General features: G+C 40.6%; 5 protein-coding genes and 1 pseudogene across 14 annotated transcripts; 3 read left to right on the forward strand and 3 right to left on the reverse strand.

The window, feature by feature from the left end:
- Window positions 1-468: 468 nt before the first annotated feature.
- Window positions 469-76,777, reverse strand: SEC16B (SEC16 homolog B, endoplasmic reticulum export factor). 2 transcript variants are annotated; one of them, XM_080918728.1, is made up of 26 exons: window positions 76,732-76,777; window positions 45,573-45,900; window positions 43,602-43,714; window positions 42,860-42,980; window positions 41,723-41,822; window positions 40,520-40,664; window positions 39,764-39,915; window positions 39,414-39,475; window positions 37,650-37,785; window positions 36,980-37,210; window positions 30,864-30,961; window positions 28,726-28,807; window positions 17,844-17,961; window positions 16,150-16,261; window positions 14,452-14,557; window positions 12,415-12,555; window positions 11,185-11,295; window positions 9,630-9,702; window positions 8,234-8,548; window positions 7,706-7,773; window positions 4,204-4,353; window positions 3,943-4,041; window positions 3,268-3,349; window positions 3,041-3,120; window positions 2,033-2,131; window positions 469-1,453 (listed from the first exon to the last, which is right to left on the reverse strand). In XM_080918728.1, exons 2-26 carry the CDS (start codon window positions 45,836-45,838, stop codon window positions 1,382-1,384), a joined length of 3,132 nt encoding a protein of 1,043 aa, XP_080774854.1. In that variant the 5' UTR covers window positions 45,839-45,900; window positions 76,732-76,777; the 3' UTR covers window positions 469-1,381. The 2 variants fall into 2 exon arrangements, with proteins under 2 accessions (XP_080774854.1, XP_080774855.1); XM_080918729.1 differs by lacking the exon at window positions 76,732-76,777 and having other exon boundaries at window positions 42,860-42,987; window positions 45,573-45,710.
- Window positions 76,778-91,191: 14,414 nt separating this feature from the next.
- On the reverse strand, window positions 91,192-122,072 carry LOC308423668 (quinone oxidoreductase-like protein 2). Of its 3 annotated transcripts, none has more exons than XM_080920480.1 (10): window positions 122,003-122,072; window positions 121,812-121,920; window positions 119,226-119,322; window positions 117,061-117,119; window positions 116,542-116,559; window positions 115,688-115,797; window positions 114,021-114,102; window positions 110,362-110,543; window positions 107,518-107,746; window positions 91,192-92,611 (listed from the first exon to the last, which is right to left on the reverse strand). In XM_080920480.1, the coding sequence occupies exons 1-10, from the start codon at window positions 122,050-122,052 to the stop codon at window positions 92,543-92,545; spliced, it is 1,005 nt and encodes a 334-aa protein (XP_080776606.1). In that variant the 5' UTR covers window positions 122,053-122,072; the 3' UTR covers window positions 91,192-92,542. The 3 variants fall into 3 exon arrangements, with proteins under 3 accessions (XP_080776606.1, XP_080776605.1, XP_080776607.1); XM_080920479.1 differs by having other exon boundaries at window positions 116,494-116,559; XM_080920481.1 differs by lacking the exons at window positions 114,021-114,102; window positions 116,542-116,559; window positions 117,061-117,119.
- LOC308435851 (small ribosomal subunit protein eS6-like) lies at window positions 103,235-103,967 on the forward strand (annotated as a pseudogene). The gene has a single exon. The product of its transcript is annotated as a small ribosomal subunit protein eS6-like (transcript).
- Window positions 122,073-163,566: 41,494 nt separating the features above from the next.
- On the forward strand, window positions 163,567-429,496 carry RASAL2 (RAS protein activator like 2; the record flags this gene model as incomplete). Of its 3 annotated transcripts, none has more annotated exons than XM_080920457.1 (18): window positions 163,567-163,768; window positions 269,498-269,625; window positions 280,542-280,665; window positions 342,241-342,347; window positions 378,663-378,772; window positions 393,018-393,171; window positions 394,314-394,412; window positions 395,765-396,319; window positions 398,103-398,247; window positions 404,473-404,617; window positions 405,283-405,519; window positions 407,682-407,883; window positions 410,240-410,439; window positions 411,331-412,186; window positions 418,581-418,715; window positions 421,452-421,654; window positions 422,957-423,044; window positions 428,086-429,496. In XM_080920457.1, the coding sequence occupies 18 exons, from the start codon at window positions 163,567-163,569 to the stop codon at window positions 428,248-428,250; spliced, it is 3,855 nt and encodes a 1,284-aa protein (XP_080776583.1). In that variant the 3' UTR covers window positions 428,251-429,496. The 3 variants fall into 3 exon arrangements, with proteins under 3 accessions (XP_080776583.1, XP_080776584.1, XP_080776582.1); XM_080920458.1 differs by having other exon boundaries at window positions 410,261-410,439; XM_080920456.1 differs by lacking the exons at window positions 163,567-163,768; window positions 269,498-269,625; window positions 280,542-280,665 and having other exon boundaries at window positions 342,243-342,347; window positions 410,261-410,439.
- Window positions 429,497-434,244: 4,748 nt separating this feature from the next.
- CLEC20A (C-type lectin domain containing 20A) lies at window positions 434,245-445,401 on the reverse strand (the record flags this gene model as incomplete). Its single annotated transcript, XM_080932464.1, has 6 exons — window positions 434,245-434,325; window positions 435,994-436,079; window positions 436,803-436,922; window positions 441,527-441,892; window positions 443,561-443,629; window positions 445,104-445,401. 6 exons carry the CDS (start codon window positions 445,399-445,401, stop codon window positions 434,245-434,247), a joined length of 1,020 nt encoding a protein of 339 aa, XP_080788590.1.
- A 10,414-nt stretch (window positions 445,402-455,815) lies between these two features.
- TEX35 (testis expressed 35) lies at window positions 455,816-464,832 on the forward strand (the record flags this gene model as incomplete). 4 transcript variants are annotated; one of them, XM_080922132.1, is made up of 9 exons in its annotated part: window positions 455,816-455,854; window positions 456,487-456,537; window positions 457,141-457,209; window positions 458,872-458,928; window positions 459,536-459,595; window positions 463,621-463,685; window positions 463,876-464,053; window positions 464,378-464,421; window positions 464,719-464,782. In XM_080922132.1, 9 exons carry the CDS (start codon window positions 455,816-455,818, stop codon window positions 464,780-464,782), a joined length of 627 nt encoding a protein of 208 aa, XP_080778258.1. The 4 variants fall into 4 exon arrangements, with proteins under 4 accessions (XP_080778258.1, XP_080778259.1, XP_080778256.1 ...); XM_080922133.1 differs by having other exon boundaries at window positions 464,722-464,782; XM_080922130.1 differs by lacking the exon at window positions 464,378-464,421 and having other exon boundaries at window positions 464,719-464,832.
- Between the last annotated feature and the right edge of the window lie 111,884 nt (window positions 464,833-576,716).

The following is a 576,716-nucleotide window of genomic DNA, read 5'->3' on the forward strand; positions in this document are numbered from 1 at the left end:
TCTTAGAAAGGAAAACTGCACATTGTAGGGGCTTTCCAGGTACCAAACGCTTATGTATATAGTTTCTAATGTCATCTAAGAGGAAAAGAACAGGAGACAGAATATGCCACATTCATCCAGCGAACTGCCTAGTTGGTTAGGGGAGCTTTTGTCCGTATTTCTTGAATTGGAAAAAGAAAAAGCGATAGCATTAGAGTGGACCTGGAAATGAAGAAGACCGGTGTCTGATTCGCCATTAACAAAGAGCTCTTTCTAGCTATTCACACCAGATCACACAATGGAACCGTTATTAGAAAGACTTCAGGGAAGAGACCATCAATGTATTTTCTCCCTCTACAGACACCAGCCACAGACAAGCATTTGCTATCAAATTATCTGGATTTAATCGCTATCAACCTCAGAGCCATAGTACATTAAAGTACAAAACTTTTCTGTACAATTACACATACAAAAATGTTCTTTGTGAGGAGCAATTTTAAGCAAATCTGACAAACAGCAAGAATCATTTCTATTTGAGGTTTGAAAGGAAAAATGGAAATTTCCAAGACATCCTTCTCCTCCATGGGGCCCCGGTGACCCTCACAGAACATCAATTTGCAAAGGCCTGAGGTAGGAAGGCAGGTATTAGCAATGAGGCACTCATTCCTCCCCCTCGTATGCAAAGGATGACGTTTGAGGAGACGTTTTCTGTTATTTATTATACTGATGTTCCATCCATCTGCATCATTAGGTTCAGTAGTTACCATGACGATATGATGCCTACAGCAATCTAACTTGATAGCCAGATGTCAGAATGTGGGGGAAAAAAATAGGACCAGCTAAGAAAGTGAGAGAAATATAATTAGTCTGAACCACATAGAAAATGTGCACAAAACTGGGACCAGGAGGAAAATTGCTGAAATGTCATTGAGAAGGGAAGCACTGAAGGGCAGCAATAATGAAATTTAACGTAAAACTTCACTAACGAGAACATGAACTGAGCTTTAAGCGAGTCTATGGTGGGAGTCCACATTATTCTGGGATGTTGCTCTGAGCCCCTGCTGCACAGCCCGGTTTTCACCATGGGATCCTGGGGTCCCTCCCTTTCCTGATGTCCTCAAGCTTCTGCCTCAAGTCTGCTGCCATGACACTCTACCATAGGCACTGGCGCCTGTTCCTCATCTGATGACACGGTTCCCATCACTCTCAAATAAGCTATTGTCTAGGGAGATCCTGTCCCTAATCCCCAGGTACCCCTGCAGCAGGCTCACAGCAAGGGCCTGGCTATGGCGAGGTGAGCTGGACACTGAGAAGTAGGAAGCAGCGGGAAAGCTGTGCTCCAGAAAGTGAGCCCAGAATGGGTAGGCAGTCATCCTCATGAGCCTGGGACAGATGGTCACTCTCAGCACGGTTGGGTTGGGTAGCGGCGCTGGGCTAGACGGTTTGGCCGGTTCAGGCTACTAGCAGTGGGAAGCTGGAAAAGAAGGAGAGACACTACACTGGAGTGTACAGCTCCAAGCATGGCTCTTCTTGGGGATGAGTGGGAATAGCAAGGACACCCATTTCAGCTGTAGGTGGCTCCCAACACTGTATTCTAATGGCTAGCCTTCACCTCCAAAAGATGGTGAAAGGAAGTTTGATTTTATAAAGGGCAAAGCCCAAAGGAAGTATCTGCAGAGTCATCTCTAGATCACTGAGGAGCAGAGACCTAGTCTGCAGAAACCTTCTTACCCCAAGACAGGAAAAGGCACCCACACTAAAACAATAGCACTGTGTCTTTTATATCTCAAGACCAATCATAGGTCAGGAATGATGTTTGGGGTTGTGTGTGTGTATGTGTGTGTGTGTGTGTGTGTGTGTGTGTGTGTGTGTGTGTGTGCACATGCACATACAGCTGCTGTAAGCTTCCACAGATGTAGAAAGAAAGACTTAAGGGAGACTCAATAATTGCTCATTAAACTTGCATCCAGTGAGTGGGAATTTGGAACTCTACGCTGCCCTCCTTAATCTATAACCTGAACTCCTAGCTCCTCCCCATAAGGCCAGTCCTTACCTGAGGGACCTGAGATGGATTGTAGAGCGGAACAGCACCTTGCAAGGTAGGTGGAGGAGGCAGGGCACCAGGCTGGGAGTAGAACTCAGAAGACACACCCTGTGGATGCAAACAAGAGAGAATCTGATCCATGGCCACTTCCTGGTATGCTAAACCCTTCCACAAGAATCAGTGTTATCCAACAAAACGGCTTTTTATAAACCTCAGGTTGGCATAACCAATGCCAGGACCGGGGATGACTAAACAGGAGCACAAGTTTTTACACCCAAAGAAAGTAGTAAGAAAAAGTCACAAGAAATTATATCGGATCATAAAAATCACTATGAAACTCCTCAGAAGGCCTCAGATGCTACAAGAGTACTCCAAACAAACTTCAAGAGATGGAAACATTTCCCTAGCAATAGGCAGGAAATCCCTAGATATATAGACAATTTGTGAAGAATTTATGATAGTGCCAACCAAGTGCACATGAGTGAACTCCACTACCTACTGAGACTGCAGAAGAGGCCATTCCCTGGACTCCATCTAAGCTATACAGGCAGAAGTATGATTCTCCAAAATGCATCTGATAAAGCCCCAGTATCTCAGCATGAAAAATAATCCTCAAAGATGCTTCATAGGACCCCACATAACATGCACAATATCCTTACAAAAGGAGGAACATTAACATAGACACATACAGAGGAAATACTGATGAAGACATGGGGGAAGGGAGCCAGCCACAAACCTAAGAAAAAATCCTCAGAATGAATTAGATCAGCCAGCGCTGTGGCCATTCACTTTTAGGCCCTTGACTTGTAAGAAACTACCCTTCCACTGGCTAGGCCCTCCTGGCTGAGATACTATGATACTATGTAGATAGCTGGAGCAAAGTCATACCGAAGGTTTTTTCCATATCCTGAAGTCATCCTTTGCAGGGATGCTTCTCCAGCCTGCTGAAGACATCCAGTCCTCACTCACACACAGGCATCATCTGGAGTCCAGAGCCCAAGCCCATAGCCTGCTCACCTGTGGCCCCGAGAACCCTCCAATTCCCACACCTTCAGCTATTCCACTACTGTTTGAGGATCCTTGGAGACTCTTCCCACCTAGAAGGCAAGGAATCCAAGCTGCTTCACATGCTCAGAACTGAGGAGTTCCCACTTACAAAAGGGTACCCCCAAGCTAAGAGTACCAACAGCACCCAGAAGACTGGAGGCTGTAGGTACCTGTGCCTCTCAAGAAGGCACTGGCACCTGGCAGAGATGGGGATGTGAGAGGAGATGTTGGTGATAAGCCCAGGCTGTCGTGATGAGGGGGTGATGCTCTGGAAGACTCCTGTTTGGTGAGAAAGGGACAGGAAATGTAATATTAGTTCTCTACAAAATCATGCCAGCCTACACGTGTTCCAGCATCCACAATAGTAACATCCAAGTAGGCAACTCTCCACAAATACCATTTTGTTCTGTGAAGCCTCTGCAATGGATGCTGGTTAGCTTCCTGTTGCTGAGCCTCTGAAGTAAAATTTCTTCATTGTAATTTGCTCATGTTTCTGCCCATCTCACCCCCCCTCTCTCTCCCTCTTTGGTGTGTAGGTATAGCTGTTATTTTGTTTTGTTTATAATGAAGCCAAATTGTGTAGCCTAGGCTAGTCTAGAACTCACAGCAATCCTCCTGCCTCAGCATCCCAAATGCTATGATTACAGGATGAGCCAAATGCTATGATTACAGGATGAGCCACCATGTCTGACTTCTAAGGCCTGTCTCACTCTGCCTTTTGTCTTTACAAAAAGGCTTATTTCTGATGCTCTCCCAGCACAGAGCCTCCCTTTCCTTCAGCCCAAGATAGAACATGAGGCCAAGGTTGTGTTGTGACTGGGTCCCCTCTGGGGTCCACAGGGAAGGGTTGCCAGTCAATCTGTGAAAGCTACCTCTGAGTCAGAACTGTCCACAGAGTCTTCATCTCCAGAGGTGGAGACACTGCTGGCAGGCTTTGATCGAAACCAGCTGAACCAGCCGAATCCAGAGCTCTGAGGGGAAAGGGAAAATGTTAAGGCCAGTGGACTTGTTTCTCTCACCCACTGTGAGAGCTGCCAGCCAGGCATGAGGTACTCATGGAGGGACTAGGGCCTTGGACCACTCTGCCGTTTGAAGCAAGGACGAAAGGGGAAAACAGAGACCAAGTTCTCCACCTTTGTATTCTTCCCTTCTCCCAGCTTTTCTTTCTGTGAAGCATCAGGGTGAGGTGGTTTGTCTGCTCTGTCAAAAGACCCCTCCTCATTCTCCTCGGCTGAAATGGCAGAATCCTCCGATAAACTTCGAGCCCTGGAAACCGGTTGTGTCTAAGATAAAACAATAGAGATTCACATGGTGTTTAACGGGTTGCAGAGCACGTTTCCATATGATGATTCACCCAGAACCCAGGGCTAGCCTCAGGAGAGCTTACTCTACTGGGAGGGGAGGTAGGTTTATCCATAAAAACGTTGGTAACAGAAGGGACAAACCAGGACCCACCCACTCTCCATTATCTCCCTAACATTAGCTGTTTGTCAGCCAGATAACCTCTCCAGGTCACAGTCTCAGAACTGGGCCAAGATCTAGAGAAGAGTGCATGGAACCTCTGAGAGACCCTCACACTGCAGTGCCAGAGAACCTAGCAACCAGTGATCTAACCTTAGAGTTTATTTCCAAACAGGCTCTCTTAAGAACATAGACACTGGAAGGGAGCCGAAAACTTCCCACTGAGTTTTCCTTATCGTGGTAAGGTATGAAAGCCTAAAGCTCACGTTGACCACTTATAACACAGAGGCATTTAATATACACACAATGTCGCCCACTTACAACACGGAGGCATTGAGTATACACACAATGTCGCCCACTTACAACACAGAGGCATTTAATATACACACAATGTCGCCCACTTACAACACAATGGCATTTAATATACACACAGTGTCGCCCACTTACAACACAGAGGCACTGAGTATACACACAATGTCGTCCACTTACAACACAGAGGCACTGAGTATACACACAATGTCGTCCACTTACAACACAGAGGCACTGAGTATACACACAATGTCGTCCACTTACAACACGGAGGCACTGAGTATACACACAATGTCATCCAGCAAGCAGCAGCAGCACCATGTCAGGTGTCATCTCACCAGAAACACCTCCTCCACTCCCATCTCTGAGCCCTGGTCACCTCTGCCCTTTGTGTTATGTCTTGTTATGACTGTCTATACCAGGTATCTCATGTGAGTGTAATCTTTATATTGTATTTTCATTTTAGATTTTCAATAGAACATAAAAGCTTAACATAAAACACTACAGCAAAATACTGAAAAGGCTTCCCTACCCTCCCTCCCTCCCTCCCTTCCTCTCTCTCTCTCTCTCTCTCTCTCTCTCTCTCTCTCTCTCTCTCCCCCCCTTCTCTCTCCCTCTCCCTCCCCATTCCCCTCCCCCCTCTATCTATCTATCTCTCTCCCTCCCTCCCTCCCTCCCTCTCCCTCCCTCTTTCTGTCATTATTTGGGGGTAAAGAGGTACCAGGCACTATTCTAAGAGCTTTACATATCATGATCCACTGAATCCTTGCAACAGTACAATGAGGAATTTACTATTATTATCATCTGGTTTTAATTATTAAAAAAAAACAACGCATAACAATACACTGAGCTAGTGAAATGCAGAGAAGGGATTCTAACCTGGCTTTCCACCTAAGCATTTCTTCTGATTCAGTAAATCAAGACATAGGCTGAGCCTATGTTCTAGGGTAACCACCGTCTGTGTTATGTAACGGTGAAAGAAAGATGGAAAACCCCACAGAGAAAAATGGAGATTGTAAAAGAAAAGGCAGAGAAGAAAGGGCCTGCTTTTAAGGCCCCTCCCCTGTGCACCCTGCTATCTAACACAGGAATCTCCTTCCACTAACCCAAGAGTGTCCAGGGCTCCCTCTACACTAACACCTGTGCCCTTGTCACCTGATTCATTCCCATGCTACACTCTGGTCTCTGCTCAAAGACCTCCACAGAGATGTGGCCCTGAGCCATCTCTGCCCAGTGCACAGTGCTAGTCCTATCAAGTCACCTCTGCCAGCCACAGATGCACAGCCAGCCCCACGACAGTGCCTGGCATACTGTAGGAGTTCCACAGACACTTGGGAAGGAAAGGAGTGCTGTCACACAATGGATCATGTCATACCATTTCTGAGAAAATACTTCGAAATACTAGAAAAAAATCTTATATGTATTAAATAACAAATAGAAAATAAATACACCTGTTTTAACTATTGAAAGCATCTGCATATACATATATATATATATATATATATATATCCAGAAAAAATAATGAAAGAACCAGAACATTTACTGTGGAATTCTAAATAGTATTTATTTGGTTCTTTATGTTAGTTTTTCTATAACAATAATATACTATTTTTTTCTGCAAAAGAAAAATATATTGGTCTCTTGCTGTAACAACCTGAGTGGGAGCCCCTAGAGCACAAGCTTGGAATGAGAATCCAAGAGTTGTAAGAAAATGGCAGACAAGCTTCGATAAGGCCAAGCTGAAGAAAACTGAGACACAGGAGAACACCCTGCCGGCCAAAGAGACCATTGAACAGGAAAATCTCCTAAAAGCCTAGGAAGGTCTCCCCACCCCACCCCGTCATCTCCTAGACCCCCCTCGTGATGTGGAGGAAGAACCACCTGAATATGGACCCAAGCCACAAGCTGCACTGTGAACGCAGACACTCCATGCTGATGCCACCGGCCCGTGGGTCTATGAAGGGGACCCCTAACTAATAGGACTGCCAAATTTCACCAGTTTGCCCTGGGATAGTATAGAAAATTATTTGTATGATTGTTGCAAATAAAACACACCTCGTGGCAAAAAAAGAAAGGAACATATATTATATTTAAAGATCCATAGCCCTGGTGCTGAAGAGCTGCTCAGTGGTCAAGAGCACTGGCTGCTCTCCTAGAAGACCTGGGTTTCATTGTCAGCACCCACATGGTGACTCACAATTATCCATCACTCCAGTTCCAGAAGATCTGGTTTGTTTTTCTTCTGGCCTCTGTGGACACCAGGCATACACATGGAACAGAGGCAGACATGCAGGTAGGCAAAACGCACGTGCACATAAAACTAAATCTAAATTTAAAAACAGAAGGCCTATACAGCCTATTACTACTTGAGAAAACTACACGATGCTATCATTTGACCAATGCAAAGCTGCAGAACATCTGGTTTGCATCAAAGTGCTGTGCAGTCTGTCAGCAAGCAGATAGGATGACCAGACAGCTCGGAGGAAAGCAGAAAAGGCATAAGTCCACACTCTTACTAATGCCATAGAGCTCTGACATAAACACCAAGGTGAATGTCAAACACCAATGTTCTTTCTCGGCGTGGAAGAAGAAGCAGACAGAGAGACCCATCCATGCACCAGGCCCACTGCACTGTCCCTCAGGAACACGGGTGAAGGGACAGGTGGGACTAAACAGACACAAGAACACAGCCTCCTTCCCACCTCTTGGGGTTTCACATGGAAAGAAAGGAGGATGGGCTTATACGTGGAGAAGAAAGAGTTGCCAGTGCTGGAGAGGAGCCCATGTGTGGCTGAGACACCAGGAGCAAACAGCAAATGCAGACCCGCTGGCGTCACCAGTGTTCCTCCTGGTTCACCTGCTCACCTGAGGACTGGAAATGACTTCTAGACCATCAGGCTCTCCCGGGGGTTCCTGAGGCGTCCTGTACTCTCCTGTGGCACCAAAGAAAAGTGTCAATAAGAGCCTCAGTGTGGGTCCTGCCTACGCACCTCGCAGAAAGGAAGCAGGGACCCAGTGGCCCAAGTGGCCAGAAGCAGGTCACACAAAGTCCACTTGCTCGGTTCTACTCAATCTATGCCACCTCGTGACATACTGGTCAATCCTGCTAGCACCAAGGCTGCCCCTTAGGTGTGTAGGAAATTCCAGCTGGGTGGAGCTAGACCTCGGGGATTCTCCCATCTGAACGCTGCTGCCCGGCTCTGCTTGTCCCAGAAGAGAGGGCTGGAAAAGAACATGCTCCTTCAGGCTAACAAGAGCAGGTCACAAGTACACCCCCGTGTGTGATCGGTCCCCATCCCATTTCTTCCAGCAGGTCCTAGTGCCACCCTCACCTGCTTCTTGACCCCTAAGACTCCACCCTCCAAGGTACCCAGCCCGGCTGGTGGGTCTTACCAGGGGCAGGATGTATCCGCATCATTCCCTCTCCAACTCCTCCTTCAGGAGCCCCCATCACTGCTACACTGCTGCCACCACCACTGGTGCCACTTGTCACTGCCAAGTGGGTTGCAGGAACTGAGTAAAGAGGCACTGGGGTTCCCGTGTGCACTGAACCGTCCCTCTCTGAGCAGGTATCTCGCTGCAGCGGGAAAGGCTGCTGTGAGGCGGGATTAGTCAGGCGAGTCTGCTCAGGGGTTGGCCACAAGGCTGAGCTGTACTCAGAGTCTTCGGAGTAGTTTTGATGGCCAGAAAGACCGTGGTGGGGGGCGTCTAAGGAAGAAGAAGCAGCGGTGAGAGACAAATCATCCTTAAACATACCTGCTCTTGTCTACTCTACAAAGCAATCCCATGGCTGGCTGTTCCATGTGGCTTCCATCAATGTGATGGCAAGCAGGTACCAACCATTACACCTCTTGACGCCATCTTCAGAATTAAGCTCTCACTTCCTGGATAATCTCTGAGCCCTTCTCCTACGGATTGAGAGGACAAAAATGACATCCAACTGAACTCTAGACCTTTTAATATTTGGATAACCACTCTCTCCTTTAAGGGGACTTCATTAGACTTTAAAAGCTAACAGTTACAAACTCAAATGACACTTTTGGGATGATGGCTTCACTTGTGGAGAATCAGGATTTATTTGCCCCGGAGGGGACTGGCTGATACATCAGCTAAGGTGTGGGTGTGTGAAATGCTTGGCCCCAGGGCACAGGAATGTTGTGAGCTGCCAGCCTTCCTGCCAGGTCTGTAAGAGTACATCATGTACGCCCAGCCAGGCTCTCACAAAGCCAAGAATCAGGAGCCAATGCCTCCCTCCATTCTGCCTGTCCAGGAAGTACTAACAGCTACAAGGCTAGAGATGAGACCTCGTCTGAACTTCCCCACCAGCGGGGATGGCTCCTACGAAATGTATGGAATTAATTTGGAATATAATTCCTGCTGACCAGACACTCGGAGACATTCTGAGGTAGGAGGCTGAGAAAAGACTTTGAAATTGACTTTAGTTATATGGCCAATTGATAGCTCAAAATCTTCACACTTCTGATGTCTAGAACTCTCAGGAGATACTAATAGTGTGTAATCTTCTGGCCTCAAGAAATGTAACTAGCTAGAAGCAAGTGAAACAATTAGCTGGCATATTTGGAAAACCTGGCCTGCAAGGCAGGAAACCTCATGCTACAGGCATTTGGATGTGTCCAGGGTCGGTAAGACCAGCAAAGGCCTATCAAAAGAGTCAGCCTGGATCAACAGGTCTAATGTCCAGAAGAAGAAGGCATCAAGGAAAAGAAAGTGTGGGTATAGCTGATCATATTTTAATCAGATAATGGTAGTCAGGTCATATATTGGGTACCTGTTGTTCCTCTGGCTCCATAAATATCTGAAGGAGTCAAATCAGGCTCTCTGAGGTCTCTGGTTGTACTTTGCTGTTTAAGATAAAGTAGAATTCTTTTAAACAGTATAAAGAAAAATAATGGCAGAAGACAAGGCAGTGAAAAAATTTAGTCAATAAGAAATGTCCCGGGGGAATGACCAGATACAAGGACCTCCACTGAATCTCAGTGCCCAGAATCATGCAGATGAGACAGTTTCCTGGGTCTCTAAACTCTATTCAGAGCCAGAAGGCAACAGCCAGGATCACCATCCTCCCCAAACTGAGGGACACCATCCTCCCCAAACTGAGGGACACCATCCTCTCCAAACTGAGAGTCACCATCCTCCCCAAACTGAGAGTTACCATCCTTCCCAAACTGAGAGACACCATCCTCCCCAAACTGAGAGTTACCATCTTTCCCAAACTGAGGGACACCATCCTCCCCAAACTGAGAGACACCATCCTCCCCAAAGTGAAAGTCACCATCCTCTCCAAACTGAGGGTCATCATCCTCCCCAAACTGAGGGTCACCATCCTCCCCAAACTGAGGGTCACCATCCTCCCCAAACTGAGGGTCACCATCCTCCCCAAACTGAGGGTCACCATCCTCTCCAAACTGAGGGTCACCATCCTCCCCAAACTGAGGGTCACCATCCTCCCCAAACTGAGGGTCACCATCCTCCCCAAACTGAGGGTCACCATCCTCCCCAAACTGAGAGTCACCATCCTCCCCAAACTGAGGGTCACCATCCTCCCCAAACTGAGGGTCACCATCCTCCCCAAACTGAGAGTCACCATCCTCCCCAAACTGAGAGTCACCATCCTCCCCAAACTGAGGGACACCATCCTCTCCAAACTGAGAGTCATCATCCTCCCCAAACTGAGGGTCACCATCCTCCCCAAACTGAGGGTCACCATGTTCCCCAAACTGAGAGTCACCATCTTCCCCAAACTGGGGGACACCATCCTCCCCAAAGTGAAGGTCAAATGAAGGAACTAAACTGTGGGCCTTGGAATTTGCTATCCAGGGAGGGAGAAAAGGCAGTGTGCATTTAAAGATCCACTTTGTCCAGCCTTCATAGCAGAGTAGAAGAAAGAAAATGGGGGAGGCTCTGCTCCAATTACTCTTCTTATTATGACCAGCAGCTTCTGCAATTGTCAGAACAAAAAGGAAAGGCCCGGAAGTCCTTTAAGCAATTGCCCTACATTACATGAAAGTGACACAGGTCCACTGTGATCCATTGTTCCTAACAGAGAAGGGGGAGCTTTGATGCTCATGAAACATTCTCTGGGACCTCAGAGAAGGGGTGGTGGGCGAGAGTGGTTGGAAAGAGCGCCCCCCTGTGGCACTAGGCAAACACAGGAAAATGCTTGCACATGGCAAAGATGCAAGGAACAAAATGTTCTGAATCCCAACAATGGGGGACACAGACCATGCCTCAAAGGCGATAGGAGACACCCACAGTGAGAATTAGCACCTCTATGTCTAGCCTATGTCTGGGAATGAGAAGGGGAGCACAGGGTCCCGCCTTACCTCCAGTTCCTTGTGTTTCCTCCGAAGCTGCACAAGCCAGTCTGGTTCCAAGTCCCGGTTCCCACGGCTTTCTAAAACCAGAGGATCTGACAGCTTCAGTTTCTCTGCAAGCTGAGCCGAGTTTCCAGGCAGGTCAGGGGCAGAAAGTGAGAGAGAACAAGAGAGAGAAACAGGGCGCATGGAAAAACAACATCAGAGAGAGGCAATAAGAAGGAGAGAGGAGGAGCCATAATTCACTCAAACATCACATAACAAAGAATAACTGAGAAATGACAAATTCAGCAGATCTCCTCCCAAAATTGCAGCATAAATAAATAAGCAACCCATTTTGGCATTATTTCTTCCCAAGATATGAGAGGAAAAAAATAGCTCTTCAGCTTTGTGTCCCTACAAAGCTGCCTTCTCTGCAAGAAGCTTCTAGAATAGCAATTCGGGAAACTCAGGGACCTTGTTAATGCTAATTCTGATTCTTGTCTGGATGGAGTTCAGATCTACATTGCTCACAACCTGATGCTGCTTTCTGCTTCAAGGTGTTATTATGTTCTGTATCTGGAAACTAACCACTCACCCTGGACCATCAACCCAGTAGCAGTGTGTACGGGGGCTCAGCAGCACAAATTTTATTAGTTATAGAACCCAGCACTTGGGCTTCGTGTAAAGCAATGCAGAAATCAAAGAGCTCACTGCCTTTTACTCTCTAGCTAATGGAGAGTTTTGTTTTGTTTTTTTCCTTCAATTAATTGGAACAACTATTTGCCTGATTGTTGTTCCTTCCCAAGAAACTAAGGGTTGGTATGGTTTTTGTGTTCTTTTTTAAATGTGCCCCACACGTGATAAAATATTCCATGCATTTAAAAGTATTTTAATAAGGATCATTTCCTGTTTTAATCACTAAAATCTATTTTCAAAGGCTTGCTTTTGTAATTATAACAGCTCACCGTAGCTTGCAGTGTAACTGTACCAGAAAAGCAGATGCACAGAACTTCTCAAGCAGAACATGCCTGCTTCCCAGTCCCCGAGCCCCACTGCCCCTGCCCAGCCAGTTGTTCTTTGTGAAAACGGGACCTCTGCCTATCACATCAGGGCATGCGTACGTGGTCAAAGACAGCTGTGGGCTCCAATTTTGCAGTGTGTTCAAAGAAGATGAAATGTGGACTTTAAGCCTCTCTGCAATGGCTCCTCTGAACACTGAAGATAAAACACCTACAGAGATCCCTTTGAGACGCTCACCTTGATGAGCTCCGCTAACAGCACAGGGTGACTGCTCCCTCCCTCGCTCAAGACAGCTGCACCAATGGCTTCACAGTAATGCAAGGCCTGGGGTGCCAGGCCATAATCTGCCAGCCGGGAAGCATAAAGGAGCTTATACACCTGTGAAGAGGAACAAGACCAGTGATGGGTCCATCCAGGCAGGAGAGAGGGAGAGAAATGTAGATAGGACTTCTTGGAAGTCAGCTGACTGCCAGCTTCCGCTCACTCTGGCATCCAAATAGCAAGGGCCCTGTGCCATTTGGGGCAATTTATCTGCATATGGGCACAGCTCCAAATCCAGCCTACATCCAGTTGCTGCATTATGGAGAAAGGGATTCGGGGATCGTATCAACTCATCTTCCCAGTCCTGGGTCTCCATCAGAAAGGCAGCAGCAGGCAGCCCTTGTATCCAGCAGCTCACATCACGGGGAACTGAGCACACAAAGTGCAGCCCCAGGCACAGAACTGCACCCTTTGCAAAGGCTGTGACGCCCAGAAAATGCAGACAAAGGCAGGGCTGGCGAGTCATTTTCCTAGCAGGAGCTACGGGGTGAGGGCAAGCATAACAGCCCTGGTGTCAAACAAAACCAATTCAATCCAAGCTCGAAGCTAGGCGTGGGACATTTGGGCAAGCCCCTTTGTCTCTCTGTGCATCATCCTTCTTACAGTAGGGACAAGACCACCTATCTCACCAAAGGTAAAATTGGGTGATCCGCACAAAGTACTTAGAACAAATGGTATGCACAAGGGAGCTGGTAACGTAACCAGTCCTTCGAGCCTCCGTTCAGTCTTCTGTAGAAGGGAAAACCCCCACGGGATTAGAAGTGATATTCAAGAAGCAGCGAAGAACAACGCTGAGCATGTGAAACGGTCGCAAAGAACTGTGCTACGACTATTTGCCCAGAACAGCGTCTACAAAACATGTGGGTGGGATGAATCGTGAAGGGAAAGCAACACAAGTGCCCGAGCTGGAGCCCTGTGGAGAGCAGCTCAAGGCAAAACTCTCAGAGAGGAGCCGCTAAAGGGCCATGTGCTCACAATACAGGAGTTCACTCTCAAGGTTACGTATGTTCTGTGTTGGGTGTGTGCTGCTACTGTAGCTGTGTGCGTTCTCAACACCCATCACTGAAGGACATATACTTAGGAAAGGTCTCAGGCCGGAAGAAGATCCTCAAGGCGGAGAAGAAAGGTACCTGCCTACGAAAGGGAAAGAAAATACAGAGCGGTGTCAAGTGAATGGAGACGGGAGGGGGGGAGGGGCGGAGGGGCCTTGGAAGCAGTGCTGTGGCTGGAATACTCTGCACAGAAGCAAACTACCTCGGTTTTATGCCAGTTTGCTGCAAGGTTCCACTGAAGTTCACGCCAGCAAGAGACATGAGAAAAGGCCACAAGGTACCAGGTCTCAAAACACACGGGGGATTAGACGGGAGGAGGACGAGATGCGGGATCCCACACAATGGGCATAAGAAAGCAATGAGATGCCAACCCATGGGCTGAGGGGAGAGAACAGAGTCCTGCAGGGTGGTTGCCACCTACACTGTTAAAACCCTGAGAGGAAAGAGAGAATGGATGAAAGACAGAGCAGGAGGGAAGCTCCTGAGAAAAGGGAAGTGGTCAGAAGGTGAGTGGGACCGGACTGGGGAGCTGAGGAGGAGGAGAGCTGAAGTCCTGAGAGGGAAGAGCCCATGGCAGGTGAGGCGGGGAGGGCAGAACTACTGCAGAGAGTTTTCCCTACGGAGTGAGGAAGAGCCTCCAGCAGAGACCTCTGAAGCATTTTGCTTTCATACTATAAAATTCTGAGATAAAAAGAAACCCTAAGCCTTCCCACACTCCGGCTAAAGAGGACAAATGCGGGAAACCGTTTGGCCGGTGGTACCAAGTACCAAACAGCAAGGCTAAGAACCTGGCTGCCAACAACTGAGACACAGCACACATACACACACACACACACACACACACACACACACCCGCCTACGCCATCCCCACCCGCCGCCCCGTACCTCTGGGTTCAGTTACCTGGAAAGAAGGGATGAAGGATTTGGGGCGGCCCAGCATCTGGCAGTACTCGAAGATTTCTGTCCGCTGGATAGCCTCTATTGTTGCAAATTTCAAAAACTCTTGACTAAAAGCAGGAAATAACAAGTACAGAGGTGAGGCGAGCATGCTTCGGCCAAACAACTCTACAAGAGGAAAGAGACTATGGGCCCAAGATGGACGCACTTCCTCCTTGCCATCCATCTCCATGGGTTTGGGAACTCAAGGAAAAGTGCCAGCGATTCCAGAAGAGCCTGCTTGTGAGGAGGAGGTTGTACACCTTCCTTAATGTAATATGAGACACTGCAGTTCTCCCTCCTCAATATTCTGAAAACTAGCCCTCAGCCCTCAGCCCCCCAGCCTGGCATGCCCCAGGAAAGCCAGAGCAGCCTGTGCTTGCCAAGTGGAAAAGAGGAAGCTGAGCGGTCCAGGAGCACCGCAGATGGCCTGGCAGAGAGTAGGAAGGACGAGCGAGCCAGAAAGAAATGACAGATCACACAGGAAGTTCATTCGGCCAGTGAGGAAGAAGACCAGGTGAATGTGACACACACACACACACACACACACACTTGCAGTCTCCTCTACACAGCTTACCATGTGCCTTATGTCTCAGTCACCAGAATATTTCCAGAAGCTAACTAACGTATCCCCAGAAACTTCCCCGGAATCCATAAGGGGGGGGGGGGTGCATTTTAACCTGGGTACCTTTATGGTCATATTTGGCCCAGACAGGCTTTCTTGAGAAGATGATTATTGTGTCTGAGCCCAGCCTCTCAAGAGAAGAGTCCATGAGGCCCCATATTGCTGCAGTGGTAGAGGGCTGGGGACATCAGCTACAACTGGCTCCTGCAACCTTGCTGTCTAGACCCCAAGTTCATCCTGACAGTACACCTGAGAGGCTGCCTTGCACAAGGCTTTCGGTCCTTCTATACTTGCTTCCCCTGATGCATTTACCTTTTTATAAGGTAAATCTGTAACAAGCAAACAGTGCAGAGGCACTGGTGGCTCTGCATCTCAGAAATGTTTTCTGTTGAAACACGCCTGTAGCCCAGGCCTAGCGGGCTAGCCTAGAACTCTTTGTGCTGCCCAGGCTAGCACCGACCTATCTATGACTCTTGACTGCTGGAGTTCTAAGAACATGATATCATGACTGCTCACATCACAGATATTAAGGAGAAAGGGGTAGAAAGATTCAGAACAAGGAGGACCACCCAGAGCAAGCTTACCTGCTTCAGTTCACCCCCTGGGGGGGCATCTGAGGTTCTTTGGGGGAGAGCAAGGGGGAGCTGATATGTGGCTACCAAAAAATAAGTGACCAATGTTGAAGATTCCAAGAAGCTTGTGCCCCAAATTAATGTATTGAAGTAGTATGGAGACCCCAAAAAGTAGGCCCAGAACTGCCCAAAATACACTATTTGTAAACTTCCTCTTTTCATTTTTCTGTTATCTGGTTGTGGAGCTATGCTGCCACCCAGTGGCCAGAAGAGTTCAATGCACACCAAAGGCACCTACGGTGGTGTGATGTGGCACCCTCTGGTCACCTTGCCTAGACCAACGGAGAAGACAGAGAGGAGGAGCCAGCAATAGCTGAAATTTACACAAGAAAATGAATAGTGAAGCCAGGAAACCCATCAAGGGCTGAAACAACCCATGGAAATCATCTTTGCAAAAGTCACGCACCTGTGGCTACTGCCCACCAAGGCCAGATGGTCTGTCTTCACTGTATAATGGCCAAAGGGCACATGAGCCATGAGATAGCAGAAATGAGATGCCTCCACAAGCCCTTTGCCAGCTGCAGGGGGAGAACAAGAGCCCAGTCATGAAACACACCCTGTGGGACCCACCGTCTGAGTAGAACAGCGATAGATAGTGAATCCCAGGGTCAGAGAGCAAAAACCTCATGAGAATAAACCAGGGGAGTCCTCACAGCACCTCCATCTTCTGCCCTCCGGACCTCAGACAGTGTATTTCAATTCTCATCAGCCACAGCCCGGATACTGTGTTCTAGTCCACATCCCCCTGATTTTTCCCTGGTTTTTCACTGGGAATTTTCTAGAAGTGACAGTCCTTTCTGAGGCTGAGGAGCTGGAAGAAATGCCTATACCTAAGTAAAGTAGGACACCAGACATGAATTTTAAACATCCTCAGGGGTGTGGCTGCTTCCTCCACTGAAGTTGGGTAATTGAAGGCTTTTCCTGTGCTCATAAAAATCACATCAATTACCAAATTGTTCCTGGTTTTTAAATGTTCTCCAATCCTTTTCCACTACCTTAAACTTGAATTAAGTGGGTGTGACCGTTACTCTTCATTGTCAACTTGAATATATTAGGAAATGCCTCTGGGCGTGGCCTTCGGGGTATTTCCAGAGAGGTTTAACTGAATAGGGAAGACTCATTTGGAATGTGGGAGGAACTATCCTCTGGGCTAGGATCTAGGAGTGAAAAAAAAGAGAGGGAAGGAGGAGCAAGCTGAGTTCCATCATGCATCTCTGCTTCCTGACAGGCCTCTAGTCACATCTCACCCTCCTGCCAAGATAGACTGTGAAACAAAGAAACCCCATTGTTTAAGTTGGGTTTGGCGGCCATTTTATCACAGGAGTGAGAAAGTAGCTAAGGCAGTGGGTGAAGTGCCGAGCACAGCGTCTGATACTCAAAAAACATGGATTCCCTCGCAAGCAGGCAGCTGGGTGTCTGCCATTCCTTGTCACAACCTTACATATGGCTACTTCAACTTAGGAAGAGCAGTTGTTCACAGCATTCCACAGAGAACACCGTGATTTCTAAAGGTTATGCCCAGGCCAAATTCGTGAAGCAGAGATCTGGATCTCCTGACAGCTGTTACATACTTGTAAAGCCCTGTTCACAGACAGATAAAAGAAATAAAGACAGAGTCACCAAGGTGGTTTAGACAAAAATAGCATTTCCCATCTGATGGTGTACAGCCACTGAAGGCCCCAAGGCAGCAGGAAGTGGCTTGCCCCTGTGTTAGCTCTAGGTAAAGGAGTCTTGCCTGTACGTAGAAAATAAAGAGGAGGCTGCATAGCTACGGAAACATAAGCTCCTGGTGGCAATTCTGGGAAATAGATATGGAAAAAACAAACAAACAAACAAAGATAGCAAAGGGAATTCTGGGAAGCAGAGTTGCAAGGTTGATGTGCTTTTCCTGGAGTTTCATAACCAGGAGGCTAACGGTGTCAAATTTAAAGTTATGAAGTAACAGCTAAATAATTTTATGGTTGTGGGGGTCACCACAGCATAAGGAACTGAATCAAAAGGTCCCAGCATTAGAAGGTTGAGAAACACTAGGGAACACTAGACTAATGTGTCAGGCATGGAAAGTTGCCCAAGAGAAGGCGTAAGCTGATTTGTGCTTACCCAGGGTATCCCCCATGTTGACAATCGCTCGCTGGTACAATTCTGTGTCTCCAGCCTGATTTGACAGAATCACAGCCAAGTGGGGCCGCCAGTCTCCCCACTGTTTGTCTCCACAACACTGAAAAATAATCACAAATTACAGAATCATTTAGCACAGCCCAGGGTGTAGTTAAGAAAGCTGCTGTTCATACGTTGGTATGGAGTTCAGGAAATGTCTGTTACGATAGTGATGCTTTTATTCATTGTGTGTGATGCTGTTACTCGTTGAGTCAAAGTTCACCCTGCCTGAAGCAGCAGGTGTGTGGCACAGAACAAGTTGGTAGCTCACACCTGTAAACCTGGCACTCAAGAGGCTAAGAGAGCATCATGAGTTTGAGACCTGCCTGGGCCAGAGTGAGACCCTGTCTCAAAATAAAACTAAAAAGAGGTAAAAATAATATATACATACACATACAGATACACACAAACAGAGTCACCCACACATACAGAGACACACAAAAATAAATACACATATACACACTCGCACACAGATTCACACAGAGACATAGAAACAGACACACAGACACATACACACAGAGACACAAAACATACGCACAGACATACAAACACACATATAAAAAAACACAGACACACACATATACCCATATACATAAACACACACACACACAGAGAGAGAGAGAGAGAGAGAGAGAGAGACATACAGATATACATACCCAGACACAAACACATACACAAAAGCACACAGACACATACACACAGAGACACAAAACATATGCACAGACATACAAACACACATATAAAAAAACACAGACACACACATATACCCATATACATATAAACACACACACACAGAGAGAGAGAGAGAGAGAGAGACATACAGATATACATACCCAGACACAAACACATACACAAAAGCACACAGACACATACATACATACATGTACATCACACACAGACACACATTAGTATAAAGGTGATAAGATGGCATTATGAACTTACTAATTTTGCAGTTTCTTCCCTGTGCCTTCACTTCAAATATCTAGAGACAACCTCCTCCCCACATCTTGCTGTCCCCTCCCCCACTACAAAAAAACTCTGGTGTTTTAGTGAGAAAAGGAAAATGAAAGACTGATCACCCTTGCCTATGCCAACCCGGCATGAAGGTCAGGGACTCTGGTTGCTCAGTATCTTACAGGTGGCTAGTGTTTCCTAGTCTCACAAGGCCCTTACGCACATGGCAACCTTCACCATGACGCTGTAAAATGACTTTCTATTACCACTTAAGGAATGAGAAAATCAAACCAGCTTTCAATCTCCCTCTCAGCCCATTCCCTGGTGACAGCGCAGTGGCCATGTGGCCATGGACCCCACCAGGCAGCAGGAGAAAGTCATCGGACCTGTAGAACTATGAAGCGACCCACACGCATGGCGCTTTCCTGGTGTTCCGATTTCATGTCTTTGACCTGTTTGAAGTCAGTTCTTGTGTAAGGAGATAAACACTGGTCCAGTTTCATTCTTCTGCGTGCGGACATCCAGTTTCCCAGCACCATTTGCTGACGATGCTTCCTTTTCTCCAGCTTATGTTTTTGGCATTTGTGTCAAATGTTAATGACTGCAGTTTAGTGTGCTCATGTTTGGGTCTTTGATCTTGTTCCATTGACCTACATGTCAGTTTTTGTGCCAGTACCATATTCTTTGTACTACTGTGGCTCTGTAATGTACCTTAATATCTGGAAAGGTGATCCCTTTAAAATTGTTTTTTATTCTCAGATTGTTTTGCCTATCTGGGGTTTTTGTGCTTCCATATGAATTTTAGGATAGTGTTTTATATTTTTGTCAAGAATGAGGTGGGGGTTTTGATGTGGATTGAATTAAAATATAAACAACTTTTAGTAAATTGGCCATTTTGTGATATTAATTCTTCTATTAATCCATGAAAGTCCTGCTCATACTAGCAATGTGAACTTGAGCAAGTCTTTAATTTCATTGAATCTTTGTTTCTTTGTCTCTAGAACAGAAATTATTATTTCTACCTGAGAAGATTCCCTGAGCAGAGAGAGGGCCAGGTTAGCACCATCAGGACTCAGAACCTGCACAAAGACAGCTGAGCTCCCAGAACTGCCTCTCAAGCACTCTCCCACCTGAGCCCATGGAGACTCTGCCACACATTCCCACCGGCTGTCCTAGAGGGAATTCCAGGAGCTCTCTGGAAACTGATCCACTCCAGCCCAGGGAGAGAGCCAGGCCACTGCCATCAGGACTCAGGATCTGGCCGGAGACAACTGAGCACCCAGAACAGCCTCACAAGCACTCTTCTACCCAAGCCCAAGGAGACAGAACTGAGTCACTGCCATCAGAATTCACTGACTGCCCACAAAGAGCTGAACACACAGGAGCAATGTCCCTCCTGAGCCCACAGGCCCTCAGAACACAGGAGAGACAAGCTCCAGTCACAGACAAGACCACTTATAATCACAGATAAGAAGATGGAAAGAAGAAACCTTAAGAGTCTAAGCAATAGAAACCAAGACAACCTGGCAACATCAGAACCCAGTTCTCTCACCACAGTAAGAAGTGGATTTCCCAACACAACAGAAAAACAAGATTTAGATTTTAAAATCATACTTCATGATGATGATGGAGATCTTTGAGAAGCACATGAATAACTCCCTTAAACAATTACAGGAGAACACACACAAACAAGTAGAAGCCCTTAAAGAAGAAACACAAAAATGACTTAAAGAACTACAGGAAAACACAGACAAACAGGTAAAAAAAAAAAATTAAACATGGAAATAAAAACAAAAAAAAATCACAAAAAAAGACAACCCTGGAGATAAAAAACCTAAGAAAGAAATCAGGAGTTATACATGCAAGCATTACCAACAGACTATAAGATATGGAAGAGAGGATCTCAGGGGAGAAGACAAGATAAAAAAACATTGACACAACAGTCAGAGAAAAATGCAAAAATCAAAAAGCTCCTAACCCAAAATATCCAGGAAATCCAGGACACAATGAGAAAAACAAACCTAAGGATAATAAGTGTAGAGGAGGGTGAAGACTTTCAACTAAAAAACACAGTAAATATCTTCAACAACATCATAGAAGAAAACTTCCCTACCCTTAAGAACACAATGACCATGAACATACAAGAAGCCTACAGAATGCCAAATAGATTGGACCAGAAAAGAAATTCCTCCAGACACATAATAGTCAAAACACTGAATGTTCAAAATAAAGAAAGAATACTAAAAGCAGTAAGGGAAAAAGGACAAGAAACATATAAAGGCAGACCAATCAGAATTACATGAGACTTCTCAACAGAGACTATGAAAGCTAGAAGATCCTGGACAGACCCTAAGAGAACACAAATGCCAGCCCAGGTTACTATATCCAACAAAACTCTCAATTACCATAGATAGAGAAACCAAGATATTCCAGGACAAAACCAAATTGACACAATATCTGTCCACAAATCCAGCCCTACAAAGGATAACAGAAGAAAAAATTCAACACAAGGAGGGAAACTGTACCCTAGAAAAAGCAAAAAAAAAAAAAAAAAAGAAAGAAAGAAAGAAAGAAAGAAAGAAAGAAAGAAAAAAGAAAAAAAGAAAAAAAAAGAAAAAAATCATTCAAAAAAAAAACAAAAGAAAAAAAGCACACAAACATAATTCTACATCTAACAACAAAAATAACAGCAAACAACAATCACTATTCCTTAATATCTCTTAACATCAATGAACTCAATTCCCCAGTAAAAAGACATAGACTATCAGACAGGATATGTAAACAGGATCCAGCATTTTGCTGCATACAGGAAACTCATCTCAGAAACAAAGACAGACACTACCTCAGAGTAAAAGGCTGGGAAAAAACATTCCAAGCAAATGGTCCCAAGAAACAAGCTGAAGTAGCCATTGTTATATCAAATAAAATAGATTTTCAAATATAAGTTATTTAAAAAGATAAGGAAGGACACTTTTTACTCATCACATGAAATTTTATCAATTATGAAAATCTATGCTCCAAATACAAGAGCACCCACACTCATAAAGCTCAAAGCATATATTGCACCACACACAATAATACTGGGAGACTTCAACACCCTATTCTCATCAATGGACAGATCATGGAAGCAAAACCTGAACAGAGACATAGCAAAAGTAGCAGAGGTTATGAACCAATTAGAATTAACAGACATCTACAAAACATTTCATCCTAAAATAAAAGAATATACCTTCTTCTCAGCACCTCACAGTACCTTCTCCAAAACTGACCATATACTCAGTGACAAGACAGGCCTCAACAGATATAAGAAGATTGAAATATTCCCATTCATCCTATCAGATCAACATGGACTAAGGCTGGTCTTAATAACAACAAAAGACCTATATACACATGTAAGTTGAACAATGCTCTGCTCAACGATAGCATGGTCAAGAAAGAAATTTTTAAAAATGAAGGATTTTTTTAGAATTTAATGAAAATGAAAGCACAACATAACCAAACTTATGGGACGCAATGAAAGCAGTACTAAGAGGAAAACTTATAGCTCTGAGTGCCTCCAAAAAAAACTGGGGAGAGCATACACTAGCAGCTTGACAGCACAGCTAAGAGCTCTAGAACAAAAAGAAGCAGACATCCAAGAGAAGTAGAGGGCAGGAAATAATCAAACTCAGAGAAAAAAACAAACCAAGTAGAAACAAAAAGAACTATACAAAGAATCAACAAAACCAAAAGCTGGTTCATTGAGAAAATCAACAAGATCGATAAACCATTAGCCAGAGGGTACAGAGAGTATTCAAATTAACAAAATCAGAAATGAAAGTGGAGACATACCAATAGAAACTGAGAAAATTAAAGAACTCATAAGATCCTACTACAAAAGCTTATACTTAAAAAAAACTTAAAAATCTAGAGAAAATGGACAATTTTCTAAACAAATACCAGATACCAAAGTTAAGTCAGGATCAGATAAACCATCTGAATAGTCGCATAACACCTAAAGAAATAGAAGCAGTCATCAAAAGCCTCCCAACCAAAAAAAAAAAAAAAAAAAAAAAAGCCCATTGCCAGATGGGTTCAGTGCAGATTTCTATCAGATTTTCATAGAAGATCTAATATCAACATTCTCCACAAAATAGAAACAAAAGAAACACTACTCAACTCGTTCTTCGAAACCACAATTACACTCATACCTAAACCACACAAAGACCCTACAAAGAGAACTTCAGACCAATTTCCCTCATGAACATCAATGCAAAAGTACTCAGCAAAATTCTTGCCAACTGAATCCAAGAACACATCAAAACAATCATTCACAGTGATCAAGTAGACTTCCTTCCAGGAATGCAGGGATGGTTCAATATACAAAAATATATCAACGTAATCCACCATATAAACAAACTCTAAGAAAAAAAACACATGATCATCTCACTAGATGCTGAGAAAGCATTTGACAAAAAAATGACACCCCTTCATGTTAAAAGTCTTGGAAATATCAGGAATCCAAGGCCTATACCTAAACATAGTAAAAAGTGATATACATCAAACCGTTAGCCAACATTAAACTAAATGGTGAGAAACTTGAAGCAATCCCACTAAAACTCAGTGGCTAAACGAAGCTGCCCACTTTTCCCGTACCTATTTAATATAGTACTGGAAGTCCTGGCCAGAGGAATTAGACAACAAAAGGAAGTCAAAGTGATACAAATTGGAAAGGAAGAAGTCAAAATATCACTATTTGCTGATGATATGATAATATACTTGAGTGACCCCAAAAATTTCACCAGCAACCTCCTACAGCTGATAAACAACTTCAGCAAAGTGGCTGGATATAAAATTAACTCAAACAAATCAGTAGCCTTCCTCTACTCAAAGGCTAAACATGCTGAGAAAAGAATTAGGGAAAAGACACTGTTCACAATAGTCACAAACAATATGAAATAATTTGGTGTGACCCTAACTAAGAAAGTGAAAGATCTGTATGACAAGAACTTCAAATCTCTGAAGAAGGAAATTGAAGAAGAGATGGAAAGATTTCCCATGCTCATGTACTAGAAGGATCAACATACTTTTTTAAAAGGCCATCTTGCCAAAAGCAATCTACAGATTCAATGCAATGTCCATCAAAATTCCAACTCAATTCTTTATAGAGTTGGGGAAAGAAATTTGCAAATTTATCTGGAATAACAAAAAACCTAGGATTGTGAAATCTATTCTCAACAATAAAAGTACTTTCTGGGGAATCACCATCCCTGACCTCAAGCTATATATTATAAAGCAATTGTGATTTTTAAAAACAACTGCATGGTATTGGTACAGGGATAGGCAGGTAGATCAATGGAACAGAATTGAAGACCTAGAAATGAACCCACACACTTATGGTCACTTAACCTTTAACAAAGGAGCTAAAAACATTCAATGAGAAAAGGACAGCATCTTCAACAAATGGGGTTGGTTCAACTGGCAGTCAGCATGCAGAAAAATTAAAATTGATCCATTCTTATCTTCTTGTACAAAGCTCAAGTCCAAGTGGATCAACAAACTCCACATAAAACTAGGTACACTGAAACTATTAGAAGAGAAAGTGGAGAAGAGCTTAGAACACATAGGCAAGGGGAAATTTTCCTGAACAGAACACCAATGGCTTATGCTCTAAGATCAAGAATCAACAAATGAGACCTCATGAAATTGCAAAGTTTATGTAAGGCTAAGGACACTGTTAAGAAGACAAAATGGTGGCCAACAGATTGGGAAAGAATCTTTATCAATTCTACATTGATAGAAGGCTACTATTCAATATATACAAAGAACTCAAGAAGTTAGACTCCAAAGAATCAAACAATCATATTTACAAATTGGGTACAGAGCTATAAAAAGAATTTCCAACTAAGGAATATCAAATGGTTGAGAAGCAACTAAAGAAATGCTCAACATCCCTAGTCATCAGGGAAATGCAAATCAAAACAACCCTGAGATTCCACTTCACACCTGTCAGAAAGGCTAAGATCACTCAGGTGACAGCAGATGCTGGCAAGGATGTGGAGAAAGAAAAACACTCCTCCACTGTTGGTAGGGTTGTAAGCTGAAACACTCTGGAAATCAGTCTGGTGGTTCCTTGGAAAATTGGACATAGTATTACCTGAAGATCCAGCTATTCCACTCCTGGGCATATACCCCAAAAATACTCCAACATATAACAAGGACACATGCTCCACCATGTTCATAGCAGCCTTATTTATAATAGCCAGAAGCTGAAAAGACCCCAGATGTCCTTAAACATAGGAATGGATACAGAAAGTGTGGTACATTTACACAATGGATTACTACTCAGCTATTTAAAAAAATGACTTCATGAAATTCCTAGGCAAATGCATGGAAATTGAAGTTCTCTGAGTGAGGTAACCCAGTTGCAAAAGAACACACATGGTATGCACTCACTGATAAGCAGATACTAGCCCAAAAAAGCTCTGAATACCCAAGAAACAATTTGCATACCTTATGAAGCTCAAAAAGAAAGAAGACCAAAGGGTGGATGCCTCAGTTCTTCTTAGAAGGGAGAACAAAACACTCATGGGAGGAAATACAAGGTCTAATAGAGGAACCGGGGTTGAAGAAAAGATCATTCAGAGACTACCTCACCTGGGGATCCACCACATATGCAGCAACCAAACCCAAGCACTATTGCTGATGCCAAGAAGCACTTACTGGCAGGAACCAGATAGAGATGCCTCCTCAGGGGCTCTGCCAGAGTCATACAGATACAGCTGAGCATGCCTGCAGCTAACCATCAGACTGAACACAGGAACCCCAATGAAGGTGCTAAAGAAAAAACTGAAGGAGCTGAAAGGATTTGCAACCCCATGGGAAGAACAACATTCTCAACCAACCATACCCTCCACAACTCCCATGGACTAAAACGCCAACATTTAGCACACATTGAGAGACCTATGGCTCTAATTGCATATGTAGCTGAAGATAGCAGTGTCTGGCATCAATGTGAGAAGAGGCCTTTGGTCCAGGGAGGGCACATTTTCCCAATGTAAGAGAATGCCAAGGCAATGAGGTGGAGAGGGAGATTAGGAGCAAGGGCACCTTCATGAAGACAAGTGGAGGGAGAAGGGGGATGGGAGCGGGGTGGGGAAAGAGGATAATATTTTAAATGTAAATACAGAGAGTATCTAATAAAAAAGAAAAAACAAAATAAAAGATTCCCGAGACAATAAAATGAGACTGTTATATGAAGCACACAGCACAGTTCTTCACACTTGGTTTGCACTTTATAAATTTCACAATAGGCATGAACACACATTTGTGTGTATACACTTGCAGACACACAGCCCTATTAAAGGAAAGGCAATTTGCAAACAGTCTACATCAACCCTGTTACACACAGAGTGAATGAAATTGACTGTAATTGCTGACACTTAAGAGTTCCCAACTATTTGCAATTATTTAGTGTTTATAATCATCACAAGGAATAAGGGATGCTTTATCCAACTGCATGTTATATTTGCTCCCTGTCTATGTCAACAGCACATATATATCATGAGGCAGTCATGAGAAGTCATCAGAGTAATACCTATTTGACTTTACTTATGACAATGGCTTAGAGCATGAGCCAACCCTAAGCTAAACATTTCTCCTGCCAACAATAGTACCTCAGAGACATTGCTACTCTCACTTAAACATATAAGCCAGGCCTCTTCTTGCTGAATCTTCCAGAATATAACAGAAGGGGAAGTTTTTCTATAAAAAGGAAGTAATCTTGGAAGTCATCCTCTGTTTCTTCCATGGTTTGGAGAAAGATAAGAGTAGTGTAAAGCAAATTGAAAAAGAGCGAGGGAGAGGGAAAGAGAGAGAAAGAGAGTGGCAGACAGGCAGATAGACAGACAGACAGAACAGACAGGGACAGCAGAGAGACAGGCAAAAACAGAGAGAGAGAGAGAGAGAGAGAGAGAGAGAGAGAGAGAGAGAGAGAGAGAGAGAGAGAATTCATTAATTGATTTTCCTGATGGGATAGGAATGCAAGCATAGGGGCTGATGGGTTCAGATATAATTCTATTGGCTGGCCATCAAAATCTCCACAAAGAGAAAAGCTTGTATTAAGTAGCAGCCAAGTCTGCCTAGCAGTAAAGAGCAAAGTCAAACTTAGACATGGAATAAAATGCACATCTATTGCTTCTTTCATGACACTACCCATGTAGAAGGCTGGCCTTGTACTCAATGTGAGGGAATAGAAAGTTCTCACATAGGACCAAATACTGAACTGGCACATTGCCTGCAGAGCCTTAGTCTCGCATCTAAGAGAGGGGGAATTAGCTAACACTACCTCATCACTGAGGTCCAGTGACCACAGGCTGGTTATATCACTTTCTCCATTGGGTGCTCCATGACACGATGTAATTTTATTGCAGTGCTGAAGCTTCCATCTAGCTGAATTGTGAAGCAGACTCTGTATTTCAAAATAGCCCATTGGTTTAATGATGGGGGACAGAACATTGGTTTCATGACAGGGGCAGAGGCATCATGTCTCTATGTCTCTTTGCTTTGCTTTTCTTAGAATTGTCTACAATAAGAGAAGGGTCGGGGGGATGAGAAATTCATTTTTATTAAAACCAGTTGCTAGCAAAAATTCAAGCTTCAAATAGAAGCTACAGCTGTCAAAAGTAACAGATAGAACGGAGATGCATTGAGCGCAGCAGGGGTAACGAAGCAATACTTCTATGAAGCAAGAATATAAACTGTACATAAAGGATCTCAGGAAAGAGATGGCACTGAACAGGAAGAGACAAATGTGACCTGCAGAGCTCAGGAAGTGTTAGAACACAAGTGAGAGGCCCTAGGGAAACTACCATGAAGGACAGAGACGAAGGCAAGAACAGGAGTGGGCAAAGTAAAGAATGGGGTGGAAAAGAACAAGAATATTTTCAATTTAAGGAAAAGGTAAAATCTGGGTATGGTGGCACACACTTGGAATCCTAACACTGTTGGGAAGTGCCAACAGAAGATAGGAGTTCAAAATTATCCTTACCTACATACTGAGTTTGATGACAGCATGGATCTCAAAGAGGAGATATCTATATTTCTATAATTCACATGTTTGCATATAGTTTATGTGTGTGAAATATATATACTCATGGAACGCCTGGAAATGAAACCAAAATAAATACTGGAAAATATAATCCAAGAAAATTTTCCTGAATTCTAAGATATGAATGTGTACATTCGAAAGGCAGGCTATGCTCTACTCAAAAAAAACAAACAAACAAACAAAGCAAACAGACAAAAGAAGATGCTGACAGTTAATGCTAGGATATGTTCTAGTAAAGCACTGGATACATTTGGGGAAAAGATAAGATCTGTTCCAGTAGAGAGGCCCTGGAGCAGGCCTCCGCCTTCTTCTCAGCCATATTCAACTCCAAAAGCACAAAGCCTAATGTGTCCAGCTCTGGAAGATCGATGTACAATGGGTACACTTCCCTCCAGGGAACAGAAGGGTAGCCCAGCTGTGGGAAGTCTGAGAAACAACAGCTCTCGTACAATCAGGCACTGTGGGAGTGGCAAGGTGTTTGGAACCAGACAGACCCAAGCCAGTCATGACCCAACTCCACACTACCTCCATGACTAAGCCATTGTGCCTCTTGGTACCTCTGTTCCTGTGTCTGCAAAGCAGGTATGATAACTCTTATCTCTACTGATGAAATCAAAAACTGTATCAAATCACATATGGGTAAAGCACATTGTAGATAATTGATAAACTATTACTCATGCTTCCTCTTGAAAGATATCGCTACATTCCCAAGCTGTCCCCAACCCCCCCATTCCCAACCCTTAGGAGTCTGGGGTACAGAAGGAAGACTGTGACAGACAGTACCGTGGCTGCTTGTGGAATCCTTCCTGACATGAGCTGGAAGAGGGTCTGCAGAGGGTCGTTGAGTGCCAGCGTGCTGGTGAAGCTACGAGAAGAAAGGAAGAGTCAGTGGCAATTGAGTCCAGAGGAAACCTGTCACCAGCGCACAGACCTGAATCTTCTACTTGACAGAGCTTCTGGTTTGAAACAAGGCTTCTCTCTGCTCTGCTGTGCCTTTGTGGCCTTTCAGGGCAGATCAGCTGCATCTTGACTGAACCACACACTCTGAGCAGACTTCATTGTTCAAGGGTATATTTTGCATTTCTGCCCTAAAGCCTCAATTCTCGGGCAGTCACTACTAAATGCCTTCCATCGGTGAGCTGTCTACCCACATCTCTGGGTTGTCTGGGTAAACCTACAGGCTCTGCTCCATGGGCCCCTCCTTGCCAGCTACCTTCAGTTCCTCCTCACCAGACCCATCCCGCCAAGCATCATTTTTCTGGCTCATCTCAAGCTGGGTCTGAAGAGCGTTGACTCACAAGCACTAAATAGCCATTTTCAATAACCAAGGAGGTGTGGAAGAGGGACCAGAAATGATCCTGCTGATGACAAACTGTGGGATATGCTTAACAAGGATATAATAAGCTCTACAGCTGATTTGAGATTTAAGCATACTCCGTAAGAGATATTTTTCACAATTCACTGAGCCCCATCAAAAAATCAATGGCCCAAGGCAATAAATCTGTAGCCGAGATGTATGCTAAAATGTGGGGATGTGGGAAGTTCATTTCCAAACCCCAAAGGGAAAATTGTCCCTCGGATTACCATCTTTTGCTTAATAGCACCCTTGCCATGGGAACTCAGCACACTCAGCCTCACAGACAGCAGCATATCCACCATTTCAGCCTAGGACCACAGTGTTTGGAGATGGCACTGCTTGTCCCTGGGAAGATGGAGCTGGAGTAATAAAGAGTCTCACTGAGACCATCTTGAGGAACACACCACCAGGCAGTGTGGCAGCCAATAGGAGCACAGACAGGACTTAAATCAGAGGGCACGGCTCCTCTTCACATTGGTTCCCCCACGGCTTTCACCCCGCTTGCTCCAGGCTGCTGGCAATGTGCCTTGCTTCTCTCCCTATCTCATTCTGGCTTGGTCATCTTCCATAGCTCTTGGTTCACTGTCTAGTGTGATTCCTTACTAACTATACACCTTCTATCCACATCCCTAGTCAACGCCTTTTCTACCACAGCTCATGGTTCTACCAGATCATATCCCTGTCAGGCTCTCAGTAGCCCCGGCCTCATGGCAAGACCAAGCCCTGGACACTTTTCTAAATCAAAATCCCATGGTTAGCCTTCAGGAGCCTCAGCTACACTGAAGTGACCATTCGTTCTTCCTTCACTAATGGGACTGTAAACCATTCCCTCCCACAGGGGATGCCTGCAGTGTAAAATAGTCTCAATTCTTGGAAACTCTGTTCCTGGGGAATATTGCCCGACTGTTTCATTCCATTGAAATGGGTTAGAACAGTTTCTTTGCCTAAGTTATAATAATCTAGTAAGATTGATCAGCAGGTAAAGCCATTCACTGCCAAGCTTGACGACTTACGTTTAGATGCCCTAGAGCTACATGATGGAAGAGAACTGACCCCACAAATTGTCCTCTGGCCTTCACATAGCACTCTATGACACATGCACACACTGAGAGACGTGCACAATAAATAAATAGTGTTTGTAAGTGAAGAACCCCGAAAGCCGAACATGAAAGTGGTATGTTTATAATCCCAGCACTCAGTTTGCTGAGGACAAGGAGAATAAGAAGGAGGAAGAGAAGAGAGAAAAAGAGGGAGAAGGGGAGGGGATCGGGGAAGGGAAGAAATGGAGAAAAATCAAAAAATTAGAAATGCTTCACCCATCTCAATAGAGAGAACTTGAGCAACTGTGTGTGGAACTTCTCAATGCGTTTTTTACTTCTCCCCTATATACATACATACATACACACACACACACACACACACACACACACACACCTACACACAGGAATACAATCACACACACACATACACTCACACCTACACACACATATACAATCACACACACATACATCACCTTTGGAAGGGAGACTCATCTGCTCCCCTGATCTTTGTAAGCTAGACTCACCCACTCATGACCCAGTTGTAGGTCCTTGGGTCCATCTTACTGGCTAGGAACAAGGCATGGCCCCACAAGTGGTTCTTCATAGCCCATTCCAAGGCCTCCTGAGAAGCAAAGCATGACATTCAATAGTACCTTGCCCGTTTTACCCAATTAGAACAACCAGTTTCCATACATGGGCATTTCTGTGTCCCAAGCCCTGGAAATCCCAGAGGAACATTTAAAGTAAGGAAGGAAGATCAGGAGCATGGGCTCCACTCAGCGTGTGGCTGTGCTCGGCGCTGCTGTGCTCCCCGCTGCTGTGCTCCCTGCTCCCTGCTCCCCGCTGCTGTGTTCTGCGCTGCTGTGCTCCCCACTGCTATGCTCCCCGCTGCTATGTTCTGCGCTGCTGTGCTCCCTGCTGCTGTGCTCCCTGCTGCTGTGCTCCGCGCTGCTGTGCTCGGCGCTGCTGTGCTCCCCACTACTATGCCCCCCGCTACTGTGCTCCCCGCTGCTGTGCTCCCCGCTGCTGTGCTCCCCGCTGCTGTGCTCCCCGCTGCTATGCTCCCCGCTGCTACGTTCTGCGCTGCTGTGTTCCCCGCTGCTGTGCTCCCCGCTGCTGTGCTCCCCACTGCTGTGCTCCCCGCTGCTACGTTCTGCGCTGCTGTGTTCCCCGCTGCTGTGCTCCCCGCTGCTATGCTCCCCGCTGCTACGTTCTGCGCTGCTGTGTTCCCCGCTGCTGTGCTCCCCGCTGCTGTGCTCCCCACTGCTGTGCTCCCCGCTGCTACGTTCTGCGCTGCTGTGTTCCCCGCTGCTGTGCTCCCCGCTACTGTGCTCCCCACTGCTGTGCTCCCCGTTGCTGCGCTCCCCGCTGCTGTGCTCCACACTGCCCATTCCCCATCACCATGAGGACATCCTCAAACATGGCCACCAAGTAGTCTCATCCCTTCGGTCTAAGTTACAGAACACTTGTAAGAACCTATCTACCAAATAAGAGGAAATGGGTTGACCTCAGAAATGGAGTCTCAAGGTACAAGTAGTTTGGTTTTTTGTTTTTTTGTTTTTTTTCAAATGTATTTTTGCAGCCCTACCAATGAGCCACGCCTTTCCTAACAGCTGTGGCCTGCCACACTGCCTGTGATCTTGGCTGAGTCCTGAGGGACACAGAAAGGGAATGGTAGTGCCACCGTGTCCTTCCTAACAGCTGTGGCAGAGAGCATTTTCCTTCCTAAGCACAAAGCTGGACCTTTCCCGCCACACTGCCTGTGATCTTGGCTGAGTCCCCAGACACAGAAAGGGAATGGTAGTGCCACCTATAGGCTTATATAAGATCCATCACGCTCATTCCTAATGTGTCTCACCCCATCAGGTCCCTGGAATGGAAAGGCCTCCTGGGGAACCTTGGAAATCCTAAGCTGGCGATGGAGGATGGAGACAGTCACTGCATCCTCGGTCTGATGATATAGAAGGATACCCTATGACTCGTTTGTGTGCTCTGACAAGAAATTTCAACTACTACTGCGCTTCAGCTGGTGCACACCGGAGCTGGCCTGAGGCGGAGACGGCTTGTTAAATATCAGGCACTGTCACGGGATAAATTGGTGGCACCATTGAGTAAGGTGAGTTAACGTTGCAAACTTCAAAGCACACACGTATATTTGCCTGTTTGATTCAACTTACAGTTGAGGTTTAGAACTGATATTAATAGCTTCTTTGGTAGAAAATAAACACATGGTATCTGGCAGCAAGTCACTAGGTGGAATTCTACCCCCTGTAACAATTCTTTATTACCCAATAGTCCTCCATGTACACTTGCTGGATAAAGGAGGCAAACTTAATACTCACAGTTTGGGAATTCGGCCTCGGATTCAGAGCAAGTGAAAAGATGGAATTCGAGTAGTTCTTTAGCTTGCTTTAACTATTTCGTAATTCTTTTTTTTTTTTTTTATTTGTGTTTTAAAGACGTGGCTGATGGATTGGTTTGGAATTGTCAGTTGTCTCAAAACTCTGCCCATCCCAAAAGTATAATTTATGAATAAGAACTTGAGACCTTATATCAAGGTTGGCAGGATTATTAAATCCCAGAAGCAATGCCCGAGTCAGATATGAATAAAGGTATCTTGATACCCAGCTCCTCATTCATCAAGTGTCACCCCCACTGCTCCATCCCTCACTGGCTGGCTCTCATCTGTCTCTCAGTGTGGGGAGGTTCCCAGAAGCCCGTTCAGACTCGTGCTACCCAGAGCCAAGCCCCGTACCTAAATCTAACTGCCCTGTAGATCAGTAAAACAAAAATAGAAGCTAACACACTCGTTTCCATGGAGATAAACCAGATAATGCATAGACGATATTGAGTTAGTGCCTGACAGGTAGAAAATAATTTTTTAATCTCTGCTTTTGTTATTGTTGTCATTATAAACATTGTTCATCTTTCCTGAAAGAAAGCTCAAGACTTATTTATCCTCTGTACGCCCCACTGGGTGAGAAGTAGTACTGTGCAAGGTTTATTTTATTTTATTTGTTTTTATTTTTCATGTGCATTCTTTCTGGGGGTGTCGAATTAAAAGTGGAGTTACAGACAGATGTAAGCTGCCATCACAGTACTGGGAATCAAACTTGGTTCCTCTGGAAGAGCAGCTCTTAACCATTGAGCCATCTCTCCAGCCCTCAGTAGATATTATTTTAACAAAATAAATGAATCACTGGCAAAATCAAAATCCTCTGCTATATAATCACAATATATAAAATATAATTTCTATCTGTAATTTGATACCACTGTTTTTAAATCATATTAAATACAGGGGGAAAATCCTGTACAAAACCTAAGATAAAATATTAAAATCTCAAAGTAGGGACCAGAGTCCTACTTTGAAGGCTCAGCAGTTAAGAGAACTTGCTGCTCTTGCAGAAGATTCAAGTTCAAGTCCCAGCACTCATGGTGGCATGCACACACACACACACACACACACACACACACACACACACACACACACACACGGCACTCACATATACATATATAATAAAAATAAATAAATCTTTTAAGATGCCAAAGTAAAGTCCCAAAAGTAATTCAACCTCATTTTTATAAATTAATTTAAAAATAGGGGAGAGCCAACTATGACACCGCCTGAAAAAGAAAAACTGCGGTCTGGCATAGCACATATTAAGAATATAAAGGGACAAGCCATTCAGCATGCTCTGATAAAGGTTCTACAGGAGAAGGTGGGAAAGCCGGTGACAAGAAGCCTTGCAGGTGAAAATATAATTTGATTCATAGTGACAGAAGTGCGAATGTATACACTGAGTTGTACTTTTTCACCTCTCGATCAGCACAGATCACAAGGATGCAGACAGTTGATGAGGATGTAAAGTAACCGGTTCACCTTTTGCTCACAGAGCTAACTGATGCAAGTAAAGGGGCAACTTCTCAATATCTATCAAAAGTATAAGCCAGGGGACCCTTTGACCCAACACTTCTGCTTCTAAAAATGTATCTTACATATATCTTTTCATCGTGAACAAAATGGCAGGTGATGCTCTGGCTCCGGTATTTAAAAAAAAAACAAAAAACAAAAAACAAAAAAAAAAAGTGTTTTCCACAAAGCCCCATATGCTGAAGGCTTAGTGTCCAGCCATTGGGAGGTAAGTGGGTTGTGAGCACTCTGATTTTACAAGATGGAAGGCAATGCATATCTTGTAATATAGTGTAAGAAAGAGCAGTTACAGCAAAATATTCCTAAAGCCAAATCCAGAATTCTGTTGTCTGTTGGGTACAGTCCACAAGTTCAGAATACTTGCTACCTTTGTAATGATTAAAAAAGACAAAAAAAGAAAACAATTTTTCATTGCACAGGTAGTTTTAATGCATGTACCCTGTCTACCTCAAAGTTAATCATCTAAGATATCTTGTTAAATGAAAGATATGAAATCTATAAAGATAACAGAATGGAGCCATAAGAAAATGATTATACATCCAAAATATATCTCCAGGTGTTTTTTAAAGATTTTACTTTTAACCGTGTGTGCGCGCCTATATAAGTGCATACAGTTTGTGTAGGTGTGCACGGAAACCGGAGATGTCTAAACCCCTGAAACTTGAGCTACAGGAAGATTTGAGCTGCCTGACATGTGAGCTGGAAACTGAACTCAGGTTCTTTGAAAGAACAATACACATTTTTAACCACGGAGCCATCTTTCTAGCCCCTCCAGCTGTTTTAAAGAGGCAGATACAGTATCCAGGGATGGAAATCCTCTTCAATTATGTTCCTATCACCTTCTGGGGTGTTTTTTTAACTAAACTGATTTGATTTTAATCATATTTTTAAATATTCCAATTTACCTTATGATTTATATAAGACATGGGCACAGCTTCAAAAGTAAGCAAGGCAGCAGTGTCCAAACACTCAGTGCTGACAGGAATGTCTGAGTCCCGGTGGCAGGGATATTATTTATTAACAAGCTTTCCGCAAACTAAGCCGTCACATATGTGAAGAAGCAGAAATGCAATCCTTATTCACTCCTAGCAAAATGTTCACTCACATAATATGTAATGAGTAACAAAATTATAAATTGTCCTAAATGTCCAGCGATAGTAAATGTTTTCATTATTGTTTTAGTTTTTTATAACTATTGATTTTTTAATGTATATGTGTACACTGTAGCTTTCTTCAGACACCCCAGAGGAGAGCTTCAGATCCCATTACAACCATGTGGTTGCTGGGAATTGAACTCAGGACTCTAAACCACTGTGCCATCTCGCTGGTCCCGTTTCTTCTTTATTTTTAAATTATGTGTATGGGAGGAAGTACATTCACATGACTCCAGGTGCCTGTTTAGGGCAGAGGCTGCTGGACCCTCAAGGAGCTAGAGAATCATGGGTGATCGTAAGTTGGCCAACATGGGCACTGGGAACTGAACTCGAATCCTCTAGGATAGTGGGTATGATTAACTACTGGGCCACCTCTCCAGACCTAGAATGTTGGTCTACTTGATCGCGGAGCACTTTGTCTAGCATCTACAAGGCACTGTGTTAGATCCTTGGTGCTATAAAAATAAAAAAATTGCACTACGTAAACATGTTTAATGTTATTAGGGCACTTCACCATGTGATATGAAATGTAAAAAGAAATAAGCAATTATATATGTATTCTTTAGAGTTGTTTGGTTTTGTTGTTGTTGTTGTTTTGATACAGGGCACCCCTTTATAGGTTAGGCTGGCCTCCTACTCGGTTTTACTTACTTCAGCCAAATGAGTCTACCACCATGCCTGGAATGTTTATGAAACTTGAACTGTTTTTCAATGGGGAAATGCTCGGAGTAAATACATAAAGCGGAAACAGCTGTTGTCTTTTAACAGTAGGACACATGAACACTGCAATTGTGAATGGCATACACCTATGTATTTTTATATTTCTTGCCTTAACTTTCTGATCTTTTCACATGATCTAAAAGAAGTGTATTCTGGCTACCATCACTGGAGGAGCGGGAGACAGGGTGAGGTGTGGTGGTCGCTCATTTGAAGAAACCTGAGGGAACCTCTTTCAAGTCCTGGCTCCAAAATGACCACAAAAAGAAGAAACATCGGCCGTGCCCAAGGATAAGGCCATTAAGAAGTTTGTCAGCCTGGATAGATAGATGGCTCAGCGGTTAGGAGCACTGACTGCTCTTCCAGAGGTCCTGAGTTCAAATCCCAGCAACCACATGGTGCCTCACAACCATCTGTAATAAGATCTGATGCACTCTTCTGGTGTGTCTGAAGACAGAGACGGTGTACTAATATATAATAAATTATTTTTTTTAAGTTTGTCATTTGAAACATTGTAGAAACCACTGCTGTCAGGGACATAGCTGAAGCAAGTGACTTCGACGCTTCCATGCTTCCCAAGCTCTATGTTAAGCTGCATCACTGCGTGAGCTGTGCCATCCACAGCAAGGTCGTCAGGAACCGATCTCCTGAAGCCCGGAAGGACCGAACGCCCCCACCATGAGGCAGACCTGCTGGCGCTGCACCACGACCTCCACCAAAGCCCATGTAAAAAGGTGGTTTCATAAAGATAGAAAGAAAAATGCCTTGGAGAAATAAAACAGAAGTTATACTTTTTCAAAAAAGAAGAAGAAGAAGCCTGAGGGAAAGGCTTTCTCACCTTCTTCCTTCCGTAGTAGAGCAGCTTGGTGAATTTCTCCACGATCTGTGCTGGCGTATCCACGTTGGGGGGAATCTCCCCAGTGAGCAGATTGCGAGTCCCAGAGCTCACCACTGGCCAGTCCTCGTCAGTCAGATTGATGAGGTTGGCTACAGGGGGCTGCCTCTTGTACTTCTCCAGCTTCTTGCAGTCCTGCATCAGCAGCTCAGCGATGTCAGACCCCACCATGGACTGCCAGATAAAGAGAGTCATCCTGGGGGATGCTCCAACTGATCCCCAGGCAGGGCCCAGGCTGAAGAAGGAAGTCAGCAGGGCCACTGCCTTGTTCCTGAGGCAGTCATGCAAATACACGGGAGATCTTGTATGAATGACTGAGTTACAAACATCAGCTTCACTATCGTGGGTACTCTGCCTGTCGGCAGCCACAAAGCTCATTGGAATCACAACTCCACTGGCTGGCTGGAGCAACCCAGCCAGCAGGGGGCACTCTCCAGCAAAAGTTAGCATCAGCAAGCCGGTGTTTGTGGTGTTGGCACTGGAGCGTACCTTACCACGGGGCAACAGTGCTACGGAGAGACTGCTTTTTCTAAGTGTGCTATATACCAACTCCCACAAGACTAAAACCTCAGCCCAGCCTCCATCTGCCCCCTATACCAAAGCAATGACTTACCCCATTCTGCCGACAAAGGAGAACCAGCAGTTGCCAAAGTAGAGCTGAGTCCCTGCTCCCTGGTGTCTCAGATTTGAGACACTGAGCTGCTTTCTGCTGACAAAACGTCATGATATCCACCTTGTGTATGTCCTCCCTGTGGGGCGATTCGGGAAGTAAGGCCTGGGCAGACTGACTGTCCCAGGACAGGCGCCCAGGCTCCCCGTACAATGAACTAGCTAACACGGCAGAAGCATGGCGGCCCGGGGCTGGAAGTCTGGAATCACACGATCATTTTTTCCCCTGCAGAACAGGAAGGGGTTTCAGAGATTTTCTTGTGCATCGTTCTATCTTTTAAATGAAGGGAGTAAACCCAGAGACCTTAAGTGACTTCTCAGATGGCACGTTTCAAGTCAGACAAGTCTGCGTCCGTGTCTGAATTACACAAACATCTCACTTGCTCTGTGTCTCGGTGTCATCCCTACTTTAAGACAGGACTTTTGAAAAAAGCTGCCTGCATATAAAAGGGGATAAGCAAACTGAATGTACGTGCTCGTTAAATGGACATTATATTTTGCTCAAGAACAGTCAACAAATCAGTGCCAAGTGGGGCCAGCATCATACTGTTTAATATACAGCTTACTTCTTTGCAAACCCGTAAGGCATAGGAAGGGCAAAGTGTTTGGTAACTAAGGAATGACCCTTGAGATTGTCCTCTGGTCTCTACATTTGTATATACATACGTGTGTGAGCACGTGAGCCGGGACAAGCTTCAGAATAAGATTACGTGTACAAAGCAGTAGTGACATTTAATGGCCTTCATATGAATAAAGTCCCACGGCCTTTGGAGTAGACATATTAAGAGCCATATCATTTCTCAAGGGAGAACCTTAAAGAAGGCTGATAAGCCACTACTTAGTAAAATACCTGGCACGCTGGTCCTCTGACACCCACCCAGGACTCATTACAGCTAAAGCCCACTGAAATGTGGCTAAAAACTGCTAACTGCAGTTCCAGTTCGTTCCTGCAGAGGGCAGACGTTCACAATGTCAGGAAACTGGAAAACTCAGCTCAAGAAAAGAAGTTTCAAGAACGTTTGCCCAGGTTGTGCTCCATCTCCCCCACTGATCTCTGTCAAGTTCTTAGAACACTAAAGTTTCCTACCAGCCAACCTCTACGAAATGCAGCTGTTTTTAGATGTCTAACCTGTTCAGCTAACTTTCCTTTCTGCCCTTCAAATGCGAAGCGGCTTGCCAAAATTACTCAAGTCACCTTTTTCGACCTACTAACGTGGAGAAGTCTGTTTTCTTCCCTGGAAACCAAGACCTGGGCAGGACGAGTCCTCCGCTTTCGAAAGCCTCTATTTGGGAGTTGGTGACATAACTCAGCGGCGTCAGAGCAGTTGCCTTGGAAGCATGAGATCAAATTCCAAACCGGCACAGAAAAGCCAGGCATGGATACCTGTGTCTAATGCTAGGGTTTAGGCGACAGAGACCAGCATATCCAGGGAGCTCAGTGACCAGACAGCCTAGCCAAAATGGCAAGCTTCAAGTTCAGTGAGAGGTCCTGTCTCAACAACTAAGAGAACGGAAGGAAAAAAAAATGAGGAAGAGAAAGAAGAAAACAACAGATCTTCCTCTGGGTTCTGCATGTATATGCATGCATGCACCTTTACACATGTGTGCATATGCCACACACACACACACACACATGTATGTACACACATATGCATGCACACACACACACTCACATAATACTCCCTTAACAATACTTGCAGTACTTTACCTGATGAGGGGCCCTGGGAAAACTCTCATCTCCTCTTGATCCTCGGAATCATTAAGTATAACCTGGAGTAGAAAATAAAATTAGGTCCCCCAGATTCTTCCAGTCAGTACCCACCAGTCGAATCTAGTCTCATATTCAGGACTATGGTCTTATGGTGTGGCTCAGTGCCTCGTGCAAACAGCAGCTCAAGGAAAATGTAGATGTAGCCCACTCATTCTTGCCCACAACCTAGGGCACGTAAAATTCCCGCTCCCAGAGTTGCCCAGCCTCAAGCAAAGTAAGCGAAAGCCTGAGCGAGTGGTTGAATTGAGCAGAGTACTTACATCTCCAAGGCCCAAGATATTGATTACCTCCATGCTGTGCACTTCAACAAGAGCCGTTTGTCCATCAGCAGGAGAGTTGGGGGACACACATATTAGCTGACCTCCTGGCCCAAAGCTCACAGACATATGGGGAACATAGAACCTCATGGGTGCCTTGGGAACAGTCGCTGAGGTATCATCTGGCCAACAGACACATGTGGGCATTGTTAGGTTTATTTTCAGTACTTTTTAGTTAATACATTTCTGCTCAAATTTCACCTGGGCCAAGATGAGATACTGGGTGGGTTACTTAGTTAGAAGGAGTCAAGCTCTAATCTGATTTGACCCTCTAAGAGTATGTCAGATTATAATGCAAATGGCCCAAATGATAATGCATTCATCTCAGATTCTCAACAATGGCCAAAGGACAAGCAGCCTCTGCAGCCAGTATGTCCATGCGTATGGTAAGCCTCCAGACTAGCATTCACACTTGCAGCCTTGCCTCACTCTGCCCAGTCCTCCCTGGTCCTCATTTCCTTGCCTAAAATCACTCCAGAGTGCCCCCTGGCCCAACCTAATAATGACTAAGAGCAGAGTTTCCTTCCAAGAGCCACCTATGATGCACGCTCCATTACCAAAGATAAGGCGGAGAAATGATCCAAAGTTGGCCTCTGCCTGGGAGACCTGCATGAGCCAATAAGGCAAATGTAGACCCATTCCTGGTAACACAGAAAGGTGACTTCCCACATGACCCAACCTTTCCTTATCAGAATTAAGCAGCTCCCGGGGCCACTTGGTACCCACCAGCCTGAATAGGCCTCCAAGCTGCTGACACCATAGGTTCGTACTGCTCGGGGGCAGCTGCCATGTACTGACTGAGCTCATAGCTACTGGAGCTGAGCCCAGATTCATGCTGCTGGAGGAGGTTGGATTTGCTGGTCAGTGATGGCTATTGGGGGGGAGAGGGAAAAAAATGAAATTATGTAGGGAGAAGTTTCAGAGAGCTTGCTTGTCCTCCCACTTCCAAGTGTTCCTTCAAAGAAGCAAGGTTGAAAGTCCACAGTGACTGTGGACTCGCAGAAAGAAAGCATGCTTTCCATTCTGTCCCGTGGAGCATGGCCCAGTGAGCTCAAGGGACCTAGTATTCAGATTTCAACTTCTATTTTCATCACCCTCTGTTATGCCCTTAAACAGGTGACGTGGCTTTTCTAACCCAATACCTTCATCTGTGATATAAATTTAAACTATCTGTCCTATGCACAGTACTTATTAATAATGCACTAGCTATTTTATAAGCACATGTACACTCTGGATAATGTGAATTCCTCGCAGACATGTATGCAAACGTTTTTTTATTGCAGGAGAGATGAATAGAACAGGACATTCAAAGGTTTTTGCACACTGTAAAGTGTTATTCACACATTGGGGTTTTAGATCAGCCACCATAACCTATGCCTTATATTATTAAGTAATAGATAGGGAAAAAAATGATTTAAAAAAATCACACAAATATAATCAGGGAGAAAAAAAAACTAACCCAAGCCTGACAAAAATTAAGAGCTCATCTCTACAATATTTTTTGCAACTTTGCTATAAATCTAAAATTATCTCATAATAAAGCATTTATATCAATACTACTAAGAGCTCTGTGTTGTGACCTAGAAGCATTAGGATTTTATAGAAAAGAGAATGGAGAGTCAGGAAAGATTTCAAGGCTGCTTTTCAAACTTAAATTAAAACATTCTAACAATTTTTTATTTCCTAAAACTGTAGTCCCCCGGGCTCCCTAACACCTAAACCATGGTGGCAGCCTCTTCCCTTTACAAGCACCTCACAGTAAAGTCCTACCCACTTGACAAAACAGGAATAGGTCAGATCAGGGCCTTGGACTGGTAAGGCAGAAGGGGAGCAGGGGAAGGTGGTGTGAGTGAGACTCTGCTGGCCACTGCTGACAAGGTGGCTTAGCGCATGGCCACAGGCCTCCAGAACTCTGTCACTTTATGTTACCTTTTGTTTCTGGGATTCATTCTCTGGAAAGAACTCCCCAGGCTGCTCCTGTCCAGACAGAGAAGCAGAGCTGTCTCTGTATGGATTCTTACTGGTTAATCTGCAGAGATATGACAGCAGTGGTGAGACAGGTCCTGAGCAAGCCAGCAAGCTGAAGTCTTCTCTGCTGGAGGCAAGCCTGGTGCTTAGTGGGGGCCGGTGTTGGTGCTCCAGCAAAAAGTACTTTCTCTCTCTCCCACCTCAATGTATTAAAAAGATAGAATCTTTGGGTTCCTGTACATAATTACTAGGAGAGATCCAGACCTTACAGAGAGTGACTGGCCACACTGGTGAATTCCAAGGCTAAGGGGACCAGGACAGATGCTTCATAAGTGTCCAGTCCTGCTGTATCTTATGCTAGGAGATTGTTCCATTCTTACAGCCAGAAAGGGGTGATGGAGAAACACTCAGCTCCAGGAAGGTCCTGGCCAAAACAACCACTGGGAGACAACTTTATTTCTGAGGCCAACATAGGACTTGACCATTAGATGGACCTCAAGTAATTTTTCCCCTTAACTTGTTTATTTATTCACTTTTTTATCATTTTATTGGATATTCTCTGTATTTAAATTTCAAATGTTATTCCCTTTACTCCCATTCCCATACCTCCTCCTCCTTCCCTTGCATCTGTGAAGATGTTCCCACTCCCACCTCAGTGCCTTGGCATTCCCCTACACTGGGAAAGTGAGCCTATTTATTCACCTTATAACCCAGTCATATCCCCCTCATTCCTCTCCTCCCAGACCCACCCTCACAAATTCCTGCCCCCATTACCCTCTCACCTCCTCAGAAAAGGGAAGTCCCCCTTTGGGTATTCATCAGCCCTGGGACATCAAGTTACAGCAGGACTAAATGCATTCTTTCCCACTGAGGGCCTAAAGTATCTTACAGGATGTAGACTACTAATCCTGAATGGGAACATCATGACTCTCAGAGATACAAATAGGGCTGGGCACCTAAGGCTAGTCCCATGTCTCTGTGGCTGGAACAAAAGTAAATTGTGTCTTCCATGGGACTGGGATCACTACCAGAAGTCCTAAGATTGTCCAACAGAGTCTAACTAAATCCCGTCAGCGTGGCTTGTGTTTTCACACTTACTGGAGTTGGGCATCGCTATTTGCTCCAGATGTACTGTTGTGCATTTCCCGATGTTGCTCACTGAAGTACCTTTGGTCTCCATGATCTTCATGCCAGATATAGGGACTCCCTTGCCTTGCCACTGCACCCTCAGAGGAAGCAAAACAGAGACAGGTCACTTGCTGCTTCTGCAAGTCCTTTTAGAAGGAAACTAGGGAGCTGCAAAGCTGGGATGTTGTGGTACAGTGAGAATGCAGTTGCCACAGCAAGTCAGTTGATGTGTGAGGGATAATAGTGAAAGCTCCCGAGATGCTCTCATCCAGTGTGTGTGTGTGTGTGTGTGTGTGTGTGTGTGTGTGTGTGTGAATGCATGTGTGTGTTTGTGTGTTTTCAATGTTATATCAGATTCACTATGCTAGTTAGTCATAGCACAATACCCTATTATGTGGGGGTCTCGGGTCTGGAACTCCCAGTGGTTTTCATCTGCTGTCCCCAGGATAATGTGACATTCCTATTACAGCTCAGCATACCCGAAAGGCTCCAGAGCTGACTTTTCAGTTACTTAAACTGTAAATAGAACCTTTGCTACAGGAAGGCATCTGAGGAAACTGTGGATGAACTGTGCCCTATCCACAGAACAAGTATCATAGGGGAGTCTTAGTGTTATCAAAGGGCAGGCTCTCCAAACATGACGCTGGTGGCCCTGGCAGTAGGCCACCCATGCATCTCCAGTTCCCAAAGGCTTCTGGAGGTTACTTCATACCTCTTTCTCCTTGCAGCAGCTGTGGATGTCCGTGGTAGTAGTAATTTCCGTAAGCGTACTCATCCCTTGGTGTCGGAGTGTGGTACCTCTGATAGGGGTCCTGGTAGCCTGACCTGAGATACGACAAAGACAGTCAGTCACCCACTACTAAAAGGGAGAAACCAAAGGGAGACTGGATGAACCAGACAACTTCAGAAGACAGAACAACTGCCTAGTTTAGAATCTTCCTGATTAGGTCACAAATCTGCCACATTAGGTCAGAAAATCCAAAATCAGAACAGCGGCAGCCCTTTTTATTGACAAAAAGGATGTGTCTTTTATAATAAAGCTCTTTTGCACTTTTAAATGTTCTTATTAAAAGGAATTGATTTGCAATTATTTTACAGCAATATTCTCCTCCCCTAGATATGCGCAGGCAATACCATCAAAGCTGTTATCTTGGAGACCCAAGTGCTATCTGAGAAAAACCCCTTCCTTAGGAAAGCATGGAGTGGCCACGAGCCACAGGAATTTCAATGTACACATAGACAGAAGGAATACTATCACCACTGTCACCAGCATGACTGCTTTTATTATCTCTGTTCTTGACATGCCCAATTCCTCTTGAGACTCAACAGCACAAAAGGATTGGGGAAAGGGACATTATTAGTGTTTCTGTCAATTAATAATAACTTCAGAGGCCAATTTCTTTCCAATAATTGCTGTAACTTTAACCTTCAAGCCATAGGGCAGATAGACACAATCCCAGCCAGAAGAGATGAAGGACAGCTTCATCACATGGTTTCTAATATTCTGTGAAATATTTAGTTCAATACTATGGGCCTGGGGGGAACAAGCGTTCAAGATTCTCCAACACAGAATTACCTCTGTAGTCTCTCCCTCCTCACGTTATAGCCTGAAAATCTGCGCTTGCCTTCTCTGAAACTGAGTTCTCTTAAAACTCTTATGTATTAAACACTGATCTTTACATGTCTGTCACCCTCCAGGCATAGTTTGAGACACTGGGGTTGGTGCTGTTGGTACCCAGCTAGGATCAGAGAAAATGTGAAACCTTTCACAGGGTCCTAGGAAAAGCTCTCCCACAGCCCACGAATACTGCCTTTCACAATCTCAAAGCACAAAGGTAGCATTCGCTCCTTTATATCCTCCATCCATCCTCCATCCCAATCACTCTGTGATGCCAGCTATACCAAGTTCTGGTTGAGATACAAAAAAGGGGGAGGGGGGAGGAACATCGTCACCAGTCACCAAGGCAGATTTATCTTAGCCAATAGAGAAGAGTGGGTGCCTTGGTGGTTGTCAAACTTGACACAAAATAGACATTTCTGGAAGAACAGAACCTTAATTCAGAAAACTCCTCCATTAGATCACCCTGCAGGCAAGTCTATATAGCATTTTCTTGACTGGTGATTGATGGGAAGGCCCAGCCCACTGGAGGTGGTGACACCTCCTGGCAGATGGTTCTGGGTTGGATAAAAAAGAAAAGTGAAAGATTCAAGGCAGACATGCAAGAAAGTATCATTCCTTCATGGTGGTCTTCTTCAGTTTCTGCCTCCAGGTTCCTGACTTAAGGTCCTGCCCTGACTTCTTCAGTGAAGAATTGTGAAGTGAAGCACAAAGTGGAATAACCCCTTAACCCTCTCCTCGCCAAGCTGGTTTTCAGTCACAACAATGGAAACCCTAAAAGAAACAGGAAGATGGGGAAGAGGAGGCAGAGGAGGAGGAGATGGAGGAGGAGATAGAGGAGGAAGAGAAGGAGGAGGCAGGAAGAGCCACACAAGATGGTTAGTGCGCTTAAGAAGCTGTACGAGGCAGGAGGATCCTAAGTTTGAGAACAACCTGTTCTATACAACAAATTCCAGGAAAGGGGGAGGGGCCAGGAGGAAGAAGGAAATGGACAGAAACAAGAACAATTAATCTATTCACAGGCACTTAGGAGAGATGGATCCACTATAACGCTAAACATCATACCTTGAGTACAGGTGACTGGGATAAGATCCTTTCATGTAATCAGCTCCAGACACAGGCTGGGACCACTCCCCACTCCTGGGTACATAGTGGAGCTGTTGGTGGTCATCCCTGGGGTCCTGCTGTGGTTTTGAGTTCTTGTGGGCATCTTGCCACTGGTGGTACTTAGGGTGAGGACGGGGTCTATAATGTCCACTGTGAAGTCCTCTATTTGCTTCCCTTGATGGTCCTGAGGTCCTTCCTTGTGTCTGGGGAACCCAAGGTTCCATTTCTGACCCTTTGATTTTTCCCCCTTTGGGTCTTGAGGCAGTTATATACTAATTTTAATTTCCTGCACACAAAAAGAAAACAAATCATCATTCTGAAGAGCTGGGGACATAGCTCTGTTAGTAAAATGTTTGCTTTTCAAGCACCAACATATACATTTGATTTTTGAACAGTTACATAAAAAGACAGACAGATGTGGTAGTGCACACTTGTAATCCTAGCACTGGGTAGGTAGAAATGAGAAGATCCCTGAGCTAACTGGACACCCCACCAAGCCTAACCAGTGAACCCTAGATCCCAGTGAAAGATCATCTCAAAAAACAAGGTGTCTGGCTCCTGAAGAATGCCACTAAAAGTCAACCTCCAGCTTGTATAAACACACACACACACACATCACATACACACATCACATACACACATCACACACACATACATCACACACACATACATCACATACACATCATACACACAGGTACACATATATACACATGCACATCACACACCTATCACACACATCACACGCATACACATACCAAACACACCATACATCATATACATACATATCATACACCCATCAAACACATATCACACACACATACCATACACACACAAACACACACACACACAATCATACACACACACACTTCAGCAATTTAAGTCTTTATCCAAACATGGTAGTTGATAAGAGTCTGTAAAATGAGCAACTATGGTTTTCAAAACTGTTTAAAACAAACCATATGAACACAGATATAGAGAAATATTTTTTTAACTCAAACAGTTACATTAAATAAATATCAGCCTAGACAATTAGATTGATGCTGACTAAAAAATTAAGAAAGTACATATGGAACAACAGCTGTGGGTGGCACGGGAGGCAGATAACAGTCTTTGGTGTGACTTCAAAATGCTACCAAGGAATCCCAATTAATGCTTCCTCGTCTATTCCACCAGCAAATATTTATACAACGCTTAAAGCAGACGTGCTGAGGCATCAGAAATAGAGTAAGCCTCCTGGGGAGCAAGTCCAGGTTCAAATTGTTACTATGTCTCTTATTAGACAGATAATTTGTTTACCGCTCAATGTCCTTTCCCATGGAGATGGTGGATACTAGGGGCTAGTGTTTCCGGGTTGGTGTCAAAGTTAAACATGACAGGGAACTGCCTGGAACACAGTAATTGTTCCGTGCATCATAGCAAGTATCTTCAGAAAGCAAGCTTAGGACAGTGTGAGGGACTGAAGGCTTTGTAGATCTAGGGAGACGTGTCACTGGGGCTGACCAAGTGTTAGGTACATAAGCATAAGAACCTGAGTTTGCATCCCTCGCACACACGAAAAGCCAAGCCTGTGCTTCTGTAGCCACAATAAGCTTCAGTGAGTGAGAGACACTGTCGCAAAAATGAGATGAAGTGCAATAGAGGAAGACACTCAGGGTTGACCTCTGTCTACCCTACACACACACACACACAAACATACATACATACACACACACCACACACATGCACACATGCATACACACAATCATGCACATGCACACAATACACACATGCACATGCACACATCACAGAAATACACACACATCATGCACATACACAAACATATAAACATATGTGCACATCAAACACATACATATACACACATACCACATGCACACATACATACAATCATGCACATTCACATATTACACATATACACACACATCTTGAACATACACAAACACATCACATATGCACACATCAAACACATGCACTCACATATCACATATACACACATATACACATATGCATACATCACACACATCCACATACACACATGCACATATACACACACACACACATGCACACACAAACACACGAGCACACACTGTTTTAACTGACTCCATAACAGTCTTCTCTTCTAAACAGACACAGTTTATGACTGCTGATATGGGGCAATGGAGAGCTAGGTCTCCCAGATCTTTCTGACTGAAGAGGTGTAGACCTAGAAGATTCTCTCATATCTGACTAGTATCCTCACACATTCCTCAACATAAGAGCTAGCTCCAGGCAAAGGTGTACTTTCCCAGTTCTTCTTGCCTGGAAGAGGGGCACAGAACAGTGGAAAGCCCAGCCAGGCACTGCTCCTGTTTCCAGAGCCTGTTGGATTAGCAGCATTCACAGGCAAGGACAGCCACACCACCACCACCCCCACCACCCCATTTTCCCCTGGGAATGTTGAAAGCAATGTGATTCTAATTGAACTTGTTTGCCTGATCTTAGTCTAGAAACTTTCAAGTTTCTTTCATCTGAAAGTCTTATCAGGTCAAAGGGCATGTGGTGAAACCACAAGATCACCCTGTTTGAAGAGCACAGAGCCAGGGTCCAGAGCAAGGAGCCCGGAAGTGTGAGACAGCAGAAGATCAGGCAAGAGGAGCGCCTTCTGCTTTCAAGGCAGACATAACAAAGGACCTTAGACCTTTCCCTCTATGCCGACTTTCTTCCTCGAAAAACTCAGTCGTGTTGAAAACTCTGCCAGCAATTCCAGGAAGGGCTCACTACCCCTAGTACCAGACAAGGATCCTTTGCTAAAGACCCATGAAACACAACAGTACTCAAACACGAGTTAGGAGAACTTGAAAACTAATTGATTCACTTGTCCCCAGACTTTGCACTAAACATCCTGGCCCCGACTACAAAGGCACAATACACAATCATTCTGTCACCAAGAGTCACCAACTTCAGTAGGCTAAACCTTGAGTTATAACTAAGGATACTCATTTTCAAACCCTTAAGAGTCTCAGAAGGAAGTACCCCTGTCTACAATAACAGTCATGGCTTTGTATGCACAGAAGTGAACCCCCTGTCTCAACAAAGACAATAGTGTCCTTCCCTCTCTAACAGCCCAGCAAGCCCAAGGCAAGGAAAAGAAGGGTGTCAGTACCCCCACGAACCTGCTTTGCCGGCTCCACCTTCCTTCAGTGTGGCTCCAGGGACCTGCTAGGGACTGCTTTCTCCCCTCTTAGAGACTGACAAAGTCCAGGTGCCACATCTACCAAGGCTCACCTGGCCTTCAAATCTACAGCCAATTACTTACCTTTGCAACTGCCCGGCCTCCATGGAGCTGATTCATTAGGGCAAAGTACAGTGTAGCTACCACAGGCTGGGACAGTCCTGTCTGGGCATATTTGTTCAGAACCTGGTAGGGGCTGGTGCTTTTGTTTACCTGGTCATAGCCTGAGCCAGCTACACTCCTGTGAAAATACATCCAACCCCCTACACACAGCAAATACGGAAGAGGGACGCTAGGGAGAGGAAGCCCAGAATGACCTGAGGCAGTCCGATGTGTAGGGGCAGAGCAGCACTGTGGACTTGTGGCTCTGCCAGTGGCTGGCTCTGTCACTGTTACTCAGTGTTCTCTGACCCTCCGTTTCTTTTTCTAACACTTAGCTGACAAGGCTCACCGAGAGGAGTGGAGGCAGTGTACGAGCTATAAGCGAGTATACACGAGGAGTGAGTGCGGTCTTTCCAGCCTGTGGGAGCTGACTGCACACACTGGGGGGGCGGAGAGTGGAGGTGTTGCTAATACCTGGATTGTCTGGTCTGGGTTTCCCTCTCCCATGCTTTTCCCACACTGAGTTTTTGCCAACTTTGTTTTCTAGCTGTGGGGAAGATTTGAGTCCCAATGTTGGACTAAAGGCACTGAAAAGTTTTCTTCCACAAGGAAGGAATTTCTCACATTTGAAAAATACATTTCTTCATGCTACTAAAGTAAACATAGAGTGTGCTTTCTCCTTTGGGATGTACACTTTACATTTTAAATCCTCCTCTAGAGGGGTTGTACTCTTTGAACAAATGAGTTTGTTTTGTCACACTACATATTTAACCCAGTCCTCAAGCTAAGACAGAGCCTTCCCACGGAGCTATATCCTCAGCCCTGTTTCTTAGAAGGATGTCTCACTAAGTTGCCCTGGCTGGCTTTGAACTCACTCTAAAATCAAGGTAGACCTTGAGGTTACTATCCCCAACCTCACCCTCCTGAAGAGCTACAATTAGGGGCCATCACCACCAACCCCAATTTAACAAAGTCTTATCCGAGTTCCTGTTAGGTGCCAGTATTTGCCACATAGAAATATGAAAAAGCATTGTCCTTGCTTACAAGCCCATTAGAACAAATTAGCCTTTCATGTAGTTCCTGGTCCAGGGGAAAATGCCATCGTCAGTTCTTGTGGTCAGATAGCTAACGTATCGAAGCCTGGAGACTTTCTCTTCCAGTACCTAGCAAGTCCCACACTGTAGATAGTCATTTCTTACCATGCCAGGCCATGAGGTCTGGCTCACTAGTGGCTGAGTTGGTGCTTTTGATCTCTTTGGGAAGCGGCACTGGAGAAAAACAGACACTGAAGACAGGAACCAGAATGCTGTTAATTACCAAACAGACTCCATATCAAATTATGTTTTTATATATCAGAATTCCAGTCATAAAACTCTGATATAACTCTTGCTGCCTAAAGACGATGGCATTAGACTCAGCCTATCACAACCTGTGCTCCTGGGGTGCTAACTGTAAAACAAATCTTAAGAGATCATCTGAGTAAACTTTACTTTTGTAAAGAAATCAAATGGTAAAACTAAGAGCTACAGAATAGTGATCTACCCAAGATTTTACAAAGCTAAGTAGAAGACTATTGAAGAATTTTGTTAGTACACTAGCTATAGCTAGCTGCCTCATGAAGGGCTTCCCAGAGCTGATTATGAAATATTCAAGAGTTTTGTGAACTGGTCATTAAGCCAGAGGTAATTTCAAAAGTCACCCTCCTATGGGTGTCCACACCACAGAAACTGGTGACTGCCGCTCTAAAGGACTGTTTGCTTGGTTTTCAGTGAATGAGTTCACCAGCACACTGAGTTCAAGCCCAGACTCTTAGCGCTTAATATCCTGTTCCTTCATTTTTAAGAGTTGTCATCCCATAGCTAGCCTTAACTGCACATTTCTAGTTTAAACATCTAGTTCAGTTACTCCAAATGCTCCTTTTGTGGCATCCCAAAGCATCTCTAATTATCTCAAGAGTTATTATGAAACTCTTCAAACACTCACAAACCAAAATTAATTTTAATTATCTTTAATTATTTTGTATAGACATATGGCATACAATAGTTAAATGGGTCACAGAAGGAAATAAATTGTGGTGGGAATCTCACCACTCCAAAGCATTTGGGATTTCTCAATCCCTGATTTCTCCAGCCCCAACAGCTACAGTTACCATGTCTTTCTACCTGGCAGCTGAATTCTTCCTGGTTTCCAGACAAAATTTATCCATCTCGACAAGGCTTTAAGAGCTCAGTCTCCCTACTAAGAGGTGATTTGAATTTGTCCAGACACTCTAGACTCCAGTTGCAATGCCCCTGCATGAACCCATAGCTTCCCTCAGGCCCACACATTTTTTTTACACTATCTTACCCTAGTGTCCTGTCCTTGTACATGATTCTTGTTCTGCTTCCCAATTATTCACCAAGAGGACCTTGCTAACCTGGGTGAATTTCACAAAGTCCCTGGCCTCATTTCCAAAGATCAGGCTACCCTCTAGGGTCTTGGTTCAATCAGGAATAGCTACCCAGTATATAGACTAAATGTGGTTTTCTCCAAAAATTTACAAGTTGGAATCTTAAATCCTAATGTGATAGAGTCAAGGAGCTGAAGCCTTTGAAAGGCAAACTACCATGTTAGTGAAGCCCTTGTAAATGGGATTACTGCCCTTATGCAAAGGCTCAAGGGAACTTTCTCCCTCTTTGCTATCATAGAAGGACATAATCAGAAACAGGTCTCTGCAAACCTAAAAGAAGAAACTCATCAGACAGAAGATCCACTAACAAATTGATCTTGGACTTTCAAGGCTTTAGAAATGTGGCAAATACACATCATTCACTTAAGCCGCCAAATCTGTGGAACTGTGTTACAGCAGTTTGAGCTGGCTAAGACATTACTCTGGTATGAGTGTGTCTGGCAGACAGGTCATGGCTGGTAAAAGTGCAGCTGTCTCTGGACATCTGATAAAGCTGGCAGAAACAAACACTGACCCAGCTCCAGGTCAGGTTTGCCATGAGTTCCCCAGTCCTGTGACCTCAGGACTAATTAGTGTTACAAGGAACAGCCCCACAGATGAGACTGTTCCCCATCCCTGATCTTCTTCCATCACCAAAATTAAAAATTCAGACCACCTTCAGGACTCATGGCCTCAGGAGCACTCTCCCACCTAAGCCCATGGGTGAGTCCCCACTTCCTCTCCACTGACTATCTGGGGAGAGACCTTTAGGAACTCTGCAGGAACAGGTAGTGTGATGCTACCTGGGAACAGACTGTTCCAGCACTCATCTGAGCCCAGAGACAGAGCCAGTCTATTGCTAGTGGAACTCACAGACAACACACAGAGAGCTGAACACCCAGGAGCAATCTCCTTCCTGAGCCTATGGGCACACAGACCCACAAGAGAGACAAGCTCCAGTCAGGGACAACAAAATGACCTAGCATCACAGATAACAAGATGGCAAGAGGCAAGTGCAAGAACCTAAGCAATGGAAACCAAGACAACCTGGCAACATCAGAAACCACCACAGCAACACCCAACACAACGGAAAAACAAGATTTAGACTCAAAATCATACTTTGTGATGATGATGGAGATCCTCGAGAAGAGCATGAATAGCTCCCTAAAAGAGTTATAGGAGAATACACATAAACAAGTAGAAGACATTAAAGAGAAAAGACTCCCAACTAAAAGGCTCACTAAATATCTTCAACAAAATCATAGAAGAAAACTTCACTAACCTAAAGAAAGAGAAGACCATGAACATACAAGAAGCATAGAGAATTCCAAATACATTGGACCAGAAAAGAAATTCCTCCCAACACATAATAGTCAAAACACCAAATGTTCAAAACAAAGAATACTAAAAGCAGTAAGAAGAAAAAGGACATGTAACATAAAAAGGCAGACTGATCAGAATTACACCAAACTTCTCAACAGAAACTATGAAAGCTAGAAGATCCTAGACAGACGTCATATAGACCCTAAGAAAACACAAATGCCAACCCAGGTTACTATATTCAGAAAAACTCTCAATTAATATACATGGAGAAACCAAGATATTCCAGGAAAATATCTGTCCACAAATCCAACCCTACAAAAGATAAGAGATGGGAAACTTCAACACAAAAAGGGAAACTACAGCCTAGAATAACCAAGAAAATAATCTTCTTGTAAGAAAAACCAAAAGAAGAAAAGCACAAAAACATAATTCTACCTCTAACAACAAAAATAACAGGAAACAAAAAATCATTACTCAATATTTCTTAACATCAATGAACTCAATTCCCCAATTAAAAAAACATAGACTATAAGACTAAATACTTAAACAGGACCCAGTATTTTGCTCCATACAGTAAAATCTCAGCAACAAAGAGAGACACCACCTCAGAGTAAAAGGCTGGAAGAAACTTTCCAAGCAAATGGCTCCAAGAAACAAGCTGTAATAGCCATTCTAATATCAAACAAAATAAATTTTCAACCAAAAGTTATCAAAAAAAAAAAAGATAAGGAAGAACACTTTATACTCATCACAAAAAAAAAAAAAAAAAAAAAAACCTATCAAGATGAACTCTCAATCCTGAACATGTCTATGCTCTAAATACAAGGGCACCCAGATTCATAAAAGAAACTCTACTAAAGCTCAAAGCATATATTGTACCACACACAATAATAGTGGGAGACTTCAACACCCTACACTCTTCAATGGACAGATCATGGAAGCACAAAATGAACAGAGACACAAAGAAGCTAGCAGAGGTTATGAAGCAATTAGATTTAACAAACATCAATAGAACATTACATCCTAAAACAAAAGAATATACCTTCTTCTCAGCATCTCACAGTACTTTCTCCAAAATTAACCATACAGTCAGACACAAAACAGGTCTGAACAGATGCAAGAAGATCAAAATAATCCCATGCATCCTATCAGATCACCATGGACGAAGGCTGATCTTCAATAACAACAAAATTAACAAAACTCCCATATACACATGAAAGCTGAACAATGCTCTACTCAATTATAACTTGGTCAAGGAACAAATAAAAAAAAATTAAGGATTTTTTTTTAGAATTTAGCAAAAATGAAGGCCTATGGAATGTAATGAAAGCAGTACTAAGAGAAAAACTAAGCTATGGGTACCTCTAAAAAGAAACTAGAGAGAGCATACACTAGCAGCTTGACAGCACAGCTAAAAGAAGCAGATACACTCAAGAGGAATAGACAGCAGGAAATAATCAAACTCAGAGAAGAAACCAACCAAGTAGAAACAAAAAGAACTGTACAAAGAATCAACAAAACCAGGAGTTGGTTCTTTGAGAAAATCAACAAGATTGATAAACTTTATCCAGACAAACTAGAAAGCACAGAAAGAGTGTCCAAATTGACAAAATCAGAAATGAAAGGGGAGACATAACAATAGAAACTGAGGAAATTAAAGAACTCATCAGATCCTACTACAAAAGCCTATACTCAACAAAACCAGAAAATCTAGAGAAAATGGACAATTTTCTAGACAGATACCGGGTACCAAAGTTAACTCTGGATCAGGTAAACCATCTAAACAGTCCCATAACTGCTAATGAAATATAAGCAGTCATCAAAAGCCTCCTGACCAAAAAAAAAAAAAAAAAAAAAAAAAGCCCAGGACCATATGGGTTCAGTGCAGATTTTTATCATATCTTTATAGAAGACCAATACTCTCCTAACTATTCCACAAAACAGAAACAGAGGGAACACCACCCAATTCATTCTTCGAAGCCACAATTATGCTCATACCTAAACCACATAAACACCCTACAAAGAAAGAAAACTTCAGACCAAACTCCCTCATGAACATTGATGTAAAAATACTCAATAAAATTCTTGGAAATTGAATCCAAGAACACATCAAAATGATCATTAATCATGATCAAGTAGGCTTCATCCCAGGGTTGCAGGGATGGTTCAATATAGAGAAATCCATCAATGTCATTCAATATATAAACAAACTAAAAATAAATCACATGGTTGTCTCTCTAGATATGTATAAAGCATTTGAAAAAATTCAACACCCCTTCATGATAAAAGTTTTGGAAAAAACAGGAATTCAGGCCTATACCTAATTATAGTAAAAGAAATATACAGCAAACCAGTAGCCAATATCAAACTAAACAGTGAGAAAATTCCACTAAAATCAGGGACTAGACAAGGCTGCCCACTTTCCTCCTACCTATTCCATATAGTACTGGAAGTCCTGGCCAAAGCAATTAGACAACAAAAGGAGGTCAAATGGATAGAAATTGGAAAGGAAAAAAAATCAAAATATCACTATTTGCAGATGATATGATAGTATACTTAAGTGACTCCAAAAATTTCACTAGAGAACTCCTAGAGCTGATAAAAAATCTTCAGCAAAGTGGCTGGTTATAAAATTAACTCAAACAAATTAGTAGCCGTCCTCTACTCAAAGGATAAACAGGCTGAGAAAGAAATTAGGGAAATGACATTCTTCACAAAAATATGACATAGTCACAAACAATATGGCATACCTTGGTGTGACCCTAACCAAGCAAGTGAAAGATCTATAGGACAAAAACTTCAAGTATATGAAGAAGGAAACTGAAAATCTCAGAAGATGGAAAGATCTCCCATGCTCATGGATTGGAAGGATCAATGTGCTAAAAATGGCCATCTTGCCAAAAGCAATCTACAGATTCAATGCAATGCCCATAAAAATTCCAACTCAATTCTTCATAGAGTTAGAAAAAGCAATTTGCAAATTCAATTGGAATAACAAAAAACCCAGAAGATTAAAAACTATTCTCAACAATAAAAGAACTTCCAGGAAAATCACCATCCCTAACCTCAAGCTGTATTACAGATTTATCGTGATAAAAACCTCATGGTATTGGTACAGAGACAGGCAGGTAGATCATGGAACAGAATTGAAGACCCAGAAATGAACCCACACACCTATGGTCACTTGATCTTTGACAAAGGATCTAAGAACATTCAATGGAAAAAGGACAAGGACAGCATCTTCAACAAATGGTGCTGGGACAACTGGCAGTCAGCATGCAGAAAAATACAAATCGATCCTTTCCTATCTCCTTGTACAAAGCTCAAGTCCAAGTAGATCAAAGATCTCCACATAAAACCAGGTACATTGAAACTATTAGAAGAGAAAGTGTGGAAGAGCTTAGAACACATAGGCACAGGGAAAAATTTTCCTGAACAAAACACCAATGGCTTATGCTCTAGGATCAAGAATTGACAAATGGGACCTCATGAAATTGCAAAGCTTCTGTAAGACAAAGGACACTGTCAAAAGGACAAAACAGCAACCAACAGATTGGGAAAGAATCTTTACCTTTCTGATCTACATCTGATAGAGGGCTAGTATCCAATATATACAAAGAACTCAAGAAATTAGACTCTGGAGAATCAAAAATCTTATTTTAAAAATGAGGTACAGGGATAAACAAAGAATTCTCAACTGAGGAATATTAGATGGCTGAGAAGCACCTAAAGAAATGTTCAACATCCCTAGTCATCAGGGAAACGCAAATCAAAACAACCCTGAGATGCCACCTCACACCAATTAGAATGGCTAAGCTCAAAACCTTAGGTGACAGCAGCAGATGCTGGTGAGGATGTGGAGAAAGAGGAACACTCCTTCATTGTTGGTGGGATTGCAAGCTGATACAACCACTCTAAAAATCCAGCTGGTGGATTTCCTCAAAAAATTGGACAAAGTACTACCTGAAGACCCAGCTATAGCACTCCTGAGCATATACCCAAAAGATGCTCCAACATATAATAAGGACACGTGTTCCACCATGTTTATAGCAGCCTTATTTATAATAGCCAGAAGCTGGAAAGAACCCAATGTCCTTCAACAGATGAATGAACACAGAAATTGTGGTACATTTACACAATGAAGTACTACTCAGCTATTAGAAACAATGACTTTATGGAATTCCTAGGCAAATGAATGGAAATTGAAGCTATCATCCTGAATGAAGTAACCCAGCCACAAAAGAACACATATGGTATGCACTCACTGATAAGCAGATACTAGCCCCGAAAAGCTCTGAATACCCAAGAAACAATTCACAGATTTTATGAAGCTCAAAAGGAAGGAAGGCCAGAATGCGGATGCCTCAGTTCTTCTTAGAAGGGAGAACAAAACACTCATGAGAGGAAATACAGGGATAGGGATTAAAGAAACAATCATCCAGAGACTGCCTCACCTGGGGATCCATCCCATATGCAGCCCTAAACCCAAGCACTGTTGCTGATGCCAAGAAGTGCTTATTGGCAGGAGCCAGACATGGATGCCTCCTCAGATGCTCTGCCAGAGTCATACAGATATAGTTGAGGATTGCAGTTAACCATTGGACTGAATATGGGGACCCCGATGAAAGAGCTAGAGAAAGGACTGAAGAAGCTAAAAGGGTTTGCAACCCCTTAGGAAGATCAATATTATCAACCAACCAAACTCTCCAGACTCCCAGAAACTAAAACACCAACCAATGAGCACACATGAAGAGACCCATTGCTCCAGTTGCATATGCAGCAGAGGACAGCATCATCTGGCATCAATGGGAGAATAGGTCTTTTGTCCAGTGAAGGCTCATTTTCCCAGTGTAGGGGAATGTCAAGGCACTGAGGTGGAGAGGGTGGTTGAGAGAGGAAGCACCTTCATGAAAACAAGTAGAGGGGGAGGGGGGAAGAGAGTGGTGGGAAAGGGGATAACATTTGAAATGTAAATACAGAGAATATTCAATAAAAAATTAAACCGAAAAAAATTCAGAGAGCTAACTGAGTTCTGTGTCAGCATGTTAGCAGTAGCTAACTGGGTTCTGTGTCAACATGTTAGCAGTAGTTATCTGCTTTCAGGTAATGGAATTTTACATGATTTTATTTTCCTCTTTTATCTTGCCCATAGTATCCAACTTTTCTGTGATAAATAGATATAGATAGATGATAGATAGATAGATAGATAGATAGATAGATAGATAGATAGATAGATAGATAGATAGATGATATATTGGTAGATAATAGATAGTAGATAAATATCATTTGTAATAATAAAATCAACAAACATTGCTTTTAATCAATATACCCAAATATGGTGATACAGTAAAAATAATTGGATACCCAAGTTACTAAGTAGGGCAATCATATTCCCCCTAAAGGTTCCAAGATTGATTAACTATGATAAATTTGCTATTGTGGGGATAATTTGAAACATTCATTTATAAAGCAAGTATTTGTGGATTAATCCCCAACCCTATTGAGTGTGTTTGAAGCACACAGAAAACCAGCATATGGCCCTTGATGTAAAGAAGCTTTAAATTTAGTGAAGTGTCAGACACTGTAAGCAGGGATCATTCTAAAACATCACTGACTTTTCTGGGGAAAGGGTGCACAGAAGAAAGCACAGGGCAATGAGGGGGTACATTACTCAAGGCTATCTGAGAGGAAGAGCAAGTAAGACTACGTACCCATTATACAAGAAGAAAGAACACTGCATAGAAGACAAGTACCACATGTTTGATGATAGGCCTGACACAAATTGGTTCTCTTCAGCTAGAGAATATTGGGGAGGAATCAAGGACGAGCTCCAGAGCTGAGACAATGCTGCATTTCTTTTTAATATACAATAATCTTTGGAGAGGAGTTGATTCGTTTGGAAAGATGGTGGAGTCAGTTCAAGACATGCCAAGTATGAGGAACCTGGGGGACACAGGTAGCTATAGTCAATGGGCATTGACTGTAATGGTCTGGAGACCAAGAAAGAGGTCTGAGAAGAGCAATGGACAGCAAGACCAAGACAAACTGGTAATGAGAACCAAGTCTTGAGGGACACCAACGCGCAGGATAGGGACACAGGAAAGAAGTCTGTGCCGGTATTGGAAGTGGCGGATGGATACCCTGAGCACCGGGAGGAAGCAGTGTTCGAACCCGAGGAAGTGATGGCTGCAAAAACTGGTGCAGATGACAATTCCAAACTTCGGGTCATGTCGAGAAAGGCCACAAGTGAAAGTTGTTCTCTGGGTCACTGGATTGGACTATTAGGATCTCTGAAGGTCTTAGCATACACCATTTCAGAGGAGCTATATTCAAGGAAGACTTAGAAATGGTGTCATAACAAAAGCAAGACAAAAGAGACAGCAAGCAAACAGCTGTTTCTCCAGGTGTCCTAACAAAAGCAAGTAAACAGCTGTTTCTCCAGGTGTCCTAACAAAAGCAAGCAAACAGCTGTTTCTCCAGGTGTCCTAACAAAAGCAAGCAAACAGCTGTTTCTCCAGGACTAGATGGGCAGAACATGTATATTCTTCTGGACATACAACAGGCATTCAGGTTTAAAGAATCCGTTTAGAGTGGACAAGACGACATATATGAATGTGCTAGATCATGTGGAGGGACCTAGACAGTAAAGAGACGCTGAGGAGGAGAATCTCAGGCCAGACATGTGGAACCCAGGATAGGGGAGCACATGTCTGAACCTCACTTAGAGAACAGACACATACCTCTGAGAGAGGAATACAGAAGGTAAAGACCAGTACAGTGTAGTACATGTGAGTTTATACACGTGAGGCCTAAGAAAGAAAACTCTTCCTGGAGAAGACTGACCAGTTCTACTGGCTGCCTCAGAGTAAGTATCTGGGAAGAAACTTGAGAGATACCATAGGTTTAAAATGGCCAGTGTGGAAAACACGAAGGGGCTACAACCAAGAACACACTCTCAAGTAGAAAGTGGGCTGTAAATACCCCAATATTAGACAGAGACTGTGGCTCTAACTTCCATGGGGGCGTGGGCTTTCTGTACATATGCCTATCCCCTGTGCCTGGCAGGTAGCACCAGCTCAGTTAAGCTTTATTTATAAACATCTCAAATGTAGAGCAGCAATAGCTTCACCATGATGTCATCCAACCACTTGCACAACAAATATTGAATAACACTTTTATATGGAAATTCAAAACAGTAAAGAACGTTGAGGCTGTGAGTGAAGGGATTTGGCCAAAGAGTGAGTAAATCGTGTCATATAGAACAAATGAGCAAAGACAGGCCTACATTATGTACGTGTCTTGTTAAAACAGGGTCACTGGCTATAGCAGGTACATTCCAAGACAACAGTGAAAGAAAAACATTAAATTTCAATAATAACTTTTAAAACTCAGTCCAGATTGGGGGAGACTGAACAGTTTCCTGACATGTTTTTCCAGCAGTGTCTGGGGGTACTGTGGCCCTTTCTAGTGAGCAAGCATCTTACAGTTTCTGACTCCAAGAATGAATCAAAGGTACAGGACTCATGGAGAGCAGCCTCCTGACTCCAACAAGGCCACCCCCAAGACTGATCTTACAGCTAAGAATTTTGTAGCTTTAACCACTTATTGATCACCAAATTCCTCATCCTTCCTTTGGGTGAAGCTGGTGACAGGAAAGACACTGAAGTATACTCTGGCCAAGAGTTCCAATTATGGAAAGGTGGGGTGCCAAGAAAAAGTAGTGCCTGTGCCAAAGTCAATTAGCCTGGCATGAGTACTAAGTCACCAGTACCAGTCCTGGGACTTCCTGAAGCCTTAGAAACAAAAGTTGGCATGATCTATACTCCACTAGACCCTAGAGCCCTATAGAAGATCCTTGACAATGGGTTCCCTTTGTCACCATGCCTGGCCTCCCACAGACCTGTTCTTCCTGTACCCTGCTCTGCCCCCAGTCACTAAAGAGACACCCCATCATTCAAGAAAGACTCCAAGCTTCTTTGGCAGCCCTGGGTTGGCAGAGGGGCCCTACTTCTCAACCACCCAGCCTCCCATTTAACTGGTCCTCTTGGCGTTAGGAAGTATGCCCTCGTAGAGGGATATGTCAGGTGCCAAGGGGCAGAGGAGACACACACGGCAGCTAAGGGAAATAAAAGTCTTCAGTGCTCTCAGAGTATTCTCTCTGCTGCAGATCAATGGCTGCAAATGCCTCAGAAGAGGAGCACACCTCAGTCCTGGAATAACTGAACACGAGACCCTGTCCTACCATCTGCTGACTATATAAACATGTTAGTTATATCTCTATCATAACGTCTTCTTCATCTACACAGATGATCACAGAGCCCTACCTTACAGAATTACAATGAAGATTAAAAAATCAGGTCTAAAACCTTCAAATAATTTAAATAAAAGTAAATGCTCAATAGGTGTTAATAATTGCTACTTCTCTAGATATACTAGAAAACGTGCCCACAAAGTATTCTACACACATCACTAGTAAAAGACTTGAATATTTATTACTGATGTGAAATCAACAAATCCTCCTTGACACTTAATGTGGTGCCTGCATTAATCCAGGACTTAGAGGAAATAGAGAAACAGTATCACTCAACTACACAGGGGGAAAAGTGACTGGATTAAGATGAGAATATCAGCATACACAACTTTAAAAAGTGTGGCCCAATGCTTCCCACACAGGAGATTGGTCACTCCAGGAACAGGGCAGGATGCCATAGGATGAACATGAAGCATTAACTTTCTTTTATGAGCTATTTTCCATAGAGTTTTAATTTAACGTCAATATAAACATTCTGAAAGGAAGTTCAAATTTGCAATCATTTTTTTAGATAAGCATGAGACGTCAAAAAAAATCCACATTGGCTATGAGACAGATGAATAGATACATATTCTGCACCCCCAAACTGAGTCATTCCTCGCCACTCAGTGGGGGAGTCTGAGAGACTTATTCTGAACAAGAGCAGACATTCAGACACACAGAGCCAATGAGCTGGAAAGAGCCTCTGGAAAGAATCCAGCCCTGCAGGTGAAGCCACACTGTGCCAGGCAAGCTCAAGCCAAGGCCCCTGCTGAGATAAAGTTCTTTCATTTACAGACCTAAAGCATTTGGAGCTTTCTAGTGCTGGAGAAAAGTCTGTATTATGTAAGACCTTGAGCACTCAGCCACTGCAGGGCACCAACTCACTGACCATGTTTGTAGAATCTTAAGTCTAGTGCAGTTTTGGTTTTCCTGGAACATGTGGTATTTTTTTTTCCTCTGGGGAAAGAAGGTCCTTAGGGACCTCACAGAGGCATGCACCAATATTCTAAAGCTGAGATGCTCTTCCTAATGGCTGACACACAGATGTGTCTCAGAATCCCATCTCAGTCCCTTCAGACAGGGAATACCGACTATGCAGCTCCGCAGTCTTTTCTTCTTCAAATCACAGAGCACTAACCTCATTCATCAAATTCCCCACCTTAATCTTTGTGGAGAGTGCAAAGTTCCAAAGAATTGGAAATCGATGGGACTAGAGAGATGGCCCAGTAACCCAGGCCACCTGAAGACTGGAATTTGGTTGCTAGCACCCTCAGGGAGCAGCTCCTCATCCTCTCCAGCTCCGGGACATCCACATACTCTTCTAGCCTCCATGGTCCCCTGCACATAAGGGTAGGTACAAGCATGCACACAGAGGGACAAACACATGCTTGTATGCACATACATTAAATCTTTCAGGAAATGGAATTGAAATTAAGCTTTAATTTTTTTTTTTACTCCCCAGCCATGCACATTTGGGGTGGGAGTGAGAATCATTCAATTTTTGTAATGTTCTAGAGCCTTGAAAATGAAATCTTTAAAGTGCTACTTTCAAGGGCTGTTATGTGAATGAAATGGAATAACACGTGGATACATGCCGAAGGAAGTGCCTGTTCAGTATGAGGGTGAGTTTGGAATAAATGTTTGCCTCTCGTCCAGGTTCTTTATATCCTATAAAGGTGTGACAACCTAAGCTACACACACAGACAATGCTTGCTTGGGCATCATAGCAGAGTGCTCTTGGAACTTGAAATTAGATTTGCATTCCTGCACCTCTCAGGATTAACTGTGAGACAAGTAACAGCATCCCAGGCAAAGTAGCCTCCTTAAAGGATGCTGTATCTTGTTCCAGATACCCTTGTAAGACCATGGTAGGATAACTAAGAGAAAGCACTGTTTGTGGCATAGACCAAGGTTTAACTAATATTTTAATAAACAAATATAAGGTCTAACAGGTGGGGCTAAGCTATTAGCCACAGGCCACTTGAGCCCGAGAGTGGTAATTAAGGTAGTCCAAGACATTTGTAGATCCTGGTGTGTAGCAACTGTTAAAAACTAGACAACCCTTGCTAGGAACTCTTAGAAAAGAAACTATAGTAAGTGTCCAGCAAAAGTTATTAAAAGAGTGCAGCAGCCAACAGTTGACAGATGAGACCTCATGATGTTGAAAGCTTCTACAGGGCAAGTGGGCCACAAGCTGTCCTCTGACCTCCACACAATCACCGTGGTATATATATATATATATATATACACTAAAGTGATTTTGAAATCTTTAAAACTTTTATACAGCAAAAGAAGCTGTGAAGTGAAGAGGCAGCTCACAAAATGGAAGAAAGTTCTTGTCAACTAGCTAGACATCCAACAATGGACTGATATCCAGAATAAGAACTCTAAAAGAGTAAACAAACAAACAAACAAAAGCCATAATTAAAGAATGTACCATAGTTGTAAACAGGTATTTTTAAAAAGAAATACAACTGACTAATAAGACTTTAAAAGGTGTTCAACATCATTAGTATCAATTGGGGGAAGGGGGAACAAACCGAATGATCAATAAATAAGACTCCCTCTCACCCCAGTGACAATGACTGTCATCATGAAATCAAATGACAACAAGTGCTGGAAAGAATAGAGAAATAGGAAACCTCACTCACTGTTGGTGGAAGTGTATGGATGGGGCACAGCTACTATGCAAATCAGTCTGGAGGGTCCTCAAAGAGCTAAAATTAACTACATGTCCCACCATGCCTCTCAAAGAGCTAGAAACAACTACATGTCCCACCATGCCTCTCAAAGAGCTAGAATCAACTACATGTCCCACCATGCCTCTCATGGACATATACTCAGAGGACTCTATATCCTACTACAAAGATGCCCATTCAAATACGGTTGTTGCTTGTCTATTCACAATAGTCAGAAAAGAAAATCAGCCTAGATATCTGTCAATAGATGAATATATAATGAAATGGTGATATATTTACACAGAGAAATTTCTATGGCTGTAAATACAAATGAAATTGAAAGTAAATGACTGGTGAGTGAGGTGTCCCAGGACCTCAAAAAACAAACTCTACATGTTCTCCCCTGTGCATGAATCCTAACTTTAGGATCTGTGTGTTTTCCTTGTAGAGGCCCAGAAACTAGAAAAGGGTCACTGGGTCAAGGGTTACCTCAAGGGATGGTGAATAGCAGAAAATAGGTAATATGAAAACAAAGAGGGAGAATAATGGGAAAGGTTGCTAAAATAGAGATGAAGAAGGAAGAAGAGGGAAGAGGAGGGGTTAACCAAACTAAGTATATGAAAAAGCCACATGGAAATCTACTATTTGTAAACCAATTTTAACATATAGTTTTAAAAGATAGGCAGAAAGAAGATAGCCTTTGAACTGCATGCTGCACCTAATAGCTATAGTTAGTTATTTAGCCAAATCCCAATGGCAGGTGTACCTCCTTATGAGTTGCCCTCAAACAATACAAGTTCTTGCTATTCCTTTTGGTTGCCCATCAAAACTAACTGAAAAGATCCTATTGCTGAAGACATCATATGCCTTGGTCTAAAGATGTAAAGAATTGAGCTGAAACTGGACTGAAAGCTTCCTCTATGCTGGCTAGTTTTCATAGTTCAGGAAGTTACTATGCAGGCTTCAAGGGGTGAGGCAGGAAACGAAAACAGTGGTCTTGCCCAGATGAGAACTCTGAACTATAATACCAAGCCAGGCAAGATGTATCTACTGGCGCGATGGTGGCGTGACTGTTATGGGGTGACCATCACTTAACTTGGTTTGGGGGCCCATTCTGGAGGAGAAATGCATGCCTGGCACTGTAATCTTGATTTAAAAACCCATGGCTGAAGAGTTCTTGGATATGGGGGAAGGGAAACTTGCCACTATTGTTTAGTTAAATTGATATGGTACCTAACTGCCTTCTAAATATTTATGTCTACAAGCACAGACAAGTGCTATTTTCAGCCTCAATCAGAAAAGTCTCTCTTTTCAATGAATATACTCAAGGCTGCTCAAGGCTGCAGAGAACACAGGATTGTTGAGTACTCAGCCCTAAAGAAGACATTTACACCACACACTCTAAGGCTTAGAGATCAAGGAAAGCAAGGGGAGGAATAAAAGAGCCTAAAGACAAGGAAAAAGACAGAGAAATCTTTTCTTCCGGTCATAACATAACCAATGCAATCTCGATCTCCCAGAATCCATAGCTGTCTTCAATAAGCCTGCATAAGACTCAACCTGCCAACTGTGGATCAGGGAGGGGTCCTCAAGGCTCCATGCCTCTCTGATGGATTCTGAAGGAGGGCAGTCAGTTGTATATCTTATGATAATGATCCCATCAGATTCCAGTGAGAAATTCTAAACATGCAATCACACAGACAACCCTGATTAAACTCAGCAGGGAACAAAACAAAAAGATGTGACGGTGGAAAAGAAACTTATGGAGGGGAGGGGATCATTAGAGATAAGAAATGAGGGGGGAGACAGAAGAGAGAGAGAAAGCAGTGGTTATTAGGTGTGTGTGTGTGTGTGTGTGTGTGTGTGTGTGTGTGTGTATCTAAAACTGTTGAAGAGCCAATTCAATACAAGATTTTTTTTAATTAGTCCATCGCTTTGTACCAGTGGAATTACTTATAACCTGGCAGTATGACACTCAAATCTCAGTTCTTTAAAAAGTGCATTTTTTTAAAGCTCAAGTCTTATTCAGTGACATCTTAGGAAAAACCCAAAATGATCTTCATGATTTTCCTGAATACAAAATTTTTTTTTACTATTGCTCTCCTCACCCCTTCCCCCACAAAATGCATGAATGGCCTTTCTCAACTGTTTAGAATATGGTTTTTATTTAGCTTTTATCTTTCATTCATAATGAACTTTTCACGTTGTTTTGCTTTATTATCGATTGATAATCTAACCCAGAGTTACTATTTCCAATAGTCACTCTGCCCTTTTTCTTATAACCTCTTACCACAGCCACCACAGCTTAGAAGCACCCACCCGTGAGTTGTTGCTTCATTATCTAGTGGAATCTGTGGGACTGTTCACTTGAGAAACAACAGGGAAGAGCAGAAAGGGTCAGAGATTTTGCCAAGTTCGTGCAGTACAACTGCATTAGTCACCAAATGAAAAACTTTACAGCAAATCAATCAGAGGATTTCTAGCCCAATGTTTATGTCCAAAAAAAGAAAAAGAAAAAAAAACACACAGTGCTTAGCAATATATATATATATAGTCAGAGAATATATTCAACAGAAAAATGCAATGATGTTAAAACTCATTTCATGTGAATACAATGATCACAGCCTTCAAAGTCATCAAGCCTGAATAAATAGGCTCTTTCGGCCTAATGATAGATTGGTAGGTAGGTAGACAGCTATTCCGTGATAAAAATAAAGAACTCAAAAGATTCATTTCTGTATTTTCTCCTCATCCAATTTGTCAGCCAACAAAGTTCCATTCCACTTTCTGGTGTTCTACTCCTCTGCCCACTGCTCATGTACAGAAATAGCCGGTGAATGCAGACACGTGTTTTAGTGGCACTTACGTCCCTTGTTCTCCGTCCGGAATTAGTGCCTGCAGATAGAGCTGCTCCCCAGGAGTGCTGCTCTGGTGCTGAATTTAGCACGCTGGGGCAATTTCTGTAGGAACCACTTATGATGCCAAGGAACAAAGTCCAAACTTCAATTCTGGAGGACATTGAAGGGCATGTCAAGATGATGGAGAATGCTCTTTTCTGAGCATGCATGTCTGCAGTCATCACAACACTGCTGCCAAAGTTTTCTGTTTTCTGGGAACGACTTATAACTGACTGCTGCAGTTTCTGTGCACCGAGCAAACACAGCCACCTGAATTCAGTGGTGGAGTTTCTCTACAAGATTGCTACCACTGTTTGCTTTAACACTAAGGCTATGCTTTGTATTCCTCGTGGCATTAATGACATCATGTCCTCCTCCTGATCCGGATGTTATTCATCAAATACATGACATCATTAACTGACTCCAACTAACTCACCTATAGAGAATGAAAAAAAAAAGTAGTTCTTTCATTCAACAAATAATTACTTTACACAAATATAAATTCATTTGTTAATCAAAATAGAACTATTTTTTCCCACAAAAGTTGATTCTCCATAGCTCCTATAGTGAAGAAGGTAAGTCCCAAAACTATATAGAAAGAATCCACAGTTCATGTTCTTACCTTATAACTAGAAAATATGTGCCCATTACATGCCAAGTAAAGCCACATAAAGAGATCAAGGTGAACTTACTCCTTGTACTCTTAAAGTTTACTGGTGTCTTAGAAGTTCTATTGCTATGATAAAACACCATGCCCAAACACTGTTTGGAAAAGGAATGGTATATTTGACTTATACTTCTACATTATAATTCATCACTGAAGGAAGTCAGGACAGAAACTCAAATAGGACAGGAACCTGGAGGCAGGAGCTGAGGCAGAGCCCATGAGCTGAGAGGTTCTTCTTACTGGCTTGCTCCTCATGGCTTTGCTCAGCATTTCTTATAGAATCCAGGACCATCAGCCCAGGGACAGTACTACCCACAATCAGCTGGGCCCTTCCCCATCAGTCACTAATTAAGAAAATGCCTTACAGCTAGATCTTACAGAGGCATCTTCTCAACTGAGACTCTCTCTTCTCTGGTGACTGTAGCTTGTGTCAAGTTGGCATAAAACTAGCCAAGACAACTACCTAATGGGGACACAGACAAACTATTTAAAATGACATGTATGGGGAATGACAGTATGAAGCAAGTGAAATCCATTATGAAGGTGCCATGCCCAGTCAAAGAAAGCTTCTCAAAAGAAAAGCTGCTTCAACTGAGACCTGCAAAATAAGAAGAATGCGTTATACCAGAAGTAGGTGAAAGAAGGCAATGTGCTCTGGAAAGAAGGGTGCACACTGGAAAAAGACTCCTGGGCAAAGGAAGGCCCAAGGCACACAGCAGCCATGGGCAATGGAGTGGTTCATAGACTTGGTGGTTTAAAAGCTTAGGACATAAGGAACAGCACTGACAGTTAAAACCACCAAGCCATTCTAACTGCCTCACTCAGCCTCGGAGGAAGGCATGTAGCCCCACCTCTCTAAAGACCTGGGTTTGCTTTTTGTTTGTTTGTTTGTTTGTTTGTTTCAATTTTAGGGGTTTGGTTTTTGCTGGGGTGTTTTTGTTGTTTGTTTGTTTTTGAGACAGCAGTTTTCTTTGTAGCCCTGGCTATCCGGCAACTCACTCCAGAGACCAGACTGGCCTCCACCTGTCTTTCCCTGCCTGCTGAGTGCTGAGATTAAACACATGTACTGCCATCATGATACCTTCTCCAAAATTGATGATATAGTCAGTCACAAAACAGGCCTCAACAGATAAAAGGAGATCAGAATACTTCCATGCATCCTATCAGATCACCGTGGACTAAGGCTTGTCTTTAATAACAACAAAAACAACAAAAAGCCCACATACACATGGAAGCTGAACAATGCTCTGCTCAATGATAAAATGGTCAAGGAAAAAAATAAAGAAATCAAGGATTTTTTAGAATTTAACGAAAATGACACCACTACATACCCAAACTTATGGGATGAAATGAAAGCAGTACTGAGAAGAAAACACATAGTTCTGAGTGTCTCCAAAAAGAAACTTGGGAGAGCATACACTAGCAGCTTGACAGCACAGCTGAAAGCTCTAGAACAAAAAGAAGCAGATACACCCAAGAGGAGTAGACAGCAGAAAATAATCAAACTCAGAGCAGAAATCAACCAAATGGAGACAAAAAGAACTATACAGAAAATCAACAAGATGGATAAACACTTAGCCAGACTAACTAGAGGGCAAAGAGAGAGTATCCAAATTAACAAAATCAGAAATGAAAGGGGAGATATAACAACAGAAATTGAGGAAATTCAAGAAATCATCAGATCCTACTACAAAAGCCAATACTCAACAAAACTGGAAAATCTGGAGGAAATGGATAAATTTCTAGACAGATACCAGATACTAAAGTTAAATCATAATCAGATAAACAGTCCCATAACACCTAAAGAAATAGAATCAGTCATCAAAATCATCCTCCCAACCAAAAAAAAAAAAAAAAAAAAAAAAAAAAAAAAAAAAAAAAAAAAAGCCCAGAACCAGATGGGTTTAGTAGAGAATTCTACCAGACTTTTATAGAAGACCTAATACCTATACTTTCCAAACTATACCACAAAATAAAAACAGACCACTTCCCAACTCATTCTTTGAAGCCACAATTATGCTTATACCTAAACCACACAAAGACCCTATAAAGAACGAGAACTTCAGACCACTTTCCTTCATGAACATCGATGCAAAAATACTCAATAAAATTCTTGCAAACCGAATCCAAGAACATATCAAAACAATTATCCACCTTGACCAAGTAGGCTTTATCCCAGGGATGCAGGGATGGTTCAACATACAGAAATGCATCAACGTAATCCACCACATAAACAAACTAAAAAAATAAATAAAAATAAATAAAAATAAAATTCTCTCACTAGATGCTGAGAAAGCATTTGAAAAAATTCGACACTCATTCATGATAAAAGTCTTGGAAAGATCAGGAATCCAAGGCCCATACCTTAACATAGTAAAAGCAATATACAGCAAACCGTTAGCCAACATCAAACTAAATGGAGAGAAACTTGAAGCAATCCATTTAAAATCGGGGACTAGACAAGGCTGCCTACTCTCCCCCTACCTATTCAATATAGTACTGGTGAAAGACCCCCAAATTGGAGAAGCCCCTCACTCAAGTACCGGGAGAAAGCGAACCCAAGAACTCACAGAGATCCAATCTTGCTGCAATCAGGCAAGAGGTTTATTCAGGGGAGGGGGGTTAACACCAGAGCTCTGGGTACAATACACATCTCACACAGGAGATAGAGGAGTCGACCCCAAACTCAATTAGGGGAACATATTTATAGGGAAAATTACATAAGCAGTTAGCAACGGGCACATATCAATTTCATTGGTTTATTCAAATTGGCACACTCTGTCTGCTTTTGGATATGATTCAACTCCAGATCACCCTGTTTTGGGGCACACTGACCTTTATACTAGTTTTTCTCAGGACTGCAGAGTCAGACCTTATCGAGACCAGGTGGTCTGAGGTTCTTGTTCTCAGCCTTAAGACATACTTGTCCTCAGGGCAGGGTTAGTGGGGGCTATGTTGAAATTTTAACTCTTTCACTGGAAGTACTAGCCAGAGCAATTAGACAACAACAACAAAAAAAAAATCAAAGGGATTCACATTGGAAAGGAAGAAGTGAGAATATCACTATTTGCAGATGATATGATAGTATACTTAAGTGACCCCAAAAAATTCTACCAGAGAATTTTTACAACTAATAAACAACTTCAGCAAAGTGGCTGGCTATAAAATTAACTCAAACAAATCAACTGCCTTCCTCTACTCAATGGATAAACCGGCTAAGAAAGAAATTAGGGAATCAACACTCTTCAAAATAGTCACAAAGACTATAAAATACCTTGGGGTGACCCTAACCAAGCAAATGAAGGATCTGTATGACAAGAACTTCAAGACTCTGAAGAAGGAAATTGAAGAAGATCTCAGAAGATGGAAAGAGCTCCCATGCTCATGGATTGGAAGGATCAACATTGTAAAAATGGCCATCTTGCCAAAAGCAATCTACAGATTCAATGCACTGCCCATCAAAATTCCAACTCAATTGTTTATAGAGTTGAAAAAAGCAATTTGCAAATTTATCTGGAATAACAAAAAAAACCTAGAATAGTGAAATCTATTCTCAAGAATAAAAACACTTCTGGGGGAATAACCATCCCTGATCTGAAGCTATATTAGAAAGCAATTGTGGTTTTTAAAAAAAACTGCATGGTATTGGTACAGAGATAGTCAGGAAGATCAATGGAACAGAATTGAAGACCCAGAAATGAACCCACACACCTATGATCACTTTATCTTTGACAAAGGAGCTAAAAACATTCAATGGAAAAAGGACAGCCTCTTCAACATATGGTATTGGTTCAACTGCTAGTCAGCATGCAGAAGAATGCAAATCAATCTTTTCCTATTTCCTTGTACAAAGCTCAAGTGCAAGTGGATCAAAGATCTCCATATAAAACCAGGTACACTGAAACTATTAGAAGAGAAAGTGGGGAAGAGCTTAGAACACATAGGCACAGGGGAAATTTTCCTGAACAGAACACCAATGACTTATGCTCTAAGATCAAGAATCGACAAATGGGACCTCATGAAATTTCAAAGCTTTTGTAAGGCTAAGTAAGGACACTGTTAAGACAAAACGACAGTCAACAGATTGGGAAAGGATTTTTACCAATTCTACATCTGATAAAGGGCTAGTATCCATTATATACAAAGAACTCAGGAAGCTAGACTATAGAGAATCAAGTAATCTTATTTAAAAATTGGGTACAAATCTAAACAAAGAATTCTCAGCTGAGGAATATTGGATAGCTGAGAAGCACCTAAAGAAATGCTCAACATCCCTAGTCATCAGGGAGATGCAAATCAAAACAACCCTGAGATTCCACCTCACACCAGTCAGAATGGCTAAGATAAAAAACTCAGGTGACAGCAGGTGCTGGCAAGGATGTGGAGAAAGAGAAACACACTAACACTGTTGGTAGGGTTATAAGCTGATACAACCTCTCTGGAAATCAGTCTGGTTCCTCAGAAAATTGTACATAGTACTACCTGAAAACCCAGCTATTCCACTCCTGGGCATATACCCTAAAGATGCTTCAACATATAGCAAGGACACATGCTCCACCATGTTTATAGCAGCCTTATTTATAATAGCCAGAAGCTGGAAAGAACCCAGATGTCCATCAACAGAGGAATGAATTCAGAAAGTATGGTACATTTACACAATGGAGTACTACTCAGCTATTAGAAACAATGACTTCATGAAATTCCTAGGCAAATGGATGGAACTAGAGACTATCATCCTGAGTCAGGTAACCCAGTCACAAAAGAACACATATGGTATTCACTCACTGATAAGTGGACACTAGCCCCAGAAAGCTCTGAATACCCAATACCCAAGAAACAATTCACAGACAGTATGAAGCTCAAAAAGAAGGAAGGCCAAAATGGGGATGCCTCCATCCTTAGAAAAGAGAACAAAACTCTCATGGGAGGAAATGCAAGGTCAAATAGAGGAACAGGGATTGAAGAAAATATCACTCAGAAGCCACCTCACCTTGGGATCCACCCCATATGCAGTCACCAAATTCAAGCACTATAGCTGATCCCAAAAAGTACTTACTGGCAGGAAACAGACAGAGATGCCCCCTCAGGGACTATGCTAGAGTCACATAGATACATCTGAGCATGCTTACTGATAACCATTGGTCTGAACTCGGGGATCCCAATGAGGTTGCTAAAGAAAGGACCTAAGGAGCAGAAAGGGGCTGCAACCTCATGGGAAGATAACAACATTATCAACCAACCAAACCCTCCAAAACTCCCATGGGTAAAACACCAACCTTTATGTGCTCTTTGAGAGACCTATTGATCCAGTTGCATATGTAGCTGAAGATAGCAGTGTCTGGCATCAATGTGAGAGAAGGCTTTTGTTCCAGAGAGAGCATGCTTTCCCAATGTAGGGGAATGCCAAGGCAATGAGGTGGAGAGGGGAATCAGGAGGGAGTGCACCTTTGTAAAGGCAAATGGAGGAGGAGGGGGGATGGGAGCAGGGTCCAGTAAAGGGATAACATCTCAAATGTAAATACAGAGTATCTAATAGAAGAAAAAAAAGAAAGAAAATTAGACATAGTACTACCTGAAGACCCAGTTATTCCACTCCTGGGCATATACCCCAAAGATGCTCTAATGTATAATAAGGACACATGCTCAACAATGTTCATAGCAGCCTTTTTTTATAGCAGCCAGAAGCTGGAAAGAACCCAGATGTTCTTCAACAGAGGAATGGATAAAGAAAGTGTGGTACATTTACACAATGGAGTACTACTCAGCTATTAGAAACAATGACTTTTACCAAACTCCTAGGCAAATGGATGGAACTAGAGAATATCATCCTGAGTGGTAATCCTGTCACCTAATAACACACATAATATGCAGTCACTGATAATTAGATACTAGCCCCAGAAAGCTCTAAATACCCAAGAAACAATTTGTAGACCTTATGAAGCTCAAAAAAAGACAGGGGGAGGAAGGCCAGAATGTGGAAGCCTCAGTCCTTAGAAGGGTGAACAAAACACTCATGAGAGGAGGTACAGGATCAAGTGGAAGAGCAGGGATTGAAGAGGGGATCATTCCTGAACTGCCTTACCTGGAAATTTACCCCAAGTGCAACCACTGGCTTCTATATCTGATCACCACTATAGCTGATGCTGGGAGGTGCTTGCTGGCAGGCATCAGATAGAGGTGCCTCTTCAGGTGCTCTGCCAGAGTCATGCAGCTGAGCTGTGCATGGGGTCCCAGGTGAGAGTGCTGGGGGCAGGAATAAAGGAGCTGAAGAGGGTTGCGGCCTCATGGGAAGAACAACATTGTCGATCAACCAAATTCTTCATAGCTCCCATGGACTAGAACACCAAACCATTGAGCATGCATTGAAAGGCCCATGGCTCCAATTGCATATGCTGTGGGGAATAGCAGTGTCTGGCATCAATGTGAGAAGAGGCCTTTGGTCCAGGGAGGGCACGTTTTCCCAATGCAGGGAAATGCCAAGGCACTGAGGTGGAGAGGGTGATTGGGAGCTAGTGCACCTTCGTGAAGACAAGTAGAGGGGGAGGGGAGCGGGGTAGGCGAAGGGGATAACATTTCAATTGTAAATACAGAGAGTATCTAATAAAAAATATTACAAAAAAAAAATTTTAAAGCATGTGCTGCCAACTCATAGCTAAGACGTGGGGTTCTTTACTTAAAAAAAAAAAAAACGTATCTGCTATTTCTGCCTGCCCGATGTCCTGTCATTTCTGATAATAATTCATCAGTTTTCTTTTTAATAACCTTTCTTGTCTGTTCTTAACTTACATACCACATATGAGACATACTCTATCTTATTATCTAAGAGGGGCACTAATATTCAGGCATAAATATAAGAATTTTATGTCTTCCTAGCCACATCTAGCACATGTCCAGGGACATATCACTCTGAACTGGACCTTGGAGATGGTGACGTCTCCAACCTACAGAAGTTATCTTGAAACTACTGAAGAAGAAAAATAAATAAATAAATATATAAAGCTCCCACTGAGTTAGCTGAGACAGCGCAGCGCCAACAGGGGTGGACCGGTGGCCATCTACTGCTCCATCCATCTGCTCACTAACAGTCTATTCAGTAGCTGCTTTGTGCCTTATGCTGTTGTAAGCATCAGGATTACAAAATAAAACATAATCCTGTCTCATATCTGTTTAACGTCAGGTGGTAACGCAAATAAAGTAATTCTGGCATTTAGTGGAGGAAAGAGTTCCAGAACTCTATACCACAGGCAAGGTGAGGCTTCAAAGTCAATAATGTCCTCCTTCGATCAGTACAGGCCAAACTAAGGGACTAGTGGAAAGTAAGAATGGTGTAGACATGGATATCAGATCCAAGAGACAGCAAGGAGGCAGAGTAAGCGGGATCTGGAGGTTAGCTGGATTTACACAGCCCTGGATTGCTGACTGGACACTGATGTCCCTAACCAAAAATTCTACTGGCAGAAGCATGTTGGGCCATGGTAAGTTTAGTTGCCTTTGGGAATGCTTGCTGAGGGAGTCCAAAGCAGTAACAATGAGTCAGGAGGAGCTTCCAAGAGAAGGCTGAGGAGACATGCATTTGTGGTGGACGATATTTGTCTGTTTATGTGTTGCTTTTTTTTTTTTCTGAAGATTCTGTGTGCTTTAATTTAGGCAGTATCCACACCCATGTCATAATTAAAATCACAGCTATAAATGAGACTATCAAAGGTGAACACAGGCTTCAAAATAACAGTTTAGGTGAGAAAATGAAGAAAGAAGAGGTGATGTACATTGAGAACGCAGGGTCAGAACAGCATGGAGAGAGATGTCAGCAGGAAGACAGTAAGTGAGCCTTACTCCACAGTAACTCAAGAGCAACCTGGGCTACATGAGATCCTGTACCAAACAAAACGAGAGAGCAGGAGGGGGGCAGGGTAAGAGGAGAGAAAAGAATGTGGGAGATCAAGTCCTGGACACATTTGAAACTGTGTCAACTCAGTTTCATTGGGTCATTGGAAAGATCAGGATGGAGAGAAGAGAGCACATGCTGTGAAGGAGCTGTTCATTTTCATTGGCTGGTTTGATGGTCCGTGGGATGATGTAAAATGGAAGACACACAAATTTTTAACTCAAAATGGGAAACCAATGAAAGGAGAGGCTGAAGGAGCAGATAAAGGACTGGCAGATGGACATGGTCGTCCCTGGGGAGGGGACTTGTCCAGGTCAAAAGGACTCTTTAGCTTGGGGTAGTATCAAATGCTTGTAGTCCCAGCACCTGAGAGTCTAAAGCAAGAGGATAAGGACTTCAAAGCCAGCCTAAACTGCACAGTAAGCTGCAGGCCGGTCTGGGCTACATAAGAGCTTGACTCAAACAACAACAACCAAAGCCTATGAAGGATCACAATAAATGCAAAAGTACAGACAACAAGGGATGTGTGCAGACCTGTGCAGATAGCTTTGTGAGCTAGGCCAGACACGGCGGATGGGGGAAATAAATGTGTAAGAATTACGCTAAGGAAATGTGTTTCACTTACCATTTTTATTTAAACATCTCACGAATTTCCCCCAGTGTCCAAGTGTAATCAGTTGATCTATGGTGGTGAGCGTCTGGAGCCAGGAAACTCCACATTGTCACTAGTGTCATTTCTGTATTTTAGTTGAAACCACAGCCTGCTTTATTTATTTATTTTTTTTTTCTCGGTCAAATTTCATTCAGGCCATCTTAAGAACTTTCATTTGTCCCTCTGTCCCTCAAAAGTCATCAGTAGTAAAGGCTCCTATTTGAAGCACCAGTCAGGTGAAAATCGATACCCAGACATCTAAGATGAGGTGGGACAGAATCACTACTTGTAAAGCCTTTTTCTTGAAAGCAAAGCTTGTTCCTAACAATATCATACTGTGAGTGGGTCCCCTCTAGGAGGATCTCTCCAGACTGTTCCAGAATATCACAGTGTCCTAATTGGTGATGGGCGAGACGCATTCATAAGGAAAATATCCAATCCTTTTAGATATGGATAAAATCCAGAGCTGTGTGAGAAACTGTCCAGCAAGTGGGAAACTCACAATAGTTGAGGAATCAATGCAGTCACTTTACAACACTTAAGCTGCAGTCCAGAGTGCCATATGGCTTATTGGGACCTGTGCCAGGACCCAGATCTCTCTTCTCCCAGCCTAGCGGTCACTCCTCCTCTCGTAACATCTGTTTTTCCGACTAAGCTGAAAATTCCACAGGGTCCACCACCTCTTCCATTTGTTTGCCTAGGTTTTCCCAGCAGAGAGGTGGGAATTAAAAATATCTGTGGGCCAATACCTTACTGCACTCCAGGTAGACAACAGGTGGTCCCTTTTGAGGTTTTCTGCAAAGCTGGTGAGGAGAGAAAAGAGTCTTCATAGAAAGAAAGAAAGGAAGAAAGGAAGAAAGGAAGGAAGGAAGGAAGGAAGGAAGGAAGGAAGAAAGAAAGAAAGAAAGAAAGAAAGAAAGAAAGAAAGAAAGAAAGAAAGAAAGAAAGAAAGAAAGAAACTACGAAAGAAAGAAAATTACCAACCTGTAAACACATGGCTTATGAACTCGGCAAATGCCAGGAACTCTGGACACGACTTCAGGATATAAACCTTGGGAACAGAAGCCACACAGCCACCGCTTGCTCACAGCTCTCTGCCAAGTCCTCATTTGTCACAGTTGGCAGGCACCATGCTCCTTGTCATCTGTATAGCTTGAGAACAGAAGTTTCCACATTGTCTCAAAGTCAGCTTTAACCAGCTTGAATCCTCCTTAAAATATTTAACAGGCTCTGTCTTCTGCCCAAACACTGTAATTGCCAAGCCTCCTTTCATCCTACCATAATCAAACTTGCCTACATTCCTATGAAAGTTGGAATTACACGCACATTAGCCATGCATTCCCTCCAACAAGGGCAGGTCCCTGCAGAGTATGCAGGCACTCTGAGTGAGGGTCTAAAACAGCCTTCGCCACCAGTGAACTTGAGGTGTTTTGCTTGTTTGTTTTTCAAAGAGGATCCTGTCAAGTTCTCCGTTCTGATGAAACCATGTGCCGGCCTGAACGCCTGTCTTCTCTGACTCAAACTAAACGAATGATTTTCAAATGAAGCTGTTAGAAGGGTCTCTAGTGAAAAATACATTTCCTCTTAGTTTCCTTCAGCTTTGGTTTGGTTTGGGCAAAGTTGTTAGTGGTGAAAATAAGTACTTACATCTTTGCTCCTAAATCAAAGCTGCTGCAGCTGTTTCTGCTGCATCCCCTCCTGACAGCCTGCTGTTACTCACAGCTGGCAGGCACTGCAAACTGCCACGTCAGCCACACAGAACCTTTCTGCTTCAGCAACAGTTTCCCCTACGGAATAATTTAGTAGCAGCTCCTGAGGCTGGAAACATGATCTGGCCACTGTATTGAGACAGTGCCACTAAAAGGGGCACTACTTGAAAAGATAGAGGGCAACCACCCAGCCCTCTGCATGCCCAATGGAATTCTTGAAGACACTAAACATCACACTAGCTTTCTTAGCAGTCATAACAGTAACTTAGTAAGTGCCCTACCTCAAAACTTTATCAGGATTAATGGTAGCTCAGTTTTTTTTTTTTTTTTTTAAAGAATCAGTGAGTTTACAATGGCAAAATATCAATAAGGCTTTTGCTTAAAAATAGGGGCATGATTGAGTAAATTACAACAACTATGTTGTAAAGCAAGACTAATAATAATTAACAATTCAGAGCTGACACTATGAACATACAGCATTTTTTGAGTTATTATAACATGGAAAAATTGTATCACCCCTTTTCCATTTTACACACATAGATAATTGTGTACGATTATATAAAATTCTATATCAGCTATGTGCACCTATATTGATAAAGGTCATCAAAGGTGTGTGGTGGCAGCTGCTAATATTTTCTTTCTTTGAGAAGGCAGTGGCAAAGCGGAAGTTGCTTTTTCAAAGGCTCAGATGAAAAAGCACCTATTAGGTCCTGTCCCTGTAAAACAGCCTGTTTGTGAGTAGTGTGTGTGCTTAAAGGAACATCTGTATGTTTATGAAGTGCTAACTAGATATCTGAAAGCAGTGGATTCTAGATGACTTTTCTTTTACTGGATAATTTTAAGTGTGTTTCAGTTCTGCTCCCTCGGGGGAAACTATTTAGGTAATTGGAAAAGAAAAAAGAAAGAAGAAAAATGGTTTTTATTAAATGGAAACCATTGGCGAGTGGTAGCCTGCCTGAACCTTCGAGCTTCTCAGTCTTTTGCTGAATCTTAAATAGATGTGGGGGTGGGGGAGGCTAGCAGTGGTGTTTGTTCATTCTCTCTCTGTTCCAGACACACTCACAGATGCTAAAGACATTCTTGGACTTTTCTGGAACAGACAAGTCACACCGGAAAGAATGAAAAACACTGATCTAGTCCCAAACTCCACGCCCTCCCCCTCCCCCCTCAAAAGCCTTTAGTCTGAAGCAGGCTATATCCCCCTACCCTTGCAGGTGAGAAAGGAACCACAGGCCTGCACAGGGATAATGCTGGAAGTGTGTTCAGCCCAGACCACTTCAGATAATGCTGCCAGGGATGACTACAAAGTCATTTATGGAAATGCCTGCTACAAAATGCTGATTGACAGGTGGTGAACCAGGCCGTCCTCTATTTCAACAGCAAGAAATTGAATACTACAAGCTCTTACTGAGAAATAACCAAATAACAAACAAATGTTTCACAGCTAGGACACAGGAGAGGGTCTTTTTTTTTTTTTTTTTTTTTTTTTTTTTAATTAAACCAAAGTGGGAATTGCAGAAATGGCTCAGCGGTTAAGAGCAGTGACTCCTCTTCCAGAGGTCCTGAGTTCAATTCCCAGAAACCACGTGGTGGCTCACAACCGCCTGTAATGGGATCTGATGCCCTCTTCTGGCACGTCTGAACCATGAGGCGATATATCCTATATATCAAGTAGACATATGTGTGAATCAGAAGGCAAATGTCACATGTTTGGATCAGCTGGACCAGAGGAGGCTCTGGGTGTCAGACTTACATAGGGAAGAGCTGTACTTTCAGAAAAATTGACGAATTGAAAAATTCTTCTAAAATTTATTTTTTTAAAAACTAATGTTCATTAGGAAAGAGAATATAAATTATTCACAGTAGTAACTTACTTTTTTATTAATCCTAAAAATAACCCGGCATATAACCAGAAATTTGATTTTTCTAGTTATGGAGACTGAGAAGACCATGATAAAGACCCAGATTTGGTGTTCGTTTGTTACGAGCACACTTTCCTCTAGTTGTTTGTCTAGACTATGGCCTTACACGTTGGAATGGTAAGATGATAAAGCGGCCTCCTCCTGCCTCCTTTAAAATCACAGGAATCTCATTCATGAAGCCTTTACCCTCATGTCCTGATCATGCGCCAATTGCTAAGATCACCACATTGGATGCCAGGATTTTGAGTTTGGGGGTGACGTTTATCCACTGAGGCATCCCATCGTTCTAGTTAGAGAGAACTGAAGGCTCAGAGATGTTGAATAACTTGTACGAGTCTATACAGTAAAACTCAGGGTCTTTAGATCTGAGATCAAGCCACGTTTGCTTTTATTATTAAAAATGAATGTTGCTAGGCAGGTGTGGCACCGCCACTGTAATATGGGCCTCACACATCATCAATCATTAATCAAAGAAACAGACGTGTTCATGGGACAACCTGGTGGTGGCATCGCTAAATTAAGATTTAGCGATTCCTGAAAAACTAGCTACTGCTTGCATATTCTTGCTTTGTATGCAAAACACACTTCCTTAGATTTGTGCAGAGAATGGTTAAATCCGACTTCCATTTGCAACTTATCTTACAATCTGCTAACTCTTAGTTTTGTTAATAACCACCCAACTAAATACAATGTATGATACAAATAGATGCCCATAAAAATCCATGTCCTTGGTATGCATGCGGCAAAGATGCCCCCAGACATTAGTAGCCCTGCATTTCCCTTGACTCGGATACCTCAAATGAATTAAGGAAGTTATTCTATCTATCCGTTTATCGATAACAACCGAGCAAAGACGGAAATGCTTCTGGAGTGTTCTGGTCACACGTGTGTTTGCCAGCATCATCAGCAGGCTCTGAAACAAAACCCACAACCAAAAAATAAACATTCTTTCTCAAAAAGAACTCTAAACTCTATCCCCTAGTGTAGGTTCCTAGTTTATAATGTATTAAAAAATCTCACATTTATCCATAACACTGAGGCAGGTGGTAAACAAGAGTCCTGACCTCCCTGGGAGCAATGGTATGTAAGAGGCCCAGGTTTAGAGCTGAGGCAGCAAGTGTGATGGCCTTATGTAGCTGTGGAGACATGTGACTAGGCTGGGGACCTGGCTCTGACCACCACTCTCCAACTCCATTTAACTAAATCACTGGGTCTGTGAGCCTCAGTTTTCTTATCTATTAAATGGGGCCAACAATAGCCACCTCAAGAGGTGCCATAAAGAATACTTGAGTAACTTCAGGCAAAACACCCAAACATGTTGCCGTCTGTGACTCATGCCTATCACATAGTATTACTTATTACCAAGTAACATCGATTACCTAGTGCTTATCTAGTGTTTAATGTGGAAGCTTTGTGTTATATTTTCTATACAGGTTTATGTCGTTGGTAAGCAGTGCTGTGTCGTCTGTCTTTTCTATGGCAGGTGAGAAAAGAAAACACTATCTCCACTCAGAAGGTAAGTTCAGGTCCCACAGCTACCCAGGGAGAGCCAGACTTAAATCCAGGTCCAGTAAAGATCCAGAACTGGGAACCTCAGTGACTGCTAGTTAACAGCTCAAACTACAGCTCATAGATTCACTCCCCTGTCAATCCATTGACTGCCCGAAGGCTTTTTGTGTGCCAGGCACTATGCTGGTGTTGAGCCTGTGGAGATGAACCAGACAGAACAACAGGAAGCCCTCGAAGAGCCTATTTGCTAGAAGAAGATAGAAACCACGACTACAAAAAAGTAAATGAATAAAAATAATCATCAAATGTCAGATGGTGTTAGTGCTAAAGACTGAGGAAGATGCCTCCCTTGGGTAGAGGCTTCAGAGAATACTTCTAGAAGGAGAGATGTAACCTGTGAGGGGTTTCCATGGTGATGAATGGGTGGAAGTGTCCAGAGTGACTGTGAGTGCGAGTATCTGAAAATGGAATAAAATGTCGCCATGTGTGTGACAGTGTGTGACTGTAACAGTGTGTGAGTGTCACAGTGTGTGAGTGTCACAGTGTATGACTGTAACAGTGTGTGAGTGTCACAGTGTGTGTTGCAGTGTGTGAGTATTACAATATGTGTCACAGTGTATGAGTGTCACAGTATGTGAATGTGACAGTGTGTGAGTGTGACACTGTGTGAATGTTACAGTGTGTAAGTGTCACGGTGTGTGACTGTGACAGTATGTGAGTATCACAGTGTGTGTCACAGTATGTGAATGTGACAGTGTGTGACAGTGTGTGTCACAGTGTGTGAGTATGACAATGTGTAACTGTAACAGTGTGTGACTATGACAGTGTGAGTGTCACAGTGTGTGAGTATGACAATGTAAGGCTGTGACAGTACATGACACTGTATAACTTGGACAGTGTGACTGGTGTGTGACCATACAATGTATGAGTGTCACAGTGTGTGAGTGTAACAGTGTGTGAGTGTCACAGTGTGAACGTCACAGTATGTGTGTCACAGTGTGTGGGTGTCACAAGTATGTGAGTATGACAGTGTAAGGTGGTCGAAAAGATGATTAGGAACTAAGCAGGTTGAGGATCTGAGAGGCCCAGCAGAGTTGGCTGGGAAGGAAGGTCAGCCTAGCTGGACAGTGAGGTCAGTGTGAGGATATGTCTCAAAAAAGGAGAGAATGAGAAGGAGGAAAGGAGAAGGGAGAAATGGAGAGAGGAAAAGAGGGGGGAGAAAGAATAGAAAAGAAAAAATAAGAGAAAAGAAAAGGAGGGAATAGGAAGAGAGGGGAAGGGAGGGAAGGGTAGGGGAGGGGATGGGAAGGGAGGGGAGGGGAGGGCGACAGGGCTGGAGATGGCTCTGCAGTTCATGAAGAACACTGGTACAGTGGACCCAGCTTCAGTTCCCAGCATCCACATGATGGCTCACAACCATCTGAAACTCTAATTCCAGAGAACCTGGCACTTTCTCCTACCTCCACAGGTACCAGGCACACATTGCACATCCATAGATGCTGGCAAAATACTCATAAAATGAAATAAATAAACCTTCAAAAATTAATTGATGAGAGCAATCAAAAAAGACACAGGATGCTAGTCTCTGGCCTCTACATGTATGTACACACACACACATACCAGTACATAAATCACACATACATAATACATACACACACACACACACACACACAGGATGCACACAGAATTGTGTAGGAATCAGAGTCTTGGAGTCTTTTATTTAAGTAATCACCAATAAAGCATGGCAGGACTGTGACAACGGCCCTTCTGGAGATGGTGGATAATCAATCTCCCTTTTGTAGAAAGAATCACATGTCACTTAAAGACAAGGCTACACCCTGAAATGTGCTTTGTGAGGTGATAGTGACCGTGCAAACACCAAAGAGAAAACACACAAACCTACATTGTGTAACTCGCTGCAGTTCCTGCCACAGTTGGGAGATGTGGTGAGCCTGAGATGTATGGTAGATGGCTGCTGCCCACGGTTTACAGAAAACCCTCTCCTAAGTGGAAGGAGGCCATTTTAACATAACAATAAGAAGTATGTGTGGTAGACTGACAGGAACCAGAAGCAGCCATGTGTCATCGGCCTGTGTGACTGTTGTGTGCTGAACTCCGTTCAGCTGACATCACAGTGGGCTTGTTTAACTCATCATCGCCACAAACACGTGAGTGACATGTTATACTAAGATGATCATTCCATGGCCATGAAGTCACTAGGCAGAAACTTTCTACTCCGCTACAATATTACAGGACAACTATGACATCTGTGGTCCACTGTGGGCTGGAGGAAATTGTGTGAAGCATGGTTTTGTTTCATTTAGAATCTTAGGCAGCATGTTCATTTCCTATGGCTTCCATAAACAAAGTACCATAAACACAGAGACTTGAAACTGTAAGAACTTATTTTCTCATTGTTCCAGAGCCAGAAGTTCAAAACCAAATGTTAACCTGCCTATTCTCCATGCCGGATGACCTCCAACCACCCTGGCTTTTCTTGGTTCACAGCTGTGACATTCCACTTTTTGTCTCTGTCTCCATGTGGCCATCTTCACTCTATGAGTGTGTGTGTGTGTGTGTGTGTGTGTGTGTGTGTGTGTGTGTGTATGCATGCACGTGTGCATGTGTGTTTGTGCATGTGTGTTTGTGCATGTGTATGTATTAATTATTTTTCTTGTCAATGGGACAAAAACCTGACACAGACTTAGGTGGCAGTGTCTGTGGTGGTGGGAGTATGAGTGGCTCCCTCACATCTCTAGTGGCAGCTAACTAGAAAACAGAGAGGGCTAGACCAGAAGCAAGATTGGACCATTACTCTTAAAATCTGTCCCTATGGCCCTATCTCCATCAGCTAGGTCCCATATCCAAAAAGGTTTTGCAACCTCACAAAACAGTGCTGCCACTGAGGGCTTTAAACTCAAACATATGAGGCTGTGGAAGACAGTTTTCTCCGAACCATAACTGTGTCTCTTTCCCTGCAATACCTAAGCTTAACTGGATTAAATATGCAGATATACATGCCCACGTATTTTATTCATAAGTTACAGAGTCGTACTATGTCAACATATTCTTTGTGTGGACCAGTTCAACAAAGGGTTCATGGACGTGACTTAGGGGCATCTAGAAATGATATTCTTACACAAAGAACATGGGCTCTTTGGGGCACTGTGAAATCTTGCTGCCACCACAGCTAGAAGAGGGTCAGCATTGGACTTCTTCTTCAAGCAGAGGGAAGAGTGGTCTGGGAGGGAAGCATACTGTTGGGAGGGGAGTTGGGGGGGGGGGGTCCTCAAACATGCCTGAGGGAAAGAATGGCCGATTCAGGCAAATCATCCACAGTCAGTTCAGGGCAGGTCAGTGGATCTTCAAATTCATGAAGAGCTCATATTCGAAGCGAAGCCTCGAACTGACAAAACCGTGAGGGCCTGGAAGGGCTCCTGCCCATAGCAGAGCATGGCCAGTGCACATGGAGAGAGGAAGGCAGAGAAAATGGCCTGTGTTGTGTACAAATCCCAAGTTTAGTTAAATGGTGTGAAGTGGAAATTTAAGGGTTCTTTGTAGAGTCAGTTGTGCTGGGTGGTGTTTTGCTGGGGCAAACGCATGAAAGGGTGTTTTCCTGAAGTGAACACAGATAAAAAGACTAAGACAGACTCGTAAAGTTTAGCTGAAGCAGACACAGGAGAGAGGACTGCTAAAATAAACACTTGAAAGAACACATGATAAAGGATTCCTTGCTAACAACACACATGCATTGGTCTGTCTTACATTGCCTAGTTGAGCTCCACTTGTCAGGACTCAGCAGATTTGGGCTGACTAGATGTGGCTGCTGAGGCAAGACCTGTGCTGAGGCAAGACCTGTGCTGAGACAAGGCACTCAGAGGACACATGATGTTTGGAGAGTATAAACAGGACTCCACAGAGTGATAGGAAGAGAGAGCTTGGCTTCCTGGGACAATGCTTGTGGGTCTCTTTGCTTTCCTGAGAGAGGCACAGGAGAACATCTCCTGGTGTCCCTATTGGTCCCTCTTGCTGGCTCGAGCCAAGGCTGAGGCCTGGCTGTCTTTGCTAGGTCCTCTCACCACTGTTGCTGACATGACTCTACCAAACTGAACTGCTGGTGTTAATAATAGGAAAATACTACAGAAAAAAACTTTCTAAGCAAGTCAACTTCCCCCATATCCTTTCTTTTCCACTACCTCTGGTGGGTGGCGGGCCACAAGAGAGGTTAAAGCATTTAAGGACCATCATTAAAAATAAGATTTTTTTAAGAAAACTGAAGTTGCAGCAATGTGCTCCAGCAATCAATTATCAGGGATTAAGTGCCCATTCCTGCAACATTGACATGGAATAAAAAAAATGCACAGCCCAGGCCAGCAAGAATTTATGTGCCAGATGGGAATGTGAAAAAATTAGAGCCAATATGAAAGACTAAATATAGTCAAAAATCCATCTGTAGCTGGGCATGGAGGCTCAGTCCTTTGGTCCCAGCACTCTGGAGTCAGAGGCTGGTGGGTCTCTGTGAGTTCCAGGACAGCCAGGGCTACACACAGAGACCCTGTCTCAAAAAACCAAACTAAAATGAAAATAAAAATCTATCTGTATTATGTAGATAGTCCAATACAGAAGTTTTAAAATAGAAATTATTTATCCCATAGTTATCCAGTTGGACTACCTGGAGTTTGGTACTTCTTTGGGCCCTATTCCACCAATTTGGCTGGGCAATATCCCTCAGCTCTCTCACCGTGAGATTCTAGCATCTGTTTTAAGGATGGGAAAGCCAAGATTCACAGGTGTGAAGTGATTCACTCAAGATCAGATAACTTCAGGAGCCTCTTGCCCTGTAATCCAGAGCTTTCCTACAATACAGTGAGGGATAAGGAGGGTTTAGGAGGGAACAAAGAGCACTTCACATATGGGAAATAGGATTAATATTTCATTATTACATTGAGCTCATTGGCTCCTGAGAGCCAGCTTATGTCCCCAGATGAGAAGCTGCTGCCAGTCTCTTAAAATACCTGCTCTTAAACTATCTGGGTCGGTGAAGGGAGCATTGCAGGCTCTCCTTGTGGTTATTTTTAACTCTTTAAAAAAGAACCTTTAAATGAGAAGATAAAAATTAAATCAGAAAGCTTGTCATCTGAAAAGGAAACTGTGGAGCAAGAAGCAATGGGTTATCCATCCTAACATGGGAGCTGGGAGCAGGATCCCCTCAGGGTCACAGGGGAGGCAGACAGGCAGGTCCTTGGGCTCACTGGCCAGCCAGTCTAGCCTAATCAGAAAGGCCTAGATCCTAGTGGCAGGTCCTGACTCAAAAATCAAGGCAGATAGCTCACAAAAGGACCCCCACAGTTGACGTCTGGTCTTCGCATGCATGTGCCCATCTGTGCATGCACGCCTGCACACACAAATGAAAATTAAAAAGAAAAATTAAGAAGTGACTCCATAAAGACAGGGAGGTCGAGTTTGTAAGTATGGTCTCTTATTTTCTCTGCACCTTCTACTCCAAGCATGCCCACTTAGAATCCTTCCTTGAATAAGAATATCAGTCAAAGACAGGAAGCCCAGTGGCCACCCAATCCCCATGACTTTTCCTTCTAGGCACAGGCAACTTTACCACATTATTTTAGGTTACTTTTACCATCCCCCATGAATCTGACCTGTAATATTGTAATCTCTCTTTGATTTGATTTAGATCCTGGCAAACTCTGAGAGTAATAAGATCTTTGTGTTCACCATTTCTCTGTTAAAAAGTACTATTTTTACTTTGCCCTAAAACTATTTCTTTAAAATGATAAAAAAAAATGTCTTCATAGTTTTATCCACTGGGACTTAATAAGTTCATATTTTTTATCCTATGATTTTCATTATTTCATAAATTTCAATCATGCTCTTTTCTTAGCCTGTGGCTTTCCAGAATGAAGGGCCCTAATTCTTTTTATCACCCCTTACTTTAAAAAAGAATATGCTCTCTGCACTCTTGATCAAGTGAGATGCCCTTCTCTAGACCTTGACTGGCTCCGGGTATCTTTGAAGTACATCAAATCACCAGCTCCCATCACATTGTCTATTATTCTGTGTAAAAGAGCACAATGACTTCAGCTGCAATGTAAAAACCTTTTAGAGACATTTAAAAGAAAATCAAACAGTCCTTTGCTCTGTGTCAATCCATCATAAGCTGAAAAGGCATACCTTTTCCTTTGATTCTGAAGTCAAGTTAAACACACAGTACAGGACAGCTTGCATACAGCACCTCATCTGACCCACAAGATGCAGAAGAAAACATACCATTATTCTTACAGGCAAAAGGGAAGAAGATGAATCTAGCCCAGAATCAAAGGGCTGGAGTTAGAGCTCCAGCCCCTCGCCCTCCAGGCTTCAGTCTCTGTATTGAACAACCTTCCTTATAACTGTATACTGGCTGGTTTTGTGTCACAGAGAAAGGAGCCTCAGTTGGGGAAAAGCCTCCATGAGATCCAGCTGTAAGGCATTTTCTCAACAGTGATTAAGGTGGGTGGGTCCAGCTCATTGTGGGTGGTGCCATCCCTGGGCTGGTAGAGCTGGGTTCTATAAGAAAGCAGGCTGAGCAAGCCAGGGGAAGCAAGCCAGTAAGCAACATCCCTCCATGGCCTCTGCATCAGGTCCTGCTTCTTGATCTGCTTGAGTTCTGGTCCTGACTTCCTTTGGTGATGAACAGCGATATGGAACCGTAAACTGAATAAACCCTTTCCTCCCCAACTTGCTTCTTAGTCATGATGTTTTGTGCAGGAATAGAAACCCTGACTAAGACAAACTGCTTGTCACTTAAATCCCAAGCAATCCCCACTACAAGTTCTGTCAGTGGTCTTCAAAAGATCCTCATAATCTACACACGCCTCCTTTCTCACACAATAGGGTCATCTCAGCCACACTGTGTATTCAAGACCAACCTTCAGGCAAAAGATTCCCAAATTTGTATATCTAAACCACACTGCTCTCTTCAGAGCACCAAGCACATACTTAATACTCTTGGACATCTCAATATATAAAGAACTCCATCTCTTTATACCCCTCTCCTTTGCCAAAACCCAACTCTTTCATTGTTCCTTCCTATGTGAAATGTATGTCCAGAAAGTTGGTGTCACCTTGACACACTGTCCTCCGTGCTGTACCTAATCCAACAGCAAGTCCCTTCACTTTCATTTCCTGCACAGCTCTACACTCTGGCCACATCTCTCCTTCCTCATCATAACGAATAAACAACAAGCTACAGTTCTCCCTTACTTAGAATGGACTCCTCCGTGATCTGCTCCCCTCCCGCCCCTCTCCTCTATAGATGGTGGAAATCTAAAAGGCTGTTCTGACCACATCCAGTCCCTGCTGAAGCACTGCATGGGCCTCCCATTGCTCTGACAGTAAAGTCAAAATCCTCATCAACGGCCTTCAAACCCATATGTGCCCTGGTCTCTCTTTTTAGAACTATCTTGCCAACACCCATTATACCTTACCTGACTCCAGTTTAGCTTTGTTGTGTTTTCTTTTGTTTGCCTTGAGACAGAGCCTCATTCTGTAGACCGGGTTGATCTTGAACTTGGGATGATCATCCTGTTTCTGCTTCCCAAGAGTACATCTGACTTGGGTTTTTTTGTTTTTTGCTTTTTTTTTTTTTTTTTTTTTTTTTTTGTATATGTGTGTGTGTGTGTGCTTTATTTAGCTATCTCCTTGCCTATCCTTGCCTAGATTTGTAGCTTGTGTCCACCACAGACCTTCCTGTGTATTGCTGAGTACTTCGTACTTGATTCCGGGCAATGAAGAGCTCTAGAAACCAGGGTGTGCCCCATGCAGGCCAGCATCATAGCAATACACTCTGCAATAAAAAGAACTGGAAAAAGCAGAATTCAGCACAAAGAAGACTTTGAAAATTCACTTTTATTTGATTCCCTTATATAATCCTAGAAGGAAAACCTAAGAAGAAAGAGCCTATTTTCCCCTAATTTATTTAAACTTTTTTTTTATGAAATCCAGGTAGGTGGATGAAGACATCTCCATTCCTTCACTTGTTAAGCAACACATTTGTTACCTTTACCATAGACCAAATAGAAAAGATTGCTTTCTAGATTCACACATGTGCATAGGAAGGAATGTTACCAAGCACAATGGTGGGAAGCAGACAGCATCAGTCCTTGATCAGAGCAGAAAACCTCACTTTGGTTGTTGACCCTTTGTGGGAGTCAGTGTTAGAGATTGAACCCAAGACCTTACAAAGTGCTAAGTAACCCAAGACCTTACTGCTCTGCCACGGAGCTACACCCCCAGCCTCTTACACTAGTATGGAGAAAGAGACATGTGCAAATAGACCAGCCAACCATCACTGCAAGGAGAGGCAGGGCCGTGGGAGTGATTTCTGCATCAACTAGTCTCTGAGGAAGAATTGAGAAGTCTGTGAATACAGAATAAACATTGTCACTTGGAGACATATTGATTCTTTTTTCATTCTAATGGCTCAGATGGTAGAACCAGCAAATAATGACTAAAATATGAGACAGATGCTTTCAAATCAAATCATTTCACAACAGCAGGAAGACAGGCAAGCAGAGAGAGATCATTAGAGAGTCTAACCAATACCTGCTAAATCTAAAATCCATTCTCCTTAATGACCGCCTCTTCCAATCTAGGTCATTCTGAGGCTAGTAAGCTGGGGACATTCAGGCTTTACTGTTCATGACACCCACTGGTCAGCCATACTCCATGGAAAGACAGCTCCTGGCTAGAATGTATACATTCTTTTCTACTTCTGATTCACCTTCCTTTTCTTCCACGCACCATCCAGCTGGTCTTCAGTGATGCCAAAAGGGTTCAGGAAATGCTGAAGTTGCACTCAGAGTTGATTTTCATGAGAGTTGGGAAAACCAACTTTCATTTAAGAATAAATAATAGGAACTAATAAAATAACATGAGCCCCGTGGAGACGGTAAGAAAGCTGTATCATTAGAGGAGCATAAGTAAAAAAGCTCCACAGAAGTGGGATACGCCACACACAGCAATACATGGCAGAGCCTTCTGGAAGCACTTGTAGACCCACAGCATCTTTCCAATCCACCCTCCTTCTGTTATTTTCTAGGTTTTTAAATTTCTTTTAAGCAGTCATCCTTACATCTTTCTTTCAAAACTTGTGTGAAGACAATTTTTGCATAAGCATGTGTATGTGGCATAGTGCATGTGGTATTTGTAACCACATGTGGGAGTACACATTGTAGTATATGTCATGAGTGTGAAGGCCCAAGGTCAATGTCAGATGGCTTTCTTAATAGCTCTCCACTTTATACATTGAGGCAGCATCTCTCACTGAACCTGGAGAGTTAGCAATCACTGGTCCCAGTCTCCCTAGCACTAGGATTGCAGGTGGACCACCACAAAAGCCTGGATTCTATATGAGGATCTGAACCACAACCCCCAAAAAGTTTTGTCCACTGAGCCATCCTCCTTGTTCCAAAGATGGCTGTGTTTAAGTAGTCTAAGGTAACAGACAACAAAACCTCTTGCCACATTTCTTAGCAAAGGACCCAATCAATAAACAAAAGGACACATGTGCATCCCTGTTGTATCAAGTACCAGCTTATGCTCCATAACACCCCCTCCTTTTGGATAATTATCATTCAAGTCCTGGGAAAACAGTATAGCTGTTTCTCCTTCTACAGTGAAGTCGTGTCTTAATAAACCCACTGTAAGTTGAAAGTCGCACAACTTAGAAATGAATTTCCTACTTCTGACTTACAGACCATCCTAGGTCAGCAACAGGTCACAAGGGACTTCGTGGGAGCTGCAGGAGCTGCTGTCCAACATGAGGCAAGAGAATTGTAACAGTATGTATTGCTAGCATGAGAGAGACCAAGAGTCAAAATTTAAAGTAAGGAGTCTACTCAACACCTATTGCTTTGACAGCTGATGTTCCAGGTTCAAGAAGAGACCCTGCTTCACAACATGAAGTGAAGAGTAATTAAGGAAGACACCAGATATTGACCTTCGCCTTCCATACCCCCCGATACATGTGCCCACACATATGGGAACACTAACACACACACAATATCCACATACACCACACACATACATATGCAAAAAGTATATAAGTTTATAGTAGGGAAATCACAAATCAAACCACCATAAATCAAGGAGTGTCTGCAGAATGTTCAGCACCAAATGATAGGTCTCTCCTGGCAGGCCAGAAAGTACACAGAACAGCGGCGCCCACCCACTGAGCTCAGCACTCTACACCCAGGCTCTCTCCCCTGAATCCATCCATTTACTTAGAAGTAATAGTAACACATCTCTTTATTAGAACTGTTTTATTGTGGTAAAACATGCATAGCATTTTCCTTTACCATTGTTGAAGACAAGTGCAGGTGTACCTCAGTAGTTCACTACGGCAATCACCCATTTCCACTGACTCTTCTTGACCTGAAACTCTGTACTGGCTGGTTTTGTGTCAACTTTTGAACATTTTAAAGGTATTGTAATTTTAAAATGTAAGAATTGGTAAAGACTGTGGTTATCTAGATCTTGGGGATGAGCAAGAAAGTAAGGGTTGAAGCTTAATATCCATTTGCTTGCTTGTCAAGTTGACAAGGGGTCAATTGTACTGGCTGGTTTTGTGTCAACTTTACACAAGCTGGAGTTGTCACAGAGAAAGGAGCCTCAGTTGACGAAATGCCTCTATGAGATCCAGCTGTAAGACATTTTCTCAACTAGTAATCAAGGGGGAAGGGCCCAGCCCATTGTGGGTGGTGCCATCCCTGGGCTGGTAGAGCTGGGTTCTATAATAAAGCAGGCTGAGCAAGCCAGGGAAAGCAAGCCAGTAAGTGACATCCCTCCATGGCCTCTGCATCAGCTCCTGCTTCCTGACCTGCTTGGGTTCCAGTCCTGACTTCCTCTGGTGATGAACAGTGATATGGAAGTGTAAGCTGAATAAACCCTTTCCTCCCCAACTTGCTTCTTGGTCAGGATGTTTGTGCAGGAATAGAAACCCTGACTAAGAAAAACTCCAAATGCCTTAAGTAACTCTTATCTCCCCCTGAAAGGAGGAGATAATACATGTTTACAAAGATGTACTCCAAGGGGACCCCTGATGACCACCATTCCACTTTATCTCTTGTCAAGCTTGATGAATCATGGAATCTGATATAAGTGGACTTACAGAGCACATCTTTCTTTTTTTTTAATATGTTCTATTTCATGTAGAATGGCCTTAAAGTTGATACATACTGTAACATGTCTGTGAATGATGTTTCTCTTTATGGCTAACAATATTTCAAGGTATGCATATTATACAATACATATGCAAAGTATGCAAATTCACACAGTCACCTGTCAATAGAATTTGGGTAACATATTCTTAATTTAATCTCACAATTTAAGATTCCAGATAAGTTAGATTGAATAGAAGATATAGGAAGGCAGCAGGTGATCCAGACACAGTACCTAGTTCTCAAGGAACTCACAGTACCCTTTGCTCACAGAAAGGGTTGCATTTAGGCAAAAACCTATATGGTCACACCCATTATTGGCAGAGAGTAAGTGGAAGCAAGGGGAACTGACACCAAGACGTGGTCCCTGGGTCACCAAGGACAAGCCCTTTAAAACTCGGGAGGGAGATCAGACTTGGGAGTCTGCCCAGGTCAGGATTTACTTGAGGGACAGAAGCACCTTGCCCATGGACTTGCGCTGCACCACGTGAAGGAAGGCATCATTGATCTAAAAGAAATCCAAAATGGAATATGATTAGACTTCAGCAAATATCTGATGGCTGATCAATTTTTAAAATATTGCTATTGAAGTAATATGGAAGTAGTAAGCTGCATTTCTATGAACTGCATAGAGCCACTCAACACTAAGGGCACCACAAATACAAAGGAATACAATATTTAAAAATAACTGATCTACAGAATTTCTCTCCATCTAAGCTTATGATTTTGAATGTTGTAAGTGCCAGCAGGTAGAAAGTCCATGAGCCAAAAAAAAAAAAAAAAAAAAAAAAAAAAAGAAGAAGAAGAAGAAAGAAAGAAAAGAAAAGAAAAAAAAGAAAATAAAGTCCATGAGCCAGCCCTGATTTTCCTGGAAGAATTTTGTACCAGCTTTTGAAAGAATGATACATACAGCTGAAAGAAGAATCACTTTTAATTTTTAAAATTTTTATCATTTTATTATACCCGTTCCTTTGCACCTAAAATTACAATGTATTATAAATCTTTTTTCAGAAATTTAAGGTTTGGGGGTTTGTTTGTTTGTTTGTTTGTTTTTTACTTAAACAATTTTATTTTAAAAAACAGGGATAAATGTACATATTTTAAAAGCATTTTTGCATAAAACTATATGAATATATTTTTGTCAGTACTTGAGTTTTTTAAAGGTTTGATAGTATGTATTGAAATCTACTAGTTACCATAAGCATAAAGTACATGAAGAACAGAACGTAACATGGAAACAGCAGTCAGAGTCTTCTTGGTGTGTATAGATTTAACATAATGACTTTTGAATACCAAAAATTGCCACAAGGCTATATTCTTAGCTCTTGGATTATTAATGATTTAAGGTCCAGGAGTACCACACTATGAGAGGGTATTATACACTTTTTTTTTCCTAAGAAGGACTGAGGCTTTCACTTTTGGCCTTTGTTTTTCTTGAGCTTCATATGGCCTGTGAGTTGTCTCTGGAGTATTCAGAGCTTTCTGGGGTTAGTATCCAATTATCAGTGACTGCATATTATGTCTGTTCTTTTGTGACTGGGTTATCTCACTCAGGATGATATTCTCTAGATGCATCCATTTTCCTAGGAATTTCATAAAGTCATTGTTTCTAATAGCTGAGTACTACTCCATTGAGGTTTGGGGTTTTTTACTATGTTATTGGGTTCTTATAGTTCTACCTCCCTTCCAACACTTATTGAATCTTTTCAAGCCCCAACACTAGATAGGAGAGAAAGAAAGTTAGAAGGAAATATTGTAACCCTGCTAATTAGGGTCATTGGGTTCCTTGGGGCAAGTCCGATCTTTGCCCTCAGAATGTCCAGCAATAGCAGATGCAGCAGCAGGAGCCAGCACATAGTTACAAGGCCAACTACAAAGCAGCCATAGTAATGAAAGCAGTGTGATATTGGTAGGAAAACAGAAAAGCAGATCCACACGCTGTCAACTATTCTTTAACAGGAGTAAAGGCAGCGCTGTGGAGAAGGGGGAGTGCTTTCAGCAACCAGCAGTGGAAACACTGAAGACCCTCACCTAAAATTAAGGTGTGTTTTATTGACAACATTCACAGAAGACGTTTAAATTCACAAAAATCACCTCAAACCAGTTCATAAATCTAAATGTAAAATACAAAACCATACAACTTCTAAAGACAACACTGGGAAAAAGTCTAGTGCACTTTTGAGTCTCACCATGAGATTTTGGAAACAGCCCTGAAAGTGCACCCACAGGGACCAGTTAGTAAAAAATGTCAGTGAAGTTGGGCTGGTAAAACGACGCAGAAGGTAACAGCATTCACAGCCCAAGCTTGCTGAGCTGGGTCCTCAGAACCCACATAAAAGTAGAAGGAAATAACTGACCCCACAAAGTTGTCCTCTAATCTCCTCATGGGCACTCTGACACATGCACCCACACACATATAATAATTTTTTCAGTTAAAATATTTGGGACAACAGAGATACCTCAATCAATAAAGTACTTGTCACAGAAGCATGTAGACCTGAATTAGACCCCCTGGACCCACACAAAGAATCTGGCATGTACTTGTGATTCCAGATGAGGAGGCAGAGTCATTCTAGCTACAGTGAGCTCTAGTTCAGTGCAAGACTCTGTTTCAAAAGTCAAGGTAGAAAGTGATACAGAAAGTCACCAGGCATCCACCTCTTCTCTCCACATACAAGCACATATGTGTATATGCACCTACATGCACATACACACAAAGAAAACAAAAAATGTCTACACTAAAAAAGACATTGATAAACACATAAAAAGACAATGTATATGTGGCCTTGGAGAAAATCATTTTAAAACAAACATCTAACAAAGGAGATAGATAGATAGATAGATAGATAGATAGATAGATAGATAGATAGATAGATAGATAGATCAATTGATGGATGGGTGTGTGGGTGGGTGGGTGGACGGATGGACGGACGGACGGATGGACGGATGGATGGATGGGTGGACAGACAGACATATAAGTGGACATTAAGTAAAAAATGCTTAAAATTCAAAAATGAGCAAAATATCTGAACAGACAGCTTACCAAAGAAGCGCACAGATATCAAAGAAGAACTACGACACTCAGTAGGTAGAGATTAAAAGCACTAACAATCCCTGCTATACACCGATTAGGATGGCTAAGAAACAAAACACTATACCAATAGTGTTGAGAAAGTAGAACAGCAGATCTATCACTTGCTCTTGGTGGGTATGCAAGGTGCAGACACTGTGGAAGGCAGTGTGGCAGTTTCCCACCAACCTAATCATGTACTTGCCACACAGCCCAGCAACCACATTCCTGGGTCTTCACTCACATGAACCGAAAACTCAGTTAAGATGAACAAACACATGAATGTCCTTAACAATCTGATCCACAATTGGGAAAACCTGGGAGCAACTAGTGCCTTTCCAATAGACATTTGGATAAGCATCTTGGGAGACAGGGGTAGGGGAATCTCTGAATTTGGGCCATCCTGATCTTTAGATTAAGTTTCAAGTCAGCTAGCCAGAGATACATTGAGAGAAATACCCTGTCTCAAAAAAAAAAAAAAAAAAAAAGGTTTATCAAGATACAGGAAGCCATTGAAATACCTTAAATAAATATTGCTGATAAAACAAGAACAGTCTGAAGATGGCTCCAATCACATGACACTCGATACAGGATAAGGGCTGATATGAAGATGTGGATCCCAGAGGATTGTTTAGGGACACTATTCTGTAAGCTATGTAATAGTGGTTACATAATATTGAACATTTAGCAAAACCCACAGAGCTGTACCACACAAAGAGCGCAACTTAGTGTGCACGCCCCCGTGAATAAGACACTTCGTGTGCAGCCATTGGCTCACTGGTTGTAACAAATACCTGAGGCAGTGCAAGGTGCTGGGTAATCGTGGGAACTTGTGACTATGGACATGGAGTGTGAGCACTCTAGACTTCCTCTTGACATTTTCTGTACAACTAAACCTACGTTTTAAATGGTCTATAGACAATAATAAACGCAAGGGATAAAATTAAGAAGCAAAGAATGGAATGAACAGAACCATCACTTCTGCAGCCGGTATGATCATCTACATAGGAAAATGAATCAAAGCATCACACATAAGAAAAATCATCAAATCAATGAATGAAAAATGAGCTTCTAAAGTCTACCACCACTGTCTCTATAGCAGCAATATCCATGAGCAAGTGTAGCAGAAGAAACCACTGTTATCAAAAATCAAGAATAGTGACATTTGTGGAAAATTAGGGAAAAAATATCCAATAAGATCTTAAGGAAAATACCTTAAGCTCTTCTAAAAGATATAAAAGATCTGGCTATATAGTTCCACTTACAGATAGGACAACTTAACAAATATGAAAAGCAAGAACAAAGGTATAAGATACATTTCTATACATTAAAACATACCTCAATGCTCACTCATAAGGGCTATAGAATACTAGTATGCGAGTGTGATATTTGAACCAAGAGAAAACAGAGCGGATCTGTGTGTCCTGAAACTTGATGGAAATAGCATTGTGAATCACAGAAAAAGACTGAAGGCTGAGAAAGCTTGCTTGCTACAAATAGGAAGGTAAAAATTAGTTAGCTGAATACACATAGATTGATGCCTAGCCCAACTGTCACTGGAGGCTTCCTCTGGCAGCTGATGGGAGCAGATGCAGAGATGCATAGGCAAATATTAGGCAGAGAAAGAGAGAGAGAGAGAGAGTACACTGTGGAGGTCTCCATTGGGTACCTCCTCTTAGAGTTTAGGAAACCCTATGGAAGGATTGTAGGAGCCACAGGGGTTGAGAACATTAGGACAGCGCGCCCATAGAATCAACTAACCAGGGCTCTTAGGGGCTCAGAGACTGAAACAGCAATCACAGAGCCTGCACGGGTCAATGATAAGTCCTCTGATACATTCTGTGATTGTTTAACTTAGGGACTTTTCTGGGACTCATAACAGTAAGAGTAGGGGTGTCTCTGACTCTTTTGCCTGTTCTTGAGACCCTTTTCCTCCTACTGGGTTGCTTTGTCCAGCCTTGATGTGAGGTTCTGTGCCCAGTCTTATTATGACTTATTATGCCATGTTCAGATGAGACCCCTGGGAGGCCTGCTTTCTTCTGAAGGGAAACAGAGGAGTGGATCTGGGAGAAAGGGGAGGTGACGAGAAGGGTGAGGACCAGGAGGAAAGGGAGGGAAACCTGCAGTCAGGGTGTGTTGGGAGAGAGCAGAATAAATAAATAAGAAAACATTGAGTTAGCAGAGGTACACACAATGCACCAGTAACTTCAGATACGGTGAGTCCGTAAGTGTGACCTAACACTATAAATGTGCTGGACATGGACTATGCCTACAGTGCCCGTTATTCTGGAGGTTGAGACAGGAAGACAGCTTGAGCATTGTCAGCCTGGGTAACACGGCAAGCTCTAGTTCAGCGGCTCTCAACCTTCTTACTGCTGCGACCCTTTACTGCAGTTCCTCCATGTTGTGGGGACCCCAATCATAAGATTGCTTTTGTTGCTTTCATAACTGTAATTTTGCTACTGTCAGGAGTCATAATGCAGATATCTCATATGCAGGATATTTGATACACAATTCCCGTGAAAGGGTAATCACTTGCAACCCACAGGATGAGAACCACTGTTCTACCTCAACAACTCGAACCCATAAAGTCAATAAGCAAGAAAATCCTTTTGTCCCTGGGATAATGAAGGACTTCTGAAACAAGTCCTCCAACCACAACCATAAAACGAAATATTGGTATGTTAGAATAGACTAAATATAGACTAAATGTAGACAAGGGTAGCAAAGTATGACAGAGTTTTCTTGCAACCTATCTGCTCAAAGACTAGCTCAGGGATCACACCTTTCTGCAATCTTGAGACCTGCCCCTATGTTTATAGGCGCCTCGCCTGAACGGTGACAAGATTGCCAGGTGTGACGGTCTGCATGAGAAATACTGACAAGTACTGAGATACTTGGTCCTCAACTGGTAGCAATGCTTGGGGAAATTATTGAACCTTTTGACGTGGCACCTTGCTGGGGAAGTGTGTCACTGGGAGAAGCCTCGGAGGGTGTATAACCTCACCATGCTTCTGGTTCCCTCTCTCTTGCTTTGTGTTGGTTGTCGAAGATGCAACCTCTCTGCTGCCTGTTCCAGTCATGTGCTGCTAAGTCTCCCTGACATCATGGACTCCCCCTCTGGAGCCAGAAGCTAAAACGAATTCATTCCTCCATCAATCGCTTTTGGTTGTGGTCTTTATCACAGCAACACAAAAGTGACTGATACACTAGATGGCTTAACACATCAAAGTCTAGAAGCACAGATCACACAAAGAATTGCACACATTTGGAAAGGAGACAGGGGCCCTAACAGAAAGAACTAGAAACCTGAATACCTTCTAAATACAGAAAGTGCAGGTTTGTATGTCTGTGAAGTGTTTCTTCTGGGTGAGTGGACACAGAGTTGAGGACTGAGTAGGGCCACAGTATTACACCCCCATCCCAGCCAGCCAGCAAACATACAGAAAGATGCTTAGATGCATTAAAGCCAAGAAATACACATTGAAATCCTAAGAAACCTCTTTATGCCTTGTTATTTGGGTGAATATCAGAAACATGAACACTGCTACATAGCAACAAAATGACAAGTAGACAAGAATCGTCACGCGTTTCTGGGAGGGACAAAAAAAGTCATAGCGTCATTCTACAGAGTGACCAGCTATCGGGATGAGCAAGCATATGTACTGTACCCAAAAGTCCTGCTCCTAGGAAAACAGTCCTCACAAAATAGTTACACAAGTCCCTAAGTTTAGACCTACAAGGCTGCCTAGTATCACACCTACTATAGTGTCGTGAAACAAACCTGGAAGTTTAGCATGAGTGTGTCTGCACACCACTGTGGTGTGCACAGTTCGGGAGACAACGGAGAAGCAATAGCGGCAGAATGGAGATCTTGAGACAGCATGGCGTCCACGGTAAGCAGCAGATCCAGATTGAGAGCCAGTTTCGTATGTTAAAGATAATGCACACAAACAGGCGTGCTGCAGAGAAGTGCTTAGAGGGAGGGAAGAGTGAGGACAGACAGTGGGGGAAGAGTACTTAGGACTGGAAAAGGTAAACACTTATAAGTATACGGCTATAAAAGCAGATTACTCTTGCATAGTCCAACAACAAAATCATGCGTTGAGAAGGGTTCGCTGGTTAAACAACCCTTCCCATTTGAGATTCTCCCCAAGAAAGCACACACAAAATAAGTAACTAAAATTAAGTAGAGAAATAAATCAATCATGTCATTCTCTGGGCTGCATTAAATCTGTTTTCAAAAACATCTGCACTGTGGGGCTTTGTGCCTGAGGAGACCTTTCCACAGTGCAGACAGGCTCGGTGGGAGGAGGTGGAGGAAGTCTAAGACAGATGTTAATACACATTCCCCATCGCTGGCTCCAGGTGACTCACAGCTGCACCACTCTCCCTGTCAGGTAGAGCTGCTCATCCCCCAAGATTTGTCAGAGCCTCACAATAGAAAGCAGTTGAGAAAATAAGCATCATTTGAGTTAGTGGTGTCTCATCACCCAGCATCCTAGGGAAATGAATACTCCCTGCAAATGAATGTTAACATAGAAGAAAGCTGTGGCTCCAAATGCTAAGTCTTGGTTTTAGCCATTTTGCATATAAATAAACCCTTTGTAGAAATGACTCCCATATTTACCTGGCTTTCTAAAGAGATAAAACTATGTGGAAAGCTTAATCTTATTTATCTGGTTTTCAGATGTCCCATGGCTTCCCATGCCCAGCTGCCACTTCTGTTATGACTGTAACTGCTTCTAGGTTTCCATTCAGAGCTGGGAACCAGAGAAGCACTGGAGACCGAAAGGGAAGTGAAGGCAGTGAAGTTGTCTGTGTGGCAAAGGGGAAAGCTGCAAACCCATCTTTTGAGGGTTGCTACAGATGCTACACTGCCCTGCATCCCTCAGGCTGCTACAAACAGGGAGCTACAAGTACTGAAGTTGAGATGCAAACCGTACCCAGAATGTTGCTTCTCAGCCTTGAGGGGTATGAAGCCGTAATTAAATGTCTGGAGAGACACACAACCTGGAATTTGAGGAAGGGAAAGATAATGCTTTTGTTTTAAGGTGAAGGTTCTGCTTTTGGAATTTTTAATTAGCTCATCAAGTAGGAATAATCAGAGTACTTACAGTTCCCCAAATATATCATGCTGATTCATGCCTCCCATTAGCACTCAGCGCTTCCCTATCAGCACTCTCCTGAGGTCTTTCCAACTGAAGAATAAACTCAAGGGCAAGACTAAGTACTACATTTTTATAGACTGTCATATGGAATGTTCTCAGCAAATGATGAATAAAACAAACTCATGAATATGTGGATGAATGTACCTGAGACTGAGTGGGACTTTGCATTAAAAGGGGACACATTTGGCTATTGACACTGCTGAATGACATTCATCATGTCCTTGTTCTGATGCAAAATTATCTAAGCCCTCTTTTAAAAGTCACTCAATGACAGAGCTATAGCTCAGTGGAAGGCATATTTCCCAGCATGTGAGAAGTCCCAGGTTCAAATCATTACATTTCACCAAAAAAAGAGATGCAGACCTCATATAAACTCATGAAAAGACACTAAAGGTCACTGATCATTAGGGGAATATAAGTTATATAGATAAACAGGTAACTTTATACATCTACTACGAAAGTCACTAAAATTAAACAACTGATAATTTTAAGTGTCGACAAATACAGAACAACTCCAACTTTTGGGCACTATTGTTAGAGAATAGTGGGCACTATTGATAGAGAATGCAAAATGGCCCAGACTCTGGAAAACAGTTGACAGCTGGTTTAAAGGTTCAACATGGCATTAGGCCCCAAAATGTTAGAATAGGCATCTCAACTTCCAGCCCACCTGAGCACGGTTTTCTAGTCCAGAATGTCCTGCTCATAGGAAACCCAAATGCCATGGGTCTTGAGAGACAAAGGTGGCTTTGTCTTCAAAAATCATGGGAGGTAGAAGCTGAAGCAGAATTGCTTCTGAATAACAGAAACAAGAGAAAGAATCTGGGGTCACTAGCCTGTTCTTTTCTTACAGGCATCAACAGCTGCTCCTTCTAGAATTATGCATAAGTTTATTTTAAACAAACCATTTAAAAGCAACTGAAATCAAATTCTGTCCCTGTGTCATTCTTGCTTAATGACATTATTTGCATACCATTGGAGATGAGGGGAAATAACAAAGCCAATTAAGTATCTGTGTAAATTTTTTTAACATTAAATGTACACTTAGCATATATCCTAGAAATTTTGATCTTAAAATAAATAAAGCAAGCCTTATTTCTACATGTACATGAATATTGGTTAAACCTGAAAACAGTCCCATGTCTATTCATCGACAACTGAATAAACAGGCTATGGTACATCCATCCAACGAAATATCACTTGGCTTCTTTATAAGGAAGTTTCCACTTAAAAAGAGAAAGAAATACCAGCCCACAGCAAAAGGGACTGAACTACAGATACATTCAGTCTGGATGAACTTCTGAAGAATTATATGAAGTTAAAGAATACAAAATTATGGGACCTGGAGAGATGACTCAGCAATTAAGGGCACTGGCTGCTCCTCTAGATGACCTGGGTTCAATCAATATCTAGAACCTACATGGTACCCTAAAACTAGCTGTGATGACTCTAGTCACAGGGGATCTGATGCCTTCTGTTCCCTGTGGGCACCAAGCATGCATATGACACACAGACATATGTGCAGTTAGTGGCAGTTTGAATAGATTTGGCTTCCCATAGACTCATGCATTTGAATGCTTAGCCCATGCAGAATGGCACTTTTTGGATATGTAGCCTTATTGGAGAAAATGTGTCACTGTGGCTTCGAGGTCTCTTTCTATGTGTAAGCTCCACCCAGTGTGGAAGATAGTCCCCTCCTGGCTGCCTGTAGAACACAGTCTTTTGCTGCCTTTGAATCAAGATGTAGAATTCTTGGTTCCTCTAGCACTGTGTCTGCCTGTACCCTTTCATGCTTCCTGCCACAATGATAATGGACTGAATCTCTGAAACTGTAAGCCACCCCCAATTAAATGTTTTGTGTATAAAAGTTGCCTTGGTTGTGGCAACAAAATCCAATAAAACTCAAACTAAAATACAGTTAAAATACCCACATGTATAAAACCTAAATTTAAAATTAAATATATGAATAAACAAAAAATAGTCCAGCAGCAAAAGGTCATGGACTACATGGCCATTTATATGATACTCTGGAAAAGCCCAAATTATATGGAGAGGAAGGAGATGAGTGACTGCTAGAGGCTGTGGAGTAAGGTAGGAGGTGGATCACAAGGGGGCACATGAAACCCTCTAAGATAATGGAAACAAACTGTATCTTGATTTTACCAGTGGCTACGTGATTGTATTTGTTCATCAGACTCAGAGAATTATCTGGGTACAATGACATTCACCTATAACCCCAGCTGCTAGGGAGACTGTGGCGGGAGGTTCTCTTCAACTGAAGAGTTCAAAGTCAGACTGTGTGACAGAGGAATGAAGCCCAATTCCTAAGAAATAAAGCCTCCTTAAAGACTTATCTCTATCACAGCATCCTTCCCGAGAGGCAGAGATCCTCGGAGACTGTGAGAGGCAGAGGAGACAGTGTTTCCCAGACACAACAGAGCAGATGCACAAATGAACTCACAGAAATGGGGATGGTGTGCACAAGACCGCACAAGCTTCAGCCAGATACAATTTCAGAAGGGGGGAGGGAAGATGGGCATTAAGTCCCACCCCTAATGAGAAGCTATTTGCATTTTATTGCTGCTGGGAAAAGGAAAGTCAGTTTTCTTCGACTGAGTGACCCCTGGTGTGTACTACAAGGCAAGCCCCACTTCAGGAGTAATCAGCTAACACAAACTGGATCTAATGGGTGCTAAGTGGGCAGAGAGCAGAGGATATGAGTGAATATGAAGTTGAGTGACTGGAAAGGTGGGGGAAGGTGTGGGAGGAGCTGGGGAAAAGGAGATGAATATGATCCAACTATATTTATGAAATTTTCAAAGGATAAATAAAAACACTGCTTTAAAAAATGCTCTCTTGTGACACTATCTAGGCAGTTAACCATGTCAAGATGAAGCTGAAGGTCTCCTCCCCAGTCACTAGCCACAGAAACCCACTGAAATGGATGGCGAACACAAACTCCATTCTCTCTGGGAGAGGCATGGCCACAGAAGTAGCTGCTGCCGCTCTGAGTGAAGAGTGAAAGGAATGGTTGGGTCTGTGTCCAAATCAGTGGTGGGAATGACAAGGTTTTCCCATTAAAGGAAGATGTCTTGACCCACGGCAGTGTCCTGCTGATGAGTAAGGACATTCTAGTTATAGATCAGGATAACTAGAGAGAGGATGCACAGGACTGTTCAGGGCTGCACTGTGGATTCCAAGCTGAGTGTTCTCAACTTGGTTATTATTTTTAAAAAGGGGGAGAAAGGGTGGATATTCCTGGACTGGCAGACACTACTGTGCCTCAAGGGTTGAGGCCCAAAAGAGTCAGAAGCATCAAAAGCTTTTCAGTCTTTCTAAAATAGATGATGTCCACCAATATGTTGCCAGAAAACCCTTAAACAAAGAAGGTAAGGAGGCCAGAACTAAAGCCCCCATATCTTGTCATTCCATGTGTCCTGCAACACAAATGCTCTGAAAAAACAACACACCAAGAAGAATGAGGAGGAGGCTGCAGAATGTGCTAAACTTTTAGCCAAGAGTATGAAAAACGCCAAAGAAAAATGCCAAGGACAGATTGCCAAGAGACGTAGGATGTCTTCACTGACAGCTTCTACTTAAAGTCTGAGTCCAGTCAAAAATAAGTCTTTAAGGGTAACAAATGATCAGAGCTTGAAACACATGCACACACACACACACACACACACACACACACACACACAAACCCTAAGCTGCATTGAGGATTGCAATAGTAAGGGGAAAGTGGAACTAAATCTAAGGAACTGCACGGGAGTGTGTTACAAATCCTCAACTGGTTGCAGCTTCAGAGAAATTCAGAGCATTGCTCATATAGGACCTCTACAAAGAAGCCATGTAAAACAGTCAGTGGGAAGAAAACAAAGCAATTTACCCTCTGTCTTCCACTCCTCAAAGCTTGCCCTACACAGAACACGCTATGTTTCTCACTGCAGTACCAGGCCCTCATGCTATTCCTGGGGAAAACAGGGGCTTTTATCAGTCCATTAGCTCAAGTGTCGGCTCTGCAGCTGCAGCAGCTATAAGTACACAGAGGCCTTGGCTCTAAGATCTGCTCACTCCAGAGAACAAGGGACTGTCAGTGGTCTAAGGAGGTGCATTCTGGGAATAGCCATCAAGTCTGTATGACTGCAGAGCCCTGGGAGATCCCAGAGAAGTGCGATGAGCAGCCAAGTGGCCAGGGGCTGGAGTAGGGTGTGAGGGTATATTGGAGGTGGGGACAGCAGATATGAGACGATCCACAAACTGGGTCTGGATCAATGAAATAATTACTTTTAGGTCTGAAGTTTTGTGTTTAAGAATATTCCACCTGTACAGAGGAACGCTGAAGCAAACAATTTCTAGCCATTAATTCTATTTATATGGTGACCTCACTTGACTTTTACATAGGAACAATCTCAGATCTGTAAGATTTCAGTGCTTCTTAGGCCAGGGTGTGTGCATCCAGCTTTATAAAGGAAACAGACTACATGCCTCAGTAGTGCTAGTCTCTGAACAGATCATAGGCCAACATACATGTAATCCACCCAGCACAGCATGAATGTCAACCTACAGTAAACAGTTAGGTTCCAGCTTAAATTTAAACTCTGAAGACTATGGCTCTAGTCCTGCCCTCTGAGATCTCCATGCAAAAGTTATCCTTCCTAGGGACAGGAAAATCTCAGTTCTGTATTTTATAACAATGCTATCTTGGGCATTTGGAAGTTAAGTAAACTTACTGTTTTTTTTTTCATATGTACTATTTTATTTAATTTTTACAACCAGCAGAGCACATAGAGTAAATTACTGCCCCACTGTAAATGAGGATTTACAGAGACGAAGATATCTAATTTACTCATAGCCAACACCTGAACTCTGGGGCTCTGACTTCAGTAAGTCGGTCAACACACACACACACACACACACAAGTGAATGACAGCTGCTGGAGTCGAGGCTGTGCACTGTGGGAAGGACGAGTAACGAAGGGGACAGTACAGGTCTCAGCTACTGAAAGACCCAACAGTGCAAAGGCTATTTGCATATTCACATGAGCTACCAAGGTCAAAACTGTAAAAGCCGAGCATACTGACACTGTTTAGATTTTATAAGTTTGGTGGTTATTTTTTAATCCCAACAGGTGTTGACAAATAATGTTTAAATCAAGAATAAAGTTCAGTAAAACCAATTATGTATTTACTTACTCTTGTGGTTTTAAACAAACAAAATGTACACATTGTCATTGCTTATGTAAATATAAGAGTCCTGATCATTTTGATTATAAGACAGTTCTTGCATTTTGTGTAGATATTTCTGATAGATAATTTTCATGCTACAGAATATAGTATGCTCTGGCTGTGGTGGCACACATCTTTAATCTCAGCACTTGTGAGGCAGGAGTGGGCAGATTTCTCTGAGTTCAAAACTAGCCTGGTATACATGGGAGTTCCAGGCAAGCCAGAGCTACATAGTGAGACCTTGTCTGAAAAAAAAAAAAAAAAAAAAAAAAAGAACACACTATGTGCAAAGCCACTTCTTGGTTCATCTCAAGAAATTCTGACATGGTCATAATTCTGACACGGTAGAGATATTCTGGCCTGACCAGCAATCTCCACTTATTTGCTCTGACAGAACACATCATTGGGCAGCTTTCTTGGCTTCTAAGTCCAGGTTCTTCACCAATAAAAACTGATTAAGCAGTGGGTAGACCACAAAAGAGTTTCTCAGAAGATTAAATCAATTAATATATACAAAGTGCTTAGACTCTGGTATCTCTCTAAATTGTCTGCCTGGTCGCAGACACAGAAAGCCACTCACGAGCATCCAACTCAGCAGAAGGGGCAGATCCAGGCAATCCTTGTCCAGGCCCTTCCTGGGAGGCAGAACAGCAAATGGAAGCTGACAGACAGTAATTAGAGCTAATTCGTGTTTGGGAGGAAAGAGCAGCATGTGGACAATTAAAGTGATTCTTTTTCCATGCCTCAGCAACCCTAAAATCACATTACTGGAGGGAAGAGATCTTCAACTATCACCTGTCTCCCTGATCAGCCTCTCCCTCTGGGTGCCAGAAAGGGACCAGGAAGCTACCAAATTAGTGGTTTTCAACTCTTTAAGCCACAAAACTTTGTCTTAAAGGAAGAGAATGAATGAGAGAATGAGAAAGCAAAAGCAGCTACTTAGGCTTCTAAGGAAATGTGGTCCCAGAGGTGAGCTCCTGTGGTCTGCACAGCCCACCCACATCCTACAGAATTAGGATTACTGAATACAACCAGCTTTCCAACAAGCAGCAGCTCCTCTACCAACAGTCTGCTGCTTTCTTGATGCACACGCCAGAGAGATAAAAGACACACTGCTTCAACAGTGCATCACAGGAAGCACATACAGGTGGGAGGTTGGTAATCCATGAAGTGGACCCCAGAGCCTCTGCTAATCCACACTTGAACAGGACATGGCCTTCATCACTGACTACAGCTACCAAACAGGTTGGTTTTGGGGGGCTGGTTTTGGTTTTGGTTTGTTTTTTTTTTTTTTTTAACATTAAAACAAATTAAAGAAAAAGGTCCTTAGAAAAAGAGAAAGGCTTTCTTCACAGGAAATGCCTGGCAGAGTCACATTCAAATCAGGCTGCATATGAATGCATGCAGTTCTGCTGGGGAGGAAGTTTAAACCACGGTTATGAGACAGTGGGGGAACGAAAGCAGGGAGTGAATAACCAACAGAACTAACTACAGTGACTAACAGATGGACTCACGTCTTCTGATGCCCAGCACAACTCATGTTGTGGTCCCAGTACCGAGCTCGGATCAGCTACATTTGAAAACCAAAGGTCAGGTCAAGTGCTTCCTTCTTGGAACTCTGTGTTGCCAAGTTCAAGGTTCAAATGAACACATGTAAATTATTTTCTACAGCGCTGTAACCTCCCTCCATCTGAGTGACCTGGTGAATGAAAGAGCCCCCAAATTCAGCCTAACCCTGCGTCCATACTGAAAGCCAGGAGAAGGGCAAGAACCTGGACACACCGAAGCCCGTGACACTCCACTTAGTATGGACATCAGCACTCAGCATTTGTACCTTTTCAGACCATAAAGGGAGGGTTTATGGGACTCAGAGATAAGGCTACCAGATTTGACAAGAATTATTTCCTGGCCTTATCTCCCCCACATTCCTTATGTGCTGTCTCACCTTCTCCAGCTTGAACACAGCACCAATATACGGGTGGATGAGCCCTTGCTGGCAGTACTTCAGGGCTGTGGACAAGCTCTTGGAAAACACTGGGAAGTCCTGGTGCTGGTAGCGACTCCAGTACAGGCCCATGGCAGAGATGTTCTTCAGAAGTAACAGGTTGCTGGGCAGGGATGCGATGTTTCCTCCAGCGAATCCCAACACCACAATCCTGCCCTCCCACGCCAGGCTGAGGGCAAGGAGACAGAAAGCGTTATAGGAAGCAATGGACAGGGCTAGGAAGATGGCTCAGTCTGTAAAGTGCAAGTGTGAGGACCTGCATTCCCGTCCCCAGCACTCACATGAAAGCCAGGCACGGTGCTGTGCACCCAGAGTGCCAGCACTGACACCAGAGTCCCTAGGCAGCCAGGCTGGGTTCAGTGGGAGACCCTGTCCCCAAAAAATCAGGTAGACAGCAACAGAGGAAGAGACCCAACTTCAACCTCTGGCCTCCACAACAGCACACATGGTCAATTACAGAGCCCCAACATGTGCCTATGCACACATCACACAGAGAGGGGGCATATGAGCATGTACAGCCATCAAGATGGCTACTATATTTTTTTAAAAAAGGAAGAAAAATTAAGATCCTCATGCTCTGTAGGTAGGATATACTTCAAAATGGGGGAACTACTAATATGGGAAACAGTATGGATTTTCCTCAAAAATTTAAAAAATACATTCATTTAAAAAATATTTCTGGTATACTTGAAAGAACTGAAAGCACACTCTGAGCTCTCTGTGCATGCCTATGTCTATGACATCATCATTTCCAAACAGCCAAGAGATAGAAACAAGCCAAGAATCCTCACCAGATTAAAGGATAACATCACATACACACACACACACACACACACACACACACACACAGACACACACACAAACACACACACACAATACACACATATACACACACTCACACACACATACACACTCACACACACTCACACACACATACTCACACATACATGCACACACACTCACACTCACACACTCACTCACACATGCACACACTCACACACACACACACACATACAATACACACATACACACACACATACACAATACACACATACACACACACAATACACACATACACACACACTCACACACCCATACACACTCACATACACTCACACATACATGCACACACTCACACATACACACACATACACACTCATACACACTCACACACACATACTCACATATACATGCATACACACTCACACACACACACATACTCACACATACACACACTCACACACATACTCACACATACATGCATACACACTCACACACACACACACATACACATACTCACACATACACACACTTACACACATACTCACGCATACACACACTCACACACATACTCACACATACACACACACACACACACACACACACACACACACGGAATGGTATTCAGCCTCTGCAAGGAAGCAAATCCTGTCACATGTTGTCACAGAGGTGTCCTTTGGGACAAGGTGCTTTAGAATCAAGGCTGATGTAGAAAGATATTGGGTATAAACCAATGTCACTCCATGAGCTGTATGTTAAGACAAGTCAGCTTGAAAATTTGGAACTTAGGCAGCAGAAATGAGGTAGATGATGGAATATGACAGGACAAAAAGTCACGTTAAACAAGGACACTTTTGAACTCCTTAAGGCATGGGAGTTTCTGCAGCCCACTGGGAAAAGTGCCAGAGAGCCTGCCACACATGGGTCATAGACAACAGCTTTCCTGGAGCTTTGACAGAGAGATATGCATGGTTGTTTTTCTTCTTCAGAAAAGAAATGAGAAGCTGTTTACAAAACCAGAAGGCAAAATGGAAGGCATAAGAGTCATCCACTTGGTCTCTGCTTCCTCCTCTGTCTTCACTGAGTGTAGGACCAGCACCCTGAGTGACACCAGTGTCCTTAAGCCTGCCTCCCAGCTCAGGGGTTCCTTCTGGATTCTACCCAATGCTAACTGGATTCCTTCTGTGGATAGGCAGCTCTTGTAGCTCTGGTTTTTCTAACTTCGAACTGAGATAACTTACAAAGCAAAGATGTGAAGAATGAAAGCAGGCCAGCTGTAGGGACTCATGCATGCTTATAAACTCAGCATTCGGGAGGCAGTAGGAACCGGAGTTCAAGGTCAGTCTTGGCTACAGAGTGAGCTTCAGGGCAGCATAGCAAATACCCTGTCTTAAGAAACCGAGGAAGAAAGGAACAGGGAGGGAGAAAAGCAGGCAGGAAAGATGCTCTCAGAGCACCAGAAACCCTGGGTGAAATACAGAGACTGGTAAGAAAGAACAGTCCCACCAAGACTCCCGTGACAGTTAATCAGACAAGCCAAGAAAGCCCACAGCTACTGTAGGACCAAGGCCATCAAATGAGCTTGCACCTTGGTACACCATCAGCTGGGGAATGAGGAACCACCCCAGTGATCCTAGCATCTGAACAATGATCTCCCCAGGACCCCACACCCCCACATATTTAATGCAGCCTAGTGGGGGGCCAGAGAGCTAGATTTAACACATGGCTAATTTCTAAAGTGTCCGGTGTTGCCAACTAGAGAGTCTGGAGTCATTTTTTGAATATTTTCCAGTCGGGTATTTTGTTTTTACTATATTTAAGCATTTCCTGATTTTCTCTGCTTCTGTTCCTTGTCACCCACCCACTCAGCTATTCTGGTTGATGCTGATGCCTACAGGAGATGTGAGCAGCAAAGACAGAGAGAAAGCAAGCTGGGACTTAGAGCTGCAGGAAAGTCCTGTGGCGCCCCAGCTCTAACCATTCTGGACGGAGCAGCACACGCACCTGCGGAGAGACTCCAGGAAGATGTCTCCTCCCACCATGTCAATGGCTACATTCACCCCACTGCTGCCCACCAGCTGCTTCACCGCATCCTTCAGGCTGCCCTGGCTATAGTTCACGCTGGACTGCGCTCCCCTCTGCATCGCCAGCTTGCATTTCTCGTTGCTCCCAGCTGCAGCTATGACCTAAGTGAAAATACAAGGTTTCCAATGAGCCAAATCACTTGGAAGGAGTGGGGAGGGGCACATCCCACTAACCTAGACTCCAGCAAAGTGTTTCTCTAGTTCTTCCTGCCCTAGCATTGGCCTCAATCCCAACACCCCCTCCATGTACCCTAAGTTCTGAAGTGCACAGTTGGAAAGCGATGAAAGTTTTCTCCAACTCGAAATGAAAACCACCACATAATAAGCACCCACTACGAGCCACACAGTAAGAAAACAAGCTGGACATCACACTTGGAGTCAAGAAAGCAATATATGTGTGGCAGGGAAGGAGACAGGGTCCACAAGCACAAACCAGAGATATCTAGTCTAGATCTTAAAGACCAGGAGAAGCTTCCTAGAGAGTGGACATAGGCTAGGGGGAAATTCCTGAAGTCAGATAGACCAGGGTTCAAATCCTAGCTCTTTTACTCACCAGCTGCATCACACAAGGGAGACCATGCAGTCGAGACTCAAATCCAGGTAGCTCACTTAACCCAGGTTCCACACACTTGACCTCTACGTGGCCAGATAGTGGCCCTCCTGGGTCTGGGCTACCTCACCTCATCAATCAGTCAAAAAAAAAGTCCTTCTAAAGTAAAGTAGAACACTGAATGTGGAGTTCCTGGGAGTTGCAGCAACTGTCGTCAGACAAATGCAATTGCTCCTTCTATTTGAACATCAGAAAACGTCCCAGGGAAGGCGTCATAACCGCCACTCCATTACTGCAGAGGGATAGACTAAGAGATTAGGCAACTGAGCCAGGGTCGCCCAAGTAGAAGGTAGCAGCACAGCTCTCAAAGCCGGTACTATCACCTTACTCCTCTGCATGCCTGACTTTTCTCCTCTCTTCTCCTTGGGAAAAACCATGCCTCAGGCTGAAGGCATATGACACAGATGTATGGCAAGTTCAGGATCTGGAAAGTTCCAAAGCTGCAAGAACTAAAGCTTCACCTTGTCAGTGAGAACACCCACCACAAAGTCCAAGGTGATGTTCAGAAAGCCTGCACTCTTGCAGCCTGAAGGCAATTTGGTTTGACTGTAGTTAGGGCCTTTTCTTGTTTTGAGGAGCATTGCTTGCCTGGCTTCTTTAGGACAAGGATATTGCTATGTGGTGCAGGCTGGCCTCTAGCTTCGTGTCCTTCCCCAGCCTGCTGATGCTTAGAATAACAGAATATATTATATACCACCCTGGAGATAAACAAAGCTTAATTTTCTTTCCTTTTTTTGTTTGTTTCTTTTTATGGTGCTGAGAACTGAACCCAAGGCCTTGCGCATGCCAACCAATTAATTGTTCTACCACTAAGTTTTGCCTGCTAAGCCATGCCTGTGTTTTTACTCAACCTGCCTCACAAGCACAGATATGGAACTATCTATCTTAACAGCACTCAAAAGACTTTCCAACTTCAGTATTGCAAACTGGAGATGTTTGGAGTAGGGATATTCACCCCACACTGCCCAAGAGTCTGACCCATAAGAATGCAGTGCAGAGCCAGCCTATAAATCCATCTGTCTACAAGGCTGAAGTGGGAGAACCAAGAGTCTGAAGGTGGCCTAGGCAACGAAGTAAGACCCAAAATCATTCCTATTACCTCATCCTACGGACCATTTCCCACTATTTGTAAAGTCATTTCAGCATAACTATAACATGTGACAGCTAAGTTCTCTTTGGGTTAGATCTACTTGCTTCTTTGTTAATTGGTTACTGAATAAAATCTTTGGAATGTTAAAAAATGTAATCAGATATTGAATACCATCGATATCCACAAAAGATTTCAACTCACACATAACTATTTGGAACTGAAAGTTACTTTCAAATACTTACTAGTATACCACTTAAAACAGCATCGTTTATTGGGGGCTATTCCCACATAGGGCCATGGTGAGCAGATAACAGACTAGGACCAAGTACCTGACCCCATGCACAGACTGTCACCAGCTCTCAGCAAGACCTATGGGGAATTACTTTCTCTCTTGGTGCTTCACTTTCTTGATCTGTGACGTAGAGACAATAAACACTTAGAGGACTCATCTCCCAGGGACGGTGTGAGGGCAAGGTTAGGATAATTGGAGGCACTCTGGAAGCAGTATACAACACTGTGCATAGACTGTGTGACCAAATAACCTTTGACAAGTAGGAAACATGGAGACATTTTAAACCTTTATCTTTATTGACTTATATTGGAAAGACTTTTTTGCTTCAAAAGAAGTTTTAGCTCAGATAAATTTTAATATCTGAATTGAAGCAAAATTTTCTACTTAATCTCTTAGAACTAAATAAATAGTATAATTTTATCTTCTTTAGAAATGCTAAATAGATGTGAAGACTGATTATGATCTCTCTCCCCGAGAGCTAAAAACCCTTCCTGATAACATGAAATGTGTTAATATTCCACAAGCAACCTCGTAGCCCCTGAAGTCATTCTCAAACCTCACATCTCCTTCCCTCAGGAAATAAGGTGAGAGAGGAGAGACCAATCCATCAACTTCTATTTTAGGTCTGTGTCTCCATCCCACTCATATGCACCACAGGAACTTTGCATCCAATATGGCCAAAACAGCTCCCCTTGTCCACCTGTGCTCTCAGCCTCAATAAATGGCAATTCCAAAAGTTAATTCCGTTTCTTCCCACTTAGTGTCTAACAATAGCAGGACTTGTTAGAGACACACCATACTTCTGATAGGCACATTCACATTGCACATAAAATTTCAACATCCCAGCAGCTCTTTGAAAACGACGTTTTACAAATAAGGCAACAGATGCTTTAAGCTGGGAGCCAAGCTGGGATGTGAATATCCCTCCTGTACCTTTTAGGTCTTCCTCTGACTCATAGAATGCTCTTCCTCAAAGTTTTTCTGACCCCTGCAGCCCCAGAGATGCCCTGCCCATAAAGACTTCATTTATTCAGTCATTCATCACTTGATTCAGAAAAAATCTGAATAGTAGATATTTTGTTCCAGGTACCATGGTAGCTGCTGGCACGAGTCATGAGCCATGCAGACATTCCCCTTGCCTTTATGAGGATGACATCCCAGGAGGAGAGACACTGGCCCACAGTGGTCCAAATAAGGAGCAATAACACAGTGAGGCACTAAGAAACTGAAGCACAGGGTGTTATGAGACCAGAGGTAAAATGTAGGTAGAGGAGACTGACCCAGCCTGAGGACAGAGATACCTGAAAAGGGGACATTAGTTTAAATCTGAATCAGAACACAGAGGTAGAGAAAAGACCATATGCAGAGGCCAAGGAGGGAGGCAGCCATTGCCAGACTCCAGTACCTGAAGAGCCAAGCCATGCCCTGAAAGGTCTCTGCCGAGTAGGAAAGCAGGCAGACTGCAAGATGATACTCTAAGTACCGTGTACCCCCAATGCCCTTCCTATGACACGTGATGAGTGAATCAATATATTTTACGCCTAAGCACTAGAGTTAGTTTTTAATGAAGATTCTACAGGCAAATACCTTGGCGCGGAATACATTTGTCACCACGTCTACCACTGCGAGGCCTGTGGCTCCGGCAGCTGCTGTCACTAAAACAGTTTCTCTGTGCCAAGGGAAAATAAACGTTACTGCAGAGACCTTCAAAGCTCACCCAGGGTTCAGATTCCAGGGACACAGACTAATGCATTTGACAGCGAGAATGGTAGAGAACCTTTTATCCAAACCTTCACATAAATCCATTCTCTAGGCTTGAGGGATGAGACATGCATATGGCTTCCAGATCAGGGCTAATCCAGTCTGGTTCTGGAGTCTTCCTAAGAAGAAAGACTCTTAAGCTCTCTAGATAGCCTCTCTTTCAAGGCAGTGGCAACAGTTTGTCTGGACAAGCACACCAATGCATGCTTCAGAAAGTTCACCCTATAGCCATTCTCATACTCAACACTGCCTGATTTAAGAAGGTGGTAATCATGGAATAGCCAGTGTTCAAATGACTCTAACAGTGGGAGCAACTAGGGCTGGAGAGATGGCTCAGTGGGTAAGAGCACCGACTGCTCTCCCAGAGGTCCTGAGTTCAATTCCCAGCAACCACATAGTGGCTCACAACCATCTGTAAGGGGATCTGATGCCTCTTCTGGTGTATTTGAAGACAACTACAGTGAACTTAGATATAATAAATAAATCTTAAAAAAAAAAAAAACAGTGAGAGCAACTCTAAAGGCCAGCTCTCTGGACAAATTGAGAGCCAGTTTCCCAAGTAAAGGGGAGATTTCAGAACTTTTAAGTTTAAAACATCCATAGTCAGGCAGTGGTAACATATACCTTTAATCCCAGCACTTGGAAGGCAGAGACAGGCATATCTCTGTGAGTTCAAAGACAGCCAGGTCTACAGAGTGAGTTCCATAACAGCCAGGGTTACACAGAGAGACACTGCCTCAAATAAATACATAAATAAATAAACAATTCTATTTGGCACAACCAACCAAGCCTGCAGAAACACAGTCTGTGACAAATCCATAGGGAGCTAGTTTAAATAAACCAACCTCCACCTAGGAATGTTAGTACGAGCCTTTAATCCCAGCACTCACAAAGCTAAGAATGAAGCTACTGAGTTTCAAGTTAACCTAAATATGTAAGTTATCCCAGGTCAGCCTGGGCTACATAGCAAGACCCTGTCTCAAAAAGTGGAATAAAATAAAATAAAATAAAAACAAACCAAGTGTGTAAACTTGAAGTATTCCTATGAATGATCTCCAAAGTGGTCAGATTCAAGAGAACTGCTTTTCCAAATTCATATTCCAAGTTCTACCATGCTAAGGCCAAAGGATTATCTATACCCAGTCTCTAGTACCCAAAGCTACCTCGCTTTTGTCTCTCCTCAGTTTAAAGGATCTTGAGCTGAAGAGAAGCACAGGGCAAGGCAAGAGAAGAGAACGAGACAAGGGGCAGGGTATGCTCTTGTTTGTGGTTTGCTTTTGACTCCTATAGCTCAGACTGACATCTAACTCACTATGCAGCTGAGGATGGCATAGGGTTCCTGATCCTCCATCTTCCTGCCTCAGTTTCCAAATGCTAGGAACACCAAGTTCACCACCAGGCTGGGCTTCAGTCAAGATGCTGTCAGAAATTTCTAATATGGGGGGGGGGTGGAGAAATGCCACCTAAACCCTCTGCTCCTATATAGTCTTTACCCAGGCTGGACTCGGGCCCGATGATCTACAGCCAAAATAGCTGTGCCATAAGTTACTGGTAGGACTGCAGCATCTTGCAAAGAGACATTTTCTGGAATCCGCCACAGGGCCTGTACAAAGAAATAACAGCGGTTGGAGTAAACGTGTAGCTGGTTACACAGGCTGCCCTGCAAACCTAATGGTTGGACTGGGTGAGTGATTTGCAATGGGCAGCATACATATATCATCACCTATTAAGGAATACAAGTCAAGCAAGCCAAGGTAGGGTTTAGGACCTGGGTGTGTCCAACTTCAAACCATAAGGCTGGCATCTGCTAAAAAGGCGTCAATTGATGGAGAATAGGCTCTGGGTTACTTTGCTATCAAAGGTGAACTGTGTATTATGTGAAATTTATCCCAGTAAAGGTGGATGGGATCCGTATAACATGTCCCACTAGGGGGCACCATTCACATCCTGCTCACCCCAGCACAGTCCATCTCTACAAGCTTTATTAGGAAAATAAGTCCATGATAGCCAATTCAATGTGCTAAACCAGCTTTTCAACCATAACTCACTAAATATGGTCCAAATGGATGGCCAACAAAGAAAAAGAGAACCACTCTACACAAACAAAACCCTGTATAAGGGCTGTCAAGAAGTTTAGCATTTGAAGGGGAAAAAAGAAACCCTGCTTGATCAAGAAATAGGATGAGATGAAAGAAACACAAAAGGAGATGAGGTGTGAGGAAGAGAGACAAGGAAACTAGGAGAACAGAGGAGAAAGAGAAATGTCTGTGCATCCATTGGTGCCCAGAGTCGGAGATACCTTCTGGTCTGTGATACACTGTTCAGCCATAGCATAAAAGTTACTCACTCCAATAACACGATCTCCCTGGAGGGAAAAGAACATGTTCAGATACATGGCCTTGTATTCCAAAACACACATCTCTGACCCATAAAACACAGCATGGCCTTTATAGCAATTCAGAGCTCACTTAGGTTTAAAACCAAAACAGCAATTCTCTCAAGATTGCCAGCAAGCTCCCAAGCCAATGCAAGCACATTTTCACAACGTACAGCCATGGGGGGGAAAAGTTAAGAGGAATCAGAATTCCTGTGACTACTCACTTCCACTTGAGATTCAAACTTAAAAGTGCTTTATTGTTTCAGCAACTGAAGACCAAGTGTTGTTTTATATTCGTAATGAAGATTTTAATGAGACCAGAGACTTCCACCAAGCCCCCCCCCCCCACCTCCTCATTCAGAATTCCATTCTTTCTCTTCTGACCCAGTCACATGGCAAAGGCCAGGAGAAGCTAGACTTTCTGGATATAAATGAGATTAGCACATCTCTTCCAGCTACACACACATTCTGGGGTTTTGACCAATTTACCTTTTTCACAGTGCTGACATCTACTCCTGTCTCTAAGACAGCCCCAGAAAACTCGATTCCTAAAAGATTTAAAGATTTGGTTACCAACCAGGCTGTGCTGGCACACACCTATAATCTCGGCACTCAGGAGTTCAAGGCCAGCCTGGCCCAGAGAGCTAGTTCCGGGACAGCAAGGACTACACAGAGAAATCCTCTCAAACAAACAAAAAACAGAAACAAACAACTTAAAACAAAACAAAAAACTGGATAGCGGTTGAGAACACTGACTGCTCTTCCAGAGGTCATGAGTTCAAATCCCAGCAACCACATGGTAGCTCACAACCATCTGTAATGGGATCTGATGCCCTCTTCTGGTGTGTCTGAAGACAGTGCCAGTGTACTCGCATACATAAAATAAATAAATAAATCTTTTAAAAAATCAAAAAGAAATGTGGGTTATCTTTGGAGCCTGGCATCCTATATGTGGAAAACACAACCAACAGGCCACCTTCTTCACTTTTGGGAGCTGTTATGTTTTCAGTGCCCATCATTTTAACTAGGTGTAAAAGGTGGTACTCAAAAACCCAGTACACTGAGCATGAGACTTCATGATCACAACATTTCAGTCATGGTTGTCCCACGCTTGACCTAGATCATTTCAAGAATATGCCAAAGCACAAGAGACGCGCTGGTACTCAGGTACTTTTGACCCTGACCACTAGGCCACCGGGCTCCTATACAACCCAAATACCATGGTCACCAGATTATATTTATCTGTTGCCATGTGTCCATGGCTGAACTGTGAGGAGGTCCTCAAGGATGCATTACTGCCATCTGCCCTTTCTTCATCTACCTCTGAAATTCATGAACCTAGTAGCCATACATTTCCTACTTGCTCGGCCAGGGAAATAACTTAATTGTGACACCGCCTGCCAGTCTATTCTCTCAGCAAACACAAACAGAAGGAACTGGGTCCTAGTATTAACACACAACCAAAAACCCCAAACATAACAGCTATGTTGTAATCATGCAATCACTATAATCTTTATATTTATCCCTATAAAATATTCATGTACTATAAATATACTAAACTCTACTTAAATCTCCTTAAATAAACTTCAACAACAAAAATCAGTCATTTATCCATGCACTAAAGGTCTCAAAGTAGCTGGGGGTTGGGGGATGACTCATGCCTTTAATCCCAGCATTGGGAGGCAGAGGTGGGTAGATCTCTGTGAGTCTGAAGCCAGCCTGGTCTATAGAGTGAGTTCTAGGACAGTCAGGACTACACAGAGAAATCCTGTCCTCGAGAAACCAAAAATGGTCTAAAAGAAACCAGACAGAGCACAATAAAATTCAGACAGTGGGCAACTATGTCTAAACTTTTTCCTTCCTCTTCTTCCTTTTGGACCTTCTGCATTAAGCTTCTTAAGGTCTGTGGCGATGAGGCTACAGATTGTAGCTACAAGCATGTTTGAGATTCCTCAGAGAAAAACTGAAACTGAGGCAACACGAAGAAGGCAAAGGACCGACTACGGTTAACAGAGAAGAATCCTGGAGAACACAACACTGTGTAAACAGTTGCCCATTTATTCACTCTAAAGTTAGTGAATGTCCTAAGTGAGCACTGGCTGTCAACTTGACACAGCCCAGAAGTGTCTGAGGGAGTCTCAATTATGGGGTTGCCTCAGTCGGATTTGCCTGTGGGCATGTCTGTGGAGCATTTTCTTGATTGCTAATAGATGTAGAAGGGTCCAGCCCACTGGGAGTGGTACTATCTCTGGGCACGTGGGCCTGGGCAACATAAGAAAGATATTGAAACATATGACTAAGAGCAAGCCACATTCCTCCACGGTTTCTGCTTGGGTTCCTGATGAAGTGTAAGCCAAATAAACCCTTTCTTTACCACGGTGATTTAGTCAGAGTGGTTTATCCCAGCAACAGAAAGTCTAACGAGACCACCGAGTGTCATCTATGGATTGGTACAAGCTAAGCTGGGGACAAACTAGGCCTGCAGGGGGAGGGTCATGAGGTAGCTATTTAACAAGGATGGTGATGTAACCAACAGAAACCTCACTGGTCAAGCCTGGCAGAGCATGGGGAGTAGTGTCTGAGAAGATGCATGTGGCTCTGGAGACTCTCAGAATTCTGCTTTTTCTGAAGTTGTTACTTGGCCCCATACTCACCTGGGGTAAAGGGAAGAGGAGGCTTTTCCTGATACCGACCCCGACAGACCAAGTTATCAGCAAAGTTAACGCCACAGAAATGAACATCAACTCTGACCTGCATAAGAAACACAGCACAACAAAATAGAGAAGTATACATCCTAGAGACAATGTTCATTCAATAATAATTAATTTTAAAAGGGCTACTGAATGAATGGCAACCATATACCAGATAATGAGCCAGGAGCCAGATTATCAGAAGGCAAAATGGACCAAGTTTCTGCCTTTATGGACCTATAAGTACAGCAGAAAAGGTACCAACTAAATAATGATGAAGCTAAAAAAGCCATCTGTTGTTGAGTCAGAATCTTAATATGTAGCCCAGGCTGGCCTCAAACTCACTATGTAGTCCAGGCTGGCCTCAAACTTGAAATTTTCCCTTGTGGCCTCTCAGAATTATAAACCTGAACCACCATGCTTGGCTCGTAAGCGTTAAATTATAACCTAACATAACGTCATAACCTAACATAACGTCTTATAGACAGGAGAAAGCACATGATGAAGGCATGTGACCTCTTGAGGAATGCCAGGAAAAACTAGGAAAGTAACCCTTGTACCAGTAAAAGCCAAGACTTAATGATTCAAACCAGGAGGTGAAAGCTTGACCCAGACAAAAGCAATGGGATGTGCAAATGCCCTGCATGAGGGACAAAAGAAAAACTAGCAAGCCTAGAAGGGAAGAGGAGACAAGGAGTGGGAGCTCTATACCACACTGAGATCTGTAAGTCTGAACTGAGGATCTTAGCGTCCACTCTGGGAACAGCTGAATGCCATTAAGCAGGGGGTCCGGGTCTTGTCTAAGCAAAAGCTTGTAACTCGAGTAGCAGGAATCAAGGATAGCCTAGACCCCTGTCTTCTATGCTCTTGGCAAAGCCATCACTGAGGCAGAACTGCAGCCACGGGGCCAGTAGCTTCTCTAGAGCAGCACTTCTCCACCTTCCTAATGCTGGCGGCCCTTTAATACAGTCCCTCATGTTGTGGTGACCCCTAACCGTAACTGGTCACAACCCATAGACTGAGAACCTCTACTCTAGACTTTTTGAGGAGCCAGTGAGTTTCAAAGGGTGGTTGGCCCTGAACCATCACTGGCATCAACTGGGATCAGGTTAGAAATTCAAATGTCACCTTGTATAGATGCCTTTAATGACAAACCTGAGAAGACAGAGAAGGGCAGATTTTTGTGAGTTCCAGGCCAGCTAGGGATACATAATGAGACTTTTGTCTTAAAAAAAAAAAAATCAAACTTTGAGGCCACACCCCATACTGAATCATACATGGGAAGGTGAGGCTCAACAATCTGTCTGAACAGGTCCAGATGTCTCTGGTGCTCATTAGAGAACACATCCCAACAAGGGTTGAAGTCCCAAAAGATGCCAGTTGGAATGCCAAAAACAATGTTCTTTACTTGTTTAAGTTCGGTATAGAGATGGCAGGTCAGTTAGAAGCCATTTCTTATCTATTAAAACCATTCATTTCTCAATTTTTTAAGTATGTGCCACATGCCAGAGCCCATTCCAAACTCCAGGGATTTAAAGGCAAATAAGAATAAAATAAATGCAGCTCCCACACGCTAACTCCTTATGATACAAACCTGAGGAGCCCATCCCTCGGCATCCCAAACCTGGAGTAGGTATTGGCTGGTGATGGCATGTTCACTGCCCTCAAGCTACCCCACCGTGGTTTAAGAACCAACTTAGCCATCTCTGCACTCTGGAGTCTTGATGTAAGAAGATCATAAGTTCAAGGCCAGCCTGGATGACATAGTATCTTGAAAACAGCACCGATTTCCCAGAAATGAATGACTCAAGACGGGAGAAGCTGAGTGGCTGCGATCATGTGCCCTTCCAATGATCTGTTTTAACCACAGGCCCCATTTGGGTGCCCGTTAGGGCTGTAGCTACATCTCTGTCTCTCATGAGCAATCCCTAACATGAAGATACTCTTGCCCACTCCACCCACTTTCAAGTTCTCATTCTGTAATACAGATGTATCACACAACTGCCACCAGAGTGGTCAACAGGAAAAGCCAAAGGTGACTTTCACAATTCCTGGCAGGAGCCACGACAGAAAAAGGATCCTCTCCCACATTACTGCAAGACATCAGAGGGTCCAGGCATGTATTCTCATGAGATAGCTTGGGGTGAGGTGGGGGGGGGGATTCAGGGAGAGAGGGACCGCCAGATAATATGATACTGACTTTGAAGAGGGGCTAAGCAAAGGATAAGGGTCCTTTTATTTGTATTGTTATGTAAAGTCGTGTGTAAATCAGACACTGTTTCTAAGGCAACGGCTCAGGAGCTTTCCAAAGAGGCCTATACTTCCATTTTGAGGGAGGGCTTCCTTGACACTTCTGGCCTTTCCGTGAACCTTGAAAGGGCTTGACCTTCTAGCCTAAAGTGGTTGAGCTCCAGCCTCTGGGTCGCCCCTCACCCCCCAGGCTTGGGAACTAGGATCTTGACTGAAGCAGGAAGTCCACAAGTGCTTGGTCTAGAAAGGCAGAGGTTCTTAACTATACAAGGCGTCCCGGGGTCAAGCTTGTCACCCTACCTCCTGTGGCCCGAGAGGTCGAGGAGCCACCTCTTGAATGGTCAGGGGCTGATTCAACTCGGTGCAGAGTGCAGCTCGGTAGTGCCGGCCTTGGCCCTGCCCGGCTTGCCTGCAAAAAGAAAAGAGTGCTGGTTTGCTCGGGCGTACCCCGAGGCCTGTGTGGGGTAACTCCGGGAAGAATCGGGCTGCACCTGCAGAGCCACGCCGGAGGGAGGCACCGCACGCACAGCCGCGCCGCCATGACCAGCAGAAGTCGCAGGGGCGTGGCCAGCATGTGGCAGGAAGAGCCCGGGAGAGAGCGGAAAGGCGTCCCAGGACGCGCCGGCTCAACTCGGTGACCCTGTCTGTGCAGGGGACTGTAAGCCCCACCCTGCTTCTAGAGCTTGACCACAGGGTGTGCAACTCTTCAGCCCTTCCTCCGCTCTGGAAAGCAAAAGGGAAGCATGAGGGAAATGATTTGATTACCCCAGATTATGACAGAGTCTTTTGAGACAGGGTCTCACTTTTTAGCTCTCACTGACCTGGAGCTCATTGTGTTGACCAGGCTGGCCTAGAACATGTGATCTTCTTGCCTCTGTTTCATGAGCGACGGAACTACAGGGTGTGCCTAGAAGACTTTTAAATCTGTGTTTGGCAGCATTTCAGTCGTACTTCTAGGGTTCTCTGTAAGAAAGAAGCCGTAAATGCATAGGCTACATTTGAACATCTTGCTAGAGTTCTTGCTACTAATTTTCTCACACAGGATTAATTATAATAATAATTTTTAAAAACTAAACTTTTACTAATGGTCTGGTGTTAACTGATCCTAAGCAAATCCAAAGAGAATGTCCAATTAAAGACAAGCCAGCTGGGCACACGCCTGTAATCCCAGGACCCAGGAGACAGAGACAAGAAAATTGAACATTGGAGTCAGCCAGAGCTATATAGTGAGACTCTGTCTAAGATAAAAATAAAAATAAATTAACACGATGACACATGCCTTTAATCCCATCACTCAGAAGGCAAAAAATAGGCGAATCTCTGTACATTTAAGGCCAGCCTGGTCTACATAGCCAGTTCCTGGCTAGCCAGGACTACACAGAGAAACCCTGGCTTAAAAATGTTAGTTATTAAAAAATAATAATAAAGTCAGCCCAAAACTTAATGATTCTTGTGTTCCAAAGGCCTACCTACACTAGGGTTAACACTTAGGAAATATGTTTCAGTGACTACATAATCCCTAGGTATATCCTAGAAGAGCCAAAAATAACACTATTGTCTATATGAAATATAATATAAAATTGCTTAGGAGCTAACTTCAATCCCCAGAACCCACACAGTAGAGAGAATCTATTCCCAAAAATTGTCCTTTAACCTCCAAATGCTGACCTAATGACACATGTACCATGTACACACACACACACACACACACACACACACCACGTTAGCATATATAGATAGATATATTTGACCTATTTAAAACATCGAGTGAATATACACCAGCAATGTATGTGAGGCACATGCTATGCTGGGAAGGATGAAAGACTATCGTTGGATAGATAGCATTTAATAACAGCATCTCTTTAGAAGACATCTGGTCACAAAGCATAGGTCACAGGTTGAAACCCAGTTCTATCACCTCTTTGACCACATCCCTAATGGTTCTTGCCCTTAGTTAACTCTTCCATAAAGAGAAGGCATTGAGCAGGAAAGAACAGCAAGTGAATAAAAGGAAACTGTGGAGCAAACATGAAGGATGCACGTCTGAGTTTATGGCCTGAAGGCGTTGACAGCTGAGCAACACAAGAACAATAATCCCCTCGGTGTGCAGTAGACACTGTCATCTTAACGCCCACTGGGAATCTCTAGCTTCATATACACACAACCGAAGGGAAGCAATGTCTACAGTGGGAGTTGATTTTTAAAAGCCCGTGTTTCCAACAAGATGGGCACGAAAGCACTTTGTAAACTGCATATAAAACAAGCCTGTAAGTACGTCTCGGGACCTGGAGATGTAGCTCAGTGCTCTGGTGCTTGCCTAGCCTGCCAGAGGTCAGAGCTTCAATCCTCAGCATTGTGAGAAAAGGAAAGGCAGAATAGTGGAGAAATCCACGTCACCATCAAATGGTCATTGTTAGGCCTCTAATACAACTCCAGAGTAGGGCACCAACCTAGCCTGTAAAGTCTGAGCTTGATCCACAGCATGGGGGATGGGGAGGGGGGTTCCCGGTTGTCAGAAAAGTAAACAACAATAAATCTGTATGTGATGAAAATTGTTCTTAGTATGTATTAATTGTTATTGCTATGTCGACCAGGCTGGCCTCAAACTCAAAAGAGCTCTAACTGGTGCCTCCAGGGAGCTGGGATTAAAGGTATACACCACCACATCCAGGCCTAGCAACCATTTCTTAATCTTAACTTTCAGAATTATAATGCATGACACTTATCAGTGTTTAATAAACATGTATCTAATAAATTACTGAATGAGAACTCAATTATCTAGTATTACTTTTACAGATAATTGGAAATAACTCTAGGTTTTAAATCTTTTATTTGTAATTAAGTGCTTTTATGGAAAGTTTTCATGTGCAAGTATATGTGGGAACAATGTATGTGTGATGTAGGATCATGTATGTATAAGGGCAAACATGTCTATACTCACGCAGAGGCCAGAGGAGGATGTTAGGTGTGCTTCTCTCCCATTCTCTGCCTTTTTCCTTCAAGATAGGGTCTCTCACTGGACCTGAAGCTAAGCTGGCGTTAAGCAAGCCCCAGGGGTCCTCCTGTCTTCAACACCCCTCCCCCAAACCACACACCAAGTTCTGGGGATGGAGCCACGCCCATGACCACTCCCAGCTTTTAGGAGGAGCTGGGTTAAAGCCAGGGCCTGCTGCCTGTACTGAACACTCTCACCAAGACACCTCTGGCCCCAGAAAAATGTTCTACTATTGTTTTCACAATATTCTGTCATTTTCAAAGAATATGAAGATCAAGGAGTGTACAGAAATCTTTCAATACGGCATTCAACATTTATAAAAGAAAAAGATCTAAAAAAAAAAGTAGAAATCTATTTAAAAAGAGTCTTGAGGGCTGGAGAGATGGCTTGGAGGTTAAGAGGTGACTGCTCTTCCAGAAGTCCTGAGTTCAGTTCCCAGCAACCACATGGTGGTTCACAACCATCTGTAATTAAATCTGATGCCTTCTTCTGGTGTGTCTGAAGACAGAGACAGTATACTCATATAAATAAAATAAATAAATTTTTAAAAGAGAGAGAGAATCTTGAAAGGTGTTGAAAATATTTTAGGTATTTGAGATGATTTAAGCATTTATGTGTAAAATAATTTTGACAGTTACAAAGAACAGTCAAAAGTAGCTACTATTAGTTTAATAGTAGTTACCATAGTAGCAAGAGAACCATCTCGCCTGTCCACAGAGGCATCACCACCACACCTTACTGTCTACACTCAGCTATTGTTTCTGGTTGTCCGGGTGATTTAGTTTTATTTGGGAGTGAGGTGGCAAGAAGAAACAAGAAGAAAAGTCGAGTACTATAGGAGATTAACATCAAGCAGCTAAATCTGAACAATCAGTCCTCTCTAAAGGAGGCAGGAGATCGATCTGCCCTCTAAACCAGCGTGAACCAGCTTGAGGCTCATTAGGGAAGTAAAAGAGTAACAGATGAGTCTTCCTTCTGGTGCAAATCACAAGGAGAGATAATATTTAACATCCAGAAGCTACTGGGGGGCTGGGGGTGAAGATGCAAGCCAAAGCCTGCTGCACAAATCTCTGTTTTCACAGAATAGCAGAAACAATATACAGTCAAGCTGGGACGATGCCGGGATGTACAGGAATCCTCCACAGTAAAAATGCACCAAAAACCAGGCTTAAAAGGAAGGGCTGCTGCTGTTGCCTCCAAGTTTACCTCCACGTCCAGCACTTAGCAAGTACTCAGTTAACACCAAGAGGGTGGGAAGCAAGCTCTACCAACTGTGGAAAGCTGCTGGCCCACACACAACTGAAGCCACAAATCCCAAGGTTTATCTATCTATTCATCCATCCATCCATCCATCTACCTCCCTCCCTACCTCCCTACATATCTACCTACCTTTCCTACCTCCCTACCTGTTGGTATCAGAAACCACTCTTGCCTCCAGCAGCACTGCCACCTGTAGGCGACAGGGATCCAGGCATCTGTTGCCATGGCAAAGGCCAAACATTCTCAGCAAACACTGGTTCAGCCCCCACCTACACCTGGGAGAAGCTACATCACAGCCTAAATAAAAGGCAGACACCCCCCCCCACCGTCGCCCACTCTCTTTTCCTCTCTTCCTTTCTGTCTTCCCCTTGTCTCCTTCATCCCAATAAAACTCTTCCCCAGTGCCTCCGTGGACAGGGTAGATGGCTGTCTCCATACTATGGTATTGGCTCGATATGGTTTGTCCGGACTAGAGCCACGATTTTATCATAACACTACCTCCCTCCCTACCTCCCTACCTCCCTGTCTGTCTGCCTGTCTGTCTGTCTGCCTGCCTGCCTGCCTACTATCTATCTATCTTATCTATCTGTTTGTGTGTGTGTGTGTTCATTCATGAGTTTATGTGCATCACACACAGAATCCATGGAGGCCAGAAGAGAAAGTCAGATGCCCTAGAACTGGAGTTCGAGGCAGTTGTGAACACTGTGGTGGCTGTGGGTGGACGCCTAAAAGAGCAGTAAGCTCTCTTTACCTTATGAAGCATCAACATCTTTCTGGCCCCATTTTAAGGGCCCTTTCACATGCTTTCTTACCTGAGTTCATAGCTACTAGGCATAATTTGGTCTTCATGTAGATCAACTACTGTAGTTATCAGTTGTCTTTGCGTGATGTCCTCCAAAATCCCCAAGATGTGTTGGAAGGGTTTGCCTTCTCAGTAATCCTCCCTGAACATCACTATACATCACGATAGTGGAGTTAGTTTTTATCAGCCCCAGAGATGTGCTTTAGCCATTGATCTGCGTAATGGCCAGTAACTACTTATCCATCCCAAGAATAATCTAAGGTTTGCTACGAAAGTTACTTTTCCAACACCCACAGAATCAGGATTTCTGATCTGAGATGGAATTCTGGGTAACCTTATCATTAATCCCAGTACTTGGGAGGCGCAGGCAGGAGGACCTCTGTGAGTTCAAGGTTAACCTGAACAGCCAGATATATATATATATATATATATATATATATATATATATATATATATATATATATAGCCAGTGTCTCAAAATGTAATGACAACAAAAAGATAGTCTCATCAAACTGCCCCCTTTGTAAGAAAAAGAGTAAGTGGGGTCTAGCCCAAGGTCACATTGCTGGGTTGTGGCAGGAACTACAGTAAGATCCAACTTTCCTGTCTGCTACTCTTCCTATCGTGATGGTGAATCTCATTTCTCCATATATACATCATCATCTACATCAGCACCACCGCCGCTGCTGCCGCCACTACATCACCACCATCCTTACCTCACTGTCTCATAGTACTTCATAAGTTCCAAAGCACTGTCACTGAAGGCTTCATCATTAACAGTAAGAGTGATGATAATTAGCATTGGAATGAGCACTTGCTGGTTTCTCTAAGCAGAGCAGTTTCTGAGTGCTTTTAGATGGTTTCATTAGCCCTCACAATGGCCCAGTATATCAGGATACTAGCATACTAGTTTTTCCCACTCTTTTATGGATCCGGAATATAGGCTGAAGAGGGTTAGGGAACTAGCCCAAGGCCACACATCTAGGAAATGGAACAGTTTAGCATCGGCCTAATTGCCTGCTGCCAGAGACCCTCGGAACAGTCTCCAGCCACCCATTGTGACTCCCCCAAATGCCCTTTGGAGTAGACAAAGGAGGTATTATACAATGCATTGTAAACCCGTGCTTCGCTTGGAGTTTTAAGCTTGGTTTTATAGGAATTTTACAGTCTCTCAGGCCCAGAAAGGAGAATAATTCCCCAAAGAAAAGAATATCATGAAAGCAGCCTCCAGGGACGCCTGCAGTTAAAGGAGAAGAGCAGGGGGGAAAAAAAAACTGCTAGCATATAATTAGGAGCTACTCCCTCTTCCAATAGCCATGGGCTTGGAAATGCACTGGTTTCATTCAAAAGTATTCTGTGAAAGACGTGAGTCTGTGCTTGTGTAAAGCAGGGTTCACACACACAACGGGATGCAGTGTGATTAATGAAGCAATCTTCTGACTGGGTTGCCTGGTTACACGTTGTTACTCAAGCGGGTACCAGCAGCCATTTGGGCTAAATTCTTGGCATCTGGATGGAAACACTTAGAAGCAGGGATGACCCAGGATATGGCTACTGTCATTTCCCCCAAAAGTAAACACCAGTGTTTGATGAAACCAACTATTTTCCACCTTAAGCCATCACTATGGAGCTGGTCAACAAATCCCCAAACATTCTAGAAATATTATGAAAACTTTTCAGTTCCCACTTTCCCTGGGGAAGAGAATTTCTCCTCTTCCACGCCCCCGCCCCCCGCAAAGAAAACCGTTTATACAAGCCTACATTACTGCTTTAGTCTCTGTGTTCAGGTTAGCCTCCATCACTTTATCTCCACTGCCAAGCTGTGAGCAACACAGATAATTCTAAGAATAGTGCAATGAAGGGAAAGGAATTTGGGCTTTGGAATTTCTCACACCTGCATGTGGTTCCTGCTTTAGCTACTTCCTCATTGCAATCTTGGGGAAATTGTTTAAATTCTCAAAACTTCCACTTCCTCCAGTAAAGCAGGCTTAAATGCAGTTCCTTAGATAGACTTTGTTGTGAGGATTAACTCAAGTAAGCAAATATACAGGGATATTCAACAAGTAGTAGTCACTAAGAAGATACAATCCCTGCCATTAAGAATCTCACCATCTAGCTGGGCAGTGGTGGTGTGAGTTCAGGGCCAGCCTGGTCTACAGATTGAGTTCCAGGACAGTCAATACTACACAGAGAAACCCTGTCTCAAAAAAAAAAAAAAAAAAGTCTCACCATCTAACTAAGTGAAGCACAACACTGGGCTTTGTTCTATGATGGAGGGGTACAATGGGGTTTGTGGGACCACAAAGGAAGGTTTCTCACCCCTGCCAGAGACTATTACTTTAGAAAAGCCTTGTAGTGTGTGTGTATGTTTTAAACAGTGTCAGCCAGCCAGAAAGCTTAGCCAGCATTGTCCTAGGTAACGGGTGGCGCACAGGATAACATGGCAAGTTCAAGGTGGTCCAGTTCTAGTTTGAGCCAACAAACGATGAAAGATGGGGTTGAGACAGAAAGAGCAGAAGCTTGGCAGTCGAGCCGTTAAGAGCTCCACTGTCCAGCCCCACAGTCTCAACCTAATGACTTCTCCCTGGATCTCTTTTCCCATTTGTAAAATGCCTGGGATCTCAGGTACCACGTACGCCAAATGCCTGACACAGAACATGCTTCCTAAAATCATGCTGATTGCTCTTTATCTACAAAAAAAAAATCTTCATGGCCTCTAGTATAGCCACCTTTTCTTTCAAATCAATGGAAACATAGAAGGATGAGTTGATTTGCTTAACACATAGTTATTAAACACCACCATGTGCCAGACAGACGCAAGATCCTGGGAATGAACAGGGAGCAAAACAGACAAAACCCTGCCCTGGTGGGACTTACAGCTCCTAAATAGAGATGAGAGGGTGGTTCGCACGTCTTCGAGAGGACAGCACACTTTGTGGCTCCCAAGGCTCTGATTAAAAAAAAAAAAAAAAAAAAAAAAAAAGTTAATAAACCGGGAAAGCAAAGTTCCCAGGAGGTCTAGATGTTAATCCCACTTCCTAACAACAACGGGGAGCCTCCTGTTCCCCCCCCACCCCCCCTTAATCGCTACTTGCTTATCAAGCTCCTGCATCCTGTTGTGACCCAGGGGAACTGGTGAGTTGTGTTGTTTGGCAGGAAGAAATGTCAAGGAGGGCTAAAGCGGTTCGTGGGCTCCAGGGCCTGAAGTGGTAGCTGAAGGAAATGGAAAACAGCGCACACAAAGGCTGTCCAGACTGCGATTTGCCTATCTAGGCTGCCAAGTGATAAGCAAGCTCACATGCCTGTGAGGGTGTGGAGGGACTGTTATTTCAACAGCAGGATAATCATACTTATGATTATCTTTAAGAAAGGCCTCACCACAGGGATCTCACTTAATCCTCAGATTCTGTGGGGTAGGAATTAACCCCGTTAACTCTACCTTGCCCTAGTAGGTTAACTCCTCCCTCTCCACCGCCTCCTTCCACGTGGCATATGACTATGTGTGTAATTAAGTCATACACGGTGGGGGGTGGGGGATTCTTAACTCATTCCTTATGCCTTATCCCTCCCTCCTGCGATTCCTACCCAGCTCCTCAAAGCCGAGTCCACTAAACTTTTCAGGTAAGTTTATTAGCTTCCCTTCCATCCCATTCTGTGCCAACCCCAGGTGCCACTGAGATTGTTCTGTCCCCAGTGACCTGTTTGCCCATTCTCAAAGATACTTGTCAGTCCCCATCATGGCTGGCTTGTTGCAGTTTCTGAAGCCAGTTCTCTGTTCTCTTCATCCTGTTCCTCTTTTTCTGAGTCTCCTCTGCCACACTAAGGCTTTTAACCACGTCTGTACCTGTCGCTTTCCTTAAAGGACTTCTTTTTCCTCAAAATCTTATTGCAGCTTCTAATTCCTGGCCCTGCTTCCTAACTTGGTCTCAGCACTTGTGACTTGTCTCTCTCCTCAACCTTAAAGACACACTCCATCCCTGGCCCCTGTGACAGCTGTGTGGAGTCAATAAAACACTTAGCATCTGGATTTATGACATTCTGTGGTCTCTTCACTCGGAATGAAGCATGAAGACCTTCAGAATAGAGGGACTGGCTTCTCAGGTTCTGCCTTCTGAGTGCCTGGCTCTGTGCCTGGCACATGGCAGACGCTAAACTTAGAGGTGTTTGGCAAATTCTCCAGCGTCAAGCAATTGGAGGGTGCAGCTAGTGTTCTCTGACTCTCGGCCTCCGCACAGAACGCAGCAAGGTTACAAGAATTTTATTCTAAATACCTAAAGCACTTATAAGATGTGTTTTATCAAGGGGCAAGATGTCAGATGTTGGGGAGGATTTCCTTTTCCACAAACATTGCTCATTTACCAGGTGTGGAAAGTTTAGTATCTGAGTAGTCTTCTTTTCACACTCCCCAGGATAAGAGAGGAAAAGAAAAGAAAACAAAGCAAAAGAAAGACCCACCTCCCATCTCTTCCTCCCAATGGACAGCACCTTCATCACTTCCTTTGAGCCAGGAGGCAGGAAGCCTAGCTTAGCTCATGAATCTCCCGGTTAGCCTTAGGTTTCCTCACGGATGAATGTGCTAGGGAAAGACATTTCACAGGATTAGCCATGGAGATATACTGTCTACTACCATCGTGAAGTAACATTTCCGGAAATGTCCCCCCATGCCCCGAAAAGGAAACTTCAATTTCCCTGGGATAAACAGATTTCTAGAGAGAGGCTCTGTCACAGACAATGTGTGTACTCGCCAATTACAAGCTCAAGTTCCACCCAAATACACACAATCAAAGGCTTTACCAAGGCCATCATTACACATACACAAGCTTCCTGCTGTTTGGGTAACATTTTAGCGCTGCACCGATGCGCGAAAAATGTCATCAAAGCATAGGGTAGAGATGGCTTGTTTGGAGTGGCAGGGTCTTTTTTCCACCTGATGGCTTCCTTCACCTTGTCCTTTTAATGCCTCGGCCTGGGAGGGAATGGAGGAAACTAAGAGGAAGGGAGTGGGCTGTGTTGTGCATGTAATTTGTTTCACCATTTTAGACGGCTTTTTAATGAACTTTCTCATTAAGGGCTTGCTCTGTGAGCTTATGCTTAAAAGTTTGCCGGAAAAGCCGATGATTAGCAGGCTGGAATCAGATGGCACCTTCTGGTTTGTTTTCCAGGTACTGTAAGGGAGGGAGCCTATGTAAGAAAAGAGACCTGACCTAGCAAATATGAAAGCAAATGATGTGGCATTAGCCAATCCCCATGAAAATACTAATGCTCATCAATTATTAGAATATCGGAGGCATCTGTGATAGCTTTGCTCTGTTCAACTTGTTCCTGAGAACAGTGAGGATAATTGTCTTGTGCTATCCTAGCCCTGAGCTCGTATTTCCTGTAGGGCGCCTATTATATTGCATCAAAGATAAAGTGCCCTCTGGGCTCTGACCCCTGAGAGATGGGCACTAGGTCTTACCTAACCCTCCTCCTTATTTCCAGGGCCCAGTGCAGGAGCATTCGATCCAGTGTTATATCCAAATCCACTAAATCCACCATTACACTGATTCAATGAAGTGCCACCAGCACATGAGAAAGGGTGTCAATGATTTGGAGAGTACCAGGCTGCACATCAGAGCACTGGATCAAGTTTCGGGACTCCACAAACATTTTAATGTGCTGACAGCCCCTAAGTAGGGCAACAGCTTTCAGTTAAAATTGTCCAGAGGAAGAAATGTATCCAGATCCAGAGAGACAATTGCTTTGTTGCTATGAGCGTCCTCTGTTGGGTTTCTGAGTATGAATGGGTCCTTTTCATTATGGAGAGATGGAGGTGGCTTTTGCTTTGTTTGCTTTGCCAGTGAGTTTACTTAACAGAATCCGAGCACAGATGCGTGGAACTGAATCCTAGCTGTTGCCTATGCCTGAACCAATTGTCCACTATGCCCCGCTTCTGCCTGAATGGTACAAAGAATGCCCTACTCCCATTGCCTCTAGAGACTTCCGGATATGATATATTTGCACAGCCTGACACATTGATGGCCATAATGTATGGGGCATAAAACAAGGAAGGGCTAGGTCTGCCCCTGATTACTGATTCACTAGACTAGGTATACACATCACTCTGTCTCTCTCTCTGTCTCTGTCCCTCCATCCTTTCTCTCCCCCCTTCTCTTTCTTCCCTCCCCCACACCCCTGCTCTACCCACCGGCACATGCACACCCAAACACACACATACTCACGAACGAACACACACACACACACACACACACACACACACACACAGAGTCAGTGAGGTGTGAATGATCCATGCCCAGGGGCATCAGAATGAGCTTGGATGTTCTCAGATCAGCTATGTAAGCCTTTTCATCCTATTGGATGGCATTTATAGTTCAGACAAACTCCCCTGGTGATTCTGCTTCCTGCTGAAGTTCAAGGACTTCTGGCCTAGAGTCCAGGGTCACTAGAGGGCAGCCCGGAACAGCCTTTTCTCAGCGCTTCTCTCTTACCAACCGACAAAGCTGTGGAGCCCATGTCGTTCTGGGCAGTAGCATGCCAGCCCATACTGGAACCGGTTTCCTTTCAGAAACTTGATCACTGAGTATATCCTGCATGCATGTCACAGTGGCACTATAAGAAATCTGACTCCCAGAGAAAAATGAATCCTTAAAGATGGACAGATTGTGTACCCTCAAACACTGGATATTGAAAGAATCGGAGACATTCTTCCTGCTCCCCAAAAATTCAAAGATAAGGCAAAACTATAATGATACCTCGTTTAAAATTATGAGTAGTAGCAATTTTCAAATTAATAGAATGAAAAGTAGTAAGTTAGACAAAGATGCTTGTCTGTGTTCATCAAGGAGCCCCAGGGCCAAGCTGAATGGAATCATTGCAGGCTAAGATGTTTGTGAATTGCTGTGGGGAGGGTGACAAGGGGCCTTGGAACAAAGTGAGTCAAAGAGCAGTCAGAGCAGCCCAGTGTCTGACTCAGGGCCCTTCCCTGGTGCCTCAGCAGGTACTTTAGCTAAGTCAGCTCTCATATTGACACAGTGTCCAAGTATTCAACGCAAGCATGCTGGGTGCCAAGCACTGGGGATACAACGGCAGACAAGACAAAGACCTTCCCATTGCCCTCAGCTGTTTACAGTCCAGTGTAGGACATGAATGCTCAGCATTTTGATTGATAGGTAAGGTAGGGTCTGTAATGTCCATAGGAGAGAAGCCTTACCCAGGGTGCAGGTGAAGAGAGAAGGCTTCCTGGAGGTAGACTCCTCCAGTGGGAGCATTCAGTACAGGAATTAGAAGCAGAGAGAGAGAGAGAGAGAGAGAGAGAGAGAGAGAGAGAGAGAGAGAGAGAGAACCGCTGGCATGGTCAGGGAAGGGAGGAAGCAAGGCCTATTTAAGGAACTGGAAGAAAAGCAGTGTCCGGTTAAGGGAGTGAGAGGGAGCCCACGATGTGTAGCCCAGCATTTAAGAAGCGTGTTCTAATGGGGATGGTCAGTAATAATTCTTAGGGCACTGGGGAGTCACTAAAGGGTTAGGAGTAGTGGTGGTAATCAGGTCCCAATACTGGGAGGGCCTGCTGATGCAGGGTCTATGCTACCTCAGAACATTAGCAAACAAGTAAGTCCCCAGGAATCTGCCTTACCCTTTAACTGGAATGTCCTGGTTTCCTTCCTCCATCCATATTCACCAGTTTCCCCGAAACTCTTTCAAAACAGAACTTCAAAGGTCATCTTACTGGGAAGGAAGCAAGAAGAACCTAGCAAATGTGATTGTCACACTTGCTGGGCTGCCTGTCCTCAAGTCCCAGTGTTCCTCGAAGCAGGGACAGAGGAAGGCAGGGGTACACCAAATGCCACACCTGTTTTCTTCTAGGTTGGACATCATTCACATTTGTTTTATGAAGTAAGAGAAGAAAATGCACAATCTTTTGGGTCCCTGCAGAGAGAACATATGCAAAATGTACAGAAAGGCATTATCTCCTGGGTGCCTGATGCTTAGGTCTTTCCTTTGCGCACGTGAGCCACGTCCAAATGTAAAACCCCTAATCAAGCCTCCTGTCCTGATCTACAGGTTGCCAAGAAGCAGGTGATAGCAGTAAACTTTAATGACCATCGGGAGCGCCTTGCGGCACAGCTTCTTAAGCCTTATTTAATTAAAGTCTAATTCCATGCTTGTTTGCCTAAAGACTGATAGAGGAAAGCAGCCACCACCACCATATTTAATGGACTCCACCCCACGTCTCTCCCACGGTAGCCTACACTCTATTCTTATTTCCTAAAATGGAGACTAGGCCTTCAGACAACACCGGTTCTTCCTCCGCTCTGGCCCCTGGGACTGGAGGTTCCTTCAGAGCAAGGAAGAGTCTGTGCTGTGCTCAGGGCCTGGAGCTTCTGGTCACAAAAATAAACCCAGGAGGGCCTGGACTTTCCTTTCCTGACAGTGAGCTTACTCAGGAAGAGGCACTTACACGAGGTATTTTCCCCCTGTTTTTCAAAAGGCATTCAATGGAGAAACAAAAGGGTGGAAAGAAGGCTTCTCAGCCCATCCTCTTTATTCCCCACAACAGGCTCGGGTGAAACCATTCCTACCCCCACCCCCGTAGCTCCCTTTTTGGTGTACACCCACCCCTTCCCACCCCAACATACTTCCAGATTCCTTTTGCACAGTGCTCCATCGAGTCTGAACAGAACCACCGTCTCTCTGACTGTTGGGCTCAGAACTGAAACTTCCCACACAGCAATATGAAGAGATGTATGATTCAAGCCTCTCCATTCCAGAAATATTATTAGTCTCAGGAAAAAAAAAAAAAAAAAAAAAAAAAAACAGGGGCCTGCTCTATGTCTGTCACCTGAGATAAACTCGCAGTTTCTTCCTCTGCTTCCCAGATGCTCGATTCTAAAGATTATTCAAGCTTCTTTTACCACCCCCAGGTTCCTTATCCCAACAGTTCCAGAGAGAAGGAGGAGGAAGGTGAAGCCCTCAGACCTTAGCCCTGGGGAGGGATGTGGGGAGGGGGAATGTGGTGACACTGAGACTCTAACCTCTGAGACTCCCTAGAGAATCCAGTTTGTCTCTTTGCAGAGCTCAGAACAGCCTGTATGTTCTCTCCCTGTTGTGTGTGTGCCTGGCATTTCCCCAGTGAGATATCTCCTGTAGAAGCTTTTCCTGTGAGAGGTGGGGAGCTTTTGTTCTCTTCAAATCTGCTGCAGCTAATTAAAAGCATTGTCCTAGGAGGCGGGAAGTGGAGGGCTTCCAGGGACCCATGTTTTCACCAGGAGAGTAGCTGCTGTGTGCTATTGAGATGTTCTTGATCTCTTGGCCCTGCTGGGCCGGCCACTTCAGGGGGAGATTTTGATAAAGCCCAGTAAGGTAAAAATAGACTCCTGAAGCAACAGCTCTCCTTTTCTTCCTCTAGCTGTGTTCTGAGAGGAGCTGGGTTGCAATTACAAACCATTTCGGAGAAGGGCCCTCTAACAGTTGGGCTTTTGACTCCTATTGACCTGGAGTATTTTGGAAGTCATGGGACCAGTTGCCTTATTCTGTTTCCTGACCAATTGCATGCGGGCATGTTGCTGAAGTGAAATTTCTAGCAGTGTTTTGCTATTGGTTGACAGTGTGGAAGTAGTTAAGCCTCCAAAGGTACCAGGAATGCATATGGTACACAGACATACATGCAGACAAATGTTCATATAAGCGAACTAAAATAACAATAAAAATAAATAAAACAGGAATTATCAAATATAGCATTATACAAGTCTTAAAATATCATATAATCTAGGATGGTCTCCATAGTGGCAAAACCATTAAGACCAAAGTTTGATTAGGCAGCATTCATTCATCTGAGGAGCACCACTCCCCTGGTTTGTGTTCTCTAGAGTCAAGAAGCTTCATTCATTCGGCAAATGCTACAGATATTTACTAGGTGCTGATTCTATGCCTGGCAGTGCTCTGGGTGCCTGGTAGACAGAATTGAATAAGGCAAATACAGATCATATGGTGCCTGTGGCCAGGGAAAATGAATAATAAACAATGTCCAATAAGAAGATTATAAAGCATATTACATGGTGATAAGGGCCTGGAGTTGGGGAGTAGATTAAAGTAAGGCCACCTGGGAGAGTTATGATGCAATTGAACAGAGAGGTGATGGGAGTGAGACTTGGGGAGGGAGGGAAGGAGGGAGGAAGAAAGGAAACGAATAAAAAGGAGGCATTGCTAAGGACCGGAGATGAGAATATTCCTATAAAAGGCCTCTGTGAATTCAGTAGTGAGAGACGAGAGGAGAGAGGAAGAGGTGATGTTCTAGATCAGCAGAGTCTGGGTTAGCATTATAAGGATGTCGTCTTTGATGAGAAAGAGGGAACGGCTGGAGGTTATGAAGCAGAGGAATGAGAAGCTCTGATTCACATTTCAACAGGATCACCTTGGCTGCTGTGAAGAAAATACCCTGTGTGGAAAAAAAAAATCAGCATCAGAGATGAATCCATCGTGTAAACATACCTCCTCCCCTTTCCCGGATAGATTTTGAAAGCAGAGCCACTTAGATCGAGGATAGATTAGATACGGAGTGTGAGACTCCATCTAAAACAAGTAACTTTATCTGTGGTTCTCATCCACTGTGTTCATGACCAAGGGGTATCCACACCAGTGACATCAGAGACTCTGCCTAATAGGCCTGGAATGAGGTCCAACAATACATTTACTGTACATATTAAATAGTGAACCACTGAATTGTTAACAAAAATGGTGAGAGTCTGTGTGCTTAAAATTCTGGATTTTCAGACTAGAGAGATGGCTCAGTGGTTAAGGGCACTGACTGTCCTGAGTTCAATTCCCAACAACCACATGGGGATTACAACAAACATCTGTAATGAGGTCTGATGCCCTCTTCTGATGTGTCTGAAGAGAGTGACAGTGTGCTCACATAAACAGCCAACAAACCCAGACAGTATTTTTGATGCCAAGAAGTACATGCTGACAGGAGCCTGATATAGCTGTCTCCTGAGAGGCTCTGCCAGAGCCTGACAAATAGGATGCTTGAAGCCAACCACTGAACTGAGAACAGGGTCCCCAGTGGAGGACTTAGAGAAAGAACTGAAGGAGCTGAAGGGGTCTGTAACCCCATAAGAACAATACCAACCAACCAGAGCTCTCAGGGACTAAACCACCATCCAAAGAGCACACGTGGACAGACCCATGGCTCCAGCTGTACATGTAGCATAGGATGGCCTTGTTGGGCATCAATGGGAGAAGAAGCCTTGGTCCTGCCAAGTCTTGATGCCCCAGTGTAGGGGACTATCAGAGCAGGGAGGCAGGAGGGGTGGGTGGGTGAACACCCTCATAGAAGCAGGGGGAGGGAGGATGGGATAGGGGGTTTTTGAAGGGGAAACTGGGAAAGGGGAAAACATTTAAAATATAAATTAAAAATACAATAAAAATAAAATAAATGTAAACACATAAAATATCTAATAAATAATTTAAAATTTAAAAATAGATAAGTAAATCTTCTTTTCTGTCTTTTCTTTTCTCATTTTTATTCATTTTTTCTTTATTTAAAAAAAGAGGGATACATATACAGATTTTTAAAGGCATTTTGGCATAACACTATATGAATATTTATGTCAGTACTTAATTCTTTTAGAGGCTTGATAGCATGCATTGAAATCCCACTAGTTACCATAAGCATAAAGTACATGTAGGACAGAATGTAGCATGGAAACAGATTTCTTGGTGAGTATAGATCTTAAAAAAAAAAATTCTAGACTTCCTAATGAAACAAATGAAAAAATTTAAAGACAATTCTCCACTCTGTGATGAACTATAGTGTGGATTCTCCTTTGAAAATATATTCTTAATGAATTGTTTAGCTTATTACCAGTTAAGGCCAAAACAATTAAAACACACATGTGCACGTGCACACAAACACACACACACAGAGGGAGCGGGAACCTGTGAGGTTAACTTTCAATCTCTTGTGGGAAACCAATGGGGAAAGAATGGGAAAAGCTAAGTTTCTTTGGAAATAAAATGGAAAGACAGGGTGAGTGTCTTCAGAGAGCTGGGTACGGTGCTGTACATCTGTAATGCTGGCCCACTAGAGGCAGAAATGAGGACCACTGTATGCCAGAGGCCAGCCTCACCTACTCAGCAAGGTCCAGGTCAGCCAGTACTACACAGTGAGACCCTATCTTAAAAAACAAAACCTGTAACAGAAAGATAATCATCTTCAAGGACACTGCTAGCGATACTTCAAAGGGTTTATAATGTCCTAACTGAAGCTAATCTAAGAGCCTTCCTCTAAAGATCCCAGTTTCCGGATTTGAAAACTGAGACTCCAAGAAGTCAATAATATTGGTTCTTACATCCAGCAAGCAAGTCTGGAGATGGGACTGGGCTTCTTAGAGGCAATCAAAGGCCGGCAAGGCTGGTTCCCAGGGCTGTCAGCACTTGCTCGTCACAATTGGTTCCACCAGGGGCTGGAATCCCTCAGTGAAAAGAGAGATTGCATAATGAAGCCACATTCAATAGGGGCTCGCTATTCAGTGTGCCTCCTGACTGGATCGCTCTTTTATCCTGGATCATTTTCTCCAGCTATTTATTTCTGTGCGGTGGTGGAAACATTGACGACAAAATGGCACCTTCTTACCCGGCTGCCTGTGCGTCTGACTCACACCTGCTGACAGGACCAAGCCTGTCAAGCCGCATGGTTCCCCCGGGAGCCGGAGGTGGGTATTAACTCACCCTTGCCCTCCCCATCTCCGTCATCAAGACTGTCAGCTGAGTTCTGGTTTTTTAAAAAAACAACAAGAAAAGAGAAAGAAACAAAGCAACTGGGCAAACCTTTCTTACTCAGTGGGTCACTGCAGGCAGAGAGAGAAGCTCAGTTTTCCATCTCACGTGGGAGCTCCAGGCTGGCGGCTGAAAGGCCAGCTTTTGACTTGTAAAACAGCAGCTAACTTGGCCATAAAGGCACTTTTGCAGGGGGAACAAGGTGCCCCCCCTCTCTCCATCCAACCTTAAGCTGCAAATATTCTCTTCCGCAGATGGAGCAGGACATTTATTTTGGGGAGGATTTAGAGTGCTTTTCCTTTCAAAATCAAGCATCTGTTTGATCTAAACAACAACAATAACTATGATGATGATGATGATGATGATGATGATGATGATGATGATGATGATGACGACGACGACGACATCCATTGAGAGGAGAGGACAAATTGAAGCATTGTCCTTTTCTCATTTCCAGGAGACTGTGACATTGACTAATACTTTGTTTCTTATGACAATAGACATCCTGGTACTCAGTTCTCAGATTTTTTTTTTTTCAATTTCTTCCTGCCCCACACTCTTCAGACCCCAACTCTTTCCAAAGCAGCTGTCCCATGAGTAAAGACAGTGTTACTACAAAGAGCAAAGGTGTCTAGTTATTTATAGCTTAAGCCCCTGACCTGATCTTCCTTAGCCTTGCTCAGTGTCACCCACAGAGATCGGCTGCCTGTGGGATCTACTGAGATTTAGCTGAACTGAGGAAATAACTTAGGGCACGAGACTTGGAACATTTTTTATTATTGTTGTTTTGAAATATATGGGTCTTTGCATGGATACTCACTAAATGGCTAACGGTGGTGTGGTTTGTTTTATTTATTTATTTACTTACTTACTTTTTTTTTTTTTTTTTTTTTTTTTTGCCTCTCTCTTGAGGTTGTTTTGGGATATTGGGAAAGAGGGAACAATGAAGAACAAATTGCTCTGATTAATAATGTATTTATAGTTCAGTCTGCTGGGTGATTTCCCAGGGTGCCAGCTTTTCTTTATGAGGATGGAAATGCTGTATCTGTGACTGTCTATCCTTACAATAGGCAGGAGCCTGAGGAGAAACAGTAACAGGAGTGGGATGCCCTTTTATTTACATGGATATTTATATATTTGCCAGGTTGGTGATATAAATATACCCAGTCCAGCTTTTTCTCCTACTCTAAATCTTGCCTCAAGTCATCCCAGTTCCTCCTAGACGGTGTCCTTGGAAACATAGCCACATTTGTTAAACAACTTTATTCTACTTCCCCCAACACACACACACACACACACACAGACACACACACACACCACCACCACCACCACACATGGGGAGCACCTGGAGGCATGCTTTCATTATGAAAAATTCAAATTTTAAGTTATACAATCTGTCAAAGCTTGAAACCAAGGTCTGGTTTCCAGGACTCTGGAAACAGCAAGCACCTTCGGAACTCCGCCCATGGCTAGGCAAGATGTTGGGGATGACAGGAACTCTGGCACTGGGATTCAGGGAAGGCCCAATGGTCTTTAAAAACTGGAAAACAAGTTGGCACAGTTACTTTAATGTTTACATGATTTTAATAGTCATCTTTATGTCGAGAAGACATTACCTCAGACTCAGTCATGATGCCTTCAGGAACCTTGAGGTGTCCTGTTTGCTTCAGACCCCCTTCATCAAGGGAGGATGAGTTCTTCGGTAGAAATCAAATGACCTCATTTCTAAAAGCTCCTAGTGACCAGTGACTAACTTTGCAATTTCCCCTCATCTCTCTCCCTCTCTCTCTCTGTCTGTCTCTCTGTCTGTCTCTCTCTCTCTATCTATCTCTCTTTCTCTCTCTCTCCTTCCTTTCTTCCTTCCTTCCTTCCTTCCTTCCTTCCCTCCTTCCTTGCTGCCTTTTCATTTTCCTTACTTTTTACTTCTTCCTTCCTCTTGTGGTTCTAGGGGTTGAATCCAGGGCTCCATATACACTAAGCTTACCATTTACCACTGAAATATACTTCCAACACTGGCCCCCAACATGGAATATTTCTTCAAGGTGCTTAATATAATTTCTGTAATATTTGCATGTGGTTTAATGTTAAGAATTCTGTGGTCACCTTTAGAAGCATCAGTTCATTTGTGAGTTCATTTCACAGCTATTGAGTGAGTAGCTATTGGGATATACAAGCCTTTAAAAGATGCAACAGCCAGGGCACACAGAGCACTTGCTATGTCCTAGTTTATGTGTTTAACATAGCTTTTCTCACTCGAGCCTCACGACAAGCTGGTAAAAAAGCATCTTTACATCTTTATCTCTGTTTTGAAGATAAGAAAACTGAGGCACAAGTCAGCATGTTTTCTGAGGTCACAGAACTGGGATGTTGCAGAACCCCGGGTGATTCTATACCAGAGACAGAATTCTTAACCAGTTATGCAGATCCGCCTGCTTTGGGCTCTAAAGAGAGAAGACAGATGTAATATGGTAGGGAGTGTGGGAAGTTAGAGAACATTCAAGAAGTATATGGGATCCCCAGCATTGAATAATCCGGGCGTGGTCACAAACACCGTCATTCGGGAAACGGTGTAAGTAAGAGGATCTGAGATTCAAGGTCATCTAGTTCAAAGCCAGCTTGGGAAGCTCGGGCCATTATCTAAAACAGAAAAGGAAAACACAGAAGAAAAGAAAAACTCAGCCAAACAAAGGGAGTATTTCATGTGACTGAAAAAATAGCGTCAAACTCCGACAGGTAAAGAAATCAATGGGGGCTCTGCATTATCCCTGGAGCTTGTGTTAAGGATGTTACTGTTGCCCTTGGTGATAGATGATTGACAGAGGTATTGGTGCTATGATCTGAGATGTGGTAAAGGGAGGCTGGGGAAGTATAATCCCAGGTCCAGAAAATTCTGTGGCTGACATGCAATGTAAAATCAAGGGCAGATATCTGGGAGAGTTTGGGTTTTTGTTGTTGCTGTTTGTTTGTTTGCTTGCTTGTTTACCTTTTGTTCCATAAGCAGAGACCTGGATATTTTAACTATTAATGAACAGAATTAGTAGGGGAGGGAAGAGAGAATTACAAATGAAGACTGAGAAATCTAGCTGGGTGGTGATGGCACACAACTTTAATCCCAGCACTTCGAAGGAAGAGACCAGGTGGATGTCTGTGAGTTCCAGGCCAGCCTGGTCTACACAGAGACACACTGTCTAGGAGGAAAGAAGACTAAATAAATTTAATTTAGTAAAAATAAAAAGAGAATTAACTGGGGGGGGGGGGTGGGGATGCAAAGGAGAGGTCCAGGTAGAGCTCTAGCAAAGAGGAATGCTCCCACTGTATGGTGGGAAGTTAGGCTTTTGGCTGTGGCAGTGGGAGTCTGGGAAGTTGGGGTCGCCATAGGGTGGCTAGTGCTCTCCCTGCCAGTGGGTGTTGAGCCATTTGCTGAAAATGAAGAGGAAGGGACAGTGTGGGTGGGAGGCAGGGGTGTTTGAAGATCAGCAGAGTGGAGAATGCAGTATAGCTGCTAGGAGAATGGAAGGGAACAGCAGGGGCTGGAGGAACCTCAGAGAACATCCCCCACTGTGGCAAATGCTTTGAGCCAAACCTCCTGCTGAAACCCAGGAGCTTGCCTGGAAAGTACCTTATTCTATTCCACAGAGACATGGGGTGGGGGTGGGGGAGCTGTATACACATGTCGAGCAGTTATTTAACTGAATAAAGCATAAATAAATATTTTTGCAATGAATATTCATTGATAATTCATTGTGTCATGTTTACAGGGAACATACAGTCTACACATCTCTTCAGTATGTTCTACGGTCGGATCAGTTTACTTGTCAGAACGAGCATGACAGGGTAGATTTGCAAAAAAGCAGCAGCACAGACTCCAGGGCTAGCCAAACATGGGGCTTGGTCCTGCTTGGAACATCTAACGGCTGTTCTGAGGCAAGAGAACCTCTTGTTTGTAAAATGAAAACACCAATAACTGCTTCTTAGAAATGGTTTATATTTGGTAGAATAATGTCTTTTTAAAAAATATATTTATTTATTTTATATATGTGAGCACACTGTAGCTTTCTTCAGACACTCCAGAAGAGGGCATGGGATCTCATTACAGTTGGTTATATAAGAGCCACAATGTGTTTGCTGGGAACTGAACTCAGGACCTCTGGAAGAATAGTCAATGCTCTTAACTGCTGAGCTATCCAGCCTGAATAATATCCTTTTAACATTAACTTTTTCTTTTCCTTTTTTTTTTTTTTTTTTTTTTTTTTGTTTTGTTTTTTTGAGATTGAATCTTGAAATGTTGTCTAGATTGGCCTCAAACTCCTGGGTTCAAGTGATCCTGCCTTAGCCTTTCTAGTACCTGGGATGTAGGAAACTAGTTATTAACTAACTCACCTGCATCTCTTCCTTGTCATCAAATCCTGGAAGAGAAACTGGAGTAAAGGAGCAAGAAGGAACAGGATGTTAAGGCCTAGGTAAAATGGTAAGGCCTAGATAGAATGTTAAGGCCTAGGTTAAATCTTAAAGCCTAGCTAACTATTACCTGGTTAGCCTGCCATTTTGTGCTGTTACTAATATTATAAGGAAACTTCCTTATATCCAAGATGACTACATGTTCTGCTATGTTCTATGCCCTTGAAAACCAATCACCATAGAAGCCAGTAGAACTGCTTTGTACAGTTACCCACGGTAAGCTTGGACCTGAACCAACCACCCAGTAGCACATCCTGCATCCGTATATAAGCTTTTATGGTATTTGATTTTGAAAGCTGCCCCTGGGATGGACCCCAACCTAAGAGAGACACCTGCATCAATATAAGAAACTATTTGGAATATGACTTCCATTTTGAGTAGGAGTAAAGTTTAGGCTCCTAAGACCTCCCTGGGAACTGAAGCCTACCTTGCAGAAAGAGACATGTATATGGGTAACTAACTGACAGTGTGGTTGGCAATCTAAGACATGAATGTTAGACAAGGCAGGTCCCCTGCCACAGCTGAATACTCCAACCAATGGGAGCAGGATATATGTACAGCAAAGACATGTTCTAAGGAAATCCCCTGTCCCTCAGTCCTGATTGGTGGAATAACTTGGCACAGATGCTTGTAGATCTCAGGCTCATAAAGCCCTGTAGGATCTTGGTTCAACGTCATGATTTAGCTTCTGAGCCTGGAATTTGGCCTTAATTGATTAGTCTTGGGGTATGTTGTTCAATAAGCCACCCCTTTGTGACTGAGATTGGTGTTTGAGTGGTTTGAAGGGTAATTCCTACACACCAACATAGAGCAGAGGAGCTGAGTAGGACAACTGAGACAAAAAGGTGTGTCTACAAAGTCACCCTAGTGAGAGCAGCCCCACATCTCACAAGAGACTAAGCCAGGCGTAGACCTGAAGCCAATTCTAAGACAGAAACCCTTTGGCACAATAGATTATTTGTTAATAAATAAATAAATAAATAAATAAATAAATAAATAAATAAATAGAAAAGAAAGAAGCTGAGGGGTGGAGGTCAGGGGTTGTGTGTATGTGTGTGTGTGTGTGTGTGTGTGTGTGTGTGTGTGTGTAGGGGGTGGAGTCATTGGAGAGATGTCCAGATTCATCAGAACTAGCCTTCAGGGTAAGTAACAGTTTTTAAAAGACACCATTTGGGGCTGGAGAGATGGCTCAGCTGTTAAGAGCACTGACTGCTCTTCTAGAGGAATTCCCAGCAGCCACATGGTGGCTCACAACTATCTGTAATGGGATCTGATGCCCTCTTCTGGTGTGTCTGAGGACTGCTACAATGTACTTATTTATAATAAAAGTAAATACATCTTAAAATATAATAAATCTTTTTTTAAAAAAGACACTGTTACTTATTTCTCAGGAAAAACTCACACCACAACTTTATAGTCAAAGCAAATACCATGTTCCCAAATTTAGGAGGTCAGAGTCTAAGGTAGCTTAACTGGATGATTTTAGTTCTAGGTCTCTGGTAAATTGAAAACAAACCAAAGGCTGATCCCAGATATCTGCAGGCTTCATTATAGCAAAAGGTTCTGCTTTCAAGCTGGCTTACATGGCTGTTAGGCCTCATTTTCTTCTCACATGGATCTTTCTATAGGAGTGCACAAAACATGTGCATTCTATCACATGGATGTTTTAAGGAAAGAAAAGAAAACAGAAGAAGGGAGAAGAAGAGAAGGCAAACAAATAATTGGATCCTTCTAATATAGTTCTGTGTCTATGATTTTGGACCATCTATGAGATGGCTCAGCAGGTAAAAACACCTAATGACTTGAGTTTAATGCCCAGAACCCACTCTACCTTACATGAATATAAGGTATTTAGTATAGATCCCAGAACTAGTAAAAGTAAAAATAAATGTTATAATTATTAATTTTCTATTCTGAAAAAAAAGTGCATTTCTAGATTCAAGGCCTAAAAGATTAGACACAGTCATTTTGAGAGCACACAATTAGGATTGGTGACATTTATTAACAACTTGACAACCACTATGACACACAAGTGTTACTCAGTGATTGGCAATGGCCATTGTTTTGTATTCTCTTTGTAAACCTATAACCTAAAGTAATTTTAAAAACACGAGTTACCTTTCCTGTGGTCTGAACTACTACCTTCCTTGAGGGGATGAGACAGAGTGGCTTCTGCTGAAATTCAGTTTAGACTCCATACTCGATCTCAGCTGAATGTCACTGGGTAAGAACGAAATGTCCTAAGAGGCTGTCTTCCATTGTCAGTGGGTCTGGTGGGAGGATTATATGAGATAAGACGTAGTAAAACAGTGCTTATTCCGAGAAGGCTACCCATGGTTAAATGTCATTTTCCTTTTCCTTTCTTTTGGTAGGGTTTAATTTCTTAGTCCCTATTGGTTAAAGGACTCTTGATCATGCAGACTTATGGCACCTGCTGTCTAGCATATGATAGCTGTTTCTTTCCAAGGTGCGGAGGATTGAACGGAGGGCTTTGTGTGTGTTAGAACAAACAACATTCAAGTAAATCTATTTTGTTTAGTTTGAGATAGGGTTTCCTCATATAATGCAAAATGGCCTAGACTCTCATAATCCCCCTGCCTCAACATCATGTTTACTGGTATTATAGACACATACTACCGCAATCAGCAAGCATCTCTATAGTTTGGGCTTTACTTAGTTTTTTTTTTTTTTTTTTTTTTTTTTTTAGTATTTATTTATTTATTTATTTAATATGAGTACACCGAAGCTGTCTTCAGACACACCAGAAGAGGGCATCAGATCCCATTACAGATGGTTGTGAGCCACCATGTGGTTGCTGGAAATTGAACTCAGGACCTCTGGAAGAGCAGTCAGTGCTGTTAACCACTGAGCCATCTCCAGCCCATAGTAAATTATTTTGCAGAAAAGAAAAACTGATATTTCCAGGTGACAGATCATGTGAATTGTTTAGACTTTTATATTGTGTTATACAGTACTCTGTATATATTAAAAATTAAATATTTCAAATCTTTTACAAGATAATAGTGGCATAAATAGACAGATATATTTGTAAAACAGTCAATATTTTATTTTATGAGTATAAATACTATGAATACATAGTCATAAAGAAATTATAACATTAAGCATATGAAGGGTTTATCCGGCTTCCCAGGGTGTTTAAGCTCATTGTTGCTTTGGGAACTATTAGAGATGAGAAGGACTTTTTATGAAGAACGTGAGTTTATATTTTCTCTTCAACCATGGGGAGCAACAAGATTTGATCCTTGATAATATTAGTGGGAGGAAAAAAAATAACCAAGTAATTTAATATTCTTGTTCTAGTCACATCTGGATGACAAAATATCAATTTTGGATCCATTCAAAAGCCATCCAGTTGATTTCTCCATGTCTGCTCCTGTGACTTGGCAGCCTGAGGTGACTACTTCTTGTCTGAGTGAACAGTACTGCGACTATTAGTACTTGTGTTCACTGGCACTGTTCAAGTGGCATTTAAAGGTCCATGTCCTGTGTCTTAGTCACTTTTCTGTTGCTGTGATAGAACACCATGACCAAGGCAGTTTACGGAAGGAAGAGTTTATCTGTGCTTATGGTCTCTGAGGGGTAAATGTCCATCACGGTGAGTAGCTGGCAGGAAGCAGAGAGGGCATACTGAGGATGGCACTATCGCTCCAGTGAGGCTATGCTCCCTAAACCTCCCCAAATAGCACCACCAACCAGGGACTAAGTATTCAAACATCTGAGCTCAAGGGGACATCCTCTTTTAAGTCTCCTGTCACAGAAATGTCTGATCACGCACAGCTGTTTCAAGATTTTGAGAGGTGGACAGGTTGTGACCCATAACAGGACTCCTGGTCTAAAGATGAGTATTTTATCTCAGTGAGAGTTTCTCTAATATTTTTCCGGAGGCTGATTCTGGATGATTCAAGCATTGTCAGTTTTTCTAGAATCAGTTTTGTTCCTTCAAATTGTGTTAATAAGTTGGGTCCACTCTTCCAGTATCTCCTCTTGACAGATTATTTTCTTCAAGGACACTATTTTCTTCTGAAGCCTGGCTTCCATTAGAAGGAGAAGATAATTAAAGAATTATCTTCTAGACTTATCTATTAGGATGAGATGGGGGAGGGGCTCAGGAAGTGGTTTGGGAGATCTGACATGTATGTTACTTGTTACTTTTTTTTTTATTTGTATGTAAAAAGTTTATTGGTTTGTTTTTAGGCAGAGTCAAAATGTTCTCATATAAAAACAGCTACATCAAGGAAGCCACATGAAGATGTTCCTGGCATTAAAATGACTATACCAAAGTCGTGTGTCAGCAAACCAACTACGCCAAAACAGCACGCATCAAAATGGCTGACTTCCCAAATCAAGATAGCTGTGTCTTCCATTGGTATAGCCTTCAGCATCAAGGGAAATGTGCTTGAATAGCACCCCTGTCTAAGGTAAGATAAAAACCAAAGGCTGCCTGTCTTATCATCAGCCCTCTGCTCTCAGATAGAAGTGAGCTTTACTCACCGCGTGCTGTGTAACAAAGGAATTACTCCTTAATCCTAATGACCAACACCTATCGTTAAAAAAAAATCAGGGGCTGCTAGGATGGCTCAGCAGATAAAGGTATTTGCTGTATAAGCCTGGGGACCTGAGATCTACTACCAGGAACCCTCATAAAGGTGGAAGGAAAGAACTGACACCACAAAGCTGTCCTCTGACCTCCACATATGCACCATGGTAGACCCCACTCCCACCAAGAGGCATATGTGTACACGATACGAATAACACATTAAAAAATCATAAAAGTGGGTACGAATTTACAGGGCTGATCCTGCTTAGCATAGGAATTGTGAAACTCCCATACTAATTTTATAATCATGCTTTTACACTTTGTTCTCATCACAAAGCTCTTCTGGAATCATCTACTCAGAATCAGCCAAGAAAATTTATGCCAGCATGGAGGCAGCCCAGAGCCGCTCACTCACTGCCTCCAGCTTCATGTTCAGTCACAAGTCTGGAAGAACCACAACACATGCTCAATGCCTGGATCCGATGTTTTTATCTGAAACCCAGTTAGCTTGCAAAAATATTCCCTGAAAGGTCTGGTGCGGAAAACCATTCTCTCTCTGTTCCTCCAGCTAAGAAAGCTTAGACTGGGGAGAATCTCGCACCGGACAGGTAACGTACAGTGGACGCAGACTCCTGGCCCTCACTTAATTGTTGACCAACACTTTCCTGGTTTTTGAGGCATTACAGTTTCTTGGTTTTATCCTGCCTTGTTGGCTGCTTCACCTCAGGTCTTTTGAAGTCTTGTATTTCTATCTGACCTTTAAATGTTAGAGTGCTTCAACTCTCAGTCCTGAGTCCTCTTTAAGCATAACTTTTCATGACATCTCAGGGTTCAGAAAGGTCTCCCACGATGCCTGCAGAGCATAGCGCTTCTCCATAGGGTTCACTACAGTGTGTAATGCTCTGTTTCGCTCCTATCAACTCTGTTCCCTCCACAAGAGCAAGAGCTCTTCTCCATCTACCCTCCAGGGACTAACGCCGCACCTGACTCAAAGTCAGCTCTTGACAAATATTTGCCAGACAGAATGATTTCAGGCTTTTAAAAGAGGAACTCCACTAAGGAAACTAGAAATTTCCAAACCATTAGAATACGTTGTTGTTTGGAAACATTCCATTCATAATGATCACACACACGTATATAAATCAAAAGAACACTATGTAAAGGTAATAATTTGGGAACATTTGGGACTTCACTTGGATATAATTATATCCAATTTACTACTTAGATCGTTTCAATCTGAACATCCGAACTCTGAAGTGACTGTCCATCTGGTTCAGGGATTGGTTATCAAAACTAAAGGTGTTCTTTGATGTACAAATCCTAAAACAAAGGATTTATGTGAGAAGAAGTAATCATGTGGAGTGAGATGGTCAGCATCGAGGGAAGAAGCCATATAAAGACCACGGAATCATTCTACCCAAGACATGATTGGACAATCTGGGAAGAAGACAGGCCAGGAAGTGTGGGAGAGGAGGCTGAGAAAAATGCCAGGAGATTTTCATTTAGCTTGGTGGAAATAGAACAAGGAAATCATGTTTTCTGTTTTAAATTGGATGCTGAAGAGCCCTGCGTATTTGCCACAGAGCCCCCGCCACTGCTGAATGGCAAACACTATCTTTGAATTTCCAGGAAGTGCCTACCACACACAGCTGCCTCTCCTGCATTTGGGGTGGGAAATCAAGGAGGGGCTGTAACTTAACCTTGGGTCAGCGCCAAAAGAAGATAAAGAAACAGCTGCAAGACTCCGAGAGAGGAATCGGAACTCAGCAGAGGCAGATTCAAATCCCCGAGGCTGCCATAGCATGGGCAGCTCTGAAGGCTTGCCTGGAGTTTAAGGGAGAACATTGGCTTTCCCATAGACATGAAATGGGTTTCCTAGATAAGCCCATGTAAGCGTACAGCTAATCATCGGGCAGGATGAGTCTGCCGTGTTCTCAACCACTCTCTATCAGAGCACCAATGGAAACTCTGCCTGCGGATGGATGTGCAATCGACTATATTTTTACCAATACATTGAAATGGAATCCCCTCTGTGTATTAGGAACTCATTTGGGGGTGACTAGGTCATGAGAGAGGAGCCCTCATAAATGACATTAGTGCCCCTGTAAAAAGGACTGAAAGGCCCTCCTGCCATGTGTGGACACAGGACTACAGATTAATCAGTAACCAGAAGCAGAGTCCCAGCCTGACCAGAAATGAAACAGGCTGACATCCTCCTTCAGGCAGACTTGTGAAAACTCAATTTCTGCTGTTTATAAGCTATCCAGTCCATAAGTACTTTGGCACAGCAACATGAATGGACTCTCTCCTATCCACACTGTACCTTGCTTTCTACTTTTCAATGATCCTTACTCTCACCCCAGACTTTGCTACTTGTAGTGGTTTGAATATTCATGGTCTCCATAGTCTTGGGTGTTTAACTATTCGGTCCCAGTTACTGGCACTGTTTGGACAGGCTTAGAGTGTATGGCCTTGCTGGAGGAAGATGTTACTGGGGGTGGGGCTTTGAGCTCTCATAACCATATACCATCCCCAGTTCTTCCTCCCTGCTACATGCTGGAGGTTAAAGGTGTGGTCTTCTCTGCTTTTTTTTTTTTTTGCTCCAGCCACCATACCTACTTCTTGCTACTATCATAAACCAAATAAACCTCTCCTTCTATATGTTGTCCCGGTCATTAAAAAGTTAGTGATAGCAACTTGTATTAATAGGTCACTGTTTTGGCATTTTAAAAGTTACAGTTTATTTTGCGTTGTGTGTGTAGGTATGTGTGCATACCATGGCAGTGTGTGGTGGTCAAAGGACAGTTTGCAAGAGTCTCCTCCACCAGGCGGGTCCTCAGAAATGGAACTCAGATCATCAAGACTTAGCAACAAGCCTCTTTACTCACCGAGTCATCTCTTCAGGACCTAGGTTCTAGATTTAAGTATGAATAAACCCAATTTCTCCTTTTGCTGAGTTACAGTTCAGTGGGGATATACAGACAGTTACAGCGGGGTACAGTAAGTGCAAACTATAAAGATAACCATGGCTTTTATGAGCTCATTAAAGAGAAGCACTTAGCGAAGTCCTCAGGAGCGGGTCAGTTTTTTAATAAACTGACAGGTGAGTCAGATCTTAGAGGATGTGAAGAGTTAAGTGGAGAGAGCGAGGCTAGAATGAGCTAGAATGAGCTAGAATGGTGTTGGAGGCGGGAGGCAGAAACGAAAGGGAGACTTATGGAGCAAGGACAGACTTCTATGCAAATGGGTGGAAAGAAAAAAGCCAGACTAACCAGCAGGCTTGAGTTGTTAGAAGGTTAAGCTATAAATAAGAGCAGAGAAAAATGTCTTGGTTAGATGAGGGCAGACTCAGTCTAGTATTAAAGGTCCCACCATCTTGCCTGCGACATGCAGCTGTGGAGGGGTTTGGGTCATAAAGGAGCATGGTAAGATGAGTTTTAAATTAGTTACTTCATTGTCTAAAGAGGAGCGCTTGCTAACAGGCTATAGTTACATCCGTATTTCATGAAGAAAACCAGAGGAACTTTGTTAGCTCATTGTTCTAGTCAGGTGAGAGCTAAAGAAAGCCTCAGCTGCTGCCTGACTACTGAAGAGCAGAGACAGGGACAGGGACAGCTTTGTCATGGGCAATGGACTGCGATGGAGGAGACCGTCAAAAGTTCCTTCCTGGATAACAAGAACGGGTAATGGGACCGTAGGTGACGATTATGTTAACAGGAGGAAGGTGTGTGTTCAGTGGAGAAAATGATGCTTTTTAAATTAGCCAGAACAAGTTGGAAAAATCTAGAACGGAGAGGAGAGATGCAGACCAAAGGCATGGCATGGGAATTCGTCTTCATACCGGTAATACTGAAATACCGAGGGCACCTCAAATCTCATGGGGAACATCTGAGAGGTGAGAAAAGTAGTCAAGGAGAATTCCAGGGTGAAGGTAAGAACATAAAGAACTTAGAGATATATGAAAGAATGCTGGGAGTATGGTGTCATTAAAATAAAGAATACTTGGAGAGAGAGAGCGTGAAAGAGGGAGTGAGGGAGGGAGAGAGAGGGAGAAAAGAAGGGAGGAGGAGGAGGAAGAGAGGGAGGGAGAGAGAGGGAGAGAGGGAAGGAGAGAGATCTATGTTGTCCAGGCTAACATCAAATTCCTGGCCTCAAGCAAACCTGGCACCAAGCTCCTTACTGTGGCTATTGCTGTAGTGAAATATTATGACCAAAAAGCTAGCTTCGGAGAAAAGGATTTATTTAGCTTACACTGTCCACATCACTTTTCATTACTGAATAAACTCAGGACAGAAACTCAAACTGGGCAGGAACCTGGAGGCTGATGCAGAAGTCATGGAAGGGTGCCGCTTACTAGCTTGCTTCCACTGACTTGTTCAGCCTGCTTTATTATAGATCTCAGGGCCTGGTACCAGCCCAGGATGGCACCACTCACGATAGGCTGAGCCTTCCCCACCAATCACTAAGAAGATACCTTACAGCTGAATCTTACGGAGGCATATTCTCAGTCGAGCTTCCCTCCTTTCAGTTAACTCTAGTTTGTGTCCCGAGTTGACAGAAGTCTAGTCAGCACAAGTTTCAAGAATAAACTTAAGGAGGTGATCAATTATGCTAAATGTAAAGCAGGGTGTGTAGACATAGAGCCGAAAGACTTTAAATGTATCTATTTAAATATCATTTGACAGCTGGAGGCAACTCCTTTGACTCCTAGGAAGAATATTCAAACAAAATAAGGGCAGGGCCTGAAGAGGAAATTATTGACCACTCACACATACAAATATAGACATAAAAACTAAATAAAGTACTCATTGAAAACACAATATTATCAAGGAGGGTTTGAATTCCATAAGTGAATGACATTTATTTTTGAAATCTATCAATGACATTCACTGACATTAAATTAAGGGAGAAAATTAAATGATTATCTCAACAAATATGGGGGGGGGGGAGCCCAGTAATACTTAACACTCATTTTTTAAAATATTAAATGTTTCTTAGAAATATAGAAATATAGTGAACCATCTGAATATATTTATAAGCCTAGAGCAAATACTGTAAAATAAGAAATTTTCTCTGCTCAAAGCCAGGAACAAGATATAGACATACATCTTCAACATGGCTCTGGACTTCCTGACCCATGCAGTAAGACAAGAAACAAATGTACAGACATTGAAACTAAGGAGCAAAAATAAACATTATATGCACATAGTAAAATTTTCTCTATGTAGTACATTTGAGATAATCCTTTGATATTGCATACTTATATAAGTTTTCAATGTTGATGGACCCAAAATCAATAATCAAAAGTCACTAGTTTCAGCACAACTGCAATAACCAATTTGAAAATACAATAGCATCATCTAGTTATAACAAAAGCAATAACGTACCTGGAAAACAAATCTAGCAAAAATGTTTCACACACACACACACAAACACACACACACACACACACACACACACACACATACAAAGAATTTTTAGTCAAAATAGAACAAAATTGGTTTGAAGGAAAATTTGGGAGAAGAAAAGAATAGCAGTAAAGAGTAGAGGGAGACAAGAACATATTACACACATTCATGAAAATAAAATGAAGAATATTATTCTCGTACCATTATTACCTGGTAATAAAAATAAAAAACCCAAGAGATTAGGCTATAGTCAGTACACAAGGGAATTTTGTTTTTATATATAAATCACAAAAACCCCCCACAAAATTGCAATTAAAAAAAATCAGCAAAGAATGCAGCTAGGCAATTCAGACAAGTACATTGAATAGACAAGAGTATATCGAAAGGAAAGTTTGAGTTTTTTAAGTTGTATTGCTTTTCATGTATATATTTTTTTGATTTTATCTTTTTTTTTTTTTTTTTTTTTTTTTGTTTTTTTGTTTGTTTTTTCAGAGCTGAGGACTGAACCCAGAGCCTTGCGCTTGCTAGGCAAACAATCTACCACTGAGCTAAATCTCCAACCCCCATGTATATTATTTTTAAGACCTATTTATGTGTGAATACTGTCTCTATGCACATCAGATGGTTCCAATACATCGAATCCCATTATAGATAGTCGTGAGCCACCATGTGGTTGCTGGGACTTGAACTCAGGACCTCCGAAAGAACAACCGGTGCTCCTAACCACCGAGCCATGTCTCTAGCCATATATTCTTAAGAATCTCAAAAAATTAAAAAAAAAAAAAAAAAGCCCAAAACAGATAATGCTAAGTATTGGCATGGTGTGAAGAAGAAACTCAGCTTCTATAACTTAAGACAGATACACTGGAGAGAAACCCACCATTGTTTTGTGGCATTGGAGATAAGAAACTGTACAGTATGTCAGTTTATTTGAGATATATGGTAATCTCAATCTCTGAATAATGAGAAGAGAATTAATGATATTGTTTGAGGTAGAAAGTAGAAACTCAGTAGTAGACTGCATAAGTGACTGATGGATTCTTCTATGATTATATATACATATATATATACATATATATAATCTCCAGTTAAAATATAACACTGCACACAAAAGGTAACTGCTAGGGTGTGATTCATGTGTGTGTGCAAGAAATGCATTCCAACATTAGAACAGCAATGATATCTTGGTCGCTAGAAGAAAAAGGGGTTGGCTGAAGTGTTAAGGGGATTTCAACTCTAATGCCTTACTTCTTTGTTAAATATTTGAAGAGAGATACCAGAAGGGAAAGAGGTAGTGGAGCCAATGGTCTGGTCTTTCAAAAGTTCAGAGAGCAAAAAAGAAAAAAAGAGGGATTAATGGTAGCTTCAGGAAGATACTGGGCCACAAGAATTACTCAACTGACACTTTTTATTATAATTTTGTCATAGGAATGAGCTCATCTATTGTAGGCCAGGGCTGCTCAAACAGTAGCACTTCTGTGGTCTTTCAGTTCCTTCAGTCTCCTGATGGCCAGTCTGACTGACAGCTGAAGTAGTATTGTAAATCCAGGACCCACCAGCCATGGTTGTTATAAAGGAACCACAATGCCATATGACAGTGGCCCACATTATCTCAGTCTTGCCACAGAGCATCCTGATGTGCTGGTTGATTTCAATTTTTGTCACCATTTTTTGGAGAGAGCCACCATAATGATCCAGACCTTCTTGGTGCTTTTAGCCAAGTCATTGACCTAGGCCTGATCTTGGGGAGCTGTAGTGACAATTTAAACAGAAAAAAAAGTTAAAACAATTATATTGTGAATACCCATGTACCTGCTACCTCCAAATAGCATTTGGCTTTACTTGGTTTATTACATATCCATCCACCCATACATCCATCCATCAGTCCATCCATCCATCCATCCATCCATCCATCCAGCCAGCCAGCCAGCCAGCCAGCCAGCCAGCTTGTGTTTTGGGTGCATTTCATGTACAATTTTGAGCATCTGTAGACTACATTGGTACAGAGCTTTTTGGTAAGGCGGAAGAGATGGATACATGGATTCAAAGAAGAAACCATTATTGAAAACACAAGTGAAAAGAAATTACTTATTTAAAACTTAAGAGACGTAGGAGGATCCAGCCAATGGGGAAAAGAAAAGGAGGCAAAAGATGGAAGAGGTATGGAGAGATTGAAGGAACTCTTGCTTGGTGACCTTAACTTTTATTCTAGAAGTAGGAGGTAGAGACATTTGTTGGAGAGTTGAGTAGGTCTAGAAGAGAGAGGCATACACGAGGTATATCCACTGGGAAAACAGGACAGTGAATATCAACCAGAGCAAAAGGACTGGTGAGATGTTGAGCTTGGAACCTACAGCAGCAGCATCCTTGAGCTGGCATCAACACATTTGCTTTGTAATAGCTGTGTGCCTCCTTTAGCCCTGTGACCTACTCCAATCTGCTTCAGTTAACCTGTTGTTTTCTAGACTACACTGTTTGGCCATGACACCTCAGTCGTCAAATTCCAGTCATTTTCTGACAACTTGCTTCTAAACTCCAATCTTGTGCTGCAGTTCAGAGGACATCTTTTTGAGGTCAAAAGACCAAATGGCCACCACCACCAAAAACTTGTTAGAATTATAACTGATATATTGACACTCTTCTACAAGAGACAAGGGGAACATAGGTCATTGCAAACTACATATATTGGTCAGTTATTATACCATTCTCAAGGATAGCAAAATGATAATAGGACCACATTTCAAAAACAAAACAACAAAAAACCCAAAAAACTCTCCTTTAGTGTCACTGGGCTCTGATTTTTTAAAATTTCTTTCCTTTTCTTTCATTTTTGCCACCCTGAAGACCCACCAGAACTACAAAGCTAAAGAAGTAGTCATTTTGTTTGGTCAGTAGTTACTAGAATAACACAGAAACTAATTTGTTAAATGTGAGATTACATTGTATAAGTTAATAGATGTTACCACTCTGTATTCTAAGCAGAGTTGTATCATTCAACAGATGTGTACAGGAACATTAAAAACAAAAGGGCCCAGAGAAGTGTAAGTTTTGCTGTCCGAGGAGCAGATTCTGTAGAAGTCATCTCTGGGGTGGGGGAAATGCTAACTTTGTTGTTTTTCCGACACTTTGCCATTTATCTTTAAATGACACAGGGTGGAGCTGGGCACCTTATTATTTTCAGCGCTTAAGATCTTAAGAGATTTAATTAGACCCTGAAGTCAGAGGCCATTGTGGTTCCTCTGTTTTTATTCCCATTGAATTCCTAAAGTTGAAAGCTGAGGTGAGGTCATAATTTTGAAGGAGTTTCGGCCAAGAAGAAGTCACTTGCGGAGAGCTGTTTGTCTCTGACATGTTCCATGGCTTTTCCAAACAACAGCGTCAGCGGCTGCTACAAACAGCGGCACTCTCTTAGGGCGCTTGGACAAAAGGGTTCTCTGGCGGTCTTCCTTCCTTCCTCCTCTCCACCCCCTCCCTTCCTTCCTTCCCTTTTGTCCTGATTCCTACCTAAGATCATGGAGCCTCTGTGTTTTAATCATTATCAAATGTTGCTGTGAGGCCCCAGCTTCCTTACTTATGTTTACTTTCTTTACCCGATCTGCTTCCAAACCTAACTTACCGTTCAGCTTTGGTTTTCATGCATCTTCTACCAAGAATGCAAGAGAGAGAGAGAGAGTGGCAACCACCGAAGCAATTGAGACTGGCCATCTCAGGCTCTAGAACAAAGGGACTAAGAAAGTAGAGAGATAATAGTTCCTTTAAAACTCGGAACCCTTTTAGGAAGTAAGGAATGCATGCTTCTTTTATTACGTTAGGTTCTGCTTACAAGCTGGGATACAGGATGCTATCTCAATGAGGGATAGACAAGGTTGAAAAGGGGACATACTGAGCAATGAGCAACAGCTGAGAGCTACAAAGATAGGGCTGTGCTCGTGTATAAATAGAAATGTTGCTGTTGCCCTGATGAATCAGACCAGATGTTTCTCTGATGTCTCTGTTTGGTCCTTCGGTTAAAAAAAAAGTATAAATTTGCTAAAATTATATGTGGGGCCACGAATGTGGCACGAATGCTTTAAGCTTAAATAATATGTAAAAGAGTAAAATTGTTTTACTGAGAAAACCTTTATAAATAAAAGTAACTATTTAGAAAGGGCCAGGAAAAGATGGGAAGCAAGCCTTTGGTGAGTTTGAGACACAGATGATTCTAATTTAACTTCTTCGTATGTCTGGTCATATGACCTTGGGCAAGTCAAGTCACTCTTTCAGGGTCTAGGTGTGTTCATTCCAATTCATTTTTGAGATGGGAGCTCAATATTGCTTAGGCTAGTTTCCAATTTAGTGATCCTCCAGTCTCAGACTCCTCAATAGCCGGGACTATAGGCATTAACCCTCATACTTAGCAAGGTACCCATAGTTTCAACGGAGAAAGGGCAGGGCAGAAATGAATTGGATGACTGGACTGATTAAACTCGTTTTATATGTCTTTTGCAGTCCCACATCTAAGAGCAAAACAAGGTTTTCATTTTCCCTTAATCTACTTCCTTGATTCCTGGTTTCTGGTATCATTGGAAGGTTGATATGAAAAAGACATTGTGGAGGAATAAAAAGGTATGTAACACAGTCTTTGCCTTCATGACGTTTATAACCTAATTGTGGACATTAAGAACTGTACCACACTATTTATTGTGCTGATTCAAGAAGTGAAACAGGAACTAATGGTTCGGGAGTGGAGGAAGCTGAGGGCATTACCAGCCTGGAGAATAAGAAAGGGCTGGATTAAGGCCATGGAATTTGAAGGGGTTGCCTGGCAGTTAGGAGTAAACAAAGAGCTAGGTAGTTTTGGGAGTGAGCTATGCATAAGGGCAAGGGGTGGGGGTTGGGATCGCATTTGAGTAGTCCTTTTACATGTGGGATGGGTCTGCATCTTTTCTTTTGTAGGCACCGAGGGACTTTAAAATAAAAGTTAGCTTTAGATGTGATCTGGTCTAAACTATGCTTTATGACAAATCACCTATAAGGACGATAGATAAAACTGGAAGCAGACAGTCCTCAGGGGAAAGAGGACAGCTAATCAGGCCTGCTGTGGAGGGTATAAATGACTGAATTTCTATTTTTTAAAAAATTTATATGGGTTTAAAAAATATTTGTTTATTTATTTTTATGTATATGAGTACACTTTAGCTGTCTTCAGACACACCAGAAGAGGGCATCAGATCCCATTACAGATGGTTGTGAGCCACCATGTGGTTGCTGGGATTTGAATTCAGGACCTGTGGAAGAGCAGTCAGTGCTCTTAACCGCTGAGCCATCTCTCCAGCCTATGACTGGATTTCTTTAAGTCTGAAGTAGGATCTACTAGCTCTTTTACAATAAGTTAGAAGTGGGGAGGCTGTCTGGGTGAGGGAAATGGGGAACACAAAGAGATTTGTGAAGCACTTAGTCTGCAATCCAGAAAATGCCTTCTTGATGAATCTATGCCATCCTGAGGGATTTATAAACTCCTGATTGGACGGGTTGGAGACAGGCTTCCCAAACACAACATTATCCCGCTGGCACTATAGTCACAGAGGTGCTTGGATGACCAGGGATTGGAAAGCTGGAAACTGCCCTGGGTCACCCATCGGGAAAGCGCCAGGCCCCTATGCTCACCAGGACAGGACGTGAAGAAAAGAAGTGCTGATGTGCACAGCTGACAAGGTGACAAGGTGACCCCTGTTTATGGGATTATCAGCTGAGAGAAAAGGGGAGGGCACTCACATGGGCTATAAAGACTGGGACCTTCTGAAGTATGTGCAGTTGCTGACAAAGTTGTGACAGCGAAGACTCAAGCCCTCATCTCCCCTTTAGATTAGTGAAGCGCACTCACAGTGACATCTGTGTCTTTTAAAATCTCAGCCTGATGTTTTCCCAATGTAGGGGAATGCCAAGGCAATGGGGTGGAGAGGGTGATTAGGAGGGAGTGCACCTTTGTGAAGGCAAATGGAGGGGGATCAGGGATAAGAGTGTGGTGGTGGTGGTGGGGCTAACATCTCAAATGTAAATACAGAACATCTAATTAAAAAATGAGAAAAAAAAATCCAGAAGTGATCAAAGCACAGAGGAATAAAAAAAACCTCAGCCTGTTCCTAGATTTTGACTTTTAGACCATCAACTAGGCAGTTCCTCCCCTCGACCCTCACATCTTTCCACAGGTTCCTAATTTCAGTTCCCACTTGTCCTGGTTGTTGGGTTTGATTTTGGGGGCCAAGGGTACCAGTGATCATGCATGTGCTGAGCATCTCTAAAGCTCCAAAGCCCAGGGGAAAGCAGGTGGGAGACCACAGGCAGGAAATGAATCTCCAGCTCTTTCATAGTCTGCCTATCAAGGTTTGTCTGCAAACTAAGTTTTATATCATACAGAAGTTTGTTTTCACTTTAAGATCTGGGATTATACTACAGAGATACCACAGGTACAAATGTAGGTGGCACTAACTACTTTAGCAACACAAGTTGGTTTATAACTTATTTTGTTTTTCCATATTATTTTTCTTAGTGATAATCACTTGCAGAACAAACCCCATTCCCCCCCCCCACAAATAACAGAACAACTCTGCTTACAACCCAAAAGTCCTTAAGAATGCAGATTTATCAATAAATTAAGCAGGGCAGTGGTGACACACACTAATCCCAGCACTCTGGAGGCAGAGGCAGGTGGATCTCTCTGAGTCCAAGGCCAGAATAGTCTACAGAGTGAGTTCCAGGACAGCCAAAGCTATTCGGAGAAACCCTGTGTCACTCCCTGCCCCCAAATTAGGCTACCAATAGTTTCTTGTTTGTATTTTTTCAGAGACTCAAGTTGCCTGGTTGGTCTCCAAATCTCTACGGACCCCAGAGTGACCTTGACTCCTGATAGTCCTATTTGTACCTCCCAGTAGGGATTATAGGCAGATGCATATTTTCCTGCAGAAGGCTGGAGTTTTAGTTATCTTCAGAAAGACTGCTTAATAGTACTCTGCACTTCAGTATTTTTCCATTGGCCAAAGACTATTTTTAGAATTCTGTTTCTGTTATGGAATTATTTACTCTCCATGTTGTGAAAGTATTTTCCTTTAAAGCCAGAGACATTATATGCATTCCAGATGTATGTTACTTAGATAACTGGATGATGACATGCAGCTAGCTCAGGATGCCCTGAGTGACCAGCGTTTTCATGGTCTGGATGGAAACAGAGGCTACTAAGGAAGCAGGATTAGCGGGAGTCTGAAGGAGCCCTCCCCTTAAGATACATGACACTGAGAGCAATTTTGGAAAACCTTTTCCCCCCTGCATTTTATATACCACTCCTAATGCCGCTTTGGGGAGAATAGCTTGGGTAAATACATTCCATATATATCAGCAGATACTTGGATTTGCATGTCTGTGTCCATATTCACTTACTCTTTGGGACATCAACAATAATTCAACACAAATGACAATACTATGCCAAGGGTTTTCTCTCCCTTCTTCCCCCCTCTGATGCAAAAGAGCAATGTCCCTTCAAAGCAATTGCTTCCTTTACAAACTGGAGCTGAGTTGGGTATGTTACAGACTCATACTTTAACCCCAGCACTTAGGAGGTGGAGGCAGGCTGATTGATCTCTTTGAGTTAGGAGCCAGGCTCCTCGTCTACAAAGCATGATCCAGGACAGTCAGGGCTGGTACACAGAGGAACCCTGTCTTGAAACTAAACCAAAGGAAGGAAGGCAGGCAGGCAGGCAGGCAGGCAGGTGGGAGAAAGGAAGGAGGGAGAAAGGAAAACTGGATTTGCCTGGGGCTGTGTCCTGTAACTTCCAGCTTCAACACTACTACTCATTTACTAAGACTGGAGAGTTGACTATGCAGGCATATAGCAAGCAAGTGGGCTTCTGCATACTGGGAAGGATTACTCCACTCCATTGCCAAGCAACAGATTAACAAATCTAATCACAGAGTTCTTCAAGGATCATAGTTGAAGAAATCAGCATCACTGAGCACTTGTAAGATGTACCTGTTGTATTGGTGGCTGCTTTGTCAGGTAACCTGGACTGTCCTGTTTGCTGCACCTGTTAAACATGAGGAAGGGCGAGAGGATCTTTAAGGTCACTTCTTGTTTTAAAATGTTATTACTCTATGTAAAATTTGGGGGAAATTATAAAATGCATTCTCTAACTCCCACAAAGTGCAAAAACATGAGAATGCCCCAAACCTAGAAAATTATATTGACCTCTTATAGAAGTTCAAAGTAGAGCGAAATGAGGGCTGGGGTGGATTGGGACATAAAACAACCCCCTCTCCCCAAAGTCTAATTATAAAAACTTCTGCTTGGTTTGAAGTAGCCCTGTTCATAAATGTTAAAAAATTTACTATTTGTCAATACAATTCAAACTGGGAAATTTCTATCCGAAATTATTACTATTATTTTTGCCTGCAATCTCTAAAATCTGGATTTGTGAATCCCACTTTGGGTGAGCACAAAACGAAGCCAACGTTAAAGAGGAAAACAGTTTACAAATAGACCAAAAATAAAACACAAGTGACACTGTTAGAGGAAAAGAGAAGCCAACAGATTGCACAAAGATCAAAGGCGAAAAAAGAAGCTTGTTTGGTTAATGCTGGGGCTTTGGGGCATTTCATGTACTTGCGGGGCTCGTACATCCATCCACACCACACATCGTAGCCACGCTATTCTAAACTGATGATAAATCCAGCTCCAGGGCGGACAGGGCGCAAAGCCGGGATCTTGCACTGATCTCAGAATCCAAGACCCAGGGCCAGATCTCCCTTCTGGAAGAACGATGGCGTTTCCTCCAAGGTGACTGTTAGATAAAGCAGCGCTTTCATGATCTTCGTCCAAGAAAGAAGCATTGGTCCAGAAATCAACAGGAAAGGGGCTAAGAAACAAGGGAAGCGCCTTTCCCATCTTTTTAAATTTCCCGCACACCCCTTTTTCTCTCCGCCTCCCCACTCGTCTCTGATTCCAGCAGCAGCTTGAGGATCCCGCACCGAGAGGCGGTCCGAGCAGGACAGTCTTTAGGAAAGTAGGCGGGCCTGGCCCGATGAGTATTTCGGTGCCCGATTTTTGCTGTCTTCGGCGGCAGTTCCTCCTCCGCTCGGTTACTGGATTGCACACGCGGCCGTGCGCTCGGCTCTCGATTGCTCCGGCCTATCACCCTGGGATGCCGCCTGCCGCCGCCGCCAGCGCCGCGGCTGCCGGGCTTGTGGGTTTCTCAGAGGAGCGCGAGCCGGAGCCCGAGCGGCGGCCGGAGTGGCGGCCTGAGAGTTAGCGGGCCGGCCTGAGCGTTCCGCAGGAGCAAGCCGACTCCAGGCGGGCAGAAGCCGGGCCGGGCGCGCCCCTCTGGCTGAGGGAGCCGGCGCTTTGAGCCCCTGAGGCGACGGCGGCGGGAGCCGGTCAGAGGGGGCGGCCCCTGGTGGCGACGCCCCCGAGCCCAGCCCTGCCTGGCCGCGCTCCATCCTCAGCCCGAGCCCGGGCCGCCCGCGAACGCGCCCGCGGGGGCTGAGCAGGGCTGCGTGGGGGCGGGAGGTGAGCCCGTGTTCCCGGTGCTCGCACCTGAGCCGGGACCCGCCTCCGCTCCGGACCACGCTGGACCCGCCTCCCGGGTCCCACCCTCCGCTTGCAGGTGGGCTGCGGCGCCCGGCCCTCGGGCGGTGGGCGGCGGGGAAGGAGGTGAGCGGTTTCCTCGTCGGCTGCCGTTCGGGTGCTGGTGGCCGCGCCGTCGTCCCTTTCCCGCAGCCGGGGAGCCCGCCCTGCCGCCGCCGCCGCCGCCGCCTGCTCCCTCTGGGACACTATGGAGCTTTCCCCGTCGTCCGGAGGAGCCGCAGAGGCGCTGTCATGGCCGGAGATGTTCTCGGGGCTGGAGTCCGACTCGCCGCTGCCCCCGGAGGATCTGGACGCGGTCGTCCCAGTCAGCGGAGCAGTGGCCGGTGGCATGCTGGATCGGATCCTTCTGGAGTCAGTGTGCCAGCAGCAAAGCTGGGTCCGGGTGTTCGGTAAGGATCACAAGTCGTCTGCCTCAGAGGCAGGCGTTTCTTATCTTTCCTTGGGCTCCGATGCATTCTTAGTCTCCATCTATCCTAGGTCAGCTGCCCACATCCCTTTTTGTTGCAGGAAATGCTTCTTGAAAGTTTATCCAACATAGCGCCTGGTTATGTGACTCAGTAGGCTCTTTGGACCTCTTTAGATATTCACAGTAAGTTTATAGAGTTGAGCTATCCGGACGTAATTCTTAGGTGATTAATTAAAGGCACTTGCTGCTGGGTCTTCAGGAAGGAAGGATGGATGAAACAAGGCACAAAACCAAGTGAATGGGATTTCATTTCCTTCCTGTTGTGTGAATCGAGGGCTGAGAGGAAGATATGAAAAAGCTTAGTAGAAGATGAGCTAATGAATGAAAAACAAAACAAAATCGAGGGGCGCGGGGGGAGATGGGAAAAGAGACCCAGCCCTAGTCCTAGCCCTTGCACCATCCCCAATTCAAGTGTTTGGTAGCAGTAGATTTATCTACAGCTTTTCCTTGAACCTTACTCTCTCCACTTGTCCTGAGTTCGGAGAGTGTTTCAGATTGCACTATTGTTTCTGGTTTTCATTGTGAAGCTACTCGGTTGCTACTCAGCAGGTTTAAAGTGATGAACACACTAAAAAAGAACTTTCCCTTTCTTCATTCCGAGTAACCATCTTTTAAATTAAAACTGAATGATGATTTTCTGTAAAGGAAAGGCTGTGGCAGCATTAAACATGCTGGATTCATGGTTTAGCTGTGGCTTTCCAAAATACCGAAATAGCAGAATGTTGATCACCTAGCCTACAAGACCATAAAAGACGTAAGTAATGTGGCTGGATATAAGATGGCCAATTTGAAGCATCTGGGATCAGTGTTGAGATGTTGCCCTGCAGTCTGTGCATCTAACCCTGTTAGTGATCAGCATATTATATTTATGTTTTTGCTTTCATGCTTCCAAGTACAGTCTGTGCTTTACAATTCAAGACCACCTTTTCCATGGTTCATAAGTTATCTTTTGGACGGTTCGGTTGACTTGAGGCCTTCAGGCCCATCTCAGAGAGAAAGATCCCAGACATTTGAGTTCTTGCCTCAGTTCTGTCACTGAATTATTAAGCAGTTCAGGGCTGATAAGGCCACCATTTGCCTCAGATTCCTTATCCATAAAATGAGTGGACTGGATTAAATAATCTGTAAAGGTCTTTTTTGTCATAAAGATCAACAGTTTTTATTATGGCTAGTTCTTAGAAATTTACATATGTACCACTTGGTATTTTGCTGGTGTTTCTAAGTTTGTTTTGTTGCTTTTTCTTTTTGCTAACTGGAGGAATTAAAGCAAAGAGGTGGGAACTGATGCAGAGTTGCTCAATTCATTCTCAGCAGGTTGGGTTAAAAGCTTTGCTGCCTGGTAGTCCACCTGTCTGTTAATTCAGTTTAGCTGGTCACTGAATATAAGTTGAAGTACATTGTGGTTAAATTTTATCTTCTTGTCTGTGTACACTTTGACTTACTGTTTTTATACAGTGTTAGAGGGTTATGTTAGAATGTATGATAGTTTGTAACCCATGTTAATTTTTACTAATGTTTGGTAGTCTGTTCTAGAACTGGACTTGTCATAAGCACAGTTTGGCACACACCTAAACACCTCAGCAAACACATCTAAATATGTTTGAAGAAACCTAGAAATTAGTAGCGTACAACTAGGGCCAAGAACCTGATAGTTTTCTTTTTGGTTTTGCCATAGCTTCGTTGTCATTTAATTTTGTATGAGTCATTTTTATCTCCCTGGTTCCAGGTTTCTGCATACAATATGGAATCTGGAGTAGTTGGCTTACATGCACATAAATTCACACACAAGAGGTTGTTTTCTATGTTAAATGGTAGAATTACCACTGCATCATCACAATTTAAAATGTGTGGTTTCTGTCAGTTAATTAAAACTCATTTTTATTTACTGTTTATTTGCTGCTACTTTTCTTCTAAGGATTTCACCCTGGAGACTGCTTTGTTGTCCATAGTTTGGTTCCAATCAAAACTAAATGGGTCTTGGTTGTTTTAGGTAGTTTTAAAGTTGTTCATTGTATGATTCTTTGAGGTCAGAATATCAATGTGGAAAATCAGTTTTTTAAAAGATTTATTTATTTGTTGAGTACACTGTCCCTGTCTTCAGACACAGCATTGGATTCCATTACAGATGGTTGTGAGCCACCATGTAGTTGCTGGGAATTGAACTCAGGACCTCTGGAAAAGCAGTCAGTGCTCTTAACTGCTGAGCCATCTTTCCAGCCTGGAAAAATTAATTTAAAAAATTATTTAGGTAGGGTCTCACTATGTAGTCCTGGCTGGCCGGAAACTTGCCACATAGTCCAGGGTGGTCTCAAACTCATTGAGAACGGTTTGCCTCTACCTCCAGAAGTGCCTGGATTAAAGGTATGAGCGACCATGGGGAAGTAAACACTTAAGGTATAAGTTTGTTTTTCTTGTTTCTTGTCTGCTTTGTGTATCCAAAACTGATTCTCTTGAGTTACCTTTGATTTTCTATATAATTTATAAAGACTTTTTTTTTTTTTTTTTTTTTTTTAAAGTCTGGTCCATCTTTTTCAGAGAAGTTTTTAAACTCCTTTCCTCTAAGTTTGTGGATTCAATATGGACTATGGTCTAACTGGTCCCATTATTTAAGTATGACTTGGCCTACAGATTCTGTCCTGACTTTTGAAGCCAGTAGTTGAGCAAGCTCTCACTTGAGCACTTTTTAACTTACTGTCAAGACTCTTCTCACAAGTTAGGAAGGTGGAGTTAGGATGCTGCTCAGGTCTGGCTTACACAGTGTGGAGATGATGTGCTTTCAATGGCTAGTTATACTGAGGGATGCTGGATGCTGGCTATCTCACATCCTCTTTAATTTTCTTTGAAATCATGAAAACAAAACTAAAAAAAATACTTTTCCCTTCTTAAGGATATCTCATAGAAACTTTTAAGAGCAGTACTTTCTTAGTTTAACTTCACAGATTGGAAGACTGGCACTGTTTTTATTCTATGTTTAACAGGTTTGGCTCTTTGGTTGATAATATATCCAGAGCTTTGTGTATTACCATAATTTGCAAAGTCTGTGAGACACAGCTAAGAGAAAATGTTTATGCTGTCCTTTGTGTAAAATGTTTCATTCCAGTATTAACAGATTGTGTCCATGTTCTGTCAAGAGTATAAAGTTTTGACATTAGTCTGTCTGTCTTGTTTATAGTCTTCCTTATCACCTCCTTTGTCATCAGGTCTAGCAGATCAGTCCTGTGTCTCAGTAAATAGGTATTAAATGTTAATTTGTCTTCCCTTTGGCCATTTAGACTACAACCTGATTGATTTTATGGGTGGTAGAGTAGCTTAAACAAAGACATGCCACAAACAGCTAAATATGGATGCAGAATCCAAGAGCATCAAATGCAGAACATTTCCCAGATATTTATAGCGTCAAAGCAAAGTCAGTTGCCTGCAAAAGCTCAGCAAGCTAGCAAAAGGAAACGGAGCAGCAAAGCTAGCCTTGCTGTCTATGCTTTCTGGAAAACAGGGACAACATTAAAATGAACTACTTCACCATGAGCAGATGAGAGTAGGATACCCCGAAAAGTCTCCACTCATCTGTGTAACAGGTTTTGCAAGGGTGTGCACTAATCACTTTTAAAGAATTAGAGATCAAGTACATTAAAGAGCCAGCAGATATCTTGTATTTTACAATTTTAATGCTTCCATTAGGATTTATCTAGAATATTCAGTTAATAAAATGAGTAACAGCATTAACGTTAAGTTAGTGTGGATCTATGTTTTTATTGATTGCAGAAGGAATCTTTTGAAAAGTTTCTAAAAGTTGGTAGGTACTATTTCATATTTTAGCAAACACAAGCTAAAGGAAGTGAATTAGACTGCACTAGGTACTAAGACTTCTAGAAATGTGTCAGCGGGAGCTGGTAAGCATTTCTTATGTGAGCTGATCAAGTGGAAGGCTTATGTAGTTGTAGTATATAATATTTAATACTTCAGAAATTAAGTCAAAGGTGAAGTCTGTTTTTTTGTACTTTTAGAGACCATGTTTTTGTATTTATTTAAAATATAACCAGCAGCAAGTCCAGGAAGTTGTTTCATTGTGGCCCACTACAGTTTTTTTCTCCCTTGAGACAGGGTTTCTTTTTTGTAGTTTTGGATGTCCTAGAACTTGTTTTATAGACCAGGTTGGCCTGGACCTCAGAAATCCACCTGCCTCTGCTTTGTGGTTGTTGGGATTAAAGACTTTTGAAGAATGCCTGGCTTCATTTTGACCCAGTGTGAGTTTAATGTGGTTCACTTATTGGCCTTTTGTAGGATGTTTTTATTTAACTTTAGAGATGATTAGTGAATTGTTCTCCCCTGCCCCCAGTCTCTCATTCTTACATGTTTCAATATGTAGCCTGTTTTGCAATCATGTATACCTGAATAAAGTTGTTTAGTCAAGTCTGAATGTCTTCAGTGCTCCATATAATAGACTGGAGGAGGAAAGATCAGTGAATATGCATCATATACATTTTAAAACATGTTCACATTACTTGTTTACATTTCTCACGATTATTAGTTAAACTATCACAAATGAGTACTAATACTTTAGAAATTCTCTGAATCTTAGGCTTGAGTTTAGTACTTATAATTTGGCACAGGTTCTGAATGTTGTCCAAATTCATTTGCCTGCATATTTGTACATATGGGGGCCAGAGCCAGATGTGGGCTCTTTATTGCCTTGAGACATTGCCTCTCACTGAGCATATATAGCTAGGTTTTGCTAGGCTGGCTAGCTGGTCATCTGGCTAGTGAGCCCTCAGAGATCTGCCTGCCTCTGCCTACAGTGTGAAGTCACATACATAGAATCATGTCTGGGCGTTTATGTGAGTGCTGGGGATTTGAAATCAGTTCCTCATGCTTACAGAGAAAGCGTTCTAACCCACCGAGCTATCTTCTTAGTCCCTCCAAATTCATGTCTTAATTTATATGTATTAAGAGTTCTTTATCAATTGTGTGTGATCATGCGTATCTGTAATCCCAGCATTGGGAAGGGTGGCAGAGGGGGATTTTGAATTCAAGGCTTGTCTGGGCTGCATAGTAAGAAACAAATAAATAAATGAGTTCTTCTTTCAGATCATAGGGACTTTCCAAGAAAACTTTATGTAATTTTAAATTCAAATAGCCCCATCTTTTTGAGCGAAAATTTCTCATTACATGTTCTATTAATGTTCAGTTCATAGACAATTGTGAACAATTTATTTTATGTTATTTTAGTACAGTTCTAATTTCTATCATTGGTTTATTACTACCTTATTTTGAGAGAATTATAGTATTTTTCACTGACCGAAATTGTAATCTATTCTACCGTCATTGGATTAGAGTATTTTAGATTTAAAAAGTGAATTTGGAAAACTGATATATACAGCTGTATAAAATCTCTACTGACATTAAGATAAATCATCAGGAATCAGTCACATTAATATTTCTGCAATCAAGCCAAGTGCTCTATAAATAACCGCATTAGTTTAAGTCAGAGACTAATGTGAGACAAGGTTATCAACAAAGCTTAGATGTTCAGAGTTTTGTGGATATACATCACAAATTTGTAAATATGGATTTCTATAACTTTCCAGCCTCTACCTAGCTTTTGAATGTTAAAACAAATGTACTATGGTGTTCTATGATGTTAGGTGAAATACATTGCTGTCACTATAGAGGAAAAGAAAAGGAACTCACATGACTAAGACTGTAGTGTAGGCTTACTGAGATTTCTGAAGTGGTAAGAGAGTGGTTTCTGATTCTTTGTTTTCATTAGGAAGAAGGATGAGGTAAGTAGGAGCTGAGGTTTTATGTAATTGTTCTTTACAGTTGTTCTCTTTGGTAGCAAAGTGATTTGATCACCTTTTAAGTAGGTTAATCACAAAAAAGCATCAACTAATGTCTCGAGTTAATCCAGAAAAAAATCTAGCCATTTGTTCTCTTATTCTACTTTACTGAAAACAACTTTCAAGTAACTAGAGGTGTTTGGTTAACTAGGAAGAGGAGTTTGAAGTGTGCTGAAGGCACTACTGAAATTACTTCATTGGATTTGGCAGAGGGAAAACTGCTCTTTGATGTTTGTGAAAAAACAAAACAAAACAAAAAACAAACAAACCCAAAACAAAAAATAAACCCACCTTTCTTCCTGAAGGCTACAAAGTACTGCAGAAGATCAGTGGTTGAGAACATAGTTACGGTGGTTTATCTTCTAGGGAGAAGGCAATCTTGAAGAAGTCCGTGAAGGAAAGTAGAAAGAAAGTATAAGAACACAAGCAAATGTTAATGAGTATACAGTAAGAAAGCAAAGCTTAAACCTCATTTGTTAGATTGCTGTATTTTATTTGTACAGATGTTTTACCTGCATGTATGTGTGTGCACCACATGTGTGCCCAGTATTGTGAAAGTCATACCCGGAACTGGAGTTTTGGATGGCTGTGATTCATATGTGGATGCTGGGAATCAAATCCAAATTGATTGTCTACAAGAGTAGCAAATATTTGTAACTGCTGAGCCATCTCTGCAGGCCTTTGTTAGATTATTAAAGGGGAGTTATCTTTCTTATTTGTGCTGTACAGATATTTTAAATTTTCTACTTCTTATCAAATTACTCTTAACATTTCATTTGCTTTGCTTCTAAGTTTCTATTGGACTCAATACATTGATATTATCTTCAATATGGTTCAAGTTCTAATCTCATTATGTTGCCTGCGTTTCTGAGGCTAAGGGTTTGATAATACTTACATATATATAGAGTGGGATTGTGGACAATTTGGAGAAGAAATACAAAACAAAAACTCAAAATTCAGAGTAGTGTGAAAAGTTAAAAAGAAACATTAAAGTCAATAGTCCTAAGTCTGTCAAAACAGTTTAAAAAGATGTCCTTGCCAGAGAGACACTGGCTCAGGAAGTTGAGCTTATTTCCAAAATTGGAGACAAATTCCACAATTTGTCAGGATTGGAACTCTTAACCTCAGATTCCTTGGCCTCCTGATTTAGCTTCTAGATCTTACTGTTTCCCTTAGGGAGATGACCTTTCAAAGCCAAAGGTTAGGAAAACTCTACAGTGAGAAATAGCAGATTGTGAGTTTCACAGTCTTTAAGGGAAATGCTGGAAGTACCATTACCTAGGTAACAGAAAACAAAAATGAACAAAACATCCACATAGTCGGAGGATGATGGTAATTACAGTAATTTTTTAGAGATAGACCAGAAGACAAATTCTATGCTTTTCTTCTCCTTTATCTTAGTTCTTTAGGCACAAATTCTTTAAACTGTGATTGGAACTAATACTTTAAGGAAGTACAGATGTTACATATGTGATGAGAAAACTAGATATACCTAGTTAACTTTCAACCTTATCCTTTACTTTCTAAGCTCCTGGACACATAATTATTACGTTTGATATTCTGTAATTGTAAATGGTAAATTGCTTAATATGAAAAATTTGAAATTTGGAAAATCTAAAGAAAATTTAAATCATCTACAAATCTGCTTCTCAGAGGTAATCATTTTATAATGTTTTATTTTTCCTGTTTATGTATTTGGTGTTATACTATATGTGTGCAGTATTCTGCTTTTTCTTTACAGTATGTTTTTTCAGATGATTGAAAATATTAACATTTTTCAAATATATTTTAGTTGAATTTTTTTTAAAATAGGCAATACTTTTTTGTTTCAAAATTTAGCAAGTATAAATGAATATTTCTTGAGTTGTCACTCACCCCTTCTGACTCATTTCTTTACTTGCCTTCTCTAAACAATAAATTGTTAAAATTTTAATTTATCTTCCTGCTTCTAGTCAAGTGTATAAAGGGAAAACTTAAAAATTCTGCATTAAATAGGAACCAAGAAATATAGTTAAAACAATAACAACAAAACAAAAACCTGGACTGGAATGGTAGTTCTGTATCTGTAATTTCTATACACAAGAGACTGATGCAGGGGAATTGCTTTGTGTTTAAGGCCCAAACTAGACTACATAGTGAGTTCTAAGCCATCTTAGGTTATAAAATGAGACTTCTTTTTTTAAAGTATGATTTTTATTTCATGATATTAATGAGACAATTTGTTAGGAGTTCAGGGGTCTGGAGTGAGTTTTTAATTGCTTTATAATTGGACTGATAGTATAGATTTTTTACGGTTTATATTCAGTATTTAACTTATTCCTCACTTCCTAGTTATTAATATGTTTGGTACATATATTTTTATGTCAAGACATTCCTCTGTCTTTTCAAGATAGGATTTTTCTGTGTAGCCCTGGTTGTTCTGGAACTCACTCTGTAGTCCAGGCTGGCCTCAAACTCAGAGATCTGTCTCTATCTCTTGAGTGCTGGGATTATAGGCCTGCACCACCACTGGATGGCTGAGTCCTCATTTTTTATAGTGTATAGTGCATAGATGAGTCATAGTCAAGAGATTTAGGAAACATGATAAGTCATTTCTTTCCTTGGCTAGAGAAGTAATTAATCATACAAAAGTGAGTCTTAAAGATACTTGGTAAAATGAGGTGGTCAGTAACTGAGCTCTGATGTAGATTTTTCTTTTGGCAAAGAATGAATAATACCATTTCTACTATCTAGTTTGTGGTTATATTTGTTATAACATATCACTTGGTATTTCAGAGGTTCATCTTCTTGTTCTCCTAAATGGTTTTAGAATTTAGCAGCATTTAAAAAAAGACTTATTTATTTATTTAACATATATCAGTACTCGGTCACTGTCTTCAGACACACCAGAAGAGGGCATCAGATCTCATTACAGATGGTTGTGAGCCACCATGTGGTTTCTGGGACTTGAACTCAGAACCTCTGGAAGAGCAGTCAGTGCTCTTAACTGCTGAGCCATCTCTCCAGCCCTAGCAGTATGTCTTAATTATAGCTTCTCTGCCTTTTTCAGAACTATGTGGGTCAGAACTGATACTGAGTTCCTCATTTATAAACTGCAGGAATTAAAATGAAGAGGCTAGTTCTTCTGCATGAGTTCATTGTTATTGTGAAATATATATTCCCAAAACGTAATCTGTTAGTACAGTTTAGTGACATTGAAATACTTAAATTGTATAATTATCACACCATCAGTATATATTTATATCTATGTTCTGCAACAAAAATTCTGTACCACAAAATAATGGCTCTGCCTTGCACATCTTCACCCTAGATGCTGGTAACCTCTGTTCTAGTTTTTGTTTCAGTGAATTTATCTATTTTATGTACCTCATATTCATAAAATTATGTATTTTCTGGTTATGTTTACCATGTATGTCATGAAGACTCATTTTATCAAAATTTATTCTTTATTATAACTGAATTCCATTATATATGCTTTATTTTGCTTTTCCATTTATCTGCTGATGGGCACTGAGTTGTGTTCATGTTTTCGTTACTGGAATACTGTTAAAAGCTTTGTTAACAAATGTCTGATTCTCTATTCTTAGATGATAACCGCCTATGACTAGACTACCCTTACTTTTCTGTTTTGTAGATTCATCTAACTTGGGTTTATGGTAGTTCTGTAGTTGACTTCTGTGAAACTGCTAACTTTTCATAGTCGCTGAACTGTTTAAAAATCTTGTCAACAATGTATAAGGGCTTCAGTTTCTCTCCATCATTGTCAACTCCTAATACTTCCTTTTGATAACAGCCACCTTGAAACAGTTTTGATTTACGTCTCCCTGATTATTGCTGATGTTGAATATTTCTCATGAGTGTTGGTCATTTATATGCTGTTTAGAAATTGTCTATTCAGTCCTTCTGCATGAATTCTTAGTAAACATATTGGTGGTTTTCAAATTGTTAGGTTATACCATTGATTTATGTATTAATCTAATCTCTAATCACAGTCATAAGCATGATCGTAATGGTGAGTAAAGCTCGTAGAGTGTTCTTTATGAACCAGCCGCAGCGCTGAGTGCCTCATCCCTGTCGTAGTGGATTGCTTTTAGAAACAGAAGTGCTGTGCAAGTGTGACACAAGCTCCAGCCTGCACAAGTTCTCAAAGATTGGCTCTCCTTCCCCCACGTGTGTCCTGGGATCGCACCTAGATTGGTGGCAGGTGCCATGACTCAGGTTGAGCCGTCTAGCTGCCAGTTTAATGAGTCTTTGTAAGTCATCGTCAGAAAAATAGTGTATTGCCATGTTCCATAGATGAGAAGAAATCAGAGGCATGAAGATAAAAGTTAACTTGGCAAGAGTGACACAGCAGGCAAGTGACTGGTGTGAAACACGCAGGTTCTTCTTGGATTTGTTTATAAACACTGTACAGTTTGGCTCCTTACAAATAACTTAAAAAATTTGTGTATTATAACAAGGAAAACTGTACTGGCTGGTTTTGTGTCAACTTGACACAAGCTGGAGTTATCACAGAGAAAGGAGCCTCAGTTGAGGAAATGCCTCCCTGAGATCCGCTGTAAGGCATTTTCTCAACTAGTGATCAAGGGGGGAGGCCCAGTTCATCATGAGTGGAGCCATCCCTGGGCTGGTAGACCTGGGTTCTATAAGAAAGCAGGCTGAGCAAGCCAGGGGAAGCAAGCCAGTAAATGACATCCCTCCATGGCCTCTGCATCAGCTCCTGCTTCCTGACCTGCTTGAGTTCCTGTCCTGACTTTCTTTGGGTGATGAACAGCAGTGTGGAAATTGTAAGCTGAATAAACCTCTTCAACTTGCTTCTTGGTCATGTTTTGTGCAGGAATAGAAACCCTAACTAAGACAAAAACAGTGTATGTCAATTTAGAACTTGCTACTATAATTCTCTTGTGAGTTTTATACTGCACCATTACTGCATGCTAAAGCCATTGGTTATGCTGGATGTGTGCATCTTCATGGACTAGTGGAGGATTTATCATGTAGACAGTGTAAAAAAGCTGTATGTGGGTGGGTGGCACAGATATTTATATATTTAGAACAGGTTCTCCACAATTCATTTATTTTTATTCATAATATAAAGTATGATTTTTTTATATAAAAGCATATCTTTCTAAGACTTTTTGTGTTTAATGAAATTAGTAAAAGTATTGATCATTTAGAAGGCATAAAATGTTAAAAGACCCTGAGTTGTGTTTGTCTTATTAATAACTGTGGCCAGTTCAGTAATGGGAAGTAAGTTAAGAATCTAACATTCTGATTAATTCATGAGTTTTAAAAACTGTTTAATAGGAAGAAATTGATAGAACAAACCACACATGTTTAAAGTATAGCAATGTACTTAAAAATATGTAAGTGACCATGAAATCATCCATACAGTCAAGAAGGAAACATCTGACTCTTTTCCCTGTCCTTCAATTCTAATTTCCTAGTCTCATCTTCAGCTCTGTAGCAGACTACGTGGAGGGTCTTGTCCTCTCCTCTGACTCCATCTATTCTCTGGTGGCATTGTCAAACTTCATGACAGATCCAGATTTCCTCCATCCTATAGACCCTTTCAGTACCCCTCCCCCAATTCAAGCCTACTCCATTCCTTTGTGACAGCCCAAAACTCTAGAAATATGTTCTAGTTCTACCTGGGACCCCCAGTGGCTACAACTGGCAGGGATTCAGAAGCTCTCTTTACCATGCAACCCATAGCCACAACATTCTGCTAAGATCCAGAGAAGGCAACAGAAACCAAGGGACAGAAAACCCACCCACAAAGATAAAACCAGAAATCAGTACTTACTGTCACAAACATCCCCAAAGCAGATGCCTAGATACCAGCCCAGAAACACAATCAATATTAATCAGTAATGCCTCTATCAGAACCCAGCAACCCTACTATAGGCCCTAAGAAACACAATATAGCTGAAACACAAGACAGGGACTTTAAATAGCTATTAAAAAGATGCTCAAAGACCTTAAAGAGGAAGTAAACTCATCCATTAATTAAATCTATGAAAATATAAACAGTGGGATGAATAGAAGAAAACAGTTTAAGACATGAAAGTAGAAATAGGACCACTAAAGAATATCTAAACAGGGGAAACTGGAAATGAACACTATAGGAAGTTAAAATTCTCACTGACAGAATGTAAGTCATAGGTGGGAGAATCTGGGGCATTGAAGATAAGATAGAAGAAACGGATACCTCAGTCAAAGAATGTTAAATATTAAAAAAAAAATCCAGGTATAAAACATTCAGGAAATCTGAAACATGAAAAGGCCAAATCTATGATTAATAGAAATAGAAGGAGAAGAAACCCAGGCCAAAGGCACAGAGAATACTTTCAACAAAACCATAGAAGAAAATTTTCTTAACCTAAAGAAGAAAGTGCTTGTCAAGGTATAAAAAACATACAGAATACCAAATAGACTAGACCAGAAAAGAAATTCCCCACTTGCAGAAATATTTCATCACTCTAGAATGAAACATTTATAGCAAGAATAAAATATGATACCAAAAAAAAAAAAATTCCTCACAACACATAGTCAAAACACTAAACATACAGAACAACAACAAAACAGATATTAAAGTTTCAAGGGAAAGAGACCAAGGACCATATAAAGGCAGATGTGACTTTTAAATAGATGCTCTAAAAGCCAGAAGGGCCTGCAAGGATGTTCTATAAATTTTAAGAGACCACAAATGCCAGCCCAGACTATTATACCCAACAAAACTTCAAATCACAGTAAGTGGAGAAAAAAAAATAACATTCCATGATAAAACCATCTTTAACTAGTAGCTATCTACAAATCTAGCTATACAGAAGTTGCTAGAAGGAAAACTTGAACCTGAAGAGGTAAACCATATCCAAGGAAACAAGGAATAAACAATCTTAGACCAGCAAATCAGTGTGTGTCAGGGGGCCTACTGTAACAATAGAATTGTAGGAATCAACAAATACTGCTCATTGGTAACTCTCAAAATTAACTGTCTCAATTTTCCAATAAAAAGACATAGGGTAACAGATTGGATTTGAAAACAAAAATAGGATTCATTCTTCTGCTATATCTAAGAAACATACTGTAACATCAAAGATAGAAATCACCTCAGGGTAAAAGGATAGAACAAGATACTCCAAACAAATGGACCTAAGAAGCAGGCTGGTCTATCCATTTTAATATCAGACAAAGCAGACTTCAAACCAAAACTAAACAGAAGAGATAGGGAAGAATACTATACACTCATCATAGGGTGTCCTTCTCTATCTCTTCTAAATATGCCCAAACACAAGGGTACCCAAGTTTATGAATGTAAAAATACTACTCCTTAAATTACATATTTTCCTTTACACAGTGATTGAAGGTGACTTCAGTACCCCACTCTCATCAATCAATAGACATCTAGTCAAAATCTAAACAGAAATGCTGGAGCTAAATTATGTCATAAGCCAAATGGACTTCACAGATATTTACAGAACATTTTGCTCCAATACAAAATAATATACTTTTTCAGCAGTTCATGGAACTGTCTCAAACATTGACCATATAATAAGACACAAAGCAAATCTCAACAGATACAAGAAAATTGAAGTAACTCTGTGCATTTTATCTGACCACCATGGATTAAAACTGGAAAATAACAACAATAACAACAGCAGCAGCAGCAGAAAGCCCACAAACTGATGGAAATCGAACAGCTCGATAAGGAAAGAAATTAAGATATTTAATTGAATGAAAATGAAACCACAGCATACCTAAACTTATGGGACACAATAAAGGCTGTTCTAAAAGGTCATTTCGGAGCACTAAGTGCATGCATATCATATACATATCAGTGAAACAGAGTTAGTTCTTTGAGATAAGTAAGGTTGGCCAATTCTTAGCAAACTTAATTAAAAGGCCAAAAGAGAATGTTGAAATTAACAAAATTAGAGTTGAAAAGTGGGTCATAACAACAGCCATTAAGGAAATCCAGAGACTCATAAGGACATACATACATTAACAACTTGTACTCCCCCAAATTGGGAAATCTAAAATCAGAGAACAGGACCCTCAAACAATTTAAAATATCTTGGTGGTAACTAACTAAACTTTATATGATAAAATCTTTTAATTGCTTTAAGAAGGAATTAAAGAAAATATCAGAAGATGAAAAGATCTTTATTCATGGATCAGTAGGATTAATACAGAAGAAATGGCCATCCCTGCAGAAGCAACCTACAGATTCAATGCAAGCCCCACCAGATTTTAACACAGTTCTTCACAGATCTTGAAAGGACAATTTTTAGCTTTACATGGAAACACAGAAAAACCAGGATACTGAAAACAATCCTGAATAATAGAATTGTTGGAGCTATCACCATTCCTGATCTCAAATTGTACAGCATAGTTGTAGTAACAAAACCAACATGTTACTGATATAAAGGCAGACATGTTTTTTAATTCAACCAATTTTAAATATTTAATTATAAAATTAATACACCATTCAAATCACCAATACTACTAATATACCAAATATTTTAACTTCTAGTATTTGCTTTAAATTTATTTTTAATTCATTCACTTTACATCCCACTCATTTCCCCCCTTCTGGTCATCCCCTTCCATAATCTTTCCCTCCATCCCTTGTCCCCTTTCTCTCAGTGGGTGGTGTCCCCCATGGGTATCCCTCCGACTCTGAGGCTAGGTGTATCCTTTTCCACCTAGTCCAGACAAGGCAGCCCAGCTAGAAGAACATATCCCATGTACATGCTACAGCTTTTGGGATAGCCTTCACTCCATTTGTTTGGGATCCACATGATCTAAAAGTAGACATGTTAATTAATGGAATTCAATTGAATTGTAGACTCAGACGTAAAGCCATACAACTATGGGTACCTGATTTTTAATAAACAAGTCATAAATCCACACTGAGACAAAATGTGCTGGTCAAAATGGATGGCTACGTGTGTTAGAATGCAAATAGATCCCTACTTAACACCCTGCACAAAATTCAGTCTGATAAAAGAGAACACTGTGAGTAACAGTCTTGAATTCATTAGAATAGATAAAGACTTTATGAGCAATACATCAATAGCACAGTCACTAAGAATGAAAATTAAAAGCAGAACCTAAAGAAACTGTAAAGCTTCTGTATGGCAAATGACACCATCATTTTGACAAAGTGACAGAGTACAGAATGGAAAATACTTTTTACCAGCTACACATTTGATAGAGGTCTAATATCTAAAATATATAAAGAACTCAAAAAATCTGATATCAAGAAAATAACTTAATTTAAAAATGGGCTACAAATCTGAACAGAATTCTCAAAAAATGATACACAGCTAAGAGGCAGTTAAATGAGCAACATCATTAGTCATAGGGGAAATGCAAATCAAAACTGCTTTGAGATTTCATTTTATACCAATCAGAATGGCCAAGATTAATAAAACAAACGACAGCTTACTTTTGTGAAGATGTAGAGTGAGAACACACATCCATCACTGATGGAAGTGTGAACTTGTATAGCCACTGTAGAAATAAGTATGGTGGCTATTCAAGAAGCTGGAAATAGATCTACCTCAAGATCCAGCTATACCACTTTTATATATCCAAAGGAGTCTACATTCTCCTACAGAGAAAGTTGTTTAACCATGTTCACTGTTCCTCTATTTATAATAGCCAGAAATTGGAACTAGCCCAGATTTCCATCAGTGGAAGAGTGGCTAAAGAAAATGTCACATATTTACTCAATAGAAAGTTACTTAGCTGTTGAAAAGTAAAATCATGAAATGCACAGGTAAATGGATGGAGCTAGGAAAAAAAATCATCCTGAGTGAGTTAATCCAGATTCCAAAAGACAAATATTTATATATTTGCTTTTATGTGGATTTGACTTGTTAAGTCTTTGATAAGCATGCTACATATAGCCGTGAAGAGTAAGGGACTGGGGGGAAGGGACAAATCTTCCTAGGCAGGGGAAATAGAATAGACACTCATGGATTATTGGGGTGTGTGAGAGCAGGAGTAGAATGGGAAGATCAAATGAAGAGAGAGAAGAGAAGATAAGGGAAGGACAGCTAAACTTAAGGGCCATTTGAACGGTGTATGAAAACCCAGTTCAGTAGAAGCTTCTTAAAATTATATACATATGTGAAAGAAATTTGAATGGAATCACAAAGCCCCAGCTAGATATCTCTTGTTATGGAATAAAGCTTTCAGTTCTGGGGATGCATATAATTAATTAAATTGGTGGTGAAAGGGGCTCTATGGACACTCCCAAATAACCCATGCTATTGTCAGGGCTGCTCGTTGTTCTCCATGGGCTGATGGTAAGGCTGTTACTGAAGACAACAGCCACACAACTCATTGAACAGGGAGACGTTGAATTGACGCCTACCTACAGTCTTCCTCATCCATACCTGACTAGTGTTCATGGCTCTGGAATGTACTCTACACGCAACAGGAGGAGAAAGATAAATGCCAATTCAGCAACAAATCCTTCGGTCTACAGTGGCAACCTACCTACATGCAAGATGATGCTGATGCAGTAGTGCTACACAGCCTGGGGAGTAATCAGCCAATATATGATGGGATTTAAGGCCCACACCATGGGATGGAACCCACACCCACTGCTGCTTGGCTGACCATGAACCCGAGACTACATATCCCAAGGACCTAAGCAAAACCAGATACCACCATTTTTCTAAAGTAGTGGTTCTCAACCTGTGAGTCATGACCAATTTGGGGTTGCATATCAGGTATCCTGCATACCAGATATTTACATTATGATTCATAGTAGTAGTAAAATTACAGTTATAAAGTAGTAACAAAATAATTTTATTGTTGCAGCATTTGGAAAGTTGAGAACCACTACTTTAAAGGAATACAGCAATTAAATGACTCCTAATGACATTCTGCTATACTCATAAATTTATAGATCATTGTACACATCCCTTATCAGAGAACCTTCCTCCTGCAGCAGATGGAAACAAAATGAGAGACTTATATTGAGACAGTATGCAGAGAATGAGAAACCTTGGAACCGTACATCCTAAATGGGATGTCTCCATTGAATCCTTCCTCTTAGAGCTCAGTAGATCCTGTGGAAGAGGAGGTGGGAAGATTTTAAGAGCCAGTGGGGATGGAAGACTAAGGAAATAAGGTCTTCTAAACACGTAGGACTGACACACGAATTCACAGAAACTGGCAGTACGCACAGAGCCCACACAGGCCTAAGTGTGATGGTGTAAGCACTGAGAGTAAAAGTGTACTCGAGCTGCCAGCCCTAGCCCAGAAGCCGTCTCCATCTGATAACTGTTCACAAAAGAAAATTTAGTTTTTTCCAATGGAGTTTCACTGAGTCTGCAAAATGACACTTATGACAGGCTCCATACCTAGCAGCAGAAGGCCAGCACAAAACTAACTCAGTGGCAGCTTTGGAGGCTTGTCTCATAATGTTTTGCCTGGGCATTTTTTTAATTTTAATTAATTAATTTCCTTATAAGTCTTTTGCATGTATATATCATGGGCTTCAGTGTTGTGTTTTCATGGGATTTCTTTTTTTATGAATGTGTGTCTCCATGTCTGTATGTGTTTCTTGTGCTTTTTCTTCTGTTTGTTTTGTCCTATATTAGTCTGTTATTATTTTGCTTTATTTTTTAGATGTGTTTGTATTCTAATGAGAAAAAGAAAGGAAGGGTATATGTTTGGGTAGGTGGGAAGTTAGGGAGGGTCAGCAAGGGGTGGGGCAGGGAGCCATAATCAGAATATATTGTATGAAAAGTTTTTTCAATAAAATAGAAACAGTCATCTATGTCTAACATTTTGTGTATGCATGCATTTGTAGGACAGAGGCCACAAATGAGTTCTTTTCCTTCTGTCATGTGAGTCTCTGGGATTGAACAAAGGTTGCCAGGCTTGATGACAAGTGCCTTTCCCCATTGTATCATTGTTTCATTCCTAAAGAATTTCATACAGGTAAACTCATATGATATAGATGCTCACTTCTGGTCTGTCCTTTAGGACATTTTAAGACTGAGCTATTAGATGTAACAATAGTTAGTAGTTAATTCCTTTGTTTGGTTATATAGAATTTAACTGAATGGGTATTGTTTTTGATGAACTTTTTGCTATTAATTGTTTGTAACTATGATAGGTAATGATAACGAAACTGTTTAAGTCTTTCTATTGACATGCAGGTTTTTTTCTTCTCTGGGGATGGAATTTAACAATGAACTGTTGAGTTATATGGTAGATATATGTTTAATAATCTAAGAAACTACCAAATTGTTTTTTTTAAGAGATTGTACCTACCAGCAGCGCTCAGTTCCCAATCCACATCCTCCTCAGCATTTTGGCATGGCCAGTATTGTTTTTAGCATCTCAAGAGGTGTGTAGTAATATCATTGTGGTTTTATTTGCATTTCCCTCAAGACTAATGCTGTTGAACATCTTTTCATGTGCTTCACCAGACATTCATAGTTCTTTAGTGACATGTTACATCTAAATATATGAGTTGTGTGGCTTTTTCATAAATCCTGGACCTAATTTATTAGATATGTGATCTATAATGGTTTCTTTCCTTCTGTGTCTTGTCTTAATTGTTTTAGAAATGTCTTTCAAGGGATGAGGAGAACACTCTGTTGGTAAAGTACTTGTATTGCAAGCATTAGAACATGAGATTGACCCCTGGAACTCACATAAAAGTGTCACAAGTTATATAATACACAACTGTAGTTCTATCTCTGGGGTGCAGACAGAGAGGATGCAGGTACTTGCTGGTCAGCCAGTCTAGTCTCCTGAACCTTCTTATCTTATAAATGGTGTAATTAAAACTGGGAGTGTGTATTTTATTTGAATACATCATTCAAGCGCTTTCTCCCATCTTTAAAATTGCCATTTTTCGGTAAATCAAGTCATTTCTTCTGGGATTAAGGTGAACTTCTCATGTTCTTTACTACAGCTTCTGAATAATACTACTAATCTAGAAGAGGGGTGATTTTCTAAACAGACGAAGAGGTTAGAGTAGAGGGACCTGGTCAGGGAACTTCATCGAGTCTATAATGCATGTGTTTTACCACAGGTAGGGCATTGATTAATGCTTGTTTTTATTGGCTTATTATAGGTATTTTCATGAAAAAATTAAGTAAGTTGGTAAGTATGATAAAAGGCAAGATTATTTATGGGCCTAGTCCTGATAAAGGAGTTTTTTGTTTAGTCACGTAGTCACGATAAACAGAAAACAAACATAAAATTGTAACTATAAAATGCACTTTAAAAGGAAGCACGTAGTTCTTCAAGAATGTGGATCAAATTTAGTGTAATGTAGTAGGGAAAGCCTTAGGAAGTTATATCAGCACCAAGTCCTAAAGGGTGAATAGCTGTTAATTAGGTGAAGAAAATTAGCAGCTAAATGTTCTAAATTGAAAGGATAGTTTGTATAGAGGTCCTGAGTGAACTTGACAATTTTAAGGATGGTCATAAAGACTAGAGTGGCTGGATCAAAAAAGTTTTGAAGGCAGATGGTTTAAAATGAGGCTAGAGAAAAACCTGAGTCAAAGACGTGGAACTAGCAGGTGATGGTGAGTCTTAGCCATTGAAAAGGCCTCTAGATTGAGTGTGGAAGATAGATGTGTGTGCTGGAAGAGTAGCGGGAAGGACTAACCGATAATGGTAATTTATCAGCTAACAGATAATGGTAATTTAGGTCAAGGAAATGAAGAGAGAGATAAACAGATTTGTGAGATACTTAGAGGATCAAAATTAGGAAGACTTGGTAAATAAAGAAACGGATGGGACAGGAGATGTGGGGTAGTATAGGGAGATCTGTTGAGTGTGACCTTTGTTTTAACAGTGAAGAAACACTTAGGATGTTGACATTGTTTGCAAATACAGTTTTCCATGGGTGAGCTGGAAGAATTTCTTTTCAGAGAATTGTGTATAGCACCCATTATAAACCTGTACAAACCAGACATTTTCCTTGAAGTCATTTTTTTTCCTTTGGTGCTGGAGATTGAATCCAGGGTACAGGCGATAGCTTCATGTTGTGCTATAGAGGTCCACCTCCAGCCCCTAAAGTCTTACTTGAGATCCCTTTGTCTGTTCCTCCCACTCCCCTCCCTGTGGCTAAAACAAATGTTCTATTCTCTAAGTCTTACTTAGGTATCTGATATATTGAATATTGTTTACTGAAAGCAAGCTTTATTCATTTTAATATGTTTACAATAAAGCTCACCTTTAGAGGTTTTGTGAGTAAATTCTTACTGCCTGCACCAATTTTCTGGGTTTTTCTTTTTTTTTTTGTATTTTTTCCTTTCTAATGAAAACCTTATATTGTTTACAAGTGTTTGAGGAGCTTTGGTGTATGTAGTATATGAAATCATGATGGGCATTTTTTGAAGTTCTTTATAGTAATTTTGTGAAATAGATACAATTATTGATTACTAAATTGAGACTCAAACAGGTGTGACTTACTCAGAGACCATTTTCTAGTCAGTTCTCTACTATCAGAAAGCTTGTATCTCTAATTTCTTTGTCTCTTACAATTTCTTGTAGCCTTTTCCTCAGACCCCAAACCTCTCTCACTCCCTGGTTTATATTACTTTGTGTGTAACTGAAAACAAAAATAAAAACAAAAATTGAAAAATACAAATCAACACCAGCAAACTAAACAAACTCGGCTCAACCCCGCCCCCTTATTCAGCATTTTTCATTTTCCGGTTTACCTTGCTGAAGTTGGGTTTGTTTTCTAGGTTTCTGTGGCAGCTTTTAGAGATAGATGTCTAAGAGCCAAGCCTTTCTATAGGACTCTGCCTCTTTTTGTTTATGGTTCTTTTTGTTTATGTTCCTTGAAGACAAAGGGCACCCTGAGTCCTGTCAAGGAGCATGGAGTCCATGGAGCTGACTCCTGTTGTTACTGCTGGGATAATGGCTGACTGTATTGCCAGCTTCATTCATGAAACGTTAAATAGAATGAGTTTGAAGTCTTAGGCACATTCAAAAACATCAATATGCCTCATCACCAGTCTGGCTTCTTCTGATATAAGAGACAAATGAGACAAATATAAGCTTGCTCATCTGTCCTACAAAGCCAGTACCAGAGCTGATAAAAGCGCAGGAAGTCCACTAAGTCAGAAAGAAATTGACGCTGTTTGCTCTGACTGTGCTTCTTTCAAAAAAAGTGGAGATCAAGTGGATATGGGTTTGATAAATATTTTTAGGTATTACCAATGAAAAAAGTGATTACATATTAAAAAAAAAGTACAAAAGGGTGTCTTATTTGTTCTGCCCAATATGTATCTTAATGAGTGTGCAGGAAGAGAATCAATAAAAAAGGCTAGTTTGTGAACTGACTGTAGTGCCTGTTATATGCAAATCTCTGTATATATGAAAAATATGTGTCAAAGAGCCAGGGTATTCAGAACCATGAAATGTTTTGTTTTTATTTCTTTTGGGCATGTTTTACATATTTCATTAAATATTAAAACAGAAAAAGTAATGATTTGGATTTTTCAAATTTTATAGTCAGCTGTTCATTAAACATTGAAGATGTAATACTTTTTTGTTGTTGTTGTTGTTGTTCACAAAATACTTTTGAAGAGTCTGCTTAAATTTATTTTTGGATCTTAAGCAAGTAAGCCACAGGTTCATAGTAATGCTAAGTATTGTATGAAGAATACCAGGATTTCACAGTAAGCAGATACAACGTGGGTACCAGATTTAGTTAATTGACCATTGTTTTCCAAAATAATTCTTTCAGATCACTAAAAAAATTACCTGCCATCATATCTACTAAGAATGCAGATGGCCTTGAATATCTCCCCTCTTCCTCTAGTCAAACTGTATAAGTGATGTGTTAAATCATTGCATTTTGACAAGTGCCTAGGCAATTTAGGTGTGTACTAAGGTTTGAGATCTCTTGGTAGAGAAGATTGCTCAAATTGCATATATTACTTTCCTATTTAAGGTGGTCAAGTTAGGAGATCTCTGTAGACACTGAGAATTAGTATATGTGTTTTTTTAAAGGAGTTATTTATGTGTGTGAGTACATTGTAGCTGTTTTCTCACACCCTTGAAGAGGGTATCAGATCCCATTACAGATGGTTTTGAGCCACCATGTGGTTGCTGGGAATTGAACTCAGGACCTCTGGAAGAGCAATCAGTGCTCTTACCTGCTGAGCAATCAATCACCTTTCCAGTCTAATCTGTTTTTAATGTAAGAATCAACTAGAACTTTAGAGACTTGAAGACAACCTAATATTTAATTACAGCACTAATGTTTTATTAGTTTCTCCTGAGGCTGAAACTTGGACTTGCAAAGGTATAAACTCTGTAGTTTGGCTCAGCACTGTTATGCTTCTAAAAACTGTTTAGTTCCTGTTGAAGTAAGGAAGTACATACAAGCTGTGTGTTCACCTTGCTGCCTGTCCCCATTTCCTGTCCATTCTCTAGATGCTCTTTTCTAGATGCCACTTCTTCAAAAATTGGCCTTAATCTAAAAGTGTAGGAAGAATGGGAAGACGTGAGGTTTCTTAGCACTTAGAAAAATTGAATGTGGTTGACATGCTGTTTACATGTCTACTGATTTGTAACGTAAGTTTGCAGATCATGTCTTTCTTAACCCATCTTTTTCAATTTCTTGAATATTTACTTAATTCTATTTTATTTAGATTCTGAGTTTAAGTAGTTGGCTTTGGGAATAAAATACACGTGGAAGTGAAAATGAAGAACATGTTTTCATTTTTGTCTTCTTTGCAGTACGATCATATCTAAGATCTGGAACAAAGAGGGCCAGCTGTTTCTCTTGTTTATTGAATAAATTTTAAAACATACTGTGGAAGCAGAAGCTTATGTTGATGGTATTTTATGTATTTGTTTATATATATTTATTTACAAATAGTAAAGCTCTTTTTTCATGTATGGTAAATGAACTTGGTCAGATGATACATTCATTTAAACTGTTATGATTAAGTGAGATAGTTTTTTGATTATTCTTAAAAACATCCTCATGCTCCTTTATAGTAGATCTGCATTTTTCTTTAATCCTCAGCCATTGGTAACAATAGATCTAATTTCTGTTATACTTCTGCATATTTTTAGCTGTGTCCTAGATGAAATAGTAAGATATGTATCTTTATATTTCTGGTTTTATTAATTTAATGTGTTTTTATTTGAGAGTTTTCCATTTTATTATTTTAATTTGTTTTAGTATTTTGTTTTTATTGCCAAGCAATACTCTGTTATGGGAACTTATTGTAGCTTGTTCATTTACAAGTTAATGAACATTTGCTTTATTTTATACAGTTGTGAATATGCTTATAATCACTGATGTGCAGTTTTTTGTGTGGGCAAATATCTTTTTTTCTTGTGCAAATCTCTAAGGAGTGCAGTTACTAGATTCCGTGATAAAGAATATATTTAACTTTATTCAGTGCTTGTTTGTCTACCTTTAGGCAGGTTCATGAAGCTCTATGTGGGTTTGAACTTCTGACTGTAAGGTCTCTGCCTCAAAGTCTTGGGATTACAGGTGTATACTATTACATCTGCTTTATATTTAACACTTTCCAAAGGGACTGTATTTATGTGTGACATTACATTTTTAAAGCGTAAGTATTTGCTGAATGAGGTAGCACATGCTTGTAATCGTATTATGTTAGGGGCAGAGGCAGAAAGAAAATGAATTTGAGGCCAGTTTGGCCTACATACTATAATGAGGCCCTGTCTCAATCAATCAGTAATAAATAGTTACATGCCATATGTAAATGTGTCATGAATAAACGTATTATATAATATACAGTGACAGATTACTATACAGAAAGCACTGTTTTGTCTTGAGGTATGTCGTTCTTGCCATTGAGTACTCTTCAGACTGCAGCCTTTGCTGTCATCTCCTTGAGTTTTCTAGCCTCACAGACTGAAACTCATTGTCCATTAAATAGTAAATCTCCATAACCTGCTCCCCACAGCTCTTGATAACTACATATTTTGAATCTCAACTAATTTAAAGACTGTTGTGGGTACTTTCAGAAAAGTAGAATCATACAATATTCACCTTTTTATGTTTAGGTTATTTCACTGTATAAAATGTTTTCAGGACTTATCCATATTGAAGCAAGTGTCTGAATTTTAGTCATTATGAGACTGACTAGTGTTCCTTTGAATGTATTGGCCATGAATCTTTAGACATTGATTTGCTGGTGAATGCTTTGGGTTTTAACACTTTGGCTATTGTGCATGTTGCTGCTATCAGAATTGCTACACAAGCAACCTGTCAATTCTTGCTTGGAGTGTTTAGGGGTATACCTAGGAGTAGAATTGCTGGGTCATATATTTTACTTTAGTTTTAGAAATGAGATCTCAGTACATCGCCAAGGTTGCTTTAAGCTCCTAGGTTTAACAGATCCTCCTGCTTAAACTTTCCAAGTATCTTAGACTTTGCATTTGTGCCCTTTTGCCTGGGTCATCATTATGGTTAAATAGCAATTTCTTGTTCTTTTTTTCACATTATGAAAGAGACCTGAAAGTAATCCATTTGTTATTTTAAATTAATTGAGTTTACTTTTTAAGAGAATAGCATTTTCTCCCCTTCATTTTAATATTCTGTATGGACAAGCTTAAAATTGCATTGTCTAATTTGTAGGTTTTTGTGTGGACAAATATCTTTTTTTCTTGTACAAATCTGTGAAGGAGTGCAGAGTTACTGGATTATGTGATAATCCAGTTTTCTCAGACTTAATAGCTAGGATTGTCAAACTGAAGCAGAAAAAATAAAAAATAAAAAGCCTGTGAAGCCTTTGTTCTATTACTTAGTTTTCAATTCCTTTTAAAATATGCTGAAAATTAGGGCTGTGTGAAGTTATACTTTAGGATAATTAGCATCCCGAGGAATTTAAGAAGGCATTTTAGGACAGTAGAGATTATTGCTCACAAATTATACCATCATGGGGAGAGATCATATTGCTAATAGGCTGATTCTTGAGCTTCTAACAGAACTTGTTGCTGGGGTTTATAGGGATACAGATGATTAGTGTAACTAATAATTTACATGTACTGTGTTTTTAGGTGCTTATAGTTTATTGCTCTTAGTTTTTACAATATCACATGCTGTTATTTCTGGTTTGCACTTAAGAAAACAGAAGTATATAAAAGGTTACTAACGTAGTGGGACTTGGATTTAAAACTCTGGTGTGCCTCCAGAGCCTCCCTTATTCTTGTTTTCTGTATTCTGTACTAGGAGGTAGAAGATGGGATTCATGCCCTCCAACAGTTGTCTAGTTGAGATATTGGGCCTCAAGGGTATGTGTTTGTGTGCATACACACATGCATCTGTGTTCATGTGAGGAGACTGGAAGGACATTAAAGTCTTGTCTTTTTCACTCTCTACCTTATTTATTTACTTAGTGTGTATGTTTGTATGTGCACATCTATGTACATGTGTACATGTGGAGGCCAGAGGAAGAAGCTTTTTGCTTTATTACTTTTCCACATTATCCTTTTGAGACAGGATCTCTCACTGAACCTAGAACTATGCTGTTTGTCCAGCAACTCCCATCTTCATGTCCTCCCCACCACTATTGACCCCAGGGCTGAGGTCACAGCTGAGTTCAGCTGTGAGTGCTTATGCCCGAGTGCTGAGATTCTTAAGTCAGTCTTTATGCTTGCACAGCAAGAACTTTTCCCACTGAGCCGTCTCTGCAGCACTTCACTTTGCTGTTGTGAGACATGGTTTGTTGCTGATCCTGAAGCTCACGGATTTGGCTAGACTGGCTGGCCAGCATGCCTCAGGGACACTCTTGTCCCTTCCTCCCAGTGCTGGGCTCTCATTGCTGGACTTCCATGCCCTGTTCTGTTTTGTTTTTGTTTTTTAAACATGGGTTTCTGAGATAGAACTAAGGTTCTCATGCTTAGGTTGTAAGCACTTTGCCAACTAAACCATGACCTCAGCCTGCTAGGTATATAGCGAATATGTTTACAGGTATAGAGTGCAATAAAATGCTGTAAGTAGAAAAAGAGTCCTTTTTCTGACTCAGTTGTCATAGTAATACACAGTCAGGATTCTGACTGTAGCTGGACTGTGGTTTTGACCTTGAGAAGCAGTATGGACCATGTGCATTATGCATTCTTTAATGCATAAGAGACACAGAAACATTCTTTTAGTACATTAAAGAAAACGTAGCCATGTATCTGTGAGTCCCAGTCTTGCCTTTTCCTGTCAAGTACTAGGATTAAAGGCGTGCACCAATGTGCCTGAACTTTAATAACACTCTTAATGCTCAGGTTTATGCTCAGAAAACTGTGTGTCATTCATTACACAGCATTTTGTCATCTCTAGCCTGCGGCCTCATGACTTCCCTGAGTCAAACTGATTCAGAGTCCTGAAGCCTGAGTCAGGAGAGCACAACTCCTGCTGAGATCCCCCATGCTAATAGATCTCCCTTTGTGCGAACAGATGATCAGGAGACTTTAAAGCAGTTGTTATTGTCCAGCACTTAATGATAGTATAGTTTGGTATGTTGTGTTCTCTTGCCTTGGAGTTATTCTGGAGCTTTAGTGCATATATGTATGTATGTAACTTCTTAAAAAGAGGCCATAGGAAACTGTTTTCTCTTCTGAAAAGGTAGCATTAGGGGTACAAGGAAAGTGGCAGAGTGTTCCTGTGAGAATAACAAAAGCAGTATCAGCTCTGTGCTTTAATGGAAAGAATCAGAACAGCAACTCCCTGTCATTGGCAGTGCTTTCTGTGATTTTTTATTTATTTATTTATTTTTTAAGAAATTCAGGCTAGATTATTGAGAACATGTTTCTTGGAACTATTAGTTAAAAGTAATGCCTGGTAAATATAGTGTAAATTTTAAAAAGGAAACAATGAAAATTACTTTTGTAACTTTGTTATTTTCACTCTTGTGGCTTTTTCTATAATAATGTCTATAAAAGGCCATTGGTGTTTGCTTTAGTTTTCTCTATACTTCTGCCACAGTGTAAACTTTCCCTCTGTTTATAACCCCATTCTGTGAACACACTTCTCAGCCTTTGATCAGTTAAATTGACTGATGGATTAAAGGACATGGTAGAAAGCATTACCTTTACTTTATCCTACCTGTTAGTAGATTTTAAAAAATGACAAGGAAGCAAGTGATTGTTATATTAACTAAATTATTAACGCTGCAGGAAATTAGCTGTGGATATGTCCCCTCCTTGTTTTGTAGAAGATTTCATATTGTAGAACAAAGTTGAAAGGGCCTTTTAAGATTCCCTAGTTCTGTGCCTTCATTTTCATTTAAATTTTATCAACCCAGGGCTCAGACCTCAAGAAAGAATTCTTCCTTAGACACTACCTAACTTAGTCTCTTCAGTATGTAAGTGACATTTTGCCATTGAAAATTCCATAATTCAAAAATATTAATTCATATACAAAATACGTATTTCTTTTTGTAAAGAAATGAAAGTTCTTGTCAGTTTTGCTTAAAGTGAAATAAGCTGAGATTCCAGACTTGGTCCTAGGGTTGGTAACTAGTGAACTACTGAACCTCACTGTGTTACACTTTTCTGATTGTGATCTATGGATAATATAAATACTTGTTATCTTGGGAAGTTTAAAAAAAAATTACCAACTGTCTCAAATTAGTAAATTACAGCAGAAAAAAAAGAGACAATTAAGTTTTTATGATTTAGAATATGCTACTGAAAATTCTGGTGAACAGCTTTACTGAAGTGTAACTTACTTACTGCTCACTCCCTTTCCCTCCCCACTCTGTTCCTTCCTCCCTTTTTCCTTTTGCCCCTTCCTTCTCTAGCTTCCTTCTTTTTCTGTGCTGGGTTTTGAACCCATAGTCACAGACATGTGTACTCTACCACTGAACTACTGGCCACCATTTCTTTTCAAAAAATGGCCATCTTTGAGGATACAGTGTGTTATCTTATGCTAGTTTAATTTTTGTAATATTCTGCTAAGTAATGATGTTGAATACTGTTTTATGTGCTTTTTAAGATATGTGTGTAGTTATTCACTAAAGAATGAAATGTCAATTTATTTATTTTGTCTATTGTAAATTTTGGTTGTGTTTTTATCTTGTAGAAATTTATTGTATATTACCTAAAAGAGTGAACTGATGTCTGGGTGTGAAAGAAAATATTTGTGTGCTCTGAAATTCTTATTTTTAACATATAAGTAAATCCTTTCAAAAGGAGAAAATTAGAACTTAGTACTGTACATGTAGTACTCTACTTCAGTTGGGGGAAGGATTGAGGAATCCAGATGGATAGAGACTCCCCAGGAAGACCAACAGAGTCAACTAACCTGGACCTTTCAGGGCCCCCAGAGACTGAAGCACCAACCAAAGAGCACAAGAGGACTGGACTTAGGCTCCCCGCACATATGTAGCAGATGTGCAGCCTGGTCTTCATGTGGATCCCCAACAGCTGGAGGAGAAATAGCTCACTCTGACAGTTGCCTGCCTATGGAACCTGCTCTCTTAACTGGGTTGTCACTCCTGCAGTGACTTGAGGTGCCAGGGTGGGTTGGTACCCTGGGAGAACCTTCCCCTCTCAGAGGTGAAGGGGAAGGGTATGGAGGGAGGGGCTATGTGAAGGAGGGCTGAGAGGAGAGGAAGAGGCTTTATTTGGGATATAAAATGAAGAAATAATTAATAAAGAAAAAAGAGCAGCTTATAAATGTCAAAAACTGAAAAAACCAAAACCAATCAAACCAAAACCAAAATAAGTGCTCCAGGGGAAGTGAGTGATGAATGAGATCGAAGTTTTGTGTTTGCTTTGAATGATACCCATTTAATGTTTGAGAAATCTTTTTAAGTGTTTAACCTGAGGATAGAATTTGAACAGTAGGATGGACCTTTCTTGAGATGTGGAGGATACATGCTATAACTCTTTGGTTTGTCTTTTGGTTTTGTCTTTTTCTTGTTATTGTTTTACCCATTTTGCAATTCAGAAATTTTTAATTGAATTTTTAAAATGAAGCTTTTGGAAGAGCTTTTGGAAGAGCAGGGAAATGAGCTCTATTATGGGTAGCTTGTGTTGCTGAATGCTGTCTATTCCTATTGCATGTCTCGATTGCCAGGGTCTCTACCACTTGCCATGTTGTACCCTCCTCTTGTCACATAATGTCTACCTTACCTCAGGGATGTGGAGGACGGTTTGGTGTATGTTAAAGGTCATTGCTTTCTTCCTTTTATTTCTGTGTCTTTCTTAAGTCACTTCCATCCCCTTTATAAACTTGCTTAGAGAATTCGTTCGCTCTCTCCCTCCCTCCCTTTTTCTCCCCCACCTCTGTTTGTGTATGTGTGTTACCATTGCATGATACAAAAAGCCTGCTGTCTGCCTTTCCTGATCACTTGACTGACATTGTGTCAGCTACAGTTAAGTGTGAAAATTTTATGAATCGCAGGGCTGATCTGTGTGTGATATATGTAGAAGATTATTCATAGATTTTAATTTGAAGTGTTCCCAGAAAATGTAGTTTTCTATTTAAGAAAATATTTTTGGTGGAGGGGGATGAGGAGGTTATTTGGTAGAAGAAATAATGATTTAAATTGCTTTTTAATCTTACTGTGTAACACAGTTTTGAAAATTCATTCTGTATATCTTACAAGATATTTTAGTGTATCTTACAGGCATTTGAAATTGCTAGATTTTGCATAAAAATCTCTGGCTATAGGTTTCACTGTGTCCTGATGAAAGTCTTTTTATAGAGCACATGTAAGACTGTGAGGAGGGGATTCTCCGAGTCTTGAGTTAAATAATTCATTCCAGTTAGTACATTTAGAGAAGGTGGGTGCCAGCTAATTCTGTCAAAGCATCTTATCTCCTTTGTGATCCTCAGTGTCTCAAGGGGACCTCATTACTTTTCAGCAAATTATGTTCTTTATCAGTGATTGTCAAAACTGGAAGGGCTAGAACAAGATAATATAGGGGACCTTTTCTACATAAATAGCTGTCCTGATTCCTGGGGTTTTGATGAGTCCTAAGAAAGGAAAATGATAAACAATCCTATTAAAAAATGGGGTACAGAGCTAAACAAAGAATTCTCAGCTGAGGAATATCAAATGGCCGAGAAGCACCTAAGGAAATGCTCAACATCCCTAGTCATCAGGGAAATGCAAATCAAAACAACCCTGAGATTCTACCTCACACCAGTCAGAATGGCTAAGATCAAAAAGTCAGGTGACAGCAGATGCTGGTGAGGATGTAGAGAAAGACAAACACTTTTCCACTGTTGGTGGGATTACAAGCTGGTACAACCACTATGGAAATCAGTCTGGTGGTTCCTCAGAAAATTGGACATAGTACTACCTGAAGACCCAGCTAGTCCACTTCTGGGAATATACCCCAAAGATGTTCTAACATATAACAAGGATTGTGTTCTTTATGTCTCTGGGTATGTAGGATGTAATATTAGGGGGAATTTATTAGTGCTGTAATTTTTTGAAAATTTAGAGATTTAATTTTATAGAATGAGAAACTTGGTGCTGAAGAGAGTCAGCCTAGATGATACTGGTTAATGTTTTAAAATAGTCATCCAAAAACAAAAAGGAATTTTGTGAAATGATTTGTTTATAACCAAATACTCATTGTGATGTAATTTAGATGATTTATATCAATATTTATTTAACTGTGCATGTGTGTGTGCATGTGTGTATGTGTGCATGTTCATGTGTGAAATTGGTCCAGTTTTAAATTTACTATTTCAGCTCCATAACTAATACAAATTGCCCATAATCCATTTCAGTCAACCAGAGGGAAAGCATCGCTACTTGCCAAATGCGCTGTGGAAACTGATGTCCTTAGTTTTTTTCTACTTGCTCCCAGAAATACTGAGGAGAGGAGCCAGGCTTGTTTCTTTCCCACCTCCCATTATCTATGGAGGAGGAAGAGAAAGACAGAAATAAAGTTTAATAGTGCTTTTGCATGGTAGATAGCCTTATCTGTCCTAATTATTTTGTTTAATTCTTGTATTTTTAAAATGTTGGTGGTATTCTAGAAATTAAGGGCCTTTCCCAATACCTCGTGTTTTTAAATATGTCCTAGTCAGGATTTGAATGTATAGTGTGAGTTTGGAACCTTCTTTCCTCCTACTTTCTTATTTCTCCATAGTATGTATGTTTTATATAATCCCTCCTAAAGGTTGCTAGGTAGAATAGGTAAGTAAAGGCAAAGTTAATAATCAGAAGTGCAGATGACTTCTATTTAATATATAAAATGGAAGCTTTTGCTGCTTTTCTGGTTTTAATACTAGAAAATAGACTTTAAGCACTGTTTGGTAGATCTTGACTTCTAGAAAAATGTTTTAAAAGTTTTTTAAAATTTTTATTCATGTAATCAGATATGTCTGTGTGAATGTCGTATGTCATATCCCTGGAACTGAGATCATAGACAGTTGTTAGCTGGGTGCTGGGAACAGAGCATATGTCTTCTGGAAGAGCAGCAAGTGCTTCTAACCTCTGAGCAACCTCCCCAGCTCTAGAAAGATTTTATTCTCTGGTCATAAAAATCTTCTGTTTAAATGTCTGTCTTCCTTTTTATTGATTCAACAAAGTTTTGTTTTCCCAAATGTACAGCTGATTGAACATGTTCATGCATCTTTACCAGCAACTGGAGCATCTTCACCCTTCGTGTTTCTGGTGTAAATGACTTGGGCTCTGTGTTTTGAAACCAACCCTTTACTAAGTAGCTCCTGAAGGGCTGCCCTGGCCAAGGAACCTCTTGGAGACCAAGGCTGGAGTAATAAGCTTACAGTTGGGAACTTCCTTACAAAGTTTGTCGAATGTAGCTTTGTCAAACAGGACGAGATTGTTCAGCTTGTCCTGAACTTTGCCTTTGGACCACTTCTTCTTTTTGGCCTTGCCACCGATTTATTTACTGGATCTTTGTATTTTTTGGCCGACCTTCTGACATTTTTCTTTGGGCGGCATGGCAAAGCTCAGAGAGTGGTATGGACCACAGCAGCCTCACTAAGATGTTGTTCAAATTTCATTCTCTTTCTTGTCTTTCTCTTTCCTTCCTTCCTTCCTTCCTTCCTTCCTTCCTTCCTTCCTTCCTTCCTTCCTTCCTTCCTTCCTGTGAGAATAAGGGACTGTATTTGTGAAAATAACATTTAAATTTTAATTTGTTTACTTAATAAATGCATGTACCATGGTGCATGTGTGGAAATCAGAGGACCACTTTTGGAAGCCCCTTCTATTTTTCCTTTATATGGCTTCTAGATATTGTAATCAGGGTGTCAGCCTTGGTTGTTCCTTTACCCACCGAACCATCTTGCTGACCTGCTATAGGCTTTTTAATTGGTTTCTTTCCTGATAACATGTATATGTGCAGGTGCCAACACATATCACACATGTACACACTTGCTGCTTTTGATTGAAAAGAGTGATAATAGTGCTTTGAAATTTTTCTAATAAAATTTTAACCAGTATTTTATTTTTATTCTTATTCCCAATAAAATAAAGTCATAGACAACATATCCCTCAGGTTTTACTAAGTGAGAAATTGATGTGTGAAAGGGGAATAAGTTGTCGGGGACTTACTTGATAGGTATTATACCAGATTGTATATAGTATTAAATTGTCATAAACATTTTCAGTTTACAGGTAAATTTTTAAATTTAGATTATTGCATATTGAATTTTTTTTGGTGTGGTGATAAAGTAGTATAAATACCTATTACCTTATATGGTAATGAATTAGACTTGGAGTTTGATGTTTTATAATAAAAACTGAAGTTAGGGTACCTTATTAAACTCTTTGCCCAAATCAAAGTACTCTGTATGTGATCTTGTATTTACTTGGTTCTGTGTAACTTTCACTCTTTTCTTATTTTTATTCGTTTAATTTTGTTTTATGGAGATGTTTTTTCTGGGTATCCTTGGCTGTCCTGGAACTCACTCTGTTGACCAGGCTGTCTTTGGACTCAGAAATCTGCTCTCCTCTGCCTTCCAAGTGCTCATATTCACACATAGCAGACATGCAGCCTGACCTTCCTAAGGGTCCTGAGCAACTGGCACAGGGGCTGTCCCAGAATCTGTTGTTGCCTATATGTGAGATATGGTCTACTAGCTGGGCTTCCTTGTCTGGCCTTAGTGAGAAAGGAAGCACCTAGCCTCAAAGGAATTTGAAATGTCAGGGTGGGGTGGGGGATATCCAGGGGAGCCTACACCCTCTCAGAGGAGAAGGGGTGGGGGTTGTGGGACAGGGTGACTGGGAGAGAGCAGTGAGTGAGATATAAAGTGAATAAGTTTAAAAAAAAGTGTCACTTTGAATTTTCACTATTGAGAGGAAAAGAATGTTCCTACTTCTGAAATTCAGCATCTAGAAACTTAAGATTTTGATAGTAATGCTTTGTAAATTTGATGTAAGTGTATTGTTATAAGCTTAGTCAGTCATTTAATTCTTACCAATTCTAGTCACGATGCATCCTTTGCTTCTTAATATTGAAAAAACGTAGAGGAAAAGTGGGATATATAAATTACTCTATGAGACACTAAAAAAAATTAGATGGGGTTGTTTTATATGTAATCATGTTTTCAAAGTGGTTACAAGTTTTATTTCTTAGAAACTTGAAAAACATGTTTCTGTCCTAATGTACTATGCTTAGATGAGTGAGCTGGAAGTGTTTATGCAGCCCTTATAATGCTGACTTATTGGCTGAGTATGTGTGCCTGCTGTTGTCTTTGGCATTTGAATAACGGATTAGCACGTAGGTGGCCATGGGAAGAGAATGTTATGAATGGACCTTGCCCTCACTTTTTTGAATAGCAAATTGAATTGCTGTGGCATACCTTAACTCTCCAACTGTTATAAGGCTATTAATTTTCACCGTGATGGATGGCAGTGACCTCTTTCACAGTCTGCTCTCTGCATGGTGTATGTCAGGCCAGTCTGCAGGTGGGATGTCTATATAGAAAGGTTTGGTATGAATGAAACATCTCCCTTAGGGTAGCCTTTGGCTGTTTTCACCTATCTTACGATTGATTCATTTATTTCTTATAACTTGGGTTATTAATTTATACTGTTGTGGATTACTGCTGTAACACTTTGTTTTTTTTTTTTTTTTTTTTTTTTTGCCAAATTAGATGTTTAAGATTAACAACACATTGGGGGTATTGAATATTTTGTCTTTTAACCTTCATTCTATTCTTAAACTAGTTTAGTAAGCAGGTAAATAAGTAACTGAATATGAACCAACTATTAAAATACATATGACCACAGACTCCCTCTATCACACAAACTGCATTATATTAGGCAAGATGCTTATTATAGGTGGTCTGAGACACTTGTAATAATGTATCTGGGATGTATACACATACACACACACACACATACACACATAAAATGGGAGAAAACTTGCCTCACTGAGCAGCTATATTTCTACTTTTCCTATACAATGTTGTTAGTATGCCATAAGCACCTATGATGCTTTTCTCTTTCCTTTTCATTCATTTAAATTTTATGTTTATTAGTGTGTGTGTGTGTGTGTGTGTGTGTGTGTGTGTGTGTATGCTTACATGTGAGGATATGTGTATGTAAGCGGTTATGAGCATGTGCCAAGGTTTTGAAGTCAGATAACAACTTTTGGGAGTTGGCTTTTGCTTCTTACCAATGAACTATCTGTTTTCTGCTGTGCTGCATATTCAAAGCTGTCTTTTGGATAGTTCTTCCATCTCTCTCTTCTGTACTAAATAGGGGACTTGGGATTACCAATGTGTGCCACCTCAGATAGCTTTCTTCATGAGTTCTAGGGATTGAACTCAGTTTGTCAGGCCTGTGCAGCAAATGCTTTTTATCTAGTGAACCAAATCTCCAGTCCTCTTTTTATTCATCAAACAACAAACTGCAAAATCCTGATACTGTCAAATGTTTGTGTGCCTCACAGTATTCCACAAATATTTATAATTGCTGGATCTATTAAAAATAAGTTTAAATGTTTTTAGGAATGTGATGATGTCCTACTCCTATAATTTACATATCTCTTTAAGAGAAAATCTGCCGTTGTGTCCGTGGAGCTCCTCCTATGTCATGCCGCGAGACAGAGTTTAGATCGCCATCATCTTACCAGTTTGATTTCTCTGCTTTCTCTTTAGACAATTGCTGGGCATGTTGTACTTCCTCTCTTGGTTCTATTTAATGCCCTTATGAATGACTTGACCATCTATGACTGTCTTCAATGACAGTGGTTGTGCTGTGTAGGTATAAGATATGTCTCATAGAGAGATCATGGCAACATGGAGCTTCCCAAGGACCAGCTGGACCCAGAAAGAGTAAGAAGACTGGCAACGTCACCTGCAATCTCAGAGCACCAAGCAGAGTAGATTAGGTCTAGTGATCTTGAAGTCCATAAAAGAAATCTTCCCTAAACTAAGGAAGGACACACCCATAACAATATAAAACACACACACCACTAATTGGACAAGGTCAGAAAAGAAAATACTCGTGGAATGATGAAATCTGTAAGTGAAAGAACACATTTATCATGATAACTGCTGATATCTAAATGGATCTTTGAAAGCCAAAAGAATCTGGAGAAATGCATTCCAAGTCCTAATGAGTCTATGACATCCAACCTATCCACAATATAAAGTGTGTGACAAGAATTGTAGTCTACAATCCAAACCTATAGAAAATACAGAGAACAACAACATTTTAGGCTGAAGAGAGGGAGGAGCATAGCCAAGACACTGTGGAAAGGAATCAGCAGCCAAAATTGCAAAAACATAAAGGATCACTGAGAATAGGAACAGCAGTGAAAATGAGGAACATGCTGACAATCAACACTCACACATCAGAACAAGTGACGTCCACTGTCCTCCATTCAAAATGACGTCCACTGTCCTCCATTCAAAAGACACAGGCCGGGAGAATGGATCAAGAAACAAATGCATCTGTATGTTCTCTGTAAGGAAATCTAAGTGATGATAACTTTTAAATTTTCCAAAGAGGACAAGTTTTCAAAACGTTTCCTTATGATTGTCTGAATTTATCTGTTGTAATGGGGTTTATTTCTGACCCTGATCATTTGGGTCCTGTTTCTCGTGGTGAGCTGGGTCAAGCGTCCCTCAATCTCGTTCACCTTAATGAACCTGCTGTAAACTTGGGAAAAAAAAAAAGATATGTCTCATAGTCTCTGTGTGACACTCATATCTATTGTCACAGAAATTCTTAGAACAAAGATACCTTCTTTGCAGTAGTTAGTAATCTACTGGTTGCTTTAATTATTTACAGAAACCTATTATAATGTTTAGTCATTTGACCCTTCAGTAAGCCTTGTACACCTTGTCTTGTCCAATGATGACTAGGCACTTAATTATAAGAGTATTTTAAGGAATTCTGTTCAGTTTATTGCATAGCTGGGAGCTTATAATTACAGCCTTATGATAGAAATGTGAAATTCAATAATATCTAACTGGAAATTAATGATTCCATTTAAGACAAATGAAAGGCATCTTGAAATACCAAATTATTTGCCAGTTGCTGACAAGAGCATATGAATAAATACAGTGATAGCAAGTAATTGATGGAAGAACAATAGTGATAAGTTGCTGGTTTGCATTTCTTTTTATTTTCCTGAATTTAATTTGTTTGTACATTTTAAAAACCAACTCTTAAATAAGCAGTAACTGTGTTTCTATGCTTGTTGTTTGTTAAACCAGGTTGTTTTGAATGATAAGATAATGTTTTAGTTAGTAGGTTTCCTATAAACAGTAAACTTAAGACATGATGTATGTGTTTTGTGTCATATTGGTAGAAATAACACATTTTAGATAAGATTTGGGGAGTGTATATTTTTCATTGTTAGAATATCAGTTGAGTTCACATTTTATATAATAGAAATACATATAAAAATGTATGTGTGAGAGTGGCAAGTGTCAGTTTAGAACTATTCACTTGTATTTATATATTTGTAAGTGATGACTATTGGGATGTTGGGCATATAACAGGTCTCATTGAGTAGGAGAAGAAAAAATAAGCTAAAAATACAAAGCATCATTAGACACATTCTAATAACTAATAATCAGTCAAGTTCAAGGGTCAGGGTAGGCAGGCAGGCTCATTTAGACGACACTGATAACTGTCTAGTTATCAATCAATGTTATCAATCAACCCATTGGCTATGCCAAAGGGTAGTCATCTAAGGGGAAGATGAAGAGAAAAGACAGGGTCATTCTGAGACTTATGGGTGTTCCTGTTCTTCTGTCTTGCTGTTTGAATTTAGCTCCTTTGCTGTGATCTCCTATAGATTCCCACTGGAGACATAGCATTGCTTTGTTTTTGAAGTAGTTAAAATAATAGGATCAGTGCGACCAAGATCCTGATTCGAAAGTCCTCCTGATATGGAGTAATCTGGGTCTTTACTCCTGTGACCAGGATATTCCTTTACTAACAGTATATCTCTTCTATTACTGGTTATTTTGACAGTGTTATTTGGCCAAGTCATTTTTCTAGATCTCTGTCTGATTCTCATGCATTACTGATACTTAATGATAAATGGAATATTCTTGTTTTTGAAAGCGTTATTTGGGGGTTTGGTACTTTCATATTGGGTTGGCCAAAGTGCCAAGGCACATTTCTACTATGTTTTCTGGGGGGAAATAGGTATTCTTATTATGATGACACATGTGTTGGAAACTGTGGTGGAGCTGATCCAAGAAAAGTAGACACATGTGAACCATTTTATACTTAGCCCACATTACAATTCTTCATTTCCTAGTTGTTGGTTATTGCTTTGGTCTTTGGAGATCATCTGAGTATTCATCCCCAAATGTCTCCAGCGTCTTCTAGTATATACCTTTCTCTAGAGGATCCTGTCTGAAGACTAGCACTTAACATCAATCAAGTTTGCATCCTGTGTTTATTGTCTCAGTTCCTGGAGCAGCAGTCTGTTGTGCGGTGAACCATTCCCACCAGCTTGGTCTTTGTTTCTTCTGAAGTTGTAGCAATTGCAGTTGTTTCTGGGCTTGGTCTGGCACCTACTCTGAGTCTGACTCAAATCCCACTGCTTTTGTTGCTGCCTCCAGTAGTCTGTTTCCCCTATGAAAAAAGCAAGATGGATACCTCCCTTCTAAAGGTATCCATCTCTTTCTGGCTTTTCTAAAGTCATAGGTTATGGGCAACATATAGACAGATCTTAGAGGGTTATAGAATTGTTTCTTGGTGACATTTGAATTTTAAAGCTTGTATAATCTTGGCAAAATACAACTATAAAAAGGTCATAATTGGAATCAGTGAAGCAAAATATATCTTGAATCTTAAAATATAAATAACAAGTAGTTTAGAAATTACTTTTAGAATAATTTGTGCTATTTGTTTCAAATTAAAATTGTGAAAATTGTTATACTGGGTTTTAAATTTTGGTTTTGATTTCTGTTCTTCACATTTTAGTCTAAGTAGTATTTGATATGAAAAATACCGCTGATGAGCTACTCCAGTGGCATTTACCCTGATGGTGCCTATCTTGAACTGTCATGGATATGTCTTCAAACTGGGCCAGTCACACGATACAGAAGGGTGGCCTGGACTTACCTTATTTCATATTAGTGCCCAGACTTTGTCTCAGGTGGCCAGGCAATACCTTACATTCCTTACTCCCTAACAGTTTCAACTGCCCTAGAAAATGATTAAAACAAAGTTATGCAGAAATGTATTTTAAAACTGATTTACATATTTGCCTACTCTAGTTCTCTCATTTACTAAACTTATTGGCAAATTAAAAAACATTCTTTTTTCAGAATAGAAAGGAATATAGATTTGTTTCTTTGTGAAACATTTACTAATTGTGTGTGTGTGTGTATGCATGAGCATGCCACTTCAAGCATGTGGAACTCAGAGGACAGCTTGTAGGCCTTTGTTCTCTCTTGACAATGAGTTAAAACTTTTCTCTTTCTATTACCTAAGTGTTGGAGGTACAGGCGTGCACCATATCCAGCTTGAAATTCTCCATATATCTATCTCTATATGTATGTATATATGTGTCTACCTTTTGAATAAGTAAAAACGACTTCAGAATGAAAATTTTAAAACCCCAGCTACTTAAAATTAGAAATCAACTGTAAGACAAGATTCTTTATGCTAGTTACTGACCATCACTTCTTATTTTTTGTGGGTGTGCAAAAAAAGTGGTGCTTTTCTGAGTGCAGGATTTCAGACAATCCCACTTCCATCTCTGCAATTATTGTTATGTCAACAAACAGATGAATCTTTTTTCTAGTTGTAATTATTGAAATGCTGGTTAATTCTAGATAAAATGGTGCTAGCACTCAGGAGAAATGTCTTTATTTTTGAGCATTGAAGCAGGACTGTCAATGATAAGTAAGGTGTCTATTTAAAATGTATTTTTCCATCATTTACATAGTTGTTGTAAATAAACAACCATCATTAATTTTGTTAATGCCATTTTCCTTTGAGTTTAGAAAACTTTTCTCATTTTAATTTTTTAAATTAATCTTTAAAAACAGGCACATACATATGCACACAAAATAAAATCACACACATATTATATATATATTGATTTTATAAAATCACATATACATTGATGCATATACAGATACACACATATACATGCATAAATATGTATGCATACTGTATATGTGCAAATGTCCACAGAGGCCAGAAGAGGGCATTTGATCCTCTGAAACTAGAGTTGGAGATGATTTTGAGCTGCCCAGTGTGAGTTCTGGAAAGCAAACTTGGATCCTGTACAAGAGAAAGAGAATCAAGCATCTAAATGACTGAATCACTCTCCCCCTGCCCCTCATTTAAAAAGGAGCAAAAAAAAAAAAAAAAAAAAAAAAAAAAAATTCTATGGCCTGATACTGAGTATAGCAGTAAAGCTTCTTTGTGAGCTTTTAACATCCGATTTAGTTCTGCAGCTCAGATTTATTAGTATGATGGAGAAATACTTTTTTTTTCACTTTTTTTATTTGATGAGATTGAAGATTTACATTTTTTAGAACATATCCTTTATTGTTTACATGTGTGTAGATGGACATACTTGAACACTCATCTGCGTATGTATTATTTAGAACCAGTGAATGTGATGATTAAGCCAATGTATGTTTTTAATCTTTATGTCTCTAAATGGTGAGATTAAATTAATGAGTGAGGGCATCTCTACTAATTCTGCAAGTGACTATGAGACCCGGTGGGAATTATAAACAGGGAGATGATAAAACCTGTTGCATGTTGCCTTGCTCAATAAGTCTTATAGTCATGACAAACATCATCCTAATACTTGGTGACATGATGTCCTTTGAAGGCTTTTACTATAGATAAGCAGATAAAAAGTACATTTGTAATCTTCATCTTTTTTCCACCTTGATGCAGAGACAAACATATGCATACACATTACTAAATGCATATCGTCCACTTGTATTTCTGATGTCTGCAAACCCAGTTTTCTCTGAAGTGTTCATTGACCTCATCAGAACCAAACTGATCAGTTTCCAGTTTCTTTAAAGTAAACAGCACTTTGTTCCTTATATTAATGTAAATTTTGACTTTTTTGTCTGTATAAATGGTGTGTGTGTGTGTGTGTGTGTGTGTGTGCGCGTGCGCACGCACATGTATACACTTCTGTAGTTGTGTACACTCATGCAGGGGGAGGTGACACAATATTAATGCGATTGATTATCTAATGGATTTTTAAGTAAATACACTTAAAATATTTTAAGTAATGCTATCCATGTGGCAACAGTTTTCATGTGAAAACCTTATTTGAATTTCTGTGGGACTTAAATACAGTAAGTATCTAATATGCTTAAGGTGTGGTTAAAGTCTGTGCAGATTTTGGGGGTTGGCAAGGTGGCATAGTATGTACAGGTGCTTACATACTGGCAGTCTGAATTTGGTCCTCAGGACGTAGGTGAAGAATGGAGAGAAGCAATGCCTGCGAATTGTCTTCTGATATCCCGTCCACATGTAAGGCATGCATGGCACATGAGCACACTGTAAATACACACACACACACACACACACATACACACACACACAAAAGAAACAAATAAGTGTGAAAAATTAAGAATTCTGTGGTTTAGACATAAGTCTAGCTAACTTCATATTGGTGTGTTTACCAAAAAGAAAACTGCAGAATCAGTTTTTTAAAATCATTAATATGTATTATTTTAAAGTTTAAAATTTTAGGTACAGGAATTTTAATAGCATTTCACTACAGTTCTTTCTAAAATGTATTCTGAGGAAGATCTTTAGTTTACTCCAAGTAACAAATGTAAAACTTTTCAACTGATAGATTCTGTAAGACTTCCTTGTATAGGGACTGGGAATATAGTTTCCATTTGCAGAGTTTTGTTTAGACTTAAGTAGTGTGCCCAATAAGTAGGATGTGTGTGGAGTGATGTGGTGATTTAAATGGGAATGACACCTATAGATTTATAATTTTGAAATGCTTAGTTACCAGGGAGTGTCACTATTTGAAAAGATTGGAAGGATTAGTTGATATGGCCTTGTAGTAGATATGTCCTTGTTGGAATTATGCTGCTAGAGTTGGTCTTTGAGGTTTAAAAAGCTCATGCTCTCTCTCCCTGTCCCTGTTTCTGTTTCTGTCCCTCTCCCTCTCCCTCACAACTTCTCCCTCCCTGTCTCCCTCTTTCCCTCCTCCACTTCTTCTCTCCCTCTCTCTTTCTCCCCTTTCCTCTCTCTCTCATGGATCAGGATGTAGCTCTCAGCATTATGCCTGCCTGCCATCAGGCTGTCTGTCACAAAGATAATGGACAAAGTAAACAAGCCCCCAATTAAATGCTTTCTTTTATAAGAGTTGCTTTTGTCATTGTGTCTCTTTATAGCAATAGAACAGTGACTGAGACAACGACAACTGCCATTTATAGGTATATATGTAGCACATGATAATGGGCCTTATCTTTGCCCAGGAAGCTAGGAAGTTTAAATTAGAAAGACAGTGAAATGGATACTTTTTTCCTTATTGTTCAAGATATATGTATTTGTCAGATGGTGAATTAAAATAATATTTATCAGTTGTTTATGGAAACTATTTAGATCAGAGGTATGTATTAATTTAGAAAAGCAGTGGTGAGCTGGGGAAAAGTAGACAGGCCACTACTTTTAAGAATATGTGAGAACATGTTAAAGACAAGAGTTTCTCTTGGATTTATAGTGTGTTTTCAGTGTTAGCCATACATCCAGATTTTCCTGTCAGTGTTAGAAACTGCTGAAGGTTTATTTGATTGATGGCACAAGCAGATGGTATCTTACTGCTGGCAGAGGGGTCAGGAAATTCCTCAGGCACCTACCTGCATATGCCTTTCTAAAATTTGTGCACCTTTAAACTTCAACAGCTCCCAGTTTTAGCAAACACAGTTGAAGGTGAAGTTAGAGTCAACAAATAGTTGATTTAGTCTGTGACTGAGTCCAGAAGAAAACTAGCCATGGTTTATTATGTCTGACTGAATACTACATCAGCATTATACATGTGTGTGTGTGTGTATGTATGTGTGTGTGTGCAAATATGTCCACAAAGGTAAAATGTACCAGAAATAATCATTGCTATAAGACATAATCCCCTTTCATATCTTCAACTCAATTTCTAGAGCTTTAATTTCTGCAAAATTCTTTATAAAGATTTAAAAGTTTGTATTCAATACAACGCTGGTACTCTGAAAAGGCTTCTCTTTGATATATGCTTTTCTCTACTTTTACATATCTTCAAATTTGAGAATCAAAGCAATGTAGAAAACTACTAGCTTTGTAGGATAGCTGCAGTGCATACTGGCCTCTATATTCATGAGACTTTTGCCTATAAGTTTATATTTGATCTTAGCGTATGCACCATCATATTAGATGTTGATTAAAAATCATACAGATAACTAACTTCTTTTGTAGCCAGTTTTGTTAGTGTGTGTTCATTTGGATTTGACACCTGTCTGCTCATTTTAGTGCATGCCTTTACTCCTACCAGAGGCAGGAATATATATGTATGTATGTACATATATATATATATATATATATATGAACATACATATGTATACATATGCATACGTACATAGGCCATGTCCAGGTTGTGCTGCCTTTATATTCATGAGTATGGGGTTATGCACATGAGCATGGACAACCTACCAGGCGCCATATCCCTGAAGAAAATAGGCTTTTCTCCCCCAACAGCCATCTACTGCTGCCAGTAGCTCCTCAGAAGGTGTTGTGGGGAGGGGCTTGTGAATAAGGATGTTAACTGGTTGGTTTGATCTTGTGTAGGTAACCTCAGTCGCTGGGAGTTAATGCGTGATCCTGTCATATCCAAAAGACAGTGTTTCAACCTGATCTCTCCCAACCTCCGGCTTTTCTTTTTTTTAAAGATTTATTTATTCATTTATTTAATGTGTGTGAGTACACTTTAGCTGTCTTCAGACACACCATAAGAGGGCATCAGATCTCATTTCAGATGGTTGTGAGCCACCATGTGGTTGCTGGGAATTGTACTCAGGACCTCTGGAAGAGCAATCAGTGCTCTTAACCGCTGAGCCATCTCTCCAGCCCAACCTCTGGCTTTTGAAACCCTCTTCTTTTCATCCCATTGGTCTCTGAGTTTTATAATTATGGAATGTGCAATAGATGTTTCATTCATGGCTACACAGTAGATGGACACTTGTTCTCAGTACATTGACCAGTTGTGAGTTTCTGCCTTAACTGCATTGTACTGACTAAGAAACTTCCCTTATGAGGTCTGAGTACTATATTAATCTATGTATATAGACATAGGAATTTAGAGGGCAGTTTGATTTAAAGTCTGCTCCTCAGGAGAGAACATGCATAGTGCTGTATATCTGGCCAAGAAACCATGGCTAGGAAGATCACAGTCCAGGGTGAATCTACCACCATTATTTTGCTAAATGGACATAGTCCCAAACTCTAATCCACTTAGTACTGCCTGTATTTTTATGGAAGTGGTGCCATCCACTGGGATATGGGTATCCTGCCAGTAGCCATATCCCTTCCCCCAAAAAAGAACCCTTTCTCTCCTCTAGTAGCCAATATCTCCTCAGCTAGGAAGATGTTTTGTGAGCTTTCTTTCTTTCATCTTGGAATTCTATTGCTTTGATCTCATGCTGGTCTTGTGTGCAGAAACTTAGCATTCTTTTTTTTTTTTTTTTTTTAATAAATTGAACAACTTTATTTTAAAAAACAGATAAATTTACAGATTTTAAGCATTTTTGTATAAAAGTATCTGAATACATTTTTGTCAGTACTTGACTTTTTAAAAAGGTTTGATAGTATGCATTAAAATCTTGCTAGTTACAATGAGCATAAAGTACATGTAAAACAAGATGTAACCTGGAAATAGTCAAAGTTTTCTTGGTGTGTAAAGATTAAGCATAATGGCTTTTCATTTCCTTTTCTTTTTTCTTTTTTTTGGCCTTTGTTTTTCTTGAACTTTATATAGTCTGTGAGTTGTTTCTGGGGTGTTCAGAGCTTTCTGGGGTTAGTATCCAATTATCAGTGACTGCATATTATGTCTGTTCTTTTGTGACTAGGTTATTTCACTCAGGATGATATTCTCTAGATGCATCCATTTTCTTAAGAATTTCATAAAGTCATTGTTTCTGATAGATGAGTAGTATTACATTGTGTAAATATACCACAAGTTTTGTATCCATTCATCTACTGAAGGACATCTGGGAAGATCCAGTTATTTCACTTCTGGGCATATACCCCAGAGAAGCTCCAACATACAACAAAGACACATGCATCACAATGTTCTTAGCATTTTTAATAGTTCTCCTGTGTTTAATTCGATTTTGTTTGCCTTTTTCCTCTGAAGGACAATATGTTATCCATCTCTATTTCATGATTAGCGGATGTGTGAAGTCTGGTTTATCTTTATCCCCCTTTCATTTCTCAAAGCCTTTAAATCAGTAGCCTTTAAATCAAAGCCTTTAAACTTGTATGTCATGATCAAGGGGGTGGGCCAGACAACCCTTTTTTAGGGTTGCATAAGACCACTGAAAAACAAAGATATTTATATTATGATTTAACATGGGGAATCAAATAGATTTGATCTGCAGAGAGGGCAAGAGGATGATGGCCACACAGCCCTCTGAAACCACTGTGGGAAACCTGGTGTGGAAAGTCCCCAAGATCTTAAGGGAGGAGTATAGCAGACTGCATAGGTGTGTTGACATGAGTGGTCAGCAGGAGTCCCTGCACAAACTTTTGACATCAGGAGGTGTGAGGGAGGATTTCAGCTAACATTATGTCCCACTGAAGTCCAGCATCCTTGAGGAGATTAATGAGCTGTTAGTGGAACTGGAAGGCACAAGGGAGAACATTGCAGCCTAGGCTCTGGAACACATCCACTCCAACGAGGTGATCATGACCATTGGCTTCTCTAGAACAGCTGAAGCCTTAAAGAGGCAGCCTGTAGGAGGAAGTTCCATGTCATTGTTGCACTGTTCAGGCCAGGGGTGAGGCCAACTCCTGCTCTCCCATGCCAGTGCTTCCTGGTCCAGCTCTCCCATGCTGCCTGGTTGAGGGGTAGGGCCAGCTCTCCTGCATTCATACCATGCAGTCCAGATCTCCTGCACCCACACCACCAGGGCCAACTCTTCTGTGCTGCCAGGTGAGATGTGGCAGTATATTTACCCATCACTTTCTAGAAGCTATTTTAATTAGTCTCTTTGAACATTTTTTTTTTTTTTTTTTTTTTTTTTTGGTATAGGGGTAGATTTTGAGAATAAATTGCTGAGAGTAGTAACCATATCAATTTTTAATTGTTTTTTGTTTAGCAAATAACCAAATTCATAGATAAATCTCTATAAGCTGGATTTTTGTACTTAATAGTTTCTGGGTCATTAATAACTTCATGTGTATGAAGTTTGATATATTTCTAGAAACCTTTTAATCCTCTGTTTCACACTCTGTCTTCTAAACTTTCTTTTCACTCCCATGGTTCTCTGCACTCTACTTGTTCATAACAAACTCTTTAAAGTTTGAAGGGTACAAGGCTTTAAGTTTAAACTATTACTGAACTTTTTCCTCTTGGAAAACAACCTTGATAAACTCAGAAACAAACGGTACAATCTTTATCTGTTTACTTGGTAAGTGCATTCCAAGAATTTTAGTATATTTTAAATTGGGCAAAAATAACAAATCTTCATGTGTGGCACAGATTTACATTTTAGGCTCTGTAGTTCTGAGAGGTATTTCACTGATGGTAGGACATTCCTTACTTTGTTCAAATTCCCATACATTTATCAACATTTCTCACATAAGTCCCTTTATCCGTCTTTACCCAGAATGAGGAGCGAAGAGACAGCTAAACTTTAGTACTAACCACTAGTTACTTTGATAATGAAAAAGAAAAGAAAACAACTCACAGATTTCTTCTAGAATCATAGTTGTTAATCTTTCACTGGGGCCACTTAAGACTATGGGAAAAACACAGGTTATTTTATAAACATTACAACTTATAACAGTAGCAAAATTACAGTTATGAGGTGGGAAATAACTTTATGGTTGGGGTCACTGCAACACAAGGAACTGTATTAAAGGATCACAGCATTCGGAAGGCTGAGAACCACTGCTCTGGAGGGTTTTGGTTCCTGATTTGAATCTTTCTACCCTGGAGGAAAGACCAATGAGAAAATACTGCTGACTGTCCAGCCAAGTCTTCATGATGCAGTAGTAATACCCATGCTATTACTACTTTCTTTTTATATAGAGACTTTTTACATGGAGACTAGAAGCCTGGAATTGAGAATTTTTTGTCAATCAAGATATTTTGAAGTGCTGGCATTAAGACTTAGAGTTAATGTGTCTTTGAATCTTTATCTTTTCACATTATAGGAAAAGAGCTTAGTAAATTTTTTTCATGCTATCATCTATGAAAACTCAGTGTTCTGTCTCCTCCTTCCCTCCTCCTACCCTCCTCCATCCTCTCTCTTCCTCTCCCTCTTCCCTTCTGTGGTGTATGTGTATGTGTGTGTGTGTGTATGTATGTGCACCTTTTCATGTAGGTACACACATTTATGCCTGCAAGTGTATGTGAATGTGTATATATGTTGAGTCCAGAGGGTCAACATTAGTATCTTCCTTAATCACGGTTCACATTATTATTATTATTATTATTGATTTTATGTTACGCGCGCGCGCGCGTGTGTGTGTGTGTGTGTGTTATATGCATCTGTGTGTAGGTGTGCTTGCTTTGTGTAGGGGCCAGAGGGTGACTCTGGGAGCTTTCTGCAACTGGTGTTTTTATCCTTCTTACCCTTATTCCCACAACTACTGATCATAACACACAAAAACAGATCAACAAAGTAGCTAATGAAGATAATAACAACATCTTAGTTTTATAACAAAACAAATAACTATAACTTGGGGCTAAAAGCAAAGTCAAATATGATATAGTGAACATTTTAAAAATTGCTCACTGTTAAAAATAGCAAAGGGAGATAATTTTCAAAGCATATCTAATGTAAGAGTGTGATTGATAATTCATTTGAAAATTTTCAATTTGATGAGGAAAATCTAATATAATATTACTGTGTAGTTTTGAGGCAAGTTGTCACATTAAACATTTGTCACACAAAAATTATATAATAGTCATGTATTTTACTGAGTAAATTTGAATTATTTGGTTAGAGCCTTAATTATTGCTTATTAATTTGTTTGTTTGAAACAGATTACCTTTGTGCAGCCTTGGTGTATCCTGAAACTCACTATGTAGATCAGGCTGGCCTCAAACCCACAGAAATATGTTTGCCTCTGCCTCCAGAGAGCTGGGATTTAGGGCCTGCACCACCATGTGCAGCATTCAGCCATTTTTATAATGCCTATGAAGCCAAAGTTGAACCAGAGAACTCATTAGAAAGATAATCATTCTATCTTTCTGCTCTTGTAGATTACTACAGAAACATATTGGAGAATAAGAGTTAAGGAAGGTGCTGTTTTTTACTAAACCCAAAATTTTAGTTAGCTTCTCCTAGAAATATCTAAAATGTTTATGTGTAAACTATATGTGGTGGTTTGAATGAGAACCACTGTGGACTCCTATGTTGGAATTATTGGCCCCCAATAATTCCCAGTTGGTGGAACTATTTTGGCAGGATTAGGAAGTATAGCTTTGTTAGAGGTCTCACTGGGGTTGGGCTTTGATATTTCAAAAACTTAGGCCATTCCTAGTTAACTTTTTTTGCCTCATACTTTTGGATCAAGCTGTAAGCTTCCAGCTGTTCCTGTCACCATTGCCCTGCCACTGTGGACTCTCACCCTTTGAAACTGTAAGCGCAATTATTGCTTTCTTTATAAGTTGCCTTGGTCAAGGTGTTTTGTCACAGTAATAGAAAAGTAACTAAGACAATATGAAATGAATCCTAAAAGATACATAATAATTTTTTATTCTGTTTATAACCAGACATATAAGTCGAAGATGAAGGGATTAAGCCCTTGAATGTAATGTTTTGTAGTTTTCCTGTCCTATAGCAAACACACATTTCTTTTAAGTTATTGAGTTAGAGACTTAATGCTATTTATAACATTTCTTCCTCCTTTTATTAAAAACACAGTTTCGTTTATGATATTAAAACTTTATATTTTTTTCCATCTTGGCTAGAGATTATTTAGTTTTATAAATTCTTCAAAGGTAACCAGTTTTTTGTACTTCTGTTGTTTTTCTGATCCTTGAAAATAAAATTTTAAGAATAAGATGATTTAGAGAATAATTGCCAGAAAATAGTAGAGAGTTTTCATTAAACCCACATAATTTCTTACCATTTCTTGACTAAAGTTTGCTTCGTTCATATTTCTTTAATTTTCCCTCAGTTTTTTGTTTGTTCAGAATGCCACTTGGAATATTGTTATTTTTCAATTTTACATCTTAGATACCCCTTAGTCTTGTCAGTGTCTCAGACTTTAGGATGACCAATTGTCAGGTCTTCTATAGGTAATGTGCCCCCATATATATATTTCCCCTTACAGTTAGACTGGGTTTAGGGTTTTGTTTGATATTTGAGGAAGAGTTAGAGCAAAAATGATTTTTTTATTATATACCACTAATATTATTTAACACTGTTTAAAACAAAAGATTTATTTTATTTATAATTATGTGTTCGTATATAGGTATATGCCTGGTCTATGCAGCGAGTTTCAGGATACTCCCCTCCCCCTCCCCCAAAAGGAAAGAAAGTCAATCAGAATATTCATTCTGAATCTTAGTAAGTGTGATAACTGCTTTGTGCTTTCAACAGAGATTTTTTTAAACATTTCTGTTACATGTATATTATAATGATTATGTCTGGTTTATAAATGACATGTCAGAAATATAAACAGTCTGAACAGCCCTCTGTAAATCAGTAATTGGTTTACAGGAATCAAGTCTTCTGTTTGTGCTTATAATTCATGCCAGTTGTTTCAGAAATTATAACCATGTCTATATCCATATCCATATCACTGGGGGAAATCCTTCATAGTTCTGAATAAATGTATTGGCATATTTATTTGTATGTTTTATCTTACTCATTTCAAATTTAAGATTGCCTGTTTTACATTGTATACAAGTTGAATATGTCTAACTTAAAAATCTGAAGTGCAGAATTCTCTAGAATCTTTTTTAGAATTTCATGTTTTAGTATTTTGGATATTAGATTTTCAGATTAAAAATGTTGAAACAGTAAAGACTGCACAAATATTTCAAAATCTAATAAACAAAAACAAGAACAAATATCTCAATTACTTTTGATCCAAAGCATATACAACATCTGTAATGTTACTGTAATAGCCTTGCAATTAGATTTAAATATCTAGATAAGAGATCCATACTTGTTTCCTATTCTCTCTCTCTCTCTCTCTCTCTCTCTCTCTCTCTCTCTCTCTCTCTCTCTCTCTCACACACACACACACACACACACACACGTGCACTTTGACTAATAGTATATGTACTGGCTAGTTTTATGTCAGCTTGACACAAGCTAGAGTTATCTGACAGGAGAGAATTTCAATTAAAAAAATGCTTCCATAATATCCAATTGTAAGACATTTTCCTACGTAGTTATTGATGGGGAAGAGCCCAGCCCATTGTGGGCGGAGCAGCCCTCAGCTGGTGGTTTTAGGTTTTATAAGAAAGTAGGCTGAGTAAGTCATGTTGAGCCAGCCAATGAGGAGCACTTCCCCATAACCCCATCAGCTCCTGCCTCTAGGTTTCATCCCTGTTTGAGTTCCTTCCCTGACTTCCTTTGATGATGGACAGTGATTAGGAAATTTAAGCCAATTGAAGCCTTTCCTCCCAACTTGCCTTCTGGTCATGCTGTTTTTGTCACAGCACTAGTAACCCTAACTAAAATAGTGTGTATGAGGAAAACAAATGTGGGCATTACTAATCTATTCTGTTAAGCAATGATTCTGAGTAGAGGTATCTGGAGACATTTTGATTGTGATGACTTAAGTATGCTGTTACCATCTAATAGGAGAGGGTAGGAGTGCTTCTGATCATCCTGGTGTTTACAGGTCACCCTCCTTTACTCCTTATCCCCAAAGAAATGGGTGTTTTAAAATGAGTCTGACATTTTCTGTTTCATGTTCATTGATCAGTGAGTAGTAAAGATGTAAGTTTAGTTTTTGACTTCCATTGTATATGTTTGTGTTTCTGTCTTTTTGATAATAGGTAATTCAAAAGAACTGAAAATTTACTTTTGAGACAAGGTTTCACTGTATAATATTGACTGTCCTGGAACTCACTGTGTAGATCAGGCTGGCCTTGAATTTATGGTGCTGGGATTAAATGTTAAGCCACCATTTGACCATGCCTGGCTGAATTGAAGGTGTTTATTCAGATGTGTTTGAAGCCAAAGGATAGTTAGAACAATTAATAGAAAAGAGATGCTAGAAAGTGTAAGGTCTTAAACCACAGCATCTTAAATATTATTGTGTGATGTTACAGTTCTGAAATCACCTCTATAAGTTTATTAAGTTCTGTTTCATATATTGTGATTTCTACCAGACCTTTAACATTTTTATGAGTTATATTGGTGTACTGATTAAATTTAAAAAGTAATTAGCTAGTGATAAAAATGATAGGAAGCATCCATCACTTGCTGAATAAGCTCTGTGTGAGATACTGACTTTAGACTTTTAGGTTTTTGTACTTCTGATAATATAAAAAATATATATTAAAATTGCTATAGTTGCATAGAGTGAAAACCCGTATTCATAGTAGGAATAAGCATTCACTAAATTTTCAATGTTGTATAATAAGTTTTAATAGTGAAGACTTCTTAATTGAATTTATAATTTAATCAAAATTCTTTCATACACTTGTTCTTTTTAAACAAAGAAATATAAACACTATGCAACAAAAATGTGAATTATATTGACTTCAAACTACAATACTGTTTTGCAATTATCTTTTAATAATATGTGCCAAAGATTGTGAACCAGGTTTGTTTAATGCAGATGAGATGGCTAAATCTTTTGGCTAGCGTAGTAAAATAATGTGATACTTAATTAAAATGGATTATCACCTAAATGATTTAAGTTATTTCTGAGTCATGGAAAGCCTTGTAGAATGTAGTTTACATCTAGAAATCAGCTTAAAGCCTGGAACAACCTGTGCAAAATAAAAATTCCATTCACTCAATAATAGTCCTCAAACTGTTCTTTTAAATTTTTTGATGTGTTATGATCCACTACTTCTGTAAAGTTCAACAAAAATGAATAACAAGATAAATGAAATAATAAGTAAGCTATGATCATCTTTTTACTCTAACAAGGCATAATATTATCCTGTCACATTGTTGGCAATGTTTCTTACACTCATCTTTATATGCTTGTTAAGAAATAATTTTTGCCCTACCCATAGTTCAGCACTTTTGAACAGCACTAATTTAAAAAAAATATTTGAAATCTTAAATTCCCATTATTTACATGTCAGTGTTTGCTAAGTACAAATTCCTCTGTTTGTCCTTAGTTGAAATACTGACTTCTCTTATTCTGACTTGAACAACCTGCTCCCAATACTCTTGCTACATTCCAAAGGAGTCTTCAGTATCAATGTATTAGAGCTAGTTTATTATTAATTATTTTATCAGCTTATTTCATTTAAAGAAATATACTAGTTTTTGAAAGGTAAGAACCTTTTAAAAGCGAAGTATATGATACATAGCAGATAATAAGTAAAATATGTTTATTTAAATGAGCTAAGAAATGAGGAACTAAGAAATTTTAGGAAAATATTGTGACTTTAATATCACACCAAATAAAGGAAAAATTTATTTTTAAAGAAAGAAGACACTTGTCAGTCTCAAAAGTTATATCTGTGTGAATCAGCTTATGCAAAAACACCAGATGGAAAACCAAATACACATACATATTTCATAATTGGGTAAATCAGTGATTGAGTTTGGGGACATCTTGGTACAAGACAGGTTTAAATTTGCTAGCATTACTAGCTGAAATAAATTTTACCAATGGGAGACTAAGAAGTATGATGTAGAAGTTGAAAACAAATGTCTAAAGGGTTTAAAGGTATTTTGTATTCTGTCAATACCATATTTTTCTTTCTGAACCTCCAACTGTAAAGATTTAGTATCTTGTGATGCAATTAAAGTTTACTTTAGTCCATGTTTGATGACAGTGTACTGTATACTCTGTTTGGACTCTGAAGAATATAAAGCTTCTTGGTGAGGAGATTATGATCTTATAAGTTAGAAATATTTTATCTTAAAGTACAAAATAAAGTTCATTAGGGAGAGAGTACAGATTTATGAGTAAAGATGAAGATTAAAAGTATATACATTACTTACAAACCAAAGCTCTTTATAGATTGTTTCTGAATTCTTATATTTTTGTCTGTATTTTTATAATAGCTGTTACCTTTATCTTTATCAATATAAAATAACCTTACTATTATTCTGTAAATAATAAAGCTGGTATTGGATATAGTGTCCCACTTTAGCTTCCCAATCTGGTCAGAATCAATAAAAATAAACAAGGTATTTTGAGACCTCTAATTCTCTGCTTTCACCTATATCTGATTAGGAAATTACTGTATAATCTTATGAACTTGCCTTGTGAAGTTGTGCAACTGTTTCCTTTGCATCCCATCTTCTAGTGATGGGTCAGAGAGGAAAGAGTACCGCAGCAGTATGGAGGCTTCGGATGGTGACTGACACTGCTTCTGGGAAGGTTCAGGTCTTACATCACTCCTTAGGTATGTGCACAGCTTGAGTTCCCACAGAGAAGCTGATCCCTGGCAGAAAGCTGATAGTTACAGTCAGACTGAGTCAGAACCAGGGAATTATGAAAATTATTTTTATAGGAGGGAAGGACCATAGTCGGCTCAAATTTTTATAAACTTATGGGAAACAATGGAAAGCTATATTTAAATCAGGATTACATATGAGTGAATACATCCCAGTGATTTCAGGTTATTCAGCTGTGAGAAATAAGTTTATTTGGTACTTTACATGTATTGATTTTTTCTTTACAAACATATAATGGTAATCTTCTGGTCTGACTCATTTAACTCCATTTGCCAATAGCACAATTCTTTGCCAATATGATTATAGCATAAGCCCTGCAGTGGGGGTTGGTTAATAAGTATAAGCATGAAAATCTGAGTTTAGATTCCCTGCAGCCACATTAAAAACTAGGTGTCATGTAAATTTCAGTGCTGAATGGACAAGGCAGACTGATGGATCTCCTTGTCAGCCAGTCTAGCCAGTTTGTGAGCTCCATGCTTAGTGAGCAGTCCTGTCTAAAAAATAAGTGGAGAGTGATAGAGACAACTGACAGTGACCTGTGGTATCAACACATACATGTGCATGCACACACACGCATGCATTGCCCCCCCCACACCCACAACACACACACATACCCCACAATAAATGACACAAGTGATACTATCTTTTCTGTCCTCCTTTCCCAATTTGGAAAAAAAGCCTTATTAAATAAATAACTTGTATATAATTAAAATACTTTTATATTAACATAAACATATCACTATGGAATATCTGAGAGCAAGATACTTACTTTTATTTGGAAAGTCTTTAATTTTTCCTGTTTCCTTTATTTTATTTATTTTTTTTATCTCTCCTTCCTCATTTCCTTCTGAGTTGTGCTTGTACAGATGGTGGGTATGTTACTTTTCTTACGCAGGGTTAAATATCTTCTTTGAGAGGTACTTCTCTTAAATCATCAACATTGTGCATGCTCTGTTGAAAGTAGGTACACACAGGAGAACACACATAGAAACCTGTTGGTAGAACTATTGTACAGGGATTGTACAGGGACCACTACTGAGAATTCTATTTCCTTAGTAAAACTGATCCTTTTTCAAAACATTCAACCATCTGAATTTGAAGTTTTTTTGTTTTTTGTTTTTAATATCTGGCCAACTTGCCTGTCTTTTTTTCTCTCTTTCTTTTCCTTTTTCTTTTTTAATATTCATCTTTATTTACATTGTTTTAACACTCCAGATTTTATTGTCCCGGTCCACCCTCCGACTGTTTCACATCACATACTTCCTCCCTGCCCCCATCTCCATGAGGATATCCTCACACCACATCCCATCCCACCAGACCTAAGCCCCCAGGGGCCTCCAGTCTCTTGAGGGTTAGGTGCATCTTCTCTGACTGAACCCAGAATGGGCAGTCATCTACTGTTTCACAAAGGAGGGATGGTACACGTGTATTTTTTGAATTCCGGGAGTAATTTCGAGTTATACAGTGGCAGAGTCCTCTCAGTTCAGTCTTGTTTGTATTCTCATCTTCAAGCTCTTGAGTGGAGCACAAAGTTTTATTGTGTCCTACCACTTCATAGTCCCATACAAGCCTGTAGGCCAGAAGTCTCAGCATCAGTATTTGATACTGGAGCAAAAATACAGTGAGTGTCATGGTTAGGAGTTAGTGTCATGCCCCCTTTGCAGAAGCAGTGAAATGGTAACTGTGGAGGAACTTCTCTCTGGCACATTTTAAAGTTTGTTTAGTTTAGACAGCATCAACAAGTCTCTGAGGCAGAGGAGGCTGTGGATTCTGAGCCCTAGGATCCTGGCTGAGCAGAGGGCTTAGTGGCTTTGTGGTAGCTAAAAAGTCGTTTTGGCAATGGACCTGAAACCACAAGCTGCTTGGGACTGGTCATGTTCATAGAAGATTGTTTTCTGTTTCAGCTTTGTTGTTGTGGTTGTTTTCTCTTTGATTTGCTCAATAGCTTGCCTGGTTTTGTTGTCCAGAGCTACCACACTTGTATCAGACCCCAATCTTCCAGAGTAGCAAAAGTGAAACTTTAGTTATTTAATGGAAAAATAGTTACATGGAATCTTTTTTAAAAATGGTGGCTTTGGGGATATTGGAGAGATGGCTCATTGAATAAAGGCACTGGATGCTCTTGCAGAGAACCCAGGTTCAGTTCTTTTTTTTTTTTTTTTTTTTTTTTTTTAAACAACTTTATTTTACAAAACAAAGATAAATGTACAGATTTTAAACATTTTTTGCTTAAAATTATACATGTTTTTGTCAGTACTTTTTTCAGATTTTAACATAATTTTTACATAAAACTATGTGAATATATTTTTTAATCAGTACTTGATTATTTTCAAGGTTTGATAGTATGCCTTGAAAACTTAATAGTTACAATGAGCTAAAGTACATGTAAAACAAAATGTAACATGGAAATAGTTAAAGTTTTCTTGTTTTGTAAATTTTTTTTTGTTTTGTTTTCTTTATTTCTTGGACTTCATACAGTCTGTGAGTTGTTTCTGGGGGAGTGCAAGCCTCTGGGGTTAGCATCCCACTATCAGTGACTGCATATTGTGTCTGTTCTTTTGTGACTGGGTTATCTCACTCAGGATGATATTCTCTAGATGCAGCCATTTTCTTAAGAATTTGGTTAAATAATTGTTTCTGGTGGCTGAGTAGTATTTCATTGTGTATATGTACCACAATTTTTGTATCCATTCATCTTCTGAAGGACATCTGGGTTCCTTCCAGCTTCTGGTTATTATAAATAGAGCCGCTATGAACATTGTGGTGCATATATCTTTGTTGTGTATTAAAGTGTCTCTGGGGTATATGCCCAGAAGTGGAATAGCTTGGTCTTCAGGTATTACTATATCCAATTTTCTGAGGTATCGCCAGACAGATTTTCAGAGTGGTTGTATTAGTTTGCAACCCCACCAACAGTGGAGAAGTGTTCCTCTTTCTCCGCAGCCTTGCCAGCATCTGCTGTCATCTGAGTTTTGGATCTTGGCCAATGTGACTGGTGTGAGGTGGAATCTCAGGGTTGTTTTGATTTGCATTTCCCTGATGGCTAAGGATGTGGAGCTCTTCCTCAGATGTTTCTCGGCCATTCGGTGTTCCTCAACTGAAAACTTTTGTTTAGCTCTGTACCCCATTTTTTAATAGGGTTATTTGATTCTCTGGTGTCTAGCTTTTTGAGTTCCTTGTACACCTTGGATATTAGGCCTCTATCTGATGTGGTGTTGGTAAAGATCTTTTCCCATTCTGTTGGTTGCCGTTTTGTTTTCTTGACGATGTCCTTAGCCTTACAGAAACATTGCAATCTCATTAAGTCCCATTTGTTAATCTTTGACCTTAGAGCTTGAGCCATTGGTGTTTTGTTCATGAAATTTTCTCCTGTGCCTATGTGTTCTAAGGTTTTCCCTACTTTCTCATCTAATAGTTTCAGTGTATCTGGTTTAATGTGGAGATCTTTGATCCACTTACACTTGAGCTTTGTACAAAGAGATAAGGAAGGGTCTATTTTCATTCTTTTGCATGCTGAGTGCCAGTTGGACCAGCACCATTTGTTGAATAGGCTGTCCTTTTTCCATTGAATGTTTACTGCTCCTTTGTCAAGAATCAGGTGACCATATACATGAGGGCTCATTTCTGGATCTTCTATTCTATTCCATTGATCCACATGCCTATTTCTGTACCAGTACCATGCAGTTTTCAGCACAATTGCCTTGTAATATAGCTTGAGGTCAGGGATAGTGATTCCTGCAGATGTTTTTTTGTTGTTGAGGATGGATTTAGCTATTCTAGGTCTTTTGTTATTCCATATGAAATTGCACATTGATCTTTCCAATTCCATGAAGAACTGGGATGGAATTTTGATGGGGATTGCATTGAATCTGTAGATTGCTTTTGGTAGGATGGCCATTTTTAAGATGTTGATCTTTCCAATCCATGAGCATGGGAGATCTTTCCATTTTCTGAGATCCTCCTCAATTTCTTTCTTTAGAGGTTTGAAGTTCTTGTCCTACAGGTCCTTCACTTGCTTAGTTAGAGTCACACCAAGGTATTTTATAGTTTTTGTGATGATTGTGAAGGGTACCTTTTCCCTAATTTCTTTCTCCACATGTTTGTCCTTTGAGTATAGGAAGGCTACTGATTTGTTTGAGTTGATTTTGTATCCAGCCACTTAGCTGAACTTGTTTATCAGCTGTAGGAGTTCTCTGGTGGAGTTTTTGGGGTCACTTAAGTACACTATCATGTCATCGGCAAAGAGTGATGTTTTTATCTCTTCCTTTCTGATTTGTATCCCTTTGATCTCCTTTTGCTGTCTAATTGCTCCAGCCAGGACTTCCAGTACTATGTTGAATAGGTAGGGGGAGAGTGGACAGCCTTGTCGAGTTCCTGATTTTAGTGGGATTGCTTCAAGTTTCTCGCCATTAAGTTTGATGTTGGCTGTTGGTTTGCTGCATATTGCTTTTATTATGTTTAAGTATGGACCTTGGATTCCTGTTCTTTCCAGGACTTTTAACATGAAGGGGTGTTGGATTTTGTAGAATGCTTTCTCAGCGTCTACTGAGATGGCCATGTGATTTTGGTCTTTGAGTTTGTTTATATGGTGGATCACGTTGATGGATTTCCTTATGTTAAACCATCCTGCATCCCAGGGATGAAGCCTACTTGGTCATGATGAATGATCGTTTTGATGTGTTCTTGGATTCGGTTTGCAAGGATTTTGTTGAGTATTTTTGCATCAGTGTTCATAAGTGAGATTGGTCTGAAGTTCTTGGTCTGAAATGCTTGCTTCTGTGACTCCTGATTTCTTTTTTTGGTGTTCTGACTCTAGGGTTATCTCTTAGTGTTTTCTTTATTGTGTCAATTTCTGTTTTAATTTCCCTCTTCCATTTCTTTATTTTTTTGGTTCAGTTTTCCTCTAGTTCTTTGAGTTCTTTGAGTGTTTTTCTTGTTTCTTCTTTAAAAGATTCTGAATCTTTTTGCTTTTCCTCCCTTTCTTGTTGAAGTATCTCTATCAGCATCTTGAGGTATGATTTCAGGTCTGTGTCTTCCTTTTGCATTAATAAGACTTACCTCATAGAGTGCTCTGAGAATTGTAAAAGGTAATATGTAAGACATTCACTTAGAATAAGTATCTAATAAGTGATAAATAATGCTTTCATTTAACAAGCTTGTTATCTTCAAAAATACTGACTGGGAAGATGAATCACCTTTTTGTGATATCAGGACTAATAAAATTAGTTATTAAACTAACCATTGTATTTGATATTTCATGAAACATGACATTTGTTTGTCTGAGGATGGCATGGGAGAGGGAGATGTTATGATAGTCTCTGAATTAAATACATTGGAGCCATTATCCAAGGTTGTTGTATGATCATAAAGGTGTGTTATTGACAGTGTTTCCTGTATCCATTTATCTTTGCATATAGAGTGCACACATAGCTTGTACTGTTCCATCTTATATAAGATAGAAATCCACGGACCCAACCTCAAAACAAAAAAATTTTAGATTTCATAAAATCTGAGATGAGTCTAGCCATATCAAAACAAACAGGTGAATAAAGATTATATAGTCTATTATAGGCAGGTAAATTTTACTGTATTTTGCGTTTTTTATGACAGTTTCTTTCTGTAACTCTGGCTCTTCTGTAGGCCAGGCTGTCCTTGAAGTCAGAGATTGTCTGCCTCTGCCTCCCCAGTTCAGGGATTTATGGTGTGTGCTAACACCACCGAGCCAGAGGCATTTAATTTAAGATATAAGGGAATAATAATCTCTCATTTTCTTTATGGTGCTTTTCATTTATTAAAAAAAGGTGTCTAACAAGTCTAGATGGGGTTTTTGTAGGCATTCAGACTCATTAAAACAGGTTAAAACCTAACAGTAGTATAGTGAAATTAAAAATCAAACTGCAAAGTGGTGCATAGACACCGCTCTGTAGTGCACATTCTTTTGTAGTGATATAAATTGTCTACACATAATCTAGACCTGTCATATATCCATCACAAAGGGAGAATACTGAGATTATCTGTTGAACATGTTGTCTAATACATTATTGTCTGATTATATTATAATGCTAATATTAAGAAATCCCAGTTACACATAGGATCTTTTTGTCATTAATGTACTAGTCTGATGTACTAGAAAAACTAGTCTGCTTATGAAAAAGTAGATATTTATGTGAAATAGCTGACCATATCATATCTTAGAGAATTTTTAAAGTAGCTTTCTTTCCTAAATGTTTTATCTAATTCAAAAACAGAGCAGTCATGAATCAGGCTACTTTTATTGTCAGCACCACTTACCTTGGTAACAGTACAATGCCACTGGCATCTTTACTTCCCACCTTTAAATCATTTTAGGCTTGTATTTCATCATAAAACCTATTATTATACCTTTTAACTTGCTACATACAAATTTAGTATTATACTTACATAAAATAGTTTGCAGAATATCAGTGTACTTAATTATTTGTAGTTTTCTGATAATTTTGTTTAAATTTTATTGCCTTATATGCTGCAATTAAATAATTATGTAGACTATGATTGAGTTATATGATCTCTGCCATTATTTTATATTTTATAAACTGTTGATTTTACTTGTAGTGTTCATGATTTCTTGTCTCCTCATGCATCTAATTATCTTCCTGTGCTGAACATTACAGAGAATTACAGTCCTTTATTTGCAGTTTCAAAATTAGTCAAGTTCAAAAAACAAGGTTTTTTTTTTTTTTTTTTTTTTTTTATGGTTCATTTGTTGGGCCAGCCTGCTATGAAGTGACATATACAATAATATAGTATGAAAATTGTTATATTTTGTTTAAATTGATCATAGGTGTTGCTCTACCATATTGCTGCTTTGTTGTAACATAGATACATCAGATTCTTGTTCCGAAGTCTGAAATCTTGTGAGTTCTGAAACATATTTGGACTGAAGGTTTGAATCAATGGAGTTCAGTCATTTGGCATTGCAATACGATATTATCACCCACAAATATGGTGGGTAACATTTACAGATAATCCTGAGATGTGTGCAGTTAATGCACCACAGGTTGGACACATCTATGGTTTGAATGAAGACCAGTGAAGAGGGCTGTTGCTACTAAGCCCGGGGACCGGTTGTTCTCTGATCCCCACATTACACATGACACTTGGAAATTACATGCTTATTTTTATGCAAAATTAATTAAAATAAAAATAAAAGTTCAGTTTGATCTTTTAGTTTTAGAACTAATTTTTTGCCTTGGGATAATACATTTCTTTTCATAAGATTTTTGCTTGCTTCAGCCAAATCACAGGGACTTTAGTAATACATGATAACTATAATCCACTCTTTAGGTTTAAGATACTTGACAAATTACCTAGAAGTTACGCTTCTTACCTCTCATTTACTTGATGTGTACTTAGGGTATAACTATTGGAGTCCAAGTTCAAGATGAACTAAAAGGAGAGGGATAAACTGACTGTTTTTCAGTTCTACCAGGTTTATCACTCTAGCCTTTAATGTCTGTCAAAGGCATAAGTGAGTTTCTGGGACCTCTTCTGCATAGTAAAACCCCCAACAGAGACAGTGTTCCAGGTTCAGTTGTCTGTCTGTCTCTCTCTCTGTCTTCCCCCCCTCCCCTCTCTCTCTGGTTTTCCAAGATAGGTTTTGGTTTGTGTGTGTGTGTGTGTGTGTGTGTGTGTGTGTGTGTGTGTGTGTAGCCTAGGCTGTCCTGAAGCTTGCTCTGTAGACCAGGCTGGCCTTAAACTCAGAGAACCACCTGCCTCTGCTTTCCAAGTTCTGGGATTAAAGACCTGTGCCACTGTGTCCCGCTAGATTGTTGTCTCAACAAAGCAGTTGGTCATCTGGTTAGTTGTTACTTGTCTTTGTGTGTCTTGGATTCCGCAGCAGACTCACTGGCATTCTCTCACTTTAGGTTCTCACCATTTAACCTTTGATAATAGCCTACATGTTTTTCCTCTGTTGATCCTTACTTCCTGCTAACCCAATTTTCTAATTTTTAGCAGAAAGATCTTTCTTTAAAAATACCAACATGATCATATTTCTAGTTTGCATAAACATTTTTGTACTTTCTATTTTATCAAATGTTTTTGAAAGTTTTTAGGAAGACTTATTTACTGTTCTGTTGGTCTGCCTTAGTGCTGTTGTATACCATTGTAACTATTCATATACTGCACCTAGATTATTAGTCTCTGAAATATATCACGATGCTTTTATGCCTTTATTTTTTCCTAAAGTATTCTTGGCTCAGAATCATTATTTCCATCTTCAAACTCCATCTTCAATTTGAAACCCTTCTGTTACTATTTAGACCTGGGAAAATGTTTTGTTTTCTTTTTGAGAGCTTTATTTGTCTACTTTCCCAGCCCCTCATTCTTTATTCATATACCATGGTTTCTAGTTGTTCTCAGTATATGTTTATGCATATATATTTTCCCAAAGAAACCAAAGTAATAAGTGAATATTAAAATCATTATTATTTATCCTCAATGAGTACCACTCCAAGAAACTAATGAATCACTTCAGCATGTCTGTTGGGCTCATTGAACAAATATTTGACCTGATGTTTTAAAATTTTATACTTCATTTTGAGCTATAAATAAAATGAGAAGATATTGTATAAGGCTTCTAAGAATTATTGACTTCCAGGATTCTAGTTCATGTAGAGATTGTCTAGGCTTTGGGAAATAATGATAAAGTGAAATATTAAAGTGAACCTGGGAAATTGTAGAAGTTAACAGAAAGAGGAGGAATGAAAATTTAACCAATTTACTATATTACAATATAGTAATACAATAGATTTGACAAATACTTTTTTTCTCTTGGATATTCTCTGTATTTACATTTCAAATGTTTTACCTCTACCCACTCCCCTCCCCCTCAATTTGTTTCCATGAAGGTGCTCACTCTCCCTATCACCCTCTCTACCTCAGTGTCTTGGCTGCTGCTGCTGCTGCTGCTGTTATTCTTCCCATGAGGTTGCAAATCTTTCAACTATTTCAGTCCTTTCTCTAGCTTTTTCATTGGGCTCCCCGTGTTCAGTCTGATGTTTACCTGAAAGCTTCCTCATCTGTATCTGTATGACTCTGGGAGAGCTTCTGAGGAGACATCCATGTCTGGTTCCTGCCAGTAAATACTTCTTGGTATCAGCAATAGTGCTTGGGTTTGGTGCCTGTGCATGGGGTGGTTCTCGAGGTGAGGCAGTCTCTGTAGATCTTTTCTTGAATCACTGTTCCTATATTTGACCTTGTATTTCTTCCCCTGTTTTGTTCTCCCTTCTAAGAAGGACTGAGGCATTCATATTCTGGTCTTCCTTCTTTTTGAGCTTCATTAGTTCTGTGGATGGTTTCTTGGGTAATCTGAGCTCTTTTTTTTTTTTTTTTTCGGAGGGGGAGGGAGGCTAGTGTCTGCTTATATGTGAGTATATACCATGAATTTTCTTTTGTGACTGGGTTACCTCACTCATACCCTAGAGCATCAAAGAATACTATTAAAATTTGGGGTACAGAGCTAAACAAAGAATTCTCAACTGAGGAATATTGAATGGCCGAGAAGCACCTAAAGAAATTGTCAACATCCCTAGTCATCACGGAAATGCAAATCAAAACAACCCTAAGATTCTACCTCACACCAGTCAGAATGGCTAAGATTAAAAACTCAGGTGACAGCAGATGCTGGCGAGGATGTGGAGAAAGAGGAACACTCCTCCACTGTTGATGGGATTGTAAGCTGGTACAACCACTCTGGAAATCAGTCTGGCAGTTCCTCAGAAAATTGGACATTGTGTTACCTGAGGACCCAGTTATACCACTCCTGGGCATATACTCTAAAGTAGCTCCAACATCTAACAAGGTCATATGCTCAACCATGTTCAAAGCAACCTTATTTATAATATCTAGAAGCTGGGACAAAACCAGATGTCCCCCAAAAGAGGAATGGATTCAGAAATTTTGGTACATATACACAGTGGAGTTCTACTCAGCTGTTAGAAACAAGGAGTACATGAAATTCCTAGGCAAAGGGCTGGAACTCAAATACTTTTTCTGTAAGTTACAAAGACCTCATTAAACTCACAACGTAGTGAGCAGTGAAAAGAATACACGTGAGCAAATGGCTAGTCTCCCAGAGCTCTCACTGTAGCGGGATATTAAGGTTTTCTCCAAGTCTTACACTTTAAAGGATTCATTAATCGCTGATGGACTTTAAAAATTAATGGACATTTCATTCTTTATTCTGTCACACTACAGAATTTATTATTTCTAGAAGTTTTGGTAGTTTTTGGGACCTCTGATGTGTATTGTCATGTCATCTGCAAATAGGGGTAGTTTGATAACTTCTTTTCCTGTTTGTATCCCTTTAATTTTCTTCTCTTGCTGGATTGTTCCAGGTAGTGCCTCGAGCACAGTAGTCTGGTTAGCCCAACTCCCCAAATGAATAAGGATGCAAATTACTGGAATCATAAGTAAACACATGGAAACCTTATAACACTAAAGAAGTTCAGAAAGTTATAGGGAAATACTTTCAAAGGCAATACTCCATTAAGGAAAAACTTAAAAAAAAAAAAAAGAATTTCTAGATTTAGCCAAACTTTCAAAATATGCCAACTAGTCAACAACCTAAACAAACCCATAACAAATGAGATTGAAATAGTAATTATAAAAATAAAAACAGGAGCACTCCTAAACTTCTTCTATGAAGCCAGTTTCAGTTTAACATCAAAATCGGGTAAAAACACAGTAAAAACAAAATAAAAAGAAAGAAAGAAAAAAGTAAATCACAAGCCAATATTTCTGACAAATAGAGGTTTAAAAATGTTCAATAAAATACTTGGAAATAGAATACAGACATATATCAAAGAGATTATCCACCATGACCATGGCTTTATCTCTGAAACACAGGGATGGTTCAACATAGGCAAGTCAGTAAATGTAACCAACCACATAAATGGACCTAAAGATAAAAATTACATTATTATTTCAGTAAATGTAATCAATCAACCACATAATTGGCCCTAAAGATAAAAATACATTATTATTTCAATAGATGCAAAAAAAGTTAAACAAAATTTAACATATCTTCATGATAAAAGTCCTGGAGAATGAGGACTAGAGAAAACACACGTCAACATAATAAAAGCTACAGGTGAGAAACCCACAGCCACCATCATTCTAAATGAAGAAAAACTGACACATCCACACCAAAGCGAGGAATGAGACAGGCATGTCCAACTACACCTACTTCATTTGTGAGTTCCGGCATTTGGAAGATTTTTTATTACTATTTCAATCTTCTTATTTGTTTAGGTTGTTAATTTGTTGGCATATTTTGGAAGTTTGTGTAAATCTAGAAATTCATTATTTAAGGTTTTCCTTATGAACATACAAAGCTGGAAGCCATCATGTGTACACCAAACATGTATGGTAATAAATAAATGATGGTACATAAATAAATGACAAGTAAATAAATAAAAGTAAAAAAACCAGAAACCTTTATATTTTACAATGAGACAAGGAACCTCTAAAGATGCTGTTGAATTGTTTTCTTGTTGGCCATTTACTGCCAGGCATGTTGCTTACCCTTGAGTAGCTTGTTTCCTCAGTGAAACTCTTGGAGAAAATTAACTTTCATTAGCAAGTGGTTATCAATGAGCGATAACTTCTGGGTTAGGGATGGGGCATGTGTCCACCCTCCTTTCAGCTGCAGGACTCTATCCGGTGCAGACCTGTGCAGGCCCTGTGCACACTACAGTCTCTGTGAGTTCATATGTGTTTTAGTACTGAGTTTAGGAAGCTTTGCTTTCTTGGAGTTTTCTCTATCCCTTTTGGCTCTTATACTTTTCTCTCTTCTTCTGCAGCGTTTCTTGAGTCCTAAGGGGAGGGGTTCAATGGAGGCACCCTGTTTAGGACTGTTGGTCTAGGGTTTCTTACTCTGCATATTGTCTGGCTGTGGCTCTCACACACACATAGTATGTAACAACAATTAATGAAAAATGGCCTTGAACTTGCAAGCAGACAAGGTAATGGGAAGGAAGGGGAAGATGATAGTAATTTTATTATAATCATAAAAAATAAAAGAAATAGTTAAAAAAGAAAATGGAGTCATAAGCACTCTAATGCCATCAGTAGATCAGTCCATTAATGAATAATTGGTAATGGGCTACTAAGACATGGGGCCTTATTGCACAAAGACGGTCACTTTAAAAGATGTATCTTGTTCCCAGGATACCTGACCCACTGCTTCTGGCTCCTCTAATGTTAACAGTTCTGCTTGCTTCATTGTTATTATTATTTTTTTTTCTAGAGCCAGATGATCATGGTTTGAAACTAAGAGCAAAGCTTTCTTCTCTTGAGTTCATTTACCAGATATTTTGTTATAACAAGGAACTAATACAGCCCTTGTCTGTAAGCTTTATTCCCGCTAAATTGTTCATGACAACTGGCATACATAGGAACTGGTGTTAAGGGATGAAAAAGAAGCAACAATATACAAGTAATACAAAGCAGTGAGATGAAGGGATGTGTGCTGGCAATGGTTGTTAACAGTCCAAGGAGTTAAGTGTGGCATACACCGTTTCTACTTAACAGTTGTGTTATTGATTGGGTTTCTGGTCACCAGCAGGTTAGCAGTAGTTAAAATTTTGAGGAGTGAAAAGATACATGTGAAATTATTACTAGTTAATCAAGTTAGTATCCCATTGTTTACAGATCAATTGTACTTTTTAAAACACAAATAAAAAATGTAAGTGGAGCTCTTTATTTTGAGGTGTTTACAGCCTGCACAGCTTGCTTAAAGGCTTTCATATTTAAGTATTTCAGTATACTGTTAAAAAGTAGAATGGGGCACACCTTAGATTTCCAGGAAATTTTCCATCCCCTTTTAGACAGTACAATTTGTAAAGGCTTGACTGCTGCTAGGTTCAGTTTGGTGCCAAGGTTGCCTTTTTTTGCTCAATAATCGAGTTACTTGAGATTCTCTTATGTATTTTTACTGCCTTGAATCAAATTGACTGTAGTATATTTGAGGTGAGTTTAAGTATTATAGTGTTGAAGGTATTTGAATCTCTGTTGATGATATCTAAGATAATGAGGCATTTATTTAGACAAAGGTAAATGCACACAGTGGCGATTGCATAAGAAAAGCTGTAAATGCTTTGCTGGCTTAGAAAGTACTATATGAATGGTTATTGTTTAACTCTATTCCCAGGTATGCATAGGCACTTTGGTACTGGTACATATGGCAGCTTAGATACTACCAGTCATAATGATGCCCCAAATAAGCAAGAAAAAGAATACTATACATTTTTTTTTTCCTATATCAACTTTAAGACAAAAATAGCAGTAACCTCTCAATTTGGAGGAATGTGGGCACAGTTGCTTGGATTTGGGTTTTTGAACGTGAGCACTTTCAGTAGTTTGAAAAAGTATAGAAGGGCCTTTTAGTGTGCAAAATAAAGAAATCTGTATTGGATAATGACTAAACACATACACATAAGAACTTCTTGAACTACATGCTTTTGATAGGTGGACTTTATTATATGCATGATTTATACCTCAGAGAAAGAGTACAAAACTGAACCTTAAAAGGATATATTTTCACTCAGAGTTAGGGAGCCAAACAAGAAGAGTAAAGACAAAGTGAAAGGGTTTTGTTTTGGAAATACTAGTTATTGAAGCTACTTTGATTTATTTAGCGTTTCTGATTTTGGAAAATTTACTTAGGTAGATCATAGAAAATACTTGAAAGTTAAGCCAAAGATAAAAGTCAAACACTTTTGAACAGATATTATTGCACAGAAGATATGCTATTGGTTTATACCCAATAAAAGCCATCTAGGCTTATAACTTGGTAAGGTTAGCTCACTTACAACTGTGTAGCATGTTAATTGAGGCATACTGTCCACCTGAGTTCTGAACTTATAGGTGTCTAACCTTTTCTGTCATGACATCTTTGCTCTATCTCTAGTCCAGAGATTTTCAAACTTCATTTTAGCAGTGGAGCTTATTCTTCAAATGTATGAGCTCATCACCTAACAGTTACACGTTAAACATGAGCACGTGAGACTCAAATGTAGAGCATTTATTTGGCATATGCAAAGCCCTGGCTTTAGTACCAAACATTGTAAATAAATAAATGAAAACTTCTGGTTTACTACCCATCCTTTTTGATTTGGTACTATTGCTACTTAGAACTTTTAAACTTACATTCAAATAGTAACTTTATTTAATCAGTAACTTGGTACACTTTAGTCTTTAGTGCCACTTGTATTTAACATTGTCAAGATGCTACTCATCAAACCAGTTTGTCTCTGTTTACTCTGGCTTGGCTGCCTTACATAGCCATCTATCTTGAGTTCTAACTACAAGAGCATAGTTGGAAATAATGTATGTCATCTGTAGTCTGTCACTACAAAATTCCACGGGTGATTCTTCCATTTCTTTCTCCTATACTTTTGATGGTGAAGATACAGGGGAGGAGTAGGAGTCTGAATATTCCATCGGACATTACATTGTGGGACTGCAATGAAAGTGAGCTTCTGTTTTGTGCTCTCGCTGTTAGTTGCTATAGCAGGTGGTATTACTTAACTTGCTAGTATGCCAGGCCTATCTAACTATGAAACTTTTACCAGAGTCTCAGGATACAGGGACTTTCCTACTATATAGGAAGTGTAGAAAGTCTCAGTAGGTCATAACAATAGTTTCTTCTCTCAGCTCTACTGTTCTCCTGAATAAAGATAAAGTGGGTGAGGAAGAAGAGCACTATGAATGTTCACTTTAAATTTTCCAGGCCAGACAATTTAGGAGTAATTTCACCTTGCCTCCTAAACTAGTTAATGACAAAGAATTATCACAAAGTCAGTAAGTATGACTTAGACCAGAAGACTACTCCAACATCTTTCTGGCTAACTGAAGTTAAAATATGAATTATTTATATAAGCAAACGATCCAAGAGAATAAAGATTTGTCTTTTACAGAGTGATTTCAACAGAGCAACAACTCTGTGATTATATTTTTCTGCCCTTTAGCATAGAATCATAAATAATTATTTAGGAGAGAATTAAAATGCTTTTGTATCTTTTTATGTTAATCATTTAAGAATTAAAGGAGATGGTTGGCTTAACTTTGAAATCCTAAGAAAGATAAGGTTTTATTTTAGTTAAAAAATTTTATACTCTTAATACTATCTCTTAACCAAACATCAATTTTTTAAAAAGCCTTTTCTTTTTAAAAAAGATTTATTTTATTTATATGAGTACACTGTAGTTGTCTTTAGACAGACCAGAAGAGGGTATCGGATTCCATTACAGATGGTTGTGAGCCACCATGTGGTACTGGGATTTGAACTCAGGACCTCTGGAAGAGCAGTCAGTGCTCTAAACCACTAAGCCATCTGTCCAACTTCTAGTTTGTGTTTTCTATTTTTGTCTTCTATATGAAGGGCTAGAAATCAAATGTAGAAATATATTTATGCTTTTGTGCTTTTAAAAAGGCTAAAAACTACATTGCTATGTAATACGTTAATAATGATTCTAATACCATAAACTAGAGAAGAGTTTTTTGCCTTTTATATTCTATTCCTGATAATCTGTGTTTACTTTATAAACCCTAAATTCATAATTGAAGAAGGCATTTGTAGATATATAGATTGCTGTAACTGTAAAAGGAACATTTTAAAATTAAAATAGGACTGTGATTTTTGTCTAAAATTTAATACTTAGTTCAAACAGTTACGGTGAAGATAATGAAAGTTATCTACTCAGCCCTGTAGTTACTCGTGTCTAATTTTTTTTAGTTGCCAAATCAGAATATCTGATTGAGGCAATTGTTTTATTTTTGTTGTTTGGTTTTTAAGCCATTTTTTTTTTTTTGAAATAAGGATTCATCAATTTGCACGTAAGAAGTGCTATCGTCAGCTTTAAGAAAATTATGTTAAAGACTTGGGCTCCAGCTCAATTTTTAGAAAGCTTGCCTTGAAGTCCTAGTTTTTTGCCCGGTAATGTTAAAAAGGTCTATTTTAGTGTTTAGGACATTAATATATTAAAAGACAACTTGGATAGAAAATACAAGATATTCTTATGTATCTCTCTTCACCACAGTTCACCAGCAAGCCATGCGGCAATTTTTTAGTCTTAAATGGATAAATGAACAACACTGATTGTCCTTGATATCAGAGTCCGTAGTCTACATTGTTATTGTTGCTATATTGTTGAAATCATAAAGTTTTTTTTAAATGCTTAATAACATGTGTTTAAGTTTTTTCATGGATAGATATAGTTCATTTCTTTTCAGAACTGAATAATACTCCTTATACAGCTGTATTCCAGTTAACTTATGCATTCAGCTAATTAAAGACATTGTGGTTGCTTCCAAGTTTTAGCAATTATGAATGAAGAGGTTTTAAACATCAATGTGGGGATTTTTGTATGGACATAAGTTTGCAGCTTGCTTGGAAATAATTACCAGCATGAGTAATTGCTAGTTTGTTCATTAAGACTATGTTTAGGCAGAACATTCCTCATTGGCAATTAGAGAAAACCAGCGAACACTGGCTGTTCTAGGGAATAGAAGCTGAACAGCTGTAGAGAAGCTATCAGGCATTTTATGTCCCCGAGCAGACATTATAGACTGCTGTAGAGATTGGAATCTCGGCAGAGCAGTTGGTATCCACTGTCAGAGGAGTCTGCAGAGAAACAAAGCCATGTTGATGCACATCCAGTAGAAATTCTGCCTGCCCTAACCTAGTCTGTAGGCAGCATGGAATGATTGCAGCATAAAGCAAGCATGGTTGTATCTAGCTAGCCTGGTTAGGAAAGGCTTGCTGCAGAAAGTAATGCTTCAGCTACAATCAGAAACTAGATTGTAAGGAATTGAGGAGATCCTGTGCCATCTAGTTGTAGGGTGTATAGTATGAGCAAGATGCCTTTCCTCGAAAGAAGAGTGTGAAGTAGGAAGGATCAATAGACTGATGTGTCTTTAAGGAACTTGTTAGGAATAAAAGACACCAGGCTGTACATTAAACAATTTTGTGTCCTTAGAATGATAATAGGAGGCCACCAAAAGGTTTTAAACAAGGTAGAGTGAATTGAATTTTTAATGTTTTTTAAAGTAGTTTTCTGTCTGTCCATCTGTCTTTGGGTTTTACTGCTGAGAAGAGACACCATGATCAAGGAACTCTTATAAGGACAACATTTATGGTGCTGGCTTACAGATTCAGGGTTCATTGGGGAGCATATCAGCATCCATTCAAGCATAGTACAGAAGAAAGTTCTATATCTTCATCTGAAGGCAGCTAGGAGAAGACTGGCTTCCAGGCAGCTAGGAAGAGGGTCTTAAAACCCATGCCCATAGTGACACACCTACTCCAACAGGGCCACACCTCCTAATATTGCCACCTCTTGGGCCAAGTATATACAAACCATCACACGATCTGTCCACCAATCTATCTTACACACCCACTTCCCTCCTTCCCTCCTTTCCTCCCTCCTTCCCTCCTTCCCTCCTTCCCTCCTTCCCTCATTCCCTTCCTCCCTCCCTCCCTCCCTCCCTCCCTCCCTCCCTCCCTCCCTCCCTCCCTCTCACCTTGGTTGGTCTCTAACTTAGGAGTTCAAATAGCCCTCCTATATCAACTTCCTAAATAGGTGGGATTATAGGTATGCTTGCATACATGTATACAGCCATCACTACATATTCTCACTGAAACAAGAAAGTCATTTACGTGTAGATAATTTAGACATCTACTGTAATCCTGGTGAGAGTTAATCTTGTATTGATTTAGAGGAAATGCTGAGATAGTTTAAGTAAAACCTGGGAGGGGAAGTCAGTAAGACTCCTGTAGGTGCTGAATGGTGAACACAGTTGTGGGTGTAGAACTGACTGGATGTAGTATGAGAGGAAAGCAAGATTATAGAAGGAAGAATACAGGTTAGATTTTATGCATTTGAATCAGGGATGTCAGAAAATATTAATTTGAATAAATCTTGATACAAGGTTTAAACTGGCAGTATAAATACATGCAATTATGAGTGACAGTGTTCAAGACATGACTATTTACAGGTAGTGCCAAGGACCCAGCTTTGGAAATGTCTAATTATTAGAACGGGAAGAAAGAGAAGATGAGATTGGGGGCTGCGGGAACAGTAGACATTTTTTGGGGAAGGCGTGTCTAATGAAAGAATAGTTTAGGAATTAAGACTTATCCAGGGTTGTTTTTATTTTAAAAATATATTTAAAATTTTATTTTTTAAGTGTCAGGGATTCTTATTCTTGTCTGTTTAAAAATTAGTGTTTGGCCCTCCTAAATATTTTCGTCTCTTAGGGGAGAGGCATATGTGCATGTGTAAGGTGTGTACGGTGTGCCTTTAGATCTGATTCTTAGAAAGGAGGTAGGGTTTTTTTTTTTTTTTTGTTTTTGTTTTTGTTTTATTTTTTTGCCAAAGGAAGTGCCCCATCGGGAAGCAGATGTGCCCCAGTGATAGGGGATGGGAAGGGGATGTTTTGTTGTCAATTACTTTGCTTCCTATAAACAAGGACTTTGTAATTTTGAAAGATGTCCTTAGGGTAGTAGAAAATAAATCCTATTTTTAAAGCTTTCTGTGAATTAATATAAGAAATATATTTTCTTATGTTGTAGAGGCAGAATTATATAATTAATTTAGCAAAGCTTATGTACTTTAAAACAATAAAGTTTGAGGGCTAACTAGAATAGAATTTCTATTACAAAAGTATGTTATCAGATAGGAAGTAGTGGCAGACTGTTTGTAAACCAAACAGCTTCCACTCTGATTCTTCATCACTGTTTCCTTTAGGAGGAATAAATTTATAAAGATATCATAAGACATTCATATTCTATTTTAAGCTATAAAATTATAGAATCGAAATCAAGTAATGCTAGAATAGCTGAGATTTAAATTTCATAGCTGTATTGTTTATTTAGAATTTCTCAACTGTACTTGTAGATCGTTCTTTTTTAAAGCCAATTATTCATATTCTACATTCCTAAAATGAAGATTAGGATATGTTTTGTGTTTTTATTATTAATTAACTTTGACAGCAATTTCTTTGTTTCCAGCCTTGTTGGGCTGCTCAAAAGCTTGGTTAAGTCTGATCTGTGAAGACTTGTTCTGTCTCCACCTGCTAATTCTGATTCTGTTGGTTAAAGTTTTTACTTCTGTGAATAGATTTTTGATTTGTTTTTGAGGTAGGGTTTCTTTGTAGCCCAGGTTGTGCCGGAACTCTCTGTGGACCAGGGTAGCCCCAAACTTATTGATCTACCTCCTGAGCTTAAAGGCATGCACCACCACTGACTGGCTTACTTAGTTTTTAAGTATATTCTTATTAAGATTTTATACTTTCAAAGCCAGAAAAACATTTATTATAAAATTTCATATAAAAACTAAAATGAAAATTCTACCTTAAATCACAGGTTTTTTTTCCTTTTGATGCATTCTAGCCTGTTGACATACTGTTGACCATCTTTAACAACATCATGCTCTACTTAAAAGTTTTTGTGTGTGTGGGTGTTTTGCCTTCTTGTATATCTGTGTATCAGTTGGATTCCCTGGAACTGGAGTTAGAAACAGTTGTATACTACCATATGGATACTAGGAATTGAACCCAGGTCCTTAAGAAGAACAGCCAGTATACTTAACCAGTGAACCATCTTTCTTGCCTTAAAAATGAAAAGTTTATAACATTGATAATAATAACTGGTCTATAATGTGTATTAAATTTTATTTTCCCAAAGTTGTTTTTCATAGCTATTTTCTACATCCAGCATGAAATACAGATTATGTATTAATCATCCATTTTTAGTCTGCTTTAGTAAGTACCTAGTTCCACAATTTTTGTGTATCGTTATTTTGAGTTTTTGAAGCAAGGAATTATTTTTGTAAAATGAATTTATTGCTTTTTTCCTTTTCCTTTTTTCTCTTTTAGGAAGACTATAAGGACTCAAACCCAAGGCATTGTATAAGTTAGGCAAATATTCTGTTGTAGCCCACTTCTCAGTATGTTTTTCAGATTGGTGTTGTCAATGTGTCTAAATATCTCAGACAGGACATAGTGTCAGTTTGTTTCATTAGTGAGATGTAATTACTTGTTCACTCTTTCATTTGCCCATTCATCTGTTTTTTTTTTGGTTTTTGTTTTTGTTTTTGCTTTTTTTTTTTTTTTTTACTGTAAATCAAGCTTCCCATAGTCCTTGGACGGATAGAGTGTGCTTTTGGAATTTCTAATTTCTGATACTAGATAAGCACAGCCACTGACTAGAGTTCAGTATTGCTTACTTTTTAAAACTGTAATCTTGAAATCGTAATTGAATAATTAGATGAGCCTTTGTGGGTTGACACTACCTTCACTGGAACTGCTTCTCCTTTCTCCCCTCTTTGCTTTCCTTTTTGCCTTCTTCCTTTCCTGTTTCTCTGCTTTCTACATTTTTTAAAAAATCAGATTTGTTATTATACCTAACTGAAATCTTGTAGTGTGTGTTTTTTTTTTTTTGTGTTCCTTTGTTGGAATAGTGTTTGTAAGATTCATCCATGTTTTACATAATTTACATAAAATTAGTTGCCTTCTTTTAAGCTGAGCACTATTCCTTTGTATGAAAATCCTATAATTTTTCTACTTTATTGCTGCATATGTTAGCAGTCTTTCAGTTTTAGATCTGAGCTGTTATAAGTAATCCTGCTATGACAATAGAAATTCAGACATAAGCAAATGTATTTTAAAGGTTCTTTTAAAAATACCTATAGCAGAATTGCTAAATTATACTGTAAGTGCTTGCCCGTGCTTTTGATGCCAATTTGACACTTCAGCCTACTGAGCCTTCTTAATATGCCTTTGATTTTCATTTCTTTAACTACTAATGAGGTTAAGAAATTTTTCATGTATTCATTGGCATTAATTTTAAAAATTGAGACCCAAGTTCACTGTCTAGCTCATGATATTCCTGAACTTATATCTTGTCTTTCTCATTTGGTTTCCCAAGTGCTGGAATTTTAGTAATGTTCCATCCTACCTAGCTAAGTTTTCTTAGAGAAGGATTTTTAATTACCTTTAAAAGAGTTTTTATTATGATTTTGGAAGAATAGAAGAGGGATGTTTATGTTGTTAAGGTTTTCTACCATTTTGGTGTTGTTTATCAGTTTTATCTGTGGGGCCTCCTATTGAGCAGAAATTGTTAAATGTATGAACTCATAATTATTAAGGATTTCTTGTACCTACCTTTGCTTCCTGTATCTTCAGAGCTCTTGGCTCTTTGCAGGACATAAAAACATCTTACACTTTTTCATTTCTACAGAGCTGACAGTTACATTTAAGTTTGATTCCTATCATGTTATCAGTGATGTGGACTGTGTACTGTGTCATAGAGAGGTTAGGGTATAAGTGCTTGTTTCTTTGTATAAGTTTTCATTTCTTATTTTTAAATGCAGATAAACTTACATGATTCAGAGACCTTCTAATTTGGTATATTGTGTATTTAAGAAACCCAAGTAACTCAACATTTCTTTATTACACAAATGAGCAAATTTGGAGACTTTGTAAAAAAGGAAAATGAATTTTATGTCTTTGTGGTAATAGAAGTAATAGAACATTTGATATGCTGAAATGAAGAAATACATGAAATTTACTTACATTTCCCATCACAATAGTAGAAATAGTATGAGAACTGCTTTTTCATTTATACATTTTATAAATAAATGGGTAGTTTTAATGTTTTCCAGATGAATCTTTTTGTGCAGTTTACAACGTGACTTTGATTGCTCTGCTGTATCTTTTATTGGTGGTCTGAAGTCTGTCAGGCTTTCCATTTGAAACCCTTATTTTCAGGGCTTTATGGGCAGACTCTTGAAAAAAAAATACAACTAGCCAAAATTTTGGCAGTAATGATCTTGGTTTAGTATAAGGTATTTGCTTTAACAAAATGTTTAATAGTGAGCTCTTTTTAGAAATATGTAAGAAGAAGAAGAAGAAGAAAGAAGATAAAGAAAGGAGGAACTTTTGGTTAAATGATAGTTGTTCCACCTAACATATTCCAATTAGATTTGCATAGCAAATTTTTCCTGTGTACAAATTATTTAAGCCTGTCTTTTCCTATGTTTCCAGTTGCCACAGAACTTGCCTCAAGAGTTTCTTCTTAGGGACTAGTGCTGTATCAATGGTAGGATACTCGCCTACAATATGTCAGGCAGCTGGTCAGCTTTTCTATTTCTTTTCAGTGCTTTATATCAAATGTCCTCAGTTTCTGCATTCTCCTCCCATTTATGCCTTTTGTAATGTATTTACATTTAAAATTGCCTGAAACTTTGCCACACATACAAACACGCACACCCCACTGCAGTGCCAGCTTGAAGCTGTGGTTTGACCTGTTAGGTAGAAGACACTATGTATAAATGTTGCAATATAAATTAATAAATAAACAATAAATAATAAATAGCCTTTGTTTGCTTTAAGTTAAATTTTTGAAATACAGATTTTAAAACTATGCTAAGAAGCAGCCACTCTAAACACAGACTGTCAGCAAGCATCTGTCTGTCTTCCTGTGTCAAGTACTCACTTTACAATTTAATTTTAATCTATTGCCATTTGCACAGTACACTAATTGCTATTGGTTCATAAAGGTACTTGTGGTTTTGGGGGGTTTTGGGAGCATATCTTTTCACTTTTTACTTTAAAAAGTCATTTTCTGATATAGAATGGACATTATACTATAAGAAAAAATTTTGGGGAAACTTTTTTTTCTTTCTACTCTGAAGAAAATTTGTTTCAGGCAAGAGGTTTTAGGTGCCAATGGAGTTTTGAAGATCTGGGAAAATGGGGTAATAATATGACACCAGGTCTTAAGCAGCAACATCTGCTGTGGTTCAAAGCCACACAAAAGCTGCTTAAACAGGCAAATGTTTTGGACTGCACGAACAAGTGTGGTTCAATGGTAAAGACTACAGAGTAGAAGAAACTCAGTCTAGAAGGGTTGAAAAATGGAGTCTTGGAAGATAAACATCTTTAAGAAACAAACCTCACCTTGTCCTCCAAGCTATCGAAGATCTTTTTCAGAACCTGCTTATGCAAATTCAGAGATAGGAACAACTTTAAAGATTTATCCGTGGTGTGGTTCAGTCAAAAGCAAGAGGAAGAGAAATGAAAAGCCACTAGAAGCTTATAGGTGGCAGAAGCATCCCTGCTCTAGGAAGAACGGGAGCAGAACGGCCAGACTGCAGAGTAATAATGGAGACCTGGATGAGTCCCAGCTAAAGGTCCTGCCAGAGACACTTGGGAATAATGCCTCTTCCTCTGCTAATGAGATCTTTGGGACATTAACAGAGAAATTGAACCTAGTCACCAACACACAGTCACTTCGGGCTCCATTTACCAGGTCTATTTCAGAGCCAGAACCCCGTTGTGGTATCAGGTTTATAAGGCCATGGCCGAACTCATTGGAGTCAGTGGAGTCTGGACAGCAGGGACATTTCATCAGTGGCATTTTCTCTACCTTTTCCAGTGGCTTCTCCAGGATGCTGGGTCTAAAAGGAGAATCAACCAGTAAGCCAGTAGAAGAAGGTATATTATGGTAAATAAGGGTTGTGGAAAGGATAACCACATACTTAATTACTATTGAAAAATTGATTTTTAGATGAAGCTAGATCATTCTTATTTACTTATTATAAGATAACTATTTAAATAGCATATTTTATATGGGATAATTGTAGCTTCCAAAGATGCTTTTCAGTGAATGATAATAAGTAGATAGAAATGGCTGGGTTTGGCTAGGAAGTTTTTATGTCATCAGTCTTTAAACTTTATTTTGAGACCTATAAAGAAATATTCTATTATTTCCACAGACCATTTTCTTCATGTAAAATATAGTTTAGAATCAGATAATTTTTCTCAGAACAGTTGAAAATTAAAAGCATTTTTATTTTTTCCTAAATTTATTTTTAAATCAATAAATAGTATTAAAATCTCTGTGGATAGTTTTGCCCTGATAGCTGTTAATCCATTAGAGCTTTGATTTACCTGTATCATAAAATTCTGATTTGAATGTAGAAGATGCAGATCTTCAGTACTTTTGTTCAGATGAGAAAATACAAATGTGTGTTTGATTTATCAGGATCTGATGAGTCTTTTTTCAGATGTCAGATTTATCATATTAAAAACCATGTAGGAATTCTTTAAATTAAAAACTATATTTCTTATTGATATAGTTTTAATTATAGTATTGTTAAATACAAACCAACTTATATCTTAACTATATCATCTTATTCATTTGAATCAAGTAAATTGTAACTTCAAACCATTCTTGTTTTTTTAAAGAAACCAAGTCTCAGAATTTTGATTATATTTTCATTCGGTTGAAATCCCTCTTCTGATAATCTCTTATTTTATAAGCTTTTAGGTAATTACTCATTAGTAGATTGGCCATTTCAACAAAGGTTTAAATTTTAACATTGTGAGTATTCTTGAAGAATTTTATTATTTAAACTTGATTTAGTTTATTTTAAAATAAAATTGAAGAATGTAAAGATGTTGCATATCCATGAAAACATGCTCTAAGTGACTAAGAACTGAAAATTTAATATTCTAAACCCTGTTGTCTTTAAATACTCCCTTGCTTTGCAAGTTTTAATGAGGTACCAAGTATATATATATATATTTCTTCTTACCCTTGGCAAGTAGATAATTAAGGAGAGAAATGTTTCTTAGTACTTCTATAAACATTCCTTTACAATTTTGAGGGGTTAGGATGCTTAATCCCCTTAGGTCCCAGTAGGTCTGTGTAGTTGCCAGGTGACCACAGATGACCTAAATACTGGAATGCCAGAGTAAAGTAATTTAAAATAAATTTAGGAAAATACTACTTCTTAACAGTTAATGTATACATTTAATGAAAAAGCTATAATTAGGATACATACATATATACATTTTAGAGCCTTTTCAGTTTACTTTAAGTTTTTAACAGTTATACCAAGGTGTTTTTGTTTATTTACTATGTGTGCTGTGAAATTATGTCCCTACTTCATATACATTAATGCTTTAATGGAAATCTAGAATGTTTTGTCTTTTTTTTTTAAATCATGTTATATCCCAATCACAAACCCCCTCCCTTTTCTCTTCCTGGTCCCACCCTTACAAATTTCTCCCTCCATTGTCCTCTCCCATTCTCCTTAGAGGAATGGTACTCACATGAAGATCAACCTGTACATTTGCCACAAATGTATAGGGGGTCTAGGTTCAGATTCTATATGCTTTGTGGTTGGTGACCCAGGCTCTGTGAGTACCCGTGGGTCCAGGTTAGTTGACTCTGTAGGACATCTTGTGTTATTGACTCCTCTGACTTGTTTACTTCTATCCCCTACCCTTCACAAGATTCCTCAGGCTCTGCCTGATATTTGATTGTGGGTCTCTGCATCTGCCTCCATCTGCTGCTCCATCCTCTCAGGAGAGAGTTACACCAGGTTACTGTCTGCAAGCATATAGAATATCATTAATAGCATCAGGGTTGGCTCTCTCACATGGGATGGTTCTCAAGTTTGGCAGTCATTGATTGGCTCAGTCTCTGCTCCATCTTTATCCCGGTATGTTTTGTAGGCAAGAAAAATTTTGGGTTGAAGGTTTTATGAATAAATTGATGTCCCCTTACCTTCTATAGAAGTCCTTCCTGGCTACAGGGGGTGATCATTTTAGTCTGTGTATCCTACTCTTGTAGGAATCCAAGCTAGGCTCACACCCATAGACACTATATGGTCTCTTATCCTAGGCCTCCAGCTAGTCATCAGAGATGCCCCTACCTCCTATCCCCAGGCTGATTTCTGTTTTCACCCCTTAGCCCTCTCTCACCCCCATCCCCAAACCTGATTGCCATCCCTGTTCTCCTCTTTACCTACCAAGTTCCCTCTTTCCATCCACTTCTGATGACTGTTTAATTTCCCCTTCTTTTTTAAAAATAAAAAGATGCATGTATTTATTTTATTTATATGAAGATACTGTAGTTGTCTTCAGACACACCAGAAGAGGGCACTGGATCCTATTTTAGATGGTTGTGAGCCACCATGTGGTTGCTGGGAATTGAACTCAGGACCTCTGGAAGAACAGTTAGTGCTCTTAACCACTGAGCTATCTCTTCAGCCCCTTAATTTCCTTTTCTAAGTGAGATTTGCACATCCTTCCTTGGGACCTCCTTATTACCCAATTTCTTTGGGTATATGAATTGTAGCATGGTTGTCCTGCACTTTATGGCTAATGTCCATTGGACTTATAAGTGAGTACATACCATACATGTCTTTCTGGTGTTGGGTTATTTCAGGCTGATACTCTCAAGTTCCATCCATTTGTCTGCAAAATGTATGATGTCTTTGTTTCTCATAGCTGAATAGTATTTTATTGTGTAGATGTACTACATTTTCTTTATTTTATTTTTCAGTTGAGGGACATCTAAGTTGTTTCCAGCTATTACAGATAAAGTTGCTGTGAACATAGCTGAGCAAGTGTCCCTGTGGTATAGTGGGACATCTGTTGGGTATATGCTTAGGAGTAGTATAGCTGGGTCTAGAGGCAGTACTATTCTCAGTTTTCTGAGAAACTGCCAAATTGATTTTCCAAGTAGTTGAACAAGTTTGCATTCCCACCAGCAATGGAGGGATGTTCCCCTTGCTCCATGTCCTCACCAGCATGTGCTGTCACTTGAATTTTTTATCTTTGCCATTCTGATGGATGTAATAAGATGAAATCTCAAGGTTCTTTTGATTTGCATTGTTTTTGATTACTAAGGACATTGCACATTTCTTTATGTTTCTCAACCATTTGAGATTCCTCTTGAGAATTCCTTTTTTAGCTTCTTACCCCATTTTTTAATTGAGTTGTTTGGATTGTTGGTGTCCAATTCCTTGAGTTCTTTATAAATTTTGGATATTAACCCTCTGTTGGATGTAAGACTGGTGATTGTAAAACAAATGGGTAGATGATAATGTAAAATAATAAAAACTAGTTTTTACTAATGAAAATCTAGCTTACTGTTGCTTTACTTATTTTAGGTTTTTTAATGGGATATAAATTATGTATTATGTCATATTGTTAGTTGGTTTTCCGTGTGTTTTGTATTCTTATTTTTTATTAGATACTCTGTTTGTTTTTAAGAAATGTATGTATTTGTTCTACCTGTAGCACAGAATTCCTGGTGACTTTACCACATTTGGACTTAACATTTATTTTTAATTGGTTTGTTGTTAACATAGCATAGTACAAGGAAAAGGAAATACACTTTGGAATTATACACATGATTTCATTTTACCCATGTTGTTGTCTAGTGATATGGCAAAGAATTTTTATAACTTCTGTGATCTCTTTCTTCCTAAGTAAGATATGATATGATAATAAAAGACTATTATTTTCATCTCTCTGTGTATGTATGCATACACTCCTGTGTGCAGTGTGAGAGCCAGAGGCAGCCTTCGGTGTGAGTCTTCATCTCCTGCCATGTTTGACACAGGATATCTTGTCACCCCTGCTCTTGTCTATACCATTCCCTTGTATGCCAGGCTGCTCAGTGACCTGTGAGCACCTTGGGATTCTTTTATCTTTGACATTTGTCTCCCTGTGCCTTTGGATTATAGGTGCATTTAGTACTGTGTTCTACTTTCTGTGTGTTCTAGGAATTTGACAGCTCCTTAAGTGTGGGAGAACTTTATACACTGAGCCATGTCCCCAGCCCTGAATGAGATTAGTTACCTAACATTAAGATTTTAATTATTAAAAGCTCTTAGGAGTATTAGTTAAATGGGTATAGAATATTAATATAAAATGTAAACTTGAATAAAATTATTACTATTTTATAGAATATGAAATTTATAATTTATTAGTAAAATAATTTTTTGTCATTATCATCATCATCATCATCATCATCATCATCATCATCATCATCATCATCATCATCATCATCTATAGGGTCTCACTATGTAGACCAATCTGGCTGTTAACTCACAGAGATACACCTGCCTTTGCTCTTGAGTGCTGGGATGAAAGGGCATGCATCATCACAACCAGCCTTTGGTTGTTTTTTTTTTAATGCAAATAAGTACTCTATCTGCATTTGCACTGCATGCCAGAGGAAGGCATCAGGTCCCAGGACAGGTGGTTGTGAGCCACCATGTGGTTGCTGGGAATTGAATTCAAGACCCCTGGAAGAACAGACAGTGCTCTTAACAGTTGAGCCATATCTCTAGCCCCTTTACACTATTTTTAAAGCAGAATCCTTAAAAATATTCTCATATAAATTTTGAGTACATTTAGAAATATTTATTTTTATTTGATATTAGATGATTGTTTAAATCATTTATATTTGTCTCAGATATCTGTTTTAATTGAAGTTTGAGTGGGTGACCATTTCTTTGATTTTTTTAAAGGTGGTTAAAAACTTGACCTATTATTATTTATCTCTTTTCTGCTTATTTCATTTTGATGAAGTATTTTTTAAAGATTTATTCATTATGTATACAGCATCCTGCCTGCATGTATGTCTGCAGGCCAGATTTCATTACTAAATGGTCATGAGCCACCATGTGGTTGCTGGGAATTAAACTCTGGATCTCTGGAAGAGCAGCCAGTGCTCTTAACTTCTGAGCCATCTCTCCAGCCCCCTTGATGAAGTATTATTTTTATTTGTTTCTAAGTTTTTAATCTGGATTTTCATTCTTAATATATGATTATTAGAAAATAACCTGGTTCTTAAAAATTTCTTCAGACTGAAGAACAAAGTAGATAACAGTTTCTAACAAATTATTGGATATAAATAATGTAATATTACTTAAATATTTTTGTTTACTTTCCTCCATTGAATTTGTATCAAATGTTATAAAGAAAAATTTAAAAACATACATTTATTTTTATTTTACATTTTAATTAAAGTATATTTATATTACTTCTTTCCTGTCTTCCCTTCAGCCCTTTCCATGTCCCATCTCTTGTCCCACTCTCTAATTAGCAGCCTCTTTTTCTTTGATCATTATTATTGCATTTATATCTTTTTATATGGACAAATACGCAAATATAACCAGTGGAGTCGTTTTTGTTGCTTGTTGGTTTATGATTTCAACCGACAGGTTTGTGTTGGATATGCAGTCATGGAGCTCATTCCTGCGGAGGCTCCCTCTCCCTCTCCCAGAGGCTATTAGTGTGTAGTTCTTTGTCCTGGGCAGGACCCTATGCAGTTTTGTCCTTCCTTGTTGGCATGTCTACTGATAGTGATAAATGATGGTCTTCTTTGTATTGTTCTTCCCAAGAGAGGCAGTTACACCACAGACTTCCTGCTATTTTGACTCTTAAAATCTTCCTGCTCGTTCTTCCAAAATATTCTTTAAGCTATACATGCCAGTGCTATGCTACAGAGGTATCCACTGGGGTTAGGTACCCCACAACCCATTGATCTTTTTTTTTTCTCAAAAGCATGCAACATTTTATTTTATTTTTTTAAACTTTATTTTAAAAAACAAAGATAAAAGAAAAAATTTTAAACATTTTTGCATAAATGTATACAAATGCAATTGTGTCAGTGCTTGGCTTTTTTTTCTTTTTTCTTTTTTTTTAAGGTTTGATACTCTGCATTAAGGTCTTACTAGTTACAATGAGCAACAAGTACGTGTAAAACAGGAAGTAACCTGGAATTAGTCAACATTTTCTTGGTGTGGAAGGATTGAGCATGACTTTTTTTTGTTTTTTGGGTTTTTTTTGTTTTGTTTTGTTTTGTTTTTTTGTTTTGTTTTGTTTTTTTTTGTTTGTTTTTGTTTTCTTTTTTCCTTGAGCTTCACACAGTCTGTGAGTTGTTTCTGGGGCAGTCCGAGCCTCTGGGGTTAGCATCCCACTATCAGTGACTGCATATTATGTCTGTTCTTTTGTGACTGGGTTATCTCACTCAGGATGATATTCTCTAGATGCAACCATTTTCTTGATCTTTTATCTCCAGTTGCAGTTATCTGTAATGATCTCTATTTGCTATAATGAGAAACTTCTTTGATGAGGGGTACCTACACTTATCTGTGGGCATAAGGATAAAAGTTAGAATATGGTTAATGAGTTCTGCTGATATAGGAAACTGAAAGTAGTAGATTTCCTTCTAAGATACATGACCTTAGTAGCCTTAGGTACTTGGGTAGGTTTCTAGTACCAGGCATGATTTCTTCCATATTGAGTGGTTATCACCAACATGTGAGTGCCACTATCACACCTTTACGGATTTATCTTGCTGTGGTGGTCATTGTGCTAGTTCATAGGTCTCATATACAGCTAGTTAGGGCTAGTACTTGCTTCCTCCCTTGGCAGCTCACATAGTCCTTTCCGTTACTATGTACCACAGGAAAGAGGCTTTCAGCTTAGATCTAGCTTGAATAATCTGTGTCTAAGTAAGTGCAGTGTTTGGGATTTACATTCAGTTGCTGAGAGGCAACCAAGGACAACAGCAGTAGCCTATATGGTTTGGGGAGTCATTTGGACCGCTTTGAACAAATTCTTGAATGGTTTCTCATGACTTTTTTTTTTTTTTTTGGCTAGTCTGTGGTTCTTGTGGGGAACAGTGACATCCATCCCAAGTGCCATAAGTGTTTTGAGAACCACACACCACACACATCCACATACCGTACACCCCCCCACATGCACCCCCATGGGCATAAATACCATGTCATACCAAAGTGCTTTTACTTAAAATATCTAGTCCATACCTGTAAGAATTATTTGGTGTTTACCCTTCTAAGCAAGCAATTATTCTCTCTTGTTCATTTTCTGGAAATTTGAGTTGGAGTTTGATTGACAAAGCCTCAGGTAAGTGTAAGTTATTCTACCAGGTACGTTCAACCTTTGACATTGTGTCACATCATCCTAGACTCACTCAGTCCAGTAAAAAAAACAAAAAAAAAAAAACAAAAAAAAAAAACAGTAGAAAATCTGATATAAATAAACTTAAGTCTTTTGCCTTAGGCTACATAGTTGTCCTTAATTACTCAAAGACCGCTGATTGGACACCATATAGCTTTTCTATGCTGTGTAATAATATTGCCTATTAGTCCTACCCTCTAGCTTTGAGTAGAAATCATTTTCTCTTAGAAGTTGTTCATTGTGCTAGATCATTGGTCTCATATACAGGGTATGATAACACAAAATATACCTGCCTCTCAGCTTTAGAATTTTCTTGTACTCAGTTGACAAAATAAGAGCTTCTATTTTCTTTTAGTTCCAGGATATTTACTGGAAACCTGTGGGATTTCCAGCAACTTTCCTAAATTACTCATCAACCAAATTCTAGTCAGCCCCTCCAAATTATTTTTTATAGTATATTAGATATCATATTCTATTTTCACACATGTTTGGCAGGCAGCATACCACCGATCTGTACTCCAGCTATGAAATGGTTTGTTCAGTGGAAGTTGGAACCTAAATCATTCCTTTGCTTCTCAGCCCTATAAAGATGAGTAAATAGAATTTCTTGGTTTTCACAGTTTATGGCTTTTCAGTGATTTTACAAAAATTAAAACAATACTAGAGAATATTTTCTTTTGAATGCTATGGTTGGTAGTATGATTTTACTGGTTAAAATTTGAGGTGTGTCTTGTGTGGAACATTGGACCTTGACTACTAGAATTTTGGGTTAGCCACGAATTTCAATGTAGCTGGTCTCCTTCTTTCTTATTCGAGCCCTCCTTTTTTCCTTTCTCATTAAAAAAATGAGGATGACACAAATTAATATAACCCATCAGATTCATCCTAGGACTGTGGTTGTGCATCAGATGTATTCTAAGACGGTGGATCGCAACCCCCTTGGGGGTCAGATGACCCTTACACAGGTCACCTAAGGCCATTAGAAAACATATTTATGTAGCAGAATTACAGTTACAAAGTAGCAATAAATATAATTTTATGTTTGGGGGTCCCCACAACATGAGGACCCTTTGAAGGGTAGCAGTGTAGAAAGATTGAGAACCTTTACTCGGTCTCACAGCCACACACTTTCCTGTGCTGTAAGCTCACTGTTTTTATCCTGCTCCTTAAATTCTGTCAGCCTACATCACAGAGACTTTCCACTCCCACCTATTACCTCATTTGTCACAGGCATTGTTTTGTATCTAGGCTTTTATCGTGTCTAAATTAAAAAAAAAAAAAAAAAAAAAAAACAACCTCAGTACAACATAATCTTTACCATTAGCTCACCATTTACACTATCATAAAAAATTATGTCCTCAAAAAACTAACAAAACTAGGATACATCTTATCTTTTAAATCCTTGTTAACATTGAATCCCAAAACCTTTGGCTTGTTATTATCACAGGATCATTTAAACACCAACTCTCCGTGTCCTTTCCCGCTACATCTAACTGTACCTCACCTTAATATCAGGATAAAGCGGAAGTTCATTGCACAAGGGTTCGAGCATGAGTTTAGAAGTGAGGCTGGAAAGATGGCTCAGCGGTTAAGAGCACTGACTGCTCTTCCAGAGGTCCTGAGTTCAAATCCCAGCAACCACATGGTGACTTACAAGCATCTGTAATGAGATCTGATGCCTTCTTCTGGTATGTTTGAAGATAGCTACAGTGTACTTATATAATAAATAAACAAATCTTAAAAAAATTAGTGTAGAAGTGTTTGTATGGATACTCTATAGGCACTTACCTGGTTTAATTCTGTGAGTACTTCACTGTTTTTCATTTTCAAATCAAGGAAGTAAAACTTCAAAGCTTCATTCATGCTTTGATACTAGATGATTAGCAAGTACTGTCTCCCAGGCTACACTGCCTCTTGTTTGTGCACATGTGTGAGTGCCTTTATCTTGGAGCATATCTAATGGGTATTCATAATTAAAGGGACAGGAACAGAGCTCAGGAACAAGTGTTGCTTTCTGTGTGAGGATACCCATTTGGAGTTATCAGCTTGTCGACATGGAAGTCACAGGAAGAGGTGACATTTCTCAGGCTGGGAATGTACTGTATGGTTAGTGACCATGTCAAGACCAATGTTCTGGCCTGGCACATCTGTTGACTCATTTTATGCTAACAAGAGTCTAGAGAAGAGCCACATAGCCTTTATGATTACAGACTTGCAATATACCCATTGAGGTGACATCTTCACTACTCTTTTATAAAGATTCTACTCATAAGTTATACATTATTTTTTATTAAATAGCCTTATTCATGGAAAGGTGAATGGGAAGTCTCTGTGCCTTCCCCTCAGTTTTGCTGTGAGTCTAAAACTGTCCTATAAACCCACTCTCAGCTTAGGTGGGGAAAGTGGCACAATTGGAAAAGTGCAGAAACCCTTTTTTTGCCCTTCTGGTTTTAGGCCTGAGACAGCCACTCACCTTCCCTGCTCCTCCATGTTGTCTGCAGTGCTTAGAATGGGGTTAGTAGTGTGTAGGTCAGTGTTGCTGTGAGGCAGACCAAGCTAATAGGTAGTTGTTAACAGGCGGTAAAAGGTGGGACCCAGACCTTAGGCAGCAGCAGTGAAAGTACTCAATTTTATTAGTATTGACCACTCCTTAGCAGAGATGAAGAGAGAGCAGCTAAAAGTATGTTTGTGAGTGTGTGAGTGTGCACTTGCATGTGCATGCGCACACACATCTAATTCACATTCTTAAAGAATACTTTTAAAAAATTGTGACAATATATACATCCAAAAGTGGGGCTACATTAAGCCTATGGTTCAATGGCATTTACTTTGAGCAACCATCACCATTGTCTGCCCTAAACCAAAACTGTTTAAGCACTGTTTATTTCCCTGTCCTCCTCTCTCCTAGCCCTAGCAATCATTGTCCTACTTTCTGTATCCATGAATACCATGTAGCATGACACTTTCATGTAGAATCTGCCGAGTATTTCATTTCTTTTTATCTATAGATTTATAAAGGCATTTTATGTTAAAGTTCAGCATTTGATAGATGTTTGGTTTGTTTCTACTTTGTTACTGTTAGGAGGTAAGCTGTTACAGATTGACAATCTAAATTTTATCTGTATATAAATTTAGTATCACTTTAGGATTTATCCTCATATTTTACACACAGTATGTTTGTCTCATAAATAATGATTTGCTGCTTTGAGATTTTAAATCAGTTTGGTTTTCTAGTTATCATCTAAGACTCTGATAGTTACTTTTTAATTTCTGTTTTATGTCAACATATACCATTTGTATTTGTGCATGTATGTTTCTTATTTAATAGTCTTATAGAGATACAATTCGCATATTACACAATTCATTTTTTTAAAAAAGTTTTTAAGATTTTGAAATTTATGTGCCTAATGAATGTTTTGCCTACATATATGTATGTGCATCACATAAATACCAAGACCAGTGGAGGCCAGAAAATGGTGTTGGATCCCTGGACCTGGAGTTATGAATAGTTACGGGCCACCATGTGGGTGTTGGGAATTGAAGCCCTGTCCTGGGAAGACGAACAAGTTCATTTAACCATCTCTCTAGCCCCACAGTTTGACTTCTTATAGAATATGTTTAGGCTCAATCAAGTTCTTTTAGTAATTAGCACTTTTCTACACCTGTCCAGAAAATATAAATATAGATACTTCTTTATTCAGTATTCTGTAGTTTGATGACAAAGAATAAGGAGATTTGTCTACATTTCTAAGATGATAGTCATATTTTTATTTTTCTGAGGCAATTTTTAATTGGTTTCTCATGCTCATACCAGTGTGTGAGTGTGTGTGTGTGTGTGTGTGTGTGTGTGTGTGTGTGCGCGCGCGCGCGCGTGAGTGTGTATGAAGAAGCAAAGAGAAAATTTGAGTAATGGCTCAGGATATATTATTATGAAACCATATCCATATCCATACACAGGTTCTTAGTGGCTGAGCTTTAGTCAGAAACCACAAGCATTTTCCTGTCATTCTCGTGTGAAACTCACATTACAGTATCCTAAAAAGCTGGTTTACAAAGTAGAAATCCTATGTTCTATTTGTGTTTTTAGATGTTGCTACCAGAGTATCAAAAGAATTTAAAACTTAGAGGACACCAATTCAATTATAACTTAGTATGAAATATAATCATAATGGTGGTTTTAAAAAAAAGGGTGTTTTGAATGCCATGTATGTGGTTTGTTGTTTTGGAGAAAAATGGTATTTGGTGGTTAGAACATAGGAGTTGCTGTCAGCATTTGTGGGTTTTATTCCCAGACCCAGGCTTTTTAAAGATGAAAGACATGGTCTCTGCCTAGTCCACTGTAGTGCAGTGCTTCAAGTGCAGCAGATATGCTAGATGTTAGTGAAGACTTTGTACTACTGTCAGAGTAATGTGTAACCAATCACTCAAAGTACATAAAATTACGTCAGTGGTCAGTGGTAGTGATTCTAAAGTTGTCGTTTGAAAAGGTGTTATTAATAAACTAGGAAAGATGTTTTTCTAGCTGATTAAAAATGAAACAGTAACTTGCTGGGGTGTGATAGAGTGTAGGGGCAGTAGGAGAGAAATGAGGCAGCCTTAAATGGCACCCAAGAAGAAGTAGTATTTCATTTCTGCTATGTGAAGCCAAGTGTAGAGATTGCCATAAAGGACAAAAGCAATACTTCATCTATTACAGTGGTTGAAATAAAAATGCAGGGATCCAGAAAGCAAAGTACAGAAATACATGGACACTAATTTGTAGAAACAGTTCTAGGTAAGAAAAGTCTTGTTTTATTACTGAACTATTCTCATGATTTCATTTCAAGTACCTGGTGCAGAATTCTGTAACTTTAAGTGCCTGTGGTTAGGAGGTGGCTCATACTGAGTACCATCTGAAAGCCATGAGAGAGGCATGCTTTCTCTCATTCATGCTTGGATCTCTCGTACAAATGATGTGCTTTGAAGACTATTAGTGTGTAGCAGACTTTATATTTGTTTTCTGTTTGACTTAAACAGAAAATCAAAGGAAGTGCTGCTTCTTTTTTATTTCAGAGTTTCTATCAGTATATTCAGTGATGGACATTAGAGAGACATTCTGTAAAGTTATTATCTGCTTGACAAAGCTGCTTTTGACTGTTCCTTTGACACTGCACACTTTTATAATATGTCAATGTTCTGATTCATAATGCCAAAGATTCACTTCACTGTTTATAGCCAAGCACTCATCCATCTGGGTGTTCTTGCTTGTTTTGTTTGTTTGTTTGTTTGTTTGGGGGGGCATTGTCTCTTCTTTAATGATACCTAAGGTGTTCATCCTTTGCAAGTCATTTATGTTGTTTTTTAGGCATTTTATTTTTGCTCAGTTATTGATGAATAGTGGCTTTTTCCATGGCTTTTGTATCTGTGTCTATTTACTGCTTTAACATGGTAGACACAGTGTATCATGTAGCTACAGTTTCATGGAAAAGTCTTGTAGGAGTTGTCTTTCTGTCTTCAGTAAATGTTTTTCTATAAAAAAGAATGACATGCTTTTGAATTTAACATTTTCAATAAATATTTTACAATATTTGGTACCTTGCTATTTCTTAGTCTAAAACTTTTTTTTTTAATCCAGCTATTTGTGTGTGGGGGATGGGGTAGACGTAGGGTAGGGGTGGGGATAGATTTCAGGTAGCTCAGATTGGCCCTAAACTAATCCCTAGTCATAGATGATGTTGAGCTCTTGTCTCCCTCTTTTTTCCCACTGCTGAGATTACAAGAGTGTGTTACCATGGCTGACTTTGATACAGTTCCTATATAATACCAGTATTTTGTAGTTGCTTTTTGTCCTGAATTTTCGTTAGGATATTTCTTTCTGAGTAAACTATTTTGTGAATACTTGTTGTACACTGAGAATAGAATTCACTTGATAGTAAAAATTATGGTACAGCTGGTTTGTTAGTCTCCTTTTAGCCTGTTGCAATTTATCTGCCTAATAAAAATGCCTTGGGTGTTACTGTTCATCCATTTACTTAAATTAGACTGTATCCTTTAAAATTGGGTTTTTGTTTTCTTTATAAAATTTTAGATGCATTTTGTGTAAAGAAACTTAGTATTTCATGTAAATCTCATTTCTGTAGTTAGTATCTATTGTATTAGTCAAGACTTTATTTAAGCATATTAATAGGTTGATTTTTGCTCAGTTTTAACCTTGTTTCAGCATTAGGTTTCATTTCAAATGTTAGGTTTTTAAGAGAACTTTTATTCATCAGCAAATGGTATTAGAAAAAGATTATATATAAAAATCATTCAAAACAGTATCAAAATTTCAGAGTAATACATATTTATGTATGTTGCTTGAGATGATAATATGAAAATAAAACACTTATGAAAATAAATCTTGTAGTTTTTTAAACAAAACATAGATATCATTTAATAATAGTAATTATTAAACAGAAATAAAAGCCAAGTTTTGCACGGAGTATTTTTCAGACCAAAATTTCGTTATTATAAATCTGTGTTCTTTCTTTGAAGAATTATTTTATTGCAGGATTTTTTGGCAACTAAGACTTTGTTCATTTCTAATGGTTTTTTGAAATCTTTTGCCCATATTTCTGTCTGTCTGTCTGTCTGTCTATCTATCTGTCTATCTATCTATCTATCTATCTATCTACCTATCTATCTACCTATCTATCAGTCATTTTCTAGGGAACTTTTTATTCATGAAAAAAACAAAAAACAAAAAACCAAGGTCTCCTTAGGTAGGTTCTTTTGCCATATGTCCCAAAATTAAATCAGTTTAGTGGACACTAAAACATAAAGTAGAAATTTAGGGAAATTAGTTTATAAATAAAATGGATTTTTAAAATACCTGACTATTCAGATTATGCTAATCATTCTTCTGGAGGCTATATAATTAGAAGAATTTGAATATTACTGATTTAGTTTTTATTGTATTTGGGATAAAATTATAGCAAGTACTAACTAACTATTAAAGAATAAAGTATTTTTTATGTGTACAGAAAAATCTCTCAGCTGTGTTGTAAAATAAGGATTACAAAAATTTTGTAATTTTGTTCTGTTTTGAAACCCATTTGCTCTAAGTTTATAATACATTTCCTAATACATGTATTATAGTTGCATATGTAGCAAAGGATGGCATTGTCTGGCATCAATGGAAGGAGAGGCCTTTGGTTCAGTGAAAGCTCAAGACTCGTTTTCCCTATGTAGGGGAATGTCAAGGGGCTGAGATGGGAGAGGGTGGCTGGGAGCACCTTCATGGAAGCAAGGAGGGGGGATCGGAGAGGGGGTAAAGGGGATAATATTTGAAAAGTAAATACAGAGAATATCCAATAAAAATGAAAAAAAGAAAGTAGTAAGTCATATTATGTGTGAGGTGATGCTTTCCACTTTGACGTGAGCAGAGGTTTTGGTATAGAGTCAAACTTCAATCTTTAAGGATCTGTTAATTCTATTCTTCTTTCTTTACCTTAACACTAAGGAACACTGGTCACATGTTTCTGTCTTCCCAGATGGGAAGTTGTCTCCATTCTTTGACTGCTTTCCTTTCTAGCCTCACTTTCTTTCTGGAGTTCTGATGAGATGACTTTTGACTCTTGTCATTCCAACATGTTGTGCATCTTTATTCTCTTCACTATTTTTTTCCAGTTTGTCTCTCTCATATTTATTACATAAGCGCTATTGATTTGAATTTAAGTTTACTCATACTGTCTTCTGTTATTTTTATTCTCACAATTTCAGTGAGTAATACATTATTCTTAATGTGTACCATAGTTTTATATCCCCAAAGTTTTTTTTTTCTCTTTTCCTTTTTTTATTGGATAGTTTATGTATAAATGTTATCCCTTTCCTGGTTCTCCCTTCTCCCCATGCTTCAATGAAGATGCTCCCCCTCCCACCCACCCACTCCTCCCTCAACACCCTGGCATTCCCTTACACTGAGGAACTGAGCCTTCACAGGACCAAGGGCTTATCCCCCTATTGATGGCAGACAATGCCATCCTCTACTGCATATGAGCCTGGAGCCAAGTTTACTCTGGTTGGTGGTTTAATTCCTGGGAGTTCTGGGGTTCTAGTTGGTTGATATTGTTGTTCTTGAGGTTGCAAACCCCTTCAACTCTTTCAGTCCTTTCTCTAACTCCTCCATTGGGATCCCATGCTCAGTCTGATGGTTAGCTGTAAATGTCTTAATCACAGACTTCTTTTTTAATAGTCTGTTTCTTAACCAAAGCCCCAAACCCTTTCTTTTCTTGGTCTCCAAGAGTCCAGTTGGACCTAAATTTTGTTGTATAGCCAAAATGATCTTGAACTTTTTATCCTCCTCTTAAATCTGAGTGACTGGGATTATGGATGTGTGTACTGCTACCCCTAGTTTTATTAGGTGTTGTGAATCAAACCCAGGAATTTGTACATCCTAAACAAAAACTCCCAAGTGAGCTATATCCTTAGCTCTTTATTTTCTTATTTTAAGAGAATTTCTAATTGACACAAAGCATTTATGATGGCTTTGGGTGGTAGGGATCTGTTTAGGCTTGAGTTCTGTCTTGAGATAACATTAAATATTAAAGATAAACAGCCATAAAATTTTTTGAAATACATATGTTGATTTTAAAAAATGTCATCTTAGATAATTAACCGAAAAGAATCATATGTTGAAATTTTCTTTTCTTGTTTGAATAGTGATTGTTTTCTTGTTCTTGTAAAGCTCCTGGATCTTAGATGTTTTGACAATTAGGAAATGATGGCTCTTATTTATCTTTTATGTTTACATATAGTCACTGTATTTCAGTTTCATATACAAGTAGCTCCAAATCTTTTGACCAGCGCTATTGTTTTAATTACAATTCTGTTGTTTTTTGTTTGTTCGTTTGTTTTTTAGCTTTAACAGAATTACTGTGCTCATAAAAAAACTTCCTAGCCCGGTGTGGTAGTACATCCCTTTAATCCACACTTGGGAGGCAGAGGCAGGTAGAGCTCTGTAAGTTTGAGATCCACCTTGTCTACGAAACCAGTTCCAGGACAACTAGGGATGTTACACTGAGAAACCCTGTTAAAAAAGGAAAGAAAGGAGAGAAAAAAGGGAAAGGGGAAGAAAGAAGAAAAAGAGAGAAAAACCAAAACTATTTCCAAATGGAGCCCCTGATTATGTATTGTTTCCTGTTAGGAAGAGGAGATGCTTGGGTGCTGTCTCAGACCTGTTATTTCTCCTAGGCATCTCTACTATCCAGTGAAGGTTCTCAAGTAGGACAGGAATCTGGAAGCAGGAACTGATGCAGAGGCTGTGGAGGAATGGTGCTTATTTACTTGCTTCCTGTTGCTGGCTGGCTCAGACTGCTTTTTTATACCATAGAGGTCCACCAGCCCAGGGGTGGTGCCCTGCCCACCCTCCCCCTCAAAAAATTAACAAAATTCTATGGAGGCATTTTTCTCAATTACAATTCTTTCTTTCCAGATGAACTACTGCTAGCCAGAACAGACCTTAAAGTCTCCCCAGTCGAATGTTCTTTATAAATAAGAAAACAGTTTAACAAAATTACAAGAAAATACATATTACTAAGAAAACATGTATTATGAAGGTGACTGAGATTTCTTGAAGATTGAAGGTGGACACCTGGGACTGAGCTGTGGTTCAGTGGTTAAGAGGACTCCCTGCACTCGCAGAGGCTTGGGTTTGATCCCTGGCACCAACCACCTTGAACTGTAATTTAAATGGGATCTGATTGCTTCTTTTGGCCTTTGAGGGTTCCTGAAGCCTGCACAGGCATGTGTGAACATTTGTGCACATTTGTGCACACACATTCATTTAATAAAAATAATTTTAAAATCTCAGAAAAGGAAGGCAGCCACAATTAACAACTTCTTTGGAACAGGGTCCTTACTGCTAGTAAGTACCAAACTAGTACAGGACATCTTAAATCTCCTGCATCCTGTGGCCAGCCAGGATGCAGACAGCATAGTGATTATGATTGTGACTACCTGGATTCCAGTGCCTTTGTTACTTCCACACAGTGTGACTGTGACTAGTTACCCAGATGCCCTCTGCTTCCTTTTCCCTTGTCCATCAGGGGAGTGACAGTGGCACTAACTTCACTGTATGACTTGGGCTAGCACTAATGAGTGATACTTTTACTACTGCTATTGCTTCTATTGCTGTTTCTTTACAAATCCTAGGGCCAGAAAGGCACGGATTAAATGAGATCTGGTAGGTTTCTATAAGACTAAGAATCAGGAGTGGTTTTGGTTCTTCACTTGGGTTATTTGGGAAACAACTTCTTTTTGTTTCTGAATCTTCCCATCTAATACATGGAGAATTTTGCTATCCTGTTACTTCATGAAAGTCAGTAAAGAAGATTTTGGAAGATGCCTGGAGATGTGTTGTAAGTAGAACAACAGTTTATGAATAAGCAAATATCTTTGTAGAAGATTATAGAATTCCTGAGTGGTGTAGTCTGCTCATACTAAAGTTCTATATTTGGCTTTTCAAGAAGGCTGCACACTGACACATACATTTGCGACACCAGTTTATACCTCCATCAAAAGTGACTACATGTTCCTTTTCTCCCACACCCTCTCCAGCAGCTGTCATTTGTTTTCTTAAAGACAGCCATTCTGACAAGGGTAAAATAAAATCTCAGGTGAGGTTAATTTTCCACTTTTAAGACCATTTTTTGGACATTTATTTTTCCTCTTGAGAGTCTATTCAGTTCCTCAGCCCATTTCTTGGTTGGGTTGTTTTATTTTACTTCTTTCTGACGTTATGTGCTCTAGGTATTAATACAACTAACAGATTCATACCTAGCATAGGTTTTTTTTCTGTTCTGAAGGCCGCTTCTTTAATTCAGTTAACTGTTTCCTTATTATACAAAATGAATAAATACATACATTAAAATTATCACCCTTTCTAATGTAACAAGGTGCTTATTGTATATTGTGGCTATAATGTTTTCAGTTTGGGCATAATTTTTTTTTAATCTTATTTACACTGCTTGGATACAAGATTTGTTCTCATCAAAGGGTTTACCAACCTTAGCATATACTTTTTTCTTTTTTCATATTCAAGTCATTTACCTTTTTACGAACTTGTCCTTGGCATGCCTAAACTGCTAGCATCACCACTGTGGCATTTAGAACCATTGTTATGTACGGTAAAGCTGTTTTAACAACCAGCGTTACAGTGTGCCAACCTGACACGGCACTAGATAAAACGCATGGTAGCATATTTCATGGATCCCTTGGTCAGAGGGAGACCCTCACGTCCCTACCAGGACTGAGATACACAAATGCCATTTTCTATCTAATATTTTTGTACTGTGGTTGACTGTAAATAACTGAAAGTGTAGAAAGGAAAAACACAGACAAGGTGAAGATATGGATTCTATTGTTTCTTTTTTAAGAAAAATGGGTTTTATTTAAGATATTTTACAATGAACTTTAAGTGTGAAGTTCATAAAAGAAAGGTTCATGTTTTGATGTGATAGATATGTTCTTGAGTTAGCATTTTGTAAGGCCTTGGAATACAAATACAACCTTAGCAGTTAGAATCGCCGACTTTTATCCTTAAAATTACCTAAAATTTGAATTTTTTGCCTTCATATTAGGTATAAATTTTGCTATCTTGAAAATAGTTTTCTTTGGATCTAGAAAGATGGCTCTGTGGGTAAAAATGTTTGATCTGCAGGCATTAAGATCTACCTAAATTCTAATCCCCAGCACCAACATAAAGGAGCACAGCACTGTGCACCGATCCAGGCTGGGAGGTGAGAGAGACAGGTCTCCTGGGCTCAGTAGCTAGACAGCTACCCAGAATGGCAAGTTCCAGGTTTAGTGAGATCCTCTCTCAGATACTAAGGTGCAGAGCTGTAAACAAAGACATAAGTGAATGCACATATATTCTGGATGCACACAGGCACGCACACATGCACACCTAGTATATTTTCTTAGGCATACATTTAATTTTCTTTTTAATCTTGTGTTGATAGCTAAATTTGATTATGAGTTTTACTCATTGTACATGAAATTATGTCAGACTAACAACAAAAGACTAGTTACTAGTTAGAATTGTAATAATGATAGTGAAAGACCAAATTATAATAGACAAAGACTTGTATCATGCTTTACCAAATGGACTCATCAGGGAAGTTGCTGTTCAGATTTCAGTGAGGAAACAGCATGATGCTCTTACTGTTTTTAGGGCCCTTTCCGTCAACTTTCACTAATTAAGGGATATTGATGTCTAGTTCATGCTAGGCTAAACTATTTTGCTACAGACATTTAAAATCAGATGACAGATTCACATACTTATACATTGTAAAGAAGTATATTTTATTTATTCTTTGGTAGTTTTACCATGTATATGGTATAATCTTGAATACATTCACAGGTATATAGTGTATCTTGAGCATATTCACCCACATTTTCCTCCCACCTGTAAACACCTCCCCCCTTTTGAGTAATCCAAAGGCAAATATTGAAGTTAACTTACGAAGAAAATTATTTTGAATTGTTTTCTTAAGTCATGTTCTGTATATATTCTAAATAAATAATTAACTTTATAAAACATCTGGAATATTTTGTTTAAAAACACTTGCCAGGTTCACAGAAATGATTGACTCCCCAGACTTCTCCAGTTCTTTTGTGAGTCCTTTTAATTGATGCTTGTGTGCACTGATTATATATCAGTGTTGAAAACCCAACCAGAATCAGTCATGCTAATTTCCTGACCTGGCAGTCTGTTCTTGTAACTACCAAAATTTGTAATTTTTCAGAAATTGTTGATATTAGAATACAAAAACTTGTTTACATTTAGCTAAATTTTGAAATTGAGGAAAAGGTCAATTATGAGATTGCTTGTAAATAATAGTTTTGATATAGGGAAACTGTCATGTTGGGTGGGACAGACACCTAGAAGGACTTCATCTTCAAATTATTTAATCAGATAAAGTTTTTCCTAGATAAAATTAAGTGGACATGGATTATTAATGGTTTATGCAGTGATCCTGGATAGAATTCTTACTTTGCAGATTCATTTTGCAGACTGCTTTCTATAAAAATATTGACAAATGAGCTTATTGTAATATTAAAATTCAGTTTTTGGTGTGAAATATGAGTATGACTTTTGCAGTCCTCCCACCAACCATTATATAAAAAGGCATCTACTGTAGTCTGTATCTAATTTCCTAATGTGTCACTAGAAACAAGAAGTTTCTAGCCAAGGTTCATTTTTGTCCTTTCTCACCAATAATTCACATTATCTTTTTCTTTTCTCCCAACACCCGTGGTTATTAAGATTATTACCTGTCCTGCTTAATCTTTATGCATATCATACTGAATTGGCACTATTTGTTTACATATCAATTACAGTGGGGTCTGTAATGTCTAGCACAATGACAGTGCAGTAGCAAATGCACTTACAGTGTCTCTCAGCAAATTTTAATGGCACATATGAGGTACTTTTTTATATGTACATAGTTTAACATATCTTACAGTTTGACAACAAGTAGTTTCTTCCTTCGCACCAGGGAATTTGTTTAAATATATACTTTTCTTAAGGAATGTTTGGTCAATATATATGACCTGACTCTAAATATATAAACTTTTGATCAGGCAGTTGCTTATTTTGGAACTTAAATGAGTAGAAATCAAATACTTGTACTTTAATGTCATTTTTAAAGTTACTATTTGTATATATGGGTGTTTTGCCTGAATATGTTTGCATACGATATATAGTGTTTATAGAGACCACACGAGTGTATCTGATCTTCTAAAAGCAGAGTTACAGATGTTTGTAAGCATTTGTGTGTATGTGTGTATATATGTGTGTATAAGCATGTGTGTTGTGAGTGTGAGCATGTGTATCTGTGTTTTTGTGCCTGTGAACATATGCTGTTATTCTGCAGGTGAGGCTAGAGTTTGAACCAAAGGTCGTACACATGGTAGTGGTAGGCAAGATCCTTCCACTGACTGTCCTTCCAGCACTTCCTGTAGATCTAAGGACTAAAGAACACTTTTAGTCTTTAGACACTGTGTCCACTTGTTTCTCTCTGACCTTGTTCCTCATGAGAGACATCTTTTGTCACTTGCCCTCCTACATCAAGCTTATTGATGTTTTTAGGCATCTTCCGTCTGTTCCCACAGGTAGGGTACAAACTGAAATGGAGCTACTGAGGGACTTGTTTGTTGCTTCAGACTTAGCTTTTGAAAGTTAGTAATGAAGCAGAAAACACTTTGAAAATTTATGAAATGATACACTTTTCAAAAAGTTAAGTACTTTCACTTTGAATTTCTTTTACCCAGCGCAGACATTGAGAAAATTAAGTTTGCATTCTCATAAAGTGTTTCTAAGCATTTCTCATGATTGTAGTTTCACAGGTATTCTTAAACTTTTTCACTTACAATGTTTTTTAACTCAAGCCCTGAGTATACAGGCTTATAAGAGTATACAAATAAAACATTTAATAATAAATCATAAATTTATTTTAAAACAATTCATTGGCATATGTATAATTTTACCATTTGTTAAAGCAGATTTGTTTCCAATAACATAAATACATTTTGTTGATGTATGATATGAGTTTTATAGGCAGTATATGGCATGGATTACATGCTCAGTATAAACTGTCATATTGTGTGTTCAGAACACAATGGTGTGGTGAATTCTTTTGGTTGCAACACTTGTGAATGTTGCCAGGATGTGTCGATGACACATTTGATTTTTGAATTAGTTTCAGGCCATCGCACATTCAGAAACCTTTTACTCTTGCCACGTTCTTGTGACCCTATGTGGAGAGCAGCTGACAGTTAACAGGCTGTGTCTGTGGAATGTGGAAATGGATTTGCAAATGACTGTTGGCTTGATGAAGACACATGGCTGGCAGAGCTCAGCTTAGCAGCGAGTTAGACACCACCGAGCCCGTGATCTGGCTCTGATCATGGTGACTGATGCTGAGGATTGTCTTTTAAACTTCTTTGGCTTAAACAATCTATTAAGTATTTCTATCACCAAATGTAATTGGTACATGGGAGTTGGCTCTGAGAGAATATATTTGTTGGTTATGGAAGCTCTAAAGAACTTGGCTCTTTAGAACATGGTTTTCTAAAGTTCAAACTTAAAAGGACAATTTTATCATTTTTCTTACCCTTTCAAGATCCTATAAATAGCCCTTTATATACACAAAGCAGTCCTCCTCTTGCTGTTTATTTAAAAATTTTTTTTTTGTCTAAAACTGCTACTTAGACACCCTCCTTTCATTGTCCTAAAGCTTAACACTGTATGAAACTGAAGCATTATAAGAAAACAAACCAGAAAATTAAGAACGTTAATTCACACAGCTCAGATCTCATGCTTAGTCATTGTCCAACAGCCTTTTGGAAATTATTGCATGGATTCTTTGTATTCAGTATCTGTGGGCTCTGTTTTAAGTTTCCAATTTGCTTTTTTGAGAAATATGCACTTAAAATATTTACTACCTAAAATAGGGGTGTTCAGAATTTCAGTGACATGGAATTAATGAAAAACATACTCCAGAAACAGATTTGATGTGGACATATTTAGTTACAGAAGAGCTTGGCTTATATGGTACATTGTTGTACATAACCATCTTTCCTTCCCTCTTTTCTTTATTTATTTTTTTCTGTTCCTCTTTTCTTCTATTTAGTTTCTTTTAGCTTTTGGAACTGATCTATAGTCTTAGTTGCCTGGGAACTTATAGTCTCCTTTTTTGAGTACTGAAAATACAGGTATGTTCCAGCACCTTTTCATGTGTATGAATGCTTTGCCTGCATGTATATATATGTACCACTTGATACTGTCGAGGTAAGAAGAGGGCATTGAGTCCCCTGGAACTAGAGTTAGCAATGGCCATGAATGGTGCTGAATCCAAATCCTTTGCAAAAACACCACTGAGCCGTCTCTAAGCTCTTCTAGCATACCTCTTAGCAAGAGACTTTAAGAACTCGTAGGCTTTTTAGACTTTTAATCGTTATGTAGTTAATAACCTGATGCTCATCCTGTGCTTCTGTGTCTCAGTGATTACTCTAGCTAGAATAAACATTAAGTTCATACATGAATTCAAGCCTATCAGTAGGCAGTGAAAAATATTTTCAGGAATGACGTACGACCAGGAAATTACTGTCTATGTTTTTGCACAACACAGAGGAGTATAGATGTGAAGATTAATTTGCAGTATTTGTGTGCTTTACATTAAATGTACAATGATGTATCATGCAGTTCTTAATGTTTTTTTCTAGGAATATTGAAAATATAAATGTGAATAATTGAATGCTTGAGGGACATTATTATATTATTTGAATGAATTACTGGTTACAAAATCCTTGTTCTTTCTTTGATAGAAATTGCCTAAGAGAGAGAGTGGACAGACTTCTAGTGTTGGTTATAAGTCTGCTCTTGGGCATTGTTTAACTATAGGGTATTCTATAAAGTTGGTATCCTTGGAAACTGCTTTTTATACCAGTGGTGCTCTGTTTCAGTGCTTTTGTCCAGCTTAGAGATACACACAATCAATATCTTGTATTTAAATATATAGAGCTCAGGTAGTGTGCATGTTTGCCTGCCCCAGCTTTCCCTGCCCCTGTCCCCGTGTATGTGTGTGTGTGTGTGTGTGTGTGTGTGTGTGTGTGTGTGTGTGTGTTTCCCCTCCAAGGTTGTCTTCATTTTTTCTCCCCATCTCCCTCCCTTCCCATCCCCTCCCTCTCTTTCTTTCTTTTGACATTACTACATTATTACTTAGGCTTGTCCTTCTCTCTTTTCACTCCTGTTTTTACTTTCAATTGCATCTCTTTACCAACCCTTCTTCTTGATTTTTTTTTTATACTTCCCTAAGTATGAGGGGAAGTTACATGTTGTTAGGCACTATTTGTGTCTAATGAAGCTTGCAGCTTCATCTTTATCTTGTGAGATGCCATGACCCACTCCTGTTTCATAACAAGGAAGGGCTAACACAAGGTAAGGCTAATTTCTTGTCAGGTAGTTAAGCATTTGCAGGAACCCAGGGTCTGAGGTTTAGATTTACTAGTAGATCAAATGCACAGTATTTTAAATATTATTTTGAAATTACTTGAAAATAATGGATTGCATTGAATCTTTTAAAATGAGCTTCCCCTTTAGGTTCCTTTTTTGAAACCTGTGTTGGACTTCTGCTTCAAAATTAAAACAATCATAGTTACACAATTTACTTTCTGAGTATTTATTCATTGTCTTTGTACTCATTTTCACATCTCTTTTGTGCTGTGCTTCCACCACAGACTGATTCCTGTTTCAAAATCTGGATCATATAAGCTTTATGGTACTGTTTTGACTTTGACCAATCTGGTATGGATTCTTATAATCTAGGGTAGTAGACCAGCGTATTACATTACCCTTCCATTCGTCAAAGCCTCTGTTCCTTTACTCACTCACTTGATTTTTATAACACCTGGCTTGGTTTTCTCAGAACTCTTCATTGGCTTCTTATTGCCATATGGACGGTTGATTCTATTGATCCGTGGAACCCTTTAGTCCCAGGACCCCCTTTCTAAATTAATATTATTTTCAAAAGACTAAAAGATAGTTGGACAAATTCCTTCCCTGGGAAACTGTCAACAACACCTACCACATCTTTATTAAGCCCAAATACCAAATCAAAGTATAGTTCTGGCAGAACTAGGCTTAGGAAACTATTGAGTTTTGGGGGTTACTAATAGAACATGGATAAGTGATTTCTTTCAGGAGCATTAGGACCCTAAAGCATCTGCACTGGGAAATCTTTTAACAAGCATGGATCATGACTTCTCCATAGCTGCATAAGTGGAGTTTCCCCCTCTGTCAACCCTTTATTTTCTTTATACCCTTAACACTATCCAAAACCAGAAGGTTACATGCAGTTAAAACAGAATTGCATTTAGATAGCCAGGAGACATTTGAGAAGTTGCCAGAACCGTAGGTGAGATTTTAGTGACCTTCCTCAGCCTCTCCTTCTATGAGGAGACATCAGTTGTCAAGAAACCCTGTTAGGCAGAGGACTCTTGAAAATGGTCACCATTATTCTGATTTAGAGCAAGACTGTTACACGCAGAAGATAACATTCTACAGCAGATTATGGTCATTCCATATATGCTATATGGCAGACATTTTCTGGAAAACTAAAGACAATCCTGTTATTTCAGGGGAAACAACCAATAGTATTTATTGCTAGAGAAAAATTCATGACTAAAGTGAAAATTAGAGTTATGGAAAATGTCTATCTGCCCACCTTGAGCTTGACAGCTTTTCTGAATTCAAAGACATTTTTGATCACAGCAAGATGATTGTGAAGACTGATGAGTGTATATATTTTTATAGTATACAATTGTCATCATTTGGAAGATTGAAAATCCCAGCTACCCAGTGTTTTCTAAATGATTAACACATGATGTCTGTAAGCTTAAGAATATGGGGTAAAAAGAGGTACTCAAAAATATAACCGTTATTTTAATTTTACATTTTAAAAGATTTTTTTATTATGTATACAGTGTTCTGCCTCCATGGCCAGAAGAGAGCACCAGATTTCATAGTAGTTGATTATGAGCCACCATGTGGTTGCTGGGAATTAAACTCAGGACCTCTGGAAGAGCAGCCAGTGCTCTAACCACTGAGCCATCTCTCCAGCCTGCCTAAAATTATTTTTAAAATACCACTGTTGTTTTAAACCTTCATATTTGTCTTGATTTTTCTCTTATATATCAACCAAAATAACAATTTGGACATAGAAACATAAATGAACTAGTCTGTCTTTTATTCAGCTAGTCCTTGAGACTATTTGAAAAAAAATATAAAAGCAGTGCCATTCTTTTAGATATTTATTAAAAATAGTCATTTCATTAAAATGCATTTTGATATCAGTATGTGGTAAATTTTAATTTCTAATATAATACATGTTGACATAACCTATATAAATATGTTCTCAGTAGCTTATTGGTCTCAAGAGATCTTCATATAAAATTGGTAATTTTAAAGGCTACAGCATAATATCCAATCTTCAAGGGCTTTCCATACAAGTTTACTTTTTATTCTTCTTAATGTTTCTAAAATTATTTCATTTTTGTAATGAGGCCAGCATGTAATGTCCTTAGTATTCTCAAAGGAATGGGACACAGAAAATCTAAAATTGTTTCTAATTTTGCTATTAAGAGTCTTCTTTGTGACTCTGTTATGCTTTTCTCTAGTGAATTTTAGGTACTAAAAATAGTCAAAAGTCAGAATAGAAGTAAGTCACTAGAGTCAAAAATGAAGATTGGTGATGACTGTTAGGGTGAAGTAGGGCAGAGACCTGAGCATGCTCCGTTCATACAGTTCTCTATGCATGACACGGGAGAGTGACTCAGTCAAATCTGTACACACCAAAAAAAAAAAAAAAAAAAAACAAAACAAAAACAAAAACAAAAAAAAAAAACCCAAAAAGTTAGGGATTGTTGTTTGTTAAAGCATTTCTTAAACAGAACAAAAACAATCACTTATTTCTCTGTCTTCTTTCAAATAATTCATGGAACTATAAATAACTACCAGTAATTCACACAACTATCAAAAACTTGTGGAAATAACTATAAAAATGAACAATGCTAGCCTCTAGGATGGCTCATCAATCTCTCATTGTAGACAAATTTTAAAAAATGCTTCCTGCTCATCCTGCAGTTAGCACTGAAACAAAATGTTTCTAGGAATCCATAGGCTTTCATTTTCTAGCAGCATGGAGAGACCAGAAGAAAGTTCAGGGTTCACAGACAAAGAATGTTTGGAGGCTTAAGAAAAGTTCTCAGGATCACACGGATAATTCAAGTTTTCTTAAGTTTAGTACTGATAGAGATTTATCATTTAGCAGGAAACATGAGCTTTGTCATAAATACAGAGTCTCAAATTCTAATTTTTAAAGGGTCTATGAACACCAAAGGGTCATAAATTACAATGGACAGTTTGGGTTGTACATGACTAACTTGTGTAATAAAGTTAGTCACTTGAGTAAAACTTGTGTAGGTTACTGTGTTTCTACATAACACAGACCTATCTTTCTCTAATGAAGTTTTCCTAATATTTCACTGTGGAATTAAGTCTACATTGTAATGAGATATAATTCATTTGTCTAAATCCTATGACTACAGTCAGTTCTTACTGTCGATAAGAATATTATAAACATGTCCACAAGTTAAGAATTTATTAGCCTTGTGGTGGTGGTACTCACCTTTTATCCCAACATTTGGGAGGCAGAGGCAGGTGGATCTCTGAGTTTGAGGACACCCTATTCTATAAAATGATTTTCAAGACAGCCAGGGCTGTGCAGAGAAACTGTCTTGGGGAAAGGAAGAAAAGGAGTAGGGGGGATTTAAAGGCTTTCATAATAACTTTTGAAAAACTTTAGGATAATTTAAGATGCAGTTCTAACATTAAATAAAGATACTTAGACTACAAAGGGAAGGCTATAGGTATGGGGTGAAGATTCTGTAATGCCACATGTAACTGCTATGTAATTTATTGAACAGATAGAAATAGAAAAGGAACAGGAGGCTGAGGCAATAGATTCCTATGAATCAGCACCAAGTCTAGCAAACTCTTAGTATCACTGGTACTTAGACCTTAAATTATTTTTGGAGGGAACTGATGAATTCCCTAAAATAAGACATATTTAAATAGATTCATAGACGCTAAGAATTTAAGACAGGACAAAAACAAAACAAAACAAAACAAAACAAAAACAAACCCTGAAGGTAATATAGGGTTTGAGAGGAGACACGTGAACTTATGTGCTCTGATCACCGAGCTTTGTAGCTTTCTGCATATATCTGCCTGTAATTTTATATATCTGGATAATTATAACCTGAGACAGTTAGAAATTATTTACTTTTATTGAAGTCAAAGCCAGTTATACCTTGTGGGCATTTGTTTTCTACTTTCAGCAGTTTGAATTGTTCTTATAGCACATCTTAATAATAATAAGGTATTTGAAGTAATTGTTTTAGTATTTTTATAAAAGAAGTAGTCCTTTGTGTTTGTGGCTAAATGGCTTTTGATATATTTAAAGAACTAATATAAAAGCAGCATTTAATCATCTAATATGTAGTTATTATTAAGGTATGTTTGTCATTCCACAGTATACATGAGTCAGCAGCTCATAATAGACCATTTTAAAGGAGCAAAGGATGGTAGTATCATTTGGAACCTGGGAATTGTTAACACATTTTACTGTAATGTTAGGCACCCTCTCTTCCAAGAGACAATCTTTAGATTGTCCCTTGAGTATGTTTTAAGGTCTTAGTGACCTCTAGTGGTAATGTGATGCTATAGTTTGAGTCCCAATTCTTAGGACTGTAAATCCATTTTGTAGATGTGTCACTCAGCTCTTTACTTTGCTTATTCAGTTCTTGATTAATTGTATTCTCAACTCTTCTTCATCCCTAGACTAGAAATCTTTGTTCTTTCTTCTTTTCAGTGTTATCGTTGCTGCTACAGTTTTAGAAGTATTGGTTTATTTCTGAAACAGCCTTCCATTGTCTCACTGTAAAATGTGTTGATTTCTATATTATGTTTATGGTAAGTTTTCATCTTAGAAATGTTTGAGCTTTTCTGCAGATTGTAGGACCAAGTCTTCCTTTCCCCATTATAATAGTTTTTAAAAGTAATTTCAGTTCATTGAGATTCATGTTTAGAATCACTTCTATTATTTCACCATATTAGAATCTTGTATTTCAAATAGTGGCGTACTAGGCATGAGGATGGTTCATTAATTGTTTTTTACTTTTTGCTACACAGATGTAAAAGGCCCACCAACCCATCGTCTGTCTTGTGGTCAGTCACCCTACACTGAGACAACATCATGGGAGAGGAAGTACTGCATCCTCACAGACAGCCAGTTGGTGTTGCTCAACAAGGAGAAGGAGGTGAGATACAAAGCTACTACTCATTTCTAAGCACATTTCTGAAATTACATACTTTTAGTTGCATTTTGATAAAGTTGCATTGTAAACTATAGACTCTAGCAACCGTAGACTGTAATGTAAGTGGGTGCTATTGTCATAATGATATGTTGCTGCAATGAAATAGCACGCTCCACAGGCAGGCCTGGATTTTGAACAGGAAAGCAATAAAAATCACACTGAGTTGATAAATTTGGAATGGGAAGGCATTAGGTTGTGGAAATTTTGTCCTGTAAGTAGTCTAGATGGGCTAAATTATCTGGTTATTGTTGTGCTAACTAGTTTTATGTCAGCTTCACACAAGATAGAGTCATCTTGGCAGAAAATGCTCAGTGGAGAAAATGCTCTATGAGATTGATCTGTGAGCAAGCCTATGGTGCATTTTCTTGATTGATGTTGGAAAGGGGTTAGCTCACTCTGGGTAGGTGCCACCCCTGGACTGATGGTCCTAAATACTATAAGAAAGCAGGCTGAAGAAGTCATGAGGAGCAAGACCATAAGCAGCAGTCCTCCCTGGCCTCTGCATCAGCCTCTTACCCGAACTTCTCTCAGGGATAATACTCTATAATTAGAAGCTATCCGCTGAAATAAACCCGTATTTCCCATGTCACTTTTGGTAGCTGTGTTTTATCATAATAGTAAAAACCCTAAGTACGATAAAACCCAATGGAAGTACACTGAGTAGCGGAAAGGTTTTGATAAATTGGCAAATTAAAGTACAGGAAGAATAAGGACTTCATGGAAGTGTAGTGAGGTACCCATGAGCTAGCAATAGCAAGAAGCAGCCATAACTGTGGTCTTTAGCTCAGTGGATAAAAGCAGCATTTCTATAGGTCAGTGAATCATAATTGAATAAAAGGCAAAAGAACACAGCCTGTCCCAAATACTGATGGGCATCTAGGGAAGAAATAAAGGGAGAATAAACACCCCACCTCCCCTTTTTTGTTCTCTTTTTCTTCCCCCTCCCTTTTTTCTTTTCTTTATTTCGTTCCTTTTTTTTAAAATTTTTTTTTTTTAAATCAGTGTCCCTACTGGCCAAATCTTATTTGAAAGCAGAAGATTGTTTTGATATGTTCTGTAACGTCCAGCTTCTTGAAACCCATAAGAAAGCAATAAGCAGAGAGTGTCTTGGTCTGAGGCACATAGAATGTAACTCACATGGACATCATGTTCTAAGGGCAGATTCTACTCCTCTAGAGTATTGGTTCTCAACCTTCCTAATGGTGTAACCTTTTAGCATGGTTCCTCATGTTGTGGAGACCCCCAACCATAAAATTATTTTCATTGCTATATTTCATAACTATAATTTTGCTATTGTTATGAATCATAATGTAACCATCTGATATTCCTGTGGTCTTCGGTGTTGTTGAACCTGTTTAAATTTATCCTTATCTAGCTTATAAATGTTTGAGACTCAGACTATGGTTATTTTATTTGGCTCTAATCTACTTTTCTAACTGCTGGCCTGGCTACTTCCCCAGCAGAGCACACTAAATACTGGCTGTTTCACAGGGCCATGTGCTCATGGTTTATCTCCCCTTGCTTTATTGTCATAGTGGCAAGCATGCTGCCACGTAGGCCAGACATGGTGCTGGGGAGGTAGCTAAGCATTCTACACCTGGATCTGCAGGCAGTACGAAATACAGTGAGCCACTTGGCCTGGGTGAGCATCTGAAACCCCAAAGCCTACCCTCCAGTGAGTGACACACCAAGGTGTGACCATTAAGACCACACCTCCTAATAGGGCCACTCCGTGTGGGCCTATGGGTATCATTTTTATTCAAACTGCCACAAGTACTCCTTTCTGGGTCCTTTTCATGTTCTATAGAATATCATATGTTTTTCCTTTTTGTATGGGTGCGTGCATATGCATCTGTGGGAGGTTAGGGGGATGAATATTGGGAATAGAACCTAGGAAATCCTGCATACTAGTCAACTATTTTACCACTGAACTAAATCCTTAGCCCATTTATCTTCTGATATCTGTTATAAGTAATTTTAGATGTCATTCCCTTCATTTAACTCTTGCTTTAGGTCTGTATATTTCCACTTTTTGGCCTTATCTTCACTCATATTTTTCACCTCTTGAGACAATTCATTTTCTGCATTTATTCTACATTGTCTTTGTAGGCTCTCTTAACCTCATGATTGAGTAATACACTATTGTGCATATGTGCCACATTTTAAAAAAAAATCTATTTAGCTTTTGATGGATACCTGGTTTAGGTACTGGGAAATTTGAGAAGTCCCATCCAAGTTGCCAAATGTTTCCAGAGAAATCTGGGTCCCTTCTTGGGACTTTTAGTCTTCTTGATAAAATAAGATCAAGAACATACTCTGAAGGAAGCTAGAGAACAATTTTATTAAAATTTAAAAAAAAAATCCCAGAGCAAGCAAGCTACGAATCTCAGCAGCCACTCAGAGGAGGAAGATAGAGAAGAAAAAAGTTATTCTATTTGAGTCGAGTCAGCTTGGAGGGGTCAAGCCACATGGCAGAGAAGTTGCCCACATGGTGGGGGAGAACTTTAGAAAAGGAGTAAGGAAGTTCAGAGTACCAGAAAAAGCAAACTGCAAACTTAGGTGCTGGTCAACATCAGGAAGAGACAGAGAAAAAGAGAAGGAAGAAGAGAAAGAAAAAGTTAGGCCAACTCAGAAAGTTGGGAGACCCAGCAGAACCTCATGGTGGTTTGTAGGAAGTGGGTTTGGAGGTGAGAATTCTGGGAAGGAAAAGTACATTATTTCAGTAAAGGGACAGTTATTGCTCCTATTTGTTTAGCATTTAAGACTAATCTTAAGATGAATCTGCCTCCGGGTTGAGTGGTCCCTTGTCCAGGAGATTGCCTGGTCCAGCTGGATTAACTCTTTTATCTAGAGGTGGATTCTATTCCTTGGAGTAGGCAACAGCTTTCCCATTATGCGTCTTCAGTGCTTCCCCAATAGTCTGATTCTCTGTCTTAGCCATTGTGCTTAGTGTTGTAAACGATATGTGAGTGAAGAAAACAGTTATAGTAGTTTATTTTTCTCTGGTTAAATATTTAGTATTTTTATCTATAATTGCATGGCTTTAATGTTATAGCATTTGTCACCTTATAAAATAGTAAATAATGTATTATCTTATTATCACTTGTTCTACTTTAAGCTTTAAAAGAGGACTTTTTGTTTGGAGGTGTATCCCCCAGTGTTTATAAGTTTATGTTGAAAGAAGGAAGGGAGGGAAGAAAAGAAAGTAATTGTTTTGGGAGGTTTTCTTTTGTTTTGTATATAAATAATGGCCTTAAACTTGCTTGGTAAGCCCAAAATAACCTTAAACTTAAGATCCTCCTTATTGAGCCTCATAAATGTCAAGATTACAGGCATGTGCTATCACGCCTGACAGTAATTCCTCAGATTCATTTATGCATCAAAATTTGCAAAATAGCAAACAAAACAAAAAACAGTTTATAAACTTTGATCCCAGTATCTGATTCTTTCATACATCCTTGAGATCCCTTCCATCTTTTCCCCTGTGTTTAGTGTTAGTCCACTTGGTATTTTTACAACAAATGCTTGAGATACTGGACTTCCATGAGAAAAGGGTTACTTTAGCTCAGAGTTTTGGAGGTTCCACTCTGTGATCAGTTGGTCTCATTGCATCTGGGTGAATGATGGGGCAGCACATCATGGCCACAATGGATAAAAAAGCAGACTGGTTGCCTTGGGGCTGAGAAGCAATTCAAGAAGATGGAGTCAGTGGCCCATGCTACTTTTTGGGCATGCCACCTGCCCCACAAATCTAAAGACCCCTCAGTGGGCCCCACTTCTGAAAGTATTGACTATCTCCTGTGTATTATTGAACATCTAACACAGTGATGTAGTCACAAAGGAGCAGTCCTATTGCAGTATTTAAGGTAAATATAAAATCAATCTAGATAGAGTAGTAGTTTTACAGTGTACTGGATGTACTTAATGCCATTGAACTATTCAATTTTTAAATGCTAGATTTTATATGAATTTTATGCATTGTGTTTTAAAAATTATTATTGTAACTACAAGGGAAATTTTAAGTGAATTCTTAACATAGGTGAGTTAGGTTGATAGTAGAAAATATCAAAAAGCAGCTTAACAGAAATACCAGTATCTTGTCCATGTTTTAAGGGAGAAATAATAGCTTACCAGGAGGGAACAAGGGAAGACCAGTCATATATTGATAAATATATATCATCCAGAAACATTTGGCAAACAGTAAAACATTCCAAGCTTTTGGAACAGTTTGCAAAATAAAAAGTAATAGCTGCAAGAACCAACTAATCAAGAGCAGTGAAGTACATGATGAAGATTTCTGTCTTTGCCTTTTTAAATGGTCTAGATCATGGAAAGTATTTATTAGGTTAATGGATATTATCAGATTTGCCTCTCATCTTAGGGTTTTACAGCTGTGAAGAGAGAGACTAAGACCAAGGTAACTCTTATAAGGACAACATTTAATTGGGGCTGGCTTACAGGTTCAGAGGTTCAGTCCATTATCATCAAGGTGGGAGCATGGCAGCACTCAGGCAGGCATGGCGCTGGGGCAGAGAGTTGTACATCTTGTTTCAGAAGGCATACAGTTTCCTGGCAGCTACGAGGAGGGTCTACCCTCCCCCACTGTGACACCACACTTTCTCCAAGGCCACACCTCCTGATAGTATCACTCCCTGAGCCAAGCATATTCAGGCCACCACATTTCTTAAAAAATTCTATTGGTCATACGGAACAGTGAGTAAAGGAGAATGGAAACAAATAGTTGAACTAGAAAGAAGAATATTTCATTGAGCCAAGTAATGAATGATGAAAGGATGATTGAAACATTTGTTTAAAATAGAATCTACTGCCATATCAAGTCACAAATGTCTAAGTAAGTTTTTTTAAAAATGAGACCATTGTTGTACCTGTTACTCAAAGAAGTTTTATATTTTGTTAATTTTATTAGAGGAAATTATTGGAAATTCATTTTTATAGAATGATTGTGATATAATACTTTTTATCTTTTATTCACACAGAAGAGTTATAATGAGGATAATTTGAAACTTCTTGAGTAACTGACAGTTTCTTGAAAAGCTTAATGACTTTCTTACTAAAATGATCTCAAAAGGCTGTTTTAAAATCTAATCGCTTATTTTGGAAGTGTTTGTATCCGTGTTTAAAAAGAAAAATCAAAAGAACTCTGTAAGAATTTAAGCTGAATTCTTAGCCAGGTACTGCTGGAGTATGTGAAGGGTGTAACAGTATAGTATCAGTCTCCAGTGTGTGTGTGTGTGTGTGTGTGTGTGTGTGTGTGTGTGCGCGTGCGTGTGTGTGCACGCGCGTGCGTGCACACACACATGCACTTCAGTGCCCTCTTTTATGTCTGTGTGTTTCTTGTTAGATTGGATAAAGTCTGTTTGAGGGATGTGCATGAAAAATGTTAAAAATACCAAATACAGCAGAAGGGTAGATCTGGGCAGAGTGATGAAAGAGCAGTTTGCCAAAAATATCACCTTGAAAAATATCACTGCTTCAGTGAATTGCTTGTATGCAAATTGCATGGTAAGTTAACATTGCTTATGTGTTATGAAATTTATTTTCTTGATTAGGTCAAAGGAGAAACCCAAATGACTTGATCCAAAGCCAGTTCAGAGAGGGCTTATGAAGTATTTGAAGAACTCTTGAGTTTTATTTTTCCTTCACGAGATAAGACCATGTAAACTACAGACTAAGGAGCAGAGGGGAAATGATAGAGGAAACAAAAAGCAAAGCAAGACAAACATGCCCCTGTCAGGTACAGGGACAGAACAAAAACCAAGTTCGTACGTTCCTTTTAGCAACAGTAACCTATCTGAGTAAATCGAGCTCTGTTTTGTTAAAAGCTATTTCTGCTTTTTGTGGCTTGGATTTTCTTTAAAAAAGATTTGTTTATTAATTTATTTTATGTGTACACATGTTTTGTATGCATGTATATCTGCCCACCAGAAGTGGTCATTGGATCAATCCCAGAGGACTGCAGTTACAGATTGTTGTAAGCTGCCATGTAAGCGCTGGGAATTAAACCTAGGACCTCTGAAGGAGCAACCAAGGCTCTTCTTAAACACCAACCAATTTCTCTGGTCTCCATTGCGTGGAATTTTTAAGGCCAGATTCTGGTTGTGTAGGCAGCAAGGCAGTCATCATGTAATTTAAAATTTTTTCAATGTAATTTGCTTGAAGATGTTTTATCCTTATATATATTAATTGTAAGCAGCAGGTGGACTTATGTGCAAAACTGCTGAAAATTACCTGCTAATTAACCTGGGGTACAATACCTGGGGTGTAACATTCAGAATAATTTTCTAATCTTTTAACAAATGTAATGTTGTCCTGTTTGTGCATTTCTCTGTTAGAAATTAGAAGGCTAAAAACACAGTTCTTTTCTATACTAAACTTGGTGATGGAAAGAAGACAAAAAGTGAGGCTGGAGAGATGACTCAGTGACTAAAGGCACTTTTGGCTTATATATGCAAAGGGCCCATGTTCAGTTCCAAGCACAGTATTGTATGGCTCACAATAATCAGTAACTCCAATTGAGGGGATTATTTTACCCTTTGTGGATACACATACACATAAAATAGCTAAACAGATATTGTTAATCTTTGAGTAATAAATGAAAATTAGAAGATACTGATTTACTAAAGAACCTTGATTTTATTGAGTCTACTGGCAATGGAGGATTACCAAAGAATGCTTAATTAAGAGAAAGATTGACTTTAATAATTTTTATTTTAAAAAAATTTTCATTGCATATTATCTGTATTTTCATTTCAAATGTTATCCCCTTTCCTCCCACTCCCATACCCCCTCCTCCCTCCTCTCTCCTCCCTTTCCCTTCACTTGTTTCCATGAAGGTGCTCCCTCTTCCAACCACCCTCTCCACTCAGCACCTTGGCATTCCCCTACAGTGGGAAAACACACCTTCACTGGACCAAAGGCCTCTTCTCCCATTGATGTCAGACAATGCTGTCCTCTGCTACATATGCAACTGGAGCTATGAGTCTCTCCATGTGTGCTCATTGGCTGGTGTTTTAGTCCCTGGGAGTTGTGAAAGGTTTGGTTGGTTGATAATGTTCTTTCCATGGGGTTGCAAACCCTTTCAGCTCCTTCAGTCCTTTCTCTAGCTCTTTCATTGGGGTCCCCCTATTCAGTCCGATGGTTAGATGTAAGCATCTTCAACTGTATCTGTATGACTCTGGCAGAGCCTCTGATGAGGCATCCATGTCTGGCTCCCGCCAGTAAGCACTTCTTGGCATCAGCAATAGTGCTTGCATTTGGTAGCTGCATATAGGGTGGATCCCTAGGTGAGGCAGTCTCGGAATTATCTTCAATACCTGCTCCTCTATTTGTCCTAGTTTTCCTCCCGGGAGTGCTTTATTCTCCCTTCTAAGAAGGACTGAGGCATTCACATTCTGGCCTTCCATCTTTTTGAGCCTCATAAGGCCTGTGAATTGTTTCTTGGGTACTCAGAGCTTTCTGGGGCTAGTATCCACTTAACAGTGAGTACATACCATGTGTGTTCTTTTGTGACTGGGTTACCTCACTCAGGATGATAGTCTCTAGTTCCATCCATTTGCCTAGGAATTTCATGAAGTCATTGTTTCTAATAGCTGAGTAGTACTCCACTGTGTAAATGCACCACACTTTCTGTATCTGAACAAATAGATTTTTAAAACTGTTTTTGTCTTAGCAGAATGCTAAGATTTATGAACTCTTAATTTGGTTCATTTGAATGGAATGAAATTACCAATAAATTGGTGTCTTTAAAATACTGTATCTAAGGAGCAATCTTGAGTGTTATAATAATAAAGTATTCTTAAGAAATGTAGGGAGACTGGAGAAATGGTTCAGTGGTAGGAATACTTGCTTCCATTACAGAGGATCTGAGTTCAGTTGCCAGCATTCAGTTAAGGTAGTTTACAGCTGCTTTCAAACTCAGCTTCAGGGGCTCTCCCAATACTCTCTCCCAGCTTCTGTGGGCATCAGAGCACACAAGAATACAAGCACACATGTTCACATTAAGTGAATAAATGCATAAAGCAAATTTTAAAACATTTAAATTTAGAAGAAAAATCCTCATGGTATTCTCTTTTCTTTGAATCAAGAATAAAATTACCTAACTTTTCAGAATAAATACTTCAAATAAAGTGTATGATCATAGTTTAACTTTAAGCATTAGAAATGCAGCATCTATGTTAAAACTTGGAGAAAATAATTGACAATAAGTTTTGCGTACAAGTAGCTAAACTGATGTAGGATTTTATTTATTTTTTTATATTAGTGAAAACCAAGCAGATAGAACCAAGAGAAGTTTTTCATGGATATGGTCTTTATACATTTCAATAGTGGGGAATTACCTCCTCCTGAAACACTAAATAGTTAAGTTTTTTGCAATGTTTAAATGCTTATTCAGGTAATAGTCAATTGAAAAACCATTAGGTTAGTTGCTCAGTGATTCAATTTTTTCATTTTTAATTTACTCCCTTAGTTTTTACTTTTGAAGCAAGTAAAAGTTACTTTTGCTCTTTAGAATAAAATTCACTATAACCTTTCTGTGCCGCCCTTTAATTATTTAAGTAGAGATGGGGTAGTTTATTACTGACAGGGATGGATGACTTAGGTTACTGTTCATGGAGTTTTTGTATTACTCAGTACTTTAGGAAGAGTTTTTATCTTTGTTGATTATATCATCTGTCCTTATATTTTATCTTTCTTAATTCTGTCTTGATTTTTTAATGTACAAAGAGTAAGTTTAGTTAATGTAGTAGGGGAGAGTACTATTTTGTCGTGTAAAAAGTGTGCAAACGTTCAGTACTAAGGAGGTGCTTGGCTGTCCATTCTGTAGATGTTTCATAAGGAAGAGAAAGCTGTAAATCCTTGACCCCAGTTGCAGGAGTTGGATTACTGAACACTGCACAAGCCAGGTACTAGTCTACCTGCTTCTGCCTTGTTGGAACATTTGAAGTGATGCATATTGATGTTGTCCTTGGAATACCAGCTGCCGTTTTGGATAATCTTAATGTCTCTTCATATACAGGGTTAACAGTTTTCCCTCTAATGATTAGTGTTGCTTACTGTTAAAGACATTTTCCCCTGTGCAGATGAACACAATACCATTCTGCAATCCTTACTTTGTTACTTTTTTCTTTTACATTTACAGCACCGAGTGGAACAGGTTTTTTATCTGGTATAAGGAATAAATCCAAGTTCTACAGCCTTGCCCCTCTTAAAGATTATGTTTTTGACTCAGCACCAATGCCTGGAAAGACCCCTTCCCCCATGCTCTACTGGGCTCTCTTTGTAAACAATATATATGCTATATTTTCTTAGTAAGAATTAAGTGTTAGTCATTATTAACTACTATATCTTAAAAACGATCCAAGAAGGATAAGAAATTTATTACTGATTAGTTATTGACATACTTTACCAAACTAATACTATTTATGATGAAAGTTAGAAAATAATATTTGTAGGACTGAAGAGTTGGTTAGCAGCTAAGAGCACTGACTACTCTTCTAGAGGTCCTGAGTTCAAATCCTGGCAACCACATGGTGGCTCACAACCATCAGTAATGGGATCTGATTCTTTCTTCTGGTGTGTCTGAAGAGAGCAACAGTGTACTCACATACATAAAATAAATAAATAAATCTTTGTAAAAAAGTAAAACTATACTGAAGTATTTTGAAACATAACAGGTAATAGGAAAAAAAGTACAAAAGACATTCTTGTATTTTTATATGTTGTTCTGCTTTGTTAATTATTGCTAATGTCTTACTGTATGGAACAATAACATTTATCATAGATTTTTATGGGGAAAACACAGGGTTTTATACTAGCTATACTGTCAGGCCTCAGCTGATTTTCTGAGGCCTTGCACTTTATTTCCCATAAATGTGAGGAAACTATTAAGCCCCAACTCCACAAAGAAGAAACGTTAAGTCATGGGGGAAAAAAACCCTGCTGCACAGTTTGGTTTAAGTTCATAGTTTTCATTCACCTATGCAAATACTCGTTCAGTATGCTTCTGAAGCTATAGCAGAAAAATACATTTACTGTTATAGAAAGTCACTCCTTTGGGATTAAAATATATTGTTTTATCTTTATACCTGTACAAATGTCTATATATATTTATACTAGAAATACATTTTATTAACTATATTTAACTATTTGATTCTTATGCTGAATAAAAGTTGCATTATCTTCTTTAAAATCTTCAACGAAACCAACTTCATTTTCATAGAATTTTTGAAGCTTTAGTTTTATGGTCAGCTTTTCTTTTCAGTATTTGCCTTTTTGAATATTGGATAAAATTAAAGCTTCTAAGCTCATTTCTGATTCAGAGAAGTATCAGTGAATCAGCTGAAGCCTGAAAATCTAGCTATTATAAAGCCTTTATATACTGTTTTTCATATATATATATATATATATATATATATATATATCTGTAATAAATTTTATAAGTTACATATAGAGAGACATTAACATCAGTAATTAATAAAACTTAATAAAACAAAACACCATATAAAGTTACTGGAATCCCCCCCTCCCCCGGCTTTTATTTGTGTGGGTGTTTTGTTCTCTGAACTCCCAGGGCCTGTTCACACCCAGATAGGATTTGTACAGACTCTAGGTCAGCTAATTTACATACTTGTCTTTCCTGATCCTTCTGTTTTCTTTCTAAAGAATAGTTTCCTGCAAAGGGGTTGGTAATCCTTTAACATCTGTTTTACTTCAGGTCTACATTTCTCCTACTTTCAAATCTCGTTACACACTACTGTCTTCATTAGTTAAAAACATCAATCAATAAGAAGGTGCTTAGACATGTTCATTGTTTTGTTTTCTGTCTTGTGGCTAAATAGGTACCTGTGGAAGGACAGGATCAACAGACAGATTCTACCAAAGGGCGATGTCTGAGGAGAACCGTCAGTGTTCCTTCAGAGGGTCAGTTTCCTGAGTACCCACCAGAGGGCACCACTAAACTAGGTAAGCTAAAGAAAGAAAAAAATGTCTACATTTTATTGGATGACTTTTGCCACTGCTACAGTAAAATATTGTGTGTTTCTCCTTAAACCACTGCATTCAAATCAATACAGTCCAGATTTAAAGTTCATCAGAGTTATAGCCAAGCAGCAAGAGTTGATATCTGCTAATAAAATGTATGTGTGCTACCCAGTAAGCGTGCTATTTGGTGTGGCAGGTTGATGGCATATTCCTGTAATGTTGCACAGCTCTGTTTTTAGAGCATTGGCAGTATTGTTTCAGGCACTGTGTGAGTGGCTGAGACACACCCTTTTTGTAGCTGCTGATGTTATCTTGGATGTTGGAGTAGGCTAATTTAACTTTGCATGGTCTATATGAATTATTTTCAGACCCATGGTTTGTGTAGATGATGGGGAAAATGTTAGCCTCTCCATTTCAGATTGAGGATAGCTCAGTTACAGAATACCTGTCTAGCATTTGATCCCACTGTTCCACAATCAATACCCCCCAAAAAGAGCCAGCCTTTTCCCCATTTTATATTCTATAAATCATTTTACGTTCTGTTATTGTTTCACAATATTTAAATAATTAAACTGGAATGATAAAGGAATACACAATTTAAAGTAATCAAGCAATTTGAAAAATAGGACCTGCTTTGAGGTTTTTATTTTACATTATTATATATTTAATGAACCATAAACATTTATTCCTGGATACATGGTAAGTAAATAAAATCATTTGTTGTTTCTATGGTAGTGGTCAGTATCTATAATTTTCTGGTTTGTGTTGTGTTTTCTCACAAACTTTTTGTTGTCTAAATGTATTTTGGAATTTACATGTTTTTTTACATCTATTTTTTATATTGTCTTATAAAACTTTTTGCCTTTTAAAACTATTAGGCTAGCAAATATTCTCTCCCACATTGACTATTTGAAGAAACCATATTCTAGCCATTGTGTTTTCTTTGAGCCACTTCAGCATATGTTGAAGCTGCTTTGGGTCCTGGACTGTGAATGTTTATAGCCTGTTTTATTTCACATGCACTGATATTCTGTATATACTATATACAAACTGGCCAAGAGCCACCATCTCTCATTTCCTCTTTCTTATTGTTTCTGCTGTATTGAAAAGTGCTTAGGTTTTTAAGGAAGTATAATCATCATCTGAAGAGTTATTACAGAGTTCAAGAAGTGACAACAAATGACTATATAGCGAACTGTGAAGTATCTGTGTATGGTGTTCCAGGTACTATGCCTAAAGATAAAATAAGATGGCAGCTAACAAAGGTACCTTTTTGTGAGTCAGTTTTTGGCTTTGATTCTGGACAGGCCTGGCGGTTGTTCTGACTGATGAGACTTGCTGATAATTTTCAGAGTAGTAATCCTAAAATTAGCACTAAAATTGACCCGATTAATATGAGAGTGGCAAAGTTTATCTCTGAAGAGATTCTTCTCTTTCTTGTCAGTTAAATCTTGAATTGGATAGCCTGTTTTATTATTCTTTCCTAGTGAGTTTCATTTAGGCAAGTTACCTTCTGTCAAATGTTGCTTTGAATACTTACGTTTGTAACATTTGGGGCTATTTTAAGAATAAAAAAAGAATATAGTAGGATTTTAGTATTTTTTTTAACTTAAGATAGAACAAATACATGTAGAAATAAAACTAAGTATTTAATATTAATTGTTTTTACGGTATTTGTATATGCTGGCAAATAGTCATTGAAAAAATTAGTATGCTTAGTAGACCATTACAAGACATAACTATCCGTGCTAGGGCAAAGAAATATAATGTGGTGTGCAAAACCTCTACACAGAAAAGTTGTAAAAAAGATTGAAATAAATGAAAGTCTAGGAGGTAGAGCTGTGCTGAATGTTTGGGAGCTTGTGTAACATGCGTGAAAGAATGAGTTTAATTCAGGCCGGGAAGAGAGAGAGACAGACACACACAGAACACTACTTTTGTATATTAGAAAAAAGTATTATTTCATTTCTCAGGATCAAAATTAAAGAATATTACTTTTCCAAGTTACCATATGGATTCTTAATTTCACTTAGAAATGACATAGACCAGGAATAGGTAGGATATCTGGGAATAGTGGTACATACTTTTAATGTCTACAGTTTGTAAACAGAGGCAGATGGATCTATGTGAGTTCAAGGGCAGCCTGGTCTTCATAGCAAGCTTCAGGCCAGCCAGGACTGCATAAGAAACACTGTCTCAAAATAAACAGCAACAAGAAACAAAAGTAAACCAGGGTACAAGAAAACAAAACAATAATACTTAACCTCTTGAATAAGATTAAAAATTTTGAAATTGTACTTTTATGTAAGATGTATATTATAACAAAGTGCGCCATGTGAAATAGTGAGGGGTTATTCTTTTCAGCTGCTGTTGTCCGGTCAGTCAGATAATATTCATGAAGAGAAAGGGCATGTGTGTCTTCACTTCTTCCCTAAGTCATTGACAGAACCGTTTCAAATGTACTGTAGGTCTGAAAAAGAGAAGTAACATGATGGGCTTGTAGAATGGTGTTGCACTGATCTTGAATAGAGAGCAATGTCTTTAAAGTAACACCAATCTTTAGGGAAATAACTGATTGATTCAGTTGATAAAGGTTAGAAACTATGTATTAAAACATCATTAAGAAAGTCAAAGTGTGGAGCAGGACAGTGCGTTTCTAAAGATCTAAGAGAGGAAAGGGTTAACCTGATACTCAGGTTTCCTAATGGAACCTGAGAGAATTGGCATTGTATTTACTGAAGAGTTCACTGAACAGTACACCCAATGATGCCTGCATCCCAGTCATTTAAATGAAGCTTCAAGTTGCAAAACTAATAAGTAGTGTTAGATGACAGGGTAGTGGTTAGTTTTAGGGAGCAATATGACAAGCTCCTGGGGAGCTTTCAGTGTCCCTTTTGTTAACTCATGCGGTACCATACAGCTTATGTCTGTATGGGGCAATCTGCTAATCTCAACTTTATTCATTTGACTTGTATGAGTGTTAATTTAACAAATTTGGGGGAGGGGTAGCCAAAGATCATGTTGTCAAATAGATGGATTAAATAATCGGACAAGAGAGGATAGTTAAGAACTACCATCACCTCTGTTACATGCTACTAAGGGGAAATTACAATAAGGACTAAAAACAAATTGTCATGAGATTTAGCAACATTAAGGTTCTTACTGCATGGTATATAGGAGCAGAAGTCATACTGAAATGGCTTGAGAAGATAGTATTTTCAGAGATGAAAGTGAAGCAAGAGGAGACAGTTCACTTTAGATATTACTGTCAAGGGATAGCAGGTTGATAGATAGATACTCCATAAATACCGAGTGACTGAATGAGTAAAGGAAGATGAATGAGGAATAAAGATGGAGAAAGATAAAGGACAGGTATGTCTGTTAATCAGTCATGGTGACAGTATTAGTGTAGTAATGTTAATGATTATGCCATTTTGTCTTTCTTAGAACTTAAAGCAGTTTGTAGGCTGGTCCCATACCTCTGGTTCTAAATTTGATGAGCCACCAGGAAGTGTGCATATTAGGATTTACATTAATTTTGAAAAGATGCTATTTTAAGGTGTTCCTTCTGTGTATGCTTTATTACAGTTTAATAATGACCAAAATTCCATTAATCTCTAGAGTTAGAAGAAAAGGTCTATTAGGTGGATATGATTTTTAAAAACCTATTGTCTCCACTATCCCTGAAAGGTGAAATTGCACTGCATTTTCCTAATAAGGTCATTCTACTGAGAATTTCCCAATCAACTACAAAATGTAATTAACAGCATAAATGAGATGAAGGAGGAAAAGTGTTTCCTTAAAAATTCGGTTGCCTGTTTGGAATGGAGGGTGGTGGTTTATTTGTTTGTAGGGTGGTGGCTTATTTGTTTGTTTTAGATGATCATTTTAGTAACACTTAGATATTTAAGTTTTAGAATCCATTGTAGGCTCTAGGGTTAGAATTGGAAAAAATATGTATATAAACCAAGATTTTGTGGGCTTGTTTTCTACTAAGGAGTCATAGAGAGTGAGCCATTGATTCTTACTCTTCACAATGCCTTAATAGCAAACGTGCAGGAATGGGGATCCAGAGACACGTCAGGATGCCATTACAGTCTCCTGGACAAGAATGATAGCAACCTGAGTATTGACTTTCACTCAGTATTAGTCTCATGTTCAGCAGATTCCAACATGGATTTTGTTCCATCAAATACTCTTTTAAAAAAGATATATTTACTTATGCATGCGTGTTGTCTGCATGAACATTTGAACATAATCACTTGATATATATTTTTTAATTTAAAATATGATGTTCAAACTGTTCAGAGTTTTCAGAAATGAACTGGCTTCTTCAGATAACAGTATTCCTTGTCTACAAACAGTAACAATAACCACAGGAACATAAGAGCTGGAATTTAGTAAATATTCATTTTTAGTGTAACTGTAACCTATGAAGCCATCCTTCATAATTAATTAAGAAATAATTTTGTCATGCAGACCTCTGGAAATAGAGGAAGGTAAAGGTTTAGCAATGGACAGTTTTATAAGCTTTCCATTTCTTGATACTGCCATATAGTACTTACTGGTATTTATCATACATAGATCATAAGCAACCCGGCATTTCTGTTATGTGCACTTACTCCCTAAAGCATGTCAGTTGTAATGGAACACTGACATTCTGCAAGCCAGCATGATACAGAGCTATCGGGCATGCCAGGTGAAAAGAAGAGCCTTTCTAATTTTCTCTCTTGTCCTCTATCCTGGCACAATAGATTGTTGGTTTCTGTGAAGGTGACTAAGGGCACCTTTCATTAAATTATCATGCAGTTTGCAGTTATTTTATAGTTTTCCAGCAGATGGCAGTAAAATGTCTCAAATAGAGGACAATTTTATTTCTGTCCTTTCTATAGACAGGGTTGTTGTTCGCAGTTTGCACATTCAGAATACAGGGATTGTACATAAGAACAAGGTAGAGCTTTCTAAAGTGAACTAGCCAGGCACTGCTAATGTATTATCATGTTAGTGTATGCCAGTTGGTAATGTTCGTACACATTAGCAATCAGTCATGGGTCATGTCCTCTTTCCCATTTCACTGCTTTTTCTACTTACATATCCAATTATGTTTTAACGGAGGACAGGGAATAAACACAAACAAATCCCCAGAATATACAAATTTTTGAGATACCAGGCCAGGAAAGTTATGAGCAAGTTACTTCACCATATGCAGTGTGAAAAGAGACAAATATTTGAACATTAAAGAATAAGACTGTTCTTTCTCCCCTCAGTCACTACCCTCAAGCAAATGTTTAGACTGACACTCTCCTGTGAGCTTAATAGCGGAGGAGGAGAGACATAATTCTGTTCCTTAAAATTAGCAAACATGAAAATGAAAGACAGTAAAATAAGCAAACAAACAACAGAAAAACAAAAGTTAAAACAATTGTCAACTGGAAATTAAAATTTTTTTCTCTATTTTCAGAAAGATAACCTACTATATGCATGTTGCAGGCTATTTCATCACACCATGAAATAAACCTATTTCTAGTTGTGGTGTGGTTTAGCCCTTAGCATACACTTTTAATTCCGTGGTTGGAAAAAGACACACCCTTAGTATATACCCTTAGTCCCAAACAATAAAGGTAAGTTAGTTTGTAGAAGGAAGCACTCATGTTTTAAAGTGATGTCTAATTGAATGGCAAAGTGATGAATCAGAGAAAGATTTGGCAGAGTAGGATGCGCCCCTCTCAGAACAGAGGAAAGAGGCAACACAAGAGGGAGATGGGACAGCAGCAGCTTTACAAACACAGGTTGAAGAGAAAACTGATTAGAGACAGATAAAAAGACACGGAGCCAGAGAATGAGAAGGAGCCAGAGGATTAGAACAGATTCTCAGTTAGTTTGAGGCCAAGCAGAGCAAAAAGTCAAAGGCTGAGTCAGAAACCAGATTGAATCAGTCAGTTTGGAGAGGAGTTTGAGCCAGAACAGATGAGTTGACAAGCCAGCCAGAGTTCAGAAAGAGCGAGGAAGGGAGCGCTTATACAACAATAAATCTCAGAGGCTGAAAACATTCTAGGCCTAGATTAGATTGTATGGAGTCTAGAAGCTTCCAGGACTGGGCCTAAGTTAGCAGATGGATGCAATAAGCCTGGGAGAGAACATTTACATCAGCCAAGCAAAAGATTCATTTACATATGCATGTAATGAGAACTGAATACAGTGCAGAACACTTCTCTTTTCTGTACTTTTATTTGATACAAAAATGTAACACAGGACATACTAATGGAATTGGATTTTAATATCCATATTTATTGCAGTTTAAAAGCAGGCTAAACATACCCATGTCTTCAAACACTTGTCTATTTTTAATGATGTAAACTTTAAAATCTTTTCTAGCTTTCTGAAATCTAGAGTGAAGTATTTTCAGCTGTAGACATCATACTGTCTAAAAGTACACCTGAACTCACTCCTCTCTAACTGTGACTTAGTACCCTTTGGCCAAGAACTCTCTTATCTATGTAGCCTACATAAACACAAATCTACATGGAACTTTATTGAAAGCAAATCTTTTTTATTCTACTGTAATTGAGATTATGTGTATTAGAAAATTAGACAGAAATAAAACCTGAAGTTTTCAGCCACATCCTGTCAACTGACTCAACAAGGATGTCCTTATATGGCATTAGGTAAATACTTTAGATAAACACCCCTGCACAGTTTAACTCATAATTAGAATCTTCAAAAGCTAACTACATAAAGGTTATTAGTAGAATAATGGTTGCCTTATGTGTGGGGGTGGGTTTGAAGGTTATACGGTATGAGGACAATTAGAGGAGAAGAATAAGTTACTAGGTTCTATAGTGCACCAGGGTAAACAAAGTTACATAGAACACTTTGTTTATCTTTACATAGTCAAAAGAGGATTTTAAATATTGTCATATAAAGAAATGATAAAACATTAGGGCGATGAATATTCTGATTATCCTGAGGTGATCATTACTTTGTATATATGTTAACTAAACATAACTTTCTACGTCATGAATACAGACAAGTATGTCAACCAAAAGTAAAATGTTTAAACTTGGGATTGTATTTCAGTTGGGAGATTGCTTTTCTAGCATGTACAAGAAACTGAGTTCAGTCTCTAGAACCATATGAAACTGAGTGTGGAACACGTGACTGTCATCCTCAGGATGCCATACTCAGGGTAGTATATAGTAAAGACTATATGACATGTCTTTTTAAAAAATCAATAGTGATGATGGTAATAATAATAATAATAATAAAGATTTTACTATGCATGGTGTTAATTCCTATAGTTTTAGCACTGAAGAAATTGAGATAGGATGATCACTATGTTCATGACCATTCAAGACTACTAAGTATCCTGTCGTTAATTTTTAAAACTTTTATTGATCTTTGTGAGTCCCGCATCATGTGCTCCAATCCCACTCATCTCCCTGTTCCTCCATAACTACCCTTCACCCACACATACACATGCGTGTGTTATGTGTGTGTAAAAGATGTAGTCATATATTTAAAATATGAGGCTAACTATCAAAACATAGCTAAGGAGGGATAAAAGTGGTTTCCTCCATGAAGAAAATTAGGTTGGGGGCTGGTGAGATTGCTCATCAGGTACAGCTGCCTGCTACCAAGCCTGACTACGTGGATTTCTGGGACCCACATGGAAAAAGGAAAGAATAAATTGTCCTCTGAACACGCACACACACTTACAGATACTCTAAAATATAGTTCAGAAGCAATTTTAAGTTGTTTAAACATAGGGCTGTAGATTGTTTTGGGTTTTGGCAACCTATATAGAACCAATGAACTATAAACTATATACATATTTGATTAACATAAGTTTATATACTGCTCATAGAGAAGAGTGTCACTTAGACCATAGATGCAAATTAAAGCAAATTAGAACAATACTGAGCTGCTAATTTTTACACATGAAATAACAAAATATGTTTTCTGGGAGGATAGGAAGAAATAAACATGACAGTCCATTAATGCCAAATTGCTTTTTCAGAGGGTAGCCATGTGGTATACATAAACTCATGCAAGCTCATACGTATCCTCATAAAAGTAATAAGTAAATCTTTAAAGTGGAAACTTTAATTTTGGTAGCTTAATATTACTTACTAGGCTCATGGCTATTAATACTTGTAAAACTGATAAAATGACAAATACTTTTTCCAATTTTTGGTTACTTCACATTATAAACATAATAAAACATAATAAAATTATTACTTACCAGGGTTAGAAATAGGCATTCTCAGGTGTCATGGTGTGAGAAAAGCTTGCTGTGAGTCTGTAGACCATGTGTGACTTTTAATGTTTGAATTCATTATTAGAAATGTGAACAATCAGAAAGATAGGTTGAATCACAGGCACAACATTTATGATTCATAGAACACTTGCCCTGTATCCTTTGCTAAGTTTTATTTAGGAAAGGGGCAAGGAGAGCAAAATGTCCCTTATAGCATCCCCAAAGCATGAACAGAGGATATTTTTCTAATCTTTAGATTAAAATAATCTAAGCATGTCAGGAAGGTTTAGCCAGATATAGTAAGTGGCGCTTGCCTTTTAATTTCAGCACGAGGGAGCAGAGGTGCACAAATCTCTACATTGTGAGTTCCAGGACAGCCAGAGGTACAGAGTAAGACCTCGTCGAAAACGAACAAACAAATAAAATCTTGTGTTCAGTATTTCACTTGCTTTGGCTTTTCTGTCCAGTTAATTTCACCTGTTTTCAAGTTTCCAGAAAATCATGTCTTTATGAATAGCTTTTAAATTTCTATTTCTGACTTCTTCTTTTTCTAATCAGACCTGTAATCCTAGTTGGATCCCCTGGACATCTCTCCCAGCATGGTCAAAACCATTATCCTGTGCTTCATCCTTTCCTAACTTCATAACCAGTTCTCATGTGGTAGCTGTCTGTTAATACGACTCCTGTATTACTTCTACCTCAATTTCTTCCATTTTAAAAAAATTTAAAGTTTATTTGGCATTTCCTTACAGGACTAGTTGAATTCTATTTCTTTGTTTTAACATAGCTATCTTAGGTTCTGGTCTAACTGGACTGCTTCAGTTTTTCCAGGTAGCCTCAGCCACAATGGCATTTGCTCACTTTGGCCATTAATCTGCAGTGCCTTACTCTGCTCTTCTACCTTTACCATGACCCCCTTTATATGGAAATGTGCTCTGTCCTAAGGCCCAGGTCATCTCTTGGCAGTTTTTCCCTTCATTCCGCCAATCATCATTCTCCAGTATGAGACTTTACCCTTGCTAAATTCTACTAATATTTGCATGTGTACCCTTTTCATTAAGTTGTTCGTATGTATCTTTGTTACTAGATGGGACCTGGTACATGATGAGAGGACTGTGATTTAGGCACTCAGATATCACTACAACAGCTGTCAGGTTGTCCTGAGGTTAAGGACAGGTTAAGCAGGTAGTGCAGTTGCATGCAAGACATACACTAAACCTATCTTGGAGCTCTCAGAAAGCATTCTATATCTCATGAGATTGTCCTTTCCATTTTTATTTGCATAGTTAGAGAATTTTTTTTCCTCTAAAGTACAGGAATAATGCAACAGTCTGTTGTATGAAGGTAGAAAGGGGGTGGAGTTATGATGTACTTTGAGATTTATTATAGAGACTTGACCTAGATCTACAAGGATTGGAGTCTTTTCAGAAAGGAAAAGGAAACTACATGATTTGGATAAGTTGAGCAAAACTACCTAAGTTTCAGTGCAGGCTGACATCCACTTCCTCTTGAGTGCCTCTTCTTCCTATCCTACCTCTGAGATTCAGATGTATATATTAGGAACCAGAAGTAGGAGTAGAGAACTAACAAAACAGCACATTGGTGTCAATTAAAATAAGAGAAAGATGTACTTCAAAGCCCCACATGATTAAGAATACATTTAGCAATTACATAGAGTAGCTACAGAATTCTACAGTGGTAGATATGGCTCCTGGGGGAGGGAGGGGAAATGCTTGAAGACTAGGAGAAAAGTTGTCCTCTTCTGATAATTATTTGACATCAGTGACATAGCATGGGGAGCAAAGTCAAAGATGAGTTTTATTTAACTTGGTTAATAAATTAGATTATGTTTTATTATGCTTTCTTGGGGTTTGACAATGACTCTGAACCATCATTACATTAAGGCTGAAACAATAGCTTTCAAGTCTATTGCAATTCTTTTGGATATATCAAATCTGCTTAACAGTTTCCACAGAATTTGAAAGCTTTCAAAAGCAAGTTTTCTAGCAGATTGCTGGTGTGTCTGTAGCAGGTGACTATTCAACTCTTTCTTTCCATTTGCCACTTCATAGTCTTTCAGAAACAGAAAACAAAGACAACTGACAACATGGACTCCAACCAGTACAGGTGTAGATACTTAATCTATCCAATGTTTAAGGCAAGCACAACAATTTAGATTTTTTTTTTTGGCATACTATATTATATATATGTATTCTAACATGTTATGACAAATAATCAAAATGCCATATATTTGATGATGAAACTTCTCATAATAAAGCAATATATTGTGTGTGTGTGTCTGTGTGAAGAGAGAGAGAGAGAGAGAGAGGAGAGAGAGAGAGACAGACAGACAGACAGACAGACAGACAGACAGACAGAGTAAAAAAAGTCAAATGCTTATCAAAACATTAATTTGGTGCAACTTTATTATTTTTCTCAAATGTTTCTCTCAACATTCTATGCTAATACTTAGCAATATTTATGTTAATATTTATTATACTTTTATTAAGTCTTTGTTGACCATTTTATGTACTAAACTGCCTTTATTAAAGAGGATAGTTGGGGAGTATTACTGGATACTAAAGTTAAGGCATTGATTTTTATTATAGGTCCATGTTACTGCAGATTGTTCGAAGATAACTAGTACACCTTGTACAAGCCTGTCAGAAGTTATTTCATTAGATAAGCTTAGGATACCAAATATGACAGGAGTGAATAGAAGAAAACTAAGTTTTGTGTTACGATGTCTTAGCATTGCACTTGGAATGTGTACCAAATTATGGAAGCTCCTGGGTCTATTCACAAGAGTTCCATTTGTTTTCTTCCTTGGGGAATTTACAGTGTCATCATTTCTATCAAAGCATATATGACCATAATATAGATCATGTGCTGTCTTATTTTTAATATTCTGTGGATAGAACAGAGTAGTAGTAGTCTTGGTAAAATGGAGCTTATTTTAACAAGATTTGAGTTTTTAATATTCTGCTGTAATGGTTTGTATTCTGTTTAGTGAACACTTTAAAAATATTGCCTAGTGAAAGAAACAGTTCTATAGATGTAAGCAAAAGAAGACTTCAGAGAATTTAAGATGATAATAGCTTGAGAGTTCTAGTGCATGAAAAAATCAGTAAAGGTATTTATACCCTTTTTATGGAACAGAGTATTATTTTAAAGGAGTCATGAATGATAAAAGTTGCTCTTATTTTATTTTATTTTTTTACATTTTTTATAACATTTTTCCTCCTCCCTTCCTCCCTCTTTCCATTCCCACAAGGCAGATGCTCTGATTATCCCTCTTAGTTTTTTAATATGTAGGGAAAACACGGCACTATTGGTCCACGATCTCAAACTTGGTAACTGGTCAGCTGATGTTTGGACCTACTGATTTGTCCTGAGGTCAGACCTACCCACCGTGTTCTTTTACATACTAATACACTGAGGATTCTAATTAAAGTTCTGAGGCTAGAGAGACAGCACTTGCTCAGGATGTTCGGTGCCCTTTCAGAAAAGTCCTTCCTTCAGAAACCTGGTTCGATTCCCAGATTTAATTCCCAGTACTTAAATAGAATGGCTCACAATGACCAGTAACTCCAGTTCCAGGGGAACTGATACACCTTTCTGGTTATTATTGGCCTTTGTGGCTGTATGTGCACACGTGCACCTACAAACAAACACACACAAGTGCACAGAACCAACATTTAAAGTGTCAGAATTCTGTGTTCTTCGTCCCTGTGAAATTATCAATATTTGAATATCTTACAAATGAGAGTTCACAAGCCATTTTTCTGTCTTACTATTACATAGTGGGAAGAATGTGTAGTTTTTTATTAAAAGGTATAGAAAGAGACTCTATATAGGTTTTAGTTGCTGTTGGTTGTCACATAAAAAACTGATGAATATCATCTGTGAATTGTTTCTTGAGTATTCCGAGCTTTTGGGGCTAATATCCACCTATCCATGAGTATACACCATATGTGTTCTTTTGTGAGTGGGTTATCTCACTCAGGATGATAGCTTCTAGTTCCATCTATTTGCCTAAGAATTTCATGAAGTCATTGTTTTTAATAACTGAGTAGTACTCCATTGAGTATATATACCACATTTTCTGTATCCATTCCTCTCTTGAAGGACATCTAGGTTCTTTCCAACTTCTGGCTATTATAAATAAGGATGCTATGAACACAGTGGAACATGTGTCGTTGTTATATGTTGGAACATCTTTTGGGTCTATGCCCAGGAGTGATATAGCTGGGTCCTCAGGTAATACTATGTCGAATTTTCTGAGGATCCGCCAGACTGATTTCCAGGGTGGTTGTACCAGCTTGCAATCCCATAACAATGGAGGAGTGTTCTTCTTTCTCCACATCCTCACCAGCATCTGCTGTCACTTGAGTTTTTCATCTTAGCCATTCTGACTGGTGTGAGGTGGAATCTCAGGGTTGTTTTGATTTGCATTTCTGGATGACTAAGAATGTTGAACATTTCCTCAATTGAAAATTCTTTGTTTCGCTTTGTACCCCATTTTAAAAATAGGGTTATTTGATTCTCTGTAGTCTAATTTCTTGAGTTCTTTGTATATATTGGATACTAGCCCTTTATCAGATGTAGGATTGGTAAAGATCTTTTCTCAGTCTGTTGATTGCCATTTTGTCCTAATGACAGTGTCCTTTGCTTTACAGAAGCTTTGCAGTTTTATGAGGTCCCATTTGCGAATTCTTGATCTTAGAGTATAAGCCATTGGTGTTCTGTTCAGGAAAATTTCCCCTGTGCCTATGTGTTCTAAGCTCTTCCCCAGTATCTCTTCTGTTTCAGTGTTCCTGGTTTTATGTGGAGGTCTTTGATGCACTTGGACTTGACCTTTGAACAAGGCGATAAGAAAGGATTTGCATTCTTCTACATGCTGACCACCAATTGAGCCAGCACCATTTGTTGTAAATGCTGTCTTTTTCCCACTGGGTGGTTTTAGCTCCTTTGTCAAAGATCAAATGACCATAGGTGTGTGGGTTCATTTCTGGGTCTTCAATTCTATTCCATTGATCTACCTGCCTGTGTCTGTACTAAGAAGGAAGACCAAAGTGTGGGTGCTTCAGTCCTTCCTATTTAGGGGAACAAAATACTCACAGGAGGAAATATGGAGAAATAGTGTGGAGTAGAGACTGGAGGAAAGGCCATTCAGATATTGCCCCACGTGGGGATTCATCCCATATACAGCCGCCAAACCCAGACACTATTTCGAATACCAAGTGCATGCTTGACAGGAGCCTGATATAGCTGTCTCCTAAAAGGCTTTGCCAGAGCCTGACAAATACAGAGACAGATTCTTGCAGCCAACCACTGGACTGAGAATGGAGTTCCCAATGTAGGAATTAGAGAAAGGACTGAAGTAGCTGAAGGGGTTTGCAACCCATAGGAAGAACAACAATATCAACCAACCAGACCCCTCCCCAGAGCTCCCAGAAACTAGACCACCATCCAAAGAGTACACATGAAGGGACCCATGGCTCCAGCCACATATGTAGCAGAGGATGACCTTGCTGGGCATCAGGAGGAGAGGCCCTTTGTCCTGTCAGGGCTGAATGCTCCAGTGTAGGGGAATGTCAGGGCAGGAAGGTGGGAGGGAGTGGGTGGGTGGGTGAGCACCCTTATAGAAGCGGGGGGGGGGGGATGAGATAGGGGTTTTCTGGAGGGAAAACTGGGAAAGGGGATTTCATTTGAAATGTAAATTTAAAATATTCAATAAAAATAATAAAAAATGATGAATGATTTTTATATACTAGAAATAGAATTCAAAAGTCAGTAAATGAACATCCACACAAAAGGTGCATTTACAATTAGGACTACTGAAGTACAAATTGAGGTTAATTAAATATTGAATATGATATATTCAATGGTTTTGAATTCATAGTTTTTAATTTCATTATATATATTGATAGGATATAAAACTAAAAGCATGTCTCATAAAATTGTTAGGAAATTTTGAACGGTTTTTGATAATTCAATTGTGCCACAAGAACATAAAGTATGATCTATTAATAATAAAACTATTTATTCAGGTCTTTAAAGGGAATAATATCTTATCAATATAGTTTATATTATGTTGATATTATAGCCCCCCCTCTCTTGCCATTTTATTTATTAATATTGAGAGGAGAGAGCTGATTTTTGTTTCTGTTTGTGTTCTCTATGTGGCCTTCTGAGAGCTATGACTGTGCCCAGTGACTTTCTCCAGACTCCAGTGAACACTTTCCCTGGGAACATACAAATATCTTTCTTTTCTCAGTTCTTGTCTTTAGTAAATATCATTAAGCATTAAACTTTCCTGAGATGAAGCTACTTTACTCTTATCCTCCTTGTTGTTCACTTACTTTTTGTTAATGTGACATTTCAATATCAGTAGAAGGATTAGAGTAATGGTTCTGCAGTTGAGAGCAGTGGCTGCTCTTTCAGAAGATCTGGGTTCAATTCCCAGTACCTATAACATAACTCACAGTTGTCTGTAACTCTGCTTTCAATAAATCCAGTGCCCCTGGTGTCCTCTCTGGGCACAGAATATACACACAGGAAAAACACCTATGAATAAAACACAGAAAGACAACTAATAGCATAAAATACAAGTTTTGAAGCAAACCCTGTGGTAAGTTTGCTTCAACTCTAAGGCATGTTGGAGACAGAGGACAGAAGAATAGGCAGTCATTATTCTCAAATACACTGAAACAAAACAGCTCTTATCTTCTGTCAGTTATTTCTCTTCACATCCAAAATAAATCTTTATTACTAGTGGGTTTTTTGTGTTATTTTAGCTATAATGAATCTAAATATCCTATCCAGAAAAAATACATTATTATTTCTACTGGCCTGAAAAATTTTTGATTTATTTTCAAAACAGAAGAGTCATAAATCAGGCTTTGGCCCTGGCATTAAAGTTTCTGAGCTCCACTTTGTTTCCTTTAATTCTTCATTGTTAATAATTGATCACAAATTGATTATGTGACTTATCTCATACTCCTATGCCCTTAATACCATTGTTGTGTATAATTTATATATTTTGTGTATCTTTTAATTAATTATATGATTGTATAGAACTTATATGGAAGCTTTAGCTCTTTAATATTATTATTTTTATCTTTAGAATAGCACATAATAAAATGTTTTATTGTTATGATATGTTAAGTTTTCAAAATGCTATAATAATCCAAGATATTAAATATTGCTACTTACTGTTTTATTTGGAATTTTTTTTTATAAAATGTTCATCTTAATAACATAAAATTTAAATAACCACTGTTTTTAACAATTCTATTAGATTTTGAATTGGTATAATTTTATAGTAAGTATATTTTTATTTAAAATAATAATGTACTTTTTTTATTGGATAGTCTCTGTATTTACATTTCAGATGTTATCCCCTTTCCACCAGTCCCGTCTCCTTCCTCCTCCCATTGCCTCCATGAAGGTGCTCTCTCTCCCAACTTCCCTCTTCCACCTCAGCACCTTGGCATTCCCTACACTAGGAAAATGAGCCGTCCCTGGATTGAAGTCCTCACTGATGCCAGAGATTGATATCCTCTGTTCCATATGCACCTAGAGCCATGGTCTCTCCATAAGTACTCATTGGTTGGTGTTTCAGTCCCTGGGAGCTGTGGCGGATTTGGTTGGTTGATAATTTTGTTCTTACCATGGGATTGCAGACCCTTTCAGCTCCTTCAGTCCTTTCTCTAACTCCTTCATTGGGGTCCTCATGTTCAGCCTGATGGTTAGCTGCAAGCATCCTCCTCTATCAGTATGGCTCTGGCAGAGCCTCTGAGGAGGCATCCATATCAGATTCCTGCCAGTAAGCACTACTGGCATCAGCAATAGAGCCTGGGTTTAGTGGCTGCATATGGGATGGATCCCAGGTGAAGCAGTCTTTGGATGTTCTTTTCTCCAATTCCTGCTCCTCTATTTGTCCCATTAGTTCCTCTCATGAGTGTTTTGTTCTCCCTTCTAAGAAGGACTGAGGCCTCTATTTTCTGGCTTTCCTTCTCTTTGAGCTTTATAATTTCTGTGAACTGCTTCTTGGTTCCAGCTTCTGGCTGTGAACATGGTGGAACATGTATTCTTGTTAGATGTTGGAAATTCTTTTTGGTATATGCACAGCCATGGTATAGCTGGGTCCTTAGGTAGTACTATGTCCAATTTTCTGGGGTAACCGCCAGACTGATTTCCAGACTGGTTTACAACCCCATCAACTTAAAACCCCACCAACAGTGGAGTAGTGTTCCTCTTTCTCCACATCCTTGCCAGCATCTGCTGTCACCTGAGTTTTTGATCTTAGCCATTCTGATAGGTGTGAGGTGGAATCTCAGGGTTGTTTTGATTTGCATTTCCTTGATGACTAGGGATGTTGAGAATTTCTTTAGGTGCTTCTCAGCCATTTGGTATTCCTCAGCTGAGAATTCTTTGTTTAGCTCTGTATTCCATATTTAATAGGGTTGCTTGATTATCTTTAGTCTAGATTCCTGAGTTATCTGTATATATTGGATACTAGCCCTCTATCAGATGTAGAATTGGTAAAGATTCTTTCCCAATCTGTAGGCTGCCATTTTGTCTTCTTAACAGTGTCCTTAGCATGACAGAAACTTTGCAATTTCATGAGGTCTTATTTGTTGACTTTGATCTTAGAGCATAAGCCATTGGTGTTCTGTTCAGGAATTTTCCCCCTGTGCCTATGTGTTCTAAGCTCTTCCCCGCTTTTTATTCTATTAGGTTCAGTGTAATAGAATTTTTTTATGTGGAGGTCTTTGATCCACTTGGACTTGAGCTTTGTACGAGGAAATAAGAAAGGATCAATTTGCATTTTTCTGCATGCTGACTGCCAATTGAACCAACACCATTTGCTGAAGATGCTGTCCTTTTCCTTTTGAATGTTTTTAGTTCCTTTGTTAAAGACCATAGGTGTATGGGTTCATTTTTGGGTCCTCAATTTGTTCCATTGACCTATTTGCCTATCTCTGTACCAATACCATCCAGTTTTTATCACAATTGCTTTGTGATACACCTTGAGATCAGGGATGATGATTCCCACAGAAGTGTTTTATTCTTGAGAATAGATTTTGCTCTTCTAGGTTTTTTGTTATTCCAGATGAATTTGCAAATTGTTCTTTTCAACTCTATGAAGAATTGAGAATTTTGATGGGGATTACATTGAATCTGTAGATTGCTTTTGGTAAGATGACCATTTTTACAATGTTGATCATTCTAATCCATGAGCATGGGAGATCTTTCCTTCATCAATTTCCTTCTTCAGAGATTTGAAGTTCTTGTCATACAGATCTTTCACTTGCTTAGTTAGGGTCACACCAAGGTATTTCATATTGTTTGTGACTCTTGTCCCTAAGATTATTCTCAGCCTGTTTATTCTTTAGTAGAGGAAGGCTACTGATTTGTTTGAGTTAATTTTATATCCAGTCAGTTTGCTGAAGTTGTTTATTAGCTGTAGGAGTTCTCTGGTGAAATTTTTGGTATTACTTAACATCTGCAAATGGTGATATTTTGACTTCTTCTAGTATTATATTAAATAGGTAGAGGAGAGTGGTGTCAGCCTTGTCTAGTCCCTGATGTCAGTGGGATTTCTTCAAGTTTCTCTCTATTTAGTTTGATGTTGGCTATAGGTTTGCTGTATATTGCTTTTACTATGTTTAGGTATGGGCCTTGGGTTCCTGCTCTTTCTAAGATTTTTAACATGAAAGGGTGTTGAATTTTGTCAAATGTGTGCACAGGATCTAATGAGATCATCATGTGTTTAGTTTTTTTTTTTTTTAAGTTTGTTTTTATAGTGGATTATATTGATGGATTTCTGTATATTGAACTATCCTTGCATTCCTGTAATGAAGCCTACTTGATCATGGTGAATGATTGTTTTGATGTGGTCTTGGATTCGGTTTGCAAGAATTTTATTGAGTATTTTTGTATCAATGTTCATGAGGGAAATTGGTCTGAAGTTCTCTTTCTTTTTAGGGTCTTCGTGTGGTTCACGAATGACAGTAATTGTGGCTTTGAAGAATGAGTTAGATAGAGTTCCCTCTTTTTCTATTTTGTTGAATAGTTTGGGACTATTGTTATTAGGTCCTCTATGAACGTCTGATAGAATTCAGCACTAAACCCTTTTTTTTTTTTTTTTTTTTTTTTGGTTTGGGAGGCTTTTGATGATTGCTTCTATTATTTTTAAAGGTTTTGGCACTGTAGATAGTTAATCTGATCCTGATTTAACTTTGGTACCTGGTATCTGTCTAGAAATTGTCCATTTCTTCTAGATGTTCTAGTTTTGTTGAGTATAGGCTTTTGTAGTAGGATCTGTTGACTTCTTGAATTTTTTTCAGTTTCTGTTGTTATGTCTCCCCTTTCATTTCTGATTTTGTTTATTTGGATACTATCTCTGCGCCCTCTGGTTAGTCTGGCTAAGGGTTTGTCGATCGTGTTAATTTTTCCCAAAGAACCAATTGCTGGTTTTGTCGATTCGTTGTATAGTTTTTTGTTTTTATTTGGTTGATTTCAGTTCTGAGTTTGATTATTTTCTGCCATCTACTCCTCTTGGGTGTATCTGCTTCTTTTTGTTCTAGAGCTTTCAAGCTGTTAGTGTATGATCTCTCCAGTTTCTTTTTGGAGGCGCTCAGAGCTATGAGTTTTCCTCTTAGCACTGCTCTTGTTGTTTTTCACAATTTTGGGTATGTTGTGCCTTCATTTTTTGTTAAATTCTAAAAAGTCTGTGATTTCTTTCTTTATTTCTTTTTTGTCCACCTATTGTTGAGTAGAGCATTGTTCAGCTTCTATATGTGGGGTTTTTGATATTTTTGTTGTTATTGAAGACCAGCCTTAGTCCATGGTTATCTGACAGGATGAATGGGGTTATTTCGATGTTTTTATATCTGTTGAGACCTGTTTTGTGATCTTGGAGAAGGTACCAAGAGGTGTTGAGAAGAAGGTTTATTCTTTTTAGGATGAAGTATTCTATAGATGTTTGTTAAATCCATTAGTTTATAACTTCTGTTATTTTCACAGTGTCTGTTTTCAGTTTCTGCTTCTTTGATTCTTTGTTGCAAAAGAATTATTTTTTTGCTTTTCCTAGGATGTACTTCCCTCCGTGTGTTGGAGTTTTCCATCTGTTATCCTTTGTAGGGCTGGATTTGTGGACAGATATTGCTTAAAATGTGTCTTGTCCTGAAATACCTTGGTTTCTTCATCTATAGTAATTGAGAGTTTTGCTGGATATAGTAACCTGGGCTGGCATTTGTGTTCTCTTAGGGTCTGTATGACGTCTGTCCAGGATCTTCTAGCTTTCATCGTCTCTGTTGAGAAGTCTGTTGTGATTCTGATTGGTCTGTCTTTATATTTTACATATACTTTCCCCCTTTCTGCTTTTAGTATTCTTTCTTTGTTTTGAACATTTGGTGTTTAGACTATTATGTGTCGGGAGGAATTTATTTTCTGGTCCAATCTATTTGGAGTTCTGTAGGCTTCTTGTATGTTCATGGTTATCTCTTTCTTTAGGTTAGGGAAGTTTTCTTCTATAATTTTGTTGAAGATATTTCCTGGCCCTTTCAGTTGGGAGTCTTTGCTCTCTTCTACCCTATTATCCTTCGGTTTGGTCTTCTCATTGTGTCTTGAATTTCCTTGATGTTTTAGGTTAGTAGTTTTTTAATTTTTCCATTTTTTTTCTGTTGTGTCAATGATTTCTATGTTATCTTCTACTCATGAGATTTTCTCTTGCATCCATTCTATTCTGTTGGTTTTGCTTGTGTCTATGACTCCTGACCTCTTTCCTAGGTTTTCTATCTCCATGGTCATCTCTCTTTGTGTTTTCTTCATTGTTTCCATTTCCATTTTTAGATCCTGAATGGTTTTATTCAATTCCTTCATCTGTTTGCTTGTGTCCTCTTGTGTTTCTCTAAGGGCTATACTTTTTTTTTTTTTTTTTTTTTTGTTTGTGGTGTGTGTGTGTTCTCCTGAATTTCTTTAAGGGAGTTATTCATGTACTTCTTGAGGCTCTCTATCATTAGCATGAAGCACAATTTTAAGTCCAAGTCTTTTTTTTCTGGTGTGTTGGGATATGCATTGCTTGCTGTGGTGGGAGATCTGGGTTCTGATGTTGCCAGGTTGTCTTGGTTTTTGTTGCTTAGATTCTTGTGCTTGCCTCTTGCCATCTTCTTATCTTTGCTGTTCTTGTTGTCTCTGAATGGAGTTTATCTTTCCTGTGCCATCTGTGGACCATGGGCTCCAGAAGGAGATTGATCCTGGGTGTTCAGCTCTCTAAAGTCAGGCTGTGAGTTCCGATGGTGATGGGCTGGCTCTAGCTCTTGGTGCAGGTGGAGACTTGAAGGGCACAGACAGTAACTGATACCTGTGCCCTAAGAGTTCTTGAGGTCTCTCCCCAGATAATCAGTGGAGGGAGAGTGTGGGCTCACTCATGGGCTTAGTAGGGAGAGCGCTCCTGTGTCTCCTCTGGGTGCTCAGTTCTCTGTGGACAGGCCGTGAGTTCTGATGGCAGTGTGTCTGATCTGCCTGTGGCTCTGGGCTCAGGTGGAGGCCTGACCAGTCTGATACTAGACTGCACTGCTGAATATTATTTTTTATATTTGTGAATATTTTGTATTACTAGACATCATTGTCATTATTTTGTTTCCCATTTTCATATGTTTTATATTTGATTTTACCAAAAATAAGAAACAGAGAGGAAGCATGAGAGGTGAGGGAAGAAAATAAAACCAAAATAGATTAGATATTGAGGTGCATACATATAATCCTAACACTTAGGTGGTAGAAGCAGTAAGGTCAGCAGAAGTTCAAAGCCAGCCTAAGCTGGATTTGCTACATATCAAGTTCAAGATCTGCCTTGGCTATATAACCTCCTGTCTGGGATAAAAAGAAGGAGGAGTGGGAAGAGGAGGAGGGAGAAGATGAGGGAATGGGACAACGAAGAAACAAAGAAAGAGAGAGAGAAAGGAAAAGAAAGAAAGAAAAGGGAGGGAGAGAAAGGAGGGAAACTTTAAATATATTATTTCAATAAAACTTAAAATATTTATTAAACTTTTTATATGGACCTATTTTCTCTTATTATGTTTCCCAGCTTTCTGTCATTATGGCATTTTAAAACTAGATTAAATATGTTTTTAAAAAATAAGTGTAAAAAGAAAAAACATAAGATAAATCATAAGTTGTTTAAGAGGGACATCTTTGTTTTGTTGATAATAATTACTACTGAATGTAGGTTCCAGAAAAAAATTGCATATATAGGAACTTCCAAAACACCCTGTCTAAAAGGGCAATATGTAATATCTAAAGTGAAAATATCATGTGCGTTGTAACGAAAAACAAATAGGATTTTCCTGTTACAATCTGGCAAATACTTGAATAAAAAGGTCTTACCACTTTTGTTATACTGATAGTTCAGGAGTAAAAGGTTTAAAATACCTATCACAAATTATTTTCCTCTCATATAGGAATTTAATTTTTCTTTGGGGTTGGATTTTCTTTTTATAGTGAATGCATGACAGGGTCATTTCACCAGTAAGTCTGAGTAGTAAGCAAGGGCACTTCAGTGATTATATCACGAACCAACAGTTTCCTACTGATCAACAAACAAAATGAGTCCATATTTGCCTTGATGCTTTGTTACCCAAGCTGCTTCTTCAGACCTTCTGGCATCTCAGATGGAGCAAAGGGAAGGGAACTATGAGGTAGACCTTCATGGAGTCAGAGTGTGAGTCATGATACAACAGAGATTCCCATCTACACAGGAGCCAAGTCTCTGGAGGCTTCGAGAAGCTGTGCTACCTTTGCTGCTTAGCACAGACCTCACAGAATCAGCAGGTGAGAAACAGTTAACTAGGCGATCCGGCTCTGTAACCTGTCATAATGTTACAACCAGCTACTCTGCTTTTGTACATTCCTCTCTGTCTTAGCAACCACAGACTTAATGTTCAAACTTCAACTTAGTATGTAGTTTTGTCTCACCCACAGAGGACAGAATATAAATTGAGCTTTCTTCTTATACATTTTGAGAGCTGCGCACTTGAAAAGTCAAACTTGGAGAGAGCCCTCATGGAGTAGTCCAGTTTGGCCAAAGCACAGAATACTATCCTCTTTTAGTGTAACTGAGAATTCATCAAGTATTCCCTCAGATATTTGGGTGACTACCCGAATATAGCATTTTACTAAATTTAGAGCAACAACAGCAAACTTAGGATGCCACCAAAATCTACACAGTGCATAATACTTCATGGGGTCAAATTCACAACTGTACTTTTGAACTGCAAGGCACAGCTGCAGGAATCCATGAGGCTGTCATATACAAGCTCCGGGTATACCAGTGTCCTTTAGATAAGAACATCCTCTGCCTGAGGTAAGAACCTCCTGCTTACTCAGGAAGCTGCAATTCACAGAGTGGAGTTGGATTTTCTACTAAAAAAATAACCATGAAGGAAAGGTACTTTGCACACCTCCAGAGGAAAAGGGTAAATACCAACCCAGCTGTAAACGCTCTTGTTTACAGTGGTTTCCTACTTGCAAGATATACTGGCTTTCTAGTGGAAGTAACCAAACACTATATGATTGGAGTTAAGGCCTGATTCATGAGAAGGAACCCATTTCTGATACTGCCTGGGAAAGACCCAAGACTAGGTAGGCCATGGACCTAGAAAGGGAAACCATATAATTCTATTCTGCTAAAATGACTCCTAACAACATTCTGCTGTACATGTAGATCAGCATCTCACTCAGCTATTATCAAAATGCAGTAGATAGAACAAATACAGACACCTACAACTGGACAATGGGCAGAGAGTAAAAAGCTTTGGAACATCCATCAAATCCCTCCCCTCAGATCTCAGGGAACTTTGGGAGAGGAGACAAATTTTAATATCCAGTGAGGAAGAAAAACCAAGGAAACAAGGCCTTCTAGATACAGCAGAAACTACGGCAGCATGCACAGCTCCAAGCCAAATGGAGTCCCAGTGCTGAGAGGGGAAGTAGATACAAGCCCCCCACCCCTATCTCTAGCTAGAAGCTATGGCTATTTGATATCCACTCCCAAAGGAAGAAGTAAAATTTCTCCAACCCAGTATCACTGGGTTTACAAACCAAACCTAAGAGACCATGCTCAGGAGTAAATGGCCAACACAAAACAAACCAAGGATTTTTGGAGGTTTTTATTTTTATTTTATTTTATTTTTTTTATACTTCTTCGAAATGCTATATCTGAGAGAGGGGGGGGAGGGAGGGGAGGGTGAAATCGTGGTGGATAAACAGACAGATGGATGGACAGACCAACTGACCCACCAACGGATCTGTTGCTTTTGTATTATTGTCTGTATGTTTCTTGTGAGTTTTCCAAAAGCTCTTTTTTGAGTTTGCCAAACCTCTTTTTTTTTCTATTGTTTTTTTGTTTTGTATTTTGGTTGTTTTTGTTTTACTTAATTATTGTTAATTTTAGAGAAAAATAAGGAAAATGGTTTGGATTTAGGTGGGTGAGGAGGTGAGAAGATCTGGTAAGGGGTAGGTGGGGAAACCATATAATCAGTATATACTATCAGGTCTGGGAATCTATTTTCAGTTAAAAAAACAAAAAAGAGGGGCTATGTTTTTAAAAGTTCTTCAATGAAGAGTAATTTTTTTTTTGAAAAAAAAACTGACAAAACACCTACAAAACAATGATACTGTGTATGTAATGATTACAGTATGTGTGTTTCTTATAAAAATGTACTCTAGTTAAATCTATTATCTTGTTCCACTAAGAATGTTTCACCTTCCAAGTAAATGGTCCCAAGAAACAAGCTGGAGCAGCCATTCTAATGTCGTATAAAATAGTTTTTAACCCTAAAGTTATCAAAAAAGATAAGGAAGGACACTTTTTACTCTTCACAGGAAAAAATCTATCCAGATGAACTCTCAATTCTGAACATCTATGCTCCAAATACAAGAGCACCCACATTAATAAAAGAAACTTGACTAAAGCTCAAAGCATATATTATACCACACAATAATAGTGGGAAACTTAAACATCCACTCTCATCAACGGACAGATCATGGAAGCAGAAACTGAACAGAGAGACAGCAAAACTAGCAGAGGTTATGCACCAATTGGAATTAACAGACATCTACAAAACATTTTATCCTAAAACAAAAGAATATACCTTCTTCTCAGCACCTCACAGCACCTTTTCCAAAATTGACCATATAATCTGTCACAAAACAAGCCTCAATAGATATAAGAAGATTAAAATACTCCCATGCATCCTATCAGATCACCATGGACTAAGGCTGGTCTTTAATAACAACGAAGACAACAAAAACCCATATACACATGGAAGCTGGACAATGTGCTACTCAATGATAACATGGTCAAGGAAGAAATAAAGAGAGAAATTAATATGCATTCACTGATAATTGGATGCTAGCCCCAGAAAGCTTTGAATACTCAAGAAACAACTCACAGACCATATGAAGCTCAAAAAAAGAAAGGCCAAAAAGTGGAAGCCTCCGTCCTTCTTAGGGGAAAAAAAAGTGTTTAGCACCCTCTCAGAGTGGGGTACACCTAGACCTTAAATCACTAATTACTCAAGAGCTAAGAAGATAGCCTTGTTGCAATTTTTGGTATTTAAAAATCATTATGTTTAATCTATACATACCAAGAAAACTTTGACCATTTCCATGTTACGTTTTGTTTTACATGTACTTTATGTTTATTGTAACTAGTAAGATTTCAGCTTATACTACCGAACATTTAAAAAAATCAAGTACTGACAAAACTATATTCATATAACTTTATGCCAAAATGCCTTTAAAACTCTGTACATGTATCTGTTTTTTTTAAAATAAAGTTGTAAAAAAAAAGAGAGAAATTAAAGATTTTTTTTTTAGAATTTAATGAAAATGAAAGCACAACATACCCAAACCTATGGGATGCAATAAAAGCAGTGCTAAGAGGAAAATTCATAGCTCTGAGTCCCTCAAAAAACAGAAGAAAACAAAACAAAAAACAAAACAAAACTTGACAGCACAGCTGCAAGCTCTAGAAGAAAAAGAAGCAGATACACCCCAGAGGAGTAGACGGCAGGAAATAATCAAACTCAGCACAGAAATCAACCAAGTAGAAACCAAAAGAAATATACAAAGCATCAACAAAACCAGGAGCTGGTTCTTTGAAAAAATCAACAAGATCAATAAACCCTTAGCCAGACTAACTAGAGGACACAGAGAGAGTATCCAAATTAACAAAATCAGAAATGAAAGAAGAGACATAACAGCAGAAACTGAGGAAATTCAAGAAATCATCAGATCCTACTATGAAAGCCTATACTCAACAAATCTAGAAAATCTAGAGGAAAAGGACAAATTTTCTAGACAGATACCAGATACCAAAGTTAAATCAGGATCAGATAAACCATCTAAACAGTGCCAAAATCTTTAAAAAAATAGAAGCCGTCATCAAAAGCCTCTCCAAAAAAAAAAAAAAAAAAAAAAAACAAAAAAAACAAAACACCCAGGACCAGATGGGTTTGGTGGAGAATTCTATCAGACTTTTATTGAAGACCTAATACCAGTACTCTCAAAACTATTCTACAAAATAGAAACAGAGGGAACACTACCCAACTTATTCTTTGAAGCCACAATTATGCTCATACCTCAACCACACAAAGACCCTACAAAGAAAGAGAACTTCAGACCAATTGCCCTCATGAACACTGATGCAAAAATCCTCAATAAAATTCTTCCAAACTGAATCCAAGAACACATCAAAATCATCATTCACCATGATCAAGTAGGATTCATTTCAGGGATGCAGAGATGGTTCAATATACAGAAATCCATAAACGTAATCTACCATATAAACAAACTCAAAGAAAAAAAAAAACACATGGTCATCTCACTAGATGCTGAAAAAGCATTTGACAAAATTCAACACTCCTTCATGTTAAAAATTTTAGAAAGCAGGAATCCAAGGCCCATACCTAAACATAGTAAAAGCAATATACAGCAAACCTGTAGCCAACATCAAACTAAATAGAAACTTAAAGCAATCCCACTAACATCAGGGACTAGACAAGGCTGCCCACTCTCCCCCCGCCTATTCAATATAGTACTATAAGTCCTGACCAGAGCAATTAGACAACAAAAGGAAGTCAAAGGGATACACATCAGAGAAGAAGTCAAAATATCACTATTTGCTGACGATATGATAGTATACTGTATTGATGCCAAATATTCCACCAGAGAACTCCTTTAGCTGATAAACCTTAGCAAAGTGACTGGATATAAAATTAATTCAAACAGATCAATAGCCTTCCTCTACTCAAAGAAGAATCATGCTGAGAATAAAATTAGAAAAAGATAGTCTTCACAATAGTCACAAACAATATGAAATTCCTTGGTGTGACCCTAACTAAGCAAGTGAAAGATCTGTATGACAAGAACTTCAAATCTCTGAAGAAGGAAATTGATGAAGAAAAGATCTCCCATGCTCATGGGTTAGAATGATCAGCATTGTAAAAATGGTTATCTTACCAAAAGCAATCTATAGATTCAATGTAATCCCCATCAAAATTCTCAATTCTTCATAGAGTTGAAAAGAACAATTTGCAAATTCATCTGGAATAACAAAAAAACCTAGAAGAGCAAAATCTATTCTTAAGAATAAAACACTTCTGTGGGAATCATCATCCCTGATCTCAAGGTGTATTACAAAGCAATTGTGATAAAAACTAGATGGTACTGGTACAGAGATAGGCCGGTTGATTAATGGAATACAGTAGAAGATCCAGAAATGAACCCTCTCACCTATGGTCACTTGATCTTTGACAAAGAAGCTAAAAACATTCAAAGGAAAAAGTACAGCATCTTCAACAAATGGTTTTGATCCAACTGGCAGTCAGTATGTAGAAGAATTCAAATTGATCTTTTTCTTCTTGTACAAAGCTCAAGTCCAAGTGGATCAAAGACCCACATAAAATTAGGTACACTAAAACTATTAGAAGAGATACTAGGGAAGAGCTTAGAACACATAGGCACAGGAGAAATATTCCTGAACAGAACACCAATGGCTTATGCTCTAAGATCAAGAATCAGCAAATGGGACCTCATGAATTTGCAAAGTTTCTGTAAGGCTAAAGACACTATCAAGAAAAACAAAATGGCAGGCAACATACTGGAAAAAAATCCAAGGTATACAAAGAACTCAAGAAGTTAGACACCAAAGAATCAAACAACCCTATTAAAAAATGGGGTATTGAGCTAAACAAAAAGTTCTCAATTGAGGAATATTGAATGGTGGAGAAGAATCTAAGGAAGTCCTCGTCATCCTTAGCTATCAGGGAAATGCAAATTAAAACAACGCTGAGATTCCACCTCACACCAGTCAGAATGGCTAAGATCAAAAATTCATATGACAGCAGATGCTGGCACGGATGCAGAGAAAGAAGAACACTTCTCCACTGTTGGTGGGGTTGTAAACTGGTACAAACAGTCTGGAAATCAATTTGGAGATTTCTCAGAAAGTTGGACATAGTCCTACCTGAAGACCCAGTTATTCCACTTCTGAGCATATACCCCAGAGATGCTCCAATGTACAACAAAGACACATGCACCACAATGTTTATAGCAACCCTATTTATAATAGCCAGAAGCTGGAAAGAACCCAGATGTCCTTCAGTAGATGAATGGATACAAAAATTGTGGTATATTTACACAATGGAGTACTATTCAGCTATCAGAAACAATGTCCTTATAAAATTCTTAAGAAAATGGATGCATCTAGAGAATATCATTTTGAGTGAGGTAACCCAGTCACAAAAGAACAGACATAATATGAAGTCACTGATAATTAGCTACTAACCCCTGAAAGCTCTGAACACCCCAGAAACAACTTACAGACTATATGAAGTTCAAGAAAAACAAAGACAAAAAACAAAAAAGAAAAAAGAAAAAAAATCATTATACTTAATCTTTACACACCAAGAAAACTTTGACTATCTCCAGGTTACATCTTGTTTTACATGTGCTTTTTGCTCATTGTAACGAGTAATATTTTAAGGCATACTATCAAACCTTTAAAAAAATCAAGCACTGACAAAAATGTATTCATATACCTTTATGAAAAAATATTTTTAAAATCTGTACATTTATCTTTGTTTTTAAAAATAAAGTTCAATTAAAAAAGAACAAAGAAAGAAAAAAATTAAATTTACTATTAATAAAGGCAAAATTTTATTACCCTTTATCTGAATTCATTTAAGTAGCACAATTCAATATTTTATATTTTGACAGAAATTATCACAATGAATTGAAATGAAATATAAAAATATATTTGTATTTGTGACTTTGAAGTATCTGGCTTCATATAAAGCTTATAATAAAAGTCATAAGAATCACAAAAAAAAAAATCTTTATGGGACTAGAAATGGCTCATCCATATAAGGCTAGGCTCACAACTAAAAATATCACAACATAAAAGGTTTTATGACTTAGTTTTTAATTTCTGTTGAAATTTAGTTTGTTTCACTTACTTGTAAGGTAATTATAGAAACTAAATGCCAACCAAAAAAAAGCCCAGGTCCAGACGGGTTCAGTGCAGAATTTTATCAGACATTTATTGAGGATATAACACCAATACTCGCCAAACTATTCCAAAAGTTAGAATCAGATGGAATATTACCCAACTCATTTTTTGAGGCTACAATGACCCTCGTACCTAAACCACACAAAGACCCTACAAGGAAAGAGAACTTCAGACCAATCTCACTTATGAACATTGATGCAAAAATACTCAACAAAATCCTTGCAAACCAAATCCAAGAACACATCAAAACGATCATTCATCATGACCAAGTAGGCTTCATTCCTGGGATGCAGGGATGGTTTAACATAAGGAAATCCATCAACGTAATCCACCATATAAACAAACTCAAAATCCAAAATCACATGGTCATTTCACTAGACGCTGAGAAAGCATTTGACAAAATTTAACACCCCTTCATGTTAAAAGTCCTGGAAAGAACAGGAATCCAAGGCCCATACTTAAACATAATAAAAGCAATATACAGCAAACCAACAGCCAACATCAAACTTAATGGCGAGAAACTTGAAGCAATCCCACTAAAATCAGGGACTCGACAAGGCTGCCCACTCTCCCCCTACCTATTCAACATAGTACTAGAAGTCCTGGCTGGAGCAATTAGACAGCAGGAGATCAAGGGGATACAAATCGGAAAGGAAGAGATAAAAACATCACTCTTTGCCGATGACATGAGTGTACTTGAGTGACCCCAAAAATTCCACCAGAGAACTCCTACAGCTGATAAACAAGTTCAGCAAAGTGGCTGGATACAAAATTAACTCAAACAAATCAGTAGCCTTCCTATACTCAAAGGACAAACATGTGGAGAAAGAAATTAGGGAAAAGGTACCCTTCACAATCGTCACAAAAACTATGAAATACCTTGGTGTGACTCTAACTAAGCAAGTGAAGGACCTGTAGGACAAGAACTTCAAACCTCTAAAGAAAGAAATTGAGGAGGATCTCAGAAAATGGAAAGATTTCCCATGCTCATGGATTGGAAAGATCAACATCTTAAAAATGGCCATCCTACCAAAAGCAATCTACAGATTCAATGCAATCCCCATCAAAATTCCAACCCAGTTCTTCATGGAATTGGAAAGATCAATGTGCAATTTCATATAGAATAACAAAAGACCTAGAATAGCGAAATCCATCCTCAACAACAAGAAAACATCTATCCCTATCACTATCCCTGACCTCAAGCTATATTACAAGGCAATTGTGCTGAAAACTGCATGGTACTGGTACAGAAATAGGCATGTGGATCAATGGAATAGAATAGAAGATCCAGAAATGAGTCCTCATGTATATGGTCACCTGATTTTTGACAAAGGAGCAGTAAACATTCAATGGAAAAAGGACAGCCTATTCAACAAATGGTGCTGGTCCAACTGGCACTCAGCATGCAAAAGAATGAAAATAGACCTTTTTTATCTCCTCGTACAAAGCTCAAGTGTAAGTGGATCAAAGATCTCCACATTAAACCAGATACACTGAAACTATTAGATGAGAAAGTAGAGAAAACCTTAGAACACATAGGTACAGGAGAAATTTTCCTGAACAAAACACCAATGGCTCAAGCTCTAAGGTCAAAGATTAACAAATGGGACTTAATGAGATTGCAAAGTTTCTATAAGGCCAAGGACATCGTCAATAAAAAAAAAAAAAAGGCAACCAACAGAATGGGAAAAGATCTTTACCAATACCACATCAGATAGAGGCCTAATATCCAAGGTGTACAAGGAAGTCAAAAAGCTAGACACCAGAGAATCAAATAACCCTATTAAAAAATGGGGTACAGAGCTAAACAAAACGTTTTCAGTTGAGGAACACCGAATGGCCGAGAAACATCTGAGGAAGTGCTCCACATCCTTAGCCATCAGGGAAATGCAAATCAAAACAACTCTGAGATTCCACCTCACACCAGTCAGATTGGCCAAGATCCAAAACTCAGATGACAGCAGATGCTGGGGAGGCTGCGGAGAAAGAGGAACACTTCTCCACTGTTGGTGGGGTTGCAAGCTAATACAACCACTCTGGAAATCTGTCTGGCGATACCTCAGAAAATTGGATATAGTACTACCTGAAGACTTAGCTATTCCACTTCTGGGCATATACCCCAGAGACACTTTAATACACAACAAAGATATATGCACCACAATGTTCATAGCGGCTCTATTTATAATAGCCAGAAGCTGGAAGGAACCCATATGTCCTTCAGAAGATGAATGGATTCAAAAATTGTGGTACATATACACAATGGAATACTACTCAGCCACCAGAAACAATGACTTAACCAAATTCTTAAGAAAATGGCTGCATCTATTATCATCCTGAGTGAGATAACCCAGTCACAAAAGAACAGACATAATATGCAGTCACTGATAGTGGGATGCTAACCCCAGAGGCTTGCACTCCCCCAGAAACAACTCACAGACTGTATGAAGTCCAAGAAATAAAAGAAAACAAAAAAAATATTTACAAAACAAGAAAACTTTAACTATTTCCATGTTACATTTTGTTTTACATGTACTTTAGCTCATTGTAACTATTAAGTTTTCAAGGCATACAGTCAAACCTTGAAAAAAATCAAGTACTGACTAAAAAATATATTCATATAGTTTTATATAAAAATTATGTTAATATCTGAATAAAAGTACTGACAAAATGTATAATTTTAAGCAAAAAATGTTTAAAATCTGTACATTTATCTTTGTTTTGTAAAATAAAGTTGTTTAAAAAAAAGAAATTAAATGAATTACTTGATGAAGTATTTTGAATTACCTAATGTGTGTGTCTTGTTACATGTACATATATATACAAGTGAAATGCCAAAACTTCCTGTAGCAAACAGCTTAATCTTTTATCTAAACGTATTTTATAGACAGAGACCACTTATGTATGACCATCATTTGTACTGAAAGTAACCTGCATTCTGTGTTTTATGAGAAGACAGCTATAATGTCTGAGTTATGATAGCAGAAACAGCCTGACTGGCCAGTTTGTATTTGTTTCTAAAGCCGCTTAGGAATAGGAGCTTCCTGAGATCATTCTTTAAAGAAATAATTTATGATCATATTTAATTTATTCTAGTGTTTTTGCGTGTGTACGTGTGTGTGTGTGTGCGCACGTGTGTGCGCACACATACATTGGTACACTACATACAGAGTGTAGAGGATAACCTCAGATATTTCTTTGGATTTATTCATTTTGTTTTTGTTCATGAAGTTTCTCACTGGCCTGAAGCATTCCAAGTACCCCAGGATTCAAGATTCCGCCTGTCTCCACTTCTCTAACACTGGGCTCTGGAGCTCCAACTCAGACTCCTCATGCTTACAAAGCAGATACTTACTAACTAAGCTGTCTTTCCAGTCCCAGCATCCCTCTTTACAATAGATGGAGAGAGCCAGTATTATAACTATGGCCCTAGCTGTTTGAATGTATTCAGAAATAGTTTCATTATTATCTATCATAATCTCCAAGATGCTTTTAGGTACCTTTTGTTGTTTATTACTTAAGTTTTTCATTTCCATTATTCTTACAGGATAATCTTGCTCAAATGATAATATAAAACAAAATAGTTTTTTTTTTTTTGTATCTATCCCACTAAATATTTTGCCCAATTCTCTTTGCAATACTGTTTTGTTCACTTGAGAACCTGAAGTAAAGAGGACTCAGATAGGGCCTTGTCTCTGCACTACTTCCTTTCAGCCACTCTTCACATGTGTTCTATGAAATCTAGCTCCAAGAGGAAGGTAGTGCTCAAGTTGTTGTTGTTGTTGTTGTTTTTGAGATAAGGTTTCCCTGTGTAACAGCCTTGGCAGTCCTGGACATCACTTTTTAGACCAGGCTGGCCTTGAAATCACAGAGATCTACCTGCCTCTGCCTCCGAGTGCACCACCATATCTGACTTCAGATTCTTAACCTGAAGTTTAAAAGGAATCTGGGACTGTCCTAATTATTCTATATTTGTCATGTGCCCTTTCAACAACCATGTGGATACATTGCTATGCATAGGACTTATAGGAAATTCTGGTCTTCTAATGCCTTTTCATCAAAGTAGAATGAATAACTAGTGTTTAGTGTCATTTCTGAGTAAGTGGGTGATTTTGATATTTGTCATAACAATTCTAAACAATGATTTCTTTTTCTAATATGAACCCTTAGAAAAATTCAGTAGGAAGACTGCATTATCAGAATGCCTTTCTCTGTAAGGCAACATTAAAAGAAGCTGTGTTTGTGGTTAGAAAAGCTGTGTGTTTTAACCCATCTGCTGTTTAAAAGAGGGACTGTTCATAAGTGCATGAACTAGATGTGTTCAGTTGGTGTACACCTCAATCTGGTTGCTTCTGAGATGTGTTTCTTCTTGGGAGAGTGGAGGATAAGTGTTAAGCAATTGCTTGCTTGTTGATCTGTTTAAAATGAGTAAATTTGATGTGTAAGTTTTTGATTATGCACAACTAGCTAGCTAATTTGATTGTGATCTTTTTGGTTTTTTAAAAACAATGTATTTGTGGCACAGAAAATTACTCTTGGTTTTTTATTAACAAAGACAAAATTTATTGATACTAATATTAGAATCAGTCCTAGATAGAACCTCTAGGAGTCAACTTTTGCCTGTGCCAAACTGTTTACTGTAGACTTGACACTGTGGTTACAACAATGAATAGACATTTGTACTCCTGCCTCCTTGGAGCTTACCTGAATTACAATAAAGAACATTTGGGATCCTCTGTAAATAATTTATAACTATATTGTTTCAAAAGGGTATTATATTAGTCCATAGTAGAAAACCATTGAGACTGACTTGGATATTTCTTTGGTTTGAATTATAACATTACAGAATGGAGTCTGGAAGATAACTTTATGGTCATCTGATTCAGCTGTTCATTCAGTGCTGTTAATATTATTCACTAATTTTTTTATTGTTTTGGGTTTGTTTGTTTGTTTGTTTGTCTTGGCTGTAATGGGAGGTGGGGACCCATGCCTAGCATAAGGCTAGGATATACTCTATCACTAAACTATAGTGACAGCCTTCATTTGACATTTTTTACTTAGAAAAAATGTTTTTTCATACAATTTAATACAAACATTTATTAAGTATCATGCTGGGTCTGGACTGTGCAAAATGGATTAATCAAGAATACCCTACCCAGTTATCTATTCAGGTTAATAATGTGAAACCTAATAATCATAACATAAATAAAATGTCTTAAATGGCCTTGCTTATCCAAAGTGAACATGATCAGTGCCAAGTGGATTATTCTGAATTGTGGCTTTAAAAAAAAAAAAAAAAAAAAAAAAAACCTAACCAAAACAAAACAAAACCTCCACCAAATTCTAAAAGGCTGTTCTTAACCAGAGAGGGATTTTCTGAATAACCATGGATTATTAATGTCTGCATAGTGAAGCATTAACTCATGCTTCCCAGTTTGAGGAATCCATAGTGCTTTCTATAACAGAGGACTAAAAGTTAATTGAACTTCAGAAGCTGCATTTCCCTAACCAAAGCAACATAGTAGCTGAGTAAGGCTTCTCAACAGTGAAATACAGTGATGATACTCCTGGGAACTACCTCTGCTGGCCAGGATTTTGCCCTTTGTGTGTAGGTCCTAACTAGGAAACTATCTTTCCTTGATATTTAATTATGCTGCCTTCAGTTGGCTACTTCAATTAGACCATTATGTGAGAAGTGGAAGTGTTATTATCCCTGTTTTAAAGGTACTCCAAAGTGTACTAAGTCTAGATATTTTAAAGTTCTAATAAATGTCATATATTCGTCCTTCTTCCTGTCCCTCTATTAGTTATTATGATATATATATATTAGTTATTATATTATATATGATGTCCCTACTGATGCCATGCATATTTTTAATAAGGTCTGAAGATGAGTGGAAAGCCAGATGAAAACTACCATCTTCTATTTCTTGGAATGGACCTCATATTGTGGGTAGGGATAAGGCCTATAGGACAACAGAACATACATGATACAGATAAAGAAAAATCGTGAGGACTGTGAGGAGTAATAGAGCCAGGAAACCAGACACAGAGCAGGAGGATGTGATCAGCTCTAGCTGTGGAAGAGAAGATACACCACAGTAAGAACATACTATGAATCTGAGTTTTGAAGAATAAGTAAGAAAGCTGACAGGACTGGCAGAGCATCACGGGCTCCAAGGCTAGGGCACATAGCATGGTGTTTCTCCTTTGAAATTATTGAATAATGGAATAACATTTATATTTTTAAAAAGTTTCTCTACATGGGATCTTTAATTTCTTCAAGATTTTCTCAAGTGTTAGAACAGCAAAATATAAATGATTTTTAGAACATTATAATTTTCCTTTGGACATGCCATTATTGACTTGAATTCACTCACTGCCTGAACTCAAAGTTTTTGTAAATGTAATACATAGTAGGAGACTCGCATGTTTTAGAAACATACTTCAGAAGAAAACTTCACAGTTGAGATTATATGGCATTTGGAGAAAGATTGTTGTATTCTATTATAAATAACATAATACTAATGTTGCTTAGGACTAGTGATGGTGCTTGAGAACTGCTAAGCTACAGGGTTCCTACCACATGCACACTCTGTCTGTTTGGGAAGAAGGCGTTGCACAAACTGTCTCGGAGTGAGTAAGGCTTCCGAGAGCCACTTCTGTAACTCAACAATTCTGATTTGTTTTGTTATTTTAAGCTGAAATCTCTTCCTGTGACTTAAATCACTCTTGGTAGTTCTCTTAAATAGAACTGGGGAAATAATTATCTATTTATTTGAATCATTGCTACAAATAATTGATTTCATTGTGCTTTGTGTGTTCTTAGATCAGCTATAGCAATAATTTATAATGTTGTAACTTTGTACTGTATAAGGGTTTTTTTTTTTTTTTTTTTTGTCTTGTATAGGGCAGGGTAGAAATCTGTGGAGTGCTGTTCTTCATATGCAAACCATCAGTTTGAATGTTTCTGCAGAATATTTGGTTATGCTTTGCTTTCCCTTTTGTATTTGAATAGCAGTAGGAATTAACAGGGTAGGTAGTTTATGTGAAGTAGAAACCGGAAACTGCAAGTAAAGGCAGACAAAATGTGTAAGACTAGATAAAGAAAACTAAATTTTGATGGAATTAAAAGAGAAATTTTATCAAGGGAGAATAGTGAAGATATACATATACATATGAGCAAAATAAAATGTATTTTATATATAGTAGGCAATGATATAAATATATATGTAATTAAATACCATAAAGAAACCTATTTTATTGTTCACCCACTTCAAATTTTTTCTTAAATAAATGTTATTTAAATCACGGAGACTTAGTTAGTAAGGTAAAGGAGAGCTAAATCCCTAACAGGTGTTTGTACGTGGATACATGTCTGTTTATATGAATAGGTGATGTGAAATTTATATACTACATTTAACCCCCCCCCCCACACGTGTAGATAGGAGACACAGTGCAATGTGAGTCCACCATTGGTAAACAGACCCTAACAGAGTGACCTCCATTTCTGCTCCCCTCCCTGAAGTGACACACGGAGTCTGCTGTGATAACTTGACACACTAGCTTCAGCCTGTGGAGCAGTGTAGTGCCTTAGGTCCTCATGCCAGTAATGACAGCCAAGTGTTATCCTGCCTGCCTTTTTTTGTTTTTTTTTTTTTTGAGTGTACTGAGTGCAGAAAAATACCCTGAGAGTATGTCTTATTTTAGACTCAAATGATGACTAAGTGCATGATGTTATCTATAATTTCATCAGGCCTAGCAGGAAACTTGTTTAGTAGGGTATCTTTGTATAAAATGATTCTTCAGTTACTATTTTTTATATTAAAATGAAATTCCAGTTTAAGAACTAAACAAAGAGCTTCATGGAAATACAAACTTTTCTAAATACAAGATATTTCCATCATGAGAAGTTAAATTGGTTTGATAAAGTAATTTAAAAGATGCTGATGTGTCTGTGAAAATTACAAATCTTTACTCCATTTTGTGTACTTAAAAAGTTTATATTGATTTAGGACAATAACATTTCAAAAAATGTCTGAAATTAGCTTTATTTTTATAGCCTTAAAATGGGACAGATTTTGAAGTAGTTTTTTTTTAAAAATTACTTTTTAGAATACCCAAAAAGAAGTACAATCTGCCCTCCCACCTTTGGAATAGGAGAAAAAAAGGTTTATCTCGCTGGGTAAATCCCATTGCTTCTGCTGACATTTTTTTGTACTCACTGCTAATGAAAGAGACTCAGTGGTGAGTGAGCAAGGAAGACTGGCTATTGTTCCGTGCTCTCCAGTGCAAGGAGGGGGTGGAGTGAGTTTGACTGGCACTGGCTCTGGCTTTTCTGCATTCCAAACTGTCTGAGGCACAGAGTGAGAGCAAAAAGGGAGAGAACAGGGGAGCAAGCACAGGCGAGTACTGTACACAAGTGTTGGAGTTTCTGACCAATGCCGGAAAGATCATGTTAGCAACACCCAGAAACTTCAAAGAATGCAGACCCCAGGTAAGAACTGCCAGGAATTAAATGTTTGTGTATAGTTAAGAAAATATGGTTTTGTTATGGAAATGTAGTATTTGACATTATGAATATTTTAAAAAATTAAGCTTCTTTTTCACATCTGTGTGTTTACAGAAATTTGTGTAGAGACTGTCAGTATTGTAGCACAAAGTCCAACACAGAAACACCACTCTGGAAGTAGAGATAGTGAACAGAGTATCAGCACATTTGCTGCTCTTATTAGTAATATAGTACGAAACCAATATTTATTTGAGTCTGCCTCAAAAAATATTCTTCACAAAATATAAAGATACCTGGAAATTGATAGAAGTCATTTCTGAGAGACAGAATATACTTAACATTCAGCTTGAATCTCTATAGAATATAATTGTCATTTAGAAAGTTCAACAGGTCAGATCCATAGACAACAGTAAGAGTATTCATATGGAAAGTGTGCTTGTTCTGATTACAAAGGGTTGCCTTTTAATATTCTCTACCAGCAAAGGACAGTTTAGAGACTTTAACTGGCTGACCCAATGAAGACTATCTATTTAGCCCAGTCTCTGCATTTCCAGTGAGAACACTGAAACCTAAGGACTTTGGTACCTGCTCAAGTGAAAACCTAGGTTTCTTAATTCTCAGTTAATGCCTTTTGGTTTATTTGTTTGGTTTTAGTATGATGCCATTATATTTAGATCTCACATTTTTATCTATACTGTAGCTGTTAATTTCACAAATGATGAGTTATTGCCTAAATAAATCAGATGTATTATGAACCCACATTGAAATCTTATGGGGAGAAAATATTGAGGAGTATTATCAAATTATTACTAACATTTTGAACTACGTATTAACCAGTTATAAATTAAATATTTATTAATAAATGGGGTATAGTTATGGAAAAGTCTAGCTTATATTGCTATGTTTAATAAGCTACACATTATATAAGTAGTATTTTGTATCTGTTCATGAAGTTAAAACTCTTAAAGTTGATTATAATTTCTTTAAAGGTTTGAAGTCTTAGAAATTTTTTGTGTAAGTATATTTTCTATGTAGAAATATCCATTTTATGTACATTATCTTTTCCTATAAGCAAAACTAAAATCTTCCTATATTCACTTCTTTCCTATATTACTTTATAGAAGGATAAGGTAGTATTTTTTAAAGCATTCAGCCATTTGGACCAGTTTTTCAGGGTCTGGCTCTGCTTCTCTCTGTTCATGAGTTTGCAGTTTTTCCCTCATGAATTATGTGTTAAAGAATAACTTAAATGGAGGACCTTGAAAGTCAGGGCATCTGTCTTCCTACATTGTCACATAGTCTCTTTCAAAAGTTAATGCCCCTTCCGTTTTGCTGGAGACTATTGTGATGAAAGCTACGCTGTTCTGTTTGTCTTACTGAAGAACCCGTTAACATAAGTTTATAAGAGGTCTGAAGACTGAAAATAATGACCAAATACTACATTCAACTTAATACTATTTACGTTTAACTACGTAAGGCTTGGGGTTTGTCTTCAATTTTATCCTTCTTAAAATCTGTGGAAGAACTGCTATAGTATATATAAATATGGTTTGTGTGTACATCACAGGATAGAAAGAGTAGAGGATATTAATATGAATCTTTGACCTGAGTGTTGTTTCCTTATGCCAGGAATGATCAAAAGTATATTCCGTTGGTTGTATTTTATTGACTTAAGTTGAAATAAGCTATATTTAGCCAACCTAGCCTTAAACTAATCAAAGTAATCATTATGAACTACAGTACTGTGCCAAAAAAGAAAGTGTTCTTTTCTCTTCTGCATGTGAATTCAGACAGTAAAGGCTTAGGCTTTGTAAAATAGCAAAAGGCAACTAGTTATTCATTTAAAATGGAATGGGATGAGGCTGGGCAGAAGGAAATAATGTCTCCTGTGTGTAGGAGGCAGTTGAATAATATTTCCTAGAAGGAGCATTTCTACTACTCAAGACACCCCCCCTTTTTATTAATTTTATAAATTTCTTTAACTACATTTATCTCCATAAATGCATGTGTGTATTAAGTTTCCAAACAAGGAAAGCCATTCTATAGTCATTTTCTATTATAGTTGATTGAAACTTTGAGTCACTTAAAATATTTCTTTTATGTATATGAATACACCGTAGCTCTCTTCAGACATTCTAGAAGAGGGCATTGGATCCCATTACAGATGGTTGTGAGTCACTGTGTGGTTTCTAGGATTTGAACTCAGGAGCTCTGGCAGAGTATTCAGTGCTCTTAACTGCTGAGCTATCTCTCCACTCAAGATTGTTTTTTTTACTGTTTTTTTTTAACCTCTTAAATATAATTCTACATTGTGTTCTGATAAAATCTGTAAGGATTGTCTCTTCAAATAAAACAGAGGCAAAGGATCAGGGACACAGATATGAAGCTGAGCATATGTAACACCCTGATTGGGGAAGTTAATTATGGTTATCCACACACAGCTCCAGGAGTCTCTCCTCAGAAACTGCCTCTGCAGCCCATCTGAACAGGAGTGCTGCGCATTGCAGCTTTGTTTCTCTTCTGTCCTCTTGAGCTCTCTGATAATTGTTCATGATCTTGTTTGCATAGCTCTGGGTTTCAGTTTTGGTGAAAAGTAATTTCTGTGGATAAATGTTCACACCATTCTACACCTGAGAGATACAGGGGGAAGAGTTGTCTGTGCCCTGCTGTTCTGGGCATGGCTCTGTGCTCAGTATGAATTCTCCTGCTGCCTGAGAGTTTGAAGTGCTAGGGGTGTACCAAGATTCCCATTTTCCTGTGACCATGGTCAGCTTGTGTTCAGAGCCTTCAGCAATACCACTTATATTCTACAGATACTTGACAAGAGAAGCTTAACCAAATCAAAGATCAGAATTCACTTGGAGGACTTTCTTTGTCTTCTCTGGTGCATTCTTTCCCCACCCAGACTCTGATACTGAGTTGAATCAGAAGCAGTGAATTAGAAGTGAAGAGGAGATCTGCCAGTCCCTTGACTCTGGATGGCATGGTTTTTACTCATGGGCCCATAGGGTTTTATAGGTAATGATTTGCTGCGGAATGCTGGAGAAATTGGATTTTGCAGCCTTGTTCTTTGAAGAAGAACAACTACCTGTTTCTGCTTGCTCTTTCTCATGGCTGATCTTAGAAAGGAATTTGAGCTGCCATGAGCAGGCATCGTCATTCAGGTTAGAGGTCTTTGCTTGGTGGTGACAACATGACTGTGACATTGATTCCTGCTTACTACTTCAGCTACCTGAAGACTTGAAGTACTGCTATTTTTTTCCTAAAATACTTCAAATGAGCTTGTATAGCTGATTTGACTTTTGAGTCAGATAGTAAAGATAAAATGGTTGGTTCCATACTTAAATCGTTTACTTTTTCAAGAACATCGAGAATACTAAATGTCAAGTAAATCAATAAAATGGGATTATAAAGAGGAACGGTGTGCTGCAGTGAGCATTATGAAGAGCCACACAGAACCCCCAACTGTGTGACAACAGGTGTGAGTTAGGGAAAGGTGTGCTGCCTATGAGGTAGGGAAAGCAGTCCTGCACAGAGCCTGCCTTCTAAGAGTTCCTTGTACGGACAGGGAGTGTGTCACCTACCCTGGTTGTTGTAGTGAATCTCCACCAGAGCCGAGGTCGGAGACTCTTAACAAGTTAAAATATTTTATTTTATATGTATATATCTATACATATATCCTACACACACATATGTATTTTATTTATAATAAGAAACAACCTGAAGTTTCTTTGGGAGCCTTTTACCAAGCTTGAAATCAATGACATGTTCCTATACTTCTCTGCAATGGTAAGTATTATTTTACCTATAACTATTTCCTGACTGTAACCGCTAATATTTTTTAAATATGCCTTTAGTATTCTAGTCTTATTTCCTCCATTTCTTTATAAAAATGACATTCACTAAATGATTGATGATCACATTTGTAAGTAAATTAACAAAAGGACAAACCTCGTCCCCATTAGAGTCTGTGCTATTCTCATAGCCACCTCCAGAAGAAGAAATCCAAGGAGCTGTAACTGTCATTAAAAGAAATAAAATTAGTGTCCCTTGCAGCAACATTTGCAAGATCATGCAGACCTTCTGTGCCTCAGTAGAACTTCTTGGGGGTGGCCTTGATAACACTGCTTTATTTTGCTCACTTTGTCAAGTATTAGGGCATTTAAAAGCAGAAGCCAGGTTTCCGTACAGTTCTCTTTAGGAGAAAAATCCAACCAATCATATCACCAGCCTTTCTCCCTTCTCCAGAAGCACATCTTATAGTGAATGGGTACAAATTTTATTTCACAGTGAAATTTTTATTAAATATTGGGTCTGAAAAATCTGACTTTTCTTGTTGCTCTAACATGTTGTGACTTAGGACAGCTTCTCAGTGAGTTTCCCAGAAGGTGTAATATTGTAACATTTAAATGGATACATTTTATCTTCACCTGTCTTAAAGCTGTATAAAAGGATGGAAAGGATTTGAGGTTTTGTGGGTTTAGCCTTGGTCTTATTGATGCTTATATTACGTTTTCTTGGATAGCTAAAGAAAAAAACAAAGACATTTGAGAATTCTAACACCCAGTACACATCTGTAAGAAAAAAACAAGGGCAGAGTGTGCATTTCACAGTAGGCCATGTAGTCTATGGAGAGAAGCTCCCAATGTAAGAGTCATGCTCCATCAAAATGGCAAAAATAACAAAACAGAAAATACCATGTGCTGCTTAGAATCTAGACCAAAGAAAGAGAGAACCAGTAAATAGGACTGTGGAGTGTATAAACTGGAATGTTCACTTTGAAGACTGTTTCAAAGGCTCGGAGTTTAACAGTACTCTGTGACCCTAGAATCCTGAACAGACGTATATATAGTACAGAAATGGACACTGAGAAACCTTCACAAAACTGTGTAACTGTACTGCTTTTGATAGGAAATATCCATCCACAGCAGAATGGATAAATTTTGATTTGTTTACATAGTGGAATTCTATACAACAATGAAAATGCACAATATATACCTTATACAACACAGAAAATGCAGGACAGCTGTATAAAGCCTCAGAGGATGATCTCTGCTTGTTGGGCAGAGTCTAATATTTTGTCACAGTGCTTCATGAAAATCACCAAGCTTCCAGGTGATTTTCTTGTCTCTACCTGTCTTTTCACTATAGGGGTGTTGGGAGTATATACATGTTCTGCCAAGTGTGGTTTATACCTGCTGAGCCATCTCTCTGGACCCCATATTAAGTTTATATTGTCATATAACCAGTTGCAATACCTATTTTACCTTTATTATTTTCCAGACTAGAAGCCCAGATAGAGTCTAGCTTATTCTCTGCTGAGAAGAATACATTGCCAAACTAAGAAGTAGACCAGGTTGTGTTTTCTTCCCAAGCTAGATGCTCGGTCCTTTTCAGTACCTTTGCAGCCTGTTGAATATATAGAACTGAGATCAACGGCCATTTTTGCTGGCTGTTGGGAAAGGGTTATTATTATTAGCTCCTGAAGACCATTTTTGGGTTCTGTTCTCATATCTTCATCACAGCCTGGCAACTTATTTCTTTAAAGCCATTAAAATGTCTTACTATATTGAGCTGTCATGGAGTAGAGTACGTAACATCTGTAATTTGATACTAACCATACCATTACTTTCACCATGTAATGAGTCACTGTAATTTTAATTTGTGTTTCCCTGACAGTAGTGTTACTGGATATTGTTTTGAATACCTATTGGCCTTAACACCCCTCTTTCTGTGTAGCTCATATGTGCCTATGCATGTGCAGAGATGCACATACCCATGAGTGAATATGTAGAAATCAGAAGGTGACATTGGGTATTTTCCGTATCATTCTTTGTAAGCTTCAGTTCCTGTGTGGGTTATGCATGTCTGCTGGTATGGATGGCTATTTGAAGACTAGAGCTTAATATCAGTATCTTTCTTTGCTGTTCTTCCCATTGTTTATGCCAGTGATCTCGCCCCGAACCTGGAGCTCACCTATTTAGCTAGCTGGTGACTAGCTGGTAACTAGCTGGTGAACATGTCTTGAAGAGCTGTGTAGATGTCTTTATAGTACTACAGTTACAGGGTGGCCTGCTGTGCCCATCTTTTTAAATGGATGCTGGATCTGAACTTAGGTCCTCATGCTTGCACAGCAAGTCAGCCCATCTCCCCAGCCCTACTATTAACCATTTATATGTCTTTTTGAGAAATGTTCATTCAGGCTCTTTACCAATTTTTGAATCAGTTTATTTAAGTTTTGTTGTTGAGTTTTGTGATTAGTTTTTGGAAATTAACCCTTTTCAGATATTTAGTTGACATATTTTTTTCTCACAATATTTATACTACCTTATCATTTTCAACTGTTTCTTTGCGTATACCCATGAGATATCATAGGTCTAAAATGAATTTTCCCCCTTAAAACCATACACTAGATTTTTCTCCTCTAAATATGTTGTGTATTTCTACTTTAAATATGTCACTTAAAACAATGGTAAAAATGGACACTGGCTTCTGTCTTTGAAGTTGGCAATGGAAAATTTGTGAAATGCAGCAAAAAACCAGCCTCCTTAAGTGCCTTAAGGTCAAACATACTTATTGGACATGGAAATACATTTATCCATTCATTCATGAAACACAGCCATACATGTAACTAACTATATGTAGTAGTAATGATTAGTGAAATTGTATAGGTAAAATCATGTAAAAACAATGAATCTTTAAATTCAATTTGACTTTTATTATTTTACATTAGAAACTAGATGTTGTGGCTGCTTGTTATTTGCAACTGACCTCAACTTTTCTGTTTATACCTCATCCTAAATAGCTTTTAAAAATGCTCTTTTCAAAAACCCTCTATTATAGAATATATGTGGATTTTCTCTGGGGCTAAACACCTACTGCCTCTCTTCACAGGCACTATGATTTCATCACTTAAATCTTGGCTTTCCTGTTTATGAATGAAGAAATATTGAGTCAGCCTCATGCATTATCATAAGGAGTACTGAGGTTAAACATGTAAATGAACATCTGACCTATTTACTCTTAGTGACACAATTATTTCAAATACTGTTTGGTCTAGAGATAGAAGAAATATTACCCTGTTTATTTTCAATTGTTTAATAGTCACAGTAGTGCAGATGCCCCTGTTTACCTATTACACACTCAGTAAATATTAAGTAGCTACTACTCATTTGATATTGGAGGATAAATCTTATACTTCAAGAATTGAATATTGTTTGAGTAAATGATTGCCAAATTTTATTTTATTGTATGTTAGGGAAAAAGTTAAAATTACACATTAGTCACTTTCTAGGGTTTTTTGGAGAAGACCTTTCTGTTAATTAACTATAGTTTTCTTTTAATTTTTTTCTTCAAAGTGTAGTTTAAAAGAATCTGCTCACCTTTAGTCTGAGACTGCCTTCAGCAAGTCAGCCTTTAGTATTTGAAGAGAGTAATTAGTAATTATGCTACTTTCTTACCTGTTGTGGTTCCTTCGATTTAAAGTCATATGACGGAAGAATATCAGAGCATGCTCTGTGTATATGTTCCTTCATGGCAAGGCTACATCTTCCATATTCGTAGTAGCCGGTTCCTCTGTGGAAGTTCATCTTAGCTGCATTTATTCCATCAGGTCCAAACACAGAAGGAAAGCAGGGAGCAAGTGAGAACAGGAAGAGACCCTCGGTGCTGCATGCAATGACTTACATAAAAGACGTAAACTGGGGGTACATGGGTAGAAGGGTCTGACTCCTGCAGTCTAGCCTTGGACCTTCACACTCATGTGCATAAGCACGCACATGCACACACACCAGAGCAGTTACACACAAACTTTAAAAGTCTCCTAAAAATGTTTAAAAAGTTATAGTTTTGCTTTCAGTTTAAGCTTCTTAGAGGAAGAGTTTTGTACCTAGCCAAGGCAGTAACAAAATGAAAGTACAGCCACCATCTTTTATTCATTTGTCTTGGAGAAACAGTTTGTCTTGTAGCTCTCTATCCCAAGAGTGCACAGAATGCCAGTATATTCAGAAATCCCTCAAAATTTCAGACATTATTTAAACACACAGGCACAGACACACACACTATACTTTAAACTTGTATTCAGTGTTCAATGATTTTATAGGAAATTGGGTTTTATGAGTGTGTGCTTTGCTTTTTTGTATGTCTTGCTCACCATTCAGTGCCAGGTGCTTGTAGAGTCCAGAAGAGGGCACGGTGTTCTCTGGGACTGGAGTTAAAAACACTTATGAGCCTCTGCGTGGTAGGCAACTGAACCTGGTCCTCTGGAAGAGCAGCCTGTGCATTTAATTACTGAACCATCTCTTCCATATTTCCAGATAATTTGTTTTTCAAACAAAAGTCTATGATACAAAGTAAAATTCAGATGGTAGATTATACATGTAGTGGCACCTCTAATTTTATTTTTAAAATGCCAATGAATGCCAATGTTAAATTTAATAATTTTGATTATTATTAGTTATGTGAGAGGTTTTCCTTTGTTTAAGAAACCTCCCTGAAAATAGCTTATGTCTAAGGACACAATGCCTCTAATTTTTATAAATGATTTTAAAACGCACATGTATGATGCATACACAGAAACTGATGGAGCAGAGGTGGGAGCATGCAGACATCTGATGAGTCTAGAGACGGGGTTTTATTACACCATCTTTGTGCCTTGTTAAATGTGAAACTACGTAAAAATACAGTATTTATACTATTTTGTCAACTTAGATGTTACTTTAGAAAAGCTGATCTGCCAAATATTACCTGCCACTGTTCATCATTATTTAGTATTAATCTTTGTCCATGTGCAAGAATAATACAAAAGGAAAACAGAAACTGAGTCAGAAATTTTAGTTTCTTCAAGAAGAATGAAACCCAAAAGATATAGGAGGAAAATAAAATGATTGTTACACTGGAAGATAAAGTTTAATTAAAAAATAAAGATTATATGTAAAACATCTTCTTTTGATATTCTGTTAAAATGCAGGCCTTCAATAAAAACTTATGTAAAGGTTTTCATGACATCATTGTTTGTAATATTAGCAAGCATAAACAACCCAAATATACACGAGTAGAAAGTAATGCAGTACTATACTTGCAACGTATGGATGAACTAAGCGTAAGAAAGCAAGCACAAAGACTTACTCTATAAAGTCCAAACTAGACAATTTCAGAGAGACAGAACTTAGTGATAGAAGCTGAGGACTCTATCAAGGCCAAACTAAGCGATTTCAGAGAGACAGAACTTAGTGACAGGAACCCAGGAGTCGGAATAGAATGAGTGACTGGTTGCTTTAGAGGTTCTTCTGGAGGCAGCAAAAATATTCTGGAATTAAGTAATATTGAGTCTTGCACAACTTTTTGATTGTTCTAAAAATAAGGCTGAGGGAATTAATGCTAAATATCATTAGTCTAAGGCACTGAATTCAATGCCTAGCACCAAAGCAAAATAACAGCTTTTCTTGAGAGGAATCATTTTGATGGTAAGTGAATTGTATTTGATAACAGCTCTCACAACAAAACAGCCTTATGTAGCCCAGCAACCCCCCAAAATTTCCCTTTAATTAAGGCAAAGTGCCAAAGACCTTGAAATTTTACATAGTGAAGGATCCTCCTACTTCATGGACCGACACCTTTTATCTTCTCTCTCCAGTCTAGATGTGCAACCTTCTTGCTGTTCATGCTTCTAATCCTAACTGGTCCTTCCTTCTGTTTGAGAGCCACTACTTTCATGCTGTCACCACTTGGTGTGTGGCTGACTAACAACCTGCTGTAAAATTAAACAACTCACTTCTTTGTTTTCTTTTTTGTGCTATTTACTACCCAACATAGTATTCACTTTGCTTTTTAATCTTGCCTATTATTTACTACTTTAACAAACACTCTAAGCCCCTTAGGACCAGAGATTTTGACTGTCTTGTTTGCAGCTGTCTCTATCTTGGGGCTTAAAATAGTGCTTGGCTGATATCAGCACTAATGTAGAATGAATCTAAACATGTAAGCACAGGCAGCTGTGATGAAATATGGGAATATCAAGTAATTGAGGGAACGGTGTCTTTGGGTAAGTTTTATTTTCTTATTTTTAAGGACAAAGGATGAATGAGGTCATGCTTAAGTTATGATGGTTAATGGGGGGCAAACAGTGTGGTCCTTCACATATTAATATAGTCAACAGAGAACTTCATCTTGGTCCTTTAGTTTACAGGAAAGATTTATAGAGCAGAATTGTTTGCTGATATTTTAAGTCTATACTTTTTTTTTGCTTATGTAAATAAGATATTACTTAAGTAGGCTTTATTTTGATTGTTCTTGCAAAAAGTAATGTCAAGGAATTTTCAATCAGGATGATGTGAGATTATTCAATATTATCTTTTATATAAGAAACATAATCTCACCTTCAGTAATATACCTTTCAGTAAACATTCATGATATCCATGTGCTAGACATTAATTTTTTAATTAATAGAATAGGTTTTGCTTTCTAAAGGCATGAAGTATAATGGGGAAATTCACTATGTAAACAAGTACTGTGCAGTAACAGGAGCACTTACAGTTAAAACACAATGCAGAACCTAGTAAATCTTACTGTTAGGTGTAGGGAGTCTGAGGTGATGATTTCAGCTGACTCTCAGTGGGTCAGCTTGATTTGTCTCACACACCGATATACACACAGACACAGGCATACAGACACAGGCACACATACACACAGAGAGACACATGCAGACATGCACGCACCCTTTCTTTCTTCCAAAGAAAGACAGCTATTGACTGGAAGCCCAGAATTGACCCCAAGTTCCAACCACCAGCTCGAATTCTTATGAAGCGGACTTGTAATATCCTTAATGTTGCTGTTGGCAGTCTGTTACAGATTCCATTATTGTCGATCAATGCAGTCGCCATGTGAGGTGGGGGAGGAATGGAGGAGGAGAAGAAAAGGAGAGATGAGAGCTTCCTCTTCACGGATTTATCAACCTGCCTGTGCTCACAGGAAATCCTCTTGGAGGGGGGCTGGGATGCTGCTGAAACAGCCAAGGCAGGAAGGGGCTAGGGAGCTGCAATTCTGACTGAAAGGATATTTGAAAACCTTTCATTTCAGAACAACAACAAAAAAATGCTGAGTTTGTTCTTGTATCTTTGTTTTTGTTTGATGCTGTGCTTCACCTAGCTGCTTAGCTATTGTGCTGTCTGGTTATTGAAGCTGTTTCCAGCTTCACACCTCTCTCCTTTTATTTTCTTTGAGTGTCTTTATTCTTTATTTCCTCATGCTTTCTCCTGTCATTAAACACACATCATTATTCAATTTTATTCTGGCTTTCTCTTTCAGGCTAAAGCTTAACAAAAAAGAGACAGAGAACAAATCTCTTCCCTCCATCCGACCACCCTCTTTTAACCCTTTCTATTCCCCTCATCGTTCCACCCCCACTGTTGTGTTAGATTGATGTCACAGAGACAGGATTCAGAGTGGAGGGAGGATCACATTTTCTTTCATCATTACAGCCTAATCCACAATTTTAGTATTGGACCCTGCCACCTCCAAGGATTTAGTCTCTTTATCCATTTCTTCCCGCTTCATCGTTCAGTAATTGTATTCTGTATGGAAAAGTTTTCTGGCTGGAGAATGAGTCTCCTTTCCCCTGGTGATGTGTCGGAGTGGTTGGATAGTAGCACCGAAGAGGAGAAGAGCCTTCTGTCATTTCTGGGTAAGGTAGGGCTTTCTTGTTCTTGTAACCCTTTGTTGACCAAACTTTTTATACTTTGGGGACCAACACCCCAAATTTTCTAAATCTAACTTTGTATTTTTAAAAAAGAAAGAAGTGAAAAATGTGTTTTAGTTATGTGCTATAAGTTTTTTGTTGTTGTTGTTGCCTGTAGACATATCCTGCCCATACTGGGTGTGAGAAATAAGGGACAGTTTGTTTTGCTTTAACAAAGAGTAGTAGCTCTGTACAAGCTCATCATATTGTCTCGCCTTCTGTTCATGTGTGTAGAGAACTTCTAATAGCCAAAATACTGTTAATCTACACTGCTCTCAGTACAATGACAGTGAAGCTTGTCATCTGAGAGGGAGGAAAATACTGTGTGTGTGTGTGTGTGTGTGTGTGTGTGTGTGTGTGTGTGTGTGTGTGTGTGTAAAACCATAAAGTAGCTTTTGTGCAAAGTGAGTGACCATAAAGGATTTCTTCTAAGCATATAAAATTGGACACATGGAACAGAAAGGACTTTAACTTTGTACTTACAGATGCTTTTTAATAAATTTTTCAGTGGCAATTATTGGTCTTAGAGTTGTAGATACACTAAATAACTAGAAAAGTTAGGTTATAAATCTTTACTTTCTGTGCATCTGTGAGTACAGCCTATTGTGATTGCGGTCAAATGTTTCATTTTTATTAATTTTATTCATGTCATATGTTTGTGTACATATTGGTATACCTTTACTATAAATGAGCGAAATCCTTGTCCTTTGGTTAATTCTTTATGAGTACTACTTTAAGACCTATGAGTAGTCTAATGCCAGTTCCAAATATACCTCTACTTACACATCTTTCATAGTTAGCATACATTTCTTTGTTATATTTAATTCAGTTTGGTTTTCACACTTAGCCTTTGAGAAATAAAGGGGTTGTTCAAATCCAGCCTTTTCCAGTTCTTCCATCAGGTAGACATATTTAGATATTTATTCTACTCTTTGTTTGCCATGGTCCTATTGGTTTAAGTGTTTGTGTAACTAAAAGACTATGCATGCCTCCTACCATTTGGTGTCTTTGAAGTCAGGCCTCTATTCATTTACCCCAGTACATACACATACATATAGGGACACATAAGTTCAGGGAAGTAAATACAGATATTTTTCAGTAAACCAACAAAGTAGTTGGTTCATTGTATAGTAGGAAAAGAGCACAGATATTTTTAAACGTTGTTTCCTTGCCGTTTAACGTATTTGTAAATTCTAGTTATTAAGCCTAGAATCTCAATTGTTCGGTTTCTCTCATTCCTCTCACTTTCCCTCTCCTTTTCTTTGTCTTTATCTTACTATGCCTAAAAAGGTTAAATAAAGATGTTTAAATAATAATTTAAAACAATACTACAGTGGTACTCCTTGCCCACCTGCTCCTGTCCTCGGACTAAGGGAGTTATTTTTCTGTAATTCGTGTTTGCACACAGTAGAGGTGATAAGGATGAGGACACTACACCCTACTAAGAAGGGAAATAAAACCCTCTGGGCATCATTGCACTGACGTCTGCACAGATAGTTTTCAGTTGTCTACCTCTTTAATGAAAGGAAGTTTACCATGTGTAATGAACACATTCAGCTCGACTACTGTAAGGAAGACTTGAGCTGTGGATGAGTATACAGGCATGAGTCCCGTGCTCTGAGTCCTGTGCAGCACTGAGCCCTGGGCAGAAGGACATCTTGGGTGGGACCTGATGTGGTGTCTTGAGATCCTTACTCTGACTGGCTTGGAACTTACCGTGTGTCTCAGGTTGGCCTCTAACAGAGTCTTCCTTCAGCCTCCCAAATGCAGGATTATAGATGTGAGGCCGCATGCAGCTAGTAAATCTTAGCTCTCGGGTCAGAGCGCTTTCCTGACTGTAGACAGCTAGCATCTCCATCTATGAACAATAACATGTTTACTGAACTCTTTGAGAAGAACTAGGAGCAAAATCTTCAGGTACAATTTGTACTGAGTTGAAGATTAAATAAAACCTTTGTGATTTGCTAACATAGATGCCATTCATAAAAACATACTATGCCCAATGAGGATGCCATGGAAAAAATAAATACTTAAATCTGCTTTAAGGTAATAAAAGATGGACGAAATCAAGACTTTGTATCAGAGCTCCTTTCAAAATATAGCTTTTTCCCTGCAGATTTAAAATCAAATTTCTTTCCAGAAAAGATTCAAGAGAAACTGTTCATGTTTTTAGGCTCTAGTATGTCACTTTTAGATAGTAATGCTCAGATATGCTTATTAAGTTGACACACTGCTAAGTTGATAAAACTTCATAAAACTATTCTTGTTCATTATTCTACTCAAAGCTCCATGGTTTTCATGTCACCTTTCAGACAACGTTAAAGTCCCTACTGTGAAACTTGGACTTTTCACCCTGACAGCCCACTGCTTGTTTCAGTGGGACCTCAAAATCTGTGGACCTTCCATTGGCCTGGAGCTTTTGCACATGCTCTTCTGAGTCTCCTCTCAGCAGAATTCAAAGAAATACCATTCAAGACACCGTTGGGTGCTGCATCGCAACACAGAGAACTACAAGATAAAACTACTAAAGAAACCTAGAGTGTTGCTAGGAACAAATATGAATTGTGAATAAGTTAAATGAGAACAGTAAAAAGTCAAGACAACTATGGCTAAAAAAAAAAAAAAAAGGCAGTACCTATTGTGAAATTATTTATTCAAGTGAAAATTGCTTTTGCCTTTGAGGAGGCAAGAATTCATTTCTCATTATGAATGCAAAATGGAGAGGATTTAATACAAATCTCAAAAGGATCAAATAGATATTTATTAAAAACAGTAGGTTTTCCTTGTATGAAAGCCGTGTCATGCAGAATATTAAATTATATTCAGGTGCAATGACTACACTGACTTAGAAGGACTTGGTTTGTGTAGAGAGTTAATGAACGATACAAAAGAATATTTAGGGGTTACCGGAAAACTTGCTGTAACAGGCTAATGAGTGACTGACTGACAATTTTATCCTAAAAGTTGTTGAAAAGAATTAAAAATACTTGAGGGAAAAAAAAAGCTGTACATTCAAAAATATGCTTGCATGTTTAGGTAAGCTCTTATTTAGTCTATGTTAGCCATATACCATTGATCTCTCAGGAGCTGGATTTTAAATGTACTACCAAGCCAAGGTCAAAATAAACTTTTAAGAAGACATAGATCTGAAACTAGTTCTATGAAAGAAAAAAAAAAGAGTAAAAGCAGTTAATCCAACATAAATGCTTTTACAGTAAGCCTGTATATAATAAGTGTTTCTGTTCTAATACTCAGCCCTCATACTGTAACTATTGTTTTGTTTACTTTACCACTAAAATCAGATTATGAGGAGCTGAAGTGATGCAGTTAAGAGCACTTACTGTTCCTGCGGGGACATGGGTTCAATTTCCAGTGCTCATATAGTGGTTTACAACATCTATAATTCCAGACCCAGGTTATCTGATACCCTCATTTGACCTCCATGAGTACCAAGTATACATATGGTGCACAAATATGCACAAAATAGACATACATGCAAGAAAAATACACATAAAATAAAGAGTAGGTATAATAAAAACTTTTTTTCATTGAAAAACTTTATTTTAAAAAACAAAGATAAATGTACAAATTTTAAGCATTTTTGCATAAAAGTATACAAATACATTTTTTAAGGTTGTAATTAAGTATTTGTGGGTACATATACATAGACATATGTATATATGTAACAATAATATAGGAAAAGAGGCTGTTAATTTGAGGGGATAAGAGAAACTGGGAGGGGCTACATGGATGTGATACAGTTCTATTTTAATTAAAATATATTCTTTTTTTTTCTTGAACTTCACACAGTCTGTGAGTTGTTTCTGGGGTGTTCAGAGCTTTCTGGGGTTAGTATCCCATTATCAGTGACTGCATATTATGTCTGTTATTTTGTGACTGGGTTATCTCACTCAGGATGATATTCTCTAGATGCATCCATTTTCTTAAGAATTTCGTTAAGTCATTGTTTCTGATAGCTGAGTAGTACTCCATTGTGTAAATGTACCACAATTTTTGTATGCATTCATCTACTGAAGGACATCTGGGTTCTTTCCAGCTTCTGGCTATTATAAATAGAGCTGCAATGAACATTGTGGTGCATGTATCTTTGTTGTATATTAAAGTGTCTCTGGGGTATATACCCAGAAGTGGAATAACAGGGTCTTCAGGTAGTACTATGTCCAATTTTCTGAGGAACCGCCAGACTGATTTCCAGAGTGGTTGTATCAGTTTACAACTCTACTAACAGTGGAGAAGTGTTCCTCTTTCTCCACATCCTCGCCAGCATCTGTTGTCATCTGAGCTTTGGATCTTGGCCAATCTGACTGGTGTGAGGTGGAATTTCAGGGTTGTTTTGATTTGTATTTCCCTGATGGCTAAGGATGTCGAGCACTTCCTTAGATGTTTCTCAGCCATTCGATATTCCTCGATTGAGAACTTTTTGTTTAAGTCTGTACCCCATTTTTTAATAGGGTTGTTTGATTCTCTGGTGTCTAGCTTTTTGAGTTCTTTATATACGTTGGATATTAGGCCTCTATCTGATGTGGGGTTGGTAAAGATCTTTTCCCACTCTGTTGGCTGCCGTTTTGTTTTCTTGACAGTGTCTTTAACCTTACAGAAACTTTGCAATCTCATTAAGTCCCATTTGTCAATCTTTGACCTTTTAAAAAGTAGATTACAAAAACCCCTAGTAAGGTTTTTAAAATATGCATTATTATGGTATGGGGGATCTATATGCATATGCATCTATACTATAAAGGCAGAGAAAGTTTTAGGAATTCATTTGTACCTGAATGCTGAGGTTACAGATGTGTGCCACTACATCTCACTTTTTAGCCCCTTTTAAAAAGGTGCCTCTAGTGGTCAAACACAGGTCGTCAGGCATACACAGTGAGTGCCTTTACCTGTTCAACCATCTCACCTGCCTATGAATGGCTCTAAAATGTAGACTCTATCACCTCTACCTTCCCACTAACTTAAAGACTTAAGTCCAGGTGAATATTTGCAAAGCTTGAATTAAAAGCAGATATGAAAAACTGGAAAGCTATTATAAGATTATGTTAGCAAAACAGGTGAGAAATAAGAATAAAATGGTAAAGTCAACAAAAATCAAGTTGAAACAGGCAGCTATCACTCCATGAGGTACACATACAAACATGCAGGCAAAACAATCATACACAATAAATACAAATAAATATTCTTAATCAAAAAGAAAGGAAACTAACCCTTCTAAAAATGTCGATTCAAACAAATTTTGGGTAAAATGGAGAGTGAGTCATTGATTTTTCACTAGAGGAGAGGACTGAAAGAATGAGATCTTTCGTGGGCTTTGGTAGAGGATGCAGGTAAAGCACAGGGTTGATGCTATGGCCAAAGAGACCAGAAACCAACAGTGCATGCAGAAAGTCAACAACAGGAAATGAGAGAGATGAGGCGATGACAACTCTCCCACTCCTTTTGGGCCACTTGTTACACCTGTCCTGTGTAGCAGTCAGTCTGTGCCTGTGTACACTTACGTAATATCTAATTCTCTCCTGCTTCCAGTCGGATGGGGGCTTCGTATGGCACTGCTGGACAGTGCTGTCTCAAAGCAGCACTGCAGATAAGTTTTAATGTTTTGACTGAACCAAAATTCTCTAAAATTGTTGAAATTGCTCTTGTCAGATAATCCATTTCCTTCTCTTACTTTTCTGTTGCTTTAGAATTTCTATAATATCGATCTTCTGGAGACTGAGGCAGGAAGATAACAGATTTGAAGTCAGGCTGGCTACTTATTGAGATTGTCTCAAAATATAATAATAAAGCAACCAACCAACCAAAGAAAACAAAACCTGTTGGATTGTAAATCCAGCCTATTGTAATGTTGTAGCTAGTTGTAACACAGCCTGCTATATTGTGAAAAATTAATTATTTAAGTGTTTAATTCATTATTTTAGAAAGAAAAATAAATCACTCCAAAGAAAGTTTTTAAAGATATAATGAAGATGAGACAGATAATAATGAACTAAAAAAATACAAGTACATAAGATGGAATCAATAAAGCCAAGAATTATTGTCTTAAAATCTAAAGAAAATAGATTCAAATGACAAAATTTGATCAAAATAGGAAGCACAAACCATTAAAACTGAAGACGGAACTATTACAGAGAATTAAAGACTTAAAAGTTGGAGATTAAGGGCTGCAAAGATGGCTCAGTGGCTAAGAGCAAAGATCATTGTGAGCTATTGTTAAAGTTCTTTGAGTTCTGTTCAACTCTTATAGAGCGCCTGAGTCCAGTCTAGCACCAGCATCTGGTGGCTCACCCATATCTCAGACACAGACACATCCATACACATAATTAAAAACAAAGTATTTTTAACCTGGAGACTATCATTAAAAACTTAATAAGTATATATTTGAAAATGTAGACAAAATGTAAACAACCCACAACATCTGCGAGCTATGCTTAAACCTAAGCAATTGGCAGATTGAATCATATTGCACCCCATGGGTTGTTGGTTACTTTGGATTTTTAATCTTTTGTTTATAGAATTTGAGGAAGGGGAGTGAGGGGAACAAATGTCCTTTTAAAAAAGTTTCTAATGGGATGAGTAATTATAAAATTAAAAATAAAAAATAAACTGGGCAGATATCTAAAAAAATGAAATTTAAATTTGTAGCTATGAAAAGTCAAACATAATTTATATTTAAGTGTACTTGATAAAATTTGGGGCTATGTGGATTTTTAAATGAATGGTATATACATACCAAAGCCTTCAAAGATTTTATATTTGACCTTCCATGAAGCTTATTCATCAAAATCTCAATTATAGCTGATCATTCAAGTTAATGAATGTGAAAGCTGATGGATTGTTAAACTTTTTCAGGTGGTAAAATCAATTTTGTTTTAGAATAGGAAAGCTAAAAATTGAGATTAGTTCCATTTGGAAAGCTGAAAATTTACCTTTTATTTTTATAATAAGGTGGCAGTCTTGTATAATCCAACTGAATAAAATCCTAAATATGTATGTCTATTAAAGAGGTTAAGGGATATCCAGACTCAGTATTTGTAACTATCTAATTCTTTAGTTAAAACTTACCTATTTATAATCATTTATATATTTTAATAAAAGCAATTACAGGTAAAAATATAAACATTGTAAGAAATACCTAAAATTGATGTGACTTCTCATTTCGTTTGTAATGTAGAACACGGCATTACAGAAATTGGGGGTGTAAGGCCTCAGCTGTAGAACACTGCTGTAGCTGGCAGTATGTGGCTCAATGGGGAAACTAGAGAATATAATCAAGCAGCAGGGACTTAGAGACGTATGTGAAGTAGGTAGGCCTAGCTTTATAGAAGTGGCTGAACTGAAGGTCACTGATGAGAGGGTAAACACGCCTAAGGAAAGGCACAAGAGAATGAGTGTGGCCAGTTTCCACAGATCGTCAAACTCAAGCAGTGTGGCGTAAAGAAGGCATCTGACCTTTCCCCCTAAATGTCTGATTGTGTAAAGATCTATAGTAAAATACGTCCATCAAAAAAGCAGTGTTAGGGGAAAATACTTATAATTGTGCACAGGATAATACTAAGTAGATGGAAACAGTTGGTGGCACTGAGATCCCTGTCACAATCTACATTTTAAAAAGCCCTAGGTTAGGATGTCTGTGGCTGGCTAAAATGAAGTTGATTGGCATTTCCATGACAGCAGATACTGAATGCTAAAGGGGATAAACCACCATTATGGTGTTCCCATTTCTGTTATCTTCACTGTACCTTATCTTATAGTTCAGTATCTTAGCTTTGATTTTATACTGTGCTGTGTGCATGGTTTATTCTAATAAATGATTGCCTTACATTTACACCAAAGGTCTATACATTGGTGTTCACATTCTCTTTTCCTCCTTTCTCTACCATTTCTCTTTCATACCCTCCCCCCACACACTCTCTGTTTGGGATATGGGGTCCTTTTATATTGCTTAGGCTGACCTCAAACTTTTAGGCTAAACTAATCTTCCTGATTTAGCCTCCCCAATAGCTGAATTTTTTTCTTTTTAGTACACTATTTTATTAAAGTTATATGTGGGGGAGAACTAAACTGTTCTTAAAAATGCCCTGGCATAGTGAAAATTAAGTATTTTTTTAATTATCAATGAATGCTGAAATCATTGTTTTAATAATTCTAACTGTATACCTCCAGATACATCACTTAGTAATAGACATAGTGTAAATACCTTAGAGCTTATCTGTAAATAAGGTAGTGCACATAACTATGGAGCTTATTAATAAGAACAAATTATTAAGTCAGTTCCAGAAAAATTTAAGACAGGGCAGATACAATGGCATATACATATAATCAAGCACCGTGTGAGTGTGAGGTGAGCTTTATGCAAGACCTTGTCTCTGAAAATTAGAAAATGAAGAAACAGCAGCAACAAAGGAGGGTAGGCTAGAGAAACCCTTTAAGACTTTAAAGGGCTGTCTATAGGAAGCTGGAGGGCTAATGTCTTCCAGAGTTGACAACATATATAACCCATCAAAAATGTGATAATAGAAACGTTTTAAATAGTTAGATTGAAATGTTCAAAGTGGTCATTTTGGGCTGAACAATACTATTAGAGATTATTCTTTGCAGGGCCTAAGACCTTGATTAATTTGGTCAAACTCCTAGAATTTGTGGAGGTAGTTATCTCATATATTGAAGATTTTTTATAATAATGTTCAAGGGCATATCATCTTTTAGAAGGCTTTTGCCCCTCGTGTTTTAAGATAAGAAATAAGTTTTAGGTATTCTTAATTCCTTTTGTAACTGCTACAGTTTGTTATTAAGTTACATGCCATTCTCCTTTGTCTCAGTGTCTCAGGTCTGTGTATTTTCACTTAGAGAGTCTTACAAGCATCAGCATCCCAGGGTTGTGTCTTCCTTGATAGGCCACATTTAGAGTAAATGCTTAGGATGCATGCCTTAGTTTTAAAATACAAAGAATTGTGAACATACTGTTACAGTATTTTAGTTATTCTTAGGAACAAATAAGAAAACTAGAGTCTCTGTAGTTATACTTTCTCCCTCCAATAGAGCCTATTATGTAAAACACAGAACAAAGTAACATGCCTGGTGGTTAAAAGCATAGGCTCTTCATGCAGACTGCGTGGGTTCTGATCCTCATTTTACCTCTTGGTTGCTGGGCATCCATGGGCAGAGTACTAGAACATCTTGGTTTTGTGTCTGTAAAATGGGGATATAATTTCAGTTCCAAAAAATTATTGTCTGAATTAAAAGATGTAATTCATTTAAAACACTTCTCTGAAATAAAGCATAATAAAAGATGGTATTACATCATTATCAAATTGTCAACATTTGTCAATTGTTATTATCACTAACAACCAGAGATACCTTTTTGTATTGGACACTTTAAGTTAAAACCTCAGCCTCTTTAAAAATACATTCTTTCTTTAAAAGTTCAGCGACTTTCCATTGTGGGCTTTTGTACAGTAAAATGTTATATACGTCTTATCCCACGAGGGAGGAACCAGAACACAGATACAATCAGATTAAAGCAAACTATCCAGGAGTATAAGTAGTTCATTGTCTAACATCTGGTCTCAACTGTAGCTGAGACAGTACCTGTTTAGCAGTGTTGTCTGCTAGCCTTTCACAATGCCACTTCTCAGATGTTCTCCATGACACTTTCCATCTGCAACATTAGTACCACAGAAACAGTGTGCAAGACTCTTAAGCATTACCAAAGTCAGCTGTCAGCTTGAGATGCTGCCTTGGCTCCTCTGAACCACAGCTCTGTGCTGACCCTGAAAAAAATACTAGTCTCTTATTAATCATAGCTCATTTTTAGCCACCTCTAACTAGCATCATCGTCCCAGTATAGCAAAGATTTCACTTTAGTGTTGCTAGTCTTTTGTTAATTACAGCCAATTTTCTATCTCACTTGACCAGAAACCTCAAATTCTTAGTACAAAATGTCACACAAAGAGCTCTGAGTGTTTGATTTCCTCCAAACTTCACAAGCCTGGCCTCTGTCATCTGCATTGTATAGGTGCACACTCATACACAGAGCAGGACCTATCCGGGACTGAGTAATCCAGCAAGCTGCCAGTCAGCCTCCTGTTGAGACTACTGTCTTCTTCCTAAGTTAACATTGGTCTTTAGGGGTGCAAACCTTGTGAAAAATAAAACTCATGGTCATTCAAGTAGTACTTTTATACTACAAGATAAATTGTATTGTAGAGGGATGAGAAATTAGTGTAAAACACTGACTTCTATTATTGGTTCAGTTTCTTTACCTCTTCAAGAACAATTTAATTACCAGCATTGTTTGTTTTAATCATATGGAGATAAAAAGTATAGTAATTAACTATAGTTACTGGGTTTTGCAATCGAGTTGCTCACTTTAGCCAGTACAATTTCAAATAGTTAAAGCCTTGAAATATATTTGCCTAATGAGTTCATAAGCCTGAAACTAAAATTAGATGTTTGGAAGAAAGTGAGGAAATGAGTTTCAATTTTTCATTAGCCAGAACATTGCATATTAAGGAAACTATTTCATTCTATCATTTTATCCTAGCTAATTAAACTTATTTTTCTCCCAGTTTGGTTTCTGTCATTTATCCAGAGATTAATATATATAATTATCAGAGAAAATGTGAGACTTTTCTCTTTCCTTACCAGCTCCTCTCCCCACCTGTCTTGTTCCCCAACTTTAAAATCACCTGACTTGGATACATCACTCTTAAAGTCATGTCTTGACATCTGAAGGTTTCACTGTGTGGTGTACTCCAACAAGCTGATTTGCTTAAATTCCTTTGTGCCATTCCCAAGAATCTGAGTTAATTTATACTGCCATATTTCAGAGATGTTAGAACTCACATGTGCCTAATTCTGAAAATGACTTCGTACATTAAGACTCATTTATCCTCTTATCGTAAGAGAGAAGCTGAGGCACCGTTATTGGTCATAAATTTAAAATACAGCAATATCATGGAACTGTCTTCTACTGCAGGCATATAAGCTGCAGTATCAACTTCTCAGTCATTAGGAATATTGTAATTTGGCTAATATCTTAATGGTCAGGATGCCACAGGAGATGAAAAGAAGACCTGCATCCAGCATGCAAAGGACGATAGGGTAAGCACTCCCTATCCTATGGATTTTCTTAGGCGTGCATTACCGGGTCTATATAAAATGGTGTCCTTTTAACACTAGCTGAATTTAAATTTAAGTCATTTTTTTCTGCTGTAGATTAGTGTAATGCAGAGAGATTTTCTGTAAGTGAGGGGGGCAACGGACGCCTGTTAATAGCCTAAAAGTAACTAACGAGGATGTGCAGTCAGACGATTGATTGAATGAATAGCTGCAGTCCTGTGTGTTTCTTCCTCGCTCGCTCTCTGCAAGCTGGAGAGAGGGAGGGGGAAGAGCAAGGCAGGGAGGGAGCAAAGAGAAAAATGCTTTCTCTTAAGTGGAAGTAGCACGGATCCCAGGGGCCAGGAGGCCAGAAATGGAAGTTTAAATGCATCTATCTTTTAAAGGCAGAACAGCGGGAATCAAAATGCCAGTCTCCGGAGTCATGGTTTACCCTTTATTTTTTAAGATCTGGAAGATAACACAGAATACTTTTTTTAGCATGTATTTTTTTTCTTGTCCATGTTGAGATTATCTAATGTTATCTGAGAAGCTGGATTACTATCTGTCTGTGAGTTGAAGTGGAGATGGGAAGCAGTTGTGATAAAGGTATAATATGTATAGATATCTGTGCGTGCATGTATATATGTGTGTATCTATGTATCACCATGAAAAAAATTTGATGTAGTGTGAGTGTTTATAGCTATTACATTAGAGCTCACATCATTTGCAGATTCTTAATCTTGTTAGGTCACTTGAACAGATATGTGTTTCAGAGTAAAATGTGGGTAAGGTCATAGCCAGAACAAGGAGAAGCTGGTCTATTTTTATATCTGCATAGGCATGTATATTCTTTTATCCTGCAGCACCTTTCAGTCTTCATATAGCTTTTGCTACAGTCTAGTGAATCATCCGAATAGAACTGAACTTTGACCTTTATTTAGACAGTGCCAAATCATGCACAACATTAGTATTTCTGGCTCACAAGAATATTAGAAATGTCTGATTTACTTAACTTAGCTGATAGAGAAGTAGAGCCATATGGTACAAGATCTAACTAGTAAGTGAACTGAAAACGTTAAACATATTGTAGCTTAGAAGAATTGCTTCTTATATATGCACACACAAAAACACAAATTGTTCCTCAGAATAGAGTCTTAACCCTGACCAATTTTCTTTGTCTTTATAGGTCAAGCATCACAAAAATACCTAAAGCACACTGAGATAAAATTGTACTGGACCTTTAAAAAAAAAACCCAGATTTTTGTGTATTTGTGAAAAAACAGTAAATTTATAGTTTAGGGAATGTCTGAAATTTTGGATCCTTGATGTTTGTATTTCTGCCACTTTTCCAGAGGTGCCAGCAGAAAGGTCCCCCCGCAGACGGAGCATCTCAGGGACCAGCACATCAGAGAAACCCAACTCCATGGACACTGCGAATACCTCTCCTTTTAAAGTACCAGTAAGTGTTGCCTTCTCCTAATAAGAAATAGTTCTTTTTCTTTTGAGAGTTAAAGTAACCCAAATATTTTGTTACTCAAGAATTTCATTACAAAACTGAAGATAAAGGCCAGAAGTATAAATTTATTTTGATTAACTGTATATTATGTCCAGTATGAGGTCTATTAGATTTTAAGAAATGTTTTTGCATGGGAACTATTTTTAAAAAGCTAAGTACCTTAAATATAGTTCTCTGAACTACAGAGTAGAAATCTTTGCAGATGTCATTTAATTAATAGGTAAAAATATATTAATATCAAGTACAAAATTTTGCCAAAAGTATTCTGAATGGGAAAACGATAGTACAGCAGGATAGCTAACCACTAGCTGCAGCCTTTCTATCTCACTGTAAAACTCATGTTTTTATACTATAGTGTGTGTGTGTGGGTGTGTGTGTGTGTGTGTGTGTGTGTGTGCGTGTGTGCATGTATTTGCTATGATGCCCATGTAGAGGTCAGAGGTAAAACTTTTTGGAGTCTGTTCTCTTCTACTTCTTTATGGATTCCAAGAATTGAACTCAGGTCATTGGATTTTGTGGCCTTAACCTCCTGCACCATCTTGCTAATATCCTCAAATAACTCAGTTTTACGTCATCATTTTCTCTTTGAGTATTGGGTAAGAAATGCACCTATTTTGTAAACATATTAAAATTTGTGGTATTGTAAAGGGCGTATTTGAAGAGAATTGTTTTAAGAGATTGGCCCTTATTTTAAGTACAATAAAAATCAGCATAAATTAGAAATAAACTTTTTTATTGGGTGAGGTGGGCTTTTTCCCTTCTAATGAGGCCAAACTGATATGTTCTTATTCTAATACTTTTAAGTTGAGATGGCCTTTTAAGTAAACCTCCTTTTAGATGTATGATGAATGTTAGTTAACACACATAGACACTTTTTTTCTGTGAACTTTGAAGAGTAATGTAATTACCTCTTCTACATTAAAAGTGGGCAGAATTTGGATAGCCATTTCAGTAAGAACCTTTCAAAAATTTTACAGATTATATAAAGTGAGTACTAGATTAATATTGTAATCAGAATCTGACAGCTATGTAAGAGCATCAGATTTTATGTCTTACTAAGTTTCTTAGTTTTATAGGCACAACTATTCTTCATTCATAAAAAAATTCTTTCATCTCCTTAAACAAACAAACAAAAAAACAAAGACATAACCAGTGTGGCTTAATGTGTATTAGTAGTTGTGCTGAGTGGTTTTTGTCAACTTGACATATCTAGGAGGGGAATCTTAATTGAGAAAATACCTTCATAAGACTGGACTTTTGGTGGAATATAGTCTTGATTAGTTGTTGATTTTAGGGGCCCAACATATTATTGGTAATGTCATGCCCAGGCTGGTGATCCTGGGGTATGCAAGAAAGCAGACTGAACAAGCCAGTAAGCAGCATCTCTCCACAGTCTCTCCATCAGCTCCTGCCTGCAGGTTTCTGTCCTCATCTCCCTCTGTGATTGAAATATGATGTGGAACTATAAGCTGAAATAAACTCTTTCTGCCCAGATTCTATCACAGCACTAGAAACCCACTAAGACAGTAAACTCTGAAGTATATGGTCATACATTAGTGTGTATTATATAGCAGCTCACAGAGACAACAGTGATCCTAAATTAAGAAAATATAGAATTTTAATCCCATTAATTATTTATTTATTCACTTTAAAGATGAGAATTTTTGCTACTTTTTAAAGTGGTAGCTGGGTATATATCAGTTGACAATATTTAAAACTCCTTGACAGAGTTCAGTGATAAACTTAACTGGATTGAGTTCCAATTCAAGAATTTCACTCTTGTCTAGCTGGAACCAAATGGTGATTTCTTACAAATTTCTTAAAGTACCCAAATGAGAATATTCCTCTGCATTATGGTAACAATGAAGAATGTCCTAAATTATGTGTGAAGATTTATATTTAAGCTTTGTAAATTTTAATTAAGAACTGCAGTTTTCACTTTTTAAATAATAAATTGGTAACTAATATTTGAGTTATCTTAATAAGACTTCTTAAGTAGACGTTTCAAAGTAGGTAAAGGGGAGAAGTTCAGACCAAGCAGCACTTACCGACCATGTGTGCTTGTGATGGCCATAGAGAAGCGAGGGAAAGAAAGTCAGTCTCAGTCAGTTTCCACTCACAGCCCTACACAGTGTTCTAGAATTAATCGTCAGAACAGTACCCAATTTATCAACTCCCTAAAAGAAAAAGACAAATATCTAACATGTTTTAGTAGCCCCAGAGCATACCATAATATCTCAGTGTAGTATATTATAAAGAAGTTGACACTGATAAAAGTGATCCTGAATTATTAAGAAAAATGAAGTATTTGTTTATGTTTTAAAGTGTAACTGGGTATATCATTTGGGAATGCTTTAAATCTTGAAGACAGAGGTTCTTTATAAAACTTACAGCCCAGAAAGGTCTGTTTTATGCTAGATAAACAACATTTTATTTATTGTTTAACAATTTCATGCATGTATCTAATATATCTTGACAATTTTCATTTCTCGTTCTTAAACATTTTTTAAAATATGTAGGAAACATTTAAATTTTTTTTATTTTATTTTATGGTAAAGCGTTTGCCTGCATAGATGTTTGTGCGACACACATGTGCACAGGCCAGAAGAGGGTATCAAATCTCCTGGAACTAAAGTTACAATGGCTAGCTTCGAGCACCGTTGTGGGTGCTGGGAACCAAACCTGAGTCCTCTAAAAGACCAGCCAATATTCTAGCTGGGCCATCTCTCCAGCCCTAATATTTTGCTGTTCATGGGTTTAATATAGTCTTCACTTTATTTTCCAGAGTTAAAAAAAAAACTATACAAAGGATGAATCATTTAGCAATCTCTTATATTTATGCACTTGTTTGGGAGTGGTCAAGTGTCACAGTATCAAGGAAATAAGGAAGGTTATACAGGAATATCTGGTTGCTGCCTTAGTTCAGCTAGGCTTTCTGCGCATCTTGGACTATTTTTTAGTGTCAGAATTCTTTCAGAGTTAAGCTCAAAGCCAGTACAAATGGAGCAGCTGTGAGTGCACTGTGTCAGACAAAGCCAACTCAGATCATTGTGCATGGAAATGAGAACAAGCTGAGCACCTGCGAGGGAAACAAGCAGCTCTCTTTTAGTCAGTGCCAAATGGACAGTGTCATCTAAGCAGAAGTCATACAAATCCTAAATATCTATGCCACTTTATACATAGAGTATAAAGAAGCCTGTTCCAAAAACTCAGAAACTATGTAGAAAACAATCATATACAACAGCAAGACACAATAGTTTTCCTTTCTGAATTAAATGTAAACAGAGAGAACTTATTTTACTCAGTTCCCAGTTCCCCATAAAATCACTTAACTGACATGAGCAATGCATAAAATGTACAAAGGGAGTTTTATACAGAGGAAAGCACCCATGTAACAAGGCAAACACCCTACAAATGTAAAAGGAAAAAACAACAAATGTTCTTTTTAAAAAGCAAAAGCTACTCAAATGATTATAATTGTTTGAAGAATCTAGGAAAAAACTCCACAGGTACCAAAACCATTGTGAGCTTGTATGTATGCACAGTGTCTAAGTCTCACAGAAATACCTCAAGAAAGAAATTATTAAATAAAAATTCTAACTAGTTTTAATTTCCAAATATACACTGAATATACTCTAGACAGAATTCCTGCTAATTAAAAATTTCTCTTTGTTGAGGGAAGAACCTCTGTTTTGCACAGGCACACTCATTTCAAATACCTTATGGAATGTGCACCCAGCAGCAGATGCTTAGTGTGTCAGTTGCCTGGAGCTATAAGTTATACTGAGATTAAACCTGAGATCCGCTCATTCTACTTGGATCCTCCTATACATTCTGTGTATTTATCCACTCAGCAACTATCTGATTGGGTATTTGCTGTGTGCAAAGTACTGCACAGAGTAATTGGGGTGGTTACAAAGGTCAGAGTGGATAGCCATTGGTAAATGAGGAACAAAGGCACAAGCTAAAAGAGAAAAATGAGAAATAAAAATGATCAAAATAATTAGATACATGCATGAAATTGTCAAACAGTAAATAAAATGTTATTTTCTTAAATATCTTGCTGTCAAGACCAGCTGGTATTGGTTTCTGTTGTGTCTGATGTCTTCTATATGCTCTGTATAAGTATTTTTCAAAATTAAACAGACAAGACTAAAAGTGTTCATTGTCCAAACCTATGGTTTTCCATTCTAACTGGCCATACCTTTTATAAAATACACCGATGCTCAAAGATAATCTTAGTTATCTGTGGCTTTTGGTTTTTGTCTTGGGGGGGGTCTTCTGTTACTGTCTTTTGTTTTTTTATGTATTTTATTTACATTTCAAATGTTATCCCCTTTCCCGGATTTCCCTCCATACCCCCTATCTCAGCCCCCTCCACCTGCTTCTATGAGGGTGTTCACCCACCCACCCCTCCTGCCTCCCTGCCTTGGCATTCCCCTGCACTGGGGCATCGAGCCTTGGCAGGAGCTTCTCCTCCCATTGATGCCCAACAAGGCCATCCTCTGCTACATGTGCAGCTGGAGCCATGGGTTCATCCATGTGTGCTCTTTGGGTAGTGGTTTAGCTCTTAGTATTGTTGTTCTTATGGGGTTGCAAACCCCTTCAGCTCCTTCAATTCTTTCTATAACTCTTCCGTTGGGAACCCTGTTCTCAGTTCAGTGGTTGGCTGTGAGCATCTGCCTCTGTATTTGTCATGCTCTGGCGGAGCCTCTCAGAAGACAGCTATATCAGGCTCCTGTCAGCATGTACTTCTTGGCATCAGCAATGTCGTCAGGGTTTGGTGGCTGTATATGGGCTGGTTTCCTGGGTGGGGCAGTCTCTTCATGGCTTTTCCTTCACTTCAGTCTCTGTTCCAAATTTTGTCTTCCTATTTCCTCCTGAGAATACTTTTTGTTCCCCCTTCTTAGAAGGACTGAAGCATCTGCACTTTGGTCATCCTTCTTGGACTTCATGTGGTCTGTGAACAAAACAAATAAACAAACAAACAAAAAACAAAAAAACCACCACTCATGGTGTGCACTCACTGATAAGTGGCTATTAGTCCAAAAGCTTGGAATACCCAAGATACAATTGTTTGTTTTTTAATATTCCCAAATGCACCCTGAAACTGTAAATTCTTTGCCCTTCTGATTGGTAAAATATGAGGAACTCACTTGTACCAATCTTTCCTGTAAACTTCAGTGCTTTCTTTTATATCTTCAAGTGTGACATAAGAAGCTAATCATCAGTGCTTCCTGTGTGGCCTGTTGCTGCTCATCTGTAAACTGCTGTACAGTACAGTCATTGATTATCTATGTGTTTGCCATGGTTGGATAGACCACCAGTCTGAATTTACAAACTGTTTACTGTGACACAGTGGCCGGTGTAAGAGTCTGTCTTAGAAGTGAAATAATGACATTGAAATTATTGTATCCAGTTGAAAAACTATTTTAATTTCTATATCTTCCTCGCTCTCATTTTCTAGGAAGACAATTGCAGCCATTTCTCCTAGTACTTAGAGACTCTGTATCTGTCTCATCTCCTCTTTTCTCTGCCCCTCCATTCGGAGTTGAAGTCTGCGATAGAGCCACTCTGCAATGGTTCCTCTTTTAATAAAGAATGCATTTGGGCCCCTATGTGCATGAATGTAAGTATAGGCAGGAATAAAGATGCCATTACCAGAGGTAATAATAACATACTAAACAGAGATGTCAGGAAAGAAATGTGTCAAATAACATTTAGAAATCCAACTATATTTTTAGTCAATTTAAAATCAGAACACAATATAATAGCCTAAAAAGTTTGAAATTTAGCATCTTGGAGTACAGGAAAAAGAATAAGTTTAGTTACAACTCTTTGAAGAATAGACTCTAAGAATAGAGATTTATAGATACCTGGAGATGCGAAGATACTTGGCAGAAATTGTTGTTAAGAGTCTAACTTGAAAGGATGAAAGAATGATGTGACAGAAACACTCCTCGGTCTATGGGAATCCTTAGAAATCTACTTACAGCAGCCTAAGTACTAAAGAGTTCAGTTTATCCCACCCTGGAGAAAAGGCCTGTGAAAGAGGATAAGGCAGTTACCTATTTAGGTAATTGTCCTTCTTGTCCCAAGAAAAGATATTTCTTTTTGCCTTTAATGGGGGAGAGAGGGCATAATAACTTTCACCTTATAATTAAATACAAGCGTTTAAAACTAATTTAAGAATTGGTTAGTTACTAAGCATACGTAATCTGTACAACAGACATCAAATATATCCCTCTTATATAGGAATTTAAAAGCTAACGGTGTGGAAGGAAAACAGTACCAACGTCATGATTTTGGTAAAGTAAACTGTGCAGAGGGTGTTTTTTGCTCCTTTTTCTAAACCTTTGCAAGGTACAAGCACTGCTGCTTAAGAACACCCCTGAGGTGCCTTCTAGCATACAACTCTAGTTCTATAACCAATGCCATTGCTGTTTTCCTGAATGGTTTTAACATATTTTATATCAATCATCTGCTATCTTTAGTTCAGAGGATAGCTATAGCTTAAATTTAAAAAAAAAAAAAATTAACCCCCCCCAAAAGATCCAAAGAAGGTAAACGGAGGTGCTTATACCCTTGAAAAGATGCTCCATGTCAACTCTTAAGGAAGCTCACATTGAAATGATGCATTGCGCCATGTAAGATAGCAATGATCAAAACAGGGAGACAATGGTATACCCGAAGATGTGGAGAAACTGAAACTCTCATATATTGCCGGTAGGGATGTAACTTGATATAGCCATTTTTTAAAAATAGTTTAACAGTTACTAGATTAAATAAAATATATTGGTGAGAAAAGGCAAAGAAGATACATTGAAGTAAATTGTTATATATTAGTTGTTTATTGTCTACAAAGTTCACAACTAGTCATTGCTGATGCTTTGCATCATTGCATTTTTCCAAACTATACTAATTTTCCATTCTATAGAGAAAATAATATATACTTTTCAATTCAGGATGTGGAAATAGGAAACATAATATTTTAAAAGAAAATAAAGCAGGGATACTTAACAATTAAGAGTACTTACTGCATTAATTTTATATCCAGCCACTTTGCCGAAGTTATTTATCAGGTTTGAGTTCTCTGGTGGAATTTTTTGAGTGTTACTTAAGTATACTATCATATCATCTGCAGATAGTGATATTTTGACTCCTTTCTTTTCTATTGGTGTACCTTTGACCTCTTTTTGTTGTCTAAAGGCTCTGGCTAGGATTTTTTTAAACTGGATATTCTCTGTATTTACATTTTGGTGTTATCCCCTTCCCCCAGTCTCATTGCCCCTCCCCCTCGAATTTCCTCTGTGAAGGTGCTCCCTCTCCCAACCACCCTCTCCCACTTTAGCACTTTAGCATTCCCCTACCCTGGGAAAGGAGCCTTCTCTGGACAAAAGGCCTCTCCTCCCATTGATACCAGACAATGCTATCATCTGCTGCATATGCACCTGGAGTCGTGGGTCTCTCCATGTGAACTCAATGGTTGGTGTTTTAGTCCCTGAGAGCTGTGGTGGGTTTGATTGGTTGATAATTTTGTTCTTCCCCTTGGGGGTTGCAGACCCTTTCAGCTCCATCAGTTCTTTAGCTTCTTCATTGGGGTCCTCGTGTTCAGTCTGATGATTACCTGCAAGCATCCTCCTCTGTATCAGTATGGCTCTGGTAGAGCATCTCAGGAGGCATCCATATCAGGTTACTGCCAATAAGCAATACTTGGCATCAGCAATACTGCTTGGGTTTGGTGGCTGCATATGGGGTTGATCCCCTGGTGAGGTAGTCTCTGAATGATCTTTTCTTCAATCTCTGCTCCTCTATTTGTCCCTTTATTTTCTCCCATGAATGTTTTGTTCTCCCTTCTAAGAAGGACTGAGGCATCCACCTTCTGGCCTTTCTTCTCTTTGAGCTTCATAAGTTCTGTGATTTGTTTCTTGGGTATTCCCAGCTTTGGAGCTAGTATCTGATTATCAGTGAGTACATACCATGAGTGCTCTTTTCTGATTAGGTTACCTATCTCAGGATGATAGCTTCAAGCTCCATCCATTTGCCTAGGAATTTCATGAAGTCATAGTTTTTAATAGCTGAGTAGTATACCATTGTGTAAATGTACCACAATTTCTGTATCCATTATTCCGTTGAAGGACATCTGGGTTCTATCCAGCTTCTGGCTATTATATATAAGGCTGCTATAAATATGGTGGAGCATGTGTCTTTGTTAGATGTTGGAGCTTCTTTTGCATATATGCCCAGGAGTGGAATAGTTGGGTCCTTGGGTAGTACTATGTCCAATTTTCTGAGGAAAACTGCCAGCTGGATTTCCAGAGTGGTTGTACCAGCTTGCAATCCCACCAACAGAGACAAAGTGTGGAACAGAAAGTGAAAGAAAGGTTTTCCAGAGACTGCCCCACCCAGAGATCCAGCCAATATACAGTCACCAAACCCACACAATATTGTCAATGCCAAGAAGTGCTGACAATAAAAAAGAAAAAAGTGTCAATGCTGACAGGAGCCTGATACAGTTGTCTCCTGAGAGGCTCTGCTAGAGCCTGACAAATACAGAGTCAGATGCTCTCAACCAACCATTGGACTGAGAATGAGGTCCCCGATGGTGGAGTTAGAAAACAGACTGAAGGACTTGAAGGGGTTTGCAACCCCATAAGAACAACAACAATATCAACCAACTGGACACTCAAAAGCTCCCAAGACTAAACCACCAACTCAAGAGTACACATGGAGGGACCCATGGCTCCAGCCACATATTTATCAGAGAATGGCCTTATCAGGCCTCAATGAGAGGAGAGGCCCTTGGCCCCATGAAGGCTCAATGCCCCAGTTTAGGGGAATGTCAGGGTGGGGAGAAGGGAGAAGATGGTAGGGAGTATGTGGGTGGGTGAGGGAACACTCTCATAGAGGCAGGGGTATAGGGGGATTCCAGAGGGGAAACTAGGTAAAGTGATAACATTTAAAATTTAAGTAAAGAAAATATCCAATAAATAAAATAAAATAAAATAAAAAAGAGCTTTGACTGCTCAGGTTCATTTCATAGCACTGACACTGTGGCACACAACTGCCTGAAACTCCAGTTCCATGGGAACCAGTGCTGTCTTCTGGCCTCCAAGGCTTAAACACAGTACATATATAGTTATACAGGCTCAAAAGCTTTATCCCTTATCATTGTTGTATATAGCTTAACAATGATTCATTTCTTATAGAGTAAGTCATCAAATCTTCTCTGCATCTTTTCACATTCATCAGTCTCCTCTTCTTAGCCTGCCATTAGCTGCCTTCAGTCATCAGTGTTACCTCCTCCTTCTGTGAACTGATATGAAGGCCATCTTCATGAAGAGGAAACCAGTGCAGTATCCAACCAAGCACTGCACTCAAAGTCCTATGCATGGGGTTGAATGCTTGTGTGTACACTGTTGAAATCCTTATTTCCTTTTTTGTGTGTGTGTACTGTGTTCTTGTATGTGAACATATGGGGAATGGCACATGTGTACATATGTCTATTTGTATGCAAAGGCTAGAGGATGTCAGATACCTTTTTTCAGCAGCTCTCCATTTTAGTTTATTTTTTCTGTCCTTTTCATATGTATACATGTGTGTGTGTGCTGGTAAACGTGTGTGACCAAGATTGATACTGAGAATATTTCTAGACCACTTGTCCACTTTATTCTTTGAAATAAAGTCTCTCAGTCAACCCCTGGTTGGCTGATAGAGCAAGTCCTACTAGAGACCTAGGCCTAGGAAGTCCCCTGTCTCTCATCTTCTGGGGGTAAAATTATGGGAGAGGTATTATGTCTACCCAGCATTTATGTGAGTTCTAGGGATCTAACTCCAGTTCTCTTGCTTGTATGACAAGTGCTTTAACTATATCACCATCTCCCTAGCCCCACCTAATCTTTTTTTTACTATTATCACATTTTTAGAAAGAAGGGAGAGCATAGGTCAGAAGACAACTTTTTGAAATCCTCTTCTTGTCAACCCAGGATCAAACTTGTGTTTTGTACAGTGGCATTCTTTTCCTGCATTTAGACTGAGACACAGGAGTTGTACTGCCAGCCATGTGTAGTACTATAGATTGTCAACTCACTCACCTCTAGCCTCCAGTTCCTTCGCATGCTCCCTAGCCTTCATGTTACTGCCAAAGAGCTTTCTCTATAAAAGTTAAACTTGATCGTTACTTCTCATTTCACAGACTTGGCAGCAAGCCCCTTTACCCAGTGAGCCTCCTCACCAGCCTGTACACCTTATCTTCTGAGAAATGATCTGTCACTAAACTCTGAGCTTGCTGATTCAGCCAGAGATGTTGACACAAGACTCAGGGATCCTCCTGTCTATACCTCTCTAGTGCAGGGGTTAGGGATACCTGCAGCCAAGTCTGGATTTTTATATAGATGCTAGGAATCAAATCCAAGACCTCAAGCCTTTGTGGCAAGCACTTTACCAACTGAGTCATATCCTCAACTCTACAATCTTTGAAATGCAATTTTGAAGCTCTTATTACTTGACTCACTCAGTCTTCAATTGAGAAAGTTTTCAAGTAACTCAAGTAGTACATGACCAAACCTTACACATTTTCATTGGCTTGCACAGATTACTTTGGGGTGCAGAAATGCTGAATGTTTGAGTCTTCATCTTTTAATTTTTATTATTAAATGTTTTAGTCATACATTTGAATATTTTATTAAGTAAACACTAAAATACATGCTCAATATAGTTTATTATTTTATAGAATCAACACTGTTAAGTGTGACTCTTCTAGAAGCCCCAGAGTCCTTCTTCAACTTGTAAGAGCAGCATCAGACTGTCCGTTTTCCTGTGCTTCTGATGGCTCACTTCAGGCATCCAAGACATGCAAATTCTAAGCGCACTGTTACAGTGTGTAAGTGCATGCTGTAGTAGCCTTGGCATCTGATAGTTCTGAGGTACTCAGCATTGTATACTTTTGGTTTTTTTCAAGATTCTTCCATTGGTCTGCTAAATAAAACAATTAAAAAGGTTGGAATATAGTAAATAGAAAAAAAAGTTCTTTCTGTGGAAGTGCTTTGAACATAAGGAAGGAAAGAATGACTTGTGAAGGTGATTTTTCCTATGTTTGCCCTTCACTCAGTTTAGTTGGCTGTGTAGGAATGTAGTATCTTTCAGCTCTTTAAAAATCAAACAAGAAAAAGACAATAGAACCGGAGATCAAGACCTGATGATCTGTCCTACTTACCTACATTTTATGCCATCAGTGAGATCACTTTCACTCAGCTGCACCTTTCTGTGAAGATCAGGTGGTTGCAGTGGAGGGAAGATTTGAACTCTTCTCAACATACAGTCTAAGAGGCTTGTGTGATCCTGCCTGTTAGAATATCAGTTCATGGATTACACATTATTGGCACTTAAGGATTTGTTTCTAAAATAAGCAAAAGAGTGCAAACTCTTATTTTGGCCTACAACATGGCTCAGTAGATGGAGGCACTTGTCACCAGCCCTAGAGCCCTCACTTTGATTCCTGGAACCCACATAGTAGAAGGAGATAACCAACTCTCATAAGCTGTTCTCTGATTTCCACTGTGGTATGTACTGTGGTGTACACAGCAACACTCATGCACTCAAATAAGTGAACGTAAAAATCTTCAGTAAAGAACTGTATACTGGGTGAAGTGATAAACCTTTAATCCCAACACTCCAGGTGGATTGTAGTCAGTTCTAGGACAGCTACAAGGCTATATAGAGACATCCTGTGAAAAGGAGAGCGGGGGTGCTTCATTGTGTGTGTGTGCGTGTGTGTGTGTGTGTGTGTGTGTGTGTGTGTGTGTGTTTGTGTGTGTGTGAATACATGTATATCCTGAATAAGTGTATGAAACTTTGATCAAACACAAATATATTGAGAGAAATGAAACCTGGAGACATTATCCACCTTGCTGCTAAATAAAACAATCTCACACCTCACAAAAGAGTAATCTCCAAGTGAACTAGAGACCTAAATATAGGGGGCAGTGAGGTATCTGCTAAAAGAAAATGTTGCTTTTTTTTTCTTTTTAACCTTAGCACAGGACAAGTTTTTCAGTTAAAAAAAGAATCTTAATAAATCCAACTTTACAAAAAAGGTTATTAGGAGCAGCCAAGATACCTTATGGGTAAAAGTGCTTGCTACAAAATGCCAAGACAGGCAACAGCTTCATCAGTTAAGCTGTAGGGAACAGACACTGTTATATATTGCTTATAATAATATACTATGTCAGAATTTAAGCTATGTGGAGGTTTGAAAATAAAAATGAGACTGGGAATCATTTTGTTAATATTTTAGTACCTTAACTCATAATAGATGTTTGTGACATTAGAAACAATACAATTGCTTTAGAAGTACTAGGCCTAATAAAATCTTTTCTACAATGTTTTTCCTTTTCTATTTCTTTCCCTCATTTTTTCTGTACTAAAACAAACCGAAAAAAAAAAAAGAGGATAACCCAACAGACATTAATGAAGAGTGATTTGGTCATTGACATTTTACTCATATCTTACCATTATCCAGAATAGTAATTTTCAGTACACTGCATTTCACACAAAGCAGTAGGAATTTTATTTTTTAAAATAACTGATGGTCTCCATTCTCCCTTCATCTGTGATGCTGTTATTCTTAGAATCCTGGAAATGAGAGGCAGAAATTTTCAATTAAGTTCATCTAGTCCATCTCCCTTGACAATGAAAAATGCCTTTCACATTGTATTAGCTAATGCTTTCTGGGGCTTGCATGATAACCTCTGGGAGACTGTCCAGTGGACTAATAGGCTAATAGACCTCACTCTTGGACAGTGTTCTCTCTAGTTTTATTCATCATTCCTCACTGTGTCAGCTCTTAAAGCTATCTTGCTTAATAGTCATACGCAGAACCTGAGGTCAGCTCAAGTCACTGTCAGCCATAAGGAGAGCACATGTTTACATGAGGACTGACCTGTGCCAAGTCTTAGTCCTCTTACCAAACCGCTCCTCTTAAACCATGGGTTTGGCATCACTTTAATGAATTGGATTTCTCTTAATAATTCAGACTAGCTACTATTAGTATTCGACTCTACAACTAAGACGTAATTCACAGTTCCTTAAAAGTTGTACAAATATAAAGGTGACTTTAAACTGCTTGATCTTATTTGTCTTCTGGTATGGCAATTCAGTAGGGGATATAATACAAAATAAAATAGAAACAGAATTAATTGTATGTCAAAACAGGAAAATATCAGCATAAATAAAAGGTCCTGCATAATCAGGGGAGAGATCTGGTTCTGTTACAAAAATCAAGAATGATTTTCTAAAACAGAAAGGTTGGTATTTAAGTGATATAGGGATACCCATAGAACCACTGGGATAAAAATTAAATATGTTTATTCCACCTCACAGTGGCTCCAGGTGGACTAGAGATCTGAATCCTAGATACTCTGTACTTTATGGCTAATATCTACTTATTAGTGAGAGCATAACCATGCATGTCCTATTGGGTCTGAGTTATCCCACTCAGGATATTTTTTACTTCCATCCATTTGCCCGCAAAACTCATGATAGCTTAATAGTTCTTAATAGCTGAATGGTATTGCATTGTGTAAATGTACCACATTTTCTTTATCCACCTTTCATTTGTGGGACATCTGGGTGTTTCCAGCTTCTGGCTATTAAAAATAAGGCCACTATGAACATAGTGTGGCATGTGTCTCAGTGGTGTGGTGGGGAATCTTTTCGGCATATGCCCAAGAGGGGTATAGCTGGATCTTCAAGGTAGATCTAGTTTCAATTTTCTGAGGAACCTCTAGATTGATTTCCAGAGTGGTTGTACTAGTTTGCAATACTACAGCCATAAAGGAGTGTTCCTATTTCTCCACATCCTTGGCAACATGTTCTGTCACTTGAGTTTTTTATCTTAGTTGTTCTAATTGGTATAAGACAGAATCTCAAGGTTATTTTAATTTGCGTTTTTCTTATTGCTAAGAACTTTGAACATGTCTTTAAGTGCTTCTCTGCCATTCAAGATTCCTCTGTTGTAAATTCTGTTTAGCTCTATATCACTTTGGGGGGGCGGGGTGGATTGGGTGGTTTGGTTTTTTTGGAGGTTAGTTTCTTGAGTTCTTTATATATATTGGATATTAACCCTCTACAGGATCTGGGGCTAATGAAGATTTTCCCCCAGTCTGTATGTTGCCCATTTGTCAGTTCTTGATCTTAGAGCCTGAGACATTGATGTTCTGTTTAGGAAATTTCTCCTATCCCAATGAGTTTGAGACTATTTTCCACTTTTTATTCTATTAGATTCGGTATATTAGATTCAATGTATGTTTAGGTCCTTGATCCACTTGGATTTGAACTTTGTGCAAGGTGACAAATATCTATTTTTATTTTCCTACATACAGACTGCCAGTTATACCAGAACGATTTATTGAAGATGCTGTCTTTTTTTCCATTGTGTATTTTTGGTTTCTTTGTCAAAGATCTAGTGTCCATAAGTGTGTGGATTTATGTCTGGGTCTTCAATTCTATTCAATTTTGATGGAGATTGCACTGAATCTGTAGACTGCTTTTAGTAGAAAGACCATTTTTACTATGTTAATCTTACCAGTCCATGAGCATGGGAGATCTTTCTATTTTCTGACATTTTTTTCTGTTTCTTTCTTGAGAGACTTGAAGTTCTTGTGATAAAGATATTTCCCTTGTTCAGTTAAAGTTACACCAAGATATTTTATATTATTTGTGATGATTGTTAAGGGTGTCCTTTTCCTACTTTCTTTCTCAACCTGTTTATCATTTGTATAAAGGAAGGCTACTGATTAGTTTGAGTTAATTTATATCTAGCTACTTTGCTAAAGTTATCAGCTGTAGAAGTTCTCTGGTAGAATTTTTGAAGTTGCTTATGTGTATTATTATATCATCTGCAAATACTTTGACTTCTTTTCCAATTTGTATCCCCTTTATCTCCTTTTGTTGTCTAATTGCTCTAGCTAGAACTTCTAGTATTACATTGAATAGATATGGGGAGAGTGGGCAGCCTTGTCTCTGATTTTAGTGGGATTGTTTCAAGTACCTCTCCATTTAATTTGATATTGGCTCTTGATTTGCTGTATATTGCTTTTATTATGTTTAGGTATGTGCCTTGTATTCCTGATCTCTCCAATACTTTTAACAAGAAGGGGTGCTGTATTTTGTCAAATGCTCTTTCAGCATCTAAGATGATCATGTGATTTTTTTCTTTGAGTTTGTTTATATAGTAGATTATGTTTATGGATTTTTGTATATTGAACCAACCTTGCATCCCTGGCATGAAGCCTGCTTGATCGTGGTGAATGATGTTTTTTTTTAACAACTTTATTTTACAAAACAAAGATAAATGTACAGATTTTAAGCATTTTTGCATAAAATTATACAATACAATTTTGTCAGTACTTTTTTTCAGATTTTAAAATAATTTTTACATAAAACTATATGAATATATTTTTAGTCAGTACTTGATTTTTTTAAAGGTTTAATAGTATGCATTGAAAACTTAATAGTTACAATGAGCATAAAGTACATGTAAAACAAAATGTAACATGGAAATAGTCAAAGTTTTCTTGTTGTGTAAAGACTTTTTGTTTTGTTTTGTTTTCTTTATTTCTTGGACTTCACACAGTCTGTGAGTTGTTTCTGGAGCAGTGCGAGCCTCTGGGGTTAGCATCCCACTATCAGTGACTGCATATTATGTCTGTTCTTTTGTGACTGGGTTATCTCACTCAGAATGATATTCTCTAGATGCAGCCATTTTCTTAAGAATTTGGTCAAGTCATTGTTTCTGGTGGCTGAGTAGTATTCCATTGTGTAAATGTACCACAATTTTTGTATCCATTCATCTTCTGAAGGACATCTGGGTTCTTTCCAGCTTCTGGCTATTATGAATAGAGCTGCTATGAACATTGTGGTGCATATATCTTTGTTGTGTACTAAGGTGTCTCTGGGGTATATGCCCAGAAGTGGAATAGCTGGGTCTTCAGGTAGTATTATGTCCAATTTTCTGAGCTATCGCCAGACTGATTTCCAGAGTGGTTGTATTAGTTTGCAGTGGAGAAGTGTTCCTCTTTCTCCGCAACCTTGCCAGCATCTGTTGTCATCTGAGTTTTGGATCTTGGCCAATCTGACTGGTGTGAGGTGGAATCTCAGAGTTGTTTTGATTTGCATTTCCCTGATGGCTAAGGATGTCGAGCACTTCTTCAGATATTTCTCAGCCATTTGATATTCCTCAACTGAGAACGTTTTGTTTAGCTCTGTACCCCATTTTTTAATAGGGTTATTTGATTCTCTGGTGTCTAGCTTTTTGAGTTCTTTGTATACCTTAGATATTAGGCCTCTATCTGATGTGGAGCTGGTAAAGATCTTTTCCCATTCTGTTGGTTGCCGTTTTGTTTTCTTGACAATGTCCTTAGCCTTACAGAAACTTTGCAATCTCATTAAGTCCCATTTGTTAATCTTTGACCTTAGAGCTTGAGCCATTGGTGTTTTGTTCAGAAAATTTTCTCCTGTGCCTATATGTTCTAAAGTTTTCTCTACTTTCTCATCTAATAGTTTCAGTGTATCTGGTTTAATGTGGAGATCTTTGATCCACTTACACTTGAGCTTTGTACAAGGAGATAAGAGAGGGTCCATTTTCATTCTTTTGCATGCTGAGTGCCAGTTGGACCAGCACCATTTGTTGAATAGGCTGTCCTTTTTCCATTGAATGTTTACTGCTCCTTTGTCAAAAATCAGGTGACCATATACATGAGGGCTCATTTCTGGATCTTCTGTTCTATTCCATTGATCCACATGCCTATTTCTGTACCAGTACCATGCAGTTTTCAGCACAATTGCCTTGTAATATAGCTTGAGGTCAGGGATAGTGATTCCCGCAGATGTTTTCTTGTTGAATGATGGTTTTGAATGTGTTCTTGTATTTAGTTTGCTAGAATTTTATTGAGTGTTTTTGCATATTCATAGTAAAATTGGTCTGAAATTTTCTTTGTTGGGTCTTCCTGTGGTTTAGATATCAGAGTAACTGTGGCTTTATAGAATGAATTGAGGAGTGTTGGTATTATTAGCTCTTCTTTAAAGATCTGATAGAATTGCACTAAAGCCATCTGGCTCTGGGCTTTTGGGGGGGCTAATGAGTTCTATTTCCTTAGGGAATATGGGACTGTTTAGATAGTTTACCTGACTTAACTTAGGTATGTAGTATCTGTATAGCAAACCATCCACCTCATCTAGATTTACCAGTTTTGAGTATAGGTTTTTATAGTAGTAGGATCTGATTTTTTTTTTTTTAATTTTCACAGTTTCTGTTGTTATGTCTTCCTTTTCATTTATGATTTTGTTAATTTGGTTACTATCTCTGTGCCCCTTAGTTAGTTTGGCTAAGGGTTTATCTATCTTGTTGATTTTTCTTAAAGAAACAGCTTTTGGGTTTGTTGATTTTCTGTATATTCTCTTTTCTGTTTGGTTGATTTCAGCCCTGAGTTTTAGTTTGGCTTTTTTCTGCAGTCGACTCCTCTTGTGTTTGCTTCGTTCTGTTCTAGGGCTTTCAGGTGTGCTATTGAATTGCTAGTGTAGAATCTCTCCAGTTTTTCTACCAGGGCACCCTGCTTTCATTGTGTCCAATAAGTTTGTGGTATGCTATTTCATCCTTTTCATTGAATTTCAGGAAGTCTTTAGTTACCTTCTTTATTTCTTCCCTGACCAAGTTATCATTGAGTAGAGAGTTGTTCAGTTTCCATGGGTATGTGGGTTTTCTGGGATGGTGGTAGTGGTGGTGGTTGTTTGTATTGAAGTCTAGCCTTAACTTATGGTGATCTCGTTAGATGTGTGGTATTATTTCAATCTTCTTGTATGTGTTGAGGCTTGTTTTATGACAGTTTTGAAGAAGGTGCTATTAGGTACTGAGAAGAAAGCTTATTCTTTTGTTTTGAGGTGAAATGTTCTGTATATATCAGTTAAATCCATTTGGTTCATAACATCCATTAGTTTCACTGTGTTTCTGTTTAGTTTCTGTTTCAGTAGTGTTTCTGACTATTGGTGAGAGTGGCATGTTGAAGTCTCCTACTGTTATTGTATGGGGTTCAGTGTATGCTTTGAGCTTTAGTAAAGTTTCTTTTATGAATGTGGGTGCCCTTGCATTTGGGGCATAGATATTCAGAATTGAGACTTTGTCTTAGTAGATGTTTCCTTTGAGGAATATGAAGTGTCCTTTCCCATCTTGCTTGATTACTTTTGGTTGAAAGTCTATTTTATTAGATATTAGAATGGCAACCCCCACTTCTTTCTTGGGAACATTTACTTGGAAGTCTTTTTTTCTAACCTCTTACTCTGAGATAGTGTCTGTTTTTTGTCACTGAGGTGCATTTCTTGTATGCAGCAAAATGCTGGATCCTGCTAGCATATTCAGTTTGTTAGCCTATGTCTTTTTATTGGGGAATTGAGCCCATTGATACTGAGAGATATTAAAGACAGATGATTGTTATGTTTGTTGTAGGTGGCATTCTGTGTGCATATGACTCTCCTTTTGGTTATGTTGTGAAATGATTAATTTCTTGTTTTTCCGTTGTTGTAGATACCCTCCTTATGTTGGTGTTTCTTCTTAGAATTCCCTGTAGGGCTGTATTGGTAGATAAATATTGTTTAAATTTGGTTTTGTCATGGAATTTTTTTGGTTTCTCCACATATGATTATTGAGACTTTTGTGGGCTATAGTAGCCTGGGCTGGCATTTGTGTTCTCTTGGAGTTTACGTGTCCTTTGTTCAGGCTCTTCTAACTTTTATGGTCTCTGTTGAGAAGTCTGGTATAATTCTGATAGTTCTGCCTTTATATGTTACTTGGCTTTTTTTCCCTTACAGTTTTTAATATTCTTTCTTTGTTCTGTGCATTTAGTGTTTTGATCATTATGTTATGAAAGGATTTTTTTTTTTCCTGACCCAATCTATTTGATGTTCTGTAAGTTTCTTGTACATTTATGGCCATCTTTTCCTTTAGGTTGGAGAAGTTTTCTTCTATGATTTTGTTGAAGATGTTTTCTGTTCCTTTGAGCTGGGAATCTTTGCTTTCTTTTATTACTATTACTCTTAGGTTTGCTTTTTTCATTGCGTCCTGGATTTTCTGGGTGTTTTGGGTTAGGAGTTTTATATGCTTTGTATTTTCTTTGACAGCTGTGTCAATATCGGCTATGGTATCTTCTGCCCCTGAGATTCTCCCTTCTAACTCTTGTATTCTATTGATGATGCTTGTGCTTGTAGTTCCTGGCCTTTCCTAGGTTTTCCATTTCCAGGGTTGCCTTCATTTGTGATTTCTTTATTGTTTCTACTTCCACTTTTAGGTCTTGGACCACTTCATTCAATTCCTTCACCTGTTTGATTGTGTTTTCCTGTATTTCTTTAAGGAATTTATTTGTTTCCTCTTTAAAGGCTTCTACCTGTTTACATGTGTTTTCCTGTATTTCTTTCAGCAAGTTATTCATATTCTCCTTAAAGGACTCTATTGTCTTCACTGAAATAGGATTTTAGGCCAGCATCATGGTTTTCAGGTGTGTTGGGGTATCCAGGACTTGCAGTGCTAGGACAAATGGGTTCTGAATGTGCCAAAAGTTTGTTGGCCTCTGTTGCTTATGGTCTTGCAATTGCCTCTCACCATCTGGTTATCTCTGATGTTAACTGGCCTGGGTGTCTATCTGGAGCCTGCCTCCTGTGTACCTGGGTTGCTGCAGGTCTCCTGGGATACCTGTGGCCCTGACTGCAGCAGATCTCCTGAGCAGCTTTCAGACTGCAGGATATTCAAAGGGGTCCTTCCTGTGTTCGCTAGGCTCTATGGGAGTTATTTGGCCTACCAAGATTATTTGGGTGGGTCCCTTTCCTGTTGCCCTGGGTGCAGCAGTTCTCTTGGGAGGCCTTCAGTGTGTGGGATCTTCAGAGGGGCAAACACACTGATGTCCTGCCCTGGTGGGAGGTGCAGGTGGGAAGGGAGGTCTCACAATCTTTTTAATGAGTCAATAAGGGAAGTTTCCTCCTATCCTGAGGACTTATTTACAAGGTTCAGAGCAGCAAGGGGTGTGGCTCTGTATTGTAGGTTATCTAGAGGGTCACAGAGGTTTGTTATGTCTGATGCAAAGTTTTACAGCACCAGTGCAGACCAGAACCATTATAATCAGAACAAGACCATCTGAAGTAGAAACTGTGGCTCAGTCAACAGCTAAAGAGTACAGTTCCCTCTACTCTCACATTTCATGGAAATGTTTAAAGCTCTTAGGTTTCTATAATGACAGTACAGCTAGCTGCAAAAAAGACCTTCTAGATTGATGGCGCCCTGGTCAAGGCAACTAGGTAAAAGAGAAAGAAGTCTATTGGGTGCCATTTATGAGCAGCGTTGCATCATAACAGGAAACATTAAAGTAATCCTGAAAGATATTTACCATAAAGAACTATCCTAGCAATATTCAACAGTGCTTTACTCTTAGCCAAATATACTCAGGGAGTTCAGGTCATTTGATCTCAGTAATACATACTACAGTGGGACTGTAGAGGTGACTCAGTGGTTGCTACCCAAGCATAAGAAATTGTCTGCATCGCAGAACTCACACAAGATCTGGAAATTGACCAGAGTACGTCTATAATTTTAGTGCTGAGGAGGAGGGGAACAGATTGTCAGCCTAGCCAAAAAACTATAAGTTCGAGGTTAAGGAAGAGACCACCTTCAAAGAAATAAGGTGCAGAGTGATAAAGGAAAACACCAAACACATTTCTCTGGCCACTTTACCAGCAAAGGCATATACACACCCCACTCCCCCATACAAGTGCAAGCATACAGCACACACATACTGACATTCACACATGCAGGCATAAAACACTAAGAACATTTCACAAGGTTATTAGCATTGCCGGTTTAAGAAGATGGAGGAAAGGACTATAAAATAAAGAATATAGATGTCCTTTACAAGGTAGAAAAAGCAAGGTTGTGATTCTCCCTTAAGGTTTTCAGACACCTTGATTTCAGCCAAGACAGCTCTGACAGAACTGTAAGATGAGTTTCTATTGTTGAAGCCAACACCATTCCATTGCAATGTTAAATAGAAAATTAATGCAGTTGAAAAGCTGGTCAAATTCCAATTTATAACTTAGGTTAATATGTCTTCAGTGTTAAAGTTTACTAGTTTTTATAATTATACGTTTGTATCAATGTATTAAAGACATCATACTAACTAAACTGGTGAAATTTCAATTTGTAGCTAGGTTTCTATAGTACCTATATTAGTTGCTTAGTTTTCCTAATTATATTATGCATTTATAAGTTTAAGGGAAGCTGGCTAAAGGAAATTTTGCTGTAGTTTTTCCAGTTTTTCTGATATTTAATGTATCTGAGGGAGGAAAAACACTCCATTATTAAAGCAGAACTCAGTGTAGCACCTGAAGACTCCTTAGCAAGTGTTCGTGGAAGCTTCATTCTTAATAACCACAAATGGCAACAGCTTTACACACATGGGCCAACTGGCAGATGGATAAATAAATTTGGTCACCTTAATACAGTAAAATAAAAAGACACAAATCTAATGTATGTAATAATGTGGGTAGATCTCAGAAACATTATACTAAGTGCTTAATGCACGATCCTGGTTATATGACATTGTAGAAAAAGATAAAGTTATTGGTACCAATCAAACTGGTGGTCTCAGGAGCTGAGGTTGAGAGGAAGAAGCCTGATGCGGAGGAGCAGAAAAGAAAGCGTTGCTGATGGACATCATTTCTGTCTTAGTTAGATGGACATTGATCATCAAGCTAGCCACATTAAAACTGAATGCATTCTTATCAGTTATACTTTAAGAAACTTATTTTAAAAGGAAATATATTTTAACATAGAATGAATAAGGACATATTTTAAAATATAGTACATAAAGCTTGAGATGATTTGATAGAAAAATAATCAAAAGAAGTCTAATAGCGACGTATTCTGTTAAATAAAAATGAACCTACAGGTTAGAATTATCATTAGTGAAAAAAGTATATTACATATCTACCCATTTGTGCCTCTATGAAATTATAACATATCAGTATATTACATGTAGCAGTTATGGCATCACATTTTTAATTAAAATAATTTTTAATTAAAATTTTATTTTGTGTACATATGTTTTCAGAAGACAACCTGCCAAAGTCTGCTCTACTCCACCACCATGTGGGTCTCAGAGACACAACTCAGGTCTCAGATTTGGTAATAGGCACCTTTACTCACTGAGCCATCTAGATCTTAGCATATAAATAATATCAACCTGTTTATATTGGTTCAGTCTGATTAATAGATATGTGCTCACTGATTTCTGGGCTTTATATTTAAAAAATGAAAAATAAAATATTTACTTTGCTCATAAAATAATAATCACACTGAATCTTATGTAAAATGTAGATCTCTTGTTCTCAGAGTGGATCAGTGGTAGAACTCTAGCCTAAAATGCACAAGGTCCTGGATCTGATCCCGAACACAGCAAAAATCAAAACAAAACAAATAAAAATTATGTCTAATTTTCCCCAAGGCTCTGAGATTCTGATCAGTCAGCTCTAGACTTAGGAAAACAATTTTAGTTTTATATTTGATAGACTTTTTTTTTTCTCTGATGCCTAAATTGGGGGAGGGTGATACCAAGATTGAAAATATTTGTTAATTAATGTTTACCTTGTCTTGATTTAGGGGACAATGGATAAGCTAGTATTCACACAGTGAGTGCTTCACAGTGGGTTCAATCCCCTAGTAACTGTTAGGATACAATGACTCTAACACCAGTTTTGTGATAGTTTTTATACTAGCTTTGTTTTGTTTTTCATGACAAGGTGTCTCTGTATAGCCCAGGCTGTCCTAGAACTAACTCTCTGTAAACCAGGCTGGCCTCAAACTAGATCTGCTCTGCTTCTACCTCCTGACTGCTTGGATTATAGGTATGTGCCACTACCAACCAGCTTAATTGAAACTGTTACCTATGAAACACTTTGCAAGTGTTTTCAACAGTACCTTAAGTTTCCTATGTGGTCTGGGCTCTAGTTATACAGATAACTAGCTGTGATGGCTGGAAGGTAGGGTTAGGAGTTTCAGTTGTTCTTTCCCCTTTCCTTACTAGTTTCTTTAATAGTTATCTTTCAGTCAACATTTATGAAATGTCTAACAAGTTCCTAATATAACTAAGAGAGAATGAAAGAAAATAATGTAGATACAATTTAGTCTTTCTAATTAAACAAAATTACAATTGATGATAAAATATATAAAATAAACAAAATAACTTAATAATTCTTCTGCAACTTGGAAAGCAAGAATGAAAACAGTTCTCACCTGAGTCTCTCCTAGTGGACAGGGTGACACTTTCTCAGTGAGTCATCCACATTTTAAGGAAATGCTATTGAATTTTCCTGACCGCTTGGTTTCGAGCAGAGGTTTGTTGCACATCCCATGTTTTCCCGTGAAAGGCTGTCTCCTTGTTGCTGTCTCCACGTCTCCCTGTCTTAAGGGAGCAGCAGCAGCAGCAGTGCCCAGACACCCACATGTCAGCGCCTCCTGCTCCCTGCACTGAGGCTTGGGAGAGCCGTTGCATAGCAGCAGTTTATCTCCACCACCAACCACCGCCAGATAGCCAAGTCAGTCTTCCGGGGTTACTCTCATTTATAGGTGGTAGACAACTTTTCTTACTAGCTTTCTTTTATCTACCAAGCTCCAGAGGAAGCTGGCATTTGAGTTTTTATTATGCCAGCAGTTGCTGGTTTTCAGCCTTTATTTGAAGGAAAATAGTGATCATCAACTAATTAAAGTAAGTCATTTTAGAGCTGTTGGTTACCGTGGGCTTCTTCAGCTGATGGGCTTTTGTACTGCATTTTAAAATTATGTACTATAATTCTAAAAGCAAAACCTTGCTATAATTCTGCCTGAATTGAGTATGGTAGGAGTTTTTCTGTGTTTGTTTTCAGAAAAGAGTGTTTGATTAGAATATTTTTCAGGTAAGGTTGGTGTCAGAAGGAGACTTGATGTGTGTAACCTTTCTTTGTTTCCATTTTCTCTGTTAAATTTTTGTTGTAAACATACAGAGACAACTTGTATACTCTTTATATCACTATGGCACAGATGCTATAACTGTGAGAGGGAAGCATTTTCATGTTGGGATTCGTCTGTCTTTACATTTTATATGTATAAAAGTTGTTTTGCTTTAAATACTCAGCAATTCCAGGATTAGGTACATGTAACAGTAATTTTAGCAGGGTTTTCTTCAGTAGCTTTTTCATAGGCACTGCATGATGAATTTTAAGTCAAATTAAATTAACACCAGGAAATGTTACTGCTTTATTTCTCCTTTCTTCTATAATATATGCTTTGTCATATACAATTTAACATATATTACAGTACTGTTCATATGGGGAAATAAGTTGCAGTGCTTAGAAAACCGAAGAATAATCAGAATATGGAGAGCTAGCATCACACAATAGTTAAACAACAGAAGTTCAAAAGTTGATCTTAAAATCTGTTAGCAACTGTATATGACCTTAAGAGGGTCCTCTATCTTCTCTATAGGAGATAGTCTGCTGTTAATAAAAGAAATTAACTATAAATTGCACATTTTTGCTCCAGACGTAGTAAGTCTGGAGTCTACCTATCTTTCTCATGAGGAAGGTTATTTTTGTGAGAAAAAATTCACCCATCGTTGATTGGGCATGGCTTCCTTTCCTAGAGCAGAAGGTGTGATTTTCCTAGAGCTTTACATGATCAGCACGCCATTACCCATCCCCTCGCCTCTTCAGGGAGCAATGGCACTTTACTCCTTTGTGGTGGCTTCTTCTGCTTTCTTCCCATCATTCCCTCCACCCACCACACCCAATTCCTGCCTCTTCCTTGAACATAGTAGACAAGTTTCTACCGTGAATCCTTTCCCTAACCTGCCTCTGCTGGCTGAAGTGCTTTTCCCTCTTATTCATGCTATTTTGTCTTCTTAAGTCTTAGTCAAATGTTGTCCTGGGCCTACCCTGACCATTTAATATCACCAAAGCCCTCTACATGGCTCTAATTTACTATAGCACTTGCCTTTTACGTTTTATGATCTTATTTATTCTTTATCTCTTTCTCCAAGTACAAAAGTTTAAAGAAAATTATTAATGTTATGCTATTCAATGGTATGTCATAATTCACATATATGGCAAGTAATAGATATAAAACACTAAGAAATGAAACATTTTAAATATGTGTAGCATGCTGAATTTAAATCTTAACTCAGCATCTCCTAGCTGTTTAAACTGAAGCAAGTAACCATATAATTTTCAGAGGCATACGGTGACCGAGTCAAGACAAGCAGCATTTGAATAAAATGAGAAATTTAAAGGCAAAAAAAAAAAAAAAAACAACAACAACAACCTGAAGCAAGTTATTGACTATTCCATGGGTTTGCTGCATAGATTAAATGATTTACAGATTAAAAATATTGGGAAAACATCTACACTGGCCCAGTATGCTATAGACAAAGCTTTCAGTAAATTCATTAAGTTGACAAATATTTAGTGAGCACCAACAACATACAAGGTACCATTGTGAACAGCAATGGACACATCCAGACAAAATAGAAACAAATTTCTGAGATTCCAAAACCTTATTTCTAGATGTCTTTCTTTATTCTGGTTTGATAGTATCCAGGAGGAAAGCTTGGTTCAATCTGTGTTCCTATTCAACAGGTTTTCACCCTGGATTCATATTCAGTTAGTATTAGTATTATATGTACTGGGGCACCAAAGAGATAAAGGATGCTGAATCAAGATGGTATAAGCCTCAAATATACTTTTACTTCAAGCCATAGTTTTATAAAATAATGTGAAACATTTCACATCATTTCTACTTTCTGTGTACCATGGGATATCAAGTATAGGAGGTAGTCTACCATATTCTCAGGTTAAAACATGATTTAAACAGCAGCTTATAGTATGAAAGAAGGCAAAAAGGGAGGTTCGCTATGGCCTTAGGCAAGACCATGTTTATTCATGGTGAGGGGCATCTTTGTCACCCACATTCTTAGATAGCCAAAATGCCTATAAAGGAGGATGGAATGTGGTCTCTTAGGGTGCACAAAATGGGTGGAAATGACTTATGGAGTCTGCAGAGAAAGGGGAAACTGTAGTCTTTCAGAAGGAAACTATCATTCCTAGTCCTGAGAGTTTATAAAAAACACATGGCCGAGGGGCAGTGATAGCTGTTTTCTGCTGAGAAAGATCTTTATTACAGGATGAAGTTCTGGGTTCATTGAAGAGGGGGGTCCTCTGGTTTTGTAGCACGGGAGATCTTAACTTGATCAGCTTCAGTGGAACAGGTGATTGCCATTCTGTAGGATTTCCTTTCCATAAAGAAACTTGGAAAATAATGTTCAGAGGGCTAGAAGGAGATGGTTTGATTGTAGAGTAGAACAGGGAGATTTTCTGTAAAGGATTGGGAGAAGGGAAGGAGAGAGAATGGAGAGAGACAGAGCAGCCCAGGGAGGGAATGTGAGCATAGAGTTGATTCAGAGTGACAGTGTTCAGTCCCATTGCCATACTGTTGCACCAAAATGAGCTAGTAAAATTAGCAGGGAGCTCCAGGCAGTCGAAGGAAGGGAACGGTAAAAATAGAGGACTAATGTAAAGAATTTTATCTGGCCTTGGGTGAAAGGGATGAAGGTCCCTAGTGGCCAAAGTTTCTCTGTAACATCTCAAAGGTCTTTTGTAGTTATATCCGGGACAAATTGAGCTGTTGGAGACCTATTAGGAGAGCTTACATGGAACATTTGGGGAGGGTGTTGGGTGAAATTCAATAAGTAAAACATTTAAAAGACAGGGTTATGTACCCCTGGAAGTTCCAGGAGACTAAGCCACTAACCAAAGAGCATACATGTGCTGATATGTTGCCTCCAACACATATGTAGCAGAGGACTACCTTGTCTGGCCTCAGTGGGAGAGGATGTACAGATGTGGGTCTTTTCTGTTGCTGCCTTTTGGCTGACAAAAGGGCAGACAAGGGAACAGTAGTTAGTCCCTGAGAAGAGGGTCAGTCCACGGGGCCATGATAAAGCTTAACAGTTGTCTATGATCCACAATATAAGCCAGGAGGTAATAACTTTGTGGGGAACATTAAAAGACAATGTTGCATGAGGAAATTTGTTATATCAAGATTAGCATGAGTTAAATGCAATTTCACAACTGGACCATGTACTAGAATTCTGTAGAAGGGTAAGGTTACTGTAGTTAGCTGTTTGTTAACAGCATAAGGAACCAGCACCTGGAAGCTTTGTAAATGAAGTCAGTTTAGGTCAGCATCCAAGGATAGACAGAAAGTATTTGTCATATTCCTTGCTTTTAAATATGATGGACTTTGTATATTTATATTAAATATCAACAATGTCGGCTATTTAATGAGCAAAAATATAATTTTGTGTTAGAAATTTTATTATGGTAAAAATTTTAATAATTGGGACTGTTACTATAAATGACTATATCTAGTATTTAAAACATAATATATATTTTGTTAACGTCACATTTCGTACCCTTATTTCAAGAGATGGTTTAACTGTAAGTTGCATTCCCCCAATTTAAAAAGTATATACACAAAGACAGTGTCTGCCTTAAGAGTAAATGATTCAATTTACAATGTTTTCTAAAATTGCCCTGTTAACAAAACCTCTTGAAAATCTCTACATTTTTTTCAGTATCCTCAGCCCACAGATGAAAGGAGTCATGTCAAATCTGTAGCAAATAATTTTCATGTAACAACATTAACAAAGAAGGCAAGATCTAAGACTTTACTCCTTTTGTCTGTGGATAGCTCTCTAGGTCACTACAGTCTAACAGCTGTAAGCATATTTTTTTAACATTCTATTTAAAAATAGATTGGTTGTTCAGAAGCATAATTTATAAAACAAGATAATCAAATTAAATGAGCTATATATGTTGTCAAACTTCAGCCTGAAACAAGTAAGTCAAAACAAATTTAAAGTTTGTTTAAAGTGAAATAATATTCAAAATCATGTATATTTTTTAAAATGGATATAAGTAGGTATCTCCTTCTAAATAACTGGGAATCTCATTTTTCTGATCCTTTTATAATGTTGTCTTAATTAGGGTTTTACTACTATGAACAGACACCATGACCAGTGCACGTTTTATAATGGACAACATTTAATTAGGACTGGCTTACATGTTCATAGGTTCAGTCCATTATCATCAAGGTGGGAGCTTGGCAGCATCCAGGCAGGTATGGCTCAGGAGGAACTGAGAGCTCTACAATTCACCTGAAGGAAGCCAGGAACAGACTGGGCATACTCAGGCAGCTAGGAGGAGGGACTCCAAGCTCACCCCCATAGTGACACACTTCCTCCAACAAGGCCACACCTTCTAATAGTGCCACTCCCTGGGTCAAGCATATACAAACCATCACAAATGTTCTTTTACAGAACTCCTGTTTTGTTTTATTTTAATGATTCAACTCAAACTATTTTAGAAGCCTGGTATAGCCTCCTTAGTCTAATAAAAGGGAGACAGAATGGTCAGGAGAGGACTTGGTTGATCTAGTTCAGTGGTTCTCAGCCTTCCTAATGTTTCAACCCTACAATGCAGTTCCTCATACTTGTGATGACCCCTAATCATAAAATTTCTTTCATTGCTACTTCATAACTATAATTTTGCTATTGTTATGAATTGTAATGTTTATCTGTGTTTTCTTATGGTTTTAGGCAACCACTGTGAAAGGGTCATTTGATACTCCCTCCCTAGGTTCTCCACCCACAGGTTGAGAACTGCTGATCTAATTTTTCTGTAGATACTGCCTTAGTTTATTTATATCATGTGGTCACCTTAACCAAGATGTCAGTGAAGTCACGTAGCTTGTCTTTCTTTGATCATAGTAAAGATGATGGCTAAGTTCCTGACTGCCAAGATAGTGGGAAGCCACATGATATTCAGTGGCGAACCCATCAGGCACTTACTCTTTTCATAAATAAGAAATGGATCCAAGTTACATACATGGCATTCTATAGCAAATTAATATTATCTATACATAATCTTTTTAACTGTTAACCCTTTTGTTACAGATTTTAAGCTAACTTTTATGCTTGGAATTTTATAACCTCTTAAAACCACACTTACAGATTTGTTAACTTTAACAAAAGTTTTAGAGATATAAGAGGGGGTGGTATTCAGAGAATTAAATAAGAACAAGAAAAGGAGCAGAAAATAAGCAACAATAATACCTATTGGAAGTAATTTAAATTTTAGCTAAATTTTTTTAAGCAAGTACTGACTTCTAGGTTGCTCTCCTTTTCCTAATCACAGTCAGGTGGCTGGCCTAACCCAGGCAGAGACTTGGGAGGAAATTTTCAAACAAACATGCTTGCATCTAGGACAGATGGGCTAAAATCCAACTCCAGAACTGGAGTTCTCAGTATAGTAGAACAGCATGAAACAATGTTTCAGTATTATCTATAACCAAAGATGTGAATTTCTGTAATACTGAGCCCAGTGATCTACATATTCATAACCTGCCACTACACCCTCTTTTGAACTCAAAAGTCACCACATCAAAGAACACACCAAAATACTCTGATCCAATTGGTATGATAAAAATTGCCCACCTAGATAAGTCAGATCATCCTGTACAATTTCATCTTTTGTAAAATATTCATAACAACCTGTATCCTTATAGAGGTATGCAGAGAGAAACTACATCTGCTTTCTTGTTGCTTCTCCTCCTTCCTCCTCTCTCTCCTTTACAAAAACTTTGCTCCTGCCCCACTCTCTACTGTCCAATCATGTTTCGATTGCCTTGACATTAACCTATACAAAGACACTGGATGTTTGTCAGGGCTTTTAACTGAACAAATAGTCTGTGGCCAGTGGAAAGTTTCCTGTGCCTTCAACTAAGTGAGCCTTAAAGTCCCAGTAAGCCCCACAACCTAACTAGGTACCTCTGAGTTAGGTCTAACAGAGTACCTTGTCCCAATGTTTCACTATGGTGCATTCGTGTTCTGGTCAACTGCAGTGTGACACCTCAGTGTCAGACTGTGTCTGGGCATTTCAGACAGCATGGTGGGAGAGGGAAAGGGAAAAGAAAAGACTGGCTGAGGGAAACTGGTGGTTGTGCCTAGTCCTCTCCAGCTGGGGCAGTGGAGCATATGAGAGCAAGGGAGGTTTGTAAATAAGTGGATTAAGCCCCCAGTCGTTTTATATTTTCTATCCTGGGTCTTTAGCACCATAATGTTATATTATTCTGAACGGCAGCTGGAGAGAGGTGGGGGAGGGTGGAAGGGAAGAGAGACTTAGGTGGGACCATGTTTATTCATAGCAAGAGAATGTCTTTGTCACCCATGTGTGCACATGGCCAAAATGCCTACAAGAGAAGATGGGATGAGGTTGAAAATGGGTAGAGGTAACTTTCGTAGTCTTCAAGGGAAGCTGGAAAGTGTAGTCAACAGGAAACTACCAATATGAAAAAGGTGAACGTAGATTCTGCTACATCCACAAAAAGAATGTCCTGCTTTTTCTTCTGGCAGAGAAGGAAGGGATAGGGGACATTTTGAAATAAGACAAAGTATTCTGTCATTAATAAGATTTTCTCTGAGGAGAACTCTTTATCTGCCTAACTGGCCTGGGGATGGGACAGGGCCTGAAATGTCTGACTTTGGTTCTCTTTTAATAACCTGTGGCTGACAAGTAGTGCTTACTGGCAGGAACCTGATATGGATGCCTCCTCAGAGGCTCTGCCAGAGCCATACTGATACAAAAGAGGATGCTTGCAGCTAACCATCAAACTGAACACAAGGACTGAAGAATCTGAAAGGGTCTGCAACCCAATGGAAAGAACAAAATCATCAACTATCCAAACCCACCACAGATCCCAGGAACTAAAACACCAACCAGTTAGTTTGCATGGAGAGACCCATGACTCCAGTTGCATATGTAGCAGAGGATAGCATTTTCTAACATCAATGGGAGAAGAGGCCTTTGGTCCAGCGAAGGCTTGTTTGCCCAGTGTAGGGGAATGCCAAGGTACTGAGGTGGGAGAGGGTGGTTGGGAGAAGCAGCACCTTCATGGAAGCAATAGGAGGGGGAGAGGAGAGGGGATTGTGGGAAACGGATAACATCTGAAATGTAAATACAGAGAATTTCCAATAAAAAAGTTTTGGGGAGCTAAATAGCCTGTGGCTGAGTTGGTACTAAGAAACATGTAGGAAGTTCTGTCTTGAACACAAGCTCACATAAAGCTCAAGACCTAGTCACAAGACTGGAGTATTACCTCCTCACTACCACACTACTAAGGGACTACTTGACCATTGTTTCTTTCACCTATATTCATCCAACTATCAAGAAAAAACATCACCAATCAGAATGAAAATTCCTAAAAAGAAGCTGTGTCTGCCTGTGAGCAGTAAAAGGAGTTTTTGTATCTAGAGACACTTCATTGGCTGCTTAAAATGCCAATACTCTGGAGAGTTGCAGGTTCAGAAGTTAATTACTTTATTTGGGCTAAGTTAAAATCATCTGGAATTGTCTTGCTAGTTGTGTCTGAACTGATTTAGCAGACAACTAGCTTCTACCAATCCAAAAAAGGCCATCAGATAGTATCTTGAGCCTACAGGAAAGTTTCCCCCATCTCAATGTGCCTGCCTTTCTAATGTACCTACCAATATACTTTAAACTTGCCTGGATTTATAACTTTTTCTTCTCTATAGAACAATAAAAGTGCTGTGAAACTGCTTCCAATTAAAATGTGAAATTTGGGTTCCAAGGCCACAATCACTTAGAATGGCTTAGAATAAACTATCTCTTATTCCCTTTAAGATGTATTTTTTAATTGTTATGAAACAAATAAGTAAACAAACTTTTTTCTTTTTTCCTCTTTTTTTTGTAGTAAAACGAGAATATGTTATTTAATCTAAACATTTTCAGTCACCTTTCTTTTGCTTAGTTTAATAATTCCATAGTAGTCTGAAAACATTCATTACGTGATTTCTGTTTTCTTAAAATTGTTAAGGTTCGTTTCATAACATAGATTATATCTATCCGTGAATGTTCCCTAAGACCTTCAGAAGAATTTATTCTGCTATTCTAGAATGATGTGCTCCATAGGTGTTGGCTATGTTCAGCTGATTGATTGTGGCATTAAGTTATGATCTCTGACCTGCCTACACACCTGCCCCTTTCTGTAACAGATGTCCAGACTTCAGTTATAGCTTCAGCACATCATCGTCCAGCAGCTTATCGGTTCTGCCTTGTGTTCTTTGATGCTCTTGTTAAGTCTTTGAGGGACATTTACCTTTTTATTGTTAGTTACCTTCCTGATCTTAGCACCGTCTTTCTGATGTCTGCTCTGACTGGGATGAGTGTAGCTACCCCTGTTTCTCTGAAGTTGACGAGTTACATCTTTACAGTCCATTTACCATTCATTGTTAGTATTTATTTTTATATGAACTTCTCTAAAAAGTATATGGTTTATTCCAGTTGCTTTGTAACTGATGAATCTACACTATCAAATTAGAGTGACTTGATAGATTACGATGGAGCATATTCATTACTATTTTCTGTTCATTATCCTTGTTCTGTGTTCTTATTTTTTGTCTCTTTTTCTGCGTTTGATAGTTTTCCTCTTTTTTTCCTCCTATCGTATGCCAGCTGTACTTTACTTTTGTAATGGTTGTTTTCTTCTCCACCTAACTTCTTTTTGGTATTTCTTTTCAGCAGGTCTATTAACAACAAATGAAAATTTTGTCTTAGAAACTCGTGCCTACTTTTTTCTTCACTTTAGAAGAATAATTTTTCAGGCTGTAGAATTCTAAGGTAGTGACATTTTTTCTTACCAGTTTAGTTTGTGTCATGTGTCTTGTTTCTTTCCATGGTTTCTGAAAAGATGTTTGTTTGTTTGTTTGTTTGTTTGTTTTGCTATCCTGGGCTTTATAACACCGTTTTGATGCAAGTCAGTAATACACTTGGAACATGCAGCCGCTCTTCCTCATTTCCTCTGCACTTGGGGAATTTTCTTCTTTAACCCCCTGGAATTTTTTTTCAATATTTATTCCTTAACTTTAATTTCTTTTGGTTTAAAATTTGGGCCTTGGGAGATGGCTCAGAGGTTAAGAGCTCTCATTGACTTTGCAGAAGACCAAGGTTTGGTTCACAGCACCCACACAGTGGCTCAAAACCATCTCTACCCCCAGTTCTATGCCTCCAGCTTAGTGGGATCCTACACCCTTTTCTCAGCTATGGTGACATTCATGTGGTACACAAAATACTCAAACAAATTAAAACAAAGCTTTAAAAATACATGTAAGCATCATCTTGATGTCTTTAGTTTGTTTGGGGTATTTCTGCTACTTGCCCTGTGCACCTTGCTGTAGTGTCTGATATTAATTTGAGAAAAATCCAGTTATTTCATTGGTTTCTTCTGTTTGGGGGGTATTTTGTTTGGTTTAGTGTTTTTTCTCTCAGTATTCCATTGTACATATGTTACTTCTAGTGAACCTCACGGTTCTTACCTATTCTGTTTTGGTTTGTCGGTCTTGGTTCTACTTGATCTTAATTTTAGAGGTTTCTGAAGAGGTATAGATAGATAGATAGATAGATAGATAGATAGATAGATAGATAGATAGATAGATAGATAGATAGATAGATAAGGTAGGTAGGTAGATAGATAGATAGGTAGAGAACTCTATATTAGATTACAAACTCCTTTATGGCTGAATTTGCATTTGTTTTTTATATTTCTTACAACTTTTATTTAAGAAATAAACTAAGTAAATTTTATAAATGAATATTACAGTAAAGTAGTGTGATAAAATAAATGCCAATAAAAGGTAAATTTTAAGGGCTAGAAAAACAGATATCTATTAGGATATTTTTCATCACCTGCATAACTACATTTTTCTTAGAAGTATGTTAGTATTTAGTGAAGTCCATTCAGCCCTAACAGTCCATCCAAAATTCTGTCATTAAGTCTTGTTTGTGGATACATTTCTGAGCACATGAGGAATGCTTCTCAACTTGTGGATCACTCCCCCAAAGGGTATCAGGTACCCTGCATATCTGATATTTACATGACAATTCATAACATTAACAAACAAAAAAGCAGTTGTAAAGTAGCAGTGAAATACTTGGGGTCACCATAATCTGAGCAACTGTATTACAGGATCGGAGCCTTAGGCAGGGTGAGAACCGCTGATGAGGGGACCATGCTGATAGGACGTACTAAATAAAGCACGCATCTTGAGAACTAATAGCAACTGTATTACAGTACTAGGACTGTACAGCAGATCAGGCAAATGACTGTTTAAAGAATTTTTAAAGGTACTTTTTTCTCTTTCCTCAAATCTGTAATTACTTATAGTAATAAGCTGGAATTTTAAATGTAGATAATTGCATCTCTATAGTATTTTTCTAGGTTTGCCACATTCTTTCGTTTTCTTTTTAAATTTTGTGTACTGTTATTTCTCGAATTGATCCCTGGACCTCATACTTTGTAAACTTCTGAGCTACACTCTAAGTCTTACCCATACTTACCTTTCCAAGTAGCAAGAATAACCAAGTATAACATATGCATTTTCCTTCAGTCATTAAATAACTTTTTTCATCTTTCTCTCCTGAGTGGCTAAAGACATAATGTTGGGGGAGGGGGGCAGAACAAGTATATAAGAGGAAAACACCAACTCACCTATAAAGGTAGAAACACCAAAATATCACCTCTGTCATGAGCAAACCCAGATGCCAATAACTATGGAATGGTAGATTTCAGGCCCTGAAAATAGTATCTGCTAAGATTGCTGTGACCAGAAAAGCTACTTTTTAAATAAATATTTCAAGAACTGCAAAACCTCCGTCAGTTCATAATCACCAAGCCATTGCTGCAGAGAAAAAAGAATGTTATACACAGAAGAGGTAGGAGTGGAATCTCAATCACAAGAACATGAAAACAATCTGATTAAAGGGATGATCAAAAAGAGTAAGCCACAGTTACTAACAGGGAAGAAATAAAGAGCAAACATGAACCCAGCCAACCAGAAATTAACAAACAGAACTACAGGACTTAGTGAATATCTCTCAGGAGTAACATTAAAGGTAAATCAGTCACCATTAAAGAGATACATACTGGGTTAAAACTAGATTCAACTGTTTTTGTCTCAAAAGAAAAAACAACCAAAACCAAAAAAAAAAAAAAAAAAAAAAACATGCTTTGCTTTACTGGTGAAAATTGAAAGATGGAAAACAACCTACCAAGTTAACAGCCGGCAAAAACAAGTATGTATAGCTCTTCTGTTATCAGATACAGTAGACCTCAAGCCAAGGTTAGTCAGAGATAAAGAGAGTCTGGGATTAATCTGAAAAGAAAGCAAAGGGGGACTATATGGAAGAAGAAAGAGAGCTGGTCGGTGTTAGCAAAAGGGTAATGATTGAGAACAAGATACGTAACATTATGCAAACAGTGCCAGAATGAAACTCATTGCTTTGTATGTCTTTAAATAGTGACCATCTTCATTCATTCTTGAATTTATGCAACTTTTTTGTTGTATGTTCATTATCTGCAAGATGATGAGTTCTCAGTAGTTTGGTGACAGGAGGTCACTGAAGAAGAAACTTTTTTCTTTAACTTTTCGGTACTTTAATCATTGCATAGATGATCTGTATTTCATGTAAAATAGTTGATATGCATATGAATGAATTCTATAAATAACACTATCCAAAGAGGTTTGACTGAATTGTAATAACACTGAGTATAAAGGTACAGTCCTTACTACTTAGCAAGCTCTCCCCAGCTCCTCCTGCAGTGTCCTCATTTCTATACTACACCAGATATCTTCCCCCTTCAGGCACATTGCACATGTTTGTTCTGTCTAACCATTTTTCTTAGTTTAGGAAATCATGAGGTGACATTTCTGTTGCTATTCAAATTGCTGATAATGTTTTCTTAGAAAACAATGCATTTGTCTGTTTTATTGCTGTTTTAAAAGTCTATTTGTAAACTTGTTTTTTTTTTCCTGCCACAACTATTAAAAAAAACTCAGATTGGTGCTATCAACAAGTTTAATTGTCTCAGTTTTTTACAGTAGAAAATACTCATTACATTACCAAGAAGTCTCAAACAACTAGCATTTATAAAATTAGAAAGAAAAGAAAGTTAGATCCTGTCACAGTCCTTCTTTCAGTCTGCACTCCTTTCTCACGGCCGCTGCAGGAGGCAGTGTCCCAAATAGTTCTCTCTCCCACCAGTCTGCCTTTTCATTCTAGGGATTCTTCAGCAAGCGCCTGAAAGGTTCCATCAAGAGGACCAAAAGCCAGTCAAAGCTTGACAGAAACACAAGCTTTCGACTTCCATCACTTCGCAATGCAGATGACAGGTAGGATATGACTTGTTTAAACAAGGACAGCCAATAATATAGTGGATTGTTTACTTATCTATTTTGAGATAGTATCTCAGTTGGCCTCAGCTCTAATTGGCCTGGAGTTCACTATTATAAACCAAGTTGGCCGTGGATTACAGAAATCCGACCGCCTCTGCTTCTCAAGTGCTAGGGTAAAGGTGGGCACCCCATGCCCAGCAAAGAGTGGATTTTGATAAAGTTCTTGAACCTTCTATACCTTTACATCAGTGACAGAATAATCCAATACAAAATTTACTTTTTTTCTTGCTTATATTGAGATAAGTTACAAAATGTTGGCTCAACAGTCAACCAGTGTAAAATGTACTTGGGGATATGTAAGTTTTTAAGAATCAAGATATACCACTCCTGTAAAGTCACATTGTACTGGTTATAAATAATTTTTTTTCCTCAATCAACTCTAAGGGATAACAGACATAACCAAGAAATGTTGAGTACTATATAGGATACAGATGATTTCCTTATTCAGTCTCCATAATAACTTTACATGACAACGGTGTTCTTCTGCTGATTTTATAAATGAAGAAGCAGATGTACAGAGATAATAATGGCCAAGATCATAAGGTTTGTAAATAGCAAAAATGATATTTGCCTGTGGGCATGTTTAGTGCAAAGAGAAACATCCTTGCTCTTTGCTACTATAGTGGTCTGTATATAAAATCATTCTTAGGCTTACAGTCACTTGGAGAAGATACACAGTGGGAAGAAAGTATGAATTTTAAAAGTTAGAACTGCTAACTTAGTAAGTTTTGCATGTTTAACTCACTAAAGATAGCATGATTGTGAACCCTTGCTTATATGCCCACACATCAGAATATCTCAGAGCATGCGCGCTTATAGAGTGGTGCTGCTGTGTCCGCACATGCTGTGTCCGCACATGCTGTGTCCGCACATGTCAGTGCTTACTGCGTGCTCACTGTGCACCAGCTCTTTCAGCTCCCAGCGCTGTCTCTACCCTCACTTTACAGTTGAGGACCTGGAGGTAGAGAGACTGAGAAGCTTGTCCAGACTTAAGCAAGTTGGTAGACCTAGATTTAAACTTGTCTGCCCTTCATATTTGATACTTGGAGATTTACAGGTCATCTTTTTTTCTCTATGTAATGACACTGTTTTCTGTTGCTTTCCTCACAAACAAATTAAAATTATAGATCTATCAGGCAGACAATTTTTGGTTTTATTTTAGTATTGCCTCCATTCTGAGTTTTATCAGATCTTCCTATATGTGGATCACATAGAAAATAGTGAAATTTAAAAGTCTGTCTTGATGTACCCACTGGGACTAGATAGTGTTTGATTGGTTGTGGCTTTCTGTAATGGTCTCTGTCTGTTGCAAAGAGTTTCCTTGATGAGGGTTGAGGACTGCGCATATTTGTGAATATTAGGACAAATAGTTAGAACATGATTAGGGATTACGGCGGTTTTGTAAAGTGGTTGAGTAGGTGTTTCTCTAAGACACATGTCTTCACTAGCTCTGGGTAGTTGACTAGGTTACCAGTGCCACTTGAGTGGGCCTTAAGTACAGTTACCGAGCTATTGGTTACTAGTAAGATGCATATCATTACTGGACCTTTAGAATTATCAAGATGGTTAAGAGCCAAAGACTCAGGGAGTTTTCTGTGAGACTGTCTTTATTAATATCAAATAGTCTCCCCAGTGAAGAGCACACCAGTTGGTTATCTAATCCCAAGTGGCCATTATTGAAAACATGCATACAAGATACATTATTCAGACCAAGCAGGCTATATTTATGGGTGTGTGTGTGTGTGTGTGTGTGTGTGTGTGTGTGTGTGTGTGTGTGTGCGCGCGCGCACGCGCACATGACAACAATTAATGAAAAATGAGGCTATGAATGTGAAAGAGAACAGGAGAATTATGTGAGAAAATTGGAAGTGAGGAAAGAGAAGGGGCAGATGATAGTCAAAAATAACAGTAATAATTTTTTTAAGGAGAAGAAAGAAAAATAGTCAGATCTAGAACTTTCCATGTAGCCATTTTCATAATACTAATTCTGTCAACCCACGAGTAGTTCTTTCAATCCTCTGTTCTTTTCTTCAGTTCCTTTCTCTGGTGTTTTAAAACTTACATCATCAATACCTGTCATTTCTTTAGTTAGGTTCATTCAAAATTTGTGGGATGATTTTGTTTTGTTTGAAGCAATTGTGAATAGAATTGTTTCTCTGAATTCTTTTTCAGTATTCAGTATATTTAGCATTAGTTTATAAGAAGGCTGCTGTGGCTTTCTATGTTAATTTGGGGTCCTTCCATTTTGCTAAAAGTGTTAGCAAACTTAGGTGTTCTCTGGTAATCTTTAGGGGCTCTTAATATTATGTATAGTAAGGATACTTTGACTTCATTTTCTGTCTGTGCCCCTTTTATGTCTGTCTCTTGTTATTGTTGTTGTTCCAACCAAGACTTCAGACACTGTTGAATAAGAGTAGAGAATAGAAACTCCTGTCCTCATTTTGCTTTTAGTAGACGTGCTTTCAAGATTTCCTTACTTAGTATAAGGCTATCATATATAGCTTTTATTATGTTGACATATATCCCATCTAGTCTAGTCTCTGGATTTTATTAAAAGCATCTAGATTTGTTAAGATGATTATAATTTCTATCAGAATCCATTTGTGTGAAATACTGTGTTCCTTCATTTGCATATGTTGAGCCATTCCTACAATTCTGTAACCATCCCAATCTTGGTAAATTATCTTTTTTATGTATGGAATTCACTTTGCAGGTATATAGTTTTTGCAGCTGTATTTATCAGGGAGATAGGTGTATTTATTTTGTTGCTGTGCCTTTACCAGGTTTCAACATTAGGGTAATAATTACTTTGTAGAAGTTCAGTACGTGTTCTTCCTTGTTTTCTGTTTTATAGAGGAGTTAGTTCTTCTGTAAAGATCTGGACAGCTTTTACCTGGGAGATGTTTTATTACTGCCTCAGTCCCATTGCTTGTTATAAATGTGTTTAATTTTTCTCATCTTGGTATAATTTGAGTATGTCATATGCATCTAAAAATTTATCTATTCATTTTACATTTTCTAGTTTCTCTGTATCTCATTTGTACTATGCCTACAGAGGCCAGAAGAGAGTCCTCTTGTGCTCTTCCTCCCCTTGGTACTGGAATTATAGATAGTTGTTAACTACCCATGAGTGCTGGAAATCAAACCCAGGTCCTCTGCAAGAGCAGTCATTGCTGTTGACTGCTGAGCCAGCTTCTCAGCCCTTTAATTTTATTAAACAGGATGTCTTTCTTTGGTTACTTTAGATAATTTATTGATCTTTTTCATCTTTTCAATGAACCAGCTCTTTCTTTCATTAAATATCTCTCCCTCTCTCTCTCTCTCTCTCTCCCTTCCTCCCTTCCTCCCTCCCACCCTCCCTCCCTCCCCCCTCTCTCTCTTCCTCTCTCCCCTCATGTGTGTGTGTGTGTGCCTGTGCGTGTGCGCATGTGTGTGCGAGCACCTATGCATGCACATCTCATTACCTTCTGCACAGATCTTATTTGTTTCTGTCTACTGAAGGAAATGAGGTTTAGCTTTTTCTTGTTTTTCCAAGCCCCTAAGATATACTGTTATTTATCTGAGAACACTCTTTTTTTTTTTATGTAAGTACTTTTAGCTGTAAACTTTTCACTTCGATCTGCTTTCACACAGGCTCTAGTATGATGTGTTTTAATTTTTGTTCAATTTTAGGAATATTTTTCTTCTTGATTTCTTCAATAACCATTAACAATTCAAGTTTATTATTTAATTGCTATGTATTTGTACATGTTTTGGAGTTTTTGTTGTTGGTTTCTAATTCTAATTCTATTATGAGAACATAGAATACAAAGTTATTTTAATATTTCTGTGTCTGATGCTATTCTATTTGAGTCTTATTGTATGTTCTGTTTTCAAAAGGTCCTATGGGCTGCTGAGAAGAGTATTGACCCTTCAGTTTTGGGATGGGATGTTTTACATCAGCATTTATTAGTCTCATTTGACTTATGATAAATAACTCAGTGTTTTTGTTTATTTTTGTCAGGATGTCCTTTCATTCTGTGAGGTGTGGTATTAAAATCACTCACTATTACTATATTACAGTTAATATGTGGGTTTATATCTTTTTATTTGTCTTATGGAATTGAGTGCACATTCTTGTTTGGCACTCTTGCTATGGGGGAAAAAAAAAAAAGAAGAACGAAAAACTGACCAAAACCAGTTTTCAGGAAGAAAGGGTTTGTTTCAGCTTTTACTTTATAGACCAGCTATGATGGAAGCCAGTGCAAGAACTCAACGCAGGAACCTGCCAGCAAGGACTGAAGCAGAAGCTGGGAAGGAGTGCTGCTTACTGGCTTGTCTTCATTGCTTACCTAGTCTGCTTTCTTATACTACCCAGGGCCCAGGAAAAAAAAGAGACTCAACTTTAAAGGTTATACATATACAAAAAAATCTTAAGAATTATACTAGAAGCACAAATATGAATGCCAATAGAAATAGCAAAACCTCAGTCATAGATTACTGTATGAGTGAATGATCAGATACAGTTGCTGTGCAAAAAGGATTTTGAAGTCTTATCACTTAAGCTATACACAAACTAACAGATACTTAAAGTAGTAATTACTTGAACAAAATGTATCCACCACCACCACCCCCCACATAAAAATTCAAGTTTGCCATTCTTGGGATCTTCAAGGAACTCTTTTGTTGCGTTAACCATTTAATAAAATTGAACCACCAACCCTTGCTAATGTCAGCTTTGTAGAGCCATTCGGCATTTACGGGGTATATTCATCTCAGTTAGCCGGACTTGGCAGACTCTCTAAATTCCCAATTTCAATCCCAGTCTGACACTGGCAACACTCTGGTCCCTGCGGCGGCTGCCCTCTTGGCTAGTCTTTGCTCACAGTGGTCTCTCTGCTGCAGACCCTGCTCACATCCCCAGAGCCCAACGGTTCTAAGGCTCCACACCAGGGTACTTACTGCTTCTGTCCCCAGTAGTGGCCACCCTTTTGGCTCTCTGCCGCTCTATGGTCCTAGTGGTGATCTCTCCACCTCTATGACTAATTCCATCATCTTGTGGCTCTCCACTGTGGATGCTGCTCCCATTCCCAGCAACCCGGTAAAATCAAGACTATAGAGGTCCCAGCAGAGTCTGGTTCCCCACGGCTCTGCCACAGACTCTGCTCACATTCTCTGCAACCCTCCCCTGCGTTCACTGTCACAGCTCACACCAGCCCAACCAAATCAAAGCTCCAGAAACTTGCAATATATCAGTCTGATTTATCTCATTAATTTATCTCAGTAAATCTACACTCCACAAAACGTCCACACAATACACTCAGATCCAATTGATAAGACATAATCTGCCCACCTAGATAGGACAAACTGTCCTATAATCATCTATCCCTTATAAGATATTCATAGCTACCTGTGGCTAATTAAAGCCACATGAAGATTGATCCTCCTTGCCCTCTTCCATCTTGCCTCCTCTTCTCTCTTGGTTTCTCTTTCCTTTCCAAAACTCTGTCCCCACCTACCTTTTTCACTGTCCAATCACAGGCCCTGTCTTATCTTGTGCCTGCCCTTCCTGAATATTTATAAACCACAACACTATGAACACAAGATAATTGCTTTAGCTTTGGGTATAACATTCATGTTTCATCATCATCATCATCATCATCATTAGAAAAGAGGGACCTTTTTAAGGGCATTGCCTACTACCAATTGAGTTACCACACTTTAAAAGAATTTCCATGAAATGGTCCAAAAACCCTTGGTTATTCATTACTAACTTGTTTTGCAAGGAAGACTGGAAATTTTCATGTTTGGGTATACTGTGCCTCCAATAATGCAAGGATCAATTCTTTTTTCTTTTTTTTTTTTTTTTTTTTTTTTTTTTGTCTTCAAAACAAGATTTATTTTTTTTAACATGAAAATACATGGAAAATACATTGGTCTCTTATCTGTTACAAATAAGACTCAAATTATTAATCATAACAAGAAGTGTTTCTTGAGATATTTCCATCTACACAAAAGACTAACAGCTTATTATTTTTTTTAAAGATTTTAAACATTTTTTGCTTAAAATTATACATTTTTGTCAGTACTGTTTTTTCAGACATTAAAATAAATTTTACATAAAACCATGTGACTATGTTTTTTAGTCAGTACTTGATTTTTTTCAAGGGCTTGACAGTATGCATTGAAAACGTACTAGTTGCAATAAGCGTAAAGTACATGCAAAACAAAACGCAACATGGAAATAGTCAAAGTCTTCTTGTTTTGTGAATATATGTATAGTTTTTGTTTTCTTTATTTCTTGGACTTCATACAGTCTGTGAGTTGTTTCTGGGGGAGTGCAAGCCTCTGGGGTTAGCATCCCACTATCAGTGACTGCATATTATGTCTGTTCTTTTGTGACTGGGTTATCTCACTCAGGATGATCTTCTCTAGATGCAGCCATTTTCTTAAGAATTTGGTTAAGTCATTGTTTCTGGTGGCTGAGTAGTATTCCATTGTGTATATGTACCACAATTTTTGAATCCATTCGTCTTCTGAAGGACATCTGGGTTCCTTCCAGCTTCTGGCTATTATAAATAGAGCCGCTATGAACATTGTGGTGCATATATCTTTGTTGTGTATTAAAGTGTCTCTGGGGTATATGCCCAGAAGTGGAATAGCTGGGTCTTCAGGTAGTACTATATCCAATTTTCTGAGGTGCAAGGATCAATTCTTAAATGTAGAGAAAAGGATAGATACTGAGAAATAGTCAGGTACCTATCATTTACCATTGAGGGTTAGTTTAGCACACATATTCCCAGAATTCTGAAAGAGTTTATTCTGCCCTACTTTAGGAGGCTAGTAAATGAACGTTCCCCAGAGAGATTTATAGTAGTGATGTTTGTGTTTCTCTGTTAAAACCCTAACTAGTTAGTACATGCCAGATAAAAACATATCCATACAAATACATGGACATAAATGTTTACAGCAGCATTATTTATAGTAAACGTGATTACCAAAGTGATTATAACCCAAATGACCATCAACCAATGAATTTACAAACATAATATGTCCACATAATATTAGTCATCCACAAGAGAGAATGGAATACTGATGTGTGCTACTGTGTGTCTGACTGATTAACCTTGAAATCATAATCACTGAAAGAAGCTTGTCGTGAACTGTAGGCATAGCCTAGGCTACAATACTCCTTTTATACATTTCATTTTCCCAATCTACATGGTGTTATCTTGAATACTAATTCTAAATATTATGTTTCTTTTTGTAGAATATGGAAGTGTCAAGAATAGGAAAATGCACAGAGATTAATAGTTGTTAAAGACTGAAGATGTGATATAGAAAAAGCCAGTGAAAGAATTAACTGCAGAGGGTTGGCTTCTGCTTTCAGTGGCTGAACAGATTTTAGACATAGGTTGTGGTAATGATTGCACAAATCTTACTGTACTAAAAACTGTGTAAACTTGAAATGAGTCGATTTTGTTGTATGTGAATTATATTTTAATAAAGATGTTTAAAGAAAAGAAAGACAGCTGGCCAGGAAGTACTCTGCAGTGGAGCTCATTAGTCTGTGAGCTCATTCCAGGAACAGTTTCCACTGAGCTTTTTAGTGCTTTATTCTAAAACATATAACCAAATGTCTTATAAATACCAAAGAAATACCCCAAAATGAAAGACAGAGACCAAAATAATCAGGTAGAGAGAGTAGTAATGTTCAGAGGGAAAAAAAAAAACTTAACACGTAAAATGGATATTTTCCAAAACAAGTAGATAGAACTTGAAAGATAATATGAAAGAAAATAAAGTCACTGTTGTAGGAAGTGTAACAGAAGTTACAAGAATCAGACTGGCAAAATGGCAGAAGCTGGTGAGGGCACTTTCTTTCCCACAGGATCTCGTTTCATCCCTAGAGCATCCATGATGGGAAGACAGAACACATTTCTACAAGTGGTCTTCTGACTTCCACACCTGCCTTACACAGCAGTATATAATATAGAGAATGAAAGAGTCCATGAACAATATTATAGAAAAGGAACAAAGACTTTAGGGAGGCAATTATCAAAGGAATAACAGAAGAAAATGTCCTCAGACAAGAAAACAAATGTCCAGACTGGAGAGACCACTCAGTTTCTAGTACTCTAAATGGTAAAGACCCCTGAACAGAAGCATATCAGTTTATAACATCACAAAATATCAGATCACCAAGGTTTGGAAGGGGTGTTTGTTTCCTATTCTTAAAATGCTTCTAGAAAGAAAACAGTAGGTTGCATGTAAAGAATTGGGCTTAGAGAACATGGTAGTGAAATGAGATCTCATTCTCATTGGTAAAATTACTAAACCTAAAACAATTTCTTTATAAACACTACTTTTTATCTGGTACCTCACTTTGGCATAGTACCTCTCAGTATCACAAATGAAATTTCAATTGTAATATCTTACTGCATGTGTATACTTTTATTATAATCATTAGGATCACATGCAAAATTCAGACATGACCCAGTCTTCCCTCTCAGCATGATCTCTTCACAACACCATGAAGTCTTTTATTTACAATACTTCCCATGGTGTTTTGTATTGTTATTCTGCTTTTGATTGTGTTCTCTCTTCTCAAATAACATTCCCTGTTCCTATACTCTATCCTGAGTCTGGCTCATGTGCTAAAATACCATGGCTTGTCTAAGTCTTTAGTCTATCTAACCATTGAACACCCGTGTAGATGACTTATTATAGAACAAACTGTATTGTATTGGATATATGCCTATATTTCTGCTTGCTGTACTTGCATGCTGATAATCATGGTTCATAGGTATTGCAGCTGGCTAGGATTATTTAATTTTCTTATCTCCCTTGGCAACTTGCATAGTATGTTGTAGAACCATAAAAGCTAGACCACAGGAAAGAGGCTTTCAGGTCAGATCTAGTTTGACTCATCTAAGTCATATATCCTAAGTGTGTGGTGTCTTCAGCAGTAGAGGCCACCCTCAACCCCTGACAGGCAACGTCACAGAAACCTCAACAGGACACAATTCAGAGTTCAATGGATTGTGGGAAGCCTGGCTCCAGCAGACAGATCTATACTAACTACAGCTGCTGCATCAGTGGCTCAAGGAACATAGTGGAAGAGGAGGGCCAGAGTCCCAGGAGGAAACAACAGCAATGTCAATGCACATGTTAATGTGGAAGAGGGAAATTTTCACTCCTAGACTAAGAATTACAGGCAACTATTGACTACTAGAAGAAAAATTAGTCTCTCTCAAGGATGGGTCTCCTTATTGGTTGCCTAGTGCAGAGTGATCAGTCTTGAAACCATACACAGTGTGTGTATGTTTGTGTGTGTGTGTGTTTGTGTGTGTGTATGTATGTATGTATGTATGTGTTTGTGTGTGTGTATATTTGTCTGTGTTTGTGTATACATATATAGTCAAAGAAAAAGAGGATAGCAATTTGAGAGTGAGGAAGCCAGAAAGAGTTCTGGGGAAAGTAACTGGGAGTGGCTAAAGAGAGAAAAAGAAGGGAGAGAGTGGCATACTTCTATTTCAATTAAAAATATTTTTAAAAGAATTTAGTATTTTCTTCCTTCATTTGGTCTATCAGTTGAGTTTGATTCTACATGTAATTTGGTTTATTTATTATATGTCTTTACTTAATTCAGTATTATCTGTGTTTATATTTATTTGATTGGTACTAGTAGATTTTAATTTGCAATTTAAGGACCAAGAGGAATGTATTATAAAATGGTACAGTTTCTACTAGATAATTTTCTACCTTTCAAAATGTATTTTGATTTTTCTAGTCTTTTTCTATGTCCCCTTTATTGAATGTGCACATAAATACATATTGAAGGTCCTTCATTTTACTTTTTTGTGGGCTGGAGAGCCATGGGGTTTTATTTCAAATGATGATCAGACTACAGACACCCTGCTTCATCCCTAGCGTCTAGGCTCATCAGACCATCCTGTCTGTAAACTTGAGAGCAGTGAGGAGGAAAGTCTGCATCATGCCCTGTGCTTCCACAAGGAGCTTGTGGTGACACAAAGATGAGTAGCATAAGCGGTGAGGACTGGCCTCACCTCAGCAAGCAGGCCATGCAGATGGAGCATCGACTCTCAGACAGCGGGTTCTCAGGGCACCATAGAGTGGTGCTCTCTAAAGCCGGAGGGGGAAAGCCAAGTCTCAGTCAAAGAGAGTTAGATTGTCTTCAACAGATAGAATCTCTTGGAAATATTCACAACATCAGTAGAATCCAGGGAACAGGAAAATTTTTTTTCTTATTGTAAATTCTCAGTTTTAAAAAATGTCAAAAATGTTGAGATACCCAGGTTTGCTAATTACTCTTTGGGACATTTTCAGAGTGAATGCCTTAAAATGCATTCTGGTTAAAACAGGAGTGTGTCCTGTAGTACTCAGCTACTGGCTCAGCATCTCTTCAATAATTCAGTGACACAGTTCAGAATCATAACTGCCAGCCAAGCAGAAACTCACCTGCACTGAGTCCAGGATTTTGTGTGGCAATAAGCATTTTTAATTAAAAGTTTCCCAATTCCTAAATTTGGAATGGAATCTGTAAACATGTGGCAGATTGAGCTAGCCAACCAAGCATTATTGGAGCTGTCGGGAAATGTGACTTTAAAAAAATGGGATGGGTAAGCTGAGAAAATCCAGCTGTGTTTATTTCAAATCACACTAATCAGGGTTCTTTTACTCCTTTCCTTCTGCACCAGTGAGTCCACTGCTTTGTGTGTGCTGGGTCCCATCCCCCAGCCATTCACTCTCTAAGACCGATTTTAAGTTGTGATGAAGGTTGAAATAATGTAACTTCATTTACTGTGGTACCAGAAAACCTCTCTTGCCTGGTAGTTTATATTCTCAATAAGTCAGCAAATAACCTTCATCAACAGTGGATTTTTAACCCATGCTAACCCTCCTCACAGTCCATAAATTGACTAAATGTAGATTGTGGTGTTTGTTAATTCAATATAAAATCAAGCTCTAGGAAGCTATTTCCCAGTTAGACTAAGGAACCATCACATTGGAACCCTGGATTATTCCTCTGTGATGCTTATACCAATGGTACAGGGCAAAGGAGAATGGTCAGGAAATAACCTGGCCAGCAGTTAGGGAATGCACATTATCTCCTTTTGAGGCCAAATCAGGTTTCTTGATAAAGGCCCTTGTCAGGCTCACCTTGGAAAAGTTGCTTTAAACTCATTATTCTCCCAATAAATCCCCATTCTGTTCCATTAGAGGAGTGAACTGGTGGCACCAGGCTCTAAAACTCAATAATTAGAAGATCTGTGGAAAATCAATTCATGTGGAGATACAGGAAGAGGTAAACATGGTTAGAGGTGACCTGGGGTTTCTAATGCCATATTGAAATAATGCCTCCTTCCCAACTTGCCCTGAGACATCCCCAGGCTGTTTGATCTTCTGTTTACTGTAATCGCGCTTCTGTGGGAATTACTTCTCAGAGACAGTCTTCTCAATAGAGGAAGAGCCTGCTTATTTATTCAGTAATAAGGCTGGACATATTAGACTTTGGCTATCGATTCATGTATGTGTTTATTCACATTTTGAACTATAGAAGATTCTGAACTAAATATTAAATATTGAAATTTAGTAAGCAGCATTTTGAAGTATAATTACAGATGGCTTGATTAGAATGAGTTTTTATAGCAGCTATTAGAAGTTGAACTATACTGGAAGAACATTGAAAAATATCATATTTAATTTATTCTAAAGTTAGAAAATAACTCTAAACCAGATAAATCATGCAAAAAGAGCCTTTTACTAGGGTGGGCTCTGCAAAGGGAATACCTGGTGTGAGAGATTGTACTTGTGAACAGAGATATAGTGAATCTCCAGTGGGAGGGTAGCTAGCAATCACACGAAACAACTAAAGCATCCTAAATCTGTCCGTAAGTGGTTTTTAATACAAGATCATGCTTCACCTCCAGAGCTGCCTTTGTTACCAGCCTTTGACTGAGAATTTAATGGGAATGGGCCCTCATTTCTTCTTCCTGCTATTTTAAAACAGTCACCTTCACCATGTTTGCAGAGCATGCTCCCTGTGCTCCCTGAGCCCTGCCAGCTGCAGCTTCTCCCTGCTGCCTTCCAGCTCTAATCTCCTTAAAGGTGTAGCACCATGGCAACAGGCCCAGCCTGGAGCCCTGGAACCTTGTTTGTGTTACCTGAGGGGCTAGATGCAGCCTGCAGGAATAGAGAGACATCACCTGCTCTGCAGGCCTTGGATAGAGAGGACTTGTTTGGTTGTTTGTGTTTCTGTCCTGCATCTGTTGAAGACTTGAGTAAAACCTGAAAGGTTTTTTTTTTTTTTTTTTTTTTTTTTTTTTGCGGCATCAGTAACTGAAGGAAGGCATCAGGGAAATCATACTCAGTTGGTTCCTGTCTTCTAAACAGAATTTTCTGAGATGTAGTCCAGGAAGTGACTCGCTACATACCGGACATGTGGCACCGCTATGGTTTGGGGCTGCACTGCCAAGTGGCTGTACAGTTGCTTCATGTAGGTAGACATCTATTTTGTTTTAAATAAAATTAAGCAATATTTTAATTTTTGGAGATTATAAAGAAAAATGAAAGGAATGTTGTTATGACACCTTATACTTTAAATATATCTTGGCCTGAGCTACAGTGGTTTTTCTCCAGCAGTTTCTGAGAAGGATAGCTAGAATTGTTTTCTGTTTAATGAAGATTGTGGTGTTGTGTTTCTTCGTTCTGGCTTCTGACTGAGTGTGTTGAGAAAGGCTGCGTTATGATAAGTTGACTAAGGTGTAAAAAAGCATTTAGTTATTTATACTTGTATTGTATTTGCCCCACATCCCCTCAAACATGTTTTCTTACCCAGAACAAAGGGGAATGATACAACTGTTGCTTTGTCATATTTTTTATACATTCTATTTGGTAGCTTTTGTCCCTTTCTCTACATACTTTGCTTTGCTAATGGGAAATACTATGTTGCCTTTTTTGCTTAAAAAAAAATTGCTGTCAGAACACAGTATTTTTTGGCGTAAACTTTAGATGGTGATTATTATTTGTTGTTTTGTTTTTGTTGTAACAACAAGCTAAATTATGCTTATTGCTTAAGATGTTTCTTCTTTCCCGAGTTGATCTAAGTAGCTCTAAGTAGCCTGGATTCAGAAGATAGTGACCTTAGTGTGAGTTTCCACTGTCTGTTTAATCATTTAGACTCCCTGGCAGTAAGTCCTAAAGCTCCCTCCAGTATTACCCTTGTTCCTAGTAAATAAAGCTGCTGAAAATATTATAGCAAAACAAACATCTTTTACACAGACATTTCTTTATAGAACTATTACTAAGACCCTCTGCTTAAAGCATATAGTTGTTTCAGATAATAAGTATACTTACTGACTTAAACTGAATGGCCATACATTTCTGAATTCATGAAATTTGTTTTCCATCATGTTTGGTTCCACTAATTTTTACAATTTACAGTAGGAAGGCAGTGAAGTACTAGCTCCTCTAGTGACAAGAATAGGGTACCTAACTGCCTACAGTCAGCCAGGATGCCTGTCTATGGACAGTGGCAGCTGTCCTCTGCCGACTTTGGCTTAAAAAAAAAAAAAAACTATATGAGAGTTCCTTAAGGCATTCTATTCTTTATTCATATATATACTGTAAAGCATGTATAGAAGTCAAAGTTTACCAGAAGAGAACTCCATATTAAGATGGAAATCAGGCTGTTTGAAAGACATTCTTGTGCTGAAAAGTTTTTTTCTTGCTGTCACTGTGACTACTTCTGCATGCTTCTTTTCTTGCTGGATGTGGGGGCTGGGGTGGGATCTACCATCACACAAAGAAGCAATCTGAGGATTCAGCCATTGTTGGTGATCCAAGCAGATAATGTGTCTCAGCAAGAATGTCTTTTGACAGTACTTCTGCATAGAAAGTGATAAAGTAATTCTGAATAGTCCGTATTCATTTTCCAATACAGAAGTGAGAATGAAAATAACATCTGTACAGGAATGTAGGGGTCCTTTGAGGCTTGTAAAATTATTATGTTTTATGCTTTGTTGAAAAGATGTGTTCATGAATGTGGTTGCTGATACTCTTAATATCATAGGATATTTATATGTTCCTCCTTTATTTTCTGCCTACCACTTTTGTGCATTTTTGTTAGTTTCCTTTCATTAGACCTTCATGTAACACCCTACGTATCTTGTGCTCATAGGTCTCGTGGTCTGCCTAAACTGAAAGAGTCCCGTTCCCATGAGTCCCTGCTGAGCCCATGCAGTGCAGTGGAGTGTCTGGATCTTGGTAGAGGAGAGCCAGTCTCAGTGAAGCCACTACACAGTAGCATCCTCGGACAAGACTTCTGCTTTGAGGTAAAACAGGAAAAAAAAAGGATAGAAGGAAGGAAGAAGAGTTGGTAATAATTTAACAATTTCACTATCATGTTTCTGATGTGATTATCTTAACTGATAATCAGTTAAGTTCAGTTCCTAATTTTTTTTCTTAAAAGGGAACAAATTAAATTTCTGTTAATAGAATTATATTTGTAATTCAAGTTAATAATTCTCATGCCTTTGCTCTCAAAAACTTGAGCACCTAGTACATTCTCAATATAGGTCATAAGATGAATAATAGCTTCTCAAATTAATATGCTTAATCTTAAATATTGACAAAGATTCCATATACCTGTATTTAATCCTTAATTTTAAGGGAATTTTGAGAAAACCCACCAAAATCACAGTTTTATAACTATAACATGAGCAGTTCTTGACTGAGGACCATGCTTTGTTTTGTAATCTCCAGTATGTTCCTACATCAGTGGCCTCATTTCAGGTCTTCACTAACCACCTGAATCTAGGAGCTGCCATCCAGACACAGCACACTGTCTGATCTGATTCACTGTTTATCAACTGAGAGTGACAGACTACAGCAGTTTGAGAAGGTCATTTATAGGTGTTTTTATAATTAATACGAATAAAGTCATTATTGTTTTTGTTGTTGTTGAGAATCTCTCGAATTTTTATTTGTGGAGTTCAGTTCAGTAGTCTTTATTATGGACATAGTATATACTATGTCCAGTGTTATAAATACTGGAAGTCAGTGAGTTCATTGCCTCCTGGAGGAGAAATGGATTCCAAGAGTGATTCAGTTGTACTGATGCCTTTCAACTTCATTTAGTGGCTTTCTGAAGCATTGTAATAAAGCAATAAGAAGAAATCAAATGACTTTACAAACATTTTTACTTTTTAATTAATTTTTATTAGTTTAAATTGTTTTATTGTTATATTTTTCTGAACCACGGGCAAGCTAAATTGTAATGAGCTTTGTTCTCATAGCCCAGAAGTATGCATGCTATTTAGAGATTGAGTTTTAAGTAATGATATGACAAAGCTAAAACAGTTGTTTTACATGGTAAGATCTTAGTTCCAAACATGTCCCTAAACTATAGAAATTAGAAGATAAACCACACACACACACACACACTCTTACATCATCTCTAATCTTTGTGTTGAAGGTCACCTACTTAAGTGGAAGTAAATGCTTTAGCTGTAACTCCGCCTCAGAGAGAGATAAGTGGATGGAAAACCTTCGAAGGACAGTTCAGCCAAATAAGGTAATGGTGGCTTTGAGTGACAAAAATGTGTCACAAAGCGGACATTTATGACACCCCCTCTAAGACATATGAATCATCTCAGAAGAGAGAGCAGACAATATAATTGCAGGAAGGCTGAAGAAGGATTAAGTACACAACCAGTGTTCTCATCACCTCAGCTGCTGTGGCAGCAACCCACACAAAACCGGGTCTGTCCTGTCAGCAGTCAGTCATGGATTAGAAGAGGCCCAAGGGACCCTGCTCCCTCCTACAGACCTGGTGGCTGTGGATTTAGGGTAGAGTAATTTCAGGTTTTGGTTGTATGCCCACCCCAGGAGCCCGTCAGGCTCTACTGGATAGTTCTAAACATATGGCCATGCATATTTTCTTGATTAAACTCACTGGGTCTCTGAAGGGGGGGGGGAATTTGTAAGGAGGGAAGTAATGAGGGTAAGAAGGAATTTAAAATGCACATTATACATGTATGAAATTGTCAGAACCAATTCAGTCTTTTTAATGTATCACTTTGTAAGCAGCAAGTCAATAAAAGACAAATATAGTAATATCTTGATTTTATAAATCTTTGTAACTTTTTGTTGTTATAAACTAGGTCTCAGTGTATAGCCAAGAGTAGTCTTAAACTTGCAGCTGTTTTGTCCCAGCCTCACAAATCCTGGGATTATAGGCTAGTGCTACCACATCTGGCTTAGAGCTTGACAGTTTTTAAAACTATGTACACATTATGACATTTTTGTACTGAAAATAATCTTACTGAAGATGATATTATTGTCATTTTACCAATGTGAATACAGAGACTCAAAAAGCTAGGTGACACGCTCTGCCAGGAGAAGGCAAGGTTGTTAGCAACTTCATTTTTATTCCTAGAAATTATTCCATCCTCATATAGATATCTATAGAGAACTTACTGTTACATGCTGATATTTTTAACACAAGTAAAACAGAAAATATGTAGTTCTGTAAGAATCTTTTAAAGTATTTTTGTTTACATTTATTTATGTGTATGTAGTATGTGAGAGAGTCAGTCAGACAGACAGACAGACAGAATGAGAGTGAGCACAGTGTGTGTAGGGAAGTCAGAGGACAATTTGCAGGAGTTGCTTCTTTTCCTTCCACCATGTGTGTCCTGGGATCAAATGCAGGTTGTCAAACTTGGCAGCAGAAGCTAATGAACCATCTTACTAGTGCAAGACTCTTCTTCAGAGTTCTATGATCCTGAACAAGAAGATGGCAATTTTTCTTTCTATCTGATGATTGCTCTTAGCAGAGGACCATTAATAATCAGCATTATTTTAAGAAAAAAGCATTTTTTCTGATATGTCAGCTTTAAATTCAACTTTGTTGTCTCTTTTTAGGACAATTGTAGACGAGCTGAAAATGTTCTCCGTTTATGGATCATTGAAGCCAAGGACCTTGCCCCTAAAAAAAAATATTTCTGCGAACTGTGCCTTGATGATACCCTCTTTGCTCGTACAACCAGCAAGACCAAAGCAGACAATATTTTTTGGGGTGAACATTTTGAATTCTATAGCCTTCCACCTCTTCATAGCATCACAGTTCATATTTATAAGGATGTGGAAAAAAAGAAAAAAAAGGACAAGAATAATTATGTAGGGTTAGTCAACATCCCCACTGCCAGTGTGACTGGTCGCCAGTTTGTAGAAAAGTGGTACCCAGTGAGTACACCCACACCCAACAAAGGAAAGACAGGAGGACCTTCTATTCGGATTAAGTCACGTTTCCAAACTATCACCATTCTGCCTATGGAGCAATACAAAGAGTTTGCAGAATTCATCACCAGCAACTACACCATGCTGTGCTCTGTTCTTGAGCCAGTAATTAGTGTGAGGAATAAAGAGGAGTTGGCTTGTGCCTTAGTACACATTCTTCAAAGTACTGGCAGAGCCAAGGTAAGTCAAAAGGGGTATGTTACCTTAAATTCTTCCTTACCATGTACAAAGGAAATGAAGCTATGGACACTGATAGATACTGTGAAAGTCCAGCCTAAAAACTGTTCAGAAAAAGGAAAGGGAATTAAGGGTGAGTTAAGAAAGCCTATTTGCAGATGTATAAGAGGTTGAGATTTTTAAACTGTGGGAGAACTAGCAAATACTTATATCTAGTAATTTTTTCATGAGGTAGGTATCATGGAGGTAGTTGCTATAGTAACCCTACAACATATTCTTTTTTTTAAATTGGATATTCTCTTATTTACATTTTAAATATTATCCTCTTTCCCCCTACTCCCATTACACACCCCCTCCCCTGCTGCCATGTAGATGCTCCCACTCCCACCCACCCTCTTCACCTCAGTGCCTTGGCGTTCCCCTACACTGGGAAAACAAGCCTTCACTGGACCAAAGTCCTCTCCTCCCATTAATGCTGGACAATGCTGTCCTCTGCTGCATATGCAACTGGAGCCATGGGTCTCTCCTTGTGCGCTCATTGGTTGGTGATTTAGTCCCTGGGAGCTGTGGAGGGGTAGGCTGGTAATGTTGTTCTTCTCATTGGGTTGCAGCCCCTTTCAGCTCCTTCAGTCCTTTCTCTGGCTCCTTCACTGGAATAACCCCACAGTATATTCAAATGCTGGTGTTATTGTTGTTTTCTTTGAAACATGGTCTCACCATATTACTCATTCTAGCCCCAAACTTGTAATCCTCCTGCCTCAGCCTTTCAAATTCCAGAATTAAAGGTATGACACAGGTGTGCAATATCATGCCTAGCTAAAGTTTTTCTGGAGTCCTTAATCTTTCTGGAGTACTTTTTCACTGTATTTTAAGATTAACTGCTAACTGTATCCCAGTGGTACAGATGGAGATATTCAGGAAATGTACAAAGTGTAAAAATCTTCATGGAATTAAAATCTGTATCTGAAATGAAAACACTAAGGGGTGTTGTACAGTTACTTGGCAGCTGTTTCTTGGTAATCTTTCATCTAAATGGAAATGAAAACTGGGAAGATAAAATAGTGTCCAACATGTACCAGTAACTGTCATGCTGAAGTGTATCTTCACTATATGTGTTGAACAAAAATAAACACTGTTCCTTGGCCTCATGGAGCTTTCAGTTTTCTGGAGCACAGTATTAAGTAATTGAACACTACCTCTTGGATTGCAGTGAGACGTGTAGACAGTAAAGGGATAGGTAGCTCTGTGGAAGTGTGCGAAAGTGGGACTGGCAGGTGAGGTGCCAGGGTAATCTTGGTCCAGGAGGAAGCATTGCAGGAACTGAGATCTGAAGGTTTCCAGAAATTTGTTTTATGGTATGGCAGAGGTGAGGCTGGGAGGAGAACAGAACTGAGAACGGCATTTGCAAAAATTTCTTGTGGCAAATAGAAAACATTGTATGTAGAAAAGGCTATGTGGTCTAAAGGACAGAAGACCCAGAGCAGTGTGCAGGGACTGCAGCAGAGAGAATGACACTGGGTACAATGGGGGCAGGGCAGGGGAAGAGAATTTGGAGATGCATTTAGAACTGTTTTCAAAAGTGCATTAGGAAACCTTTGAGGGAGTTCAGAAAGCAAATCACAGCTTCGGTGCATGAGCTGTGTGCCCTGTCCTTTTCTCTTTCCATAGAGTTTGGTGACGTGTTTTTAAAGCAGTGTTCCCAGGATATCTGCTATTTCTATAATCTCTTCTAATGGTTGGTACTTAACTCAAGTGCTTTCTTTCTGACTGAACATTATTCTTCCAGGATTTTCTGACTGATTTAGTGATGTCAGAGGTGGATCGCTGTGGGGAGCATGATGTCTTGATCTTCAGAGAAAACACCATCGCCACTAAATCCATTGAGGAGTACCTCAAGTTGGTGGGGCAGCAGTACCTTCATGATGCACTTGGTAAGGAAAAGGGAGACATCTGTCCTCTTTGTCTTTCAGCTTTAACTTTTTTTTACCTTCTAGGACAAATAAATTGAACATAGACTCTGCATGAATTTAGTTCATATGACTCGAGTGATTTAGAATTCAACTGTAAACTGTCCTTCCCAGCTCCGTGATCACACAGATTCATTGTAAAGTGACTCAAAGTAGAAAACCCATCAGCGTATACCCTCATCCCAAAACCTTTGCATTTTGATCCTAGGATACGCAATGTTATTGATAAATTTCACCACTAGAACTGAGGTGTTCTATTCCTCCTAAAATTATTGGGTATTCATATTATGATATGGTTATATTACCTCTATCTTTAAAAAAAATAACCTACCATTTATTATCATGCGTATAAAGTTCTCTCAGAAATTAAGAAATGCTTAATAATGCCTACAGTTTTCCACTTCTGTTTTAAGGTCTTTAACTAGTAACTAATTTTTGTCCAGTCATTACTTGTTGATGAGTAAGCGACTCACTTAAAGATCTAGAGAAGATTATGAATTGAAGTCACTGCTGATAGAGTAAGGAACTGTATTAGACAAATACCATAATAAAGTGATGGAACATTAAATTGGGTGTGAGTTCCTTGAAGAAAATAGTGGTTTAGACTGTTGGTCTGTCATAACCTCAGCTGACCGTGTTTTCATAGCAGTCCTCCCGCCTCAGCCTCCCAGTGCTAGGATTATAGATGACCAGCAATTTCTTTTTTAAATTGGATTTTTTATGTATTTACATTTCAAATGTTATTCCCCTTTCCCTCTCCCCCTTCCCCCTCCCCTTTCCCCCTCCCCCTTCCTCCCCCATCACCCTTCACCTGCTTCTATAAGGGTACTCCTCCTCCCACCCACCCACTCCCACCTCACTGTCCTGGCATTCCCTTACACTGGGGAAATCAAGCCTTCATAGGATCAAGGGCTTCTCCTTCTATTGGCGCCACATTGCTACATATGCGGGTGGAACCATGGGTCATGTAGTCCTCCCCACCCCCCTAGTACTCTTTGGTTGGTAGTTTAGTCTCTAGGAGCTCTGAGGGGTCTGGTTGGTTGATAATGTTATTCTTCCTATGAGGATGCAAACCCCTTCAGCTCCTGACCAGCAATTTCTTGTATCTCCATACTCCTAACTCTTCACACAGAATGTAATACCGTACTATACTGTACAAATATATATGTGTGTTATATTATGTGTTTATTAAGTAACTTTAAACCTTTAAGTAAGTTTAAAAAAAGGAAAAAGTAATGAAATTATGGCAAATTTTATTTAACACAATATATTTCAAATATTAATAGCTGATCAATACGGGAATTGTTAATGACATTTATTTTGCATACTCTGAAATATGTTTTACATTTATCCCATGTTTCAATTTGTTCTAGTTATATTTCTAGTGCTTATCAGTCACATGTAACCACCAACAATGGGCAGTAATAACGGTATGCTGAATGATTGTAGGGATTTTTGTTCACAAGGAGTTTATAATATAAGGAAATAAGATAAGGTCTGTTTAACCCAAGGAGAAATCCTCTCTTTTTGCAGAAAACTTGTACTTAGGGCAACTAGGGATTCGGGATTAGCATAAAAGAAAAAAATGAGACATGAAATAAAAAGCGTGGAAGTGAAGAAAAACGTGGAGAATGCAATGAACAAAGTGAGGGGGCATGAGAGTAAAACAGTGAGGTGACTCCGTGGGTAAAGGCTTTTGTCATCAATGCTGGTGACCCATGATGAAAACATGAGCCAACTCTCACAAGTTGTTCTCTGACTCCCATACATGTATGTATCATATCACTTGTAGACAGGTGCACAGATGTGGGTGCACACACTCGTAGAGTTTGATATCATGCAGTTATGGCATGCCAGATATAAATGTTGAGAACGAAACTCAGGTCATCTACAAGGGCAATGCATATGCTTAACTGCTTAGCTATATCTCCAGCCCCTTGATTAGATTCATAACAGAAATCATGGAAGTAGTAGGCTTGAAAGGGGGAGGGTGAATTATGTTTACCTTATATGTATTCACCTGAAGTTCCGATAAGAATATCGGGGGGTGTTTGAGTAGGAAAGCAATTGAGAAATACATCTAGAATCATGATGTGAAGACTCAGAGACTAACTCATATAGAAGTGTTAAATAAAGCTAAGCAATTATAAAAAGCAAAAAGGAAAGAGCAAAAAACACAACTCATGATTTATGTCTGCTGAGAGTGTAAAAGGACAATGAGGAATCAAGAAAAATGATGAGAAAGAAAATGCAAAAAGAGAAAACCAGGAAAACACAGCCCTGGTCACTGATAAGATAGGAAGAGAGTTGGGGAAGGGATCTTTTTCTGGGTGCCTCCTACAGGATGAAGTTGAATATGTCAGAAACTCATTGAAGTGGATAGTGAATGCAAACCTCATACTTACTATGAGAAGCACATAGATGCAGATGTTTCCACTGTTGCTGGGAGTGAAGAGTAGAAGGGTTATGCAGTCCAAATCAATAGTAGGAGCAAGGTTTCCCTAGAAAGTAGCATATCTCCATGCTCATCAGAGTGTGCCTGCTGGTGAGTAAGGGGCATTTTGGAAGAGCATGTCTGTTCACAGATGCATTGTGGATGCCCAGCAGAGTGTTCTCAGTGTGGTTATTGTTTAAAAAGAAAAGGAGAGAAGGATATTTGCCTAAGAGAACTAGCAGAATCTGCAAACTTTTCAGTCTCTCTAAAGAAGATGATGTCCACAAACATGTTGTCAGAAAACCCTTAAAGGTAAAGAGCTCAGGACTAAGGTCCCCAAGAGTCAGCATCTTGTCATTCCACGTGTCCTGCAACACAAATGCTCTAAAGAAACAAAACACTAAGAAGAATGAGAAGGAAGCTGCAGAATGTGCTAAACCTTGGACCTAGATAAATGAAAGAAGCCAAAGAAAAACTCCAGGAGCAGATTGCCAGGAGATATGGTCTGTCCTCATTGAGAGCTTCCACTTCATCCAGTCAAAATAAATGAGTCTTTAAAAATTATAAATAGTCAGATGTTGGGGGTAGGAAGAGTCAAAAAAGCTGAAGATACAGCTCAGTGGTAGCACATTTTTAACTATTCCTGATGCCCTAGATTTAATCCCCAAGACTACCTTTTTTATTTTTATATTATTACTTATTTACATTTGTATGTGTGTGAAAGGGAGGCAGAGACAGAGAACAAACAGGAGTCCAACTAAAGTGCATCAGGCATTGTTGCAGCTGTGTTTGCCCATGGAGCCATGGTGGCTAGCCCAAGACTACCTTTGACAAAAAATTCAAATGGTAAGAAAAAGTAGTTGTCAAATTGTTTCACAAGTTAAATATTACTTGTGGTGCTTCAGATCAGCGAATCAGGAAAGAAGCCAGACAGTGTGGTACACGCCTTTAGTCCCAGCACGTGGGAGGCAGAGGCAGGTGGATCTCTGTGAGTTCAAAGCCAAACTGGTCTACAAAGCCAGCTCCAGAACAACCAGGACTATGCAGAGGAACCCTGTCTTGAAAAACGAAAAAATTTAAAAAGGAAGTAATCTTTTTTTTTTTTTTTTTTTTTTTTAATTTTTTAAAAAGCTGGTAAGAAGTAATGGCTGCCTGATTGGGAAGTAGAGCTGTCTTTTTATGAAGCACACCTGCTATAAAAGCAATCCCTACTCTGAACAAGAGTTTTTGTTTTTGTTTTTTCACTTCTGTTATCTTGAAATCTGCTCAATTGCTTTGATATAAGACCTAATAGGAACTATGAAGAAAAACAGTTGATTTTCACGATATTAGAAAAAATGCTCTAAATCACATTTATATAGGTGCTTGCTATAATTATGAATTATATGTCATGGTTTGCTTTAATGATTTACATTATCTAATAAAAGGCAACAATGAAGCATCTCTAACAGTAGTCTCTATTCTGTGAACATGAAGGTGAGAATATTGGTATTATAAGATGTGTATGCTTAAAGGTATTTCTGAATTAAATATCTAAAATGATAAATGAATACCAAGACCTTTGATATAATAATGAATAATTAAATATCCAGTGAGCTTTAGCAAGGCATGAAATTTAATTCATTGAGCATGGGAAACAATTCAGATAACCTCCCAAAGATCTCTTTTAACATTCTGTAATCTAACAGCATGGGCTAGGGTAAAGAAAATGGTTGTAATGTCCAAGACATGAAAACAATTAACTCAACCTCTGTACTGAGATTGGATTGCCATCTTCTTAATAAAGTTCTGTTGTATGCATGCCATACACTTGAAGCAAAAAATAAAAAAGGGGTGCTATTTCCAAACTGCTTAAACTCTTTGATTTTAGAAATTGCCAATCAGGCCTGGGGATTGTAGTTGATCAGTAGAGCACTTTACTGGTATAAATCAGGCCATAAGTCTAATATCTACCCATCCTGAAAGAAAGTTGCTGTCAGAATATACAGTATCATCTAGTTTGTAGGCTGTCTTGATCTTAATGAAAGCATTACTCTTTACTGAAAACACGGAAAAGCATTATTTAGACATGAGTCTTCCATCTGACTGATGCAAGTCAACTTCTTGTTGTCTTGTGACACAGAAGAAATGCCATCTGTGAAACATGAGTCTCTCAGAAGGTATAATTTCCATGCTGGTGTTGGAGGCAAATGCCTTTCAGCAGTAATAAACCAACACCTGCTGACTTACACCTACACATAAAATGTTGATGATAGTAACAGTGGTGATTGGCAAGAAAAACACGTAATAGAACTGGGTGTGGTGGTACATGGTTGCATTCCTGTCAGTTTCAAGGTAAAGGCAGGAGTGCTTAATGAGTTTGTAGTCAGTCTGCTGCACGCAAGATCGTTCCTAAAAGGGGGAAACGGGCAGGTTGGAGTGATGGCTCAGTGGTTAAGAGTGCTTATTGCTCTTGCAGAGAACCCACATTGGATCCCAAGTACCTGTATGGGGGCTCAAGACCCCTTAGTTAAGTGAGGGATCTGGAGCTTGACCTTAGATCTCTCTTAATATCATACGTGTGTGTGTGTGTGTGTGTGTGTGTGTGTGTGTGTGCGTGCGCACACGCACTTGCTTGCATGCATGCCGTGTGTGGATGCGCACGTCACTTTGTTTTCTGTTCTCTAAGAGTATTCTAACAGCACTTTTCATCCTCCATGATGACTTTTTTAAAGGTTTTTCTTTACATCAGCAATAATTATTTTGACAGAACACGAGTTTCACTTTACTTTTGCTACTTTATTTTGTAGAAATTATTGTTCTTTTCCAAAACCCTGTTATAACTAACCTGAACCTCAAGTCAGAAACCTTTTTGAACTCAAGAAGTAACCTTCTTGAACCTCAACAAGGATCTTTAAAAGGTCCACTTCTTTAATGAAGAGAGACCTGTAAGAAAACAAAACTATGTACTTCCATCTCTTATAAAAACCTAGTAAGCTCCTATACTGTTTATTGAGAGTTACTCAGTGGTGTAAACATGATTAAAACCTGCTTCCTAATATTTAGAGGTTTGTACTGCAAATGAGGTATGCATGTGAATAAATATGCACAGCAGGGTATAAAACATATGGACTATTAGGAAATATTGAAGAAGCATACATAGTAGAGCTAAGCAGATAAGTTGATGTGAGAGAATATTAAGCAGATCTTTATAGACAGGCTCTTTGGCCAATGCTTGTAAACCAGTGTCTATGAAAAGCATGTAAGGTATATATAAAAAGAAATGCTGCAGTTTTGTGTGGATGGTTAAATTACGTCCCCAATGTTAGTGGTAGACCTGAAAAGCCTTACTTGGATCTGTGTTTGACACCAACATTACTCCTAAAGCCTTAGTTGGGTTACCTGTTCAATCAAGCTTGGGTTGAGTTTTTTACCTAGAATGAATGATATTACTTAAACTATTAGGAGGAGCTCTGTAACAAGTTCATGACAATTAAATATGTTTTGCATTTCCAGTAAACGATACTATATCTTTAAATCAAATTGTTGCTGTTTTTATAAATGATGCTGGTGATTGGTTGGGTTGTGCGTCCAGGATAAAGAGAATGAACACAGTAAGTGGGTGGAGGTGACCGTTGGGCTCTAAAGCAGGGTGCTTCATGATCTCTCCATGCCAGCTTCGAGGAGAGAAAACTCAGGAGTGCTCAGTCGTTTTGTATTCTATTTAGGAAGGTAGAGTATTGTTTTAGGACTTGTCACCTTCTCTCTCTGATCAGGGGAGTTCATCAAAGCCTTGTATGAATCAGACGAGAACTGTGAAGTGGATCCCAGCAAGTGTTCATCTAGTGAACTGATGGACCATCAGAGCAACCTGAAAATGTGCTGCGAGTTGGCTTTCTGCAAGATCATCAACTCGTACTGGTGAGCTTGTATCCTTGCCAAAGAGCCTACTTCTAACAAATGAAAGTTAACACAAGGAAAGGACTTGAAGGAAATCACAAAATCCCCCTTCCTTAGTGCTGTCTAAAATGTCACCCTTCACTGTAAGCAGGGCTTCTGAACTGCCTCTCTAAAGAACCCTTTCTACCTGTCAGCAGTCTACTACCTAATACCTATAAGTAGAGGATGGAGATGTGGGGCGGGTTGTTTTATTTGGTTTGATTTGGTTTTTACTTTTTAAATTCTTAGTGTGGAACAGATGTATTCATAAATTTTGATCTCTTTTCTACCACAAGCAAATGGTGATTTTAGGAAGATTTCTTATGATCAGCCTTTAGGGATATTACGGTTAGCTGTGTTAAACCAGATAGTTTCCCCACTTAGCTAAACTAAATTTGTACTAATCCAGAATTTTAAAACTTTTCAGTTTCAAATTGTCATCTGGCCTTCTGTGAATTTCCTACATCTTGTCAGCCACAACTCGGGCAGATCCCCCCCCCCCCAGGTGTCTAATGGGTCCTTCTCCTAGCTTAGCTCTGGGTCAGTGGTGTCCTGGGTTAAAGTGGGGGTCACTTACACTTTCATGGGTCATGACACTTTTATATTTAGAGGTTTGGGGGGTTTGTGTGTGTTTTCCTCTTCTGTAGTGTCTTCCCTCGTGAGCTGAAAGAAGTGTTTGCATCATGGAAGCAGCAGTGTCTGAGCCGAGGCAAGCAAGACCTCAGTGAGCGGCTCATCAGTGCCTCACTGTTTCTCCGTTTTCTTTGCCCAGCCATTATGTCTCCCAGTCTTTTCAACCTGATGCAGGAGTATCCTGATGACCGCACATCTCGGACACTAACTCTTATTGCCAAGGTCATTCAGAACCTGGCCAACTTTGCCAAGTAAGGGAAACTACTACCCTAACCCTTTTTAAAACACCTGGTTTAAAAAATGCATGAGCATTTGGATGAGGTTAGGAAACCACATACCTGCTTTACTGGATTTTTATTGCATTGTCAATAACATTTAAAAAGGGAAACAAATAGTAAACTCTGGTACAAACATTTATTAAAGTATAACAATTTAAATTGTTTTTAAATTTTAAACAATATTAAAAAGTAATTTTATATAAATATCCAATAATATGAAAATGCTGATAACTATATTAAAATATTAATTAAAAGATAGGATGTGAAATAATACATATGCTATCATTTTAGCAATATGAAAAAATAATACAGGTGTGAGAGTATTGGTAAAAGGCTGGTAATATGTATACATCATGTACAAGTGTTTTCACAAGGGTCAACACTTAAAATTTATTAATGCCTTCAGTTAGAGGTAGTATCTATAATTTAGTTTAAATTTGTTCTATATAGTTTTTAAAAAGTATACATGTCTATACAGAATGAAAGTAAAACTGCTGCCTTCCAAAAGAGTTGGCTGATATAGATGAAAGCCATATGGATGTTTGTTATTCTTTCAACTTTTCTATAGACTTAGGAAACCAAAAACAGTGGCTCACACCTTCAGTCCCTGCACTCAGGAGGTAGAAATAAGTGCATATTTGTGTGTCCAAGGTCACCCTGGGCTACATAGGCTATAGGACAGCCAGCCAATGAGACTGTCTCCTTAAAGAAAAAAAAAGGAAAGAAGGAAGGAGGTAGTGGGATGAGGAGGGGAAGAAAAGGGAAAAGGAACAGTAAGAAAGAACCAGGAAAGAGTTCACATATTGCAAAATTGATTACAGGTGTATTGAATGTTGAGACAGACGTTTATACCAACAGTGTGCGGAAGAAAAACTGTTAGTGAAGCAGATTGTCTTCTCATATATTATTTTGCAGTTTTTTAATTCTTTATTTATTTTTATATGTATGGGTGTTTTGCTATGTTTGTGTATCACATGCATGTCTCGTACCTTCGGAGTCCAGAAGAGGACATCAGATTTTCTAGGACTGGAGTGAGAGACCATTGTGAGCCTCTGTGAATGTACTGGGAATGGAACCTAGGTCCTCTGGAAGAGCAGCTAGTGTTTTTAATTTCTGAACCATCTCTCTAGCCCTCTAATAGAATTTTTTTTAATTTACTGTTTGAATTTTATGGACTTAATAGCTAGGTGAACACAGAAAAATTTGCCCATCTTTGAGCTGTTTCTTATAAAATTATTTTTAGGTTATATTGGGACAGGTTTTATATAGTTAAAGTAGGATAGATAAAATCTAGAGGGACAGAAATGTCTTCTCTGATGAAATAAAGAGTATGGGCAGAGACTCAGGAACAGCCCACGCCCACAGTCTCCCGTGTGCAAGAATTGCAGTCCATGATCAACTCTGGTCCAAAGATATTAAATGGGAAGTTTTAGAAACACACCATTCTGAGCAGCAAACATTTCATGAAGTCTACCTCAGTCCAACAGAATATCGGTCATCCATTTATCATCCATTTATTCTCTATATCCATGAAATATGTGCCACCTACCTGTTAATAGGCTCCTCATTTTATGTTAACTAACGAAGTATCATAATACTTATATCCAAATAACTTTTTACTGCTCAGTAATTGTCCCCAGAAAACAAAATAGTTATGCTAGCAGTTTAAATGTCCTAAAGAAAAAATATAGTCATTTTAAGGTTTTTTTTGCTGGGTTTTTTTGTTTTGTTTTTACTGAGTACATGTATAGGGAAAAACATAGAGTTCCGTTATATCTGAAGTTCCAGCAATCAGTTGGAGTTCATCAGTGTGAACCATGGGTAAAGAGGCTACTCTGGAATATATTTGGAAACTGAAATTACTTAAATTGACAGTTATTTTGATGGGCATTTGGTAGTATCTAGGGACTATATTACATAAAAATTTTGAAGACCAAAAGAAGCATTTTGTTTCTACTCTTGAGATTTTTCAACATGAATTAAAGTAATACTAAAAAAAATAATATTGTAGCAGTTACCACTTAAAGAAACAAAATCCTTATTACAAAAAAAGGAAATAATACCTATTTGTAAGTCAACTCAAAATGTTAACATGTCTTTTCTTGTCTATGTTCTTATTTTCTCACCTAACTCAGGTTTGGTAACAAGGAGGAATACATGGCATTCATGAATGATTTTTTAGAACATGAATGGGGTGGAATGAAGCGGTTTCTTTTGGAGATTTCTAATCCTGACACCATCTCAAATACCCCAGGCTTCGATGGTTACATTGATTTGGGCAGAGAGCTGTCAGTTTTGCATTCCTTACTATGGGAAGTAGTTTCTCAACTTGATAAGGTAAAGTGGGAGGGAGGGTAGTGGGAAATGGGAGATACAGAACCTTAGTGTCCAGATCCTAGCAATCGTCCGTGATAACACACAGCCTTTCTGCTGACTAAGCAGGCTTACTTACTTTACACATCTAAAAGTAAATGATTATCATTAAGTGAGTGATGTACAACCAAAATTCTTAGAGAGCTGTGGTATCATTAATATATGCTTAGTTATCTGAGCTAATAAAATATTTCTGTAAATTTATAGTTATTTATAGAAATAAAGTTATTTATAGAAATAAAATATGTGCATGTATATACATATCTGAAACATATATATACAAATATATACCTGCTGGTGTGCGTATATGTATATGTATATATACATATCTGAAAACTTGCCTAGAAACTATTACCAAATACTTGAGTGTGCATCTATATCCATGTGAGAGAAACTTCTTCTGGTAATTTCTAAGGACAAGATCTTTTTTAAAAGTACAGGTTTATAAAATATTGTTTGTCATATTTAAGTTAACCTTACCATGGAGAAGTTGTTTTTCCTACTGTGTATGTCAGACTTGAATATAATTTTTAGCACTAAAAGCCACATAGGATCTGAAAGTATGGATTTTTTTTATTTACCAAAGTGAATTAAGAATACAAAAATAACCTATTTTCTAGTGGCAAATGAACTTTTAGTATTTTAATAACTGATAATCTTAAGAGAAGTAGATTCTATAATAGAAAATAATTCAGTAATTCTTGTTATTTTTATGTGATAAGGACTTACTTATTTTCTTAAATTTTCTTCATCTATAAAATGTTATATATAATAATGACTAGTAATAAACTTTAGTAAATTTCACTTTCTAGAATATATATACATACACACACACACATATATATATATATATACATATATATATATATATATATATATATATATATATATATATATATATATATATGAGTATATCCACTGGTACTTAAAATGTTTATAGAACCATAAGCCATTCCTTATTCTCAAGAACTACATCTTAACTTTGAGAATTACTAGGTAGGTATTAAGTTGAAGTTATGTGGAAAGTAAATTCTTCTTATATGAATCTTGACTTAGCACTGTTGAGCAAGTAAAGGCAATTTTCAGATGACATTCATACCTACTTAGAGTAGAAGAGTCCATTAGTTGACTGGAGCATGTAGCTACATATTAGAGCACCTGCCTGGCAGGCACAGACCTTAGGTTTGCTATAAGAATACCTTCCTACTCTGAACAAGTCCCTGGGATTGATTGCTGGACTCATACAACACACACACACACACACACACACACACACACACACATATCTTACTGGTCTTTGAAAAGCTAAAGAATACCTAAAGGCAACCATGACTGTTGGTCTAAAGTGCATAATGGTTGAAAATTTCACTAGAATCCATAAGGATAAGAATTCCATGAGGAATGTTGGCCCACACCTTGAATCCCAGTACTCTGAAGACAGACAGGTGGATCTACCTGAGTTTGAGGCTAGCCTGGTCTACAAAGTGAGTTCCAAGACAGGCCAGACTACTAAAGCAATTATTTAAAAGTTGTTAGATAGACACATCAATAAGATACACGTGCAATTATCTTTTGAAATGGGTCTTATTTGTTCATGATCAAAGTCTCTTTTAACAATTTTTTCTGTTTTAACATTTCTTCATTTTTAATCTTTAGTCCTGGGAACTAGAAGTTTATCTAGATACATCTGAGGAGAGTAAAAGATGATATGATTTTACTGGTTTGGTTGGGGTAGGTTGGGTTTTTAACAGAAGAGTCAGTTGACAATGAGTCAAGGTTCCCAAGATTAAGTGGGCTGGTGGGTTGTGATGTAGACTAACTGCATGCCCTGCAGTTCTCTGGGTCCCTGAGTGCAACACCTTCCTGTATGTCAGCATGCATTGCTTTTCTCACATAATCCTTTTTCTTTGAAGTCTCATCACACTAGCCAGTCATCTGATTCTGAAGTTTCTTTTGGGTAGAAGGTGTTTGGTTCTTCCCTTTCCCTCTCCATCTTGGTCTGGTAGCCACTCAAAGCCTTAGTGTGCTTTGCATGCATATTTTAGTCGGAATGGCAATAGTTTGTTTTGAGCATGTCTTTTAATTTTTATTTGCATAATCCTAATTTCTATTTCTTTCTTTCCTCAATGTCTACTGCACCTTGTTCCGCCTCCTCCATTCATCTCGACGCCATGGTTCCGCTGCTCCATAACAATGCATTATGAACTTGCCACTCCCATATGCAATACCTACCCTCCCTCCAACCTACATCCTTCCATCAATGGGCATCATTGTCCCCAAAACAATGTTGTGGATATCACAATGCTTATTGTCCAATTAGGGTGAAAATTCCTTCCTACAGGCAACTGTGGCAAAATTGGGACCACTCCCTCGTGTTCTTGCTGATATTACCAAGTCTCTGACTAACCCTACGCCAATACAGCAGCAGCTAAGACGCTTCGCTGAACACAGCTCCAGTCCAAATGTCAGTGGAAGCCTCTCCTCTGGACTGCAGAAAATATTTGAAGACCCCACTGACAGGTATGAAAGAGGGTTTGAATGCTGCTTCCCCAACAGATAATGTTTAGATTTTGCAAAAACCTATTTAACTTACTTTTTAAGTTTGTAACTTACAAGTTATAAGCAAATAAAAAGAATCACGAGATAAGCCCAGTTGTTTGTCACCATGTACACAGTATTTCTTACTTTCTAGGATGATACTGGAGTACTTTATAATGTAAATATACACAGAGATCATTTGTTTCATAGAAGATGAAGCGATTTTATAAAATTCATATTTTCATATTGTCTACCACTCTCTAGACCAGTAGTTCTCAACCTTCTTAATACTGAAACCCTTTTCTAGTTGTTCATGTTTCACCCCAACCCCGATAATAAAATTCTTTCATTGCTACTTCATAACTGTTATTTTGCTACTGTTAGAAATCATGAATTAAATATCTAATATGCAGGATATCTGATATGCCACCCCCAAAGGGATCTCAACCCATAGGTTAAGAACCTCTACTCTAGATCCTCAGTTAAAACTATTTTATGGTTTTATGTCTATGTCTACTTGGATGGGTCAATAAAATGTTCAGCCTTAGACTCTGTGCTCTGAATTGGAAAGGTTTGAAGGTTTGGACAGAACTAATATGAATTAGAACATTGGGGAGAATGTTCTAACTCATTAAAAGCTAAAGACAATGGTGAGTGGTGTACTATTTTCTACCTTTGAGAGAAAATTAGCAATGCTAGATTTTGTTCTAGGAATTGTAGTGATGAAATCTGATTTTCTATTAAAAAAAAAAAAACATTATTTCTACATTGGACCCGTGAAACCTCAGAAGAGTTCATGTATCCAAACGGGAAGAACTATTAATTATGTTGGTCTTGTTTCAAGAGTAATTAAGTGGCCGTTCTTTCCCACAGTGATTTGCATAGACTGAAGTCTCCAAGCCAGGATAACACAGACAACTATCTCAGAGGGAAGACTTTGCTGTTGGTTCAGCAAGCCTCCTCTCACAGCATGACGTACTCTGAGAAGGATGGAGAGGACAACAGCCTTCCTAACGGTCGGAGCATCTCCCTCATGGACCTCCAGGACACTCATGCTGCTCAGGTGGAGCACGTCATGCTTGATGTGCCTATGCGTCTTGCAGGAAGCCAGCTTTCTATAACCCAGGTAGCTAGCATCAAACAGCTTCGGGAAACTCAGAGCACCCCCCAGAGTGCACCTCAAGTGAGAAGACCCCTGCACCCAGCCTTGAACCAGCCAGGAAATCTCCAGCCCTTGTCATTCCAGAATCCTGTCTATCACCTCAACAACCCAGTTCCAGCAATGCCAAAGGCCTCTGCAGATTCCAGTTTGGAGAACCTAAGCACTGCCAGTTCTAGAAGCCAAAGCAATAGTGAAGACTTCAAACTCAGTGGACCCAGCAATAGCAGCATGGAAGATTTCACCAAAAGAAGCTCACACAGTGAAGACTTCTCTAGGCGGCATACTGTACCCGACAGACACATACCTCTTGCTCTGCCACGACAAAATAGTACTGGGCAGTCCCAAATTCGAAAACTGGACCAGTCTGGGTTAGGTGCCCGAGCCAAAGCACCCCCATCTCTGCCACACAGTGCTTCTTTGCGTAGCACAGGGAGCATGTCAGTGGCATCCGCAGCCCTGGTGGCTGAACCTGTGCAGAATGGGAGCCAGTCCAGGCAGCAGTCCTCTTCCTCCAGAGAGAGCCCTGTTCCCAAAGTGAGAGCAATCCAGAGACAACAGACACAACAGGTAGGGTATGCCTCTACTTGCATGGGCAGCTGTGCTGGCCCTTTGTGTATAAACTGTCTAGAACTGAATTGACACTTAACAATGTTTCTGCAACCTTTAAACAAAAGAAAAAAAAAAAAGGAAGTCTGGGGCGAGAGGTTCAGCATAGGTGAGAACAGAAGGGAGACAAACGCTCTGGAGGCTGTTGTTTCCCAAGAAGAATAGGACCTTTTCTTCCAGGTGTGCTTAGACCACAGCTGTGCATTGGGTGGATAATTACACCGTTAAATAGGAGGTCCAGATCAAAATCAGCTGTACTTAGGGAATCTGGAAATTAATCCTTTGTAATGTTTTCCTTAAGCTTCCAGAGTAAAGTTTTACATTCCTAGCTTACAGTTTAGCATAACTGCTCTTCACTTCATCCCCACCTCCCTGTGGGCCTGCCAAGTCCCATGTGCCTTTTCCTGGAAATGGCTAGAATAATAAACAACTGAACACCTAGAGAGGCAAGGGAAAGAAGGAGAAAATACAAAACCACAGATAGTTGATAAGTACCTGAAATGTTTGCACATCTCTTACATTACTACCTACATGAACAAGCCCAGCTCGGTCACACCAATATAACATTTTGAAATTTTATTTATTTGCCCAAAATGTAATCATTCCTTTCTTAATGTATGATGCTTTGAATCACTTATATGTATTTTACTTTTAGATATAAATTAATAAGTTTAGAGATCTTTTTTCTCTTTGTGTGTGTATATGTGTGTGTGTTTCATCTAAAAGAGGTTTTTTCCTTAATAATTTGTAGTTTTTAATGTAATATTTTATTTTACCATTTACTTATTTATTTTTGAAGACAGAGTCTCACTGAGTAACTGTGGCTGGCCTTGAGCTCACAGAAATTAGCCTGCCTCTGTTTCCCTAGTGCTAAAATTACAGTCTTGCACCACTATACCTGTCTTGAATATTTGTGTTCTTTGAGAATTTGCATAAAATGTATTTTGATCAAATCCAACCAAATTTCCTCTCCTCCAGCTCCTCCCCTATTATTCAACACCACTTTTCTATTCCAGTTTAATGTGCATGTGTGCATATCGCCCTTGACTGCCTACTGGTGCAAGAGTAGTTCTTCAGGAGTGGTATTCCTAAAGCCAGCTTATTCTCCCGCCCCTGGCAGCAGAATTAGAGGACTTCATGATCCCTCCCCTGTGTTGGGACTTTAGCTGGCTTGATGTTGTACATACAGACACAGCTGCTGTGAGTTACTGGATGTAGTGGTTGTATTGTGTCCAGTGACATCAGTTTTACCAAATCAACTCTATCTGTTAATTCTCTTGTTAATGCCCCCTTAACAAAGGAGGTGGTGTATGCTATTGATTTAGAACAGAGCACTCCAGAGTCTTCATTCTCTATGTACTGACCAGCTTTGAGTCTCTTCATGTACTTTAAAAAGATGTGCTAGTCTATTGATATAAAGATAAGAACTTAGGGGCATCTGTTTCATATCATGGTCATTTAGCAGAATAATATTACGTTGTCCCCTTAGACCTATCACCTAGATCAATGATGGAATTTTGACCCAGTTAATAGTAGCAGGCATGAGTTCTGTCATGGAGCAGACTTTAAGTTCAATCAGGAGTTTGTTACCTCCTTAGACATATCTTGCTATAGGCCAGTGATTGTAGCTCATAAGGGGTCAGAGCTGGAAAGACTGTTGATTACTTTTTCCTCCAGTAGCAGGCATAGAACCTTGCAGCACTACAAAAAACTAGTCAGAGGGGATGAAGCTTCCAGGTCAATACCACTTGATTGTCCTGTGACTCGGGTGTGTGGTTGTCATCAGCTGTCTTCAGCAATAAGTCATCTTTCAAGTTCTGGAGGGAAACTAAGAGCAATGGCTATAGCCCCTGATGCTTTGCTGCAGTCTGTGGGATCCCCCTGACTCACATTTCAAAAGGGTAACCTGACTTGGCACTAGCCCTTTTATTTGATAGCTAACATGTCCTAGAGAGATTACAGCATCCAGAGGGCAGTGAGGATGAGATAGAACTAGAAACGTCTCACTGATTAGGTTCTTTTGTTCTTTTGAACCTGTTACTCTTTTTCTTATCTTTCCATTTCTTTTGTTTTTTCACCTTAAATGAATTCTCTAGTTCTGTATAGTCAGCACATTTTAAGGCAAATTCCTCTACATATTTTAATTGCAAATTGTGTTAGGGAATTTTTTTTTCTCCCTTCCTAGAGGATTTCTTTGTGGAGATTGCTCTGTAGGCAGCTATAATTCTCAGTGGCTTTGTCCATGCAAATTCCATTTGTGTCTTAGCACAAAGGAGAAGCCTTTGTTGGCCAAGTAACTGGCTTCATTCAGTCTTCTTAAATACTGAGTAGGAAGAAAATAAAATCCTAGTAAAATACTTGACTAGGAAATAATTCTTTTTCAGAAAATTCTGAATATTTTGACCCCTGTGAGCCACTGTCTGAATTTCTTTTTTTGTTTGTTTGCTTGCTTGCTTGCTTTGTTTTGTTTTTTTTACAAATTATGTATCTTGTACAAATAATAGTCTTTATGTTAAATATATGAGTTGTTCAGACTTAGTGTCAGAAATTTGAATTTGAAGAGGCCTTTTAAATAGGCTTGTAACAAGCCCTCCAATGTCTGCTGTAGTTCTCACATGTAGATTTGTGGAGACCTCTTCTAACCAATCTCCTCAAGAACTCTCAGAGTTCATATGCTTTGCTGTTGATACCTAACTGGTTGTTCATTTATGAAAACTTATTTCAGACTGTGAAGAAACTGAGACAAGTTTTTTATATCTAGTAAACACCAGCAAGAAGCAGCGGTGTTGGCAGAGCCAGACAATGGCTAACTGTGATGTCAGGCCCTTTTGTCCTAGAGCATTGTTTTCCCAAGAAAGCCTACCCAGCATCAACTCAGGGGAGGTTATAGGACCCCCCCTTCCATGTCTTTCTCACCCCTCAGTTTTGCTCACAGACTCTTAAAAGTTAAATAAATATAAATTTCTCCCTCAGGCTGTAGCTAAGTAAGATGAAATCTGAACCACTCCATTTCTTTGACTATGAATTAAAGATAACTTTTGTTACATATCCTTATGTTTCATAGCTTATGAAAAGAAGATGGGATGATTATTAATGAAAAGCCTTTGATGTTCTAGAACTAAAGGAAGAACAGTGCCCTCCTCTATCTACACAATGTATTTTTTAATCAGTGAATTCTAAGGAGAACTCAGTGTTAATATATAAAATTTTATTGAGCATTTCTTGTACATTGAATTAGTCACTGTTGTTCATAAGGATTTTATGGTATGGGGCTGTTAGTTTGGTGATGTAATTGAGAAGACCAGCACACATGAGTGCCCCCCCCAAAGCCTAAATAAATAAAAGTAACTCAGTGTTAAGGTTAAGAGCACTTACTGCTGCTCTTGCAGAGGACTCAGATTGACCTTTGTGGCAGCTCACAACAGCCTGTAACTCCAGTTCCTGAGGATTCATCTCCCTCTTTCTGGCTTCCTGAGAGCTCCTGCGTACATGTGTTACACACAAGCTTACAAAGGCAAACATGCATACACATTAAATAAATAAATATTTCTTATAAAGAAAAACTGTAAAAGACCGACTTTTCATGTAGCATACATATTCTAATAGTTTTAACCCAAATTACCTTATTTTCTCCCACTCTAGCTAGTTAACTACTTAGTTTCCTCACTATTGTTTCCTACTCCTGGTTCTTAAAGGCTGTGACATAAATGGAAGGAGTAAAGCTGAGCTGACTCATCTTGTCAATTTTTTATAGGCATTTACCCCAGAGTGAGATTCAACCACAAAATTAGGAAGAGAGTTGGGATGTTCGGTTCCATTTCATGATCTGTCACAGTTCACTGGGTGTTACATTAGTCCTCCTCAGAATGCAGCAGCACCATGACCAGCAGTGCTGGAGACCAACCCTTGCTTTAAAATCAGAACCTTCCAAGCCTTGATCACCCAAGTTTTTAGTGTGCTTTTCAAGCTGAGATCTTCTTCCTTTGTATGTTCTTAGGCACACCATTAGTTCAGAACTAAGGAGCTTTAGATAATGAAGTTATCCCTAACAAATGACAGGGGAAGTACGTTTAATCAGATAATATCTCATTAAACTTTGAAAGCAGGACGCTTACTGGGTAGCTGCCTTAAGTAACAGGTTCTTAATAGTGAGATATTAGTTCAGTAGTTACCTTATCTCAAACTGCTGTTGAATAGAAAGTCCTAGTCGAGCAGCTTCTGTGCACCCTAACTGTGCTAAAGTAATGTGATTGTAAAACAAAAGCCCACTCATCTCCTTTAAATATTGATAATCTTTGAGATTCAGTGCTACACTTTTTTACTTTATAGCAGACAATTAAACCCAATGTTTCTATTTCTCTTAATCAGTACAGAAACAGTCCACTGCACTTTGTCTTCCACATCTGGCAGGTAGAGAACTACACATGTGTTTTTGTATAAACTACTTGAAATGTATAAAGTGTTCTCACTATTTTTCTTATGACCTTTTTTTATGACAGGGTCTCTTTATTTAATCCTTGCTGTCTTAGAACTCAGTATCTAGACAAGGCCATCCTCGAATCCACAGAGATGCCTGCCTCTGCCTCCCCAATGCTGGTATTAGAAGCATATGTTACCATGTCCAACTATAACATTTTATATGAATAGTTTTTTTCTTGTGTATTCTTTAGGCCAGAGTTCCCAAAGTATGATGTTTAAAAATGAATTAAGTTTACAGAGATATTTACATAGTCATATAATCGATACATTTGAAAAATCTAACCATTAATATCTGAATATATAACATAATATAGTATTAAATTCACGGGTCTACTGACATTGCCTAGCATAAGACTAACTGTGAAAGGTTACATTTAAAGGAAATAAATGTTAGGTAAATAGAGCAAACACTGACACAAATAAGGTTTATGAATTTTAAGTACAAAGTGCTGAAGATTAAGACTAAAACATGCAACTGTAAAAGGTGACTTTAGAGAGGGAGTTTCTACAGTCATACTTAGATAAACTTCATCCTTCCTCAGGAGTAAAGCCATTCTTACTGAGCCAGGCTCCTCAGACCTTTAAGACAGCCTGTATTCGTCCTGTGTGTATTTAGAAAGTCTCTTGCAATGCATCTCTAGTCTCTCTGCAGACAGGTTTTTCTTCTCACCTTCTAACCTCACAGTCATCAAAATCCCCTTGTGAGTTTAACCGAGTTCTAGAGTGTTATGAAGATTCTTACAGTCTATAGCTAGGCATGGGGGGAGAAATTCTCTTCAGTTATGAAATTTGAAGTTGTTCTTCAAAATATAAACCCATTTTAATTATTAAAAAGCTAGCAAAACATACCTATTTTTCTCATTCCCACTAATACACACATACACATGCCTTCCTCCCCGTATTCCCTCACCCTCACACGTGCACGTGTAATGTGTACATTTGTCTCCTGTCTCTGGCAACCTAGAAACTAACACTCAAGTTACCAAAGATCTTTTACATGTAGTGTAAAATCCTCAAAACTCCCTGTGAGATAATCAGGTAGGAAATGAGGATGGTGCTGGTGGTGACAGTTTCATTCAGTAGATGAGAAATAGAATGTAAGAGTTTAAGTACAGAGTTTTTTAAATGCTAAGTGGCAGAGTTGTTTCGAAAGACCAGAATTTTCTAACACTGTCTGTATTGAGAGAGGATCATTTATCTTGCTATCCTTACCAGACAGAAACATGCTTTAGAGGCATAAACTATTAGAGGAATTCGTAGTTTGATCTTGGATTCTTAGATAGTGCTAAGGACATAGTTTAGTGGTAGGATATTGGTATAGAGCATATACAAAGCTCTAGGTTCCATATCTAACACAGCTAAGTAAAACACAGACTCTTGAATGGTCCTAACACACCAGGAAGTCCGTGTTCTAGAAAAGTAATAAATATCCCTCTTCTCTTTCTCTAAATGGTTAATACAAAAGCTCAGTGTTGGCGTGTATCTCAGTATTCTGATGTGTACATCCGTGAGCTTGCTCAGCATCAGCCAGTTCTCTAGTGGCTATCTGGGTCAACAGACAGCCCATCACCCGGACATGCAGCTTGTCTTTTTGTCTGTTCTGTCATCATAAATGCAGCTGGTGAACTTCATTTGGCTGATCAACTTAGTAATGTTAAGGCTTTCTTTATTAGAAGAAAAAAAGAATGGTTCTTAGAAGTTATATATGTGAATTCAGAATGGTTTGTCTTTATACAAATGCGTATTCTCTGTCCCAGCATTGATAGACTGTTATCTAAAACTGAAAGCATTCATTAAGAGTGATCACAGTTGTGTAATTGTCTTTATGAAGCATAACTAATGTTTTAGAAAATGGTAATAAAAATCTCTGACATAGGTTCAATCCCCTGTGGACTCTGCCACAATGTCCCCAGTAGAAAGGACAGCAGCCTGGGTTCTGAACAATGGACAGTATGAAGAGGATGTGGAAGAAACTGAACAAAATCAAGATGAAGCCAAGCATGCTGAAAAGGTAGAACCTAGTTCGTCTTTGATAACAACTGATATAGGTGATTTTAAAAGAGAATTAATTACTTTTGACACCCCTCTGCCCTAGTACTCATTGTGAGCCAGGCTGTCTGTCTGCTTCTCGTGTTAGCCGCGATCCATCTGTAGCTCATAGGCCAGTGGTGTCTCCATCATGCTGAAAATTTTTTATGCAGACAATTTTTAATGCAGATTGCTTTAATTTAAGAGGCTCTCTGATGCTTGTTTCTGATCATTTTAGATGAATGTTAACTATTTCTATAAAATTGGGTCTTCAAGTTCACAATTACTTTAGGACTAGACAATCCATATCTTGGGAACAATCAATTTATATTTTAGTTTTATTGGGGATTTTATATTTTGTGAATAAAGACTACTTAGCAGTACAGATAATTAAATGATATCTGTTGTTTGGGAGATTTCATATAGTATTTTGGAGGGCATGTGGCTGGGTGGGTGGGTTGGTTGGTTTTCTGAGACAGAATCTTATGCATAACACCATACTGGCCTCAAATTCACAATCTTCTGGCCTCTACCCCTGGAGCTAAAGGTACTGTTCTAAAGAATATCTGGGGGGAAAATTAAGCAATAACCTTAACATTTAATTGACCATCAGAAATTAACCCTTTTTGTTAGAAAATCATTAACTGTGCCTGATAATGCAGCTCAACCTTTCGGAGCTGTCCTAGGGCTTTGGCTTCGGCTTTCTACATTAGCCAGCAAAATTCAGAGCAGAGAAGTGGATAAGCGGTGGCTAGTTGTCGTTTCGCCAGTTAATGAGACTGTATTGTAAGCTGTGTTTATAAACGCATACATATGCATCCTCAGTTCACTAATGAGCAACCCATCCAGATGAAGGTCATGATTTCCACCTTGCCTGAGCAGTTTGACTTCAGTCACACTAACAACCCCATCCACAGGAGCTAGTTCATGAAGACCCGAGTAACCAGCTGAGTCACAGAATTTGTAGAAAGCTAGAGAGAACATGTATGGATCCCAGCGGGTGGTACCAGGTCAGGCTAATGAAGCAACATCATGGAATTAGGGCAAGAGACAAGATCAATTCCTCTTTGAGAAGAGGCAGGCCCTTTGTCAGTGCTTATGACCTGAATATTTCACACCCTTATAACTAAGGGAAAAGCAGTAATGGCCTATTCTGTCATGAAATTATATTAACTGATTTAATAGCTTAACAGAAATGTTGCTTTACTTTGCGTTGTCTATAGGGTAAATTCTTTTTTTTTTTTAACTTTATTTTAAAAAAAACAAAGATAAAAGAAAAAATTTTAAACATTTTTGCATAAATGTATACAAATACAATTGTGTCAGTGCTTGGCTTTTTTTTTTTAAGGTTTGATACTCTGCATTAAGGTCTTACTAGTTACAATGAGCAAAGAGTACATGTAAAACAGGATGTAACCCGGAATTAGTCAACGTTTTCTTGGTGTGTAAGGATTGAGCATGACTTTTTTTGTTGTTTTCTTTTCTTTTCTTTTTTTCTTGAACTTCACACAGTCTGTGAGTTGTTTCTGGAGCAGTGCGAGCCTCTGGGGTTAGCATCCCACTATCAGTGACTGCATATTATGTCTGTTCTTTTGTGACTGGGTTATCTCACTCAGGATGATATTCTCTAGATGCAACCATTTTCTTAAGAATTTCGTTAAGTCATTGTTTCTGATAGCTGAGTAGTACTCCATTGTGTAAATGTACCACAATTTTTGTATCCATTCATCTACTGAAGGACATCTGGGTTCTTTCCAGCTTCTGGCTATTATAAATAGAGCTGCTATGAACATTGTGGTACATGTGTCTTTGTTGTATATTGGAGTGTCTCTGGGGTATATGCCCAGAAGTGGAATAACTGGGTCTTCAGGTAGTACTATGTCCAATTTTCTGAGGAGTCGCCAGACTGATTTCCAGAGTGGTTGTACCAGTTTACATCCCTACCAACAGTGGAGAAGTGTTCCTCTTTCTCCGCAACCTCGCCAGCATCTGCTGTCATCTGAGTTTTGGATCTTGGCCAGTCTGACTGGTGTGAGGTGGAATCTCAGGGTTGTTTTGATTTCCATTTCCCTGATGACTAGGGATGTCGAGCACTTCTGGCAGCCAACAGAATGGGAAAAGATCTTTACCAACTCCACATCAGATAGAGGCCTAATATCCATGGTATACAAAGTACTCAAAAAGCTAGACACCAGAGAATCAAACAACCCTATTAAAAAATGCGGTACAGAGCTAAACAAAACGTTCTCAATTGTGGAATATCAAATGGCTGAGAAACATCTATAGGGTAAGTTCTAATGGAGTAAAGATGTCTAATGAGCCCCAATGTCAGAGACTCTGCAGTACAGGTGACAACATGTAAGCCTTTCTCTTCTGGACAGCTAGCTTTAGCTTAAGTCATTGAGTTGGGGCTTCTAACTCTTGAGTCATTTTCTTTTTCTCCCTTCCATTCGATACAGATTGGGTGTGGCTTGCCACAAATGGTGGTTTAGTGTGAAGAAAAGTGCATAAATCTGTAGAATTCACAATGACAAGATTTAAAATGTAATTTTAGACATGACAGTGCTTCCTTGCCATGTCATCTGTCAACTATAAATAGCCCGGGTAGTAGAGGGCATGGAAGGTCATGGAGCATCTACCATGTCACCTGAGGTTCTCTGGCTAGTAACTTGCAAAGCCGACACCATTCCTGTCATTCATGCATTTCCCTTTCTGCCAGTATGAACAGGAAATCAGCAAACTGAAGGAGCGCCTTCGAGTGTCCAGCCGGCGGCTGGAGGAGTATGAGCGCCGGCTGCTGGTGCAGGAGCAGCAGATGCAGAAGCTGCTGCAGGAGTACAGGGCACGGCTGGAGGACAGCGAGGAGCGGCTGCGCAGACAGCAGGAGGAGAAGGACAGCCAGATGAAAAGCATCATCAGCAGGTGAGAAGTCAGCCTGCTGCCTCTCGTTGCTCTAGTTAGGTACAGAGGTGGGGAAATGATCCAAATAATTTCAAAAGAATACTTGCAAAAGTTTTCAACCATGTCTATAAATATATTTTGTAGTACTCAGTACAAATGTGATGACTGTGCCTCTCAGGTATTAAACCAGATGAGATCTGGTATACTTCCTATGAGGATAAAGTAGGGTCCTTTATCTTTAACCGTAACAGTATTAGAGGGGGGAAGGGGGGCTGGGAATTTACTTTGAAGTTTTAGATGAAGATTGCGTTTTCAAAATCTATACTAAGATTTAATTAACTGTTTTCCCAAGACAAATCCAGGAACAAAGAAGTTTCCCTGGGTGTCTGTAGGGCCAGATGACCAGAAAGTGCTATAAATGCCCAAAAAAAAGGAAAGTAAACAAGAAATGCATTTAACTGCATTTGCAGCGCACTTGCTATGGGCTAAGCACTTTTCTAATCACTTTGTAAATAGTACTTTCTCTTCATCTGGTCTCTGAACAGATAGGAAAATTGTCAACACTTGTGTGCCCAAGGTAGCATGGCCAGTGGAGACCTAGGATTTGAGCCAGGCATCAGACTTCAGACTCATAACCACTGGCTTTGATATCTCCACGTGCTGTGGAAAGGGTTGCTGTTCGAGCAGCCTGGAAATAGTGACCTCATACCGAGAGCCATGGGACTAGAACCAAGGAATTCTGCATAAGTGAACTGAAATGTGAGGAGGAAATGAGAAATGAGGTCTATTGAAATGCCCTGTAGGAAACCTTGTGATCAAGGGAGGAGGAAGTCAGGCCGGTAACTACAGTATACCTCGAGAGGAAGAATAGGTGGTTTGCAGCCAGGCATGGTGGTGCTTACCTGAACTAACCTCAACATTCAGGAGATAGAGAAGTACCAGGAATTTAAAGCCAGTATCAGGTCTAAGCAATATGAGATACTCTCTCAATAATAAATACATAACTTTAGAAGTAGATAGTAGATTTTTCTCTTTTGTTGGTTTTGTTCATCTGCTATTTTAAGATGTTTGCTAAGGAAGTGATATAATAGGAAGAAGATGATAACTCTTCTCAAGAAAATGTAATATTATGGACCCACCCACAGGTAAAAGATTCAATTTAGGATGTCTTCTTTCAAGGGCAGATTGGAAAAGGAGAAGAAAGAAACGGTTATTACAGTAAGAGGTCTTCTGTTGGGAAATACATGTTTTAAGTTTCTCATTCTCTGCATTGCCTTGCCCCGTCTCTGAAAAGATTAATACCTTCTTTCTTCCACATTCTAGGCTAATGGCTGTGGAAGAGGAATTAAAGAAGGATCATGCTGAGATGCAAGCAGTCATTGATGCAAAGCAGAAAGTAATTGATGCACAGGTAAGCAGACCCTGAGCTTAAGACATTTGTCTTAATAGCTTTTGCTTCTTTGAGTTTCCATCCTTGCAAATGGCAAATTAGTAGAAAATAAGATACTAGGAGTTTCTTGGCATTATCTTTTGAATATCAAATGAGTTTCCATTGACCTCCATATTGATATAGCACTAATATTAGTGTGTAAAGTACTATATGCTTAGGGTAGTTATTTGACAAGTCTTAGTGAACACATGGTGAAGTTGGCTTCCTTCCTTGGGGAAAGGAGGGCATTCTCTAAGAAGGTACTGTAGAAAAGTGCACTGCATGTATCTGGGTTGTGACCTCCACTAACCATTGCTTGGCTGTGTTCTGCACGGTCTTGTCATGTCCACTGCCATCAACACCTATTCTCAGCGAGAGAACTGTAGAGGAAAGATAAGGTTGTAGAAGACAGTTTTCCTTTTGGTTTAGAGTTTGGCATTGTTGCTTGGAATGTGCTTGGCTCCCCTTCTTTGTTGTTGCTATGCTTAGAGAGCCTCTAGATAAAGATTGATCAAATTAGAACCCAGGTTTATGTTGATGATAGTTTACACCTAGTAGTATGATGGTCTGAAGACCCAGCCCTTCACAAGAACACACACCAGTGATCAGAGCAAAATCTAGGATGTGTGAAATGTTTCCAATTCCTTATTGCTTTATCACTGTAGAATATGATTTCTTTCTTATATGGAAATAAGTTGCAAAAGGCAATTATTTGATAGTGGTCCATCTAAGCACATTGAGTGTGTCACCTCTCTGGAATGCCGGGCTTGCATTCCTCATGTTTGTGCTGTGGGATAATAATGAGCATTCTACTTCTTAGTATCTGTGAGAGCCCCAGTATTCTCACACACGCACCTCAACAAGCAAGTTTCCTTATGAGCTCAATGTAAGATAGGACTTATAGGCATAGCCATGGGAAGGATGCTTCATCTGTCTTGGAGCACACTAGGCTTAGAAGCTAATTGTGAGTTGTGATGCTTTCTTACATACGTAGCTCCTAAAATATTTTAGATTCAAATTCTGGATATTTTGACCTCTTCTGAGCCAGAAAAAAAAATGCTATAATTACTTTACTTGCCCTTCTTACTCTTTTATTCTTTCTAGGTAAAGTTACTTCCAACTTAAGTTAGGGAAGAATAGTAGAAACAAGGCCATCTTGCTATATTATCATATATATTTTTTAAAAATGCTCCTTAAGCTTAAGAGAAACAGTATAGGTAAGATCATTTCCTCAAGAAAACTAGTGCTAAAAAGTTCCCCCTTTGGATTCTCAGTATGACAGTGTGAAGCAGTGTGAGCCTCATTAGTAATCACACAGATCTTAGTGCTGAAATAGAACATTTCAGCCAGTGTAATGCAGTCAGTCTTAAGCAGAGGGAACTTGTATGCTAGCTGACAGGACAACCTCACCACTAGTTTCTAGGGAGTTTCTACCCCACCTGTCCTCAGTTTTGATCTATGTATAAAACAGAAGTTGAGGTCAATAAAGGTGAAATCCAGGAAGGGGATTTGATTAACCAGGAGGCAAAAGCTCTCAGAGATAGAAACAATGGTATCCTCAGAGTTCAGTCAGTCATATCTATGGTCTGGCCGATGGCAGTTTGGTTTTCAGATGACTTGGTTCTATGGACTATTTCCATTGAACCAAGGCACTTTCTATAATCCATTGATCTCAGTGACTACGCAACTATGAAGACCACTCTTAACTAATGGGTCAGAACATTCTGGATTTGGTTAAATGTGATTTGCTTCCCACTAAAGCATAGACTTTATTATAGTATAAATCCCTCTATGAATGCTAGCTATATATAGATCCATAAAGAATACTCAAACTGGACCACATTTGAAAACTACTGCACAAACTATAAATACCAAGGCAGTTCAAAATATAATAGTGTCTTAAAAGGGAGCATTCTCAATCCAAGTTGTTGGCTTACTGGTACAAAGAATCATAGAACAGCAAGACTCTACATACTTAGTTATTCATTGTAATGAGTAGCTTATCAGATTCTTTTCTGTAAGAACAAACCTTACCCCTTAAGTGATTTTTGGAGCAGAGTAGGGGGCAATTCATAATTTTATATCCCAGGCCTGTGTCTTAGTGCCAGTAATAGTAAAAAAAAAAATACTTATAATTTACCAGAACACTAACATCCCAGGTACCCCAGGAGTGGTTTTCGTCTCTCTCATCAGCCCCTGCTCCCTCTCCTCAAGTCAGTTCATGCTGCAAAGCACAGGCCCACAGCAGTCCCTTTAACAGAACTGCAGACGGATGAGTGGAGAATCAGCAGCCCTGAGCCTCACAGCTCAGACCTGGGTCACAGTGATGGCACCAAAGACTCTTTATATATATGAAGTGGCACCTCTCACCCATGTGACTAGATGAAGAGCAGAGAGGGGCTTCTTCCTCTGAGAAAGCAGCTGCCTAGTTACTATTGCAAGTGATATCTCCACTGTGTTAAATTACAGGTCATAAATGGAAATGAGATTATTCAAACAGGCAAGTAAACCCTGTCCGTCCTCTAGCTGAGCAGTTCCCAGCCCTGGCCAGTGCACTGGCCTCCTACACATTCCAGCTCTGGCACTCCGGTGTTCAGTCCTTCCTGTCAGGAATGTTAGATTGTTCTGTGTTCTAATCCAGGCAGAACCAAATCTCATAGCAACTTGGGCCAACTGAGCCTTAGTTTCCTGTTTGAGGTTGGTTTTGGTTGAAGGGGGATTATTTTTTATTTCATTAATTTCTGGTTCATTTTGAAAGCTGGCAGTGGAGAAAACTACCAGGGGAGTTTCTCTGCTTAGAAACTTTCAGATTGTTTGGTATCAGTTCTTTGCAGGAAATATATAATTGCAGTTCTTCTCAGTCTCTCTTCTGACCCTTTACAACTAAACTTGGTTTTTAAAGTTGCTGGGGGACTTTTTTGTTTTGTTTTTGTGAATGCTTGATTTTTTTTAATGAACCCCCAAAACAGTGCTTTCCTTAATATTGGGACCTTATCATCTGTCCCAATACTGAAATAACTTTCCTTGCCTATTCTAAAAAGTTACCAGTTATGGTACAACTTTTTATTTATATAATACACAAGGGATTTGATACTGACAAAATGAAACAAATATTTATTTAAAAATTTAAATACCATTTATTCCACTTTGAGGTGATTATGCAATATGAAGAGAGCATTATATTTGGAATCTATCTCTTATTTTTTAGCCTGCCCTCACTTACTAACTTTTAAAAGACCTGTATTTGTTCTCCCAGTAAATTCCACTAGCTATAATTTTTAAGTAATTACCATTTTCAAAAGCATAACAAATCTTTGCGTTTCTCCTGTTGATAAAACAAGTCATATTTGGGTTTTTGGTTTGGGGTTTTTTTCCTTTGTTTGTTTGTTTTTTCTTTTTGGGTTTTTGATTGGGGGCGTTGTTTTGGTTTGGTTTGTTTCTAGACAAGTTTTTTTGGTTTGGGTTTGGTTTTTTGTTTTTGTTTTGTTTCTTGTGTAGCCCTGGCTGTTCTGGAACTCAGTCTATAGACCAGGCTGGCTCCAAACTCAGAGAGATCCACCTGCCTCTGCTTCCTGAGTGCTGAGATTAAAGGTGTGTGTAAACACATTCTATAGAAAGTGGATAGTTAATAATAGTGATTCTGTATGACTTAACCACCTAAGTTTTGCACCAGAGAATGGGGATTGTTTTAAGGAACAGTAATGGCAATAGTTGGGTTGCTTTTGTTTTTTTCATACATTTAAACTGAGGTCACCAACCCCTACTGCCATAAAGACAACTTCCTATTTGCAACAAATGGATAGATAAAGGCAAGCATTGCTTGATGCTGTAGTCACCTATGGCTTTACCCAGACTCCCTCACCACTCCCGCCACCCCAGGCCCCTGAGCATCACCAGGCTTGCTCTTGGAATCTGTGTCCCAGTAGCTGTGAAGCTTCTGCTTTCAGCGCAGGAGCAGCAGCAAGCTAACCATGACTAAACCTTGTCACATGTCTTCCTGTGTAAATTCATAGACTTCTAGAAAAGAGAGCTTCTTTGGTCCTAGGGTTGATCCTTGTGGGCTATTTCCTTTTCAGTTCATAAGGATATGACAAGATTGTGTTTCTCTGACTTTATTTTCTGAAAAATAAATAATCTATATTTGTTAGGAAAGTCCTAGGATGTAGAGATCAAAGTCTAATTTTTGTGAGCCTGATAATATTTTATCCTACTGTAAAACATTGGGGGGTTGGGGAAGGAGTCCATTCAGCTCCTCTCTCTGGTGGATATGTGAAAATTCAACAACCCATAGTTCCAAATATTATCTCTAAAGCATTGTTTTACTTTATTTTAAAATTCAAGAGTAAAATGAAAGCATGTCCATTACTGGGCAGTTTTCCTGGAGTAACTGAGCTGGAATGGGTCTAGGAGCCTGTGTTCTCTGTCTGTTCTCATGTGTCATGTTTATAGCATCCCTTCCAGCCACATCTCCCTCCCCATATTCAAACAACTCCTTGGTCTAAGCTTCTGGCTGCTCTTACTTCTTGCTCTTGCATCCTCACCTTGTTGGTGACTCTAGACTGCCACCATGTATTGTTTTAATTTTGAGCACAATGTGAATTCTTTCCGGATGTGACTGTTCTGACTTCTTTGGGAGATGAATCCATGGATCACGTGCACTTCTCTTCTGGGAAATGAAACCTCTGGTGCTTCTTTCTTTGCCACCTAATTTCCATGTTTCAGTTATGACAAAAGCACTTACTACATACATAAGGCAGCTTGACTCATGGTGTCATTTTCACAGACAGCCTAGTAATGCCATGGAGTATTGTTAGTAAGAAGTCCTATTATGCAGAAATGAATAACAGAGATTAAAGGGAGAGGGCACTGAGCCTAACCAATGTGCAGAAAGAGGCAGAGACGTTCCATTTGTTTGGGGAGCACCATGTGTACCATGCTATGAGAGGAAGTACTGGACTGTTCATTCAGTAAAGAGTGGCTTTCTCCATGCAGCCTGAATAAAGATATGATTGGTGTGTTGTAGGAAAAGCGGATCGTGTCCCTGGATTCAGCCAACACGAGACTGATGAGCGCACTGACACAAGTGAAGGAGCGGTACAGCATGCAGGTCCGCAATGGCATCTCTCCCACCAACCCCACCAAGCTTTCCATCACGGAGAATGGTGAATTCAAAAATAGCAACTGCTGATGGCCTTTGTGACACAGACTGTGGGAGGCGGCAGAAGGAAGTTGCCCAGCTCTCCTAGCCCCAACTCTTTAACCGTCCAGGTTTACAGAATGTTGCTTCAAATGGCAATGTGGTGAGAAACTCTTAAATGAAGAAAGGAACCTTGTCTTTCAGGGCTTACAGCAAAGACTTCAAGTTCGATGCTTTTCCCCAGTGTCTCTATGTACATAGGGAACTTAGTTTTGGGCCATGTACAGAAATACCACTGTAATATACCAAAAGGAAGTTAATAATGTAGATTACCTTTTTAATTATTACTATTTTATTATTGTTTTTCTCTTATTGAAAGCACTGCAGTTGTTAGTGGAGGAAAAGTAGGAACCAAGTGTGAGTGAGAAATGGGCCTATTAGTTCAGTAGGTAGAGGCTATGTATTGGGTAGGAGCACACGGAGTGCAATAGGACCTTGTCAGAATGGGTTTTTCAGGGATTCATCTGCCAGTTTAAAAGCCCCACCCTAGTCCTTACCATTAGGAAAACTGCAAATACCAAGATCCATAAAAAGCAGTAATTTATGCCTCTGATCAACTAAGATGCTTCCGTCAGACTGTAGTCTGATTGGAGAGCCACTGTTTGAGAGGACACAGGTAAATGTGGTTGATTGTACCAAAACTAGACTAGGAATGATTCCTGTCAATGTTTATTTTGTTTTAGATGTGGGACTTTTTGATTTTACTCCAACTGTTTCTTTCACTGTTCTTTAGAGTTGACAGAACTATAAATACTGTGTCTCTATCCACTGCCTTCATGTCCACTTCTGGCTCCCCTCTCCATGCTGGGTGTGGGCAGCACCACCAGGGCTCACTCTCCCGGCGGATTGGCCATGCAAGTACACCACTCACAAGCCATTTTCTTCCTGTTTGCCAGTTTATTTTTCCTTAGGATAAAGGTTTTATCCACTATACTGGCAAATCTGTAGGCACGGTAAAGCCATCACCACTTTTAACATTTGAATTGCTTCCTCTTTCTATTTATCCTCTTCATAAAATTTGGGAAGCTATCTAAAACTGAGACATACCCCTTAAAATTGATGATTAATCTTGCTAGGAGAAAACCAAAGTGTGAGAACGGCACATTTTAATTGTTGCTCCACACTTGTGGTAGACTCAGCAAGAATGACCCAGCTTATCATTAATGGCATTAATAGAGGACAGAAAATCTGTGTTTTTCTCTAGAGTATGACATGTCATCTGGAATGCAGGCTTGATTACCAGAGATATAGAAAGTTAGCTGCAGGTTAAGCAAATATTATATATACATATATAAATATATACATATATTCACACATGTACATACAATGTGCACATCAAAAATGTTCATATCTTTTGTGCTGTCAGATATACAGAGATAAATGTTTAAAAGGATCTTGAATCTCTTTAAGCAAGATCTACACAGTTTTACTTTGGGAAAAAAAACATTTCTCAAATAAGTTTATGTTTTGTTTTGTTTTTTAAGTTATAAAATTTTAAGAATATTTTTAAGTAAAGGATGTGGGGGGGAGACATAATGGAGCCATATGCATGGAGTATGTGATTCTAAATAACAGAAAACGTCTAAGGAAATGAGAACATATGTAGTTCCCTCCTGTTTGAAGCCCAGGCTTAGATACCAAGACCTCCTTCCCAGCAAGTCCCAGGCATGCATTCCAAGTCTCACTTGTTCCCTATTGACCTTTGGCTGACCTTGTACTTCAGCCACCTCACCAGAGCCCTCAGCCTACAACCTGTGGGGGTGTCTCTTCATAACTCTTAACAACAGGAGCATCCCACTGTGCTTAGAACTTCAGGCTCCATGCCCAGTGACTTTACATCTTATCTCTTCCCTCCAAGCTGAGATCTTATTGTGGTTAAAATTACTTCCTAACAGAGAAGGTTATTGATTCTGCAGTAATGCCCTGTACTGAGTGAGGGGGATGTAAACATAGATCTTTTCATGTTTGTAGCCCAACAGTATCTCCTTCATTCTTCAAAACCCTTCAGCACTGCTGCACAGAACCTAGTCAAATCATTAGTCTTGGTGGCCCAAAGCACATAGTGTGGATAATGTCTTGCTTCGAGGCTAGGAAGGTCTTCAAGTGCAGGTTATAGATTACAGAGAGCTGGTCAAATCAGTGTATTGATGAATGCACTACAACTATTACATTGTAGGACCTTCTTAGAGAGCCTGCCACATTACAAGATTGAATGTCCAAAACATTTGGACATATTATGAGGTCCTGTAGTATTACCATAAATGGAGAGAAAAAGTAAAACAATAACAGTCATAAGAGTTACAGTCAAAAGTTCAGCCTTGTTGCCACATATTAAATCTTAGATTATCCTCTGAACATATTCATTTTTTTATCCTATCAGAAATATTCTGAACTGGGGTATAGCTCAGTTGGCAGAGTGCCAGCCTAGCATACCAGAGGCCCTAGGTTCAAACACCAGCATGGCATGACCTGGATGATGGCACACAGGCCTGTAATCCCAACACCCAGGGATAGGAGCAGCAGGATTAGTAGCTCCAGGTCATGCTCTGCCTTAGAAGTTTCCTGGACAATGTAAGCTACTTGAGACCCTGTCTCAAACTGATAACAAAATGTTTTTTGAGTGTTTCTTTAGAGAATGTTGCAATCCTGTAAAGTTTATTTTGGAATTTTTTGAGTATAGAAGAGGACATCAGCAGGCATTTTATATGGTATTTCTTTACCCTCAATAGGTCTCTTACCCTGAACAAGAATTGTTTTGCTTTGCTAGGAGGAAATGAATGATTTGTAATAAGCTGATGGGTCTTACAATTCCTGTGTCAACATATCACAGGATGGGTGAGACTAGAGCAGGCTTAGGTGGGATTTGGATTTGGCATTCAGTGCTTGTGAAGCTTTTATCCAAGTAATGTGGACTTGGATATTTGTTACCAAGGACAGTTTCATAGGACCAAGAAAGGGGCTTCTTGTTTCCCTCCTATGTTACTTGAAGCAAGAAGATTTCAGAACAGCAAAAAGTCACATTCCCATGAGACTAGCATTACTTCCGCATCTGTCACCTGTGTACTGCTTGGGTCTGGAGCAGTCTTTCTTGGAATGGAAAGTGAGGCCAGTATGCTATTGTAGCTTTTCTTGCTTTTTCACTTAATACCATGGGGTTGGACAGTAAAGGAAGCATGAGCATCTCTAAGATGAAGTGAATGTTGTGTGTATGCACTGGGGCTGAGCATGAGTTCATAAGCAGTCTACCAGTGGCTTTGATATGTGTTGGTGGCTCTGCAGAGCCCTGGCTCCCACTGTGTCCATAAGTACAGCCTTTTGGGAGCAGGGTTTTATTTAAAATTCAAGAGGACAGTGCCATCCAGTGGGTTTGCATTAATGTCTGCTCTGCTTCTATTCAGATTTAGTTCTGGTTCCTCAGGGTACAGTTCCTGAGGCCTGTTAAGGGATTGACTTGAGGGAAGCAGCCCTCCTCAGGAATACCCTAGTGTCAATAGACTGACCGAGCCCCAGGCTGGACCATAGAGTAGCCAAGTCACTGGCAAATTCAGCAACTCCTGAGCCCATCTCACAGCTTTACCTCATTCTCAGCAGCTTCGGGGGCTGTCTTCTGCTACAGACTAAGCAAGTTCAACACATTCTGTTCTATATCCTTTGACTTTTTCAAGTCAGTAATGAACTCTCCTGCTTGCCTCAGCAGTAAAAGTCATCCTCCTACCCCATACCTGGGATTTCTTTTTAAATTTATTATTTATTATTATTATTACTAATTTAAAGGACTTTTGGGGGGGGGGTTGGTTGGTTAGTTTGGTTGTTTTTGTTTTTTTTGTTTTTTTTTTTTTTTTTTGAAGCTGAATTTCTCTTCATAGCCCTGGCTGTTCTAGAACTGTTCTGTAGACCAGGATAGCCTTGAACTCAAGAGTTCCACCTGCCTCTGCCTCCAGAGTCTTGGGATTAAAAGTGTGTGCTACCACTGCCTGGCCATACATGTTTCTTAAAGCCAGTAATGTTTAAGCCCATTTTATGTTTGAACAATTGTTATCAGTTCTTCTAGAGCATTCTCCTATCACTGACCCATCTAAGAAAGCACTTGAGCTTTGAAAGGACAAGGATAGTGAAATTTGCATAAGAGAATAAAATTCTTTCAAAGATCCTGAGAAAGACATTTGATCCAGTGGACTTAGTTGCTCAGAAGTTCAAAGAAACAAGTGGAGTGGCATCCCCTGCTGCTCCTAGGATATATGTATATATCCTATGCATACATACATGCACACATACATACATACATGCACACATACATACATACATACATGCATGCATACATACATACGTGTGTGTGTGTGTGTGTGTGTGTGTGTATCCATGGGGGGGGTGAGGCAACTCCTGAGACAACACATAACATGCCTACAGAAATACCACTCTTAGGGCATCCCTTTAAAAAAATGTTAATCCACTTTATAAACTAGTAATTCCCAAACTTTCTTGAGGTTTTGGTTTTATTTTGTTGGTTTTTAGATTTTATAACATTTGATTCTCTTTGAAATGTACTATATGTGTTATATGTATATATAAGTTATAGTGACTTGAACTCTGTTTGGCATAGGTTGGGAACTATTGTTGGTAGCATAGAGCGTATAGAGCAGCCGCTGACTTGTCACCATCTGAGAGCAGGATACAGAAAGGAGTTTGGTTCCTCAGCAGTTAATGCCCAGGTGCTTGAGCAACAGCCCAGCCAGCCTCAATGAGTTCTGCAAGCCACCCAAGGAGAGGACAAGAGAACTTCGACCCCCTGTTTCAGCACACAGTTTTAATTTTGTACTCTGTCATTTTTTATCAAATGCCCTTATTATTCCCTAAAAAGTCTTGGAACTGAAAACCAGACTGAACTTCTGGTGCAGTGACATTTCCACAGCTGTGCTTTAAGGGGTTTTATTCTCTGTGTGTGGTGCAAGTATTTAAAAAGTATCAATTTCCACTTTACTAACAGTTTAATGCTAGTTAACTGAATGCCCACCATCCTACAGAAAAGCCACAGTAAGTGGTAAAGGGTGGGTTTGGCTGGTGCTTGATTACTTCTTAGCTGTATTCGATCAACTCAAGCAAGCAGCAGCATATTTACCTGGGTCGCACCTGAGAGGAACTTAGCTTCAAATTTGATTTTTGCTTTTCATCTCCAGGGCCTTAATAAGAGTGTGTTAATACACATGACTATTTTACAGATAATTCAAAATAATTTATTTTTTATTTGAAGAAAGTGAACTCCACCTTAAAAAAAATAAAACCCAAGATTTTATTTTATTTTTAAAGCCATATTTTTGTGCTTTGTAGCACTTAGATTGTTCCATATGTGATCCATATCTGCATTTCATTACCTGGGTTCTAAAAAAAGATTTATTTTTGTTCTGTGAATAATTTTTGACGGTTCTTGTACATGTACAGATATAGATACGTTTGAGGTCTTTTATTGATATTCCTACGAAAAATACAAATAAACTCTAACTTTAAACATTTCAGACTAAGAGTTGCTACTATCTTCCACACATCCGGGTGGAATATTGTTCTGAAGATACATTTTACATCAGGAGCATCGTGACTCGTAGTACCTCAGACTTGATCACTTACAGGGAAGGTATCTGGCACTGGCATCTGCTGTGCTGTGGTAGTTCCCTAGAAGGAAAGCTTCCTGCAGCTTGCCTATGCCAGTGTGCTCCTCTCATAGCCCCCTCCCCCAGGAGTTCCCTTGTTTGGTTCAGAGAGTAGCTGTCTTGTTCTCAGTGGTCAGCTGTGCTCCCTTCAGTTTACCCATCTCATCTTATAAAATCCAAGAATTCGCGTTTCATATGACCTCTTCTGTGCTACATGTAAGTCTGTTCATTCTAGAATATTTCAAGTTATTTCTAATATTGTGCTTCTTAGGAATTACAAACAAAAAACAAAAACCTAAAGACAACCTGAAAGACTACTTAAGTGAAAGCGAGTGGGTGTTGGCTATTTTCTCTTCACTTCGGAGCCAATCCATTTCAATTTGAATTCCTCGTGACCTAATACAAGCTTTAAGACTTCTTGGATCTGAAATAGTAAGAGAGAAGTGGGGTTGGGAAGATAGTTCAGTGAGATCCAGTCCCTAACCTAGCACCACAGAAAGAAAAAGAGAAACTACTGGTGCTCCTTCATAACCCTATGGTTCACTTAGCTCTAAGTCACTACCATTTATTGTACCATTTATTTCCTAGCCTTCCTTTGCCTGTCTGCACCTTGTCAGTAGCACCAAATTACTCAGTGGTTCTCAATCTAAAACTGACCATCAGACTTGTTTGGTAAATTTAAAGAAACACACACATATACACATACTTGTGTACATGCATATATACATACACTATGTATTCACACACAGAGACAATAGTTGCCTCTTGAGTTCCATTACTTCATATTGACCTTTGAACATATGAGGTGTTTGTAGCTATGTCTTTTACCACCATTCCTGAAATTTGAATAAGTTAGCTACAGGTGTTTCCTTGCTTTATATTTGGGATTTTAAATGCTGTTAAAACCTCATACATGCCTTGTTGCTATCAACTCCATTCCTTTTTTATATCAGTAAGATAACCAAGCCTGTGGCATGTTTGCCCCATAAAGTTATTTTACCTTGATTTTCTTTTTCATAGTGCTAGGGACTCTAATCCCAAGGCCTAAGAACCATCCCACATACGGAACAAATACATTCTGACAAAGCTAAAGGTGGGATTTAACAATTCAAATTCAATTTTCTCATTGGCTCTAGTTTAATGCATAAAGTAGATACTTCTAGTTTAGCGTCTAAAGTGTCAGTCACTATTCCAGAAAGCACATAAAAGCACAGGCTAGAACCAAAGAAAATACCTGTGACCTTACGGAATAAACAAAAGTAAAAAACCCCAAACTGTCTCCCCCTGTCCTTTGTAGCATTGTGGCTTTAGCATCTGAAATTTAGCTGAAAAACTAAATGCTGAATTGCATCATTTTCCTTGTTGTTCTTTCAGTAGCAAATGCGTCAGTCTCCCAGTTCCCCGCCCTACCATTAGCCAGCAGATCCATGAACCTGCCAGGCACACAACACTATTGTCTTTCTAGAAATCCCAGAAAGGATTCCCATGTGCTGGGCCTTTGAATACGTTGCAAAGAACTGCTAGGTAAATGTCAGTGTCTCTTCTTATCTATAAAGTTAGGATCTATAATAGATCATATCTAGGGATAAATGAACTGTAGAATACTTTAACCCTTGAGAAATAAACTCTCAGGTTATGTTCAGTCATCCATTTATTTATTATAGTGGTAATGCTGATAATAGCTAATATTGATTGAATACCAGCTGTGTGCCAGGCAGTTTGCTAAGATTTACACGAAATGCTTTATTTAGTTGTGATACTGACTATATGACTTTCTTGAGGAAATTGGGGTTTAGAAAGATTTGATTTTCTCACCCAGATTATACAAAAAAATATGTGCAAAGACCTAAACTGGGGTCATTCTGACCATCCATCTTGAGTACATGAAAAGCTCAGGAAAATCTTAGGCTACAGAAAACTCTGAAGCAATGCCAGCCTGGCACAGAGCACAGTGAGCTCAGGCTCCAAAGCTTAATGAGTTCTGAGGCTCAAATTTGGGTTCTCATGTTTGCAAAGACAAGCATGAGACATCTCAGCCCCAATGCTTTGCATTTCCATTCCCTGAATGACCAAAATTCAAAACACATCCCACCTCACTCAAAAGTTGTTCTTTCATCTCTTCTGGATCCCTCAGTATTGGGATGGTAAAGTCTGCTTTCAAGATTCCAAAGGAGTGCTCTGGAAATACATGTTACCTGGTTCAGAAAGTGTCATACACTGACACCTGAATTTCCCAATTCTTGGAAGTTAGGGGACCCATTGGATACCATAGGTGCTACACAGTAACAGAGAATTTCAGAGAGGGAAAGAAGGAAATGGCTCAACCAGACAATGCTGGACCAAAATTAATACAGACAAGCCTACCCCCAACCCCCAAGAAAATCCTATCTTAGAGCTCTCTTCTCACAACCTGGGTATTCATCAGGAATTACTTCTACCTCTTCTGTGGTCTTCTGTTTCCTTTTTATAAATCTACTGTACAAATGTCTGTGACCATCTGTTCTTGCTGGCGTTTTCCCTTGCCCTAGGCTCACTACCTCCAGAAAACCCCAACATTCTCTGAACTAATTAGGAAATTCTTTGCTACATGTCCATCATGATCATGACAAAAACTACAACCTCATGGTAGGATGCGCATTTTGCATAGGTTTTGATAGCTTACGATGTTCTTTGTTAAGTACCTTGTTATATGGTCACAGCAGCCCTATAGTATAGGGTAGTTTTTACTGAGCCCCTTTTGAAGATAAGAAAGACTACAGAACTGAGGATACTTGCTCCCCTCACTACACCTTAGTCACACCGCTTAAACTAGAATCTACATCTTTCTTCCTATCCCTAGTGCCAACATTTCATGTTATCTTTCCTAAGAAGGCCCCCAAGTTGGCAAACAGAAATCGTTACCTGATTCTGATGCTGCTGGTTTCTTTTTAGACTCTAGGTACTTAGCCGAGCTTAAATGTTGGACCTGAGTGGCAGTCGTTGTGTCTCCTTTATATGTGCCACCCTCCACAGTGGTCATAGCTACAGAAAGGAAGAATAAAGGAATTATTGGAAATACAGCAAAGAATCCAGGGATCTGATAGTGGTGACTGTGAACCAGAAAGCAGGCAAGGGCAGCAGCACTGCTGTGCAGTTGTTTGCTCCTGGCTGTCCTTCACTTTCCCATCATTCAGAAAATACTCCAACATCATAAGACTTGAAGCAATAGCATGAGGTTCGCTAGAAATATCAAAGTTCTGGTGTATTTCTTTTAGTAGTACTCTAAAAAGTGCATTACCTGGTGAGCTGCCCTATCCAAAGCAGCCTTGACCTCTTTACCAAGGCAGTACCCCACACCAAGCGCAGTCTGACCAGAGACCCCGAGTCCTTAGTTGCTGCTCCTTTCAGTCCCCAAATCCTGTGTTTCTCCTTTTCTCATTATTGCCCATTTGATATGGACATAGTCATGTTATTTAGAAGTCTACTACTAAAAATTACTTAGGAAATAATTTCTTAAGACTCCAGCCCTAGGAAAAACAACATTAAGTTTACTAGACAATATCTTTCACAGGTTGAATTTTTTATTTAAAATGCAAAATCTACCTTGCTCTCTAAAAGACTGCATAGTAGTTCACCAAATGTGATGTGACTGACTTAAGCAGTCTTCTCTTAGTACTTCTCATAGGCAGTACTAATTTTTAGTATAATAAACAATGCTCTGTGTGTGTGTGTGTGTGTGTGTGTGTGTGTGTGTGTGTGTGTGTGTATGTGTGTGTGTGTGTGTTTGGGAGGGTTACTTTGTATGATGGTTTGTATATGTTTGGCCCAGGGTGTGGCACTATTAAGAGGTGTGGCCTTGTTGGAGTAGGTGTGGCCTTGTTGGAGTAGGTGTGGCCCTATTGGAATATTGTGTCATTGTGGGCTTAGGTTTAAGACCCTTGTCCTAGCTGCCTGCAAGTCAGTCTTCCACTAGCAGCCTTCCAATGAAGATACTGAACACTCAGCTCTTCCTGCACCATGCTTGCCTGAATGATGCCATGCTCCTGCCTGAACCTCTGAACCTGTAAGCCAGCCCCAAATAAATGTTGTCCTTATAAGAGTTGCCTTGGTCATGGTGTCTGTTCACAGCAGTAAAACCCTAATTAAACACTTTGTATTCTTATTCCCTTTGCCGGTTTCTAGAGGATGTGCCCCTTTTAAAGCAGCCCCACCTTACTGCCTACAGTATTGGTCATATCTGTTCTTTCTGCATTTGCATTATCACTGCCTTTAAATCTTTGACAAACTGTTGTTAGGTGAAGAAATAAATTTTAAATAAAACTTAAGTTCATTTTTTAAGGTCGGATTTATTTCTATGATTTCATGAACAAACAGTTCTTTAAATGTGTTTGCTCCTTGTTTCTTGATCCATGTCATTTGTGACTAATCAAGATCTAGCCTTCATGTCCCTCCTCATTTCACCACTGCCTCGGCCTACTCCCAGACTTTCTCTCCTGGTGGGCCTTCTCTCCACAGTTCACTGTTCCAAACCTCATCCAGAGATTTATAAATCTCTTTAATAAGTGAACAAATTGGTAAGATTCAGGCACACAGAAGTGGGGGAACACTCATAAGCACACTGTTACAAATGTTCTTTTTTTCTTTTTTAAGCCTTTGGTTGATGTATCTCTCACTATTGAGACTGTTATACTATGCAGAACCCTGCGGTTTTCCTTTAGCATCCTAATGCAAACATGGCCCCATGTCACCTACCACCTCTAGGAACTACAGATTTTAGCATTTTGCTCATTTTCTGAAACCTGTTGGTCCTCTTGACTGCAGGTTCAAGGCCCTCAGAATGCAGCCACAGTCCTTTTCCCTTATCCCTGCTACTCCCTCCTCCAAATGTAATGACATCTGCCTGCATGGCAGTCTTTACGCCTTTGTCCAAAGAAGTCACTTTCTGTTCATGGTTTACACTTCACACATTCCCAACCTGTTCCAGTTTTCTACATTTGTTCCTATCAGATCCCCTTTGTCTAAAATCGGGGGGCAAGTCCTGCTCACCCCGGTTGAGATGCACAAAGTGGGGATTATTGCATAAGATGGAGCTCAAAGAATGGGAAAAAAGGAAGTATAAATGGCCTCTGTCTGGGAGTCTGTAATATACACAATTCACAGCTGGTCATCTGCCATCGTATGTGATGATATGAGAATGAGCCTTGCAGATCTAAGATAAGGACACTGAATGTCACTGGTGAGTTGAGATTAAGATAGGAATAACTATATTTACTGTCTGCTGGAACCAGAAATTGGGAGGTACTATATCATACCGTCGAAAGGGAAAGGAGATTCCATGGGGTTAAGAAAGTTGTGAGCTAGGCATGGTAACACACGCCCTTAATCTCAGCACTTAGGATTCAGAGGCTCTTTAGTTCAAAGACAACTTGGTTTACAGGGCCAGTTCCAGGACAGCCAGAGCAGCAGAGAAGTCTGTCTCACAAAACAAAAAGAAGGGCAGGAGGAAGAGAAAAAGTAAGTTATGAAAACAGATGTACTGGTTAATTTCTGCAATCTCAGCAGTTAGGAGGTTGAGACAGGAGGATTGCAATGAATTGGAGGCTAGATTGAGCTATAGAGTGAGACTTTATCTCCAAAGAAGAGAGGGAGGGAGGGAAAAAAGAGGAAGAGAAGGAGAGAGAAAAAATTGGTTGCCTAAGGCTGTGCACAGTAAATTACAGAGCCATCATTCCAATCTTGACTATTAGACTTAAGCTCTTAAAGGTGGTATTTCCTAAGTTGTACCACCTTACCCCATCTTCATCCTTCCTGATCAAGGGAATTGGCTTAGGTGCTGAAACTGGCCAGACAGGATTCCCTTAGGCTTGCAGTGCAGCCCTGCCTAGCCTGTGTGACTCCTGCACTCAGTTCTTCACTTGGCAACTTGGTATCTGGCTGCTGATGCCTCAGAGGAACTTGTGAGCAGGGGCGGGGGTTCCCAACCCCTGCAGCACATGGGTACCTGTAGTAGTTCCTGCCAGGCTCCCAGCTGCCTTGGTGCTGGTGTCCAGGCTCCAGGCTGCAGTAACATTGGGCCAGTCTTGGGTCTCTGCTGGGCTCCCTGAGACAGATGAATCCATAGCTCGCTCTTTGGTCTCTGCAAAGTTCCATAGAAGCTGAGTTGTGGGACTAGCTGAATGGGAATAGCTAAAACATGGTGGGTGGAGCTGAACCAGGGCCTTGTGGCTACCTCCACTGTACCCATGAAGCCCACAAAGGATGCCTTTCATAAACCAATTCTTTATTTTCCTACCTTTTATTTTCCTGCCTTTGGTTAGCCAACCAATATAAGGAGGAGGAAGATGATGAAGAGGAGGAAATAACTCATTGGTGTAAGTAGTAATTGCCAACAATTGGCATGCTCCATCTCTCTCCACTCACTAGTACTTCGTGGAGGGCTACTCACATGGCTTTCACCCTGGACTTCTGCATGTAAACCAATCATTCTCTCTAGTTTTGTAGGCCCAGAAGACCCTAGACAGCCAAGAACAGATGCAGAGTACCTTTGTTTGGCCTAGAGGTTGTCCTTGTAAGAACTTTTGAGTGCTGAGTCACTCTAGGGGAAGAAGTATCAACGAGTGAAGGTATCTCTGCCGACTTCCGATGTCCAATTGTGGGGTCTGTGAGAAAAGAGTGTAAGCACAGGCCCTGTCACACCAAACCTAAGGGAAGTTAACAGACACTGCCAGGCAGCTGCCATCAAAACAAAAACACTACTGCACACTGAACAAATCACTGGATGGGTTCATCAAGGAACTTTTACAGTCCTGCAGATAGTGGTTCACGATTGTCTTCAAATCCAAGAGAAAAATCACTACAAATAGGCAAATCCAGAGAGACATAAGTCTGTTTTGGTTGCCAAGGGGAAAGTAGGACATGACTAACTAGTAAGGACTTTTGGGGGTGATGGAAATGTCCTAAAATTGGACAGTGGAGGTAGCTGAGTGGCATGCAAACAGTAAAACCCACTGAACTGTACACTTCAAATGGTTGTCTTGACATACTTGGATTCTCTCTCATCAAAGGTATAAAAGGAGGAGGGAGGCTGAAAGCAAAGGGCAAGATAGGAGGCCTGTCACTGAGGAAGCACATTATAAACATACAAGATAAGTCTCTACTGCCCTCAGGACCATAGTGACCATAGCTGACATTAACAAGGTACTTGCTCTATGTCCGGATCTCCAGTCAGTCCTCAGACATTCTTTGCAGTAAATATCCTCAGCCTCAATTTGTAAAGTACGTTTTCCACATGCAGAAAGACAAACTCAGATTCTGCCTGCTTTCTCAAAAGTGGTAAAGTCTACCTGCTTGTAACATGCAGGCTCATGTTTATTGATGTTCTGGTGACTAACTGTTGCTACTACTAGCTAATGTAATAATAAAGCTGGATGGGTTTGTTCCATCCTCTGAAGGAACTACAACTCCCTTTTAAGGTTGTTGGGTTGGTTTTTTGGTTTGTGTTTGTTTGTTTAAGTCTCAAATCAAAGCCTGTTGTAGAATTCTGTTACCCTCAAAGCCCCTAAGTGCTTGCTCAGGTCTACCCTGGGTATCCCCCGGTCTAATAAATTTCATTTTAACCTCAATGAACCAAGGACATTCTCACATACCGTTGAAACAGATAAAAGGTTTCAGTTTAGGACAAAGCAGTGCATAAATCTGAGGTGGGTGATTTGCAAAGGTACGGAGTCCTGCACACAGTCCTTGACCAAACATAGGCAATTCCTGTAGCCACTCAGGGATGCTGGAACCCTGGTCACTAGACCAGGTCAAATTATTGATCTTTACATTGAAGTAGAGGCCAATCCAGGCATCTTCATTATTTATGATGGACTTGAGAATTTCTTTATCCTTGTCGGTTACTTTCTGCAGATCGGCCAGGTCTGTGTAGTGGTTGCGACAGTAGGTCAGAGCCGAGAGCCATGTCATACTTTGTTTAATCCGAATGAAGGTCTGTCCGCCAATGATGACCTCAGCTGGAGGCAAAGAATACAGAGATCATAGGCCTGAGATCCAAGTTCTCTGACCTTTATCCTCAGGGGTTAGGTTTCATCAAAACCACCATTTTACAGGGAAAACTACCAAGTTGGAAGAATGAGATATCATAGCAGCAGTAGTTAGGGGGGAGGGGATCATTGAAGAAAGGGTTCTTCTAAAAGCTATATGGTTTTACATGTTAAATTTAAGTTTCAGTCACTTCATCTGTCCAGTAGAAATAATACTGAGCGTCAGGATTACATAAAACCACACATTAGCACTTAATAAAAGTGATAGACACTATTTGAGAGAGAATAGTAGGTCATTTCTATGATAGAAGTAAGACAGTCTTGGTTTAGGGTTAGTCTCATTTGTGATCCACCACATGCGTATTCATAGTCATATATCCCCCCCTCCCACATCAGCACAGATCTGGTGGGCAGGAAGCATAGCAGCCTGTCTCCAGCAGATCTCATGAGCTCAGAGAGATAAGGTGATAGTCTCCCATACACACGACCTCCCTTCTCCAGGCTGAATGGCTTCTGCAGTGTTCTACACTGAGAGGCCCCTTCAAGCCTGTGCCTCTCGGACTCCTAGCAATGGGCAGTTTCGGAAAGGATGTGAGCTACTGCAGCTCCACCTGTGTTGGTTCTAGAGGTTTGGATAAAGAAAAGACTGTTTGCAGAATCTAGTCATATCCTCCCATTCAAACAAGAGCCTCTTCCTACTCTCTGGCATGCACCTGCTCGAATCAGCCATTAAGACAAGCTTGTTTCCCTGACCAAATGGAATTTCAGTTGCACTTAATTGTGCACTTGTGCATGACACGGCATGCACATGAAGGTCACAAGATGACCTGCAGAAATCAGTTCTCTCTTTTTACTATGTACGTCCCAGTGACTGAACTGGGGTCATCAGCCTTGGCAGCAAACATTCACCAGCTGAGCCATCTCACCAACCCCAAAACTAATCCTTTAAAGTTACTCTATATTATGCACCTACTATGTGTTAGCCTTGACCTGTGCCTTTGGCCTACATAACTTCATGATGTTCACTGTCACCCTGAGAAGTAGCCATTATTAATATTATTTCACAGCTTAGGAAAAGAAGTGATATTTCACCCCAAACTCAGTGTCAGGATGAGATTCAAGCACAGGTCTGTGTACCTTGGAAACCTTTGCCATTTCACTCTGTATTCTAGAACACTCAGAGAATGAACACTAAACATAGAGGTATTGACTCTTTCATCATAGAATTCTTCTATGTCAGATAAGAAACTTTCCTTTTAAACACTGGGGCATTGTTGTCTAAGGGATAGGAATCTTGAGAGAAATACCCCTATCTAGGCAGAGATCTGAGTTGTGAAGAAGTTCTACCCACTCATCTTTCAACTCCTAACTCCCAGAGGAAGACCCATTGGCAGGATTGCAACTAGTTACAAACTACCAGGAAACCCAGAGATAGTTACCCTCCACTCTGGTCTTTCCAGGCATTGACACCATCAATCCATCAGCCTGGGGACCCCAACACAAAATAACAAGCCAGGCAGAAAAGGGAGAACAGAGGGAACCATTGCGATCTATATCTGCATGCTGGTCCAGGGATATGAGCCCAAAGCAAAGTAAATCAAGGTCCCAGGAGAGGGAAGGCAAAGCCAAGTATTTTACCTTCCTCTGGAAGAGTGGTCAGGTCCTTCAGAGGGGACACCAAGGAGATGCGGTGTCCTACAGCAGGGTCTGTAAAAACAGAAGCAGACTTCAAATTATAAGGTAGGGAATGAAAACTGCCCAGGAACCACCAGGTTGGAGCCAAAAGTTCAAAAGTAGCCTCACCCATTCTCTATTCAGTAAATAACGATTAAGCTCCTGTTGTATGCCTGGTGCTACCCCCTAGGAAAGCAATATAAACACAATAAGCAGAGTCTTTGATTTCGAGAATATGAATCGCCTAGTCCCAACAGAGCAAGAACAGCTGCAGTCAACTGAAAAGGAGCTGTGTGAATTAGGGGACAGAAATAAGTCAATACACCATAGCTAGAGAAAGGGCTGAGCAATGGGGCCGAAGAGACCAGACAGGGCATGGTTGTCTATGAAAAGAATGATATTACAAGTGCTTCGAAGGTCTGCTGAGTATTTCGTAAGGAAGTTATGCAATGTCTGTTAAAACTCACTCTGTTCAGACAACAAACGGCAGTGCCACAGGGCAGACTTAGGGAATTGAATGGCAGTTTGGCCCATGCACTCACAATGGACCTGCAGAACTGGAGAGAACAGAGTGATGGGAGAGTCTAGCAGTTGAGTTCTAAGACAAAGAAGGACACAGGAGGAAAAACCATCATACACATCTATTTCTGCAGGGATTCCTACCAGATGCCCTGGTCATCCCTGTAGATCATTATGTTTCCTTGGGATCTAGAGATAAAACCAAGGCCATCACAGGCTTCTGTTCCAAGGGCTTCATGGCAACCATGGCTATGCCTTGGAGAAATGGCAGATTGACCTCCACGCCAGTATCTGAACAATAAGGATGGCATAGAATTGTGCTGAGCCTTTGCTGGACAAGAAAGGCAGAAATTGGCACCATTACCAGGAAACTGCAGCTCTGTCCACAACCACACCTCTGTGTGACCTCTCGGTACCAATAAGACCAAAGTGGGGATACTAGAAGTAGTGTGGACTCCAAGGGACAGATGGCATAGATAGAACACAATGGAACATTCCCCTGGTAGCCAGCACCATATTGTGCTGCTGGCTGATCTCCAGCAGTGCTGTCTAGATTGGTCCTACACACAGCTTAGCAGGTCTCATGGAACAAATGCTCTACTCTCTGCCACCGAGTAAGACAGTAGACTGGACCCTGTGCTTTGTAAGTCAAAGCTTGAGGTCTGCTCTCATTTCTATATAGGTAAATGGGCCCTCCAACCTCTTTCCCATTTTCTCCCTTGCTCAAATCTTTAACTGGTAGATGGAAGAGATTTAGTGGAACATTCCAGATTGTCTCTATTCTTATTTACACCCAATTCTTTGGTGAGGTATTGGGAATTGAGTACAGAAAGACCGAAGTCACAGAGAAAATATGAAGAGGGTCAGGGAGTATCCAGTTACTCTCATAGATCACACACACACACACACAACACATACTTCTCCCCCCCCCCCAAAAAAAAAAAACAGTTCTGAAGAGAATAGGCCCAGAATATTCTTCTGCACACACCTAAATAGCAAATGAAGGGCTTCTGGTCTGTGCAGGAGGCAGCTCCCAGGGCAGGTACTCTGAACCATGAATACAGAGTACCACAGACTCCATCCTGGAAGACAGGCAGCTCACTCCATGTTGGCATAGTAAAGACGGAGCCACTAGACCAACTCAGGCCAGAGATGTGCACATCATAGAAGAGGCCGATCCATGCCTGGACACTGCTGGTGTAGGAGTAGACCACCATGATGCTCACTAGGCTGTTCATGCTCTGCAGGTCAGCGAGGTCTGTGTAATGTTCCTGGCAATACCACATGGCCTCTCTCCAGGTCCGCGGCTCATCCACCCGATGGAAGGTCTTGCTGTTGCTCACCAGCTGCAGGGCTGGGGCAGGAGAAGCTATCACTACGTGACTATCTATCCCCACTTAACCCTATCCCCAACAGGTCTCAACCACACCACAGTAGGTCTCTTTTTTTTTTTCCAGTACACCCCCTCCTTCTACCTCCACTCACACACACCTCTGCCTCTGGACCTTTCCATAGGCTGCTATCTTGGTTCAGAAGGACAGGCCATGCTAGTTCCCTATTCTTTTATTCCTTGACCTCCTCTCCTTTGCCTGTCAAATAATAGTGACCATCAGTGTTTATTGTGCATGTGTGAAGTGCCATTTAGCTCACTGAGATTCTCTGAGGACTAGCAGAGATTTCATTATATCTGTTTAACAGATAAGGACTCCAGGTGACAGAGAGTTGAAGATAGATGACTAAGGCCTAAGGCCCCTAAGTGAGCAGTAGAGAGAGCCAAGACTCCAGAACACTAGTGTGTGGTTCCCATGTACAAACCCTTAATCACAGCACAGCATGGCTTCTATCCCAGAAATTCTAAGTGGGATTATACATCAGAATTACTCAAGAAGTAGTTCAGGTGTGCTCTGACATAGAGCAGGGAGATGCTTGCAGGGAGATGCCTCTGGGGAAGAGAGCTCATTCTTTTCCCATCATCTCCACCAGGCCACTTGGGAGACAGAGCAAGCCTTATTCACTATTATCTCCCCAACCCTGGTGTAGATGCACCAGAAGTGCTCTATGTGCTGAAGGAAAGTGGAGAGATTAGAGACAGAAGGCGAGAGGCAGAAAGCTTCTCCCAGGAATCCCTCCCTGGCTCCAACTGCTTCCCGGCTTCTAGCAAAGGAGTGCTTATCCATGTCTCTCCACCCTGCAGAGTAGAGGGGAATGAGGGACTTGCTGTTGAGGTCTTGGGGACCCTAGAACACAGAAAACTAGCCTTGATCCTAGAGACCAGACTAGATATAGAGGTCCAAGTGTGCAAGACAGAGCAGGGACACGAGAGGACAGACAGGTACCTGGCAGGAGGGAAGTTCTAGTACCCACTTGAGCTACTGAAGCTGCCCATCACTGAGTATAGCTGGAGGATCCTATGCCCAAGAAGGAAGGTGAAAATCACTTCTTTCTATTCATTTTGACAGTATATATGATTTTTTAATGCTACTTTAATTTTTTAAAGCTCTTGCTGTGGCCCACTACATTGGCTTTAGGAACTGATGAATCACACCTCACAGTTTGGGGGAAAAAATATCAGCCCCTTGAAACCCACAACAAGCCTCTTTCCATCCGTGAGCCAGAACCCTTATTTTATGGGGTCCAGGCTTTAGTGGACCCACCCATTCTAGTCCCTGGAATCAAATATCACAGCAAATGTTGTCAACTATAGCAAGCTTTCTGAAAGTCTTCACTTCTAACGGTGTCTTCTGCCACTGGGGCCTGGTTGTTGTCATCTGTAGGTCCAATGGCTCACCCAGCTTCCACCTGGGGTGCTCCACATTTTGTGCTTGGTGAGGGGGGCTTTAGGTGGGGACCCTCCTGCCACTCTCATTGTTCAAGCCCCATGCTCAGTGAGGGCATCTTCTAAGATGGTCATATATACTACTCCCATGCTTGGCCCTGGCCTCAGCCCAAAAAGTAAACCCAGCCTATGTTATATGCCCGCACCTACCAGGGACCTGTGCTATTCCTTCCCATGCAACCCACACCTCCCCTCCTCAGAGGACCTCCCCACCCCAAAGGCCCTTATGGTGTCTCTCCCTAGGTCTGGTTCTCTGGACATATTGCTTTGTGTACAGTTCTGTGCAGAGAAAGCTTGTGGAGAAGGGCACCTCACTCCCACACCTTGGAGAGATGGCTGAAACTCACTTGTTTCTTTTCCACTTTTTCTCCCACCAACCAACCTCCGAGGGCCTGGGGGGGGCATGGAGCAGTGCACCCGCCTCTGGGCCCAGATGGGGTCTCACCTGTTGTGCAGAGGAAGAATAACAGCCACACAGACAGCATGATGATGGACCGGTAGAAGCTTCTAGAGTGAGCGCCCTTGTTTCTGTAAAAGCTGTCCCTAGTGTGCTCACTCTGTTCTTGCTCTCTTCTCTTTCCTATCCAAATGATGGGTTTAACTAAGCAAATACTAAGTGCCTGCTGTTTGCCAGGATACAGCACGATAAAGCCAGAAACAGCCTTTCCCTAGACTTTGCAAAAGCACATGGCCCTACCACTAAGCAGAGCAGTGAGGAGGAGCCCATCCTCAGGGCTGGCTGCCACTAGAGGAATGGGACAATAGATTGCCAGGTTGGTAGACCCTTGAGGTCCTGGGATTCAGGGGAGCTAGTGACATAGAAGAAGAGGGAAAGAGGGGACAAAGGGAGAAGAGCAAGACTCGCCTCTCCACTGCCCTCCTCACTACAGTCATACCAGAGATTCCATCACCATCTCTGTCCCCTTTGTACAGGGAAGACCACTGTGCCTCTGAAATAGCTTGATCAAAGCATCACAGGACAGAAATGAAGAGCGATTCAAGCTGAGGTCACTGGAAAGCACGAAATAGGATGATGCTCCCACAAGTCCCACACAGGTCACATCAGAGCCCCATCCCACCCCAAGTCCAAGATCTGGATCTTAGACACAGCCTTGGGTACAGCACAGCCTGGAGGCTGAGGAACTTGCTCTGGAAAACCAAAGCGGCTTGTGTTCTGTCCGTCCCCCCTCACCCTCATTATCTCCAAGATCTCTCTCTCTCTGTCTCTGTCCCACCATGGGCTGGGTTTTTTGAAAATAAAGCCTAGAAAACCCCCCTCAACCCCTGCTGCTTTTGTAGAGGCAGCGGCATACACGGACTGGCTAGATGGACAAAAAGAAAATGCAGTGCAGATTGTCAAAGTGTGAGCAGTAATGGTCTCAGGTGAGTTCATCCCAGTGGGAGAAACAGCTCATGGCGGGCTATCTTGGACCACACTCTAATGAGAGGAAAGCTTTACCGTCTTGGTCTGGAAGACTTCAACAGTTGCTCTGGCAGTGCCATTCACAGAGGCCTCTGAGCTAAGTGTCCTCAGTGAAGAACACTGCTGAGCACCAGGCTTCTCATGCACAGACAGTAGTAAAGTGAGGGTGTAAGGGCCTCCACAGCATGCCCCAGGGGCATGAAGTGGCACTCCAAGTGACAATTCAACATGCCTCCTCTTTTCTTTAAACCCAAGCTCTTGAGAAAAGGACTGTGCCCAATTTACAGAGCACTCGCCTACCCTACTACTCAGCTCTGGATTCCAGATTCCATCTACAAAGATTTGCAGGTTCAACCAGGAAAGCACCCAAGAATCAAGGCTTTGTCCTTTAGGGGCAGGTGAAAGACATTCCTTAGCAGTGACAGCCCGGTGTGTCCGGCTGTGTCTTAGCTATGCCCCCTTCCAAAAGGAAACCATCCACTACAGCCTGACCTCAAATGTGCATTAGCCACACTGTACAGTTGAAGAACAGACATGAGGGAGAAGGGCTAGGACCACAGCCGGGAGGGGTGGAGGCTCAATACTGGAGCTCACAGTCCTGAGAGGTTATATAAGGAAGAGCTCAGGAGGAAGACAGAGTACAGCTGTGCCTGAGGCCTCATCAAGGGAATCTGCAAAACAAAAACTGTTAATTGTTAATTGCTAATGGAATGAATGTTGCATGACTTTTTCTGGAGAGATGTGCGTAGATGTTTACCCAATACAGGACACCAACAACAGACTAAGGAATCATTCCTAGCTAGTCTAGCTTAGAGCATCAGTGTGTCTATTTGGGGTTAACTACTTTGTCCTGGGTTACTCAGAGGCAACTACATCAACTGAGGAAGTTCACCCCAGCATGGGTGACAACCATACCCCTGGAGCTGCCATCAAACCTGCAGACACCTTCTTCCCCAGCAATTATCACTGCTTATGTCATCCTGGCAAAGGCCAGGAGAGACAGGCCATAGGAGGAAGGGCAGACAGTACAGAGAGGTCCAGTAGATAACAGGAAGCTTAGCAGATGCCAAATTCATTTCCAGCTCATCAAAGTTGATTTGGATGTGTGATTTTTGGCTCTGTCAAGTCTGAACCACATCACAGCAGTAACATATTTTGGCATTAAGTACAAATGAAATTTGAAATCTATTGAATTCAAGCTCCAGAAAAACAGCCTCTTTGTGAGCATTTACCAATGCTTCCTGCAAGGAGAAAGAATGAGTCTGCAGCCTGAACAGAGCCAAGGAACAAGCTGGGTGGGAAAAACCTAATTATTTGTGCTCAGAATCTCCCATTCACAGCTCTGTCACCTTGAGAGCCTCCTGTTGATAGTACCCATGCACTCCCTCCCTCCCCCTCCCTCCCTACCCCCCCTCCACTTACCTCTCCTCTACCCCTCCCCCTCCCTCCTTCCTGTGTCTTCCTTCCCCCCTCCCTCCTCTCTGTGTCTGTCTGTCTGTCTTCTCACTCCTCCTTTGGCCCTCTCTACAGTGATACTGAGAACTTGCCATTGGCTCCTGTAAATGTTAACTCAGCTCTGTGACTCTGGGCTCTACCACCTCCTTACCCTTCATCACTGCCATGACTTTCAGAAAGATATTCTCCAGCACAGCCCAGGCTCTAGAACCCCTGCCAAGGGAAGAAGACTCACACCTTCTGGAATCCTTCAGATCCACTCACGCTCAAGGTGCTAAGGACCTTATCAGTAGAATGTTCTAGATAATCCAGATGTGAAAGTCAGTGTCCAAACTGATGGACAGGAAGCCAGCCACCAGCCTGTCTTTCTAGGAGTGACTCTCTAAGACAGATCTAAATGTGTGTTCCCCTTTGTACCCCACCGGCTATAAGAAATGGTAACACTTCTCACCCCAGCTCAAACTCTCTTTTTCTTACCACATTTCCTGCCAAATCAGGGACTAGTATGGAGCACGGCATGCGTGTGCCGTTTTCTCACTATACTTTGGTTTTTGCATTCCGTGTTCCTTCTGGGAGACTAAGGGTCTTGCTTGTACATTTCACCCACAGCAAAGACCTCACAACCGGTGCTACACTTTGCTTACAGTCCCATCCTCTGTGGGCTACCTTCATGCATTCAAATACATCCTTCAACCTGGCTACGTTAGGGAAATCTCTATATTCACATGGCAGACCTATCCGCCTCAGAGGGAGGTGGACCAACCTGGGACTCTCCCCAAGAGCACTCTACTCTTAGATGAAAACCTTGGTTATGTTTCTTACCACCCCATAGCAGGGCACACACACCTGTCATTACAGCAAAGAGACACAGCATAGCATACCCCATGGGGGAAGGTAGCCACATCAGGATTGCCCCTGTGTATACCGCCCCTCAGAGGTATTGTTTCCACTGATCCCATTGTAATCCAACAGCAGAAACCGTGAGTGACCCCTACCAGACTTATACCTGGTACTGTTTAGGCACCAATTGTAGTGCATGGCTTATCTAGAGGACACATGAACAAACATGGTTTTACCTCAGACAAGGCATCAATGACAAATGAAGTACACGTCTACCCATCTAGCTTGCTGAAACACTGGAGTACTAACAGGAGCACGGGCAAGTGGACCAGGGTGTATTTATAGGCACATAGATAACTCAACAGCAGCTGCACACTGAAAAGTCCATTTATACATGAGGGGTGACACAAAAGCTGTATCCATGGAGATCTTTGCTAAGCTAGCAGACAACTCTCCAAGAGTCTCCTGTTCTTCAGCATTATTTATATAACTTCAAGGGAACAGGGATCGATAGTGTGGTAACCTTAGGCTTCCTCAGTCTTTAAAAAAAAATATGTAATATATATTTAAAATATAAACATGTATATATTTATACTTAAATAAATATATCTTATTTGTATTTAAATATATAAAAATAAAAATAATATTCAAATATATAAAAATAAATATATAGATACATAAATATTTATATATACGGGTATTTTGCCTGCGTGCAGATCTGAGTACCACATGCGTGCAGTACCCCTAGAGGCCAGAAGAGAATGCCCTGAGAATGAAGTTAAAGATGGTTGTGAGCCACCATGTAGGTACTGGAAATTGAACCAGCATCTTCTGTAAGAGCAACAAGTGCTTCAAACTGCTTTCTCTTTAGTGTCTTTAGTCTTAAAAGCCTCTCTACTCCCTTGAGGATTGAATGTTGCTGTTAATAGAAAGTCCCACCTTATGTCTCAAACGGCATTGACTATCTTTGCATCCACTTGCTAAGTGATAGGATTACAGGCATGAGCCCCCCTATTTGGTTTCTTTCCTAGGAGAAGCATGACCACATTTCCCAGTCTCCTTTGTAGTCAGCTGTGGCCTTTCAGTTAAGTTCTAACCCCAGGACAGATGTGACTGTGACCCTGAAGGGTAAGTAGTGTTGCTCAGGACAAACCATGGAACCCTCCCACCTAGGATCTTCAGTGAACACCATGTGAGACAGGGCCTTAAAGCCTAGTCCAAAGATTCTGGGGTGCCACTCACTTTTGTTATTTCAGTAACAAATGGGAATTAGAAAGTGTGGTGGGTTAAGGAGAAGGGATAGGGAGAGCAACGGTGAGTTTTCCAGGAAGGTGGCCGGAAAGGTAGGACATAAATAATGTTCTATTCTCCTTGGATCCTGTCCAACAAGAGAACATTATGTCAGGAGGTCCCGGGCGTCACTCTTGGCAGGGAAATCTCTGGTTGCTGGTGGCTCGTGTTATCCTGCACCATAGGCTGTTGTGGTTGGTTGTAGAGAAATAATGGTTCCCCTGGGACCTGGAAGACCTGGCAAACCTCCTCGGCCTGGTGAATACACAAATGCAAATAACGAACAATCCTCACAGGACACCTCTGCCGTGAGTTTTCACCCCTCCTCAGGTATACAGAAATAGCTGGGGATTTGCAGTGATCTGTGTTATTTCTAAAGCCGTTCAGATAAATCAGCAGATAGTATTTCTTTATCCTACAGAAACAATGTAAGCAGACTGTAACCATAGATGGTCTGATTATCTATTTATAGGAAAGATCAGAAGTTGCATATTAATCAAAGTATAAATGATAAAGACATCTTTGCCCAGCACAGGATACAGCTTTCTAGGGTGTCTGTGAGTCAAAGCAGGATGACACAGGTTCACACGTAATCTCTAACAAATGTACATCAGGAGGTCCCTAGGATGAGAAACACTTACAGTCCTAAAATCATAAAAGACCAACTTTAGAGTCTTAGAGCCATTTTTAAATGTCTCCCCTCAGTCTCTGCCCACATTATCTTCTACCCTGGTACAAAGAGACATCTCTAAAGAGCTGCTGGGAAAGACGTGGTATCCTTCAGGTCAGAGCAGTGTACGGGAGACCCAAGTTAGAACCGTGATATCCAGTGGTAAAATGCTACCTTGCCTTCATCCTCAGGGAGCTGCAAGACCTTGATATGCCCAGGTGTGGTGGCTCAGGCTCATAATCCCAGAGCTTGAGAGGCTGAGACGTGAGTACTGCCTTGAGTTCAAAGCCAACCTGGGCTACATGGTTGTGGTGGTTTGAATTAAAAATGGCTTCAGGAATTTTGTGAATTCAAATCCTTGATCCCCTGTTGTGGGGGCAATGGAGGCAGGCACATCCGCCTCACCCGCTTTTTACTTCATGCTTGCATTTGAAGAAGTGAGCTCTCAGCTTCCTGCCCCGGCCGCCATGCCTCCCCCCTTAGTGAACTCTAACTCTCCGGAACTGTAAGTCCATATAAACTCTCCCATGTAGTGCTTTGGTCGAAGTGTTTTATCACTGCAACAGAAAAGTAACAATAGTGAATCCCAGGTAAGCTTGGGTTACAAAATGAGACTCTATCTAAAAATAACAATAAGCCTGTGGAAGCGGGGAGAGTGGAGTGGGAAGAGGAAACTGAGTCATTTAGGTTCACAAATTGATTCCCCAGCTTTTCAAGGACATACTAGTAATAACAATGATGTGTTTGGGTGCCCCATGAGAAAGTGAAAAACCAAAAAAACAGCAGTGTGGGTGTGTGTGGGTGTGGGTGTGTGTCTGTGTGTGTGTCTCTGTGTCTGTGTATGTTCTGTGTGTGTCTCTGTGTCTGTGTGTGTGTGTGTCTGTGTGTGTGTGTCTCTGTGTCTGTGTGTGTGTCTCTGTGTGTGTGTCTGCCTGTATGTGTGTGTGTGTGTTCTCTGTGTGTGTTCTGTGTGTGTCTCTGTGTCTGTGTGTTGTGTGTGTCTGTGTGTCTGTCTGTGTGTGTGTCTCTGTGTCTGTGTGTTGTCTCTGTCTGTGTGTGTCTGTGTGTCTGTCTGTGTGTGTCTGTGTGTGTGTCTCTGTGTGTGTGTCTGTCTGTCTGTATGTGTGTGTCTGTGTGTGGTGTTTTTTACTCTAAAATCAGGTTCCCACCCACTGGGAGTGATTGTTTTCTATCTACTTGTCTGATATATGGTCTGGTATGTTCATATGTGTATGTGTACTTGGCTAGAAGGTAGCTCATGTAATACTGTCCTGCTGAGCAAAGGGATTGTTACAGCTCTCTGCGGCTCTTAAACCAATGGAAAAGAGATGGCCATGACGACAGGCCTTGAAACTGCTTAGCTGAGCTGTGGTTCCTTCATTTACATGTGGGGAAATGGGCCTGGACAGCTCGGCCCACATTCTTTCCCCTTGCCTGGACCAGCACGAAGCATAAAGTTCTCCTTTGGTTGGAAGCAAGTGAGCTCCAAGGTTCTCTGTCAGTGGGGAAGGGGCCTCGGTGGAAATCACTACCTGGGAGATGTATCTAACATGGCTGTAGGTGGCTCTGGGGGAAGCTGACTCTGAGAGGACCCAGCAGCTGCATGAAAGAACATACATATACTGGGCTACTTCCTGTTCTAGTGGCTACTTACCCTTAGAATGCTCAGGCTGACTCCTCGGTGCCAACTGTAGCCCTTGAGACAAAAGAAAAGAAGAAAATTGAATTCCAGGTGAGGAGAGAAATCAGGTTCCCCAACCCAGATTCTGAGTCACGTGAGGCCCCAGGAGATGTCACGTGCCTCCAATTTTCCATATTCAATACAAATCACAGCTACCCTCTGTGTTACACACACACACACACACACACACAGAGTCTTCCTGTCTTAAGCACTAGTCAATATTTCTTCTTGCTCTAGCCCTCTTTCAACATGAAAAAAAGAATCAAGAGGAGGATATGGAGATTATAGGAGTGAAGAAGTGAGTGCCAAGGAGAAGCCAACTGTCCTGGAGAGATGGCTCACTGGTTAAGAGCATTGACTGCTGTTCCAGAGGTCCTGAGTTCAAATCCCAGCAACCACATGGTGGCTCATAACCATGTGTAATATAATCTGATACTCTCTTCTGGTGTGTCTGAAGACAGCTACAGTGTACTCATATATATATGTACTCATATATATATATATATATAGATATAGATAGATAGATAGATAGATATAGATATAGTAATTTTAATTTTTTTTAAAAAAGAAACAGTTTTTAAATGGAGAGGTGGCTCATATGTTAAGAGCTCTGGCTTCTCTTCCAGAGGTTCTGAGTTCAATTCCTGGCAACCACATGGTGGTTCACAACCATCTATAATGTGGTCTTGGTGCCCTCTTCTGGAGTACAGCCAGAACACTGAATAATAAATAAATAAATAAATAAATAAATAAATAAATAAATAAATAAATAAATAAATAAAATCTTTTTTTAAAGAAAGGAGAAGCCAACCATTTACAATAGCTTCTCCTGGTCAGCAGTGAGACCTCCTACAACAGGAACCAAAACTTGACTTCACCCATGTATGTGTCTTAGGGTTTTACTGCTGTGAACAGACACCATGACCAAGGCAACACTTATAAAGAACATCATTTAATTGGAGCTGGCTTACAGATTCAGAGGTTCAGTCCATTATTATCAAGGTAAGAACATGGCAGCATCCAGGTAGGGATGGTGCAGGAGGAGCTGAGAGTTTTACATCTTTATCTGAAGACCACTAGTGGAAGACTGACTTCTAGACAGCTAGGATGAGGGCCTTAAGCACACACCCACAGTTACACACCTACTCCAACAAGGCCATACCTCCTAATAGTGCCACGCCCTGGGCCAAGCATATACAAACCATCAAGGTGTGTCTATGCTTCCAAATGGCTGGCTGAGGTCCTCAGCATCCCCAGGCTTCAGGTCTTTTGGCTTTGAACCCTGGTGAGAGCCTTTGGTCTCAAGGGCAACAGCAGACAGACCCAAACTGGCAACACTATAGGCCAGCATATGAGTCCTGGCATTGTGACCTCAGCTGTTCCACACACAAACAGATGGTCAGCCTACCCTTGCCTAAGCCTGTAAATTACATAGGACAGTGGCCTGGTCCCAGGGGACTGTTGTGGGGAGGTTAGGAAGTCGAAGAACATCTGGTCCTTCCATCATGTCAGCCAAGAGGACAGAACTGAAGAAAACTAACCTGGTAAAGGAAGAGTGTTGCTGGGCACAGGAGGGCCTCTGTGGGCTCCTGCCCAACAGAGGCAGGGCAGAGGCAGGACAGAGGGGCCACTGGAAGGGATCCTCTGAGCCTCCCGACTTTCTCTGATCAGGGCACAAAGCAGCCTCTTGCCTGGAATAGGTGTGAAACTTGTTCCTGGCTTTGGGGTGGGAAGGAAAGGGGCCGCACTGCCCCTGTTTGAGACCAGTGCTCTTCATGACTGCTCACAGTCCAGGTCCCTGCCAAGGTCTCTAACTGGTGGATCTAAGGCTCCAACCTTGGTAGATTATTAGGCCCGCTTTTTAGATAAGGAAATGGAGGCCCTGACACTCAGTAAGATGCCCATATTGGTATTAAAAGAGGGGACAGCTGGACTTAGAACCCAAGACACTCTCTTGAAACATTCTTCTGGGGCCTTCCTAAAAGTTGTTCATGAGGGCTTTCTCTATCTGAATAGGTGCACACACACTCATTAGAACAGATAACAAGCCCAGGTTCAGTGGCCAGAGCAGAGAGGCTGCTGGGACCATGTGAGCCTGCATGTAAGTGCAGATCACAGAGTTAGTTCCTGGGGGTCAGTCCTGAGATGTGGCCTGAGATGTTTCCTCTCTCTGCAGAAAAAGAACTACAAGACCATTTGCATGGAACTGAAGCCAGAGCTGACACAAGTAAGCTGTTTTGAAATTACACTAGCAGCCAGGTCTGAGATCCACGAGGAGGTAATTGGAGACAGGGTCAGCTTCTATTATTGGTGGCCAAAGCCTATCCTATGTGCTGGGGTACATAAGAGATAAGTTCCTTGTCTTCATAATTCTTCACCCCGGCAACCAGTCAGGTGCACAAGCAACCTAGAATGTCAGCTGGGTTGCCTTTGACACTGAGAATGAATGTAGAAGACGGGGGGGTGGGTGGCTCGTTTTAGACAAAGTGGTTGGGAAAGCAGGTACGTGAGGACTAGATGCTGGCAAATCAGAGTCTGAGAAAGAAGCTTCTAGATGGAGGGAGGCAGCAGCCTGTGGTGGGAAGAAGCTTGGCTGTGCAGGGGAGCAGGAGGGGTGAGGAAAGTTGGGGCCCCGAGCCAAGGGAAGAGTGGAGCACACTGAACTCATGGAGGACAGAAGAGGGTGGAGGGAACTTCTGCCCATGCAGGGCCACCAGCTTTTGTGTCCTGTCTCAAGGGAGGAACAAGATTCAGGGTTGGCTCCCTAGCCTCTGTAATCCCACCCACACTGGTGTTTCCAGAGCTTCTATGTTTCTGTTTCCGTCCACAGATACTTGATTTCAAAGGATTTAAGCAAGAAGGGCTATTCATCAGAAAAGGGATGACGCAGGAGCTCAAGGTCAGTGTTTGGGCCCACATGGGGACAGATCAGCATGGTGAAGGGGTGGCCAGCCAGCTAACATCTGAGTGTTGGTACCTGCGGCCTGGAGGCTCCGCTCACGCCAGCTCTTACTTTTTAAACCTGTTAGTTTGAAACTATTTGATTTACCTAGAACTTGCAAAAAAATGTCTCAGTGGATTCTAGTGCACATTTCCCCAGTGCCTACCAACACTGCCAGTTTTTCAATTACTTTATTCTGTTTTCCTTTCTACACACACGTGTGTACACAGAAAGACACACACACACACACAGAGAGAGAGAGAGAGAGAGAGAGAGAGAGAGAGAGAGACAGAGACAGAGACAGAGAGAGACAGAGAGAGACAGAGAGAGACAGAGAGAGACAGAGACAGAGAAACAGAGACAGAGAGAGAGGGAGAGAGAGCGCACGAGAGAGAGCCCTCCATGCTTTTAATTCAACCAACCTGTGATTTTTAAATATTTGGTAAAACATTACAGATATTTTCTGTCACTTTCTAAACAAGACAGTATAACAATCATTTGTAGAGCATTAACTTGCATTGTGTGTTTAAGTGATCTAGGGATGATTTAATGTGTATGGGAGTATATGGGAGTGTGCTCGGGATGGAGGGGATGCCTACATTGGCAGATGTGAATATCTGCAGAATTTCTGAAGCCAGTTTCTCTCAGATACAGAGGAACTGCTGTGGGCTACTTAAGTCTTCCCTTTTCTGGATAATGGTGGGTGGGTATCTGACTGTATCTGTCTCCCTTTTCTGGATAATGGTGGGTGGGTATCTGACTGTATCTGTCTCCCTTTTCTGGATAATGGTGGGTAGGTATCTGACTGTATCTGTCTCCCTTTCCTGGGCTCTTCCCTTGGCCTTCATCATGAAGAGTCCTGAAACTAATCCCCCATGGATACCCAGAATTAATGACAGTGAACATTTTCTGAACCATTTGAGAGTTACATTTATCTAAATTTTTAATGTACTTTCTAAAGTCAAGCATGTTCTCTAATACATTTTCATGTGTAATTGTCCAAACTAAGTCATTAACAAAGCTTTTATTTTGGTATTACTGGGATGTTTCATTACTTTAACAACAAAACCAATTGGCCTAGGCTCTAATCCCTGTGGTGTGTTACCTCTAGTCTCCCTCCCCACCCCTCTCTCTGCACTGCTTTCTTAAGTAGCCTCCCTTTCTTCTGTCTTCTGCTAAGGGTTGGGCAGATCCTATTCTGTCAAATCTTTCTCTGATTTATCACTTTGTCTGCCACTCAATTAGCCATCACTGTCAAACGGGTGCTTCCTTCTACAGACTTTGCCTTCACTGTTTGGGATTAAAGGTATGTACTAAGGGTATATCTGTATCCTAGCCAGAGGGATAAAGGTGTGTGCTAAGGGCTGAGCCACACACTCAAAGTAGGTATTTTCAGTAAATAGCACAGTCTCCATGTTCACAGAGTGATGGTCAAATACCCTGCAACAATTTGTCTCATTTCTAGGTTTAGGTTGGGTGTTTCAGGCAAACTACAGCTCTGCTTTTTTCGGTGTGTCTCTGCTGCAGGGCTTTCCCAGTTCTTCCCTCTCTTCTATATCATAGCGCCCCACGGACCTGCCCTTGTTGACCTCACTGTGTCTCTCACACTTGTTTCCCCAGAACGAACTCAGGGAGGTGAGAGAAGAACTCACGGAGAAAATGGAAGAGATAAAACAGGTAACAGCATATTGGCTTCAGCCAGAGAAGAGATGCTTTGAGGAAAATGGGATTGCTAGCTCCGAATGGGAAGGCAAGCAGGACTTCTGTGGAAAAGCAGAAAAGCTAACATGCACCTGGCCCCATGGTGTTCCAACCCTGGTCAGAGCAGAACATTCCTTCTTCTTCCAGGCTTAAGCCCACTTTTCAGTTGACTAAGGATCCTCCCTGGTGTGCGAAGGTTGGTGGTGATGTGGTGTCAGCAATGGGGGCAGAGGAGCTAACTAGGAATCTGGAGACAGTCACAGACTATCTTTCCTACACATCTTATTTCTGTGATACCGTCATCAGTAGCTTACTGAGGGAACAGGGCATAAGCAAGAAGGCGCGATTCAAGCTGTGGTCTGAGCTCCACAGGGAAACCCTGTCAACGCTCGTGATAGCAATGGCATGGTGGCACCTGTACCCTCTACCCATCATAGTCTTCTCAGGAAGCAAGTGGGTTATATAGCCCTTTATTCATCTCTTCCTAATATCCAGCTGCTGTCCTTTACTTAAAATGCCCAGGTTCTCTGGCTTCAGTAGCACCCTTTGTACCTTGTTAAATCATGCTTTTCTTCCTCATTAGATAAAGGATATAATGGACAAAGACTTCGATAAACTTCACGAATTTGTGGAAATTATGAAGGTAAGCTTTCATTTCGTGCCTTCCATGGGTCACCTGGGAAACAACAGGAGAGAGGCCAGGCCCCTGCCCTTGAGGTATCCGTAACCCACTAGATAGAATTGGATGCTAAGTTACAGGCTGTCTGATAATTAGGGGTTTAGAAGAAGGAGTAATGAGTGAGCGTGGGGGTTAGGAGACAAGTCCTCAGAGAAAATGTGAGCCCTAAGGCTTGATGATTATGTTGGGAACTTAATATAAATATAACGAAGGCCCAGTGTGGTTCCCCTTTGACTCAGAAAACAAAGAGGATAATCTGGACCATGGAGCAATGGTTGCAGACATTAGTCTGTTTCACAATGACTTGCAACAAGAGCCCCAGTTGTGAACATTCAGATGAGTTCCCCTCAATAGAACCTTGAGAATCCCTGACTCAAGCAATTGCTCTAGTGTTTTCAAGATTTCTACTAGGCTTACCAAATGATTAAAATCCATGGGCTGGAGATATTGCTCAGTGGTTAGAGCACTGCCTGCTCTTCCAGAGGTTCTCAGTTCAAATCCCAGCAACTACATGGTGGCTCACAACCATCTTTAATGGGATCCAGTGCCCTCTTCTGGTGTGTGTGAAGACAGCTACACTGTACTTACATATAATAAATATATAAATCTTTTAAAAGAGATATTTAAAATTCATGACAAACCCACAGTCATGTGGTCAATGATAAGCAGAGAAAATAATGTGCATCCATAATTTTAGGATGGCTTCTTTGCATCATAGGATAGATATCCTAAGGATACCCCAGGAGCACATTAAAAACACCCATACACTCACTCACACGGCGTACTGAACAAAAACTTCCTCAAGGTGGAGTTATGTAAGTGCCACAGATGACTTTAAAATGTGTATGTGTGTATCTGTGTGTGTGCATAGATGCACATATATATATTAAGGTAGTCTTTGTAGTACATTTTGGACTCCAATGTTTGATTACTCCTGCCTTACCCCCGACCCCCGAGTGCTGGGATTGCAGGCCCACCTCACACACTTGGCTCCTTTGCACAGGATCTAAAGATGTGCTCTTAGATGCAAACCAGGTCCTTGAACATATTCATCAATCTGCACGTTGAAATGAGGTCAGAGAGTCCTGTCTTACTGCCAACCCCCCCCCCCAACCCAGACTTTCTTATAACAGATCAGAATCTGAGGATGAAGTCCCAGCAGCAATAATATACGTTTCTTCAAGGTTGAGAACCATATTTTTAAACATGATGAAGGTGATTTTTTTGGCGGTATATGTGATTGGACCCCAGGCTCTCACAAAGCTAGGTAGCCATTAGACCACTGAGCTGGATCCAGCTCTGGGATAAAAGGTGGTTCTCAAATGTCCGGGAGAAGAAAAGGGATATGTAATGATGTAGGACCATTGCTTGACTCTATGAGGAAAAACCAATCCACTAGCAATGTAAGCTGAACTGGCCTATAAAGTAAAATTAAAAAATAAAAACCAGTAAGAAAGTGTTATAAATCTAAATGATAAAATATTGATATATTTGCCTATACAAACATTTTTTTAAAAGAATTAGGATGGAAAAATAACCATATACAGAATTCAAAAACAATTTAAGGAAATAGATGTCTATAAATGTGGTAAGAGACAAATGGTTTTTAATCTATAAAGTATATACAAAACAACGGGAAATAAACGAGAAGAGGGGCTTGGACAGACAGGCCGGCAAGAACAAGACAAAGACACAAAGCACACAAGCAGCTTTGCTCCCACACTATCAGGTCTGTGCACATAATGTCACAAAGCTGGGGCTGAGGGATCAACCCACTGCTCTTGAAGCACATCTCTGTTTGGTTCCCAGCATCCACAGCGGGTGTCTCACTCCAGTACCAGGACAATCTGATGGATCTGCCCTTGGGACAAACACCCCCCCCCCAACACACACACACATACACATACACAGCAGCTAAAAAAATAAGTAATACAACTTATACTACACAAATTAGCAAACTGTAGATTTATGACAATGAAGATTAATTTATTGAAAATGGAATGTTAAAAAAAAATAGGCACCACTGATTCAACTCTGTTGCTCAATATTTACCCCATGAGAATCTTTAAAAACTGTCAGCATAAGTATGTATCAACTATTTTCATTTCAGAATTACTGAGAATAGCAAACAGGCACAACCACAATTTCCAACAGCAGAGGAGTAGTTGAATTATGGTTTCTCCATACATTACTATTAGGGTATATTAAAGGCAAAGCTAATAAAGAATGCTTATCATGAACTATAAGTAAGGTAAGTAGACTAATCTCAACTAGGTGAAAATGTAAAAACATATAAAGAAAAAAGATTGGGAAGAAATGTACCAAAAAAAAGGCAAATAGTAATCTTAAGGGAGAGGCAAAAAGGTTCATTTTAAAAAATATTCTCCTGTTTTATCCAGCATTTTTGCAAAGGGCTTGTGCTATTTCTAAATTAACATGCAAACACCATAAGCATTTTATCAGGGGTCACTCTGAATGTGGAAAAGCACAAAGAAAGCTATTTCTGGCCAGGGGGTTGGGGGAGGAACAGCTTGGGAACAGCAGGGGCATAGCTGTGTTTCCCAGTCTGGAAGACAGGCCACGGTAGGGTCATTTGGGAGAAACTGAAAAATAAAACTGCATAGCCACACAGTGAACAATGGCGGGCTTTTAGAAACAGCTGACATACTGGGACTTGTCTCAGGAGATTCCTAGGGAACACGTGGGGACATGTGAGCAGGTGGGGAAGGTCTGCAACCTCCCCCAGCTGTGATATGGGGGTCGTGGAGAAGGGGGCTCAGGGAAGAGGGGAGAAGTCAAAGGAGACGGGGTGGTTCTTGGTGACAGATTCCAGGATAGTGAAGTCTTAGGAGTGAGTGTCCATGGTGACACCAGAGTTTCCACCAGGATGGACAAAGGCTGTGGAGAAAAGGACAATGACAGTGGGGGTGGAGGCTGATTTAGGAGACATTGGGTGAGACTAGGAGAGTGGAGTGTGCTCAGCCTGAGGGGTGTGTTTGACCTGAAGGAGATTGTGATGCTATTCTCATGTATATTCATGTCTACAAATGCTCACACAGCTGTCCTGGGGGGACCCTACCCCCCACCCCGGGGTGTGAGTGCTGCCTCCTCAGCTTTCTCAGATCAAATCAGTTCAGTCTTTTTACATTAGAATCACTGTCACTTGGAGTAAACTATTTTTTTATTCATATTTTCTGACAGTCAGTCCGCACCCAGTACTGTTGATAATGAATATTGTCAGTTACAGCTTCTACACCCTTAGGGTTTCTTCGTTCTGTTATTATTTTTATCTGGCTTTTCCCGTGTCAGATTCTGTAGGTTATTTTGACTTAGTTAGTTCTCAATGAATAATAAATGAACTGTGCTGTTTTAACTACGGTCTTCTATTTCATTTTTATGGTTTATTTTTTATTATTTTAAGTGTGTGTGTGTGTGTGTGTGCGTGTGTTGGTAGGGAAGGGTAAATGCACAAGGTGTCCAGAAGTGTTGTGTCCCCTGAAGTGAGAGTAACAGGCAATGTGTGAGCTTCCCGAAGTGAGTGCTACTAGGAGCTAAACTTGGGTCTTCTGGAGAGTTCTCTTAGCCACCAAGCCGCCTACTCAGCTCTAGCTTGGCTTTGCTCCTTTTATTTTTTGGTTTTTCTACTACTGTGTTGTTTAAAAAGGGGTTGGAAGTGTCAAACAGTGACGTCGACGAGCCTCTGAGATCACAACGTTGTCTCAGAGGCACCGACTCAGCTCATCTCCGGATGAGGCGGAACAGCGCCTAGCCTCTGGCTGGCCTAGAGGCCACGGTCAGTCTGTACGCCTCTGCCTGTGCTCTAGCCTCATCATGGAGGGGTGGAAGGTCACTGTCAGGGACATGCTCTATTCCCCACCTAAGCCAAGTCTAGAGAGGATTCTCAAAGTATGAGGCAGAAGTGGTTTGGAGGGAGGGGAGATCCCCAGCTCTTCGGGAGAGGGGTTCTAGCCTTGGGTTCTTTCTTGAAGGAAATGCAGCAGGATATGGATGAAAAGATGGATGTTTTAATTAATATTCAGAAGAACAACAAGCTGTAAGTGTCCTCCTCATCCCTAAAGGCTCCTCCTTTCACTTTGTTCAGTGCCCAGGGGTCTCAGAGAGTGCACTCCTCAAGGAACTATCTTGGCTCTACCGTTACAATGGCTGGTAGTCAAGATCTTCCATGCACATGTGTACCGGTAGAAACAGTCTCCCCAAATCTCTGCCCCCTCCCAACCCACCAGTCCCTTTCAAAACCAACCAAAGGAGCAGCAGAGATTCGGGCAGATAGGAAAGATGAACAAAGGCTCCCAGGCCACCGAAGAACCCAATGGAGTACCACTGGCTAGCGACAAGATGGTGGTACCAACAAAAACAACAAAAAGTCCACCGGATCCCCTTCACTCGTGTCAGAGTTGCTGCGTAAGTGAACTCCTACCCACCCTCAGCACTGGCTCTGGAGCCCTGGGCTGTTCCTATCCTGACTTCCCAAGAACTCTTGCCTCGTCCTATTGCCAGCCCTTGGATGCATCCCTTAGTCTAGAAACCTTCTGCAGTTGCCCCGCCTTCTAGGCTGTGGTGAGTCTTAAACCACGACTGTGCAGTCAACCTTGGAAGTGCCTGCTCCTGAGATCTGCTCAGTTACTCTGTCCTTTCCTATAGCAAAACCTGATGAGGTGCCCAGCAGGCTGGCCAACTCCAACCAGGAAAAAATGATCTTTCTTGTGCCGTTTCTGTCCTCTGCAGGAGAAATGTTTGTTGTGTGCCCTAAAGACCAACTGCAAGCGGGGGTAGGTAGATCCATACAAGAAGTGCCTTCTCTCAGTTGGGTGTCTTGTTATCCCAAAGGGAGTATGCCTCAACTTCCTTTTGCAGCAAACCCCACCTGTGGTTGTACAGGGACTAGGGACTGTAAATGGATTCTGCCACCCAGAATAACCACCCAGGCATAGAGGATGTGGCACCAGGAAAGAGGATTTGGGTGGCCAAGCCTAAGGTTGTTGTCCACAAGCTTGCTTGGTGGGGAGGGTATGCCTTTATCAGCAGCCTCAGCCTGGCCCCAGGTCCCCGACATTTCTTCTACCCAGCAGGAGACCATCACACCATGCCTGGGCACCGTTTTCACCCTTGTCATCTGGAGCTGCTTTCTGATTTATCTATATCTCAACCTTGATGAGATGGAGTATGTGCTTCCAACCTAGCATGGCCATGGAGGTCACAGCAGCTCTGGTCCATCTCCTCCTGCCTCCACAAGCTGCACAGCAGGGTTTTCTGCTCTCCTAAACATCCTCCCGCCCCTGCCCAGGCTTCCACCTGGAGATTAAAGAGTTTCATTTAAAGCAAAAAGGTTGTCACCATTTTGAGTACAGACCCAACATTTGGTTGCCTGTAGCATTACTTTTTTGTTCTAAATCAGCATATTTCAAACCCCCACCTCCTCTTCTTCTCCCTGTTGGCTGGTGGGACATTCTGAGTGATCTCAGGCTTGTCTCTCTCTCCACTTCACTGGGACCTAAAGAGTTCCAGGTCATAGCCCCAGATAATTCCAAAACATAGAGCATCAGCCTGTGTAGACTTAAAACACCCACCTGCTGCCCTGCCTACTGATTCTCCGAAACCTCAGCTCCTGTAGTGTTTCCTGGATGTCATGGCTGACAAAGGCAACCTCTGAGCCTCTGAGAACTGGGTTGTTCCCTCGGAGGTGTTATCACTGAGAGTTTGGTGCTCTTCTTGGGTTCTGGTGAAGTTAGCTTACTTTTCCTCTTTGAGGGATTTTTCTGCTTCCCTCCTTTCCTCCCTCCCTTCCTTTCTCCCTTCCCCCCTTCCTACACTCCTAAAAAGCAATGTCCTTTCAAAGACCTTCACAAATTGGACATGAGTGGACATGGTGGTGCTTTCCAGGATCACATGGAAGACAGACAGTTCAAGGCCAGCCTGGTCTACAGAGGGATCTCTAGGGCAGCCAGAGCTACACTGTGAGGTCCTACCTCAAACAAACAAGCCCACCTCAAGTCCCTAAGTAAGGAAAGATAAAACTGGTTGCTAGCTTAGAATGAGAAAACAGTTAAATCAGTGCTTACTCCACCGTGGGTCTCAGGCTTTGGCTTGGGGTTAACAGGTCTCAGTGTCCACTACACACTGACCCTTTCACTTTTTTACTTTGTTGGATGCTCCCCTTGTAGACAGTTTGTTAATCAGCTTTGTACTGACAACAGAGTAACACAAACACATTTGGTGCCTCTAATACACATTTTAAAACAAAAGCCAAAACACAACATGGGCCTTGTTATTCCAAGGAGTCTGTAGTCTGAAAGGAGCTATGGTGAACACAGGCCACATACTATATGCTATATGCATCCGTAAGAAAGCACGGTAACCAACCAGGAGGCCAACAGGAGATGCTGGGCCAGCCCTGCCCTTGTTCCTGTCTTCACCATTAACATTTCCACAACTAGAACAACTTCCAGCTAGAAGAAATGAGTCTTGCTTTGCTAAGAACCAAGTGTCATCAGGACTTATGTTACTGTTGGAAGGAAGCTTTGGAGGAGAATCCACCCTTGTCTTTCCCAGGCTTAATGGCTGCCTCCGTTTCTCAGCCAGTGCCCTCCTATCCTCAAAGTCAGCTATAGCTGGTGGGGCCTGACTCGGGTTGTATGATGCTAACACACCTCACCTCCCTTCGGGTTTCACCTAAAGGCCCTCATGTTCACATTGGGCCCACTCAGATAACCCAGCATCTTCTCATGGTACTCAGTGTTTAGCAATCTCAGTTCCTCATTGCTACCTAATGGAACAGAACAGTAGACCTTGTGTCGTTTGGAGGGCACACTCTGCCTACCGTTGTGACATCTCAGGGCCCTAACCCCTGCTGAATGACCAAACCCATGACACTTTGGAATGGTGTGCTGTTCTTTAGGATGATGGTTTTAAAAGAGGCCCACGTGCTCCATTGCTATTCTTTCAATAAAAGAATCTAACACACACCTTCCCCTGCCCCCGTGAGCTAGATGTAGTCACTAATCAATAGGATGAGGCAGAGATACTGCAGGTCACTTTGGAGATCCAGCGGTTTCCTTCCTTCCGTCTTGTTCCCTTCAGAAGCCAGTTGCCATACTTTGAGGACACTGAAGCTGTCCTACAGCAAGTGACTAAAGCCCTCTGCCAGGAACCCTCTAACAGACCATATGAGGAGCGGGTCTCACTGGGAATGTAGCTCAGCTGACTGTGTAGCATGCAGAAAGGGCTCAGCACAAAGCTGGCCCCACGAACCCGTGAGAACCTCTCTGATCTCTTTTATAAGGGCACTCCATTCACAAGGGCTCCATTTTTAGATAGTTTATTCCTTGTGCAGTTATTGGAGAGCTAATCATCTTCAAAGGCATCACCTGCACATTTTAGGGGCAGGTAAAACTATAACGTCTCTACTTCTGTACTGTGGACAACCTCTAGGCTCTAATTCATGGCTCTTCACTGTTTTCCACAAACTGTTCTCTTCCTTCTTGGGAAACCGAGGGCTGAAACTAAGTGTCTTTATTAACCTCGAGGCCCCAGAATGAACACACAGCTCCCTGAATAAATATATGGTGTTTGCTCAGCATCACCCTTCCGAAGGTCAGAAGTTAAAATTCAAATTAACACTCAAAGAAACATGACTAGTTCTAGTCTAAAGTCTATGTTAATTTACAGTTGGAAAGAAAACTACAATACAACCCCCGTCCTGTTTTTCATTAAAAATATAAACAGCCTTTTCCCTCTGAATCAATGTCTGTTACCAGCATTGGATTAATTAGGAAATGTTTCCCCAGCCCTCTGCTTACTAACATTCATCTGCTAGATTATTCTTCCTAGGACGGCTGCAATGGGAATATAAAATTGTTTAAGAGGAAACTTGAACAAACTTGAACCATGATCTCAAATCACAGCCTCAGGATTCAAGCTCTGATCTGTCCCCCAGGCTATATCCACCCGTCTTCCCTGAGCCTCCCTGTCCTGCCACATGCCACACAGTCAGGGATAAATTGTCCCACCTGTGCCCCTAAAATCCCAACAGGGGTCCTTGTCCTCTCTTGGTTTTCTGACAGCTAGAGCACAGGTGATCCCTAGCCAGCACCGGTCAGTGGTCCCCAGCAGGATTTCCTTTAGCCCATCTGTTTACCTGTCTGCTTGGTGCCCTGGAGGAGACATCCAGGAGACCTGGGTGTTATAGAGTGCTGAGCCCCCCCCAACCGCCCCCCCCCCCAGGAACTGGGCCCAGCACTCCTGTCCAGAGCTCTGAGGATTCCTGAGAAGGCAAATCAAGAACAAAGCCCACAGTGAACATGTAAAGAAAGATCCGTCCTGTGTCACCCTGTTCACCCTTTTCTCACCCCCTTCACACATGCACCTTTGCTGCAGGCCAAGCCCAGTGAGCCACCTCTGCAAGCTCTGAAGACTTTTCCTGGAGGAGCTGAAGGTAAGAGAAGACAGGAACGACACGGATGCACTGGTGACGCTCCATCTCTTGTTGTTGGTTGTGAGTGAATTAAAACACGTGTAAAGCATGTTGGTACCACTTGCTCACTCACTCTTGGCATTTTCTTTCTCATAGCAAACAAGCAAGTTCCACGGGACTCCCCCTACCCACGTTTGGGTTTTGAGTAGCTCAAACTAGCCAGAGTTGCTATGCAACTGAAGCTGGTCTTGAACCCCTGATCCTCCTTCATCCACTTCCCAGATACTGGGATTACAGGCATGTTTCATCATTCCTGACTCCATGGGATTTTAATATTTCATATCTATTGCCAAACTCTCACTCTCCATATTCCCATATATGCCTTAATCCAAGTTCTAGGCATCTATAATCTGAATCACAATTGTTTCTGGTCCATTCTTGCCAACCCAGTAATTTTTACCTCAAAGCTTGCAGTCACATAGCATCGTCCTGCCCAATACATCACCCCTAACCGATGCTTTCTGTCAAGTCACCTCCTTGCTCAGACACCTCCAGAGCCCTAGGCATATGGGACAGTGACATTCCTCATAACTTCCCCCTCAATATCTTCCATTTCTGGCCTTGGATTCCTGCACTGTCTCCTTGTTCCTCTCTGTAAATCAACTGGATCCCTCCCACATTCTTACTTTGCTTGCCTCATCCTCTCTCCCCTGTAAAACCCTTCTTGGCTTCCCTCTCTCCACTCAGTATGGTTATCTCTGGAAGGACTCATGTTGCTATCCTCTGTCCCCAGCATGGAAGTCACACCCATCCTTAACAAGTGCTGAGGGATGTTGTCTGAGCTTTTGCCTCGCTTGTGAAGTTCCTGTGTCAACTCAACTCTTCCTCCTGCACCCGGAGCCTGTGGCCTGAGCATCGTGGGCATTCCCAGAGGTCTGTATGCCAGCAGGAGCCTTCTACCACAGGGAGCCCTCTAGGACTTGACAGGCTTGGGGAGGTCCCACAAAAACTCTCAGCTACCCAGGCTTCCATCCCGACATATACAACTGTGTCCTGTGCTCAGCTTGGCCAGTGATGAGGCTGTTTCTACTGGATACCAGTTTTAAGAATTAGAGAAAAGCCATCAAGCCAGTCTGACAACATGAGTTCAATCTCCAGGATCCGAGTGCTGGGAGAGAACTGACTCCTGCAAGCTGTTCTCAGATCTCCGCATCCAAGCTGTGGCATATGTACATCTGCAAACGCCCACGGAAATAAGTGCAATGAAAATGTTTAGGGGGAGAAAACCGGAGGTCATTACGGACATTGCTGTTAGGGCAGCCGAGGCACTGTCACTTCTGTGTGTTGGCTGTGCGGTCCTTTTCTGGTTCTGAGGAGAGTTAGAGAGCGGGGGCGGGGGCGGGGGGGGGACTCTCTCATCTCTTGGCCTTTCCTATGCTTTCCCACCCAAGCCCCACAACATCCAATTCAAGGGCATGGAGATGGGTTTCTGTTGAGAGGATACATCTTTCTGGTTGTCCAACAGCTGCTGTGTGTGCCTTAGGGAAAGACCTGCAAGGAGTCACAGCGGTTATTCCTGGTGACATTGTCCCTGGGACTCCTTTGCTCATTAGTGCATGCTTTTCTGTAGGTCTCAATGTCACCTCATGGAATGGAGTAACACTTAACTTCTTGTTCTGTGCAGATAGTATCTTGGGAACATCTCTCCAACCCACTCCCTGCTCCTTTGTTCTCAAAAACCTTGCTCTCCTGAACATATCTGGGATAGATGATGGTCAAATAGACGTTGAACCCAGATGTCCACTGCATTTCTTTCCCTGGGAATTTGGAGCAGGATGCAGTTGATTCAGTTGGCCTGGAGAACTGAGAGCCAGAAACTCAATTAAAAACATGCAAAATAGAACAAGCAAACGTTGAGATAACAAGGCAGAGTCAAAGGCCTTCAGTTCAGTCTCACCTTCCTGTGTTTAACTAACCACAGCTACGCCAGGGCTGCAACAAAGTCAGCTCTGTTCTACTTCAATATAGGAGAATAAACAAATGATCTGTAGTTGTTTGGGGGAAACAAGAAGGCTCTGTGTGCTAAGTAACGTGAAAACACACAAATGCTATGGGGGATGGCCATTGGCTAACGCAGAGGATAGGGAGGGTCCCACATGACAGTATCTTATGCCTATAAGTTCAGTGACAATGACAACAGAGCAAGGAGCAACTGGCTCAACCCACCCCATCCACAACAGGTGCCACAGCCCCAGGTCCTGACTCAGGCATCATGAGAGACACTTAAGGGTGAGCCGTTTGAGAGCAGCTAGGGAGAAGAGGGCTGGGCCACTGTGGGAAAAGGCTAAATGGTATTATCCATTCCCAGTACTGCTACTCACCAGGTACAATGCTACTCTTAACAACCCCTCTTCTGTCGCCAGGACAGAAAGGATGACTTCAGACCCCACCACTGCACTCTCAGCCTAGACCCCTCTCAGTCCCTACATGTAACTGCTTTCAATTCCTATGAAGATCAGGACCCCAACTATCTAAGAATCATTTCCACAATGGGCCTCGAGATTTCTTCCCTAGAGCCTCCACAACCCACCCCAGTATTTCAAAAACCCTATGTCTTTCTATATCTGTGATCAGGGTAACTTTAGGATATTCCTCCATTAAACCGAATATAACAAAACCAAATTTCATCACCAGACCTGAGACTGAAGAGTGAGTATAAGAACCTGCCTTCTCACCTGCAGAGGAGCCAGAAGGAGGACTGTGTCTCAGGATCATAGGATCGAGTGCCTCTCAACGGAGGGAGGTCCAGTCCATCTGACATTTATTTTTATTTTATTATTTATTGTTCTTTTGAGAGAGAGTCTCACCAAGCAGCTCTGGCAGTCCTGAACTCACTATGTAGACTAAGCTGGCTACAGGTGCTAGGGTTAAATACATACATTACCACATCGGTCCACTTGGCATTTTAGTATTGATAACCTCATAGTTCTATCAAATATTCAAAGAACTTTTACTAACACTTCTCAAACTCTTCCAAAAATACTGAAAAGGAGAGAACAATTCCAAACTCATTTTACAAAGCCAGCATTGTCTCAACAACAAAGTCAGAAACAAACAAGAAAGGGAAATCACAGGCCAATAAATATTTCTAATGAACACAGATGAAAAATCCTCACCAAAATCTAGCACGCCAAATTCAACTGGTTCACCATAATCAATTGTGATTCATCCCTGGGACGCAAAGATGATTTAATAAATAAGTCAATAAATGTCATTCAACCACTATATAACACAAAACCAAACTTAGATGACCATTTGAAAAGATGTAGAAAAAGCAGTAGGCAAACTTCAATATCTTTTATATAAATGAAAAAGCCCTGAGTTATATAATTCAATATAGTAATTAGGCAACATAAAACTCCCCAGCCAATATTATTCCAAATAGGGAAAGTAACGCTTCTCCTTAGAGAAGAGAGGCAAACCAAGAATACTTGTTCTCATTGTAGTGTAAAAGGTTTTAGACAAAGCAATTGGGCAAGAAAAAACATCCAAATAGAAAATAAGAGAATAAAAACTAGTCTCTTCTGCTATGTCAGCTTTCAGAACTGGGGAGCACAAAGTGCTGCTTGTTGTGGGCGGGTAACTAAGCAGAGAACAGCCCTAGAATAGTTTTACTGGGGGCAATTATAGAATATCAGGTGCCTTAAAGACATGAGAAAATGGGTGTCAAGATTTTACTAGAAGGTTCATCAGAGTTGTTTATTATATATATTTAAAAGTTGGAAACAGCAGTGGTGGTGCACAACTTTAATCCCAGCACTTGGGAGGCAGAGGCCGGTTGGTCTCTGTGAGTTCAAGGCCAGCCTGGTCTACAGAGTGAGTTCTGAGACAGCCAGGATTACAAAGAGAAACACTGTCTCAAACAAAAGAAGACAAAACAAAAAGTTGGAAACAATGTAAGTGGACGCCAGATATAAATGCTCTACTGATATTAAAAATCATATATAATGAGGCTGATATGGTGGCACATTCTTGATCCCAACATTCAGGAGGTGGGAAGGAGAGGCAGGCAAATCTCCGGGTGACTTTAGAGCTAGCCTGTTCTACATAATGAATCCCCCTGACAGCCAGGGCTACATAGCACCCCATCCCCCACCCCCTCCTCTGTCTCCATCTTTAGCACTCCCAGCCCCATGTTACTTTCTTCTCCATCTCTGTCTCTAGCCACACTGTTCTCTTAGCATTTCTTCAAATGTATTATATACACTCTCGTCTCTCCTGAAATTACCTTCTTTATTGTATGTAAATACTAGTTCTCACTCCCAGCATTCCTTGTTTCCTTGGCCGGCCTAGCCCCTCTCCTTGGAGACTTGACACCAACCTGCAAACACCACAGCCTCCATGCTTCTGGTCTGTCTTCTCTAGAGGGCAAGCTCTTTAACAGCAAAGTTGCTCCCCTATACTTTGGTGACATGACAGGTACCAGGTGAGAAGGTAAACACTCTGTATCATTAGTGTGGTGGGTGTGGCAGGTGTGGCGGGTGTGGCAGGTGTGGCAGGCAGTCAGGCTGGGTGCACAGGTGGCAACTGATATTACTTCCTTTTATTATTAAAAGGAAAACAAACCTGTGGAATTTCTTCCTATTCTGTGAAGTCTTTCAAAGGCTTGTATCGCTTTATACAGAACAAAACAAGCCAAAAGACAGGTGAAAGTAATCTCTTCTAAGGTCATGTCGGAGGTAGCAGAGCTGGAATTTGAACCAGGTGCAAACTGATTTGTGATTTCCTCTTCACACTTGCTTCTCACAGCAAAGACTAGGACTGATCTCAACAGTGCTCTCTGGGACACTTGCCTGAGGACATATTACTCTCCGTGTGTCTCTATGTGTCTCTGTGTGTCTCTGTCTCTCTCTCTCTCTCTCTCTCTGACCTACAGAGTGGGAACCTGCCCTGGACCTGCACTCCAACAAGCCTTGCCTGGTGCCAAAGTGCAAGTCTGCTGTGTGGATGGGGCCTCCCATTGAGCCACTATGCCTGGCGCCACCTGGTGACCCTCATCCAGGAGCCATCTAACACCTGCTCCCCGGGAGGGGAGGGTCTAGCACTGACAGAACCTTTTTACTTTCTCTTCAGCTTGCTATTCCACAAGCCTCTGGGGAGAACCGGGCTAGTCATGAACATGCAGCCCTGTGCAGGAACCATCTCTGGGTTGTCTCTCCAGGGGTGGGAGGTGGGGGTGGATCTCTTGGTTCCTCTAAGGGACAACAGAACAGGCCCCTCAAATGTGTTGGAAAGACCATCAGAGGGACATTTCTGAGCCTGGAGTGGAAGTCATTTGTATTTGAGGCTGATTTTTCTTTTTTCCTGTCGACCCTCCTTTCATTTGGGTTATTGGTACCTAGATGCTCCCTCTGGCACTTAATTTTATTAGCAGAAACCTCTTTCATATTTGACAGAGGAAAGGGCTTAGAGTGAGAACAGAAACTTTTCCTAAGCCCAGTATAAATCAAAGGCCCTATATTCCCAAGACAGAGGGAAAGGGAGAGAAAAAGCAATCATGAAAACACACCAGCAGAGGGCACCACAGCCCCATTAGTCTCTGCTAAAGTTGCCAGGATGGATCAGGGACTAGACAAACCAGGGGTCTAGACTTTGCCATCTCAGCCTCACCTTTGGAATTTTGTGGATCCCTGGACACCTGATGACACAGACTACCTACATGATGCTAGTGTCCATTTCCAGAGAGACTGATCCCGGCCACACCCAGTATGTGACTCTAACCCTTCGCATACTTCACCAGCCTTTGCTGAGTGAGTTTATACACAGACCTACACAGCATGTCCTCAGAAAATAGGGCTACTGTGTCTAGGTGTCAAGGCTGGCCTCTTAAAACCTTTTAAATATTTAAATGGGGAGAAAAGAACACTTTTTAAAAACCTTCTAGAATCAAATAAAAGCCACAAGGAACCACCACGGAGAAGAGAAAGTGTGGAGAGAAAAAAAAGAGGATACACAGAAGTTGGGGTCAGGAAAAGAAATTACATTTTAATTTATTTCTTATTTATACACATAAAATGCTAGACACAAAGTCCAGCTTTGTCGACCTCCCATTTCCCCTACTGGACCCTAACTTGGGGCTCACCTCTTCAGATCTGATCCAAAATTGAGCATGTGTAGCCTGCCTGCCTGGCATAAAGCCACGCCCTCAACTACCCTCACAGTACCCGGGTGTGCACCCCTGCACAGCCGCGGGTGTTCTCAGCTCAGGATTTTCTGGAGGTAGAAAAAGTATCTGTCACTCCTGGGAGCACGTGCAATTTTAAAAGCCTGATTAATCTCCTTGATCAATTCCCGGAGGGCTGAAGGGAGGTGCCTCAGGCTGTTCGTGGGAAGGATGAGTTTTAGGAGCACCTGCTAGTGGGTTTCTTGTTCTCTTAGCACAGCATTTCTCAACTTTCCTAATGCTGTGTGTGACCCTTTAATATGGTTCCCCACGTTGTGGTGACCCCAACCACGTTATTTTTGTTGCTACTTCATAATTGTAATTTTTCTGCTGTTATGAAATGTAAATGTAATGTAGATATCTGTGTTTTCTGATGGTCTTAGGCAACCTCATGTGAAAGGGTCATTTTGACCTCCTACCACCGCCACCAAAGGGGTCACAACCCAAAGGTTAACAATCCCGGTCTTAGATGGAAGGACCTTGTGGGGAGTCTCTGACCAGTCCAGCACTTACAGATCAAGGCTAAATCTCTAACAGGTTTGAGGGGTGTGCTAGCGGTTTCTGCAAAATTCTGTGTGTGCACTTGGGTGAGACCAGAGAGAGGTCAACCCAAGGAAATGGATGAGCTATCAGGCCTGACTCCAGAGAACGGCTGAGCTGGGAAAAAATTGCTTTTCTGTGACAGCTGCAGGCCCGGTTCTCTGGGGACCCCTGCTGAGAGCCTCACCCTCACCCCACCCCAGCATTTTGTGCCACAAACAGATAATTGTGCAGTCTGACTGCCCACACACCGTTCTCCTGGTGTCAGAAGCCCTGCTTGGAAGGTCCGCTTTACTGCTGAGGGGTGGACTGAGGTGGGGGCTTGGATTTTCATAGAGAGCCTTCATGTGGGACGTCCATGAAGACCACCAGAACCAGACTGAACTACCACAAAGGCAAGAAAGACCCTTCTTCTCCATCATCCTCCACCTACAAGCAGGATTCACCTGTGACACTTTGTGCTGAGTCCTCATTAGAGTGTGCTTTTGGCCAGGCATATCCATGTCTGACCTCTGCCTCCCAGAGAGTCCCAACTGCAAAGCACACACTTCTTTATAAAGCCCCGCTGGCCACCCAGGGAATAGGAAACCTGTTCCCTCGCCAGGCATCGGTAGGACAAGACCAAGGGGGCTCTCATGAAAGATGGAGACACCCAGAATGTCTTCCAGCTGACAGGAGGATAGCAAAACGGAATGAAGGGGTATCCCACCATAAAAAGAAAGTGCTAGAAGATGCCACAGTGTCCATGAACTAGGAAGATACTCCACTTACTAAAAACAACTGGTATGTTCCTTTAACCCCAGCACTAGTGAAGCAGAGGCACGCAGGTATAAGTTTGAGACTAGCTTGGTCTACAGAGTGAGTTTCAGGACAGCCAGGGCTACACACTGAAACTTTGATAAATGGATCGATGGATGGATGGATGGATGGACGGACGGACAGACAGACAGAGTATATAAATCTTCAAAATTCTACAGAGAAAAAGTGGTTTCTGCAGGCTGCAGAGAGGAGTTGGGATTACTGGTAATTGATATGAAAATTTTAGGGGTACATGTGAAGAAATGTTCCGGAATTTGCTGCTGGTGATGTTTGCCTAACGGTGACTATGCTAAGTACCATATTGTATAACTTAGTGCGCCCTTTGTTCTGTGTATATTAACTCTTAATTTGTTTTAAGTTTAAGTGAATGCTCCACACCTCTGTGGCTATGAATTCTTTTTACAAAATGGCAACATAAAACAAATACAGCAATGTGTCTCAGCTGAAGTACCATCTCCTCCAGGAAGCCTCCATCACTGCTAGGCTAAACTTCAATTTGACATCAACACACACTTCATCCAGGTGCAGAGTCTGACCACCTACAGATCCTGGAGAGGCCTGGTTGGAACGTCCCCTGAGCTAGTTAGATGTGCAGTATCTCAGCATTCTAACGAGACCCCCAGGAGAGCCAAGTACAGTGGCCACAGAAGCTACTCAGGCGCCATGTCTGCCTAGTGTGTTCACACCTTTGCTGGTTACACACACACACACACGCTAGGGGTACAAGAACACATGGTGGTCTCAGAACCAGCCCTTACTCTGACTTTAATACCAGGAGAGAGACGGAAATAGGAAGGGATTTTGGCTACATTAAAGAGTAAGGGGATTCCCAACCTCCTGGCAGGGTCTCTACATGCTCTTTCCTATTAGCTAAAAGCAACACATGACTCTTGAGCTGTGTGGAAATGTACAGGATAGGGCTTGTAAAAACTATAGGATTGGTTTTGATTTCTTAAATATATAGTCTCTCTATGTAGCCCAGGCTGACCTCAAATTCTCCATTATCCTGCCTCAGGCTCCTGAGTGCCAGGGTTATAAGACTTTAGCTCCATATATAGCTAAAGTGCTGCATGAATCGTAACTGATCTGGGGCCGTCTCTTGAGAAACCCACACACACCCTTCTTGACCATGTACAGTGATCTATTTCCTAAGTCAGTCCTAATTCCTCTCCCTTTCTCTCTTCCTTCCTGCTTGCTTAAATCTACAGTAAAACCTTTTATTTAAGAAATATTTTATCCACCCTCATAGAAGCAGGGGGAGGGGTATGGGATGGGTGGTTTATGGAGGGGAAACCGGGAGAGGGGATAACATCTGAAATGTAAATAAAATATATCCAATTAAAAAATAAAAAATATTCTATCTCTATTCTTTTTAAATTGTGTGTGTGTCAGTTTACAGAAAGCAGGGATAGTAGGAATGTAAGCTACATCACAGTGAGGTCATCAGCAAAACACGCAGGAGACACCCCAGTGCTTCTACAAGTAGATTGGAAAGAAAGCTCAAGCCAGAAGAACAGTACATGCTAAAGCAGACACTACAAGTGTCAGCTTCTAAACTGAACTCTAAAACTCTTTATTTACCCCAGGCAATTGAGTCAGGGGTAGCAGAGTTTCTAAACACTCTCCAGCTGACACAAGTCTCAGCCAGAGGGAAGACTCCTGGTGTAAGTGGGGGAGGAGGGGTTTAGACACCACAGGGCAAATGAGTGGCGGGTTCTACTGTAGCCTCTCCTGGGTATGTGGAGAGCGGAGCTACCAGGGAGAATTTAAGCAGCCACCTTTGTCCTGTTTGCTATGAGTCACTTGAGGGCATTTGAGACACTTGTGTCCATTCTGAGTCATCTCTGTCTTCGGGTGTGGCTGGGAGCCCAGCAGGGCCAATCTTCGGCTTTTCAGGGCTTCTTTGGTTGTGGGTTTTTATCAGCAAGTGTGGGGTAAACGGCTGGTGTGAATAAAGCCTAGGAGGGGAAGGCTGTGGGTCTATGAGGATTGACCTCCTGCTGCGTGCTGGGCCATGATCCAATCCCGAGTGACACCCAGAACTAACCCAGCAGCCCAGACTCCAACCCCATGCAACAAATCCTCTCTGCTGGATCAGTGTCTGGCACTGAATGGCAATTTTCACCAGTGTCACAGCAGGACATCCAGCTGGTGAGTTGGGACAGAGATTCAAACACAACTGTCAGGAGCTATGCTCAGTCCCAGGGGCTGGGCTGAAAAGCAGTATGTTAACGGTGGCATGTTATGGGGATTAGTTCACTCTGTTATTTGCTCTGGCACTGGGCAAGGTCTCTCCTGAAAGTATCTCCTCACCTGGCCAGCAGAAGCCTGTCATTTGCCCCAACTAAGACTGCCTTTCAGCCCTACCTGTGGGCTTTGTGCCTAAGTAGGCCTTCCATGCTGTCCTCTCTCTCAGTGTGACCCCACCTCTGCCTCAACCCCTTGTCTGCTGTCCAGCCATCAGCTCAGTGAGGCTGGTGACTCCCTGGCACTGGGGTCCTCTTGGATCTGCCTTTTCAAAGGGCTTCCCACAGGGTGTGGCCTGACAATGACTAGGCAGGCTCTCCAACCACGAGGCCACTAATCAATGACATGCTGCAAGCACGTCCAGCCTACAGCTGGGAACCAGGCCTGACGCAAAATTGTAAACTTACTTAAAACCTTGAGGATGTTTAAAAAATGACTTTTCTTGACCTCTTTTTGAGCATGAACTTGGTGATAATGTCATGTTATAATGGAAAAGAGTTGGACAAGTCTGGAATAAGCAAGTTAGATCATTTAAAGGCAGAGCAATGAGGCCAAGATCTGTGGGCTCAGAACTGGGGCTGTGTCTGAATATGAGGAGGGTGGGACCAGGTAAGACAGACTCACAGAGTCATGACTTCGCGGTGAACAACAGTAGGGCTGGGTTGCCCTTCAGAGATGGGTTGCTGGGGACTCTGAAGGCAGCAGATGCTCTCTAACCGTGGACTCTGTGGCACCAGAGCTTGAAGGGGCTGTGCCAAGTGTGATCATTCACTGCTGGATTGTAGAAACATGGTGCTTCTGGAAAAGACCCAGGGAAATGAGAGCCATCATTGGTTGGGGGCTGGAGCCCAGGGCAGCAGCCATTCATCAACGTGAACGTAGTTTACTATTTACCTATGGGATGATAAGGTGTGTGCACCTGCGGGATGTCAGTACTTGTGACTGAACACTGACCCAGGCTCACACCCCAGCCTTGTAATGTGACTGCAGGAAGAGAGACAAGCCACACCTTTGTCTGCAGCTCGTGAGCTGCCATTTATCTCCCTTCTTGAAAAGATGGGGTCCCAGGGCACTACAGAGGCCCTTAGTGGCCCAACTTATGAAATGCTGGGTGCCTCTATTCTTACCTAACCGGTCACTTCCACCAGGAGCATTCCAGTCCCCCCCAGGAGCAGTTCAGAGCCTTCAGAGTGGCCTCGGGCTCTGAGACTGTCTCCTTTGTGAATCTGTCCTTGCGGGTTTTGTGAGGTTGAGAGAAATTCCAGAGATGCTATGAGTCTGAATCTAGACTTGCAAAGCCTCATTTAGGGCCAGAGAAGTCACTGGGCTGTCTCTTGCACATGAGGGCCAATGCTCTAACTTTTGTAATTAAACATGTTCTTTACACAGCCCACTGCCAAGAGGCTCAAAGGCTTTGTGAGAGAGAATCCTTCCTCCTTGTAGAGGGCACAATGATTCATGGGAGCCACTTAGAGAGACCAAAAGGCCTTCCTGTGGAAACAGAGGAGAATCCCAAACACTATTTCGACATGAGTTTGTGTGGACAGCCCTGTTCACCCATGCTATGAGATCTGAGGCTAGCCGGCCGACTTAGCAGGAGTGGAACATTCTAACACACAGACTCACCCAGAACATCATCAGGAGAGTATGGTGACCTCCCTGGACAGACTGGCAACACGAGAGGCAGGCAAGAGTAAGCCACAGAAAAGCAATAATTAAGATGGGGCACAGGATGCTGCCAAGGGCCCATTGCTGGTGCTGACAAGGTCTTGCCCCTGACCTTTACGGGTCATATCCACACGTGGATTGTACAGGGTAGGAAGTCTGCACTTGTGCAAGAAGGGAAGAAGGGGCCAACCTTCAAGACTCTCTTGCAAGGGTTCTCCCAAACACAGGGTCTAGAGAGACAGCTCAGCACAGAGGTTCTGAGCTCAGTTCCCAGATCCAAACAGAAAGACAGCTGGGAGCCACCACAGTGAAAAGTACCCCAGTGTGCTAGAGAAGCTGCGTGGACAATGGGGACAGGGGGAATATCACAGGCAAGAAAATAAGTCATCTTCCCGATCCCCATGGGACAAAAACCAACCATAAAGAGGTAGCTTTCGGGGTAGGCAGCTGAGAGGCTGTGCTCTGCACACATAAGGCAAATGACTTACAGGTACTGAGTCAAAGGGCGAGAATTGTGGGGCTCTGTGGCAGGTGATGGAGGCTTCCCTCCTGGCAATGCTGGGGACTGGTGCAGTCTCTGGAGTGGGGTGGGGTAAGGGGTGTGTGGATGCTCTGAAGTTTTATGCAAAGTGTCATGACTACCCATGAGACATTTGTGGAACAAGGGCAGTGTCTTCCTGGGATCCTCTGGGGAGAGCATTTCCTAAGCATTATCCCGTCTCAACTCCCAGACAACTAACTGATGGAAGGCCTAGGATTTGCATCCACACCACCCTTCACTCTAGACCTGGCGTGCCCCTGCACCCCACTAGGGGGCGCTCTCCACGTGGATCTTTATTTACAAGGCATCCCTAAACACAGTCAAGCTGGAGGTTGCATTTCCTCTTTCCTGGCAGTGAGATCCACTCATTTCTCATCCTCCCTGACAGTTGAGTCTCACATGATAACATTTCTCTTTTACCAAGAGAGAGCACGGTGTTCGAGACGGTTCAGCGGGTCAAGGAGCTTGCTGCCAAAACTAAAAGCTTGGGTTTGAACCCCCAGGATCTCCATGGTAGAAGAAGAGAATCACCTCTGAAGAGTTATCCTCTGACCTATACAGCCGTACCATGGCACACACGCCCTCACGCCTAAATCAATAAATAAGTCAATGAAACAAATAATTAAATAATTGTAGTTTAAAATTTTTTGATGTAGCAGTACACTCTTGTAATCTCTCCAACTGATAGCTGTGTGACTTTATACAAACATTCCATGCCTCAGTTGCCTCTCCTGTAAAATGGGGACAACAATACTTTGCTCATAGGAGTGCTGTGAAATTTAAAGACTTTGAAATACCTAAAATTTTATCCAGCTGACAGTGGGTGTCCGTGTGTGCTTCTCTTACTCAAAAATGCTCAGGACAAGCCGTCCCACGAGTCCTTTGATTCTTCTTTCCATATACACTACACCCAAATCCATCAGCAGTTTCCATTCTTCAGATACGCGTGTGTGTGTGTGCGCGCGTGCGCTGTATGTATTCATTTGTCTGCACATGTATGCATGAGCATGTGGGAATCCAAGGTGGGGGAAGAGCTTGGGTTACTGTGGTGAACCCTTAAGGAGACCCTAGGTCTCCAACCTACCTTCTTTTCTCTTCGCCTTTCGCTGTCTTGAAGGGGGGCAGCTTTTGCCATGAGATGTCATATTGCTTTGCCATGGCCTCAGAATACAGCCTCACACCTGAAGCCCCAAACCTCTGAAACCGCACAAGGAATCTTTCCTCCCTCAGCATCCAGGTGGCGTGGAGCTAGAGGCCACTCTGCTCTCTGAGTGCCACTCGGGCGCCAGGTGGCGCTGCAGCACACTGGGGGTTGCAGAGATGCACTTGTGGCTGCCTGTGTTCCGGTGCCTTGGGCAGCACCCTCCGATTAGGAGAGGATTCCCGTCTTTCCTCTGCTCCCATAGGTAGGCAAAGTCAGCCACGTCGAATAGCCCTTCTCTTCTTGAAGGCGGAAAAAGGAAAGCCGGGCGCCCTTGGCGTGGCCACCGTCGCAGGAGGCAGGCGTGGGTGGGTCGCTTCCGCTCCATGGGCATCCAGGACTAGAGTAAAGGGCAAGGGCCGCTTGGGCACTAACCACTGCCTCCGTGTAATGTTTAACCCGGGGCTGCAAGCTTCCACGTAGTCCTGAGGACGTCCAGCTCTACCGTGGGCTGCACTGGCCTGGGACATGAGAAGTAGGAAGAATTGAAGTCCATTGACGTGATAGGTGTCACTAGCTTACTATCGGCATTGCCGCCACTGCCGTTTCTTTTCCCTGGGGGCAAGGGAAAGGCTTTCCAGGAAGAAACGTGGTTTGTTCCTGACACAAGAACCAAAGGAATGATAGCAACCCCTAGGGAAAATGCTCTGGGTTTGGGGCCACGGTTGTAAATGCGATGTGTTCTGCGGTACGCCCTGGGAGAATGCGGGGATCATTGCATGCAGTTCCGGTATCTCCCACTGGGTGGCGCAGACCCCTGGGCTCTGTCCTGGGATTACAGAACTGACCTAGCTGGGCCTGGCCAGTGAGTTAAACTGAGCACTAGCCAGGCGTTTCGGGTCTCATGTAGATGAAGAGCTGGCTGCCTTTCCCTTTGTTTTCCTTTCTTTCCTTCCCTTTTCTCTTTTCTTTTTTGTCCTTGGATTTGAGTCTCGCAGAAGAGGCACGGAGACCATGGGTTTGCCTAGGCCTCAGATGGACCAGAAGTGGGTTCAGGATGATGGTGTGAGATGCTGCAATGGTAGTCAAAGCCAACTTTGATGCCTGGAGTCACTGGTTGTACTGATTGTCTTGCAAATCCTGGGAGGGTAACAGTAAGGAAACAGGAGACCCTCAGAGCAGGAAGGGCCAGGTCTACTGGAGAAAAGACCCCCCATCTTTCTTTTCTTAGGGCATTTTCTCTAGGAGGTCAAATTTTCTAGCACCCTGGGGTAGTTGCTTAAGCTTTCTTTCACACCTCTGTGTGAGCTGTTCTCCTGGTTTGGTTTTGTGCTTGTGAGAACAGGGACAGTTGAGGAGGGGTCTGTAGGGAGCTAGCACCTAGACAGGCTGGTCTGTGACTGCCTTTGACTTTTTCTGGAGCATAGGTTTGTTAGCTTTACACAGCCTACTTCCAGAGCACCGTCTCTGGGTTCTAACGCTTCTGGATCCACTTACAGTATTTTTTGCTCCCTGCCTGAGCCCCAGCATTTCCCACGCCCCAACTCTCCCACCCACCACTCCCCCCGCTTGGAAAATTGTGAGTGACCCTGTCAGAAAACAGTATTTTTATTAGCGTTGAAACCTCCAACACCAGATAATAAATCCCACTGTAGGGAAATTCCCCCTTCCTCCCACTCTCTGAACCTGCATCCTGGGACTTCGAGTCCTTTTGTTAAGTGCAGTTTTGCTCTGAGACTGAGTCTCCCCCAGCTCTCTGAGCCTTAGAAATCCCAGACCTCAGGGCTGTCAATCACTATTTCTTTAATCAACATACCCTTTGAGGAATTAGTAGAGATTTTTTTTCCCCAACGCCTTTGGGTACTGGTAACAGAAACTAGGGCCTTCTATACGCTGGGTAAGCTACACTAAGCTATAGCCCCAGGCCTTGTTTTTTTTTTTTTTTTTTTTTTTTTTTAATTAGAAAATGCCTAAACATCTTTATCTATGGACAAAAGTTTACCTGCACTTGTCTGGCGAGCCTTTCCCTCGTAGCGTGATCTTCCTTGTAGAGTGGAAGGTTGCTGAAGAGCCAAGACTGCCAGTCTTGGGGATTTTATTTTATTTGTGTTGAAAGCAGTGTTGTATCTTGGCCCTGATAGCACAAGGAGTGATCTCTGGGGAAATGAGTCACCAGCACCCTCTCCCAGTGACAGTCCTCCCACACCCTGGGACTGGATGCGCTGTACAGCAGGGAATCATTGGAAGGCATCAACAATGGGGGGTGAACACCTCAGAGACAGAATGCAGTAACTAGGCCAGACAGGCCTGTTGTTCTTGCGCTTTGATGGAGGAGTGAGAAATGCAAACCAGCCTCTGAGTCTTCCCGAAAACACATGGCTTTGCTCTAGGTCTCCTCCGATTTCACCTCCCTGGACACAGGCTGCCTGGCTGCTCAGAGTCAAATCTAAACAAAACCTCTTATTCATAGCATTCAGGAGATGGCTGTTCACGAGGAACGGGGTGCTCTGAGTACAGTGAGGGCTCAGGTGGGCAGGGAGCAGGAGGGGCGGCTCTTACTGCATCTAGAGCCCTCTGGTTACACAGGTGGGGTGCAGTACAATCAGACCCCAGCACTGTGTTTTGAAGTTAAACTGGTGCTGTTTCTCCAGTTTTTAGTGGGGCTTCAGGAGAAAGTGCATCTCTGGTTTAAGGATGCTCAGCTTGCTAAGGCTGTAGAAACTGCAGAGAATGTGGTCCCTGCCTCCCTCCCATGCTCCTTAGACCCTACCACAGGATCACACCTCTCTGCACTGACACACTGCTACGTGCCAGCCACATACACAATGGTTTAGCCCCCGAAGCTGTCCCAGAGTCCCTGATGCAGATGAAGGCCAGGCCAAAGGAAGCTTTTATTTGTCACCTCCACAGCCACTAAAGTAACTTGGGAAGAGGGAATCTCTTTTTTATTGGATATTCTCTGTATTTACATTTCAGATGTTATCTCCTTCCCCCCTCTCCTATCCCCCCTCCCTCTACCCTTGCTTCCATAAAGATGCTCCCACTCCCAACCACCCACTCCCACCTCAGCTTCCTGGCATTTCCTACACAGTGCCTTCACTGGATCAAAGGCCTTTTCTCCCATTGATGCCAGACACTGCCATCCTCTGCTACATATGCAACTGGAGCCATGGGTCTCTCCATGTGCACTCATTAGTTGGTGTTTTAGTCCCTGGGAGCTCTGGAGGGTTTGGATGGTTGATATTGTTGTTCTTCCCATTGGGTTGCAAACCCCTTCAGCTCCTTCAGTCCTTTCTCTAGCTCCTTCACTGGGGTCCCCGTGTTCAGTCCATTGGTTAGCTGCAAGCATCCTCTTCTGTATCAGTATGGCTCTGGCAGAGCCTCTGAGGCATCCATATCAGGCTCCTGCCAATAAGTACTACTTGGCATCAGCAATAGTGACTGGGTTTGGTGGCTGCATATGGTGTGGATCCCCAGGTGAGGAGTCTCTGGATGATCTCAATTGAGAAAAAGCTTCTATCAGATAGGTCTATAGGCAAGCCCGTGGGGACATTTTCTTGATTAATGATTGATGTGGGGTAGCCCGGCCCCACTGGGGGTGGTGCCACCCTGAGCAGGTAGTCCTGGGTTACATCATAAAACAGGCTGAGAAAGCCATGGGGAGCAAGGTAACAAACAGCCCTCTTCCATGACTTCTGCTTCAGTTCCTGCCCCCACTTCCCGTTGGACAGTGATAGGGTCGTGTAAGCCAAATAAACAATTGTGCTCTACAGCGTGGCTTAGGATGGTGTTTTATCATAGTGACAGCGATCCACACCAGGACAACGGCTCCATGACTGTGAAATCATGCGCTTGGGTATCCTGTGTATCTGGTACATCGAACTTGATGGCGGGTAAATGTATAAACAGCAGAGGAGCAGACTTCAGGAGAGCCTGTCTAACTGTGGTGACTCACGGTCCACACCCTCTCCGGTCCCTCATAACCTTCAAAGCTGAAAAGCCAGGGCAGGGCTGGGGTGTAGTTCAGTGACAGAGCATTTGTTTGACATGGGCCAAACCCGAGTTTAATCCTAGCACAGAGAGAAAAGACAAGACCAGGACACCCACGAACTGTTGTGTCCCCACCCCGCCTGCATCCATTGTGAAGGTTGTGAGCATAAACAGTGTGGTCTTGTGGCTTAGAATGTACTTAGGGACAGCTACATGGGACCTTGGAATTTATTTTCTAAATGACTGAGAGAGAATCTCAGGTTGGTATTTTAGAGACAGAGAGAAAACTCAAAACCTTAAACAGGCCCACTCTGGCTTGGTACACAGTGGCAGATGAGCAAGGGGGGGGGGATGGAGACAGACAGAGAGAGAGAAAGAGAGAGAGAGAGAGAGAGAGAGAGAGAGAGAGAGAGAGAGAGAGAGAGAGAGACAGAGAGAGAGAGAGAGAGAGAAACCGTGGTGGAGGAGTTCTAGAAAGCATCCTAGAAGCTGGGGCTGGAGAGATGCTGGTGGGTAAGAGAACTTGTTGCTCTTACAGACTATCTGGATTTGGTCCTTAACATCCACATGGTGGTTCAGAACTGCCTGTAATTCCAGTCCTAGGGGATCTGACTTCCTCTTCTGGCCTCTAGGCATTTATATGGCATATACCATGCAGGCAAACACACTCATACCCATAAAAATAAAAACTGAAAATTCATCTTTTTTAAAAAAGAAAGATTTAGAAACCATTAAAAATAAACTTGAGAGGCTGGGATATAGCTCACTTGGTAGTCTGGCATACAGGGAACCCTGGCTTCATTCTCCCAGACTGCATGAGCTAGACGTGGTGGCTTGTAATCTCAGGACTCGGAAGATAGAGGAAGGAGATGAGTTCAGGGTCATCCAGGACTTCACAGTGAATTTGAGGCTAGCCTGGACTACTTGAGACCCTATCTCAAAACGAACAGAAAAATCTTGAAAACTGTGTAAGCACACAGGTGGCATAGCATGTCCCCTTAAGTGAACATTCCCTCTGGAAAGGAGAGGGAAGCTCCTGAAAATCTTCATGTCTGGAAACAAATTTTCAAGATTTAAGAGCCCCCACCCCCAACCACCTACACCTCAGCTTTAGTAAGTGACTCATAGAGGAGGCTGAGGACTATGCTGTGAGATTCTCCAGAGTGGCCTGCAGGTTGTTCAGAGAGCACCAGGGTTGCTGCTTTTTTCAAGTTGTGACTCATGCTGAGTGTTAGGGTGGGCTTTTCTGTGATGTGTTTGTTTTTGAGCCGTCCTGCCCCTTCTTATAAGTAACCCTAACAAAACCTCATTGGCTCACCAGGCTGGGCTTTGGTGTGGTCATGGGTTCTCTTTCTGGGGTGAGCAGAAGCTCTGTCTGTCCGTCTGTCTGTCTGTCTGTCTGTCTCTCTCTCTCTCTCTCTGTGTGTGTGTGTGTGTGTCTATGTGTGTGTGTGTGTGTGTGTGTCTATGTGTGTGTGTGTGTGTGTGTCTATGTGTGTGTGTGTCAAGTTTCAGCATCTCATTCATAAAAGTATCTCCCACAGCAGCATGTGATGTTATAGGATCCTCTTAGATCTAACGCAACTCAAACACCAGCTCAAGGCAGATGGCAAAAATGTATTGTAATCAAGCTGCTACTGATCCATCAGGGCCACAGAACAGACTCAGAAGCTGACTGTGACCCTGGGCCAGTAATTCAGGAAGAATTCAAGCTTGCAAACCACAAACATCTGTGCCGAGTCATTGTTATATTTTCTACTGATCAGGATTTAGAGATGAGGGTTTCCCTTTTGCCGTCATACAGAATGTAGGTTCTATAGTCCAACAAATCAAATCCATTACTTGTTCTTTTGTAGTTGGTCAGGAACAGTCATTATGTCCTGGAACAAAATGGCAGTACTTAAGACGGTGTTCTTTTGCTTGTTCCCAACAGTAAGAGCGGGAGTGGCTGACTCCAGAGCTTGTCTTCAGTTTGAGAGTCACAAAAATGAATGCAGAGAAAACTTAGTTCTGTCTAGAAAAAGCTTTTTCTTGCAAAATTTCAAAGGGGGGGGAAGATAACCAAGGGCACAGATGACATTCCTGATAAATGACTAGCTCCTGGTCCGTGGAGACTGGGCTCAGGACCACCTTCTCCAGGGAGGCTCTGACAGCAGTGCTGGTGTCTGGCCACACGCCTGCTTCTGGATTCTCTAAAGTTCTCATAATGTAGAGAAGATGCCAAACTCTTAGGTCAGTCACTCTCCACAACCCTCCAGTGCACTGTGGAGTCGGGAGCTGCATCTTCATCCAGAGGAAAAAAGATACCCAGCAAGCGTTGTTTAGACGTCAGCAGATAGAATCCTAGCCTTGGGGCAACACTTTTAAAAGTCATGTCCACAGTCTTCCCTTGTAGAACATTCTCCTGGAGTTGGTTCTTCATTGGTTCCTGCCCACGTCTACTCCCCCTTGAGAAGACTACATTGTCGGTGTGCTCACCCATATCTCCACAGAACAATCATTTTAGTGGATTGGAACTGCTCTAACAGAACACTAAAGGCAGAACATTTTTAAACATCAGAAACTTATCCTTAAGGTTTTGAACCTGAAAGTCCAGGTTTGAGGGATGACCAGGTCTGGTGTCTGGTGAGGCTGTTCATTTCCAAGATGGTGGCTTGTCGGGTTCTCTGGAGGGAACAAATGTGGTATCCTCATGTATCTGAGAGGATGGGACAGCAAAAAGAGCCCAGTCTCATTTCCTCAATCCTTTTAATAAGAGTTCTCATGAACTCCCATTTGTGAGGGGAGGGGCACTCACCGCCCAAGTCCAACAACCGCCATTTTGGGACCTGTTGTGGACTGAGTACCATGGACCATCACCCTAAGCCACTGTATTCTAGTTTGGTGCTCCCTGGAAGCCATGTGCTGGACATTGGAAAGGACTGTCCAGGCTCACATTTCTCTGTAACATTTAAAAGACCATGCCAGCAGAGAGTAGAGGAGTAAGGAACACCTTATTAGCTGAGCTTGCAGACTTGGCGTGGGAAAGGTAAAGAGAGACCACCAAGGACTGTGGCCCTTCATGGGTTTCTGGTTGCAGGCCTCAGAGATGTTGCAGGTGGCCTGGCTATGTCTTAGCCAGCGCATTATCCATCAGAGCTCTGTTTAATTCTGATCTTGCGGTTGCTGTCACTCACCTGGAGCCAAGAAACCAATCCTCCAAATAATAAAATGCCTAGTTAATCGTAAAAGCAAAACCATGGTGACTATGTAAACAAATGAGGTATGGGCAAACAGTGGGAGCTGTAGGTCCTTATAATGAATTCAGACCCTGCTCCAAGATTAAATTAATTCAACTGTGAAACAAAGAAGGTGACAGGGGAGGGGGACAGATAACACAGCCCAAGGTGCCAGCCTTCACTCGCATTCTTTGTGGTAGCCCGTGTGTATGGGTTTCTTGTTTTTAAGCTGCTGTAACATCATTCTCTTAGATCCCACCCTTTAAGATGTGTGGTGCTGCATTGCCAGGTGTGGTGGCGTGCACCTGAATCCCAGCACCTGGGAGGCAGAGATAGAGATACCTCTGTGAGTTTGAGGTTAGCCTGGTCTACAGAGCAAGTTCTAGGAGGGCTACACAGAGAAACCCTATTTCTAAAAACAACACCACCACCACCACCAACACACACACACACACACACACACACACAGAGAGAGAGGGGGGGGGTGGGTAAATGTGCCTGATTAGTCTGAATGGAAGTGTTCTATGCCACTAAAGAAAAGATCAACACTGAGAACTAACCTGGGCAGGAAGAACACTAGATTTAACCAAGGAACCACTCTTTAAAGGACCAGGATAACTGCTGGCGTATAGATGCCACACTGAACGATACACTTTGAAGAAGGCTGAGCAGAATTTCTTCCTGGAAACCCACAGGTAGCAGCTCACATCCCATCACAACCAAGTCCTGATTGCTGGTCCTTGAGGTCAGGTGTCTGCTCTACACACCCCTTGTTCCAACACAAGGGAAAAGCATTAGGTGTGAGCATATGCCTCACAGCTGAGCGAGGTGAGGTCCCCAAGCGCTCTGCTGGAATCACGCGGCTAGACACCAGGTCAACCAAGTGTATGTCTTAAAATAAAATCTTACATGTGTGTATATGTGTGTTTGTGTGCATTAATGTGAGGGTGTATATGCCATATTGTTTGCTGTTTGTGTAGATCAGGCTAATAGGTCCATGAGCTTCTGGAAGCTTCCTGTCCCCACCTCCCATTTCCTCATAAGAGCCCTGGGATCACAGATACGTGCATGTTGTTTAAATGAGAGAGAAGATCCGAACTCAGTTTCTCAGGCTTGTACAGCAAGATCTACCCACTGAACCACCTCCCTGGTCCTACCAGACACATTCGCACACATGGTGTTTTAATTGTAACATCTCACATCTGTCTTCTCTGACCTGCGTTTGGTGAGTTGCACTTAAGCAAAGCAATATGAAACACTTTATTACCCAATTAACTGTTATCCTATATTATGCAAGGAACGAAGGAGAGAAGTTGTATGGTGAATAGCTGGTCTAGGCTTGGAAATCAATTATCCAAAGACAATTCCTGTTTCCAGTTGTACTGCAGTGTTTATTACGTCTGATCAAGGGCAAGCCAGTGCCCTATTCGTTAACAAGCCCTTAGGGAAGCTATTAGCAGCTGGCATTCCTGATTCATGTGGAAATCCCTCCTTTCACTGTCAGAAGATTGTGCAAAGGTGCTTAGTAATGAATGTGAAGCTATGGAAGGGAAAGTCAGTGGCCTCTGTAATATTATGCACAGGCAAATGCAAGCCAAAGAAAATTGGTTAAGCATCTAAATGCTGACCTGTCTTTGCCTTGAATAACAATGGGAACAATACATAGTATCCTTTTACTAGAAGTTTTAAATGGTAACTTGCCCTAACTAGTAGCTATAATAATGTCCAGAAAAGAAGTGCTCTTACCTTTTGTTTTCAATGTCAAGGATCAAGCATAGGGCCTTGCCCATGCAGAGTTTATGTTGTCCCTTGCTCTGCAACCTAGCTCTCAGCTGAGGCAGTAACTAAAGAGAACCAGCGTAGTGGGTTAGAAGGCAAGTCAGGATCTAGTAGCTTTGTAGAGATTTCTTCGTTCGTGTTTTTAGGTATATATGTGTCTATGAATGGGTATTGGATCCCTGGAGCTGGGGTTACAGATGTCTGTGAGCTACACTACGCTGGGTGCTGGGAACCAAACTACATCTCCTCCCAGCTGCTGAGCCATCTCTCCAGCCCCCAGGACCCAGTGTATTTTTAAACTGCAAGTAAAACATTGTCACCTTCTAATCTGCAAAAGCATGGGGGGGGGGGGACAAAAAAGAAGAAGAAGCAGGCTGCCTGTGAACAGAGGCAGATACAGAACAGCAGGAGATGGTACTGGAAATGGTGACACTCACGGTAGGTGACCTACACCAGGAATCATGGTCCTACCATCTATACGGAGGGTCTGATGTTCAAAAGTGCGCTATGCGGAGACACGGGAGGAAGGCCAGGCAGGAGTGAGAATGCCAGAAAGGAAGAGCCAGCTATAGAGGCCAGCAGAGCCCAGGAGGAGAGTGAGGAGCTGGAAGAAGGCAGGCTGCCTTGGGGTTTTCAGCTCCTCAAAGGTCCCCTGGATTTTTCGTTTCTGTCTTTTTCCGTTTTCCTCCTGCTGGCTCCAGCTGCTCCCGCTTCTCACATTTGAGGGACAAGCCAGGGCCGCTCCACAGGAATGAATGCTCAGGTTTCAGTTTTGCCCTGACCTCAGGCATCGCGTCTCCAGACGATAAGGTTACCGAATGTGGACAGCGACAGATCCCTGAAGAAGGGTGGAGGAGGCCAACCCCACAGGCCCCTGTTTAAGTCTCACACCTCTTTCTGGTGACAGCAATTGAAAGTTGCCTTGGCTCCGCACAGGTTGGGACTTTGCTACTGTTTATGAAGATTTGCAAAGCAGACTGGGATACAATATAAAAGCTGCTTACCTTTCCATGTTTGGCTTCTGATTTGTGACATTATTGCTATGTAGCCCAGGCAGGTCTTAACCGTGAATTGTTTTTCCCCCAGCCTCATATAGCACTGGGAGATTACAGGTGTGGGACACTTTACCTTGTTTCTAAATACGAAAAACATTAATTTTCTTTTGTTGTCCTTTTAAATTAAAGAAGTTTGTGTCATCGTGGGTCAGGCTCTTGAGACTTAGGGAACTTCAGTTTAATCCTGTTGAGTGGGTCTTGTGCTGGGTGCAGCTAGAGTACCTGGTTCAGAGCCCCATGTCTGATAAGGGCTGATGGCTTGTAGCATTCTCTAGATTGCCTTCACCAAGCGAGGGACCTGGGCCTCTAGTCCAAAGACCTCATAGAAATGATGGGTCTTTGCCAGAAAGAGCAAGAGATGGGGACCTGGTCCCAATGACTAAGAGGGGGTATTAGAGCATTTGGTGTTCAGGCTTAGCATGGTCACAGGACAGTGTAGGGGGAGAGAAGAATGGGAGAAGGGAAGGGTAGCCAGCTGTCACTGCCACAGAGCCCAGGAACACAGGATATCTTCCAGATGTCCAGGCAGAGCCACCATACCTCAGAGTAGGAGAAGAAGGCAAAGAACGTGCTGGCCCTTCCTGGCCTTGGTTCTCTCTGTAGGACATTGGTTCCCACAAAGATCTGCTTGTTATGGCCTCTCAAGGAGTTGATGGTGAAGGAGACCGGAGGCCGCAGTTTACCCACTCAGGTCTGCTCTGTGGGGCACGTGAAAGCACACAGGTCCAGCGGCGTTGCTTTGTTTTCTGCTGTTGGATTGCCTGAGAGTGGGTCATTAATCATCTCTGGGCACTGAGAGGTGCAAGAGCATGAAGCTGGCCCCTGGTTCATCCTTCCATGATTGGGGGCAGAGGGAACAAGAGAGGGAGAGACTGAGAAGAGGGAACTGAACCATATAGCATTCATTCATTCATTCACTCATTCATTCAGGAAGGCAGAGCCCTTGCAACTTAAGCCAGGCACCTCTCAGCTCCATTGCACTGGAGACTGAACTGCCAACACAGGATCCGGGGCTGGGGGACCACTCCAGCCACAGGACCAGTGCTCATGCAGAGGTGATGCTGAAAGTTGCCATGTGGGATACTGGGGTTGGGGGTACCACTCCAGCCACAGGACCAGTGCTCATGCAGAGGGTGATGCTGACAGTTGCTGTGCGGGATACTGGGGGTGGGGGACCACTCCAGCCACAGGACCAGTGCTCATGCAGAGGTGATGCTGACCATTGCCATGCGGGATACTGGGGTTGGGGGGACCACTCCAGCCACAGGACCAGTGCTCATGCAGAGGTGATGCTGAAAGTTGCCATGTGGGATACTGGGGTTGGGGGGACCACTCCAGCCACAGGACCAGTGCTCATGCAGAGGGTGATGCTGACAGTTGCTGTGCGGGATACTGGGGGTGGGGGACCACTCCAGCCACAGGACCAGTGCTCATGCAGAGTGATGCTGACCATTGCCATGCGGGATACTGGGGTTGGGGGGACCACTCCAGCCACAGGACCAGTGCTCATGCAGAGGGTGATGCTGACAGTTGCTGTGCGGGATACTGGGGGTGGGGGACCACTCCAGCCACAGGACCAGTGCTCATGCAGAGTGATGCTGACCGTTGCCATGCGGGATACTGGGGATGGGGACCACTCCAGCCACAGGACCAGTGCTCATGCAGAGGTGATGCTGACCGTTGCTGTGCGGGATACTGGGGGTGGGGGACCGCGGCCCTACTAACCACCCCCCACTGCGAATAACTATCCCCACTTTGCAAACGACCCCACCCCATTTTTCTACAGTATTTAAGTATTCTGTGACCCCACGGGAGCCACTCACCCGCTCTGAGCAATGGAGGCAGTTTCATCAGACCCTTTGCATTATATGTAACAGTCAGTGAAGGCGCTGTAGCAGCAGCACTTCTCGGGGCTGTTCGCCATGTTCCCGCGTTCCCCATGCCTTCTGCATCCCTACTCACTGGTCCTCTCCAGCAGCCTCCTTCCTCCGACCATCTTAAGCTTGGTCTCAGCAGCCCTCTCTCCAGTTCTGGCCCCTAAATTCCAGCCCAGCACCTCCCTCCTCTACTCCCTGATTCACCTAGCCCCCGAGCAGCCTTCTTGACACCATATTAGGGGGAGTAATCTTAACGACAACCTTTTGCCAGGACAGTAATTCCACAATAGGATCTTTCCTTCCCTGTGCTGAGCTAAGTTTTCACAAGTACCAACGTGCCTGGAAGAAGGCTTGCCTGGGAAGAGCTGGTCCAACTGTCTCTTAGATTCTGCTGTGTTCATATGAAAAGAGGGCAGGTGGGCTCGTCCACAGTTCCTCTCTCTAGCTGAGCCATCTCTCCAGCCCCCAGGATCCAGTCGGCTCTGGATCTCCCACACAGGTTCCCTCTCACCTTACGGTGGTGACCTCTGCGAAGTAGGAAGGGCATCTCCATTTTTACAGTATGAGAGGTTTCAAAAGCCCAGCAAGTGGCTCTAGGCTAATTTTATGGCCAATGTGAGGCCAGCCAAAACTGGGAACTGTGTCTTCTTGTTCCAAGTTATTTTCTGTCACTCTTCTTCCCTTTGTTTTGGCCTGTCCCAATTCCTTTGGTTCTTGCCTTTCACCGAAATTTACATGCCCAGCTCTTGGCGCTGCTGTTTGCCTAACTCACCAAGAAATTCGGTCACGTAATACTGAAGCATTGAGCGAGCCATCAAGTCCACACTCCCGTTTCTACCTTGAGGTAAGTTGAGGCCAAATGAATCTTTCTCAAAAGCCAGAGAGGCTTCAGAGAGTCATGGTCTGCTTCTGGAGAAGGAAGATTGGAGTTTCCCTTCAAGCAACCTCGTCATGGGCTCTCCATTCCCTGAGGTGCAGTGGTCTATGCCTCTGTAGGTTGTTTCCTTGATGGTGTGTGTTTGAGTTCCAACTGTGAGTGCACTAGGCAGTGTCTGGGGCAGCAATAAGGGGGCTGTGGTGTGGAATTCTAGAGGAGAATCAGGGATGAACTAATGGAGAACAGGCTTTGTGACATGAATCTATCTCTCTTGTTCCTGTCCCTGATGGAAGCTCAGTCCAGTGTGTGCTATGCGCTGGCAGAGTTGGAGTTAGTGGAAAAGGTGGGTCATGTGTGACTGAATAAATAAGTAGGGAGCATCCAGAGCTCAGTGCCATAACTGTCACACCATAGAGGTCTCACTAGACAAGAGGCTCATGGGGGCTTAAGTCAGCAAGACATGGCTCCCTTGAACCACAGAGACAAGTCTTTCAAGAAGCCCTGTGTCTTAGTTGGGTTTACATTTTGTGTGATGAAACTTCATGACCAAAACTCCCTGGGGAGGAAAGTTTATTTAACTTATACTGACAGAACTGCTCATCACTGAAGGAAGTCAGGACAGGAACTCAAACAGGGCAGGAACCTGGAGGCAGGAGCTGATGCAGAGGTCATAAAGGAGTGCTGCTTACTGACTTGCTCAGCCTGCTTTCTGTACCCACAAACGACTGGCCCAGGAACTGTACTACCCACAATGGGCTGGGTCCTCCCTATCAAGCACTAAGAAAATGACTTAAAGGCTACAGCTTAGTTGTATAGAGACACTTTCTTAGTGGAGTTCCCTCCCTTCCTGTAACTGTACCTTGTATGAAGTTGATATAAACTAGCCAGCAAGCCTCGCTTGGTGTCCATTCCAAACCATTCTTATTCAAAATCAAGTCTATTTTTTCCACTATTGTGTTGAATGCATGTGTCAGTGTCAGAAATCCTGATTCATAAAATCAAACACTACAGAGAAAGAAGCTTTGGGAGTGGAAGGTTGCAGAGGGATATGACCAGAGTCCAGGAAAACTGTGGACCAAGCAATCTGAGGAAATAAATTACCTGGTTGCAGATACTGGGACTGAGGCCAGAGGAAGGGGCTGCAGCCCTGCAGAAAAGGCAAAAAATAATTCTCCCGAGGCAAAAAAGAGGATCATGTCAGCAAAGTCAGAAATATCCAACCTCTTCAGGGGTATGACTTGATTCTGACTCTCACCCACCTGAAGCCACCAACCCTGGGCAACATAGCAGTGGTGACACAAAGCTGTCAGCAGGGGTTACTACCCTCATCCCATCCTGTCTCACATGGAAACCCATCTCGTGTCTGTGCCAAGGACACTGCCACCTTTGACAGAGAACCCAGGCCTGTCTTCTCAGGGAAGATCTTTCTGTCTACACTGCTCACACCATGTGGCTGGGCTAGCAACACATCCAGCGTTACCCATAAGCATCAACAAGAAGCTTCCCTTTTATCCGCTGCCACGTGGATTTCAGAAAGCATTTTGTGTCTCATTTCACCTGACATCTAAGAAGACTATTGCATGAGCTGAGCTGTAAGATGAACCTACCTGTGAGAATGGAACCCGGCTTAGCAAAGACAGCAAGGTCAGCTGACTAGAGTTCTGTGTCCTGCAAGCTATATCCACTGGGCTGGTTCAAGATCAACTCTTTCTTTTCAAAAGGACTATCAGTTTGTCATTAGGGTTCAAGCCTATGTTCCTGACAGTTACTCACCAAAGAACCCTACAAATACATATGGGAAGAATGGATTCAAACAGCCGAGCTGGTATTTGTAATCAATTCCAGACAGACAAGTTTTCATTGAGCCATTAACCTAAATTCAGTATTTCTAGCTCTTCCCAGATGGACCTAGTTTTTTTTTCCTGTGTAGTGGGGAATCCTTTGCCTAAATGTTTAAGATCTCCAGCCTTGTGCCAATTAGAATGAGTTAGATACGCTACGGCTTCAAACATCCAAAAACCCTAGAATGGATATAACACAGGTTTAATTCATTTTAGTTCACATAAGATATTCAGACGGCCCTTTAGGGCAACTTACCTTGTATACTGATTCAGTATCATAATCATTCATAGCTCTCTATAGTGGAAGAAGAGCAATTAAGTCCCTCTCCCTAGAAGTGACATGTGCCATATTTAACTTGCAAAAGCAAGTTTCCTGACCACACTGAACTCCAAGTCAGCCTGTCAGTTATCAATCAGTTCTTATAAAAACAAATGACCAACAAAGTTACACTTTTAACAACACAGTTTCTAATTTTGTGTGACTCTTAGTCAGCTGGAGAGCTCTTGCTGGATTTTCCTGGGCTCCCATAGACAATGGTATCTGGCTGGAGAATTAGTGGTTTGGTTGGATCAGAAAGGCCACAGTGTCTTTGTATGTGTGTATGTGTAGCCCTTGCTGTTGCCTAGGTACCCTGATGGCTCTCATCCTCTAGCAGGCTCAGTTCACCTCCTTACACGAAGGTACCAGGACAGTGTTCCAAAGAGGACAAAGCCAAAAACTGTTGAATCTCTTGAGCCCAGGATCCAGAACTTATACAATGCTGTCATGTTTTCTTGGCTAAGATTAGTAGCAAATCCAGCCCAAGTCCAAGGTTTATGGAAATGACTTCCTAGTATAGTTATACCTATCACAGCCATGTTTTGACCTATTAAATCAGGCATGTACACAACCAGTTCCTGCTGCTCATGTTCTACAAAAATCGCCGTAAACTCTGAGTTAAATAATACTGAGTCACGGCTTCTGAAGAAATATGGAGTGTGTTCGTACAAGCCTCTGGCACAAAACCACCATAAAGTAATCAACTCTCTAATCTTGTTTTTCTCTACTTACGGCTATCATATCTAATACATATCACTGATTTGTGAACATTGAACTCAAAGCCAACTGAGAGCCCACAGTGTGTTCAGCCCACTGAAGTCTCACCCCATCAAAGCTGACCTACACACATGTCCTCAAAAGGCACACCGCAGAAATAACTGTTCTATGGACACTTATTATCAAATAAAGAGCTGAGACAAGATGGCAAAATGTCACTTTGTTTTTTTTTTTTTTCTTACAACTTTATTTTAAAAAAAGAGAAATACATATAGAGATTTTTAAGGTATTTTGGCATAACACTATATGAATATTTTTTGTCAGTACTTAATTCTTTTAGAGGTTTGATAGCATGCATTGAAATCCCACTAGTTACCAAAAGCATAAAGTACATGTAGGACAGAATGTAACATGGAAACAGTTATCTTGGTGAGTATAGATTAAGCATAATGATCTTTGAATACCAAAAATTGCCACAAGGCTATATTCTTAGCTATTGGATTATTAGTGATTTAAGGTCCAGGTGTAACACACTCTGAGAGGGTGCTATACATTTTTTTTTCCTAAGAAGGACTGAGGCTTTCTTTCTTTTTTTTTTTTTTTTTTTTTTTTTTTTTTTTTTTTTTTGACCTTTGTTTTTCTTGAGCTTCATATGGCCTGTGAGTTGTTTCTGGGGGTGTTCAGAACTATCTAGGGGTTAGTATCCAATTATCAGTGACTGCATATTTTATCTGTTCTTCTGTGACTGGGTTACCTCACTCAGGATGATATTCTCTAGATGCATCCATCTTCTTACAAATTTCATAAAGTCATTGTTTCTAATAGCTGAGTAGTACTCTATTATGTAAATACACCACATTTTTTGTATCCATTCATCTATTGAAGGACATGTGGGTTCTTTACAGCTTCTGGCTATTATAAATAGGGCTGCTATGAACATTGTGGTGCATGTGCCCATGTTGTATGTTGGAGCATCTCTGGGGTATATGCCCAGAAGTGGAATAACTGGGTCTTTAAATAAGACTATGTCCAATTAACTGAGGAACCACCAGGCTGATTTCCAGAGTGGTTGTACCAGTTTATAACCCCACCAAAAGTGAAGGAGTGTTCCTCTTTCTCCGCATCCTTGCCAGCATCTGCTGTCATCTGAGTTTTTGATCTTAGCCATTCTGACTGGTGTGAGGTGGAATGCATTTCCCTGATGACTAGGGATGTTGAGCACTTCCTTAGATGCTTATCAACCATTCAATATTCCTCAATTGAGAATTTTTTGTTTAGCTCTGTACCCCATTTTTAAATAGGATTGTTTGGTTCTCTGGCATTTAAATTCTTGAGTTCTTTGTATATATTGGATATTAGACCTCTATCAGATGTGGGGTTGGTAAATATCTTTTTCTAATCTGTTGGCTGCCATTTTGTTTTCTTGACAGTGTTCTTAGCCTTACAGAAACTTTGCAATCTCATTAAGTCATTTCTCGATCTTTGACCTTAGAGCACAAGCCATTGGTGTTCTGTTCAGGAAATTTTCCCCTGTGCCTATATGTTCTAAGGTTTTCCCTACTTTTTCGTCTAATAGTTGCAGTGTACCTGGTTTAATGTGGAGATCTTTGATCCAGTTGCACTAGAGCTTTATACAAGGAGATAAGAAAGGGTCTTTTTTCATTCTTCTGCATGCTGAGTGCCAGTTGAACCAACACCATTTGTTGAAGAGGCTGTCCTTTTTCCACTGAATGTTTACAGCTCATTTGTCAAAAATCAGGTGACCATATGTATGAGGGTTCATTTCTGGATCTTCTATTCTGGTCCATTGATCAATGTGCCTATCTCTGTACCAGTACCATACGGGTTTTAACACAATTGCCTTGTAATATAGCTTGAGGTCAGGGATGGTGATTCCCACAGATGCTTTCTTGTTGTTGATGATGGATTTTGCTATTCTAGATTTTTTGTTATTCCAGATGAAATTGCACATTGCTCTTTCTAACTCTTAAGAATTGGGTTGGAATTTTGATGGGGATTGCATTGAATCTGTAGATTGCTTTTGGTAAGATGACCATTTTTTACAAGGTTGATTCTTCCAATCTATGGGCATGGGAGATTTTTTTATCTTCTGAGATCTTCCTCAATTTCCTTCTTCAGAGATTTGGAGGTCATGTCATACAGGTCCTTCACTTGCTTAGTTAGAGTCACACCAAGGTATTTCATATTGTTTGGGACTATTGTGAAGGGTTTCTTTTCCCTAATTTCTTTCTCCACATGTTTGTCCTTTGAGTAGAGGAAGGCTACTGATTTGTTTGAGTTAATTTTATATCCAGCCACTTTGCTGAAGTTGTTTATCAGCTGTAAAAGTTTTCTGGTGAAATTTTTGGGGTCACTTATGTATACTCTCATGTCGTTTGCAAATAGTGAGATTTTTGCTTCTTCCTTTCTGATTTGTATTGCTTTGATTTTCTTTTGCTGTCTAATTGCTCCGGCCAGGACTTCCAGTACTATGTTGAATAGGTAGGGGGAGAGTGGGCAGCCTTGTCAAGTCTCTGATTTTAGTGGGATTGCTTAAGTTTGTTGTTGCCTATTAGTTTGCTGTATATTGTTTTTATTATGTTTAGGTATGGGCCTTGAATTCCTCTTCTTTCCAAGACTTTTAACATGAAGTGGTGTTGAATTTTGTCAAATGCTTTCTCAGCATCTAGTGAGATGATCATGTGGTTTTTTTCTTTGAGTTTGTTTATATGGTAGATTATATTGATGATTTCCGTATATTAAACCATCCCTGCATCCCAGGGATGAAACCTACTTGATCATGGTGAATGATCGTTTTGATGTGTTCTTGGACTCAGCTTGCAAGAATTTTGTTGAATATTTTTGGACCAATGTTCATAAGTGAGATTGGTCTGAAGTTCTCTTTCCTTGTAGGGTCTTTGTGTGGTTTAGGAATCAGGGTTATTGTGGCCTCAAAAAATAAAGTGGGTAGTGTTCCATTTGACTCTATTTTGTGAAATAGTTTGAATAGTATTGGTATTAGGTCGTCAATAAATGTCTGATAGAATTCTGCACTGAACCTATCTGGTCCTGGGCTTTTTTTGGTTGGGAGGCTTTTGATGACTGCTTCTATTCCTTTAGGTGTTATGGGATTATTTAGGTGGTTTACCTGGTCCTGGTTTAACTTTAGTAACTTTGGTATCTGTCTAGGAATTCATCCATTTCCTCCAGATTTTCCAGTTTTGTTGAATATAGGCTTTTGTAGTAGGATTTGATGATTTCTTGAATTTCCTCATTTTCAGTTGTTATGCTTCTGCTTTCATTTCTAATTTTGTTAATTTGTATACTCTCTCTTTGCCCTCTAGTTAGTCTGGCTAAGGGTTTATCAATCTTGTTAATTTTCTCAAAGAACCAGCTCTTGGTTTTGTTGATTTTTTTGAATGATTCTTTTTGTTTCTATTTGGTCAATTTCTGCTCTGAGTTTGATTATTTCTTGCCCTCTACTTCCCTAGGGTGTATCTGCTTCCTTTTGCTTAGATCTTTCAACTGTGCTGTCTAGTTGCTAGTGTATGCTCTCTCCAGTTTAATTTTGGAGGCACTCAGAGCTATGAGTTTTCCTCTTAGTACTGTTTTCATTGAATCCCATAGGTTTGGGTATGTTGTGCTTTTATTTTTATTATATTCTAGAAAGTCCTTAATTTCTTTCTTTATTTCGTCTTTGACAATGCTATCGTTTAATAGAGCATTGTCCAGCTCCCATGTGTATATGGGCTTTTTGTTGTCTTTGTTGTTGGTAAGACCAGCCTTAGTCCAGGTGCTCCACTTAATCTTCTCTGTGCTTTGGTTACTCACAGCACAGTTTCACCAGGCCTGTGTCCCTGGATCTCTGCTGTTCCAGGTGCCAGAGGCGAAATATCACAGTTTCACACACAGCTGTGTGTCTACAGCTGTAATTGTCACCCACTCTACAGTCGCCTCAAAGACCACAAAAGCAACATGAGTCATAAGTATTGATTTTGAGATCACACATTAATTTTTGTAAGGACATAAGCTCACAAATATGGAACCTAAAATAATAAGAATCAGTTGTACATGGAAAACAGATAATGGTGGGAAACTCATCATATTTTCTTTATTTGCTTGCCTAGTCAGTCAGTCACCTTTGGTTGAAAGTGGACACTTAAGTGACAATTTCATAAGTCCTGTAATCAAATTCTCCACCTACCTTGGGGGTTTTGCACTGATTGCTGTTCTGAGCCAGGATATATTCTCTTTTTCCCTCTCCTTCTCTCCCCCTCTCCCTCCCTCCCTCCCTCCCTCCCTCCCTCCCTTCCTCTGTCCATCTCCTGAACACTCAGAACTGAACCCAGAACCCCAAAAAGCTAGACAAATGTTCTTTGTCCCCAGCCCCTGAACCTCTGCCCAGTCAGCCAGCTTGATGGCATGCTGACGATTGGACAGTGTTCCTCAAACACTTGAACCCAGCCGATCTCCTGGTCTTGCCTGGTTGTGTATGAGCATTGGAGCACACCCCGGACAGAAGCTGACCCTGACTGTTCTGCTTTAGTCTTGGCTTTCTTCCTTTTGGAAGTCTGTATAAAAATTCGGCCTTTGTTTAGGAATCCCAGAGGCCAGAAAAAAAAATAAACAAGGCTTTCTTACATATCAGATCCATCTTACAGGTGTAGAAACTGAGATACATAAAAGTTTATCAATTGACCTGAGGACACCCCAGACAGCATACAGTGACCCTAGGATGCAAATGGTGTTCTGACCCCAAAGCCTGTATAGTGGAATGTTTTGCCTTGTTGTTGAAGAAACAGTTTTAGAATACTTAAATGGCTGGAGGTCACACAGCTGGCCAGGGCCAATTTGCCTGGACCCCAAACTCATCCCGTTCTCCACTGTTTTCCCAAGCCACTAATGAGCTGCTAGGAGGGGGGACAAAGGATGGGCTTCAAGGTTCAGGCTGGAGGAGCCCCCCAATCAACTAACATTTCTGTCAAGCCCTTTACACATCACACACACACACACACACACACACTGCAATGATGGTTATCTGATGGTACATACACACACACACACACACACACACACTGCAATGATGGTTATCTGATGGTACACACACACACACACACACACACACACACACTGCAATGATGGTTATCTGAAGGTCAGCACATGAGCAAAATGATAGATTCAGAAAATGAGCTTTAGGGGACAAACACGGCCTTGCCTGTGTCTGGAGCAGAATTGATTACAGATCCTGTCTAGCTTAATAAAACTGTACTAAAAGTTGCATTCTGCTGGGTGTTGTGACACACGCCATTAATCCCATCACTCAGGAGGCAGAGGCAGGTGGATCTCTAATTTGGAGGTTAGCCTGGCCTACAGAGTGAGCCCTAGGCCAACCAAGACCAGACAGGGAAGTCTAACTCAATTACAAGCAAACAAAAAATGTTGCATCCAGTGGAACCGAGTCCTTACAGTTCACTCTCCCTCAGCTCCTTCAGCCAGTCAGGAGGTTTTTAGCAGACCCTCCCAGCCACGAGGCTCAAGATAGACTGGGTCCCAGTGAAGGTCAGGTCTAAAGTTCCACTTCACTCTTTTTCTTTGTCATATTTTCCTTCTCCCTGGACAACCCTACAGCTGATATCACAGAGCACTTAGCATGTAGGTGCACATCGGAATTACAAATACCAGACAAACCTCCAGTTCATCTGGGGCTCCCTTCCATGGTGCTCAGAGGACACACTCAAGAGAGAGTGTCAATGAAATTGCACTTCTAATCAAACAGAAGCCCAACTGAAGCCTGCTCACTGATAAGTACATTCACAGCCACCTAGAGAGAACCCACTGTTCTGTGCGCAGTTTGAGTTCAGTACAAAAACCCAGGACTTGATTTCCAGCAGCTGATGTAATTTCAGCTCTATCTAATGGTGGGTGTCTAAGGAACTAAACTCATGGTTGGACCTCAGGGTTCCCATAGGGAGAGGCCATCTGCTCCTCACTCCGTAGTCGGGAGCCTCCCTGTTGCAATGATGAGAGCTTACTGTTCAGCTCTGGTACCCTACGTGATTTGTTCTGATACCTCTATTCACATACCCATGTATTGGCATGCTCATACACATGCATGAACACGTGTGCATGGGGAGGGGAAGAGAGAGGGAGAGTCCCAGATGCCTCTGTCCTCTCCTTGGAATATTTTCAGGTTTCCCCACAGATCTTTCTTCAATTGTTATACTTGGAAGCTTTTTCTGTCCAGAAAAATTAACAGATCTTTGACAAGAAAAAAAAACAAGTTTCTTTTTTTAATTAGCCATTTTAAGATGTTATTGAAACTAACATTCTGTGAGACAATTCATATCAAACTGTGTTAGTGTTATCTCCTTTTTCCTAAGTCATTAGGGTCAAATCAACAGGAACCACTCGTTTTGGGGGATTCGTGTTGAACCCTTGCTTGGTTAGTCATGTATTGCACAGTACTCCTATATTAATCCATTTTCCATGACTCTGTGCAAATATTCCCCCAGATATCTATGTTGTACAGGCCCTTTGTTCCCTCTGGACATTTACATGTTTGAAATATAAAACACAAACTTTATCAAAGGTTCTCCATTCTCAAAGATAAAACTTGTCTTTTCGTTGCTGTGAGGAGACACCATGATCAAGACAACTCTTATCTAGGACATATAACTGGGGTTGGCTTACAGTTTCGGAGGTTCAGTCCATTGTCATCATTGTAGGAAGCATGACACCATGCAGGCAGACACAATGCTGGAGGAGCCTACATTTAGACATCTTGATCTGAAGGCAGCAGAAGGAGACTGTGTGTTGTACTGTGCATAGCTGAAGCATATGTAAGGTCTCAAAGCCCACCTGCATGGTGACACACTTCCTCCAACAAGGCCACACCTTCTAATAGTGTCGTTCCCTATGGGCCAAGAGTCTATGGGGGCCATTTCTGTTCAAACCATCACAAACTCTTGTTTCAGTCTTCAAAATGACACCGGATAAGGGTGCTGAGCCTTCAGAAACACCAGGAACCATGGTTGTTTGAATCTAATAAATGAGCAGGGTAGAAGGGGGCTCTCCTGGCACAGCCATATCTGTGGCACCCGGGAGCCCAGATGTGGTGTTTTTTTGGTTTTTTGGGGCTGGATTAGTTTGTTTGTTTTGCTTCTTTTTGTTTCTGTTTCTGTTGTAGCTTTTTTTTTTTTTGAAACTAGGTTTCTTTGTAAAGCCCTGGCTGTCCTGGAACTCTGTAGACCAGTTTGGACTCAAGCCCAGAGAACCACCTGCCTCTACTTTCTGAGTGCTGGGATTAAAGGCACTCACCACTACACCAGGCTCAGGTGTCATATTTTAAAATAGCCATAAACTCACCATAAAGAGGCATAGATGATGCCATTGCTCTTTATTCTGCTTATTCCCAATGACAACTTGAAACCTATAAAACATATATATCATAATCAAGATGTTGACACTGGTACAATATATAGATCTCAATCAGTTATCATGGCATCCTATATATTCATGTGTGCACACACACATACACACACACACATACTTAGTCTTAATTATTTTATGACCATTTATGTATATCAAAATTTCCTGTTTTCATGCTATTTTAGTAACTATTTATTTTCCTTTTGTTGAAGCTCCAACTCCTACCAATTGCTAATCTATGTTCTCTCAGTATGACACTGTTATTTTAGGATGCCATATAAACGGGGCACACACACACACACACACACACACACACACACACACACACATATGGCACATATGTATAATCTCAGCTTCTTGGCATACGTGAGCTCAGAATTTTGAGGCTAGGCCTGGGCAACACTGTGAGACCCTGTCTCAAAAAACTAAAAATGTAATTCATATGTGAATTTCATATATATGAAAAGGTAGACTGTGTAACCTTTTGGAACTGTATGTTGTTACCTGGTTTTCACTGAAAATCACTTGACTTTTTTCATATATCAAAGATACCCTGCCCACCTTTTTTTTTTTTTTTTTTTTTTTTTTTGCTGAGTAGTATTTCGAGGCAATGCTGTCTTAGGTTTCTTGGAAGATTTTTCTGTTCCATTTGTCTATGTGTCTATTTCTGGGCCAAGATCATTTGTTTCTGTTTCTGTGACTCTCTCATTCTGTTTGAAGTTAGGTGAAGTCACCTTTTCATAGGGGTCACCTAAGACCATCGGAAAACATAGATATTTACATTATGATTCAGAACGGTAGCAAATTTGCAGTTGTGAAGTAGCAATGAAAACAAAGTTATAGTTGGGGTCATCACAGCATGAGGAGCTGTAGTAAAGGGCCCAGCATTAGAAGGGTTGAGAACCACAGCTCAAGGGGGTCATTCTGGCCTCCACGAGTATCTCACTCACATGCACAGTCACACACAGACACAGAATTAAAAACAAAAGGGAAGTTTTTAAAGTTAAGTTATAAGGGGACTGAGGGCACACTTTAGTGGACAAAGTACTTAATGGCCAACATGTATAAGGACCAGGAGTCAATCCTTAGCCAATAAATATCAGTTAATTAAATTCTGAAGAACAAAAAGACACGTGGACATTTCTTTTCTGGCTTTACCAGAATCATACAAACCAGCTGCTTTGCCCACCCCAGCAGGAGGCCTTGGCTCTAACTCGGGTTTCATCCTGCAGTCAGTAAAGATAATTAGGAAGCTCAGTGTCTCCAGTCCCTATTTGTCTATGACAGACATCTGGCATTCCTAACAGAAAATAAAGGCCTCTCTTTAAAAATCAGGGACCCCGCTGTCTGAATACAATCCGGAACACATACCATGGTATCTGCCAGGGCCTATAATCAGTCTGTCCTTGTTTCAATTTCCAAAATGTTAGAAAAAAATCAGAAAGAGCTAACAATGAAGCCATGTCTGCTTGGCCTCTATCTGCTTCATGTAGTGTGTGCGCCCCACACAGCAGCATACACACATGCGCAGCAAACACCTTAGTATGAAATCCGTATCCATTGTCACCGAGCATCCAGGAATTCTAGTAAGGTTTATTCAAAGCAGCTTCCATCAAAGCTATAAATAACAGGCATGTGCCTCTGTAAGCACTGCTGCTATTTATTTTTTTAATAGGGGTTCTAATGTTACAAGGACATCACAGATAACTGAATAATTTATGTACTGGTAGATGGTATGAACTTCAATCCTTACCAGTGAGCTCATTCCCAAGTGTCCAAAGCAGATAAGAGGAGCAGAAAGCTACAGCCCAGGGCCCTGGGAGCTGCGATTTATTTTTGTTAGGAGGATCGCACCACAGGAGTCATATGTATGTTCTTTATTTAATGTTATCTCAGCCATAAAGGGCATATACACCGCCGGCAGTACCTAAGTCGCACGGAGCCAGCTCATAACAATGCATAAAGCGGAGCAAGAAAACCACCCAGCAGAATAGCAAATGGCCTTCTCTATGCTTGGTGAATTTAACAAAAGACAGTGGTGTGTAGGCGTAGGCTTGCTCTCTAGGAAAATATAGGGAAATGAAGGAGTTGGGAAATAGAGATAGGAAAAAAATGACCTGGACAGCTATGTTCGTAGGTGTTTCCATTGTTATCTTTTCAGAGACTTGAAGTATAAAAATAATCTGTCTGAGCTTTACAGATTTACCTTCAGCTGCACGCAGTAATCAGGCGAGCAGGTGCCCCTCAGAAGTCAGGCACACTTTCCTCTCCAGTGTGATTTTAATGAGGATGAAATTTCATCAAAAGAAGAAGGTTTAATTCTGCAACAGGAAAACAGCCAAAAATACTCAACAGACCCATAGCAGGAGAGGAAGTCAGGTGGCTGATAACCGGTAGGAATGCTCCTGACTTTACTCAGGAGGCGGTGGTGTGCAAATTGTGCCCAGCATGAGATGGCACTGCACCAGAGCCCTGGACCTGCTCAAGTTTGGTAACGGCAAGAGCTGAGGAAGCAGGGAGTTGGGAGCCCCTGTGGGTGGGAATTTAAGCTGAAGCAAGAATTTTGGTAAACCCTTGTGCACATATATCAACCAACCGCCCTAAGGTAATGATTCTCAGCCTGTCCGGCTGTGACCCCTCTGAGGTTCGAGTGGCCCTTTCACATAGGTAGCCTAAGACCACTGGATATTTAAACATTATAAACACAGATATTTACATTATGACTCATAACAGTAGCAAAAGCCACAATTATAAAGTAGCAATGGAATAATTTTATGGTTGGGGGTCACCACCAACATGAGGGTCTCTGTTCAAGTGTTGCACCATGAGGAATGTTGAGAGCCACTGCCCTAAGGTGTGACCCCCGCCCCGAGTTCCCCTGAAGGGAAATGCCCTGGAAGCAGGTGTGTCTGTTTAACCTGGGGAAGGGATCAGCACAGGAGTGCTCACAGGAGCACAGTCCATAAATGCCACAAAGTGGAGATGGCCATGTTCTCACCAACATAGGAAGGCTCAGAGCCGGACCCACACAGTGATGCACTATAAGCCTTGACTGAACACACCAAGCCCATAAACAAAGCTCACCTCTTCGGTTTAGGCACGTGCACTGGGCTGGAAAGAAAGAAAGTTACTCTGCTAAAAGCCAGGATGCTGGTGACTTTAAGAAGGAGAAAAGAGAAAGTGCTGAAAAAATATACAGGGGAACTTCTGCACAATGGGATCGTTCTGTTTCTTGGTCTGGTCGTGACTTTGCATGTTTTCTTTGTAAGTATGCACTAAACTGGGTGTTTATGTTGAAGCCTTTGTATGTGTGTCATATTTCATTTACATAGATCCTGCCTTCTCATCATCCTACTAAACAGGAAAAGGTCTGAAAAAGAAGTTTTTTACTTCAACTTCGTGCCTTTTACAAATGCACTTGAGGCATGCAGCTCAGCTTAATGAACATTTAAGGCAATGCTGCTAATCACAGCATACATCAGGATCCAGGCAGGCCGTGGGGAGAGAAGAGCAGAGAGAACTCTGGCTCTAGCCTTGATGTCTGCTGTGACCTTAGCAACTAGGCTTCAACCCACACGTACATAAACACAAATGCACACATACATACATATGTACATACATATATACCCATAAATACACACTCACACATGCACAGATATATACACACATAAACACACACATATATGCATACATGTGCATGCATGCACACACACACATACATACACACACACACACCCTGGGAAGCTATCTGGCCTCAGTTTTCTCCCATAAAAGGCTCAGGCCTATCTGAGCTCTGTCAAGAACCTGCTGATCTATTCTTAGGAAGACTTATATAAACACGTTTAACTTAAAAAAAAAAAAAACAGGTTATTTCCAGGGCTGGGGATGTAGCTCAATTGATGGGATGCTTTCCTAGCATGCACAAAGTCCTGAGGCTCTTCTCCAGCATCAGCATGATGGCACCTGCCTGCAACCCAAGTCCTTTGGAAGCCAGGCGCAGGAGGATCAGAAGTCCAGTGCTCTCCTTGGATATTTTCATTTTGTCAAGAATCTAGATTCATATGAGCTGCTTCTGGGATCATAGGCCTACCTCAGAGCTAACCAATTAATATCTACTGGGAACAGGATGTGCTAGGTCAGCTGCGGTAGGTCAATAAGGAAAACACGGGTGACCTTAGTGAGCAGAACACACATTATCCAAACAATTCCAATGAGACCTCATAAACAGAGGGTCCATAGGACGTTGGAAAATTAATATCACATGAAATTTGGGTCCTGGGACAATACAGTCAGGCCGGTACCCAAACAGAGTAAAGGACATTGTCACAAACCCTTGTCATACTGCTACACGAGCTGGATTGCTATTATATTTGATTTGTCATGCTTGGATTTAGTTTGAGTTTATAGCTGTAAAAAAGTCAAAGCCCGCTGGAAGTTTGCCAGTTTTATGGGTGTCATATTTAATGAAGGATCTTAGGAAAACAATTACATCAATGCTGGGAATCCTTGAAATACTTGAAAAGATGCCACATGTCACTCAAATCTGAGCCACATCGGATTCTGTGACCCCTGCTGACCCCTCCCGTAATTATATTTCCATTTTGGAACTTAAAACCTCTCCAAAAACCAGCAGCAGGAACATCCTTGGGTGACCAGGGCTCCAACACCCCTCTGCAGCAGGGACTGTCATCTGGCAGAACCTTCCAATTCATATAATGGGATGAGTGGCTTGGTCAGTTAGCTGAAGCCAGATATGCCAGAGTGATAAGGGCATCCCCTTCTGCAGAGAAGTATACGGACCATGGGACCCAGGCTGAGAACCCCTGATTCTGTGCTCCAACCTCCATTAGAACATCTACATCGGCTCTTGGTTAATCAATAAAGACAGAGTTGTCTTTTACGACTTTCCTTTCTTAGCACCTCCTTCCTTCAGTTCAACAGATTGGGTCAAACAAATCCCCAGATCCCTCACCCAGCAAGTGAAGATTGGAGTTAGGGGTGACATCAAGCCAGTCTTCTTTGTCTTGAGGCAGGCTCACTTGTATCCCAGACTAGCTTTGAACTCACTAAGTATTTGAGGATAATTTTGAATTCTTGATCTTATTGTCACCCACTGAGTTTGGGGATTATAGGCAGGTGGGTTATTCCTTTTCCAGATTGGATCCAGGGCTTCATGAACGCTGGGCAAACGATACCAACTGAGCTGTATCTGCAGCCCTGTTTGCTATTTTGTCTTTTGAAGTGAACCTATTCCTGGGTCCTCTGTATGTACAGATTGACTTTTCTTATCTTGTGAATGCATACCTGACGCTTCAAGCTGGTTATTTCAATGGCTGTGTTCCATGGTCACCAGAATAAATCACCCAGACCATATAAACAGATGTCAATAAGAGCATCAAATAGATGATGGTGGCTTAGAACCTTCATCTGTCTTTAAAGTTGACCACAGGCCCACAGTTATGTTTTTCCATGAGCTTATGAAGGCTGAGGGAGGGGGTCTCGTTGTATCTTTGTGTAACTCTACATTTGTTCCTGAGGATCTCACAGTCTGCTCTTGGTTCTAACTGCATCTCCATTAGATGTGTAAGTCTTTAGAACAGTTCCAGTCTTATCTCATCATGAACAGACCCACGAGCTAACCCAATACAGTGGCTTGCTCTTTAGGAAGAATGCCTATGCTATACGAGTACAGCAGCCTAAGATGGTAAAAATGGTCCAGGTAGCATTGTGGACAGTGACTTCCTACACATACTGTGTTCTCCTGCTCTTCCTCTTCTTCACCAGCACCCAGCAACCAGCATCTTTCCTGTCTTTGGAGCATTAGATTCTGTAACTTTTTCCCAACAGCAGAACATCTCCCCATCTCCTCAGCAACAGCAGCAACAAGAAGTATATTCTTACTAAGTGGGTCAGGGAGAGCTTCACGGGGTGAAGGTCTCTGGAGTCAGGGAACCTGTGTACCTCTCCGTACCCCTCTTTTCCTCATACAGACATGGAGATTTCTCTGGATGAGATTTCACCCACCCTGACAGCCACTGATAACTGGGCAGCAGCTGGTACTTGATATCTTAAGACTGTGTGCCCAGGCCTCCTTCCTAACACAGGTCTTGAATTCTGTGTTATAGAAAAAAGAGAAAGAGGAGGAGGAGGAAGAGGAAGAAGGAGAGGAGAGCTCTATGCCTTTAGAGCTACACAGATACCATTTGGGTGCTACTAAGAATCCATATGCAGAGATGGGAACTGCTGGGGCAGAAAGACCTGAGAGGCAGTGCTGCTCAGTACACACAGCTGCCAAGTCTTCTTCCTTCAGACTTCTGATTGGTAACTTCCAGCCAACCTCCCTAGTCAGTGAGGCAGCTCCCTCCTCCAGGTTCTGGGGTCTATAGCACAATGGAGAGCTGTATGAAGTCCTAGGAGCATGTGTAAAGTGTAAAGCAGCTCCCTGGAATGAGAGCTCAAAGTGGGACTAAGGGAGAAAATAGGATGGAAGGAAACCTGTCCATGAGAAGCTGGGTCAGGGCAGGAAGTGTCCTCAGTGTGGCTGATAAGCCTGTAGATTCCCAGGGAATGGGATAACCAGGCCGGGCTGGCACTAATCAGGCCCTGGGGAATATCTCAGGTAGAACAATGAAGAAGATTCTTTCCTAACATTAAAGTAATTGGGTGAGCCAAACCAAGTGTGATGACTTGTGCCTATAAATTTAAGGTCAGCCTGGGCTGCACAGTGAGACCTGCCCCACCTCCATCTGCTTCCCCAAAAGTGACCAGGGAAGTCTCAGTAAACCCTCAGATTTGCCTCACACACACTTGAAATCCATGATGTTCTGATTTGGTTGGAAGAAGAGAATAACTAACTAGTTGTGGCCATCTCCAACCTTACCACACAGCCAGACTCGGGCACTGAACTGATGGCCCAAGGAAGGGCCAGTTTAAACTCCACCTAGACTCCACTAGCATAGGGCAAGTGTCTGCCTGCCTGTGTGGAAACAGCTAAGTGTGGCCTCTGCACTTTCAATCCAGCCAGAGCCTAACTTTAGCACACGGAACCGTGATGGCTGTGGGTATTTAAATGCCTGTGCTGCCTCCTGGCCAGTTCCCGGCTGAACACCCTTTCAGACTCTTAAACTCTTTGTTCCCTTAGCAACCAGTGAACACCCTCTTACCCTCCCACCCCAGCAAAGCTGTTTGTTCTTCATTCTGCTCCTGTGGGTGGGCCCCACAACCTGGAGGGGGCTCACAAGGGTTGCAGTTTGGGGCAAAGTAGAGGTTTGGGAGGTTTCCTGCGACCCTGTGGGAGGCGGTAGAGTCAGGTTAGGAACCTTGTTTGCCCTTTATCCCCGACCCTCCTGACTGCTAGCCTTTTGTTCTTATCACGGCTCATTAGGTCTCAAACAAGAGGTTGAACAAGGAAAATGAAAGCAGGAAAAAAAAAAAAAAAAAAACCGAGGGAAAGAATACTCAGAGTAAAAGTTCTGGTGGGGAAGGAGGTTAAAACCAACCATCATGAGATTTTAATGATGCCACCCACTGACCTCTTGCTGGTGCATAGCCAGGGGCCAGAATTAAATGCCACATTCCTCATGAAACACACTTTCTGCCTGTTATTGGTCCTCAGTTTGAAAGCACGTGAAGCCAGCCTCAGGCTGCTACACTGGGGCTCATTCGTTGGAGGCGAGCAAGCCCTGCCATGGGGTGTCTAGGAGCCCAGGGTTGAGTGTGGATCTCCCTGACACCGTGAAGATTTAAAGGGGTTGGGCTGCATGGAGACCATACAAGAGGCAAAGAAGCATCTTTTCCACATCACTCCCTGGAAGACCGCCAGCGTCTTGATGTCTGGGCCAGAGGAATTACCACGCTTTAGAGGAACATCAAGGAACAGATCTGAGCCGTGGGAAGAGGCCAAGCAGTGAAGCCCCAAGTGCCCCTCTGGCAACAAAGGTGGGCCTAGCTGCCAGGAACATTAGGTCCAGAGTTGTTGCTCTCTGCTTCCTACCTCCTTTGCTCTTTCTTCTCCCTGCACTGTCAAAACAAGATTCTAGGGCTCATCATCATGAACTGCACATTTCTAGAATCCCAACGGTCCACTAAAAAGTGGGGGTGGGGGATGCCAGAGTGAGTGAAGGAAGTGGAAGGCCTGAGATAAGTTCTATCAGCCTGTGTGCTGTGTAGAGTTACCGCCCCTACTAGGAGCCCAGTTTCTACCCTGTCTATAAGGCTCAACCAAGTCCTTGGCTCCTCCAGAGGCCCACTTTCTCTGAAAGAAGACCTGCTGACCCATGTGCCTGGAACCCTTCTGATAGCAATCACATCAGTTCAATTCCTACCTAGAAAAGTGTGCCTCTGACTTAACACCATATACATCACTGTATTGTTTTATATACAGCGGGAACCCATCTGGGAACATGGAGATACAACCCGAGCCATTTTTGACAGTTTCATAACCTACCCTGAGTTCAGATCATGGAGCAAAAGAATTTGCTAAAGCACCCTCCAGATCAACAGTGCAATTTCAGCAACCATTGCCTTGACAGATGGACCGGAGCTCTATGTCAAACCCTATCTATAGGGCACCTTCCACACTGACTGTTCCTAGGATGCTTTCTGGTTTTGCTGATGGGGCATCCAGAGGAAGGTACTGGAACATAAGTTCAGGCTGTTTTCTCTACATGTAAAGCATGGTATCAAGTGTTGACCAGCAGAGCAGCTACAGGAAATAAGTCCCCCAGGCACCACCTAGAGAACAGTGACATTTCCACCATGTACCATGTGTTTGGAGAAGGAGAGGAGATGTTCATTTTTTCCCCCATTGAAATGTAAAAGAAAATATGCCTTTGAGATGACCATTTCCAGACTTGGGATGTGGCTCAGTTAGGAGAACACTTGCTTTGCTTGCACAAAACCATGGCTCCGAGTCCTAGGATGGCATCTGAACAGTGTGGAAGGTGCCTTGGATGCTGCTAGTCCCAGCACTAGAGTGATAGATGCAGAAGGTGGTTGTTGGCTACATAGTGAGTTTCAGGCCAGTCTAGGCTCATTACAAGACCCTATCTCATTGAAAAAAAAACCAAAAAGAATGTTTCTTCTTGCAAACCATTAAAGCAAGTAGAGCAGCTGCTTGAGTCCAAAGCCATATGGTTTTGTCCCCTAGACCATGAATAAGAAAGATGTCATGTGGCTATGACAATGAAGAAATGCTGGGGAAAGAGACACTTATGTGGCATTGTGGTGCTACCTTCCCTCACATGGCTGTTCCTTGCCTGGACAAGAATTAGGATCCTAGTTTCACAGATGAAAAGGCAGCAGATTAGATGTTACTCGACTTCTCAAAAGCCTACCTCTTTCCAAGGGTCAGAGCTGGGGTTAGAGCCTGGATGCCCTGGCTTTAAATAATTTAATAGGCCTCTCCTAGCTGTGCCAGGGAATTTTAACTGTGTGCTTAATGGGAGGTTCTCAGAGAGGAAGGGGATGCCAGCTTCTCTAGCCCCAGTGTGGGTCAGAGGAGCTAGAATTTTACCTGCATGTCTATGAGAAGTTTCCATATATAGCAGATTTTCGTGTATGAGAAGTTTCAGTGTTTGTAAGATTTTGTTTAATTACCAGAGAGTTTAAACTGAAAACTCATTAACCCTTGCCATGATCTCAGCAGCCTTTAGTCACCACACAAGGAGCCTCATTTGGACTGAATGCAAGGCAAAGAGGGGTGGAGACATCAGCCCTGACAGCTCAGTCTGTACCAGGAGAGCTCCCAGCATGCCCCAGTTTGTGTTCCCATAAAGGTATTTGCTACAAAGTTTGCCCCATCATGTAGCAGGATTCTGAGGTTGTATTAGTTACTTTGTTCTGTTGCTGTGACAAAAGCCACTTAAGGAAGGAAAGGTTTGTTTTGGCTCATGGTTTGAAGATACAAATAGATCCTGGCAGGAAAGGTATGGTGGCCAGGGAGTGAGGCAGCTTGTCACCTTGTGTCTGCTGTGAGAAAGCAGAGAACGAGGAATACTAATCCCACATCCCCACTCACTCCTACAGGATGATGTTGTTGGCTGTTGGGGTGGGGTTTTTTTCTCCTTGATTGAACATCTCCGAAGAATCTCTCACTCCTACCAGTGTGTATGTCTTCTAGGTGATTCCAAAGTCTGTCAAGCAGACAAAGAAGACTGAGTATCACAGAGGTAGTGGAGACTTTAGGAGTCTCAGGTCCTAGAGCAGTGTATAAGGACGGGAGTCGTTGCTTTCGAGGAGTGGACTAGTTCTCAGGCTAAAAGAATGTTGCTCACTGAAGTTATGTATGCCATGTTGTTGACACCGTCTACATACAGTGTTTTTCTTTTTCTTTCCTTTCCTCTGTTGAGATGTACCACATCTGCGCATGCCAGAACACCACACTATGCTGTTTGGACCCTCCAGCCACCAGAATCCTGAACCCAGTAAGCTTTGTTATTTGTTAAGTTCATGAGCATCTCTTTAAAGGAACACAAAACAGATTAATATGGGAGGAAAGAAAAACCACTCTCTGAATGACTGACATTACAGGGTACCGCCTGATCAACTCTGTGGATCTTTCTCAGCTATATCTAAAGCTTTGGTTCATAACCTGCCCAAACTTAACCAAGGTCTACAGTCCCCATGCCTGGTGACAGTGCTTCCAAGTTCCTCTAGGCCTGGCCTTCAGAGAGATTTATGTTTATTCTAAAAATACTCTAATGCATCAATTTTCCACGGTGCAAGGATGTATAGAGTATCCTCTCTGATACCATAATCCCTAAAATACCTGTTACAGTTTGTAAAGTGTCTGAAGGTTCCCTAGTTGGGTCATGTATTAGGAACTTGGTCTCTAAGCACTGGAACCATTAAGAAGTAAGGTCTAATGGGGGGATATTTGGGTTACTGGAAGATTACCACATATCTCACAGAGTGGGTTCTTGTAAGAGTAGCTTGGTGCATAAGAGCGAGACTGGCCACTCTGGATTATTGTCTCTGGCGTCCTGTTTGGCCCTGCAGTCTCTCACTTTTGGTTGAGCTCTCATACCTACCATGAGAGCCAGTAGCAGAAGCCAAACACATCTGCTGCCTGATCTTGAACTTTCAGCCTCCAAAATGGTAAAGCAATTAGACCTCGTTTTATGGGGTTTCAGCACCAGAAGACTAAGGCCTACCCACCCTTAGTATTTCCAGTACTTTGTACATTTCTGCATCTTCTCCAGCTGCTACTTTTGTCCAGGAATCTTGTCTTCACTGGCTGGTTTCAACTTCCTGTAGCTCTTTAGGAATAGCCTCCTGATCTTAAGACAGCCCCCAGCTGGCAAATAGTAGGGTTCCCCTGGGTCTTCTGTAGGCAACTCATGGAGAATCACGTAAGGTTGGTTTTACCCTCTTAACCTAGACAGGTGAGCAGATGCCCACTGCAGATAAAAGACCCAACTAACTCTGCCTCTGCCGAGCACCACGGAGGCCTAAATACCTCCCCTTTTTCTGCTTTTCTGAAGTGGTTGTGACTTGGTTTTCTCATGTGCTTCCGTGGCTCACTCCTTAAACTATGTATGGTAGAGACACCAGACAGATTGTTTCCTACCCTTGTTTTGCATTTATTTGGACTGGACACTCATCTTTCTGATCTTCCTTTTCCTCATTTCTCTGAAGAAACAACATAGAGCACTGAACAGGGCTGTGTTGTTAAGAATTAACAAGAGTCTTTTTTGGATCCAAGACAGCTCCACGGAGAAAGGCACTTTCTGGGCAAGCCTGGCGACCTAGGTTTGATCTCTGGAACCCACATCAAGGCGGAAAGAGAGAAGCAGCTCCCCAGAATCCTCTTCAGTGCTTTCACAGTCAGAGTTCACCAGATGCCAGCTTCTCCTTCCCCCATAAAGGGTACAGCTCAGACCTCAGCCACAGCTGTGGCTCCAAATTTAATACAAAGGTTCTCACAGAGTAAGAATGTAGCACTTTCAAATCCAAAGAACTTAAGGAACTTACTTCCAAGCCTGACTCCAGAAGGAGCCAAAGCTGCTTGAATCTCATAATGCAAGCGATGAGAGGTTGGGGTTAGAATTTGAGGGTTTGGGCTGGGGTTGTGGTTCTATGAAAACTCTGAATTTACTGAGAAAGAGGGAGAAAAAAAAAGAGGAAGGAAGGAAGGAAGGGAGCAAGGGAAGGAGGGAAGGGAAGAGGGAGGGGAGGAAGGAGGAAAGAAGGGGGGAAGTAAGGAGGGAGGGAGGGAGGAAAAGAAGAGAAACAGGAACAGGAATTTGGAGTCATGACAAAATGATAAATACACTTTAAAAAATGACAAACACACCAAAGCAAACACAGACATCCAGTGCTGTGCTCTTTGTGATAAAGAATGTGGAACAGTCTAAAGCCGGAAGGAGCGCTGGCAAACAGAAAGCCTTCATACCGTGAAGATGAGCTACCTGCTTTAAATTGGGAGTATTTACAAACATATTTTAGAAAGAGTGATATGCTATAGAATTCCACATATTTTTCTCTATAAAATTATCTGTTTTTACATATATAAGACAAATGCCCCAGGTTAGGTGTGGCAGCTCACTCAGGCTCACACACTAAGTGGGTTCCAGGATCGCGTGTGACACAGAATTAGACCCTGTCTCAAACAAAGCAAAAAGCCTGGGAAAATATTAGCTGTCAGTGTCTCTCTCTGGATGACAAAGTAACAAAAAAATCCTCTATACATTATACTTTTCAATGTCCATTGTTTCTTAAAGAGTGCTTGACTTTTCCTGTGTGTCTGAGTGAGCACACAGCAGTGCAGTGCCTACAAAGGCCAGAGACACAGGATTCCCCAGAACCAGAACCAATGGCAGTTGTTAGATACCCAGTGTGTGGGTACTAGGAATCAAACCCAGGTCCTCTGTAAGAGTATTGCCTCTTCTTAACCACCGAACCATCTCTCCAGCCCCTAAATGTTGTTTTAAATAGTTTAAATGATCATCATTCTTAAAATCAGGAAAAGAGAACTTCCTTTTGGAAAATGAAAACCTAAACAAAGTGTAACTGGGATTCTGTCTGATGTGTTTGGTTGTGAATGTCAACGCTAGCTTTACGTTTATTTATGCTCAAAGGAGAATACATTAGCTACTAGGCTGGGCTAAACCGGCTGTGTCCTACAGGGATTGAAAATGCCCTACAGTTGTCACGGCTCCCCCTCTTTCTGCTTCAATGGGCCTGATCCAGCCTTTCTCCTATGGCTTCAACAGGATCAGAAATGTGCTATCACCATATCTCCAAACTGCTAGTCTCCTGGGCTCTGCGCTCTGAGTCCCAAGGTCATAAGTTCCGAGGAAGGACGTCAGGGCCACCTCTTGATTTAGTCTCTGCTAGAGACAACTGTGATCTAGACTTGCCCAGCCTGTGGCTGGTCACACACCTCTGTCCATTCACTGTGGCCCAGGAGGCAGGTCATCCAGTATGGTCTGGAGAAATAGGTGACCACCTCCCTGTACTTCTCTCTGAGCCCAGCCGGCCTTGAAAGTGGGGACGAGAGTAGAAGGAGCAGTCTGCTTTGCTTTGGAGAAGGCAGACTGAGGGAAAGGGGTAGGCTAGAATGGCGAGTCCCTGATGATTATCACCAACAGGGAATGGGGTCTTAGAGAAGGGACTTGGGAAAGGAGGAGAAAGTGAAGACCTGGGAAGTTACAGGTTTTCAACCTGATTCCCCTAGGATGGGTTTTCTTCCATTTTAGTAGCTGGAGCGCCTTCCTGGAACCTTACCCATGTCTGAACTCACCGCCTCCCCAGGTTAATTCCTCTCTGGGTTAATTCCTCTCTGGGTTAATTACTCCTTAAGCTGAGCCATAGCTGTTCCTTTTGCCTCCAGGGAAACGAATCACAATGAGAAGTGAGGAGTAGAAGCCGACCTGGGCTGCTCCGAGAGGTGCAGCTTCTGCAGCTAGAGTAAGAAGAGTTCCACCTGAGCCAGAGACTGGGCTCAGCACTTTAGAGTGACTCCTACTCTTCCAGATGTCTTGACGATTCCTGGCGCCCATAGCAGGTAACTCATAAGCACAAGCGGGTCGGTCTGGTCTCTGTAAACTCACACGTGCACATAATACATTAAATAAAAATAAACTATTCTTTAAAAAAAGAGTTGCACACAAGGCTGGGGAGCCAGAGCACAGCCCAGAGCAGGTATGCTGAGCCTGCATCCAAAGGCCAGGGCAGGGTATCCCTGATTGGTGAAAAGAGATTACAAAGTCTGTGGCCAACCGCTGCTTAAAGTAGAAATCAGTATCTGAAGAGGGGCTCAACCATAAGCCCCAAAGGGAGATGAACTCCCAGGGAGAAAGAAAGGCAAGGGAAACAGTGTCTGTGTAAAATGACCTTGCAAGCCAAGGCTAAATGTATGAAGGGATCTAATAGCAATGAAGATACTCAGAGGGAGGCTGGATATGGCGGCACAAGCCAGGAGTCCCAGAACCTGGGAGCACTTAAGCGGCTGTGAGTTTAAGGCCACCATGAGTTGTGGATTGAGACCCTGCAAAGAATTGAATGTGAGTTTTTCGAGAAAGAAACAAAATTATAGGAAATGCTCAAGACTTAGAAATGCTTACATTTGCAGCCCTCAAAGGGACCAGTGAAGAACTGACACACAGTAAGATGACGTGTGTCATCTTAGAATAATGGTGACCAATGAGGTGCATGATCTCTGCAGGAAAACTTTAAAACCAAGGGGAAATGGAGGAAAACAGTAGAAGATGGAACAACGTCCCAATGCCCATGGATTGGTAGACAGAATATAGAGAAAATGGCTATCCTATCAAAAGTAACCTATAGATTAAAAACCTATGATACTAATTAAATTTGAATGCTATTCTTTACATAAATACAATGGGACCCTTAAAATAGATATTAAACACAAAATACCCTGGATACCCAAAACAATCCTAATAAAAACGCAGCTATCACTGTGCCTGATTTCACAGTCAATCATGGAGCCATAGTGACAAAACATCCTGGAACTGGTCCCAAAACAGACGTGAGCATTGGTGAAGCCAAGCAGAAGTCTAGTCTCTGATAGACAGGTACCACATTTCGTCTTGTGTGTGGTTTCTACATCGAAACATAAAATCCTATATGAAAGTAGAAATCAAACTTCCCAGAAGAACAAAGGGGACTAAAAGGGGAGTGTGGGTGGGAAGGGGGGCAGGTGGCATAAAGGGGATATGTTCAGTATATAATACATACATGTACTAAAGCTTAACATAAGGAAGATAAAGACTGGGAATGTCCTCTTGTGGGAGATGCTGAACTGCTGTGTATTTTTTGTCAATTTAATTTTTTATACATTTTGAATTAAAATATAATTCTATCACTTTCTACCTCCCCTCTCCTCCCTCCAGCCTTTCTCCATTCTTCTCTCTCCAACTTCTACCATATCCCCCGCCTTATTCTCAACTTCATAGCACACACATGCACACACGTGTGCATGCATATATGTATGCACAAATATATAAACACAACCCACTGAGTTCACTTTTTTTCTGGGTTCACTTTTTTTCTGTGTGTGTGTGTGTATGGCTTCAGGACTGATGACTCTGCACTGGATAATCAACAGGGAGATTCTCCCCGGGAGAGGCTAGTTCTCCCTCTCTCCAAAGTCAGCAGCCCCTGTGCAGCTTTAAACGGCTCTTTCTAAGAGTTCTGATTTATAAATATGTTTCTATGCCCAACTAGAAAGAGGTGATATAAAGACAGAGATCATGGAACAGAAAATGTCCTCTGGATTTGATAGATGCTGAACAAAACACAGTTGAAGACTGTTGTTAAACTGGAGTAAGGAATCCATGTAGACTGTAACAATGGTAAAGAGGAGATAAAAATCGAGAATGGCTACTTTGGGGTAATGGACAGGAGCCTCTAGAAAGCTGGTCAAGGAGACATGTGAGTAGTAACCCGACTGAGGGAATGGCAGTGCTGTGAATGTAAAGGAAGAAATCCAGGCGCAGAAACGATCGCACAAGGTGGTCAGAGAATTAAACTAAGTTGCTTCAAGGATTAAGGTAAATAAGGCCCAGTGTTGAACCTCTTCTACTTCAGGATCTAAATGAACAAAGTTCACACTCTCTCTGTTAGGGTCCGTGTGTGTGTGTGTGTGTGTGTGTGTGTGTGTGTGTGTGTGTGTGTGTGTGTGTGAGTCCACGCCCCTGCTGGTTGCTGGCATCATACTGAGGGAATTTCAGTTGGCTGCTTATCTCTGGACCCAATAACAGTGGTCTTAGTTCCCTGTGACAAAGAGCCTGGCCCTCTGTCAACTATCCCTTGCCTGCTTTTCTGCTCCTGCTTTCTCCCTCGAGAACATACTCTGTTTACCCCACTAGCATTAAGTAAAGAAGCCAATCTCGTCCAAATTTTTCAAAATGTAGAGGTGACATTTCGATTATCCAAGCAGCCTGGCTAGCAGTTTTTTGTTTTTTTGTTTTTTGTTTTGTTTTTTTTTTTTCCCCTAAGCTCAATATTCTAGCCACACAGTGCAATAGAACTTCTGGCAGAGACTGGAATAGGTTGGGGAGAAGCACAGTCTTTCTGAGCACTAAGCCCTTTCACTCCTGATGACAACATTCTTTAAAGAAAAGAACAAACCAGGCTGAACCCTGTAAGCAACAACAAAATGTTCCATCAGGCAGTTGAGAAGAGCAGCTTCCTAGGATTTGGGAATGTAAGAGTCTGTATTGCGTTCAAAGCTAATTCCCCCAGAGCGATAGAGTAAGTCCTAGGGGGCTCAGCTGCATTTAAAATTCCATACTATGAAAGAAAGGGTAAGGGTGGGATCCATGCCAGGGCCGGGGAGTGGCAGCTGGGTATCCTAGAAACTGAGCCAGGAAGGGATGTGCGACAGACTGGCAAGTACGTGAGTGAGTTGGCAGTTTCTCTCTCTTGAACGAGGCAGATAAAGGAATCTGTGATGCACCATGGAGGGGAAGTTTGTGTTTGCTTTTCTAACCAAAGGGAAAACATGTTCCACCCTCAGAGTCCTTGATCAGGAAACAGTTGTTTGCAGAAGAAGAAATACCCTTGTGCTGACTGACACTGGTTCAGCGTTCGCCTCCAAGAGGCAATGCAAGCTAATGGACCATCTTTCCTCCAGGGGACATTGGGTTGTGTCCAGACACTAACCTCCCACATTGTCAATCTTGTCTGAGCAGTTCCATCTTGCCCTCATCAGCACAATTGTCCCACACTAGGAAATCTATACAACATGTCTCCCCTCGGGTACTTGGAGTTCTTTCCTTCTTTGTTTTTCTCCCAGAACTGCACATCTCACCAAGTATGATTTATTTAAAAGAAAGCCATCAGGAACTGAGCATTCAGACTCATGATCGGTGGGGGTGAATGCTCACGCCTTGGATGGGAGAGAGGAAGAGAAATTGTGGGTAAACAGAATTTTTGATGTCATCTCACACCCCATGATGCATCTTTCTCTCCTAATATCTGAAGGAGGCTGTGGAGGGAGTTGGGGGGACTTCAGATCATATTACAAATAAGATTTAAAAAGCAGGTGTTTGAGGTGAGGGTAGAGAGGAAACTGTTGCATGCCACCAAACAACTAAGAATGTGGCGTGTCGGCAAGCAATGCCCTGTGAACCGGGCCATTGTTCTAGGACCTTCACGTGTGTTTTACTTTCGGCTCATCCCATACCCATATGCTTAAGAAGATTTCAGTCCATGTGCTAAGCGGGGGAGAAGAGGTCATCAGAGGCTTCACACTGAGAGTGACAGGGGGCTGTGGTGTTCGCTCCTTTAAGCTGAGCCCTTAGTGGGGCTGAGATCAGAAGACTGTGAGTTTGAGACCAGCCTGTGTTACATAAGACAGAAGTCTGTCTCCAAAAGAAACCGATATGAAACAACAAAACCCAGTCGACTGTGGGGCATTGCTTAGTAATGTGTGTTTAGCCACAGAGGCCCCTGAGCTTGTCTGTTGATTAATGCAGGGTACTAATGTAGCAGGTGAAGTGGTGCCTTTTCATAGGGACTGGCATTTTGCCTTAATTTACAGGTGCCAGTCTGCAGAGACTGCCAGGGTCCATCTAAACAGTGAGTTGGAGACTCAGTTAATGCCTTCTGAAGTTGGTCTTACATTCTTTGTTCTCGTCTTTGCTACTTTAGGACTTTGGGAATACCTTTGCTTTTTAGAGTCAACCCTTTCATTTGTCTCTAACCCACAAACCCTTGTGACATTCAGAAGAATACTCTGAAGACAGGTGACTTCCAGGCCACTTACTATCAGAGCCTCTCTCCCTTCTGCCTCCACTGAGAAGATGCTCTCTCTCTCTTATGTCCACAGCTCCCACAGAGTGGGAGAGCTGAAAAATGGGGGTAGAAATCACCTGCTTACCTTGTACAGGAAAATAGCAATTAAGCCAAATGAGAAATTAGTATTTACTGGTCGTAAGTGATCTTTTGAAGAAGCCCATTTTCCAGTTCAATTAGACTCTACAGAACAGCTGTACATAAGAAGAGATTGTGTCGTGCTTATTTGTGTAGGGACACATTGAAACAGATTGCAGAGGAGATGCAGAACTCCAAGACATCTGCTGAGCTTAACTAGAAATATTCATTTGACTAGGGAATAGCTTGACTAGTAGCAAGAAGAGTACTCTACTGAACATCTTGGATATGACTTCTGGGCACCAGCACCAGCTGCGCCCCTCCCCTGGCCTCCTAGGAGCAGCAGCCAGCTTAGCAGCTGTTACAATTGAGCTGCTTTGTTTCTATTTTAATCAGAGCAGATTACTTTTGACCAAACTAGCATTTCTGGATACAATCTACATCACCGGACCTCTTTCCATTAACGAGAAACGGTCCCCTCTGTTCTGTTTGTGAGAAGCTCATTTATCCCGGACCAATATTATTATGCTAATTATATAAGTGCTGTACACTCTTTCAGGCAATTTTGATTACAAGAACTCTTGAAACTGCAATGAAAGAGAAAACAAAATGGAACAGACAGGTAATTAGGGAGATTGCAAAAATCCATCCCCAGGTAGAAGAAAGAACATTCTAAGTGAGAATTTGGGTCTTTGTATTACAGTGTGTTTTCATCTGAGTCACTGTAATTCTTCAGTTCCTTGGAGTAAAATCTCAGGTGACAATTGTGCACAGGAAGATATGTGAGTAGAGGACCGGTGTGGTTCAGTCGTGAGAGTGAGGACTATGAAAACCCGAGTCACACTGGAGTCTTGCTCCTCTGGAGGAGCTACCTGCCTCTGTGCCAGTCACTTGATGTCATAAGGGAATAAGTCACAATGTGACCAAAGAAGACAGAAATCTGGGCTAAGTACGCTGTTTTTTGAGTGGCTTTAAATTTTCATTTATAAAATACAAATAACTTTTCCTTAGGATACTATCTAGCAGGTGCCTAAAAGCACTCTGGTGTTTCTCACTGCTCAACATAATGCTCTGGAATGGGGATGGGAGGTCCTCTGTCTCCAGCAGACGCTGTCATTTGATTCACCCTGTTCTGCCACTACCTGGAGATAGTCGCAGAGCTATCTCCAGACACTGTCACCATTTGTCACCGATGTCCAGTTGCCATTCTCAAGTCTCAAGTTGTGTCTCGTACTTCTTACCAGACAGTGGTCAAGTTCCAATGTCTGATTTCCTGTCCTGGCTAGTTTTACATCAACTTGACACAAGCTAGAAGTCATCTGAGAGAAGGGAGCCTCAATTAAGAAACTGTCTCCAAAAGAGTGGGCTGTAGGGAAACCTGTAAGGCATTTTCTTAATTAGTGATTGATGTGGGTCTAGGTGAATGTGGGTGGTGCCATCCCCAGACTGGTGGTCCTGAGTTCTATAAGAAAGCAGGCTGAGAAAGCCATGATGAGCAGGCCAGTAAGTGGCACTCCCCCCACAGCCTCTGCATCAGTTCCTGCTGCCGATTCCTGACCTGTTTGAGTTCCTGCCCTGACTTCCTTTGATGATGAATAGTGATGTGGAACTGTAAGCAGAATAAACCCTTTCCTCCCCAATTCGCTGTTTGGTCATGGTGTGTCTCCTCAGTAATAGACACCCTAACTATGACACTCCTTCTCTAGGTTTTTCAATAAGGTCTTCAGTTAGAATAAGTACCTCAGGCCTCCGAAGCCATTGGTTGGAGGCCTCTCTCAGTTTCTTGCTGTATGGGTCTTTACAGAGGGTAACTTATAATGTGGCCACAGGCTTCATTAGAATCCACAAGGGAGACTTCAGGCCTGCATATAAGGGCAGTCTTGCAAATTAATATTCTAACAAACTGAAAGTACAGTTCTTAACATTGTTAGAGATTTGAGGTCACTGAAAAAATTACTGTCTCTAAAACTGAGGAAAGGCAGGCAGATGGGGGACCCTCAGCTTACCCACCAGGCAGGCATTCATCAGCAGAACTGCCTTCAGAAAGCACAATGCCACAGTGGAGAGAGCTGCTGGATCTGATGACTGTAGGAGGGTCCCGGGAACCAATCAGAAGAGTTAAACACTGACGGGGTATCAGACATCAGAAGTCCCTGTTTCTGCAAGATTAGGCTCTAGGAGGATCTCAGTGAGATTCCCACACTACACATCAGAGGGAAAAACCCTCAGGCTTCCAGATGAGGAGAGAGAAAACATTTTGAAATATGCCAGAGTATTCTGTTCTTAATGAGGCCCTCCCTCAGAAGAAACTCCCACTAAAGCCTAAACTGCTACTTTATCAGTGTTTAACTGGTCTCACGGGAAATGCAGCAGCAACTCTGGGCATCCCGACACAGGTCACGGAGAAATTGGTGTCCCTAAAACTGAAGAGACAGACAAGTAGGCCAGAAAATCACAGCTTACCAACCAGGAGGATCAGTGGGGAAGGAGGCACTGAGGGGCCTGTGGAGTTTGCAGTGCAATGGCACCAGCACGGAAAGACCCAACCCTGAAAGTACAGGCACCCCTTCCTCCCCTGTGTCTTCCTGCATGTTACAAAAGGCCCAGCGGCATTATTTCTCTTACCCAATATATCATGTCCCACCAAGAAGGCAACATTAAAAGACATGCTAAAAAGCCTTTTTTTTTAAAGTTTAAAAAACAGAACAATTTCCAGAACCAGATATGGGAAATGATAGGTTGATCAGATGGAAATTTTAAAGAAATATTGATCATCTACCGAAGACTCTAATAGACAGAGTAGGAAGCATGAAAAACTAGACACTAACATGTGGAGAGGCAGAAATCCTGGGAGAGTCAAGAAGAACTGCAGCAGTGACATGGGGATTACCTGTGATGGGGTCCTTGGGGAACTGGACACCTTTCTTCCTTGGGAAGAAAGGATCCTCCAGGGCTGGAATATCAACAGGAAGAGCATGAGGTGAAGAACAAAGAGAACCAAAAGACCAAGCAAAGAAGGGAACATCAGAGATGTGTGGACACATGTGTGATGAAGGGTCACACCACACCACGGACTCAGAGTGCTCAGGAAATACCAAGACCGCCACCACACCCCATGAATAGCATATTCAGAGGCCATTGGAAACAAAACAGAGCAAGCAAGAGGAAGGCTAGAGTTTTCGTTGGTCTCAAAGATGACAACCCATCGCTTTAGCCATTTCTGCAGCCTGCACCCTAGGGAGAGGAGTGCATTGGCAAGAGTATCAGGGTTCTCGGGAGCTACTGTAGAAGTTGTCTAGTGTAGAATGTCTTCAGGCTCCCCTGACACACAGATTCTACGAACACAAATGCTTCTCTGCTCCAAGAGGCAACACCTTTTCTTCTTCACTGCAGTCTCCAACAGTCTCATCCAAACACACTCATGGCTGTGACCTGTTAATCACCTGAGCATCCCCTGATAAAAAGCAACTAGTAAAATCATTACACCCCAAAGAGTTAGATGCTTAGAGGAAGATCATGCATCTTCTCTCTTTCCAAAGCACCTGTTCATTGGGTGACCTTGAGGGTAGGACAAGTGTCTTTCTAGGATAGCCTTGGAAAAACATGTCTTTGTCTAAATCAAAGAACTCTGTTCCAGTGATGCCAAGAGAGATGTCTCAGTCCAAAGCCACCCTGAATTTTCACTCCCTGTAGAATAAGTGAATTGGTGGTTACAGTCTCAGAGGTAAATCAGTTTCCATGACTTGGCAGAACTTTGAGATATCTAAAGCATATTCCTGTTGTGACTTAACCCCTCTCAAATGTGAAGGTTCTGTTGTTATCAGCCTGTGGTCTCACTCCGAGGATGCCACTCCAGTGCAGAGCCTGCACCCAGATGCTATCACACGATTCGAAAGTCCCCACAACCCCCCCCCCCCCCCGCCCAGCTCAGTTCAGTTTCAGGTTGTTCACTCCACCCAGTCTAGCTGCTTCTTTTTCAGGTGGTCTACAACTGCCCAAACGTGTTTTCTGCTTTCACACACTGTCCTTCACAGCCTGGTAAAGTCACGACTCAACAATCGATAACTTACCAAACAGGTTTATATGTTAAATTCTTATTCTACAATCCCTCTACACAATAAGCTTACAACCAGTTGAAAAAGATATAAATTGACCCATAGAAACCCATAGAAATAATCATAACAACCTTATCCATATAGAGATGTGCCAAGAGAAACATTCATGTCTGCTTCCATGGTGCCTCCTCTCAAATCTCCTGCTTCTCCTCCTCTTCTGATTTTCCAAAACTTTCTCCCCACCCACTCTCTACTGTCCAGCCATGCATCACCTTGACATCAACCTACAGACTTTTGCATTAAATGTAGTTAAGTAGGACTCTTCCTTCCTTCCTTCCTTCCTTCCTTCCTTCCTTCCTCCCTTCCTTTCAGAAAATGGGAAGTAATTTTGTTGTTTGTGTACATCACATGTGAAGCCCATTATGTCCTCATGCCCCTGAGAACTCATCCAATGGCTGGCATCATGATTTCACTTCTGCTTTCTCATTTTCTGAGTTTCTGGGCAACAAACTAAACATTTGTAGGATTTTTTAAAACTGATATCATTCCATTTTACTTACAGATATTGTCTACAAATACGATGACTTAAAGCAATCAAAGCTTTTTTTCCCCCTCTCATTATCTCAGACCTTATTTTTTAAAATGGCATTTGGTTCTATCACAAGGTCAGGAGTTCCAGCTGAATGGTAGAACACCTGCTTTGCTTACAATGAGGCCCTGGGGTAATCTTCAGTACACGAGTGATTGCCCGCAGGTGCTCTCGCTCACACACACACACACACACACACACACACACACACACACACACACATGCTCTTTCCCATAAAGAAATCCAGTAGACTTTCTATCAGTGATTTAGGTTCAAGTCTCAGGCCCATAACCCTTACCACTTAGCATTCAGACTTTGGGTACGTTACTAACCTTCAGGGACCTAATTAATGGAATCCTCACCTGTGAACCAGGGTCAAACACTTCTAGTTCACAGAATGGCTTTCCAGGTTAAATTCTGAGCACACATCTCAACAATGTATTTATTGGGGTATAAGGGGTTATTAAAAATTGTTGATTTTTAAAAAATCTTAAAGAAAGAAAGGTCCAAAGAGTCTCCAAATGTTCAACTGAACAGGGGAAATGGAACCCTTGAGTCTGTCTGGACCATCAACCTCGTTGTATCCTTTTCATTTATCCCATTAGCAATTTGTCATCCAAACATCTGGGCTCATCACTTCAGACAGCTTTTTGCTCTGAGCTGTGAAGTGGCACAAAGAGGCTGTCACTCTGTGCCCTCAAAGGGGAGCAGATCTGCCCTGGGAGTCAAGAAGAACATTGCAGGTCGTGCCTGTGAAAACATGGCTCAGCCCCTTCCTGAACTCACATTATTATTGTGTTATGTGTTGTAGCCTTTGCATTTGTGTGCATAAATAGCAAGCACATAGATTGTCACAAAGACTTCTGACCAGTTTCCCCCATACACAATTCTCAGATACAGGTGCACACAGGATGCAGAATGTCCTTTCCTGTGCCTGCGAGCTGCCCACAATGGGCTCAGGCTGCCTACAATCTCATTCATAAGCAACCATGTGGACACACACAGTACCTTTATGTATGGCCATGAGGAAATAAGCAAAGAGGCAGACACGGTCCACCCTCAGGTAAAGGAGCAGCAGAGGTTACTGGTTCTAGGGGCTGGGTCTATGTCTACAATACCATGATGGTTTTATTACTTACAAAGAGATAACACAGAGTGGGGGGGGGGAGGAACCTTCTGGTCACTGGAGGATTATGAGGTCTTTTAAAGCTAGAAGAGTAAAGAAACTAGGCAGAATTGAATGTTCTGTTTGGAAAGGTAGGGTTGGATGGCATCATCAGCCCATCTTCCCTCAGCTTTCTCCCTCCCAAGATCTTACCGTGTTTTTTCATCCCTAATCCAGAGACCTAGGAAGATAGTTTTAGTTCTCAAGTGCCCTACCCACATCTAGTTTCTTCCTCTTCTCTACCACTGTTGCTCCACACAGCCTCTTCTATAACCAGTGGATGCAGCTGGCTGCAGGTACCTCTGCGGGAAGCATGGGGTTCCTTGTACGGAAGAAAGACACCTTACAAAGGCCACATCAAAGTTCAATTCTAATCTTGCTAGTGAGTTTCTTCTGGGATTATCCAGGATGGTGGTAATATTCTCCCCTCCCCTACAAGTTCAGGAAATGGATGCTCCTAGATTTATGCTCACAGCTTGTCAGGATTGGCTCTTCACTTATGTGGGAAATCTTCTACCTTGCCATTTAAAAGTTTTCTATCTTTGTTCCTTTGCATATATAATGACCTATGGATGAAAGCTTAAAGAAGAGAGACTCCAGTGTAAGAAAATCATTGCAAAAATCTCGTTTTTTGTGCCCCCTTCCAATGTCATCTCCAGCCTCTTACCTGTTTTACCTGTGCTTTAGGTTTTCAAAAAATAAATATAGCTTTTAGTTTGTTGTTTTATTTACCTGTGGACTAGGGAGGGGGGATAGTTGGCTGTGCAGGTGGACCTGCTTCATCACATATGTCCACATGGAGGTCAGAGATCAGTTTTGGATGTATTCTTCTAATGCTTTCCACCTTAGTTTTGAGACATGTTTTCCACTAGCCTAGAGTTCACCTTTCAGGTAGACCAGTTGGCCAGCAAGGCCCAGGGTTCTGTCTGCTTCAGCCCATCAAGTATGCCAGGTTTATGACCTGCACTTCTGCATTCAACTTTGGTGTGCTTACCTGGGCTCTTGTTTTGGGTTCTCTTGTTTGTGTAGCACACACTGTACTCAGTATCTCTCCAGCCCCCTAACATGTTGCTTTTGTCTATGTAAATACTGAATTTTTTCTTCCTTCCTACCTTTGTTTCTTTTTGTTAATTTTTATTTTTTCTTATGTAGCCTAGTCTAGCCTTTGGCTATGTAGCTGAAGCTGGCCTTAAAATCCTGGTGATCTTCACTCCACCTGCCAAATGCTAGACTTACATGTGTGAGCCATTATGCCTGGTAAAAACTTTTAGAGTCCTGTCTAAGGATTCATGTCAGCTCAGCTATAGGAGCGTGCATGGCTACCAGAGCACCAACAAAGCTGTTGTATGTCCATGTGTTCATGTACGGATTCAGGACTATGTGCTGAGGCATGCTTACTACATACATGTAGGTCATAGGACAACCCTTGGTATTCATCCTCAGGTTCCTCTAACCTCTCACTTGCTTGGAGCATAACCAAAAACACTAGGTTAACTGATAATAGAGTCTCAGGGATCCAGATGTCTCTGCCTCCCCAGCACTGGGATTACAGGTCCAAGCCACCATGTTTTTACGTAGGTGCTGGGGATAAGAATTCAGGTCTTTATGTTTTGAGGTAAACAATTTATTAAATGAACTATGCTCCCAGACCAAGTTTTCTATTTATAAGAAATTGTGCTGAAACAATCTCTACTGTGTTTTCATCTTCAGATCCTTCCCTCAGATCCCCCATTCCCCAACCTTCCACACCCCCATATGTCTCTTGGGTTGGTAATAGAAGCCCAGACTGGAGAACAGAGTGAAATTCTCTAGAAAGCAGGAACCTACAGGGCTACAGCTAAGACACATTTCCACAGTGCTTGTCTGTGAATGTCACACAGACCCACGGCAGGTTCCTGGTCCTGAACCTCACTCCAGGTTGTGAACTCCACGCCTATCTGAGAAATTGTCATTTCCACCCAAGGCATTCTTGAAAACCAGTCTCTCAGGAAGCTTCTTCCCAGAATCCCCTCTCCTCTCTTTCCCTTCCACCTGGCTACGAAGACATTTTTTTTTCCTTTTTGAGCACACTGGGGAAATTCTTCAGGGACAGATTCTGCACACATACACAGCCTGAGGCAGGAAGGTTGGTTTCTCAGCCAAGCCAGGAAGCAATCTTTCTCCCAGGGACTTACAGATACATAATTCTCCCCCTCCCCCCACTGTTGCCACCATGAGTGAGGCAATCCATCTGGGGCCTACCCTTTGCTCTTAGCATCTATAACACCTTTGTGACCTTTGGGGAGCTACACCCAATAAGTGAATTATTTTTAAAAGAAACATCACACACTGGAAGGCATCAGTCCCTGAGCTAAAGGTGGAGGCTGCAGACCTGGGAGAGGCAGTAATGATCTGAGGTGGATTGCACAGATTCCCCTCCTCACAGTTCAGAAAGCTTTTGCCTGCAATGCAGTGTCCAATCTCACGGTATCGCCAGCATGTGGGTAGGACTGCCTTTCATTTCATCCTGAAAGCAGATAAGAAAATGTTGAGTTCAGTAAGCAACTTGCCTGGACATTAGCAGGAAGTGCATAAAGTCAGTAGATCTTTGGATTCTAAGGCCTGTTCTGGGTCTGTTGCAGAATGCTGTACAGCAATGGAAAGTTCACACCAAAACCACCTTCAATGACCACATAGGAAAACCATTGAGACAGAAAATCATGTAAGGCATGACACTGACAGGCAGAGAAAACTGACTCTGAGACTAGAACAGGAGATGGAGAGATGGCTCAGTGGTTGAGGGGGCTTGTCACCAAGGCTGATGACCTAGATTCAATACTATATGTATTGTATGTATGTATGTATGTATGTATGTGTGTATGTGAGCATGCATACACACATACATACATACGTACATACATACACACACATAAATGCATACATGCACACACAGATAGAGACACACATATAAAAATAATCCTTTAAAACTATATGAACATGAGGTGCTAATCTTTTTAAAGTATACCAGGAAAAAAAAAAATACTAGGAAAATATCAGATTGTTGTTAGGTAATTCTTACTTATATCTGGGCAATTCTTATTTTTATCAGTATGGCTTTCTAAGTCTTTTCAAAGTTCTTTCTTAAATTATATTGCTGCTACATAAGAACAATACATGTTTTAATTATAAAAGTTATATACTGTCATAGTAGAGATAGCCAAATGGTACTCTTGAAGAATTTTTCTACAGAGATAGAAGTATAATTCTATTTTAAGCCATCAATACTGGCATAAAGTGTGTGTTGGCCTCCATCTCATTTTTTCAGTTAATATGCATTGTTAAAATTTCCCTATCAGAGCCTTTAGGCTGGCATCATTCCTAATAGCAGCTGATGAGGATCAATTGACTATCAACAGTTGCTTTGCCGATCCATTTTTAGATATATTTAAGATGTTCACACTACACATTATACATAGGTAACATCTGGCTAGCAATTCAATTTTGATAGATTTGCCAAATTTCTTGGCTTCACTAACCATAAGAAAAAATTTTAAGTTTTTGTCAATTTGATACAAGGGGGAAAGGGTGGGGCTTTTTAATATATTTTTTAAAATCCAAGTGTTATGACATACATGTAAAAAATGTCACAGTGAGACTCATCTTATTATATGTTAGCCAAAACATTTATTGAAATGTAAATTTGAAGAGAAAAATTTTCCATATTGACTAATGCAGAAAGTATGTATCAACATTCAGAAAGCTATCAAATAATTTTGCAATTAAGTAAGTTTAACTCTTAAGTAAATGTGACTGAGTTATAGACTTTTCCTTTTGGTATTCTCTTATGAAAAATGGCTGCTTGTTACTAATTGTTAGTGTATATTAGTATGAAGAAAGGCTCAGTCCTATTTACAGCAGGACATAAGAACTAGCTTGTGACGCTGCTATGGCCATAGTCACTAAAATGGTCACCCCTGTGACTGAATGACCACAAGGAATGTACCATGTTGCAAAGTTACCTGAAAATAAGGAGGTTTTCAGGAAGGGGAGGAGGCAGTTCTCAGCTGGGGCAGAGGCCTACTTATCACATAGTGGACAATCCAGCCGGGGAGACAGAGCAGCATGCTCTAGACAGTCAGCACGGGTCCTCTCTGGGGAGAGCCCCCCCAAGTCACTGCCCTCAGCCTCTTCCACAAGAACATGGTGCTGTTCAGAGAAGGTGGGTGGGCTGCTCGATGTGGTGCTTCCAGATTTTCCCATGTGACCCATCTGCCCATTGAAGGTTTGAGATCATCCTGCTGATATGGAAAAGACTGTGAAGTGACTTCAACCTGTTGGTTTTAGCCAAGGCCTAACTCGAATCACTTCACTATTTGGTTCTTTTAGAATATTCCTTCCAAAGTATTAAAGGGTTTTTCCCCTTAAAGAAACCCAAACAAAAACCAGTAGAAATGTCCTTGAAAGCAGAACAAGCCCTTTCTCTCGTTGTGTATAACTTGGCTGTTGTCATGACAGTCAAGGGCTGGCCTAGAAATGCTGACAATAGTAACACTGGAGCAGGACAAGAAACCATCCATACAGGAAAGAAGTAAGATCTTAGGCAAATGGTGTTCTTACTGTCCTGAGTACTATACAGTACAGGGAAAACCTACAAAACATGGTAATGTGTAAAAAAATATTCCATTTTAAAGAGGAAATTAAAAAATCACATACATTCTTGAGAGTTGACTGAACCCAGAATAAAAGATACACTATCTTACTCAAAGAGATATAAATCAGCACACTAGAAATAACAGATCCATTAAAAATGGCCATAGTGGGGCTCCTGCTGAAGAACAGAGTCAAGCTAATTTAATGAACTGGTATATGGATTTTATGCAAAGCAAAGGTGCCCTAAGACAATTTATAATATGAATGATTCATCCAAAACAAAGAAGAGGTAGGAGTAAAATCTCTTAAAAATGTCACGTTAAACCGTGTTAAATTTTGAAACCATGTGACAACCACATCTCTATAAATTGTGTGGTCCTGACAGAGAAATGGGAAGAGAAAAAAATAATCACTATCTGAATAAAGTCAGTATTCCAGAAACAGGTGCTCATGTGGAAATATTCTGAGAAACAGAAGTCTGAACATAATCAGTACAATAGTAGTAGAAAGACATTATTAAAACAAAGCTGTAGGGAAGCCTTGGGAAGAATTTCATGTTTGTCTATAAAACAGTGATGTGCAGTAATCTTCCATTCACTCAGATTTTAAAATTCAGAGTCCAACTGAGACACAATGGGTCACTGACAAGGGAAAGGGAAGCAGATGTTGCTTCCTTGTGTGTCCTTGACTGGGTTTTTGTCCCAGATTCTCATTCACATTATTAGAACTGAAACTAAACAAGCCAGATGCCATGACTCACATGGTAATCCCAGGACCAAAGATGAAGGGGGAGGGTCGTGAGTTTAAGGTCAGCTTGAACTGCATGGTGACATTCGTTCTAAATCAACCAAAAAAAAAAAAAAAAAAAAAGGAATGAACGTGGCATTTGTTTAGTTGTCACAATTCACTACTAAGAAAATTATGATGTCTGTTCAGACCAATGGACTGAGGAGGCAGTCAGTCTAAACCTAAATATGCAATATGAGTCTGAGCAGATACAGCGCCATGGTTAGACCACTGGTGACACATTGTATCTTCTCCTCTCTCCCCTCTTTCCCCAGCCCCATTCTCCCTTTCTCCTCAGAAAAGGGGAGCCCTCCCATGGATATCAGCCTTGACATATCAAGTGTAGTAAGACTAGATACATCTTCTACTGTGGCTAAGCAAGACAGCTCAGTTAGAGAAAAGGGACCCAAGTCAGGCAACCGAGTCATATACCACCCTGTCCCTGCTGTTAGGAGTCCCGCATGAAGACATAGCTGCACAACTGCCACATATGTGCTGAGGGGCTAGGTCTGCCCAGTGCATGCTCTCTGTTTGGCAGTTTAACAGTGTGTCCCTGTTGGCCCAGCTTGGTTGATTCTACATGTTTTCTTGTATCCTTGACCTCTTCAGCTCCTTCAATTCTTCCTCCACCTAATGTTTGGCTGTGGGTCTCTGCATCTGTTTCCATCAAGTGCTGGGTGAAGCTTCTTAGATGAAGCTATACTAGGCATCTATCTGTAAGTATAGCAGAATATTATTCATAGTATCTGAGGTAGACTTTCTCATGGCATGGGTCTCAAGCTGGGCCAGTCATTGGTTGACCATTCCCTCAATTCCTGGTCCATCTTCACCTCTGCACAACTTTCAGGCAGAACAAATTGAGCCTAAGGTTTGTGTCTGGGTTGGTGTTCCAATCTTTCTATTGAAAGTCTAGCCTGGTTACTTGAGATGGCCTTTTCAGGTTCCAAATCCCCCATTGCTAGAAGTCTTAGCTGGGGTCACCCTCATAGATTACTGGGGTTTCTAGGTTTCTAGCTCATTCCAGAAATGCACTCCACTAGTACTAATCCCCCCCCCCGTACTCTCCCCACAACCTCCCTAACTTGATTCCTCCTCCCCACACCCTACTCCCAGTTTTCTCTATCTGCCCCACATGTCTATTCTATTTCCCTTTCTCAGTGAGATTCAAGTGACCCTTATTGGGACCTCCTTGTTCTTAGTTCCTTGGGTCCGTGGATTGTAGCATGGCTCTTCTGTACTTTACAGCTAAGATCCACCCATAAATGAGCACAACCATGTTTGCCTTTCTGGGTCTGGGTTGCCTCACTCAGGATGATCCTTTCTAGTTCCATCCATTTGACTTCAAATTTCATGATGTCCTTGTTTTTAATAGCTGTGTAATACTCCATTGTGTAGATGTACCACGTTTTTTATTTAACTATTCCTCAGTTGAGGTTGTTTCCAGTTTCTGGCTATAATAAATAAAACTTCTATGAACATCGTTGAGCAACTCTCCTTGTGTTATGGTGGGACATCTTTTAAATATATACCCAGGAATAATATTAATTGTATGTGTGTGTGTGTATGTGTGTATGTGCGTGTATATGTTATGTGTGTTTATAGAATACATGTAAGGTCAGTGGACAACCTCAGGTGTCAGTCCTTATCTCCCCTCCCAGCTTGTGTGAGAGGTTTATGTATCACTTTTGTGTCCATACATTGGGCTAACTGGCCTCTGAGAATCCAGGGGTTCTGTTTTCTCTTCTTCCCACCTTTCCACAGAAGCACAGACCCTCACAAGTGCACCCGGCTTTCTGAGGAGAACCCAGGCTCTCCTGCTTGCAGGACAGGCATTTTACCCCAGGAGTCATCAGCCAGCCCTCCCCCAAGCTTTTGTTGTTTTCTCTTTCCACAAAAGATGCTCCTTCCCAAAGCAGTTCTAGCTGCATCTATTTATTTTCTTTAGGCAATAGCCCAGATTTGGATTCTTTATTTAGTTAGTTGGAATTCAGGAAAATGGCAGGAAGGCCAAACTCAATGTGACAAGGTCAGAACTGCAGCCAAGTGGTAGTGTGTGACCTTCTAAAGTTGCTTGGCTGCTCAGCACTGAGGTCTCCACCATGCTGATCTTCCTCCAGGACTAATGTGAGGCTCAGGAGAGATAAGACACAACTGTCTTCATTAACATGGAGTCTATAATCATAAGGTATTGTCACTAGCACTTACTAAGACTCTGGGCACTTAAACCCCACAGTGCACTAAGCTGTTCAAACTGTCAGGGCTGTTTGGTTTTTTTGTTTGTTTGTTTGTTTGGTTGGTTGGTTGGTTTTGTTTGTTCAGTTTCATATAGGGACTTGTCATATATCCCTGGGGGGTCTGAAATTTTCTATATCATCCAAATTGGCATCCTACTTGCGTCAATCCTCCTGCCTCAGCCTCCTGGGTGCTGGATGACAGTGTAATCCACCATGCATGCTAGGCTAACTTCCTAGTTTCAATGCCCACAAGTGGGCTCTACATCCATAGGAAGGAGTCCGAGTATTCATATTGTTGATTCTTCCCCACCCCCAGAAACACCCCCTCTCCATAATCTTGGGATAATCGTTGGAAGATTACTGGAGTGAAGATGAATGGTTGAGAAGTCCTTGCTAAGAACAAACCAGGTCCTGTTCATTTGGGGTTGAATATTCAAACATACAGCATTGCTTTAATTAACAGATGGCCTGTTAAAAGGTGGTTCTCAAGATCCAGATGAGGTTTTACTGAAGATGCTTCTAGGCTTGCTTATTGAGCTGCCTAGAAATGCAAAGGGCCTTTTGCTTTCTTTCCAGACTCCAGCTCCTGCATTCCTATTTTGGGCACTTCTGCCTTCACTCTCTCTGACATGAACAACCTCCTTCTGATTACTCCTTTTCACTTTGGGGAGACCAATGGAACCTTGTCATTTGAACAAGGCTGTGTGTTGAGCTGTTCGGGTGTGTCTCGGGCCAGATGGATGAGTAAGAAATAAAACTTGAAAGATGCTGGCAACCCTTGGTGCATCCAGGATGGGAAATAATAGAAACACTGTTCATCAAAAGCTACAGAACCCAGTGAGAGCAACTGTGTCGCTCAGGACTGATGGCTCAGGTCTTAGCTCTGAGATAAATTACTAGGTCATTAGAGTCAGCTTGACTTTAATGTTTGCAGGATCTTCATTTCCTCATCTTCCTTAGGATCCCTGTCCCTTACCCTGACAGGAATGCAGCACACTCCCACTAGGAGAGCCAACCCTGCCCTCTCTGATGAGCTGGAATTGGGAACTTTCCTTTTCCATGACGATGCCTGTACAATTGATTCCTCCCTGGCTCCGGCACCACCACTCCTGTGGGTGTTTTGGGTATAAATAATTTTGGGATAATCGTTGGAGAATTACTGAAGTGAAGATGACTGATTTAGAACTCCAGAAATGGTCCTTGCAAAGAATAAACAAGTGTCTATTGGCCCATTGTTTCCCATAGTAAAGGAGACAGTCAGCTAATAGCGATTCCTATTAATTAATCAACAGTTGTGGCTGGAGGCATAGCTTGGGGCAGGAAACTTACCTGACATGTATAATGTCCTAGATTTGATTCTTGGCACTGTAAGAAAGCAGAGATGTGCTGGGTTTAATATATGGCCTCTATGAAGTTACTGGGGATCCCCTAGGAGGTTGTTTTACTGAAATACTTAAATTCCAGGGAGTACAGCCTTCTCAAGCAGCTCATAGCTTGAGACTGGGCTAAAAAGGAAATTCTTCAGTGGCAGCTCTCCCTCAATCACCTTATCATGAGAATGGGTGGGGAAACTTCTGTTTATTTCCAAAACTAAAGGTTGGCAACTATATGGAGCCAGTGTTTGGAGCTACTAGTAAAATAATAATAATATCAATAATAATTATTATTGACATATTATATTTACATACTATATTAATATAATGATTATTTAACTCACCTGCCTCTTCCTAGTTCCTGGAATAGGTGACAGTTTATTTCACTAAATCTTCTTAGCTAGCGCACATGGAAGGTGTGCTGCCCTTACACAGAGAGAACAGCACAAGTCTAAATTCACCCATGTCAGTGACTGAGCACCCAGCTTCCATGTGCAAAACCGACTAAGCCCAAGTTCATCAATGTAAGTCCTCTGTCCCGAGAGACTGGTTGTGTCAGAATTAAAGCAGTCTCTCGGCTCCACTTGATTTCATTCAAGGAATGAGAAGCTAAGAGTTGTCCCAAGGCTTTTGAGACATGTGCCCCAGCATTTTTATGTGAGATTATCTAGGTATTCTTCCCATCAGCCATCTTTTTTGCTGGCAGCCATGTTACCCCAAAGAATCAGTCAGTCTTAGGGCAACCTGACACCAAAGGCAGAATGGGGCTCCAGATAGAAATGGATTTCATGGGTAATTGCAGACTCAGACTGTACGGAAGCTCACCCAGTCTCTAGAGCAGCCTTCCTAACACAGCAACCCTTCAGCACAGTTTCTCATATGGTGACTCCCAACCATAAAATTATTGTGTTGCTGCTTCTTAACTGTAATTTTGCGACTGTTATGAACCATAATGTAAATATCTGATATGTGGGGTATCTAATATAGGATACCCAAGAAAGGGGTCATTTGATCCCCCCAAACCTTGTGACTCACAGGTTGAGAATTGCTGCTCTAGAGATTATAATGTATAACTTAGTTTTTCAAAACCTATTTTTGATGATGGTTCTTAAATGCTTTAACTTTCCTTGTAGCTCACCACCCACCAGAGGTAGTAGAAAAGAAAGGATACAAGGGCGAGAGAGATGTGGACCTGTTTAGAAAGGTTCTTTGGAGCAATGGCCATCTGTGTTGTCTGGAAATAGGCAGTTCAATTCATAGGTGAGCAGAGGCAGCTTGATCCACTCACAAACACTTCACAGATACATCAGCAGTCTAGTTTAATTCTCAAGATCCTATGAAGCATGTGATATGATGATACACACCTGGTATATGATGGTACACTCCTGGTATATGATGGTGCACACCTGGGATATGGTGGTACACACCTGTGATATGATGGTACACACCTCCTATATGATGGTACACACCTGTGCTATGATGGTACACACCTGTGATATAATGGTACATAACCATGATATGATGGTACACACCTGGGATATTATGGTACACACCTGGTATATGATGATACACACCTGGTATATGATGGTACATACCTGGTATATGATGGTACACACCTGGAATATGATGGTACACACCTGGGATATGGTTGTACACACCTGTGATATGGTTGTACACACCTGTGATATGGTTGTACACACCTATGATATGATGGTGCACACCTGTGATATGGAGGTACACACCTGGGATATAATGGTACACACCTGTGATATGATGATGCACACCTGTGATATAGTGGTACACACCTATGATATGATGGTACACACCTGTAATATGATTGTACACACCTATGATGTGATGAACACACCTGTGATATGATGGTACACACCTGTAATATGATTGTACACACCTATGATGTGATGGTACACACCTGTGATATGATGGTACACACCTGGGATATGATGTTACACATCTGTCACAGCAGCATTAGGGAGTTTAGAGGTTTAGGCTGTAGAATCAGAGCTTAAGGTTATCCTTAGCTACTACACATGGAATCCCAGGCTAGTCTAATCTACATGAGACCCTGCCTTCATTCTAGGGCCATCTCTTCTACTTGGCAACTCTGTCACCTTAACACATCTTTGTTTCTCTAGTCTAGGGTGTCTTCTCCAGCCCCCACCTGAGTCTCCTCAGCAAAGGAACTGGGCAATGGCATCTCCCAGAAGATGTACACAACACTTCTCCTTGTATACCACAACTGATATGCAGCCACACCAAATTCTGACTGAGAAACAAGGTTTTTTTTTTTTTCTTGAAAGCATCGTGGGTTGGGATGAAGAAAACAGTCATAGCTATGAGGTATTATTCCTATTGCTCAAGGCAGTATGACTTGGGTTTCCTGTCCCTTGCAAACAGACATATTCTAATTGATACAACCCCATACACCCCTCCCTGCCAGCTCCAGTCCCCCACTGAAGGCTGAAAACAAGCAGCCCTTCACTGGTCTCATCTAAAGTCACCCCTGTGTTTCTTCCCAGGCTTAGGACAGTGCCTGGCACATGGAGGTACTTGATAAATATTTGTTGAACTGGACAAAATTAACCAGGAGAATTCAGCACAAGAAAGAGTAATCAATCTGACCTTGTGGTTTGTCATCTTTGGTCTTGGGCATGACAAAACCAGCCTCCTTACAGAAACGAGAGAATAGCACCATATCTAAACATCTTATAAATGTTAGTTGTTTATCGTACAAAGTGGTTAGGTGCTTTTAGAACTTACCTTATATACACACATGTATACACACCATGTATAAGTTTTTTTTAAGTTGCAACAATTTTAAGGTACAATTACTTTAGGTATTTTGACATAGCCCTTAATGTTGATAAAAGAGATTTTTAGCAAATGTTTCCAATGCAAAACAGGTTCTGGATCTCTTTATAACTGTAGGGTCCAAAGTAAAAAAAAAACTTTGAAGGGTTCTTTTTTTCCCCATTAAAACTCTGAAGTCTTCTAAGATCTCAAATCATTATTTAGTAACTAGAGTTTGAATAAATCAAAACATACGAGTCAACTTTATTCTGGAGTCCTGTGATGGTAAAACCAATCTTTTTCTGTTCAGTGGCTAAATCAGACACAGCCCATTGTTCTGGATTCAAACGACCTTGAACTCAGAAAACTGACCAAATGATGTAAAACCTTAAGCCACTTTTCAAGGTCTGAACCATCTAATGACATGCAGAATTTAGGATTTATAATTCTTTTTGTTTCCTTTTTGTTTTTGTTGTTTGTTTGCTTGCTTTTGTTTTATTTTGGTTTGTTGATTTTTGTTTTGTTTTGCCTCAGAAACCTCAAGGAGGAAATAGAACTGAAAATAGAACCCTCGCCCTTGTCCACCCTTGCATCTGTCAAGGTTCAAAACAGACCAAAGAGAGGATGCTCTCTGATAACAACGGGATCAGAGCAGTCAGCTTTCCACTCAGGGCAGACAGAAAGCTTTTGAAGAAGGCCTGCGGGTGATGAGAAGATGCTAGAGGATAAATGGAGGTCAACTGGTCCAGTCTTCCAGTCTGCAGGTGAGGGAACTATCTCTCAGAGAACTAACAGGCCACAGGAGAGAGCTCAGAGCAGTATCTGCAAAGTGAACCATTTGCTTCGCACCTTCTGCCAAGGAAAAACAGATAAAATAATTGTAAGATCTGTTTGTGGAATTGGAATTTGTGGCTCCCCTCCTGTATGTTGTCCCACTTGACGCTCACTCTGACAGGACAGATTTTACACCCAAAGGAGGGAACCAGCTGGGAGAAGTGAAGAAACTTTTGTCCAAGGTGGCAAAATGCTCCAAGATGTCTACACTCCATTCTCAACCCAACTTAGGCAGGGCACAGGCAAAAATCTTGCTGCTCCTTTCACAGAAGAAACCCAGGTCGCCCCCTCTGGTTATTGACTCTGTGTTGTTTGGGGCTTGGGGCAAGGGCTCCTTTTCAAAATACCTGCCAGGTTTCCAGAGCTTTGTTCATGAGGAGATTGCTGACCTCGGCCTTGGGCTTTAGCCTGACGGGAAGCAGAGGCGAGTCTGCTGTTCTCCATATTTCTCTCTCCCTCTCACCGACCATCACCTCCCCAGGGCCTACACCACCTACGCAGGGCGGGCAAAGTATGTTCTCTGTGGTCTCTTTGGCTGTAACACTCCCAAATCATAATGTTCTTTTTTTCCAACTCTGTAAGTAGCAACATCCCACTGGGATCCTGAAATTACCCATGAAGGAAACATTTGCCCCAGAAAAACTACAAAACAGAATAGACTGAAAATCAGGATTCTATTTCAGAGTGCCATTGTTTTTAAGGACATGTACACTGGGTTGACCTGGAGCTTACTATTAATCTGAGGTTGGCTTTGAACTTCTAACCCTGCCACTTCCTTACAAGTACTGAGATTGCTTTTTTGGGGGAGGTACAGTGGTACAGGATCTCAGAATATCTTTGACCTAGAAATCTTCCTGCCTTAATGGCCTACATCCTGGTGTTGCAGGTGTGTACCCATATACCCAGCTCAAAAAAGCCATTTTTGTATGCATTGACCAGCATGCCATGGGCCAGAACGAATTGCAGACAAGAGCCTATCAAGATAACCAATTTGTCCACGTAAGATCTTTCCATAAAACCACCCCTGCATCAAAGAATAGCAAGACAAGATTATAAGACCAGACAAGTTTTAAAGGGTATAAAGCAAGAGTACATTTCAGCCTTCCTCCTCACAGTAGTTAATACTAGATAGTGTTTTATTTATGTATATGAGTGTGTCTATGTTCCTGTCTACATGTGTGTAGAAATGCAAGTATGCATGTGGAGATCAATGGGTATCTTTCCCAATCTCCTTCAACCTCACTTTTTTTTTTAAAACATGGAGGAAAGGTTTATTTTAGCTCATGGTTCCTGGTTATAGTCCATCACAGCAGGGAAGGCCAAGAGGCTTGAGAACTGTCAACCTTATTTTTTGAGACAAGACATCTCACTGACTCTGGGGCTTGATGGCCAGCAAACTCCAGGGATAGTCCTGGGGTTACAGGTAAATGCTACCAAAGCTGACTCTTTGTGTGGATGCTGGGAATCTAACTCAAGTCCTCATGCTTTTGAGGCAAGCCCTTTACTGACCAAGCCATCTTCCTTGGGCCCATGATGGCTAATCTTCATTGGACTTGATTGGACTGAAAACCACCTGAGGGTAATGCTTCTCTGGATGTACCTGGATGTGGGTCCAAGTTCTGCTCCAGTGCTGGGATGTAGCCAGGCCTCTGGGGAGGTCAAATGTGGGGAGCTTGACTGCGTTTATCCCATGCTTCTGCTGTTGGGTGCTGGGCTTCAGGGAAGCATGAGACACTGCTCGGGAGGTGGGAAAACACAGTCTAAGATGTTGGGGGGGGTGAAGCTGGGGTTCCCTGACCCGTAGGCACCCTGTCACCACTGGGTGCTACACAGAAGAGTCTGGAATGAAGGATTGGTGGTTCATGGCTCGAAACAAGGCCAGGACCACAGGCTGAGGATAGGGTCTAGCCTAGGGCTGGAAGAAATGGGAGCTCCAGCTTAGCTCATCAATGATTACCCTGAGCTTGGCAAAAGTTATCTGGGATCACAGAGAGGCTTTCTATGGGAAACTTGTGCTGCAGCTTTGTAGGCAAAGACCTTCTTCATGCTCCCCATGATAGTTTCGATAGAAGAGACAGTCCCAGTTTATCCACACTGTTTATTTATTGACTGTTAACCATGGAAAATGGATGCATACCCACTTCTCAGGGAGGACCAGAGATTAAATACCTTTTGCAGGGAGGGATATCTGGGAAGAGAAGCTTATTGGTTACACCCTCTGGGCCTCATTATGCATACCTCATTAGCATGGAGAACTCTGTTCTGGGCTATGTGACCAATGTGGGGAGTTTGGTATGCGTTTCTGGCCAGGAATCTAGTAGGGAGCAGGGAGGTGTCACAGTCTCAGGTGTGTACCCAAGTTCTTCTCAGACCTGCTCTTCCTGACTAAGTTTTCAGGCATAGTCCATTGTCCCACACCTGGGGGGTTATTTTCAGACAAGACCAGATTAAAAAGATCTGGGCCTGATGGATGGTTTAATATGTTGATGAGTTCAAATATGAATAGAGGATGGGGAGGTGGTTGAACTGTGGAAGGTTGGAATAATTGCATTGCCCTGGGGCAGGAATGCTTTTGAGAACTTGTCCTGCCTTGGTCCCTTCCCACTTCCTGGTTGTCATAAGATGCTACCAGCCTTTGCAATAGACTCTTGCCTCCATGGTATTCTGCCTAAACCTAGGCCTAAAGCAATGGACTCAGCCAACCGTGGGTGAACGCCTCTAAAACCAGAACCAAAATAAACTCTTCCGTATTTAAACCGTCTCAGGTGTTTGTCTCTGTGATGAAAAAGCCATCTCTCTCTCTGAATACAAATCTTACTGGTTGGTACCACTTTTTAAGCAATGTAGATAAGCACTTCTGCCGTAATTATAATGGTGTTATCTTGTTAATTTATTTTTTAACTTATTTTATGTGTATGGGTGTTTTGCCTACCATGTGCATGCCTGGTGCCCACAGAAGCCAGAAGAGGACATTGGATCCCCAAAACTGAAGTTAGAGATGGTTGGAAGCCACTGTATGGGCTCTAGGAATTCAACCTGGGTCCTCTGGAAGAGGAACAAATGTTCTAAACTGCGGAGTCATCTCTCCAGCCCCTCTTATTTTACACACACACACACAAACACACACACATTTATACACACTCACACACACATTCATACACACACACACACACAAACACACACACTCTCACACAAAAACACACACTCACACACAAACACACAAACTCATACACACAGACACACGGACATACACACAGAAACACACACTCACTTCCCACACACACATTCACACACACACACACACACACACACACAGTGTTTGTGCCAGGCCTGGTGGTATGGGCTTATAATCCCAACTACTTCCCAAGCTGAGGTATGAGGCTCATAAGGGCAAAGCCAAACTGGGCAGCTTGGTGAAAAAGCAAAGTTCTATCCCCAGTACCAAAAACAAAGAAGGAAGTGGGAGCAAGGAAGAGGTATATATTAAGTTAATTCATTTTCAAAAACAAGCCTTTAAGCTAAACCACCAATATTTGGGTGCTCACTATCCGAGCTTTGGCATGCCTTCCTTCTACTGCTCAGGTGGTGCAGCTATGGCCAACTTACCCAGCAGTCACTCACACTCGGGCTGTTCTGAACACCCCAGCAGCTAACGGGCCTTTCTTGACTTGGTTTGGAGGTAGAAACTGAGCAGGAGTCCCCTGGCTCCCCCTCCTCACCCCTTGTAAGACCACATGTCTGTCCTTTAGTTCTCCATGGAAGCTGTGCTGCCCAGATGTTAACCCTGCTGGTATGAGAAAGAATCTAATTCTGGGGCTAAGACCCAGGAAACTCATTTGCCTACAGCCACAAGCCGCAGATGTATTTTTGCTTCCTTCTGCTTCGGCTCTTTGTTTTTGTTTTTCTTTTTTTCTCAGTTGATTCAGGAACCATCAGGCAAAGAGGAGTCTGCTTCCTGGCCTCTTCACCCCATGTGAGGAGGGAAGTGCAGCTCAGAGCTCAGCCTTCCAAGGTCTTTACTAATGTTTCTGTGGGTTAGCGGGGAAGCTGGCAGTCTCTGCCCGGACACAGTCATACTGAAAGTGGAAATTTCATGTGTCGATGAAGCTGGCCCAACTCCAAAAGTACTTGCTAAGGAAAAAAAAAAGAGTCCTGGCTTTTCCTCAGACCCCTCCCCCACACCAGAAGCCCTGCTCCTGGCTGGGAGTGGGGAGGCCTTTGATCTAGACAGGGATCCTCTTCCAGGCCCTTTTAAGTTTCATAACTGAACATTACACCTCCCACATGCTCACCGGGGTTTCAAAGCAAATGCTTCTGCCTGCAAACATCTAATTTGAGAGTTCAGACCCTCACGGGGGGGGGGGGGGGGGACCTATGAACGGTTTTTTCTCTCTGCAACTCTGAAAAGTCCAGTTGAGACTATCTTCGTTAGGGAAGATACATTAATATTTGCTATAAGAATGTTTATGGGAAGTTACTCAGATAAAAAAGACAAGTAAATATTCCTGACATATTTGTATGGAACTGTCATTGAGGACACTCTGTCTGATGACCTCCATGAGAGGGACCTTGGATCTTGTACTGGGAAGTTTTTCCTCCTGTGGGGAAGTGGTTTTACTCCTTCCAGTTGGATGAGCGAATTCAACTTTTCTTTGTCTTGGCTGTCTAGCCAGATCCGTCAAGCCCAAATCACCAGTGCTATTCTGTCTCAGCCAGATTCCTACCACCTCGGTAAAACACCATGACCAAAGCATGTGGAAGGAAGGGTTTGTTTCCTTTCATGCTTCCACATCACAGTTCATCATCAATGGAAGTCAGGCTAAGAACCAGGCTGGAACTTGGAGGCAGGAACCAAAGCAGAAGCCATGGAGGACCACCATTTTCTGGCTTGTCCTTTCTTGCTTATTACTCCTTTCCTATACCACCCGCTTGAAAGTGACAGCGAGCTCTAGGGGCTGAGCCCTCCCACACCAATCTCTAATCAGTAAAATGCTGGCAGGTTTATGCACAGACCAATCTAGAGGGTGTTTTTCTCAATGGGATTTCCCTCTTCCCAAATGACTAGTTTGTATCAATTTGACAAAACAGCTAACTAGAACATATACTAACTCTTATTGGTTTAGTTTTTTCTCTTTTCTGTTCTTCTTTATTTCTTCTTCTATCTTTATTAATTTGATATACTTATATCCTTTTAAGATGCGCTTGAGAGTCTTATGAAATGATTTTGTAATTCCTTGAGATCAGAGAGGGAAATCACAGGAGGGATGTTCCTGGGAAGGGTGATAGAATTTCTGTCTCTTGACTGAGGTAGTGACCTGGGTGTAATTCACTGAAGCGAAGGGTCTAAGTGACACATTTTACTGTAGGTAACAAAACCTCCTTAACTTTGACTTATTCATCTAATATGAAGTGGCTATACACTACCAGGCATCTCGAATGGCACTGGGTAGAATATATACACACTCATGTGGGTTGTCTGCCCATCTAGCCAAGGAGCACAAAGGGCCTAAGATCTTGGCATATCTGTTTTTCAAGCCACTGCTGAGCAGGGAGCCAGGTCTTCTCAGAGGAAAAAGTTGCTTTTCTGTTTCAGAGTCGACATTATGTAGATTCTTAAACGTCTGATTCTACACTAGATTGAAAAACAATTAATAATTCCCTGTCATTGTAGAGGTTTGGGGCTGGGAGTATGGTTACAAACCAGTAAGGACAGAACACGGGTCTGTGGTAATAAGTACTATAAAGAAATAAATATGATGTCATGTGAAGTATCTGGCTTGTGGTGGGGGTATTAGTCTACATAAGAAGTCAAGCACAGCTTATATGAGAGCATTATTTCAGCTAAGGCCCCAGAGGCAAGAAGAAGTGGATCTCAATGGCAGGGACAGCCAGAGTGATTCTCAAAGTCTGATGGACCATTGGAGATCCGGAAGAAGACTGCTGCAGCATGAAAAGGAAGGGCAGAGGCTTGCAGAGGGCTCAAGTGACAACTTACTTCTGAAGGGTTGGATATAAACTGTGAGACATGGCTCTGAAGAATGCTAAGGACACTACAGTACCTTTGCTCCTTAACAATTTTAGGATTGCAAGAGACCTGAGAGATAAGAAAGGCCTTTAGCTTCCTGCAGCAAAAGGAATAAAGACCCAGAGACCCAGGGGGTTCAGGTACAGATGTGTTAGAACCCCGTTGGTTTAAATTCAAGTTAAACCAATATTTACCAAATGTCACATGTGTCAGGTTCTACAGTCTCCCTGTCCCTCCAGAGCCACTTCTGGCTGGAAGCAAGGGCTTCCAGAAGAGCAGGAGTTCGTGGTTAGACTCAGGGACATAGGAAGTTCAGAGCCACTGTGCTAGATGAGACCTTGTTCAAAACAATAAAATCAAAGCAAAACAATCAGCGTTGAAGCCAGTTCTCGACACAGAGATGTAGAAATGGAAGGATCCACATGAATGCTGTAGAGAGGAGAGGATTCAAGAGAATCATAGTTCTATGTCTGCTGGTGCTAAAAGGGGAAGGTGACAATACCAGAAAGCCCAGATTCCTCTTTGAAATCCAAGAAAAGCAAGTCTTGGATGGAAGCTATGCCAGGAAACTGCTCCCCTGACCTCAAGCCAGGCCAGTATCCACAAGACCCTCCCTTCGTGCCCTCTTACCCTGTCCTGATGCGCTGCTCATTACACAAGAGGGAATACAGACCTAGGCACCATTCCTACGTCCTGTTAGATTAGAGGTTCTCAACCACTGGATGGAGACCCCTTCGGGGCCAAATGATCCTTTTATAGGGGTGGCCTAAGACCACTGGAAAACAGTTATTTACTTTATGGTTCTTAATGGTAACAAACTTATAAGTATGAAGTAGAAACGAAAATAGTTTTATGGTTTCCGGGGTCACCACACCATGAGAAACTGTGTTAAAGGGTCGCAGTGTTAAGGAGGTTGAGAACCACTAGGTTCGAGGATCTGCTGACTTGTAAAACCAAACTTCTTCATCTCCCTGTCCAGTTAAAGAATCTAGAAGCATACGGTTAAACAGCAGTCCGCAAAAACACACCCCTAACCCTCTGCTTCCTGCTGTGTGTCAGACCCTGAGGAAGCAGGAATTAAGCTTCTTTAACTCTGTGCTGCCTCCTATACTAACCTAGCTACTGACTCAAGCAGATGACAATGTAAGACTAAGGCCACCGTTTCAGGAGACATTTTCCTTTGAATGGGACAGTTGTTGGTTTTAGTTTTTGTCCCCACCCCCTTTTATTAAGTGATCCTTTCTTTCTTCCCCAAGGTGGCAGATATTTCCTTAACTGAATTCTGAGTTTGCATCTGTACCCTGAGCAATGGAGCTCACTAAACTGGCTGCACCTTGGGGAGGAAGGATCAACTTATTTATACGCAAAGGTCAGCGAACTCTTTGTATTTTGTGACCTCATACTTCTGCTCGGTCTCTCTGCACGTGGGCTCTCTCTGCCGCTCCATGTGAGGAAGATGGCAGTGTAGAAATTACTCTTTTCAAAGTTAGGGCTCTTTTTTGGTGAGCAACAGGTTGTCCCAGAAAACAGCAGCAGCAGGTAGCTGGGCCTCGGGCTCAGGAGGCCAGAATCCTGGCAGAGTGTGGCAGAAGTCTTGCTCGGTTGCTAGTCCCTATTTTTACTCAGATGCAGCAGTTTCTCTAACATAGACGAACTCTCTCTAGTCCCCAAATCCAGTAATGGCCACAGCCTATATCTCCCATCCTTATGCTTCTTCACTTCAAGGAGTGTATTCTGAGACTCAGTCCAGTCCTGTGTCTTTCTTAGCGAGGCTTTCTCCACTGGATGTTGGTGTCTTTCTGGACAGGGCAGGGACTGCTACATGGACCAACCCATGCATGGCAAGACATTGAACACATTGACCATAGCCACTAATGGTCGGTTTAGTCTCTGACCCACTCATGTGACAGATCCAAAAACATCTTCAGCCTTTGCCAAATGGTCCAGCTCAGCTTGTTCCATTCGCTGTCTGACTCCCGGGAAATTCTAACACTGGACTTACATCCCTTAACCCAGACAGGAGCTTCTCTTAGAATGAATCCTGAAGGGTAGGGGTATATGAAACCTTAGATAATGTTGTTTGTTTCTTAAAAACAGTGTTTAGAGTCTGAGGCACATCTTCTGCCTCACAGCTGCCTTGCTGCCTTGTTCTGCTTATACAATGGCACCGTGATGCAATTGAGGATGTGGGAAATGTTTACTTCTTTTTAATCAGATAGCAGCATTAGTAGTCAACATGGCAAATATTTACTTCTGAGCTGGCATCCTTTTTTGGACTCAAACATACAAACACCCATGCACCCCAAATGTCCCTCTGTCAGGCACCCTCAAATAGTGTGGTGGGCTGAGCAGAGAAAGACCCTGCCAACTGACTAAGGCATATTTTTCTTTCATAAAAATCTGCTTTGTCTCTGTCAAATTCTGCCTGCTCCTTTTCTTCCCGTGGGCTTGAGGTTCTCCCTTACCTCAAAGCTGGTTGCATAAACACATTTACATCTCTCACATATGTACACTGAAAAGCACTTAGAAAGGGCGAACATGTTAATTTTAGTGCAAAAAAAATGTTGATTTTTTTAGATAGTCTTACACTCTACTAAAAGATGGCTTCAAACTCATGGAAATCCTCTGTGTCTGACTCCTGGTGCTGGGAGTATAGATGTGAACCACCATACCCTACTTAAGTAAAGTTTTTAACCTGCTACTGTGACTTGGAAACTATCCAGCACCACAGTCCCAGCTCCATGGACACTGCTGGTGTAGTTGCCCGAGCTTGGACCCTGCACTGGTTAAAAAAGAGAACAACCATTAAGTTCATGGGCAAATGTTTATAAAGATTCCAATTTGGTTTGGTAGTGCTTACTCTCCATTTTTAATATTACTGTCCAAAAGTGTAAAGTCCATGTGTGGCTCTCACTTACAACATGATATTTCTGTCTCATAGGCTGGGCTACAGTATTTTAATCTTCACAAAATTAATTTTTAGCTGAAAATTAAAACATACACATTTCATATTTAGTGTGCTGTTTTGAAATACAGCCATGGGGCACCATAAAAATTTTCTGATCAATAGTGGCATAGGACATCGGCATTATAAGATTATAATGAAGCCAATTGCAGTCATGCTCCAGTGGCAGCGGGACGCATTGCTCACATGGTTTATGGTGATGTTGGCATAAACAAACCGACCTGTGTTGTCCATCAGTCATGTAAAAGCATAGAACATGCAATTATGTATGATCAGAACACTTGATGATGATAATAAGCAATCATTTGCTGGTCTGTGTAGTGACTATACTATACTTTAAAAAATATTTATTTTTATTATGTTTAAATTATGTGTACATCAGCAGGTGGGTACATCCACGTGAGGGCAGATGCATGTGGAGCCCAGAAGAGGATGTTGGATTCCCTGGAGCTGAAGTTGTAGGAGGTTGTGAATCTCCTAACATGGATGCTTGGAACTTAATTTGGATCATCCACAAGAGTAGAGGAGCAAGTGCTCTTCACTGCTTAGCCATCTCTCGATCCTCTATTTATTTACATGAGTCTGCATGGCTGCATATATATGTGTGTGTATAAATGTATGTGGCCGTGTGTGCGTGGGTGTGCATGCCTCTCTGCACATGTGTAGCCCAGAAGAGGGTATCAGATCTCTCGAAGCTGGAGTTGCTGGAATGTTCAGAATACTAGGCTTCCTATGTGTTTGCTGGGATCTGAACTCTGATCCTCCTGATTACTCAGCAAGTATGCATAGCAACTGAGTCATCTCTAGCCTGGATGCTTTTAATCATTGCTTTAGAGTGTACTGTTTATTGTGGAAAAGGTAACTAAGGTGAAGCACAGTACTGTGCCAACAGTAGCCAAACACATCTCTGATTACAGTATCCATCTCTTGACTGCATCAAGGGGTAATCATGGGTGAGTGACCTCTACCTTCAAGGCTGTGTAAGCTGTGCTCTGTGATGTTCAGATACAGTTGTGAAACTGCCTAACAGCTCGTTCCTCACAGTAGGTTTCTGCTGTTGAGCTGGATATGACTATGTCAATCTTGCCATTGAATGAATGTGATAAGGTAATAACCTTTCCGAATATTTGTTTTGTAAATGGCAGTACCATATGATAGAAAGAGATTTAACTTAGAAACCAAGAGACATGAATTCTAAAGTTAAGGAATCTACGAGTTTTCACTGATATGAATCAATGAAGGAGACAAATAAGAAGAGAAATTTTATGTAAAATTTAATGTAAAATTCCAGTAAAGAAATGAGAAAAAGAATACCATTAAAGTAACCTCCTGTAACAACCCCATTCAGATAAAGCACCAGTGGCTACTGAAATTAGAACAAGAAATGTGTGGAAGAATAGACCTGCATAGTCCCAAACTCTTTTCACATGACATTAATTGTGAAATCGATAACTTTATTGTGGAAAAACCAGCAGATATCATCTTCACCATGAGATCAACATTCCCCTTGCTGAAAATGATGTCCTCAGGTGCCACTGTTGTGATATTTATGTGTGCCCCAAATTCAGAACTTGAGTTTTATCACAAGGGAGCATCTGATAAATCTAAATTTCAGATGGTTCTTTAGGGTAACTGACCTATCCTCCTTAAAGCTATCAAGGTCCCGAAAAACAGAGAACAGAGTCATGGCTGTTTCAGACGAAAGGAAGTTGGTGTGACACAGGTCAATCTGTCTGAATTGGGATCCCACTGACGGAGTTGATAGGATTTGAACAAAGTCCATATTGCTTTAATGTTAGTTTCTTCATATAGTAATTTTACTGATTCTGACAGAGGACATTTTTTCTTTTAGAGCACTTTGTGAAGTATTTAGAGCAGAAGGAGTAAATGGGATTCTTGTCCTAGCTCTGATAACTGAAAGACCTAGGACAGATACCCATTTAAACAGTGGGCATGTTTCTCCTTCTGTAAGATGAAGAGCTTCTGCTAATTTAATGTTCTTCCAATTATGTACTGACTGGTTTTGTGTCAACCTGACACAAGCTGGAGTTATCACAGACAAAGGAGCCTCAGTTGAGGAAATGCCTCCATGAGATCCAGCTATAAGGTATTTTCTCAACTAGTGATCAAGGGGGGAGGGCCCAGCCCATTGTGGGTGGTGCCATCCCTGGGCTGGTAGACCTCGGTTCTATAAGAAAGCAGGCTGAACAAGCCATGGGAAGCAAGCCAGTAAGTGACATCCCTCCATGGCCTCTGCATCAGCTCCTGCTTCCTGACCTGCTTGAGTTCCTGTCCTGACTTCCTGTGGTAATGAATAGCAATGTGGAAGTGTAAGCTGAATAAACCCTTTTCTCCCTAACTTGCTTCTTGGTCATGATGTTTGTGCAGGAATAGAAACCCTGACTAAGATAGATTTTTATCCTCCTGAAACAACACCAGCCCAAAGGTGGTAAGAAATGTAAATTCTTAGGTTCCATCCCAGAAGAAAACCAGAAACTCTAAGAATATTCTGATGTCCTTGAGACGTGTTCAAGGTTGAACATCATCACTGACCTTTAAGATCTCTTTCACCAAGGGAGAGATGGCTCAGTGGTTAAGAGCACTGACTGCTCCTCCAGAGATCCTGAGTTCAATTCCCAGTAACTACATGGTGGCTTACAACCATCTGTAATGGGATCTGATGCCCTCTTCTGGTGTGTCTGAGACAGTGCCAGTGTACCTATATTCATAAAATAAATAAATCTCTGGTCCAAAAGAGATTGGTCCTTCTTCCAACTCATATGTCATTTTCTTCGTACCAATAAGGGGCTGGCCAGGGACTTGGGAGACCCAGAACTACAGAAGCATGATTCTCCTCCCAGGCAGTCAGACTCCCTCTCTGCTTGTAGTAGATACAGATTAAACGTACGGCATTTAATAACCCCACTTGGCTTGAGAACCATAAAAGAAACCAAGTAATGCATAATTAAGGTCCATGCAGTGCCTTATCTGCCCTGGACTCTTACTAAAATGCCTGAGCCAGTGGTTCCCGGAAGGATGGGGCAGAGAATCATTCCTGCACATTTCTATGGAAATGTTCACTAAGTCTTCTCCATTGGGTAAGCGTCTCCTGAATTGCTCCAGGGGTGTAAATCTTTCCCAGTGCCTTCTAAAGACGTACAAGTGCAAAGTCTAAACTCTGACCTAAAGGAATATTTAAACTTGCTTCTGGTTGGCTTAGTGAGACAGGGTTTCTCTGTATAGCCCTGGCTTTGTAGACCAAATTGGCCTCTAACTCACATACCCACTTGCCTCTCTCCCTCCTGAGTGCTTGGATTAAAAACATGCGAACCCCCTGTCCAACTAGAATTGCTATTTAGCCTCAAATTTCTTCTATTTCAACTTCTAATCTTTTTAATTGCACATTTTTATTTATCAAATGATTATATATTTATATGATCATAATTTAAATGACATGAAGGTCTCGGTAGAAAAAAAGATCTATGTGCCCTGCATCCTTTCTTCCTCTCATTGCTCCCACTCCCCCAGTCCTCTGGGATCAATTTTTAATTGATCGATGATTGATTTTAAGATTAGGTCTTACAAAGTTGCCCAGGCTGGCCTCTAACTTCTGAGAAGCTGAGACTGCAGACACGTACCACTGTGTCTGGCTCCAATATATGCTTGGCACTTGAAAATGATTATGTCCAAAACCGCAACGATCATCTTCCAACACCGGGCTTCTGTGTCATTGCTTGTGTGGGGTTATAGTGATAGTGACCCTGTTCCCACCAGACTGTTTCTTCCTCATAGAGCCACATTTGGAAATAGAGCACTATTTAGGAACTCAGCACTCAGTAAAAGTTAAATCCTTATGACCCAGTAATAATCATAATCAGAAAAGAAAACTGTTCTTGCACTGAATATCCAGGCATGATTTTGTCTCCCTTCCTCCTCCCCCATTGTCCCCAGTTCGCCAGTCTTCCAAAATAGCAACCTCTGGGGTACCCTCCCCCAATCTTCCCTTCCATTTGGTCTTGTCACAGCTCAAATTGTTCCATCTTGGAATTTTGGCTGGAGCAAGAAGTCAGAAAATTCCCCTGGGGTCCTGTCTGCCTTGTTCTCAAAAGGCTCATGAACCAGGCTTCTGAGAATCCTCAACTACTGGGTCACACAACCTGCCACTGACCCCTCCCCCACTGTCTCCAGTGTCTCTTCCAGAGTGTTGCTTAGCAACATCAGTGCTTCATTCCTGACATCCTTGCTTTCTCCTGGGCCAAATGACCTCGTATTTGAACATTCGAGGTCCTGGCTGTCTTTGGTGCCTCCATCCTCCCACCACAGCTTAGACCTTCCATTTTGAGTCTCACAAACACAGAGACAATTCTTCTTTCTGCAATATGAACATTCATAAGAACACATCATTCTATACAGCAAGTATTCCAGACCTTAAACTTGAGGATGACACCTTGACCTCAAGGCAGGGAGAGGAGCAGGGCATGACCGCCTCATTGCCCCTAGCCAGCATTTCATAGATGGGAAAGATGGACCTTGCTCACTTCTGCATTCCATTCTGTAGTCTGTCAGCCCTATTGCCCCATTTTCCACCCTTAGCAAATGGGCGTTCAACACTGGTGACTACGTTTGAATCTAATTGCATGAACCATTACTAAGTTTGAAGCCGCGAATTGAGAAAATCTTTCTCATCTTCACAGTAACTATGGAAGATTAGTACTATTTTTCTCTGTGTGTGTGCATGCCTGTTCATGTGTGTGTGTCTGTGCATACATGTAAAGACCTGAGGTTGATGTCAGAAATCTTTTTCAATTGTTTTTTAATTCATTGACACAGGGTTTCTCAACTGAACCCAGACTTAATGATAAGGTTAGTCTGAGCAGCCAGTTCCCTCCAGAGCTTCCCTGTTACTGTCATCAAGAGTGCTGGGATTAAAGGTGAGCTGCCACACCCACTCAGCATTTACATGACTTCTGGAGATTCAAACTCCATTCCCCAAAGCTTGAATAGCAGTGACTTAACCACGGGTCCATGTCCCCAGACACATTGCCTGAACTTTCAACCGTTTTCTCCTTAACAAGATACCTTTAGAGCAGTGTAGTAGGGCTCTCCTGCTGAAATATAGTCTGGCAAACTTTGCCAGATAAAGGGGTTAAAAGAGAAATGGTACATGAACCCAGGCTAAAATGATTGTAATGTTTTATCATTGATTTCCGGAAGCATTAGGTTTATTGCAGTATGTGCTTCTGTTCTGTAACAAAAGCTTCCCCTGTGGGCTATGGTGGGGGCAGGCGTATCCTCTTTCATCAATCCTGCCTTGACTTTGTCCTGTTTCGTGGCTTTAGTTCTCTTCCCTGGTGTCCTAGTTATGGTTCCTAGTGCTGTATCACAACCCTGTGACCAAAGCAACTTGGGGAGGAAAGGGGTTATTTGGTTCACACTTCCAGACCACTGTTCATTATCTAAGGAAGTCAGGGCAGGAACTCAAACAGGGCAGGAACTTGGAAGCAGGAGCTGATGCAGAGGCCATGGAAGGGTGCTGTTTACTGGCTTGCTTCCCTCCTGGCTTGGTCAGCCTGATTTCTTTTTTTTTTTTTTCTTTTTTTTTTTTTTGATATTTTACCTGTGTTTATTTTTTAATTTTTTCTTTACAACTTTATTTGAAAAAACAAAGATAAATGTACAGATTTTTAAGCATTTTTTGCATAAAAGTATACAATACATTTTTGTCAGCACTTGGTTTTTTTTTAAAGGCTTGATAGTGTGATTAAGATCTTACTAGTTACAATGAGCATAAAGTACATGTAAAACAAGATGTAACCTGGAAATAGTCAAAGTTTTCTTGGTGTGTAAAGATTTTTTTTTTTTTTTACAATGAGCAAACAGTACATGTAATACAGGGTGTAACCCGGAATTTGTCAATGTGTTCTTGGTGGGTAAGGATTGAGCAAAACTTTTTTTTGTTTGTTTGTTTTCTTTTTTTCTTGGACTTCATACAGTCTGTGAGTTGTTTCTGGGGCAGTGCAAGCCTATGGGGTTAGCATCCCACTATCAGTGACTGCATATTATGTCTGTTCTTTTGTGACTGGGTTATCTCACTCAGGATGATATTCTCTAGATGCAGCCATTTTCTTAAGAATTTGGTTAAGTCATTGTTTCTGGTCAGCCTGCTTTCTAACAGAGCCAGGACCACCAGCTCAAAGATGGCAACACCCACATGGGCTGGGCCCTCCCCCATCAATCGCTAATTAAGAAAATGCCCCACAGGCTTGCCTGCAGCCTGATCCTGTGGAGGCATTTTCCTTTTCCTTTTCCCCCTTTATATTCATTCCTCTATCAGATATTACATCTCACCTGTAGTTTCCCCTCCTCCCCAGTTTATCCCCCCACCTCCCACTTCCTCTGATCCACCCTTCCTTCATTCCCCCACAGAAAAGAGCAGGCCTTCCAGGGACATCAAGCAAGTATATGGCATAACAAGCTACAATAAGACCAGGCACATATTCTCACATCAAGGCTGGACAAGGCAACCCAATAGGAAGAAAGGGTCCCAAGGGCAGGCAAAAGAGTCAGCGACAGCCCCAATGCCCATGGTTAGGAATCCCACAAAAACACCAAGATACTCAGCCAGAACATATATGCAGAGGACCTGGGTCAGACCCATACAAGCTCCCTGATTGCAGATTCCATGGAGTTTTGTGGGTGTTTTCTTAATTGCGGTTCTCTCCTCTCAGATGACTTTTGGCTTATGTCAGGTTGACATAAAGCCAGCCAGCACACTCGGGATCACATGAGCTAAAACTAGGTGCAAGGAGGCACTGCTTTGGGCCATGCGCTCCTGTGTTTGTTTACAGAGGTATTTGACTGTCAGTTATGCATATGTGAATCTTGAGGATGTGAAGGTGTGTCACACAAGTGCAGGTACCTTACTGGGTCTTCTGGAGCTGGACTTACTGAGAACTGTGCCCAGTGTCCGTGCTGTGAACAGAACTTGACACTGGGTATATTTTCTGATAGAAGGGATTAGACGAGGAGTAAGAAAATTAGCTTGCCTAGATGTAGCCTCTGGCTGCACACATTGTCCCCTCTTGCTCCAACTTGGCAAGAGCAGTAGCAGAAGAAATCTAGCCTATGCTGCTTCTGTAAGTAGATAATGCACATGTCCAGAACTGTCCACAGAAGGAGGTCCAGGCCAGCTTCTTTACCGTCCCTGGGGGGGGTTAATTTCCAGCAGAAGCAGATGGAACAGACTACCATTGGCAGGGAGAGCCATTAAGACCATTTCAAATTCCCTTTGCGATGGCTTCACACCCCCTTTTAATTGTGCTTTGTCTCTGAAGCTTTTATACAGCAAGATAATGAACTGATCATCCAAAGTGAAGGTTTTTAATCCACTTGATGTCATTTCTCCTTCATAAATTAGTAATTTGGCCTTCTGGTCCATGTGTCATTATCGTATGGGTTGTATGAGTAAGCAAGGAGAGCAGGCTTTCTTAACCCGAAACCATGGATGGCTTCAAGGGATCCATTAAGCTCTGAGAGAGTATGCAAAAGTAGGTGTGTGCATGCACACGTGCATGTGTGCTTGCGTGTGGTGCATTTATTAAAGGGTCAATAGCTTTCACAAGGTTCTTGTAAGGACTGTCAGATTTTCTGTTCTTATGCTAATATACCAGGTTTTCTTTTTCTTTCCATCCTTTGTCCTTCCTTCACTCCCTTTGTTTATTACACTAGAATACACTAGGGAAACCGTTTAATAATATAATTTTACTTATTTAATTTTGCTTTTGAATTTTTGAGACTAGGTCTCTCTCCTTATCCTGGAGTGGTCTGAAATGTTCCATGAGACCAAGTTGACTTCCAGCTCTTGAAAATCATTTTACCTCAGCTCCTGAATGTTTAGATTATTACACGTAAGTAACTGTAGCCACCTGGCAATTTTTATTTTTATTTATTCTCACAGAACACACTGGGATATTTTCTATTGCAATTATCCTTTGCCATAATTTTTGAAACTTCATAAAAATACAATTGCTTAAATTCATCTTTTTCTTTTTAAAATTTATTTATCTATTTCTTTGTATGTGAGTACACTGTAGTTGTCTTCAGACACACCAGAAGAAGGCATCAGATTCCATTACAGATGGTTGTGAGCCACCATGTGGTTGCTGGGAAATGAACACAGGACCTCTGGAGGAGCAGCCAGTGCTCTTAACCACTGAGTCATCTCTCCAGCCCTGAATTCATCTCTTTTAAACATTTTCCCCTTATAACCTTTGGGAGGCTTGCGTTTTAGATGAAATGTTGACTTGGTTATATCAATAGAGGGCCAAATGTGACCATGAGTAGGTCATTGTTCCTAACAGCTGACATTTGTGAAGTAACAGCTGTGTGTTACAAGGTAATTTATTGTGTGCCATGTCCTACCCTGAGTCCTGGGAAGTACAGCTTATTCCCATTTAACAGCTGAGAAAATTGAAGTACAAGAAATTGACAAGGACTCGGTGATGCAGCCAAATCTGCTGATCTTGTCCACGGACCATGATGTCCAATGTTCTCTATCAGATGTGCTTGGGCACACCGAAAGCTTTATCTCCACCCAAAGTAAGTTCTCTGTTCTTGGAATTTTCCTGGTTCTTCAGTTGGCTCTGAGCTTCCCACATTAACACCATTAGAAGCCTCCTGTAGAGGAACAGTGATCATTTTCGATTTGGGGGCCCACGTGGTCTCTGTCACAACCACCCAGCTCTGCTGCCCACGGTAGCATGATACTGGCCATCAACAATATACAGGCTAGTGAGCATGGCTGCATTTCAGTCACATCTTACTTTGGCGTGTTGAGATGTTTATGGGGGTGGGGAGCTGGGGAGAGAGCTTAGTAAAGTGCTTTCCTGCAAGCAAGAGGACCCAAGTTTGATCCCCAGAATAAGGCTGGACATGGCAGTGCTGTTTGTAATGCCAGCAATTGGAAGGTAAACACAGGTGGATCCCTGGGGCTCAGTGGCTGACCCGATAAGGTCTGGGTTAGCAAGAGAGCTTGTCTCAAAAAGCAATCTGGGTGACTCCTAAGCAACAACACCTGAGTTACCCTCTGACCTCTACATGAGCATGTGTAACTCGTCTAAGGCCTGAAGAAGCATCTATGAGGTTGGCTAACATAAAGGTCAGGTGGCATCTTGGCTGGGCACCAAGGCGTATGGCTGGTGAAAATTCAAGTCTCCTGCACTTGTTGCTGGCTTTGGTCTCCTAGCTCTTTCCACGTTAATTTTTAGGTTGTTTATCATAATGGGTTAGTGCATGAGCAATCATCCTTAAAACCATAATCCCCAACCAGAAGAGATGTCCGGACTTGATGAACTAAATTTAGGAGCGTGAGAATCACACTCTAAGAGCAGCTGCCCTGTATCTTTTGGGCCTTGCTTTTCTCATCTACGAGTAAAGGGCAAAAGTTCCACCCTTACCCTATGGTCAACAGAGAAGCTGGGTGTGAAGTGTCCCTTTGGATAAAGCCCAACAGCTACCAGTGTGTCCATTTATTTTGGCTTATCCCATGAAGCAGAGCTGGTATACAGCTGTATACAGTTGTCTGATACAGGAATGTACCCCCTCCCCGACCCTGTGTGTTTTGTTTTAAGACCATCTCAGCAGGCCATGGAATCAAGCTGGTATTTACTACCAAGGACACAGTTAGAAATGATAAATGTCTGTCATCTCAGTGTGAAATCCCTGGGACCACAATCCTTGTGTTGTCCTGCCATTGGCCAAATGCCATCCAGTGAAAGGCAGAGCATCATGTTGGTTTCAGTAAGGATGCTTTAAGACAGTTTTCAAGATAAAACTTGTCAACATTGCTGCTCCCCCACCCCCCATCCCCAGGGAGGCACTAGCTGTTCCACTGGATGAACGACTATTCTGATTTATTTTTAAGTGTTTGAAAAAAAAAAAAAAACATACTTTCTCACTAGCATTAGTTTTCACCCACTTTTCACATGCCTTAAAATAACCTGGTGTGGAAAAGTCTCCAGACAGCTGCTACCTTACATAGGAGGTGAGGCGGCTGCTCCCTCGGAGCAAAACAACAGGTGGTACAGAGCAAATGGTGAAAACTGGCTAAGAGGAAAATAGCTTGAAAAGTGCCGGTTACCTTCCTACTTGGAAACCCCTCTACACACTTCAGCAGTCTCAGGAGCTCTTGTCTGAAGGAAGACAGCAGTCGTAACACATGACATATATGTTAAGTATAAGTGGGCTTAGGGGGGATGCTTTTTCAACACCAATTGCAATTACTATGCAGAAGGCTAAGTGGCATTTATTTAGCTCTGTAACCCGAGCTGCCATCACAGTTGAGGGCTAAGGATGGCTGCAGCACATCCAGAGGCAGCAGCTGCCTTCCTCCCAAATGCTGTCTCTTGCTACAGATGGGCAGGTGGTGCCAAGCTACCCAGCTTGTGACATATACTGGGTGTTCTCAGTGCCAGGGTGAAAATTGCTTATCAGAGTACCACTGCTTGATAATTATTATAGAAGGACTGAGAAGGTGGACAGCCTTGTGTAAATACCCTGTTTTGATGTAGGACACTCCCAGCCCCTGACTGGTGGTTAGTGTTGTTCTGGTTGGCGGTTACAATCTGTGGTGGCTGTTCTGGAGCCTTGCCAAACATAACCCCAAAGAGTGGATCACGGCTTTCGGAATGCATTAGTCACAGAATCGGTAATCAGCCAGGAACTCAGGTTGCTGGTGTTGCAGATCCTGTCTCTTACCTGCTAGGCATATATACCCATCTCTCCCTCCATCTGCAAGGATGGCTCCAAGGTAGAGGTGAAAATCCCCCCCCCCACACACACACATACAATTTGAATTCCCATCTGAAAATGGAAACCCCACAAAATATTTTCATTAGGTAAAGCCTTTAGTTAGCCTCGGAAAGAAGGAAAGGAGAGGAAGAGACATGATCTGGGGAACTTGCTAGGTCCCTTTGATTACTTCAGAATGACTAAGTCCCCACTGAAGCCAGAGATGCAGAAGCAGCATTGCCTAGGAGAATATATAGATGGTTGACAGTCCTTAAAGAGCCACACGCGTGGGTCTGGGGAGATGGCTCAGCAAAGTACCTGATGAACACACACATAAGGAGTTTGGATCTGCATCACCACATATAAAGTTAAATGCAACCCAAGCCTGTAATCTCAGTGCCAGAGAGGTAGAGATCGGTGGTTCCCTACAGCTTGCTGGCCGGATAGTCTAGCAGATCAGTGAGCTCTAGACAAAGATCCTGTCTCAAGAGAGGCAAGGGGGATTGAAGAAGTTAGCCAACTCTGACCTCTGGCCTCCACACACACACACACACACACACACACACACACACACACACACACACACGAAAGAAAGAGAGGGGGAAGAGAAGGAGAGAGAGGGAGGGAGGGAGGGAAGGTGGGAAGGGAGAGGGGGAGAGGGAGGGAGGCACATATACAAGATACACACACTAATCATAGAAGATGCTCAATGGTAAAAATGGCAGAATATAAAGCCAAGAGCTCTTCTGTCTGCAGGGGAGTGAGCTAACCAAGTCAGAGGGCACATGGAAGCCCCTGAGAAATGGATGGTGTTGTCAGGAAGCAAGTGTGTGGAGGTGAGAAAGAGGCCAGCCTGGATAGTAACCCAAAGGAAATCAAAGGCAGAAATCTCCCAAACACATCCTCTCCACAACACTCTGGCTCATGTCATTCCTGAAACAGCTCTGTGTGTCACTTCTCTGCAATGCCCATCCCCCTTCCACCCTACTCCATTTCTGTGGCAGCCTTTCCTGGGTCCCTGTAGGGGTGTTGTGGACAGGATACCCCCTCCCTGTTTAATCCTACAGTGGGTGGCTCTTATAAACAAAGATGCTATCTCACATAAGACATCCATCCGTGAGCAGTGTCTATGAACAGCACTGGCTGCCAATACTCTTCCTAATTTCCCATATAATTCAACAGTATTTACCATACAGCACCTGTGATACCTGTGTAGTTCAAGCTCTTTAAATAGTGTTTCTTTTCCTCTTCATTTTGGAACAGTGCCTCTAACAAGGTTAGAGAAGAAGATTTTCTTCTTCTCTAACCTTGACATTTTCTGATGCACACATGTCCTTTCATACTTTCTCATATGATTTCCCTTGTGATTTATGCATTCAGAGCAAGAGTCTCTGAGCTAAAGTTTTGCTCTCCTCATTGCATTGTGCCCGGAGGCAAAAGATGTCAACTGTCCCACTCAGTAAAGCCGGTATTCAACAGAGGTTTACACTGAGCGCCTCTTAAGTATTTGCTCATGAGATTCCATAAAGCTTCCACTGAAAGACAAAGGTTTCTCCTTTTCTCTATTTGTTCATTTACTTTTCTGTTTGTGTACAAGGGCTTGTGTGTGTGCCTGTATACAGAGGCCAGAAGACAACCAATTCTGTGTGAGTGTGGTTCCTCAGGCATCATTCCGGAGTTTGTTGGTTTTCCTTCTTCTTTTTTTTTTTTTTTTTTTTTTGTTATTTTTGTTTTTGAGCTACAGATCTAACACTGGCCTGGAAATAGCCAAGCGGTAGGTTGCCCCACAGATCCATATGCCTCTGACTCCCCAGCCTCTGACTTCACGCCTAGCTTGTCTTCAGAATCCTGAGGACTGAACTCACGTATCTTTGTCTGAAAAGCAGGCACTTAGCTCATGGAACTAGCTCCCCAACCCTGTTCATTTCCTCTTAATAAGTACATAGATTGCTATTGTACTCTCAGCATTAAAAACAGTAACTATTGCTGGGTATGGCGACCCACGCCTGTAATGTAATTCTAGCTACTCAGGAAGAGGGCTGGGGTTCTCCTGAGCCCGGGAGTCCCAGCTCAGCCTGTAAGAAGTCCTTTAAGGCCACCAGCTTTGGGGTGCTTTGGCTATATCCTCAACATGCTTTGAACATCTCCTTACTTCATCGCATACATGTCCCTGTCCCAATTTTATCTTCACAACTCCAGCCCCTAGAGCCAACCATTTAAATGGAGACTAGTATAAACTGCACTGTATCTATGAATGTTCACTTGCTGGTATCAGGAAATCTTTGCTTCTAACCTTCTCAGCCTAGAGAACCAGGAAATAAATACATATATCTATCTCTGTGTCTGTGTGTGTACCCATCTACAAATATATCTATATCTATCTATATATGTACATACCTATCTATAATGAATTTGTACCCGGGTATGTACCCACATACACATGTACATACTTTTACACTATTTTGATATCTGTGTCTACTCAGAGCTCTGAGTTCGCACTGGCTCTTCGACCACAGTCTAGCAACACAGTCGACTGCAGCCTTTTCCTTTCTGTCTTGTAATTTCCTCCAGACAGCAAGAAGCCTGCTGCCCCCATCGACCTCAGGGCTTTTACTTATTTGACTAATCATCCTTACACAACCTCAGGCCCCAGCTGCAGAGGCCAAGAGCTTGCTGGCTCACCACAGGGCCCCAAACAGGCAATTCCTCTCCCTACCTCGGGAAGAGGGCTGTGAATGAACAGTGACTCACACTGACCGCCCCCCCCCAAGCACCCTGGGAGTGGGTTCTGCCCGCTTCTGCCACGGTCTGAACTAAGAACCGGTGGAGGCTCACAGGAGTTTGCTTTCCTTGCTGTTGCCTAGCAGAGTGGGTGTTGTTTTCTTTATTGCCATGGCAGTGACCCCTTTAAACATGATTTAAAACATTTTTTTTTCTCCTCTTTACTCTGTTTACCCAAGACAAGGACTAGCTGGATGCATTAGAAGACGTGTGGTATACCAGGCTTCCCCAGAAAGGGTGCGTTATAAATATTACATAGCTGTTAAGGCCCCAGCCAGAGGTCAGAGGTCAGTAGATCCCGCCCCGCAGCTGCCAGATGATTGGCTCTTCTGGCACATTCTCAGAGACACAAGCTTATTTCCTAGATACCAGTCTTCAAGTCATGCCTGACTCCTCTGTCTGTCACCCCCACCCCCATGCCAAACTGCAAACTTGGAAGCATCAAGATGCCAGGGCCCTGCAGCTGTTCCTGGGTTTCTCCTTGACTTGTTGACCGTGGCAGTCGGGATGGGGACCTCACCGGGCCCTCGCTGTTCTTCAGGGTAAGGGAAATCCTTTCTGAATGTTAAATCCGCCCAACTCGTTTCAGTGTTATCTACGGGATTTTAAAATCCGGACAATTATGAACTCCGTGTTTACCAAAGGCAGTTGGAAATCCAGTTCCTAAAATCGCTTTCAACTCTCCCACAATTTCTATTGTCAGGGAAACTAATGAAGCTCCCAGACTTCCATCTCAGAATTGACTTTTGGAGGTGCACAGATTGCTGCCTGGCAACACAATGCATTGCTGTGCGTCGATTTTTATTTACAGGCAAGGCTGGAGTAAAGGAGCAGATGGTGAGAAATCGGATTTAAAGGAGGGACAGATGCGCCCACATGGGAGCTGGGTAAATCTCCTGGCTACCAGCATGCATGCAGACGTGAAGTCTAACTACCTCCACAGTTGCATCCTACGTTACTGTTGCTCTAACTTGTTTGGATCTTGTCTCCGAAGATGGTCAATATATCCCATTACAAGCAATTTCTCTCATCTCACCCCTGCTCCCCGTGTTTTATGGAAAGTAGCTTCTTGATCATCTGTGTGATCATGGATCTAAAATCTCACGGACATTTAAGCTGTTAGCCTGCTTGTCTGGAGGGGGCAGCTTTACATATCTATGTTCTTAGGAGCATTTACAAGGAGCTCCACACATTCATAACTGCGTGCCCCTCCCCCTCTGTCTCATGCTTTTCCTGTGAAGGCAACCAACTTTCAGTTGCTGATCTACAATGTAGAAAATAGTTATTGTAAATGCAAATGCTGACACCCGCCAGGCTTACCCCTCCCTCCTAGAGGGAAGTAGAAGTTACACTTCAGTTACAATTTACACTTGTTCTCTTGGGAGGAAAAGAGGAAGAATACACCCTTGCTACCCCAGCCATGTATGGTGATACAAAGAAGCCCCAGTTGTTCATTGCTGGACTAATTCATGAACAGTTGTATTCCAAAATGACCCCCATATACATTTATGGCACAGCTGGGCATGGGGGCTTACGCCTATAATCTCAGCACTCGGAAGGCCAAGCTGGGAGGATTACCAAGAGTTTGAAGCCACCCCGTACTGCAGAGCCACACTGCCAAGCCTGTGACTCATGCTACCAGAGTTCTTTAATTCACTTTTGTTGTTTAGGGATCACACTGGCTTCAAGAATGTCACTGTTCTTGCCTTCTGTGTCCCAAGAAACATTGACCAACAGCAGCCACCAACCACATGCTTCCCTTGTTCACATTCCTGTCTTTGCCTGACACAAATCCCTGATTCAGTGGATACAAACTTTGAAAACAAAATCACACTTGGATCATTTTAGTGCAGTTTCTTGGGGTCTCCCTAACCTCTACCACTTATTCATGAGGTCCAGGATGGAGCACGGGGAGGCTACCCTGACAAGAGGAACAAGGGCCAATGGCTTTTGTCTCCTTGTCTTTCACTTGAAATAAGCCACTTTCCCATCTGCCTTATCAGCAATATGCTAATGACTTCCACTTGTATATTTTTATTGCCCTCTTGAATGGTAGGTCAACAGGGCCCTCTCCTTCACAAAGTCAGTCCTGTAGATTTGCTAAGTGGGTCAAACACTGAAGATATAACAACTAATAAAAGTGATAGTGTCTCAGATAGGACTTCAGGAGTAACACATACCATATCTAGGCCCATTATCCCCTAAACATGAGTTCCCAGCAGCCCCCAGTGATAGCCCATCTTATCTGTAGTTAGCTCCTATTCTTAGAAAGCACTTGTTCAAATGGTGTCAAGATCTATTCTGCTGCTCTGTCTGTTGACGGGCCTTGGCTTCCTCTAGGATAGTTAAGTTAAACGTACTTTCATCTGACCACACTTCAAATATGGGCGGGCCAATCCACACACTTTGGATCCTTCTGCCTGTTTCCTCCTTGTCTCTTTGCTTCTCATCTCCTTCTATCACAAGCACAGGCCAAAGCTGCTTCCTTCTGTTCCCAGCACGAATTCGTGTGCATATGTGTGTATGCATGTGTGTGAATGGGTATATGAATATGTATGAATATGTGTGCATGTAAGTGTATGCATGCATGCATGTCAATATGCATATAAATGTTTGTACATGCATGCATGCATGAACATGTGTGCATGTGTGTGCCTGTACATGTGTGTGTATGTGTGCCTGCACATATGTGCATGTGTGAGGTGTCCACTACTTAGTTTCACTTATAGCCCTTCCCCCCACTTTTGTTTTATCTTCTCTTGGCCTCACGTTAATGTTTTGTCTCTTTGGGACTTTTATTAATTTGTTATACATTTTCACTTTATTTTGCCCTCATGTCATGTCTGTCCCTCTCAATCTTTGTCTATGTGTGTTTGTGTATTTATTGCTATGTGCCATGGCACACATATGGAGATCAGAATATATTTCTCTTCTTCTACGATGTGAGTTCTGGTGACTGAACTCAGGTCAGCAGGTTTGGCAGCAAGCTCCCTTACTCACTAAGTGAGCCATGGTCCCCCCCTCTGTGCCTGACTTTTGAACTAGGCTATTACCACTTTGGACGAATTCGAATCAGGTAGGTTATGGTGTCATGCTAGTATGAAGGATGTGTTAAGTCTGCTTTCTCTTTTGGGGTCTGTTTTGTCTTTGGGAGGGTCTGTTATTTCTTTAAATCTAGATGATTACTAAGCAGATTTTGATTACTAAAACAGATGGTAGTGATGCACGTGTACCACCAAGCCTTTGTTCAGAGAGAGAGAGCAAGATGAGGATAGGTCATGAATGACCAATGCTTCTGTGCCCCTGAGTTCCAGAATCAGCATTATCCAATTTAATGTATTCCAAATGCTACCAAGTAGATCAATAAAATGGGTAGTTTTCAAAGCAGAGCAACCCTGCTCCTTTCCCATAGCTAGTTCATTAATATTGCTCAGATGTTCAAGCCTGGCAACACTGTGTGGCATAATTACCCAGTGCTATGCTGGTGAAGCCATGGCCTGGTTTCCTCAAGACATCTGCTTTCCAAAGGAGTTCTTTCTCTAACTGAAATCCACAGTCGCCGTTCAAGTATGGCAGCCAAGCAGAGCACTTGACCTTCACTTAAATGAGAATCATGAAGGAATGACGAATGGTTCCGTAGTATAAGTTATGTCAGGCGTAGCTTGAGACATGCTTGCCCTAAGAAAATACTGTTCACCTGAAGTCATGCCTGGTCTTCTTGTGTTGTCTTCAGCCTGTCTTTCACCCTGTCTCCCTTCGTTTCTCCCCTATGGTCCTTCTTTCTATCCATTCCTTTGCTTGTGTGTGTATAAATGTGCTCATGGGGGAGTATATATGTTCCATGGTGTTCACAGAGGTCAACAGGCAACCTCAAGTATAAACCTTCACTTTCCAGCTTGTTTGAGAGGGGCTCTCTTTGTTCATTGGAGAGCCCATCCAAGTTGGTCCAAAAGCTCCCAGTCTACCTCCCATAGCTACTGTACCCAGTTTATGGGGTCTCTGAGGATTCGAATGCAGATCTTCACGCTTGTGAGGCAAGAATATTACCCACTAGGCCGTCTTACAGCCCCATCAATTTTCCATTTCTTCTTCCCTTTTCTTTCTTCCTTTGCTCTTTCTTTTCTGTTCACGTTCTCCTTTCACCATCTCTTACTCCCCCACCCCTCCCCCTACACCTCTTTTCCCTCACCCCCTTTCCTAAACCTGGCAGTCAACACCCAGGACTTATGTATGCCTTGGTAGTTCAAATCTGACTGCTCCTGGTCTACTACTGACCTACCTCCCCTTTTCCATCTCTCCATGCTGCTTTGCTTCTTCCCTTCTTCCCTCCTTCCCTCCCTCCCTCCCTCCTCCCCTTCCTCCCTCCTTTCCTTCTTCCCTTCTTCCCTTCCTCACTTTTCTTTCTTCTAAAAAATGTATTCAGCCCATTCCTTAAGAATGGACTCTAGGGGCTGAAGAGATGGCCCAGCAGTTAAGAGCACCGACTGTTCTTCCAGAAGTTTTGACTTCAGTTCCCAGAAACCACATGGTGGGTTACAACCATCTGTAATGGGATCGGATGCTCTCTTCTAGTATGTCTGAAGACAGCTACAGTGTGCTTATATTAAATAAATAAATAAATAAATCTTTTTTTTAAAGCTAAAAAAAAAAAAAAGAAAAAAGAAAACACCAAACACCAAGGTCTCTCTAGACCTACTGAACAGTCAGTCTCAGCTCCATTTCAATTTTTTAAAAAAATTTTAGTCTCCTGGGACAACATATAATGGATGTTTCAGTCTCGGTGGACAACATACAACAGAAGTGTTGCCTTTGTTGGTTTCTGCTATGGGGTTTTAAAATGTATGCAGGATAAATTGCCCAGGAAAGCTACTTAAGCAACCCCTGAACCGATGACTAATAGTCCAACGGCTTCAAACAGGTGTAACCAGTCCAGCTGAACAAATGACACGAACGTCACATGGGTGGAGATCTGTGATAGTTAAGACACAGTTCTTGTCAACAGGAAGCAGCGTGCTCAAAGTTATCTGCAGGGATCTGAAGGCATGTGTATTCAACTTGTTCCTCTTTTTTTTTCTTTTTTGATTTATTCTTTTATTTTAGGACTGTTATGACCCTACTTTAGCCCATAAGTTCCTGAGCCCATCCAAAGGCAAGAGAATAATCTATGGGGTTTCTTCTCAGAAGGCTCTGGGTCATCCTATCATAAGGTTTTATCGCTCACTGTCTGAGGAGTACCGAGCTGAGACATGCCTGGAATCATCTCTTCTCAGCTACTGAGGCAAACAGGCTTTATTTGTTTGCCATATGGTTGATCCTCCACCTGCACCCTGACCCTGTCTTGTGCGTGAGCGTGTGTGTGTGTGTGTGTGTGTGTGTGCGTGCTCTGTCACTGAGCTGTATCTCTAACCCAGCTCATCATTACTTAAAGCTTTCTGAGGGGAATCAGAAGCAGAGGACAAGAAGACAGATGCTTGTTAAGAACAGGTCAGTGTCCCTGGTGTGAGGCTTTAACTTGCTAAGTAGTTATTGCCAGCAAGTTCCATGGATGCTTGCTGCTTCAATGAGTTGCTATATACTTTGTGTCTCTGGAAATGATAGCTATGCAATTAGCTGTGAATCTGTGTTTAAAATGTCTTAATAAGAATCGCCTATGAAATGAATACACATACCAAATCTAGATGCTTAGAAATGTCGAAGAACTTAGCAGAGCAAGAATGAGATACCACTCAGCTACAAAGAACAAACCTGAAACCCAGTGAGTCTTTGGCTCTTAAACCTTCATGCACACAAAAACATCCGGGTTGCTGTAGATACAGGCTGCTCTGTGCCTGGTCTCCAAGGATTCTGTTCCAATAGGCTGTGCAGCGTTGTCTGTGGACAACTCAGGAGCCAGACCCACCAGCTGCTGGCACTTTCTCGGGCCTCAGACCACAGTGCCTGTCGCCTAGTGTGGGGGGTAGCCTGTGAGTGTTCACGTGGGAAGTACCAAGCAAAGGATGTACGTGTGACAACAATCGACTTTAAAGTGGCACTGCAGGTGCCCTAGAAGCTGGCAATGTTTTATTTTATTCTTTTGATTAATTAAAATAGAATTACCCCAGAGTCCTTCTTTCCTTTCCTCTCTCAAACCCTTCCCAACTTCTCCAACCACTTCTTAAACTGATGGCTCCTCTTCTTTATTGGTGAATTATTTGATTATTTGCAGAAATGTGTAAATACAACATGCTGAGTTCACTCAGTGTTACTTGTGTGTAAATGGTTTCATGGCTGACCATTTTGTTTTGGATAACTAACTAGAAGGCTCATCCCCAAGAAAGACTAATTCCCCCCTCTGGAGTCATTAGTTACCCATAGTCCTCTGTCTAGGAATGGGAGCCCATGAAACCTCCCCTGTTAGCATGTCTATCGGTATCACCATTGCATCATAGGCAGCCGAGGTGTAGAGACATCATGGGTTTAGCTTCATTTCTAGGAGATACAATCTCAGATTTCCTGGTCCTCTGCCTCTTAGGGTCTTTCTTCCCCCTCTTCTGAAACGTTCCCCGCGCCTTAGGTTCAGGAGCCATGTTGTAGATGTGTCTATTGGAAGTGGACTCCCACAGTCAGGTGATCTCTGCATTATGACTGTGCGGTTTTCTATAATGGTCCCTGTTGCAAAGAAAAGCTTCTTTGATGTGGGATGAGGGCTACACTTATCTGTGGGAATAGGGATATGTTTTTAAATGCAGCTGGGAATTATGGTTGGCTAGTAGAATGGCAGTAGTAGATTTTCCTCTAAGTTCAGCCCAGACTGTAATGAACACTGTGGCCTTGGGCTGGCTTATGACACAGTTAACCATGCATAATTTTCTCAGCTTTTGTTTGTTGCTACATGACCTAGTCTCAGAATTCAACCCTCAAGGATCAGAGGAAGCAGAGAGGTCAGGGATACCATGATAACAGCCCACAGAATTAACTGACCAGGACTTGTGGGAGCTCACAGAGATCAAAGAGCCTATAGGAGTCTAAACAAGGTCTTCTGCATATGCTATGGCTGAGTAGCTTGGTGTCCCTGGATTTCTAACAGTGGGGATGGGAGCTGCTTCTGACTCTTTTGCCTACTTATTGGACCCTGTTCTTCCTGCTGGGTTGCTTCATCCATCCTCGATGTGATGGTATGTGCCTCATCTTATTGTAGCTTGTTATAATGTTTGGTGATGTCCCTGGAAAGCCAGCTCTTTTCTAAGAGGAGTCCAGGGATGGGGGCAGGGTGAGGATCTGGGGGATGGATCTGAGGGAGAGGAGAGGTAGGAGAAAGAGACCATGGAGAGGAGGGGGGGGGGGAAACTGTGGTTGGGATGTAATAATATATGAGAGAAGACAATAGGTAGGTAGGTAGATAGATAAATAGATAAATGGATGGGTGGATGGATGAATACATACATACATACATACATACATACATACATACATACATACATACATAGAACCTGGCAGTGTCTTTCTGCTCTGAGAGTTTCGAACTCTGAGAAGCACATGGCAATCAAGGACCCTACCAAGAGTATGTATGTATTTTATGTGTGTGAATATGTATATTGAATGTATAGGACTCCTCAAGAACTAAGTTCAAGACCCACCTTCCAGTACCTCCTTCTTGGCCTCCGGATGCTGCTGGGTCCCAGAGTGCTGGTGTTCTCTCGTTTCATCCTACAATGTTTTCTGAAGTTATGTCATGTAGGCTCCTTGCTCTATCGTCACAAGCCTGTGCTCACTTCCTTCCCCAAGTGATTTCTCCTGGGAATGGGCACCATGTCCTTTGGGGTACCAAACTGAACATGGAGGAAGAGCTCTGGATTCTGCTCCCCACCCCATGCCTGGCATTTCTCCCCCCTCTATTCCACCACATTCCTCCTATACCCTGTCCCACCCTTTATCTCTCTAGGACACTCGTGTCTCAGGACCTTCCAGCATTCCTTTTATTTCAAACATCCTTCACTTGTATTAATTGGTGGACAGTTTATTTTAATAATTTTAAGTTTATGTTCAAATAGCAAAAGAACTCCTCAAAGAAATCCTTCATGCTATCACATGGGAACAGATATGTTCCCGTGGCCATGCTCTAGGCCTTACCTAACCTTTTTAAAAAATTAATTAATTGGCTCATTTATTGTTCTTTAACAATGTTTTCCTTATAGCTCATTGGTCAGCCTGAAGCTATGGTACTTGCTAGTATACTATCTTTCACACTACAATAAAAATCTTCAAGAATCAGTATCCCAAGTTCTAGAACAGTGAGCAACTAGCACTGGGCTCTTCCTAAACACTGGTTGCAAGGATGAATGAATGAAGGATGAGTAAATGAATTGGAAGAGTAATTAGCATTAGTATATTATATTTTTAAAAATGCTACTTGGCTCTGAAGGGCTGGAAGGACCTATCAGATAGGTGAGTAAGAAGGAGTAAGAGAGGGAGGAGGAGAGAGTATGTGTCCATGTGTGTGTATATGTATGTGTATGTGTGTGCATGTGTGTAAAATGGGAATCTGGGAATAAAGGAATGTTCTGCTACCAGCCAAAGACTCAGAGGCTTGGCCAAAGCCTCAGGAAAAGAAAGGACTCTAACAGTTAGCCTTCCTGTGGCCTCAGTAGATATTTAGGAAGAGGCCCCTTTGCTCTTGAAATGTCAGAAACAAGTGGTTGCAACAGGATCTGACAATGGGCCCAGCCTGCACTTGGTGCTCCTGGGAGACTTGTTGCTGCAGGTCCAGCAAGTGTTGGGGATTTGTTGTTACTGTTGCTTGTTTGCTTGTTTGTTTTCCTCTGAACACAAGAGAATGGGGTCCTACTTCTCAAAGACACATTGGAAATATCTAGGGGAGAAGGCTGGGTTTCTAATCATCAAAAAAATAATCACAATGGGATCCCAAATGAATCACCCCCATGGTTTTTTTGTTTTGTTTTGTTTTGTTTTGTGGTTGCTTCCAAGGCCGTCCTGCTTAAGGAAGTGAGGTTTTCTTATTTGAAGTTGTACTTGGCAGCCTTGCTCTGAAGATGCACATTCAACCTTTTGGGAATTCCTGTTTCCTGCAGATGTTGTGGACTTGTGTCCTTGGTACAGAATCCACTGACTGTGTGAAGGTTCTGGAAATGACCTAGATAAGTACAGCAAAGCCCAGAGGATCTGCTCATTTGTTTTCGTTGTTGCTGTTGTTTTTTTATTTTTATTAAGATCAAGTGGCTAATTAGAGGACAGGTAAAGCCTGGTACAGTTGCCTGACTTCCACCTCCCCTCCAGCTCTTTATGCTGCCCCTAGGCACAGCTTGAGGAAGCCTTCAGCACCACGCAGCCTGTAACTGGGTCATTTGTCCTGCTTGGCGCCTCCCACCAGCTCACACACAGTAGCATCTCCATGGGTGGTAGGAGCACTCAGCCAGTGCTGGCCCCTTCCCAGCTCCCCACCCCATCTTCAGATAGACTTGGAGAGAAAATTGCATTTATGAGGTGTTACATAATGGAGTGCCCACTGTGTGCTGTCACTAAGTGAGTCCTCACACAGAAAGTGAGCCCAGAAGACATTTGTCCTTCATGGTCTGTTTCTTTTAGATAAGGAAAATGTTGAAGCTCTGATCTCTTCTTCTGAGGCCCTGGACAGTAGTAGCTCCTCCTCGTCACAGATCCATAGATCATTTTACAATAGCATTGCTCTATGGCACAGGTACAGTTGGAGCTTGCTTTGTTTTGTTATTCTTTCTCTAGCTTTGGGTGGGTGGGGTTGAGACAGAGTTTCTTGCTCTGTAGACCAGGCTAGCCTCAACCTCTAGAGATCTACCCGTCTCTGCCTCCCCTGTCCTGGAATTGTGTATAACCAACACCTGACTCTCTGACTTTAATTGTTAGGTGTTTCTTGTTTGTTTTGGTTTTTGAGACAGGCTGGGTTTTGTTGTTGTTGTTGTTGTTTAGTTCAGGCTGACTTCAAACCAGTAATCCTCCTGCCTCTACCGCCCAGGTACTGAGATCACACATACCAGACTTCACTTATTTCAAGCTATAGCTAAGAAGACAAAACCAGGATTCAATAGGATACAGAAGTCACAGTGAAGCCTTACCTCTTCCTCTGCACACAGCGCTGCATGTCTTTGTTAATTTAGTCTCAGTGCTTAAAGTAAGGAGAAACTGAGGTAGACTCCTGTGGTAACAACTGGTCCTGCATTGTAGATTGTGGCCTAGCTTCCCACATCTTGCTTGAAATGTCCTGCATTTCAAGTTCATGTGATCCCAGTTCATGGAAGGTGGAGGCAGGACTGTTAGACTCAAGCCAGACCTCACCTGTCCAAGATGTGTTCACCCTAGATAAGCAAAAAGGGGATCCAGTCTTCCTCACGAGAGTGTAAAAGACAATACAGACAGACAGACAACAAAATGGGCTTAAAATAAACACAATACCTTTGGAGGTTTTTTCCTGTTTTTGTTTGTTTGTTTGTTTGTTTTTTAAAGCAAGGTTCTGCTGGTAGGAGAATTCCTGGATGTTCTCCACAGCAGAGGGCAATGCTTTCTCCCCATGTTGCAGGAACCAGGCAGTGAAAGAGTTAATGAAGACAAGAAGGCCAGGAAAAGCCCAGATGAACTGCCTCTGGCAAAGTTCTCTAGTTCAAACAGAGCTTAAGGAAAGCTGTCCCCTGCAGTAACACAGTCACCATGGTAGCACCCATCCAAGGACTTGGCAGAAGGAAGCTTGCTCTCTTTGCCTGCTTGCTCTTGCTAGCAAGTTCATTCCTCCACTGGCTTTAGAACCTATTTCTTTAGGATTCTGGTGCATACTGAAGTCCAGTCTCATTGGATGAATAACTACTGCATTCTTGGACCGTCTACTGGAAGATAGCCATTGTTGGGCTAGCTGGACTACAGCCTAAAAGCCTTTCTAATAAGTCACATACATACACAAACACACACACATACACACATTCATATATACACAATGCATACATGCATACATGCATACACACATACACACATTCATGCATACATACACACATATATACACGCATACATACATACAGACACACATGCATACATGTATACATACAAACACATATACACACATCCATCCATGCATGCATACATACATACACACACGTTCTCTACGTTTTCTTCCTTTAGAGATCATCGACTAATACACTGCCTCTCATGGCAAGTGTCACCAATAAGCCTAGCTTAATTTTATCATCATGATCATCATATTTTGTTGTTATTGAAACAGGGTCTCTATGCTTCAAACCCTGTTGATATCCTCCACAGTCCTCCTGTTTCAGCCTCCTTGTGTTACAGGCAGACTAAGCAGACCCACCTTCCTCTAGGAACTGGGCAGATATTAAACTTGGTTAAAGCATTTTTAAAAACTATTAACATTATTGTTAGTCGGTAGGAGTAGGGACTGTCTCTGATTCAGATGCTTACCTTTGGAACCCTTTCCTCTAACTGGGCTGCCTTGCCTACCCTCAATAGGAGGAGATGTGCCTAGTCCGACAACTACTTGATATGCCAAGGCTGATTGATAACCGTGGGAACCCTCCCCTTCTCAGAGGAAAAAAGGAGAGGGGTGTGGGAAAGGGGGAGTGAGAGGGAGAGACTGGGAGGAAAAGTTGGAAGGAGAGGCTGTGATTGGGATGTAAATTAATTAAAAATAATTGAAAAGAAAAAAACCACTATTAGAGTTAATGATAAGTTCTTCACGATTATATTATGCAAAATGGCTTCTAAGGTTCATTTTTCATAAATAAGCAAAAACCCTGGAGATGGGTGGATCTGACTCCCTAATTATCAGCCATTGAACTCTCTTGTTGCCTGAACTGCCTTGCCTAAGAGATAGTCAGACTACACTTACGTCCCCACCTTCCAGATAAAGGCACCAAGAGTGGTGCAGATGGTGCCTGGTCCCCAGAAGGTACATCTCAAGGAGAGCTTTTAAAGCAGTTTGTACCAAACTCTCTGCAGTCTCAAGCCTCAAGGAACTATTCCCACCTTGGTGAGACAGGGAACATTGTGTTTGGTGAAGGCACTACTGTGATTGGAGACAAAGGGGCTAAGTTTGGTTTACCACATAATCCTTAACGACCATGATTGGTGCTTAGAGGCAAAGGCCATAGTTGGCTGGAGCAAAGACCTCTAATTGACCCAAAATGAATGGCTGTGATTGGTCCAAGCATCTCCGCAAGCTGCTTAGGGTCACTGGGGGAGTCACCTGAAGCTGCATGTGAAATCTAATGAAGCTTTTGCTAAAGTGAACTTTCAGTAGTGTGACCTGAGCTGGTACAGGAACAAAGAAGCAGAGAGCAAGAAGCAAAGAGAAAGCAACAGTGTGGCTTGAAAGCTGAGCAGGCATTGACCTGAAGTCACATGGGACTCAACATCTATTGCTTATGACCCCTGGTGCTGGGCAGTTTATATTGCTGAGCTCCTGGCCTCAGCTTCCAAGCTTGTGTATGCTTTTCCAGTTCCCAGGGCCGGACTCCTGAACAACCTGACTTGTAAATGGTGCTCAGTTCTCCCTGGACCCCAGTTCCCAGTGCAGAGAACTAACAATTGCCACTGAACTCCTGAAGAAGAAGATCTACCTACCAGCAGCACCCCTGCCTAAACCCACCCAGCCGCACCAACAGTGAGCCCATTGACCACTGGACTGCTGCTTGCTGGCTAATGGGAGCAGATGTCTGTGACCGACTATCCCAACCATGCTCCACGCCCAGTTCCCGAATGTCCTGTAGAAGCACCAGTCTGTAACCCACCCAGCTTCTGAACAGTTTTGACAGTAAGATATTTCAAATAGGGTGTGACAAAGGCCACTGGAGAAGCAAATAAACACATTCAGAGCAATCTTTGACATTGCAACATGACACTGTGGTCAACAAATGTATTTATTCATAGCTGTCCTGGGGCACCTGTAGGCAGTGGGTGGCTGCTGGACATGCCTAAAGCTTTCTGTGCTGGGGCCATCCATTCATACTCTGCCTAGCATTTGCCATGA

The sequence above is a fragment of the Micromys minutus genome (assembly GCF_963924665.1).
Source record: "Micromys minutus genome assembly, chromosome: 1".
NCBI classification, from domain to species: domain Eukaryota; kingdom Metazoa; phylum Chordata; class Mammalia; order Rodentia; family Muridae; genus Micromys; species Micromys minutus.

Coding starts and splice junctions, on each gene's coding strand:
- LOC308423668 (XM_080920479.1), bottom strand. CDS start 122,052: ATGGCGGCGCGGCTGTGCGTGCGGTGCCTCCCTCCGGCGTGGCTCTGC. Junction 121,921..122,002: donor CCTCCGGCGTGGCTCTGCAG/GTGCAGCCCGAT, acceptor TTCTTTTTGCAG/GCAAGCCGGGCAGGGCCAAG. Junction 92,612..107,517: donor CTGTGTTCAAGCTGGAGAAG/GTGAGACAGCAC, acceptor GATTTCTTTTAG/ATCAATGATGCCTTCCTTCA.
- SEC16B (XM_080918728.1), bottom strand. CDS start 45,838: ATGGAACCTTGGGTTCCCCAGACACAAGGAAGGACCTCAGGACCATCA. Junction 30,962..36,979: donor TCTACTACGGAAGGAAGAAG/GTGAGAAAGCCT, acceptor TTTGCTTCTCAG/GAGGCCTTGGAATGGGCTAT. Junction 17,962..28,725: donor GGATTCCACAAGCAGCCACG/GTACTGTCTGTC, acceptor ATTATTTTTCAG/TGTTGTGGAGACAAACAGTG.